General features: G+C 41.5%; 3 protein-coding genes and 1 long non-coding RNA gene across 6 annotated transcripts in view; 3 read left to right on the top strand and 1 right to left on the bottom strand.

The window, feature by feature from the left end:
* The window catches only part of FHIT (fragile histidine triad diadenosine triphosphatase), a 570,515-nt gene extending 533,854 nt beyond the window's left edge, over positions 1-36,661 (bottom strand). Inside the window, exon 1 of the mRNA XM_084269480.1 lies at positions 36,609-36,661. The gene's annotated coding sequence lies outside the window, so the exon portion shown is untranslated. The remainder of the gene's footprint in view (positions 1-36,608) is intronic.
* Positions 36,662-96,062: 59,401 nt separating this feature from the next.
* PTPRG (protein tyrosine phosphatase receptor type G) lies at positions 96,063-497,881 on the top strand (the record flags this gene model as incomplete). Of its 2 annotated transcripts, none has more annotated exons than XM_084269424.1 (29): positions 96,063-96,147; positions 185,724-185,828; positions 310,397-310,576; positions 315,673-315,821; positions 360,119-360,214; positions 384,843-384,909; positions 397,127-397,284; positions 402,041-402,233; positions 415,765-415,949; positions 418,409-418,517; positions 419,334-419,383; positions 421,782-422,574; positions 430,903-431,035; positions 458,541-458,632; positions 469,941-470,032; positions 480,386-480,482; positions 482,146-482,228; positions 482,448-482,582; positions 482,803-482,937; positions 483,306-483,478; positions 484,469-484,604; positions 484,944-485,090; positions 486,952-487,045; positions 488,641-488,717; positions 489,135-489,263; positions 491,541-491,687; positions 492,437-492,579; positions 495,671-495,806; positions 496,443-497,881. In XM_084269424.1, 29 exons carry the CDS (start codon positions 96,063-96,065, stop codon positions 496,587-496,589), a joined length of 4,266 nt encoding a protein of 1,421 aa, XP_084125550.1. In that variant the 3' UTR covers positions 496,590-497,881. The 2 variants fall into 2 exon arrangements, with proteins under 2 accessions (XP_084125550.1, XP_084125549.1); XM_084269423.1 differs by having other exon boundaries at positions 458,463-458,632.
* LOC311195962 lies at positions 437,655-445,876 on the top strand. Its single transcript, XR_014617548.1, has 3 exons — positions 437,655-437,665; positions 438,369-438,446; positions 445,816-445,876. It is a non-coding gene; the product is annotated as an uncharacterized lncRNA (long non-coding RNA).
* Positions 497,882-523,167: 25,286 nt separating the features above from the next.
* CEP15 (centrosomal protein 15) lies at positions 523,168-534,377 on the top strand. Of its 2 annotated transcripts, none has more exons than XM_084269754.1 (5): positions 523,168-523,182; positions 524,844-524,925; positions 525,655-525,778; positions 531,439-531,513; positions 534,101-534,377. In XM_084269754.1, exons 2-5 carry the CDS (start codon positions 524,873-524,875, stop codon positions 534,242-534,244), a joined length of 396 nt encoding a protein of 131 aa, XP_084125880.1. In that variant the 5' UTR covers positions 523,168-523,182; positions 524,844-524,872; the 3' UTR covers positions 534,245-534,377. The 2 variants fall into 2 exon arrangements, with proteins under 2 accessions (XP_084125880.1, XP_084125879.1); XM_084269753.1 differs by lacking the exon at positions 523,168-523,182 and adding an exon at positions 523,469-523,704.
* The last annotated feature ends 4,157 nt before the right edge of the window (positions 534,378-538,534 follow it).

The raw sequence follows: 538,534 nt of genomic DNA, 5'->3' as shown, positions 1-538,534 counted from the left end.
CAACTTATACAGTGGTTTGAAAGAGATACAAGTGTCAGAGTATAGATGCTCTCAATGAAGCATATATAAAGTCTGAAGTAATGAATAATCACAATATTTGTGAAAAAGCCTGATTTCCAAGAGTTAAGCAAATCTTTCCAACTAGGCACAAAGTGCAGCAAAGCCACCCTGTAGCTTATGATGAGTTGAAAGAAAGTACAACCACATTAAATGGAACTAAGAACACACAACTGGAAAACCACTCAAGTTGCTAGTAGGTTAGAGTTTTCAAGAAATACTAGGCAATGATATATTTTTGTTGGTGTTAGCTGACCTGGACAGTACAGTGATTTTCTTTTTATCTCCAACACCTCCTTCACGGTGCTCAGGATGCTTGGAATACTTCTCATGAGGTCTCCACCTCCTTAAAACAACTGCTGACCAAAGCATTTTGGAAACACTGCTTTCATGAAGATGAAGAGACACTGGGTCAGGAGGCACCCCATGACACACGTGTAGTTTGTACAGATAAGCACATGGCATTGAGCTGTGCCACTTTTTATCCTCCAGCTATAGAAACAGAACCCATTTGCCTGCCAAATCCAAAGCTGATGGGCCTAAACCAGTTGGTTTCTGCAGTATCTTACAAATGAGTTAAGACAATAATTAAAGACCATATTAGGAGCAACTAACTACTCATTTTGATAACAATTTAACCCAACTCTGTTATAAAGTTAGGCAGTCAATCGAAGCCCCTTGATCAGTATCATATTATTTCTTAAGTCATCCCCAAACTAATATCATCTTGGCTAAAATTGAGTAATGTATGTATTAAAAATTTTAGAGTAATAAACATAATAACTTTTTCATTTTCACTGTACTCTACAATTTGCTTGTATTCGAAACCAACATGTAAACATCTCTCAATATAAAAAGATTTAAAACTCCAAAACCTGTTAACACTAGTAAAGGAAGCATATGTTTAGCTATGAAAAATAAAAATTACTCTGCTAGAATTACCTTGCTGAAATAAGTCAAGTAAAAACATAACAAAAAAGTGGATTTTGACATTTCATATTTTGTTGAACACCATTACTGCAGAGGCAATCACTGTCTCTTACATATAAATTAACAGCCTACCATCTGTCAAGTGTTCAGATAATCACAGGGTTTAATGCACAATATGGTTATTAGAATGTGACCTGACAAAAAGAAAAAGAACACAACCTAATTTGGACTACGAAATCTATGATCTCACTTGCAAATGACAGTTTGACAAGCTATTATTCTGCATTTTGGCTTCTACAGTAAAAGCAATTTTACGCATACGTAATTCTATTAGTCATACAGCCAACTGCCTGTGGAAGATTACTTCAAACTATAAAATTTGCTTGGTCATTCACAATTCTGAACTTACACAAATATTTGCACCATGAATAGGAATTTAATGATCTGGATAGACACACCTAAGAATCAAACACAAGTTACTACACAAAATGATCTCTCTGTGATGCTGCCACGAACTATAACTACAGACTTCCCACATGTACTTTCAGAAATCATGCAGAGAGAAATTAAACCCATTAATTGCTTCTCTATCAACTGATATCAGTTGTTTCAGAAATGTAATGTATAGAACAGTTCTATAAGCAGTTGTTTCACATGCAACTGTGTCATCTGTTAATAAGCACCATTAATGATTACTTTTATTCAGTATGTTACTTATATAGTATCTTTATGGCTTATTTCACTTGTAATACCTTGTTTTTTCCAAGGCAAACATTATGGACTGCCGCCTCTATTCAAGACCACTATAAAAATCCTATTATTCTCTACTAGCAGAAAACTATACCTGGGAAGCCTCATGTGCTCATGGCTCCCACATTTTTCAGACTCAAGTGCACTGTAATGCTCCAATAAAACATATTTCCAAATTATATACTCTAATGATCACTTCAACCAAACAATACTTTCTAAGAAGGTGACAACAAAAACTGAAAGGAGAGAATTTAACAGTCTTATTACCTGCAGAACTCCAGCAGTGTAACAACTATGCAATAAGTACAAACCAACAACTGAGATAAAATTTATTTCTTTATTTTTCCCTCTATAGCTTTAACTTCCATGATTTCTTTAATCATGAAACATTACATGTTTTCCTGTCATGTTGGTTCAATACACCTGTGAGTCAATGCACTGAAGCCTGTGCAGTAAAGAATCCCAGGATCAGTTTGGAACTAACAAACACACCGAAATAAAATTTAAGAACAATGTGATAGATTTTTCCACCTTTAGTTACACTACACAACAATCTGCCTCAATAACGAAGCATCATGATCTTGCCTTCTTGCCAGAAGGCAAGAAAAATCAGATCATGGTTTATGCAAGGCCTGTCAGCATTTCAAAGTGTAGCACTACTTTGAGCTATACAAAACAGCTCTTACCAGACAGGTGTCTGCTATTCTGATTGCTGTTTCTACCAAAAGGGAAATAAAAACAACCAAGAACAAACCATACAGAAGGAACACTTATACTACATCGTTCACATTCAGTTTTATATGTAGTAAAAGATTTTCCCTATTAAATGGCAGAAAATATCAGTTGTACAAGACAAACATCACAAAGTACCATTTCCCAAAGCGCCAGAGCAACCTTAGCCTTGTTTTGAAAGGTGACACAACATAATTACCACAGGTCACCAAGCTCTCAAATGCCTAATAGTGGACTTAGTGGGATTTGTAAAACATGCTCAGCTACATAATCCAATCCATGATTGCTTTGTGAAACTCATTCCTATGTACCGATGAGCCTCCAAGATGGTCTTCACGGGGAAGGTACTAGGATAAACAAAGGTAAGAATAAACATGATATAACTCTACTAATTCTCTGGATGTCTCCACTGTAGCAAGAGTGAAGAAGTGCAAACAAAAGCATGTTCTGTTATTGTGCTCTACAAATGTTTACTGTGGAATGACTACTAAGTAACCATCAAGCAGTAAACTCAGTTTCTCTTACTGTTCATAGAATTAGTGAAGTGAAAACAGCATTTCACTGAAATTTCACTGGAAGTCAAGCTACTCCAAAAACTGGAATTGAGGCACTTCAGTCAGCTGATTACACGTGAACAATGTATTCTTAAATTCACCCATTTCGAACATTATTTATTCCTCCTTAACAATGACAACTCGAACCAACTTCACGCATTAGCTAGAAAACAGCACACATCAAATCCCAGCTTATTATTAGAGATTTACATGGAATTGTATTTGCCTAGTAATAGTTATTAAGGTTTGACTCTTCGGGGCAGACTTGCATTGAGACTAACATTGAAGTTAACCTTCTATGATGGCTGCTAATTACTAGCTGCTCAAGTGACTGAAAGCAGATCTACGTGACCAGAGCTGCTAAATCACACTTGATCAGCTTTAGTGCAGCACATGGCACCACGAACAAAATGCAGTTAGCCAGCCATAAATAATCACACAGATGATGATTTTAAGTTGGAATATTTGGTAAGAAGCTGTGAAAATAACCACAGTCCCAACAGGATGTTCTAGAGACACCACATCTCACTGCAAACAAAATGCTTCTGGAATACAGCCTCTGCTGCACTTTCAGAATTCACAGCTTGTGCTGGCAGCAATAAGGGTGGGGAGCACAGTAAAGACTTGTGGGTCAAAGCCTGCCTGGCTGGTGAAAGGAAAAGCTTCCCACAGATGGTGTAGCTCTCAGGTGAAGGAATAGAAGCAGCAGGGCTTGCCAAGGATTGTTTACAGCAACCAGGTAATTTTGGCTGGGTCTGGAACAGCCACTACACTGCAAAGAACCTCCCCCAGTACCAGCCCCATAACAGCCCCTTAAATAAAGCACCATCCTGGGACAGGCTGCACACTGCAGAGAGGGACAAGTGTGCAGAGGGACCAGCACAGTACCAGAAAGGCAGGGTAGGTGGGAACAGAATGAATAAAATACCTCCCAGCTTTTTCTGCTTGGGCCTGGCAAGACTGACTCTTCACGTACTCCAAAGCAGCCACCTATTCTTTTCCGTTTAAAGGCAGCAACTCTTTCTTAATTTTAAAGATTCAGAAAATCATTCTTTTTCTTCAGAGAAACATGTTTTCACAGGAAGTTGACCAACCTTTTGTTTTTTAAGGTCAATTTCCAAGTTCATTGCCCTATACTATTCAGTAGAACACTTACATTGTTATGATTCACCCATCTCACCTGTCTTCTATATTTTCTCATGGAAGCATGAAACTGAATATGTTCATTTCAGAATAGTTAAATAATCAGAACAACTTAACTTGTCTTACTGAAACATTTAAAATCATTTCTCATCAGGTCAGGGGAAGATGAGGATTAATAAACTATTATCCTAAATCAACCAAAATAAGAGAGTATCAGTTGAAAAAGCAGTCTATTACAACTACCAAAACAGGTGGCTATACAAACACCTTTGGTAAATTGTCTAAGAAAAATATGGTGAAAGGAACAGAAAAACACTTTAAAAAGAGTACTTTTGGTAATCAAAGGAGCTTCATACTTCTCTTCCTCCAAGAATATTCAGCAAATTACATTTGCTTCCCTCTAATAATTTCATCCCTAACAAGATCAGAGGAAATGATTTATTCCACCCCCAGTCTTCCTACATTTCTACGTCATCCTATGGGACATTGACTTTCTGAATTGCTTTTGGCCATCTGATATTATATTACTGCAGCCTTCTGTAGGAACGAGAAAAGAAAAAAAAGAAAAAAGAAAAAAAATCAAAATAATTACATTAATGTTGGGAATCACAGTTTATTGACTTTCCCTTGAGCTGTAATACCAAAAAGCTGGGTACAGAAGTTGCCAAGTTATTTAATGATACCACCAACTCCTCCCTGAACTCATCAAATACCTTCTGAAAACAGCGTCAAAGTTTTCACGTACAGTAATGCCTTATTAACTCCAGTTCATCTCGATGCAGAAGGTAACAACTTTATCAGCCTCTGCTACTTCTACTTGTTTGCACTAACCAAAACACTAAAAAACACTGTCACTGTAATGAAAAAACCCTTCAAAGATGCTCTGAATCATTAAATTCCCAAATAAACCAATGCCTTATTTTCACATCCAAAATACTTCCTACTTATTATACAAAACCTAGGAAAAGCTTTCATTAGAATATGGTTCTAATGAAATCAAAATCCTCATACCCACATAGTAGCTTGTTCTCAAGTTCATAATGTGGTAATAGGCAGCGGACAGAGTTTCTATAGCTCATCAGTCTTTTTTCAGCTGTCACTCTGACGCCGACCAAGTTACCTATACACCTATTGGTTGCAAAAGTTAGCTTCAAAACTGCTAATGCTTTCTCCCTGGACGTCCCACTTTGAATATCAGGTTTCTTCTCCCCAACACCTTTTCTGCAGAATCAACAGCGTCAAAAAGCAGATTTTCGCCTTCCCCTGCTTTTTTAAAATGGCAATGAGTATTTGTGGGAAGAGGGAGATAACTGATAAATAGTTGACCACAAGAAAAACATGGCCAGAGCTAACGTTTCCATAGGGGTCAGCAGTACAATTAAGATATCACCTCTTAACAGGTTTTCCCTTCTATCACCTACAATGCAGCTTAATTAAAACATACTGACAATGTGCAATAAATGTTCTCAAAACACCATGTTCAAGTTTTGAGTATACTATCAAACCAAGAAACAGCTATAGCTACTGACTTTCTCTTTCAATATAACTGTAGGCAGGCTATGGGGTGCTTACAGTAAACCTTCCTAAAAAACACTAGGGCTAAAAATTCATTTTTAAATTTAAAACAAGTAACCTCCCTGTCCCAAACAACATGCTATTAAACCCCTATAAAATGTAACGTACAAACTGTAGCATGACTATTCACAGTTTTGGATAAAGACAGAACTTCCCAAGAACCAAAAGAGTGAAATCCTTCAGCAAGACCTTCATTAATAGATCTGTTCCTTTAATTCACTTATATAGGACAAATCAAGTTTGAGTTTTGTTTTCTGCTGATTGAACAAAGGGATTTATGGCAGAATACTCTTGCCAACATATGGTACCTCCACATCTGTAACTTAATCTAACATGTTTTAGCAGCATAAGATAGACCCTTTGATGTTATAGTGAATAAGCCCTTTGATATTCATCCACAGTCAATTACTGCAGAGAAGATCATTCCGCAACAGAAACCTGCTTTGAAAGTCTGGCTTGAACATAAGATTATTCAACAAAACTGTTCAAACAAGGTATCATAACATGACAGATCAGAAGAAACAGCTTTCAATAAAGGCAGACAGGGAACACTTCTTACCTTTTGCAATTTGTTCTCTATCATTAGAAGGGACAACATCAGACAGAACCTACAACCTGGTCAACAGAACTGGTGTCAGTGCCTCCCATTACATAGAGAGTCTCTTCCATTTAAGCATTTCTCAGTCCTGTGACAGGAAGTCAAGGCACATCCAGATAGCAATGCTCATATTAAATAGGACTGAGCTTCTGTACACTTCCGAAGTGTGAACTGACTTTGCGAGATAGGGGAAAGTGAAAAAAAAGTTAGGAGAGGCAAAAATACATTACAATGCTCTCCAATCAATTTAAACTAGTGTATTCACTAAACCTTTATTCTTGCAGTTAGTCTTTAAAAACATAAAAAAAGACAAGTTCTTTTTCAGGACCTTTCAGTGCTGTCCAGGCTTGAAAGTCAAATCTATTCCTTGCAGAAGCCTAGTTTGCAGAACTATTTATACAGGAGCAGCACCAGTGATTTACTACAACGTTACCTAAACCAAAAGAAGTGTTTCCAGAGTAATTACTTACATCACATAAATTGCATCAATAGGTTCAGATAACCACTATTTTACTCAACATCTCATTTTTATAAACGCTAATAATCAGGCTTACCTACCTGCAGGTTAACAGGTTTACCTATATTTTAAATTGTACAGGTGAATTACAATAAGAATCCATGCTCCTTCAATCAGCTACTGCAGCTGCTTAGTTCAAGCCATGAGTACCAGCATTCAAGAGGCAAAAAAAAGACTACGACATTTGATAACAAGGACATAGCAGAAAGACATCCTTGCCAGGTAGCACTGATCCAGAGGCTGAGTTTCTCTAAGGCGAAGCTGCTCCTGAACACTCAGCCTCCCTGAAGCCACCCAGCTCAGTTTACTCAATTTAGTTCCTCAAGGCGAAGAGGGACAGCCACCAGACCCTCTTTCCAGAGAGCAGCTGGAACACATGATTTCTACCCTCCTTGCTCATCTCATTCCACTGAGAAGATTAGTAGAGATACCAAATAACTCTTTTCATTTGAAAATGAAGATGGAGGACAATAGCTTTAGACACAAAAAACATGGCATAAGTTTAAATATGACAATCAGAAGCTTCTTGAAAATCTAGTGAAGAGTCATTTATGAGAGTTGGGCTGCTATAGAATTACTGAGTAGTCACTGAACTATAATAAAATACCGCAACTTTGATTTAAAAATATTATAAATTTCTATTCTATCTGCAATGTGGTAACATACAATACTGTATTTGCAGTAACATGACTATGTAGATATTAAAATTTGTCACCATACAAAAAAGGCATTATAGACATCTAGGATAAGTAGGAATAATGCTTAAGCTGTGCAGCAGTAATGAAAATTACAACTTTTAGATATAAATTGGAACTCTCACCCAACAAAGCCAGTTTATGTTGACAGAATATAGTATGAAAGACAAAATTAGAACCTTTATTTAATTTCTATTAAGAGTTCAAAACTGCACTTTCCAAAGTGCTTGATAAAGAATGTCTCTTGAAAATTGATTTGCATTAACCTTTTGACAGCCTTCCTAATTAAATTAGTTTAAAAGGTGCCAAACATCTGCAGTGACATCTACTACCCCTGTTTCTATTCTTAACAAAATTCCTTTGTTTTCAAACATTAGCTTTATCTCTACCCCTGAAAAGTACATGAAACATGGAGGGGCTGGAATGTGTCAGGTTTCCCTGCTAAGTATTCAAAGTTCTTCATTAAGCCTTCCTGGTGAATTCAATTCTGTGCAATTGAGTTTGAGTACCTTTAAATAAGCGATTTCCTAATACCATCTTTCAGTCTTGCTCCCATCACACAGAAGGGTGATTGTTACCTTTTCAATGTTAAAAACTGTACAGCAGTTTCCATGGGATGAAGCCCTGATATTGTAGGCTTCATTAGTGGACCATTTTAAGGCATACAAAAAACTGCACCTACTACTACATGATTTTTTTCAGCTATTAAATAAAAACTAGTCCTTCACAAAATATACCATATGCTAGTGCAAATAGCATACTGTTTTACAAGGCCAAGCAACACATGCTTATGCAGACCAAGCTTTTCTGTTACTAATCTTCTAGTGTAAAAAAAGTTCAGCCAAAAGCTTTAATTGAATGATTAAAGTTTAATCTCTGACCAACTATGATTAAGTAGAAGCCCTTCATCTGCAATCTGAACATCTTTTTGCCATTTCTGCCCAGAAGCTACAGCTTCAAGAGACATGGTATAGAGAGAATTCTGTTGCACATTATACTTTTACCAAGAACATCAAGCATAACATCAAGCATAATGCATTTTTCATGTTTAGCCCAGTGAACAAGCTTTTTTTCCCAAGACTGAGAAGTTTCCCTTTAACAAAAGTAACCTAGGGCAAAAGGATTATGAGAAATACATCAGCGTTACCAATGGGCTTTAAAGCAATCTAATTAGGTAGCCACGCACTATGTTTTGTCAGAAAACTAGCAACCTAATAACCAGATTGTCATTGGAAAGAAAATGAAAAATGCATGTTAGCAGCGAAATACTAGATTTCCTTTGCCATCTGCATCCTATAAAGTCGTGTCGATATCTCATTGGGCTGACAGACTGTCAACTAAAATGCTTTTGATTTTGTTTTGTTAAGAATTTATGACATTTGGAAAACTACTGTAGCTTAAGTATTACCTGCTCTATTTCAGACTTGGAACTACAATGAGAGATACAATGAGATCTAAGAAGCACCTTCCCAAAGAGGAGGATTCAACATCCATTAGGTGCAGAATTTCAACTTGACCACTAAGGCATTTTGTGTTACATTTACGATGAAAACCCATCAGTAACACAACATATTAGTTATCCTCACTTAAAACTTGAGAAACATGTTGTTACTTAAATTATGATATAGATAAAGTTGATTACGGGTAGTAGTTTACACCACCACTAAACCACCTTAGACTGCACCATTACAGCTTACTGAAGTTAACTGTGCTTTTTCCCTTAAAAAAACACATCTGTATGTGATTTCAATAAATATTCCCATCTTGGCCAAGAAATACTGGTATAACAACAGAACACTAATCATGAGACAGCTGCATTTTTACTATCATCTGAATCTCCTGTATCAGAAAAAGTGTCTTATACTACCAGAGCCTCACAATAAATTCCCATTTGAGGCTGTATGGAGACATTGTATTTTAGTCCTATCATGGTATACACAATTTTAAGACTATATGATGCAGTCACCTGGAAAAGAGATTGCCAGTGCTATTATCACATTCTCCAGCCATACTTAAATTCTAACAAAATTTTAACTTGTCAACTAGGATGTTGAAAACCTTTAAAGATTGAAATCAATGTGGAATACAGCCTGAAAGGCATAATCCCAAATTACAAGGCGCAAAACACATTAATCATCAACAGTTTGAAGGACAATGCCTGCTAAACTCATCCAGCAAATACAATGGCAACGATGACTGATTGAGAAACCAGAAAAATCCTTCCAAGCACTGCTTCTTTAGCAACACTCAAAAATAAGAATTCTTCCATATAAGAGGAAAAAAATCCACTGGTTCCTGTTGAAACACTTGGTTCTTTAATTCTTACAATGCATTTAAAACCCCTATAGTATATACAAAACATAAAGGAAATATATGTGAAATATAGCATACAGCTATATTCCATTCTTGGTAAAAATCCTTCTCATCTTCAGTACAGGAATAACATGCATAACATGACTATTGCCCATGACAAAAGCATGGCCCATCTTGACCAACGCATAAATATTTTTCTATACTACCTAAACCCAAGGAACCAACTCAGAACTCACCAGTCCTCACCTCTGAACAAGTAATTAAAAATTACCATGTGACTGAAATATGAAATATTTATGACAGCATGATATAAGAAAACAGTTATAGAAAGTAATAATGGAAAGAATTACTCCATTCAGCTTTTCAACATACACATACAAGAAGGTGCAGTAGTAACACATGCAGTGAACTACTACTTCACTTTTACTTCCTTTATAAACAATTCATTTTATTGACATCCAAAAAAAACCACCACCCACTGCTAACGGACAAGTGTTCTTAAAATGATGATATGATTTAACTTACTGTATTGTGGAGCTCTGACACAGTGGCTGTTGCAAATAGAGTTTTAAGCCACAAACCTATGATAAAACACAGCATGAATTAATTCCCTCCAACCCCCATTTTTTTCCCTTCCCCAACTTTCAAGGGACCCTGTTTATTTTGTGAAAACCAACTTCTCCCTCAAGCACTCCATTTCAGGAGCATTTTCTTTCCGTCCAAGTTACTCAGCACCACACACTTGTTATCAATTCACAGCAAAGCTCCCATTGATGCCACTTCTAACACTGCCATAGACTAGTTACTCTATAAAGCCCTTATGCAGCATTAGTTTGTTTCATCTCCTAAATGCTGTGCTACTACTTGAACACTATCCTTCAACCCAGAGTTTCACAAAAACAGCTGTTTAATAGCTATCATATTAACAGGTACAAAAAATGAAAAATAATTTAAATGCAGCATACAATTCTAATTCACTACAGCAAAAAAAATTCCTTTACAGTCTCATTTCAGAGACAATATAACAGAAGGACAACAGAAAACATGGGTTTATATCCACTGAAATATGAAAGATAATTCTGGATTATAAGCATACCATCCAGTCCTCATTTTATTCCCCAAGTCTCAGTAGAATAAAATATTTTTCTCCCCTTCCCAAGAAACAGATTAGGTAGGCATGACATTTTTCCACTTCACTGTTGTATGCATTTATAAGCTTTCCTTTTGTAGCATTTATGAATTCCAACAGTGCTAGGGTTAAGCTGGAGCAAAGCAATTTGGCATGCTTGCATCTGCTTTTATCAGGGAAAGCAAAAGCAATCCATGAGGTCTGGACTGACCTTAATGCACAAGTATTTATTTGGAGATTCTAAAGGCTTACCAATTGTGTCTGGTAAGAGGAAACCTAAATTCGATCACATTCACATACAATGTCACCTTAATTCGAGCAATCGCCTTTCACTTCTTCTGGTGCATCAATAATATAATTGGTATTCTATTACTATAAATACTCTCTCTTTAAAAGCATATATTAACTATACATTCCCATTCTTCCATGCGGCTTTCCACAGGACACAGTCAGGCTTCCAAAGTCAGCTACTTCTAAATTCAGATAACTTACTACCCAAAAAAATATTAAATCTCTGCTGTTCAATGCAGTTACGTTCTCAAAGTACAGATATAACACAGTGATGGCTTCCACAAACAACTGTCCCAGAAAAAAACATTAAAACCAATCATCTTACAAGCAAACTACTACAGAAAATTGTCTTAGAACACTCAGATATATGAACGAGGTCATTTGGGTGAATGCAGCAAAGAGCTGTTTTCAAGTAAGCTATTCCTAAATTAATCTGCTGAAACACAAAACCATTCAGAGAACACACTTCTTCCTCTAGGAACTGGACACTACTATTTTATTTCAAGGTAGGATTGCTCCCATTCATTTGTGGAATGTGAGCAATTATTAGTGTTTCCAACTCTCAAGTCCTCAATAAATTAAAAGAAATGCATTAGAAAAAATTAGTGAGGAAACTTTTACTCCCTCTCACTGACAAAGATACTCAATCAATTTTCGATCCACTGCAATGCAAGTAGTAAGACAACATGAAGACAGTCTGCTGCTTTGCAGATGGACTGCTTTTTCTCAGCACTTCCATCTTTTCACCTAATAAGCATTACCATTATTGCCAAGCAGTGATATGCCAGCAATTTATTTTTTTTTTCCTAGTTTAGTCTTTCTCCATCCTTTTTCTGTTCTTCCCTGGTTAATTCCTTTAACTCTTGGAAAAAATAGAGACTATTTTAAAACCAGCAGTACATGGAATTCATTCTCAATCACAAAAGAAGTCCCACCTCTCATACATTCTAGGTACATCAACATCCTATATTCAACTACAATTCAGTGTCCTGTAGCCCTGAATAACAATGGCTCTTGTGCTCTTCCCTGTTGGAATAATGATAAGTAAGCATTCCAGATAGCCAGTATCTCAAATACCAGTCACCATTTTGGCATAGTACTGCAATCCCTCCCCTGATTCCCTTAGTCCTTTCTAGCCAGGATACAACTATTTATTTTAATTTTCCAAGCCAAAGGATGGACTTTCCCCCCTACTCCTACAGGCAGTGGGTCAATAGAGAAACAAACTCACTCATATGACTCATTTTCACTAACAGACTTGTCAGTTTCCCTGGAAGAATTTTTCCTTCTTTTTTTAAAGCATGGCCTAAGAAGAGCAAGTAGAGATCAATCCTTCATAGCTCTAAGAAATTAATAATCATCTTTCATTTCCACAGCAGAACAATGGTACCTGTTATGCACCATTACATTCCTATTTTGTTGGTATTTTGGTTGTCTATTCCAACTTAGCTGTGTTCTCTGTAGGTTTAAAAGGCTGGACTGTACAGCTATCTTTAGCAATTTCCATGCCATAGACATTTACACAAGAGAAAGTCTTCTTGACATTTCTAGGCCTGGCTGTCTCAGGATGCCCATTTCCTTACAGAATTCCCAATGATGAATGGTTGTAGGCAGAACGGAAGGAGTAGACTTCACAGCATTCTTCCTGCATCCTTTCCTTGGGTCAGATACACAGATTTTTCATAGTTCTGGTTGTCCAAAAGTATTTCTGACTTTGCAATGTCTCTCATCTTCTACTTGAGATTATGGATTCACACATACAAACACATACATCATATGAAGAAAATGACCAGTGGCCTCCAGAGGGAAAGAGAATTGTTGTAGCTCGTAACTCTACCACTACCAAGCTGAACACAGAATTGTGGAGAGGCGCTAAAAGTCCTTTCTTCTCAAAGCTGCCTTCAGAGCTCCTGTTTTCCCATACCTGGAGCCAGAGTAACCCCAATTCAAACAAAAGAATCAGAAATTCAAGCCACATGTGCTCACAAAAAGACAAACTGACCCAGTTCACCAAGCCCACTCAGGGCTCAAAAGCAAAGCCATCGGGCACTCACTGGGACACAGAGATATCAGAATCATTAGGTGATCAACACATACAATTCCATTACCACCGAAGTACAAGGTCATACAATTGAGATGCTTCATTGCCAGTTTCTGCTCACCCAGTCTGCCTGCTTAACACTCTACTAACGCACTAACAGCGCACCCACGCTGCCTTTTCAATCCAAAAAGCAGACGCATGATGAAGTGGTTCTGGTGAGGCTGCACCTTGAGAACTGTGTTCAGTTACAAGAAGTTCATCGATGTGCTGGAGTGGGTCCAGAGAAGGGCAATGAAAGTGGTAGAGTTTGGAGCACGATTCTTATGAGGAGCAGCTGAAGGAACTGGGGTTGTTTAGCCTGGAGGAGACTAAGGGGAGACCTTATCACTCTCTACAACTACCTGAAGGGAGGTGTAACTAGCAATAGTATGAAAGGAAATGGTCTCAAGTTGCATCAGGGGAGGTTTAGATTAGTATCAGGAAAAATTTCTTCACTGAAAGAATGGTCAGGCATTGGAACAGGCCACCCAGAGAGGTGACAGTCAGCATCCCTCAAGGTGTTAAGGCATAGACATGACACTCCAGGACATGGCTTAGTTGACATGGTGGAGGAGATTTTTCTTTTTGCCATTATCCCTCCAAGGATAAGCAAGCCTGACAATACAGGTAACAGCATCTGATAGCAGCTATGCAGATGTGCCACTTCAAGGATGCAGACACCGACAGGAATTTAACATTAACTCTGTACCCAAATAAAACACAGGAGAGAGAACTGTGTGGGTGGACGCATGTGTAAGAAATGGAAGCTCCAGCTATCTATTTGAAGACAAGCAGAATTATAATAAGGATATTGGGTTCACAGCTCACCTATCACATGCAACACTGCAGGTCCCATGCAAACCACAGTTGAAGATTGAACAGGTACTGAACAGCCACAAACCTACAAATAACTGCTGCCACATACAAGTTCTTCTTTCTCTTTAAAGTTTTCCTTTTAAAATACTTGTATTCACCACAAATATTTGTTCCAATCTTTTTTATATATCCGTCTGCCTATAAAAAGCTTAACTGTGCATATAAATATTAAAAGAATTTACCATGTCATAAAATGCAAACATGGTCAGAAAAGAAGTCGAACTCATATCACAGCATAGCGTATATTCATTTCTTCTATATTATACAAATCTGTTATTTAACAACTATTTAAACAGTTGATCACAGTGATTTACAATTTATGACACCACAAATTCATATAAATTTAAATTTCACTGCATAATGTGACTATCTTGAATTTCTAAATCTTCCTTTTATGTTGTAGGCTGCTTTAATTACCACAGTTCAACTTTTCTGAAACTCACAAAGGAAAATGTTAAAATGAAAAGAAGTAGTTGTTGAAAACAAGATTATGGGACATTTGAATCCAACCAAAAAAACCTTCTTGATGCAAATGGGTCTCTGTCAGAGTGCCTGATGTATTACCCAATCTCTTCTTCGCAAAAACTATTTCTACTTTAACTACTTATCAAAGAACAATTAAGTTACACATTTATAAGTACAGAATGCTGAATTATCTTCAAAGGAAAGACTAAAGTTACTGTGATACTTTATACAGACAATTATGCTCTGCTACCTAAATTTTAAGTGTTTATCCAGTTACTCAGTAAAAAAAGTCCATAGCTATGCACTTATACGTATCTTAATTTCCTGCTTTCTGTACAAACAATTGATGCATACCACCACATAAGCAACCATCATGTAAATTCAGAAGGGCCATAAAAACAAAATCTGCTTTTAATTACTATTTTTTCCCCTCACATTGCATTATTCAGCTGGGGACCTAAAACAGTCCCAGGGCATTTATTTTTAAATACACATAGCATTAATCTTCGTGAACATACAATACACCAGAATAACTTAACCACTGTGTACAAAGCAGAATTCAGCAGTCGTTGTCTAAGATTTGGCGACCCTCAGCACATCAACTTTCTTTACATTTTCCCTCTATCACTAAGCCTTATTGTATGGTAGAGAAGCCAGGTGGCTAAAGAAGTTGTCCTGTCAGCTTTATCTTTAATCTATGCACTCAGATCTGCAATATAGCAAAGGGTGTAAGGCAATGTTTGTCAACAGAATATATACTACACTTACCTTTACAACATCTTCTCCTTTCTGTACTTCCAGGCTACAAAGGGGTAATAAATACATTCATAAAAGAAATGACCAGCCTATCAGTAAAAAAAGAATGTTTAGCCTATACATTAATAATAATGTTTACTTTGTTCAGCTACTACTGTACATATCTGCACTTCTAAGATGTTGCTTTTCTCTACTGCTTTAATGGCACTGTAGTTCAGTTATTAACACTGAAGCCACCCAACAGACATGTACATAGAGAGGGCAGCCAAAGCTGAAGCAATTTGGGCAAGGACTGATTTCCTGTGTAGTTACCAGGGAACTGCCCAGGATCTATGTCCAGGTGCAACTCCACACAACCAAAAGATAATTTGTACAGAACAAACTTTGATCTGGAAGACAAACAACAAGTAGAACTGATCACCAAAGAAACTGGATGCTCATCCCACCATCAGCTTTTTCAAATGAGGACAAGCTTCCCACCAGATAAAGAAGTTATTTGCCTGCTACAGGCAAAAAGAGTAACATTAACCTCCCTGCCACAGGAGATGAAACCAAATGCTTCAACAATCTCTTCTGATCTGTACTACTATGAATCTATACATCACCCTTGTAACTCTGTGCACAACATTAATCTTATTTTAATCACTGTAAGAAACACAACTTTGTCCAAAACCGAATTCCTATGAGCATTCCCTTAGGCCTTTATGGAAGTAGAAAAGAATCAAGTGAGAGTTACCTCTAATCTTTACCCCAGTACTGCTCCACTGAGAAAACAAATTTCTACCTTCTTCCCTCTTGTAACTTCACAATTGCACCTAAATGCCAATTCTACAACTTATTTGACTTACACCAAGATCTGACTGCCTAAGAAGCAAGACACCCAATTCAACAAAAATGGGTCATGTCAAGGGACAAAGCTACACATGTAGTAGCTAGGAATTTAGGAAATAGGAACATCGATTTCACATGTGTACATCTTCACTATTGCTGTAAACTTTTAGAGAGTCTGCAAGTATGTATGTATAAATTGTATATCCATGGGTTTATCAGCATGCATTTGGGTTATCCTCTCATAAATCCTTCTTTTCCACGGAAAAAACTGATTCCAGTTTTACAAGTTTTGAGTTAAACAAATAAACCAACCACAAAACCAAAAACCCACGCACACAAAATACATTTTAGCCTTAATATGTTGTAGAACTCATTACAGAAGAAGCAGCCTTCCAATGACTTTAAAACATCTTCCTGTTCACTTACATCTTACTTATTTTGGATATTCATTTAACATCTGTGACATCACCACTGATCCAGTCTGGTCAGAAATCATAGGTTTTATTTCTGTTGAGTAGACCCTGGACTTTCTGAACAAAGGAATGTTAAAAAACCCAAAAAACCAAACGAACTAAAACCTAACAACTAATGATTTTATCAACAAACTGGAGTGTGGGAAGTTTATTACATTCTCAGTCTTCAATATCACCAGAAGTGATTCCTGTTTTTAAGCTCTCAACTATGACACTGAATACAAGTGCTGTCTATGGTAACTAAGTGAACAGGATTCAGCTAAACATCTTTACCTGACATTTCTAACCTGGAACATTATGCCCCATTTAATTTTTATGAGACTTATTTCAAACTTTTTCCACACAGGTCTTTAATACAAAGATTATGTTCTTCCTCATTTATTTTTCTTCATGGCTAAGCCATCCACAGAACTCATCAGCTCAATTGTCATCAGCTGTCATTGCGCTTTAAAACCATCATATTGATTAGTCTCTCCCAAAGGCATATTGTAATCATTTTGCCACTAATAGGGTTATAGGCACACACACACACTTAGACATTCCCCTCAGATATGATAAATGCACTGTTCATTTTCTCAGATCCTGTACAATTTACTACATGTCCGTCTATTGCCACAGAACGGCCCCTCCTATTCCACTCAAGTTACAAAGCCCAAAGATACTTATATCTTCCTAATTCATACATATGACATTCGTTCCATAGTCCTATTTTTGATTAGTTCACAGTGATTCAGCTCATCATTTCATCAACAAAAACATAAGCTGGTGTATTCCTTTTGAATAATTTTCTACAGCATCACATCAACTGAAATGTTAAGACACTTCTCCCCCAGTATAATATATGACATTCTTAAATACCAGAGGGTATTTCTGACATGTGCCACACGGATAATTTTTCTTTTGGACAGCCACAATAATTCTTTTTATTAAAAAAAGAAGCCAGCTTGTGATTATGACTAACTACAGCAAAGATTTGATCTTTCTACCTTTCAACAGCACAGACTCCACTGCTGCCTTGTTAGCATCTAGTTTCTACCACACTAAACCGACCACCAAAGCAGCCTGTTACTGCCACAAGAGAGAAAGCTTAAGTTTTAGCCAGACATTTTAAGACATGCACAATTTAGGCATGGTTAAGGTGCATGTGTCTCAGGAGCAATAGATACAACATATAATTAGCATCATCTTTTAAATAAAAAGGTCATAAGACAATTCCACAAGTGCTGTAACTAAATACAAATTACACCCTGTGTCTGTAAACATTACAGCCAGTAGCCACAGCATGTCATGAGGTTTTTTCAGGGACAGTTGATTAAAAGTAAATTAATTTTCTTTAAACAGCAAAAGACAAAACCCATGGCAATACAGCAAGACTGCTTTTCCATAATAAAGTTACACTTGCATTCACTTGTGCAGTAAATTTTAAAATATCAGATCAGCAATGACAAAAGAAATTGTATTTGAATTCTTAACTATTACACCTCAGTTCAATCAATACATTATGAATTTCAACCTGTTTTCTACTCTTTATCTTTGAGAGCTGTAAAGTGGTTCTAAAATATAAAAACTCATTACCAACACTTAAAGCTATACATAAATTTTACCTTCAGTGTTCAGGAAAAAAGGACAGTGAAATATGTCAGTCAAGATATCAAAAAGAAGACTACAAGTCTTCTAACTTGGGACCAAACATTTTTTAGAAATACATTGAGTAGCTACAATATATAAGAGCAAGGATGAATGAAACAATTATTTTTCAAATTTTCTTTGAGTACGAGTTGAACACTGTACTATTGTAAATCAAAATATTTGGTTAAACAGAATTTCAATCAAAGCTTAATAATCAAATTCAAACAAACACCTATTGATGTGCTCTGTTCCTTCTGTGGTTTCTAAGGGCTAATTCAAGAAGCCTAAATGGACCATTACTGCTGATAAATAGGATAAGACAATTTGACAGTTACACTACTTGGCTTTTAGAAAATTAAAATTTCATTTTAAAAATGAGACAAATTGTAAAGGTTTATAAAAAACTATCAATGTTTTATACAAGAAAAACCTCTAATCAACATTAACTGAGCATTACGTTTTGTGCTTTTTGCTAATACTCTCAAAACAACAAGTGAAAATAAGTCACTGCAAGAGTAAAGCACTCCAGGCAGCCACATATGAACTTCAAAGAGCAACCTACACAAACTCAGTGCCCTAACATTGCTCTCATCACAGAACTTCAAAGAACTCTGCATTTGATTATGGTTAAGATTCGGCCTAGTGCACAAAATTCCTATGTGCCCTACTTTGGAAAAACATAGTAAAACCTCCATAAAAGCCTGCACATTTGAAACACTAAGAAAGTACTCAGAAAACAGAGATAACTGTCACTGCCCTACTGAACTACAAAACTGTCCTCAGCATTGGGTTTTATATGTACAACTGAAGGCTTTTCATCTTGCTTTTCAGATATGGTAATTGCAAACCTTCCTTGGAAATTAACTTTCCATGTCATCCAAAGCCCTCCATCTAGTTCCTGGATATTATTTCTTGTTATTTTTTATACCTACAAACCTTTAAATTATTACATGTGCCATACATTTGCGTCTCTGGAAATATTTTTTCTTCTCTATTTTCCTAGTATTTCACTGATGGGGAGGAGGCGGGGTGAGCAGGCTACTGGCTATGCTGATAGGCAGCGAGCAGGGGGAAGTACTCCCTCCACATTTCATTCAGATAATAGAAATCTGCAAGCTGCTCGGTGTGACAGATGAGCTATGTGAGCTGAAGCAACTTGTTCCGCTTGTCAGCCTCCGAGAGCCTACAGCAGCAGGATACAATTGTGATGACACCACGATCGCAGAGCTGGGTCAAACATACGGTCACTTTAAAACAGAATGTCAACCATTCTTTCTACTTGAGGAATTTGATTCAGTGACACTAAAAGCTGTTAGATACCATTAGCTTTATAGCTAGGTTCAAAATGAAACTGTTACTTTGACAGTATTTGAGGAATCCTCTTGCGAGCCCTATGTTGCCATTAAAGTTTGTAGGAATCACAAACTGTCAAGTAACATCACTATTGCCCGTAGCGATTGAGTACTTTAGGACCAGAACAACTTCCCTGTGTTGCACCAAGGGATCTATCCCTTGAGCTGTATTTGTATTATGACCGTTGAGGATTAAATGGATTAAAATCCTCACAGAATTTTCAAGAAAAAAAATATTACACAGATATATGCATTTTTTTAATTGAAGACATAAAAGATACCTTAACTCATACCTAGACCTACTACTTCATTTAAATCATCTCATACAGAAATTAACTTTTTAATGGAATACAAGAACTGCTAATTGAATGATATTAGGTATTTTAAAAGAACTGAAACGTAATATTTAATTAACCCTAACCCTAACCCCTAACCCTAATGACCCTAACCCCTAATGACCCTAACCCCTAACCCCTAACCCACCAATTATTTCCCAAAATCTTGGGAAGATTCACTTACATTACACAGTGATGGTGACATACCCTAGGCAGTATTACTGCCACGCACAGCTTAAAGTTTAAATAAGGGCAGTATACAAATCATTATATGTGGTGGATCTAGCTAGTGTTTGGAAAAGCAGAAACTTCTGATTTCACTCTGACATTCAATCATTAGAATCGTTATTTATGACATACAAAACTGTCTACCAGAATTACATTATGTAATATACACCATAAGTAACGTGACAAAAAGGACTAGAAACACAGAAGGAAACAGCAAATGTGCATGACATCCAGAATTTCCTTCTCAATATTTCACCAATTTTTGTCTGACTCAAGCTCAAATCACGGAGTCTGGCAACACTCAAATTCCCAGTCTGTTAGATTTCACAGCTGAATTTCTAAGTTCACTACACCATAACAAAAACATTTTATGTATTTCAGACTTTCATGTATACGATTTTCTGCTTTATTTCCATTATGTAATTGCTTTCCTAGTCCATCATAAAAATTTTGAGGAAAAATATTTAAGTAAAACTTTTCATGGATCTGGTAAAATAAAAAGGTTTGTGGTTTTGTACGTTAAAAACTTATGTAATTCTTAAAAATAATTGTTGTTTACTTGCTTTGATTTCCAAATGTCTTTGATCTCATTCATTAATATTCATTAGTCTTCTGATGTTGGACTAATGAGAATCCTATGCATTTACAAGTTGCTATTTAAACAATGTTATCATAATCTTTTTCTGATTTCTGTTTTTCATCAACACTGACAATACTTAATTCTTCGTTTTCTCCAGCTTTTTCATCCAACTTCCTGAAGACATAGTGTACATACTCCAAAATGAAGTGCAACTCAACAAACGCATAACTAATTCAGTCAATTATAAACATATAACCCTAAATGGATACTAGCAGAAAACATGATATACATGGACAGGATGAATAATGTTCATACTCGGCATCTCATTTACTTCCACGTTTCACATACATAATTTACATTTGTGATGGAACATCACTGAAGCCAGAAAGAACAGCCACAACTTCTCAGCCTCAAGAATTTACATGCACAAAAGCAGCAGTCATGTTGACAGAAGACAATACTGGGCACTGGTATCTCACTTCACAGGTGTACACAGAACATGCACAACCAGTTACTTCAATTCCTTGTATTTAAGAAAATATTAGTAGTTTCCATATTTAGTTTCCACTTCTCGCAGTACAGAGCCACAATAAGGTGAAAGTAAAAGTGTCCCAGCATATGCTGCACCACATACAGGCAGTACACACACCAGTAAATCCCAGGTGCCCAGGAGAACTCATGTTAACTTCAAAGGACAGTTCTCTTAATTCTAGGGCTCCCAGCATGTCTCACAGGACACTCAGTACCTAACAGCACAGGAACCCACCAAACCCAAACAATTCAAGAGTTATTTTATGTATATTAAAGTTTATAAGATCTTCACTAGTACCAATGTTTGCTTAACTGTAAAACTATCCCTATTAATAGGAAACTGTTTCTACTTTACAGTACAATTCTGGGCAGGCAAAAAAAAAGTAATTCGTTTTAGAAGCTTTAAGTATTATCCAAAGTATCTATGTAAGCCAGATGCTGTGCATAATCACCCATTTCTAATACTGATTATGTGCAACATCAGGCCCTATATATCACTTTGAAAAGGTATGTATTATTAATCTTCCTCCCAAGAACAGTATTTTCCTAACTACCTTTTCTCCCTTTCTAGTCCTCTCTTTTAACCTGAACTAGCATAAGTCTACATGTAGATACTGACACTCAGTCTTTAATTCTAATACTCAAACTCACAGCTTGGAGATGTGCCATTATAGTCAATATCATAGAGATTTTATCCCAGCTAGTCAAGTCTTTCAAAAAGAAGTCACACATTAGAACTAACATGACATGAAAAGTGTTAAGTGTAACATTTATAACAAGCATTTTTTTCTTAATACCTGGGAAAGCAAAAACCCAGGATCAAACTTTAAGATAACTTGTCACAAGTAAATAAAATATTTGTATATTTAATATTATATACCACATTTTAACTCATACTTCAAATATCCTACATTTCGTGATTCGGTTTTTAGTTTCATTTTGTTAAATTCTACTGTCAAGGCTGAAGAGCTACTGCTTCAGATGCAGCACTGGGAAGGATACACCTCACAACAGGTACAAAACACTAGAGCTGTTTAATGAACTAGGATTCAAACAGGAAAATTAAGGAAGAGCTGACACAGAGATCTCTCATTGAAGACACTCAGGTAAAGAGAAAAGACAGTGTCTGCTAGTAACAATAATGAGTCAGTGGAGGGAAGCTTACAAATTATACTAATTAGTAAAAGGCAGGAAAGAAAAATACCAGCCTCAAAGCAGAGACTCTTGCCCACAAACAAACACACAACCAGGCTGGGCCTCACCACCCTTCGGTGTCGTTACAAGTACACGTACCCAGCAGGCAGTTGTATGTCATATCAAGTAGGAATTCAGGGCCTGGCTAAACACCCACTTTTCTAAAGCCATTTTTTAAACTAAAACCAGATCTGTGTGACCAACCTATTACTATTAACACCCAAGCCTGGTTACATCCACACAAACTGAAGCAACTGCGGATTAATTGTATACTGAATTAATCTTTAGCAAGGAAGATTAGTGCTGTGCTCAGAAAGGCATCTATTAGTTACTACTGAAAGAGCCTCAACTTCCTAGATAAGATTTACATTCTTTTTACCCATAGAAAGAGACTCAGGACAATTATCTAACCTTTCATAGAACTGCAAAATATGTCCCTTGTTTCCATTAAACTTGCACTAAAACACAGCTTTTTATTAACTTCTGGTATTATGTTCATTCAATAAGCTTCATTCAGATTTCATCTCTTAAAGTCAGAAAAGAAACCATGTCAGAATAGTTCTGACAGAAAAATCTGATTTAAACAGCTTGAGACTCTCCAAGTGAACGTAAACTCTGAAAAAGATACTCATTTTACAGTCCAAAACCATAATTATTATAGCAATTAAGACATTTTCAAAAGAACAGCATTAAAAAAGTCCACAAAAATATTTCTACCATTCTACAGACTGGCCTAAAACGTAAAAGAATTTACAAAACAACCTTTTTTGTGACAAAAATTAGGCACCTTACAGATACAGTTTCTTTTGTATTTCATTGAAGCCCACTTCCTTACAAACTGTCATTGGTTGTGCGACTGAAAACTGCAATTAGTTATGCTTCACTGACACACACACAAATCCTTTTGTGGTTATATTATTCAACCTGAACTTTAATTAGCAGGACTGTTAAAAATTCTAAAGGATTGCACCACCCCCCCTATTTTATTAAAGCATTTGAGGCAAGAGACAGTTAAATAGTCTGTATCCTTTAAATACATTATTCTAGCTAGGAAATGTTAGTGTGACACAATAATTAAACAAAAAACAAATAAGACCACTGTTTAATTTGTGCAAACAGTACTTAATTTTTAAGATCACATGAAATACAAAAAAAATAAAATGCATTACTTAAACTGCTTTATTTCCAAATGGACCTCACAGATACAAATGAGCTTCACCAGAGAAATAAAACTAGCAGAAAAAAAATCAAAATCCAAGGAAAAGAGTTTTCATTAGTTCAAATGAAACTAGCAAGGGCTACCAGCAGTAAAAACCTAACTTCTTTAAATTCCAAAATGAATCTCCTCTCCTGACCTTTATAGAGCTCAAGATGCATACGTACACAGAATAAACAAAATAATTTGAAAGCAAATTCACCGAGTGCGCCTGACCTTTGAAACAGCACAGATAATTTTAATCAGATTTGCACAATGTTAGTCTGTCTCAGTTTCCATGTAGCAACACAAAGATGACAAAACTACTTAAGGAAAAAAGAGACACAAGATTTTTCCAAAATAAAAGCATCTTCACAAATATTTTTTGAAGTAGCCTATAGCCCTAAGAGTCTCAAGGCTCAGGAAGGATTCCTCTGAAATTGTACTCCCTCAGTGTCCAGCTAAAAATGCACAATTCAACCCTAGAGAAAAAAGCCCTTTTTGCCAGTCAGGGAAGTTGCAGTCAATTCAGTTGAAGAGCTGACACCTAAGAGGTAAAAAAAGGTAAGTTATACAAATATTTTAAAAACTACTTTTTGTAGGACTGGCCAGTAGTTGCCTCCATGATCCACTGGCATACAGTAGGCTACTTAAAGAATCTTAGTTATGTTTATTACCTTAGTTTTTCAGAGGCGAGTTAATTTTTTTAGAACTCCCAAGATTTGCAGCAAACTGACAAGCAGTAATGACTAGTAAAAATGCCTACTTACAAATAAACTAATTCTCAGAACTGTACACCATTAGCCTTAGTTGAAACTAGCTGGCAATACCTTCCGTTGTATGAAGACAGATGTTAGAACAAGAGTTGTGAACTGCTTATCAGCCACCAAAGCTGACCATTGCTTGTACCACTTGGAAAAACAAAGACACCTTATACTTCATGCAAGCCTGCAACAGCTTACTGCAAGCATAGTGCTATCACTTATGCCTGATGAAATGAGAGAATAAACATGGAGAGCTGAAAGCCCTGTTAAGACTCAGAACGTGCAACCTCTGTCGGATCGGACCTTCCACACTGACAGTGACAACAGGGTTCTTCACAAGTTGGAAAACACAGCATGAGAGTAAAATACAACTAGCTAAACAATGACACTTCTACACTGCTGAAGTTTGGCTTACTTTTGGGAACAGAAGGCCACTGAATAGTACAGTGATTCTCACTGATTTAGTATTTACCCAAGACTTCACTCTACTTGAGGGGTACAATAGGACAACATAGTTTTATCAAATCATGTACTTCAATAGCACTGGTTCACATGACTTCTAGCCTGGTTGGTTTTGAAGCTTAACCTCTCCACATTTACAAGGACACGTTCACTTTAACAAACCACTTAGATATGGGAACAACCAGAACGAAAGTACAAAGTCAATACTCTTACCTAAGTGAATTTGTAAGTGTGCATAGCTCACAAATTAGTTTCATACACTGGCTGTTTCCTTGTGGAACTGCACTATGATTGTAATATGCATCAGCAGCAAGGTGACCCAAATGTATCACTAAAAACGTGGCCAACTTATCCACACTCAAATCATTAACAGCAAATATCATTCACATTTGACACTGCCTCTAAGACAATAAGCCACAGAAGGAAGTTTACAGATAATCTGAAAACAAGCATTGCTGAGAATTAACACACATTAAGGGGGGGGGGATCATGAACAGGACAGTTTTCCAGAACAGCAATCCCGTTTCAGTGTCACTGGTGCTTTATGTGAATGTGTTGTGGGCCATCAACCCTTTTTGCAAACAGCAAGAATCATATTCCTCTCCTGCCATGCTATTTTGGGGTTTTTTCTCTCTCCTTAGCTCACAGTGGATTTTATCCTAGATCTTTTCTGTTGCCACAGCTATGTGATATCCTCATCTATTCCTAATAAGGATTTTAACTTATTCAGCTTATCAGGAAAGCTTCAAGGGAGCTGATCACTGTGTACAGACACTTAGTCTGAGAAGGTAGAGCATCTGACCTTGCTAACAGTCATACCAAACCTAGCACCTGGAAATGAACATTAAAGAAACTGAAACTTGAGTAAGGCTCAACTTGCAGACACTAAAAGTAATTTAAAATGAGCTGAAAAGATTACAATTAAGTATTGAAGTAACTTATGGACTATGCTATTGCACTGCAATTTTTTAACACCAAATGTAAGTTACAACTCCGCTGTAAGGCAAAGTCCAGTTTTGTTCTGCTTGGTGTAGGAGAAGGAAGCCTACATGTACCACTAATTACTACAGTTTCCACTTCGGAAAGCTCAAATCTATGTAGATCAGAGTTTAGTAGGAAAAAGACATAGTTCAATCATTCTAATGATTTAAGGAAAAGAATATTTCTATAAAAAGATGTAAAGAGATGCAATGCTCCGCTGAACTCACTTTCAGGAAAAGCTAATTCAAGCAAACCCACACTTTTTTTCCCCTCAAGACTTTTTTTTTTGAAAAAAAATTAGAAAAAAATTAGTCTGAAGCAACCCCAGTCTTGATCTAATAATTTTTTTCTTTTTCTTTTTTTTTAAAACTACAGTTTCCAATATTTTTTCCAATATCCTTCAAAATCTAAATGGGCAATACAATGTTTCATTGTTTTCAACAGGGAACACTAACAACAACATCTGTTAAGTAGCCACACTTAACTGTGGCAAGGTAGAAGAGACTTCACTGTATGCATTTTCTCCGATTTAACTTGGTAGTAATTGTCCTAAACTGACAAAGTTTAAAGGTGAAGTTTCTCCTACAAACTCCAAATATTTTGAATCACATGTATTTCAAGCAACAAGTTTTAGGGCAGCGTTTATTATTTTTTAAAAAACTTCTAGTTCACTATATATACTCTGCTGGCTGCCAGAGGTATAGAGGGAAAACTATTCAGAAAAGATATCCAAGAAAAGCTGTTGAACAGTGTAGGCCAATAATTTATACATGCTCTATTTGACTCATCAAATTTACAATACAGAATTTGTATTACCTGCCCATAATATGCACTAATACAATAGATTTTTATGCCAATACATAATTTTAATGTATATTTTTATGCCTTCCATAGAGAGTAACCCAACTCAGCTACTGATCCATTACAACATGGCCACATCCCATTTTCATGCTAATATTGAGTAAAACCAGTTTTGATTCAGTGCCTGCATAGCTGGAAGTCTGTAAACTGGAAAGGAACGACAGCATTCAGGTTATCTCTAAAATTGCCTCTAAGTGTCCCACTGTCATTAAAATCTAAGATGCAGCAGCCACCTTTCAAGAAATAAATCCAATGATAGATGCATGATCATCTAGCCTACTTTGGATCACAATTAAACTGGTTTAAATGAACCTGCTGAACTTCCAGAAGCAGCACTAGCCGTAAGTGTGCAACTAAAAGGCTGTTTGGAAAGTGTTCCTTTTCGTCTCATTTGGGACAGTGTAAAATCAAGCAGCATTTTGTACTGCGGCAGAGTAAATTTGGTTCAGAGGATGAGGCACTCTCACTCACTCTGTGTTTCCAAACACAAGTTTCTGGGTGGCAAGGCAAACAATTCTTCCACCTAAAGCAACTCCTCTCTCTCTCTAAATCTCATGTAAGCAACTATCCATAGGCTGCACAATTAATTGGAACAATGAACTTCTTCGGTTTGTCAAGGTTGAAAACAACCCTTTTTTGTACAGTCAATTTGCTCTAACATCTCCCCTGGTCTGACCCCACACAATCCAATAAGAAGCTGTACCAGGATAACAAATGCATTTACACATGGGAAAGGAAACGAGCTGAGATGGAGTTGCTTGATTTGGAATTCCTTGAGCTGCTTATGCTATTAAACATAAAATGAATTTAAAAAAAAGGAATGAAAGTTCTGTTAGTAAGTCCTACTTTTCATAGTCATAGAATCTCATAAGGCTAACTGTCCTAAAAAAGCAGTACTGCTTCTACTGTTAGTTAGCAGGCAGTTTAGAAACTGTTTTTTGATTTTTTTTTACATCACTTCTCAATTAAATCATTACAGAAGTAGCTCTAGGCAGACCCCAGTATCTCTAGACTCAGGCACTACCACAGTGTTTCTTGCATCTACATAGCTGTAAGTCAGTCTTACAAGTACAGGTATAGCTCACTCCCATTATCAAGCTATCTTTCCAGCCCTTGACTTGGACCATTTCTGCAGTGGTTCCTGAATTGGTTCAACCTGTGCTAGCAGAGCATCAAAATTGACAAGGCTACAGCAGTCAAAACAGGATATTCTTATTATCTGAATGATTAAGATGTGATTTCAACCTCTGATACTTAGAGGAAAAGGACTTAACATCTATCATCTGATCACCATCACCACCAAAGTATCTAATCTTGCATCATATATTTTAATAAGAATCACAAAAAAGTGTTAGGTTGGAAAGGACCTTTAAAGATCATCTAGTGGAAATGCCACACACACCCCCTTCTAGTAAGCAGGAATCTTACATCTTCACTGTATCAGGTTGCTCAGAATCCCATCAAGCCTGACCTTGAATATCTCCAAGATTGGGGCCTCCACTAGCTCTCTGGGCAACTTGTTCCAGTGATCTACCACCCTCATATTGAGGAATTTTTTCTGAATATCCAAACTAAATGTCTCCTCTTCTAGTTTAAAACTCCTCTTCTTACTGCTATATGCCCTCGTGAACACTTCTTCCCCAGCTTTCTCACAGGCACCTTTCAGGTATTGAAATGCCATTATAAGGTCCTCCTGCAGCCTTCCTTCTCCAAGCTGAACAAGCCCAATTCTCTCAGCCTGCCTCCACAGGAGAGGTGCTCCAGACCTTTGATCATTTTGTGGCCCTAATAAGGTAGCATAGAACAACAACAGTTGTCCAATCAACAGCTCTACAATAGGTGGCTTCTTACAACACCAAAAAATATTAGAAGTATTAGCATCATACAGGCTCTAGACGCAGAGAACTAGTAAAGATAATAAAAAAATATTCCAAGAGTAACATAAGGTGATTTTATCTTTGCTAATGATACCTTCATTGTACCATTTTCAGTGTACAAAGAATGCTCACATGTAGGCTGAGTGTACCTCAAAACCTAACATTACACTAGACTAATATAGCAAAAAAAAACCCCAGCTGCCCAACACAGAATAAAACCTTTCTACTTTGATATTTTCAAATTTTAAAGCACTTGTGTGCCTAAAGATGTAGACAAGTCCTTTAAAAATACTTGTTTCCCCAGGAAAGTAATTTTCATTTGTCTGCCTCCATAAAAACACCTATACTAAAATGCACTACTTTACCTAACATTAGAGTACCTTGAATTGTACCTTGAGTTCAAAATAAAAGCCACTGTAAAATTCATGGCACTTTGGTGCATGAGCTTCTAACCACCAATAAATGTTTCCTGGTATAAATCCTGCACCAAGCATCCTCCAGGCAACTGCAGAGGCTAATCATGATAATTGTCACAAAGTTACAGGCTGGTAACTACTTCCCATCCCACTGGAACAGGCCAATTGCTACAGTCCAACTGTCAAGTATACCCTTCCTCTACTAATTCAGTACTTAGTAGGGCAACTTAATTATTGTAAGTATTTCAATAATACTTATAAATAATAGAACTTTTAATTGCAAATGGCTACTGTTACACAAGTGTGTAATTATAACCAAACCAAAAAGCTTAGTTGCCAATCTGCATGCAGCAGCATGCAAACAGGCACAACAGTTAGACAATCAACATTTCACAAAACAAAAAAATCATCACTGCAGTTTCATGATAATTTAAATGTAACTTCTAGGAAAGCTTGCATAGCAATAGACTGAAGTCCAGGATTGGGAAATTTCCTACTGAAATATCATATACCCTATTAGCTATCCACGTAAAATATACTTGTCTGTAGTTGGGTCATGCCTGTCCCCCCCTCCCCCCCCCCCCCATAAATTTTAAACAAGACTAGAGATTTTCCTCAGCAAAACATCTGCCTCATCAAAAATATGGCTGAAGAGACTTATAAGCCTTAGATTCAGGCAAGTTCCTTTCTATCCTTCCCTCATCTCCTTCTAAAAATCAAATGTTTTGAAGACAAATATGACCTGAAAACTCCTCCAAAATGAACAAAATCCTGCGATTCTGAAATAGTTTTCATCACAACCATATCATTCTTAAATATTTAATAACACAACATGCACTAAAGAGAAAGTGAAATCCTGAAATCATTAGATGTCCCAGCACAAGAAATAAAAAGATGACATACATTTCTCTGCAAGTTTAATTTCAAAGTCCTTTCACATAGGGATCTAAAAACTGTCAGCTTGGTTGCTCTGCTAGTATATATTAAGCAAGTAATGAAGCCACTGGTTTTAATTCATTAAGATGCCAAAACATAAAATTAATGATTTTTTTTTTTAAGTGGAGTATCAAGAGGGTGGTAACAATCAGGTACAGCATCAAAAAGAACAAAATATTAGCAACAGAAAACAAAATGCAACACCACTTCATTTTAATGACCATTTAAAAAATAGCAAAACATTAATATCATTTAAAAGCTATTTCCAAACCCAAGAAAGACTACAAGATCCTCTACTTCCTATCAGTTAAGAGAATCATTATATTATTTTATTAACAGAACATGGATTCCCAATCTTAATACAAGCCAAATGCAAATTTTAGCCTTGTATGTTACCTAGCACTTTCTAACATGCCTTCATTATCTCTTAGTTCTCAGTTAAGACTTGCACACAAATCCAGCAAAACAGTTTAGAAGGTACTTAATTTTCAGTATTTGCATAATACCATCGAATAGGACAAATAATATGCATACTTAGTGCCAAATGTCAGCACTATGCCAATTTAAAGCGTTATTCTTTCACATTTCAGAAACAATTTTGAAAACAAATTAAATGACATATGTAAACTAATCCAACAAGTCAGTGTGCAACGACTTCTCAACACCAGAATACCTTCTGAGGCCAATATCTACCAGACACATCAGAATTTCAGCGATTTAAGACCTTGCTAAATCTGTGCAAATGCTAAAAAAAAAAATTATGTTGAGAATTCATACTAATGTTTTTGATTATTCATGCATTAAAGCCATGGCAGTATTTTGATAAAGTAACAGACAGCACTGCAGTGCCAACACTGGAAATCTGTACTTCGAAGTACCTAGAAAAGCAAAGCTGATACATGTAGTTGCTGAGTTGGCTGCATTACGCCTCAAAACTGATGAGCTATACTGGGAATATTCAGTATTGCAGTGAAAATGGATGAGAGGAAAAGCACACATACTCATGAAAATCAAAAGCTTTATTTACACCTCACAACGAAAATATTTTCTTCTGTGTTGCCCACAAGGTTACAAATAATTTGACCAAAGCCTGTGTGTATTTAAGTTTACTTGTGGACTAACCACACCATTTCCAAAAAGCATAGGCCTCTAGCAGGCCTGGATCATTTTGAGAAGTTCCACTGTCATTTTAAATGTTTGAGAACGAAGGTGTGCTTTCAAAGATTGGCCATTACCCAAACCTTCCTACTATCCAAGGATACTCGTGTTTCTTACGGCACAAAGGAGCATAACTTTTTATTCCCAAAGGAAAGCGAGTATATACTACTCCTGCTTTTAAACACAGGAAAACCAGGTATTAGCTAGCAACAATGTAGCCTAAATTAATTTATTAATCATGACATTGCTATACATGATCTGCCCAAAGTCCACACTTCACCCATCTATTCATTGATGACCATGAAAACACACCTCATCTTTCCAAGTTCCTTCTAAAGGAGAAACACAAAGTAAAAATTGCCTTAATCTCTTCGATTTTTGGCAAATCCCAATACTTGACTCTGCTGTGGAGCTGCGTCTTTATAATTATTGAAACTTTTTGTATTTTTTTTTCTTTTAATGTAAAAGGATTGTGTTTTTCTGTGTCATTTTTTGAAGACCGAAGGGATCAGTGGCTCTTCTAAAGAAGACAAAACTACAAACCCATTACTGTTCAATTGCTTTCACTTACATGAAGGCCAACCAGAACTCTGAATCTTTACTACACAATCACCATTTCTGTGCTGCATGTATCTCGAAACAACTGTCCAAGGATTCCTGCCAGAAGAGTCACACCAAAGCCAACGATCACACACTTATTTATACAGCTACTCATACTCCCCAACTCATCTTCCCCCCACCCCTTTTTCTGAAAAAAAAAAAAAAAAAAAAAAAACAAAACCAGGAATCATTGCTCTAGTTACTTTTACCACAAATATTTTCAAATGTACATTCTGTACTCAGACTTCACTACAAATATTTACAAGAACACTTCAGGTGAAATATACATCAGAACAGTATCTTGCCTGTCTCCTGCTCCAAGGAAGCTGGAACATGGTAACTTAAACAGAAAAACTGACAGAAGCAATTGTGGAGTAGAAAGGTTCCGTATCAGCAACTGACTTGAACAAGGACAAAGTGTCAACAACGGAAAATTAAGTTCAAGAACAGTGTTAGCTGTTTTCTCTAGTCATTATTAAATCTTGCCTCTTCGTAACTTTAATTGGTCTGTGACACCACTCTATATGGAGAAACAAGATGGGAGGAAAAGGAAATTTTTAATTAGTACAGTAAAAAGAAGACTGGCCAACAAGGTATTTCCTCAGTAATGTCAGTAATATACTGTCCACAAATACAATAATCTGATCCCCCAAAAACGTGCCTCCAGAACCCAAGTTTTTCTGTATCTGAATAATTGTTATGCTAGTCACACTCCTCTTGGATACCACCCCAAGCTAAAGTACAACTAGAGTAAGAATCAAGGATGATTCCTTAACATTCCATTTGTTGATCAAAGCAAATTCTCTGGCTGACTAGAGATAATAATTCTATTAAATGTAGCTAACTAATCATCTGATTACTGTCCCAGTCCTTGAAATTCAGCACAGTTATATCCATTTCTGGACTGCTGGAAGACCACAGAAATTGCAAAGGATCAATGTAACTAAAATTGAACCTCCAAGGAAATATTTATGAAGTTTGCAATCTTTATCTCCTGTACTTTATCTGAAAATAGAGGAAACAAGTAAAATAAAATATATACCTTCGATAAATCCTATAGCTAAATAGCACAGTGTAAGTTAATGATTATGACTTTCAGGGATGAGATGGTAAATTCTGAAAATAACGAAGTCCAACATACCAAGAACCAGCCTTCCACTCTGTTACCAGAGCCACCTGCAGGAACCTACCTACACACCTGCTCCTCTCTATCCTGGGGGTCCAATACCTCTACATACACTGTGGTACAGGATTCCTCCTCACAATATAAGCACTTCTAGAGGAGCGTTCTTTTTAACATAACTCTCCAATCTCTTCCTCACAGGAATACAATTAACATGCCTACTGTCTTTAAAATTAAGGGGAGGGGGAGAATTAAAGACTTCCAGCTGAGGCACTTACTGGCTTTTGAGGGACCACACATACTCACCAACATCAACACACAAAGCAATAGGGTAATTATGAACAGGACTAGATCCATCTTACAGACACAACCCAAAAACCATGGGACAAGTTTAATTAATGCAAGTTTCATTTTTAATAATGAAGTTCCCTAAATGTAAAGCATTATGAAGCTGCTTCTCATGCAACCCAATTTTATCCTGATTCTGTGTGCACAGTATGATGTAAAAAGTTAACTAACTCGCTAAAAAGAACCACTTATGAACACTCAGAACTGAAAGGCTTTGAACTCTGACATTGAGTATTTACAATGCATTTTCAGAATTACCCTGTAGCTTTAGGGACAATTTTATTTCCCTCACATAGACTCAACCACCCAAAGAAACCCAGTAGATATTTTATCACCAAATAAACCAAACCCAGATTTGGTTAGGTTTTTTTTTTTTGAAATCTCACTAGATAAATTTTTTAACATTGCATTGAGAAAACATGAGTTACAAAGTACAAGGATGCACACAGAACACATTGTACCAAACATACCTGACAGTTTTACTTGATAAATTACTGGTGTAGTAGAGAAAGACAGGAAGAATGAACATAATTTATTAAGATCTCTTTTAAAGTGTCCATGTTCCCCTAGAGCTTACAGAAATAACAAAGCAACAAACAAGGAAGCCTGTAAGAATAATTTAAATGTAAGTGCTAAGAATGTATAGTAAGACAAACAAGACTTTTAAACTAATATTAAAAATAGATAAAATATGGATGATACTGGTCATCCTAAGTTCCACGCAAACCCAATTAATCTTAATGCACAGAGTAAAACATTGCCTAGACAGCACCAAATTCTTTGGAAATAATCAACTTGCATTTCGGAATAATTCTAGTATTAGAACTTGAGCTGTAGTAGCCAACAACAGCTTTCTTGCAGACTTAATAGATCAACATTTGGGCCTCTATAGTAAACATTACCAATTTGCCTGAAGCTGTTTATACACACACCAATGACATTCTAAACACAAACCAGCTGACAAGGTTGGGAAGTAGCAATATTTTGAACTTTTGCAGAAATAGACAAAACTGTAAGTACACAGAAATATACAAATAAACGTAACTGACATAATGAAGCTCCAGATACCAGAGAAAGAGTGACTTTGACATGTACAAAACAGAACAATTCTCTTCACTCCAAATACACAAAAGGGTTCGTGTGACAGACGACAAAAACAAATGAGAGGATTACACATTGTAACTATAGAAAGGCAAATCCTATAAAGTACGTACACAGGCATAATATACAAGACAAGTGGATAATCCTGTGCTCAATATTAAATTATATGAGTTGACCCAAACTATTGTTTCCATTATAATCTCTATACACTCCCATTTACCCCACCATGTAAAAACATCAACTTGGTCACCAGTAAAGTCAATGGAAACTGCAAACATACAACTCAAATGCTGCCAAAATAAAATATTTGACTACTACTATAGTCTTAGTTTAACACACTCCTCATCCTGCCTGGAGACTAAGACACAAACCATAACAATGGTAACAAAAATACAAGCAATTGAACACCAACACCTGAAAAACGGACTAAACTGAAAACACCTGTTGCTTATTAAGCAAGTCAATGAAAACAGGTATGCTCCTCTGTTTTCACATATACTGCCTTAATTCTTCCAAGTTTTCTCAAGACTATAATACCAATTAAGTAAACAGCATGTTTTGAAGAGATTTAATTAGAACTTGCATCACAAGCACTATACTTGGAAACGTAACAGCTCATTGAATGCAACTAGCAGCGCTTCTACCCAAATATCTTACAAGGGGGAAAAAAATAAACAAGCTTAAAGAAATACAACTGGAGGTTTCATGGTAAGTTGCAGAACTGACAAGTGAACTAAATTCAGCTTTTACCAGCACTCTATGCCTAACACTCACAGGAATGTAACTTTTAAAGATAGGAACAGCACTCTGCTGTCATTCAAAGATTCAAAACTACTCAGAATATCTGAAAAGGCATTTCAAGGGAAATGTGAAAGCAGGTTATGAAATCAGGGGGCCTACTACTTATGTGAGATAAGAGACATCTTGCCCCAAGGAAAATGGCAATTTAATGCCTTTGTTCTATTAGACATTTCAGTGATTCAATGTAAATTTAAGTAGCCAAGATCTTAGCACATACTCTGGAATGTCTTATTCGACTCACCAATATCCAACACTTGAAAATTAATTACTCAGAAAACTGCTTATAGATGGTATGTTGTGTGCAATTATTCTTTGAACTTAACTTTTTCTTTTCCCTTTTTTAAGAATATTACTATCTAGGGTTTTTTTAATTACATTATATCTCACAAAAATTGTTTAAGCCTAAACTGCTTTTTGTTTGAAAAACAACTTTCACCTGAACATCCCTGAGGTCGTGTTATTCTCAGTTCTAGCTCAGAACCAAGATGATATTATTCTCTTTTTTTTTTTAAGCAAATAAGTAATATCTAAATGTACAACTAAGTGGTTTAATAAGAATCTACAGAAATTAATCCCTTCCTTGGACACAGGCCATGCTTCGGAAAACACAACTACCTTTGCTATCCGTAAGAAGTTACCACTCAATACACCCAGGTCTGGCTAAAGCCCTTTACAAACTCCCAGAGCCGCAGATCGATCACTGAGACAAAGTGTGTAAAGCACCTAAAATTATTTTACGTCTTACTATTTTATACATGGATTTAAGCTGCAGCAAATGGCCAGAGTCTCAGGAACCCTACTTGGTTGCAGCAGTGACTGCTTTGGCTTGGACTGGGGCATAAACATTAAGTAATTCGCTTTAACCCACTGCCTGGTAGTCCATAAAGTGGATTCCCCCGCCTCTCCGGAGCAAGATCACTAACAGCCCCAATGCAAGCGCCCGGGTGGGAGATGCCCTCCCAGCCCCGAGGGTGCTGCTGCCCGCTCACCGCTAAAGGTAAACACCGAGCAAGGGGAGGCAACCGGGCAACCCCAGCAAAAACCCCACCTAAACCAATGGCAAACGCTCCCATAGCGATTTTGCAATACCCAGCCGGGAAAAAGAAAGAGCTGATGAGCCGCCTTCAGCCCCGCACACGGCAGCGGACTCGGCCGCCCGAGCGCACCGGGAGCTGAAGAAACAGAAAGCGGCGCCGGCCGCCTCAGCGCGCAGCAGCCCCAGGCCACGCGGTCCTACAGTACAGCAGCGGGGACGGCGCAGCGGCTCCCACTGCCCTCCGCAGCGGCCGCTGCCGTCTCCTCCCCATTGCAAAGCTCAGCAACACAAAGAGGGAGAGGGAGGGGAAAAGGGAACACAAAATGGAGACTTACACTCGGTCTCCAAACACGCATGCGTTGCACCAAAGCACAGCAGCACAAACCCGTGGCAGCCAAGGGGAGGCGGGACCGCCGCTTAAACAACCCTCGCCGGGGCGGGGCCGCTGAGCCTGTGCCCGTGGCCTTGAGGCTTGCGCGCTGCGGGGTGGACCCTGCTGGGGCAGCAGCTGGGCTTGTGGCGGGGTGGTTTTTCCCCTCCCCTCCACTCCTCGCCGTGAGGCGGGACGTGATCTACTTGACTAGATAGTCTCAGGCTGTAGCGCTCAGGAGACGAATTACAGCTGGTGAGTTGAGGAGCGCGCCCGGCTTCAGCTGTGCCCGGGCGTGTCGGCAGGGATAAGTCTCACAAATTGCGTGGAGTCCCCCTTGTCCCAGTGTTGCAAGAAGGGAAGTGGCACGCCCGCCATGGCGTGCCCTGGACTTAGGCTGTTGCCAGGTGCCTGTTTTGGGCTTGCAGTGGAGACAAGAGTTGTAGGGCTGCCATCAATTTTCCTTCCCTCTCACGTGGCTTTGAGGTTGCAGTTCTGTGTAGATGAAGTGAGATTTTACCCCTCCCTGCTGTGGTGCTGGCAGTGGCAATGCCCCTTGTTAATTTCCTGCCACAGCCATGGCTGCTGGTGCTCCTCAGCCCTGCGTTGGGGTTGTTCAAGGCCTTCCGGAGCCCTGTGACCACTGTGATTAGCTTCTGCTGTCAAGTATTTCTCCCTCTGCCCTTTTCCTAAAGAGAGAAAGCATGGTTAGTACCTTGCTTTAGTTCAGGTGGACTGAGGGGGGGGTTTATTGGGGTTTTCTTTTTAGTGAAGATAAGCTCTTATGGCAAAAAGACAGGTTTCTAGTGCACCTTTAGTTGGTAGGAGAGTTCCCTTTCAATCTGGTACCTGGCCTTTTTAAGCTACTTTTAGTAGAAGAATAAAGTTGCTGAATATCACTGGTATTCCAGTGCTTCAGTCAATCAGATATGCTGGGCTTAAGCCCAAACCCTGAATTTCATGTTCTAAGAGAAATGAGTATAAATACTGGAAGACAGGTTTGGTGTATTTGCTAGAGCCAGTACCTCTGAGAATTAAAGCAAAGCACTCTTACTGCTATGTTAATGCCCACTGCCACAAATAATGACCAGTACTGCAACTATCATAGTTTATCCTGTACACTCACGTTGAAGACATTGTTGTCACCAACCCATGAATGTGGTATCAAGTGTCATTATTTCTTAATACCAACAGAGAACTGAGATTGCCTTTTGATGCCACTACCGTGGATAATGCCTCAGTATCTGTATTTCCATACAGCAAAGTCCCCTGCCTAATCCCGAACATCACTTTGTGCTGAAGTGACAACACTAATTCCCCTGCTGTTACACATTTTTCCAGCCCTTTGTGACAGTGCACAGTGACATCTCCCTTGTGTCAGTTGTCTGCAAAGCTACCCCAGATATGTCCCTTTTACAGTGCATACACCTGTCTTCTAGGATTATGCAATAGATTATCCGGTACTGTCTGCTCTTCCACTTGATCCTGAGAAACATACTAAGCACTCATTTTGTTTACAAAAGCAAATACAGCCTGTGTAATTCCTGTGTCTAGTACAACTGAAGTATTTTACCATCACAGGGTCACATTTGTATCTTTCTTAATGATTATCATTTGCAGTTACACCCTGGGTGCCAGATAGACCTTTGCCCAAATTACCAGGCCATTGCAGATGCTAAGTTCTGTGTGTTAATTTTGACTCTGCAAAGAATGCTTTGTACTTTCCTGAAGTCTTGGTCTTTTTAATGGCATTACAGCTCTGCATTGATTTTATTACTTTGCACTATTTTGGTAGCTTTCCTCATGTCTTACTGATCTCGCTGAACTAAGTTAGTGTATAATAGTACAGCAGGCAAATAGTAGGGACTGTCTTTCCCCAGACCGACTCAATTAGTCATTAAGGGACATCAAGACAGAGAAGTCTGTCTCATTCACTTCAGCAGCTTAATTTGCATCACCTTGCTGCCTTTAAATTACTTGACTGTTCTGGTCATCCTGTAAGGATCTTAATTTTCCCTTTGAGATGTGCTTTATGGCCATTAACTGTTAAGGAGACAATATTACTAGTAAAAGGAAAGACTATCAGATTTAACTTCTATATAGACCATTTCACTGCCATTTGCAGATGGAACTCCTTTCAAATCAATGGGTACAGTGGGCTATGATGTGCGCATCGCACCCTCATGAAAATATGCCCATTTATCCTTTTATGTGTGTTGTCATGTGTTTTCTACTCAGTACTTTAAAATAATCCTCAAAAACATTCCCTACTCTGAGGTCTGCAAACAGAAAAAGATAAAAATTTAAGACTTGACTTCTTGTCCCAAGCACATGCTTGTGATACTGTGAAAACAAACACTATACTGAAGTATATGCTGAAAAGAATTGAGACTTCAGTAAAGCAGCACATCAGAGAAATCTACTTAAATATGTCACAAAGTTTTAAAACCAACAAAAAAAAAAAACCCTGAATGTTATTGAAATGTTGTTGAAAACAAACTGCAAATCCTAATCTCTTTGAATAGCTCCAGTCATAATTCTCCCTTTCTAACGTTGCAACCCCTGTCTGTAATCAGAGATTATGTGTTACATAAATACTTGCAACTGCGAAGAAATGTAAAAAGCACATGAAGAGGTGGGTTACTGCTACCTCAGATGCCTTTGCTTACCAAAAAACAGATTTAATATTCTGTTATTAGCAGAGAAAAACAAATGCAATACATAAGCAAAAGTGAAGGGTGTTTCTAGATAATCTACTTCTAACATTCAACTGAGCATGTAATCTCCTTTTGAAGAAAAGCTGGGTAGAGATCCCAGAAAACATTCCTTTTGCTCACTACTGCTTATTTGTTCGATGGGACAGTTCACTTTGTTCTTTTATATTGAGCTGCTTTATACTTAGGCAGAAACATTTCTTTTTTTCTCCCTCTAATCTTTAGTTGGAGTACGAGCCCTTAATATCTTGTCTTTGCAAATCTCAGTTTCAGTATGTCAAGCCCTGATAAAAGCTGTTTTACCTGCAAAGTGATAGGTGAGAGTCTATCCGGCTTTGTGATCCATGGGAGTTGTAGTTGGTTTGGGATGAATTCTGTGGTTTCCACTATGAAACTTTTGTTATCTTACATTAGAAATCCTAGAGCTGTGATGGAACAGAACGATGTATTTTCAAGCTAACTTTCTTCTGCCTTTTGCCTTAATATTTGTTGTGTATCCAAAAAATAGGAACACCGTGGTTCTGAAGAAGTAGCAGTGGTATTAGTAAATTAAGATCTTGGAGTTTTGTCATCCTTCATATTGTAAGGTTATTCGGTTTATGGTCTATTTATGTGGAATCCTGTGAGTTAAAATGGGTATCTCTTTCTTCTTCCCATGTGAAATAACACTGATCACAATCCCCAAACATCTGTGAGAAGATAATTTAGTGTATAGCCATTACAAAAGCCACAAAGCGTCATAGGATTTATGTAGGAAGCTTTCCTTGCTGTTTTTTGTTTGGGGTTTGGGTTTTTTTTTAGTATTCAATCTCATATCTGTCCTTTCTTGGATTTATTTAGATGGGATCCAGAGCATATGCTGTGCTGGATTACCACTACTTTAAGGAAGCTGGGTTTTAGGCATTAAGAGTTTCACTTCCATGGCTGCTACTTTACTACCCATGTAGGTTTACTCGCACTAAGTATTTTCATTAAGCCACAATCTATTATCCACTGGTCAACTCAACAACTACTTCTTTAAGACCAGCTGGCTGTTTCTTCTAACTCACCCTTAGTCATTTCTCTTTTCCTCAAAACCGGGAACAGTATTCATGTTTTTGGCAGAGTAACAATGATACTGCATCTAACCAAAACAGCCCCTTCTGTGAAGCCAGTCATTAATTCCTCTCTGGTAGCTTGTCATCACCAGATGTCTGCTGAGTTTAGACCCTGTGCATTTCCCGTGACTGCACCCACAAATGATTCTGTATTTTCAGTAAGAGCACTACATCCTTTTATGAACTCTCCTCTCCGCTACCTCAGCAGCTGCAGCTGCTAACCGCAGAACTGCAGCCTCTCTTTACGTTACATGTTGTACCTCTCTCTTGACTGAAAGAGTCAATAAACAGCATGAGTATAATGTTACTTTTACTTTAAGGATAGAGTTTCATCACTTAAGATTTCAGGAAGTGGGTTTTGCAGAGAAAGTAATGAGAACTATTCTACATCCAACACAGAAAAAGCATTTCCAGTTTTATATCAACAAGTAGAGTACAAAATGTTTTTGTTTCTCATAAGAAGCACTGGCAATCAACTCCAACCCTGCCAATAATAAAGCATATCTGAAGGAGGACTCACAGTTATATCTAAGCATGAGGAGAAGCGTAGGCATGTTTCCCTCCAGAAATCTGCGCTCACTGAACATGATCACCAGCAGATGCAATTAGCTATGTCCAATTTACATTTTGAGCACAAGGGACAAGCTTTCACAGCATGCTTAATACAGTGAGCACAACAAACTGGTTTTTGTGAAAACAATGCACAGTTTCTCAGTTCAATGGGAAACTTTACAAAATATATGTGCAAGGTATAATTACAGCATGCCACAAATAAAATTTCAAAAGGATAATTGAAACAGCCCTCTTATCCTGGAAAAGAAACTGGTTAATTGGTGTAGGGTCATAGTCATATGTCATAGCATACAATACAATAAGTAAAATACAAACACCAATTTTCAAATCAACGCAGCTTGATAACTTGAATTCACATTTTTGGAACAGAAAAAACCCCAAACCAAACCACGCAGTAAGCCCTAGATTACAATTCCTCAGCTAACTGGTAAAGATGAAGAAACAAATTTGGGGAACTGTTAGTATTTTTCTAACTCATTTAAGGGTTCTTGCTTTCACCTGTGTTTTTCTTGCTCTCTGTAGTCAGTGTGGCTAGTAGGAAACCAGCCAATTTAGTCAGAAAACTAGGCAGCACAGCAGGGAGTCTTGTTTGTCATCACATGCAATAGCAGCTGTCTCCATCAAGAATGAAGTTAATCAGTACAGACTAAATAAATTAGGTAATTCTTCAGATGGTTAACAATGTACTTTGGAGTAGGAAGGATCACTCTTTATCTCCTGGTATCGGTAAATTTGCGTTTCAAATATGCTAGTGTTGTGGCTTGAAGCTAACAAGCAGTGAAGTTCCTTGATGTACTTTTAACATAAATGTTTCCGGTAAGTGAACATACTCAGTTTACATGAGGGATACAAAGTGTTAGGGTTATTGTAAGGGCTATATCCACACTAGGGTTTCTTTACTCTTCTCTGACTTGTTCAGTTTTATGCTTAGTTTTTTCAGATTTTGCCTAAAGTTCTTAGCCAGGCCTATTTTGAGAGTTGCAAGGAAAAAGAAGTATAATACATTTGGAGTGTGGTTCTTCACACAGAAAACTGAAATGCACTATTTTGAGTTAATATGCTGAACATGTAGCCAGTAAATTTATGAAGACAGGGAACTTCATGCAAATTTGCACCTTCCTCATCTTCTGCACTAAGTGAAGGAGCCTGTATAACATTTGTTTTTTACAGCCTTGAGAACATTTTGAATCTTTCAAACCCCGGGTGTTGGCGCTTTATACAGTGTCTCTAGCCGGAAAACACATTGATCATGGGGTTAAAAGTGCCCCCATGGACATAAATGAAGAAACTGGTTGCATAAGTTTCATGTCTCTTCTGTTTATCTCCTCTATATGTTTATTATGGAACTTATATGTAAAGCAAGTAACCAAACAGGGCAAAACTGGCTATTCTGTACAATATGAGAGTTTTCATTTAGAATTCTGGCCTACGACCATAAAAGATTTATTTAGTTTCTTCACAGTTTATGTCATGGAGTCCTTCCTCAAAAAATCTAGGCTGGATTAATTTGATACTGTAAAAAATACATGATATGTGGCAAGAAGAGCTGATACATATCAGCCTTCAATTTTGAGACAAAAGCATGTCTCAGAAGGCTAACTGGTTCATAATTCCAAGAATGATATAAAAATGGAGGGGAAAAAAGGCCAGCACTGATGTACTAGCTTAATTGCACTTAAGCTCAATTGCTTATATTATTAAATGACCTTACTAACTGTATTACTAGCCTGTGTTGCAATCATAAGATACTGGGAAAGGACACAGTGAGTGAACTAAATCACAGGTATATAAGGTATACTTACCATGGGCAGGATGGTTTCTCAGAGTGTTCTTTGCCTGAGTGGACATAGAGCCTATTCCAGATGCCACAGGGACAGTTAGAGGATGATTCCCAGAGTATCAGTGTAAAAAGCAGAAAAGGAAACAGGTTGGTACATAAGGACTCTGGTATTTGCCTTACTCCTGTGATCATAGTTCATTACATCTTTTTGAAAACAGCACTCAAGTTTTTCTGTTTATTTTAGGTTTTATTTTAAATTTTCATTCAATGGTTCAAAAAAAAAAAAAGATGATATACAGTGCCAGTTGTACTAAAGGAGCAGCAGCAATCTTAAACAAGATCATTTTAATATAAAAAGAACTTCATCACAACAGAAGAAACAAAATCTGCTAGGCAGTTTTGTGAGAAACCACAGCAACGAAAACAGATATTGTAGTAATTAAATATAGAAGTTAGGGTTGGGCAGCACGTATGTTAGCTTCAAAAGTTTTTAAGCAATGGATGGGAATGTTAATGTGAACAACATTGATATGGTGATGCCATCAAGGGCATGACATCAGAGTTGGGTACTTGTTGCACAATCAAAGGGAAATTACTTCTTGTTTGGCACATGGCATGACATGACATGTCAAAAGAATTTAGAAAATGTTTTCAAAATTTACCAAGTACATTACTTATGAAGTATTGTGCTTTACTAGGAAGGAAGAAACGAAAGGCAGAAAAGTTGCAGTATACTGACAGCAGCTGAAGCAGCACAGGTAAGCATTGTTACAGTCTTTGGTCTTTTCTAAGCCAGCTCTAGTTTTCACACTCAAGCTCTCTACAAGGAATAGGACTCTTATGGGTTTACAGAATTTATATAAAATTTAAAATTTCTTACATGAAGCGGTTTCATCTTGATAAGCCTCAAATTGTCTTTTCCTCCTTAAGATTCCATAGTTGATTTAGATCTCTTGTAAGCATCTCACTGGAAGTAGCAAAGCCAATTATAAGTTTACTCAAATGTATATTAAATTGGCCAATGGGCTAATGCTGAAGAATGACATATAGCTATGGGTTTTCTTTCAGTAATGAGTTTTTATAAAATTTCATATATCAGTGACAATGTCATTTAAGGACCTTTTTTCTAAATCACATGAAACTGATGTAAGCTAGTTATTTTTTTTTTTAATCAAGTTCTGCTGGCAAAACTTAGAACATTTCCTTTGAATCCATAAATTACCTGAAGGAAATTTACCTTGAGAACAGTATGATAAAGTATCAACAAACACGTAACTCATCCTTTGACAATTTGTGGTGCTTGTGAAAAACATTGTGACAAACTGTGCCTACAGCTACTTAAATGCAGTTCAGATCTTCCTTGACCAGACTACATAAAACTGAGAAAGCTAAAGCATCTCCATGCCTTTGATAGCATAAATGTTTCCATATTTTCTTTTTTATCTTCCAATTTTAGTAAGAATTTTCTATTTTTTTTAGTGTCTTCTTTTTTTTTGGTTTATCTGGTGATTTCTTCTTGCAGGGGCAAGGGGGTGTTGGAAGTGATTGTAGGTTTTGTACACTGTCTGTGCACGTACCTCTGTGAGCACTTGTGCAGTCAACAGTGGAAAGATGCTAGAAAAAACAGTAATGAGTTTTAAACAGTATTAAAATACTGTCTCATAGTCGTTTTTATTACAGCACATCCTGACCTTTAAAGTCATAAGGAACTGATATTATTACTGTAATTTTGGCAAATGGGAATCATTGGACTACAGTTGCTCAAGCTTGTTCTGGACAGTTGCAAGGACAGTTGCATCTGTGGGGCTGCTGGTAGAGACGAGGGAATCCACAGAGTAACATGGTGCCTCCTTGGTCACGCAAGGTCAGACTGGGAGCAGTAGTGCTCCCCTTCCCATCAGTGGAGCTTGTCCCGTAGTCTGTGTCACAGTAGCACTGCTATAAGGGAAGAGTAAACCTCCACAATAGAAGTACCACAGTGCAGATTGATATTTCAGTACCATTTCCAACTTAGTATAAACTAAGTTCTACAAGAGGAAGCTTTATACCTGGTGTCAGAATTATGAGTGAAGAGTAAGAAACTTGGGTTTGGTGCAATTTCTTAACCAGTATAAAACAGATAATGACCCACTTTGTGAATTCTTTATTTGGCACCTATAAGCAAAGACTTGTTTTTCTCAACTCCAGTTCAGAATGTGTAAACATTATTACTTTAAGCATTAATTAACCAGCTAAGTGAACTACAGCCCAATAACCATTTGTTGACTGGTTGCTTTGATGTCAATATGCTTTAGATTTGTTTGCTGGGATTTCAGTTAGCTTAAATGATATTAATCGTATTTTAGTATTAATAATAGTCTAGGTAATGTATCTTCTTGTTTATACTTGAGAGTTTTAATAAAGCACGTAAGACTTCGTGTTACATTTCATTCAATAAGAAACCCATGGCTTTTTGCATAGGTGTCCTCTGATTAGCATAAGAACATGGACACTTTTGTCTGTTAGAGTATTTACATCTGGCATTAATCTGAGACTGTAGTCTGCAGGTAGGAAGGCAGTAGTAGAAGCAAGGTCCTGTGCCAAGATGGGCAAAAATTTGCAGCACTCAATGTCATAGTCTCAGCACAGTCTTGTCCATTATTCCCACCTACACCACTCCTTTAGGGAAAGGAGAGGATTTAGAACTGGGATATCAGCAACAGTTGCCTCTGTTGCTGTTTGGATAGAGGAAGAATCTAAAGGTATGGGGTTTTATTGATGATTTACAGTAACTAACCATAGGCTGCCACTCTGCTCTTGCCTGCATCAGTATTCTGTAGCTGTGTCTTCTGTGTGCTCTCTAGAAATTGTCCAGAAGTGAGTTGATCCAACTGAGTCTGACCTTATAAAAATACAAGCTGCATAAATTAATCAAAAGCTGTACTGCTTAATTCAAGGGGAAGACAAAGATATTTGAGGTTTAGATTCAGCCCTTTTTAAGCCTTCCAACTGGATCCGTTATGAAGTCGGTCAGAATATAATGATTCAGTAGAGAAATTCACAGGTCTTTAAATTGTCATTTTGCTTTCATACTTTTTGTGCAGAAAGATTAGAGCACAAAGCAAAACTGCAGAGCTATCACAAGAAGCTTCTAAGCAAAGCAAAATTAACATGAGAAGCAAGTAGAGAATTACAGAGAAAAATGGTGCTACTCAAGAAACAGATAGTGCTATTAAGATTGCTTAGCTGGCAAGTCAGCAAGCCTAGACTGATTGCCAACAGAATGGCAACAAAAAAGTTCAGATAAATTCTAGTCTCACAAACATTGGACCACATGGGAATATTGAAAAGCGATGTAGTATGCTTGCTTAAATAAGTGGTGAGGAAAATATTTCTCTGCCTTTATTTTTTTTTTTTTGTAGAGGAGATTGGCTAAAAAAATCTAGATGAGCATTCGACTCAGACAGTGAGTAGGCAAAAAGACTTGTCCTAGCCAATAGATTTTGATGGGGAAGTCTTCTCTAGCCCTCACTCATTCCTCTCTCAGTCTCTAGAATGCACAGATAGCTACCGTCTGCTTGAAAGGGAAGCAGCATACAGTTTGATCTGGCAATGCCATAATAATATACCCTGGGTAGCATGGGAATAGGAGATAGATAACAGGATATCTAGAAAGTCAGTAAAGGGCTAATCCATCTTGAAATGAAAGCGTTCAAATGAGTGCAGCCCTATCCGTGGGCACTGAGGAGAAATCATAGTCAACTTACTGTGCTGAAAAAGAAAGCCCCTGTGGTTTTTTTCCTAATACCTACTGTCTCACTTCTACCCTTTACTATGATCTATCACATTTGGGGACAAGAATGTAGCTCTGGCTGCTCTAAAATGTGTATGTGATGTTTAATAAATGGCTTTTGGTTTTGGGATCTTATGGAAAAGATGTCATGTGAACTTCAACATATTCAGCATAAAATACAAAGCCTATCCCTGTGCAGGTGTTTTCCCTCTTACAAAAACTATAGACATTCAGCTTGAATGCTATGAAGGTTTATACCTGAAGAATACTAAGATACATAAATAGCTATTTTAAAATTAGGCTCTTGTAAAATGAAGTTGGAATGATCACTGCTTATTTTTATGACAGGATTCTTTACTTAAATTTCTTACATAGTTACTATCTGTGTACTACCTCCCCACGTGTAAATACACAAAAGCAAGGTTAGAATGCTAGGATAGATGAAACTAGCTATTCTGGATTTTTCCTTTTACGATGTGAATACAAATATTACAGGTGTAATATATGACATAGAGCTGACACATTCACATGCTAATGATGTTTGGTAACTGCCATATCTGGTAGAAAGAAGCAGACTCTGAGCCCTCATTGTATTTATATGAGTATTACAGCAGGTCACAGTAATGCCTTTCCACAGTGGAGACAATAGTGGAGTCAGAGCTGCACAACAGCAGAGAAGTAGTGGTGATTCAGTTCATCTTTCATATGTATTTATCTGTCAATGGTGGCAGCCGTGTTTGCTGGTTTACTTAAATGTTGCTGGCATTTTGCACCAAACCTTTAGTAAATATTTAGGACTTCTTATTTTATATTTAGTTGGGCACCCATAATCTGTTTATTACTTTAATTATTCTTGGTAGAAATGGGCTTTTATGTACTTAAGAAAGAAGACGAGCAAATTGGAAAGTGTCCTGCTGGCACACCGACATTTGGGAAAGGATACAGACAGTACATCCTTAGACATTTATATTTATTTCCATGGTACAAACTGGCTAAGATATTTTTATTCTATGCAAACACTGGCAAGAGATCAATATAAACAAGATGATCCCGGATGAGCAGCTCCAGCTCATTGTTATGGCCATTTCTCATGCAACTGCCTGTTTTAGCTATTGAACAATTGCTGGTATTCCTGACTTGAAAGTATCAGTTACTTTTCTGTGAAGAATCTCACAAGCAAGGAGTAAGTGACAGTTGAAAATTGTATACTATGATGATATAAACTATATAAAAAATCATGGTTTTGAGGATAAATCTTTTATTCATAACCATAATTTTCATGCTATTGCATCTCTATTTATCAGCCTTCATAGCATGTCAGTTTTCACATTCATTCTTTTGGCACTACAGCTTCTAGCAGCTTAGCCAATAAGGCAGATACTCAAGATCTCTATCTAAACATGGATTTTCTAGAACATAAGGTAAAACCAGATGGAAACTGAATTACAGAAGTACAGTAATCATAATCCATATAATAACCTGTGAAAGTAGATTGAGTCTTTGAAATGTAGTCTGCATATAGCCCCTTTATGTAGTGTTTGAATGACTTATTTATCATTATTGACTGTGAATGAAATCGTTAAGAAGATAGCTTTTCTAATAAAAAAGCTACAGCTGGACCCATGATATTTGCAACAAATTTGGCCACAGTGCAGTTAATATAGTGTTTGTTTTTTCCATGTTGACCTTATTTTTAGGAAATAATTTCAGTATCTTTTCAATATCTTTTGAGATAGTAAGAAACAGCACAAAGAACTTGAAAGAGTAAGTCCTTTTTTGACATATCTATAGAGAGACTTCTAACTGTATAACATAAGAGTACAACTTGATGTGTTATGGTCAAGAAAGATCTGTGTGGTGGGTTGGGGGCTGTCTGGGCTGACAGGTGAACCCAGAGGGCAATGGTAAATAGCTCTTTTTCAAACTGGCAACCTGTCACAAGTGGGGTCCCCCAGGGATTGATATTGGGCCCAGTGCTCTTGAATATCTTCATCAATGGTCTGGATGATGGGATCAAGTGCACCGTGACAAAGTTTGCAGATGGCACAGAAGTAGACACTTTGTAAGGGAGAAGACCTGGATAGTCTAGAAGAGTGGGCTAAAAAGAACCTTATGAAGTTCAACAAGAAGTGTAAAGTCTTGCACCTGGAAAAACATAATCCAGGAATGCATCACAGACTAGGATCCACCTGGCTGGAGGGCTGCTCTGTGGAGAGGGACTTGGGGGTCCTGGTGGACAGCAAGCTTCTTACAAGTGAACAGTGTGGGGCAGCAGCAAAGCAAGCCAATAGGATGCTGGGTTGCATCAGCAAGGACATTACCAGCAGTGATAAAGAAGTCATTATCCCTCTCTACTGAGCCCTTGAAAGCCCACATAGGGAATACTGTGTTCAGTTTTAGTCCCTACTACACAAAAAAGTTGTAGACAGGTTGAGGAGGGTCCAGAGAAGAGCCGTCCAAGGACTGGGAAGCCTCCCATGTGAGGAAAGATTGAGAGCCTTGAGTTCAGCCATGAGACAAGAAGGCTTAGGGGAGACCTCATCACCACATTCCTGCACTTAAGGTGTGGCTACAAAGAACAGAACCCCTTTTTACAAGCAGTCACATGGAATAGATGAGGGGTAATGAGCGCAAGTTAATTCTGGGGAGATTCCAGTTGGACACAATAGGAAAATTTTTTGCTGTGTGAACAATCATCCATTAGAATAATCTCTCTGGGGAAGTGGCAGATTCCCCAATAGTGGACAGGCTTGAAATTCAGCTAGTCAGGGTGCTGGGCCACCTTGTCTAGACCATGCTTTTGTCTAGATGGAGCTTTTGCCAAGAAAGGTTGTGCCAGATGATCTTTGAGTTCCCTTCCAACCTGGTATTTTCTGATTCTGTGAATTTCCCTAAAAACTCAGGATGCAGTTGAAAGAACTAGTGCCAACCAGTAAATTGAAGTCAGTTGAGAAATAAAAGCTATATTCTGGGACCAGACTTAACTCACAAGTTTGCAGAAAAGTAATGTGACATAGTCCCACCTTAGCTTTCAGCCACACGTGCAAATATGTATGAGCATCAGTTGTCTGACCTTCTGCAGAATGCCTTAGAATTAGTAAACCTCTCTGGCTCCTACATGTAGATGACACTGCAACTATCCATACAATGCATGTTTTGGTTTTGTGGAGTAATCATTGTTTTTAAAAAAACTTACATATAAACACACCTATACTGTAATAGTAGTGATACTATAGCAGCAGTATTTTTAGGTTGGGGTTTCTTTGTTAGATATTACCCCCAAGTTCCAAATATATTAATTGTTCTGCTTAGCTCTTTGTAGAGCCTTGTGGATGGAACACTTTACAAAAGAGCATCTAAACAAATGATAATGTGGATATATAAAGTATTTTAAAAGAATACATTGTCTATAAGTATTTTTATATTGCTTTTTGAGCAGGTGCATGTGAGAGACTCACTCGTTACTCATTAACTCTAAAACAGAAACATCTTAATTTTTACAGTCATTTCTTCTCTCTGTGAAAACATTTCTTCCATGGAATATATTGTCCCAGTTCAAGAAACTCTCAGGCAAAGGAAAAAAAGTTACTGCATTGCTACTTCTACATCCGTGGGTCTAGTTCTAGGCTTAAAGTTAAAGCACAGAAGCAGAATTAAATCCTAATGCAGCTGAAGCTGATGGCGAAATTCCCGTAGGCTACAGTGATGCCAACATTTAATCACAGAGTGTTCATATTCAAACACCTGCATCTAACAATCTTCCTTACATTACTATTTCAAATTCCATTATTTTAAATTAGCAAAACTGAACAGATATTATTCCTATATAGCTGTATATATGAAAAATAAATAAGGTACATATTTTAATGTTTTCAAGAGGTGGTCACATTTTAATATACAAGTTCTAGATATAAAACTCTCTTAATCATAAATATGGCAACACAGTTCATTTACAAAATAAAAGGAGGAAAAGAACACATAATAGACAAGAGCTAGAAGCACAAGCAGCTACACCTGTAATACAGAACAATAGAAATAATGAGAGGAAAGGGTAAAATAGAATTCAAGTTAAGGTTGTAACCTGGGAGATGAAAATAAATACACTGTGGAAAAAAGAAAACAAAGATCATCCTAAATCAAAAGAAAGGTCAACTGATACTGGCCAGAGAGAAAGCGAATTGCTCATCATCTACATTTTTTCAGATTATTTAATATAAAATAAGAGGGAAGCATGGAGCTCAGAGAGATAAATATTAATGAGGCTTTCAGAATATCTAGCAGCTGAATTAATAAAAAGCAGGTAAAAGAGTATTTAGATAATTTCAATATTTATGATTCTGAAGGTCCAAATCACATTTAACCGAAGGATCTTAAGGAATTGACTGAGAAGGATCTGACAGATATCTTTGAGACTTCCTAGGTACCAAAGGATTGAGGAGAGATGAAACTTAGGAAGCAGAAAAAAGGTAAAAAACGAAGGGTCTCAAGCAAATTCCAACTGTTCTTTATCATACACAGTAAATATATAACAAATAGAATATCATTCCATGCACAGCAACATCAGAATACTCTTCTCAGGTTGTAAATTCTGTGTCTGTATCCAGCTCTCTTCTTTTTGTTAATGCAATTCAGCTTTAATCATTGCTGGATGAAAGTAAAAGCTTAAGATTTTTTTAAGAACTCAGCCCACTGTATTTGGAAATAAAGAGAACATTTACACAATAAACCAGAACATTTACTTACAAATGTGTAGAGACCAGAAAGTTGAAGAACAAAGGAAACAAGAGGGCTACAAATACAATTACTTAGAGTTACGCATTTGTTTTGAAGTACAGAAGTTCTTGAATGCACAAGTTCACTCCCAGCATAGATAAGCTGCATGGAAAGCAAAACTAGTTCTCATGGAAAGCAATATGAGGTATGACAAGTCTGAGTTAGTACCTGTCTGTTTGAATCGCATAATCACATGCCAAGGTCACACTTCTCACTCAGAGGTTGGTTAAGAAGATGACTGTTCAAAATATATTATTGCATAGGATAATACTCTGGCATGCAGAGCTGATTCCTACCTTGTGGTCTTGCCACCATTATCTTCTGTTCATCCTATTCACAAACTGTTCACATCCAGTATTAGAAACCAATAGGTGTTTGACACTCTTATTGGAAGTTTTTCCAGTATGTCACTCCTCCAATGACCAGAATCATCCTTCTAATTTCCAACTGTGCATTGTATGCATTACCCATGCGAGACTCCGTTATCTGCAATACTTGTAATTTAAATAGCTACCCTCTATGTCTAGTGTTTATCTCTCTCCAGTGTTTGCAGACATTAATCAGAACCTTTCTCAGCCATTGTTTTACTGGCAAAACAAGTCAAATTGTTTGCATTCTCTCTAATCACGTTAATAATCCTGTTCATTCAGCCTGTGACTCTCTACCATATTCAAGATCAGGTCTTACATCACTGTCTACATGCAATATTGTCTCCAGTGCCTTCCTGATAGATCCAAACATGATGTTTTCCTTTCTCACTACTATTTGCTGTTAGTCCCTAGAGTTATCTTGCAACTGATCAGGACTTCTAGAACACCTTTGGTAGACTTCTATCAGCTAAAAGTAAAAATTCTCCTTTCTGTCTTTGAACGCATGGCTTTGCAGTGTGCAATATTAAGTGCCATTCTACTTGTATTTCTGAGGTCATCAAATCATCTAAGTTGTCCCACATGATATTCTGGTCTTCTTTGGTATTGATGATATCTCCTAATTTTCTGTTTTCAGGAAATTTCATTACCCCGTTTTTCCTTTCTGTGTCAGGCTCATTAATGAAAATATTAAATCAGTCTTTGAAGAACTCTATTAGCATGCTCTTTTCATTGTGATGCTTTCCCTTTAAATTGCTGTGTCTTCAGATATTTCCTTGCCTACTTTAGATTTGTTGTACTATTCCCCAACTTCTCTTGCTTAACTAGTAATTTCCCAAATGGTGTTATATCAAAAACCTTTATGAAGTCCAGAGAAATTAGTCTTATTTCATTTCCTTTGTCAAATATCAGTCACTTCATCTGAGAAAAAATATCAGATGTTACTAAAGTTACATTTTGCTGGTGGATATATTTTAGTTTTTCTTCTGCATTTTCATGAAACTTACAGTACTATATTCTCAGTTTTAAAAACAACTACGTGCTGCATTCACCCACTATCTGCATGTTGTTAAAATTTTCATGAGGATTCTTAGTATGCAGAGGAAGTACTCGTGCTCATCGGCTACATTAACACAATGGCTCTTTTGGAGCCATTACAGTTGATCGTGCCAATGATCCATGGATTATATACTTTTACAAGGTCTGATGCACTTGCAAACAAAAGATTTTTTCCTTTGCATTTCTGTTTCTCAAGAGATATTCTTTCTCTCCCCCCAAATCATCCTTTAATATTAATGCAAAGCAACCAAACAAAGGAAACAAAGTCACAAAAGCTCTAGCAGTGATGATGTGATGAATGCATTTAATTCTGGAACAGAAGAGTAATTTCTGTCTCTCATGTAGGCTCTTTGTGGCTGCTTTCCTGTTCTGTGCTCCATACGATAGAAAGACCCTGACCCACTCTTGGGATCATGAGCACACACACAAATTTAGTCCCATTTTTAACCAAGCCCCCAAGACAGAAACTGTTTCCTGAGAAGAGCATAGTTGTATTTTTGTCTTTGATATTACATATTGCCACTTATCCTGGATACTCACCATTCCTGAGTAAAAGTATATTCTGATTCAGGTTCATTGTACCATCCATTTGTGCGTCCTGGTAGCCATGGCCTCTGGAACAGAGAAACCCTGGAGACTTTGATAACATATAACAATGCAAAATATTTATGGTGTTTGGGAATTTGTCTGAGGAATGGTAATTTTAAGTCCGTTCTCTAAAGGTAGGAGAAATTGAGAAGGAAATACAAGGGGAATGGTGCCTCAGCCAATTCCATGCTTGTTCTCTACTACTCCTTTCTACTGACATTTATGAGGATGTCCAGGAAAAGACCATGCTTGTGTTACCCAAAAGTACTCCCAGTACTGTGTGGAAAGATTCGATTCGTATTAGCTGCACTGCTGTGTTGATTCACTTGTGAAGCCAAAGTCTCCCACTTGTTCCCACTATATACATACTAGTTTCTTGCTTTACCCCATTCATGACAAAACCAGTTAATTTGCTGGACAGAGAAACTCTAAGATAAAATAAAGGGTAGACACGGTCTGAGCAGATGTAGTCTGAGGCAGGTTTTATTCCTTCCACACAATATAGAGCTCCAGTAGTAATTCAGCCAGGTTCACACTCTCCCTTTATCCCATATTTAGTGCAGATACAGTCAGTCTGCACCAGACGCCATTAAGTCTGCTCACTATGTGCACAAGCCAGTTACTTGGCTCAGGTACCTGCTGCACACATAATAAAAGACAGTATTAATGCAACCAAGGACATTAGCCAGCAATAGGGAGATAGTGAAATTTAATAAAAACAAAGCTCGTGTAGGAATTCCAGGAGGGTTTCATCGTACACAACCCCCCAAAAAACCAAACTAAATGCCAGCTCCATGAAAATCCAGGTACTGAATCTGCAATGATATGTCTGAAGATGATTAGTTAGAACGCCACAGAAGATTCCAATAAAAAGCCCTGCTGTAAGTTGCTTAAAAGAGAAAGTGTAATTTAACAAAAGAGCTTTAACATCCTTGCGACTCACAGTTCATAGACTCCTCACCAAAGAGTGAAGGCTTTGTTTGGAACATGCCTGTGCCAGAGACCTCCTGTGTGGCCACAGGAGTGTATCTTACTTTCCCTGTGCCTTTGTTACTTATCTATAAAATGGGTAATATATTCTTCCTTTCTCCATCCTTTATCTCATCTGTTTAGGTGTTAGTTTCTTTAAAGAAAAAATTGCCTCTCACAGCAAGGGAGAAAGAGTGCAAGCTCAGTAATAATAACACTGAGACCTAGACATTGTTTGACAAAGGAAGATGATTTCCTCTTTGTCTCCTTGCTCATCAACCAGGGGTATCAGGATGTGCAGTTCTTATGACTCAGTGGGTATATAATGGAAGGCTACATAGTTGGGTAGCCACAGGGGCATTCAGTGGCTTTTACCAAGGGATATAAACTGTATTTGAATTAGGAGCAACTGACATTCAGGGTCCCCAACAATATAGGTAATTTGGGCTTGTGTAAGGAAGTAGGAAGTACTTATTAAATAGAAAAGTTGTGCAGGGTACTGACCAGAAAAAGAATATATAAGGGCTATTGTCAATAAGTACTTGAAGTCATCATCCCAGTGAATTGTAAAAATCCCACACTTGCTGAAATGCATCAATAGAAAGAGGAAAACGCAGAGACAGAGAATACTAATGAAAGGATGGAGTGTATAAAATCCAGTTCCATCTGCAGTATTGCAGTCAGCTTTGATTACCTTATCATGTATGGGATGCTCTCAGTCCTGGAAGGGTACAGTGCAGCAAGTCAGGGTGATTCCAGCTTATGAGAATCTTCTATACAAAGCAATTATGAGGAGCTAGGCTTGTTTTCTCTGAGAGATTTCAAGGACACTCTAATAGAATAGAATTCAGGGTAACACAAAAGTATTACAGTTGCCTTTGTACTCATCTAGAGAGAAGCAGACACCTCTGAGGACCACACAGCTGAAGATCACAGTCTAAAAGATGGACAGAAGGCAGGAAAAAAACTTAGTCAGGACAACAACTTACTCATTTCTACAGGAGATCTGCCTCTCTTTTGGGGGTCTGGATTATTGTTTTGTCTCCCTTGTGCCATGTAGCTCCATTTGCCACTCTGCTGATGAAGAGCATTAAAGTCACTCAAAGGAATTCTCACAATACGAACAACACCCTTTTAGGATATAAGTTCTGGAGTTGTCTCTCATCTTTTTCATTGTGATTCCTATATAGGAGAAAGGCCAGGGGATAGAAATGCTACAGAGGCATATAAAAAACAGTGTTTTGAGGAACAAACGAGTTTTCTTCCTCTGCTAAGCAAACAGATTCTTCCTGTGCCTAAATAAACAGGTTCTAATAGAGCAGTCTTCTACTTTTAATATTAAAAGGTTACCCAGCAGATTTTTCTGTGCAATAATTTTCCATGCTAACCATTTTTTTCATTTAATATTCCAGGCCTTCTTGGTCAGATATTCATCCTCTCAAATATGTAATCATTGTAATTTCATGTGTTTGGTGATTGTCATTAAGTTGGTTAGAGTTGGAAAACATGTATTGCATCCTTATAGACTTTTAGAGACTGTGGAAATGAACATATGCTGTTAAGACTGATTTGTCTGGCAGCCCAAAAAAACTCTGATCATTGTGACAGGCTCAAATTCAGCTCTTACTTAGTTACTTCACTATTATTGCACTGGCAGACCAACAGAATTAGTAATTCAGACCTCTTGGAAGAAGGAATACATTTCAGTGTTCCTTTTTAAAGTGACTGCAAAGGACTATGAATACTTATGTTTTATGGAATGAAAAAAGATGAAATACTGGAGAACTAGATTTGCTGATTTATATCTTAGAATTCTAGTTGCACAAATTATTTCACTTGCACGGCTGTAAAAGGAAGTATTTTTGTACAGCGAGTTGTAACAGACCCTAGACCTTCCTTGTTCATTAAAATAATTGTATTTTTATTATTCTAATCATAATATAAAGTATTAAAAAGTTAAATAATTTAGAATTCCTATTCTATAGAACTGAAATGAAGGTGCCCCTCTTTCATCAACTGATACAATTGAAATAATTGAAGTTACTCATAGATGAGAGTATGAAAAGTATAGAACTGCACTGTTATTCACCTGAAAACAATTCAGTTAAGAGCAAGATTTTCTAAAGCACTTATAGTGGACTGAGATACCCAACTGTGACTTTAGACATACCATATTTAATCCTCAGATTCGCTCTTGAGTTGCCACCTGAAGTCTATAGATTTAAAACTTGTCCACCAGCAATTGGTCATGGTCATAAACAGCCAAGTAGTAATTGGTCTGAAAATGATCAGAAATGCCTTTTTCCTGTGCTGAGCAATTCAGAGTCTGTCTCTAATTTTCTGAAATGTTTGAATGCATGAATTGAAGAGATGACAGGTCCATATTGAGTTTTATCTTCTCCTGAAGAGGACTTGACCCTGCAAATTCCATCAGATTGCCCCATGTTATTGATTATATGTATCTCTTCGACTTTTAGCACACTGCATGGAAAAAAAGAATATTAATTCATATATATAGAGAGATAAAAACAGTGAGTGTAACTAGAATATGTCTCTCTGCTTGGGAAGTGAGGAGTCATCCTCCAATGACTTTTTATATTTTTGAATTAAGTGTATTATTTCAGATAGATCATGTCAAATTGAACAGCCAGAATTGAGACCAGCACTCAATATCAGCCAGACTGCTGGAAAACAGGGAAGTGAATATGTGTCTTAAAATTTGGAGTTTAGAAGATATTTGAGTCTATTTTTCATATGCTTCACACTCTGACCCTTAGTGACCTATTTAGAAGGTAGTGGCAACACCACCACTAAGTCTTCATCTATTTTGTGAAAAGGGATCTGAAGTAGAGACCCAGCCACTCACATCTGTAAAATTTAGGGGTGGGAGGAGTGGGCTATGAGGGGAAATGCCAGAAAAGAGTGGAGATTAGGAAAGAACTTTTTCTCTCCTTGGTGTTAACTATTAGTTATATTAAGCAGCATCTTATTGAACAATGGCTCTGGCATAGGGAGACTCGTTATTTACTCTAGTAGAGAAAAAGAAACTCCAGTGGTAAGCCAAAGGAAAGGTATTGCATGCTGTGCCTAGGTCACCTTTGTGGAAAAGTTATTAATTATTTAGTGATTCTGAGGGATTCTGCCAGCTTCAGTTGTTCTGATGAATTTTTAATAAATCACTATTAACATAAATGGGAAGTATAAATTGCTTGCATTATGCTATATCCAGTGGTAGCAATGAGAGACTTCTGCACTAAGGTCCAAGATATGCTGCTTACCTAACAGAAACTGACAGCTGAATGATCCAGTTCTCCTGGGAATGTTCTGAAAAAAACAAAATCTTTTCACCATAAAGGAGTTCTATTTCACAGTTGCCAAAAAACACCTGGAGCAGTTAAGTTATCTGAAGAACTGACAAGAATAAACAGTACTTTAGTGATCTGTTCCAAAGACTTACCTGGAGATGGAACTATGTGCTTAGAGAAAATTCAATTGAGCCAAAGTGACTTTGTTTCTTAAAACATCTGGCAAAAAAATAAACTATTTAGGAGTATGTGACTCTTCCTGAAGCACAGTACTTACTGAAGATACTGTTCGAAGTATAATCTGTTGTTCTTCAAAAAAGGTTTAAAGACCAAAATAGTCATTTAAGGATTCATTATCACTAGAGGAATTCCAGTGCTTTCTGTTTTCCCAAGAAGTTAGAAAGTGTTTAATAGGTGTTTGCATTAAGTAAGGTGGTTTTAACACTTTTTATATTTTCACTGTTGATGAGACAGTAAGACAACAACAGCACTGAGTTCTGTGTGCCTAGACATTCAACCCAGAGCAGACACAATGATTCTGAATTCAGAAAAGCCAACATTTACTTGAAGAAAAACTAGCAATGAAACTTTTTAATTAAATGGTACTTAAAACATCTGGGGAAACCAGAACTGCATTGCAATGTTTTGTACACAGCTATCCCATGTTCCCTCTGTCCTTGCAGGCAGTTGATTGCTTCAAAACAACTCAATAACTTCCCGAGTCACTCAGCAAATTCTGTTCTTCTCTTGTCCCCAGGTGCACCTCTTCATCTTTTAGTGAGATTTGCCTCACTGCACCCTTCCCTTCCCTGCATTGTCCTTGCATGAGCTCCTAGTCATCAGTGTTCATGCTGTGTATCTTTTGCCTGCACCATGCAGCCTGGAATTGTTTCTGTCTCAACATACACAACAGCTTCCCCGAGGAAGGAGTCTGCACAACCTCTCTGCAAGGCTCCACCCAGACAGGCTTCTTAAAAGAACATAAACACAGTTGTGAAGACATAAATAAAACAAATACCATCTGTCATGCCAGCATTGCCCCATATGCGTAACCACCTTTTCTCGGTCCTTTCAACTGATTTCCCACCATACCCAAATACACATTTGGCTTATTGAAGAATTTTAGCACCTTATGGATGCCATTCCCAAACATTTTAAATGCAATACATGCATGTACCCAAACAGTTCTGGATTTTTCTTGTGCAACTACAGCCATTTCTACTTCCAAATCAGCTGCAGATCAACTGTACAGTTGAACTCCATTAATCTGAATTATTTGTGATTGTTCCAGTCTTTCCTGACTGTCTTTTTCCGGACAACCCTTACCCCTCACATAAAAAGTGAATGGGTCACATTTATTTGGCACAATTTTTCTGAAATCAGCAGTGTTCCAGCGTACATGACTTTACTGAAGCCTTTTTGCTTTGCTGCTGCCAAACACATTTTTAAAACTACTGTTAGTCTATAACTTTCTCATTTTGTCTTTGTAAAAGTCCCATTAAAAAAATTAGGTACACTTTATTTACTGCAAAGATCAGTGACTCCTGTTGAGTGGTGACAGAGTCATAGAAGTGGCACGTTTGCACCAGTAGGTTGCAAAGCTGGAGGAGTGCACAAACAAGATGCTCAAGTGGTAAACTGGTGTGCCACCACTGTGCTGCAGCCCAGGTGGACAGACGTATAAGGGAGCTAAACCAGAAAATGAAGCTGCTCTGTGTTTCCTAGGTTTGAGAAGCATTGTAAAGCCATCAGACTTTGTCACAGTTGAATTTTTCTGTTGCAAGCTAGCTTTGGTTTTGATGCAAAAGAGACCGAGTCATTGAGCAAGGTAATCCTGTTCTGCATGCTACGAAGATGATCAGAGGGCTGGAGCACCTGCCCTACAAAGAGAGGCTGAGGGAGCCTATGATTCCATGATTAAATTAAGCATCAGGTTAGCAGTGGCAAATTTCCTTTCATATACCCAGATTTCCATGTGATATGGGCTGCCCAAGAGTCATACTGTCACTTTGACACTGAATGCTAGAAACCAAGTGTACAGTAAGTGTCCAGTTGCACCACGATGGAGGGAGAAAAATTCCAACCACAGATGTCAGAGAACATCTCAGAACTTAATCATGCTTACCTGAAGGTATGCATCTCAGCTGGTGAATTCACTTTAAAAGTGTTCATTATTCAGTTGAAGCTGCAGTAGTTCTGGATTGGTAAAAAAATAATAAGGGGTGTGTAAATAAAAGAAAACCTTGGGAATTCATCTACTGTTTGTTTAAAGATAGAACATTAATGAGACCAAAGAAATGCTGATAACCAGTCTCATTTTAAAGAACCTTTTAAACTATTTTCCTGCACAGTGTAGGAATCAGAGGAACTTCTATGAAGAATTAGGCCAAAAGAATTAACAGTGGCTGTGTATACTATTTTGAATTTCATTTGATATCATAGTCATGGCCTTATTTTGAAATGTAAGATCATGGTTTGAAAGACAGGTCAAAAGACAACTTGAAAAACTGTTGGCTGCATAGTAGAGGTTTACAAAAGACTGTATGAAATGCAGAAAATTGGTACTGCCACAAGCTGTTTGCTTGTGCTGCCTTGGGCGGATCACTTAATCTTATGGAGACCCCAAGGGCCTCTCTGTCTAGAATGATAATTCTGCTTTTTCCTAACTTTCGTCTGTCCTGCCTGTTTATATTGCAAGATTCTCTTGTGAGGAGTACAGTAGAGTGTCTTGCAGTGGTGTAATGCAAATCTGTGAATGAAGAGAAAAGCTGTACCATCTAACAGTATGGGTCCCATGACATTAGAATTTGTCATGCCTCGATAATGTTCTTCTTACCATAATCTTATTAACAGATAAACTGATTCTCTTGATAGAAGACTGTAAGTGAAAATGATAACATGGAATTTCACTGCATTTTGGCCCTATGGGACCTAATTGACAATATAACTCTTGAAGCTGATTGACAGCTGTAACTGCAAGATGAACAGTAACCTCATAATAAGTGTCCTGCCCTAGAAGGACACAGAGCCTCCCACATAACTTATCACAGGCAGAGGAAAACTAGAAACTCTGGGGAAAACCAGATGACCTGGATGATATGTAGCCAGAGGAGGCTTAATTTTTCCCTCTTTTACTGATGTCAGTTGACTGTAATTCCACAGTGTTGTTGTATCAGTGTTAAACTATCCAAGTGATGGAAAAATGAAGTTCAGACTCAGTTGCCACAGGCAGGCATATGATCAGCAAAAGTGCTCACCTCAACCCCAATTACATTTAGCAGACATGAGATACTTCCCTTTCTGCCATCATTCCAGTGGTTTTTCCCTATCATATAGTGATATGTTGTATTATAGGCACTTAATTTTCTCATTTATTATTGCAATATCAGTGCAATTACATTACCGTGTCAGATCATAACGTGAGAGAATGTTTATGCCTCTCTGCAAGCACAGCTGTACTGGTTACTTGGTACTCTGGAGGCGGGAGAGGGAATGACAGTAAATAATACGTAAGGAAAATAAAAACAGATTTAAAAGCATGTAACATTTTGGTAAGGAATTTTTTTGTTTATAACCATGGCTTTGGGGAAAATTACTTTTATGGCCAGCTTTTCAACAGGCCAGCACAAATGTGCCTATAGTGTTTGCAGGTGCAACCATTTGTATGCAAGGCATGGCTGTCTAAGGAAAAGCTCTCAGCAGGCTGAGGTATTTTCTGTTTTCTTCCTCCTTGCTTTTAAAACACAGGTCTTGTACGTAAGAAAGAGAAACCTCCAGCTGAGGTCCTTAAGCTGTGTGGTTGGAAGAGTGAGAAGGGCTCAGCATCTCAGGTGTTAAACTTCCCTCAGAAATCCAGGACTGAATTCTGAATGTCACAGTGGGTACAACTGGGTGCAGAGGCTTGAAAGATCTGACTTTAACACCTAGATGACTCCCATCGAACTTACTTTGGGGTTTTTCCCCCGTGAGTTTTTTCCCACTCCCCTCCCACTCTGTTGATATGTAGACATGCACACACACGTATGTGTGTATGTACATGTGTGTAAATTTATAGACACACCTGGAGAGAGGAACACAGACTCGATTTCAAAAATGCAAAACTTTCCTATTCAGTCATAATCTGCCTGCAACCAGTGTGTTTAATCATGCTAGAAAAGATACAAGTTGATAATTTTATTCAAATGAAGGAATTGAACAGAACTTAGAGGTTAGAAATCCTAAAGGCTGATTGCTGGGGTTGAGAGCATATATTTATAAGCAATTAATGGCATACTTGTTTTTTTTTTCTCCTACACATTTTTTGCCAATGATAAAGTACTCCCTGTATGGTATCCACCAGCTGTATTATCAAATAGAAAGAAGTAGATGAAAGAAAAAGCCAGAAAATCCTGGAATATACTTATTCTCTGCCCACACACACAGCTATTCTCTCCTCCTTTTCTGAGTGGGCTGTAATTTCTCCTTGCCCTTTGAAAGAAAGCAGAATTATGAAGAAAATTGTAAACATGTTTAAGAATTGGTCACAAAATACTAATATATTACAGACCTCTTGTGTCATAACCTGTATGTGCTGAATGCATACACATATGCAGTAGCACTAATTATTGGGGACACTGGTTGCAAGCAGAGGTATGCAGGAGCAAATACTATTTTCATTTAGTATTAGACATGTATGCCTTTAAGAAAGGAGTAAGGAGAACAAAAGAAAGCAAGATGAGGAGGACAAATACATTGTCTTATTGAGGTTTTAAACTGTTATATTCAAATTAAATCTGTAGTTATTCTTTTTTTGCCACACAGAAAACCATAAACCATCTCTCCAGCTGTTGCCTGGAAAAGATTTGGAAACAAAACAGTGTTTCTTGAAAAAACAGTGATTTGTCAAAAGCAAAAGTTTTCCCAGGAATAGACCACATTTTTTGACAGATGAAAATATACCTTAGGTTTAGAAATTTCTGGGAAGAGGTTGAGGGGAGGAAAAAGACTGGGAGTGACCCCAGAATGTCTTGAAGGTAGGGTGCTTGCACAAGTGTGAGAGTCCAAGACTTCAGTTGAAGGAAGTTAATTACTGCTGGATTATTGCACAGTAAGATAGCCTGCTCATCATAGGCTGCTCATGATAGGCTGGTGTAGAACCCTATCCTGGGACATGGGAATATTGACTTATTCAAAGATCTTCCTGCTTTGGGAGTGAGGGAATAACATACCTAAATATTTTGTTAATTCAAATTCAAGGACAACAGTGACATAATAATTAATAATACCAGAATTATTGTTTTTTCCAGTCAAAAGCATCTATCAGTACCAGAGTTCTCTAGTCTTCCAATATGTGGACTATAGGTCTGCTGTATCGCAGAGTCACCACATCAGCACTGAGAAAAGATTCATTAAATTACAACATCCTAAGTCATCTGATCCCAGAAGTATGCATGTAACTTCTTCTCGTAACAAATGCCTTCCTTAGACATCTGGATTTAGGAGTCATGTTTGTGTTTTAACATTGAGAGTTTCAATGTTACTTTCTGCTTTATCTATGCAAACATAAGGAAACTACCCAGATGGAGAACATTTGGTTGCGTGTGAGGCTTTCTGACCTGTTCAGCAGCACAGAGGTCACACAAGTTCCTTCTCAACATTCATGTTGGATTATGAAGTTCAAAGACTCTAGAAAGTCCAAACACAGAAATTTCATATCATCTCTTCTTGCCATAAGGTTAGTCCTAAAATTCCTGGAACCTGTTTCTCCAGGAATTCTTAACCCATAGCAAAATGCTGGTTACTTTATAGATGTGTGTTGCTGTGCTGTCATCTAGTGGCAAGGATGAATTAGACGTCATTCAGTGTCACGCAGTGACAATGGCTGACAAGGTGCCCCTTTCCTGGAGATAAACGCTTGATGTTCAACAACTTTCATCTTTGCTACGTGCAGCACCACCGCAAAGGTCACTTCCTCACTCTGAGCTCCGCAGGAAATCACTGCTGCGCTCAGCCTGGGGAATGGGCCAGGCAATGGAAACTCTTCTTGCAAACAGACTCTACAGGACCATTGTGCTTCCTTCCACACTTCTTCTCCATCTTCTGTCATCCATCTTGTATGTTAACTATTTGCAGACAAATAGTTGAAGCTGGGTTTTAAACAGTGATTGATATTCTCTTAACTACTGCCATTTGGAGCAGTGTCAACTAATGAAATGAGTAATTAAATCTATAATCATCTAAGATCAAGAAGATACTTTTCCCCAACAAAAAGTCCTTCATCCTGTATTTATTTTTAATTGACTCTTGGGGAAAAAAAGATAGAAGTGCCACAATGCAATTTTCCAGGAGGAGAGAGACGAAAACACCATCCCAAGTGACCCACTTTTGCTTTGGTATTTAGAAACTGACTGATGTCAGTGGACAGAACTACTGCCATTGAGCTCTAAGGGCTTTCACTCAGTTCTGTAATACCATACCCCAGGAAGCATTACAATTGGTTGTCCTTAGTTTGCATTGGTGATGTTGTTATTAACACATCCACCCATTTAGAATCCTGAGTTTATTTTCAAACTGAAGTGCAACTGTTGAATTAATGTCTCGAATTACTTTTTATAAACTGCTTATGAAAATGTGTAGAAATTAACAGAACCCTAACAACCAAAGTGCTCACAATCTCTGTAACACCTACTGAACACTGCTGGGCTTGGCTGGGTTAGATAAACCAGTTGTGGCACATCCTTTGCACCTTGACATACTGATCTTGTTACCATTTGGACAGGAAGCTGGCAGCTGCTTTTCAAAACTTACCATCTTCTTTACAGATGGGGTTTCTTGTATGAATGTAGTGACTGGAGGAGAATCTATCAAAGGTGGACCCTGAAAGAACCCCATCCATGAGCAATCCTCACTGCAAAGCCACTCTATCAAAGCAGCATTTTACGAACATGTATAAATGGTCTATTTTCATTCCTGCAAAATGGAGTCAACAAATAATGCTGAGATCCCTTTTGATGAGGAGTTTAGAACGAATTTGTGTTTATATTTCCCTGCCTTCCTACAGTGCAAACTGAACTGTAGGAATTGCTCTGTCTCTGAATTTAGCAAGATTCCTCAGTTCAGCCAAGCACGGTAAAAAGATACCTAAATCTCCAAGCAAACAGAAGAATGTGCTGACATGCTTTACTGACAGGGGACATTTAAGCAGATTCTGAAATACCTTCCCTCTCCAAGGACTTCAGTAGATTCTCAGAAGAGAAAAAGAATGATGCTCTACATTTATGACCTTTCTTGTTTTGTCCAACTCACAGACCTCTATCCCTATAGTAATAGAAAATATTAATGAGGGTAAGAAACATTCTGTTTTCCAAATTAATTATAATTAGTGAGAGTCAGTAAATCAATGACCTTTCACATTGGAATATGATAAGAGATTTCTTTATAAATAAATTCGAGAAGAGGTTTAGATTATTTTTGGCTCAGAATTTCATCTTCCTTAGGTGCATTATAGAAACAAAATTGCATCTTTTTAATTAAGAAATTGAAAGATGAGCTGTAACAAGGTCAATCAGATTGAAATAGCTGCATCCTCATTATAATGTAAATGCTTCTTCTATTAACTTGTAGTATCTTGATATAGTAAATGGTTATATATAAATAAAGTGTTAAATAAAAATAGAAAGGTTTAGGTCAAATACAAATGTGTAAAAGTATATGTGCTTGTATAAGAAGAGCGCTAGGCTTTTGTACAGAAATAGAAAAATACAAGCTCTTTGTCAGCAAGAGAATGATTTAACATATATACATCAAAAAAGAGGTGGAAAAGATATCCAAAGCATTCCAGTGTCGCCTTGAAACATTTGGTCAGGGCTTTATGGGCAATGGCACTTGAAACTGAGTTAAAAGCACTAAGGGAAGAAAGATGAGAGCTGCAATATTCACTGCCACAGAAACTACAATGCTATTGTCATCATTGAATGTTGCTTTTCATGAATGACCATTTGTACATATATTTTATTCTTTTCACTGTCATTCTTCCTGTATTCTCATTTCTTTAAGCAGAGCCCCTTTGTGTCTGTTCACAAATCCAGGCCCTGTTCACAATCCTTACTCCAGATGTTCACAATACCTACAGTTTTAACACTGAATGGAGGAATAACTCATGCACTATTATTTTTCATCACTTGTAAATTTCTAATTTAGAGCAACAGACAAAGGGAACAAGAAGCAAGGATGCCTTGAGTTTGACTTGATTGTTTTCTCCATTTGATTACATGGGAAAATAAAAGCATAATTATTCAATGTAATGTCATAATCTTTGAGATTCCTACTTACAAGTTTATTTCTCTTTGTCTAAGCATGGAAGGAGGCCCATAAAATTCTATCCTTGCTGATGATTTTTTTGTATTGATAGTCCTTGTTTTGACTTTTTTTCCAAAGATGCTTTTAAAATGTAGATCAGCAATACCATTATTTACTCTATGAGGCAGCTGCAACAGGAACACACAGGAGATTTTTCAAATCTCTTCAGCTCCAGAGCAGAAATTAAAACTTTTCTCTGTTTCATAAATAAGTTCAGCTTCAGCTTTAAATACATTAAGTCTTTGTCATACAATGACATCACAGTAGACTTTTTCATGTAGTTTTTGTATTTTGCTACTATTTAACTCATATAAAGGATCTCTTAGGGTAGACTTGCAATGAGGATTGGTTACTTTTTGTAATTGGAAGGAAAAAAGTCATTAATATATATATATGAAAAGATTGTCTGCTTTGCATAGATGAATTTGGCTAAATTCCAAGAAAATAGAATTTTAATGTATGTAGTTTCCTTTATTAGATGAGTGTGCAACTTCTACACCCACAGAGAATCTGTATAATTTCAACTTACTTTCCTTGGGTGTGCAAACAATACCAAAAAATAGCCAAAGTTAGCATATTCTATATAAAACACATTTGCATATGCTATGCACAGCTTCCTACGCTCTTCATCTTTAATTTAGCAATGGCTGGATGATGAAGTCATTGAGTCTTAGGAATGTGCTCAGGTCAGGGTCTAAAGCTTTATACTTCATCCAAATACCATTTTGGTTTGGCCCTTTTTACTGAGATGCAATCCATCATGGTACAGAAGATTTAAGTGAGCACCATCAATAAATCAAGCAGAAATTAATGTTCTACTACAAATTATGTTGCAGCCTGCTGCAACTGCTACATGACCAACTTCTTTTTTTTTCTAAGTTTGAGGCCAAATCATGAGATTGAGGAGTGAGCTAAGGTTTGTGGCTGTAGAAAGGAATCCAGAAAGAGCTTGGATGCATTAATATCGATGATGAGAACTGAATCTACAGGAATGCTTTGTTTCGTTGCCTTTGACAATAGCTACAGGAAAGGCTCTTCTGACTCAGCCTATGATTTGTGCATACTTAATGCAAGTCTGTCTTTGTAAGTAGCAAGGCTTTTTACTCCAGTGATCGATCTGTGCTGTTTTCATGGCCATAGTTAATTCTGTTGTATGCCACCGTGAAGGCTGGGTGGTAGGCGACAGAGATTCTATTGCTTGGGAAGGCTGATGAAAATATGGACCAATTTTTTTACTCAGAGTAATTAAGTGTAGCACTATGACTTTCTGAAAGTTACTCTGAGCTACCACAGCCAAGGAAACGTCTCCAACTCTGCATCCCATTCTTTTTAATTTGCAGTGGCCCCTGTGACTTTCAGGAGGCTCTTTTCAGTCACTGGAGAAAGGTGAAGACATCCAGTTTCTCTTATGAAAGCTCTTAAGGTTAGACAGTAACAACGTCTCTCTGTGTATCAGAGAGCCCAGTTAGACACAATGAGTCTAAACAAATGACCAATTTGTCCTGGAGAGTTCTGGAGAAAGGACACAGCTTCTGGGTGGAAATCTTTATAATACTAATTCCTCCTGGAGTTCTCATCAGGATACAGGATTTCTTCCATCTCTCCTGGAAAGTCAGGAGACTGAAAGTAGGAATTTCCTTTGCTCTGTGTTCACTGCCAAGTGCCCACAGCTCTCTACTGTCACATGGAAGTAGCAAATCATTAATGTGGGGAATCTTGTAGCATGCCAAGAGATAGACTCAAGACTGTAAACAGGACACTAAGTCGTTCCGCTTTTAAACTTTCCACACAAAATCCTAAGTCAGGAAACCACTTCAGTTTGGAACGTTGAGGTGTGTTCTGCAGATAAAGAGGGCATAGTATTAGAAACATAAATCATTGGAACATTTCCCTTTGGGAAATGCTGGGGGTTTTTCAGTCACATACTGAAACACAGGTCGGTGCATTAGGTACCCAAGTTGTACACACGGAAATTAGATAAGGAAAAGATAAACCCACAAACTGCTGAGAATTAGACCAGCTACAGCTTTATTGTTTGCCTATTAAAAGAAAGCAGTACATTTTAACATCAGTCAAAATTTGCATTTTTCTGCACTGTAACAGACAACCATTTAGTAGGTATTTGCTACCAAGTGTGACTTCCTAATGCAAGATTCCTGTATTAATTTAATGGGAATGTAATTGTGTTGTAAAATACATAATCTCAAGTAACCTACTATGACATTTACATTTGATTACCATATCAATGGCTGTTCCTTTGCATTACAGATACCTTTGGTGGTGTTCTTTGAAAAGTGCAGAGACATAATGAAGTATGCAGTATTTCAAGCAAAAAAATCTCCATTAGGAAAGAGCTGTGGTGGTAAATGGCTCTCCAGTGCTTCAGCACCTTAATTGTGATGTTTCACTATTTCTTTTCCTTTCTTAAATGAAGAACACAGATAATGCTTCGCAAATAATTGTACTTGTTTTCTGCTGCTAATGTCACAGACACCAGAGAGGAGTGCTGGAGCAGGTAGCAAGGTTGGTCTATACTAGCACTGTTCCGCCAGCTTGAAAGTGCATGTACTTTTTAATATTCTTATGGCTTATGCCATGAGATATATAGAAAGAAAAAACACAGCAGGCAATGTGCAGCTGCATGGGGAATGCTTTTCATTAACCTAGAACACTAGTAATAAAGCTAAATTAGACTTAAACATTTCCTGAAGCACCTTGTAATCATTATTTTGGGGAACAATTTCATTAAGTGACAGATGTTTCATATCAAATACTTCTAGCCAATCATCAGAGAAGATATCATTTCCCATGTTTCCTATAAACTATACATTTTATCCTTCACCTTAATATTGTCCAGAAATAGCTTCCAGACATCTTCAAATTAGTCAATTCATTTCAATCAAATAGGTTATTTTTCCTCAGTAGAACAATGCACTAAATATAGTGATATTTCCTGTACTTCTTTCCCAAATGAATATTTTTTTTTTGCCAGCAGAAATGCAGTGTGCAACACTGGGGTGGAACTCGTGGATATCCTCTAAATGTATTTGCATTACATAGACATTGCAACACTGCTCTAACTCTGCAGCTTTAATTTCATCGTCACAGTTAAGAATACTCTGAATCGCTGAACAACTGCATGTACGAAGTGAACTTTCTTTAATATTATATCTCTGTCCATGGTAATAAAAGAGGGAGAATGCCACCTTTAATTGGCAGATCTGCTAAAGGAGACCAGCCAAATACTGTTAGCAGCAGCCTCGGGTTACCTTCTAGAAGCGTCGTCTCTCCGGGATGTGGGGCCTGCTCTTTCCCTAGCTGAGGGTTTCGCTGTGGTTCAGGATTATGTGCTGAAGTAAGAGTAATTGCACTTTGTCATGTCAAGCTTCTAGAGACCCAAAATACAACAAAAAGGCTGGAATTGGCCTGATTCTGTTGAAGTGATGTAGGAGACCTAATAACTGCCGCGAAACTATTTTGTGGGGAATTTCTTCCTATCCAGGGAAGCTCATGTGAATTGAAATGAAACTGTAATACTCTGCATGACACAAACCCCTAAGATTTGTTCAAATTCTGACTTTTGTAGTATGTCACATTCCTCAGAGTAGTCTTCCTTTTATAAAACACAGATGCCACTGTCGAGTGGATGGGTCCCATCAGCAGAAAAGTGCCCAACTTGATCCTTCTGTGCGTTCCAAATATTTCCTGTAGGCACACAGCCAACATATGCTTGTTGCTTCTCTCACAAAAGCTTTGATGGTCCCAGGAGTTTAATTTATTTGAACTGATCTATGGGTCCACCACAGCATAACCACAAAGCATCTTATAAATATATTGTGTCTGCAGGACTTGTCTCAAACAGCTCGGCACCTTCATTAACTCAGCCGCCTTCTATTTCTCTCTTTTGTTTTGTTACCTCAGAGCATGTGTTATTCAAAATTATTATAGCTCCACATTTACCCAATGTTACTCCTGCATCTTACAGTCCTCAAGGAACCAGTCTCTTGGTTTATACTAGAAATTTATTCACAGCAACTTGTAGTTATGGATTGCTCTCTCAAGGAGAATTTTTCACATCTGAAATTTCAGTAAACTGATATCACATAGTGTCTGTATTATATGATTTTCACCTGAAGTTTTCATAAAGTGAATAGACTAGAAACTCAGAAATGCAAAATCTTTTTAGTGATTTTTCTAAATAGATGATCTTGGCATTTAAAAATCATCTCATGTAATGAAGATTTTTCTTTTTCAAAGCGAACTGGAATTAGTTCCCAGACCAAATGGTATTTTTGCTGTGCAGTTAGATACGTTTAACCTCTGGGGTTCTGCCTTATGTCTTTTTCTATACCCAAGTGGTCATTAAGACATAAGGTCAGTGGCATAGATTTTGTTGCAAATACATATTAATAGAGGTGAAAATCAGCTATGCAAAGACCAACTGTGGGCTGTCAGGAGAACCAGCACACTACATGGTTAATTATTACTTCAGTGCCGAAACACTGACCGGTTATAATTACCCAATTCTAAAATTGGAGCAATTAAAATTCTCTTTAGACTTCTTACTGCAGAAGCCTGGTGGCTGTGGGGTTGCAGCTCCACTGTTTGGAGGGGTGGTTGTGTGCAGTTCTTCTAGCTCTGAGTGGCAAGCACATTCCCCACCATGGCCAGTCTTGCTCGCTGGCATGCATGTTCCTGTCTCATTCAACTCACCCAGCATAAGATCCCTGTACTGGGATGTCCCTTTGGCTTATGCTGCCCCAGAGAGGCTGTATCTTGTATGCAAGGCCCCCTTTCCCCCTCTGTACTGCTTTATTAATGTTAACCCTTGCCATTAGTGCAGAGAGCGCATTACTGTGTATCTATAGCTACTTTCATCCAAGCACATAAAAGTTCTTATAAATATTAATGTATTAAACATAATAACACCCCTAGGAGGTAGATGAGAATTTCAGCATACACTTTACCCTTGCACAAACATATAAAGAACCAACTTCAGAGAGAGGTAAGAGGCTAAGACAGCGAACAGAGTGCTGTAGGAGTGAGCCTGGATCAGAGAGGCTATGTGGCTTGCTAACCCACAGACTAGAGATTGAAGCAAAATCCAGTGATTATTACTACTTTTTTTCCCCCCCCCATGATTATAATAGTACCCAGACATACTAATTAAAATCGAGGACCCGATACTTTTGAGTACTGCACTGGTGTATGGTGAAGCCCCTGCCCTAAAGAACTTATAAGTCTAGTAGGTGAGATATAAAAAGCTTAAAAGAGAAAATGGAGTAGAAAGGATTTCACACAGTGGAGTTGAGAAGACAATCCCTGTGTCTCAGTCCAGGGACCTTGCCTCTAGACATAATGCCTTTGTATTAGTCAGCTGATAGCTCCCTCCCCTTCAAATTAAACACTTCCATTACTCAGGCAGACAACTCTCCTGATATCTTGTAACATTAGGAAAAGGTTACTTTTAATGTTTTCTGAACTGGAACATGACAAGGAGCAACTCAGAAGAATAAAAGGCAAAGTTGAAAGCAATAGTTGAAAGGTGAAAATTACACCAAATCACTTAATTCCAAAAATTCAGGAGAGCTTCTTGATTTTTTTGCAAATTATTGTCTTTGAGACTAAAAGCTAAATGCAGGACAGCAGTGGAAAATGAGGAGGAACTGATGTCAACCTACAACAGCAGCTGGTGGATGAACATCGTGGGGAACATTACAGATAAAGGTATGCATGGTAGGCAGCAGGGCAGCAGCTCATGGTGGCCTCCATGCTCAGTGGCAAAAAACTGCCCAGGCAGGATGAAAAGGCCCCAGCTTGGACATCACTTCAGCACTTATTCCCTCTTGCACAGAGAAATGGGAGCAAATCCACTGCAGCCCCATGCATGAGGGAAGGCAGCTTGTGTGTACCTGTGCTGGGAATGATTAGGCACACTGCAGGGCAGTCAGAAACCTGTAGACTTCACAAGCATTAGCCTGAAGCAACAGTATTTCCCAGTCTGCACCCAACAACTCCCGTCTGTGATGTACAAGGAGGGGCAAATACCCTCTTCCTTTTGCACTGGGACACTCCCCAGCAGAGGAGGAGGAAGGGCTGCAGCCCAGGTACCACTTTCCACAACTCACCAACACAAAATGTTCACACATGAATCAAGATGAATCTGTAATTTATTTCTGCCTGGGAAATAGAAGAGGAAGACCCAACCATTGATGTGGTTTGGGGTTTGGATGCAGCCCCAGAGGGAACCTTCTGTTACCCTTTTACCTTTTGATTGTTGCCTTTTTTGATTATAAATATTACCATGGAGGAGAAGCCGAGGCTGACTGCACCTGCCACCTGAGTGCTGCTGAGTCATCCCCAGCTTCAGACTATGTGCAGATGTACAGTGGTAACAAGACAGCACTCTGGATCCTAGTGGGCTTGTTTCTTCGAGGATAAGAACAGTTAATAATAATTGAGAAGTCCTGTACTAAGGGAATTTATTGCCAATTAGCAAAAATGTGGCTGCTGCTGTTAAACACAATAAAAATTACTCTTTATGCTCTAAAGGAAAGACACATACACTAAAATAATCATGTTCATGTCAGCAGTCTTTAATGTATAAACATTTTTGTGTATGTATAGCTGTGTTTACTGAAAAAGAAGTAATTCTTATCAAGAGTTTGTACAATATTACACCAAGTAGATGATGCACTGATTTGTCACCAAAGCATGGCCTTTTACGATACTCAAAATCAAAGCAGGTGTTGAGCTGTACCTGTGGCACGGACCTCTGCCAGCCCTCACCCATCCAGCTTGCTCAGTCTTGCAAGTCTGAATGAATGCATTAGCTCTGTGATGAGAACTGAACCTACACTAAACTACAAATAATGAGATGTAGTGCCTTGGTCAAAATTAAAGACTTCAGACAGCTGATACCAAAGCAACAGGGCATGTGGTGATATCAGTTTGTGTTATTTCATTGCTTCTGCGCTGAAAGAACCAAGCTCCAGGAAGCCAAAATATATGGACTAACAGAAGTCTCTTGGGAGACCCTCTAGTGGCACTTTATTGGAAACAAGAGAAAGAGCTTTCCATTTTATCCATAGGATTTTAATCATCTTCTTTACATGTATCTTTATTTCTTAGGAAATAGAGGCCTTTTTTTCATATCATCTAAGGCCTGACCAACTTCTTAACACATTAGCATCTCTGCAGATTTAGTGTGATTTCCACTTGTGATTATCTGATTTTTTCTACTAGCCAGAAAAGCAGGATTTACTTGTGTGCTCACAGAAATATCCCAGGAAGAAGTACAAAAGTACCTGGCACTACAAACTGGAGATATTAACCACTGGGCATTACTCTGGAAACTAAAAGCTATTCTCTGGTTTTTGTGCTGTTAGGTCACAAATACTCTTGCAGAAGATGATTTCCTGACAGAGAAGCAATAGATTGAACAGTGGGAAGGCTACGGTTAGTTTTTAACTTAAATTAAAATACAAAAGAAATTAGAAAATCAGTACAGCATAAGAAGAGCTTGTTGGATTGGTCTTTTAAGGGTAATGTTAAAACAATCTGTGGGAGTGATGCTTTGAGTGCAGGCAATGTGAATTTCAACTTAGTTTGGGTAAATATAGAACTTTATGATAGCAATGTTTGAGGAACTACTTCATCTTGCTCTTCTTTTCTGTGAGTGTCAGGAAAGGAAATCTCAAAAGTAGAAACCTAATATTTTAATCTGATTACTGTCAGAGAGCAGCTGATTCAAATCATGACAAACCCTAAGCAATGGGAATGGAAGGGGGCGGGGGGGTGATACTGAGAAAAGTGTAGAGCAGACAATGCCTCAGTCTGATGGCATCAGACAAAAAAGCTTCTGGTTTCTCAGAAGTGCAAGCAAATTTGATTTTTGCTCATCTGAAGAAAATAGCTGGGACTGAGGAGAGATTTGTGGATAAGGTGTCACCTTCTGCTTTCGTGGGAGGAGTGGGGAGGATGGTGCTGCTCCCTTGCCCCACTTCCAGCCTGCCCTGTCCTCTCCTGTGGCATCAGGGGCTGTCAGCACAGCTCTGGGGTAAGGAAAATAGAGCCATGTCCCACAGCCAAGCCCTGACAAATTTGACACCAGTAAGTCTCTGCTGCTCTAGGTACCAAGCTCAATCTGCATGGTGCTGTGGACACCACTGGATACCAGAATAATTTAGAGGGAACTGGAAAGCTAGAACTCTGGACAAAAATAGATGGCCAACGATCAAAGACACAACAGCAAATTTGGGCCTTTGAAAGGGAAGCAATAGTCAGTCTCCAAACAGGAATTTAGCAAGTCCAACACATTTGGAAAACAGTGGAAGAAATGCAAGCACCAAAACGGACAACAGAACACAAATGCAGTGTGAGATAATTCTGCATCAGATCAAGGTGTAAGAACATACACAAATACAGAATAATGTACTCAGTAGAGGCATTTGGTGGAGAATGACAGAAAACATCAAGGGATGCTGAAGCCAGTTGAAAGAAAAAAGATTAAAATGATGAAGCAAGCTGTGTTCATACAGCTGCAGTTCCAGCACTGCCTTCCAACAGGCACACTTTGATCAATCATGTAAGAATCATATAAGAATGAAAAATTGTAATTAAAAAGGGGAAGGTTCAGGATTGCCAGTATGTCAAAGTGCAGAGGTAAAATGTAAGATGCTGACATCTCTCATAAGCAGAGGCAGTTCTCAGTGGTGTTGAGGGGAGTTACTTGCATGAATCCAAAGGCAGAATATACCCAGGAATCATCCTCTGAGGCTGTCTGCTAAGTGCCTTTCAAAAGCTTTAAACACACAAGCTAAGATGTATCCCTAGCTGCATGAAGCCACTTAGCAAGAACCAAGTAACAGACCTTGGGAATGCTTTGCAAGATCCAAATCTAGGCTACTGCTCCTACAATTTTTCCCCTTTTGGAGATGAATCCAACAGTGAAAATAATTTCCAAAATGCTTAAATAGGAAGAGTTGAATTCTCAGGTCCATATTCATAACAAGTAGCTCCTTGAGCAGCTGGGACCAACATCGCCTGCTTTTCTGTGGATTGCACTCAGACTGCCTCTGTATAGTTCCCAGTATCTGATAAGGCATGAGATGTGATTGAAGTTTTTCCCCTTAGCAGAAGCATTAGAATTGCCTCTTTCACTGCCGAATATGTGTATGAAAGCTGGAGGAATCAGAGGCCTCCATCCCTGTGCCCATCCCCACAATTGCATGATCCCAGGAAACTAGTCTGAAACAGTGCTTGGTCATGTTATCAGGCATCACAGGCCTCTCTGCTGCCAATGGCTTTCCAGTGGACTTCTTGCCCTGGTCCAATGTAAAGCCACCACATGTTCAGAACTGCTGCTATTCCAGGATACCAAGAAAAAGATGCTAATTCAGAGAAATCTGTTGTCTCGCTACAGAATCTGCAGGGCTGCTGCTTCTTTTTGCTTTTTGATATGTCCATCTCTCTCTATTTTATTTTTCTAAGTGTTTTCATTGATTTATTTTTCATTTTATGCACAAACTGAGCACAGCTAATCAGTAGATACAAAATGTGTCCTGCAGCATTGCCAGTAGCCTAACATAAGGGGATTCAATTGCTGAATTGTCCTAAGATTAGGCCTAAGCCACAGTATAAGCTTCATTGATCCAAGCACAGTGAGATATCCATTCAATAATATGTGTTTTAGCAAGGTTTTCCACTTGTAAAGACTTCCTGCAAATTAAGGTTCATCCAATATGTGCTATAAACACAGTGGATCAAATCCTGCATCCCTTTAAAAAAAACTTCTCACTCCTTAAGAAAGAAGTGGTGTTACTGTGTGTATTGTGTAAGCAAAGACACACACATGTAATGAAGTTAGCTATCAGGAAAGCTGGATCTGTTTAATAGACACTGTGCTTCCTGACAAGATGCCTCTAAAAAGCAAAAGGATGAAAGAACAGATGATGTGCTGTTGTTCATAAAAGCATAGGTTTGGTGAAGCTGTTACCAGCTGAACAGTTCTTAGATGTAAGCCCTTGCAGGGGAGAGGTTACAAAAAGGTGCCTGGCTCTGGTCATCGTGCAGTCCCATCCCTGTGGTACCCACAGGTCTCACAGTGCTGTCTGTCCCCTCACACTGCCCTGCAGAGAGCAATGCTACTGCCCTGCTGGGCAGAGGGGACCTCTGCTAGGCAGGAGCCACAGGACTGATTCAGCCCTCACAGCCTTCTCTGTGACCCTGGCCATCTCTCCTCTCAACCTGGATCCCACCTGTTGAGGAGAACATGAGATTTCAGTGGGAAATGGGGCGTGATACCACAAGAGGTAAATAATGTGGGATTCCAAATTGTGATGGGGGAAAAACAGGGCTCCTGGGTATGAAGCAGTGCTGCTAAATAATGTCACTGACACCTCTCTCTCACTGCTAAGAGCCCACCTAGTCTTCAGCATGGGGACAGGCAGAGACCCAAATGGCAGAGGTGATCTAAATGCATCCAAGGGTTTGTGTGGCTGCTTATGGTGTCTGTCCCCCAGTGCAAGGCATGCAATGACTTGGTTGTGATTAGACCTCAGGTTCAAGCCACAACACATGAAGCGAAGAAAGGGGCATGCTGATGTCAAAGGAAGAAGCTGAATGATAAATAGAGTTTAAAATGATATGCCCCTACCAGGAAGACAAAGATTTTATGGCATCTAAGGATGCTTTTTCTTTAAAAGGTTTTCTTTGCTTGGATTTTGCCCAAATCACAGTTCTTGTTTGCTTCTAAATACCTACATGTAGAAATTTTTTTCAGACCTTCATCCTAAAATCTTAAACACTCAGCATGCAGACTTTGGCATCAGAAAGGACTGACAGCATAATGATTTTACAAATATGTGAGGCTTAAAATTACCACCAGTATGGTCTTATTCACTGGATGCTGCTCCTGAGAACAAACTTGAGTACTGGTAAACATATTCCTGAATACAGTCTCAGCTGGTACAAATACCTTATCATCTTTCCACACAGATTAAGAAAGGCCTTTATTATATAAATGTCCCCATTTTTTCCAATTGGGAACCAATAGCTTATGTATACTTAATTGTTGGTGTTGCTTGAGGAGTGAGTCATCCTTATTTCCACTGAGAATTTCCCCGAACTACTTTAGTTCCATGTAGGGAACTGTATTATTTTGCTTAATTATATAAAGATTTCAGATCACTAAGATTTTACGTTATTAACACAAATGTCAAATGATTTTAGCAAGTTCCTAGAATACCTAAGTGGGAAAATCAAAACAAATGCCTTAGAGGAACTGCTTCTTAAGTTTTGAAAGGGTGGGCAAATGAAAAAAATTAGACAAGTATTTTGCTCACAGGAAAGCTAATAAACAGAAAGGCACAGCTATCTTCCTTTGAAGGTGAAACCTCCTATGGCTAATGTTTCACCTTCTTTTATTTAGCCTAAAACCCCGCCCTGCAAAAACATAAACAGATCTTTAAATTTATGAGCCTGAGAAGTCTACCCACATGAGCTTTTGCAGGATCAAGACCTGAGAGAATGATTTCTGTTCATAAAGCACTTTTAAAGTTTTATGTGCCAAATTTTGAGAACAATCTATTTTCACCCACCCACTCTGACCTTATTTGCTCAGCAGGCACTATTTCTAGAACTGCCAGAAACTTCAACGTGGCCATACATTTTGCTGTCGACTCTTGAGGAGATAAGGCTAGTGTTTTCAAATGCTTTATGCACTTAGTCAGCTGGTTGAATGGTTCCTCGTAGATGTGCCGGGTATGGGCTTTTTCAGTGAATGCAGATTCAGGGAGGCCCTGTGTAGATCTATTTATGCCATGATTACAGTCCTGAGACAAATTTCCTTTGAATGCAAAGCATGACTTGCACAGAGTGGGAAAAAATGGCCTTAGATAATCTTTAGTAGAGCAGAAACAGATGAAGAGCTCAGCTAAGAGAGAGTCTGGTTCCTCCTCCCTGTCCTCTCTCCAGGAGAACCAGGTGGCTTTTGTCACAGCAAAAATCAATCATACTGTTCCCTGCTCCCATCTAGTCAGTGTGTGTGAAATAAACCCTATTTCTAGGGTTTAAGTGGGATGCTAGGGGAAACCATAGTTTGCTTCAGCCTATGGATAATACACAAGGTAATAATCTGGTGCAAGATCTGGATTTAAGGAAAAGATCCTAAATATGTGTTTGCCCCAAACTACTTCTTTTTTGAGGAGTTCCAAGTGTGTGAGACAAGGAGCTGGCCTCTCACCTGCTTAAGCTCTACTAAAAGATCTAAAAGATATCAATTACAATTTACTGTTCAGTGTCTTTGAATTTCATACCAGATCTCACCTTGCACTTCATGATTAAGAAGAGTAAGAGGTAACTAACTTCATAAATGGTACTGGAGCTTGCAGGAATGTACCTTCGTCTGATTGTTTTCTTCTCTTCCTCTCCTGAAAGATCCACTTGCTGCACAAGCTGGTAGACAAGTGGACAGCTCTTTCAAATAAGACTGACAATATCTGGTTTGAAATTCAGAGTAGTAGCTAGTTATTAAAGACAATAGCTTGTTTGATCTTCTTAAGAAAAGAAAAACTTCCTAGAAAACAACTCTGATGAGCGGAACAGTTTCCCTAACCTTTTACACCCAGGACCCCTAAGTTGTCTTCTGTAGTAATTACACTTTCAACAGGTCTATTTACTCTTTCTAAAATTTTCAGAGATTTCAGCTGTTGCTTTGGTTGTTCCTTGATGAGCAGCCTGAAGAACCATTTCACTCCATCCAAAACCTCCCAAGCCTGTGGTAAAATGAAACACCACACTAGTAAGTAATAACATTCAGCTCTTGAAGTTTCTCTTATATGTCAGAGAGAAGAAGTTAGATATTTCTCAGGTGCCAAATAAAAACTTAAGTTCAGGTGTGAACTCTGTGGGGTTATTCCTACAAGTAGTCACTGTAGGACTTGGCACATTTCTGGGACGTGCTGGCAATTGCCACAACATGTCTGTGATACAATACTTAGGAAATATCCTTTCAAAGTCTTGATGTAGTCACTGAATGCAGCACAGAAAGGGGTATCTTCTGGGGATTCCCGGGATTCTTTAGTTGCAGAAGCAGAGTTTAGGCAATACAGGGCATGCTGCATGGGGCAGGGCACATAGCATGACTGCAGGATGTATCACAACAGGTTCCCATTTTAGAGATAAATCTCAGTTATAACTGTGAAATTTTACAGGGCTCGGGCAGATTCTCCATGGTGCCTCCCCATCCAAATTCAGACTGCTGGGTCAGAGGGAACCCAGCTAGCCCAGTTTCAGTTAGCTGAAATAATTGAAAGAGAACACAAAACCTTGCTAAGTGAATCAGGCTATTCATATGTTACAAGTAAAATTATCTCCCACTGGTTTATCCTAGAGAAAGTGGGAGACTTTGGGCTACAGTTAAAAGCTGAAAAAAGCAGCACAGGGCATTAAACAAGCTCAGTTTCAAATTCCTGGCTATCTAATTCACCAGCCCAAATTAATTTAAATATTTTAAAACCTGATTTTAAAGGAATATAAAATATTTATAGACTGTAATTACAAATGACAGTGCAAAGCACAGTTGGTTAGTTCAGACAAAAGTATCAACAGACTGAATTGGGGAGCAAACACCTCCTCTGGGGTTGTGTAGCTTGCTAAAATATTTATATTGAAAACCCAAGAGCCTTTCCTCTAAAACTCCTGGGAACAGACTTTTTCCCAGGTGTATCCCGCAGTAGGGATTGGGTATTACTTTAATGTGTAAGTAGCTCACCAGAAGGTGCTGTGCTAGAAAACTAAATATGGTTACAATCTCTCTGGAGGGCATGACAGCACGAGAGGTTCTAGGAGGACTTGGAGCTATCACCTGTTGCCAGTCTAATCACTGAGACAGCTTGTGGTTCTTGTGCATGGAGCCATTGTCACAGGGCTGCTGGTGGAGACAAAATGGGTAGTGGATGCTGGCCTGATGTCACAGTGTGCTTCTCTGAGCCTGAGCATGGGGAGGATTGGGAAGCATCCTTCCTAGTTTAAGGTCAGCACACTTCAGGGAAAGAAAAGGAAGTCTTACTGGATGGGATTTTTAAAATTTTGATGGATTAGAAGTAAACATCAACACCATGAGCTTTCAAAATGAAAAAGCATCATTCAGAAAAACTGAGATCAAACTCCAGACATCACCAGGTACCTCTGATAGCTCACCTGTGAAAGGGAGATCTGCTGCTCTTGCATGCTGAAGGGACAACAATTCAACAGTGTGAGCTGAAAGCTTGTACCATAAAGGTGGGATCAGTGGACAGACTCTCATCAGCAACAACAAATAGCTGTCCAAGTATTGCGTGTTAGGCATCATTATGGAGCGTGGGAAAGAGGAATGACGTTAGTGGAGATGCGAGTAATGCAAACAGGCACCAACACATAGGCTGTGTGAGCTGGGACAGGCTGCCTTTCAGGGCAAAATAGCAGTTATTTGCAAAAGGTCAGAGGACTATGGATTATAAACTAAGTGTTGAAAAGCTGGTACTCCATAAGTATTATAAGAACAGTTAATTTGCAAAAGGATTCAAAGACCAAAGAGAATTTCACATGCTCAGATGGATGTATTCCTGAAATTCTGCAACTTGACTGTGGCTTCCCTCAGTGTGCAAATGGAAAGCAGAGCCTTGATTTATTTATCAATAAATCCACAGCATAATTGAACGTACAGAAAAAAATAGGGCCTGAGGATAGTTGAAACAATATTAAACTACCCCCCAATGTTTGCTGAATCTGCCACTTTTATCCCTGCAAATTTCACTGTATTAGGACACAACTGCTTGGGGAACAGGTTCTCTGAGTGTGGGGGAGGAATCTGCATGAGGCACTCTCTTGCTTTCCTCTGTTGCTACCTTTGCCTACCCTCTGAGCTCCTTTCTGGGGATCCTTGGTCTCAAAACATAGACTGTGTGGTGCTGCAGAACACAGAAATGCTGGCCACGATGGTCAGCAAGATGCCTTTGATTACTCCTTTCAGCTTCCATCAAGTGCATCTCATAGGGTCCTTTCCTGGGCTCTGCAAAAGCAAAGACAAGGAAAAACAACAAAACTTTTCCAGCTTTTGCATGAGACAAAGATACAGGAAGGGCTCTTAGAGCGTGGGTAGCAGAATAGGTACTGCTTATTCCCACCTTCAGAATCTCTACTCCTTTGTCTAACCCTGTTGAAACCCAGCTGAATCTGGAATCATCAGAGTCAGCAAAAAGACACTGACTTGTTTTACTTACCTCTGATCTTTGAAATGCTAGGATCCACATTTTCAAGTTTCTTCTTGAGCTTTTTGCTGTTTGTTTGTATGTTTGTTTTTAATTAAAATTAAGGTGTATACGCAACACGAAACTATGCAACTGCAGCATTTCAGGAGGTGAGGAAGGTAGGGCTGGCAAGGAGCTTAAAGGATGTTTGGTGTAATTCCACCTCTGCTGAGGTATGTGGATCAAGTATACCCAAGAAGGTTGACAGATATTTTTTCTAATCCGTTCTTTAAAACCTCAGATAACAGAGATTCTACAGACACTCTAGCAGCCTCTTCCAGTGCTTACCTAGGTTTATAGTTAGAAAGATAACCAAAATCTCCTTTGTTGGAAATGAAAGCAATTTTTCCTGCCCTAACCTCAATGGGTAGTGCATTACTATCTTCTTTTAGTAGCTTCTTACGCACTGAAAGTCTGTTATCATACTCGTCTCAATTGTGAAAAATAAACGAACCCATTTTCTCCAAATTTTTCTCATAGCTTATGTTTTTATTGCTGTTCCTGTCCAGTTGGCCTGAATCCTTTATTTAAAAATACGGTACTTAAGCCAAATTCAGTGTAAACTGGTAAACCTCCAATAGTTCTGAGGACAGCAGAGCAACGTGTTTGGCGTGTTACAAGCGGTGCTCCTGTTAGTACGTTTTACAAGATTTGCTTTCTTACAAGAACATCGCACTTCTCCTTTACTGTGGATGTTATCACCTTCAGATCTTCCAGGCTTCTGCTGCCTTTTTGGTGTGTGGAGGTTTGGCTTCTCCTACCTATATGTAGTTCTTTTTATTTCTCTTGGGTGAATGCGACCTTGTTGAATTGGGATCATTTCTCTGGTTTACCAAGAGCACCGTTTCTGATGTGGTGCTGTAGCATTTCCAGTCCCTTCCAAAATGGTGTCACTCCCAAATGTTATAATCATTAATTTACTCTTTCCAGTTATGGCTTGTTTAGAGTTAGGCTGAGAAACCCATGGTTTCACCAGAGTTCCTTTTTCCGTTTTCTTGAAAGCGGGTGCTATATTTGCCCTCTTAACAGTTTTCTGGGACCTGACCTATCCTGCACAGGTTCTGAGAGATGATAACTAATAATTATGAAATTGCACTGGTTAATTCTTTAACTGCTGTAGGGGAACAGGTCTTTCTGCCTAGAAGACATGCAACTTAGCAAAATCTTTTTAAAATTCTTCCTCCATTCCAGTCCACGCTCCATCACGCTGTTAGAACAAATTGTGGGAAGGATCAAGTTACAATTAACCTTTTTTGAGGTAAGACCCTGAGATCGCATTTCAAGAGTGAGCAAAAGTGCTACTGCATCCTCTTGGCTCCCTTTCCTCTCCAAAGAAAATCCCACAAAGCTTGTGAGAGGAAGAATTAGCAAACAGTGGAGCGAGAGAATAGCAAAAAGCTGTTATGGCAACTTGAACTCTTCCTTATTTATCTCTCTGTGTTGTCTGCTACACTTCCTTCTTTGTTCTAATTAATTGGCAAACTACTGCTAAAGTCATTCATTTCTCAAAACTTATTTATTTTGCCTCACAACATTTATTTGCACAGCGCTACTGTTGTGTACAAAGATTACTCTTTAATGGAGTTCAGAACACCCTTTCACAGCATGCATTTCTGTTCAGTCCAAAGAATACAATACACCACGTACGTGAGTCTCTAACTTAAATTAATCTTATTTGGTTTTACCCTGCTTGATTACTCTTTATGTGCTTTCTTAAAGTCATGCAATTTTTACTCATTATTTTGACTATTTTAATTACTTGTTTTCACAATATATTTACAAGGATATTCTGCAGCTCTTTTCAAAACAGTTTGCATTAACCTAATTGAAATAGATTATTTATACAACCACAAATTTAAAAGAACACACCATTTTTTAAATCTCAGGTGTGTATTTAAGTAAAAGTGAGTCAAAACCAGTAAGTTCACACTGAAGTCTTTAAAATTTGGGGCACTGGAGAAAATGTTGGCACTGTTTCAGCAGGTCTGGATGTGAACATCCCCCACATGAAGGTCTGCTTTATAAGCTATCATGGCTGCAGCCTTGCAAAGAGGCTGTGTATTTTTGGAGATGAAATAAAGCTGTCTGTTGGCAGTCTTGATCTGAACCTCCACCCAGGTTTGATTTTCAGTGCTAGCTTACAGACAGTGCAGGAAAAAGACGTACGTGGGAAAGAAGGGGCTTTGACATGAGTAAGCATCACCTGCAACAAGGTTGAAATCTCTAACCTTGGCAGAGGTAGAGGACATCAATACAGAGTCACTCAGACCTGGTATAGTCAGTCTTGAGAACTCATGGAGACAGCCCCCAGACCGATCCGTCTCAGTCAGGGTGAAAAAACAATGGCGATGGCCCCGTGCTCTCTTAAGCAAACTGTAGAGCCTCCAGCAGTTCCTGGCATTCATTCAAGCAGTCGGGAGTCGGCTGCTGTGCTATCCATACTCAAAATAGCTGGAATAAGCTATGGCAGCCTGTCTGCTCACAGAGCAGGCCTTGCAACACCGGAGTCTCAGGGTAGGTCTGTACTGCAGCCCACACAGCCATGTACCATAAGCGCTGACTCAGCAAAGTGCAGCGGTGCAGGATCTGCTTGAGGAGCTGCCCCAGCCCTTCAGCAGGTGGTTTGACCTCCAGCTGTGCTGATAACAGTACCAACGCCAACCAGTCTGAAGGGAGTGTGGGTGCTGGGAATGCTCCACCGACTTGCTAGCCAAGGGGAACACACCTTCTGCACTTGGACTACGCTTGTTGTTTCCCTGAGGACAGTAGAACAGGCCAGAGCAGAGGAATGCCCATGAAGAGAAGTCACAAGGGGAAGGGAAGATGAAGCTGTGGTTTGTATTTTCTCTTGGTATTTAAGTGACCAGTTAAACCAAGGTCTGTAAGTGATAGATAGGAATAGCACCCACCTGATCTGGAAACAGGAGCCCCAGTGACTTTCACATAGAGTGCAGATAAGCAATATCTTGCTGGGTCATAGATGCACATATTAACACTGCTATTGCTGCCAATGTCTAAGAGGGCAGCTGCCCCCATCTGCACATCCAACAGATGCACAGATGCCACTGGTACCTCTGCTTGCTGGATAAAGCCAGCCAGTAATACCAGCAGACTCCAAGATAGCTTTATCTAGCTAGCATGGATGCTAGTGACATGCAAGAGGCATGAAGGTCTCAGGGGCTGCCCTCACAGATACTGGCAGTAACACCATCAAATGCTCAGTTAAGGGTGGAGATGGCTGCTGCCAAGCATTGTAAATGCAGAAAGAAAGCCAAGTTATTTATCTCATTTTATTTACAGTAATAGGGGACTGTTGAACAGCATGTAAGTGCACTACAATAAAATCAATAGATAATATTAAAAGCAGAAATAAAGATCAGCCAACCTGAGGAAACTACTAAATTGAATGAAAGAATCTAAGAGGAGCGTGATCTGAACAGCTCAGGAAAACCAACCCACTAAAAGAAAAGGGGGCAATTCCCAGGTTTGATTAGATAAATCCTGAGCTTTTCAGTGAAGCAAACTGCCCTTGAAGTGATGGCATCTCTGAAGCTTTAAAGGGAATTTTGCTCAGCAAGTACTTGAAAGAATTTCATAACCAAGGACCTGAAAATGCATAATCTCCACTTGGTCTGATCTCGGGTGAATGCAATTCCAGAAGCTGATTCACCTGCACTGTTACTGCAGGACTGGAAGCCAGAGAGAGCATATAACAAGTCAGCAAGTCACTCTGTTCCTTTGAAATAGACATGAGTTTTGCCACTGGCTTTAAAATAGTGGCAGAAATTCTCAGCCTATGTAGCAGGATGTTGGATTTCTGAGTACAGGCTAATGCTCTCCTTTCAGATCTAAGAAACAGATGGCTGGTACTCCTAAGTTAGCATGACGGAAAGGTTTCTTTGTGGTAAAGATACTCAGATTCTGAGACAAAGTTTAATGGGCAAAGCTCAAGTCTTACTAGAAAAGCTGTTATCTGGATCACTGACCCAGGTTAGTCCAGTTTGTGAACAATTTATATGATAATGTACCAAGAAATCTGTTTTTTAAAAGCCAAAAATGTGGTTCCTGTCGGGCTGATTTCTGATTTAACTGGACTGTAAATGAGCTATCAAAGATAGCTGCCCATTAGTGGAGGCTATGGCAAAAGCCACCGCTGTATGTTGCTGAATATCTGAATATCCTCTCCACAGTTGCCTGATCTCCTCAGGTTATTTGTAATGGCTGCCTTAAACCATCTGCCTCAGCTCTTACTGCAGTATATCAGACTTCTGTCATTGCAACAATGGGTTAGAGGCATCACCGGGCTTGTTTCTAACCAAAGAGCGTATAAAACTGTGAGGAAAATATAAAGATGGAAACTTGTAAGCAGGTTGAAATCTTGAACCTGAAACTTTTAAAAAATATATTTGATCCAAACCAATTCTTTTGTGTGAAAATCTGACCCTTTAAAAGTTTCTGAGCTTTTTTCAAAGTTAGAAATTTTGAATTATCATTGTTCAGTGGCAGCTGTTTTTTCACTGTCCTTTCCTTCATCTTTCCTTCATTCTTTTCTGCCACTGAATGTCTTAAAATGAATGATCTGAGGGTTCAATTCTTTACTTTTCAATTTTCCTGTTTCTCTATTATTAATTTTTCTTGTTCTGCCTCTTTTCAAAACTTTTATATCTCTGGTGAAGTTAAAGAACAGAAAGAAATTTTAAAAAGAAAGAATTCTGTCAGTCTCTTGGCTGCTAAGTGGAGGGTTCCAAAAACTCTTCAGCTGCACATTCCAGTCCCACTGATCCCAAATAATTGTCCAGGTAATTGAATTGGAAGTGGTTCACGTTCCTATTCATAGTTGCTAGGCCCAAAGAAAACAGCAAGTAGTAAAAAAGAACCATGGTCATTGCTCATAGTGAGAGTGGCCTGTGCAGTAGAGGAAGAGGGGTAGGGGGGGAAAGGTCCTATAGGGAACTGTTAAAGGTCAACTTCAAAGAGTCTTCTAATAAGGTTGTAAATTAATATTGTCATAAATGAAAGTTTTAAAATATGAACACACAGAGTGCATTTAAAGGAGAGATGCTTATTCCATGTCGTAGTTCAACTAAAAATTCTGTGCCACAGGAAGAAGTAATTATTCCAGCTTTGCATATTCTAAGCCTGGTCACTGTCATTCTTCCTTTGCCTCCACATGCCTCAATGCCACATTTCCTACAATCGTGGGGAGATTGCCTTGGCTCTCACTCAGCTGGCTCAGCTAATGCAATTCACAGGCCTTCAAATGTAAGCTTGTAAACTATTTAGTTCTTTTTCTCTATAACAGCTTGTCTATTAACAGCTCATTCAATGGAGGAGGGAGGAGAAGCTGGTGAGACCTCTTTTGGTATTGTTCAGCAGTGACCCTGGCTTTCTCAGATCGGTAGCCAATACTCCCTTAAACAGTGTTTGTCAGTACATGTTGTTTTGCTGGATAATGGTATATTGTGCTAGCAGTGCTCTGTATTAGTAGCAGGTAACAATGAGCTGGCTAAGGAAGTCTCTGTGTGGCATGGTAAGGTCATAAGAATGAGGTATGCAATTCCAACAGAAAGCTTGCTGGGATGGGCAGATGCAGTGCTAGAAAGCCCATGCCACCTTGAGAGATCTCTGGCAGCGCTTCCCTTTGTGCATTGTTCAGGAGCCTCATCACTGCTGTATCTTCTGGGTTGAGATGGACTTGGGGAATGAGGATGGTTCCCCCCTCAAGATTTGCTACATGACTTCCAGGGGGTGTGTGCACTGCTCATGGCCTGCACTTCAGGAAAGGTGTGTTTTGCCACCGTACCAGGCTCATTAAATGGCAGGACAGGTGTACCCAGAGACTGCCCACACCATGGACCATGCCCTGTATTCCTGTAACTGTGTGGTAGAAGGCTGTGCTGTGCATCACTGTGAAAAACTGTGATGCTGAAATGCCTGAATCCTGCTCTGGCATTGTTGTTCCATTTTTGCTGTGCTGTGAAAACATGTTGCCATGCCATGCAAGGAACCTGCTACACATCCCTCTGCTTTCTGAAATTGTTAAATAAAACCTGTAGTGTTTATTAACTGATGGCTGGGATTTCTCAAACTTTTCTTAGTGTTCTATATGGAAATATCAGGCAACATGATGGTTTAAACACTGTTTAACCAAGAGAATCGTGCTTGACACAGATTTCCCCACCAACAAAATCCTATTCACCTTCCTTACAAGCAACCCATTTGGAGAAACAGCATAGTTTAGGCTCTGGATTTTGCCCTGCCAAGTGTCGCAGATCCGATGTTATCTCTCAGTCAAACCAACAAAGCTGCAGTACAGAGAAACCAGTTTCCAGAGCGAGTGATTTATGAAGGATGAACTTTCCCGTGCGTGCAGAGAGACTCCCCCGTGTGGTACATCGGCTTTGGCCAGTGCCACTGCCAGCGGCTCCGCCGGCCGGGCTGCGAGCTGGGCAGGCTGGCGTGCCGGCAGTTCGTGTGATTAAATGCGGCCCAGGGAAGACGCCCGTGTTCAGGACCGGCCATGGGTTTGCAATTAATGTTGACCGCTAGAGAATAATGTTGTTCTGTTGTGTTTCTCCTGCAGAAAAAAAAAAAAAGGTGTAATATTTTACTGACTGTGATGCTCTGGGAGGAATGATGAGGTCTCATAGTTCTGTACCATGAATTAGTCTTACAACTTTACTCTCAGTTTCCTTTTTTTCCCCCCAACAATGTGTCTTAAGACGCTACCTTTAATAGATGCTAAAATCTATTTGGACATCATTACTTATTTTAAAACCTGGAGTTATAAGTTCATGTTGATTAAGAGAACAGTTCAAGGTTCTAAACGCATTTTAATTGTACTCCTGTTTAGAACATTTATAATAAACATTCCTCTTTTTGGCTCAGTCCTAAGAGCCTCATTTTCAGTCCGGGATGGAATGCTTTTACCCAATACCCCCATAAAAAATTGTTAATTAAAATTTTTTTCTACTATCTATTGTATATTTTAAATATATTTTCTTGGGCATGGGCCAGAGGAAGCAATTGTGTTCTTCCAATTTAAAGGCCTTGACTCTACCCTATATTATACTGGCTGAAATCTACCTGTCAGCTGGATGAAGAGACGTTAGATTTACACCAGTGGAGACAAAGGGAGAATTTGGCCCTAAGTGTTTATTGTTCTCTGGAACTTGGCATCCTCTGCTCCCATTCTCCTCCTGAAATCAACATAAAACAGATGCTGAAATTTTAAAATGTTTTAAACCCTCCTATACCGTAGCTGTGAGCACAGTGCATTGGAACCACCAGACCTTGATGGCACAAAGATATGCGTTATGAACATGAAATCTGGGTAGAAAAGATAAGGGCACAGTCTTGCAACACTTCCAAAATAGCAAAACACCGTGGAAAGTAACAACTGCATTTTTGTGGTATTTGGTCACATTCCTCCTTGCGCTGGCAAAACTCTGACTTGGGTCCAAGTAGGTGTAGTTCCAAGACAGCGAGTGCCCAGTTGTTTACGTCAGTGGAGTTGTGCCCAGCTACAGTGGAACTATATTTGATGACAATTGAAAAGATGAATGAAAATCGTTTTGGTTGCATTAGGGATGTAAGCTGGCAGGGGTTTGGATTACTGCTTATTCAACTTTTTGGACAGCATCTCAACACTTCCTAGAAACCCTTTTTAGACCAGGCATTGAGAAGAGATAGGATGAACTCCCGCAAGAAACTGCTTGTGGACAGGTAGCTCGTGACACAGATCTTTGGCTGGAGAATAAGGGAATGGAATGCAAAACTAGGGAAAACACAGGATGTTTTGTAGGCGTGCTGTACTGCCAGGTCTCAGTGGCCTAGATTGTTGTTGCTGTTGTTTAGCAATTTCCATCGGTGCTTATGGGAATGTATTGATCTGACCAGCACTCATGTCTGTGGGGTCACTGTGGGTATCTGATTTTATCCCTTTCTTTGGAAGGTTTATTAATATTGACGCTTCTTCATTAATTGGGGCACTGGCTATGGAATCCCTTTTTAATGGAATCATATTAGCTAATGTACTGCCTGTCCACACTCAAACCCAGAGACCTTCACGCAAGCCCATATTGAGTAACTGATAATGCTGTAACAAAACAAAACAAAATGAAACACAGATCTGGGAAACCAGTGAGGAATGGCAGAGACAGAACTATGTTGCAATCTGCAACCTGCATTTCTCTATTGCCCAAAATAAAGTAAGATTTACTTGTCCTTGTAACACACAAATGTTATTTCTTTCCTTGTTCTGTCAAGGCTTTCCCCCCACACACACCCACCAGGGGCTGCATTCATTTCTGGAATGTAATTATTCACATCTGCACAAGCTGTTGTAAGATATTACCAACTAAAAAAGGTAGCCAGAATATGAAAGTTCACATGCCATCTTATATCTGCACTCAGAAAGAGTGTATCTCTGAACAAACTTACGTTTGGCAAAGGTTCCATTTTATCTTTCTCTTCTTTCCTTAAACAGATTTGGAGACTGGTTCTACCATTTATAGAACAGATTTTTTTTTTTTTTCCTTAAAGTGCTCTCCTGGGATTGCCTAGTAAAGAATTTTTTTCAGTCTGCTTGATTGGTTTTCATTGTAGAACAATTTCAGAGGTCTGGCGTTGGACACCATTTGCGATGGGTTTATATTAGAAGGTCATGTCTTGTTACAGAGCCATTACTGCCTCTCCCCCTTGGGACCATCACACACCCGTGACTTTACCCGTCACAAGTAGGTTCTGACACATCTGTCTGACATCCACGCAGGAAGGCAGGAGCCTGTTGCACTAGTGCCTTTGAGAAAGAAAAAGCAGGGAAGAGGGGGAAAGGAACAACAGAATTTGCACCTTCAGAAAATGTATTAATTCTCACCGATTTACTTATAGGGGAAAAGCTGGAGACTGATGTTTTGGTTGTAATGCATAAAGCCTTTAAAAGAGTAGATATCCCACTGTGATACTGGCTGTCTGGAATACTCTGGAAGACAAGGGCTCTGGAAGTCGAGCTTATTAGAGACAAGAAGATTGTGGATATTAACTGTGTCTATAATATGTCTAGGTCCAGCACACTGCACCCATGCTGTTCCTTACAGCAGCTTATATTCAGCCTGAGTTCATGCTGCCTGCAAACCCTGCCTGTCCTTGAGTCAACTTTACTGTGTAAAAAAAACCTGACAGTTGCAGTTATCTCACTGGCAAGCAGCATGATAGTGTTAAAGACATCGAGGCTGGATAGAGCCTTCCTGGTAAAAGGATTTTCGCTTTTCTGCAACCGATGTTCCCAAGACATACACTGAATTCAAATATCATTGAAACCCAGAAACATTGTTTTTCACCAACAATGAAGGTTTCTAAGTCTGTTTTCTTATTAGTTTCTGCCTTAAATTCTGCAAAGGCAGTGTATTCCTGGCGAGCTGCTTAGCTGGTTAAGAGACAAACAGGACAGTAAGCCGGGTCTTCCATGCTCATCCCTCAGCTTCAGTCATTAACATGCTCACTCTGCTCACTGCTACACTGATACTAGATTTTTTTTTCTTCTTTTCTTTTAACAAGAGAGGATTTGTGAATTAAACACACGCTTACAGCCCTAGCAAGGTCATACCACAGGACTCTGAACTACAGTTGCCTTTGAAAGAGAGAAACTCATTGCTGATCAGTCTGACCCTCCACCGCTCCCGTTCCTAACACACACTTTTACAGAACACAGTCATTTTGAGGCCATTTCAGGAGACAAAAGAGCTCTATGACTTCAAGATCAAGATGAATCTTTCAAGTAGGTATTTCAGCATGTGACCAAGTGTCTGTTCTGAATGATTTAGCCTAAGGGTACCCTAAGGTGGAGGTTCCTTTTATAGACCACAAGAAAATAAATGTATTGGTCTTCCAAAAGAAGCTTCTGCAAAACCTTGTGGGACACTGCCCAGCCAGGACGTCTTGGAGCATCGCTCAAGTCAGCGCTCAGATACCCTCATTTGATTAGTGCTGGTAGTGCTACATATGTGCAGCCTGATAATACTTGGATCAATCTCTGACCTGCACTACATGTCTTTAGCTAGAGTTTGCATCTCCCATCAACATCCTTCATACATTTTGCTTTACCTGACTCTCCAGGTTAATCTGTTTTTATATCTTCATAAATCAAACAACACAGCTCATTGCTATGACAATATTGAAATAAAACCCTCTTCTTTTCCCCTCACAGCTACTTTGCTTCCCTCCACCCCTAGTTCTCAGCGGGTTCTCGGATGCTGATTCTTATTAAGACTTCCAAGCCTCACAGCATACCCTGAGAAGAACGCATCTGTCCTGAGGCTCGAAGAAAGTAACTCTGCAATAATATAATTTATGAAACTCCAAGTTCAGCATCATTTTCCTTTTTTTTTTTTTTTCCCCTGTCTATATGAAGCTGGAGAGGAACTAGGGCTGCTGAATTAACCTGGAAGTTTATACCTCGCATTACTTATAATCTGAACTGTAGCTGTTTCTCTGGTACTTCCTGATGATTTGTCTTTTCAGAGCTAGATCCTCATCTGGTATCTTCCCCACAGCTTAACTATTCCTGCGAGGCTGCCTGGATGTAAATCAGTGAAAACTCATCCCTTTCATTCTAAACACAAAGAAGTGTTAACTTTCTATATCCGATTTTTTTCTTTGATTTTTATTTCCCCAATCCTTTATATAGTCATTATAGATGTTAAGAAGCCTGTTTTGGAAATGATTAATGCTATTAATATTTTTCTAATTCAATAAACCCTCTCATCTTCGAACTTCTTGCAGTATTTTTCTGCTTTCTTCAGCTTTCCACTAATTCAAACATATGACAAATGCAAGTCTCCGTTTCAGTTTTCTATTATTCCTCATGTCTGATCAAATAAATTAACAGACTTTCATTTCTCTCCCAGGAGTGATGCCCATATGTTGACGAAGGCAGCATAAAAATATTACCTGTTCAAACAGGAGGGAAAAAAGATAAAAGTTATCTTTTATTCACTGTTCCATGCAAAGCAGAGATGCTGATCCCATTCCTTTCACCTTGACAGCGCCCACCATGTTTAACAGTAAATACTGCAGGATTTGCAGAACACCCATCAATCTGGTTTAACTGCGCTGTATTATAATGTCCCTCCACAATCTCTTCATACAGTAGCAGATATTTTCATTGCACAGCAGTACTTCAGCCGTTGGGAAGGAATCAGACATCCTATCTAATGTCCGCGCTCCCCAGTCACATGGCACCAGTCCGGCAGAGCAGCACGCTGCTAATGCAGTTTTCTCTGTTTGGATAGCTAAAGATACATCTCCAGGCCAATTTGTACCTGTGTATTGTTGATAGACAGTGTGCCGCAGGCAAAGAGATACTGCAGGAAATGGATTCTCATTTAACCGTGCTTAATTTTGTTCTCTGGATCTCCATCATGCAGCTTTCCATGGCTCTGCCCACCCAAACTGCTAACGTGAAATGAAGCCACTTCTGCCACTGCAGCTCCCGAACTGATGTGTGAGGATGCCGTGATTGACTTGCCACTCCAGGAAAAGTGGGTCACTGCACACGTTGTACCACAGCACGCGGAACCCAGCCGTCTGTGCCCACACTGGGGTGTTACACGGTTGGTTTAGAAGTTCAGAGCTGAGGGGACTGCTGTGAGTCTCCAGCCCGAACACTTCCAGGGTTTGATGGGAGCACTGCTGTTGTAAAATCTTCCTTAGCAGCTTATAGACGTCTGAAGTCATCTGTGCTCCTCAGGAGACAGTATTCTGCTTATGTATTTTATATCTTCCTTGCACTTTTGCTCTGAGGATCAAAAATGTAGAATTCCTGCACTTCTGAGATATGGGGGCAGTTTCAGATTTGTTATTTTCCAGGATAAGAAACCCTAAACTAAAATTAAAATGTATTTTAAATATAAAAGTGTGTAACTAACAGCTCTTGCAAAGGATTTTGAATCAGTGAGAAAAATCCTGATGGAAACTGCTCTTTGAAAAAAAATCCAATACTTTTATTCTTCTTTTGTGAGACTGCAGTAGTGTTTAATAACTTTCCTCATGTAACAAGACCTGTTGAAACATCCTTTAAGATTGCCTCTTACAATACCAGGGAGCCATCATTTGAGCCAAGTGTCGGTTCTGAAGGAGAACCTGCCTGCCTATCTGTTGCATTGGATCGGTAAAGTTAGGAATCAATTGCTGAAAGGGGAATATTTTGCAGGTTTTTCTGGAGCAATCCAATAAGTAACTGAACACAGATGCCACTGCAGAATCCGAAAGGTCAAGGCAGGTGGGGATTTGTTTATTGGTTTTCATAGGAACAAAAAAATTCAGGGAAATTTAGCTCTTAAAATTTTATCTTTGTTTTTTATGAGAGTTGAAACCAACCTCCAAACCCCACCTGTTTTGGGAAATGATTTAATGAACAATAAGTTAGATAAGTACTTTCTTCAGGGCCCACATATTTTTTTGTTTTATTTTAGATAAATCCCTACGCAAGCACCTTCTCTACTCTTTGCACACCCCACAGGGTGGTACCCTCAAGGGCAGAGAACATCTAATCAGGTCCTTAAATCCTTACACTGGTAAAATCCCTACTGGGGTAAACAGTTTTGCCTAGTAAGGGCTGCACTTTTAACCTCCAACTGTAATTTTTGGCAGGCACGACCTGGGATGTGGAGAGAAAGTCAAAGGAAAGCATATGAAAACGCAACGCCTCCTAATTAGGGGCTCTTTGGCTGCAGCATAATCCACTGATTTGGCATCCTGTGCTGTGGGGGATAAACCTGGATGGACACGAAGCCAGAGCCTCTTCCAGAAAAGTCAGAGCTCAGCAGTGGTGAGTACCCTGGCCCCCAGGGCTCTGCTCCAGTGTTCCCTACGTTGAGGCAGTGGGAGGGAAAATCACTGCCATTCCACTGAACAAATAGGACTTCTGAATTTTCCTACTCTGTTCCTCCTCCTGCCGCCCATCTCCTCTTCTCTGGAAGCACCGCAGATGGGGAAGGTTTGCAGGTAAGCAAAGAGGAGATGGTCACAGCAAATGACAGAACCAGAGCTGAGCACAGCACGCACTGATAAACCCCTGCCAAACCCTTTCCCTGATGAAACAGAATCCCCCTAATGGAAATAATTACCAAAGAAACAGACAAAAAATACTACTGAATGAAATTTAAGCTTCAGCAGACCACAGCACCACCAGGAAATGCCAACTGCAAGCAGCCATCCCTTCATCCTGAGAATTCACACCATTTTTTGTTTCTGTTTCCTGTGCAAAGTTATCAATCACTGGGAAACTGCTGCCGAGGGGGGGCTGTGGATCAGGATTGGGATGCAGCGTGCCTTGGGACACACTTCACCTGACTCTGCAAAAATGTCAGGCAGCTATCTCCCTTTGAGGGGCTTTTTGGAAATGCAGAGAATAGTGCATGATATTGGGGGGACACCAGCAGTTTTGTGGGGGACCTCTGGCAATACCCAGAATGTGATTGGGGGGGAGGGGGGGGAAGGGGGGGAAAAGGGGTGAGCGAGGGGGAAGCAGACACTACAATATGGGAGGGGAAAAAACCTGCACGGTTTTGCGGGGGGCCTCGAGCAATACCCAGAACGATGCACAGCACCGGGGGGAGAAAAAAGCCCGGTATGGTTTCGGTGAGAATTTCCGGCCATACGCAGCACAGCATTACGATTAAGCTGCCTGGTTTTGTGGGGGACATCTGGCAATACGCAGGGTGATACACAGCGCTGAAGGGGACGGAGGGGAACTGTATGATTTGGGGGGTGGGGGGCACCTCTGGCACCGCACAGAATGATGCACACAGCTTGCGGGGGGGGGAGGGGGGGTCGCGGAGGGGAGACGGGCACGGGGACACGGACACCCAACACCCAGCCCCGGCCCCTGCAGCGTGTGCGGAGGGCGGCATAACGCTACGAGGAACTTCAGACCGGCACCGCTCGGGCAGGAGCGAGACGCCCGGGCTGCGAGCGGCGGGATTCCTCCGCTCAGCCACACGCTTCTCCCCGCAACCCGGCGCTGCCGGCGGCGTCCCCCTTCATCCTCCCTCTCTCCTCCCCCCAGCACACGCTCCGCAGGCAAAGGGGCGGGCGGGCGGCGCCGCCGCCGCCGCTCCGCGGAGAGCGCGCGGAGATTGCGCGGGGCGCGGTGGGGCGCGAGGCAGCGGTGCCGGGTGCGTGCACACGAGCGGGGCCCCGCGGCGCGCGCCCTCGCGCTCCCGCCGCCGCGGCCACTTTAAGGGCGGCGGGGGCGCGCAGCCGGGGCGCCCGGCGCGCCGCCGCTTCGCCTCGCCTCGCCGCCGCGCCGCGCTCCCTCTCCCTCGCCCCGCTTTAAAGTCTCCGCCAGGATCCGGGCTCGCCCGCCACTTCCTGTACGGCAGGATGGAGCGCGCCGGGGCCCCGGCTGACCGCCGCCCGCCCGCCCGTGCGCGGAGGCGGCTCTGAGCGCCCCGTCCGCGGCATGCCGCGCGCCCCGCCGCCGCTGCCCGCCTGAGCCGCGCCGCCCCGCGCCCCGCCGCGCGGGGGGTCCCCGCGCCCCGCCGGCGCGTTGTCTGTGTCCTCCCGCTGCCCCGCGGTTGTGGGGTTTTCCCCGCGTTGAGAAGGCGAGCGGGAGCCCCCCGCTTTCCCCCGCAGGAAGAGGGGTGCGGGGAGAAACTTATTTTCAACAAGTTTTTTTTTTTTTCCTTCTTTTTTTTCCCCCTTTTTTCTTTTTTTTTTTTTTTAATTCTTTTTTCCCCCCTGTGCGTTAATTCTTTTAGCCCCTCTCCCCTTTCGATGTGCGGCTTTGGACATGCGGAGGCTACTGCAACCGTGTTGGTGGATCTTTTTCTTGAAAATCACCAGCTCCGTGCTCCATGATGTGGTGTGCTTCCCCGGTGAGTGAGCTCGGCGGTTGGCTTAGGGAAGGGGGGGCGCTCCCGGTGCCTTCGCCACACGTGTCCGCGACCTCCGTGGGGTGCCCGCGAGTGTGGAGGATGCTTCGGGGGACGCTTTGTACGGGTGGCCCCGACGTTGGGTTTCGCCCGGCTCCGCAGCACCCTCTCGGCTGCGGGCAGCGCTGCCCGCGAGTGGGGCCGTGCACGGTCTTGGATCCGCGCTCCCGGCGCGGTATCCCCTCTCTCCGGTGCATTGCAGCGCCCGACGGCGTGGGGCGGGCGGAGGGGTTCGTTGGGCGCTGCGCTTCTTTCGTGGGGCTGCTTGTGGGGCGGGGGGAGGGGGGGGCTCCCTTTGTGCTGCGGGACTGCCGTCCGCCGCCCCGAGAGGACCGTGACTCTGTTCTCCGACCCCTTGCTGCAGTCCCCCGTCCCCCGCCAAAAACTTAGTTGTGCGCGGCTGCCCGCTCTCCCCACCCCACTCGTGTCCGCGGTGGGTGTCTCGCCGTGCCGGCGCGCTGACCTTGGCAGAGCAGGGGGGCGCGGGGCTGCGCGCCCGCTCCGCGCCCGAGGCTGGCTCTGTGCGACCACCCCCACACCCACCCGCGGGAGAGGGGTAATCTGGGCGGGGGGCACCCGGCTCCCGCCGTGCTTTCCACCCACCACCCCCCCCTTCGCACCCCATGACTTGTGTCTGTGCATCCCTCCACGCCCCCCACCGAAATTCAGCGGCCGCGTATGACGGGGCCGCGTGGGCGCTTTCCGCGCCCCGCCGCGGAACCCGCGTCCCCCCTCCCGCCCCCCCGGGAGCGCCCCCGGCCCGGGGGAACTTGCGGCGCCCGCGCGGGGCTCCGGCTCCCGCCGCCTCCGCACCGCCCCGGTTTCCCACCAGGGGCGCTCTCGCGCCGCCGGCGCCCCCGCGGGGCCGCGCGCTGCCCTCCGCCCCTCCGCTGGCGCGCTGCGCGGACCCGCCTGCCCCGAGGAACGGCCGCGTTCGCTCCGGCCGTGCCTCCCCCCCGCCCCGCGGCAGCGGCTGGGGGATCTCCCGCCGCAGCACCCCGCACGCCCCCGGCGTGGTTTGTCTGCTTTGTCCTGGGCTTCCTTCCACCCCCGCCGGCAGTGATGGGGCGGGGGGCCGTGCAGGGGTGACCTAGGTGGGGCGGGTGCGATGTGAGGGGCCCTGGCGGGGCGAGACCCCCACCCAGCCCGTCCCCTAAAGGGTCCCTGCCCCGCGGCGCCCCCAGTCCCTTTTGTGGGCTCCTGATGCAGCCCGGGTCGTCGGCTGCGTCCAGGTGTGCAAGTGTGAGAAAAAAGAAGTAAATTCTGGAAGCTTTATAGGCAGAGCCACTTCTCTCTCCCTTTTTTTTTTCCTCCTTCCCTTTTTTTCCCCAAATACACTTCTTTTTTTCCCTAACCGCAAACACAGAGAGAAGCAGATAGACCTATCCCAGTCCTTCCAGCAGCTTCTCACATGGTAACATGATTTGAAGCAAAAAGAAAGTAAGTTGGAGAGAGGGTTAATACCTCTGCAGCTCTTGAAGAAACATTTATCTTCTTTGTATTGATTTCTTCTCAATTTCAGCCCTCAGAGTGAAGCCTTTCTCTCTGGTTCTGATATATATTGTACAGTAATTACATCTAGAAGGCAGGCTCCATGAACGCTTCAGGAAAACAAGCTATGATGTAGGTTTAATATGACAGCATTGTATGACTTGCTGATTTAGATCAGTGGTGTTTGAACCAGATAACATTTGCATGATGGTTTGAATATAAAGGCGAATGCAAGTAGAGAGTATTAGGTCCATGGACATAAGCTGTGTGTAAAGGTAAAGGCTCTAAGCTAGAAGCCGTAAAACAGCTGTGTAATACTTAGGGATGTTTCTGGGCTGAAGGTTTGCTTGCTTGGAAAGCAAACTAATTTCCAGAAGGGCTTTTGTGCCTTCAGTTTCTTGTGCATCGGTACCATGTTAGACCTCGGTGACTTGCCTACTCTTTCATGCCTTGTTCTGAAAAGCAGTATTACCTGGTGTGCGTGGGTGCAAGGGGGTGGTAAGCGAAACGGGGTGATAAACAGGGACGCTCCACACTCTGATCCGGTACATCAGAGATGCCCGAGGCAGGAAAGCTGCAGGGAGGATCTCAGCGGACTATAACAGGACATTGGTGCTGACAGCATCCAATGGCAAATCATCGGAATTTGTGTTGGTGGGGAATCCCGGCCAGATATTAACCATTTAGTACCTACTGCAAACGTTTCAGTACCTTTTCACTGCATGTTCTAGAGAGGATTAGAGAATTAAGGTATTGGTTATGCTATGTTAATTTACAAGCATCTTTCTTTCCTCTGTTTCATATCTAGCTCTCTTCAAATGAAAGAGAGGTTACTGTTTATTTTCTCCCCTGCAAATCACTTTACTTTGTGAAGAAACATAAAAGCTATTTTTTTTTCTTTGTTCAGCAACAATAAATGAACCATGTAGAAAAATAAGTCTTTGTGGTATGCCTTTGTTAGGAGGACTGTAGCAGGTTTTCACTGTTTAAGTAGATATTTTTATTGGTGTTCCTTTGGTTGCAGTAAGAGGAAGGAGTCACTCTTGCACAAAAAAATATGTGGATACAGTTTTGCTCTGTCTGAAGTGTTAAGTTTAGTGTGTTTCTCTGTGGGCTTGTCACTGGTGGTTGTGTTGCTTAATAAATCAAACTAAGACAAGGTAAGAGAGGTTGTTTCCATAGGGTCTGTTTGCTCATTAATCTAAATTCACAGTACCAAAAATCAGTAAGACATAAATATTAACATTACTGCAATGTCCTTACTAGGTATTTTCTCAGTACGAAAATTTTGTCCAAGAGAGTATAAATATTTTTTTTTTTTTAGTAAAGGAAAAAGTACACATCTGTGCAGTTCTTGGCTGTTGCTGTGACAATCTTGTCATCTGAGGAGTGACAATTGTTAACGTTTTCTTAGACTAGATGCATAAATGGAAGTAATTTTCTTAAATTTAGATTGGCTCCGGTAATGGATCAAATTGTTGCTGACCTGGTAACTGCCTGCAAATGGGTTTTGGATTTTGAGTCCTTGTAGCTCTGAATTGAGAGTTAATTTTGCATGTAACTGTCTTCTGCTTGGAGGAGAAAAAAATATACTAGGAGCTTTTCCATATTAATTAATCAAATGCTGCTTCAGATAATTTTAAAGGCATAGAGAAGACCAGCTTTGTTTGCTGAAGAGTTTAGAGAGGAAGGTGCGTTCTGCACGTAGAGAAATACGGAATGTACAGGAGAGGGCCCTCCAAGACTTTATTTAGTCCTGAGGTTTTTATGAAGATGACACTTCTTACATTTTAATTATCCCTTACTTTCAGTGCCTTTTGAAAATATGTTTTACGGTATGGGAAGTTGCTAATGGAGGCCTTGCAGATAAAGAATGTCAAGTGAGTCTTCCAAGGCTATAAGAGCTGAGCTTGCTGGTGTGCTTCTGGGGGCAAAACTCAAGGGAGAGCGTTGCTCTCTGTTCTCTGGTGTACAGGAGCCAATTCCTGGTTAACAGAGCAAGGACACAGCTTTCAAGGGTCCTCAAGTATAAGTAAGAGGCTCCCTTCCTTCCTCCATTAGGGAGAGGTGTTGTGGAAGGAAGGGATTTGAGTATATCCAAAAACGAAAGGAACACAGGTGGAAGGTGACTGGGAATGCCAGTCATGTTTGGGGTGTTTGCAATGTCTAACCAGCCTGTCTTCAGGCTTGCTCTGCTTGGAAGAGGGAGAAGGATTTTTACCTTTGTGCATGAATTAGGATCCCTTGTCCCCTGTCTCTTCTCCTTTTTTTGCCTAGGAAATGGGGATAAAAGGGCTTTTGATCCTCTTCAGAAAATGCCTGTTTTTGTTAGAGTAGTGAGGAACTTCTGTGAGTCCAGCACAGAGATGTCATGTCATTGATCTGTCCCTCCTTCCGCAGTGGGAACCTCTGCTGGACAGTCCTGCTTGGTACCATAAAAACCACCAGAAGACACTACTGACTTCAGTACAGTGGTGGTTTCACTCCAGGTTTCTGGGTCTCTGCAGGGACAAGGTTTGTGTGAAGTTATGTGTGTGCACTGCGTTAAAGCTGTGCTGTTAACAAGTTAGGCAAGTTTAATAGTTGGGGTTTGTTTCCAATTACAGACAAGACAGATAACAGTGAAGATTCTATCCATCTTATGATCAGTACTTGAGGACTAACAGACTTAGTTTTCTGAAATAAAATGTTATTAACGCTGACTTTAATTTCAATGTTCAAGTTTCATGGTTAAATTAAAGAAATGACTTCAAACTATTAATCTCAACTGTCCTTGGAAAAAATGCTAATCATTTGGTTGCTGCTTCTTAGCAGCCAAATGAACATGTGGCATGATGTGCTCTGAAGCCTAAGGGTATAGTAATAACGTTGTACTTTAGCTAATATATAACTTTAATCTGAGAAATTGTGAAAAAATGAGATGAATTTTTGTTTGCTTAAGTTACCATGCTTCCATTTTTGAAGATCAGAGTTGCTCTGTTGACAAAATTGCAATTACTTGTATTTACATGCCATGAAACTTTAACTCTAAACAACCTTTTTAAGTATTTTGGGAAATGGAAGCTCATCAGTAAAGAAGAATGTTCTTAAAAGTTACAGAGCCGTCAGTGGATGTCAATATGCACCAAGTGGTTTAATTCATGGGGTTATGGGGGCTGATTGCTGCATTAGGTGCCTAAATATCTTTACAATGTTTTCCCTTCCACATGAGGTAAACTCCTCTCAGTGTTGCTTAAGAGTGGAAATTGTGGACCTGCATCTTGTGCACCAGGTTGACAGGAATGTGACTTCACCAATTGCCAGGGCTACTTCCCTGAAGAATTGGCCTGTATCAGCTCTGTAGAGCTGTGTGGGGGCTCGAAGCAAAGCAGAGAAGGAAGACAGAAATTCATGTTCAGTTCATACTAAGCAGAGGAACCCCAGCTGTGGCCAACTGGAGATACCCAACTAGAGAGTAACTTCTGATGAAAGCACCTAGTATTCACATTTATATGTTAGTAAAGATTTAGAGAGCAAAGAATCAGGGAACCACACCCGTCCCCCCAAAAAAAAATCCCAGAAAAATGATCCCTGGGTTGCTCTAAATTTTTTCCATTGCCCGATATCCTGTGGTAGTGCTGATGGTCTTGTTACCCATGTTGCAGGCTACAGGTAGCATGCTACACTACTTGCCCCGGGCAAGTATAGTTGGCTGCTTTCTTAGTGCTGCTACCATGTGATAGAGCTCTTTGAAGTATCTTGCCCTGTTTTGGTTAGTGAGGACAGGGGTACTAGGTGTATCAGGGCTACATTGGTCATGTCTACAAATGCTTGCATTCCAGTGCCTGGTTGAGGAATAGCTGCCAGTGGAGTCCTGGTTTGTGCCTTGAGCTGTCACATATTTGTAGCCTAAGCAGAGCATTTCCCACCCAGAAAGGGAACAGAAGAATGAGGGTGCAAGCTGTAGACAGCAGTGGAGATGCTGCAATGCTCTGTGGGTATTGCTGTTCTTGTTTCGTTTTTTCTTTTCTCTGGCTGTTAGTGGTGTTAAGAGGATGCTGAAGGAAACGGTGACTGAACTCCCCAGCTCCCTGGAGGAGCAGGGAGGACACAGGGCAGTAAAGAAACGAAAGAGTTCGTGCGATCACTGTAAGATATGACTTTATTACACTGAATGGGCTCACCTTACAGCAGTTTGAATTAGTCTGCAAGTGAACTATGGTTAAAGTAAAATCAGTTACTCCATGGCCTTGTTTTTTTTAATGTGGTTTTATTATGCATCTCCCAAGTTTGCTTGGGAGTTGAAGTACTAGCGTTTTTAATTATCAAGTCATTTGAATAATGATGAGCCAATTTCTAGAACTTAAAACTTGACCACATCGTGCACCTGCCAGCAGTACTGACACATAAAATCTCAATTGACGTGGGTGTTGCAGATTTTCTAAGCATAAATTCTGCAGTGATGCCTGAATATGTTTATCCCGTGCCAGTGCCTGCTTTGAGGGACTTTGCATTCATAGCATGGAGGCCTTTAGAAAGAAAATCTAGGTGTTTTGAGACTTGGATGCTCAGCTTAGGAAAGCTGCTTTGAAAAATCCTTTTCTCTGCTTGCAGATACGTAATGAATGAGACCTTGAGCCCTGAAGAGCTGCATTGGTATTTAGGAGCAAAATGTGGAATGCTATTTGGTCTTGTGGCAGCTGTTTTGTTCTCTCTCCTTTTTTTTTTTTTTAAATAAAATGTGCCTGTCTCCCTGACAGAGTGCTGTTAAAGTTCTTCTGTTGGGAGTCGGTTTGTTGTGCTGACAGTAAAGGAAAGCTAACGGATCGCTCCTCGCGGGCAGAGCGGACACTTGTTCACTTTTCCCACACTTCAGTCTTTCAATCTTCTGTCCTTGCAGGAGGCTTGTGAGAGACATATAAAATGCTATCATACTTCCTTTAATCAAAGCAGTGCCTTTTCCTTACTCCCATAAAAGCATCTGCAGCGTTGGTTATGGTTCCAGCAGTCTGAAATTTTAGGCATGGAGTTTTTTTGGTCAGTTTATCAGACTGGTTGAGAAGCAGTGTTAGCTGTCCCGGAGTGGAAGAGAAACCTCCCTGTAGCAAGCAGTGAGCAAGGAATAAGCAGGATATGAAGGTAAAACCATTCCTGCCAATGTACTGGATAAGCCATTTTTCTACTGTGGAGGTAAAGAGAAACAGTTCTGTCCTGACCCTTGTTGATCCTAAACAGTCAGCAAGTATTGTTTGGGTTTCATTCTGTTTTTAAAAACAAGGATGTCATGAAGTAAAGTAACCTCTGCACCCCTGAGGACTGATGTCTGCCTTGGTGTCAGTGTGGTGTGCTTAGAAGTGGTACATCTCTGCCCCTCATCATTTTCTAGATTTTAAAATAACTCATTTTGTATCTTGGGAGGCGGTGAAGCTAGTGGTACACATTTCAAATAAGTCTTGGCTAAGAGGTTTGGTTTTGTTTGGTTTTGTAAGAGAAAGTTTAGTGATTTTCTGGATGAATGTATGTTTATACAAGCCTTGGTTTAGTTGGCCTCAGCATGTGACTGTTGTGTCTGTCTATCCCCCTTAAGCTAAAACTCCTGGAAACCCCACACTGAGACAATGAAGATACCTAGCAGCTTTCAAATAATTAAGAACAGATCTACATTGCTATCACAAGTGAGTTTAGGGATTAAATTTTCAATAGCCTTTCATTGGTATTTTGATTCCTAAGGTGCTTTCAGACTCGTGGAGATTATGGTATAGATTTACTGCAGTCAAAGTAGAACTGAGGCATCCTGCTCCATGACCATGGCTTACAGGTTGCATTTATTTAGTAGGTAGCAGAGAGGACTGGTGGAATGTTTCTTCTTGTTGGCTTCCATGCTTCTTGTAACTAATTTACTTGTTATTCTTCCAGTGCAGTAGCTTGTGTATTTTGTATTTAAATCCATGCTTAAAATACAACTAAAATTTGCCTGTTGACAGCAGTTGCATCATATTTTAATTGGTGAGAATTGCTAATGGAGTGTTCAGGTTCTAAAATTAGTTGTTTATTTTTCCTTTCTTCTTTGCCCAAGGGCTTTGCATCAGATTATATGGCTTCTGTATAGCTGTTTGTGTTCCAAAGCAACACCTTTGTGCAGTTTTAGCTATTTAAGTAAGTGTTAAAAGTATGGGCTCAGTAACAGCAGTTTCAGAAACTGTGACTTTTTAAACTGTTTCTTACTACATTGTTTATTCATTGTAAAGTGCTTCTCTCTTGTTTACTGTGAATTAATTCATTGTTATCTCTGTAAACCTGTGCAAGTTTATAATGTTTTATCTTGGCATAATGGCAGGTCCTCAGCTGCTGCAAATTGTTTTAGCAGGATTGATGCCACTGTTTCTGTGGCAGCTTTCATCAGGTGAGAATTTGTACCATAACCCTCATCATGGCATTATTCTGCACAACAGCTCTGCTTGTTGGTATTTCCATAGGCTGGCTTTGTGACAGAGGTACACAGTTTTGATACTGTCTTTATACTTCTTACAGGGCTTTTCTACTGCGTGGTGAAATGCAAACCCACCTCTCTGTGTGATTCTGCTTGTTGTGAAGCAAAGGTGTCCACTCCTCATGTTCAGTTGTTGGCTTTCTGAAGGGACACCTGTCGTGTCAGCCAGCCCTTGGAGTTGCTCTGCTTGGTTGTACCCAGGTTTTTGTTGACCAAATCTATGAGTGTTGCCGAGGAATTTGAGGGGTTTTTGTCAACAGCTATCATGTTTGTTTTAAAAATCAATCATTTGATTGATGCCCATTTTGAAGTGATACCAAATTTCTTGTCTTTGACTAGTTACCAAAATAAATAAATCATGAAAAAAGTGGCTGTTTGAATTACTCAGCTGTGAAGCTCAAGCTGCAAATCTACATTTTAACAACTGTCTTGTATGTTTCACTGTTTTCTACTGAAGAGCCCTCTGATACTTTGTTACCATGAAAGTACTTACTTGTTACGATGAAACCATGCCACAATGTCCTGATTAACTCCATGACCTGAACTCCACAAGCCTTTTACTGTCAGATGTTATCCGTTCCTCTAATAATTCTATAGTATTTTCTTTTGCCTTTTCTCCAGTTCTTTGTTTCCCTGGTTTATTTTTGGAAAGGTGCACTGAGAACTGAACACTGGTCTTACTCATATCATCTACATGCGCGATGCTTTTGCCCTTTCTGTTTGTCCAGGGATTTTCAGTGGCTTATTTTTCTGCCACAGCAAGAAAGCTCATGTTGATTGTTTGCCTAGTATGACTTCTAGATTGTTATTGGAGTCAGTGCTGAACAAAATACTCAGTGGATATGGCCTGGATCACTAGTTCTTAGGGGGTTTAACTTTACTAAAATAAGCTCCTTGAATGGATCTCTTGTTTTACATGACTTGAATATGGCTACAATGGCAATTTTAGGAACAGAAAGGACGGCAGCCCTCTCTTACTTAAGCCCTCTGCAATCTTAGACTCTTAGATGCATTTTGTTTCTTTTTTTGATCCAACTACTTTTAAGGGAGTGGTAGTCAGTGCATCCTGTAACAGTCCAGGTACCTGTTGTGAAGTTATCTGAAACGGGTGTCTTAGGGTTTGGCTTCTCTTAAGTGTTGCAAACCAAAAGCTTCACACAGATCCGGAACATGGCTGTGACCTACTGCTCACATTATCACCCTTGGTGACAGGACCAATGTGCCTAGCAGTGGAGCTACCTTGGAAACTTGGAGTGGGGATTACAATTTGGGTGTAAGCCCAGGGAGTCAATAGATTTCTTAGGAAGCTGGTAGCTGTTCTTCCATCCATTCCCTCACCCTGTTACCATTAATTCATGCTGCTGGTTTTGGTAGAAAGTGTTTCCTGTGGTGTCCTCATATGGCTCTGTTTCTGTTAAGGTGGCCTCCCTTGGGTGCTCTTTGGGTGTTTTTGGAAACTTGCACCATGCATCAAATGAGGAAAACTAGTCCCTTCTTCCTCAGCTAATATTAATCCTGTCTGGGAAGAGGCTGGTGTCTGAAGGTAGTTGAGAAAGTAGAGAGGTACTTATGGCTGCAGTAGAGAGGGACTCTGATATTCCAAATATAGGAACCTTCAAAGACCACTGAGAAGACCTTATCCATACCTGTCATCAGCTAATATTGGATCAAGTTCTGGCATGTGGAAAGGATCATAAACATAATCGATAGTGATACTTCTTGTGTGCTTCAGGAGGACAGAGTACAATATGAGGAAGGCAGGCAGGCCCCGCAGAGCAGAGAGGAGCAGCCTGCCAGGAAGGTTTTAACTAGCTTTTAAAGTGATGGACTGAATGGCCATCACCAGAAGTCCCTTCCAGCCTTGTTCTGTGCTGCACATACTCTTGTTGTGCACCCCAGGCTCCTGGTTGCCCCAGCTCCAGGTCTATGCTTGTCCTGGAGACTGGAGGAGTAAAGAGGATCTGCAGCTGCTGCAGCCTGTGAGAGACTTGTGGTCAAAGAGCCTTTGCTGTGCACAGAAGGGGACTGTGATGCCCCACGTTACTACTTGCTAGAGCGTGAAGCCTGCAAGTAATGGTAATACAAATGTATTTCAATTTGTAACCTGGCCTCCTCTATCAAGATTGGACTATTTCTATTCTGTTGCACATGTGCATCACTTGGGGAAACATGCTGATAGTACTTAACATTTAATTGCTTCTCTTGATTTTATTTGTAAATTAGAATCTAGAGGATCTGTAAGGAAAAAACCCACAACAGTAGAGCTTAATTGGACAACGTTTTAGAGAAACAAAAAAACATTTGAATCTCTCCAGGTTTTGGAGCTGAGACAAATGCAAACTTACTTATTGATCCACATATATGATATCATATTTTAACTACTGTCTAAACTGGAGGTCATCTCTATACTAGATTGCTTAAGAATCTGTCTATCTTATCGCATCTTGTACTCATTTATAGTTGTTGCCATTTCTGGCTTTGTTGGAGAGACAGCTAGTGTTTCAACCTAAATTAAAATCAATAAGAAGCAATTTCGTTTGTTTTTTAACTACTAGAGCAGCCTTTTTCTTTAGTAAACCTCTGTATATTCAACTGAGTCACTTCGTTCTTTCCATCAAGATAATTGCCAGATCTCATTAATTCCTAATTTTTGCATATGCAGGAATGGCTTTATTTTCCAGTGTACCTAACAAAGTGTCACATATGATTTAAAAAGAAACATTTATTTTAAATAATTGCTGAGAAATAAATGCAGTAAATGCATTTAAATGCAGATACTTGGCAGTTGAAGTAGTTAAAAAAACATCTGGAGGTGGAAGCATGTGCTTGGAGGCTGTGGTGAAGGCTGTTGACCCAGGAGTCCTGCACTGGCAGGGTTGCATGGGCTTCCCCTGGCACATTTGGGCAGTGTTCTGTAGGGATGGCTTCCAGTGGAAAAAGCAGAGTCTGGGTCTCTGTGCCTTCAGTCCTTGGCTTGGATGTTTCTGCCTCACACCAATTCATGTAAGAAGCTGTTGTCATGTTGTCAGCTGGCTTTTACCACACAGCCAGCAGACTGCCAGCAATAACAATTAACCTGGGTCAAATTCAGCATGGGATTCAGGCTGAAGCAGTGCTGGTACTTCCTAGTTAAGGCAATGATGAACCATAACATAATATTAAATATCTGAAGGTAGTGCTCTGATGAAGCAGCCAAAACAGGATGTGTTGCAGCTCTGGTGAGTTGATTATAGGGTGCAGGAATTCATTCTCTTGAGTTTGCAGTGCAGGCTGCCCAGATGGACAGAGATGGACATGGTGCTGTTTAATGCTTGTCCTTTATGCATATGAAGGTTCAGTATTCACTGGCCAACCTTCCTGTCACTGATGTAAGCATTCAGTTGGAAGAATGAGTTTGTGTCTTAGGAAACAACATTTCCAGAAAGGGTAGGCCAGCTGCTGTGGGGTGAACCTGTGTCTTGTATGGAAACTTTTGATAAGGTGTTTGCTCAACCTCTTCTGGATGAAATTTGGCATCTACCAATGTTGGGCCAGTGTCTACATGAGAATTTATATCCTTCTGCTCTCGTTTTAAATTGTGCAAGGTGAAACTTGAGTCCCTAGAAAAGTATATGCCAACATTTTTATTGGGGGTTTCCTTGTGTTGGTGTGATCTTGCCCAATGCTGCTTCTAATTTCAGAAATGTTTAAGAATTCCTGGAATTCTTAAATGGTCTAAATCTAATTTCCTGTTTAACTTTCCATTGAAGCTCCTGAGTATAAGGAACTATGTGTTACTTTAATCTCTTGGTTTCAGTCTTCTCTTGCCTTTTCTTTTGCTTCCACTTGCTTTGTTTCAAATATGTTTATGAATCAAGGAAGAGGGCAAAGCAAGGATAAAAAGAGGCAGATTTAGCTACCCTGGTAGTCAAAGCAAGAGTCTGTTGAAGTAAACTGCTAAAGCAGTGTTTTGTAGGAAGAAGATGTAGTTAATAACTATTTAACACTGATGAAGAACATAGTTCCTTCATTCTTGAAGTTGTGTGTGAATATCTTGCATCTGTTATCAAAACAGCAAACAACTGCTTTTTGACTAATCACTTAAAACCACACAGGAATTAATGTTTGTGTGTCAAGAAGGCAGCTGTGTTGAGAACTTGATCAGACTTGGTACACAGTGATCAAGGAAAGAAAGGTGAAAGTGACTTGTCCACATGCTAGTGACACCTATTGTGAGTGGATCCCAAGCCATAGTTCAATACACAGAGTAATACATCACAGCACAAACAGATTCCCTGTCAAAAAGGTAATTAATACCTCATGTCAAACACTGTCTGCGTGTACTGCTTCCTCTATTTCATGCTATTAAGCAGTGTGACCTTTTATCTTTCAACAATTAGCTTTCAAGGTGAAAACCAACTTAGGAAGAAAATTAACTTCTTTTTTTGTCATTGGATCTGAGGGGCCCTGTAGTTTCTCAGTAGTCTTGATTCCACCTTCACGCTTTACAGTTTGATTGTTACTTTGACCAGTGACTCTTCATTTCCGTGGTTTGAGATTGCTTTCTGCTGTTTGCTTCTGTGCCTGGGAGACATAGGCAGGCATCTTGGGTGCAGGCTGTCTGCAGAGCTAGGTGAGGCTTGTGAGATGCACGCTGCCAATGGGTAACCACTCTAGCTTGTCTCATTTGCACTCTATTAGTAACAAGTTCACTTGCTAAATAATTCTGTTCTGATCTTCAGTTTTTAATTTACCAGGCAGTTGTGCTTTCTCTTGAACTGAGACTCAGTGCCTGCTGTAATAAAGCAGTGGTCTCTTTCTTTGCAAGACCAAATGTTTCTAAGCAGCATACAGTGAGTAAGAGACAGAGCTCACAGCTTGATTTGCTGCTGCTTGTGAAACAGAGGCCATCCTGGAGTCTGCTACATCTGGTTGCACTCCTTGGAAATAGTGCTGAAGCACCTGGGCCTCAGTAGGAGTACCCTTTCTTGGGGGGCTGGAAATCAAATGCATCGTTTTGGTGAACACCATTTCTGTTGTCACTGGCTGCCTGGGCCGTATGATACTGAGCGAAATGCAGGATCAAAGTCAGTAGCACTGTCCTGTCTGCCCTGGAGAGCTGATGAATTGTTCAGTGCTTCCCTTGGTGCCGTTCAGTAACTTCTGCGGTGATCGATACAAGCAGCATTAACAAAAATTGGACCTTTCTGCCAGCTCTCATGCTTGCAAGTAAAGTGGAGAAGGCTCGATTTATTTTGCTGCTTAAGCCCTTGCTGTCCTCACACGTGTGCTATATGAGAGGTCTGCTTACCTGTTCACGTTTTATTATGTCTCTCTGCTGTCCTGCCTTCCAAGATGACACTTCAGTGGTGCCAAGCTGGTTGTGAAGGAGCTAGTGCTGTGGCTTTATATACATACATATATAAAACCCAAGCAAGGAAAGAAAGGAATATCCCCCTGCCCCACCCAAAATAAACCAAACCCAAAAAACCAACCCAAACCACCAAACCTCTAGAGATCTTTCAGCCAGACTGTAAGGATAACAGACTGTTAGCATCTCTCATATTTACAGCCTCTCTCAGGAAGAGCTTATACTCAGAAGTATCAATGGCTTTAAAAAGGTGCTTTGCCTTTCCTTTGCTCATTCTTCTTAACTGCCTTCCAGTGATGAACTGTTCTGACAGTCACTGGCCTTTGTGGTTATTCTGGTGGTCTTTGCCATGTGGGTGCCTGAGCTGTTCTTGCTGCAAAACCAAATTCCAGCAAGAGGTACAGTGCTGCCTTCCTGAGCACTGTATTTACCTTTACTGTAGCTGTTTGCCCCTCATCTGTGTGAGCAGCCCCCCATTTGGACTGGGGGCTCCTTTGTCTGCCCCATCCATCTGTGGTGTAGCTGGGCCCTTATGCTTAGGGAGTCTGTGCTGTCCAGCCTGATGCAGGCTTCAAGTGGGCACCAGCAGTGCCTGAAGCATAAGCTGAGGCTGTGTCACTCATCTCCTTGCTGCTGAGCGGTTGGAACAATCTTCTGGACATTGGGACCTGATTTCTCTGATGGTTTTTTTTGCCCTTACTGATAAGGAGGACATTCTGATGCTCTGGGATCAGTCTTCTGCCCTGTCTGGTCTGTTGAGCACTTCTGAGGCCCTTTGTACGTTCAGGTTGCTATGTGTTGCTATATACATATTTATGCATGAATACTGTTGCTTTTAAAACTTGGCATAATAATAATAATAATTAAGCTTAGAATTGTATATCTGAATGGGTTTCTTCGATTAGTAAAGCAGTTTGTAGGTGGATTAGAACAAATATTCATCAGATGTTGTAGTAGTAGAGTGGAACTGACTTCTCATTGGGGATTCATAGAATGTGTCTGAATCCAGGCTTATAGACAACATTGCAAAAAGAGATTTCTATCTTATTTTGAAAACTAGGCCTGTCCAAAGAACAGATGAGGCTACTGTATAGGGTAAGAAACTTCTTTGGTAGGTGATACTGAAGTCAGATGGACTAGTGATTCCTTTGGCTGAAGGATGTTTAACTAATGCTTTTTTTCTAAACTTTGAAGCCAGAGTTGTATGTATACATATAAAAACTGATAGCACCTGGCAGTTTTGAATCAGAGTAGACATGATGCAGAGAAAGGCTATATTACATAGTCACAGGTAATTAGTTATACACGACTATTGGGTTTGGTCTGGAACCCCCCCCTCCCTGATCAGTTCAGTGAAGATTTCCACTTTGATGCAACGTCCGATGGAATGTGACTAGTGAGTGATTTATTGCAATGTCGACAAGAAAAAGCTATCTACTCCAGGATGTGTTGATTGAAGACAAGGATGCTTCATTGCAGCTTCTTCCCTGAACAGCTGCAATGGCATTGATATTGTATTGTTTACATGTTACTTCATCAGGTTGGGCACTTTCCCTCATGGAGGGGAAGCGTGTGGAGATTGCTTGTTTTCAAACACTAATGCCTATAGACACAATTTTTTTCAATGAGGAAAACCAGTGAAGAAGCAAGCTATTTGTACCATCATGTTCACAGTCAGATTGCTCCTTTTTCCCTTCTATGCTCCATTTTACCAACTATATATTTTCTTTAGTGCTTCAAGAAAAAGACTGAAAAAGCAATAGGAACTCTGGCAACAGAGTCTGTGTAAAATACACATTGGTGTTCTCAAAATCAGTTTAATTTTAGCATGTATTTTAACATAAATTTTGGCTATATTTTTCTTTGCCACTTCTTTCCCAGTTCAGATGTTTCCTGATCCATGCCAGGAGTGTTTGTGAAACACAGAATTTTCATGTGAGATTCCTGCAAGTGACAACTACAAGGAAGTTGCATGGTGTGAGATACCAGACCATAGGTGATATGACCAAGGCATCAAATAATTGAGGGGATCTGATGATAATTTTGAGGGGGGGGGGGGGAACCCCCCAAATGTTTCTGGGGGACTCTGTATTGTGGAATCTTAAACTTGACAGTCTGTAATGTCCTGGTTTGAACCCGACTTTGAAGAAACATAGACCTTTAAGAGCGATGAGGTGTGCTGTCCCTGAAGACCTCAATGTCTCCTGATGTTCCAGTATCCCTGAGAAGGGCACCAATGGACTGGGCCCCAGCTATTTTTGAAATGATGAAGCTGGACAAACACGCTAAAAATACCTTCTCTAAGTCGGCTGGTGTGTAACCAGCACTTCTCAGATGACAGTCTGCATTTGCATCACTTCCAGGATGTTGAACCAGGTTGAATTGCTCTAGCTTTTGTTAAATCCAACAGCTACAGAAAAGCTGAATCTGATACCGCCGCCTTCCTTGCAGTGAAGGCTGGTGTGGATGCATTGCACCTGTGACTGGCAACCCAAGCCCCTTTTTCTGCTCACACCGAAGTCACTCCTGTCTGCAAAGCATTTACACTTAAGTAGACTGGAACAGTTTGGACCCTCTTCATCGCAATACACATGTACACACAGTCTGTCCTGGCTGCTTGTGTTCCTGCATCTTATGTGGTGCTTAAAACGTTGTTACAGTGCAGAGACATGAATGAAGGCATCTAGTTGTGTCATTTCATTTGGTTACATAGTTGTTTTGGTCAGAGAAACATCATGATGTTCCTTCTCCCAGGTATGTGAGTGCAGCTTGAGGGTTCTGGTTTGACTAACGTGTGAGCTTGGATAACTGAAGGTGTATGTTTGGATGAGAAACTCTGAGGAGGTGGCTGTGCTTTCTGCCTTCTAAACTGCAGCTCAGCAGGGTGCTGGTAAAGTTTATTGATGGTGCTTTCAAGACTTGCTACACAAGGATGAAGGGTTGTGGGCACAGGCATATGCAATCAAGGCTGATTGAGCAGGCTTGCTCAAGCCAGGATGGCTTCTCTCACCTTTGTGGCAGAGGAGAGGGTGAACACCTGTGCTGCAGCTTGTTGGACTCAGCTGAATTTAGGTATCAAATGGCAAGACTGCTTCCTGCTTTAATCCTTAGTGAGACAAAGAGTGAGAGAGTAGCCAGGGTACTGTTGAAGCTCCTTGCATCTTGGGAGAGAGGAGCACCTTTTGGGGGCAATGCAGACTATTAGGGGGTTGCTATGCCATCAGCTGGCAGGCAGCCTTCTTGGCTGGGGAGTTACACATGCGGGTACCAGCCTAGCTGCCTTCCCTTCTTGGGGATGAAGACAAGGAGAAGGGTATGTTGCGAAAGATTGTTCTGCTTTAATGGATCCAAGATGCTTGTGAGGACTCTCTGCTATCTGTGTGGGCACTGTTATTGGGCTGAGACATCCTTAGGGGTCCTAATGTCTGATGGTTCTGAGTAGAAATACATTGACAATGAGGTGGTGTATGTTATGCAGAAAAGTTGTTTTTTCCTGTAATGGTGTCAGTTTCTTCTGGTTGCACCTGTCTGTTAAACTACCTTCCACTTCAGAAAAGCAAGCCTTTCCTTAGCATATATCTGAGTTTCTCTGACCTAGAGGACATTAGAGCTACACCTTCACCCTCTGAGCTTCTGTAAGGCTGGCTTCTGCTTTGCTCTTGAGCTTCAGCATCATGATGTGAGTGTTGATGCTAAGCCCGTGGAATTTTTCAGAGGACAAATAGTGGTAGTCTTTGCATTTGTCTTTGATCAGATGGCTCTCTTCTGAAAAGTGCTAGGAGCTGGTAAACTGATGTCAGTGGCTGAGACAGTTAAAAAATGATACATCTACTAATTACTTCATAGTTTCTGGAAAAGCAGTTCTTTCTGGTTTGTAAAATAAATTGTGTCTGGGTGATAGCATTGGTATGCTGTTGATCATGCAACAACTGTCTTTGCAAGCCTGAGCTTTCATTTAAAAAGGCATCATTGTCAGTTAAATATTTGGGCATTTGTACTCCCCCCGGGTTGATCAACTATTTGAAATGAATTATCTCGCAGTGCTGTCACAATTAAAGACTGGCATGCTCAGGTGAAAGGGTTTGTCTGTTTCTTAGATGGGAGAGATATGCTCAGTGAAAATGAACATCCTCCCAAGGTTAAATTATCTATTTAAAGCTCCTCCAATTACAGTGTTGGATAGAAGGATTTTTTGTTTTAATGTGGATAAAAGTTAGCAGAGGACAAATGACATAATTGGAGGGGGAGAGAGAGACTTCATACGTGCTTGCTTCTAAAAGAACAAGAGGGATAAGGAGCAGAGGCTTGCAGGGAACTGCCTTCAGACACCTGAGTCCTTTCTGGTTGCCTTAATCTTACGCAGCCTTTGCACAGTGGGAAAGAAAGACAAAGAGTTAACTTTTTTGTAAAAGCTTTCTTTGACTTGTCCCAGGTGTGTTATGTGGGGCTTGATGCCATCTGGCCTTTCTGTAAGAAAAAGTTTTAAAAAAAAAGCAACCCTCAAATTGGGATGTATAAATAGTCTACTTGCTGCTCTCGTAGCATGGAAGAACATATTAGCTGGTGACTTGAATTGACATATTCCTTTATGCACAAGTTATAGCAGCTTAAATGAAAATTACACTCATAGCAAGAGAATGCACTCTGTTTAAATTAGATAAGGAGATTATGACAGAAAAAGATCATTGAATAAAGGGGTTTTTAAACTAGCCAGTAAAATAAATGTATGACTTCAAACTTGGTCTTGGCAGAATTTATAAAAAAACAAAACATAATGAGGTTTTTGGAATACAATGAAGACCTCTTCCTTTGAAGGTTACAGTGTAATTTGTGTAATTGTGTTTGTGTAATTTGACTTCAAGATGTGTCCTTGTAGTTTGGTAAACTGCAGATCTTGCTCAGATCTGTGGCGTTTTTGTTGTGCCTCATATTGGCACATGTAATTGCCTCATCAGTACACACTCAGTTTAAAGCCACTGCATTGCCCTCTGGCCCTTCTGAAATTCACCTTGTGGTCGGTGATGATAATCTCAGTATGGATCTTATCAGTGGAGCAGCTGGCCACCTTCACTGCCTTCCTTACTAAGTATACACAGCTAATTGCTGCTCTGAATAACCTCGTCTCGCTGTCATACAGCTGAAGAAAATTTACTGTGTGATGCCTTAATTTTTCCCAGCTGTGGGATGCCCTCTTTTGGCAGGGAAGCCAGACTGGGGCAGTCACGGGCATCCTCTTGTCAGGAGCCAGCTGATCCCCCTGGAGACAGTCCCCCAGCTTTGTACGTGCCCTTGGCTGTTTCAGCTGGCCCTTTAGCCAAAGGGTGTTTGCTGCTGGACTGGGATAGGAGAGCAGCTTTGGGCAAGGCAGTGGTCAGTGTTGGTAAGGATGTGTATGTAACTATGAATATAGTCTTCTAATGACACTCTTACTCAGCGGGTTTTAAACTCATATTGAGCTTTCTCAGGACAAAAGGGGAGCTGAAACATCCAGACTTGGAAAAAAGTTACTGTTTTAGGGCCATTCTATTTCTGAACTCCCTTAAAATCAACAGAAAAGGTGGGCAAATTCTTTATGTTCTGAGGCATTAATACTGGGTGATGTGTGTTCTTCTAGAGAATGTGAGATGAGACTTTTCTTGGTTGATGAAGCCGGGAGAAACTTTAAATCTGTGATGAAAGCTCAGAACACTGCACAGGGAGGTAACACCCATCTGGCTAAGAGATGCCTGCAGGAGGGTTGAAGGTAGAGAGGCTTACTGAGGAGTTGAGTTATGGGAGGTCTAGGTGTAGACAAAGATGATTTAAAGATGGGGCTTTATTGTGTTGCAGTGACTTCTCCATTGGCTTTACCCAGCAGGGCTTAAAGAAATGGCTGTTGTTAAAATACTGGAGATGTAAGGTGTCTTTAAATCTTAAAATTGCACTGAATTAAAAAAAAAAAGTTTATGAATGCTACCTCTTCACATATGTAATGATTCCTAAATGAATTCTGTGAGACTTGAAAAGAAATTGTAGCATTTACAACTTATTTCTGTGTCCTTGGATCGGAGTATTATGTGTAGAGTTCAGAGCAGATGATGTTGAGTGAAGTTATACAAGCTTAATAAAAATAAACCTACACATGACTTTGCATAAAGGGGGGGAAAAAATCAAAGGACTAGCAAATTTGCATAGATAACATTTGAATTGTTAATTCATATTGCACTTCATTGCAAGGATGTCATTTTTAATTAAGAATAAAATGTGGTAGATATTTTAAATGGGAAATGATTATAATTGCAGATGGAAATTGAGGTAATGAGAACTGGTTTAATTAATTGTTAAAACTTAAAATTTTTCTTTTCTGGTTTTTTGTTTATAAGCTTGTAGTCTGTGGACAGTGATAGTTGTTTTGTAGACGTGTGTATTTAAATGTACAGTGATTAAGGCACGACATGTTGGCAGCAGACACTGTTTTAATCTGAGTTGTATCAGTTACTTGAGAGGTTGTGTTTGTATGGATGGACTTTTGAGCATCTCTGGTAGACAGACTTTGCTGTTTGCAGGGTTGGTGTGAAACTGTTGTGTAAAAACTCCCTTCCCTAAATGTTCTTTTAAAACCCTATTTGGGTTTTGCAGATGGTGGAGATGCTGCACAGGAGAAAAATGACGGTTAGGGAATTTTTTGTATGAAAAGACAAGACTGTTGTCTCTGAAACTCCCCATTGATGAATATGACAATACTGTATTGACCTGAACTTAAGGCCAGAAGATTTTGTTCATCTGTTGTGTTCTGCCTGTGGTTAACTGACGCAGCCTTTCGGGAAGCTGCAGGCAGCTCTTTGTAGAGCTGAGCAGATCCATGCCCACAGAGGAGAGGAGAACCTCGGGTATGCAGCTCTTGATATCAAAACCCTGGTGTATGCCTGTGAGGGTTCCTGTAGCTCCATAGAGCAGCACATCCAGCAAAGTTCTGCTAGGGAAGAAGGTGGTGATACTGGAGAGAAAGACCATCAGGGTCTGTGCAGAAGTAGCACTGCTGTTTTGCTGTGCCCCAAGGGTGGTTTGGACACAGCCTGTTCTGAACTGTGTTTGTTGTTGCCACTGTTAGAGAAGATCCTCTGGCCCTGCATAAAGCACCAGAGTGAAGGTCCCATAGGAGCTGTGTATGGGGTCTGAGAGTGGGGAGCTGTGGGGTGGCACATAACTTCTCAGTATGTGCTTTATTTGTTGTTAAAACTTAGTCAAGGTCTCCTAAGACTTACAGCCTTGTGTTTAGGGAAATGCAGCATGAAAACCTACAAACCCACCATTGCCTATTCCTATACATTCGCAGACGTGACACCTGAGAGGAGAAAAATATTTGTGTAGAATTTTTAGAAATAGAGGCTAGTTCTGCCATTTGAAAGCTTGTTAGGCTTATTTACCAAGCTTAGAGCTTTGCGTCCAGAAAGATTTTGAAGTGAACAAAATTAGTGTTGCCACTTATGTTAAGAACCGTGCATGAAGCCTCTGTCATCTCGGGCTGCAGAGGGACTTGGAGAGAACTACAATTAGCGCTAATTGGAGTTGTGTCTGAATCTTCTGTCTGTTGGTGTGAGAAGGGACCCTTGAAGTGATTGACAGAACTACCTGCCTGCTCCAATTCCCTGAAGAGCTGCTCTGTTGCATTGCAGCACGTCGCAAATGAAACAAGTGTTTACCAGAAGCGACCCAAATTATCCTTGCGGCACGGATGCTGAAATTCAATGCAAGTTCCTCAGTGTGCTGGGGTACCTGTAGCTTAATAAAGATGCACTACAGTTACTTTATTGCTGAGAAGTTGAGAGTTTTGATTCCTGCAGATACCATTGCTCTGTGATGCTCTGCGGAATGGGTGGAAAAGGAAGTTTGGCATACCAAGGAGCTCTGTAACCTTTTCAGTATGTATGGTGGGGTGTTTTTTTCTTGTTTTGTTGTGGATTTTAGTCTTGCTATGTGGAAAACAGTGCTTCAGCTGAAACCTAGCTTGTGGTGCCCGTGTTGGTCATAAGAGAAACTTTTGCCGAAGTAGATAAAAACCATATATGCGGAAAGCAATACTTCTGCTTGGTTTTGTTGCCCCTGGGTATATAAAATAGAAACCTAAGAAGTAAACTAATATTCACTAAAATGATAAAAGTATTTACTTGAATGACAATGTAGTGATTTTTTTTCCTCTGAAGTACGCAACCAGAGATATGAAGCATGGTAATGTCACTAGGGTAATATACAGCTGATAGCAGTGCACTCATTTGCATTTCTTCCCCTTACCTTGTGCTGCTTTTTTTTCCCTGAAGCACATGTGTTGGGAATTGAAAATGCAGTTTGCCTATTATACACTGGCAGTAATCTTTCAATTTTTTTTAATGTAAAAAATGAGGCCACAAACATGAGGAGCCACTGATGTATGGGGCTATTGATGGGAATTGAATTTGCAAAGGGAAAATGGGATTTGGTTGTAGTCTGAAATGATAATGATGTAGCCCAAATGGATTTGTAATGGTCATTCATTCTTTTTTTTTTTTTTCTTCCCCCTGCAATTTTGTGGTTTGACAAAACATATTTATGCAGGTGACTATGAAAGTAGCATAGGTTCACTCTGAGTGGGAGTTAATAGCTAATGGCAAATAATAAGTATGCAAAGTCTGAGCTGGAGCCTGTTCCCACAGACTTCATTAGGTGAAGGAAGGGATGCTGTGATTTATTTTCTTAAGAGGGCAAAAAACAGATGGGGGTCGTGCTTCTTTGTGAGGCTTAAGAAATAAGAAAAAGAAAATGTACTTTGACATGAATTCTTAAAAATGCATGGATTTGTCATATCAACCTGCTTTATGCAGCACAACAAACGTACGAGACGCTTGGCTAGATAGAAAAAGACTTTGCCCTCAAGAGTTTTCAGCCTATGATCAAACTTCTGTGCATTATGTTGAGGTGCTGTTAGATCCTGTGTTCTGTAAGCTGGAGCTGTACCTGTGTACAGCCTCCCCCCCCAGCCTGTAGCCTGAATTTGTGATTTGGGCTGTCAGGGGACTGTAGAATTTTCTGTATATCCTGAGCACAGTTTTATGTGCCATGCAGTAACTTTTGTGGTGATGTGATTTCAGTGGAGCCCATGTCTTCCCTCCTATGAAAGCAAGGGGAGGATGTCGTGTTAGTGTTCATATGGTCAGAACAAACTGGTGGTACTGGGTAAATGATAGTTTAATGGTATGGATGGATTTTTGGTTTTGTGCTTTTTCTCTTGTTTCTCCCCCCTTCTTTTTTGGACCAGTGAATGTCACACTTGTAAGCTGCCTTCCCTTTTAACTGGAGTTCAGTCCTTGCTAAATGCCATATAATTTAATCATATGAATAGAAGTAATTATGGAGTATAGGAAAAGTGCTTCTGGTTTTATAAATATATTCCTTATTATAACTTTTTCTATTTAAAAATCAATATAGCCAGTGGTTCAGAGGCAAGACTAAAACACATGCCCATGTAAAGGAATCTGGTCTTGAGCTGTAGAAAACAGAAAGGGACTGCGTGGAGGAAGAGGCTCTGATTTACCTGTAGTTAATATTGCCCCTATTTTCCTCTTGCTGCTGATTAAAGCCTGAGCTTTCTGACAAAGAGCTTGGCTTAATGCTCTGAAGTCCAGCAGTGATGCAATCCTTGTGGGGCCTTCCTGGGGGGGAGCAGGCACCCAAAGGATTGCTGGTGTGCCGCAGGAAACCATCGCTGGACTATTTCCTGCAGTCTAACTTCAGCTATTTTGGCTACAGGCGGTGCTGCTTTTTATTGTTCAGGGTTTTTTAGTTGTTTTGTGGTGGTTTTTTAAAGCATTCCTGATGCAGAAAGGCTGTGAGCATCATAAGTCTGTTTATTTTAATTGGCTTTGCTATCCTGATAAGCTAAAGGCAGAAAGAGCCAGCCGGCTCAGAGGGCTGTGGGTGGGGTTTCGTTTGTTTAAATATTGGAATTTGGAAACTGTGGGTTTGTTCTATAATGGAGTGAGACTGAGGTGGGCTGGGTCAGTCAGACATCCCGTTTGTGTGAGACCTTTGGGGCAGAGACTGTTTCCTTGTCTGTACAGCACTCAACACACCGCAGACCTCTTCAGAGCTTTCGAGTGCTGCAGCGGTATAAATAGCATTGAGGGACGGTGCTTCTCTGCCTCCTTCCTCTGTGAAGGATGGTAGTTTCCTCTCCTGGTCCATTGTTTCGGTTCATTTTGCACAATGATAAAGAAAAAGCTGCAAATACTGAGATACGCCTGTCACTCTCTAATAGTCACCTTTGAATCCAGGAAACCTGTGCTGGGCTGGTCCTCAGAAGAGTGCTTAAAGGATAAGTGCTGGAAGAATCAAAGAATTTTGTTTTGACTCTGAAATTGCAAAACATTTCCCTTCTGAGTTTTCAGATGTTAAAGTAAGACTGGATTTGCCAGTGGTTCCTATTGTACCTCTAAAATCTCCTGCTCTGGTTCTAATCGAGCATATTTCCTGGGAGAGATTTAATCTTACCTTTTTGCATATTTAGGACTGGTGGCTCAGCAAGCCAATTTCTTCATTATTACATAGAAATTCCTGTCTGTGAAGCAATGGTCTAGAACTGTGCTGTGATGCAGTTTGGGCTTTTAAGAAACATAGTCTTGGGGGGAGATGGACCTCTAAAAAGATACGTTGCAGTGGTTGAGAAAGGCCAGATGGCAGCAACTGGAAAGCCTGGCTGACACAGTGCTGGTGGGCACCTCTTTGTTGTTGGCATGGCTGGAGGCATTGATGGAAGCCACGAGAACTTGCAGATGACACAAGCCTGATTCTTTGACTTCATGCTTAAAAAAAGCCAAGTAAAAGTGGATGGAACCATTATGTTGTTGGAGCAGGAGCTCTTAGCTAGTGCAGGAGGCACTCGTACGTACTTTGTGATATTAAGTTTCATGCAGTGTGTGTGCCCAGCTGTGTGTGTTTCATCGCACCAGTGGGTACCTCTGGTTTAGTGCTGTGTTCCTTCTACCTTAGCTCAACAGCCTGCATTCACCTCTTGGCTTCAATTCTTGGAACATACTTAAACAAGAACTTAACTCTTGAATGCTTTAAGTGTGTTACTAAATTGGAACCAAAATGGTGAAAGTGAGAAGTTTCTCACTAAACAAGTAGATTATTGTTCTTTTAGGTGTTTTGTGTTTTTTTTTTTTTTTTTTTTTTTTTTAAACTCAGTAATTCTTTATGAAGCCATGCAAGGTACGGTGCTGCTTGGTTTCTCCTTTCTGTTTTGGCAAAAATAAATGGTTTTTTACTCCCGTTTTCTGCATATGTGCCTCAAGTGTCCTTTCACAAACTGCAAAGAAAGGAAAACTCATGTGCCATTGCAACCACATTTGCTCAGATATTTTGTGGAGTCTGTGTTTTGTTCTGAGGAGGGTCATCTTCTGTCTCCTGCAATCCAGTAGAGTTTGGTGCTCCTCCAGCTCCATTATGAGTCGATTTGGTGATCGTGCATTAGTAAGATGGAATTGCCAAGTGTAACCCAGTAATGTTCTGGTTGATCAGTGGAAGTTTTTCTCATAGTGTATCTGTGCCTCTGCAGACATGTTTTCTGAATACCTTTGTTCAGTAGCTCTGGGTTCAATTGTTTTACTGGAAGCAGCAAATATTTTTCATCTTTTTCTGACTTAGCACCCACATAAAACATTATGCTCATAAAACATTTATGGTAGCAATCCATTAACAGGAAGACAAAGGTTTTTACTCTAACGAGAATCACCAGAACGTCTTGCAGAAATGAAGGCTGTTCTCCAGCTGGTTTGTATGCATTATTGTTGCCTCTTACTGAAAGTTTAAAAGGTCTGTGTGATGTAATGCAGTGATACCTGTGTGTGCAAAGCTGCTTGGAAGCAATCTGAGTCAACAGGAAAGCAATATCTTCTTAAAGCTTGTGACTTATATTAGTTTTGTGATCTCAGGTATGAAGGAGATAAAAAGGGCAAGGGGTTTACTACAGATTCTCTTGAAGGCATGTAGAGTTCTTGAAGGTAGTAATAAATGGCAGATTAAAATTGATCTGAGTGAGACTTCCAGTGTTAACCAGTGTTAGGGAAGTAAATGGCTTCAGCTTTTTGGCCGCTTCATTAAACGGATCATGTTGTGTCGTGTTGTCACAAAACTGCTTTACCTGAAAACTTCAGCTATGGAAAGAGCCTTTCCAGACTGTATCTCGTACAGAAGGCGTGCAATCCTGAATGATTGAATGACTGTTTGTGTGTGAATACACACACAGCTTTTTAATGGAAGAGATAACGTTCTTGAAGACAAGATTAAGGGTTCAGAGGAGCATTAAAGCAGAAATATTATTTCTTAAGTGAAAGGGAGATGATAATTTATTATTAAAATGTTAAAATAATACTGCTAGGAAAGGGTAGAAGAAAAACTGTCTGGTTCAGCTGGTATAGATGAGCAGCTTTTAAACCACAATATGCCACAAATCACTTCTTGGAAGTGACAGGATCGCTTGGTATGTTGTTACCAGTGATGATTCTGTTGGCTTGGGTGCCTTTCAGTGGAAGAAAGGGAGAAATGTGTCTATTTATGTTCTTTTACAGTGGAGGGCAACTGACTTAGCAACTGCTAGATGAACATGGTGATAGGCCTAAAATAAGCAGCTGTTTGAATACAGAGCCTGCACACAGAGCCTTGATCAAATTTACCATCAGCCAAAATAAGCACATTTCTGCTGAAGTCAGTAGAGTTGTGCCTATTTTCACTACTTAGAAACTGGCAGCTGGCTTGCCTTTGATGTTCAGGTATGAACTGCAATGAGTATGGAGGGTATGTGGGGACACTCTTGGTGTTTTCTGCTGCTGAAATACCACTGAATTGCACCGTGGGTTTTCATGAACCCATACATGCTAAAATGGGTACAGGGAAAAGGGAAGTTCTTAAGAAATAAACATGGAGGATTTTTATAAACGGGTTTTTCAGTTTGTTTCGGTTTTAATTTCTTAGGAAAGTGTGGATCGTAGGAGATGGTGTAACAGTCATGCTTGGCACTATGATTACCTCAAGATATGTTTCCAGCACTTCTGTCCTTCCTGGGAACACTCAAAGGATCTAGTCTTGTTGACCTGGAGCTTGTTCAAAGAACCCCAAATAAAAGTGTGTGGTTGTTAATAAAAAGTATGACATACTAAGTAGGTTATGTATCTTGCTAGGCTCTATGCTTTCCTTGGGAGTGGGGAGTCACAGTTTTTGAGTTCCCAAGCCTTTAAAATGTCTGAAGTCTGATAGAGGGGTGATTGGTTTTCTAGTGAAGGCTAGAACTGAGTGTATTATCTTCCATGGATGAATAAAGCTATTCTATTTTTGTTCTGCCACACTAGTGTTAAATTCATGAAATGCAAATCTGAAATGTACGTACTGTGCATATTTGCCTTAACCCTGGCAAGGAATAGAAGTTTATTACTAAGCACAGAACAATTTTTCAAGTTGTCGGTTTACATTCCTTTTGCTTACTAATGAACTATGGAAATTGCTTACTAATGAGCTATAGAAATGGAGATTCTGCCTTCTTCCAAGTATGAAAGTGTTCTCTGCACAGTAAGTAAAATGACTTAGTACAGGTTGTGGAGAATATGGCTGTTGAGCATATGTCTTTTAGCTTCTATGGGGCCAAAGCCTCACCAGCTCCCAACTTGGCTGCCTTTGGTTTTCTTCTGATAGTTCTGAAAAGAAAAGATTATTTGTCATGTATAAATCTGCAGCACTCTAAGGAGATTCTTGCATATAGAAATAGTAAGCCAAGAGACACTGAATCAGAGTTAACTTGAGCAATTTAGGTTTGCTTGGAAATGCTGTGTTTCTAAACAGGGATCCCTGTGTGTTCTACAGTGTTTGAGCACAGGTGAGGTACATGAATGTCCCGTTTCTTCCTCTGTGTGTGCTGGAGCATAAAAAACTAGGGAGACAGGATCTGTGAAATCTGTAGAAGGTGGTAGGGGTGGAATGCAGGTTTTCCAGCCTTTGCAAACCTGCTGGAGATGTAGAGGACCTTCCAAAAGCAATTAGGTAAGAGCACCTCCAGTTCTATATATGAATTTCAAGTCTCATGAGCTTAAACTTGCTGGCTTCATGTGCAAGTAAAATGTGAGCCCTTAAGTTAGAGATGTTGAGTGTGTGTGTGTACATAAACACGTGCATATAGCAGTGTGGAAGGGCTTTAGAAGGGTGGTTATTTCTGTACTTAAGAGCCATGAAGAATTTAGCTGTTAGGAAGGAAACAAATATAAACAGAAATAGTTGGAAACCATTTTAAATGCTTTGTTATACACCCTTCAAAACCATGTGTTCTTTTCAAAGAAACAATAACCTGTGTTTTCACAATAAATGTCACAGGGGGACTAGAAAGTATAATTAGTAAAAGAAAGGGAAAATAACAGGAAAAATCTAAACAGAGCAGGAGCAGTAAAAACAGCTGATAAAGGAAGGTAAGTTTCAATGGAGAGTTACTGGTCAGCTGATTCAAGTTTAGTGAGACAAAATATTTTGAATGAAGTTAGACAAACCAAATGCGCGGTGTTATGAATGAGGGTGGTAGAACTGCCAATATCCACTCATCTATATTGAACTCAATGAATGTCTCCATTACAGTAAGAGGGGACCAAGTGCTCTGTTCCCGTATTGCAAGAGTAATAATAGAATTTTTCTCCAGTGAGTGAAGATAATGTTAAACAATCATCATTAAGGATAATTACTTATAGATAACAGTCTACACGCCCAAAATATCTAAGACTTTTACTACAGTTCAGGATACTGATAAGCATAAGGGCATTAGAAAACAACCCACTATTTTCAGGTGGCTAAAATAATAGGGACAGTGTGGTGCCCTGTGATTCATTCCATGCAAAGCAAGGAAAAATGGGTGTGGGAAGCAATGAATAGTGTGAATAGAAGACACAGTATCATTCATGCTGACCATCAGGGTTGCATGGGAACCAGTCAGGCTTTCTGTAATGGAGCTTCAAGTTTGAAACACAGTGATGTGATATAGTGTGATTTCTGTGAGACATTTGGTTTTGTGCAGTGTGACAGCCTAATGTGATAGAGAAGGTGGGTAGGAGGGGAGCAATGGCTAAAACTGGGCAAATGGAGTCTTGCAACAAAGCCAAAAGGCTTAGTCTGCGTTGTAGGTGAGTTAGGGTGCTGGCCCAAGTGCAGTCTTGTAGTTTTCCTGTGATAGCAGGATCACATTCTTCCTCTAGAAATAGTAATTAACAGATGCTTTTACCCTTACAGGAGTAGAAGCAGCTAGTGCAACAGGAAGCTGTGTCCGATGCGAGTACCATGGGTTTGTTTGTTTTGCCAGTGTAATACTGTCAAAGCTTTATTGAATGAGCTGACTTCAAGCTGTTGATATAGTTCAGACCTTGGCAGCTCTCTAATCTCCTTGAAGCTTTAGTGTTTGATTGCATTCGTTTGCCCTGCAAATAGTCAACTGTGTAAGTTATCTCAAAGTGAGAATATATCTAAAGCCTGTATTTATAATGGACAAGGTTCACAGGAGTGCAGGGACCTTGTAAAGCACACATGAGCTCTTTTTTTGAATATGCAGTGAAATACTGAGTTCTGCCTCCTGAAACCTGTCAAACCACGTGGTGACAAGAATCCTTTGGATGCTTAGCTTTAATTATTTAATGCTAAGTGGAATCACTGCCTGCCTGTTGTTGGCAGGTCATAAAACTCAGCTTTATGTAGATATTACATACTGGTGCCCTACCTGCTGTGTATGTAAAACCCAACATTTTTGTCTTGTCATTGGGGGAAGGAGTGATGAGATGTTAAGTGTGGGGGGGTTGGTTCTGTTTTACTTCTTTAGGTGTTTTCATTAGACTTTTCTTGTGACTTTCATGTTCTGTCATCTGTATCTGACAAGCATTCCTTCCAAGTTCCAGTAGGGTAATGAGTTGAGGGAAACAACTGCATGTAGTCTGTTCCTCATTGATAAACTATTTGCTTTCAAATACATGATAGCCCAGGTACAGTGTGACTACTCCAGTTGGGGATGTGTAGATAGCTTGATTCTAAATGGTCCCTCTTAGGGCATTATATCTTCTTTTGGGTACCAATTTGACAAATCTGTCCTTAGTGCCCAATAGCAGTGAAGAGAATTTGACTAAAAATATTGCCTGTTTTTTGATGCTATAGAAAAAGAGTGTATGTTTTAGGAAATGCAGACTTTTCATCCTTATTTCATGTTTATGTAAGCTGCTTCATGGCTCATGGATTTTTTTTCTTCAACTGCATTGGAAGGGAAAGGAAGCAGTAGGAAGGACTCTTCTGCTTCATGGGAAAGTGTTCAAGCAAGGGTGCTTGTCCTCCCTTTCTTATCTGCAGTCTCTTTTGTGGGGATTGGGGGTTTTTAACTGTCACTTCTGTCCTTCTGGAGGTAATGCATGAACGCTGCATGCTTGAATGGTTTCTGTTCTTGAACCGGTGACAGGTAACAGGAATGTGAGAGGAAAATAATATGGCCATTGAGTCCTCTGCTTGTTCCTTCTGAGGACTTGTAAGAAACAAGAAAACAATTAAAACCAGCCAAGCAAGACTCCACTGATGTTGACTGTCCAAGAGTTTGGAAGTTGATTGCCCTATAGCTGATCAACATGAACTCCAGTAGTGATTGTGGCAAACGTAGTGCTTTTATATCTTGAAGGGGAGGAGTGGATGGTGTGTGCAGTTCTGTGTGGGTTTTGCTGCAGGCTTTGCTCCTCTGACTAGTGCTGGTTGTTCTCTCTTGGCTCAGTGTGGAGTCTTGCACACAAATTAGGCACAAAGTGCTCCCCATGTCAGTGCAGTGATCAGATTTTGGGAAGAATCATCAAAAGCTCTAGAAATGCATCCTTTTCCAGATGGGTCTGTTTTTGTCTGGTCCACTCCATAGCAGTTCACACTGCTGTGCTAGAACAGTGGAGGAATTCACTGCTAGAGATACGTGGGAGGATGCCTGCTTCCAGAAGTCTAAATGTAGCATCCTGTTAGATTTCTGTGGTTGTTTCTTATTCAGCTGTAGTAGGTTGCAAAAGCTGCTGATCAATAGTACAAGCAGGTGATTAGCAGTTTGAATTCTGAAGACTTGTTTTAATTTGGTTGATGCAGTATGCTGAAAATTGAATGATTGCAGTAAAGGGCTGGTGGTGGAATGAAGGAAGGACTGTAGAATTTGGGGTGCTTTTGTGAACTAAAGGTACCAGCAAGGGCTTGTGAGGTGTTAATTGGAACTTGCATGTAGTACGACCGAGATAAACAGCCACTTGGTTGCTCAGGATCACTGGATCTGCCAAGATCAATTGATGTGCCACTGAAGGAAATAGTCGGTGTTTGAAGAGAGCAGTTCACTGTGTTGGATTGTAGAGAGGAATCATTTTCCCATTAATCACATTTTCACCAAACATGGAGGATTTCAATTCGTCCTTCCTGGGTCCTGATACTGCCTTTAGAAATTGCTTCTTTTCAAGCAATATGTATGTCAAAATTCAACCAATAAGGTCGTGAAACTAATTGAAAAGAAGCAGAAACGTGAGGTCTGTCAAGAAGGACTTTCTACAACACAGCGTAACTCGAAACAGAATCTGAGTGCTGTGCCTAGAATATCTTGTTTTGTCTCATTAAGGTATAAAATTTGTAGACAGTTTATGGTGGGGTGATGTGTTCCTCAGTGTTCTCATTCTACTTGTCATTGATTGTGACACGAATCTCTTGAAAATATGTCACTTAATTCATCTTAAAACCATGGTATCATGCGAATGTAGCAAGCTAAAAAGTCCCTTTTGTCCGCGTGAGTGTTTCAAACTGCAGCCTTAAAATAGCTTTCAAATATAGCTTTCTGAATGGAATATATAAATAAATGCACTCTTCCTTTCCCAGGGAGGCAGGAAGGGTGTGTGTGAGTTTAACTGTTTCATGATTCTTTCTCAGATAAGTTGCTAACACGAAACAATACTCCCCCACTGCCCCGTATGGGGTTTGAAAGAGACGCTTCATTCTTGGTGGAACGTGTAGTTGCATCCTGATGTGATGAAAGACTTGCTTCAAAATTTGTGTTGTCTCCCCAAGCAAGTAGGAGTTGAAATAAACACTGAAAGTTTGAAATCGTAAGTGTACAAGTGCAGGAAGCCCTCAGGAGAGTTGTTACTTAGATTAACCTGGTTCAGAATTGCAGTCCCATCCTTACCTCTATGAGACATGCAGGTCCTTATGCTGCACTCTTCTCATTGCATTTTCAATACTTATATCTGTGGAAGCAAATTGGCCTCAGAAGGTGAATTTCTACTGCTTCAAAATAAACTAAGCAAACATGAAACCTTTATTTCAGTTTTGCAACCCCAATTTATCTGGTAGCTTTCTTTTTCCTTCCGTTCTCTCTTCTTTCTGAATGTTTAAGGTTTGTTATTACAGACAATTTAAATTCCTTTCCTTCCAAATAATCTCTCGCTTGCACATACAAGATAAGTCACATATGTGGTTTTGCTGGATTACTATATTGACAGAGCACCAGAATGAGCAGTGGTGTGTTGTGAGGAGAACTAGCTGATGTTTAACCTCCTTTTTAATTTATTCAGGTTCTGTAACTCTGCTTGGCTGTATTAAAAGCAGCCCAATTGCTTGCTTCAGATCATTCTGTGGCATGCAAACCAATTAGACTAACCTATCAAGATGAATGCTGGGTATAACTGGGAGAGCCTAGAGCCAGAATATTTGCAGGATTTTGTTTCGGCAGACATCCAGGAAGAACCTGCTCAGTAATCTGGAAATGTGTAATCCTTTTAACGCGTCAGCTTGGTTAGAACACATTAGTGTCAAATGTTAAGTGTAATATTTTAGTCTGCAAAGCGTATTGTTGAAACAAAATTAAACTGGAAATGTAAGGTGGTGGTGGGAAAACCTGTGGAATCTTTTGGAGATGAATGCAAATTACTGTAGGTTAGATCATCTACCTTGGCTTTCAGATGCTGGTAGCATTACATTTGCATGTGTCCTGGTTGAAATGTTTGACCTTGAACCTAATGATGGTGCCAGGAGACCTAATCTGGTTTGGACTAATTGAAGATGAGACTTTGTGTTGCCATCTAAATTATTGTACTGGATTTTCTTGTTAATCTATTAATCCCTATTTGCTGTGTATCCTGACATCTTTCTGGTGGAAATTCTACAAGTACATGGAGGTGCTTTGTTGCTAAAGGCTTCAGTTAAAGGAATGTCCCTTTCTAGTGGAATGCAAGGAAGCTTGTGTGGTTCTAAGTGTTAGGAAACTTTTGAACTGTACTTGACTGTTCTGTGTTTTGTTTGGAGGTGGGGGGGGGGGGCAGACCATTCTTCTTGTTCTGCAGACTTTTCCTTCCTTTGTAATTTTAAACCCATTTCCTCCCCTCTTCTCCATGAACAATCCAAGGTGCAGAGCTTTTTTTCCCCCCTCCCTCCCCCCTTTTTATTATAGTTTTTCCTAGTCACAGTGTGGGGGAAGTCTGTGGTAAGTGCCAGTGCAAGACTGGTGCAGCCACCTGGGGAATCATTATTCTGCACGTGTGCTGTACTCCTTTCTGCCTCTTCATTCCTCTACTTGATAGCACCCAACTTCTCTCCGGGCTGGATGATGTACAGGTTCCACAAGCATAGTTTAGGTTGAAGATAACTCTCCCCACCAAGGAATCTTCCGACCCTGTAGTGTCTCCCCTCTGAGTTAGCCAGTTACTGCACTGACAGGTATTAGATGGCCACAGAATCTTTAAAATCAGAAGGAATTAATACAAATCAAAGCTTGCTTTTTGATTTAAACAGCACTTTGGATTGAGCATCTTGATGCTTAATGCTACATCCCCCAGCTCTGACCAGAAACTGTAAATCCGCAGCTTGTTCCAAGTGCCTTATGCAGATACTAAAACATCCCAACCTTTTCTCTTAAATTTATCAGTGCCTTGACATTAAATATTTCAAGTGGGTTTTGTTGAACAGAGCGTTGCTTTTTTTGTGTGTGTTCTTAAAGGTTATTTCTTGTTGGAATGAAATTGAGGGTTGGGAGTTCTTAGCAGATGTTATGATTAAATCTGACTGGTTGTAGGCTCCTTCCTCCCCCAGCTCCCAAATGTAACATTTGGGATGATGAATAGCAGAATTTATAAGTGATGTTGGTAGCTCTAATTGTTCAGGTTTTTGTGCATGTGTGCGTGCATGTATAAAGTCTTCTCTGTGAGCAGAAGCTGTGCTGCAAAACTGATGGTTCTTACCCAGCTTGTAGCTGTGTTTAATATGTTAGTAAGTCCCCTTCGCGTGGGAACGTCCTGATAATTGTGAATGGATGGCTTGATACATGACTTCAGAAACCTCAGCTGAAGATAAATCACATGAAGGAGTGGATGTGTGTTACATCTTTTCTATATGTCTGGTGGACAAATTGTATGTGCTTACACATTTCAGATGTATTTTTATTCTTGTTAAGCGCAGGCAGTAGATGTTACTAAATCTTACCTCCAGAACAGTCCTCCGTATTTCTTTCTTTCTTCTTACAGTGAAATTGCCTGCTATCAGGCTGCCGTTGACCCAGTCATCTAATATGTGCCTTTTTTGCCTCCAGCTCTTCAGCCTTCGATTTGTAAAAGCATTGTTAAATCGAGCTCACGCTGCTCATTCAGCTTCTCTCACCGCCCGTTTGTCAGGCCCATGCTCGCTGCCCTTGTAGTAAGGACCTTTCTCAGCTTACCCCGAGGGAGGCTCTGTGTGTTCCACCGATGCCTTTTGGGGATGGCGTTGGGATTGTCTCACAGCGAAAGGCCAGGCAGAGCAGTCTCTCTCAATCAGTGCGCCAGAATTGAGAGTGTTGTTGTGGAGCACCTTGAGTACAAAGCCCTTGTTTTTCGTGGCAGCTTATTATTCAGTAGCTGAATGGCAGCTCTTCTGCCAGCAGCAGTGGGATGCGCCTTCAGTATCTGAGCTGACAGACACACTGCTTTGCTAAGGCTAGCAGGGTAAAATAAGGGTAGAATAAGCCTTGAACTGTGTTTAGAACTATGTCTGTTATGACCACTTAATGTCCTTTGCCTTTGGTGTTGTTACTGCCCAATAAAAACACTGTAGTAAATTCATTCTCTTGCTTTATTTTCCATAGCAAAGACCTACCTGGGAACTCAGCTACATCCCATCCAACTTAATTTATTTTTCCCCTGCTCAGAATATACCTGTGTCAGGCCAGCACTGGGACAAAGGCGATGCAAGTAGATTGTTGTGATAGTTCTGGTACAGAGTAGTCTGTGTTTAGTATCCTCTGGGTGTTAGACCACAATTTAGCTCCTGGGACTGTGACTACTGGAGATGTACCAAGAACAAGTTAACTTGGCTGTTCCTCAGCTTGCTGCTGACAATAATTCAGGTTTCTGCCAGACAATTAACAGTTAAGAAATGGGTATTTGAGGAGCTGACTTACTGTTTCTTTGCACCGTAATTCATAGATGTTTCGTGGAAGCCTGAGTTTGATCATCTTCCGTGTACATAAATATGTCCAAAGTCTGCAAAATATTGTAGAAAAATGTATGTTTTTCTTCTCTGATACGATATTTAACCTTAGGTTTTGGTAGCAGTGCTGTGCAACCAAAAAAAAATTGATGCTCTTGTGTCTGAGCCCTAGAAATAAGCATTATTAAGACTTGATGCACTCATGCGTGTGTATAAAAGTTTCCATTCAGATCGAGTGAAAACTGGGCTCTTCTACCAAGGAAGGCCCAGAACTTCTAAATCCAACTTACCAAGACTTATTTGCCTTGATTCTTTTATGGTGGTTTTTTTGTTTGATTGGTTTTGGGGTTTTTTAGTTGTGAAACTTTTAAGATTTGTTTTCTGTGATAAGAAGTGTAATTATCTCATGTAATAGGAAATCCTACCAACATCACCTGTGTGAGTGTAGTGTTCAGAGTGATCTGAAGCAACTACAGAGGACAGTGAGCGAAGTGTTTTCTCTTTCATGAGGTCCCTGACCACCTCCTGCCATACATATCAGGGAGGTGAGCAGGGTGACAGGTATAATTATTGTACCTCATTATGCTTTTTTATTGGTTATGTTTTATGTAGAAGCAGCCAAGCTGTTTGCAGCCACTGCAATGACTTCCTAGTGCCAGCAGAGATTTCTCAGGTGATCTCTGGAGCAGAAACCCTTAGCTATGTTACATATACAGTATTGTGCTCTCACAGTGAAAGGAATAATTTGGGGGCACAAGTCCATTATTTCTGGACAGGCATAATTTTAAGTTACTAGTTCACCTTGGAACTCCTGTTTGCTGTCTGGTGGCTTTACAAAGGAGCAGCCAAGGCTTATTGAAACTTAAAAATCAATTAAAAAAAAATCCCACATCTCTATATATCCACTGTGACCTCAACAGTTGAGAAGGTGCACAGATGCCAACTTGATTCCAATTTTATCTTGGATAAATATTGATACTGAAGTATGTTTTACCAAAATCTGTTGAAATTCCTGGAAATAATATCTACCTACAAGAGACTCTTAGTACCCTGACCCAGCTGAAGATAAAGTATATTGAAATATTATTAACATGGGAAGAAAATGAACTGGCTGAGTACAGTGGGTTCCAATGTCATCTCTTTGGAACACTGAGGGGGACTGTTAATGCTGCTGATATAGGTCTGGGTCTGATACTCAGACCTAAGGATGTTTTCAGTTGTCAGAATGACAGTAGACTAAACATTTCATTGTCTCTGTTTATACAGTAATGGTCTATATTTAGTAATCTTGATTCCTGGTTAACAAGCAATGCTATTTAAAAGGAAAAAGAAGTGGGGAAGGAGAGAAGAAATAGCTCGATGACAGATGTGATAGGCTGTAAGTGCCCTTATGCCTTACAGAACCTCCAGGATGAGGCATGTATACCTAGACAGGGTCAGACCTGGTAATAAATGGGTTGTTTCATGTAGAGATGAAAGGGCAAACAGAAGACCCAAAATACAAAGCAGGATTCCCAGCTAGGGTCCATCATACTGATAATTCTACTTGGCACTCAAGTCTTTGTCTAGCTTCTGATTTTAATGCTTCTAGGGAAGTAAAACATTGCTTTTAGTAATAAAGTGTTTATTTGACAGAAAATATAAAGCAGAGTTTGATATGTATCCAGAATTTTGTTTGTTTCTTGGTTAAAAAGCTGTAAAGGCAACAATCTCAACTGACAGACATGAGTCTCCCCTGTATTGGTGCGCACACAGTGTCAAAGCAAGCTGCTGTGTTAGTGAGATGAAACCATGTGATACTTGGTAAAAGTATGGCCAGAACCTTTCGCTGTGAAAGCCTCAGTGAGTGCTGCATAAAATGGTTCTGTTCTTCAGGAGGCAAAGGACATCTGCTTCTGGAAACATCTGGCTGGCTGGTTAGAAGAAGCCAGTGATCTAAGAGTTTGAAGGAGATGTCCTTCTGGGTAAATCTGTGCTTGTTATTTCTTTAATATTAATAGAATGAGACAATGCATGAAATCCTGGCTCCAGCAAACTGGATGGCAGAGCTCCCACTGATTTCAATATGCCTGGGCTTTTTCCTTCTGTGTCTTGGTTGCTATGACTTTTTTTTTTCATTCTCCTTCTATCAACGTTGCAATGAACTGTTGAAGGAAAGGAGAAGAGCAAGCAAACTCTGCGTAATTTAAACTGTCACTCGACAGTCGTGCTGCACGGCCGCTGAATGAATGTGACACTTCGGTGGTCATACGCCTTGACGGTGAACTTGGACCCCCAGAGACCTCTCCAAGAGTATGCTTAATCAGTGTTCCTCCAGAGAGTTCTGTCCTTCTCGCCTACCTCTTGCTTGTGCCACTGTAAATTAGAAGTTACTCTGCTGAAGTTGAAGTAACTAAATCAGCATTAAGTCTGAAGAGAATTAGACTTGTGCCTCTTGATTTTAAACAAATAAAAATAACGAAGCCTTAGGGTTTTTTTTTTTAGCACAGTTCTTGGAAGAATATCAGGTATGGTGATTTGCAATGGAGAATAGACATTTTCCTGTTAAAGTGAGTCATAGGCTTCACTTCACCTCCCTCAGGTTACAAAGTGTTGTTAAAACGGAAGGTTGAAGACCAGTGGCATTGACTGGCCTGGGGGGTTAGGGGTTTGTGTGGGGTCTGTATGGTTGCTCTGTATTCCTGGTGAAACTGTAAGAGAAAAATCTGGGTTTAATCAGGACAGGATCATCTTCAGGAAGAGACCTTATATGTTTAGTGGGCATCTTTATTCCACCAGTGGCCTTCCTAAAGATGCTGTGCTGAGTGGCTGTTGATCTGCATTCTCTGTGAGACCTCCCCTTCCTTACCTTCAGGGAACCTGAAAAGAGTTCCCAGTACATGGCAGTCAAGGGTATGTAGAAGCTGTATTAATGGTAAAATATGCTCAACCCTTGGTTTTTTTTTTTTGTGGGGGTGGCCACATGTGAAGTGCCTGGCTGCACTGGAGTTGTACTGCTGTGGAAACAAAGCTAGATAGTTCCAGGTCTTCGGTTTCATCTGTTGTGCCATTGAGTTAATATACTCTTGGCTACACCTGCTGGGCTTTCTGCTGCTGTGTGCTTTGGGAATTGCTTGTTGCTGCAAGTAAATGTAAGCTGGCTGGGGAACAAAAAGTGCAATCTTAAACTAATGCTGTTAAAAAATAATGCAAGGAGCAAAAATAATTTGACCTCTGATTTCCCTTAAAATGTAAATTCAGGAACCTGTACTGTGTGCTGCTTTGCTCTTTGTATAAGAAATTTGCAAATCTAAGCACCTGAAGTGTATTAAAACACATGTGCAGGCATTTTCACAGCTCTTTCTCATACAAAAGGTGATGGCAGCCTTAGGTTTCTTTTCCTGTGTGAGGAGCATGGTGGCAGTCACTCAATGGTAACATTTACTCTAATGATGCAGATAAATTTGTGCTTGCTCTTCGCTCTGGATATACATTTATATTTCTTCCCTGCTCTGCACAATTTTATCGCCTGATTTATCAACCTCAGTTACAGGGGTAGAGCTTGATCCCTTTTCCTGCATCACTTCTGTATGCAGCCAGATGGGTGCATTGGCTGCCATGTTTTTTAAAAACCAAAAACACTCAGCAGCCCATCTGCAATCTCGGTTGGCGTTGGCTGAAGCCAGCATCGAGCAGAGATTCCAGAGAAGTGCCAGCAGCAACACATTTCCCACTTGGGAAAAAAAAAAAAGCAGCACCATTTTCTTTCAGATCTTGAGTCGAAACTTAAGATGGAATCAAAAACTGTTAGTTCCAAAAATACAGAAGCATTGCAGTGTTAATACAGATGCTTTCTGAAATATTCAGGCGCTGTTCTGCAAACGTGCTGTGAATCCTGCAGCTGCTTAAAGAGGCTGTGGTAGTGCTGCTCCCGAAACCTGGGCTGTGGTGTGTGTAGCACTGGCTTTGTAGCTCGAACCTAACAAGCACACCTACCTCTAAGTGTGAACTTCATAGCACAGGCTTCTGCATGGAATATATTAGCCCAGCAGGGAATCTGATTACAGCTTTTGTTTTTGGTGAGTTTGTTGGGTTTTTTTATCTTCCCAGAGTAAAACCAATTATTTTCAAGTGGAGTGTGTTTGAAAAATCTGCCCTTCCCGTTTAGCTATGTAAGTAGCTGTTTGGTGTGGAGCTACAAATCTCTTTCTGCTCCCCACATTACTGATAGTGCATGCACAAATTTTTAATTTGATATGATAAGCTAAGTGTGCATGGGACCTAACAATGTAGGGGGAAAAACAGAGTTCCCCCAGTATCTTGCATTTAGTTATTATAGATTTATTTTGGGCTCTGCTGGGGAGGGGGGAAGCATACATAGATTTTTTTTTTAAAGAAATACTGTTTTGTTTTAGTTAGTTGATGCAAAAATACACGTGGTGAGAACAGGAAACACTCCAGAATATAGTTTTGAACTTTTTTCTGCAGGTTTTACTCTTATTTTTAATGTGAAATAAGATGGGAAGCTTTATTTTGAGGCTCAGTGGAGCAAAACTGACCCACCTGAAAAGGAATGCAAGGTAATTCTGTCCCATCCAAAGTGTAATTAGTGCTGTAATTACTGTCCTTACTGTAATTCTGCTTTTGGACCTTTACAGACGACCTCAGCATAATTTGAAGGGGGGAGATAGAGCAATTTGGACTAGCAAATAGCTGTACTAGTATGAATTAAGATTATTTAGTTCAAACTTAACAGTTTTTTCCTCTGAATTTAACACTGTTTCAGACACTGATACTTGAAAAAAAAAAGGCAAGAAGCTCAACCCAAAACCAAACAAAAAACTCAAACAAGAATGCTTTTGTTTCTTCCCTAAAACTTGATGCTGCATTCTAAGTTGTTCCAGCTCTATTCAATTTTTCAACAAGGAGTCTAAATCTATGAATATGTATTCTTTTGAGTACACTGCAGAGCATTATTATCATGTGCATGGGATTTTTAAGTTGTTTCCGTTTCCATCCATGATGAAGTATTCAGAGACTATGCTAACACAAAAACCATAATAAAGTTAGCTTTATTTACATGCAAGTTACAGGGTATGAAATCCAAGCTAATTCATACTGTTTTGCTGCATTAACTTCTCTCCATCTTCTTTAGGATGCAAGAAATTTAGACTGGAAATTTACTTCTGGCTTTCAGATGGTATACAATAGATGGAACTGGAGCCAAGAACTTACTTGTCTTCAGTTGTGCATAGGGTTTGAGCACCATACAGCTCTGATTGTTACCAATTTTTAAATTTTTTTTGAGCTATGTCTTCCAATGTGTCAGCTCTGAAGTTTCCAGGCTGTCCTTTTACTTGCTCCTCATTGAGAATGCATTTATCCAGGTGAAATACAATAGAAAATGCTGTGTAACCTGGTTCTGTAGATCAGACTGCTGTTTTTAGCAGAGGTGAACTGAGGAAGCCCTCTTCTGTTGTAGACTCATCCCCATATTGGGAATCTGTGGGTGTCCTTGGTGAGAGCAAAGAATGACCCCATGAGACATTTCTCATCTCCCTCCTTTCTCTTTCCCATCCTTGTGTAAAGAGAGTGCTACACTTGGACTGTGTAATGGAGGCATTGGTTAAGGGTGGAAGGGCTTTATATTTTTGTATGGAAAGGGGAATTTAATAGATAAGGATTTTAGATGCCACAGACAGCTGTTGGGTCGTCTTGTCTTCAGTCACTATGCTTGGGCCGACAAACCTGAGATGTGATACCAGAAAGTACCCTGTGATCTGAGAAATAGTCTGGGCTGCTGGGTCAGTTTGGAGCACAAGTGGTTGCTGCCTGGTTTTTGCAAACAGAGTAAAGCTCAGATGCTTTTGGGCTGAGCTTCTGAATCCTATCTGACTGACTACCAAATGGCACCACTGATGTTACATGGTAAAAAACATTATTGTAATTGTTTAAAACATTAGTACAAAATGCAAGAGTTGAATATCTATTTGAAGTTCAGGTTCTTAATTTCATTAAGTGTTCTCTGTAGTCTGTCCATTTAGAATAGTATTTGTGTCTTGTCCAGCAGTGGAGAAAGGACATTGGAAATCAGGGTGACATGACTATGCAACATGAGAGCTGGCTGGGGCTGTGGGAATGCAAATAGCACCACAATCCTCCAGTTTTCCAGGTTCTATTTCTTAATAACTGGAGTGGCTTTAAGCAGCCAGAAAATGCTAAAGCTTTAGCATAATGATGTGTGGGTGTGGTGTCAGGAACTGTTATTTCCCTCGAGAATATTTGTCATCCTTTGAGTAAGATCAGAAATAGATTTCAGCGCTCGCTACTATGAGTTTTTCTTGTTATTTATTTTCCTCTTTTGTTAGATGCTGTTCACCATATTGCTTCCTCCTCCTCCTGATACCTCTTACCCCTTCCGTGTGTTTAGTCTCCTGCTTGTCCTGTCTGCCTTGCGGGTTTTGACCTAGTCTTGGCCAGGAACCTGTGAATTCCTGGAAGGGAAACAGTGTGGTTTGCTGTTCCTCCCGCACCTCGCACAGCACAGCCCTCAGCTCACAAGTGTGCTCTGAAGCACTGCTCTAATGCAGTGGTAGAGATTCCTGCCTACTCTTCTGGTGAACTTCTCAGCTTCTGAAGATGATTCCAGCTTAAAATAAACAAGAAAACAAAGCAAAATGAAGTGCCTACCCAGAAACAGCTCTGTACGCTGACATTGGGTAACCCCCCCCCCGGTCACACAGATGCATTCTTGCTGAACAGTGATGGAGCCAGTTCAGCTGAGAAGCTTCCTGGAGAGTGATGCTGTAGTTGACTCTGGCTGCAGCATTGGAAGAGATTTGAAGGGTGGACTCTCAGCTGGGAGTCTGTTACAACCTCTGAAACCTCCTCACCTGACATTTCTTAGGTGCTGTTTCCAGGTGGTAAATTCAGCTTTCGACTTCTGTGGGCTGGAAGGGAAAAGGAGGGAAGTTGCTTCCCAACTTCGATAGAACTGCTCCGGAAAACTAGTCGTAAGGCATGCATATGCACACTGGTCGGCTTGTAGTCTGGGCACAACTCTAATTCATAAGCATGGATATGTGTATAGTAGCTTTTGGAATGCTGTAGGGTGTTTGAGGCAATGCTTTGGGGTCAGCAAATCCAGCAATGGACATATGGGATACCGAGGTCCTTTGGAAGTATCCTGTGGAGCCCTGGCGAGTTACTTGGATGGTGTGAATGAGAAGTTGTGTATTCTTCTGCCTGTGTTAGGGAAGGAGTTTCTGGGTTGTTTGCTGATGGAGACAGGAAGTGTCTTCAGCTGTATGTTAGAATGAGCCTGGCACAGCTCGGGTACTGCATAAGTAAAATTGGATCTTATCATCCATAGCTCGTTTTTATTAACTCTGGTACCAATATGAGCATTTCATAAATGAGAACAGCATCTCGTAACAAGCCAGCTTTCTTTGCTGCTGCTTGGTTGATGGGATCTGGGTGGCAATGGGCCACTAACTCAAGGCATAATGTTATTTATATTCCAGCTGTATTTTCCCCTATTCAGGAAGTACTGTCAATATATACATGTTTCTACAGGCCTTTTCTGTTTACATTGGTTCTTGTTTCTTGCCCATGGCAGGTTGGATTAAGGTCTTTTTTCAAGTATCTGTACATTCAGTGTCTTTTTCAACTTTATTTGCTTTTTAGTATGGAGAAATAATATTTTTTGTGCTTTATTTCTGGCAGGGTTATTAAAGTGGGAGCTTAAATTTTTTTCATTTATGGAGTTGATATATATATATATTCTATAAAAATCTATTTCATTGGGATTTTCCGTGTCCCTGAGGAATTTAAAATATGCAGCAGTTAATCATGTTGTATTTTTTTGTGCAGCTTTGCAACGTGTGTTTTGTGGGTTTTTTGTTTGTTTTTTGTTTGGTTTTTGTCTTCTTGTTTTGTGCTTTAGATCCCCCTACATTTTTGTGTTGGCCTTTTCAGAGCAGGAATGTGTGTGTGTTTGTAACTGGAAGTAGGAATATACTGGACCTGGAAGAGGCTATTCTTTGTATCTGGAATTGGAATGATTCCTTGTGTTCCTGTGATTGTGAGTCTGTAGAAAGCCTGGAGTGGTGGGTGACAACTGCCATCCTGTGCAGACAGGATAAAATGCCTTTCTTCAGAGTTGTTCTCTGTTGTCTTCTCAGTAATTAGTAGTTGGAAGAACACTTCTAAACCTTGTTTATGTAAATGTAAAACTTGCAACAATTGATAGACACACTTTTAGCGCAGAAGCTGGATCTGCAATACACAGCAGATGTAGCCATCTCCCAAGTAGCATAAGGATGCCTAATAAATAAGCTCAAATCCCTGAGAAAATTATACTCTGTTTGAGGGGATATGCGTTATCTCCTTTTATCAGCCTCTGAGCTGCTGCTGTTGTGCTTTCTACATGGGATTAGTAGTAGTGGGATTAGTAATAACATACCATAACTAGACAGAGGGAAGGGAGGCACCACGTTATAAACCTGTGCAGTGCCTCTGGGAGGAAGGGTATTTGGAGGGTTTTGAGGTCAGTTGTTTATGCTATGTTTGGTGTGGGGGATTTTATGAGGGCAGAGAGGACAGCTGTAGTCATATGTTCTGTTGCCGTTGACTGTACTGGGCATCTAATTTTGCTTGTTGAAAGTGTGGTAATAAAAATCATTACAGGGTTGTTCAGAACATTCAAGTGTTTGGTCCTTGACACTTTTCATTTTCTATGAGATGTTGCTATTTTCAGTTGCTACTTTCCCCAATGGTTTTGGGAGGGAAGAGGTTGTTCCTTAAGGCTTTGTTCTTGGCCCCTTTGCTCTTCACCTTGATCTTCAGGTAATTTTTCCAATTCACAGATGAATGAATGATAGCAGAGGCTATCATATCTCTGTGCAGATAATTTGCAGAAGTGTCTCTTTATCCTCTGCTAAGCTGCTGCTTTTTGATCTTGTGTATTGGCTTGTCTCAGTAAAATGCCTTACAAATGTCTTAGAGCAAACAGAGTGTTACAGAAGCCTCAATGTCTCCTCTGGCTCAGGACCGCAACAACCAAGTTACTCTGAGTTTCCTCCGTCTCTTCAGGGTATTTTCTTGTTCAGGCTTTTCTTTGTTAACCTGTTCTGATGAATATATATTAATTAAATCTGTCATCTCAGTCATACTCTTTCTGTTGATCCAGCCAAAACACCTTTTCTAACCTACTTGTCCATGAAATTCCTTTCTTAGAAATCCCCAGTAAACTTCTTTTCCAGTTATCGTATGTGATGGATACTTTTTGTCACTCTTGAAAGCTACACATAACTGTGACCCTCTCCATTTAGCTTCATTTGCTAGGCTTTCCAAGGTCTCTTGTCACTTCTGCTCTGCTTCTTGCTTGTCAGATGCTTCTTGATCCATCTTTGTGCTGCCTCCTCTGTGGCTCCCTATATGTTAATTCGTGATCTTCCTGCATTCATCTGCATGGGTCCCTATCCTGTCTGCTTTGCAAGTACCTCCTGAAGACCTATCTGTACCGTGCTGCTCAGTGAACCGAGCTGGCAGATGTACAAATTGCTGACTGCTCCCCGAATCAAGGTTCAGAGAAGTGTTTGGAAAATGCCTTGCGTCCATATTTGCTGGCAGCACCCACAAAGCAATAATACTTGAAGTGGAAATCAGTCTGACTCCTTGGTACAACTTCTCCACTTGTAACTCCTGGCATGGATGGCTGAATCATCTTCGTCTAAATAGACAGTACTGTGAACAGATGGTAAATAATTTACGAAAAGTGAAGCTATGAGCAGGCCTAAGATGGAACTTCATGTCATATCTCTCTTACTGTCATAGATGCAGACTTGCAGCTCTGAATCACAGCAGACTATACTCCATTTATAAGATGAATTTTAAATCATTTAAGAGTAAATGAGACAAAGCTGAATTTCTTGAATTAGGCTAATAACAGGCAATGATCCCCCAGAACAAAAGGCTGTGAGGGGACTGAAAAGCATTGCCAGAAATTCATCTTCTGCCTCTACCCAGAAGCCCTGCTCCAAAGTAGTGCTGAAGCGACTTATCATTTTTACTTCAGCTGCTCCACTGACATGTTCAAACCTAGCACTGGATGCTGTGTCAAAGTTTCTTGATGTCTGAAGAAGCAGCAGGAACTGTGAATTTCGGAAGGTACTGCAGGAGGAATGGATTCAGTAGTTTCAGAGTGAAGGGCTATCTTGGTAACTGTTGCTTTAGGAATGTTTACTACCAGTGACATCTCTATATATCACTTTGATAATGGTCCCCACTGTCCAAGATCTTGACATCTGCTAGCAGCTGAGAGAAATACAGGGGTTTGCAGTCCCTGGGTTAGTTACAAACCTGTCCCTGCTATAATGCAGGACTGAAAGTACTAGATTATGTTATTCCGCAATTGATAACACTTCATGTTGTAGATAGGTATTTAGGGTTTTTTTCCTAGTTCCCCCCCTTCACTACTTCACAGAACTGAGGTTCTCTCAACTGTTTCAGGGGAAATGCAGAGTGTTAGGACTCGTTTGATGTCGTCCTCTAGTATACAGAGCACTAATTATCTCTCAGTCTTCATGTGATTTGCTTTGAAAGGTGACTGAGAGCCAGTGGAAGACTGCATTGCCTCAGTGCTGTGTTTTTAAAACTGGTACTAGCTCTAGCTGGGAGAAGGTGATGTGGATCAGTGCAACAGCTCTTGGAGAAAAAGGGGAAAAAAAGAGGTGCAGTACATTGCCCCCTGTCTCTTTTTTGATCGGTCAGGTCTCTCCAGATGTTTAACATCTCCCCCAGCAGTTAGGTACTGGGTGGGAACAGCTGCCCAGTTCCTCCCTGCAGCAGGTGGCTGTCACAGGCTGTCTTGGCTGAGGACCACCTCACCTCTCCTCACGTGTGTGTTTTATTTTTTTTATGAGTGTGTCTGCTGAAGTCCACAGGCTGAATACAGACTTGTATGGCTTGAGGTAGTCACTGTTCTTCTGGAAAACCCATTCTTCCAAAAGAGACCATTATTGACCTTTGGAAGATTCTGCCACTGCTTTTCTCCTGAAGTGGACACCTTATTCCAACCAAGATCTCATTTTTGGCAATGCCTATACATCTGTTGACAAGACTTGAAAGCCACTGCTAATGAAAGCAATATAAAAAAATGTGAAGTAGAGAAAAGCTTGTGAAACCATCACTTTCAGACTAGCTGTGTGTGCGGATACCTACAGCTGCCCTAAGTAACTGCAGTTCTACAGACCTTTGGGTATATGTACAATAGGGACTGTGTAACCCCTTGAACAAGTGCTTTTTTTTATTCACAGAGTCATAAAGCTTTGGAGAAAAACCAGTCCAAATGATATCTAATGTACTGTAGTCAGCATGAGACTCTGAGATGTGGTGCAGAAGGAAGTTACATGGCAGTTGCCATGTGAAAAGTTTTAGGTTGAGTTGTGGATTGGACACTTAAAAAAGATTTTTTTGTAAATATTCTTTGAACTTGCACCCTTCAATCAAAACAAGTCAGCAGAAAGGGTGTTCTGCAGTAGAAAGTCACAACAGTACTCCTCGTTAGTCATGGAGACAGGCTTGGCTTTCAGTTGAAGTGATGCGTAGGAATTTTGTTTGGAATATCAAAGCAGTGATAATGTAGATGTTTCATCACAGCAATGGGTGATTTTATTTTTTTTCCTCTGTAGTCAGCCTCGTGGCTAATGGTAGAACTTACACAATGGTTCCTGCACAAAGAGAAGGGTTTAATTCTGCAAAATAAGAAGTTACATGATTCATTACAAGGACCCTTAATTTCCCTTATTAATTTTTTAGGAGTAATTTGTGAAATCTATTAAGCATGGTAGTCTTGCTGAAAACCTACTGTGATCTCAAAATCGCAAAAATACTCAGAATTATTTTTGAGATGAGTGCCATCCAGTGCTAAAAATACGTTGCACTATTGCAATCATTTCGTAGCTGGATTCACTCCATCACACAAGCTCTTTATCTGAAATTGCTATAAGCCATAACATAAAGCTTTTTACTTGCACACATCTAATTGAGAGAATATTTATTTGGTGCATATTAAATTCAAACTGGCCTACTTCTGAAGGAATATTTATTACTTCAAATCTCAGTACTTTGAAGGGAGAAGTTTTAGAACAACTTTTACTCATATGACAAAGTTAATTAGAAACTTCTATTTTAGTTCCTGTAATATTTGAAAAGGAGCAGTGTAGTGTTTGATAGATAGCTATAGTAAATCAAGATTTGTTGACAAAACTAAACTGTAAATGAAAATTTAACTTTTATTGGGCATATTTTGAAACACTGTACTGGATACACATGGAACTTCACAGACAAATCTGGTGTATTACAGCTTAGCGCTTGTAACGCAGCAATGTGGCTTTTACAGCTTGATCATGCATTATGGATAGGCTATAAAATGGGGACACGTTCTGTGCTGTCGGCTTGGGGAGGCAGCAGTGTGGGTGACAATCCCAACATTGTCTTAAACTCCTGGTTTTTACGCATATGGAATAATGTCAAGAAGCAAACTGGCAACAGCCAAAGCTATGTCTCCAATAGTTATTCAGTACAAGCCAACCTGCTCCTTCTCACTGCAGCCATAACACTGTCCTTAGGCTTTATTGGGTAGATGGTGTAGCACAATCCCAGCTTCTTCCATGGGGGATTTCCCAGTTTACTGCAATCCCAGTGAAGAGTCTCCTCCTACATAAACTCCTCTGAAGCAGCGTTACGTCTGTGTTTAGAGAGGAAGCCGTTTTCCAGTGAACTCTGCTCTCTTGCTGATGCTAAAGATCAAACTTAGGTGCTAGAAATCAGCAGTAATGAAGAGCAATTATTGGGCTGAGGCAGTGGTAGTTCCGTGTGGCAGATGTTTAAAAATAGGTGGGGAAAGTAAATCATTGCTTGTTACATAATATGGTAAAACCTTTGATGTTGCACATTGTGTGCTTCTGTGTATTTGTGTTGTAGTGAGCTATTGGTGCCTTAGTGTTATGCTTAGGACTTAGAGCTATTTGCTGTGTAATCACAGCTCTGTCACACCCAGCCAAGAGCTTTTAGGCTGAAGTGTGCTAAATGCCAAACAGCATACTTGGGATGTTACATCTTCACATCAGGATGGGTGAAGGTTTGGTGCAGTTTGAGACAAGCTGTGTTTAAGATAGAGGAAATACTAGAAGTTATCTAACATTATTCATCTTGCTTGTAACGTTGTAATTGGCTAAACACTAAAATATATCCTTTGCTTGGAGATAATAAAGAGAAAAACTCGCCGATCTGGCCAGAGCTCAGGCTTCTGTATAAGCACTTGCATGCCCAGATAAAGTAGAATCATTTAGAAGCATATATGTACAGCTATATATGTTGGTTTTTTTTTTTCCAAGAAGGCTCTGTACTTTGCATGTGTGTGACAAGTTACGGATGCACAGTATCAGATAACAACCTGAAATTGGCTGCATGTCTTTGAGTCTGACTGGGTGCAGCTCAGAAAACAACAATGCTCTCAACTCCTTCCTTTCAAAATTACATAAAAACCATCTTATATTATTTAAAAGTACAAAAGCAAAGAGAAATCTCAACCCACTTCTGAACTAATGCAGGCCAAGGAAAAGAAGTTGTTGAGGCACTATCTGCTTCGACCATCTAAAGTCTTGACCTTCTATCAAAGAGTTCTGGAGTATCTGGTAGAGATGCACCTTATGCTCTGAATTCCTTCTGAATTATTAATAAGTCATTAATGTATGTTGGAAGTATCTGAAACTGATTTTAAATATAAATGCAACAATTCAAAAAGTAATGGAAAATAAGATATGAAACAGAAGTGAAGGTTATACTGTAAAGCAAGGCCGTTAGGGGAAGGAGGGGTGCAGGAAAACTGAGCTCTTGGGAGCCTCTGTAGTAAGTGTTAGTTCCAGACTGTTTAGACTTTTGTTCCTTGAATTTCTTGTATATTTTCCTACCTCTGGCTTGGTCTTCTCAAATTCCGCACTGTAGTGGTGCACTTAAATGCTACCAAAGCACAGCTTCCCATCTGGTGGCATACCAGCAGTAATGATTTTCTAAAATGGTAAAAAAAGTATGGAAATAGCCTAACACAAAGTAACTTGGAGGCAAATGCCATACAGCATGCGATGAGTCTTTAACTGTGTAGTTGTAGCAGAAATGGATCTGCTGGTGAAATGGACAATCCAACCACAAATTCAAGGTGCTGTTTGGCTTTTGGTTATCTATCATCATGCCATGGTTGAATTCAACCTCAGATTATCATGGAAGAGGAGCAGTAATATGGCTCAGTCATCTCTGCAGGCGGAGAGAACAGCTGAGGGTAGCCAGAGAACTGCCAATAAGTGAAGCAAGAGTCACTCCCTGAATGTTACTAACAAGAAAATTGCATTTTTGATAGTGTTTCTTATATAACTTAACAGAACAGGTTCTCTGAGCAAACACTGGTGATTAGCTAGATGGGGTGCAAACACAGAAAGAGTAATTCTATTGCAAAAGCATGGAAATAACATCTGGTTGCCAGGCTTGAGCAAAAAACCCACTGATACTTCTGAGAGAGCTGGAAACTGAAGATGCTGAACGCATGGAGTTCGCTGACCTTGTACTTTAACTTCCTATTATCTTTAGCCTTATCAGTAGTTACAACCTACTGCCCTCCAGGTGCTTATTTTTCATGTAAGAAATGGTTTTCAGCTCTTGTTGCATCCTGCTTGTTAGGGTTTAGGGTGCTCTCACTGTGTTGGAATGTGACCAGCTCTTTGTACAACTGGGTCCTTAGAATTAACTGTGAGGTTAAAAGTGTCTTTTAAAGAAAAGAAAAAAGTGAAAACTCTTGATTCCATGTAAACATGTGTCATTGCTAGAAACAGTATGGGACTTAGAAATGTGGATGTGTTCCTGGAGCACTGTGAAACGTGATGTGGTTGAAGTCATTCGTGTGGGAACTGCTGAATATTCCGCCAACGGTGATGGCTGGGTTGTGTGTTGTTGTTTCTCGTTTAGCATAGTGCTACTTGCACAGAAGTTTCTTCTCTACCAAGTTACAGAAGGTATCTGAGGTGAAGGGAATGTCACACAGGATAACACATTATGGTTTTAAGTTGGTTTTACTTTCTGGGTTTTATTTTTTAACATACCAGCAGTTCGGCTCAGGACATGGTTCAGTCATCCCCTAGAGAACGTGGAGGTTAAACTCCCTTGTGCAGTGCTTTGCTTCCCATAGAGCTGCTCTTCCTAGCAATGACTTCAGGCAGGGACTGAGAGCCTGTGTGCAGGCAGGTGTGAATTCATGCCCTGCTTCAAACAGATGTGGCTGCACTCTGAGCTCCAGCCAGCGGCTGTGATCACGTGTCTAATGCAGTGAATAAATGATCTAAGTGAGTTAGTCCAATTTGACTGCAGACCCCGGCCCAGGCAAGGTTGCATCTGCATGCAGAAGGCTCTGAGCAACCTGTGGGGAAGAGGAAACTTCCCCACTCTTTTCTCATCTTCCATTTTGAGGAGTACTGTCTGTATGGACTGTTGCATGTCAAAACTCAGCTATGACACAACTCATCTCCCCAGGAGTGCACATCTGCTTGCAGAACGACAGAAGGATCTGGGAAGGCTGTGTACTGGCACCTCTTAGGATTCAGGGACAGTTTGCACTAATAACAGGCAAGTTGTGGGATCTTGACCTTTCTAGGAGTATACGGGACTCTGGAAATCTTGCTGTGTTAAGTGGGATTATTTGTGAGGTAAGGTTTTATGTCACACAAGGAAGGGACGTCACAATCTGTCTCTTGAAATTAGCAATCTGTTACAAAGATCAAACTAAAATTAAGGTCAGATTTCCATTCTCCCATGCATGTATTTGGCTGACATGCGAGTCAACAAGAGTTCTGTGTGCGACTCAAGATGCAATTTGGCCCTAAATTAATTTCATTAGTAAAACTGAAACTCAAACATGGTGTGAATGAGACATCTGTTACTCTGCTGATTCATGTCTAAAGAGAAATGTCATAAGGATTTTTTAGAATGTGATGCTGCATATGAGGCAGCTGCACTGACGTTGTGGATCAGTCTGTTTTAGATCAAGTCCTAAACAATAAACCCTTCTGCAGTCCTTTTAGTTGTGAATGCATGTCTCTGAAAGTTCAGAAAAACCAAACAGTAACAGTGGAAATGAGGCAGGAGTGCAAGGAGTGCAGCATGGGAGCTTCCCACTGGTGCTGAGCCATCAAGGTGGGTGCCTGTCCTGGTAACTGCACTCCCCTTAAATCATAAATCTTCTTGGTGCTTTCCTTCTCTTCCCACCCTCCGTGAAGACAGGGACATGAGTTAGGTGTGGCAGCACGCAGTAGTCATAAAAAAAAGGTATGTGGGAAATAGTAAATGACAGTCTGTTACCCTCTGGTGTCAGCTGGCTTTTATCTGCCTTCTCCATACAGTGTCATTGGATGTATTTTTCATTGGCACTTTTTTCCTTGTTGGAAATGTGTTTGCTCCTATTGAATACTCACATAATCACAAACCTTCACTAATAGTGACAAAATGTTATTTATTTATGTTTATTTGGTTTTTATTGGCTTTTATAGCATCTGTTTCCTTTGGCATGTGAGCTTCCTTGTTACTGAAAGTGGGATTTCAGGATCGTGAGCTGAACCTGCGGTGGGATTGCACTTAAAATACTACTTTTTTCTGTGTGTGTGTGAGCCTGGGTATGCAGGGATGGCAGGGTAGGTTAGCTTGCCTCTTCCAGTGAGGAATGAGCCCTAGGAACACAAGAATGTCAGAGCAATAACAATCCTGTTTTCATGCAGATTTCCCAGGAGTGAGAGAGGCATATTGTAGATGACACATTAACAGGCTTCTCTGTAAATAGAATGTTTTTTCAAAGTCTTCCTTGGGGCACCAATGACTGTTCAATGCAACGTTAATGGATGCGTTCTTCTGATAGAATAACAAGAATGTGGAGACTGAAAGAGATACTAAACTTGCCTCCTGCCAGATTTTGCATGTCTTTGTTTTTCCTCTAAATATGTACCTGGATTGAGGGCTTGCTATCTCATAGCAAGGGAAAACTGTCCTTGTGTCTGCAGTACCAGTCACCTCTTTTGGTAGAAAGTTGTCTTCTACTGTCTAAACTTGAGAGACTGTGAGTAACCAGAGCATCAAGTGCAGCTGCTCCTGATGATGTGACTATAGGAGGTGTATGCTCCAGCAGCTGGACTGCTGTGGGGGTGTGGAGTATCTTCTGAACACGGTGGGGAGATAATAAAGAGCCTGTACGTTAGTGCAGTTCCTAATACCCATGTGCACTGTCCATTGGATCAGTTGATGATCATCCAGAAGACTCACACTTGCCTCAAAGTTTGGGACAGTGAAGAGCTGCCCAGCGAACAAGTGAGGATAGAAATGAAAACTTCTGCCTTGCTTTGAAGAGTGAAGTGTATTTCCTCTTCTCCTTGGCCCCAAAGGTAGTTGCCCTCATCCCCCATGTTGTTTGGTAAGTCAAATAATTTAGCTCTGGTTTTCAAAATACTTTATGATTTGACTAGTCACTTGTCTTCACTCTACTTGTCCTTGCTCTCTTTATACCAGTTGTCAAAATCAGGAGCTTTGAATGATGTCCTTTTGCTTATTCAAGAGGGCACTGCAAATCGGCTTGGGCACGAAAACTCACCCTTTTGTTCATCTGTTACTCTTTCTGCATTGTCATTGCAGCACCCTGTTACACGTGAGGTCTCTGATCAGATTGCAGAAAGGCTGTATAGAATGCATTTTAGTGACAGCAGGCTTCTCTGGCTGTGATGATTTGGCACAATATTTACATCTGGGTTATTCATGTTTTCCAGGTCTCTCTATGCCAGAGAGACAAGGAATGTTTTGTGTTTTGACAGGTGTCTGTTGTTTGGTTTTTAATTTACTTACTGGGATGAAGTGCTCAACTTGTCTAGGTGAAAGTGGCGAAAACACATCCATAGAAAAAATAGATTGCTACAGCAGTGTTCCAGGGACAGGAAGCATTTCCAGCCTACCAAATGTGTTTTCTGCTCTTCCAGGTTAGGTCTTAGTTACTTCCCACTGAAGCTGAGTTCAACTCTTCATTCTAGCAGAATCCAGAGCTTTCATTCTTTCCTCTTGGCCTTTTTCTGCCCCTGGCAAATTCTATAACTACCAGGCAATTGAGCCTTTCTCTGATCCAATGAATATTTAAATATTTTATACAAATATTTGCTATATATTAATTGAGAACAGGTGAGCAAACAAGAGTAACTTCATGTGCTGATGCTTGCTACCAGTTCACTGGTAGTGGGGTAGCAGGATGGTGTTAGAGCTCCAGCACAAGCTTCTGCAACTACTAGTTAGGCAGAGTAAGCAGCTTTCATGTGGTTCTCTGCCCTTGAAATATTCTGTACCTTAGCAGTGGAAGGACACTCTTGAGTCAGACAGCGATCCAGATCTGCCAGGAAGGATGTTTAACCCTGCTGGTCTCCAGGTCAATGTTATAATTGCTTAACTAAATTTGATTTAAGTTCATGTACAATTTTTGTTCCTTAAAACTTCAATTTTGTCTTTTTAATTCTTGGATAGTTAAGGAAGAGTGATTTTTTTGGTGATGTACAGGACCGTTTTGGACCTCATCAGCTTATGCTATGAGTCTTCTGTACTTTGAAAGCCTGCCTTCCTTCTGCATCAGCCTGGAAGAGCAGGGAAGTACTAACATGAAAACTTGTAAGATTGAAATGCTCCAATATACTTGTGAGCACTTCGTTTTAAGAACATGAAAATTAGAATGCACCATATATGACAACTTAAATTATATTGCTTAATTCATGACTTGGCATCTCTGATACACTGGAAGAACTGGTACTGAGTCAAATGCCATTGTAGCCATTAATTTCTTTGCCATAACCCCTTTCTTTCTGAAGTATAAGCAATAAGAGGGAAATAAAAGAAACGAGATGGAAATAGGAGGGGCTAATCTTTTTCTATTGTTTTATATTCTTAGCTGATGCAAAAGGAATAATTAATTAACGTTACTGCTGTATGTACCAGGATGTAGGTGTGTTAGAATGTCAGTTTCTTGTCAAGCAACGACTTCTGCCTAGGACCAAACTCTTAACTTAGAGTGAACAAAAAGGCTTCTGAGGAAAAAGCAATGGATCAAAGTTCCTGTGGAGGATTTTTTTTTTTTACTTGGCTCTCTTACAGAGCCCTGAGATACCTGATTAAAGACTGCATGGCAGAGCATGCTGCAATAGGCCACAGGGCTTTTTGTCTTGGAAAATATCTTGGTTATACAAGAAAATGGCTTGTCTTTGCCAATCATAATTATTCTTCATTGGACAACAGGGTAGAGTCTTCTAATATTTTTCACTCTGGTCTTAAACTTTCAGGACTGAAACCTCTTATCTTACTCTGTATTAATTATTCCTGTTAATGGTGGTGAATATAGATGTTTCATAGCAGATAAGCATGTACCTCCCTGAGCAAGCAAGTCTGGCAATCACCTTGCTAGCAGTGCTGCAGGAAACAATAAAACATACCAGTAAGCATATTACTCTTTCTGCATACCCTTGAATTGAAATCAGTGGCTTGGACTCATCAATCACTGAAGGAAGGTGCTGATACAATGTGTATATCTTCCCTTAGATCAAAAAGACTTAAAGGAAACTTTTTCTTACAAAACCCATCTATTTATCTTGTCTGAAAGCAACAGTAACTCGGAATTGTTTTGCTGAGGTGGGGGTGGGAATTGACAGACACAGCAAAACCCCTTCCCAAACCAAATCTCTAATTCAGTACGTTTGGTTAAGTTAGAAGAGCTGGCAAGTGTTGAAACATGGTATTCTGAAGCTTAACTAAGCTTTTTCTACTGAAGTTCACTACTCTCTGGACCCAAGCTAAACCTCACCTTCAGCCAGAACCAGAATTAGAGTAAGACGCTTGTGCAGCTGCAGTGAGAAAGGAGTTGGGATTTCATCAATTGTTTTCTCCTTGGACCAGCCTCCAGAGAAGCAACCCAGAACACTGATCAGATCTTACCACTTAATCTCACTTGTTCAGAACCAGGACTTTACAATAAGGAGTCAACTGTGTGTTGATAAACCATGATAGTTCTTCAGAGGAAGTGGGAAACACTGGATTTCCTTTCTTAGCTCCTATTTGTTTTTATTTGATCCCTAGTGGAGATGCCAGACATCAATGAGCTTATTGAAGGGACTATTGTCAGGGAGTTCTTGACTAAAGGTGCAACAACTTAGATTCAGGTGGTAGAATGTACATATTTGAATAAAAAAATGAGAAATTATTCCTATTTTGTTTATGTTAATAGAAGTCTGAAATATTTTTAGGTCTGTGTTTGTAGGAAAACTTACTTGGCACAGAGTTACTAGTAAGTGATAAGAACAGCTTACTGAGACTGCTTTTGAATGCCTTTAGCACTCTGTTACACAGCAGATGAGAGTATTACAGAAACAGTTTTGTGATATATTTAATAGTCAACAGTATATGATGTAACATCACAAATTAATTGATAAAATGGCTCTGCAAATAAGACAGCTTAAGTTTGTCATCTCTGGTTAACGCCTCAAAGCTGTTGTCTCATATCTAGTTCAGTGTGGGATCTGGGCTATGAAAGGTCCAGTGATACAGAGCAAGAACAGGGTATTTCACACTGCAGTTCTCTTTTGCATTAACATGTCATAGTCTGATACATCAGAAACCACTTCCTAGAGCCAGCACTGAGTTCTGGTGCTCGGGTTTGTTTCATTGCTTTTTCAATTCATGCCTTACTACTTTGAGAGAGCTCCATGAGACAGCAGAAAGCATTTGTTCTTAGTGCATTGCTTTGATGTTTTGGAAGTTTGTATGCTTAAACTGGTGGGAACGAGTTGTCAAGGAGCTCAGGTGGTCTGAAAGATGAGGAGTCAGTTTGCTCAGTATCTTGCCTGGTGCACAAACTTGGCAGCTCAGAGCGAAGGCTTTGCATGTCCTGTGGCACAGCCGGCCCCGAGTCCAGGGCTGCTTCCAGTTCCTAATTCCACCCAGAGCCAAGAACTTGAATGGCTTTGCGCTGCTGGTTGCTAGCACTCTGTGCTGTTGGTTAGAATTAGCCCAGAAAACCATGACACCGAGGGGGCTTTTTGAAGGGAATTTAAACATAATTTTGAGTTTGACTAAGCCAAGCGCTCGCTGGAGCGATTACATAGCATACACACAGCAGACAGTCTTTGTACAGCTTATGGCTGATCCTCTTGCCAAACTGGGGGAAGAAAGCAGCGGCGCCTTTGTGCAGTGAGAGAGCATAGTTTATTACCCAGTAGGTGCAATTTAAAAAGATCTGAGGGAGAGATGACAGATGTGAGGAGAACTTATGTCCAAGTAGGGTCAGTTATATTTAGATGACCTGGTATATTTGTGTGTTGAAATGGCTTTTTGAGAAATAGCAGTCTTCAGAGGAAGACCGAAGCTTAGCCAAACAACATGCTGTTTGATTTTACATCAAACCTTTAAGACAGGATGATGTTAACTCCAGGGAGAAAGAATGGCTGAATAAACATGTAGCATCTTAAAGGTACTGAGGTTTTGAGTAATCAGTGTGTGGTTCTCAGTGACGTCTGCTGCAGTTCTATGAAAGGGCTCTGTGAACTTGGTCAGAGCGGAATTTCACCTGCACTGTAATTATGGAGCTGGGGTTTTTGTGGAGGCAGTCACTTCTGACAGAGCTGCAGCAAGCTCTGTTGAGCCTGGATTTTTTTAGTGACACATGACTTTGCCCTTTCTAATTCCTCAGCTGTTGAATCTTAACCTCCAGCCAATATTGCCAAACATTTTCAGCAAGTTCAAGTCCTTCCCTTCTCCCTGGCTTTGGTGGCTTAAAACTGAGCACTTGTGTAACTGCACAAAGTGCTCCTCTGTCCCTGCCTGCTCCCTTTGGCATCCTCACATCTTACCTTTCCTTCAGAGTGACAGCTCTTCGTGAGGGCACCTGAGTGTCTCTGGCCATGCAAAATTGAGCTGGGCAGATTCTGCTCGTAGGCATGACCTGCGAGCTTTGATTTATTTTGGGTAAGAATGTGCTTTATTTTCTAATGAAGTAACTACTAGTGAAAAGACCAACAAAACGAAAACAAATGGTCAAGTATTAGAAAAATACTACTACAGGAGGAAATGTGTGATCCTCCTGTATCTTTTCCTTTCCAATTTAATAATTCAATATAGAGAGTTTTGGGGTTTCTTCCCTAACAAAGGGTTCTTGGGAGTTGTACGATGAAGTGCGAATTCCTAATGGTTTCTGTTTTGTTTGCTCATCTTAATGTAGGGTCAGACAGTTGGGTTGCTTGTCTCTTTGGTTAGTTGTGTGTGGATTCTCTTTTTTTCTTGATTCTTTTTAATTCGTATGTGACCTCAGTGAAGTTGTGATGGTCTCTGAGTTATGGAACCTTTCCCTCCCCTCTCACCAGCTCTGATACATCCTTATGTGCTTCCGTAGGTCTCTGCCTTAATAAAAGCCATTACTGTTGGGTTTGTTTCTTCCCTTGTCTGTACGAGGGGTACTCCCACATCTGTCTCTGACAGTTTAAGAGACCTAATATGCAAGCTACCAGTAGGGATTCAACGCATTTCTGTTCTCCCTGCACCCCCCTACGTCCAACTAATTTTCTGCTGGTTCTGTGAGTTATATTTACTCCAGGTTCCTGCTGCTGCTTCTTTCTAAGCCCTGGAGGCAAGTTTGGGCCATCGCTGCCTGTTCTCCTGGAAGGTCCATGGTGTGATGTTTGTGACACACGGTGCTTTTCCTGTGTGTGAGTGGGGAAGGATTCGTGGCAGAGGAACAGTATGAGGGGCATGCATGAATCTGTTCCAGGATCTAATGGCCTGCTGCGGATTGAGTCTTTTGTATGAGTTCTGCCAATTGTTGTGATATTTAATCAGAAACCTGAAGTATTGTTTCCCTGACAGCCCCAGTTTTGGAGACAACGTGGGATTAGGAGAAGCCTGTGTGAGTTTTTGAACTTGTGTGCTAGTTGTTTGCCTTTTAGTAGAAATAGATCCTATGGTCCTTAGAGCTTTAGAGAAAAGCTTAAAAAATGTCACCAAGTAAGGTTCAAAACCTGAAGAGGAAATTAAAAAAACATATTGTTGCTGTATAAAAACACACAAGAAAAAAATCCTCTTGTGACGACTTTAAGCTGTTTGTGAAAGGTCTGGGCTGTAATGTACACTGGGAGGTTACAACTGAGCATACCCTGCAGATTTGTGTCCTCTTGTATTGCTTTAACCCCTCTTCTGAAAAAAGAGGTGATAGAAAACAAAAAAACTCCTTTGAGGTGAAGTGTTGTCAAGGGGGGTGTTGTGCACATCCTTAACAAAACAACATCCCTCTACAAACAGCTGCTGCTCCTCTTTTTTATTTGTAAGTAGCTTTAAAATCATGAGTGAGGTAGTGAGGAGGGCGGAATCTTTGCCTCCTTCTAGCTCAGAAATGAATATTTAGTCATGTAGAAAGGGTTTATGAAAGCAGATTCCCTTTTCAAAGATGATTGTCACAGTAGCTTAAATTGTCTGCCAAGCATCATAATAGAGTTTTACTACTGCGGGAAAACAAAAGCAAAAGATAAGCTTAACTCACTGAAACAAAAAGAGAACAAAGAAAAACATCAGAAGAGTGAAGAGTCTCATTGATGAGAAGGGAACACAGTGATTTCCATGTGAGGAACAGCCTGAAAGGGGCTCATAAAATAAGGTTAATACATTGGACAGATTCAGAGGTGTTTCCTTTCTGAAACAGGGCTCAGATACTGTGGTGACAAGCATGAGGGAATGAGTTTGTGGGTTCTGGAGCAATGCCATTCTCCTGTTTATCCCAGCATCTGGGGCCATGTGCCTATTCGAAAGTCTTGGGCAGGGAAGGAAAGAGATTCAACCAGGTGAGCAGTTCCTAGGGCTGAGCCATACTGTCTATAGGGACTTAGAAAGATATCTTAATCTTATCCAGAAATTCAGTTAGACGTTCAGGGTATCTGCAGTGAGTTTTTGCATGTCTAGTCTTGAACACCGGATGTGAATTTGTGTTACAGTATTCTGCTGAAAGTCTTGCCAGGACCTCGCTGCAGTGCATGAAACAGACTGTAATCTTTGCCTTCCCTATGAAAACGGGGAAGAAATTTGTTGTACAAAGCCTTAAAAACAGCTTGACCACACTACTTAGCCTCTTCAAATATTGGGGGTTTGGGGCGTGTTGTTGCTTTAATTTTGCAGCTACGTAAAGAGATGAGGAGCAGAGTGGGAAATGTGTGGCTCAGGTAATTCACACAAGTTCACTTACTGGCCTTTTATTTTCAGAAATGTATGGGATAACGTACTGAGGACGGGTTGGAAAAGGTCTGTCCTGGCACTAGTTCTGTTCAGTCATTTAGTTTTCATAATGATTCTGATGATGCAGAAGGGAGTGTACTTACTGCGCTTGCAGATGACGTGAAGCTGGGATGGGCTATAAATACACCACATAAATAATCTTACAAAAAAAAAATGTGGATGTGATTCATTGAAGACAAATGTAGGAACAATCACTTGGATTTGTGCAGAAGGCTTGCAAAAAAAGATCTGGAGCTGTGGTATGTCACAAGCTGAACGTGAGTCAGCAATGCCATTGCTGTGAGAACACTTCACAGAAATCAAAACTCATGAGAAACACAGCAGTTGTGCTGCCTGTGTGCAGGTCACCTGGGCATCATCCTTCTGCCTTGTGCTGTTTCTGAGACCTGTGCTAAGTTTTTGTGGCTGGTCTGAGGTGCTGAGCCTCAAGGGAAGAGGTGGGGTGACAGGGCTGGCTTGGCCTGAGGCTGCTGACCCTGAGGAAGGTTGCTGGGAGGTGCAGTAATAGGCTTCTCTTCCCCTTATTCCTTGTGCAAGAAGCTTATATTTAATCAGGTGTCAGGTACAAGCAAAAGCCAAATGCTAAGGCTGGGAAGATTTGGGCTTGACAGTTTGAGAGGCCATGGGATCTGTTTGACAGCCTTCAGCAACAGGCAGGTGAGGCCTGTTAGGTTTTATGGTAAGCTTGGTGTCCTTTGAGTGTTTCCTGTGAATTACAGCGGATGTCTCAGCCCTGCTGAATCATTGCCTTGCCCTGAAGGAAAGCTCCCTGGTAGCAGTGCTTGGTGTGTCATGTGCATCCTGGTCCAGCTCTCACTAATCCTGTTCCCTTGGGAGCTCAAGGACTGACGCTGTGAACGTTGGGTAAACTGAGATGAGGGCGTAGGTGTTACATTTCTCTGTGGCTGTAGTGTTGTCCAATCCCAATACTAACAGTTGTGTTGATAGACTTTATGAAATCCCTGTGTCTGTTTGCTCCCACTGTTTTGTGTATCCAAGGTCATCATGGTGAGCCTGTACCTGAGTGCTGGAGCGCTGAGAAGGATGCGCTTGTGTCTGGAGGGGGGGTTCTGTGTGGACCAGTTCGTGTGTTGGGAGCTGGTCATGACTGGGATTGGTGCTATGAAGGTGTAGGAGAGAACTCTTGTTGTCTCCAAGTAAGTATGCAAAAAGGAAACACAGGAGGAGTCTGTTACCTACTTGCTAAGGGCATGGTTTGCTGCCTGTTACTTTGGCAGTGTATGTTTGCTTCTACTGCTGCCTGCTTCAGTTGTGTTGGCACCTCTTTAGGTGATGTTTATGGACCCACATAGTGACCTGGGTCAATGAAGTGAGTTAAACTACATGTAACCTGTTATTTTGCTGAAGGCTTTTTTTGTCTGAAGTGTGGTTCCCCACTTGAACCTCCCCACAGCTGCAGCAGTCCAAGTGGGTTTTTTGATCAGGGAGAGGAATGAATGGAATGGGAGGGCTTGGAGGATGCCAGAACTCTTACTTGTGCCAAAAAAAGTATGTCTTGCTCCATCCTAGAGGCTCCCACACCCGCAGCAGAAGGCTCAAACACAACAGCTGAGGAAGCTGTAGACTTGAGGTGTGCCGCAGAGGCTGTGTGTAGCACGCAGGTACACTGTCAAGTAGCAAACATGTAATTTGTATTCTGTTGCCTATGTAAGCATTAAATTACACGCTGTTTTAGTCTTGAAGGAAGATATTTAAAGCCATCTAAACTTTAATGGAAACAAGATTTCAATCATTCTTGTAATGATAAGGATGAAAGTTTTCTAGTTTATCTAGAAAAAAACCCTGTTCTTTAATGAACCTCAGTAATTAGAAATGCACTAGTCTATAACTGAATTTCTAATGAATAATCTATAGATTTAGCAGCTTCTGTCTTCTTTCTCCTTGTCCTTTATAAAAAGTTCCCAGTCAGCTACATCTCTCCCACTGTGCACTCATGGAGCACACTACTGTCTTGCCATATGGTTGCTTTCCTCTAGCAATTAATAGGATGGTATGCAAAGGCCCCTGAATCTTTGGGGATTATATATTTGCTTGTGGTCTTGTCAGAACATGCAGCATTTCGATAGGCAATTTCTCACCTTTATGTCCACTGAATAACAAGTTGCCTGAAAGACAGCGTAGTAATGTAACTGTGCAGAACTTAAGCAGAGCAATTTGGTTTATACAATTGGAAAAGAAATTTAGGGTGGGTATATATTTTCAAATGTCTTGGGTCATTTTCTGGAACTGGTTTTTCTGACTGGATGCATGTTTCATGGATGCATGTAATCAGTTTCTTGGCAGATGTATTTGCAAGGACATTATTTACAGTCGTTTTCCCCCTGTGTTATTTGAAAATTAATATGACCCCCAAATAAGTACACTTGAAGGAATCAAATAACATCGGTGGAGATGTAGTAAGGGAAGGAGAAGAAAGATTATGGAAACAATAGTCAAAGGTCCCTACTTAAGAAAGGGAGAAAGCAGTTAAGTAGCAGTGTGTTGACGTTGCTAAGCAGAGCACCTTTACCCCATTTACACGAGCACTGAAGCATTTGAAGAGTACTTTAGATAATTTCCACACAGGTTTTTCTTCGGAAATGAAACCATAGGCACCTTTTTAGAAGACATTTTGTCTGAATTATCCCTTCTTCATTCTGCTGCAGCCTACTTCCATGACATTTGAATGGTTATGCATCATTTCCCCTTCCTCATACCTCTCGCTCTGCGGCATGGCAGAGGCAGTTCTGCACCAGGACCCGCAGCCTTCAGGGGTTTGAACTGCTCTGGGTTGGAGTGTCGCCTCTCCAGTGTCCATGTTGCTGCAGTACCTGTTTCACTGGGATCTTATTGGTTTTAGAGGGGATGTCCGGGGATAAGGACTGACTTAGGCTCTGAGAAATGTGTTGTGTGCCTATGGAGCATAGGGGGCTTTTGAGGAAAGAGGGGTTTTGGAGGTGAATAATGCCAGTTGAAGAATCTGGGCCAGTTCCTGGGGTTTGGGCAACTCTGGACAAGCCTCTTGCTTTATAGTTATTCATGCTATAAACTTGTAGTGGCTGGAGCATATTCTTTATTACTGTATTACTACAGGGTCTAGAAAACAAGGACCTTTTTCTGCATGTCCAAGATAATATTAAGGGTACTTTTTTGGGTAGAGTTTACCTCTGCTAAAAGAAATGGCGTGCAGGAGTGACGTATTGCATCCTCTGTGCAGGAATCATAGCAGCACTGGGGCTGCAGTGGGTTAACAAAGCTGCAGCTGAGGAGGTTGGGAGGTATTTCAGTGCACCAAGATTACTGTGACTTGAGGGCTTGTTACCTATCAGGGAATTCAGGAGGTTGTTCAAACCTTATTTTCTTTTGGTATATCAGCAAGGGGGGAAGGTAGAGAGAGGATGATGGCAACTAATCCTCTTGTGATGCTGGAGATGATGATTTTACTAAATCTGTTAAGTTTCTGTGGGTCTGGCTGGGAACTGGCTTAGGGTGAGGGATTACAGAGCTTGTGACAACGATCAGATGCACAGCTGCAGTGGACTGACTGCCACTGGGCCTTCTCCTCAGCTGCCACTGAGGACATGGCTGCTTTATGTCCAAACTTAGATTCTAGGATATGTCCTCCTAACCATCTTGGGGAAAAGTTCTCCCCCCACCTCCAGCTTTACTCTAAAAGGTCAGTATCTGTATTTTTCTCTCCCCTTCTGTCCATGCATGCACTCCCCCTGCCCCCCCACCCCACACCTTTTTTCACCCTGGAATGGCAGTATGAGTATGTCACACTCAGCTCTGTCCTGTGATCATCATACAGTTTAGAGCAGATACAAAGGATGCCAGGCTCATTTCTGTCCACAAACCTGTTGAATGTGCGTCAGAAAATTTGGCCAGGGGTTTTTAATACGGAAAATGCAGCTGTCACTGTTACTGCTGTTAAGATGCTTAAATGATCTGACAGCCTTAAAGAGTGGGTAACATCAGCAGTGTCTAAACAGCGCAGGAAGAATCCCTTAAATTTCATGGCCATGGACACATTTTATGTTTTTAGTCTCCTGGACAAGGAAATAAACTTACTTAGTGTAGATTAACCCAATCAAATTTGAAATTTGTGTCCCTATCCCATTATGGTGTCAGGTGGAATGAATGAACAGTAGCTGTACCTGGACTGGAAGTAACTGGAATGCTCCAGTGCTCCAAGAAAGATTGCTGTGTACATAAATGTATTTGGTACAGGAATGTCAAACAGCAAATGAGTGAATAGGAGCTGTACTAATAAAATTTGGGCTTTGCTGTTTGGCACGTGAGTAGGAGGGGAGGTGTTGGCCCCCTTTCTATAGTGCTTAATTACATTTCCCACATGACATTTCTCTTTTCTTGACATATCCCATCACTCGCATCAGTGATGATTGTCACCAGCCCTCCCGGCATCTCCTGTGCCTGTTGGAAAGATGAAGCCATGTGTTTAGGGGAAAAAAATCCCAGTGTTTTTTTCTGTTGTCCTAATTTTCTCTCCAGCTTAGTTGAGATGCTCTGTGAGGTTTTTATTCGCATAAACAAGCTTATTCTCCAGATAGGCTTTTCCCAGATGTCCCAGTCCTATTAGATACCTTGGTTTCCATGTGTTTGTTACCTGTGAGAAGAGCGTGTTTGACACGATATTTTCCTAACTAGAAAAACATTTATATTCCATACTTAACAGAATGCAGCTGTTCTGTGTATTGAGCTGGAGCAGGTGAGGCTTTTTTCAAGTAGGCGTTCTCAACGAGGTGAAGTGTCCAAACAGAAATACTCTGTGTACATAATGTATTAAAAAAATGACACCAGCTTCTTGTCTTGTGGAGGACAGGAAGGCTTTCATCATTTTAAAGGCTGCTCAAGGAAATGAAACAATACAATTGTACTGGTTTATTTATGTTGCTGCTGTTGTAGCAGTATCCCATTTAAATGGTTTTATTCCGGAATAAGAATCCACATGGAGGTAACAGCAGCCCTAGTAGCTCTTCCAGGAGCTGTTCCAACATAAATGCATGCAGTGCAGCTTCCTGGGAAGATGCTGACCTTTTGCTCTGGCACAGGGTAGCCCTTCTGCTTCGTCTTCCTCTGTGGAAAGTCTCATAGGAATGGGATCAGCGGCGTGACTTACAGGAGAGTTCGGTCTCCTTTTTGTGACTTCAACATGAACATTGAAAGCTGCCCAGATCAAGAGTCTCTGACTTGTTTCTATTAACAGAAAGTGTTCCCTATGATGTTGCCAAACTATGATGAAAAGTTGTTTCGCCTTTACTTAGGCACTGCTGTGCCAGCAGATGTACAGTTTCTGCCTCTCTAATTGCCTTTTAAACTCTTTCCCAATAACCAACTCCCACCTTGTTAAATATTCTGGGAGATTTGAAGCTTCACGGTGTTTTTGCCTCGCAGCTTAGGACTGAAACTTGGCCAAGCAATGGAAAATTAGATTTAAATGTGGGAAAAGGCTAATAGCAGGGATCCCTGTGCTCCTTCTGACAGTACATTCAATTTTTATGTGCAAGCCAGAAAAGGGGACAGGAAATGGTGCAGAGTTCAGGTTAAGGAGGAGCAGTGGAAGGAGTATCCAGGAGACCAGGAAGAGAGAACAACAGGGTGGTGGGTGCAATACTTGGAACTCAGAATAGGAGGAATTAGACTTGCAGCTGAACCTGGCTGGCTGCTGAATTGGTTGGCAGTAGTCTCCTGGGGACAGAAGACTTGGGCATTAAGGTGAGCTGCTCAGTGCAACATGGTGGTGAATGCTTGATGGCAATTATTGATTCAGGTCTCAAACTGGTGTATGTATTGGATTTCAGAGGTGATGTGTTGGGCTGTCAGGGAGGAGTAGACAGTTTCAGCCCTCTCCCTGACAAGTGGATTCAGTCCTAAAACCAGCAATTGCAAGGCATTAAGCTTGAATGGATCTAACTACCTGGGGCAGTTAAGGTGGTGCTTTTTTTGGAGGGCCTGTATGTCTGAGCAGGGGAAAACTCTTGTGAGGTTAAAGCAAAGCAGAACTTAAACCTGTTCAAGTCTTTGTACCCTGCCAAAGGCACTGCTGAAGAGTATTGTAAAGGAAGATGAGGACATGTCATCTGTGTGTATGTAAATATTTGTGTCTGAGGGATGGCACAGGAGAAATTGGAAAGGTTGATGCTCTTGGAAGCTGGTAACAGATACTATGTGATCCTATCTCTTGGACAGGTGAACTGATAGCAGGTGGGCTCCAAACATGTCACTGGAGAACATGCTCCTGAAGAAGTCTGTCGACCTTCTCTTGTACTGAAGCGTAAAGATACAGGAGAGGCTGCATATCCATTGCAATCTCTCTTTTCATTCTTAGTTAAACAGAAATGTTCTAAAAGTGCCTTCAGTCTGTCTGACCTTGGGCTCAGGTTCCCAGAGGATCTGTGCAGCAAGTCAAAATCATGTTGAACCTACATGGTGGCTGATAGTCTGTCAGGGTAGTGCACTTAGAACGTGCTCTAAAAATGAGCTGCAGTTAACCTGCAACTCTGCAAGTAGGTACTGGGATAGAAGGGTTGCCCCTGGCTGCAATACATCCATGGCCTCAGGGATTCACCATTTAATGAAAAACTCTGATGTTGCTGTCCTGCATTTCCTCAACTGGCATTGAATGCAAAATCCTCAGGAGTTGGGAAAAGGCGGCTGCTGAGTGTGGTGGATGTAGAGGGGCTGGAGGTGTGAAAGGAGCCCCCAGCTGCATGTGCAATCCAGGGCATTGCACATAAGAAGGCACCACAGTGAAGTAGCATTCAACTGTAATGCAGTAAACTTCAACTGAGGTAGAAAAATTGTTTGGGGAATTCCACTCTTACTGGTTTAAACCTGTAGACTTAGCAGAGTTGTGATTCAAAGTTGTGCAGTTTAGAAAGGCTGTGGTCCTGTGTTTCTTTAGAGCTCTGCTTACCAGAGCACTAGGGACAAAATTACATCCATGAAGTCAGTGGCAAAGCTCCCACTTACTTTGGTGGTGTCAGATTCCATCCACTGCAAATTGCTGAATGTTACAGAATTTAGTCAGATGTAATCAAAATATGAATGCAAATTGGTATCATCTCATAATGTAGCAAATACAGGGGGAGTACCTTGCTAGTGGTGGTGTGAAAGACACATCTGTGCATATTTTTTATGCACCTATGCTGTGATGAACAGATTTAGATACTATGTCGTTATGATCACAGGGGAGAGAGATTTGCACTGTCATTGACTGATTGCTTCTGCTTATTCCTTGTTCTTTCATGGCAAGAAATCTAGGGATTATGATGGACAAGGCAGAAAAATCATCTAGCTGTCTGTGCTGTGGTTTCAGATGCTTGTGACCTTCCCTCTGCTGCGTAGATGTCAGATGTGCTGCTGAATGGTGAGAGGCAGTGGAGTTTCTTGGGGAAACTGAGGGAGGGGAGAAGTGCTTACTGGTTATCAGGGAGTTACTGTGATGGTAAAACTACTGAGTGCTGATAAAGTACTGGCTGCTTCAGAGCATTGGGTAGTGTTTTGAGGTAATTTCTTAAAATATAGGAAATACTCCCTGGGAGCTTTTGAAAACTTAATCTGATTGCTGTTATGCTTTCCATAGGAAAATTTCTCAGGACAGTGAGAGTGCTGCTGTTCTTGAACCTTTAAGATAGTCAGAAGTTAAAGAACCAGCATTGCTATTTTGAAACTCAGCCTTGGAAAACATTGAGGGGGAAGACTCCCTCTTCCCGTTTATCTGAGTCAGCCTGGGAACCTTTGTTAGCCAACATGATTCACTTCAGGGAATGGAGCTTGAGAATCAGAACGGGGCTAGGGTGGTGAAGAGGGGGGGAGAGGTACCAATTTCTCTTCCAAGCAACAGTTTTAACTGGAAAGCTAGTTCTTCCCTCTCCTTCCTGGCTAATATGAAGGAACATAGCAGTGAATGAACAGCACAAATAAGCTGGTGGGCAGAGTATAAGACAAGCTGGACAGTGAGACAGTTTGGAAATGGTTGTGTGGAGTTGCATAACTGCCAAGTACTGTGAGAAATTGGGATCCACACGTTTGTTCATCGTGAACTGGGGGCTGGCAGGGCTTAGGAGGAGGAGCACAGGTGGGGTTGCAGGCAGTTCTGGATAAAATGAGCTAGGTGTTTGTGGGCTGTCATGTAGGAAGCTTTGATTAACAACTTTCCATGAGATTTCTGAGTCTGTTCAGCATTTCTGTCACTGACTATTGTGGGAATAAGGAGAATGTACCTGCTGTTAAGGCAGCCCTAAAAGCACCTGTAAGTATGTATTTCTGATAGCATGGTGAGTCTCCTCCTATAGGGTTTTGAATTAAAATCTCTCTGTGAATGTGTACTGTAGTCAAAGAAGAATACTCTGTAAGACTTTTTCAAAGGAGCTAATGCATCATGCTGACGGCTGTTACAGTGTGACATGAGATTCCTTTTATGCTGTATCACTGTGACTAGAGGTGTTCCCTTCCTTTGTGGTGGTGGTTGGAGGCTAACCAGGAGATGGGAGCTTATGTCTCATTTCTGGAATGTAAATCCTAAGTGCTGCTGAGGGGCTTCTAATAGTTAACTGCTTCAATGTCAACATATTAAGCTTCAGTGTGTCTTCTCGTTACTGTAAATTATCCTGATGGTAAATTTAAAAATGTTTCAGAGGAGTTACCTATGCCAGCAGGATGGAGAGCAGGGAGGAGGAGGAGATGAAGAAGGAAGGCAGTGGGTTTTTACCTGGGTGTCTTACAAAGCTTGTGTAATTGAGTATGTACTGAATGAGTGCAGTCTCTTAACAAGAGTTGGTGAGCAGAATGACAGTTGAAGCTATGCACATGTTGAAGCCAGGAACAAGGGCAGTAAACATACATTGTATTAGGTAGCCAGATAACAGAAAGTTTAAGACTTAATAAAAATGAGCAATGTTCTTTCTTCAGGAACATAAAAAAGAATGGTCTCAATTCCTGTAGTATTGTATCATGTCCTTCCTTTGTCCTTAATCAGCCACAGCAGAGATTTGGAGTTCAATACATATTGACTTAGAGCATATGCTGAAGTCTGAACTACTTGGGTTCCAAAACTTCAGTTGTCAGGAGCAGCATACAAATCTGGGTTAAGCTCTCTGTACTTTTAAAGTTACTTCTGCAGTGTAGTCACACTTTTAATTCTAACATATTAAACTTTGAGGTATTTAAAAATCCATGCATCCCTACCACTGAGCAGCTTGTTGGAAGAGCAAGTGTGTAACTTATTACAGAACTCTGATTGCCTTTAGAAGGGCATTGCCTGTGTCCATTAATCTCAGTAACATTATATACACATAATGTATTGATAAAATGTTAATGACCTAACTTAATGCCAATAAAAGCAGGAAATGAGGCTGTAGGAGTTCAAAGTGTAGCAGTCTTTAGCCTTCAGTCTTTCTGGTTGGTTTATTTGTTTGCTTACTGATTTATTCCTATTTTTCCCTATTCCCCCCCCACATTGCACCAGACCCTACGCAAAAGCACACGTTGTGCCCAGATTCTAAACTAGCAGTTCACACATCACAGGATGAGAAATGTCCTCAGACTGGCCAGCACACAAATGTCTTGATATTCTCATCTCCTCTGCCAATTTGAGCTGTTCTCTGGGCACCTTCTCTGCACGCTGCTCTCTGTGCCACTGCTTCAGCCAGCAGTCAGTGCCTGCCCTGCCCATTGGCAATCAGCGATCGCGTTGCCTCATAGCATGCACATCACTTACTCCTGTATTTAAAAGGCAGCTGGTAACTTAACAGGTTCTCCACTGGGAGTAAGAGCACACCTAGTTGAATGGTCTTATTTGGAGCCTCTCTGAATGTCAATTGGTGAAAATAACAGCAAACACTCTTAAATTGCTACTGAGTCAAACTTCGCTGCAGTGGCTGGTACCTACACAGCACCGTGGTACCTGATGGGTTTCTGTAGCTGGAACTCAGAGGGAATTGCAGCCTGGGAGGTATTAAGGCTTCCAGTATTTCAATTAAAACTTAAATCTGAATTCTGCAGCGCATCAGAGGAGAAACAGCACCAAAAATCAATAAAAACCACAGTTCATGCTAATGACATCTACCAATCCTGCCCCGTGGTGTGTTCTCATTCGGGGAAGAGGCAAGTGTATTGGTTACTGAAGTCTATGCAAGGTGTGAAATGAAGAATGTGTGCCAGAGGGCATCAGTATAAATCTTGCAACATATTTTAAATTTTTCTTCTCCTAATTAAGCCAAAGCTGACAGTGATCCTCATGGCGTTCTTGAGAAGAAGGAAAACTGAAGTGGATCTAGATGCTGTATTTTGAAGGTTAATTCTAATAAATCAGAAAGCAAAGATCTTGTAATGGGAAAGTATTTTCTGCACTCACCCAATTAAATGTTAGAAGCTGGATAATGGAATAATTGTAGTTAGTCAATTGCTACAAAGTCATAATAGCTTGAGTACAACTTAGACTCCAAGGCAGTAAAATGCCGGTGGTAAAGTAATAAAACCATTATTTCAATAATAATCTCAAGTTAATTAGAATAAGGCAGTGCAGTTTATTTTTAATACTAGACAAAAACAATTAGCATAGTACTTAGGAACAACAATATCCTTATTATCTGAAAGACAAAATAGGATTAATACAGCACTAAAGCATTGCAACCATATGTCAATGACAGTGCAAAGAAAAAATAACTTTGTCAATAGCTCAAGCCCCCAGCACAAGTGTTGGAGACTTCCCCGTCTGAAGAAAGGACAACTTGGTTGTAGCAGATGTATGGTTGAGTTTCTTAATATCAATGTGGTCTTTTCTCTCTGCCAAATGCTTATTTGTGTGGATTCATTCTCCATAAAATGTCTTGAGTCTGTTCTGATTATTCCTCCCTCTCTTTTTTTTTTTTTTTTTCCTTCTTGGTAAGATTGAGACATGAGAGATCCCTTTATGCCTCCTGAGTACAAAATACCTGGAAGTTAAGGCTAGAGGGATTATTTAAATGATGGTCTGACCTCCTGCCAAGCCCAGACTGGAGCACTCTGCCCTGTTACCCCTGTGTTGCCAGGCTGACATTTGAAGCAGATGCTGTAGATGCCTCAAGTTTCAGGACTGCCTTGCAGCACGTGGCAGTCAGTATTCTGACCCCATCACTGCTTAATGATAGGGCAGTAAACTGCAGTGTTTTGTTGCAGTTGCCCTGGTACAGATCTTGAAGGCTGAGAATACATTGAGCATTCACACCAAGCCTCATCCACGGCTGCAGCAAGCTATCCATAGGGACGTGTGAACACGGCCTTGTTACTTACAGAGAGGAGTCAAGAACAAAATGCTGATTTTAGTTCTAAAAAAATCTCTGTAGCTGCTTCCAGGATCATCCACTGAATGTTATGGCCTTCCCACTTCGATGTGTTTGTCCCCAGGGTACCCTTGGATAGCTGTTATGTTTTCAGGTGGAGCAAACAATCCCCTGCTCACCTTTACCTGCACCGCTGCTTGCGAGGAAAATGAGGCACTCCTCTTCCACGAGGGAAAACAGTGACTAGGAGTAGTATTTGTATTGGTTCAAGTCCTGTAAGCTTCCAGCTGCCTCCCTGCCTCTGGCTTGCATTCAGTCTCAGGCTGATCTCAGATGGAGAGGCTGGCCAGCGCTTCATTCAGTCTCAGGCTGATCTCAGATAGAGAGGCTGGTCAGCGCATCTCTTCTCCCTCCCTTTGAAATTTTAGGAAGGATCCAAATTTTGTGCTTAATTATGTCCAGGCCCTGTCCTTGGAGGATAGGATAGTTCTCAATGCACTTTTATGCACTTTTTTCTTTTCTGCTGAAATCTGTTATTTGGCTGTTTTGGAATAGCTCAGGGGAGAGGCTTTCTGCTCATGTTGCCTGACCCCGTGCTCAGCTAAGGTGAGGGTGAAGGTCCTGTGGGCACAAAGGGCTGGAAGGTGTGCTTGGCTTTCCTGATCAGACACCTGACAAATGCTAATTAAGGCTGTTGGTTACCAGATGCTGTAATGCAGCCACCTAATGGTAAAGGCTGGGTGGGTCTGGGCCAAGTCAGAAATGGTGACCCGAATGGGAAAAGCCTGGAAGAGAGTGGATAGGCAAGGGACAGAGGGATACTGAGAACATGCACACCTTGTTAGCTGGTGCTCATCAGTGTGTAAATCAGAGTGGTGGATGTCTGTGAAGTATCTACAAGTCTCTTGAAAATTAGTTCTTTGAAAATGTCAATCTTCTTGCATTCTGTGTGTGCTGCAGAGAAATAGTAATGCTTGCATTCTGGCAGATTGCTTATTAATACTGGTGAAAGAAAGGCAGTGGTTTTGGAGAGACTTGGCTGTTCAGAGAAGTATCAAGCATTCCTGCATAGCTACCGATATCTGGATTATACTATCTGCCACGTTGCAATAATATTTTGCAATTTAAGCCCCAAGACATAAATTCTGGATCTGCAGCATAGTCAATAAACTAAAAAATTGCTTGGTGTGGATAATTATGGCACTGATCTTGCATTACATTTTAACCTACATGAGACCCTGCTGACTTGACAAGGTTCGTTAGTTCCTTTTCTTGTAATGCACATTACACTGCTTTGGTCTAGTGTACTGGCCAAAAAAATGGGTCGTGGATCTGTCCCACTATGTCTGTTCCTCTTTTACAGTGTAGCTGTTTGATACCTTTTTTTACAGTATAGCTGGTGACCAGTCTGTATCCTGAAAAATCTAGGAAATGCACTGTAGGAGGGAAGGCTCTGAAAGCATAACTTCAGCTTATTAAATGGGATCTTTGCCTGGTGTTCCTTCTTACTATCATTTATGATTTTCTGTGAGTTTTGCATCCCTCTTGGATTCCATCACTGGAAATAGTGGCTGACATCTGGTCGGGGAGTGTGGGGTGGTAGAGAAGGTTAGGAAACTTCTCCATTCGCTGTCATGACAGTTTGTTATTTAATCTAGATAAAAAAAGAATCCTAATGAGATGTCCTGTGATTAATTTGTAGCATTTTGCCTCCTGTTAATTATAACCTACTGTCTGGGGAATTGGTAAGAGAAAGGCGGTGTCTCGCATACAGTCAAGTGTTTGAAAGAATCAAAATACATAAGCTATGTCTCACAAACCTTTCTCAACAAGAGAGGCATCTCCCAAAGGCCCTTTACACGATGGGAAAGCTCTTACTTTCAGCAGCATCCTGATGTCTGTGCGTTGCTTGGGATTTTCATGATGCTGTCAGCCGCTGCAGACATATGGCTCCGATTGATTTGTCCTGACAATAACAGTTACCAGCATTCATTTCTCCACACTCAGAATGCGGCACATCTGTTAGGAATTTGTTGACCATCAAGGACCAGTAAAGGCCTGTCTGAAGAAAATTCCCTTTTTGTCTCGCACTTCCCTCTCCACTTCCCCCTTTAGCCTGATGGTGGCCAGCTGTCCAAGACCATGGATTTTAAAGGCCATCTCCATGGTGTGGGGTACACCAAGGGTGCTGTATCAAGAGAAGAGTATACTCCTGAGCATGCTTGTTTTATTCTGGGAACTCTCAGGTGTTATGAAGGGCTTTCCAGAGCTGGTTTGGTCTCTACTCAGAGACTTATTCTGCCCTAGTCCCGTGTCAGTCTGTAGGTGATGATTTCAGTGTGTTATTTTTTTGCCTTTCAATAGCTATCAGTTTAATTCTTTTTTTAAAAAACCCAAGCTAGGAGATTCCTGCAAACTATAGTGGGACCTTACAGAAGAAAAAAGGTATCTTTTATAATATGGCCAATATACATAAAACATTTCTCCTGTTTTTAGGCAACTGTTGCATAAGCACAGGTAGTATAAGGCTATCCCTCTGCTGTTCAAAGCCCTTTTGTTTCATGTACATCTCCTGTCAGATGTACCTGTGGGTGCTTGCTGAACTCAGTGCAGTCTTTGAACTTCTGTCGTCACCTTGTGTTTAATTTCTGAAGGACAAATCAGTGCGACTCCCTGGATGGAATATTCCACTGGCCTTCAGGTCTGATCTTGCATTTTAATCCTGACAACCATCAGATGATACTAAGATACTAAGTAATGATTTCTCTACTCTGCCACCTCATTTTCCAGTGCAGACCACTTTTGCAAAACGCTGCTGTATGAAACGTTGCGCGGGACTGTGTTAAGAGCAGTTTTATCCAGCTGTATTAGGAAACTTCTCTGACTTGGTGGGAGCAAGGGAATGATACTTTCCACTTGGAGAAACACAATGCTTAATCATTTCAGCAGAGGTGTGGGCTGGGTCTTAGGGTGCTGCATGGGACTGCTTTTTGGGTTCTGCTTTGTTGACCTAGCAGTAGAATAAAACTCTGTGGCCGTATGCTGCTGGTTGCCAGTCTGTAAGGTCTTACTTCTCTCAGCCACCTGAGTCATAAAATGTGTAAATATCTAATGGATATAGAAAGCTGACCTCTGGCACTGCAGGGAGGGCATCCTTGCCTTTGGGGTGCAAGAGGAGTATGATGGACAGGCACTGTAGGTGTTTTGCTTCTCCTCTGACTGACTTGACTCATTTGAAGATGACTTCTGTTCCCCTGCTCTGCACTTCACTGGGAGTAAGGATGGCTATAATAATACGGAGCAATAGCCTTTACCTGTTAACCCTCTACTTCTGCAGGAGAAGCTTGGCATAGGACCTCTGCCCTTGGACCATGCAAAGATGCAAGTTTTGGCTCTCTGGTATCTATGAGGCTTCCGTGAAGTTTTGTTCTGTGTTTTGTTTGAGTTCGCATAAAAGGAGACGTTTCCTTTTCTGCTTTTCATAGCTGAAGCTGGAATTTATAACACTGCAAAGGAAATATTAATTTAGATGAAAAATCCTTTTCCTCCACTTTAAATTAAATTTAAAATGAAGGAAGACATCTCTATTCCTCCTGTGGTAATCTTTCTTTTGTTTTTAATACAATGTATTATAACATCATAAATAGAAATGTAATCTTATTAAAAGACATGTAGCAAGTGCTACTTTATTAGAAACTTTTTTAAAAGAATAATTTACTAAGTTGAAATATTAATACAGCTGGGTGAAAATTGCAGATTTTTACTCGGGTGTAGTCATTTTTTGAAGAGCAAATTAAAGTAGATATGTTTTGAAGAAGTCCAAGTTCTGATGGCACCCAGCTTTTACTGGTGTATTCTGGCACCACTATATATTTTTAAAATATTTTTTCCTTAAAAAGACCTTAATTTAAATTTGTTCAAATATTAATAAGAAAAAGATACCTGCCCCTCTCTTCCCTCATAATCTGCATTATTTGTAACTACAGAGCAGGAAGAAAATTATGTTAAAAAGTCTCCATGTGATACTCATGTGACTTACATAGTACATAAACTTATACCATGCCAGGGCTGTTACTTGTGAATGATGGAGTCTATGCGAAACACCTTCTCATGGACCAAATTTTAAGGGTGTGAATGCTTAGTGTGCTGAATGTCTTGGCTGTGTTTGGTCTCAGTGGTGATTAAGAACAAGAATTTCCTTCCTTTGGTCCTGACACAGTCCTTACTGTGACCGGAGAAGCACTTTTTTCCTTTCCTTACCCATACAGAAAATAACATAGTTATTGATTACATGTTGCTTAATGGGCTCCAATAAATTCACACTTACAATAAAATCTTCAAATGAAGCGTTTCCAGATTAATTGGGGCTTGATTCATTTGCAGTTAACGCAGCTCTGCTGCAGTGAAGTGGCTGAAAATTACAAAAGCAGCCTCCTGCTCTGTTTCTTTTTTTGTAACTATAATATTTAGACTTACATGAGTGGGTTACTGATAAGAAAATAATCAGTGCCATCAGAAATCCATGGAGGGTGGCAATAACTTTGGCAGTCCCTGGCCGTGAGTGGGATGCCAGTCTGTGTGATGTTTCTGCTTTGTCCAGTGTTTGGGCTCTCTCCTCCTTACCCTGTCTCCAATCTGCTATGGCAGTGCTTCTCTGCAGTCTTGGCTTCGTGTTGCTTGCCCTTCGCTCCAGCTACCTGGGGCTGGAAGAGGCTGTTTTGACTCTTTCATGAAACACTTCATTTTTTTGGCTGCTGTGAGCACTGCTTTTGTCCAGCTGGCCTGTCAGACCAGCCTGCTGAAGGTGTTCTCCAAGCCAGACCTTTCTCAGCATAGCCATGCTGTGTCTGAACACCTTGGATTCTTTCTGCCCAGCATCACTAAGAAGTAGTCTTCCTCCTCCATCCACCCAGCTATGTACTCCCCCAGGGTTTTGTACCCAGAGACTCAGAATCATCTTAGACCTGTTGCTGCTCCTCAGTTTGGAGGCTTCAACCTCGGTGTCCCCTTCCCTGTGTATTCTGTGTGTTGGGGGGTGAAACCAAGGTTTGCTTGCTTGGCATGTTTGTGGGTGGCTGTGGTTTGGACTTCCAAAATCCTGGCAAGTCCCAGTATCTATCTTAATAGGATAATGGCTGGAGCCAGCTCTGCTGGAAGTTAAGCTTCTTGCAGTTTCTTGGTATTTCAGCAGATCTGCTTAAACTAACTTCTTATCTCCTGTTTGTATCTTCCAGTTCCTGTCAGAGCAGCACAGTCAGGATGGAGAGGCTCTGTGGGCTGAGATGCTCTGTGTATGCTTTGTTAGCATGGAGAATATCAGTTGCTAAATGTGTTCTGCATCAGTCTTTATTTTCCTGTAGCTTTAAATCTAATCACATACAGTTCATGATATTTTACTGATCATTGTTAACTTTTTTATAGCTATTTGAAGTCCTGTGCTCAAATCGGATTTGGTTGTCAGTTGGCAAGGAGCTTGAGTACATAGATGCTTCTTTGTAATACTTCAGTTTGCTCATCAGAGAAAACTACAATGTCAAGAGTCCTCCCCCCACCCCTCAAAATTTTGATGCATGTTTTTTTGAAGAAGTCATGAAAGGATGTAAATCCAAAGCTGAAAAGCCTGACTGGAACTGATTGCTTTGAGCTGCTTGTTTACAAAATATGAATTGGGGGTTAAGAAAGACAGACAACATGAGGTTTTCTTATGAATAGTCTTACTTTTGATTTCTCTAGCAAAGACCGTGGTGTACATGGAGAATGTAAAACAGAACAACAGTAGAAGCATATTTAATGGTGAATGATTTTTTGAGGAAAACACATTTTGGTGAGTCTGTGCAGTATTGATAGATATTCTTTGTAGTTGTAAGATGCAGCTTTGCAGATCCCTGTCATGGATAGGACTAATGCTGTCACGGAACAAGCACTGACATGCTGTCAATGTTTAATGCATTGGTTATTTAAAAAGTCATTTCCTTATTATAATGTATTTTTAAATTGTTTAGAGTAAGAGAGACTATCTGTTGTGATATTAATATCTCCTTTTTGTGGACAAGCTAGAGCATAGGATATTGCCAGGAAGAAATCTTTTAAGCGTTGCATAAAAGGATGTGTATGTTTTCTGACACTGACACCGGCTGTATGGGAGACAGAACATTGTTACAGTTCACAGTGAAACCATAAAAGCAGCAGCGTAAGATATGGAAATAGAAGCTGTGGAACACACACACGCACTTTGGAATTAACTTGCCTCCAGGAGAGTTATTTTCTTGCGTAATTAAACTTTCTGTGGGTTTTGAGGACCATTCTGGGGCTTTCTGAGTCAAGTGGGGACTACGTACAAAGCTGTGTTGTAATTAAATAGCCAAGCCAATCTGCTTGGGAAGGGAGAAACCTGTAGCAGTCAACACCCTTGTTTTCTGCAGGTGGGCTGAAGGCTTCATGAGAACTCCTATGATACAATTACGTTTGTCAGGCTGCAGGCTGTACACTAGATGTGTCTTCATGGCACAGTGCTTTTGTTGTGTTTTTTAGTAATTGAAGTGTTTATCTGAACTGTAGGAGTAGTAAAGCTGGGAACTGGGGAAGGCAGAGTGGCTGCAGTGGTTGAGACTGGAATAGGGAGTGAGCTGCTGTGCCCACGCTATCCTGGGAAGAGATGCTCTGGGGAAAGGGAAAGCTTGGGCACTGAGTGTGCGCCCTCCAGCTTTCTTCTACCCCTGCCAGCGCTGGCTTCTGTCTTGTCAGGCATGTGGGATCTGTTAAAATCAGTCAGGAAGGCTGTATGCCTCTCCGTAGCTGATCACATATGAATCGGTCTCTGCTCTCAGCCAGAGCTGATCTGCCATGGCACTCAAGCAAAGCATGTGTTGTTCCCAGCACTTGTGTGCACTGAACATTTCCTCTCAAATCTGCCCCTTGCTTAAAAGATGGTGTGCATTTGAGCTCCCACCGTGCCTGCCACAAGGTGAAAGCATCCCTTTGTTCCTTACGGAGCTCTTCATCTCATCCTCTTTCACTCTTGTGCTGTGAGAGCACTTCTTGTCTGAAGATCAACACTTTTGAGTGCTCTAAAATCTACCTCTTTATGAGGCTTGTTATGAAAATTGATGTATGAAACAAGGAGGTAGAGAGTGGAGTGGAGCATTTGAGACTTGAGAGGGTATGAGCATGAGCACACCAAGGCAAGGCCAGCCCAGCACGGAGTAGGTCACAAGGTTGGCGTTAAAGATGCTTTGATTCATTCCCCATATCGTGTGTCATCCCCTGTCATCCCTCCCCCACCCCAGGTCTTAGATTTTTGGTTAAAAATGGGGTATTTTTTGAGTAATGGGCCTCAAACAGCATGTGGCACTGCAGTGACAGTCGAGCCAACGACTGTCTGAAACTGAGTTATTGCTTCCAGCATCTCTGTGCATGTGCCCCAGGATAGCAATTGCCTTTTTCTGCAGTGGTATTGCAGCATGAACTTTCATCTAATTCATTATCCACCCTAATGCTCAAGTCTTTCTGCATTACTGCTTTCTAAACAGCAGTCTTTCACTTCATTCCTGCACTGATTATTATTTCTCCCCAACTGCATTGCCTTACATCGATCTTCAGTGGAATGTCTCGCTTACATCAGCCCATTTCTCTAAGTTTGCCAGACAGATGAGTATTTCTGGGGCATTCTTGCTTGCTTTTCCTCCTCTTGGTTTAGCACCATTTGCATTTGCAGAGTCTGGAGTTAGCTTTGTCCCCCAGATGGTTAAATTAGTTGTGTAGGAGAGTGACCTGTGCCTCTTCAGCCTGTGCTGCATACCATTGCTCTATGACTATGAAGTGTGTGCCGTGGCTGGCATTTTCTATCTATTTACTTCATTTCAGCTCTGTTACTGCTTTTATGGTCTTGCTTCCAAGGACCTTAGTGCTTTTCCTCTTAGTAGGTTTTGTGCTGAGATCTTTACTGCATTCTCCAGAGCCAGATGACCAAGGAACAAGTATTAGTTTTGGACCTTAAACAGCATCAGACCTTCCTGCCAGGAAACTTAGAGAAAAATTCTTGCCTGGGTGAAAAACTAGTGGTGAACTGCAAAGCGAAGTTGGAAGTTTGATTCGTTTTCCAGATCAGCTCTGTAGTATTTATAGTGCCTTTTCCCTTTGAACAATGCAACTTACTTGGAAGGAAAAAAGAGACTTCTCAAAATGGTAGGTCACGTTTTTGGGGCATATATCCCTGGCTAACAACTTGTTCAGTCAGCACAAAACATCTCTATTTATCTCAGCTCCCACTTTAGATTTATATTTTGGGAAATAAATGTGGATGAAACCCTTTGGTACAAAATCTGTATGTAATGCAAGCTGTCAGCATTAAAAAAAAAAGACGAAACCCCCTGTTCTGCAGATCATAAGCCAAATTAAGTATATTATTCCACAAATAAAAACAAGCTTGGTTCTACTCAGCTCTTTAAGTTTAATCCTAAAATAATTTTTCGTAGATCTGGCTGGATTTGCTGTCACATGCTGGAGGCACTAAATCTGGCTACCTGTGTGGAGCGGGTCTGTTTCAGTGTGGTTATACAAATCTCCTGTTATTTCTGCTCGATCCAGGGGAACATGCTCGTTTATGCCCTTCCCTCTTTTCTCCAGGAGACTGTGCAGCCGTAGATGGTGAGACCTGACCGCAAACTGAGAGGAAGATGTCTCACAGTGGGACTAGAGCATTTCTCCTTTCTTTTTTTAAATAGTTCTTTATTGAGCTTTCCACCTTCTGCATTAATTTGAGAGCCTGAACCAAATAACCAGGAAGAGATTGATGTGGCCTCACTTTATTTCCCACAGTCAATAAATTGTTAAATGGGCCAAAGGACACGGGTTAAAAAAATCATTTTGTATAAAGAATGAGGGATTTTTATTAGCTGACAGAGCCCATGTCTCTGAAGACTTTATAATGGGGCAGGTTTGATCTCATGCCATGCACTGGGAGCAGGTCTTTTGGCTTCATAAAGTGCCTTGCCGTTCTCCATGTGAATGAAATCAGCAGTGCCCAATGTTTTCTGCTGAATGAATGCTGGGCTTGCTGTTCTCTTGGTGTTGGAGGGGGATGCCTTGGAATGAGGATGCCATGCCACGTCAGTGCAGAACCCTTCCCCGGGAGAGATCTGGCATCCTCTTAGGCACGAAGAGTCTCCTTCAGGGGACACTAAGTTTAGCAGACAAGGCCCTGATTTGTACATACATGATTGTCTTTACTGGTATAACACAAAGGTGGCTTTAATGGGGTGTTGACAGGAGCAAATGAAACCATTGGCTGCCTACGGGGAAGTGTGAGTGGGTCTGGCAAGGTTGCCACCTGGATGGAGAGAAGTCATGCACAGAGACAGCCTGCATCACAAGGTTATTTGAATGAGTCGAAATACAAGGTTTTTTTAACCAAGATGCAGCTTGTTTTGTCATTTGGGGGATCTGTGTTGAGAAAGCAGTACGGCTGTAGTAAGGCAAATGCTGGCAGTGGATACAAGAAATGATTTCCAGAGCAGAAAGGTGAAACTGGGGGTTTTACATGAGTTTGTGTGTTTTTTGTGAGGATTACTGGGTTTAGAGAAATGAAAGTGGTATGATTCTGCATTAAACAAGGAATTTGAAGGTACAAAGTACTCCACAAAGGTCTCTTTTATTTGCTCTCCAGAGGCTGCTCTTCTGACACTGTGCATGCTGCAGCACCTGATTACATGAGGAGGAGAGTGAGACAGGTGTTGCAGCCACAGTGTTTAAAACCCTTTAGGTTTAGGTACTAGGAATAGGGCCAGGAATGAAATAGAACCCCCTTTTGCCATTGTTAATTCAGTGTACAAACCTGTCTATATTACACATTTCCTGGATAAATCATGCCATGAAGGAAAAGACCAAGATGGCTCCTTCTCAGTGGGCCGGTGCTGATGACTTTGAGTCCTTTTGCGCAGCCACGCTGTGTTTCCTTCCTCTGGAGTCCAGCTTCTTCCCAGCTTGACTTCAAGCTTGCCCTTGGGGTAATACTGCAGTGATGGAGCTGGCTGTGCAATTAGTTGTTTTGCCCCAATACCTGTTTTTTTGGTTGCCTTGGTTTGCACTGACCTGGCTACCTTGGAGTTTGTCTGGGTTCTCCCTAATACCTGTTGTGATTCATGCAGCACTGACTGCAAGAGCAGCAGCTTTTCTGTGCAGGTCAGACTTGCTTACAAACCTCTGCTCTGAAGCTTTATTTCTGTGTTTGCATCATACATTGTTACAAATAGAATTCAGAAGAGACATGACCCTTGTGAAGAACAGTATGAGAGGCTGTGAGCAAGGATGAGGATTCCTCCTTTTAAGAAATGCAGATGATATAATGGTTGACAGAAGTCTGAGGGACTGTGAAGGATGCACAGACCCAGGGGTTTTCAAGATTACAGAATGTTTGGGTGCTCCCAATTATTTCTGACTACCCAAAGCAGAAGTATCTCAAAGGATTTTTATTACGTAATGTGCAGTAGCCTTCTTTAAGGTAACTCAGCCTAGATGCCTGTAATACCAGTCTGTTTGAAAACTTTGTCTTAAAGCTAAGTGGAGTGTATTTCCACATGCAGGAAAGTGTCAGGGAACAGTTCCGTGAGATAAAGGTTTTACTCTGGGTTGGGATCAAACACAGTGGGTTTTGATATGTTTTACATCTCTCAGTGATGCGGGATGAGTCTTTCTGAAGCTGGGGTTCTCAAACATCACTTCTGCTATCACATGTTGTTTGCAGTGCGACATGAGGAGTGGCCCCTCCATCCTGGAGGAGGAGCGTAGTTGTCTGGGCTATATTTCTCTTTTGTACAGCATATCTGATTTTCTCAGGGGAAAGAAGTGACAGGCCAGGCTGTTATGCCACGTTGTTCACACACACAGGTAGATTTGTGTTCAGGTACTGCAGCTTGAGAACCCTTAGTCCAAGAGTATTTCCCAAGTTATCTGGCAGAAGCTTTTTCTGCAGGCCACCATCCCCCTGGAAGGGATGATGTTGCAGTTGGTTTAATTTGTGTGCTTTTATCTTGAGATAACGAACAAGGCCAACAATTTCTATCTGCCTGACTGCTAGTAGAAGTGTTGCAGGTGATGCCAGTTGACATCAATGGTCCAGATTGACCAGCTATGTCATAACTTGCACAGCTGATGCCAGCAGAGTGTAAGCCATGAAAATGCAAAATCAAACCCTTTCTAATCATCCAACAGCATCTGTCTCTTCTGGCCTCCCAAGCTTCTTTTTCCTGAGTCCCCTTAATGGGGCATCATTAATGCAACTTGAAGTTGCATTACTGTCTGGCTAATGAGCTTTGCTCATCTTGATTATAAAGCCAAGGCAGGCTGAGAGAAGGATCTGTGGCAACTTGTGACTGGGGAGGCTGGTCTGCTTTTCCTTGGGATGGCATCCATTCTGGTGGAGAGTGGCTGATGGCACAGGGCACTGCTGTACCCATGTGTCTGTCTTGGCTTCGCTGTAAGGCTTGCTCTGAAGGAGACTTCCCTGTCACCCTGAAACTCCATGCCTTGCAATGTGAGGGAAAGACTGCACTGAAAATCGGTTTTGTGTTGCTTGTCTGCATCAGCTTTAATGCTTGGGGACTTGCATTGCACTTGTGTTGATACATTGGAGTAATACAAAATTGCATTACACTTAACTTGCTGGCTTTGAACTCAACAGGTTACCAAGTGTTAATGCACCTAGTGACTGGTGTATTCATGTTCGGGATAAGGGCTTTTAATTCCGCTAGTTAATTTAATCCCCACAGTTTGACAGCGTGTTCCCTGGACTATTTTTCATCTTCAAATTGCAGTCTGCTGGTTTAGTTCCTGTAAAGGCCTGCTGTGCTCTGCATTTATGTTCTTGTTCTTAAGATTTGGGCTGTTACCACATCATGTATCAGACACGTGAACAGCAGGGAATGAATGGCCAGAGAAGTCCCCGTGTCCCTGTCAGGAATAGACCTGGGGATTGTGCTTGTACAGGAACTAAGGGACTGCCTGGGTGAGTGTCATCTGGGAAAGGTTTATACATCTCTTGGCAGATGCAGCATCCGGGAGTCTGTTATTTCACTTAGTCAGGAGAAACTTGTGATTTGCAACTCCCATATTTCATTAATAGAAAGCTGTGAAAATGGCCTGTGTATTCATAGGAGAACAGATTTTGTCTTTTATCTGATAATCAGAAGAAATCTCTGCATCATAATCAAAGGAAGAAGTATCATTCAGAATATAGTTTGTTGATGCTGCCTGACCACCATATGCTGTTTTAACTTTCATCTTTCTTTGGCAAGATGTAAAATAATCTGCAAAATGTGGGAATCTATGGCTGAAGAGACTGTTAAAAAGTAATGCACTATCAGAATGGATTAGCTGTGCCTGAAATATTTCTAGATTTATTTGCTGTCGAAGGGTGGTAAAATATTTAAGGCAAATAGCCTAGTTTTGTTTAGGAAGCTGTCCGTGAAAGAGCCTGGAGAGACCGAGTTAACCATTATTTATTTTAATTGTACAAAAATATTTTAATTGCCTATTATTATAAATTTATTTCCCATAATTTTTTTCTCTCTTTATCTTTCTGGCTTATTTGACAACATTTAGTCAAAGACATGGTCCAGAAGCCTACATTCTTTTCAGCAGTGTGTGTTACAGTGTATAGCAGTGCAGAGTCTTCAGCTTACCTGCTTCTCTTTAGTACAGCCCAATTAAAAATACAGCAAATGCACCTAGCTGAAGATGTGGTTGGTTGGGGTTGGTGTTTTTTTTTTGTGAGTCTTGCTTGAAGCCTTAGGCTTGCAGATGGCCAAGTGTCTTGGCTCACTGATCTCTAAAACTCCATTTAAGAGATGATACAAAAGCCCTTCAGGTGATGTTTCTGTGTCCCCTTCCCCTTCAAGAAAGTAGCGGTTTTCTTGGTTTTGAAAAGTTCCCTTTCTACAGGCATTGCGTCAGTACAGAAGTAATTGCTGGCACTCCTTATGGTGTAGTGCTTTTGTGCTACACACGAACAGGATTTTATTTTTAACCCCCCTGCTTTCAGTGTTTTCATAATGTGATGCTGTTCTGGACTCTAGTAGTCAAGTCTTGTCTCCAAAGGCCAGCTTGTTTTCCAACGGTAGCACCAGGTTGAACTGCATCACCTGGGAAGTGTGCCTACATTAGGGACTAGTACTAAAACTGATTCAACTGCTAGTGTAGTCCTCTGTGGCAAATCACAGGATGATTATGAGCTGGGTAACGTGTACCTTTGACTTTATACCGTTTTAATTGGTACAGCTGAAAACACATTTGTGTGCAGCCCTTGTTTTCAAAGAAGGCTTAAAAGAGCCTGCGTTTGGCACGCAATCTAGTTAATCTACCATCATAACTAATGATTTCACCATTCAGACATAAAGCATCGACCTTAAAGGATCTTTTTTACATAGCTGATGGCTCGATACCTTTTAAACACTAATGTCAAGGGTATAATCTCTTTGAATAGAATCATAGCTTTATATTTAAGGTAGATTGGGGATAAAATTTTGTGTTTTCATGTGAACTGTGAATACCAGGAAGGTATTCAGGCAGGAATTACCTTATCGTACCTTTGAGGGCACTTATCAAATAATTTTTATTGGAAAGCTAATACATTGAGACAGAGTGAATGGGAAGCTGATCAGAATGCTAAGGCGTATCCCAGCCTTGCGTTGCTTTTGCTGTCTGCGGATATGCGGCATGGGTTGATTCATTTAGCACATCATCTGAAATCATGTAGCGTTCAGCGCCGATTAAAATTATATGCAATTGTGTGTAAGCGGTTTCTGCGTGTTAGCTTTGAAGGATCCTCTCTCTGTTGGCTGCAGAAGTAGTTCTGATAGGCACAGCACAACTCCACTGACTGCAGGTGTTCCGCTTCATGGACACCGCTCCTGCCCCGGCAGCCAGAGGAGTTGCTCGGGTTTTAATTTCACGCTTGTGTATCTGAGTGTAAGATTGGTCCCCTTCTCTCTTAATCGTGTATCTGCACATCTCAGACCGTATATTATGGTTTTCATTACTCCTCTGCCATCAGCTCTGGTGTGATGCATCAAATGAAACCTTGGCAAGGCAAGGGCTTGTCCTCTCTCTTCCTTTCTGCCTCCTGCTGTCTGTGCCTGTATTCCACCCCACCCCTCTGTTCTGGCTGCTCTGCTTTGAGCTTTCCTGCAGCATGTTCCTGCCCCTCCTATTGTCCCAATTTCCACTTCCCCAACTTTTCCAGGGTTCCCAGAAGAGAGGAGCCTCCCCATGTTTGCTCTGTGCCAGACCAACCCATGTAATTGCTGGCTTTTCTCCAGGATCCAATTCTGCAGGAGTGGAGCAGGAAACCACTTGGCTGCTCTCAGTTCTTGCTTGGTTAGCTGCCTCCCAGCTGAAGAAGACTTGTGGAAACCTGTTATGATTGGTGCTAATATAACCTAAACTTTCTTAAAATGTTTTCTTCCAAAGCTTGTTTGGATGGTAGAAACACTGGAAAATGTCAGTTGAGTTTGAGTCACTTCTTTGCATGCACAGCTTCTGACTCCATGGAACTGGAGCATTTCACAAAAATGAATAAATGCACTCTAATGCTGGAGTTCAGCATAATATTTTAGGTATATACGTTTTCAGTGAAAGAAGACTGAGCAACACAAGATGCCTGTTAAATTTTCACTCATGTTAACAAGTTGGTCAAAAGGTACATCTCCCAAAGCCTGCAAAACTAAGGATTCTGCCGGAAACATGAGGTTTTTTGATCTATGAAACACAAGTGCAGTGCTTTGGCTCTTCCAGACTTTTATCTGTGAAGCCACTGTGTGCTCTGCCTGGTACCTGCACTTTTTCAGTACAAGAGACTCCATTGACCCCAGTTGGCACCAGAACAGAACAAAAGCACCGTGAGACTGACTCAGTGGTTTCCAGTGACATTACCAGTGTATGATACTAGCAACAACAACTTTTTGTTCCCATAAAGGGTGTCTGGAGTGTTTGTGTGGTCCCATGCAGAAATGCATGGCCGTACTGTGAACAGGCTGGGGAATGGAGCCATCTTAGGGAATAAGGTGGTGCCATGATTTTTGGTAGAGACAGACACACCATTACCTTTCCAGTGCACAGCATGGCCAGAGAGCTTGACCTGTCATCCTTTTCCCAGAGTTTCTGCATCTATCCAGTAAACATATATCTTCTCTAAAAGGCTAATGCCAACAGAGTTATTGCAGGTTTGGAAGGGGACTGTTGCCGTTAATGTTTGGCTTCCTAACAGTGATGCAGGATTTTATTTAGAACAGGATGTTCTAGTGTGTTTCTTTTTCAGTCCTACAGAAGATATTTAGAGGTATAACCAGCAAGTTCCTTCCCACAGTTCTCTTGACAAACCATTTGAGCTCCTTACTTGGTTTGTAACATCCTTTCTGGTGGAAGTAAATTTGTGTATAGCATGGCTCTTCACCATTTCTAAGTATAGACAATTGTATGAATCTATTAAGTGGCTATGCAGAAAACTAGAACTGCATGTTTTCACAAGAAAGTCAGGTTTTAAACTGCACAAATAAGATGCTGACTGAAGCAAATGTTCAATTTCACATTAAAGTTAGGCATTCATAAAGGCTTGGATTTGCATAATTTAATTTTCTACACAGAGGATACTGAAAATCAATGGTATGATTCATACCCATACCATGGTTGCTATGTGGCTTTTGACTGTTAAAGCTAGAAGTACAAAGGGTTTTACATCTTCAGATGTTTTGCAGTCTGTAAAAAGAGTAAAAAGACTCAGAGCCTTTTTACCTTCAAGAAATACAGATTATTTGGACGTAGCTTCATTCTTCTGATGGGAAGGCACACAGAAGTGCTCCCTGAGTGGCTACCTGCAGGAGTACCTTATTCCTTGGAGGAGACAGGGTGAAATCTTCCTCCTGTCTGCAGGAGTCAATCTTGCTGGGCAGCAAGAATCTCACAACTATTTGCCTCCTCTCCAGAAGAAAGTCACTGTTGTCTTTCATTTTGCAGTAAGGAGGGACCTCAGGTGTACTTCTCAGCATGTGATTTTTAAGTGAATAATTGGGCTGCTTTTTTTTTTCTGATAGCCTTTCCAGCCTTCCACCTAGGATATTTCTGTGTGCTCTTCCTTGGGATTTTCATGGCTCTGATATTTGTTTAGGTTTTTTGGCCAAGAGGGTTTGGGTCTCCACATCCCTTACGTAATCTTTCCTGCGGAAACGAGTGCCTCTTGCCTCTCAGCCAGGTAGATGTATTAGGGTCAATCAGAAGAGGAAAGTAAGTTATGTGACAGTGTTGCCTACAAATCCTGTTAGCATGACGTGTTCCAGCATTTCTAGCTTGCAGCTTGGGTTGAACTAGCATTTAGAAAGTTGCCAAGAAATCTGTGAAACTCATTCAAATCAGAGTCTCATAATAAATTGCACAATTAGTACCTTTGCTTGCACAAGAGAAAATTTGGCAGGGGGCAAACCTGTAATTGCGTCACTTTCCCTGCCACTTCCAGATTCCAAAAATCTGCGGAAATCCATGATCCACATTGCAGATAGACAGCCCTCGGACACAGTGTGCTCTCCAGTACTGTGATACAAAGTGAGGGTCACCCAGAAGCTTCTCTAAAGGCCAAGGAAGCGAAATTCTTAATTACTGGCACTTTGTGTTCAATAAGGCCCTGGCAGGAGCTTCATTGCAGCTCAGCCGTAATTGGCCGGAGGATAGAAGGGAATCCAGTGCCTGGTGACTGTGTATGGGGAGCAGTGCTCTACATGGCTTCCTAAAGTTTTCATTTGGACTATTCAGCTAATCTCTTACTGATGAAATACACAGATTGGGGTCTGTTGGTGTAAAAGTCCATAGAGCCAATGGATGCCAACTTGTTCTTCGCTTTCAGCGCTGCAGATGGAAGGAGATTGTTTGTGTACGTTTATTGTAGCACAAAAGCTTTCAGCTTTGGTGTTCTGAGAAAGGCAGTTGAATTTATTACAGACCTTTTACTGGCTTTTGTGAATTCACACACCTCCAGTTTGGTTTAGTCAGATGCATAGAAACAATAAGCAAAATTTGCACACAAACACCCCAAACAACCCACGTCTTCAGGGAAGCTGTGCATTCCTTTGCAAGAGACAAAAGTCATTGTTTGAGCTATGCAAGAAAAATACATGGGCTACAATGTGGGTGTGTGTTCGTCTGAGTTTGTTGGTTTTGTTTTGGGGTGGTGTTTTTCCCTGTTTTGGCTGATTCCATTAATTCTATCTAGTTTGTGAGGTTTTACAGAGATTTCCACACTACGGGTCTCTCTGATGCCATAAGGTATTGGTGTTGCCCACTGTGTTGTCTGACATGCAGTACCATCCCCTGGCTAGAAGGCAGTGCTATGTGTCTGCCTTACTTGAGTGCATTGTATCTAGTGATGCTGCTTGAGCCTTGCTTGTGCTGAGGCTGTTGTCCACTGCGCTGTGGGTGCAGGACTGCAGGCTGTATATGGAGGAGATAGATTCAATCTGCTTTACGTGGGGTTTTCCAGTGTAGGTGTGTTGTTGTTTTGTATGGCTGGATCCTGTGGAGAAAAGGGGGTGCTGCAGAGATGGCTGCTGCAAGAAGTAACAAGAGGCTCTCTGTAGGCCTGACAGAGCAAACACCAGCTGACCCAAGGCTGGAATTGTTGCTGACAAAGGCTGAGCCCATCAGCAATGGTCACAGCACCTTTGGGAATCATGTTTAGAAGAAAAAAATACCTGCAAGCAGCTGCTGTTTGCTGTAAGAGAATGGAGTAAAAAGATGTAAGGAGCTGTGCAGACACCAAGGTCAGGGAAGAAGAGGGAGGTGCTTCAGCCCATGGGGAAGACCATGGTGATGCAGGCTATTCTCCTGCAGCCCATGGATAATGACAGGGAACAGAGATCCCATCTATAACCCGTGAAGGACCCCATGCCAGGGCAGGTGGAGACACCTAAATGATGCTGTGACACTGTAGGAAACCTGTGTTGGAGCAAGCTCCTGGCAGCGAAACCTGCAGCCTGTGGAGAGACCACCCCATGCTGGAGCAGGTTTGCTGGGCGACTATGTGGGGGACCAGGCTGGCGCAGTCTGGGCCTGAAGGTCAGCACCCCATAGAAGGAAGCCACACTGACACAATTAGTGAAGAGCTGAAGCCCTGACAGAAAGGACTCATGTTGGAGAAATTCACAGAGGACTGTCTCCCATGGGAGGGACCCCATGGTGCAGCAGCGGAAGGGTGTAAGGAATGTCCCGCACTCTGGCTAAAAAGTAAAACAACTTGTGAGGAACTGACCAAAAACCCTATTCCCTGCCCTTCCCCATGCCACAATGGTGGGGAAGAAGGGTGTGAAATCATGACTGAAGTGAAATCTGCTAAGAAGGGAGGGATGTAGGGAGGTGTATGAAGATCTGATCGCAGTTCTCATCCCCTGACTCTAGTTTCACTGTGTGTGAAGTGTAAAAAATTAGTGAGTTTTCTTTCCTTTTTTCTGTCTTGAGTCTGTTTTGTCCGTTCTGGGGGATGCTCTCTCCCTGTTGTTACTTCAACTCCGAAGCATCTCAGTATAAGTTTTCTTCTCTGTCCAGCTGGATGGGGAGTCATAGAGTGACTGGTGGGCATCTGGCTTCCAGCCAGGGTCAAACCACCCCAAGATGCAGTTAGGATAACCAGGAAAACACTGAACTAGCATATTCCACATGTTGCATCTGTGTTCTTTTAAGATTCTTGATAATCTTTGTGTTGAAATGACAATTAGAAGTTTGGTAGTCATTAGTGAAGTAAATTATCATTTGTGTCTAGAGAGATAAAGTTTGGTCATGTATTATGGCTCATACTTGTTTGCGCGTGTATATTGGGATTTACATATCAAAATCACTGGAGTTATGCAGGTGTGTGCAGAATAATGGCATTGGTGAGTCCTGGCTTCTGTGAATCATCTTTGGATGGTGGCATTTCCTGGTGAGAACAAGTCCACTAAACTACTTTTAAAACAATGCCAAGTTCTTAGTCTGTAAAGACTTAAGCTTTACAGTGTAAACTCCATCGAGTAAATACCACTCTGCTAATGATTCTTGCTTCTTCTCTTCCCAGCTCTGACTGAAGGTTATGTTGGCTCTCTGCATGAAAACAGACATGGTAGTTCCGTGCAGATACGGAGGCGAAAGGCTTCGGGGGATCCTTACTGGGCATACTCGGGTGAGTTGTCTTCTTCAGAGGACTGACACAAGAAATTTGTGTGCTTGTTTTTTGTCACTACTACAATCAGAAATATTTTAAATTAGCTTTACAGTGTATTTTCTTCTATTGGCCTCGTTGCAAACACCTGCCACTTACCCTTATTATTCTGCTCTTCCTTTTAGTTGTCTTCTAGCTTCTTAACATGTCCTTAAGAAGGCATACTCCTGCCAACTTCCTTTCCCTGTTCAATGAGTATGTTCCCAAGTTCACCATTTGCTTAATCTGTCAAACCACCTAAGACGACTGTAAACATCCATATATACATCCAGATTTAAGAAAAACAACCACCTAGAAACGTTACAATTATTTCTTTGCATGTATTTTTGTGGTGGTGTATAATGACGACAATGAGACCTGTCAGTGCAGCATCACATGAGGATGTGTGATGCAGAGAAGGTAGGATATTGGGAGGGTATATTGTTTGTCCCACTGCTTTTGTAAGTCTTACGGAAAACCTGATGTGTCTGCACAATTTTGAAATGCCACAAATCAAAATATACTTGAGAATGATGTCTTTGATGTATGGTTTGACAGTTGGTTTAGGTCTAGAAAATTCCAGGTCTGTTTTTGAAGTTGTTAAAAGAAAAAACAACTTGAAATCATGTTAATAGCTGTTTACTCTATTAAAAATGTCTAACACTGAAAAAGTTTCCTGTGAGGGTTTCATGCATCATAATGAACTTGTGCCTTCTTTTTGGAAGACTTGGGATTCATTTCAGACGTTTAGTGCTTGTCCAAGAGGTATGTTGCAGACTTAGCTTTAGCTGAAGGAAAATTATTACTCTCTACTCACAAGTCTGAATTTTGACACTGGGTTAACAGGCAAATGCTTGTTTTTAACTGTGAACTCCTCTGCTATACAGACCATAAATCCCATTAGAAATGATGGTTATAGGCAAACTTAGAAGTTTCTTCTATTAACACACAAAATACCAGATGTATATACAGGCTGCCTCATTTGCAGATGAGATCATTCAAGTAAAATAAATCTTAAAACTTTAGTGATGTAGGGCAAATGACCACTTTTTGTTAAGCTTTGAGGTTGTTATCAGATGGACAAATATTGTAACAAGATACAGTTCCATACTGCAGCTTAAGAGAGCTTTTATAGATTTTAAGCCCAAACTCATAAAGTAGAAATAAACAGGAAAGATTTGTGTTTCTGAATGAATGGCCTATTCCTATCTCCTGTCTTGTGTAAAATATTACAAGTGAAGTTTTACCTGGCAGGTTTATTTTGCTTCTGCTACCAAAAAATATATTTGGAGTATTCATTGCAGGTAGTTAAATGAAAATGTTTCAAAAAAGGTAGAACACTAGTGGAATTATTCTGTTGTCACATGTGTCGAAGCTCTTTGCTTGAGTTATTGGACTCTCTTTTACACTAGGACTGGTTTTAAAAAAACCCAAACAACGGGGCAAGATATAAAACAACCCAACAAACAAAAGCCCTAAACAAATTAAGTTAGAACCCCCCCCAAACCCACAACACAGCAGCTTATGCATTTGAGACTGTCTTCCTAATTCTGTTGTTATGATGCTGGTATTCTTCCTTTATGAGTAATATCACTTGTTCACCCCTCCAAAAAAGCTTTTACCACCCACGAATCATTTTAAGTTTATGTCAAAATAAAATATATAGTCCTGGTGTGTAATTACACCTTACCTTTTGGGGTTTTGCATCCTTTTGTCTATTGATAAATCTCTTGCTTCTATGAGGAATATTGCCAATCTGTTTTTGAGAAAAAGGATAGTGACTCTGTAGCTGTCAATCACATGCCATCCTCCCTGATTAGTGCTATCTAATTAGAACGTTTTTGTCACTGTTGCTGATAAAAGGAGTAAATTAAGAGATGGAAAAGGTGGAAATGATATATTTACCAGCTCTTATCGAGAAACCAGAAGAGGATATGAGGTTGTTTTCTCAGGATGCTTTGTCAGGCTCCTGTTTGAACTGTGACTTGAAATGCCTTTTTAGGACAATGTGGTTTAGGTCCAAGTACTCTCACTGCAGAACCTGGGTCTTGGCCAAATGTTTTGTGACACGAAATACAGGTGTGAGCAAACAGCCTTGGTGCTGTGTGTTCTGGCTGGCTGGGCTCAGCACATCTGAGCAAGTCCTTCCTTGAAGTAGATGGGGATCTGGTGCCCTCCAGAGCCACGATGGTCTCTGCCTGTGAGGAGGAGCAGCTCTGCCCCACAGAGCCCCACATCCAGTGCCTGGGGATCTGAGGCAGCGCCATGTGCAAAGTGTGGGTGCTGAGAGGCAAGGCAACAGTCTGGGTTGTGCCTGAAAGGGAAAATTTGAAGACAAGTAGAGAATTGGGAAAGGCATGGTTAGGTGAAGGAATTTTTCTAGGGTTGATGCTGTCCTGCAGGATTATCAGTATTATCAGCATCTTCCTGAGAAAGGGTGAAAATTAAGCTGAGCAATTAGGTAGGGAAAGGAGTCTGTGCTCTGTTACAAACTGGATGTTTCTACAAGCTGCTGCTTTGTCATGGCTTTTTACACGTAGAGGTTTCTCTTTGCTCCCCTTGCTTGATTCCTTCCAGCTCCATGCAGGATTTTCAGCCAGTTCAGCCTCTGAACTGAATCTGAGGTTTTTGTCTGTGTTGGCTCACTGAGGGGATCAGAGGTAATGCAAATACCTAGCTCCTGGGTTTAGGTAGAAGATGGGAATAAATGGTGGGTGGCAGAGCCCAGATGCCAGACAGATGTTTGTTTCTAGCTGAGCACAGTGAGGAGGAGGATAACGTTATCTGTTCCTTACTCCTTGCTTCTTCATTCCCCAGAATGTTTCCCAGGAACCCTGAGCAGGGCTTGGCTAAGCAGTTTAAGTACTTACAACGTTTGTCCTGCAGGTAGGGTTTTGGACATGACTAGGAAGTTTACATCAAATGAGCCTACAGAGAGTGGAAACTTTCCTCTGCAGTTAGCAATTAGCCTGTGTCAATGATTTCCAGGCTATTTTACAGACATTATCTGGTAGGCTGCTTCTCTTCCTTATCCTCAAATGGTTAGGCCAGCTCCCCTCCGGTTACTTGTACAACATCTGCTGGCCCAGCCCCAGCAATTATGGGCAGGGAAGAAAGTTGTGCTAGGCTGTGTGCTGGGGAATCAGAAGTTTCTTCAAAGGAGATTTGCCAGCTGGAGTAAATAAGACCAGGGCAGCTTCTGCCAGCCATCAGGCAGTCGTTTGCTGAACCCCAATACTGACCAGCATCCCCATGTTCCTGCTGAGCCTGCACTAAGGCTTTACACTGTTTTTGGTTGGGCTGTACTAAGCTGTACAAGCAGAGGCCTCTCTATGTTTATGGCAGTGTCTGCTTGCAGAGCTGTTCTATTTTGGGGCTTATGTTTTCTGCAGTAAATCCTGAGGTGTGGGTGGAAAGGTCTGGAAGCAGACAGCCAGTTGTGGTTTTCCTGCCTGGGGATGGAAAAAGGACCTGGCCATGCTGTGGAGAGCACTGAAGTCTTTATCTTCCGCAGGATGGATCTGCCCTATCCTGTGCTTTTAGAGTGTAGCCTGTAGGAGACCCTTCTGCTGTTCCATGCTTTTGTGGAGAGAGAATGGTCTTAACGGGTTAAACTCTGGAAATCAGGGAATTTTCCCGCTTTCACAAGCGGTCCATAGCATCACCGTGTATTGCTTTGGTAATATTGTGACTCTCAGGCATAAGTGTTTAGAGAGGATAAACTTTAATGATCGATTAGGAGTCAGGCAGCCCTCAGGGCTGTAATATTCATATAGGGCAGCTATTGATCTCAGCATCCCTGCAGCAGGACCCTGTGTGCTCTTGCTGCTGATCCTGTCTGTGCCCTGCACTGAGCTGCAAAGCTGGCACTGCAGAGCTCCCACTTCACGCTCTGACTGTGAAGGAAAGGATTTTTAAGCCTTATAAAATAAGCCTGTTGTCTACAGACACAATTCTGACTGTAACATTTATTCCAGTTGAGGAATAAAACTCACAAAAATAAAGACTGGATAATTAAATGAAGAAGGCCCATTTTAAATGGGTTCTGTCAAAAAGACAGAAGGAAACACAATCAGCCTTTCAGAAGAAACTTCGTTAAGTCTACGCTAGCAGCTCTTTAAACCAAATTCAGAAGTGAGCAAACACTGAAAACAGAAGACTAACTTGTCTTTAAACAGGAACTGCGAGGCTGAACAGAGCTGGAGATCTCCTAGATGTTCTTTTTAGCGTTTTTCAGGAAGCTCAGGCTACATTTCCAGGGGAATTTCTCTGCCTGAGTGTGCATTCATGTATGTTTTGGCCAAGTATTTATTCCATGTTCGTGTCTCAGAGTTTGCCAGGGCTTCCTAAACTGCAACCAGCCAGTTACTTGCACCCTAAGGGGAATGTGCAATAAGGGCGGAACAGGCAAACCAAGAAGTAGCTGTGGATCTGGAATGTGCTTTGGTGCAGCCTTGTCTTCTCACAAGAATCTCTTCTGTTAGGCTAACCACTGAATGGGCAACTTTGATTTTTAGCACATCTTTACAACTGCCAGAGAACTCAGTATGTTTCTGTTACCTGTTAGAGTGGTAGATGGTGGTTCAGGTGGTTTGTTGTCAGTGTGGAAGTATTTTTGTAAACAGGTAAGATGTTTTTTAAAAAAAATGAAAATTTGAAATCCTACAGAAACATGAAACTGAAATGTTTACCAGAACCAGGGCTTTCTGGCTGGCCTTCCCTTGTGTAATGTATGCTGCTTTACAGATCGTAATATTCCGTGTCAAGTGTTGGATCTGTCAGCGTTGAAAACTCTTTGGTGACCTAAGTAGACCCCATTTGGCCTCACAGTAGCCCAAAACATGGAGAGTGAGAGGGTCAGGACACTAAAAGCAGATGACAGTGTGAGATGCTGATGCAGATGCTTGTGTCTTAAGTCACAGTAGCTCTGAAGGGCTATACCTATTCATGCCAGTTTTTGTGAAGACCTGTCATGTAAAATTAATGTGAAAATCATTGCATGAGATTGTGGAAAACCAAAACTGTCCATGGGGAAGCACTGCTCCTTATTCTGTTACTCTTCTTAAAGTCTTCGGATTTCAGATGTGGTGTCTACTTATTCCCAGTATTAAGATGTGTGATCAGTGGTATGGAGTGGGAGGCTGCGCTGTCAGGATATTGTAGGCAATGGTGCCTTTGTCACTGTAGGTTCCCAGTTGAGCTGTGGAGCTGGCACTGGTAGAGCTGGTGTGCCCTGTTCTCTTGAAACTTTTACTGATCAGCCTGAGTCTTGCAAGCTGACTCATTCAAGGATTACTTTTAAGTAATCAAAACCATTTGGGCTTCTCAGAGGACAAAAAAGGAACCAAGGATGTATACACTTCTTTACTTGTTTATTTAACTATGGCTTTTAAAAAGAGAATCCTACGTAGAAAATGCATCCAGTTGTTTTTTCCCTTTAATCTTAAGGTGTATACAAGGCATCTTTCCTCTTTGTACCTTTGATCTCTCATTTTCTGTGTGAAATTATTAGCACTACTTTTGGTGTTTCTGTTCTTTTTGTGTCCTTAGTGATGTTTTTTCTTGTCTGAAATGTTGGATCCTTTCTCTCCAAGATTGTGTGCACTACCATGAACATTAGTAGAAGTTAATAGAAGAAAAATAAGCTTCACAAGAGTAGAGATGACCCTGTGAGTGGGGAAAAGTGTCCATTAAGAATAGGAACTGTGGCCATGCTGTCATGCTACTGGATGCTATCAGTGTGTGAATGCTTTGTCCTACAACACTTAAGCAGTTATTGCTGTCCTTTAAGATGCTATTATTTAAAACATAACTGGTGGTGAATATAAGAATTGAGTGTTCTTCTCAAAAGCAATTGCTGGCATTAAAACAGGAAAGATCAGTAAAGGTTATTTCCTGAAAGAATAGCAAATGGTGTTAACTGTGATGAAATGTAACATGGTGATGTCCTTTGTAAATGCCTGGATTTCTCTCCCTTTGCTTAGATTGTTCTCATTAAATAAGCTGCTAATGCGAAATGGGCAGGAAATAATCAGCACATAGTAAGGGAAGCAGCAAGACTTATTGAACTGAGGGGTAACTAATGGCCTCTTTGCAGTGGTCAGTATTTCACTCTCTCTGTCCCTCAGAATAATAAATCTTGATGTTGAGCAAAACTCTGGCAAACCATGTGCAGGGCTATTGTTCTGCTGGGACAGTACTCAACTCTCTTAAAAGCAGGGTGGTAAAAATGAGGAGGTTCTGGCTCTCTTTTAAGCTGACATTCTAAAGAGGAGCTAAGTTGAGAGATCTAGGAAAAATATTCCCATTAATATCTGATCTGATTGGTAAACTGAGCTGTGAATATTTTATCTGCGTTCATCAGAGATGGATGTTAGTCTTCAGTGAACCCTGCTGAAACCAGCTGTGATGGATTCGTTTCCAAGTGCAGTCTTGTTAGAGTAACAGTTGTTCCAAAATCAGTGCTACACTCTTTCATAAGAGGAACATAGGAAACCATACCTCCAGAGTTTGCTGTTACTGTCTAAGCAGGAACCCTGGTTTCTAATGTGTGCAGCTAAAACAAGTGGTATATTGCTGCGTGTGTTCTCCTGTCAGGAGATACCATCTGTGTATTCTGATTGTGTTCTGAGGGTACTGGGTTGTGAGTCTTCGTGTCCATTCTCTTGGCACTGTACAGATGTTCACTAGACGCATGCTTGTCTGCAGAAGCTGTAGTGAAATGTGTGTTACTGGAAGGATGTGAAGGAAAATGCTTTTTCTCTCTCTTTAGCTATTCTGTGTTGTGAAGTAATGAGCACAGAAGGTTATCTTTTCATTTTGTTCTGAGAATGAAGAAATAAGCTTTAAAGTTCTTACCCCTGCGAACAAGATATCTCTTCCTAAACATAAGCCAGTGTGAATAAGGAATTCACCATCACATGTTCATGTTGAGTATTTAACACTAGCAGCCCTCCAAGGAGAGCCAGCCTTGCCAGAAGCAGTCCAAGTAGTCTGTATCATTTTTACTAAGCCATATTGCTGGGGAACACAGCTCTGATCGAGAGTCTTGTCATTTGCTTTGTTTGTCTATTGGCAAGTTTCTAAATAATCTGCTGAGAAAACCTCAGATAGTAATTTAGTTTCTACTTAGACACAGACACGATTTCCTTATTGAATACCATTAATACTGTTTACTCTCTCTTCTTGCCACCTTTTCTTGTGTGCCATGCTTACAGCTTATTCCCAGCACTGCCGTAGTCAATCCTAGTATCTAGTCTATAATGAAATGGTTGGCTGAATGTTTAGATGTTGGACACAGTTACGGTGAAATTGCTTTTTTTCCCTCTATTTTGGGGGGGGGGGGGAGGGGGCATGGAGGAGGACATTGCCTCTTTTTTTTTGGCAAGGTTCTTTCTGGAAGCTGATTGTTTTTCATGACTTAAATACATTAAAGCAAATCTCTGGTTTTCAGATGCTCTGAACTGTTTTTGAGTAGATAGGCCATTGGCAGATGAAGAGCTTTGAGAAGCTTAAATATAAGAGGTGCAAAGAACCAGACGATCCCTTAACTTTCTTTCATGAAGTTTTTCCCTACCGCAGCACAAAAGTACAAAACAACGACAACAGCTGCTAGATGAAATCTTCAGAGCTTCAGATACAGTTGTTCCAGTACTACATCAAAGTATTTTTACTTTGCACTGCTGCAATCACAGCTCTGGCTATCTGTTCTGAAATGAGAAAGCACAAAGAGATGCTTTTGCTGGAGAGGGAGGACCCCTCTCCTCTTTAAATGTGCTGTGCTTTGTGTTGCATTTTCTTTCAATTTCACTGGGACATTTGTAGAAAACCTCTGGAATGACAACAACCAAAGCACTATTTCATGAAACTCAGTGTGCTGAAGTGCAGTAAAAAATTGTCAGTTTAGCTGACTTTTAGGCATTAAAATAGTAAGCAGTGTAAAAATATTTCAAGTTCTTTAGGCATAAAAACATGCAAAACGCCTCTTACTTTAAACACACAGAAGAAAGATGGAGTATTTGGGTAGCAGCTGTCGTACAAGCTCTGCAAATGGACTGGAGAATACCCAGAAGGTTGAAGTCTGCAGTTGCCTTAAGATTCTTGAATGATTGCAGTAGTACATTGGAGTTCCAAACTTGATTTTATATGTAAGTGAACTCATACAGGAGAACAACAATGGGAGGGAAAGTATGTGAACAGCATGGATACTTCAGTGAGAAACAAAGCAAGCAGAGCAGCTCTGAATAGCTCTGTAGTGTGGGGGGAGAAAAGAAGTAGCTTGGCACAAAGATTATTGCAATAGTCCAAGCATGAAATAATCAAGGAAGGAATTAGAGTTCTAGTTCCAGGGTATAAGTGGAGTCTTTGTATGACAGAGCTGAGCAAGGCCAATACTGCAGTTGATGGAAGAGATGTAGAATTATTCCTATTATTTTTGTTATGTCAGATGGGCTGCTTCATGTCATTTCAGTTGCTGTCCAGGACATGATCTTCTATATCTCTGCCTCAGGAATTTCTCAGTCTCTCCCTTTTCCCAGAAAGTATCTCCATCATCTTGAAGAACATGGTATTGAAGACTTGCAGTTTTTCATCACGGTGATCCTTGGAAAAGCAGCCCCTGCCAGGAAAAGGAATACAGCTGTTGGGCTGAGATCCCGTGTGAAGGGAGGAGTGAGCAGCAGCAGTGCTGCGCTGGGCTGCTGGCAGGGGTGGTTCCCTGTGCAGTGCTACAGGCTTGTTACAGAAAGGTAGAGATAGTCTTGTCTGTGTGTGCTCTGAGGTGTCCTTTGGTACTGCAGTGTGAGTGCTTTGTGTTGAGGGACTTCTCATGCTTGTAATGTCTCTGAGGTAGGTGTGTGTACGCGATGGAAACAGGCGGGTAGGGCAGTTTAACTTCTCTTATACACTCCATGCAGCGTGCAGCAGAGTTGGAAATTCAGCCCGAGTCTGGATGCTGTGCACTGTTTCTTAGGCCACACGTCCAACCTTATCAAGTGCTAATTGAAGAGATCTAGGTTGCCTTGGAGACAGCCTTTTCTTGGGGGAGACCATGTCACCAGCACAGGTGGTGTGGAGCTCCGGAGCCGAGAGGAGGCCTTACTGGGGGAAGCAGTGGAGCTTACTAATTCTTCAGCTCCAAACTCCCTGTGCTGGATGCTTTGTTGGAACTCCCAGTCTGTTTGGTGCTCTCTAGTTTTGTTTTTTTTTTTTTTCCAGTAGGGTTGGGACAGTTTTTGCTTGCATAAGAAGACATCCTTTTGCTCTTCAGTACGCTGAACAGTTGGCTCTAAATTACAGAGTTTTTATTGAAGTCTGCATGTGCTCAAAAAGTTGGATGGGCACACGTTTAACCATCAAATTAAATAAATATGAAATCCTGCAATGGAGTGCAGAGCTGTGCATATAAATTACATCTTTAAACAGCACTTGAATGATTTTCTGGAAATGTTTTTAACTCTCCTCTGAACTCTTAAGGGTCATCTCTGTAGCCTTCCTATCTGAGGGATGCTATTGGCACTGGAATGATTTATTGAAGAGGTATGTCGCTCTGTGGTATGAAAGCAATGTCAAGCCTTCCTGAGAACCTGAGTATCAAGCCTCTGTTTTTGTAGAGCTCGGAAAGCAAGTGGGTTTAATTCAGTTGAACCCTGAATGTTTTCTAGGTACGTGTTCCCACCCACTCCCATCTCTTAACACTGCCCAGTTGAGATGAGTGGGACTTCAGGATATTTTCAGGACACTGAGACGGCTGATTTAATCGATGAGGAATTAGGAGCCCTGTGTCCCTGTTGCAGAGATATGAAGATTGCAACTTGAGCTGTAGGGACTGCTGGGCATCCTTGACTCAGAGTGTTTATGGTTGCATCTTCAGTTGGGTAAGATGTGGTTGACAAATGTAACTGCATGCTTCCACCAGCAAGCAACTCTTCCACAAAAGGAGTCTTTGCTGAGCCTTCTATCTTTCTGCATTTCAAAGGAAATCCTGCCTGTTGTCTTCCAAACAGTCTAAGCTGTTCTACCCCTGGCTGAAGTAAGTCCTTCCTCCCTTACATTGCTTTTAAAATGCAGTTTTACTTCACACTTGCTTGCTCCACGCTGCTGTAGGATTGCAGCCCTGGAGGCCAGTGTGTGTGCAGATGCACTTCTATCCTGGCATAGCCCATCTAAGGCAGGGTCACGTTGTGGTTCCAGCTGTAAAGACCAGGAGGACACAGAGTGGCCTCGGTGCTGTGTCTCAGATGACCCAAGTGTGACTGAGCAGAGGTGTCTCAAGATGGCCTGTACCACTGCTTTTTTTTTTTTTTTTTTAACCTAGCTGTAATTAGAGCATTCAGGCTAACATGTAAGTTGTCCAGCTGCCAGAAAGCTCAGGAGGAGCCGTTTCACACCAGCTTCTTTATTTCTGACTCACTTCCGAGACTTTCTCAAGTGTCTTGATGTTTAAATTTCCTCAGAAACAAACAAAAGAGGAAACGTCCCTGCAGTTGAATGCCTACCTGAAGGTGATGAGTATTGGTACATGGACTGCAGTTTCTGTTGTTTTTCCCTATGTGGAACAGTGAAACAAATGCCTCGTGTCTCCTGCCTGACTTGTCTGTAACACACTCGCAGCTAGAGCTGTCACAAATGTCTCTTCAGTGTTGACCATATGGAATTGCACCATGTTGGATCAGGACCTCACAGGACTCATTGGCAGTATTTCACATCAACTGGTCTTTGGGCACTGGGATCAATCCTGTGTGCTGGGCTCCTGTACAGCCAGGCTGTGAAGTGGACGTGTTCAGAATGCTACGTTGCTTTGTGTTTGGGTGAACATGTGTCTCAAGTTCAGGAGTAAGATTTACCCTGAGGTGACAACAGCAGCAAGTCGTGGAGAGTTTCAGTCACTTCATGTTCAGTTTTACATGTTGTCTTTTGCTTCCAAGGTGTGGGGGGTGTGTGGCTGCTGGGCTCAGGCTGTTGCTGGAGCCTTTTTGCTTCTTGGGGTATGAAAAGCCATTTTACATGCCAGGTGCTAGTCATCTCCAAACTAAAGGAGACATGTACTTTTCAGATAGGTTTCAACTTGGAATCTTCTGTGGCACTTCAGATCATGTTTTTAATTTAGATTTCTGTTGCTGGAGACTTGAAATTGAGACACTGATTTGCATGAAACTATTATCACAGTGATCTCTGAGGAAGGGGATTTGCTATGTGACAGTAAGTTTGCGGAGAATTGGATGTGGCTTCTGTACAGAAGGGTTCAGTGTATGTGGTTCAGTTACTGTTCATATTGTGCAATGCCTCCCCAGATCTCTGCAGGACTTAATTGCTGTCAGTGTCAACACAGAAAAGTTACCTCTACCTTAAATTTGTACAAGCCATCTGAGAGATGGCTTGGTGTTAAATGCGTGAATGGCTGGAGCAGGGTGTGAGGGGAGGAATATGAGCTGGAGAAAGTACTAAGAGCCTTCCCTTTCTCTGCTGTTAAAAATAACAGAACTGAGTTACTCTGAGCAGCTTCATGTGCTGAAATGCTTCATATTCCTGTGAGAAGTGTCCAGTGGTTAAGAAGCTTTTAGCTTCTTGCACGGCCTCTGGTAGTGCTCCTTGCCACTGTTCCCCATGTTGATGTTTGGGCCTCAAGTGGTGGCTGTGCTGTACCTGTAATACCACTCGCTTGTCTCAGATTTGGTCAGCCAGCTGGTTTGTAAGTGGTGGTGGGGAGAAAGGGAATTTGTAGACCAGGTACAACAGGCAGCTCAAACACCTAGGCATGTTTCCTTAGGAAATGAGGCTAATCCTTTATGGGCTCCCATTGAACACCACAAATTCTCACGAGTAGCTTTTTGGGGTACATACCAGTTGCATCTTGCTCCTGTGTGGAAGTCCCTACAATTTCAGCAGGTGGGTTCCTAAGGCAGGAGAATGGCTGGGTAGTTCAAGTGATCAAAATACTAATGACCATTCTGTTCTGTTGTACTGAGTTCATTATAGCTGTTCAGAGGAAACAGTCTGAGTCCCTGCAACCTTTATGTTTGAGGCCATCCATCATCTCGATCATATGTGCAGATGAAGGAGGTTACACAGAAGCTCTTAGAAGAGCACATGGCAGACAACCATCTATTTTTCATTGCCCGAAGACCTTAAATTAGGGACAGCAGTTGTGATGTGGTAGCTGGACACATGATTCAACATTGCATCTTAAGATTTCTGTGTGACCTGTGGCACAGACTATGGTAAACATTTTCATCTTTTTTCCCCAAAGAACTATTGGAAACTGTAATAAAAAGTAACTACTGGGAAAGTAGTTTTGCTGAGTTATGCTATTTTTGAAAATGCGTAATACTCCATAGGCTTTTAAGTGATACTGGGCATATTTAACATTCTTTGATGTTAATTTCCTGGCATATGGACATCTCGACTTATTAAAATAAATAAGTACTTTCAAATTTAATGAAATGATGGAGGAAATGGCCTTTCTTCACATTCACGTCCGCTTCGCTGGATAATTTAATGGTTTAAATGTAAGTTCATATTAAAGTTTAAAATTCAAGTATTGGTTTTTGAAATTCTGTAATAAAAAGGTTTTGCTGTAGGAGAGATGTATGAATTAGTGCGCATGATAACACGATTAACGAAGTCTAGCTGGTGATTTCTTCTGTACAAAATGCTAGCTGTAAATCCTCTCTCTAGAATCTACAGGGACAGTGGTGGTAGGATGTTCTGGTGCCAGTGACCGTTCCTTTCCTGGGCTGTTACTCTGTAGCCTCTTAGACTTGCCTGCTGCCTGTGGAAGAGGTCTACGTCTTGTCCTTGTGTCAGTCGTCTCCCAGTGTTGCATTGTGTTGTCTCTTAGAACTTAAGACTGTAAGCTGCTTGGGGCAGAAGTGGTCGTTTGTTTATGTTGGCTAGCAACAGAATCTTTAAATCTTCTTCTATGCTAGACGTGTAGGTTTGTTTCCAAGGCATTTGCAATCCAGTGGGAAGGATTTCTGTATAGCCTTAGGGGTTACTGTGTTATATGTAAGTATAGGAAATGCACTTTGGTCCTCTCTTCTTTGCTGAGGGAGGGTAAGAGTTCCCTGGAGGGTAAGCAATGCTCAATTTAATTGGCTGGAATAAATATTTGAGTCCTAAATGTTTAATGGAAGTCATTGTATTTGAATCTAGGGATGTGCAGAAGATGGAAGTCTGCTCTGTGTCTTGCATGTCTTGAGAGACTGCTTATGTGCTGTGTTGAAGCCAAGGATGGCTTTATTTTATTTCAAGGCAGACTGGAAACTTATTTTCAGGGAGAAAAATGGCAAGGAACCCGAATGAAAAACCTACTCAGCTGAAGCAGAGGTGACAAAGTTCACTGTGATTATATTGATTTTAAATTACTGTGTAGAGCTGGGACTAGCCTATGTCTAGTCCTGCTCGTGATGAGAAGAAAGGAAGAAGACATGAATACTCCTCTCTCCTCTGCTTCCAAACAGTTTGTTTACCGGTGTGATAACCTAGAGCAGTCTCATCCTCCTGCCATTCCCGACACACGAAGGCAGGGATGTTCTGGTGTCCTCAGTGGAGCTGGAAGGGGCTGAGAAGCACTGAAATGTTTGGGTTGTTTTTTTTTTCCTTGGCAGCCTACCCCTGCGCACTGGCTGCCTGAACCGGGGAAGCGTGCGGTGCCCTGCTCAGTGTGTAACAGATGCCTCCAGTCTGTGTGTGCCCCCAGCTCTACGAGAGATGACATTAATAGGAAACAGAGCATGTCTGAGCTTGATGTGCTTTCGGTGAAAAGCACTATGCTCACTTCTACCACAAATTATAACTAAGCTAGAATTAATAGCAATTAACAGCACCAGTATTCATTCACGGGAAGTTTTACAGAAAAGTCATTACTGTTTAACTTTATGTAGTTTGCATTTGTTTCACTGTCAATGAGAAAATTATTCAGTCAATAAGAGTTAATGTTTTACTTTAGACCAGTCTTAGCTATTTTAGTATCTAGCATGCCTTTTGGGAACAAGAACTAAGAGCAAATAAAGCTAATTGCGACAGAAATTTGCTACGTTATTGTGATAAAGCTTAGTTTCTGCATGACTGAAAGAGCACAGAAAAATGTCTTGTACCTGCACTAAATCCAGAGAAGTTGTGATGGGAGATGTTGAGTCTCCTTGTTTGGTGTGATGGAGAGAATGCCTGGGGCGCTCGGGTCGGGAAGATGACTATTTCTGTTTCTCCCCCATGGTGTTTCAGCAGTCTGACATAGTGTGCATGCCTGGGCCTATGCCAAGCAGAGATGCAGCCTCCAAGTGAGACTTTATTACTACAGTCCTAGATGATTAATTTTATACCAAATTGTACAGGCCTGATTAGCCCTGAACACAGCAATAATGCTGGTTTTAAAGAGCTTTAGTGCATCCATGACTTCTGTTTCTAGTGTGCTGCTTCGTAAGGAAAATATTTGTTATCATCAGATCTTCAGGTAGAGTCTGGGCCATAAAAATCACACCAAGCTCCCAGTGCCTTCTGCATTTGTCATGTTTATCTTGAACTTCATTGAGGGAATGCTTAAGGTATCCTTACTTGTAGCACCTCTGTGAGGCCAGGGATTATTGCCTTCTCCCCACCCCATCACTGTAAGGGAGAAGAAGCCATTATCTGTCCTAAGCCATCCAAAAGACTGAGAAAGCTGAGACTAGAATTGAATTCAGGGTTTGTAGATATGCTTCATCCTCTTCCAAGACACAGGCTGCTCTTGTGTAGCATATAAGTGTGTGGTAGCTCATCTGATCCACCCAGGGCAGCAGGTTATCCATGTGTTTTGTAATTGGACAGGTACTAACTAGCTGGGGCAGAACTGTTGTTCTCGCTGTGCAGCATCTGTTGAATGTGCAGAGCAGGCAGGAGGGTGCTTGTTGCCTGGTAGTGTTGGATCTGGGGATGTGGGGAGAGTTGGGTGGTTCTGCAGGCAGGGCAGGACTGCTCTTGAATTCACAGATTTCAGGGGTTTTTATACAATGTTGCCATAGCTTTGTGGTGGTTTTTGTTTTTCATCTTAAGCTGTCAACTACTTTGCTGCTTCCTTGTAGAAGGGCAAGTTAGGATAATTGATCCATCTTTTGCAAGTCACTGGATTAATACCTTTATCTAAAAGCATATTTTTTGGCTCTGCTTGGCTCTTAGAAACCCTCTGTTCATTAAATCGCTCCCGAGGTTATGCATAGTTCAAGTCTTTAAAATATAAAAATAAAGAAACCAATCTTCCTATTGTGCCTGGAGAGGCCTCGTACCCTTATCAACATCCTCTGGCTTGTCTGGGGAGAGCAAATACACCCCCTCCTGCCAGAGGCTGTATATGGGCACAGTCTCATATTATTTCTGTGGGGTCACGACTCCTGTGACCCGTTGCAGTGGAGTGTTTGCATGAATAAATAATGTGATGATGTGCTGCTGGCGGAACTTGCCCATACTGGGAGAGCAGTGATGGTGTGATGGGAAGTGCCCATTGCACTTGTGAAAAGAGATGTTTTTGCCAAGTCCGGAAGAAGAAAAAAATGGGTGCGGGAACTCTTTTTTCCATACCAGATGTACAGTCCAAGTGTCACCTGCAGAGCTCCATCAGCAGGCCCCTGTCCTAATTAGAGGTTTCATATCCAGTGGAGAGAGAGGTCAGACTTCACATGGGCCTTGTGGGCTGTATTGATGTCTTTGGAGACAGGGGTGCTTAGCAGAATCAGCTGAGGTCACCTCCATTTCCAGTTCTGCTTTCTGCTGTTCAGCTTAGGTCAGGCTTCAGCTGGAGGTGACAGATTTGGGTCTCATTATCTGCTCTCATCACTCCTCAGTTTCCTTGCTTCTACACATCTTTCTTCTTTGAATATCCATAACAAGGTAGAGATCTTCAGCCAGCTACACTCTTTCTGTCTCTCCTGCAAACACTTTTTTGAATAATTGTGCCCTTTCTCCCCAAGAGTCACTTTCACAGAAAGGATATATTGCTGGCTTTTTAGACACTAGGTCCCATTATCTTGATGCAAAGACATTGTCTCCCTAAATGAAAGGCAAATTATTTTTAATCAATGAAACTATAAATGCTATTCCTGTATGGTTTTTAAACCAAAGTACTGGAAACAATCTGTGTCCTGCCAGCCAGTGCCTCTGAGAGGTGTTTCTTAAGTGAACTACGTTCCTGGCAGCTGACAGGGAAAGCTTACTTCTTAAACAAAATCAGTTCCAAAAAGTCAGGTTTTGGCTCCCTGGAAGCCTATATTTTTTGCAGCCACCTGTCCTGACTGCTTCCTGGTGTGATTTAAACCTGTGCAGTCTGCCAGTGTATGCTGACAGAGATTGTTTTACGGTAGGCTGGGCTGTGGGACCGTGACAAGACGTGCTGTAGGAGTATTTTTCTCCCTGTGCTACGTGGAGGTGGGCAAAAACCCAAACCCCTGAGTGGAAACTCTGCACGGTTCATATGAAACTGTTAGACTGTGGACATAAGTGTCACATGGATTGAACTGTCAGGAACTGGGTCCATCTTCACTTACAAAAAGGACAGATAAAGGAAGAAACATCTCCCACAGGCAACTTCTATAAGTGGAGTTTTATTACCGACAGACCTCCAGGACAATCAAACAGGAGTTTTGATTTATGAGATAACGGTTCCCTTCAAAATACTGAAGGGAAGATTCAGGAGAAGGTTACTGTTAGATTAATTAGTGTTGATAGAATTGATATGGGTATAACGTAACATTGCCACAGTCAATGTAAGTCACCAGACAGCCGGTGAAAGCATGCTTGTTCAGTCCTGTGCTCACCTTATCTTGTTTCTTGTTGTACAGGTGACTCACAAACAAACTTGTGTGAATGTGAAAGGAGGTCTTCTGTGTTTAATGCTATGATATGAAACTAAATATTAAAGTTTTGTATAGGAAATGCATTATAGATGGTTTGAAATGAAGTTCCTCCTTTGAATAGTCAGTTTGTCTCCCCAAGATTTTGTGATCCCTGCTTTTTTTTTGTTACTGAACATGGATGTTCAAGACAACTGATGGAAAAGAGTAATATGTATTCCCCAGCACTAAAATAAATTGAGAATTTTGTCTTCAGTGGCTGAAGAAGGCACTTCTAAGACCCTACAGTATAAATAAATTCTGCAGATTTAAAGCTGTTCTGCTTGTTTAATCCAAAATGATACCAATATCTCCTAAAGAAATTGATAATGCAGAGAAAGTGTTAGGACTTCATTTCCAGGGAGATGAATTTGGACGAATAAATGCTACTGGAAAGAATAATTTAGGAGAAATCTTAATAGAAATCTCCAATTAGTTGAATGGCTGGTTATCTGTGACAAGACATAATATTTACTATACACTGGAAGCTGCATGAGTACTTACAAAGAAAAAGGTAAAATTAGATTAAAGTTTGTGTATTGTGTGTTGTAAAATGTGGACAATCTTTGCAAAGCTTTATGGCTTAAATAAGTTCTTGAGAAAATATTGGGAGAAAGATATTAGTGGAACATAATGTGAAAATGACAACGTTTGGATACCTTGTTAAAATCTTGGTCCAATAGCCATTTTATTACACTTGTCTCTAATTTGATAAGAAGGGCTGGCAGAGTTGGGTTCTTACATTTTTGTTACTGAAGGCAGCTCTATGAAAATAAGGAGGTAGAAAGCCTGTCCCTTTCAGTGCATAACTAAAAGCACATTGAAACAAACTGAAAACCGTGTGGTAAATGGGATGAAGTGTGACCACCAAACTCCTTTCATCAGATATGTCAAGCTGAAGAAAAGAACTACCACAGAAAATAATTTTATGAAAACTACAATTTCTATTCTTAGCCCTCGATGGCTTGAGTCTTGCGTTGATCAGTCATAGGTGTGAGGATCAAAGTGGCATTAGCTCATTTGTAATTGCAGGGGGAATTTTATAATGTGAAATGTCTATATGTGGCTGAAAACGTAGAAGAACACGACAGCTCTCAAAGCTGAATGCTCCATGTGAAATGTGGTTCTTTATTCATCACTGCCAGGTTTCCAGGTGATGCACACACCACCTGTCAGGCCTCAAGCGGTGACATTCCCTCCTGGTCGCAGTGCGGTGCAAGGTTAATTGGGGGTTTCATCGCCTCTTCTGAGGCCACTCGATACCAGCGAGAAGCTCAGGCCTGGGTGTAGCACTCAGCCCTTCTGCTGCACCTTGGGGTTTTGTTTTTCTGTGGCAGGTGGAGACCTGTGGTGGTTTATGTTCTAGAGTCTTGATGACGATATGTTCACCTGATGAAAATAGAGGGCATCCAGGCTTTTGAAGTACCTGGGCATGGCCGGGAGCTGAGGCAACGGAGTGTGTAGTGGAAAAGAAATGCTTTGAGGCTGGAGCCGTGACAGAAGAGGCCACTGCAACCCAACTGGGGCAGCAGTCAAACCAGGGCTGCATCGTCTTTTGCTGTATTTGGCTTATTTCACTGCTTAATTGTGAATGTCCTTGCTTGCTGTAGCAGTTGGGAAGCGTCTTGGGAGATAGTCGTGGCTTTGCTGTACAGCCCCCAAGAGGGAGGGGAAAGGAGTGAGATTCTCAGATATTTCTCCCCTTGAAGGAGAGTCAGAGAAGACAATAAGAGGCTGCTGCTGTGGTGGCTGAGGATAGTTCATCACCTGATGCTCCCTCAAGCTGAACAGGAGATTCACATTCCCTGAGGATTCACAGTCCTTGTGTTCCACCTGCTACTCCTACCCTCAGAATTTCTCTCAAACCTGGTTTGTGATGAAAATGCAAGAGTCTGGCATGAATGAACATTGATATAGATCTGTCTAAGCTCCTTTTTCACTTCAAACTCAGTGATAGTTAAGACAGGATTATAAAGAAGCAAGAAAATTCAGCTCAGAAGTCTTGAAATCAAAGCGGTTCAGTGAAACTAAGGTATTCTCAAACCTTTGTGCCAATTAACACTGGGCTGTGACAGCAGAGTCTCTTTTACCTCATAAAAATTCTAACTTGTGCTTTTTCGGGTGGGTGGATTTAAGTAGGGGGAACCTATAAGACTTCCTTTTGATTAGCTTTCCCCAGGCGTTACGTCAGATCAAGCAATGCTTGACAGTTGGATTTTTATCACTTCAAAGAAGAAAATATTTAGCATGATACAGAGATTAGATGCCCATGCTGATGCTGTTAACCGTGCTGAGGACACCTTTTTTTCAGTTGAACACGTGTCTCAGGGGAGGTGTTTCTTCCAACAGAACAGAATCACTTAAATTCGGAAAAAAATTGATGGATTTTGATCCATATCCTATTTATATGGAATAAATTTGTGAGCTTAAATTTTGCAGTCAGTTAAATGATCATGAAATTTATTTCAGATAAATAATTCTGTAAAACTATTCATGTGAATTACACTGTATATATGCTCTTGAAAATGTCAGGGCACTGGCATCCAACTGTGCGTGAAATAAATAAGAATACTGTTGTAATCCTCTTCAAGCTTGTTCAAAAATTGATTCAACCCAAGTAACACTATTACTGATGCAGTAGGTGTTCTTACAGTGGACCTTTTCCATTTTAGAATTCAATTAAATACAGCATGGCATAATTAATTTTTTTATTGTATTCCTTCTAGGGGAGAAATAATTGGCTGCTCTTACAAAATGTAGTTAAAAAAAATCAAATTACAGTATTTTCCAACTATGTAGGATCCTCTGAGAGTAACGATGCTACAAGGTACAGAATTCACTCCATACACAGCTGTAATGTGGTCAGTCAGCTCCACAGTGAAAAGAAACAACCACTTAACAACACTTAAGAACAGCACAAAACAGATCCATGTCTGAAGAATATTAAACTTGACTAAAAGTTTTAGAGGGACGAAATGTCATTACAAAAAATGAAATTGTCAGGCTCCTGGGATTAATATCCCTGTACTTACAAAAATTGCTGTAACGTCAATGACCACAAGTAGTCACGACCTCGGTTCTATTTGGAGAGCTTTTAAAGGTCTCCTACTGACCTTAAAAACCCAATTTCCAACGGTTTAGATAAGGCCATTATTGCAAAGATAGGAACGCAGAAGGATCCATACAGGAGCAACGATTAGGTGCCTTAGTTCAAGGTTACATCTCCAGCTGTGGTCAGTGGTTAGTGCCTGGGAATTTTTTATTAAATAAAAGTAATGCTACCTGAGTACAGGCTTTGACTCGCCTCTGTGTGCTGCGGCGTTGTGGCGTGGTAAGGCTGCCAGCAGAGTCGGGGTTTGCAGAGAGAAGGAGCTGTTGCCATGGGAATTTTGAAAGCTGTCGTCGTTTCACCCTTTTCTTGCAGTTGTGGAGAAACGTGACTGGCTGGAGCAGATTCTGCCCAGGGTGTAACGCTGCTGGGCCACACCAAGATGCTTAGCAGATGTGGGGAGTGGGATGGCTGAGGAGGCAGACAAGAAGGGGGAGGCTTGCTTTTTCCCCTGCCCAAATCACTAGCAGAATTGGCAACTAGCTGGGCAGGTTTGGAAATTCGTGACTTCTAGGGTTACGAGGCTGTCTGATTCTTTTCCCAGGGCTTGTGCTTCTCCAGCAGTCTCCAGGAGGTTTTCAAAGGAGTTCTCATTCCTATAGAAAATGGTTGTGAAAATGAAAAACTCTTCTGTAAAGGTCAGGCTGAGCCGGGTGCTGAATTGACATTTCTGCCTCTCAGAAATTCCTCTGAGTTGTGGCTTTGTTTTGCATGATTGAGAAACCTGTGTATACAGGGCACTAAGTAATTGTGTTTCATTGGTTTGTTTGTCTTTTTTGGGGTTTTGAGGTTTTTTTGTTACAGCACCTGTTTGATACCTCTTTGGGCGATGCTGTTACAGCCAGCCACTCCTGTGGTTCAAACCCAGATTTTCCTGGCAAAATTCTCCTTCAGTCTGACACTTCACAAGCTTTTCCCAAGCCAGAGATGAATGAATAGTCTTGGAAAGTCTGCTAAGATTCTTTAGCCTGCTGTTTTCTGTGCTGTCTAAGAATTTAATCCAATAACCATTTCTAGTGGCTGTGTCAGGCTTTTGGATCAGACCCAAAGCATGCCAAAAGAAAAGGTTTAGATGTTTATGAGAAACATACTTCCTTGGTAGCAGAATATTTCTGTATTTCTTGTGTGTCTCTGCACTCAGAAGAGGTAGAAAGAGAAGACAACTTTTGTCTTCCCTGCCTGTCACCTCTTTCTCTATTGTATGTGTCACAATATGATTGACTTCATATTGCTGCTTACGCTGTTCTCCAATTTTTCACTTCCTTCCTTTCCCAGTTTGCTCCCTGGCACTGAAGGCCAGATAATGTAGTGATACATGGAAGTGATTCCCCAGTTGTTCTTTGTTGTTTTTTTTTTAAACCCTGAAAACTTCTTGCAGATCTTTTTGAACTTAGGTCATCAGACTCCAAATGGATGTCGTCACAAGGCTATTTGCTAGATGCCTGATACCTGGCTGTCGTCCCATTTTCTGTGACTTTGTGGCTGGATAGATATCTTGGGCTTGCTGTCAACACATTCTGAATACAGAAATACAAGTCTGAATCTGTGTTTCTTTGTTCTGCTTCCTCTTTCTTGATCTACACACTATTTGTGGCAATGAAATAAAGCAGGTCAAGAGCCTTGTCTTCCCTGAATCCATGCGAAATAGTAGAGCTCTGCTTGTGAAGGATTATGCCTGGATCTCCACCTGCAGACCACATGCACCTTGGTGAAGAAACCAGTGCCCCATCTGCTGATTTTGTTCATGTCCTCCTTGACCATTTATTTTCCCCCAGGTGAAGGATGACTTCTTCATTGAGGACTGTTTTTCCTCAGTTATCAGAGCACGAAGTAAAGCAGCTGGTTATACCAATTTCTTTCATACTGTAAGGATCATTTAGTATGTAGGAGACCAAAAACTTCACATGCACCACAAGAAGTCATGTGAGTCTAATGATGCCATTTAACAGACAGTGTTTTTCTTGGCATGAATTAAGACCCCTTAGAAATAGGATATAGAAACTGGAAGGAGCTGTGTTGTCTGAGGAAGATGCTGAAAAAGGGGAAGAGTGGATAGAGGAAGATAGTTTTGTAGTTTTAATAGTTGATAAATCTTTTCTGAGCAAGAAATTGAAGTTGCCATACTTTGAAGTTCAAGAATCACTGTTGTCTTCTGAGTTTAGTTGAAGTTCCTCTGCTTAGGTAGAAGAGTGTTAGCCTAGATTTCTGTAATTGTAGGGTGTTGGCATTTGACTCCTGAGGGAAGACATTGCAGAGGAGACAGTATCTCAATTAAAAGGGCTTTTCAGAAAGCAGTTAGGAAGAATTTATATTTTTAAGACAGATATGCAAAATATATGATAGATTGGTTAAAATGGCCACCCACCTAAACCTGACAACTAGAATTCTATCCTGCCTGGAGCCTGAATTCTTAAAGGGAAATCCCTCTCTCGAATTAGTGTTCTCTCTTTATATGTTAAGCTAGAATGACATTTCCATTGCCTTTGGTTTCTTTTTCACTGGGCTGTCTATAAATTCATAAGGTTTCCCACTGCTGTCGTTCCTCACAAGACAATCCTGAAAAATCTATCCTCTTCTGCTGTTATTCAGAACCAAGTCAGACCCATTGACTGATTTGTTTTTAATAGTAGCATCCCAGCATCCCCCTGCTTGTCTGTCTTGTATCAATTAGCTCTCTGTTAACCAGGGGGTGCTATTACTTTCAGTATGTCTTCAGAACTTGTAAAAAGATAATTGTTAACCCAGATGTCAATAGGACTTTAGTGAAGACTTGTTTAGAGCTCAAAGATTTCAGCAGTAATCGATTTGATAAAATAATGACTTCTGTCCCCATGTGGATATATTTCTGTCTTTTCAGGCAGTTTGTTGAATGGAGGGAAATGGCCATCAGATCTGTGGCCCTTAGGAGGAAGCTGCTGGAAGCACTTGTGGCTTGTTCCCTCTAACTTGCGTCTTTGCATCCTTTTGATTCTGGAAGTGAAATGGCAATAAAAATTTGTTATTCTGTCAGTACAGTTCTGATGTGTGCCAGAGCAGTTCATGCCCCACCTTCCTATCCAATCCCTTGCATTTTGCATATTTTTTTTTTTAAACTAAGCTCTCACTGTTTAAGCATTTGATGGAAGTTGGTGCTGGCTGTTTTAAGCATGTTTGAAGACCTGGCAAAAAATCTCTCTAATTGGCATGTAAATGTTCCTCTGCATAGTCTTTAAGGGATGTTTGCATACTGGTGGCAGCTTGCTGGTGTTTAACAGTTAGCTTCAGTGGCCTGTGCAGGTAGCAGGGATTGAGGAGCCAAGGGGATGCATAGCTGTATTTGTGTTGTATTGGCAGTTTCCACTCCCTTCAGCTGCTGTTCTTTTCCTCTCTACCTCTCATGCTGCTGACACAGAGTGGAATCTTTCCTTGCTGCTTGTTTGCAAGCAGTTGGTATTCTGAGGGGCTTTGCATTGGTTTGGCTTTTTCATTTTAAATGTATGCATTGTAGTTCAGAAAGACAAAATAGCTGCTTTTAGTTAAATGCCAGGTGAGCGTTTCAGCTGCCACAGGAAACAACCTCCCTGTGTTTTAATTTGTTCTGGGGGAAAGTGAGTGCAGTGAGATGTGTTACCAGGTTGGGAACTCGCTTGGAGATTTGAGGGCAGTGTTCAGCTCCCTGATCATCCCTGTTTGCCAGCAACATGTTGGGAAAAAATTCTGTTTAACCTTTTACCTGTGCCCTTAATCTAGTTTGTTCTTTTGACTTGCTCCTGAGAAAAGGACTTAACCCTGATACAGGGAATGGTAATGGTGCCCAGATTTCTGTCTTTGGCAGAACAGCTGAGTTTTCTGATCCACAATCAAGTCTGGGGAAGGAAGAACAGGAACCCATCTCACAAGCAGAACTTCTCTCTGTTTGAATACTCAGGGTCAAACCGTGACCACGCAGGCTGCAAAGTCCTTCCAGATTGTTAATAGCACAAACATATTTTTCTAGATTTTACTAATATATCATGGTTTGGTTTGACTTAAACATTGTCAGGAAAATGTACCAGCATAGTGTTGATATCTGTGATGTGATAGAGTTGAGTTTAATAGTTTGAAAATGAATGAATTTAAAATTGGATAGTTGAAGGTCAGAACCCTATAGTGATAACTCAGCTAATGTAATATTCATCCCTTGGTCTAAAGTAGTGCTGTATATCAATATGTTGTCCCTGGCTGCCATGATTATATAGAGTGGGAATGCATTTGTGCACTGACAAATATCTGAGGGAGAAAGAGACAGGGTATTACACAGACAATGTATAGGAAAATGCAGGAGTGAGACACCTGAAAGAATTGATAGGTCATGAACCATTATTCTCTTCTGACTAAAGCAAACTATATTGTTTAAGCATTAACTGCTGTCAATACTTGCCACAGTAGAATTGCCTGGACCATCCTTCAGCTGGCTCTGTGCACCAGATTAATGCCGTTTTGTTGGGTTTTTTTTCCTCTTTAAACAAGGGTACTATACTAGGAAAGGAGAAAATACCCAATTTGTTTCAAATGGGCTTAGTTCTCAAATCAGAAATGTGTCCTAAGCACAGAAAATTATTGGCTGTCTCTCCAATATGAATGGACCAAGTCAAACATGATGTATGAGATATGGATAGACCAAATACTGGCCTAATACAGGTCAGCATTCAATCAATTCCAGGTCAGAGAAGCAAAAGATCATGCATGGATGTTTTACAAGTGAGAGGTCTTGTTTGTGTTGGCATCTGTTTCTTGGACACTGGCTCATTGGCTGCTCTCTCTCCCTCTTTTCTCTGAGCTCTGGTGCCTGCTTAAGGGAATGTTCCATTTGCACTGCTCAAAATCATAATTATCCTTTGTCATTGTGAATGAAAAGATGTGATACTGTCCATTTCCTTATCCATCAGTTAAATGAAGATGATCTTCCCCCTTGGTTTGAAGGAAGGAGCATGCCTTGCCCTAAAGAGGCATAAATGAGACTGTAGGACAGGTCAGTTTGGATCCCGTGATTGACACATACAGGAGGGACTGCAGTTGTATTTGCATTTACTTGGGGCAAAACATACCAAAATTAGCACTTATCTATAAACTCCAGTGAACTGCTTGCTGAGTAGACTTAGCACCTGATTAAAGGATGAACACTTGACCAGCAGCTAGCTAGATGAGCCTGTTGTGTGTGTTTGTACTGTCCTGCTCCACAGAGAGCACTTGGTCATGCACTCTGTACCACAAGCAAGGACTTGCACTGTTGAGTTGGAATCTTGAGAGCACAGATGGGAGTGGTTAGCAGAGCTGGATGTGGTGGGATCAGGATTTGGTATCCCCTTCTTGGTGTGCTTCAAAATATTCAGGGCAAAAGGTGAACTTACTGAGGTTTCGTCTGGTGGTTTGGTTGGGTTTGGTGATGTTGTAATTGGATTGAGTTTTTTAAATCTTTAGGAATTTGGGAGTGAACTTGGGAGATCTTGAGGCTACTTTAAAATCCCACTTTTCTGTGAACTGTTGAGGTGCAAATATTATTGCAATCACATTAATATGGTCACTGTCAGGCTAAAAACATGAGACCTCTCTGCTATGGTGACAAAAAAGGGTAGTCTGTAAAAAGCACATCCACTGCCTGAATGGGAAATGATTTATTACTTTCAGGCTTTCAAAAGAGCACCTTTTACAGGAACATATGGCAGAGGATCTTCTGCAAAGGAGAAGAAGCAGTTATATGCAAAATGAGAGCTGAAAAAAAGAAAATCTTCAAACTTGTTAGACAAACCAATCTATGAATACAAGTGTTCTTTCTCTGTTCCTGCTCCCAGATTTCTCAAGAGTCAAGAAAATTAATCAAAAATAAGCTTCCTTAAGAGGGTATCTAGATAGATATTGATTTTTTTAATGCACTTTGCATTTTGCACAGTTTTGTAGTTTATAAACCCTTTTAACTCATGAAATAGGGGAAAACTCTTTGTGATATTTGACAAGTGGTTGCAATAATGATCAAATGCCTGTCGCTTGTAATTGTGCAGTGGGAAGGGTGGGGGGTCGTTATGTTTTCATGCCATTACTGAGACTGGGATGGCATTGTATTATTTGTATGAATATGTGGAAAACAATTTCAATGTCCTATATTTTGTGTACATTAAGAGGGGGATGGTGTTTTCTTTTCACAAATGATAGCTACCTTAAAGACAACATTTGAAGTTATTATAGTCCCTGAGGGTTTATCTTTTGGATTTATATAAACAGATCTCTCAAAAAGAAATTCTTAGCAAAGACAGAATTAAAATAAAACCAAGAACAACAATTTGTTAAAATGTTGTTTTCAGATTCTGGTGACGAGTAGAGAAGGAAGAAATGAGCAGCTTTGCTCCAGAGTCTCTGGTTTGCCAGCTTAGCCTGTCCATGACACACATGCTTTTGCTCCAAGCCACGGGAAAGCTGTGTACGTGATTGTGGAGGGCTTGATGTTTTGGTGGCCTTGGTGGAAACTCAGACATAAGGGGCTGTTGTCTTCCTGTGTGTTCGTTTGGTCTTAAATGGTTAACAGATGTCCATCCTGGGCTTGGGCCAGTTGAATAAACAGCAAAACATATGAGGCTTGCCATACCCATGCTGCAGAGGAATGATGGGTCTCAGTAGGTGGCAGATGTATGCCCTGTGACAACAGGAGATGATAATTCCAGCCCAACAGGGACAGTTCAAAGTAAGAAGTCCTTAGAATAAGGAAATGCCTTTTCCCACTTACTGTGAGAAAGGAGTTGAAGGCCCAACCTCCGGTGGGATCTGGCTCACATGGCCACATTGGATGGAGATCAGTAGTTTCCTGTCTTTGACTTCTCTGTTCTTGCTTTGTAAACCAAACAAATCAGTAATTGCAGCACAGGGAGAGAAGTGGTGTGCAGTCAGGAGCCAGGCCTTTAGTGTGACTGGACTGGTGATGCTCTTCCAGTGCCTCTCTGGTGGTCCAGTGAGGATCCTCACTTCTTGTCTTGGTAGCAGAGAATCATGTCCCACTCATTGCAATCTCTGCATCTCAGCTGCCATTCTCATCCCTGCAGCAGAGGCTGAGGGTACCATCTCTGTTGGTGGGCTCTCTGTACCGGGGGGGCAGCTGTGAACTCTTGGAGGCTGATGTTGTGTATGGGACCTTCAGAGCACCAGGATGGTTGATGCTTTTTGTCTCTGTCATCAACACAGGGGGAAATAAACAACCCGAAAAACAGTCTTGTGAATTTCTTGTTGGCAGTTTCAATAGGGAGACTGTAGCAGAGTGGTAGATAATGCCTCAAGTTCCTAATGGATTTTTTCAAGAGGGTTGTTTGGGGTTTTTTAATTTTTTTGTTTTAAGCGCGGGCTGAAAAGTCGCTGCTGTAAATGTGTTTGAGAGCCAGGAGAGATAACAGATAATTTTCTTTCACATAAAGCTTTAATGTTTTCTTTTTCCTTAAGTAAATAACACCTTGCTGAGCCCTATTTAAGTGTGCCAATTTCTCCCTGGTAAGAAGACTGCGAAGGTGTTAATTACAGTGAGCAAACTAGTTATTAATGGTATTTTTACATTCTTGTCATCTATTGGTGGCTAAAGCTGGATGGGGGAAGGCATGTTTAATTTGTAATATAGGTTCCTTTCTACCAGCAAAAAAAAAGATAGCAAGAACAGGGAGGACTTGAAATTTTTCTGCAAGGGTTAGAGGAGCTGGCTTTCCTCCATGGATGGCTGGTTGATAGAAGTTCTGAAGTTGCCTTTACTGCCTTTAATTATGTGATCCGTGAACTAAAGTGTCCCCAAGTAGGATATGACACAACAACCTGTGACTTGCTCATTAAAGGCTCGTATTAAGGCCTGTCTGGGAACTCTCTAATGCCAGATCACCGAGACCATGGACCGGAACAGTGCCTTAAGAGCTCTGTGATCCTTAATGGTAATGCCTCAATATCTGGCTCATGGGCAGCATATACAGCATCGCTGTCCTGTGGGACTGTTAAAGACTGTTCTCGTAGACCCCTTAAGATGAAGATGATTGATATAATGGGCTTTAAGTGGTTACTGTTCCTTGTGCCAGTAATCTTCATCAGGTGGCAGTAGAGCCGTGAGTTGATAGATGTTATTGTAGTATAACGATGCTATATACATAACTATAATCTCCTAATAGTGACGTATGGCCAGCCTAGGAAGTCTCTGGAAGACTTATTTATGTTTACTTTGTCTCGCTGCTTCCTAAACCCTTGGCATGCCGGTATCTTAAGTGTGCTATACAGTGCTGGTATTGGCACCTCAAGGAAGGTACAGTACTAACTGAAAGAACAGACCTGTGAGCAAGAGCTAACAGAAGCTGTCAGGGATGCACCTCTTACCATTCCTGATCCAGACTGCTTTCCTGCACTTCCTAAATAGCTCTTTCAGTTGCTGCTGCTGAAGAGATAACTGCGAGCTGGCTGGGCATTGCTCTGACCCACCAGGACATCTCTGTCCACACAGCCCATTAAAGGGTGTTGTGCTGGAACGTGGTCGAACTAAGATTTGACCAAAGGCAAATGAGAAGAAACAGCAGGGAGTAACTTATTTTTGAACATTGGGCTGCTTGGTTCATCTTTCATCCCAGTGTTTTCAAAGATGCAGTTGTATGGTCAGCAAATGTGTCTGGCGATGGCATTCCATGCTGACTGAGCATAGAGTGCAGTGTGATTTTACTGGTAGGCCCTTTTCTATGAAGAGATGTGACAGAACTTGGGTACAATCAGTTATTCAGCTCAGAACAAAGATGTATGGTACTGTCTTAAGAGAAAATGTTTTTGTATACACACATGTGCTTTAGGGATTTCTATTGTATTACAGAGAGATTAAATGTGAATATAGTATAGATAGTGGGGGCACTGAGGGGACTGTTTGACTGTTTGGGGTTTTTTTTTGTTGGGGTTGGCTGCTTGTACAAGATAACAGCATGGATTTGGGGCATTTATGTGTTAGGAGGAGCAAGATCAATCATTTAAATTCAGGTGTAAAGCTGCATTCCTCTCGTATCTGTGCTGTTGATGTATGCGGACTGGCCTGCCTATGTATGAGGAAAAATCTCCAAATTGCTTCTAATTCAGCAACTCCTCAGACCACAGGTAGGTGCTAATAGAGAATGAGTAGCTAAGCTAACAGCTGTTGTAGCAAAGTAGGTACTGAGAGTCTTGAACCTGGCTTGGACACATCCTGAGCACTGGTCAGGACTGGGCGAACCCCTGAAGGATTAATCCCCATGGCACAGCCACAGTGATGCTGCTTTGGCTAAAGCCCTAAAAAGATATGGATGTGTCTGTAAACTGTGAGGAGTTGATGCTCATACTGGCAGAAAGTTTGATAGATGGAAAGTAATTTGGGGATTTAAAATATGTATCAAAAGGGATTTTGAAGACTGAGGTCCTTAGTCTTGATTTCCTGCTTTGAATGAGAAACATAATGAAGATGTATGTTGTACTTCAGTATTAGATGAAATTGTGTTGGTTCAGGGTCAGTGTTAGACTGCCATTTACTTCTCTTCACCTTTATTTTCTTCTTTTTGTTTTTCTTTTCCTCCCCAGTCCTTCAGAGTTTTCTGATGTTTTCTCAGCATATTCTATTTTCTTCCCACTTTGAGCTTTTTCTGGTTGGGTCTGTCAGGGTTAGGCATGTGTACAGTTTATTCCTGTGCTGCTGTTATTGCGTGGTCATTGGCTTTGATCCTTATTTTCTTAAAGATAGTTATTGCTTCGATAGTTATTGTTTGGCTTTAGTTAGTTAGAGGTTGTTTAGCTCTAGCTCTTCCTCAGAGAGTGCGGGTCACACCTTTAGCTGGGTAAAATCAATGTAATCAATAGAGCACTGCTGATACATATCAGCACAGATGAGCCCTTGTGTAACATCAGCTCAGCAGAATCCTACTCGAATCTTTGCTTTATTTCCCAGTTCAGCTTTTGGAAGGCATTTATGGTCACAAAACACTTGTTTTCTTTCATCAAACCCTGTGGTTTTCTAAGGATAGAGCAAACAGAACTCAATTAAGAACGATGGCTTCCCATTAGGCATGTCAGAAATGTACCCTTTTTTTCCCCGTACAAATATATTGAAGAGTGGAATATTTTGGAGTGAGAATTGGGATGTTTTCCCTGATGACTGAATATATTAGTTCACAAGTCCCATATTCCAGGCGTTAGCCGTTTGCCATTTCACAATGCTCTTTCAAAGAACAATAGGAGCTGTTCATGTGGAGTATAATTAGGAAAATATCTGATGCCTTTCTGCCTTAGCCCTGGCAATAAATCCCACATACGTGTGTGGGAACAAGGACAGCCAGCAGTACTTGCCCAGCCAATTTCTCAGAACATCAACCAGCAAATGTTCCTTCTGCAATTGGTGTTCCACCGACCACGATTTAAAACCACTGGTTTAAATACCTGACCCAGCTACCACTACAGAGGCAGCAAGAAAGCTACCGGTGGAGCCCAGCAGTGGTGACTTTCGGTCTCCTTCTCTAACCTTTATATATGCTGCCTCTATGTGTCAAGAGATAGTAATACATCTTCTGAAAATAGATGGCTGCAGGACACGCTGGTAGATGGGTTGAGTGACAACATGAGCAAAGTCAACAGATATGTGGCAACTATTGTGCACCCTATCGTGGAGCATCTGCATGGGCAGTTAAGGATTTGGCAATTCCCAAGAAATTTGAGGGATGTATCATCTTTTTTGAATGCCCATTGTCTGCAAAGGAAGCTGTTAGGGTGGAAAGGGGGGATCTTTGAAAATATGACAGTAATTATGATTTATTCTTGATGAAAGCCTCTTCATTAATGGGTCGATACCCTGCATGGTTTCTGTGTGTAACACACCCAGTACCTGTCCCTGTTTCAAATAGGAAAAGCTTAAAACAAAGAAGGGAAGAGCACTGATTACCAGGAAATTGCAACACAAAATGAAGGAACGTCAGAACAGAGTTGTGTTGCAAACGGGCCTCTCTTGCTGTCTGGAGCTGCAGTGATTTATGGGTCAACACAGAATTGAGTCCGTCATCTGCAGATGTTGCTGAGGCAGACTAGGGTGGAGTTTAGCAGGTTTCTTCTGGTGGAGGTCATATGTAGGATGAGGTGAACTTGGCATGAAAGAAGAAAAAAAAACTAACAGGAAACCCCTTAAACATGTGAAAAATGGAGACAACAACATATTATTTTTATTTCCTCAATAAACCCTTGAGTTTTCCCCTTTGCAGTATCCCCCAAAGTCCTTGCAAGAAGTAGGGCCATTATTTTCCCAAAATATTTATGTCTCTGAGCAAGTCTTGATAAAATTTTCACGTGAAGGTGGAAAGCTGGGGAAGAAAGTTGCATCTCCTTTACACAACCTCTCTTTCAGTCTCAAACTGGCTTGTTCCTAAGTATCCACAACATTTTTTAGAAATCCTGCATTTTCTCTTGGTTTTTCATTAGTGGCAGTCAAGGCTGCATTGTTACCAGTGAAGGAGCATGGTTACACCACACATCCTCATGAGTTAGGGCTTAAAAGAGCAGTCCACTCATGTGTAGTTGTACAAAACTCAATGCAGTGTGTTCCTGAATATTTATAGAAGAGGTGTATGTGGAGGCTGATGGTGGCCCTTTCCCACATGGTCCCTGAAATCTAAATCCTTTGTGTATTTCGGCAGTTAATGTGTAAATAAGAATTAGGGGCTTAAATATCCTCATGCATGTAAACCTGGTGGTTTTTTCTCTTTTGGAACATTTTTCTTTTTCTTGGTTCAACTCTTAGCTTTGGTTTCAAATAATGACATTAAAACAAAGTTTCAGCTTCACAGAAATGTTGTCTTTCCATCAGAAAACCAGTATGCTAGGTTGTATACCAGAACTACCTTTGAAGATACTCTTGATTTAATTAATACCTTTAAGGAAATAGAAAGGAGACTGTTCCCTGTGAATTTTAGGGAAAATCCACCATTGCTTAGTCATATATACATAGGAATGTTTCAGAAGATGTAGAGCGATTAATGTTATATACTACTTGACAGTTAGCATATCTGTAGGAGACAGACTGCAAGGACTCATGTCACAATTTTTAGGGAGGGAAAAGGGCACAGAAAGTTTTCTTCTAAAAAAAGTCTTATGCTTAAAGAGGAATATTTGTTTACATCTTTTGAAGTACTCTTTAGAGCTCTTTTTAGTGGCTGGGTGTTCATTACAGACCTGCCAAGGTTCTTCCTGCAGCTACACATTCACTTGTTAACGACTTTGTCTTAATCAATATTTTTCTCAAATGGAGACGCTCAGATATTCCAAGAGTCACCTTAAAAGACCTCTGGCAGATAAATAATTAAATGACCTGCTGGCTGCCTTCCTGCATGCAAAGAACTTCTGGGAGAAACCTAATTGTTTGATTTCAAAAAATGAAAACCTGCCAACCTCCTGAAAAAAATGGCACTTTTAGCTGTTTGAAGGATCTCATAGCTTACAACAGGTCATTGTGGTGATGGGCTGCTGAGTCAAAGAAGAGACGTTTGTATTCTTTTAATATTGTAGCTTAGCAAAGAGAAGTGGATTGGAGGGGGGAAATGATGAAACTAGTACGTAAAATCCCGTCTTGTCAGGTTGCTAACTAGGAGCTTGATCCTGGCATTGCTCAAGTGTTTGTACAACTCTGCTAATGTCAGTTGTGTTGGCTGCATTATGCATGTGTGCCTGAAAGAGGAGACATGTGAAACCTGAATCTGCTTCCTTTGCTGCCCTGACATTCACTTCGGTGGTAATAGGGGACTCGGAGCATTGGAGCCAATTGTCACTCTCCTCTGTGTCCTTCTGACTAGTGAATCCTCTGCTCTGACTATATTTAACTTGCCAGAATTGCCTTGGACATGGCAATAGGATGTGTGTTAAGCTTCACAAGTGCCCATATTAATTTGATAATGAAACAAGTTAGCGTTTGTCATTGTTGTTTATTAGATTGATGTATTATCTATCTAGACACAAGTCTGCATCTTTTGGAGGCAGTGCTTGAGGATGACAGCTGCCATCACAGAGAAGGGATGGAAACTGGGGACTCAAAATCCTTCAGGAAAAAATACTTGCCAGAACTGGTCTGTTAGTAGTCTTTCCCTATTAGGTACATCCTACCATTTGTAAATCATTTCAGGCTTTGGTAGATGAGCTTAGTCACCCCAGAGAATAGACTGGGAGTTTAATTATGTTATGCATATTGGGTTGAATATTAGAGTGGACTGTCAGAACACTTGGAAAATATTGTGGCTGGTTCCTTTATGAAGGAAGGTGTGCAAGTCCAGATTGATTTTAGTCAACAGCTGGCACAACCTTTGACTGGAGAATTATGTGAGTTCATGTTCCTGCTGCTTTGAGGCTGTTTTGAATGCCTACGGGCTCTGCTGTCAGAGCCTGGACTTCAGGTACCCATGTAAGCTGGTGGGGTCTCTTCAATGCTGACTTACATGGGTGATGGTCAGGTCTTTTAGCACCATGCTGGTAACATCTCTCGCATCAAAGATGCTTGCAGTCTTGCTAGGATGAAAATAAGCCACAGTTAGGATTCATTGGTGTTTTGTTGCTGTGGGGTTCAGTGGGATCAGCATAAGTAGGCACGTGAATCTTCATGAACGGGAGTGGTTCGGTGGGTACCAGTAAGCATGTATTAGCAGTACTGAGGTTCTTCACCCACTTTGTGTGGATTGGTGTTTAATTTTGGTTGACCGTTTTTAACTACTTCATTCCCGTGTGTGTATCATGTATAAAATAGTACAGACACTATGGTAGAGTTGCAGAATGGTTTGCATCCTAAGGGACCTTAAAGATCATCTGGTTCCAGCCCCCCTGCTGTGGGCAGAAATACAGTTGCTGTTCAGTGACAACAGTGTTGCAGGTACAAGTTGTATTAAGTGCATCCCCTAGAACTTCCCTGAGCAGTACTTTGGTTCAAAATTCAGCAAAAGCAAAGCTCAAAAGATCCCTCAGAACATGCCTTAGGGAACTTCATACTTAAAGCTGATGTCAGGTTTGTTTCACACCCTTTGAATCTGACATTTGATCCTCATGAGCATATTTGTCACTTGGCAACTGCTTGTCATTGCTTGTAGGAGCAAATGTTCTCTGTCAGGACATGGCTGAAGTACCAGACTTGGTCCCTTTCTGCTCTGTGGTGGGCCTGCAGATGAGGTGGGTTTTTTTTCCCTTAAACCCTGCAATTCTGGCTTCAGAAGATGCTCAATTGGAGGCTGCAGTGGAGTCCGGTGCAGTAAATGCTTCGTCTTCTGCTGGACCAGTAGTAGCAGACACCCAGGTGTGAGCCCTCACTCTGCTTCCTTAGTGACCTTCACCGCTCATTTAGGATTGGTTTCTTATATTCTTCTGAGACGATTTAGATAGCACAGTATTCTCCTACCCTGTCTTTAGCTTGTTTTATTCCCTTAGGTACTTGTGGAAGTTGAGGGACTTTGCAGACCAGATAATCCCATAGTAATGGTGAAAGATGCCTAAAACTTTCCTCCTTCCTTCTGCTGTCTTGCTCATGTCTCCAGTGGGGCTGAAAGTATTCAGGTTCTGGCAGTTCTCTCATCTCTAATCTTTCAAAAGCCCAATCTATCAGGAGATTGGTATTAAAAAAATCACACCATTGAGTTGAAGGAAGAAAAAAATAATCCTCTGATGTCTCTTTGGAGGTTTTTCTTTAATTCTTCTTGGGTGGTATTTCTTTAACTGTTCTGTGAAACCTAAAAGGTTTGACTTCTGTTTTCCCCATGCCATTATCTGTCTGGAAGTTGATAAAATCTCATAGCCACAAGATCCCAGAAGATGCATTATGTATACCAGCTGCATTTCCAAAATTTGGTACAAAATGCCTTCTGTTAGTTTAATTTCACTGTCACAAGCTTGAAGATGAGTTACTGAAGACCTGACCTCCTCTGAGGTGGTCAGCTCATGGCCATGATTACTGTCTGTCACCTATTTGGGCACTTGATGGCCCTTGGATCACATTTCATTGGGAAGCTCCACTACACAATAGTTTCGGTGCACTCCTCCATGGATGCATCACCAGGAAGGAGAGGAGAAGGGTCGGTGAGTTGAGCCTGGGTGAGTTGAGAGTCTGCTCTACTTCTCCCTCCATGGCTGTGAGGGGTCTGGGTGGACCTGCTGTTGCTGCATGTGCTCCATGGGTCAAGATCATCTGTCTGTGTCCACTGATGGTCTTAGTAATAGTCACACAGGCGTAATCTGTAGAGTGGAAGGAGAATGTAGGTCTAGCAGGCTCCAGTTACGTGGTTCTCTGCTGGTTGTCCCCCTCATGGTACGTTCAGGGCATTTTGCCTCTTCCTAAGCAGATTGTCCTCTCTTTTTTTGGAAGCCTTCCAGGAAAAAATGCAAATAGAGCAGTGTGATGGAGCGCATGGTAACACTGATTAGTTTTATTCTGGAAATGCCATACACACAATCTCAGCTAATCATGATGTGTGTGTGTGTGTATATATATATATATATAAAATATACTGTTCGTCTGTAAGGAGAAGGGTTTCTTCTTTAGAAAATTAATTTTTAATTCCTTATCCTTACTGACAAAGGTGGTGTGCAGCCACAGATTTAATTAAAGGTATAGCAGGCTCTGTCAATCAAGGGAGGCAGAATTATACTTTGGATATTTTCCAAAATAGCAGTGGCTTAAAAACAAAAAGCCTTCCCCAAAGTCTGTTAACACACCTTGACCGTTATTACAGCTCATGTTTGCTGAGGTTTTGCTTACTTCTGCCTAAAAAAGTATCATTATACTGAAAAATCTGACCTACTGGTTCTCAGTCGTCACTGACTTGGAGCTTTTACATCTTTCTCTGCTGCTCAGTGTAGCTTTAAGCATTAGGCCACTCTTGGAGGGGGTGAAGCTGCTCATAAAGTAATATGTAGGGAATGGTATTATAATATTCCTCTTGTTTCAGTAGAGATTTTGCTTGTCAGGGTGAGAGATGCATAAAAATAATGGCAAGTCTGCAAGGCAGTGCCTATCTTGTTATTATGGTAATGGCGCTTTGTTTACCTGACCTTCCAATTAGTGGAGTGTGGGTTCTTGTTTGTATCCTGATTACCTGATCTCCGCGGGTTCGGCTGCGCCGCACGTACAGATGCGGTTTAAAAAAAGGCAAAGCAACCCCCTCAAAGTTGATTTTCTACACCACCACCACTACCCCCCCTCCCACCCCCAGTGTGGAAAAGCAAATAAGATTTCAGTGTGATATTAATGAATAGTAACAGAGAGTCAGAATAATTGGTACCTTCCTGGTTGTGATTAGGATTCAGAGGAGTTACTTAACAACCACTGTTTCTTAAATATGAATTCTGATTAATAACAGAGACCTTTTTCTCTCATCTGCTGCCTGTTACTAACACATTTTTCAGTTGCAGAGCTTTGAAATCATACATTTCTTTTTATGCACTGTCATGGCTTGAATTGTAATAATCTCAGTGGGACGTTTGGAGCGGTACGTGTCAGTGTGACCCTTGATTTTAACTTTTCATTACTTTATTTGCTTTTGCATTTATGATTGTGGATTACACTGGTTCTGTTTAGAATCTGCTGCCTCTTGTTTTAAGAGATACTGAGATAAAGGTTCATGGTTACCTCTGGCAATAAGCCTGCTTGACAGAGTGACTGTTATGTAAACACACGGATGCTATAAGTGATTTCCTTGTACCCAGTGAGTCATTATACATAAACTGTTAATGTCACACAAGTCATTTAGGAAATAACTTTATTGTGGCATTTTTGTATGTGTGTTTGTTTTAGTTTTATGGAACTCCTATAGTTCAGGAAAAGTGTTGGAGCTTTGACAGCAGTCCTGGACATGTGCAATGCTTTAACCCCAAGCTGGCGGCTCTGTTCACTGCTCTCCTTGCTGTTACAGTTTGGTGTATGTCCGTCTTCATTAGCTGACTATTTTAGGCATCTCCAGCCATTCCCAGGCTGCAGCTAATTAAGAGCATTCTAGTGGTAGGAGTGCAGGAGGTCAGATGCTGTTTTATGAAGTACAGTTATGTGTCCAGCAACCCTCCAGCTGCTGCTCAAATGTGTTGTGCTGTCCTGGAAATCGGCGTGAAGCGAGGGGAATGAAAGACTCTGTCAGTGCATTTCATCTGCTGTTTTATTCCTGGGACATCATGGTGTGTTGGACAGTGCCGACAGATTTGGCTCTTCATCAGATTTGTTGGTGGTCTGGAATGCCAGAACTGTTTCTGTGTCTTGGGTTTTTAGAATTAGGTTTTGAGGGTGATTGAGGAAAAAGTGCAGCGTGGAAAATGGATGTTTCTGGGGTTTGCATCACTGTAGTAAAACCTGCTGTAAAAAGAGCAAAGTGGCAGGTTTTTCATACCTTTTGAACTTGCTAACAGGTTTTAATGTAAATTCAAAAATTTCACCACTGATGTCAGCAACAGATATTTCAGAACTTAGTAGGTCAGTTACAAGCAAGAAGTACTTACTTAATAATAAAGCATTAATATTTATGAGGATTGCATATTTATTCAGGGATCTCAAATCGTATTACAGATTAAATGAGTGACTGCACACACCACAGGCTGAGGTACAGAGAAGTTAAATCAAATGCAAGTCATCCAGGCTCGGAGCCGGTGAGGTTCTTCAGGGAGTGCAGTAATTTCATCCACATCCTGAGCCTTTGCAAGCGCTTTGTGGAATCGGGTTTAGTGAGTCACTGCCAAGGCTGGGAATTGAGCGTTGCAGGCTTGTCTCCCGGGCCTCTCCTTTAACCATACACCGTACTCCTGCACCTTGCTTCAGCTTCTTTCAGTGCTAATGTGAACTTTGAGTTACCCCAAGCAGAAAGTCAATTTTCCATTGTCAGACCTCCCTATTCTACATCTCGAGTTGATCAAACGGCAGAATCCACTCCAGATGTAACCACGTTCCGTTAGGGAGTTTTTATTTCTAAAAAGGACTGGATATGAAAGGCTCGCTCACCCAAATCATGTAGAGATGACTCAGATGGCAAACTTTTTAAATCCTCAGGCTGCTGCTTTTTTTTTTTTTTTTTTAATCTGTGAACAAACTCCAAAAGGAGTATCAAGAGACTTGGACTAAAAGGAAAGTGTGTGAGCCATTCAGACTACCATTAAAAGCTGGTGGTATGCCAGCTCGTGGTCAGGCACTCTTCTTCACACTGTAATTTATTTTACTCTTAAAACAAACCACCCCTACTAATGGCAAACAAAAAAGCTTCTTTCTTCCAGATTTTGATTGTTGAATGAAAGGATTTGGGAATAAGCAAACCTAACCCACTTAAATTTCATGGCATGCACCTTCCTTGGAGAAAAGTGTTTTCAGCTTTGGATGACCCAGGATTTTTTGTGTCTATCTGTTTACTTCTCTGCTATACCCTTGTATAGCTGCAACTGTGTCATTAAGATCAGACTAAGAACCCAGAACCAAATTCCAGGTATTACCTGTGCCTCACCTGGGCATTCTGGCCCTGACTTTTGAAGTGGGTAAATTGACATCCTTAGCTGTGTGAGTAAACAAGTATTTGTGGTGGTGGTAAATCCTGCTCATCCAAGAGGGCTGCTCAGACACTGACAGTTGAAGAGAGTACTTGGAAGGATTTCATGGAATTGGAGGACCAGAAGACTCAGTCCTCTCAGCTTTGCTCATGTTGTGAACAAAAATCTGAGCTAACTGAATAAATTAATGGAATTAGGATTCATGTTTAACTGTTTATTTTAAAGCAGAGCATGGCAGATGATCAAGGTCTTGATCACAGATTTGTAGAACAAGTGTGGAACCTTGGAAGTTTAGGATTATTTAGAAATTTGGTATGAAATCAGTGTTAGGGAATCTACAAACATGCCTCTGGCTGTGTTGCCCGGTAATACCCTGAAAGGGGATGGAACTGAAGTTTCCCAGAAGAGTATTGTTTTGATCTAGAGAACCATCAGAAACTCTGTATGGATCTTTCAGCTCCCCTCTTTTAGCAAAGGTTTGAAAACAAAAGCAGTACTTGTTAGATAAATATTGGTGCATCGGTGTATCAACAGTTCCTTTGAGGTGTGGTGTAGGAAACAGCCCCGGCTAACTCAGCTCACCTGTGCTGACAGCTTGAGGAGTTTAACTCTGGCCTGGCCAGAGCCAGGACAGACGATTACAGGGAATTTTAAGTAAGGTACAGATTGAAGTCATTAAAAATTCTGAATAAGAAGCCCTTCACTTTGTATGCGTGGTGTTGGCATTGTTTTGATCCTTTGTACACATGTAATTTACTCCCACTCAGAAGCCATTTACACTGCTCTTTGCCCTTTGGGAACGGTGTAAGATGATCCTAATGTAAATGAGAGCCCTACCCTAAGGTGTCCCCACTTTGCCAGGCTGCTGTCTGCATTTTACTGCCTGAGGCTTATTGCAGCCTCTGTGGTTGCAAGGTGTGTTTCAGGCTGCAGCTCCGACCCCTAAAACTGTACTTCTAGAAGTTTTTGGAGAAAAGAAGAAACCCAAAAAATCCCCCAAACTCCAACCCCACTCTTGGAATGGCATCTCATGGCTTCAGCAAATCATTTTTTCAAGCAAATAAAAGGAGGATCCTTTGTAGCTTCCAGTTAATATATCCATTGACAAGAAATAGAAATCAGGTGTTTATGAGAAAAGAGATGAGTGAGTTCAGGTGAGCAATGCTGAAAGGTGTTCTATGCTTTACGAGTACTGTTAGAGGTGGTGGTCTGGAGATTCGTTGCTCTTAAATTACGTGGAAGAGTATTTTCCAAATGCTTCCTGGCTGGCCTGCCATGTGAAAAATACTTTAGCCCCTGTGCTTGGTGCTTTCCCCCTGATATTTTTACAGCTTTGTTTAAGGAAAGGGAGCACAGGGAGAAACATTTCTAGAACAACATTTTGTGCTTTTCCTGCAGTAATTCATTTGTCCTAAAAAATGCCACGTTTTGGCTTCACTGAACTGTGGATGCAGAGCAGGGTTTTTTAGCTGTGGGTCTGAAATGAAGTGAGTGACACCTTGCTATGATTGTCCGGTTCTGGTTGGGACAGTTGGATCTTGCTGCCTAGAAAACAGAGATTGCTGAGATTTAGTTTGTTGAAGGAATCAGAGTTTCAGTGGCAGAGTTTTCAATGTACCATCTATTTATTTATTTATTCCAGTGTCTATGGAGTGGAGAGTTGGTTTGGGGTAGGAGCTAATGAGGTTGTCACAATGACCCCTCCCATTGAATGTCAAATCAGTGGAGACACTCTCAGCTTTGCCTTTGCCTCTCTGATGTGACCCTCAACAAGGGATAGCTGCAAGGGCAACAGCTTCTGTTGCAGCTGGATCCAGCGTTTTTCCTTTGACTTTCAGTTTATCTGACTGGATGCCCTATGGTAAATGCCACGTGCTTCTTATAAGCAAATAAATATTGGGGCTCAGGTGCCGGGTAAAAGGTACTAACCCAGTCTGGAAACTAGGTGGGTTTTGACTCCCCTTTTGACTCTGCTGCAGGCATTGTATGTGGTGAGCTACAACTTGCACATTGAAAAGTATGTGGTTTGCTTTTTAAAAGAAACAAACCAAACACTAAGAACAAGCCAGACGTCTACACTTGTGTGCATATACACACATATGCAGAGATGCTATATGCATGCAGTGTATCTAACCTATTTTCTGCTTAAGGATAGGAAATGTTATATGTAGTTGTTGGAAAGTTTTGTAATTGAACATTGTTTTTCAAGTCTTTGTACCATTTCCACAGAGAACTAGAGAAATACATAACCTAACAGGAAAAATGCAGCTCTAGTTTTCTTTATGTTAGGATTTTTTTTTATAGAGTTTGTTTTGCCTTTAGCTGTAAAGCCTAAAATTTAAATGGCTGCAGGCTGCTTTGATTTCCATGGTTGAAATAAATGCTCTGTATCATTTTGCTATTCATGTCATTACTCCCAGTAATCACCACACTCATCCTAGCACACTGTGTAGTATGCTCAGCTGAATATCTCTGACTTCCAGGAGGCTCCGTTGCTGGCTGTTGTTTGTTTCTGAAGCTGCACAATGACATACCCTATTGGGCTAATTTGATAGTTTGCACTCCAGTTGCTGTGAGTTACGACCTGTGTTTTCTGTTTGCCATGTAAATGAAGAATTGAAACTTACTGGGAATCGTTTGCCGCTCTGGTCTCTTCATCTGAATTTACAGGTGGTGATTTAATGGTGTAAGTTTGGTGAAAGTTCAAAACTTTTGCACCCCTTTTCTCCTCCGTCCCCAGCTCTGTGTAAGTTAATTGCTCCTGCTGCATATTCAGCAGAGGCCTGGGATGGGAATGCAGGAGAGTTAATTTCCTGCTGAATGTCAGAGCGCAGAGCTGCTTGGACTCTTCTGCAATCAGATTCACGCACTCAAGCGTTCATGTCCTTGCATCCATGCCGTGACCAGTTAATTTCCCCTGCCTGTGTGTGGCTGGAGGGGCTCCTTGTGAGCGGGGTAAGTGGTCCTCAACGGGAAACAAGCGGAAATGCAGGGGTGGAAGCCAGCAGAGATTGCAAGATTACACTTAATGCTGCCTGAAGCTCAAGCGATACTGTGAGGTTGAACACGTGTGACTGGGTATGTTGGTGAGAGGACAGTATGATCCTGAACACTTCTAAAAACCCTTCCAAACCTTTAAGTGGCTTGAAAACAGTTAGTTCTCCATCTTCCCTATGCTCTCAGCTTGCCAAGAAGGCTCAAATTGTGGCAGAAGCCCTCAAGGCAGGGTGTTCAGGGAGCCAGTGGATTTGTAAAGTAAATCGATATAATTAAAGGCGGAGTTGCTTCCTTCATGCCCCAGCAAGAGAGAGCAGGCAGCAGGCGCTGCAGATGCTGGACAAAGGTAGATAAGTAGACAATGTATTTTAGTATATTAGCTTCAGGCTGCAGAGATTTACTTCACAAAAAGGTCCCAGATAATCCCTTTCTTTTACCAGGAACACTTGGGAAGCACACTGGTTTTCAGTGTGATGAGACTTCCTAGACTTTGGGTTTTGCAGTTGCTAATACTGGGAGAGTTAGGACGATGCGTCCTTTCTGAGTGTCAGGGAGACTCTCTACACCTGCCATGCTTACTGGGTATGAACTGGTCTTAAAACCTGTCATACTTTTAAGAAACTATGTTTTATTGAGAAGATTGAGCAGCAAGTAAAAGCTGTGCTGGCATAGCCTGCCCTTCTGGTCCCAGTGGCCAGGAAAGAGAACCTTGTGTGGAGGTTATTTGCTTGCTGGATGTGGTTTTTAAAGCAGCCATTGAGAACTGACATCTCGGGAGTTTCCTGACCAGAGGTTGGCTTGCTAATTACTGTTTCTGTTACGATCCCGAGATTCACATCATGACTGATGAGGGAAGTGAAAATAAAGGCAAATATGCTGCTTGTATCCTGAGGTTTTTTTGTAGCAGATGAGACAAATGACTTAATGCCCTGCTTACCATAAGCAAACAAATGGTTTTAAAGATATATGTGTGTGTAGATAGATGATATGCACACACACATATATATATTCATACTTAGGTTTATGAGTTTAGTCCATAGCAGTTTCAGGGTCTTTATCAAGGAAGACTATTTTAAATAATTATATTTAAAGGGTAATACAGAGGAAGTCATGCACAGCTAAGAAGCAGAAAGCCTCAGTGTGTTTTGTAGCTCTGTAATAGCTATTATTTATCACAAATGTGCCGTCTGTTTGTTCACACTGAGTAATGAATGACCTTTCTGTTTCCACAGCTAGACCTGTGCAGACTTCGGCTGATGGGGGTGTAGTGCAGGGGCTATTTATCATGCTTCACTTATACTGATCACTGGTTTAAGCTGCACCACCAGGGAAATATCTTGCACTTATGTTATGGTTCAAAAAAGGAGCTTTTATGGGGTTAACAGCTAAGAAAAGCAGCTATTTTCCATCCCTGGTTGCTATAATTCAAAATTGGCTTTACTGGAATTCGAATCAAATTGCTGCCAATATTGTCATAAGCAAATTTATCAGCCAAGGTCTTGTTTACTGTGTCTTAGCAATGTGGGGCCTGGTTTATTGTCTTTTTTTTTTGGGTGATTCCTTTGTAAAGCTTCAATGTCTTACATTGATAAATGGGATAGAATATATGAATGAGGATGAGGTAGGTCAGAAAAGGTAACACACAGATACTTTTTAGCACAGAAGAGGTATATGAAGCTACATTTTTAGCTCATACTCCTCAGAAATTAATAATGTAAAGAACAAAAAAGACTGTATTTGGGAGGGCAGGGGAGAGGTTAGGTTGGGCTGGGAGACTGAGGTAACTGAACTGTTGTTAGGAACAATCAAGGTCTCCAATTTTCTTCTTGCAGATTGCACCAATTAGTTATGTTTTACTGATACAATCCTTGCATGTCAGAAGTTGGTCTTCTCCCATATGACATGTTAAAAAGCAAAATGCATTATTAATGCTTGAGGTGGGACCTCTGGAACTGTGGTATAAAGTGTTAAATGACATTAATTTAGACAATAATACTATCATCACACTGTTTTACAAGCCAATAACCCAGCTCTTGTTCCCCGTAGTAGTTTTTCTAAAGGAGGGAAGTGGATTATTGCCTTATAAAATAGGCACAGTGGTGTTGCTGCTGTTCTGCTGCTGCTATTGCAACTGCTTCAGAAACACGAAACGAGAGGTAGCTGAACAAAAGTAGAAATGGGAGACTGCAGCAGAGCAGCATTCACCCTGTGCCATGTCAGTGAACTGAAAACTGCAGAAAGCCTTTCACATGTGTAAGGTGTGGATGGGAATGTCTTCTCCACTATAAGAGGGTCACCTAGGAGGGACTCGTGTCTTTCACCACAGACCGTTGGGTTAGAAAGACTGCTGAGAGAATTTGGGTCTTGAGGCCATCATTGCAGTTGCAGCAGCATTGCATGGTCCAGGCCAAATTGGGGCAGGGTTAGAGTAGATACTAAGGAGACTTTTTACTACCTGCCTGTTGGAAAAGGTGAACCACCCAGTGTGTTCCTGGAAAGCTTTTTGTTGTTCTGAATAACCTTTACATTAAATAGCATTGCCTGGGACTAGCAAAGTCCAGACGCTGCAGGGTGTTTCTGAAGGACACTATGGGGCTGAGACCAGCAAATCCAGCACTTGCAGTTGAGGTGATGCAGGGAGACTTGGGTTTGGAGGTGAAAAGGCAAGCTGGTAGCCTCTTATCCTCAGACATTGCCTTGGGAATTGGTGAGTTGGGTGGGTGCTGCTTGTAGGGATGAGGTGCACGGCGAATTCTTCACTCTTCAAGGTACAAACCACTTCTCTGTTGTCTGGCAGATGAGCAGTATGTGGCTTGGCAAAAAATACCTTGTAGCAGTGCTTTTTTTTGCATGTGAAATTAATGGTCTTTCTGCTCATTTGATCTTGAACTCCTTTTCAGTAAAAGCTTTTCAATAAAAACCTTTACAGTATTCAGTAAGATAAGTGGTAAGGCAGCAGCATTCGATTATCTAACCTTCCCTGTTATTTGGAACATGGTCATGTCCCCTGACATTAGTTAATTACTCTGAAAATTACCTCAGTTATCCAAAACCTCAACTCTCCCCACACACACTGTGTCACTGTGACATTCAGATACCCAAGGTTGTTCTATATTAGCATAAATATCTGACCAGCTCCCAGGAACAAAACAGATTTTGGCTCTTACTTCATCCATGCATATTTCTGCCAACCTCAACAAGTCTGCTGCTTCAGATTCATTGGTTTAAAGCAGTGGTTTATGTATTAAACTTAAATCCTCTCTGTGCTACGTATTGCAGAAAACCATAGTCTTCACCTCAATTTGTGTAATATCTACTACAGAGCCTTTTTTCCTTTAGTTGTCAAAAAAAGACCTCAAGCACACTGCTATTTTTCCTTGCCCATATTTAAAGTAAGATTGTAGTGCTGCTTCTACTGCCAAAATATCCAGCAGAACTGGTTCAAGAAAGAGAAATTTTTGTGTTTGCTATTCTAAGTGTATCTTTTAATGTTTTTCTTTTCATTTGAGTGTTCCTTGAATTCGTTTTTGCCTTGTTTTTTTAGTAAATGCATTCAATAATATGACTAGTCTCTATTTCCAACATTTCATATATTTGTGTGTTCAACACTGCAAAAATGTTAAGTGATGTTATGAATTCATGGCTGGGAAGCGTTTCTTTTGCTATGCTATTCCCTCTACTTCTAACGTGAGAGGAAGTAGGGAGTTAAAAAGGAACAGGGATATTTTCTGTTACAAGGCTTTGTCTTGGGGGTTGTACGTGTTGTAGCTTAAGAAAACATTACTTGGGGCATTTGAGGTACTTTGAAGCAAAATACTCTCTGTGTTTTTAGGCTTTGTAATAAATTACTTGGAAGTAACATGCAAGATTTGTGGGCGAACACAAAGCATTGGTGTATCTCGGGTTGTGAGGGGATGGAGATTTAATTTTGAGTGATGTGGATTAAATATGTGTATTCAGACTTCAGTACAATTGGAGTTAATAATACTTTATTTCTTTACCCATAACTGATTTTAGCTGGAAAAATACCTATTTGCTAGGGGGGGAGTCATGCTGCTGCTGGTTTGATTTATTGGGATGTTTTGGCTTTATTTATTCTGTTCCCCGCTCACACCCAAACCTCTTGGAGTTAAACTGCCTCTTATTGTGAAGGTCACACCCTATGTGTGCAATTATGCTTTGAATAAATGTATCTTGATTGTTAAATGCATCTTGATTGTTATTTTTCTCCTACTGGCATAAATAATGAGCTGGTAATCTATAAATCTATTGATTTAGTGGCAGTTAGTAAGTGTTTTTATGTGGATGAACTGGGTTGTCCTACAAGTGATGCTGAAGTATGTAACTCTGGAAGTGGTTTTGTTTCAAATGAATGGAGGAACCTGGGGCTGCCATGTCCCTGCTCGTTTTGCTGCTTTGTAATGTCACAGTAAAAGAGCTGAATTCTCTGGCAAGACATGCCTTCAAAGAGGGGCAGGCATCTAATTAGGTTCAGAAATGCACTTTCACATTCTTGATCATAGTTATTTTTAAAATTGTTTGAAATCAAGGGAGCTTGTAAATAAGGGAATGTGCTGTTACTTATATTGTAATTTGGGAAGCAGGGTGGTGTTACCATCCTTGTCAGAATACAGAGAATATCTGTACTACTGGATCTTGTCTCCACAAAAATTGTTCCCTGGCAGCATGCTGCTCAATGATGCATACCTGTCTCCTTTCTCTCAGCTGGGTTTCCAGAGTGTGGAAACCACCACTTTTGTTGCTACTGCACAGGCATCTGCCTGAAATGCAGAGTTGGAGCTGAAGGTTGGCCCTTCTCCTCTCTTGGGGATCATCTGTGTGCTGTCCTAGAGTTGGCAGAAGGCAGCAGGTTTGGCAGCAATAGTGCATACTTGTTTTAACAAGCCAAGTTATGGACCAGAGTACTGAGGTCTGGGCTCCTATCCCATCTTGTCATTTCTTCCTACATCGAGCTGAGGGACAGTACAGTAATGTCTTAAACTTAGCAGAAGGACAGGTTTGGTTTTTTGGGGGGGTTTGTGCATTGCAGTGATTGATGCTAAAGATGGTCTAGTCCCCCTGCCCACTGTAGAGCAGAGCTCCGTCCAGAGCTGAGCTCACAAGTTCAGGTATTCATTGCTGAACAGTAGGCGTGTGGTTATGAAACGTGTCATGTTTTCTGCTATTCCCTCTTGGTCTGTACAGTGAAAGGTGCGAATGTGGTAGGGATTGGAAGTTACTTCACAGAGCTATTGATGGGGAACGAAGTGAATTCCTGCTGTGGTTCTTTGTGGGGAAGTATCAGTTATAAGCGGCTTAGTCCTGGTCCTAAGCACCATAGAATGGGATCTGTTACCATAGCAGAGCCAGAAAGGATTCCCTTACCAGAAGCAATGAAAAACCTGTACCTCCCTTGAACCTGAGAGCAATGTGATGGAGCTGCTGCTTAAGAACAACAAAATATGATAGTTTCTGCCACCTAGTAAAAACACCATGGGGAAAGGTGCTCTCCTAAGATAAGTGATGTTTTAATTTTTGGTTTTCTGTTTGTTTTTTTGTTCACCAAAAGCAACTAGGATTTTTTGAAACTCTTTATCTTTCTGCATAGGTGGCTTCTATTGCTGTCTTAATTGGGGTAAGTATTTTAACTCTGATCAACAATGATGTTGTTAGCCAAAATGTGCATGACTGCATAGGTAAGGTCCAAAAAGATGTGTTGTTTTCCTACCACCTCCATGCTTTTCCTTACATTGACTTCAGGACACCCACACACAAGCTTCCAGATGAGAAGCCATTAGAGGGGCTAATGGGGCATTGAACTAACCTGAGGCAATGTATGTAGGGAACTGCTTCTCTCTTAACATCTTATTAGAACTCTCTCAAGTATAACAGGAGGCTAGAGGTAATTAAGCTAAAAATGCAAATAAACATGGTGTGATCATTTTTATGCCAAGTGACCAGCTAAAAATAAGTATCTGCTTGGCATACGTCGTTTCCATGGAGCAGGGTGTATACAAGCTTGCTGCTTGTGGTGGGGTCATGGTCTCCTGCTGTGGCCCAGATGAAAAGGTGAAGATTCACAATATTTAGCCTTTCAGCAAGTGTCTGGGGTCCTGTTACAGGAAAGAGAAAAAGATGGACGATTTGGTAGGTTGTTCAAGTCCTCTTCCCACACTGGGGAGCTAGCTCACCTGCAGCAGAAGGGGGACAGCAGTTACCAATGCTGGCTCTGTGGGGACAGCAAAAATGAATTGATGGCTCTACTCCAGCTCCTAATAGAGTGTCTTGCTCTAATTGTGCCTTTTTGTAAACTCTATAGAGAAGCAGTGTTTGGCAGAGCGTAGAGGCTTAACTATTCCTCTGCCACTGTAAGGTGCTGATTCTGAGGAGAGCATGAGTGTGTTGGAGGCAAGACTGCCATACAACAGCTTGTATTCTGAGCTTGGCATCAGTTGAGAGCAAAATCAATCCATCGCTTTTCACAGGCAATATAGCACTTTCTTTAAGGCTTTTCTCATGGCCTCTGGTCTTCCATACACCAACGGAAGCTTTGCCACTGCCATCTGTGGATCTGAAATTCATCTTTCATTTTAGTCATCAAACAGCTATTGATGGAACTGAATGATGCTCACCTTGAGGTCCTTTTGGCAGTGACTTCATATACTGCATATGTTCATGAGACCCATCTTTCACTGGGTCTCTAAGGATTACAGTGCAAAGCTAATGGTGTGCTAGGTTCTTCCTGCATCAGTTTTGAAGAGGAACAGTCTTGCTGGTAGCTCAGATGTTTCCAGAGCAATTGAAAAAGCTGTGCAGTTTTTCCTGGATGCTAGGTTTTTTTCAAGTATGCAGACTTGTGATTTGGGCAGGTTGTGCTCACTTCAATTTTTCTTCTCTCAGGTTTTTCATTCAGTAACTGGCTACCACAAGTTCACGGTAGAAATTTGCTTGATGCCTTGTGCCCTTTACTCCTGTTTGCTTTAAAACGACTTACGGGTACTAAACTTCTTGCAGGATCATGCACCGTCATTTATTTTGCACAACAGTCTGTTTTACATAATAAGATTTACAACATCAAAGACAGCAAGAATGTTCTTTTTAAGAATGGGAGTGTGAACCCTTTACAAGCTTAGAAAAAACATTTGTATCTTGTTTGTAATTTTCACATACTGGAATGGTGGCTACTTAGCACAGTCTAGGGATTTAAATGAAAGCTGACAACAGAAATATCCCAAATGTACCTCTTCCATAAATACCTTTAACTTCTTTTAGCTGACGGTCCTCTGGCTTTGCTTTGTCACAATAAAACCCAAAATATTAGAGCTGCTTTGTTTACAGGATTTCCAGAATAAGCCAAACCATTTCTGCGTGGTGGAAACCCAATAAAGATGTGTGAGAGCACTGTTAAAACCACACCAAGGAGAAGGTACTTGGCACTGTGTTTTTTCCCTTTCAGTGAAGCAGTTGCAGTCCTACTGACTCAGGCAAGACCAAGCCCTTACCTCTGCAGTGCTTGTGTAAGGGAGGCACTGTGGAGTGTAAGCTGTGTTTCATTAATCTCATGGGTCCTATGGAGAGGATGTGGACATCCCAGAGAAGTCGCCCAAAGGCTTATGAACCTTGTGGATTTGGAGAGTGAGGTGGGGACTGCTGTGCACTGTGCTAGTGAACAGAGGAGATGTATGGTCTGCCTGTTAGATGTTTTCATGCATTGCAGTGCAGGGGGGGTTAAAACAATACAAAAGGTAAGGTGCTTACAGGCGAAGCACGTCGTGATAAATCCTTGTCTCGTTCTCAGAACACAATGGCATCTGAAGGGTGGACGTCTAGGATGCAGAGGTGAATTTGTAACTTCTGCAGACCAGGAGATCAGGAGGGGGCCACTGCACAATATGGGGATTTTTATGGGTGGTGTAGAAAGTAGAATCTGTACCAGGAGTGAAGGGTTGAAGTTAGGTGCAGATGCCTGACTGGATTCTTTCTTTCTGAAAATTTACACTCCCCATCCACTTGAGTCCTTTTGAAGTCCTTTGTTGTTTGTGTCCTCTGTCATGCTTCTCATAGCCTTGTGAAAGAGTCTGGCTCTGCAACTTGAACAGAGTTTCTGGCACCTACAGTATCCCAGGATTGTGTGTTTTGGGGTTTCATAGCAAAAAGAGATTCATGGCAAGCAAGATCCTTACTATATTTTTTTCTTAATGTTTAGGCTATTTCTGTGTGGAAAAACTACTGACTCTTGCTGTGTTGCACATAGTTACAGGGTTAACTAATTTTGTTAAGATCTAGAACACACTTTTAAATATACTCTGGAGAAAAAATTTGCCATAGCAGGAAATGAAGAAGATGAACTAATTGGTTGTCTTTGTCACCAGTTTTACGATTCATTTTTATGATACTGTGTCTTTATGAAATCATATGAAATGTATGAAATTGTCCTTGTTTGCAAGGCTCTCTTGAAATGTTTTGGAATTCTTATTTGCAAGCCACGTTTCAGCTATAAATACATCAGCAGATTAGAATTTCATTCCTGCACTTTCATAACTGCTTCAAGCACAATCTTCATGCAAATGGAGTAATCCCTTTGCTTTGCAGTCTCTAGGTCAAAACTGGAAGAATGTTTGCAGGGACCTGACTGCCTTTTTTAGCTGGCTCCTATAGAAGAACAGACAGACAGTCACTGGAACAGCTCGTGACATATGTTTGGCAGCAAAAGTACTCCTCATTCCAAGTTCCAGATTATACTTCTCAGCTATGGCTGGCCCTCTTCCTGGGCACTCATTAGCTTTTCTTTTAGTCATTTTACACCCTACAGAGGTAGTCTCCTTCTGCTGAGATTTTCCTGTATTTTTTTTAATTGCAGAAGACCCGATCTCTCCTATGCAGTGATATGAATGTGTTGGGGTTTCCTTTGGAAAAGGGTGGCTGGCAGCAAGTGTATGCATTTTTTTTCTTAACGAAGAGGTGGGGAGTCTGAACTGGGGATCACAGTACATGAGAAGGCTGAAGTATGTCCTGACTATGCATGTTCCACACAGCCCTCACATATGCTTGGTTCTGTGAAAGGCAGAACCATTCCATCCCCACTCTCTGACACCTTCGTACATGGACTGATTCCTTTATGCTTGAGCAGCGGGAGTCTCCAGGACCATATGGGTCATGGGGTCATCTTCCATTCCTGGCTGCAGCGTCCTGTGTTTCTGAAGAGCAGCATCAGAATGATGAAAAGCACCTAGAGCATTTTAAACAAGAGAATGGATAGCAACAAGTGAAACCTCAGAATGCAGAGAGGTGACTGGCTGGGGTAATTTAAAATAAAAAATGGCTCTTGTCTAGCTGCTCCTTTATAGCACATAGTTACTGTCCAGAATATCTCAGGAAACCATTTTGTATTCTGCTAGTGTAAACCCAGATAGCAGTTTTATCTTTAAAGATTAGGAGTTATTTGGGAAAGTTTCATTTCATTGTTGTATTTAAAACGGAACGTTCCTGCTGCTTTGTCATCTAACTGTGCTATATATTAAACTAATTACTTTAGTGAAGCTGAGTTAAACAAATATTAGTCATACTGCATATTTAAGTCTACTTATGGCATCAAGATAAAAATCCAGTCATCCCATGTTAGAAGCACTTCCCTTCTCTTCCCTCGACTCCCCCCAAAAGGCTTTAAGTTGTTTGCTTGTTTGTATTCTTTGAAGAATATGAAGGTTTTGCACTTCAGACAAGCCCATTTCCTTTTGTAATGGGAAAAGCTCCAAGCATTTATTTTCAAACCCAACTAGAAAGATTATTTTTGCAGACCTCTGTTGAGCCGTTTTGGACAACACCCTATAACAGGAAACCATGGCTTCTCCTAAATTTCTTCAAGATGAATCTAGATAACGTTCCTGTTTTCAATCACTGGCCGCAATTAAAGATTTGAGACTCTGATAGTAATTTATAAGTTGCTTTACCCTTTTACCCTTTTTGTATGAATGAGTATAGTCCATTGTCTGTCGAAGTTTGTTACTGAACATGTGGTATTTGAACTTGCAGGATTTTTTGTTGCAAAGAACAGCTGAGCAGCTCCTGTAAAAACAACATTCCTGAGAGATGGGTCTGGAAGTAGATGCAGCATGTAGTCAGTGTTGACAGTAATGACTTCAAGCATAGGTTAGGTAGAAGGTAAGAAGGATCTTCAGTTAGAGGTGATAGCATGGGCCCTTAAGGAGAGAAATGATGGGGTTAAAAATTAACAGTTGTGTGGCACCAAAACGTTTAGAACATTCTCCTGACTCTCTTCTTTTTGTATATTCTGATGCATGTAGGTCATAAAAATGTTTTAGGAATGCCAACTAAACATAACCACAACTTAACAAGCTAAATATAACCACAGCTTCACAAAATATCAAAGCATTTCTGAGCAGGGAATCATGCACTGTGGCCTGAGAAAGGATATAACTGCCTATCTAGTTTCTGAAAAACTTGAGTTTGTATCTGAGGACTAATAAATAGTACATACACATAATGCACACACTGGTACACACAGATACCCATCCAGGTGGTGTTGCATGGGCAGAGTGCCTCATACTTCTTTTTGGTGTTCTGGGTGTTGAACACCATGCGTCACTAGACAGGGGCCACAGCTGAAACTTTGCTCAGTAGGATGTTCAGTAATTGTGACACCGTTTTTCTTAGCCCATCCAGGAGAATAACATGATTCAGCACTCAAACTGAATTCCTGGTAGCTGGAAAATTTGGACTAGCATTTTTAGTCTAAGTGGATGCCTTTGATGAAGAAGTACAAGGTCAAAGTTGAAGGACATGCAGTGAATGATTTGAACTGCTGTTAATGAAAATCTTTGGGACTGCAGAGTTAGGAAAAACTGTACTGTTTTATTAACAAGAGCGTTGGCTATATTCAACAGGCCCAAAGTGGCCAGAAACTTCTTACTAAAAACCAGTTCTAGCAGAAGTGGAATGCAATCTTTTGAACTTTCCTTCCAGTATGGTTTTGGTTCATTGTATTCCATGGAAGACTCATTAAGGAGAGTCCCTGCTTTCTGTTGGCTTAAAACCTAAAAGAAAACACACAATCACACTAAAATGTCTTATATGATGTTTAGATAAGCATGTTTTGAAAAAAATACACATTTTTTTGCTTGTTTCTGGAGTTCCAGAACCTCATGCTAACCTCTTTTTCCGTTTCTTCTTTTGTTTGTTTGAAGGATTAGTACAAAGCAGCAAATAGCTTTCTGGCAATAAATACTCTCTGGCATTGGAAAGTATTTGATGGTTAAGTTAAGAATGAAAAATATGGGGTTGGAATATGTGGTGGTTATGCTGCTGTGCTGGCTGAGCTCCTTCCCGGATGGCCAGACATGCCTTACTGCCATAGATTTACACTATGGCATTTCTGCAGGAGGAGGAAGAACAGACTATTTCTAAATGGGGAAGGGAAAGGCTTTGAAACAGAGAAGCTGTTTTTACTTAGGTTTTAGTTTCTTTCCGAAGTCATCATTCATTTCTTGCCTTCTAAAAGACACCACCACTGAATAAAGGAGCAGGACCGTACAGATTACCTGACGCTTGTACTTCCTTCTGCTGGAGTTTTTCCTCTTGTGCATTTGTAGAGCATCTAGCCCACAGAAGCCCAATGCTAACGGAGGAATAGAGGCCACAGTGTATTGATAATATTAATGCTGTGCTCCCATTTCTATGCTGTGTTTTCTGTACTGTGGAATTACCCTCTTAGCCAGATAAGTGACTTAAGTGCCTACTTTCCTCTTTCTATTCCCTGCAAAAGCGAGACTCGTTTCACTGCTCAGTAGCTCAGGAAGAGAACTTGAACATGAATTTCTTTCGCAATTGCCACAGTGGGACAGCACTCACATACTAGTGTAATTTGCATTGCTGTCTGAGGACACTTCCATGGTTTAAGCGCTTCAGGAGCCACCAAAGCAATTTATGCACTGGGCAGCCAGATGCATTCTTTCCTGCACCCTGCTGTGTAGCAGATCTCCCTGTGAAGCAGAAATCCTGTGTGTTGCCCCACCTTCCTCCCACGACCTCCTCCCCAGCTATGCTTACTGTTTATGAAATAAGCTTTCGAGCTGGAGATGTTTGCTGAATTGACCTTTGTTCCTGAAGGACTTTCCCACCGCACCTCTCCTTCAAGGCTGGCACGCTCCATGCTGCATCCACAGCATCTGGACTGCAGGGTTATGCAGGGCACAAAACGAGCAAGGAGAGATCCATACTGTTCCCTCTCCCTTGTGATTAATCAAGTTTGAGTTGGGAGCTATAAAATGGTGATGATCTTGTGCTCCTGTACAGGTAGCCTGACCCAGAACATCTTCCATGGAAGGAACTTATACTTAATTACAAGTGTCAACTTAGAAAAACACTTCTGTTTGTTACTAAACACACAGTTTAATTGCCATTGTAAACTCGTTATGTGTTCTGGTAGTAAAGCACAGCTTATTTTTAAACTGAAACCAACTCTCATGAATAATATCCTTCCTACAGCCTGTTCACAGTGCTGAGTAGCTGGAGAAGCCAGATACAATGAGGGAAAGGGATGATACGGTTCTTACAGATCGATGTTTTTGTTTGATAGGAGGAAAGTAATGATGACATTAGAAAATTTAACAAAAGAAAATAAATGTAAAGGTTTATGTGGGAAATAGTGTCTTATCACATGGGTACTTGGTATTTTAGAACAATAGATGCCAAACTAGTATTTAAAGCATGTATAACATGATTTATATTCAGGGCCCTAGTGACTGGTAATGTTTTAGGAAAAAAAAATGCGTATGGTTTTAATATGTTAAAATTTGTCTTGAGCAGCAGAATGGTTTTTAAATACTAGTGCCTTTTCCTCTCTGTACGCTTCTCTCATTTCTTGTTTCCCAAATTCCACAAGATCCAGCCATCTGGCTTTCTCATTATCTGGCCCATTGTACATTGTCAGTCTAGCTTTCTCTAAAGAAAGACAAAGAAATTCTGTATTTAATTTTCCATAGTTACTCCTTCCCTATCTGGTGTCAGATTTTAGTTTATGTTGTATGCCTTTATTCGTTCGTTGCTCCTGCCTGGTTGTACTGTGCACCAGCACCTGCTGAGAGGCTTTCCTGTGATTCCACTCTGTTGGAACAAGGCAATGACAGCAATTGTCTGTGCTGAAGGCTGCGTTGACCTCCTTTAGTGGAGGGGGAGTGCAAAGTGGTGGCTGCTAGCTAAACCCTTCCAAGTGGAGGATGTTGGGTGGTCAGGAGCAGGAGGGATGAGTGCTGGACTGAGCCCCTCCAGGTGCCCTGGGAGGAAGGACATAATGCACTGGGGTGATCTGGGTTGTTAGGGCATATAAAAAAAAATCAGTTTTATTCCACCTGGATGTCTTGAAAGTGCAGGTACAATTTAGAGGCCGCTTGGCAGGACTGCGCAGTGGGGTTGAACAAGAACATTACAGCATGTAGTCAGGGCAGAGCCTGTTCTGTCTCTGCGTATCTGGGCTCTGTTCTGCTGATCTGGAAAGGCTTCTGTGGCCTCGAGGAAGTACTGGAGTCAGGGATTGGGAGAAGTTAGCAAAATCCATTGACATTAATCCAAATTAACCTTTGAACGCCTCACATTTTCTGAATGCGGTTTTTTAAATGGTAGCAGACAGCAGTAAATGATCTTGTTTAATATCTCTGGGCTTCAGTGAATGTGAAACATTAGTATGAAATGTCCTTATTGTTATAATAAATATCTGGTTTAGCCTGATAAGAGGTGAGATGGTTCATAAAATGCTGGATGAGTAAGCCTAAAGAATCTGCTTAATTGAATCTTCTTTCTTACAGCGTCACAGCAGTCGAAAAATAGAGGTCTGGGGAATTGTGGTAAAATGCTGCTTTGGCATTTTCTCCTCGGGCTGGGCTGGTGATGATCCTGCTTTGGGTCCCAGGGAAGCCAATTGTAGGCAAGTCGCTCTTCACAGCAGACTAGGCATTCTCATTGAAACCTTGACTGTATGGAAACGTGTGCGTGTGGGTTGGGAGGCACATAGCTTAATTTCATAGGTCAAACAAGGAAGCGAGGTTGAATTTAACCATAGGGTTTGAAGTAGCAGGAAATGTGTTTCTTAATGTCACTGGTTTTCCTTTTCTTTTAGAAACACTATGTGTTATATTGCATAGGGAGCACTTAGAGCTCGCGTCTCAGTCCCTGTTGTTTACTGATGTGACCTTTTATATAGCACTCAAATGTGGTGGGGTTTTTTTCCCCCCGTGTAAAATGAAACTTAAATTAACTTTCCTGTGCCAGTCACATTGGCACGGCTTGGGCTTACACAAGCTGCACGAGTATTGAGTGAGTAACTGCTGGAGTTAGTTATGTGAGAAAAGGCTCTGAGAGGGATTAGTGCAGCCTACTTGAAAATATCTATATTGCATGTAGGAGACCTTTGTTTTAGGTGACAAAAAAGAAGATAGAAGCACAAAGAAGTTACTAGCTATCATATCACTTATGTAACCTAAGCACTTCAAAGCAAGCTAACGAGTATTTAAGGGGGTCATAAATCTTATGCTTAGGTAGTAAATACCTGTGTTAGACTTGCCAAATGCAAAGAAAAACTTATTTCTTCACACATAAGTCTGAGCTCTGACCTATAGATTTCTGAGACTTTTAAGAAGGTACTTCTCATTTTATGTCACGATCTTACTATTTCCTGTCATGCTGCAGCCTTCTCATTGACTGGGAAGAATCACATCAAGTTGTCAAACAGAGTAATTGGTTTAATATTTTGCAATTCTTCCACTTGAAAACTGATTCTTAGCCCATGATAAAATCACTTTTGTTTTAAGTGTTAGTGTCTTTGGCAGATGGAAGTATTAGATACTTTGATAGGATTTTCAGAATTGCCCATGGGTTTTGGACGTTTAATTCCCATTAATTTCTGAGAGGTTCTTTGCTTCCCTCAGGACACTTTGAAAATCTCAGCCTTTGTACACCTTCTGGCAATGGCTGTTTTAAAAATCTTTTCTGTTTCAACTTAGCAGCAAATCTGTTTCTCACCTGGTTTCTACAACTCCAAAAGGAACTTAGGTCTTTCCTTAGAGTTCTGGGCAAGGGAGACAGCCAAAGCAAGCACAAGTACGATCACAGCAACAACCTTGCTGAGATCCTGACATCTCTTTGGGAGGGAGCTCTGTTTGCTTCTGCAGTGCAGCAGGCAAAGAGGTTATCTCTTCCAAATGAGCTGCTTCCCACTGGGACTGCGGGGAGGGAGAGGGTTTGCAGACATGAAAGGAGCCTGGCGCTAGTGACCCAGCGATGGCGGCTGTGGCTGCTGCTGGCGTGCTGCCCCTTCGAGTCTCCCCATGCAGAGCCACGCAGAAATTCTTGGTGGTGTTGCTGAAATATGGTGGCTTGAGCTGGGGTAGATAGAGCTCATCTCATTTGACTTCTTGTATTTCATAACTTGGAGCTTGAGCCTACAATAGAAGGACGCTCAGCTGGAAAGCTGCAGCTCAGAAGAGATTAGAGAAGGGCTGGTATTAGCTGGAAAACCTTTCTTGCGGTTTTGTTCAGAAACATACAGCTTGAGGAGCTTAGTGAATTCTGGGTTAAAACTAGTCGGTGAATTCAGAGACAGACAATATGGCCTGTGAAATCCGGGCTGGTGACTGAGCACACAGAATGTGTAAAACAATGGGGCTGGAGGCAGGCTTGGAACAGGAGCTGAGCTGCGCAGCCTTAGGCTAGCCTGGGAGTTGAGATACACGTGATGAAAGGAGCCCAGTCCAGCAGGGAAATTCTGCCTGAAAACTTCACTTCTGCCCTGAAATCATCAGCCTTCATCTCTGTATCGCTGACATTTCTTGGCTCGACGGTATGACTTGTCAGTAGCAAAAGACAACGTGAGAAAAAAACACTTTGCAATTCATGTTGTTCCTTTGCGTTCGTTCAAAATGGCTGCTGGGCAAGGGAGAGAGAGTCTTTTTCCAAAGTTTAAGAAAGGGAAACACAGCGGAGCGGCCCTGGGTCATGCTGTGTAGTCTGGCTATGTCAGGCTTTAACAGTCATCCTCTGGGAATTACTCGGGAATGCCTGAAGCTCCTGAATGGTTTCCTTAACTGGCCTCTTCCTCATCTAAAGGAAGGGTGGGGAGACAAAAGTGACCTTTGAAGTGATCTTGTCAAACCAGGGGTTGCAAAAAAATGCATCGCTGTTGATCAGAGACACCATTGTGAAAATGAAGGGCATCCAGTATGCAGTCTTAATATTTGTGACTTGGGTTTGTGTGCTGTTCATAAAGTCCCGTCCTTTGTCTTCAAAAGCACTGGAGAGATGTGGAACATAAAAGGAACGATCATGGGGCCACCAAAGAGTCCCGTCTTTGTTGTTGTTTATACCAAAGTATTATGTTATGCTATTGGCAAAGTAATTTTCAGCTCCAAGTGAGACAAGATCAGTCACAGTGGTTTTCACAAGATTGATGCGAAGAGCTAGAGTGGTGCTAATTAATCAGAGATGGGGAGAGCGTGTGCCTGCATACTCAATTAGTGTAACATTTCCTAAATTGGAAAGGAGTGCTGCCATACAGTAATACTATAGCAAAGCCTGAAGGGTGCAGAGATACAATTCATAACGAACTACCTTAAGTCATCACTCAAACGCTTGCACCCCGAGACACTGTTGAATGGTGAGCCTGGAGTGATTTTCTCTTGTAGATACTGCAGTGCTGGGAACCGCCAAAAATGCTTGAAAGGCAGCGTTTCCTTTTATTTAGAGGATGTTATATAACTAGGCTCCTTAATTATTTTTTTTACTGAACAGAAAGAGGAATGGGTGTTTGTTACAGTAAATCATCTTTGCCATAAACAATACTTAGTTACAGCTGCTTTTCACTGTTCTTTGAAATCCAGTCTCTTTTAAGAAAAACTGCAAGTTGTGATAGCTGCTACAGCAACACTATAAATAATAATAAAATGGTAGTTCCAGCTTTGTTCCAGTGCTGTACGTGGAAGCTTTAAAATGAAAACTGATCTGCACCTGGGAAAAAGGCGTAGATGACAGGGGAGAATACTTTCTGTATTCGATATCTAAATTAATTTCACTCTTCTACTATGGTATTTGTGCTTGTTTGTTCTTCTGTTACAGCTAAGGTACTTTTTCTTGCCTATGGGTAGAATAACCTGAAAGCCATTGTGAATCAAAAGTAGCAGAAGAGTTTAAGTCTTTGAAAATCAAGTGAATTAGTGGTATAGCAGCTTTATTTTTATCCAGATTTGTAGTTTACATCAGGCACAGCTGTTGAGTAAACCTGCAGGATGAATTAGAAATGGATTAATGAAGCTCTAAGACAAATATATTACAATATTTTAAACAGCTCTCAAGGAAACGGTTTTATTTAACTTTTGTCATGTAATGGCTTTGTACTCTGAGCAAAATAAAGTGAAACAATAGACTCAAATTCTAAATTGACAGCCAACACATAATTTTTTCCACTGCCTTTTGAAATATGCAAACCTGTATAATTATTTTGTGACTGGTGAAATTGGTTCATATGGTTTATGAGGGAAAGAAGCCCCCACTAACAAATACGGTCCATGGCAGCTGGCCTGATGCCTGCTGTGCCACTCCAGTGGCTGTAAAGCTGGAGATAACGGTCCAATTTCATTTGTAGTTATGCTGCAATAAATCTGGAGTAAGTTCATTGGTCTGATTCCAGCCTTAGAAACCTAAGTTACTTTTCCTCTCCCAATCTCTGTCATTTCAGGGCACGTTCTATGCCATATAGTGTGGATGAAACGTGTCTGGTATCTTTGATATCTTAAGTCAGAAATAGGTCACTGATGTTTGATTCTCCAAGGGAAAAATACTCGGTTCAGCAGCCAGACAAGGGGAGAGGAGGGATGATAGCTTCTGATAGACTTACTCAACTACAGAAATCCTCAAGCTGATTATGGGCCTTATTCAAGTTTCTGCTGGAACAGTGCTCAAAAACATGGAACTGCTGACGCTCCTGGGTTTGCTGGAGGAACCTGGGAACTAGTTGCTATCTTAGTCTTTGGGGTATTGTCGTCATCCTTCGAACATGTGTGCTGTGCTGTGGTGAACACAACAGGACCTGCCTAGCGAATTCAGGGAAGTGCCAGCAGGTTCACTTGTCTTACTCAGACTGCTGTAGTTAAACTGCTGCAAATCTCCTATAATTCAGGATATCCTCCTTTTTGCAGTTTAGCTGAAGTGTTACTACCCAAGAATTTAATTTGGCAGGAGGAAGACTGTACCTGTCTGGAAGGAGAGGTGGGCTCCCACTGACAGACACTTGCTGAATCACTCTGTAGCTGTTTGCTTGAAGTATGACAGGCAAAGCTGGCTGGAGATGATCTATTCTTTGTTCTGCTTATTTGTGATGCTTGCTTGCTTTGCAGTCAAGACTATTCCTACACAAAGTTGACAACGGATCAGGAATGCTTAACAAAAGTCAAGGTGCTTGGGAATCTGGATAAAACACTGTGTGTAAGAGACAATGATCCTTACCTTGCGCTGAAGACATACAAGTTCACAGAATCATTAAATTGTTCAGGTTGGAAAAGACCTTTGAGGTCATCAAGTCCAACCATTAACCTAGCACTGCCAAGCTTACCATTTACACTCTCTACCTAACCACACATAGGTAAAACGGAGCTCAGCCCCTCTTGAGAGATTTGAAAAGCCTGTGCGTGTAGTTAATTCCAGTGCAGTGCTACAGATCCCATGGGTGACTTCCAAGCTTAGGGTGTTATCCTAAAATGCTGTAGAAATTAGAGACCATATATAGGAGTCTGTCTTGATGTGCTCTTTCTTGTGTTGTTCAGAATATCATACCCCTCTTTGGGCTTTGAGTGTGGCTGATCTGCCTTGGTTACCTGCTCTACATCCTGCAGAATCACCTGGAGCAGCATATATATATATATATATTTTTTTTTTTTTTCCCACTGCAGTGCCTTGGCTGTGCTTAAAGTCTGTGTGAGTAAAAGTAAATAAAATTCAAGTCAATAAAATGTAATAAATAGCATCCCTATTACAGGTACAAAATGATGCTGCTGTGCCTCAGTCACGCAGTTGTACAGCAGAAAATGCTTCTTAGACAAAAACGTGATCTTTTATAATCCAGAATGTGTTTTTCCTACTTCTGTGTGACTTCATGCTCTAGTCAGAAAAGACTCAATTTTTTTCTCTTGGGCCGTAATTTCTCTGTCTTTGTTCCTTCTTTGTTGAGTGCTGTAATCAATCCCAATTATCTCCACGTCTCTGCATCTGATTTCAAAGGATGGTATCATGCCATACCCAAAACTGCTGGGGTTACCAATTAAATAAAATATTGCAAAGTGGGTTAATGTATTAGCAACCTTTGTTCAGAATATTTTTGCAAGGATAATCTGAGTTATTAACTAGCTGAACAGGGACACAAGTTCTGTCATTAAATGCAGCTGACTGAAAATTGAGTTAAGTCTTCTAATTATGTGGACAAACAGCCCTGGAAGCTGTTTCTGTTCGAGCCATTGTTCTCTGATCAAAAGAGGCTTCTGATAGAGTCAGCTTTTTTGATGAGGTGGGTACTGTGAGTTGTATGAGATGTGTTACCTTGACATCATCTGTTATGTATTGATAAGATGTTTTCAAACTTCTCAGAATGAAATGGATCCTGCAGTAGGTTATCACAATAGTTGGGTTTATGCGTTGTATGGAAATGGCATATTTCTTGTCTCTTTGGCAGTGGTTTCATTCTGGTCTTTGATGCTTTTGGTGATGTGTGTGGCATGGGTGCATGTTTTAGCCCCCTCTCCAAAGGAGTGGGCAATAAGTTTCTACGAACACAACTCTTCAGGGAGGCAACACTGCAGGCCTTTTAATCTGTGAGAGGTGGAATGAAAGCTGGTACTCAGGATCTGAAGTCTCACAAATAAAAAAGATGCAGAGTCATAGACTGCTGGTTTGAGCATTTCTCATGTTCCCGAGTTCTGATGTCTCGTCTCCAGGAGCAGCCGTGCTGGTGTTGCGGTTGCACTTTTTGCTGGTGGATGCACTGAAGGGTGATGTTGTACCAACAGCTGAGTACCTGGTGCAGGAGAACTAGGGAACACTTTGCAACTTTATCTCAGCTGATTCACTGTAGGGCAGAGCTAGGTATATCTTCCCTGCCCTCTTCTTAGGGAACAGGTTCCTGTTTAGGACCATCTGTTTGTGGAGGCCTTGAGCTAATAAGACTCCTCATTAACCAGTAGCTCTGGGTGAGCTAATCTAGACCTGTGAGCTGGCTGCTTGGTGGGACTGCTTAGGTCCTGAACCAATGGTAGTGTCTGGGATTTGCTTTGTCTGTTTGCCAGCTGGTAAGAAGCTTGACTGAGGCGTACAAATTAAATCTAGAGAGTGCCCTAATGGAAGGACCAAGCAGATGGAGAGCAGCGTGGAGACTGGGAAACAGGGTAGTAAGACATAAGACTCAACTTGTACTGTAACCCTCAGGCGGCATCTGTTACTGGAAGTAAAACTTGGGGGTGTCATTGTTTTAACTTACCATATATATGAGCTGACAAAAAGCAATTCTCATGTCTGCAAGCGTTTTCATGGTAACTTGTGTGATGCTAATGGGACACAACCTTATTGCTGTAGCTCCAACTCGTAATGCGGACATGGAACGCGTGGCGGGATCGTGTGTGTTCACACCCGTATTCAACATCATGCATTTGCTGTTAATCACTGATGCCAGCCAGCTGGACAGCTTCATTTCTGACCTCTGTCTGTTTGCACATAACATGACTGTGCATATTGAGTCATACTCCAGGCACTTTATTGACAGTAACTTTTTATAACCTTATACCCATGGCTGTGTTGGAGTGGTTTATCATTGGCTATATAGCTATGAAATGAATTAAGTACTGTTATTTATAACAAAATGACTGTAAGTAAAACTGTGAAGTGATTATGGTGTTTTTAATAAGCGAAGAATTTGGAAACCACTGTGGTTTCCATTTTGCATGTGAATTAGTATAATTATGTGTTTTAGTGACTAAAATAAAAACAAATTACAAAGCATGTTTTTATTCTATTGATAAACTTGGCTAAAATTCTGATTTGTCAAACGCATTCTACAAGGTGGGAAAAGATGAGGTTAATAAGAAGATAGCAGCCTTTCGTCACCTCTGTGATTTGAAAACCTTGTAGATTTTAATTTTCGGATGGATTTCCTTTTATTTTCTTAGTGTTTTTAATTTTTTTAGTTTTTAAAATAGAAAAGTGAAGATTATATTGAGAAAGTACTGCGTAAATGTAACCATCCCAATATAGCTCTGTGAGTTGAAGTTCTAAATTGAAAGCTTTAAGTTACAGGTTATTCATGTTCATTCCTTGTAGTAAAAAGCACGTCACCTATATAACATCTTTAACTTTCAACTGTAGGAGCTGTAATTTGAAAATACTTTGCCTCTCTGTTTAAATTATTACTTGTGCTCATGCTTTTTAATGTGGAAAATACGATGTGAGTGTTTCAGGTGGATCAAGTGTATCAAGGGTGGTGTTTTAGTGCCCTATGGAAAGGTGTGGTTCAACAGAGGGACATTTGCTAGTAGGTATATGGTCCCTTCCTGCACTGGGACCTTGACCTCGAGTCTCTTCTCCGCTCTGTGTCCTGGTTCTCATGTTGGTAAAAGGATTCTCGCGCATCCCTCTGAAATCCTGAGTTTTTTGAGGGAAAAGTGGTGGGTATTCTGGGAGTGAAGTGTGTAAGGATAAGACATGTAGGAAGAGGTATAGTGCACACTGAAGCTTTGCTCTTACACAGCGGTTGAATCAGAAGTTCAGACGTGCAGCAGCCCCTTGGGTAGGAGTTCTGCACGGGCAGTGTGTGTCTGTGTGTGTGTCCTGACAATCTAATGTCTTTAAAAAAAGTAAAAAAGGCTTTTTATACAAGCTGTGCTTTACAAAATGTTTGTAATTATTAGATTTTTTTTTATTACATGAACTCTCTTCCACTTTTGATTAGTGTCTGGGTGTAAAGGCTTTGTTTTATGTGCCCTTTTATAATTTTATATAGGAACAGTAAAAACCTGAAGGGATTCTGTGCTGTTTGTGTATTAAATCAGTCCTGATGGTCTTAATCTCATCAGTAATTAAAAACAAAGTTAACTTGGTGCTTGATTGAGATGTAAGGATGTTGGTAATTCAATGTTTCCCTCTCCAGAACAGTAAAATTTTGAAAGTTTGGTTTGTGTCAGCATTTCACAGTCATTCTGGGAAGTTAAACCTTATATCCATGGGTTTTTTTAAAAGCTTTTTTCTTTGGATAAACTGATTTCTGACTTAAGCACACAGGTGGCAAGATCCACGTGCTTCTGGCTGTGTTCACTGTATGCCATCCAGGAAGCTGTGTAACCTTTGATTAAGCTTTCTCTCTGTTTTTGGGGTGCCATCCTGAAGTAGGTGGTTGCAAATGGTTGTGTAGTGAACTCTGCGGAACTGTGTTGTTGCACAAGCAACTGGAGGACAACATCTTCCTATTGATACAAATACTAGGGATGCTGGAAGTGTTGTATAGTCCCAGTCCCTGTGTAGGACAGGCATAAAAACCTATCCAGACTTTGAAAGCCAGAGAAGTGCTTGCTAATGTTTGTCCTTTGCATAAACACAGCTTTTTATCAACAGACTGACTTCACAATAGCTTGGTTAATACCCCTTGCTGCGAGGTTAAGCTGATTTCTGCCCCAGTCTCTCTGGGGTAGGTTAAAACTGGATGTTTTCCAGGAGCTTAGAGCCCACTGGTCAGCTGTTGCACAGTGAGCCTGTATGGCTGGCAAATTAATTTCTGTCCTATTGAAATTAAAAACAAATAAATAACAACTATGGGGTGATGGTATATTGTACTACAAGTTATAAATTCATGGTAAATTATACTGAAACAGGGAGGCACCATGTGTCTTTTGGTGATCTATACACACAATCTGCCAAGTTACTGATCTAATATTAATTTGTGGGAGACATCAGCCTTGCTCTGCAAGATAATTTAGGTTACTCCTTGTGTGATACCAATGCATTCACATGAAGCTGTGGGAACAAAAACAGTATTAAGGACAGACTTCAAAATGGGAATGCTTATAGAAAAGGAAAAGCCCCATGCATCCCTGAATAAACCTTTTTCCTTATGTGCTGATTTATTTCTTAATTCTCATTCTATTCCAGTATATTTTCTATAGTTTTCTAGCCTGTGTTCATCGCCTCGTATTTGAATACTTCCAGGTAGTCCATTAAGTAGCATGTTCATCAGACCATTATAACCTGTCTCTGTGGAGAGGATTAAATAGTGATATTGTATCTATTAATCTGGGAAACTGTGCCTCAATTACAGCAGACTGGAGAATGGATGAAGAGATAAGTTTTATTGGTGCAGAGCTTTGATAGAATATAGGTCTTTGACTTAATTTGGTATTTTTTCTAATGTACTTGTCTTCTTTTTAAAAAATAAAATTGAAAATCTACATGCTGATATAGGAGAATTACCTATCTCTTACTAGGTAATTATTGAATGACACATAATAGTCATATAGAGAAAAGGATGTTAGAACCTGTCTGACTACCCAAGGAGAAAAAAATAAAACAAAATTATTTTAAAACTACCAGCTAAGCAAGCAATCAGTCTCCAAGGAAGGAATGAGGAATGGAAAAAACTACAGAAACCTCTTTAGGTAAGAATACATCTGCTGTAGAGAAAAAAGCAAACTAGAAAACTCTATCTTCTGATGGTTAAAAAGGGAAAAGTGCCAACACCTGGGATCAGAGGGGACGCAAACAAACATGGACCAAAGTTATGGTAAAATATTAAAGAAATACTTTAAACTATTCTCATGCAGCATTCACACTTCACTGCAAGTGTGTGCACAGGGACACAGAGGGCTGTGTAGTTAGATTATATTAGCTTGCTGGAGCTAGATGGAAGAAATCAGAAGTTACGTAAAGGTTTTCAAATGCAGATAGTGAGTCCTGGCCCAAGAAACAACTGGTGCGGATGGCGACATATAAAGGATCTATAAATATTTAATTAACTGAATTTGTTCCTTTTTTGGAACCTTTTGACTACATAATTGAGAGGAAAGATTTCCTGAGTGCTGCTGTGCTACAATCTTTGCTTTTTTATAAATCCAACAAAGATTTTTTTGAAACTAGCCTGTTATACTTGCCTTCACTGAGTTCCACGCTTTTCTTTTATCTTTATTTTAAAAGCAGTCATTTAAAATGGGGAAAAAACCTACCAAAACTCATCTGTTCAGCTGAGACACCTTTGTGGGCAGAGTTTTCCAGGTGGTGTTGATAAGATCATGATTATAATAGTGGCTAGAGGGGCTGAAATGTGAGCCTGAGAAGGCTGCTTGCAGAGCAGAAGGGGCATGGCAGTGGCTCCGCACTCAACATGGACATGGCTCTTCCAGAATTAAAAAGGTACAATTTAAAATAGGAGATTGCCCCACGGTGTAGAAGGCCTAATGCTGCTTATGTAATTACTGATTCCTTTGTAATGGAGCCCCAGATCGGAATGTGAAATGGTAACACACTCAGGGTTGTGCTACCAGGGTTCTGCTGTTCCCAGCACCTTGTGTCATCAGAAGTATGGGACCAGGGGGTTGGCAGGAGGTGACCTGAGGGAAAGCAAGAGTATATGTGAAATGTTCTTTGGGTTACAATACCACTGTAGGGAAAGCGTGGTGGCAGCTTCCTGAATGCTTCTGAGTGAGAAGATATCTCATAAACGGAATGAGATTTAGTGGGTGCACTATATATATATATATATATATGTGCCTGCTCTGCAAGAGAAACAAAACTACCTTGAGAACAGATGCTTAGAAGATGCATTCATTCAGTGTATTGCTGTACTATTTCTTGACACTTGTAATTTGTTTGTCTTCTGGTTTTACTAAAACAATTAGCTCACCCTTACTATTCACTCTCAAAGTGTTGATGATGAGCAGTTAAATGTGAAATCACTGTATCAGTTTCTTAAATGCAGCTTGTTGATTGACCAGTGACAACATCCTAATAATTACCTGTAACTCTTTCTGATTTATCTTGTTTTACAGTAAGCTATGTTTAATAATAGCAACCTTGCTTTGCCTCCAACCCTCTAGAGACTTGCTTAAGTAATAATTAGTTGCAGATGCAGCTCATCTGTGCCCTGATTCACACCCCTTCAGCCCCAGTGAGGTCAGACCTTTCACATTTATGTTTTCCATCTTTAAACCAAACAATATGTTGACAGAGAACAGAATATGAAGAAGAATTACTGAAGGATTTGGGTATGAAAGCTGCTCGCAGGAACAAGGGTTTTACCTCACAATTTCTGGAGAGGTTTCCTCAGGGGATCCCTGCAGGCTCAAGGTAAACAGGGACTGCCTCCTCCTAGGTGACCATTTTTTACTGAAAACTTGAAAAACTGCAGATAGGCAGATTGGTGGCTTAATTCCTCAGGTGGATGCTTCTCTCCACCTGTCTGTCCTCCCAAGAAACTTTGCATCTGCTGTTGGCAGGGCTCCTGCATGTGATGGGACAGGAAAAGCAGGGTTAGTGGTGTTGAACCCATTGCAGTTAGACAAGTTTGGTGAAAACAGAAGCCAGGGTAGAGCAGCACAGCTCTGTTAATTCCTCTCCCTGCAAGGAATGGTGCTGCTGGAACTGGCATTAGATGTCAGCAAATTCCCTGTAGAAATGGCTGTTGTGAATGCCTTGACTCAGGGATGGGGGAACCTTAAATCAGATTACACACACTAGTAGGACACTGGTGAAGCCAAAAGCAAAACTTAAATTCCATTGGAAATCCAACTTTTATTTGTTTTACTAGCCAGCTTGTGTGTGCAGAGGTCTGTGCCTATGGGATGCTGAAGACCTTAAACTGAAGTACTGTTTGATCATTGCTGTTAACTTGCCTTCAGCCACTCCTGAGTCTTTGGGGATTTAAAGGGTTTTATGTTGCATAATCGAACCTCTTCTGAGTAGGTATTAGCGAAGGGGACATGGGAAATCATTCTCTTGACAGGCTTTAGTCATGACATTTCAAGAGTGCTTTTGCCTGTGTGTGCCAAGTAAGGAAAGCTCCATGTATTTGCATGCAGTGTCTTTGGATAGCAATGAGGAAGACAGCTGACCACTTGGTTTTCTGGGAAAGAAAGGGGCATTATCAGGGAAGATACTGGAAAAGTTAATTAGAATACTAAATGAGCAAATATTTTACTGTCATTACTTCAGCTTTTCTAGGAAAAGAGATAACATTAATTGCCTATCAGAGTAACGGTGGAGGATTATGACAAATGAGTATGTGGGATACAGGATGAACATTCAGATACAGGAGAAATAGGGCAAAACAAATAATATTAATAATAATAATTTGTGATTGTATATGTGTTAGAAGCACTTGAAAAATGTTTTTAAAATTTAATTAATCTTGTATGCGTGTGCCTGCACATGCAATTTTTTTATTGGATTAGCAGGGACATCTTTCAGAATTATGAAATACAAGCTGTATTCCTCAATGCTGAGAGCTCTTATAATTGCCAGAAGTACAGTAAATGTCCCTATCATTCTCTGGGTTTAATCTCAGCATAATTAGCTCCTTGCACAATAGAGTGTTTAATTTGAATGGCTGCCAAGGCTCATTAAGTTAGAGAAGTAGTTCCTGAGATCTCTGTTGTTAAAATTGGGACTCTTCTATGAGAGAATTTTCACTAGAGGTGTCAGGGGCTTCTTTTTGATATTCCAGTATGAATTTTAGGCAGGAAACCAAATATTTAAAGAGATACTGATGCGTCTTTCTACCAGATGCTGGAAGTTGGACCTCACACCTTGCATTTGAAATGTATCTGCAATCTAGCATGTCTTTCAGAGCAAACTGGACAAAACCAATGTGCTATTAGTACTGCCCAGAGCAGTGAAACAAACTGCTTTCCTAAGGAGGGGTGCATATCCATTTTTGCTGATGATAGTTGCAATATAATTACTGTTCTTAAATTGGAGAATAGGAACCCTTACAGTAAATATTATTGTGAATTGTTTTGTAGTAATGAAATCCTTTCATCAAATATTTTCACTCATATTCAACATCAGTTTAATATGAATTCTTGACTCTTGATTATCTCTGTTCTGCTTCCCTGAGTTGTTTTCCCACTGCAGAAAACTTATTTCCAATGCATGTTGCTGGCACTGGGACTACAGTGCTGACTGAAGGTAATTGTGTTCCTGGTGTTACCTGGCAATTACCTGTGACTCATTCATATTGTCACCTAAATTAAAGCAATGCTAGACTGAATCATCTTGATGGATTTCATATTTCTGTTTTTTCCAATTAAAATACTAACATTGCTACTTCTTGTCACTTGTCGACTGTTTGAAACTGAATGTCAAAGGCTGTACCAAAAGTGTTTGAACAACATCAAAAGCCAACCAGCATGTCTGCAGAGTTTGAGGCTGATTTTGTGCAGAATTTCATGCTGCTTTACACCACTGGGACCTTGTCTGTGTTGCCTGTTGCTTTAGGTGTAAGATAGCAATGTAAATAAAGGTGATACGAAGGGAAAAAGCCTCTCAAAAAACAACTGACATGTCTACGGACCCTATTCTTTTTCTATGGGTTTGGATAGTTTGTTCTTTTCTGAAGCCTGATCTGTTTTGATTTATAGACCAGGCAGTGTTTGTTCCTTTATCATGGGCTTTGTGATAAACTCAAGACGGTAGAAATGACATGGCAAAAAAAAAAAACAGGGAAGAATCCCACCCCTCAAGAAAAGACACTCACTGTCTTCATTGCTGACAGTGCTGAAGTCTAAAATTTCAGAAGGCTGTACCAGATGTCTTTACATATACATCTTGTACTTCTTTGTACTGACTTGTGTTTCCTATCTCAGGAGATTTCACAGCACTAGCCCAAGACTAATGGACATGGTTTATATTTAAATTGCCTGAAACATACAGGAGGGGTAGTGTTTAAGTGTGACATGGTTTATGCATATGTGAAGTGCATAAAAATGTTCCTGTGAGTCATATTTCTTAAAATCTGGCATGTTATCTGCATGAGATTCTCAAATGCTTTTCCACGGTACTTAGCACGCCTGTGTGGAAAAATCACGGTTTGTCTCTTTGAAACAGTCTAGAAGTGTACAGACATCCACTTAAAACTGGATTCTGCTCCTGATGCTGTGATTTGGAGGAGGAAAAGCTGCATCATCTCTTCTTCTTCCTCCCTGTGATCCTCCTACTATATATTTTAATATTTCTTGCTGGTGCTGTAAGGCAAGAATGGTCTCTTGCTCTGTTGCATGGAATAGGATGGACTCTGGGCTCAGCTGGGCTTCTAACTTCTACCAGAATATCAACGTAATTAGTACTAGCTTCAGACTGCAGAAGGATATAGGGGATGAATTACTTGTTTATTTAAGAAAAGCCTAAAGAGCTTTGATGTCAAAATTTGCATGAATTATACATTGCCTCAGTGTGTGTCTCTACATGTTCTGCACATTCCAGTGCAGGTGGTGGAGCTGTAGATACCGGCATTTTTAGTATGCCGTCCCATTGCACCACGCTTGCATGTCTCAGCTTCATCTTTGGAAAAATCCCTAAGCAGCCGTAGAGGTCAAACTAGAGGTCTGTTTAGCTCAGTAATTTGTGTGTTTGTGTATTTGGTAACTTGACGTGATGGTTACTGATTGGGGAGGAGCATGAGGTGGGTGGCGATGGGTCTGTGGCCTGCCCAGCCCAGCAGTGGTGGTCTGTGGCTGGGGGACTTCTTCAGCCAAAGCTTGTATCTACATAATTGTCTCTAATAACCCTGGATTGGATTTCTTCCCAAGCATTTGTCTGATTGACTTTTTGCAGCATTTTGTATTTCTGGCCTCTGCGGTGTCCTGTGGCGACGCGTGCGTGAGGCAGAGGGAAGAAGCACTTGTTTGCTGTAAACCTGCTGCCTTGAAATTGCACCTTGAAAAGCTCTGGAGCTCTTGTGTCAGCACAAAGCGTGAGCAGTAGCTCTGTGATCATCATCTTCATGCAATTTCTGATTTTTTAAAGACTGCTAGTATATGCCTTTCCACTTCGAATCATTTCTTGTTCCTTGCCCAGATTATTATTCCCCCCCCTTTTTGAAACAAATGATGCCATACCATGGCTAACCATCTCTTATCCCTCCTGCCTTTCCTGGTAACTCTTTTCCATCCTTTTTGAAAAGAGTGAGCCAGAACCACTCCTGGTGTTCTGGACGTGGGTTTGTAAGATGATTGCGACGGTGTTTCTTCTTTCTTTGATTCTTTCATAGCAATTCCTTGGGCTCTGTTTGCCTTCAGGCTGCTGTGGAGGATGGAGCTGACACATAAAGAACTGCCGGCCTAAGTGATTACTCTGAAGTCTTCCCTGAATATTAACAGCTAATTTCAAGTCCATCATTGTATATATAATTAGGGTTGATTCTGCATTGATTGTCATTGAATTTCATCTGCTATTTATTGCGCAGTGTGTGAGATCCTTGTATAACTCCTTGCAGTGATTTTTGGTGCAAGGCAAGTGGCAAGATCTGCTGGGCTTATTTATTTTTAATTTATACACAGATAACTTTTGAACTCCTTTTCCCAGTTAAATTAAGATTTGAGCTTCTGTCTTGAGTGGGAATCCCTTCAGTGTCAACTTCCTTCCAGGGGAAAAAAAAAACTGGCCACTTATTACTGCAGTTTGTTTCCTGTTTTAGAAGTGACTTTATTTTGATACATTAGTGCTGCCCCACCTAGGATATACTTATTTTAGGTAGAAGCAGCAAAATAAGTTGTGGGAACACCCTCATACTTTCCCTACCAGATTTGTATGAGTTTAATGCGAATGGATTAGAATTTAATTTGAGTTGATATGATAGTACGTGAGAAATCTCTACAGAGATGAGTGTGTGTGGACCTGACAGTAACATTTAATTCCAAAATGTGGAGAAAAAAAAAAATCAATAAAATTTATTTTTAAATAAATTGGGGCCTTAAGGCAGCAGTTTAATATATAAAGTTACAGCTCCAAATTTATATTCTCTAGATTTGTCTGAGTCACTGATTTCAGCTAAATATTTCAGCATTTAATAAAACCCTACCATATATTATTTTCTAAGGATCTCAGGAGCTGTCGTTTAAGGAACTCTCTTTCTTCATCAAATAATGAAGAGTGATGAGCTACAGCAGCCAATTTTGAAGTCAGGGTAATGTTGGTCATTCTATACTGTTACTTTCAAAACAAAACCAAATTAAAATAACCAATGACATGTGGTTACTTAAAATCTTCAGCACTACCTGCTTACAGGCTCCAATTTGGCCAGTGAAGCAAACTGAATCAAAGAAGGTTGAGGAGGGAATTGAAAAGTCCTCAGAGAAATCACAGATAAAAAACCTGCAAAGTTAGAAATCTCTGAGTTGAGGAGCCATGAAGAAGAAAGATGCAGCTTTCATCCTAAGTGGGTATTTAAACGCGGGTAGCTCACAGTTTACAGATGTGAAAAACTAAGCTTCCCTTCTTCAGTACAGCTCAGTGCACATGGTCCACTTAGCAGTCCTTAGAGAAATGAAGTCCAAGGCTGGGGACAAAAAAGCATATGAATGCAAAAGTCATTTTCCCACGGGACTTTCTACCTCCAGTGGACATCCTGGTATGGAAGGTCCATTTGAAGGGGGAAGGAAATACTTTTGTAGTAGCTTGCATTTAGACAAATTTATAATGACCATCCAAAAGTTGTTGGAAAACATGAGAATATAAATGTAGTTCCTGGAGGAAATTGCTGAAGGTAGGTTTGCAGGCCTCTTGCTCAACATGTCAGGCGTGGGAACAGCTGTGGAAACAGCTTCTTGCAGGGAAAATGTAGGTCTGGCTGCCCACAGGCAAGTAAAAAAATTGCAAGATCATGTGATAAATTGTACTTGTGTCATTATATTGTATAGCAATAGGGCTTATTTTGGGTTATAGTATTTTATGTTGGAAATTTTTCATGTTTAGATAGGAGAAGTTGCCTGCAGCACTGCAGAGGTATGAAAACCCCAAGGTGTAGGTAGAGCCATTCTTAGAAGCACAATTTTTTTTTAAAATGCATTGTGCTGTCTTTTTAGGTTTTTGTAGAGAGAAGACAGAGTTTCATGTGACCAAGGGGTTCTAGCAGGAAAATAGATGTGGTACGAGGTTTGTGACTACTGATAGTCTACAAGGAGAATCTTGTCTTTGCCTTTTGCTAGAAGTGATCTTCAAACCAGCGCTGTGGCTGTTCTTGCATTAGCCCAGTGAGACAACTGCACGATATAATATTGATTAGACATAAAAGAGAGAGCGTGGCCCATAGTCCTGCAGTTCTGGGTAGACGAATCCTGCCGTTCCTAGTGCTAATGGCTAAATTATGACCTCAGCCCTGTCAGCCTGAATCTGGCCCTGCTGGAATCAATAATGCAGTTGGAGCTGAGCTATATTTTGCCTTTCATCTCCATTAGGTCTGGGGGTTGACAGTGCAGAGTAGGAATTGGCGGTTTGCCTCAGACTACAGAGATGGCCAAAAGTATGAAAATATGATCTTGTTGTTCACTCAAACAAACACCTGCCACAGGCTACTGAATCTTATCACACTTGTTTTGCTTGTGAAATATTGTTTGAACTGCAGTGATTACTCAGCCACTCTTTTATTTCCATTCATATTTTATCTACATCCTTCCCAAAGGAGGAGGGGAGTTATTTTATGCTTAATTAAGTGCAAACAAGTGATTGCCTGTTTCTTTTTTTCTTTTCTTTCTTTTCTTTTTATTTTTCTTTAAGTTCCTGGGATTTTATTTATTTATTTACGTGCTTGCTTTTGGTCTGTGCTAGAAAACTGATCTATGGAGGGACTGGCCTCTTAAGTAAGTGAAAGCTTGATCAAAGCACCAATCAATACGTGCACACAGTTCCTGGGTGCTAAGTAAATTAATGAAGTGCTATGCATATCCTGCCAATAAAGGGTGAAATATGGTTCCTATTTTCCTAATATTACTCTTGGAGCTTTGCAGCTGGAACTAAACTGCCACTTTTCTTGTAAATTGAGTTGTAAAGTGCTTGTGCCAAAATGACAAGGAGTTGCTTGAGAAGTTGAATGAATGCAAGCCTTCCTTTGGCCAAATTTCTGGGAGCCCAAGTTTAAGTGTATTGTGAGGGTGAAGAATGTATCTGTTGTCGTGTTTGCTGGGTAATGTGGGCTGTGCTGGCCACGAGCCACCGATCTCAACGTAGGGCTGAGATTTATACAGGAATTGGAGTCTGCAGAGAGGTTGACAGAGAAGGTACAGCAGAAATTGGAGACCTCTTCCCTGCTCTTTTCTGACACTTTTTAATCATTTTGTTTCCAGCAAAGAGATTGCAATTCCTAAGGTTGCAGACTTAGAGAAGCATGGAAAGCAGCCACAGACTGCTGGGATATAGATGTGTCCTGTAAGAACTTATACGGTATTAGATGCAAAGGCCTTTTATCTTCTTAACAATTATCCCAGAGAGCATTAAAATTGAAGGGGAAAAAAAAATATTACAACTCCTTTAACTTGGTATGTTCTGCCTAGTTATTCCCAAATTCATCATTCTTGCTGTTCTGTATTTGCAAGTCCAGTAGATACGACCCTCTCTTGCCCCTGTGTAGATTCAGTGGATAAGCACGTTCATCTCTATCACTAGAAGTTCTTCACTTCCGTAAAGATTTTGATCATTGTTTTTTGCAACCTCTTAGTTCTGTGCAGTCAAGTGACTGTACAGGAGTGTTAGCTTTCATTTTTAATCCAAAAGTAGTAGTTTCTGGCCTTCTGCTTGGAAGTATAACTGCAGTGCAGTTTTAAATTATGTCTTCTGATACTCTCACTGTAATATTCCTTCTTATTTTAGCTTTGATGAAGTTCTGCAGGCTTTAGACTGTGGCTGTAGCTGTTGGTGGAAATGTAACAGTAATGCTCCAATGTGTAAAAATACTCACTTCTGCCTTCAGAGTTTTGAAAAAAGTGAAAGCTAACAAAAATGGCTTTTTTTTTTGGTGTTATTAATAGAAGTGGACGTGTATCTATCCCAACATATTCCATACTTGTAATGCTGCAGCTTTTCCTGCGGTGCAGCTCATGGCAGATCCTTTGGGTGGTTGTGGGGTCGGTGTTCCTGGCAGCGTAGCAATCCTTTCAGGAGCTTTTGTGGAAGACAATTCCTTTGAGCATTCTCTGGCTGGTGCATGGTACTGATGGAATGTGGTTGGGTTTTTTTGTGACATCACTGTGGGATTAGGTGCTTGGAGTAGGTTTTAGGAGTTGCCATGTACTGTGCTTTCTGTCAGGTAGCAAGGAGCTATCAATAGAATTGCTATGCGTAACAGTATCATCACCGCTCTTAAAAACCTCACATTGTTAAGGTCATTGCTGGTAATTTCAATTTTTATTTCCATTCTTTGTATGCATCTGTGGGCTTAAGACTGCTAAAGGTTAAATCTGTCCAGTGTAAGGTCTTGGACATACCAGAGTTTGAGATACCCAACTACAGTAACTGTAGCAAACTGCATTTTGGTTGGGTGTAAGAGCAGAGTATGATGGAAATAACTTTTTTCTATGGTAACATGAGTTTAGGTACTTTCTGCTGGGTTGGGAGAAAACCTAGATGATTTATGTAGATGTTTTTGTTAGGTACCTTAGGTGTGGCTGGACTCACTTTGCTATACATCAGAACTGTGTTGGGCAGTGTGGCACTCTCACTGCTGGGGCTATAGAAGAGCATAGATGTGGTCTCCGAGCAGTTCCCCACTCAACAGAACAGACTGACTGCTGCCTAATTACCACAGCACTAACATGACTCTGAATGGCTGGTGCTTCAACATGAAAAATGCATTATTTGTCTGGAGTAATTGTTGTAATTTTTTTTTCTTGAACATTTTTGTCCCTTATATCTGAACATTAGTATGTCTCTACAGTCCAAACGGGTAGTTTTCTGTTTTTCTATATGTTTCAAAGATGATTGCAGATGGTGACTTGATGGATAAATAAGTTGTATTATGTCCTCTTCTGAGACTAGCATCTGTGTTCTGGGTAATGCAAGGCCCAAGTCACAAGTCTTTGGTAAAAGACACATTGTTTGGGACAGGGCTGAACAGGGTGGTGGAAGAGACACTTTGTGGAATGGTTCTGGGGGCTTGTGAAACAAATGGCATAGTAAATCATCTTCTGCATAACTGCCATCAGATGACAGTTTTTTGAAATACATATTTGTGCTTTTAAAGTTGTTTTGTTGTGTTGGGTTTTAAGGCATTGCATTTTCCTGACCTCTTTGTGAAACATTGCACAGGCAGGTGTTGGAAAGAGAAGAACATTGTTTTGTGTAGTTATCTGTCTGTTACCTCTATTGTTATGAATGCAGAACTCCACTCAATGAAAAAGGAGTAACATGGGTTGTGATTATAAAATATGCCACTTCTAATTTGTGTACCTAGTTGTTTGGTTTCCTGCTTGTTGAATGTTTCTAAAAGGTGCCTTTATTGTTATGGAAAACTATGAAAGGTTACCCTGTGCTGTTTATTTAAGTTACTGGGATGTGCCGCTACTTGTGCTGAATTTAAAATGAAATAATTCAGGATTTTATTCCAAAGCTGCAAACCAACAATTTCATACTAAAATTTCTCTATTTTGTTTATATGGAAACATGACCATTGAAACACTGTAGGAGTAAGTTTTATAGTTCTCAGTATGTTAAATGTGCTTATGGGTTAATGTTTGTTAATAACTGAACAGAAGGTTTAAGAGGGTAATTAAAAGTCAAATTTTATGTGTTCAAAAACTATGTTACCAGTTTCCTAACAAAGGAACGTAACAGATGTTTTTGCATTCAGACTTTTATCTTGATAGGTGACACATCATTATCAACAACTGTTGATTAAGAGCATTTAATACCCTAGGGGCATGATGTTTTAGAGGTGAATAAGCCTCCGTTGAAACAGGCTTGCATCTGTGTGTGTTTAAAATTTAAAAGCTGTTATCTGACTTATTAAGACACATCCCCCCAGCCCCCTTTTATTCTTCTTTTCTTTTTTTTTGTTTTTTCCCCAGAAAAAACTCATGTATTCATTTGCATGAAATAGCAGCACTGAAAAATGTTACATAAAGTTAGCTGATCTTGGCAAGTTTAGTAAAATTAAGCATCCAATTAAACATCCCACACCATCTCCAAGTCTTTTATGTTTGCAAGTTATTGTGAACTTGGACAATAATCAAGAGCTTGTTGTGTAATTTGCTCCTTTTTGTAATGTTAAATTTAAAGTGTTTTCTATGGCTTTCAGATGCATGGGTGTGAGTCATTGCATATTTTCTCAATTTTGATTCAGTGCAAATAAATAACGATCGGTAGCTAATTTTGTAAATTGAACCACAGGGCACGACCTGCATTTTCGCAATGGAAGCCCCAAGCCTAGAAAATGTAGGCTACATTTCAAGAGCAGACTTCACCTTGGTAGAGCATTGCCGTGTAGTCTTGTTGACAGAATAACCACGCACAGCAAATCTGTTACAATTTAAGTTCCGGACTCAGTGGATCTGACATTAGAAAGTGCCACAATGTGCGTTGGGTATCCAGGAAGGTAGAGGGGAGAGCCAACTCGTGCTCTCTGAGAAATACAGTAGCTCAGGGAACTCATTAGGTTGGTTTTCATCATCTTCGGTTACTGAAGGGGGAAAGAAAAGTGTTATTTTGAAAGATTCTTTTTAAAAGATGCTTTAGAAAATTACTGCTTTTTATGAAGCACTGGCTTGCTATTATGCTGAACTCCTCATGTCTCAGTTATGCGTTTTTGCTTATATAAGGCATTTAAGAAAGCCATATATGACTTGGTTGCTGCCTATAAATTCAAATAAATCCTCCAATGAACTATTTAGGGGCAAATAGGCACAGACTTTGGGGGAAAGCGGGACTTCATTACATTCCTGAATGCTTTTAGATATGTTCAAACAGTGTTAAAAGTTTTGTTTAACCTGACAAATGCTGGAATACCTTGAGTCAAAGCAGCAATTAGGGCAAATAGACTGTGCAGATAGAGATGTGAATCCTTGCAGATTCAGACAAAATCCAGTTTTATGACCCCCTAATCTGGTACACAACTTTCTGACCTCATGCAGATGGAAAATGATTCTGGGAGATGAGTTCTGACACTAGTTCCCACACCCACTGGTAGTGGGACGTGGGAAACTTCAAATATAGCTTACAAAAAGCCAGGCAAGCACAGAGCTGTGCCTGGAGATGGGCACCTGCGGGCGAGATGCCGTGAAGTCCTCTCTTACCCTAGATATGCTGCTTCTCTCTGGCTGTAAAAGGACTTTGTAGGCAGGGACCATTCTGAACAGCGCTTTTTTAAACTGCAATGGATGCAAGGTATTTAGCTGGGTGGCTTTGAGATAAGTAATAGAAGATAACAGCAATGAGAAAGGGAAATGGAAGGAATTTGCCAAACTATCACTGGATTTTCTCTCCTATTGATGCTGGAGTACAGGATGCATTACATGTGTCTACCTAAGAAATCAGAGGAGGGAAAAAAATCTTAGTAATAACAGTATTGAGTTAATTTTGGGTATGATATGAGAAGCTGTCAGGAAATACTTTCACTAAAGGGCAAGGGTAGGTGAGCAGTGTGGTCAGGTGATTCTCCTAACACATAAAATTGCTAACCCCTTACAACTTTTGGGGTTGCCTTGCACAACCTATGGATGCATTTTACTGGTGAAACCCGTCAATTCAAACTGGAGACTTTCAGGTTAAATGTTAAAATCCACATTTGAGTAAAGAGCACAAAGCATACATGCAGATGTACAACACTGTTCTGCAGAGATGATGCATCCAGCTGAGTCTGTAGCGTGTGGGTACCTGTGCTTCTCATGTGTGAGGGTAATTCAGTACCCAAAGCGAAGTGAGCACCCTCAGCTCTGTTGCCTTAAGGCCATGGAGCAGCTATGACTACAGCAAGGAACGGGTGCTCTGGATATCTGTTTCTCATTAATGTTAAGCCAGAGTTCTATAAAAGCAAATGTGAAATTGATATTTTTATTCTTCTAATGTCTAGAGATATGAACCTCATCTTCACATCCTGCTACAATAACTTTAATTTCCCAATTTATGAGAGTGAATCCTGCCCAGGCTTATCATACCAGCAGGCTTTGTTGCTCGCTCTCTGCCCATGGCTCTTCTGAAATGCAGTGAAGGTTTGCTGAGGGGGCGTGTGGGCATCATCATGGTTGGAGACCGACTGTCTCTAGACCCTGCCACGGCTCCCCCCTTGAAGAGCTGTTGCCCAGCTGTGTCTGCTTATTTGTTCCTTAGTTGCCAAATGTTATTCCATTGGGGCTGACTGGGTGATTGGCATGTCAGATTCACCCAGGAAAAAATAGATCTTTCATCTTGACCTAAGGGGCCGTCGGAGACCATAATCAAAGGAAATTGCTTCTGCCTTAGTGGAGAGGAAAGTGAAAGCTTTTGGGTCTAGCATCATCTCACAGCAAGGATTCTTTAGAAATCCTGCTTCAGCATCCCTTAATTGTGCCTTCAGACTTTTCCTCCTGAGGTGCTTACCTGGAAGAGTTAAATTAATCACTAAGTCCTGGTGCCATAGTTGTCTTCCTGTTGTTTTTCTTGTGCTGTGAGATGATTAGCTGACTGGACAAGCTTGGCATCCTGAAATCCGAAACTGTCTCTTGGCATTTTTTTATTGCTTTGAAATGTTGGTTAACATTTAGTATGTAGTATTAAATATTACTGTACCCTGGGTGTTCTAAAAATTGATAGACCCATTAGGAGAAATGCAGGGCAGGTGAGCTTTCAAATGATGGTTTCTCAGAAACATTAAGTATGTTTTATGTGTGCTGGAGACTATTTTTCACCTGCTAAAAGTTGCTGAGAATCATTTGGTTGACACACCTGGTTAACTGCAAGTCTTTGTTAGTAGTGTAAGTGCATCTCCGTGTAACTATGTTAAAAATTGTTTCAGATTTTAAATAATGAGTTTTGCCCCTTTGGGTCAGTTAAATCCCTACTCCAAATGTTGGTACAAGAAATACACATCCTCTTTTTTCTCTGTGCTTGAGAGATTATAGAGAGCAACTGTTGGAAATACAATTCTGAAATTTTCCTTTTATATATGTTTGTTCATTTTGTTCCCGTCTGTCACACTAACACTCTATGCAACACATAGTAAATCAGTTGGCTCCATTAATATTTTTAGGAAGAAATAATGTTTGAATAGTAATCTTTCATAGTTAAATATGAATGTTAAGAACTTGGCTTTGAATTATTTACCCACTACTTAAAGCATTATACTACCTGTACTAAGCTCTTTGGTTTGCTGTTGTATTTTTTAAAGTTGATTTTCATCTCAAAGTTTAAATTTTTGCTTACTTTCTTTTTTTGAAGAAGTGAGCTGAAGTGAAGCGAAGTGAATATCTTCTTTCTTAGTAGTGAAATATTTTTGGAACCTTCTATTTCCAACATAGTGCATTGAAACACATTAAAATTTACTAATAGTTACAGAACTGCTAAATTCTGTATATGGCCTTGAGTAATTGAGGAATCAAAGGGATGTGCTATTGTCATATTCTTTTAGGAAAAGCACTTAAGATTTGAATATGTTTCCACATGTCTCTATGACAGATCAAAGTCAGACTATCATACCTAAAATCAGAAATGAAACAGATAATATTCCAGTCTTGCCTGAATCAGAGCAGTTGTTCACATCTACTAGCTCCTACACTGCCTAACTTGTGACACTGAGTTGATTTCCCAGATTCTGAACATGTGTCAGAAAAGCCCAGATGAGGAAGGGTGGACTTCAGCAACACAGCCTGTGTGACTCCCATTGCACAGCTCGTTCAGTCACTCCATCCCTCCCGTTGCTTTTCAATGCGAGTCCGCGCATCCAAGGTCTGTGTAAGGCAGCGTTGGCTATTCTTTTATTCATTAATTAAATTTGGAGCTTTTCAGTTCCTGTGAGCGCAGCAGTCTGTAGCAAGGGGCATGGCAGTAGGGTGAAACAGATGCCCTTCTCTCCCTTTCCTGCCTTACATTTTGAGACATCTTCTCAAGACCAAAAGGTTGCACCTCCTTTTCGACCAGTTTTCCCAAGCCCTGCAGGAAATGTGAGCCAAAGGATGAAGCTCTTTAAGCCAAATGTTGTACTAATATTCCCCGTATTTATGTAGCATGGGAAGTCCAGTTCTACTTCTTGTGCCTTGAAGATGCAAGCTAGTAAATACTAAAGATTTATAAATTACAGGTTTCTTGGATGTGATTTTTGAGTTAATAAAGCATCAGTATTAGTTTCTGTTCTCCATATGTGCCTATATTTATGCAGACAATCAGAACTACATGGGGTATCAACCATGCTATTTATCCTACAGAGACATGGCCCTTTTCTGCCTTGTCTTTTTTACTAGCACAGTTCAGCAGTGAGCCCTAAGCATCGATCAGATAGAGCAAATAGGAATCAATTATGTTTTATGAGGTTAAATGGACCATAATGAAAAGTCTGTTGATATAGCACATATTTATTATAATTAATCTACCTAAAAATGAATGATACTGATATAAAAATAATGTTAGCAGTATCAGTGTGACCTGAATACTAAACTCCTTTTGAGGTCATACCATTGTATCTGCTCATCGCAGGCAGGGATGGAATTACTTGTGTGGTGTATTCACAAGGTCTCATTTAAGGGTTTTGTATTTGTGTGCTCATTCATTACTGAACTCGGCAGGAACTGCCCCAAATTTTTATAGCAAGGGTTCTCTGAATTCTACAGCATCTCTATCCACAAAGATAATACACGAAGAAAGCTCATCAGGAAATGTGCCAGATAATTTCATTGCTCTGGTAAGTAAGAGATGCTCATTCTGTAATGGTTTCAATTTTGTCATCCAGCAGCTCCCAATAACTTTACAGTTCCACGCTTCTCGGGTAGCAGCAGTTGCTTAATTTTAAAATGATGTTGAGCTATTCTCCCTTTCACTCTTCTCGGTCAGATTTATAGGTGATAGGAACCTCTGGAAATAAGATATGTGTTTGCCAAATTCCAGGTTCTTCCTGACCTGTAAGTCACACTAATGGCCAACAGGAGCTGTGCACTTAGCAGAAGAGCAAACTAATTCGATTTCATATGCTGTAAAAAATGCAAACCAAGCATAGCTATAAGGATAATAATGCAAAGTGTAACAGTAATATTGTATTACACTAACCCTTTGACCCAGTGGCATTTAAATCTCAAATATTTATGTATTAATGTTCTTCGAGAGGTTTCTTTCCCTATTGGAAAGCAACATGTTCAGGGGAGGCATTTCGGGATGTTTTGCACTTCAGTGAGGTGAAACTGCAGAATTTCATACTGCTTCTACCTACCTACCAGCTAGTGATTATATTTGAGTGTTGATGCTGTTGCACTACTGAGAAAGTAAATGTTTAATTTTGACACAATATTTGTCTATAAAGCAAACTGATACTTAGAGTTTTTTCTTGCTTTTTTTTTAATTAAAATTGAATTACAGATTCACGTTCCAGAGTTTATCATCTTTTAGCTTTAGTTTTTCCTCATTAAACTGTAACCACAAATTTCACATAAGGACAAAACAATTGCCCTTTAATTTCAGATTACAGATTTTTGTCATTATGATTGACTTGAGTGTACTAAACCCCAGTGAGATTTGAAGACACTTTGATGTTTGTATTTCCTCTTTGAATGGTGCTTTATGCAATGAAGACACATTTCATTCTTTTGTTCACATCCTTAGCATTAAATCAAAACAAGAAGCTTTGAAGACAAGTAAACATTTGTAATAATCTTTTTTTCCTCCTCAACAAATCACTGTAGGTCTGTAAAGTTCTTAATCATTACAAAAGTTGGCAGAGTATGCACTCAGAATGACTTCTGCAATGCAGAGCATAATGGAGATTCTTAAACAAAATGTATAAAGATGTGGGAGTCCCATATTGATCTGATGTTTCTTAGAATTATGTTTAGCTAAACTCTCAGTCGCTTTATCATTTATTCAATAAATACTGTTTATTAGCATTGGTTTTTCAGTTACATTACCTCTGTATGCTGTTAGAGTTTCTCTTGGTTAGGTTGTGGGTTTTTTTAGTATCTGTATAATCTTGATAAAAGGTAGCACTAGCTCACTGGATCCCACTGGTATGTAACAACAGGGCTTCTTGGACACTCAGGGCATGAATGACGAGGAAATGCCCAGGTAAAGTCACCTACTTTGTGGTTTTATTATCATATTTACAGCCTTTACAGTAGCTGGGAGGTGTGTTTAGGAAGCAGTGAAGGAGGACTTGTTTGCTTTGCACTAAGGCTCTGAAAAGATTGTAAGCGCTGGCAGCTGTTTCCTAAGGCAACACCCTCACCTATGTTTTCTTGGTATTCTGTGGGTCCCTGCTCAAGATTTGCTTTGGGTGGGCTCCCATCTGACCTGTTGCTGCCTGTGTGCTCTCCCCCTCATGCCCTGTTCCCTAAAGCAAGTTTTCAGTTCTCCTTAGTTAATGTGGGCACACGTTGACGAGTAATTGCCCGCTTGAAGCGCTGCTCCTGCTTCCCGAGATGCTTTTGCTCATCCCTGATGAACAGGCTTTCTTTTGGAGGCTCAATAAATAAAGAAATGGAACCCCCATGTAGCACACAAGTAAGAGGACTGCATCAACAAGCAGAGTGCAGCTTCTAAACAACAGTTTTGTTTTATTTCCTGCTGGATGTATTGTTGCAATACAACATGTGGCCTGCAAAAAACTGACTCTAATAGCCTGATATTAAGCAGACTCTTAAGAGGCAGCTTATTCATATAGTGTAATAGGTTAATCTTGTTAGTGTGAATTTTATCTAGCTTCGTAATTAATGAATTTGATGATTTTCTCTTGGATGTTCCTTCTCTTCCTGTTCTGTGCGTGGGCTGCAGTAACCTTCCCTGTGCTTAGGTTAGCTAGGGCTTAAAGATGCTGAACTGTTGCAACCACTTTTCTGCACAGTTTGGAGCTGTAAAAGTCTGTACGGGGGAGTTCAGGACTTGAGTCCTGAAATGGGCTGTGCCCTGACACCTTTAAATGACACAGAAGATGAGTAATAAATTTTTTGTGGTATAGATGTGTCCTTATGACTGAATCCTTGATGCTGTGTTGCGCCTGCCCTAGGAGCCTGTGTGCAGAGAGCAGCTGTGGTCCTCTGGAGAAAGGGGCTTTACCTGACATGGGGCAGGGAGGCTTGGTGCCTTCCTTCCCTTCTCCTCTGGCTGCTGTCAAATCTTTGACAATTTATTGGTTTTTAGCAATGAAATTTTATTGAAAGCATTAGCTTTCTCTGTGTTAGTGCAGTGGAAAATAACTACAAAGAAGATCAGACCGGGCAGGCAGGCCGTGATTCTCAATTGCAGTGCATGGCTTTTCATCTTCATTTTAAAATACTAGATCAATCCATTATAATGTATATTTTAATGTTATCAAGAGTGCTGGTTGCAATTAAAGAGCCACTGAAGGTCAGTAGTAAACGGCTTGGAAGGGTGGGAGCTGACACCAGAGAATGTCAGGATTAGAGCTTCCTGCAGTAAAACTGTGGACATTTGAAATGAGTGTAAATAAAAACTTATTCTTGGCGGACCTCTTTCATGCGAGGATGTTCGATTCCTCCCTGGAGAGCTCATTATCTCTTGAGTGTGCTCATCTTTACATGGGCTGCTTTTTGACATTGGGGATGTATCAGCCAGCGTGTGAAGGGTTGTACGTACGGTGTGCTGTACGAAATTTTGGCAGAGTCTTTTCCGACTCCTGCTAATCTGATAGGAACCTGTGGCTGTGACAGTCTTCAGAAGGTGGTGAAGAGTGAGCTCCCAGCTGGGAGCTATAATAACTGTTGTTGGGAGCATCCCAGCAGAGAGAAGATAGATGGATTTGGTTTGCTTGTATCTTTATTTCTGTGGGGAGGGGCAAGCAGTGAAAGCCCTTTTAAATCTCATCATTTCCTCCTTCAATTTTCCTCCAGCATTTCAAAGGAGAAATGTGTATAAGATGGCTGGTTGCCCTCAGGGGTGTTGTGGTAATGTCTCTCTTGGGCTACTGCAGTTTCAGAGGAGCTTTGTTTGGGAAGATAATTGGTATTTTCAATTGTAGCTATTTCTACAGCAGCACGGACCTATAATACCTGTTCAGATCCTGTGCTGTCCCACACAGCGCTCTCCTTGGGGAAGAGGCTTTTGTGTGACAAACAGCAATAATACTGATCTGCAGATCATTTAGTCCCACCACCCCCAAATGAAAAAAGAAATATCAGTAGTAGGGATGTGTCATCTGCATTTCTTTTAAAGGACAAAACAATAATCTTTAACAAACACAGCAGAAAAGGGGAAGCTGCCTCTGCTGGGTTTTTTGTTGCCCTCAGTGTTTCCAAAAAGCAAGAGAATTTCTTGATGATTGGCTTGAGAACCTGGAGAATTGTGCTGAAATCCTGATTAACGTGGAAGTTTTTCAAGCCCCTCTAGTGCTTTCAATGTGAAAAGAATTGGCATTTGCAAGAGAAAGAATCATTGTTTAAATAGCAATGTGAAATATCTTATTTATGTTACCATTTTCACTGCCTTCATGATGAAGGTGAATGCTTGCAGCTTGTGGTCTTCGTTCCACAGTGCACTCTGAGCCTTGTATGCAAAACGAACAGCTGAGGCATTCTTACCTTTCCAGATTTTGGTAATGGAAGAAGTGGTCTGGATTCTGTAATTCTGTGATTGTTTTTAGGTAAAAGGAAATTAATTTTCCAGCAAAAAAGCCAAACCTACTGGGAACCCATTAGAAAGTGCCTGGGATGACACTGTCACTATTTTGGTTTAGCATTATATACCCTAACATCTGCATCTCAGGGAACAATAGAGCAAATCTTATGCAATGACATTGAACCACAGCCAATTCTGTTTGCATTTACTGCCCCTAGCTGAATAGCAAAAAATAATTGCAGCCAATTCCTGAATTAATGTTCCTGTGCCACTGTGGATTAGAAAATATGTGGGAAAATAAAATACAGTAAACTGCTCATCTACTGGAGTTAATTCTAATAAATCCAGAAGCCAAGAAGCAAAGTCAAGTTAGGGCAGAAATTTTTAATAAATATTTCTGTTCAGTAAATCAGGTGCTGCATTCATATTAGATGTTGGTGATTAACTACGTACCATCATGCTGACAAGTAGGCATGATATTGGACAGAAGGTATTAAAATCCGTCGTTTTTATATCAGTGGGGACAGATAACTTGTATCCAAGAGTTCTCATGGACCTGAGGAGCTGATTTCCACTCAGGATGAGTGCTGCTAAATTGTTGTGGAGATGCAGCCCCAGCTGAGAGGCAAGATGTAAGGCTGCTCTCTCTTATTCGGCAGCTCTTGTCTCTCCAGCTCAGTGGGATTGGAGGTCCAGTGCTTCAGGTTTGGAGATTGGTGACCAGAAATTGGTTTAAAACTCCATACCTTTTAAGTGTGACAGTGTAAGTGTTGTTGTAGAGTCTGGATTTTAATTGCAACTAACCTCCAATCCTACAAAACTCTCAAGTCTCAGGAATTCTGCATGGCCTCCTGCAGTGGTTGTGCAGAGTGACACTGGTGTATTAGGAGTTGGGAATATGATTGATGGATTACTCATTTTTTTCTTTTATTTTCTTTTTGTGAATCACTGGTATGATCTGAAATTTCCAATCAGAAGAGGAGAACCCTGTCCTTTACTTTCTCTTCAGTGCTAACACAACAACAGAATTTTAATACATTTTACGGTGAAACTATATGTCGAAAACCACTTTACACATAATTACTAAAAATAATTGTCTTTTGAACTGTGTGCTATGTGCAGGACTAAGCAGTGACACCGGAGTCCTTCATTTGCATTTGTAATTTATGCTGCGGTAATCGCACCTGAATAAAATCTAAAGCTTTAACTGTCTCTCTCTTCCTGTCCCTTAAATCATTGTGAATAAATGTGACATTCTTACCCTGACGACGAAGGCACAGACTCAGTCGGTTAAATATTTTAAAGCTTGTGGTCAGATCAATATTTCAGAGCCCTGTGTAGTGTACATACCGTGTCATAGGTACTCAGTCTCTTCGAAAGGCAGCAATTAGTGATAGGGACTTTAAAGGTGTGTTCAGAAAAATCATCTTCTAAATCAGGTGTGCTGGCTGACAGTGGTTGTGTTTTAGGTCAAAGCATTAGTTAATGCGTAGTGGGCACGCTGAGGCTGTTGAAACGATACGAATCTGGTTGGTGGAGACATGCCAAGTAAGACTTGCATCTTCTTATTATGCTTCAGGAACTGTAGCTTTCAACAAGCCTCCTGCCCTGCAGTGGCTCAGATCATTGCATTGCTATGTCATGCTGAATAATTTGCAGCATTTAGCACTTAAATTGGCTCATTGCAGACAATCCAATTAGAATAAAGTCTATTATCATTTTGGAACCTAGGGATGAAATAGAGTGTTTAAGCGATGAGCGTGCCGTACAGCCGCCTGTGCTTCCTGTAGCTTTCCCCTAGTCTTCCGAGTTGCATGTGCCGTGCTGAAATGGTGCCTGATGCTGATGGAGAGAGGCTCCCCCTCAGTCCTTGGTCACAAGCTGCATTTTCATCTGCAGATCTGTGTATGGGAAGCCCCCAGCCTCGAGAGAGACCTGAGGTGCTTCATGGTTTTGTCTGCTCATACATACAACTTCTGAAACGTTCTTCTGTTTGTCAAGGCGGATGAATGAAAGTAGCTGGTGCTGTGATGTGAGCACTATGGCTGGTGAAATTTGAGCTAAGTTGGGCTGTTTCCTATCCAAGACTGGGGAAGCCACATGTTCTGCTGCTAATTTCACTGTTGACCTTGAAAGTAACCAGGGGACAGGTTTGGAAGAGGTGGAGTAAGGCGTGCAGGGGAACTCACAAACCACCTGAATGATGTAGGCATTTAAATACCATGGACTTGCTGGAAACAGCGCCTGAGCTGCAGAGTTGCATTGGGAATCCTAACTAGATGTGTGTCTGTACTGTTGAGTGGCTGTGCTGTGGTCCATGGCTTTTCTCTGCTTTGAGACATGGTTTTTGGTTGTATTTATTGGTGACAAATTTGGTACAAGTGGATTTTATCCTTCCTTCTCCAGCTTGTACCCTGCTGTGTGCATTCCTCTTGTGCCAGGTTTTGAGCGATGCAATGAAGTGATTTGGGAACTGTCCCAGGTTAAAAATAACTCTTTTCTTAATCAAACTTCAACAGATGATGTAGCTAATGCATTCAGATGATGTTCTTGTATTCAGTAGAGAAGTGTAATAAGGTAGATGAAAAATATATATGAGCAAGCAGCTTTGTTAGTGTTGTATATAAGCTAAAACACTGATGAGAGAATAATATGTGAATATTACACTGTAATATTAATATTGAATCCTAATGCTTAGATAAGTCTCTTGGCACTCAGGGTGCTTTAGCAAGAGAAGATAAGGGCCAAATCCATTAGCTCTGGTGAGATTTGGATTTGCTTACCTTTGGATTTCATGAAGTCAGGCGCTTGCATCCTGAGCAGCCGTTGTGCTGGGTTAAATGCTGCTTTGTGGAGCAGGGACATGAGGAGCTCGTCACAGACAGAGAAGGGACTTCAGCAGAGAGAGCATTTTTCAAGTGGGGAGATCAGATGTGTGTTCTGTATATCGTTCATCTTGTTGAAAGGTTTTTCCTTTGCATCTGACACTGTATCTATACATACCTGCATATAATAATATTTTCTCAGCCCTGAAAAATGTAGGCAGGGATAGATTTTTATGGTGGTTTGTATTTAAGTATTTGCATTATTCCTTGGTGACACTAAAGAACTTCTCCACAGAAGAACAGCAAGCATGTTAATTTTTCTACCCAAGAAGGTAGCTCGTGTGCGGTGTTCGGCATGCAATAGCTGCATTGATAATTGATAATAAAATCCTCCTTCTAGTTAAAAATAAATCCAAGTGTCCATATTTACTGTATGACATTTATACATCTATGGAGACAGCTGTTTAATACAGACAAGCTATTTTTTTGCAGAAGTGAGACTGGTTGTCTTGCTCAGTCTTGTGGTACATGTGGTACCTGAGATGAAATGCTTTAGCTTTTAAGCCTTAAACACCTAAGTGTAGCTGAAACGTGCCTCCTGTCCTCTACTGGTCCATCAGTTGCAAAGGAGTGTTCTGTTACATGCAAAAGCTTTTTTGTTCAGCTGGAAGATTTTAAAATATAATTACCTTAGAGTCACTGTTCTGTGGTGCACCTGAGCCAGCTGAAGCATGTGCCACCCCTGAAGGCACAGTTCTGTCCTCTGCCACTCCCCGGGCTCTGCCCACTGTGCTCTTCTGATCCCCTGGCAGCCTCATCAGGAAGAATCCACCTTTGGAAAAAAAGAAAGGGATAGTTTCAGGCCCCTGTGGGATCAGCTCAGCAGCCAGAGCAGTGGAGAGGATGGTGCGTACATAGGAGAAGGAGGGTCCAGTCGTGATGTTTGAGGTCCTTTCCAGCCCAAAGTGATCTATGATTCTATGACTTCAGCAGCAGTCCTGGGTGATGATGGGTCAGCCATATGGTTGGGCGTCGCCCTTGGGTGCTGCTGCCTGTGCTGTCTCAGTATTTTGCTGTCACTGGCGTTTCACTGTGCTGGGAACCCCGCGGAGTTGAAAGAAATTGGAATTTTTGCAGTGTAAATATTTGCTTTGTGTTTGGGTCAGAATAATGCCTCGAGTGGAGCGGGTAGGAGCAGGAGTAGCATTTCTGTGGCATGGCCTTGTCCGCACTCCTGGCTGCAGCACAGCCCTGGGAAGGGGGGCAGTAAGATTGCCAGTCGGATCGAGTGCCAGTTTGGCAATGAACTTGGCGCCTTTCTTCCCGCTCAGTGTGCTGGCCAAGCGGGGTGCACTCGGTGCAGGGCTGGTTGCGTTGCGCGTACTCTGGGAGATACCAGAGTCTTCTGCTGAGGTCGTGTTCTGTGGCTGCTTTTCAGACACCTATTGGTGAGAACCGAGGAGAGCATTGTGTGTCTGCTGGGGATGCGTTGCTGCAAAAAGCAAGGAAGAAGTGAAGTTTATGTTGATTAAAAAGCCTCTTTGTTTATTCAACGGTGATTAGCTTCAGAGCAGCGGTTGGGTTTTGTTTTTAATTTGTACATTCAGAATCTCTCATAGAATAGCCAATTAAAGAAAACATAACGAACACTTACTTTTAACTGTCCTAAAAATAGAGGTTTAGATTGGAAGTGTTATCTCAACTTTAACTACACAGTGGCATAAGCTATAATAATGTGGTAATAGCTGGAGTTGATGCAGCAGGTAATGAATCTTCAGTTGGATATGAACTTTATTATCCAATGTATGGTTTCAGCTTGAGTCTGTCTCTTGTTGTCACAAGAGTAGCATTTGCATAATTAAATAAATGATCCTAAAACTGTCTGCTCCTGTGTGGCTGTGAAATACAGCGCTTCTTTCTGTCAGTGCTCAAGCTCATACTCATGGATTATTGGAAAACGCATCACAGAAAATTAACATCAAACCTTTGGTCTTTATGAAATACACAGTAAGCAGAGGACTTACCGAACCAATAGCTCCGGCTTTGTTTCTCATCTCACTTAATTGATCTTATCAGCAATTCCTCATTGAAGAGATGAATTGAAAAGGGCATTTTGAGGTCCTGTTTGCACTGGCTCAAATGAAAAACCCTGTGCAGTGGTAAGGAAGGCTGAAGGCATTAGGTATTCTTGAAAGGTGGGGGAGATAAGCTTGTGTTCCCAGTTTTTATTTACTTTCAGTATTTCATGAAGCAGATTATGCTAAGACTCATTGCAGTGTATTAACATCAAAAGGCATTTCAAGGGTGTACCTTCCACTCTCTTCCGGGCAGGGAGGGTGGGGGGATGTTTTGTTTTAACTGGTTTTGTCCTGTGTTTGTTGTTGCCAAGGGCTACATTTTCTAGTGTTAATTGAAAAAATTCACTGCAAGCCATGTGCTGGTATGTTCCCATCACCATGCCCCTGGCAGACTCGGCCTGCCTGTGCTCCAGAAGTGTTGGGTCTTTAGCCCGGGATATACACCTGAAATCATTTTGGTTCTGGAAGCTGCTAGTTCAGTTCTTCATTTTGGCCAAAAATGTGTCAAAGCAAAACAGCACATCAGCGTTATTTTTATTTTTCCAGTTTCTTTTTGTTCTAATTGTGATGTTGTGTGCAGTTGCAACAAGGTGTAATCCCAGAGCCTTCATCTGCAGCCCATGCTCCTCGCTTGGGAGGTCCTTGGTGCTGTCTCCTACAGCTGTGCTTAGTATCTTTAATTGCTAATGATGCTGGCAAAGCACAGGGTGTGATGATTAAGAGCAGGAGCATTACTGAGAAGCGAGAGGGCATGTGACCCAGAGCCTCTTTAAATGTTCCAATGTACTGGAGGACTTTACCAATTTGGGATGTTTCTAAGGCTGGAAGGAGAGCATGGTTACATTTTGAACCTTGCTTTGAGGTACAAAGTGAATAAACAAATTAATGCTGGATTTCACAAATGAGTTTTCCTAAGGGCTAGAAACAGTCACTCAGGGCACTGATCACGGGAAAATAAGTAGCCAGTCAGGAATGTCAGGGGCTTTGATATTCTCCTTCTGTCCTCATCCAGCACCCACCAAAGCCCATGGGAGAAGTTCAGCAGGATGTGTGGCAGGGGCTTGTGTCACTTGGGAATTGTTACACAGGCACTGGCACTTCTCAGGGAGAAAAGGGAAGGAAAAAAAAAACCAAGGAGAGAGAGAAACACTGCTAAAATGCCATATATGTTTCAAGCTTTGTGTTTCTGTAAAGGTGTCAACTGTACCATGATATTTTCAAGACATAATAGAATGTCATAGTTCTACCAAAAATCTGTGATTGATTGCCACTGTAATGAAAGCCAGTATACATTGATGTACACATTTTCAACTATTTTTGCCTTTATGCTTTTCTCGCTTAACCTGACATTTCTGATTACTGTATCTAGGTGCCTAAATATGTCAAATGTTTATAGTGCATGAAGAGCTTTTTTTTTTTTAATAGCACTAATCCTGTTTGAATCTCCAATTTCTTCAAGGGCTTTTTTTTCCATTGTTGGACACAATGTTCTGTTAAAAAAGGAGAAATACTGCTATGTGGCTTGTGAAAGGAGGACAACTGATTTATAACAGTAGTTCAATACTCTCTTTTTTTTTTAATCCATTGACTGAATTCAGCTTGTTCATCCTAAATTTATTTCCCAAGACATAGAGCAAACATTTAGTTGAAAAGTGAGTAGCTTATTCCATTTCCATATGTTTTTAATTGTCCAGTTCCTCTGAGAAAAGATCATTAACTGAACCAAATTACAGTTTGGATGTGAATTTTTCAGCATGGATCTCTGCCCAAAAGGTGATAAATTAGATGCTAAACTGTCTTTGATAGTGACCTGAGAGATTAACACAAACCTATTTTGAAAACAGAAGGAAAGATTTGTTAGCCAGTCAGTGACTGTCAGGTTTGGGCATCATAAATTCCTTCAGTACTTGCCTTATTTGAAGCGAATGACGATAAATAGGAAAATTTCAAGCAAAGTTAACCCTTTGGCATCCCCATAAGTCTTGGAATTAAACTTGAGCAGCAGTAATGTTGAAATTGTAAGGAAACACAAAGCCTTCTGTGGACTGCTGTTCATGGCTCAGTGTTGGTACCTTTGATCAGTGCAGGACCACGTCGGGGGCTGGTGGGAATCTGTGAAGACTACAATGGTCGAAGTCCTGTGGACTCCAAGTTGCAACTAAAGCAATAACAAGATACAACTGAACAATTAAATCACGAGTCTCCTGGGACTTTGGTTCTTGTGTTTTGATTTTATGCAACAACACCAGTAATAGAGGTTTTTTTTTTTTCTCCACCATTTTTAACATTCCTCAATTTAAATGAGAAGCATTCAGGGTGTTTTGTGCAGCTGTGTTTGATACATTAAATGCACAGACATGCTGGCTGTGTTGACCTGAAAAAGGAGAAGATATGCGTTCCTGTAATTTTATCTGCTTTGTGGTCATTAGGAAAATGTCATCCTTTTTATGCTTACATCTGCTATTTGATGATGACCTTTGGTGAATGCTCCTAGTATCTCACAGCCTGTTAATGCATGCTGCTCGGTAATGCAGTGCCTTACTGCCAGCGTGGTCCTCCTCTTTGTTGGTGGAGAGTATGGAAGTGGTCATTGTGGGGCTGTAATTCCTGCTTCTCCTAGCCATGCTCTGAGAGATGCTTGCCTAAAAGGTATCTGTAGCTGGGTCTTGCTTTCAGGATCAAACTGAAAAGAAACTCATTTTTGAAGGACATTTGTTCGCTTCTATTAAACATTTTTCCCTTTAGAGAAAATGTCTCCTCCTTCAAGGGATTTAAAGAGAGCCTGGGCACAGCATTGAAGTGGATAATCTTTGCAGCTGCCTTTTTCAGCAAACCTCTGGGGAGAGGGGGCTGAAGCAAGTGTCTGGGAAGCCAGAAGACAGGATATTTCTTCAGACAAGTTGAGAAATAATCAGGGGCTATGGGAGGCTTCTCAGGATGCGAATGAAAAGGAACAGATGGATTCTGGAGATTACCCAGCGGGATTTAGTGACCACGTCAACACATTGGGTGGGGGGAGGATGTTTGGTTTTAAGAAGTGCTCCAATTGCTTTTTATTTTAAGGCAGCCCTAAAACTGGTGACAAGGCTGGTGCTGTGTGATACTGGGTGCTGCTGATAGTTTACAAGATTTTTGACTCGATCAGTCTCAAATAAATGTGGAAGTGGTAAAGAGATGGGAGCTGCTGGTGAGGAAGTAGTGCCTCTTTTAAGAAAAACATTGGGCTTGAAATTATCATGGGGCAGCTGGGAACTCACATTTCTTGAGTTGTAGAATAATTATCTTTTGTTTCCATTGGGAGATCGTTGGGATTCAAGGCGTGCAGCTTTCTTCTCAGTCCCCTTTTTCTGAGCTTATGTTGCTAAAATCCTGGTCTTTGGATTTTGGTGACTTGGTCAGGTGTGAGACCAGCAGGTCTGGAGCTGTGACCCTCTCAACAGACAGGTTAATTCGAGTGCAGTGCCACTTTATCTGCTGAAATGAAGGGTAGAGTTCACATCTGAGATCGATACCTGATCAGGGCAAAATCTTAATACTCTTATGTGTGGGGAGCTTTGTGTAAGGATGTGGGTTTGTTCTTTTTTCTTAAAAGAAATAGTTAAATTTGCTTCTGCAACAGAAGGATGACAAAAAGCAACAACTAGCCAGATTATTTCCAATCTCCCAAGAAGAGTTTTAAATACTGGATTTTTCTTTTTAGGTAAGTTTAAGCTATAATATAGAGCCATACCTTTCAAACATTGAATGGCACTATTTTGGAACAAAGACATAAAGGACATGGGGGAGGAGACACATTTATCCCCTGCTCTCTTCCTGATGACCCTGTTCAATATAGTTATGGGATTCCTACATTTTTTCCTACCTATTTTTAGACAGGGTTGTTCTTTTGTTTCTTGTTGCTTGGCAAAGCCACTTGAATGAAGAAAATCTCTGCAGAAAAATGATTATAATTACGTAGAAGCAAGTGCCTAGGGGTTGATGCTAAGAAATGACTTGAAATGCTTGCAAAATAGTTTGAATTGATTGGCTGGATTGGTGGTGAGTTACTCTAAGAGCATAATGAAGAGCGAATGTAAATAAAATAGGAAACACTATTCTTGAAAGACAGGTAGCACTGATGTCCATTCTGCTCAAAATGGACTGTAAAAGGCTTGTAGCTCTGTATAAATCATGCTCCCTTCAGCTTTGTGAAAGCTTTCAGTGGAGCTTTTGAATCTTAAACAGGCAGAGCAGTCATATCAGATGGAGACTTTTTTTCCCCGTTCTCCTCCATAGGGCACATAACAGTAACCAGATGTAGTAGCAGGGGCTGAGCAGACAGCTGTAATCCCCACTGCCTGTGTCACCGCTGTTAATCTGTTTTATTATGTAGCTCATTCTTGTACTTTTCCCAGTTCTAACGACCCATCTTCTGCGTTGCTGAATGTCATTTTTAATCTGCCAGAGCCTCCTTTTGGGTTTTCTGCATGTATTTACACTTTCGGCTTTGAGAATGTCACGTAATAGATACAACTCATAAACACCATGAATTACAGCTCCTCTCGGGACTACAGCTGGATTTACTGCTGAACCTGTTTATCAGATTGACTTTTGTAGTGGTATCGGCCAGAATTTTCTGCAACTGTACCGCAGGAACAATGGAATGTTTAGATTTGAGACTAAAATCCCACCTTGACAATGGACACTCTTGCCTTCCAAATCTCCCATTTGTAGCTGGGTTTTTAAAACAGTTTCAAGGGATAGCATTTTCTGTCTAAGGATTGAATTGGGACAAATCCATTCGGTCAGGTGGCTGGCAACTAGGTACAGAATTGACCTTTGTGGCACAAGTGGCTTTGAATGAGTGAGTGTTCCTCTTCCAAGCTTCCTTGTGTATTTATTAGCAGCTCCTAAACCCATTGTAATTACAGATTAAACAGGGTTTTTTTATCTTTACAAACTGCTGGTGCTACTAAGCAGCTTTCAGGCAATGTAATGAAAGAAAAAGGAACCCTTGATCTTAATTTTGAGGAAAACCAGATTCTTTCAGCAAGTACTTAATGATAACCCGGAGGACACTACTCGCTGTCCCATATTGGTTTCCTGTTTAAATCAAGATTAACTTTGATGTGATGTCTAGTATAGTGTTCTGTGTCCTTCTCCAGACAGATAGGTTTATAGGAGCTGCGTGTCCATGTCCTTCCAGTTACTGTTAGGTTCTCATGGTTTAGATTTGACTTGATTTTTATGGTGGATTTGGTAACAGCCATGAGTTTCACTGGAAGCGTCACCAGGATTCTTATGGTGGAAATACAGAGGAACAGACATGAACGCTGGTGCACAGAGTGTGGAAACTTTGATTTGGGCTGCAAAGTTTGGGACAAACTAAAACTTCTGACTTCAATTTTGCGCTGTGATTTTTTTTATGCTTTTATAATTAATACATAATTTTGACCTCAAGTATTAAAATCACTTTGTTTTGAAATGTTAAAGTCAGCTGATTCTACTTGTGGGGAAAGGGAGAAGCTTTATTTTCTTCCGGCCTGCCCTTGCCTGCTTCCACTCAAGATACGTGCCAAATGAATCTCTAATTGGAACCACTTAGCCCCCAGAAAGTGATGGCTGGGCAGCTGTTTGCAGCTGTAAGAGCCTGTCCTGGAAGTGGTGGGGAGACCAGCCCCCTTTCCCTTTTGTCTCCAGGACAAGTCATGGCTTTGATACTGATCTGTGGTGGTCTTTGTAGTTTGGGTCCTGGCGGGCAACTCTGCTTCTGGGGCTGTCAGGATGGAGGAGATCAGCAGGAGTCCCCTTGGCTGTGTGTCAGGAGGAGGGTCCGTTCACTCAAGCAGTTACTTCCCCCCATGGCTTGTTGGTTGGTATCTGCTGGCATTTGGGAGACTCTGGCAGGCTCATCTATCACTTGTGCTTTTGCTCGCTGGACTGATTGCAGAGATTGTGATAAACTTAATCTAGGGTGGGAAGTCTATTTTGCCTGACATTAGTCAATAAGCCATATATATTCTTGTAAACAGGCCTAGAGACCACATGGGATGATGCATTAACAAATCCCTAAATAGATGGCTTGTCTTAAACTTCCTGAGCATTTTTTTATACATGGGGAATATAGCTGCAGACCTCTTTCAATACAGTCAGCTTTTGCTCTCTTCCCCCCTGTAAAGCCCACATCATTTGATGCATTTCTAACATCTGCTCTGGGATGGTACAGTCAGTAGCCCAAAAATACATTGACCCAAATCATGCCTCTGTCCTGCACTACAACTACACCTTTTGATTCCCAAAATCAGCTAGACTGACTTGCTGTGAGCCCTCCACCGGTGGATGTTGGCTTCACCAGACACATCTCTAGCAGCATCCCCAAAGCCAGGGTGACATCAGCTGGGGTGCAGGAAAAGACTGCCCTCAGGTCACACCTGCTGGCACTGCTCCTCATGGGCTCCAGAGGGCTGGAGGGAGGCTGTGGAGGGTTCCCACATCTCATTTTCTTGGAGAAACTTTGGTGTTGAATTCTTTCATCTGTGGAAATGAGGAGGAGTGATGGCATTTTGTAGGGAGACAGGAGAGGCTGACTGCAGCCTATGGGGGCACAACATGCTGGGGAAGGGACAAGTTACTGTAATTGCCTTAATATATAAGCTGTCTGCCATGTTGCATGACTTTGCTTCAGAAGCCTCTCCTTTTGCTAGCTGCTTTGTAAATGCATAAAACAGGAATGTTTGCAAACCAAGTGCTTGCAGTTTGTGCAGATCCATATCACACATTAAGCGTTCGCCAGGACCACTGACACATGGCTCTCCAAGCAGCCAGCTGGCCACTGCCATATATAAAAGTTCTGGCAAAATCCTAGAAACAGATTTTGCTCGGGAGAGAAAGATACGCTGGCTTGAATGTGTCTGATGAACAAGGTTGAGCCACAGAAACAAAACCCAGCATTCCTGTCCCCATCCTTCCCTCTTCTCCTGCATCTTCAATACTTTTTAGAAGGTGATACAGTTGGGTTTGTTTTGTTTTTTAACTCCTCCAAACCTACAGATACATAGATGTTCAAGCCTGGGGTGTATCTGCTTTCTAGCACTAAGACTGTGAGTTTTTTGGAAGGTCTGAGCCTTAATACTACATGATACTCTGTGTGCAACCCCTTTTGGTCTTGTAAGACCTTGAAAGTAAGTCAGAGATGACCTCCAGTGTGAAAAAAAAACCCTAGTTCTCATAGGGACTGCTGGTGTGAAATTTCTGTGGATGTTTTATGTGAGCCTTTGAACCTCTGCAATATGAAGTGCTATCCCGATATACTGGACTGTGTGATTTTCTTGTGCTATGAACCTGCCTCTGGTGGAGGCAGCCGTTGTTTATACCAGCATGTACTGGTAATGTTGGCATGAGCAGTTATTACTTGGAAAAGCCAAAAATAGATACTGCTTGTGTGTGGATGGGGTTTTCCTTCCCTCTTCCTCCCAAACATGTGCAAACACAAGCTGTACTGTTGTCAGGTAACACTTTTTGCTTTGGACCATAGAGAATTCATCTCAGAAGCTTCTCAGGGAGAATTCCTCATGGCATTTATGTTGAGAGGAAGGGCCTTATCTCCCATCTTCAAAGCTAAACCTGACAGTATTTTGCCACTTATGTGAGAGTGAAAAATGTTAAGCAGTAATATGAGAGAGATGATATTTGCTGGAGAATAAACAGGAAAAGAAGACTGAAAAGCTCAGGTAATAGTGCAGCTCCCGAAGGCATGACAAACACTGAACATCACCTTGTCTGGGTCAAATGTGTTTGGGGGCAAAGCAGGGAGGTAGAAGTGGGGACACTGTGTGTTGTGTTTTACCCCATGTAAATGGAAGAGCAAAGAAGAATCCCTTTAGGGTCACTCTTCCTGCCAAGGGTCAGCGTTATCCCCCATTCTGGGTAGTGCCTCTTCCCACCCAAACAGACCTCATCCCACCAGACTGGGATTCCATTCTGGAATCATCCAGCATCTTCTGCATGCTAATGTCACCTTCCCAGGTGCTCCCTCCCAACATAAAAAGTTCTCTTTCTGCCAGAGGCTTCTGGCTCCCTTCCAGATGTCTACCTGGCGTGCAGGCTGCCACTGCTCATCCTGTGCCTCAGACTTTTTTGTTCTTTTTCAAAGGAGGACAGCAGCATCACGGCTGTACGAAGAGCAGTGCTGCTCTTGCAGCTTCTCCCTGTATGGTGAATCTTAAATAGGAGCCTTCAGCCAGGCTGGAGACCTTGGCTGACCGCTGGTGGGAAGCTTAGCTGTGCTCTGCTGAGCTGGCTGTGATGGCAAACAGCCACGTGAAGTACCTGGGCTTAAAATGTCAAGGAAATTTATTCAGTTTCAATTAATCTGCAAAAATACCTCAGGAGCTTATGTGAGAATCAGAATCTGATGTTGTAAAAGGATTTCACATGATGAGACTTCTGATGAAATAGAATGTCAGAGATCTTCCCTGGTACTAGGGACTGCAGATGCTCCTCTGAGTTTGGGAGGACAGGAAGCACGTACAGGGTTTCTGTCATTGCAGCAGCAAATGTCCAGGGACTGGGAGGAGGGAGAAATGGGGACACGTTTCTTACAGTACTCTGATATCAAATGAGCCCTGCTGGGTCTTGTAACTGCCCTCTGGGTGTATTCCTGAGAATTCAGAGCCCTGATGTGGGTATAATAGGGTTTAGGATTGTTTTAGGACAGGAAGCTTTACTAGGTGTGGGATCAGTTTTGCCTGTTTCCTGAATAGTGTGTTAATATATTCCTCTAGTTAATATTTAAATAGCCCAATGATTACTTCTAAGGAAATTAGATTAAACTATTGGTGATGTTGCTGAGGAACCAAGAGACTTAGGGTGTGCCAGAATAACATTTTAGGGTTTGGTTTTTTTAATTGGAAACCCTGATTTATGTTTCACCAGCATAGAGGGAACTTTGCAGCTGGTGGCAATTTTGCAGCTGTTAATTGCTGTAAATCTGGTTTATCTGATTGTTACTTCATGTCCTCTTTTGGTATTGAGTTGTCATGGTGTAAACCTGTAGGTATTTGGTGTTGGAACTCCTGGGATGAGGGGAAAAGGCTCTGGTGGGAGAAGGCTGCAGTCCAGTGGATGGGAAGGAGGAACACAGCCCAAAAGGACAGTGTCAGCTGTGTCCTCGGTGCAGCAAATGTGTGGTCCACTACTTTGCTTTCCCTCCATAATCCCTGACTTTAATGGATGTTTTCCCAATGATTTTTTTTCTTTTTTTAAACACTAAGGCTGTTTAAAATGAATCCGTTGTAATCCATGTAGCAAAGCTGTGCAAGTTCCTCATAATGCCTGTTGGGTTGTTTTTTGAATGATGATCCCTAATCTTTTATCTGGCTGTGTCTTTAGACTAAATTTTTACAGCTGGGATTATCTCCTCCCTGGGTAGCTGTGTCAGTAATTCATTTCTTGAGACCGTGCCCAAACAGGAAAATAAGGGAGAGGAGGTTGGAGGTGGGAAATGTATTGGATCGATCCTGAAAGAAGACTACCATCTATTCATGCTGAACATAAAACAAACCACAAGTTTTCAGCTGAACGAAATACTCCTTTAAAGGGCATTCTTAATCCTTTTCTATGATGTAGCTCACTACACAGAATCACAACAAGTAAGTTGTTTTTTTCAAACCAAAAAATGAAACATATACTTCAAGGCTGGTCAAACCAAACATGTTAGCTTCTAAAATATTTGGAGGGGGTTGTGTTTGGTTGGGGGTGTTTTTAGCTGAAGATACCCAGCAGACTAGACTAGTTGGAATCACATTTGTTAAGAGTCCAGTTCAAACTGGCCTTTCTAAGCAAATAAACTGTATATAAGCAAACCCAAGAGACTAATGTGTGCATCTGTGGCAAATCCTTGTACCCTTATCTACTGCTGCAAATAAAGAAACATTTAGAAAGGAAGAAAGAAATTCCAAGTGAACCGTGGTCTGTGTGGGATAGAGGGATTTGGTGATCCTGTGTTTCTAATTGCAGATCAGGTGGAGGTGGTTTTGGGAGCAGGGTGGAAGTATTTCCGTTAAAGGGAGCCATCTGTTCCCCTGTTAGAAGGAGAGATGCAAGAAGTGCCTGGACTGAGGCATCAGTCACCACCTGCCAGTGGCTCAGCGGAGGCAGTGGATGGTGCTGAAGCAGCCTTGCAGAATTTGCTGGCATTTCTTCCACCTCTGAGTCTGCCTGTTCACAGTGAGGTCAGGGAATAGCAGCAATGTGTTTAGGAAAGGCTCGTGCATGGGAGGAAATTATTCTATTAATTGCCATCCAGGTTCTGAAAAAAAAAACCCACTTGCATCACCTTGATCCAGGAAACCAAGTGGTATTCAATAATTTTAGACTATGCCCTGGAGAGATATCTCCAAGAACAGAAGCCAGGAATAATTAAATTTATGGATGCCTTTTTTTTCTTTCTTTTTGGTTATGCTACAAGCACAGTAAAAGTTTATAGGCTTCATAAACCTGACTGGCACATACCTTTCTTCAAACCTGAAGGATCGCTATATATTACAGTGCTGGGCAGTGATCAATAGTACAATAATACCAGTTATGAAAGGCTTGAGACCCAAAAGATGTGATAATGAGAGAGCACATTTTGCATCTTAAATGTGAATTATGCTCCTGCAGTGCAAGTGCTGTTTTTTTTCTATTCAGTTGATCTTGCATCACGTCAGACACTAGCATTAAAAGACTGGGGCTAAGACCTGCAGTGAATGACTGCTGAAAAACTGGTTTTGAGGATGCTTCAAGTGTTGTGGAATTGCGTAATGACTGATTGGGTTGGGGTCAGGCCATGATCAGTCCCCAGTTTAAGGACCTGGCAAAGCTTTCAGCAGGTGACTTTCCAAGAAATCCCTTCACTGTAGGTATGCTCCCCATACCACTGAACGGAGCTGTCCAGGTAGCTAGGTACAAGCCCTCAGTGTGTACAGACAGCAAAACCCTCTCCGACAGGACTTCTGAATGATAGGTGTGTGGAATCACATTGGTTGAACTTTCAGGAAATGCCTTCTAAGATGTCAAGTTATGAGCCAGGAATAATCGTACTGCTCGGAGTGGCACACTAACTAACAGGATAGCCAACCTGTCAATAGTGTCTTGTGCTGAACTAGTTATTTGCTAGTTTACTAGAAGATTCTTACCAGAACAATATTATTTCAAAATTAAATTGCTATGAAAATGTTTTAGTAATTGTCAAGATAAAAATTTGCTTTGTGGCAAGCAAACTACTTTGTAAAACAATTAAAAAATATATATATATAGATATTTGGAAAACCTTAGCTAGCAGGTTGTTCCAGCCTCATCTTACTCTACACCAGGAGGGACAGTTTCACAGACATCTTGTGAGTGTTGTTTTGTTATGATTTGTTTGTTTTAATTGAAATGCTGTGTTCTGCCTCTCTTTTTTTTCCTTGCTGAAAAATATTAAAGGGAATGGTAAGAATAACACACAAGCTGCTCATTTCACAAAACCGTGGCTGAAAAAGGTTCTCAAAACTGACCTTTATTTCTATTGATGAATAATACAAATTTTCCTTTGGTATTTGAATACAAAATCTGAAGGATGCTTAGGCTTGCTTTCAGTGTACTGCTGTCTTCTGCGCAGCAAGCTGCTATCAGCACAGGAATCTTCTCTTTAGATCTTCTGGTCTTGTATATGCTGCACAGTCCTTGGAGGCAAAATGAGGTGGTAGCGGGAAGTTATGTGGTGCCCCTACCATCTGCTATCACTTTCACTTTTTCACTTAATTTATTTTGGTTTATCTTTTTTTTTTTCCCTTTACTATTTGGGGTTTAAAACTTCAATCAAGGGAAAAAAAAAAAGTTCTTTGGGATTGGACTTGATGATCTCTTGAGATCCCTTCCAACCCCTACGATTCTGTGATTTTATGATTCTTAATTAGCTCCAAATAAACTGAGATTCCTCCCTTCTGCTAACTCTGAAGTGTGTATGGGACAGATTTCCATCCGTCATCTCTTCCCGGTTTTATCCCTCGTGGATTTCTCTGTTGAACTGCATGTTGTCTTCACTTTGTTGGTGATCTATTTCTTGTAAAGCTGTTTACTTAGGTTAACAGTCCAACCCATCCTGATGTTCATGGGAGAGGTTTTGCAGATTTTTGTGGCAGCTAAAAGGGTGGTTGTAGAGTGATGGGCTTTCTCTGTAGCTCTGCTTTTCATCTATTTCTAGAAGCATTGTTAATATGGGCAGTGCACAAGGAATTTATATGTACATGCTAACAAGCTGGGTGGATTGCTAAGGTTTAAACAAGTTTCTAAATACGTGCTAGGAAAGACAGTGAAAACACCGAATTTGTTTGGGTCCTTCATAAAAAGCTGTTAAGAAGACACTGAAACACAGAGTCTCTGAAACTGAGAGTTAAATGGGTTTGTTACCGTCTTAGCCCCATTTGGCTTATGTGATATACAGATGGGTATAGATGTAAAATAGGCCTATATAATGCATGCATACATGCACAATACTCACGCACATAAACATTTACAATGTGCATTAAACTTCTGATTGATTTAGGCTTCAGAGCAGCCCAGGCTATGGATTTTTCAATGCTTCTCACAGTAGTATTTCTCCTTTTGTTTGGAAGCAAATAGCCACTGTAAAAGCAGACTCCACTGGAATAATTAAAAGCAATTAGGTCAGTATGTTTATAAGTAGTCTAACAAAGTGTCTACTGAAAAATAATCAGTGAAATCATGGTCGTCTTGCAGGGGGACCTGTGAAGAGAATGAATACACAGGGGAGCACCAGCCAGAGAGATGCGCAGCCCTCTAGCACTTATCAGATCAGCTGACAAAGGGAGCTCTGAAAAGAAAATCAATTTAGGTGAAAAAAATGCATTTACCAGAGTTTGATTAAATGATGCAAATATATCAAAGGGGAAACAAAGGCTTTCACACAGCTGTTGAGGAATTATGATCCTCGTAAGGACAGTTGTGTGTGCTGGTGTCTGTCACGGGTGTTTGTGGGGTACTGGGTGCGCACATGTTTGGGGATGTAGACCCTCAAGGATCCATGGGGCTTTTATCAGGTGTCCATGAATGGTATCTAAGAAAAGAAAACTGATTATCAATGGGCTTAAGTCCACAGTTGCTGGGATTTGCACCCCTCTGGGAGATGTTTTGCAGTGTACAAATCAAAAAGGTTGAAAACTGTGGGCGTTGCAGCATTTGCAGTGCTAGGGAAACCAGTAGCTGCAGGATTAGGCACGTAGCCCATCTAGGAGCTCCTGGGTATATTTACATGCTTTCTTCAGTACCTCATTAGTCTTCTAAAGTGGGCTTGGTTTGGGGGGTTGTGTTGATTTATTATTTTTTTTAAACCTGCTTCTCCTGAGTTTTGTGACCCCAAGAGTTTCTTATTTGTAACAAGGAAATGATGCTCTCTCTTTTCTTTTCTTTTTTTAATTATTTTTTTATGAGAAGTAAATGTTAAATAAATTGAATTTTAATGTTTATTATGGTCCCAAAGGAAGATAAAACCATTAGCTAATGACCATAATCATGAACAGATTTTATTTAAATTTGGAATAATATTTGATCTGCTATGCTATTAATGGTGGTTCTGTTATAAAAAAAATCTCTATACATATAAAGGAATAAATATGATTTATGCAAGCAATATGAAGTTGAAAGCAGTATAAAGAATCTGTTTGGACTGGAAATTATTTATATGCAAGTTTGAATGCTGAACATAGCTAGGAAAGCTTCCTACTTTGTAAAAACAGAATAGTGAATTACCCTGCAGTTACCTTTTCCTTTGGAGTATTCTTCCCTTAAGTTTACCCAAGCACTAGTTAGGGGATTAATGATTATCACAGAATCGTCTTTCAATTACAATTGATAGTTCTGCATATCAGAGCTTTGATACTAATTTTTTTAATTGGAGAGATTTCAAAATGTATTTTAAAAGTATTTTCATATTTTAAGGTGTGTATAATATTTTGTGCATTTCCATATGTCTGGATATTTCCAGCGTTTTTCTTGAACCCTTTTTTTAAACCTTGTGCATATTTTTATTAATTAAAAAAAAAAAGAAAGAAATAAAACCCAAGTACCTGTGTGTTGTCACTTGCCAAAGGCTCTCAGGGACATTCTGTTCATATGAGTTCCAGGCTCCCATAAAACCCATTTCTGTATTTCTATCTAGGGAAAAGCCCTGGGCTGTGTCTGTGAGCTTATTTGGGTTGCAGCTGCTGAAGGAGGACAGAGTGCTGCTGTAGATCTGGGCTTGGTGCTCTGGCATTTTGAAGACCCTGCCCTGGTCCCCGGGGTTCAGAGCACCGGGATGGTGCTAATCTCAGCTCACGCCAAACGAGGATTTGCAGAAGGTGCTCTGTGCTGCTAAAAATCTTATCTACATCTTTGGTGTGGTGCTTGGGGCTTTATGTGGTCTTCATCACTGCTGTAGTCTTCCCCTGTGCTGTTCAGGGAGCAAGAACAAGGAACCTAGGCTGTAGGGGCCTTTCAGGGTCCTGGTTAACATCTGGAGTTGCACATGGAAGGAAATTGCAAGCCCGTAGAGGCTCTGGAGAACAGATGGAGCATGTTTCCCATAGTTAAAGGGGTATCATTATCTTGAAATACAATCAAATTAAATAAAAACTGGCCTAAAATTCTTTTATTGTTTCTAACCTTGGCTGTCCTGCCAGTACTTGTTTTATAACCATGATTTATGAGGGAATGAGGTGATACATATATCACGAAATTGGTTGTACTTTATCTTGGTGCTGCTGATCCCAACCAGATAGTGATGATAAATCCAAAGAAATTTTCCTTTTATCTTTTTTAGCATTAGTGAAGTTGGATGCTGTTTGGGACAGAAGTGGGATAGGACCTTGCTTTTTAAGCTTTATGTCTGTGAAATGCCTGTGAAGGAAGCTTGCAGCTTCTGAGGAGGAGTTCTGCTCGCCTGAAAGTGGTTCAGTCTGTAGCGCTGACCCAGACCTTAGCAGATCTGCAGGGCAAGACAGACCTATGTATTCCTTGTCAAGTGCAGACCGTTTCCTACTCCAAAGCACGAGGTTCTTCATGGCTTGAAGGCGTCATGCACCATGTGAAATCTGGCATCAAAGCCCTGTTAGCACAGGATCAATGGGCTCTTAATCCTGGACATTGGTGGAGCTGCTTGTGGGAGCATTGCAGGTGGCACCTTTCCTTGCTTAACACTTACACACAGATTTAATTTGTACATCAGTTAGAAGCTGCCTTTTAAGTGACTCTTTAAATGCCCCTGTACAGAATTACTGAGTGCTTTGTAGGGCATGACAGTGTGGCAGGCACTGGCGTATCCCCTGTATCACCAAAGTGACCTAGAACATCATCTCTCCTCCCAGCATCGGTGAACTGCAGCAGGGATCCCTGCATGATCCTCTGAGCTCTGTCAGGTGGGCAGCCACACGAGCTCAGAGCGCTTCTGTAAATGTTTGTGTGTGTAACCTGGCAAAGGCGGCCCAGGACGTTCAGCTGTGAGGACTGGGGTGTTAAAACCGAATTAAAATATTGTCATACAGATTAGAATGGAAAAACACACAGCCTGATCTCTAATGTCTTCTCTTTACTGTGCACATTGAATAATAATTATTTTATGAAGATAGTGTGTGGTAAATATAAACAAACCAGGCAAACAGCGCGACCACTGAGAATAAAACCCTATAAATGTATCAAAGTCCTGTTTCCAAACAAGCTACAATTACACTCCTTGCTATAATCCATACTTCGTTTTTCCTTTCCAGAGAGTTTTACACTTGTCAGTGCTCAGTTCTGAAGGGATGACACCAGACATATTCTGGCTAAATTTTGGGTTAATATTGAAGTAGTATTCTTGTTTCATACATAAAAACAAATAATCTCCAAATATAAATCTTTTTTTGGTGTAGTAATTACCGCTTCCTCGCCAACTATAAGAGCAATTAAGCCCTAACTAATGAGCAGTTTTCTACATTATAGTTATTCTGCTCTATCTTAATAACACTTATCTCATTAAATAGCTTGCTTCCTTTGGAAAAGAAATGTCTAAATTCATTACACGTTTTACAGCTACTGGTCAGAAAAGCTTAATCCTTTTATCTTTGAAGGCGATTTTATTTTCTTTCTTTTCTCAGGTGCATCTGGTTCTGTTTGCATTTTTTACCCACTTTAATTTGGCTTCTCCAGCCAGGCTAGAAGATAAACTTCCTTTACCTGCAGGCCTGGGGCATGGGCTTTCATCTGGGACATGGGACTTGATGCCAGGCAAGGGAGAGGCGTTTCACTCTGGGAGCAGATGCCTGTAAAGTGTGAATTTCAGTCTTTGCCTTTTTATCTAACAAATTTAGAGAGCTGGCTTTTCAGAAAGTTGTGCTTTTGGCAGCCTTTTTTTTTTCCTCCTCTTTTTTCTTTTTGGCATGCTGCCTTCTAATAATTTAAACCACCACATTTTGAAACATCTGAAGCAGTAGCTAACTAACTGGTAAGGGGCCCCGCATTGCGCGGTTCAGTAGGGAGCCACTCGGAATGGAAATGGCCCAAAGGGGTAAGGCAGCACTGCCAGGTCTGGTAGTTTTATTGTTAGTCTTGCAGTATTTGGTGTTTTTCTTAAAGCCACAGCTGCTGCAGTCTTCTAATGAGAGGAAAATTCATCAGCTTCCATGTAAAAATGTAGCAGTGGTTATGGGAGAGGAACTCGAAAGTCTGTCTCAAGTATTTCCTTCTGACTGAGAACAAAAAAGTCGTGTGAAAAGACCCTCAGAACACTCTGGTCATATTTCTGTAATCAAATCTTATTATTTGGATACTGAAATGCTTGGTGGGACTGGGGATACTGTAACTGGAGAGGCAAGTTCTCCAATGGGGCCCCTTCCTCTTCCTGACGTGGCAGGGGCTGCAGCCCCCGCAGCAGCAGCATAGCTCCCTGTCACTTGAGGGCTATGGGGGAAATGTCTCTGCAGAGGTACTTTTAACCCAGGATTTTTAAATTTACCTTTTTTTTATTTAATTCAAGGAGCAAACACATCTAAATGGGTGGGAGAAGGAAATCCTCATGCTCTATTGAACCATATTGCCGCAATTGTGGCCAGTGCTAAATCAAGGTGCAGATGTAGAAGAAATTGCACTAAATGGTATGGTGATTTAGTTTTTTTCTCTTTAAAATGCTTGATATTTTAGAACTGAATTTGTAGAATCATTATTAAATAAACACTGACTGTGGCATATTTGCTTTAGGACCTTGTTTAGCAAAGCACTTAAGTAAATGCGTAATGTGAAGCCCATGAATAATATTATATCTGTGCAGTGAATAGAGCACATCAGTGAGAGCTCAGTGTCCAAGATATGAGGAGCCCTTGAACTGGAACTATTCACACAATTAAAGTTAAACATTTGCTGAAAAGACATTGGATTATTCAGCTATTTGAAGTAAAGCATGTGCTTAAGTACTTTGCTGAATCAGAGCCTATAAAAAGAAATGTTCACAAAAACATGTGAATGCTGAAAATGGAAACTAATAGCTAGCTAACTGATACTGTCACAAACACCAGCGAGCTGAAGCTGGGTACCAGACCATCATCGGGTGAGTTAGCGCCGTACGTCTCACAGCAGAGCTCGCGACTGTGAGCTTTGCTCTTGGCTGTTTGTGCTGGCTGCCCTGGGTGAGTAAAACTGGAGTCTCGTCTAGGGCAATAAATCCACTGCTTAGTTTGCAAGTCATCATACCAGCAGCATTATGCTACATGATGTGCATGCTCTAAAACGTAAGGCTTCTCTGAACCACTTCATCAAGGCATAAACTGGAGCTGTGAGGTAAACTCTAGAGTGTGAGTAAAGAAGATCAATAAGATCTGTCTCAGTAACTACTAAATTAATAAACTTCTCTTACTGATTTGCTAGCTTCTCTGTATTAGTGGAGTTGTAAGTGGTTACATCCAGAATTTACTTCAGAATGAGCCCTGCTTTCTCGCTGACATGAAAACCTGACAAGACCAGTGAGACCAGAAGGTACGTTATCTGTGCAAAAGTCAGCTAGTAGCACTCAATCAGAGTTAAAAACAGATGAACACAAAAACTGGTGCAGCCACCCTTTCAAAATCTTATTCTTTATATGAGCTTCTGTCCCTCAGAAAACAATCTTCTCCACCGAAAGGTGTATTTCTGAGGGCAGGTACTTGTGCAAGGATGCATCGCAACCAAAGAAGAAACAGGAGTGCTGTATGTTCTTCTAAAATGTTTATTAATAGGCCTGGGAAAGATCCACATAATTATGATTTTAAAAAAACCACCCGTGTCTTTGTGCTAGACAGTATGAAGTGTATAGGTGTCATCTAGAATAATGGCATCCTGACATAAATAGCATTCTATTTTCGCCCTTTTGCTTATAAAGATGATGGGAGTGGTGCTGAGCTGAGCACTGATGGGCAGCTGGCAGTTGGGCACCTGTGTGGACTCTGCGTGTTAGCCCAGGTTTTGGTAGCGATGGGTTTGGTTCTTCCTGTTATTTCCCCTGGCATTAGATTCTGTTTGGTATTTGTCAATAAACTCGGGTACGCTGGAGTCCTGCCAGGACCAGTTGCTCAAAAGTAGTGAGACTGGCCAAAAACAAATTGGGTAAGATTGAAAAAAGATAGTAATTTTAAGGTTCTTGTTTGCCTTCTGGCTCCTGGACCTTTCTTCTGTGTTTTCAAATTTTCCTTTGAAGCCACACAGTCCGGAAACTTTCTAGTTTAAAAAGCAGGACATAATTCATTCTCATGAGACCAAGGCTGCTGCAGTCTCTCAAGTCCACGAACTACAGCTTTAATAAAGGCATTAAATTACCGAAGGCATGCTCTATAATCAGGAATGTTGTGTTTAATTACTTATTCTGGTCCATGTGCCTGAACACTTCTGCGATTCCCTTGTAATACTCAGAATACTCTAACCTATAGTTTTTGTACTGGCAAGAAGTTTTGGTTGTGGATTGAAATCTGTTTTGTATTTTACTCTGAACAAAGCAGGAACAGAAAGTTGCTCTGCTCCTCAAAAAGCTCTTGGCTTCAGTGTAAGATCATAGATAACCCAGCAATACAGACAAGTGCAAGGGGACAGCATTGCTTAGTGCAGTATAAAATTCTCACCCCCACAGTGAACTTAATTGGCATTCAGATTTTTGTTTGTGAAACTGTTAAGGGTTGACCTAAAAGAAAAGAAAAACTTCTGTGAATATTTGTAAGCGGTATTTATTCTGGATCTATTTATCTGTTCCCCCTCTGTTGCCTTTTGGATGCTTCAAGTCCTTTGGCAAGTTCCATCAGAGCTGAAAGAAGGAGTCTAGGCTTTTGGAAGGTGTCCATGATTACAAGGGACATCATTCCTTTGCTCATCTTGGATCCAAGCAACATCCTCTAACTAAGGTAGTGGAGGGCTGACTTCTTCACGAAATGATAGTTCTGGGTAGTACATGACCTTCCTCCAGGAAGAAACCTGTCCAGCCCCCACCACATTCATTAATCAAGACGCCAAGGGTGTGTGGTATGTCTCTGGAGAAGTATGTGTTTCCATGAAGCACAAACATCTCCTGAAGGCCTTTTTAATATATAAATAGAAGGCAAAGAAAAGCTGGGCTGGAACCCTGATTAGCTAGCATTAGAAATAAGCTGCAGATTGAAACTTGCAGAGCAATTCAACACTGAAACTATCTTTGAAAAACCAATCAACTCCCCAAAGAAACCCCCCCCAAAAAATGACTTCTCAAGTCTTGGTGTCTTCAATGCTGAACACCTTTCTGAACGAGGTGAAAACTGTTTTTAAGGCTCTGTAGAGTCAACCGTATGAAGTGTAATGACTCATCATGCTCATCATGTCAGTATGTGTTATCCAACTGTTTCTTCTGGCGTGAAAATCTGTTACTTTTTACTGGTACTGTGAGCATGGAAAACCAAACAAAACCTGAGATTCTGTCCTGTGAAACACGACAGGTTTCAAATGCTTTTGGAGGTATGACAAGCTTGTCCTTATGTAGTGAACTTTGTACAGACCTCAGGAACTATCAAGGATGCCAGTGGCTATTAAATGAAGTTGTTAATTTTTTAGGGAAATTAGAAATAACAAAATCTGCTTTATCTTCCATCCATTAATATTCTCGTCAAGTAAATGAATATTGTTTAAGGAACAGGTAGCTTGTAAATGAATAAGGATTTCAGGCCTGGGGTACTGTAGAGAATCTGTAGAAAATCTGAAGCCAAAGCGAAGCCTGCTCTGCTGGAGGTGGAGTGTGTGGTTCTGCATAACAGGTGAGCTGAAAATGATGGTGATGACAGCAGCTATATTTAAATGAGCTGAGTTGAGAGCAGTGCAAGAATAGAGGGAAATGATATACACAAATCACAGTGAATTCTGTCCTCCGCACATCTATTTCTTTTGTCACCAGCAAAGATTGTAGCGATGGAACATGAGGAACTAAATTCTGTGACCAAATGAGTGGAAACAACAGGCTGAGTCTGGCTAAGGTACATGCCTTGTGGCACTGGGAGGGGAAAGGAACAAATGTTTTCTGGACAGAACTGAGCAAAAGAAAAGTTTCATGTTCCAGGACTTGAGAAGGATTTTTCCTTATGTAGAAGGAAGCTTAATGATCACAACTTCCACCATTTTAGGTCAACACGGGCTCAGAACTTCTGAGCAAGAATTTGTCACAAAAGGTCAAAGTTTGGATTAGTAATACTGTGAACAAGTCTTTATCATAGTCAAGTTCCTGCTGTTTTTCAAGTATTTTCATGTATGTTTTGGATTTTCAGCTGTTCTTGGTTTAAAAGGAGGACCAGGACAGTGTAGAACAAGTGATGTTGTTTCGTATGACACTAGCCAGACTGCACCAGCATGACATGAAGATCCCATATTCTCTGGTCTCTGGTACTGAGCAAATTATTAAGGTAATTAAAGTCATAGTTTAGAATGTGTTCAGTTCACAGTAGCACTCCTCAAAGGCTCTGGTGTCTTTGTATTCCCAAGGGAAAGTCCTGGTGTTATCAAAGTCAGTGCCGGTCCTGTCACTCCAGGCAAAGCCCGCCCTTCATGTTTCATCTTCCCAGCCTGCGCTGTGGTCAGCCCGGTATCCCCACACTGCTGCTGCACTGAGTAATTCACCATCTGTTTCTACCATAACCTTTCATCCTCCAGGTAGATGAGGACAGGATTAACTTTACTCCAGTTCTATCTCTTGGCATTACTGAGATGACTCGTGTATTTCGAGTTACGTTCTTGGGTGGAGATTTTTAGGTGGGGTGGGTAATAAGTTGTATGGTTTTGTTTAGGGAGTTTGCACTGTCGTTGAGCTCTAGGCTTAAAAATGCTCTGTGCTTAAAATAGCAAGTTACCTTTATTTATTTGACACAAAAGTTGAAATGCATTGCTGTTGCATACTTCCAGACATCGGGAATCTTAGTAGTGCTGAATTGAAGTGAATGTCCTCTTTGCTTTGGGTTTATTCCCCTTTTTTTCTTCTATACCATAAGGATCTTGTGTCTGTCCTCATTACATCAGACTTTCACAAGGGCCACTCAGGTTGATCTCCATGCTCATCCTTTCAGTGAACATCTCTACTACTTCTGAGTTTTTCCCCCTAAAGAAACTTCCTATATATTGAGCCAAAATGATAAAAATGACAGTGTTTTGCTTTTTTCTTACCACTCAGGAAGCTCCTGTCAGTGTGGGCAGTGTGCTGCACATTAGCATCGTATCAGAAAGGGCTACACTTCTCCTGAGTAGCGCTTTGTTATGAAGTTCATTTGACTGAAAATATTTTGCATGCTTAACTACCTGCTGGTGATTTTTTCTATGCCAAGTAATGTGTCAGGAGCTAGCGGAGCATAGTAAGTTAATTACTTGTGTGCATACTGTGAAGGAAAAGCAAACAGCAAGGCACCGGTGATACGAAGAATGAGACTTCATTTCAGTCGCCAGAGATTGTGTTGTTAATGAATCCGCTCAATCAGCAGGGAATTGGTAATGTAGATAAGACCAGGTATGGCTGTGTACTGATATGAAGATTAGTCCCTCAACCAAAACATTATTTTTAGTGAGGGTTTGCTAATATTAAATAGTTTTTCAAAAGCACTGGTGAGATAGAATAACAGCCTGAATAATTATGGCTGTCTCAAAAAGACACAATGATGATGATATTCTAATGTGCTCTGCAGACACCATATAAATCCAGTATCTTACAGATTTCACAGTGAAGTGATACACTCTAGATCCCATTTTATGGTATATGTCACCGTGGGCTGCCCAAATGCTGCTGCGACTGAACAGCACAGGAAAGCGTGTTCCAGGGTGGCTGCTGCCTTCCTCACTTCTGATCGAGAGGGATGAGGAGCACTGGGCAAATGCACCTGCTGTGCTCCTGAGCATCCTCGGTGGTGGTACATGGGCAGCTGTGTGAGCTGCAGGCTGAGAGGTGAAGGGACAGGTGCTACTCTTACCTTGCCCTGGGTAAAATTCATCTCGGTGACAAGCTGTGGCTCAAAGCTGCGTGCTGGGGTGAGCGTCCCTAAAGCGACAGTCCCTAAACAAAATGTTCATGCAGTGCTGGAAAAAAGACCATTTATCCCAGTTATTTTTCCCTTTTTTCCTCTTTTTTTTTTCCTTCTTTTTTTTCCCTTTAACTCAGCGTTTCAATGTGCACCACTAGTACTGTGGGAGTGAATCTCCTGCAACGCTCGCCCTGACTCCATCCATCACAGCAGTCACTGTGCTGCCAGCTCTCCGCAGCAGCTGGTTTTCCCCACAGCAGCTGCTCAGCTGTTTGCGTGCAGGTTACCTGCCGCAGGGCAGTGCCGGCAGGAGGGAAGAGCCTTTCCCTGTGCTGTGGCTGGGCCAGGCTGCAGGGCCAGGGGACATCAGGGCAGGAGAAGCAGCACTGTTAGTTCTCTCCGCTAGCACTAACATGCTTCTATGTAAGACTCATCCAGGCAGGAGAGGGGTGATGAAATAAGATCTACCTTAGGAACATCAGGATCTTTTCATGACTTCGGTTTCTTGGGGTCTGTTGGGTTTTAGGTTTGGTTTTTTATGTTCTTTTTTTAAACTCTTGACTTTCCTAATTGGAAAATTAAAGCTGGTTTTGAACAGTTTGAGCCATTTAGCGTAATGTAGTGGAAACAGCAGATATGGAACAAGAATGAGAAAAACAGTTGCAAGTCTTCTCTGCTTCCGCTGCAGAAGCAGTGCTGTCTGCTAGAGTACTTCAGGCTGGACACTATGGCCGCTTATCGTCTTCCCATTTATTCCTACTCCTGATGCTCTTAAATTAATGGTAGAAACATAGACTGAATGTTAATGGAAGTTGAGGCCAGGGTTCATGATGTGTTGTTAAGTAAAAGCTGGCAATCTCCCAGAAACTCTCCTGGGAGCTATTTTACTGGGGCGTATTAGCGAAAGGGACAGCTGGATTGAGAAGGCTGTTGTAACAGGGATGCCATTAAGAACTTAGTTGGGCAAAAGCTGATTTTCACCTAAAAAGGAAATACCATACCAAAATCAGTGTTTGTCAGGGTTTAATGAGTTATTTTGGGGACTGCAGTGCTGTCTCTGATACAATTAAACGCTAAGGTCTTAGTATGATGGCCATCTCCTGGTCAGCCTAAGATCAACAAGGAAAGCTGAAGGTGACGTGTGTTTCAGCAACAGATAACTTTATGTTCCTGGCTTTGTTTTGTAAGCCACAGTCTGCTTAGAACACTCCTGTTCTTCTGTAAATTTTAAACCTGAACCAAAGCAACAAGTGGAAATCATTTTTGTAGCAGGTTTCTTTTGAAATTGTGAGTGCTTTCACTTCAGTGCTATCCTCTGGATAGGCTTTATTGATATCAGCCCTCCCTCCTTTTATTCCCTTTCTATATTGCTCTGTGCTCTCTGTGGGTGTTTTATTAACCTGCATCCTGCAAAAATTCAATAAAAATATACAATTTTTTCCCTTTCTTTCCTCCTCCTTTTCTTTTTTTCTTCATGCTGGCTTTCAGAGACGGAGCTCTGGGGAAGGCTCCTTTGGTTAGTTACGAGGAACAGATGGGAATCAAGAAAAGGTACTTTCTGTTCCCGTACCCACCTAAATTGGAGGTAATTAAGTTACAGTGAGGCATCATTTACGTTAGCAGTTTCTTTGGTAAGATCAAGGTTATTAAGGGTACATGTGAGAAGTAGTAGGATTCAAGTCTGTGGTGCTTTGAGAAATAATTGGAACTGTATTGTTCCTAAATGTGTTTGCAGGCAGCCGGGCACCGAGGTCCCGAGTGGGGCAGTTGAGTCGCGCTTTTTATCTCTGTGGTTCTCCCTGAGATCTCCTTGCAGATGCTCTGATGAGACAGGTGAACCTTCTCCCTTAGTAAAGGAAGGGAGTGAAATGGAGCGTGTTGCTCTTGGTGGTAGGAAGGAGACAGAGAAGCAAGATGGGAATTTGAGATTTCCTGACTTAAATGTCACGGCTTATTACTGTCACTGTCGTTCAGTGTTCATTTCTGAGCCTCTGGGCAGGTTCAGCTGCACAGGAGCTTTGATGCTTCAACAGGGTCTCAGTCAAGCCCTCAAACAAGCCAAGATCTCTGATTTAAAGACAAAACACCCCCATAAATGGATCCCTTAGCTCACCATGCCTGTTGTGGCAGATTTTCCTCTTGCCTGACAACTCCTGCAGCCTGAAGTCTCTCTACCAAAGTTCCAGTCAGCAACTGCTCACAGGCTGCTGCCCAGTTTGTTTGGTGTGGGTCCTATGGGACCATAACTTGCAGACCGGGGATAAGGTCAGAGGCACAGGGTGGGAAGCTGTCTGCTTGGTCTCTTCATTTCTGCCTGCTCTGGAGGTTGGCCAGGGATGCTCTAATTAGCACCAAGCCAAATTCAGATCCTCTTCCTTCCTCTTCTTTCAACAAAGTCTTATTGAAGCTTCCCAGGCCCCCATCTGCATCTAACAACCTTGGGTGGGAAGGTTTCCTGCACAGCTTCTTCTTCATTTCCTCGGTTTTATTTTCTCAGAGCTTTTTTCACATTGTGCCTTTCTCCTTGGAGGAGCCCAGATGGGACCATGGTTTACATCAGCATTATATATGCTTGTGCTCCTTCTTCATCTGTTCAATTCCACAAAACACCAGACTCATTTCTTCTTTTATCTTTGCTCTTTGGGAGACTTGGCATTTCGTTTCTCTTCTGTCCCATGGAAAGCTTGGTTGCCTTTCTGGTGGGTTATCCAGCTCAGGGAGGTGGCTTTGGTGAAGAGAGCCTGAAGTGAGGTGGTTGGAGAATAGGGGAGGTTAGCTCAGGTGGGCTGCATGTTTTCAGGTCACAGGTGCTTCATGCTGGGTTACTTGCAGCTCTTAGCACTTGGTTGCAAGCTCGTTGAGGCAGGAGCTGTCTGCTGCTGTGTACGAGGAAGAATGGAGCCCTTCTCCCTTCTGCTGTCTTTGAGCACTACAGCAGTGCCTATATTTCTGCTGTCAGGGTCCATCATTTTACAGCAGTTACCCTGTAAAGGCAAACAAGGATCATGAGAGAGGGAGAGACCCTTCCATGGAGAAAATGGTCCTGGACATGCCCTGTCCAAGGCCCCCGTGCTCTATCCGAGGCATCCATCACTGAAATGTATGTATGTCTTCCTCCCAGCAACGCTGCTGTCATTGAGCTGCTGCATTGCTTCATAATACATCTTCATTCAGCAATTTCCATCAGGATTTATACTTTTTAAAATTATATTTAGGAAAAAATCTATTTTTATGTCTGTCCTTAGCCTTCATGGAGCTTTACTCAACTAGTAAGGAAGAGAAGAAAGTTAATTTACAATGTCTTCATATAAATTAATCTCCTGTTTTCTCCTTATAAATGTAAGTTATCACCTCGTTTATTATACGCAGCTCAGGGGTGAGCAGTTTTAAAAAGGCCTCAGACAGTTATGAAATGGATGGTGTGAGATGTCAGATACATTTATTAAAAATGCAGAAAATTGTAAGAAACAGAGGATGTGGATGTGTATTGTCTCCATCACTTGCCATCAGTAGGCACCTTTCATACCGTAATTTATCCTCCCACTCAGTTGGTTCTGCATAATTTCATTGATATTGTTGTGCTCTGTGCTCAATATAAATATTTTTAAAAATATTTATTACAAAACTCAATAGCTCACTAGTCATGTCTATCCAGAGTTTATCGTGTGAGACACCCCTTCAAAAGCCCCCAAACTCTTTTGCCAGCACAGCTAAACTTAGTACCATTTTCACTTTGGTGTGGTGGTAAATTATTCAGCTCACAAATGCTAAAACTTGAAATGTTTATCGAAAAAGCTTGTTTTAGTAATTACACTTACTCCACTTTATTGTGAGCTTCCTGCAACATTTGTCTTAAGGTCCTGGTGTGTCCTGGTGTTGGATATTTATCATACATTTGCACCGCTGACAGGTTGATAGGTACAGTGGGAGCTTCATACAAGATTCATGGCAGCTTCATAGGTTGTTTTTTTTTAAAGAACAAAATTAGGATGCAGAAGGTGTGTGTATGTCTGGGGAGGGGATATATATTAAAAAAAATCCTGTGAGGTTGTAATACAGGTGTTCTCATATATACTAAGGAATACAAAGGTTTTGGAAACACATGCAAGAAAAAATTTGCCAAAGGTAATTGAAGGTTTGAAGGTTAATTAAAGAATCCAGCAACAATTGTAGCATCTGTGGGTACGAAGATTTAAGGAGAACATGCACCTCGCTCTGCGTTCGGGTTTAAAAGCTGAAGACATTATAGGGTAGTTTATATTTAGGAGCGTGGTTTAAAGCCTTTCTTTGCATCTGCCACATTTTGGCAGTGAGACAGTATCACTGACAGTATCGGTTTTGAAGATCAGCTTTGCCTTTACAGCCCCATGGCTTGGGCATTTCTGGAGGTGTGGTGGCATTGGTGCAGAAGGGAGTTGGCGCTCGTGATGTTGCCGCTAGCGGTTACACAAAGGTTATCTAAATCCAAACCCTTTTTGTTCCATCTTCCTGTATTTGTGTTTGTTCCAACAACTGCCGGTTAAGATATCCCTTATCAGAGATTGTTCTTGGGGAGAATTTCTTTCAGCTGCTTTCAGTTCTCCAGAAACCTGTCTTTGGCTGCGTATGATTCTCCTGTGCCTTGTAACACTCTTTTCTGGACTGAGCTTGCAGACTGGATGATGCTTGGACCTGTTTGGTTCTCAGTAAGCTCTTCAGGATCTTGCTATTGGTATTCAATCTCATTTTTCAAGCAGTAATTGGAATTTTCTGCAACTATGTGTGTCTCATGTTAAACAGAGTGATGACAGAGAATAATAAAATGAAAAGCCCTTTTCCCTCAGGGTAGGAAATCCTGAAATCTTTGTTCCAAACAGCACTGTGAACTCTTTAACTATGGGTTCTCCTTCTTCATCTCTTTGAGTTTGATCTGCCATCGTTTTAGAGCAAGACAGTATAATTTGAGCAACTTTTCGCCCTAATATAATGTTTCAACAACTTCATTGCTTTCTCTGCAATGGGAAGGCCTCTGAAAGACGCCACTGATTTTTATCAAGGTTTTCAGGGATTTTTATACCTTTACCCATGCAGCCTCATAGTAAATCACTCAGCAAGAGATACATCATTCAAATAATTCTTTTCTGCCTTATATCTAAATGCAGTCTTTAGTCTTCATCCTGCGGGGTTCTCTTTATTTTTACTTTGTAGGAGGGAACTGGTGGTGAGAGAAGAGAGTGAAGGGAGGCTGTTTTTCTGGCTGATCTGGAGCTGCAGTACATGTCTTGTCATAACTCACATGGCATCAGCACCTTCCTCTGCTGCCTCTTCATTGCTTTACAGCTGAACAAGGGCAAAACTTCCTTGTTTTCTTCTCAGTGTGAATAAAGGAACAGGTTTTGTTTACTAGTGGTGACATTTCTTTTCAGTGTTTCCTGAGATTTGGCTCGTGATGAGAAGTTCCGGTATGACAGGGACTCGGAGGCAGATTCACATCTTTGGCATTGCTCAGCTAAATGGTTGAGCAGGTCATAGCTGCAGACCATGCCAAGTACAGCATCCCTATTTACCCAGAGCCTGTAAAACTCGCAGAGGTTCTTACCTGTGTGGTCCTACATGTCCAGTGCTGGGCGGGCAAAGGTTGGGAGGTTTTTGTTGAAGAGGAAATGTAGTTTCATTCCATCCATAATAACTGGTTGGATTTTGCCACAAGAGAAGTTTGGAATTTTTCCTTTCATATCTGTTTGTGCTGGATGTCACAATACTGTCACACATCTGAAACAGCAAGATGCTTTCAGAAATCCTGTGTCAAAGGCTGGTCCCATCAACTTTCAAGTGAAATCTGCCTTTTCTGATATTGTTTCTTGTGCTTCAAGCAGGAAGGCAGCCTGTGGCATGTGCTAGAGGCAACCACCTTGGTTGGCATCACCAGCAAACTTGACTAAATACCACTGCCATTCAAGAGGATACCAAGGCACTGCCTAGCAGGTCTTTTGTCCTATTTTGGATGAGCTGGTCCTGCATCCTTCCAACCCAGCAAGAAAAAAGCCTTTGCTACTTTGCCTGAAGTGTGGGCATGCTGCTTCTGGTACAGACCGTGTCCTCATATGAGGACAGGTTCTGTTGGCCTTGAACTGAATGCGTGAGTGAGTAGTAAAAACTCTGCACGTGGGGCAGTGAGGCCAAAGTTAGGCTGGAAGGGGACAGGGGATATAAGCAGTGCCCTTTTCCTTACAGCTCTGTCAATATCTGCTTTGTACACAAAGATGGATGGGTCATCACCCATGTTAAGGTGATGGGATAGGATGTCCCCATAAAGTAACTAAGCTAATTTGCTTTAATTTCAGAATTGATGGGATTTGGTAGCTTTGCAATCATTGCTATCTTTTTCATTCAAAAATGAAAAGTTCAGAGGCATCAAATACCGACAAAGGTTTGTCTGAGAATTTAAAAAAATAAAAGCCAAACCCAAACTAATAATAACAACAAAAAACCTGCAAAAGTAAAACCTTTGAACCATCTCTTTCCATGCTAGGCCTGGGATTTAAAGTGAGAACTTTGTGAAAGTGTTAAAAGCAAGTGAAATTTTTTAAAAAAAAAAAAAAGTGTTGATATTTCTACCTCTTTTCCAAGTTGTAAATGAATGATCAAAATCACATTACTCAAAAATTACTTGTGTCTGGATGCTGTGTAGAGGCGTATGTGTTACACGCTGGTCAGTATCAGAGTAGCTGATCCATTAATTGAAAAATAAATTAAAATCAAGGAAATGCCAGGGGTTTTAATAAGAGATGTTTTAAACAAAAGATTGTGGAAAATAAATAAATAAATTTGATTTTTTTAGGTGGAAATTTTTATACAAGCTTTAATTAGATTTTGGCAGAATACATTATTTTAAGGGTTTTTCATTAATGAAGACTGCTCATTGTTTTGGTTGGACAGTAAAAAGAAGAAAAAAGTAATCTTGGATTCTATTTAAAGAGCAGCCTGTGTATTAAAAATCTATTAAAGATCCTGCAGTCACTGACAGAAAGGTTTTGCATGACAAAAGAATGCAGACTCCATCTAGGAAGCATCAAGTCATTTCAGGCTAGGATGGGTGATAACATCTCTGGAGTTAGATGTTGTTGGAAATGTTACGTGTAAGAACTGTGGTGTTGCTCAGGTTCCTGCCCCCACCTTTGCTTCCACCCCTTTTGACCCTGGTTTTGGCAGAGATAAGGTCAAGTCCCCAGAGACCAGGCTGCAACCCAAGATGAGCTTGTGGGGTTGCCAGCCCCAGGAGATGGATGGGCTCTGCAGCTCCCTGAGCAGGAGAGTGGCCTCCTCTGTGTGATGCTCAGGGGATCACTGTGGCCAAATTCCCTTTCCTCACAGCTTTCCTTAGCCCTAGCCCATCACTCAGGTGCTCTCCAGTCACCACCTTGCCTTGTTGCTGTGCCTTTGGTTGACCCAAGGATGAACATAGCCCTTCTTCCCCAGTGTAGGCACTTGGGTCTAGGACCCAATGGCACAATTACCTGGAGGCAGGATGCTGATTTTAGTGTCTGAGGATACCAGTCCATCCTGCTTCTGTGCTGCTTGTGTGTCAAATACTCCTGGTCCAGTATGGAGCTGTCTCAAATTTACCTTTGCTTGCAGGTTATCCCTCCATCTCAATGGAAATGCGTATTATTTATTATCCCAGGTGAGGGCCCTTAACTTGTTTGGACTTTAAACTGAATTATTTGTCAGTCCTTAAAGTCCAATTCAAATTCATTCCAAATTTTATTTGATTAAAGCCAGGATGCTTACTGTTGGGAAAAATGAAATACAAATAGCCATAAGTTACCCTGTTTCAGATGGGTAAATGTCAGACACAAAATGAAGAGGGTTTTTTTTTACTAGGTTTAAGTGAAACAGAGTCTTTATTTAGTGTCATGTTTGTATTTAAAAGCATTTATTTAAAGTTCTAAAAAACAAAGAATTCAATAAAGCAAGACAGGTGCAACTGCAAATGATTAATGACATAATTCTCAGTACTTTATAAAGTGTCTAACGCTGAAGAGATTTATACAGTGCAGAATGGCAATTGTGCTTTGATGGAAGGAATAGGTAATCAATACCTGCAAGCTTAGAAAAAGTGTTCTATTTCCTCCTCTAATGATATAGGGTTTTTTGCAAGGCAAGGATGTCTGGAGCATGAGACACTTGGAAGAAGAATTAATTTGAAATCTGTAGTGGAAGATCAGTTTCAATTAAAACTGCACTTGAATGTCCATGGAAAAAAGCAGGCAGTTAGGCTTAAACCTTCTGATGGCTACCAGTGAATAAATGAATCCCCTTGCACCATTCTTGATTACATTTTATACGTAGTTGAGCTTATTTTTTGCTGGGTATGGGATATAATTTACTTACTTGGGTCTTAAACTCAGAAACTCAAAGTTGCTTCTCACCCCCCACCCCCAGCTCGGCTTTGCCTTGTCACACTAATTGTTAAAGCCGGGATGGCCTCAATCCCTGCACCGCTGGGACTGGAGATGTTGGGGTCACGGCCTCTATCTCTGTCTCGAATTGCTGCCATAATGGTGTGGGTCATCTTGCATGTAATAATTTGCATATCAAAAACTTCTGAAAGAAATTAATGGAAAACCTAGCCGTTTATACAATCCTGTGCTGATTTTAACTAGCAGGTCTTGAACCTCTAAATCAGAGTTTAGCCTCGTGACTGTAATTTGGGATGTCAAGACTTGGAGTCACTGCACCAGCACTGAGTTGGGGTTTTGAATTGCTGAGAGGGTTTCATTGCATTAGATTTTTCTTTAATAATTCAGCACCGATACAGAAGCGTTTTATGCATAAAACCTGATGCTATCACATGAAGGGAGCAGATACTGCTAGGCTTTTTCTGTAAATTACACATTTAGAACCAAGTGATGCTGTTGTATTTACAGAAATAGATGTATTGCTATTTAATTAATCCAAATAAGTTTAATTTTAAAAGCCCTAGACTTGATGGGTTTTATTATGGTGATACAAAATTTACAAGCCTTTAAAGGTCTATGAAAAACTACGTTTCAGCAAGAGTCAGTCCAGGTACCTAAGTCACTTGAGGCTTTAATTCAGCATGGTGGCTGCTTGGTTGGTTCATTTACTCTTATGGCTTATTTTATTCATTTTGACAGGACAGTTCTCACTGCAGATTGGTTGAGAGCTGGCTGTACGGGGTTGGGCTTTTTATCATCTCTCTGACAAGATGCGTGGAAGGAACCCTACAGTCCCTGTTAAAATAAATCTGCCTACTCAAAAAAGAAGAAAGAAAAAAAAAATATCTCCATTGACTGAAGGGTCACCAAAACACTTAAAAAAGAAAAATGTGAGTGCACAGCTCCTTTTGAATGCACAGCTGAAAACATTGTGATAAACCTCTGTGAGCAGAGTGCTTTTGAAAAGCTCACCCCATGTTTATAAAAAAGCCAAAAAACAAGAGCTGGCAGGTTTGATGATTATGTGTGGTACTAAACATATGAAAGCAAATTCCCAAATTTCATGGAGTCAATGCAAGGTTATATGGAAAGCAAATCTGAATTGCCAATTAATTCACTGCAAACCAATTACAAAGAGCGTCCTGAATCAGGAAAAATCACTGTGTTTGAGTGGAGCGTGTTTGGTTTTCCCCATGTAAGGTTTTTTAGTAATTCTCTTCTTGCTTGTGGGGGGAAAAACTAACTGAAATGGCTTTTGCTGACAATACTGGTTGAGTCATGAGGTAAACAAAACTGATTTTTAACCTGGGCAGATGATGTAAATTATTTTTCAAGAATGATGTGATTTTTGCCTAATTGTAGTCAAAAGTAAAACACTTTCTTCTTGTTGTTTTGGTTACCATACAGCCTCTGTGTGTGATGAGTATAGCACAAAACCTTGCTATTGATTAAGTAAGTGTCCTGTGCCAGCCCACAGGAAGACTGTGTTTTGCAAGTAGACAGATGAAAGCCCAGGGGCTGAAGAAACTGGCCTTCACAACTGCTGGTTTTGGATGGCACTAGTTGAATTTACATACACTTCTCGGATGCAAGGGTAATAAATGCATATTGCTGCATCATTTGCTGCTGTCTGCCCTTCGAGCAGACATGCTGACCGTGTAGTTCGGAGGTATGATACAGGTATGACATCAGAGGTCTGGGGTGAACAGAGTTCAGCCCTGGGTTGTAACTTGGTTTTGGTAGATGAGCTTGGGCAAATTGCTTCCCTTCTCAGGCCATCAATTTCCCTGTCTTTACATGAGAATAATGGTGCTGATCCCTGCTGTAAAGCACTTCAAGATCTGTGAGCGAAAAGTGCTTTACAAGAACTCTGTGCTGTTATTTCAGGAGCTTAAACCACTGTTTGCACTCATAGGCAGATAATCTCTTAGTCTCTGTTAATACAATTTAAGAATTGGAGAGGGAGGTCATAAAAAACCGTGAACTTCACTGGAGATCCTCCTGCGTGTGCTGTTGAGGGTCCCTGGTGTTACATTGCAGCCAGAGCCAGTACGTGGTGGGGATGGCAAGGTCTTTGCCTGAAACCTTTTATGTTTTAGATATTGTTTGTATTGACTGTTTGTTCTGGAGAACCTCACAGAATGGGCAGGGTGAGTCAGGGCTGTGGCAGATGGCCTCTGGCAGGTACAGTGGTGGTTTGAGACACTACTTCTTGCACCCCCACTGTCACACCGTATGTAAGACACTGCTGCTCTCCCTCTCTCAGCAGCAGGACCAGTACAATCTTGTCATGAGATATAGGTGAAGCGATCTGGGGTTGAGGACTCAGTAATACAGCACCAAGCAAGCTGGAGTTGGTGAAAGCCCTGGAGCAGGACCATGAGGCACTCCACCTCTTGCCTTGTGAGTTGGGCGACAGCTGTGATAACAGTGATATCTCAAACTACTGAAAAATACTTCAAAGTGTTATGCTGAGCCTGTGAGAGCCCTGACGTGCTGGGGACAGAGGCTGATGGTGTCATTTCTCTTTGCAGCTGTAGCATGCTCTTCTCTTACTGACCTTGTGTGGGGGCTACTGATGGGCTCACAAATTACAGAAGCCTGTATTGCTCTCCAGAACTTAAACTCCAGACTGTAATTTTTTTTTTTCAATATCAAAAAAGAGAGTGGAGGGGAGGAGAGGTGACAGTGTTTGACTCTGGTTTTTGGATAGCTGCCATAGATGGCTCTGACGTGCCTAGGTACAGGCACACATGCAAGACACAGCCCGTCAGTCCTCGGAGCTTCTCATTTACTGCTAATATTTGACTTGACATGTTTTGAGAGAGTAGTTTACATCAGATGAGAACAGAGTGTGTAAGAGCAGCAGCAAAAGAATGTTACGGTGTTTTTCTGATGGGTCACTGTCCTCTTGACTTCCCCCATCCAGAGTCTGATGGGTTTTTTCCCTTTGTTGTTTTCTTTCAATTTACCAGTATATAGTTCTTTCTTTCCATCTTTTCTGGCTTCAAAACCTCCAAAAGAAATGAGATAATGAATAAAAATCGTATTATCTAAGGGGAGTGTTGTACAAACAGCAGTTAACGGGGAGCTGGTGCATTATTTATCTGACACGAAAAGGTAAAGGGTATATTAATATATGAACACTCCAGCTTTAGGAAAGTTCGTGTAACACTATGCTAATTCCTAACATACGCACAGACTTGGAACTTGGGCATTGCAGATAGTTTTATGGAATAGAAATTAACAAAAAAAAAAAGCCCATTGTTCGTTACTGCTAGAGGCAAAGTTGGAGCACTGCACAAAGCTGATGGATTTCAATCTCCTCCAGAGGTTACAAGACTTAACCTCTCTCAAATGCTGGAAGTGTAACTGCTGTGAAGTTACCTGGGGAGCTTAAGTGCTTCATCCTCTTACTTAAGAGTTATCCAGTGCTACTAAGCCGCTAGAATGTTAATTGGCATTGGTGTTTGTTAACAGGTACCTACGGTCCCGAGCACTGGGTTACTTCCAGCGAGAAGTGCGGAGGGTCCCACCAGTCTCCCATAGACATCGTAGACCATCAGGCACGTGTCGGAGACGAGTATCAAGAACTGCAGCTTGATGGTTTTGACAATGAATCTTCGAACAAGACTTGGATGAAAAACACAGGAAAAACTGGTATGTTCTTTTCTATTTGTCTCCACAGTCTGTCTGCAGTCAATTAAAAATTCAAGCCATGTTCCACCCTCCTCCTCCTTTTTCATTGTTCTGCTGTTTGGGGTTTGCTGCTTTTTTTTTTTATCTTTTTTTTTTTAAATATAATTTTCCAGCAGCAACCACCTATCTCTGCCTCTGCACTCTGTGCAAAGCTAGTTCTGCAGATTGATTTTGAGGGGTTTTTTTTTAAAGGGATTTTTTTTTTCTAGGTTCTCAGTATAAAATAATTCTCTTGGTAGTCAGTTGTTCCTCAGAATAAAAAGCTGTATAAGTGTTTCAAGGTGTAACCTTGAATTATCAGCTTTGGGAGGCTGTAACATCTAATCCAAAAGAATGCTGAGATGCAAGGCTCAGACTTTTGTAGGAAAGGGGAAGTCTCAGAAATTGGAAGGTTTTAGAGAAGAAAGAGCAATAACTGCTCAGAGTAGTGGGGGCTTATTAATGTGTTTCTGATATGATTATAGCACTGTGTTCTTCACTGAACCGAATCCTCTTCTGCTTTGTCTGTTCTGGCTTTTAGAGAAAAGAACAGTCAGAGTACTGCTTATTTTTACCAAAACAGTTCACCAGAAGGTCAAGGTTGATTTATATGCAAAGCTGCATGCATTTGATTACTCTTTAATTCTAAAAATGTAAAAAGCAGAAATTATAAGGCCACCCTCTTCATTTGACAAGGTCAAATATTTTTAGAGAATTGGATTAAACCACTAATTAATTCAATTTTATTTATTGGAAGTATATTTTTATCTTTATTAACATTCGACATACATCTCCCTAGTGCTTTATGTAATGTGTCCCCAGTCAGAGGTCTGCCAGCAAACCCCAGGGCATGTACCTGCTCTAGGAGTTTGCAACACAACTGTGCACGCAGGGACCTCAGATACACCCACTGCATCCAGGGGACATCGGATCCGAGCTCCAACCTGGAGTCAAGCAAGCACTTCTGATCCGGTTCCAGCAGCTCAGGATCTTAGCAGGAATTCAGAGTTATTGCCCCTCAGAGGAGATGGGGTGACAGGCTGGGATCCTGTTTCTTTTCAAAACAAGGCAAATCCAGTTAAAGCAAAGCACCACCAAGCATGGTCCAGGTTTTTGATACATTACTGAGGGTTTTTTCCAGCTTCACTAAGAAATGCTCCTGTTTGCTTTGAAATCCTGACTTAGTTGCCCTTTAGTGACATGAAGTTCAGGTAAGGCTGAATACTACAGAAATTTGGTGCTTAATTAACCTGTTCATATTATGCACCCTGCCCTTTTGGTCACAGAGGGGTGTTTGCAGTAACCAGCACTAAATGTAATTAGAAACACCACAAAAAAGTGATGATGATGCTGTTCTAAGATGCTAATGCTATACAGCACGTGTAATGGGAACATCCTGCTGCACATATAATAGGAAACCATGTTGAACCAAAACGTGCCAGCAAATTTTCCAGTCTCCAGGCAGCTGGCAAAGCAAGTTGTACCTTCAGTCTCCTCTGCTGGGTGATTTTAGCACCGCTGCTATCTTTGATTTCCTCACCCATTGGGGTATGGATTTTTGCTGACAAGTTATTGCTTCACAGAGCAACAGTAACTGTCACTTTTCTTGGTAACTTACGGCCTTTTACTGGTAACATGAAGACTCTTTTTGCCTTGCTGTCATCCCTGATTTCTTCTGCTGATCTCTTAACCCCTCCTTTATCTTAGCAAGTCCCGTTCCTTTTCTTGGTTTTCTGACCTTTTTGAGGCAACTTGCCTGGGATTAATATTTAAGGTGGTGGTTGGTAGTAAACCAAGTAGGGTGCTTTGACTCCTGGGCATAACGTGGAGGCAGGTTGTGTCATAAGTTGTGATACATTTTTGGCAGCGGACTTTTGGAGCAGATGGCCACAGGAGACCTCCCTATTGCAGACTGACAGAGACAGTAAACTAAGTATCTGTTTAAGCAATGGTGATGGATGTAGAGGGCATTTCTCAGCAATTAATGACTGGTTAAAAGAGGCAGGGGTCTGAGGGAAAGCCAGAGGCCCTCAACCTCGTTGCTCATTAGCTGGCAGGAAACATGTTGCTTGGGTTTTTGTTACTGCACCCAGTAATTTATTTTTTTTTTAGGATACAACACTTTGTTACTTTTTTGCTCTGAAACGTTAAAAGGTAAAGAGGTTATAGATTTGTTGTGCTCTTCCCTGTTTCCCCCCCGCCCCCATCAGGTAAAGGGCAGACAATGTACAGAAAACAGCTTTTCATTCAGAAAATGGAAATGGATTCATTAAGCCCCTGTCTCTGCTAGAAATGCTTTTGTGCATGATTACACTGGCAAAGGCACTAATGTGGGTTCGATTTCATCACCGTAGTAGCTGGTTCCCAAGTGGTAAAGATCACTTAGAGAGTATAAGCACACTTCATAGTTGTGTTTGCATTAGTTTGCATGTGCCACCTTTGTAGTCATTAGCTGGTGTCAGCAGGGCTGGAGGCTGATGAGGCTTCTTCGAGCCCCACCTGCCCTGTGGGAAGAGCACCCGTGGGAGCATTACCCTTGCCAGCACTGCACAGACATTGTCACTTCCCCCTTTTTAGGTCACTGAGAACCTCTAAAAACTCTCCCCACTTAGAAAGCCTACTGCAATTTCTTCCAGGGGTGTGTATTTGTTAAGTACTTTTCCTACGTGATGTGCATCACGCTGGCTGGTTGTAACTGTCAGAGCTGCTGTGCTAAGGCAGGGAGCTTCTTTGTAGCCAGGTTTATTTTCATAGAATCATAGAATGCTTTGGGTCAGAAGGGACCTCAAAGATCATCTAGTTCCAACCGCCCTGCCATGGGGGTTTGCTTTCCAGAAGGTGACAGGCACGTAGCTTGAGCCCCAGTTCTGCAAATGGAATTGCACAATTGAGGTCTTGGTGGCTGTGGACCACGTCCTTTGGTCCTCGGTTATATAGAATTTTAAATTGGTGGGCTTTGGGGATGGCTTCTTTGCTGTGCTCTCTACAGAATCCATTGGATTGAAGCGAGGAGATGTTTGGTTACTCCAGTCCTGAACACAAGAAATCACACAGAAGGGAGGAAGCCCCCAAATCACTGGCAGTAAGGGGATGCTGCTGAGATAGGAAGGTGACGGGAACATGTGTTGTACAGCTCAGCAGTGTGAGAAATACTGTAAATTGAACAATTAGATGAACATTTCAGATTGTACATCCTCCTAATTATCCTTTTAATTATTCATCTAAAACAAGTAAAATGACCCCTGACAGAGCCATAAATGATTTAGGAACTATCAAATATTTATTAGATGCAACTGAATCCCCACAGAGGTTTTTAACAGATGCACACAAATCTGCTTTCCTGTATTCCTCATCTGCTACAATTTTATCTATGGAATTTATAACCAATTGAATGAGATTTTCAGTATTTAAAGTACTGCTGACCTCACTGAGAAGTTTTTGAGGGAGGAAGAGAGCAGTGATGCTTTTAGTCTCTCACATGCATTTGGCATAAGGAGGCAGTGGCCACCAGCAGTACCTGGGCTGACGCAGGCAGCATCCTATAGCCAGCCCTGCACCACCCAGCTGCCTACACAAACGCTTGGATCCAAAGGCAGTGCTGAAAGAACCAGAAGTCAGGGAAGAAAACAGCCCCACGATGTTGCTGGTACAATTTAAAAGGATCCAAACGGTCTTGTGCACTTCCAACATTTAGATGGTTTTAACATAAACAATTTCAAGTTGGGATGTTTCTAAATTGCACAGACGCATCTGAGGTGAGGCAGCGCTACCAATGGTCTGTACTCATGGGGAGCAGCCCCAGTGTGGCAGAGAGCTCAGCCTGCAGCAAAGCCTGCTGCTGGTTCACCAGCAGTCACTTCTGTTGCACAACTAGCCCTTTTTGTTTCTTCAGCAGTGGATAAAAACCTTCCCTCTTACGTAATAAAATGGGATTTATATTAATGTTCCCATCGTGATGACATAGTTGGCACGAGAACACAGAGAAAACCATGTGGGTTATGCTATTCCCACTTAATAAAATAATAAATAAATAAATAAGGGATTTTTTAAAAAAAAAAAAAAAAAAAAAACAACAAACCCAACCCAGAAGGTTTAATCACAGGCTTCTGGGCACAGCTTTTACAAGAAAGAAAATGTAATTTTAGTTCTGATTTTAAGTAAGTTTAAGGGATGAGAAGAAAGCATTTTGTAAGAAGTAATTTTCAGCAGTTGTGCATGTTAACAAGGGGAGGTGCTAGAAAGGCAGGAGGTCCGGTAGTGAGAGCAGGAGTGGAAAAGCTGGATTCAGTTCTTAGCTGGACCATTAACCTCCTTTATACCATGTACACGCTTCCACCACATGATTTTGTCCTCTATTTGGACTTTTATTGTTACATAAAATACAAAGGCTTTTGGAAATGAAAAGAAAATACAAAGATAATCCTTTCGACCTTTCTTGAATCACATAATAATAATGTCAGAGTTATTGTCATAAAGCCCAAGTTCTTATGGAGGACTTCTCATGAGTGGGTCCCAAAAAAGTTATTGTCCCCTCTCCCTGTTTTAACCAAAGGCAGAGCAAGGAGCTTAAGGAAAGCACGTGTGTGTCCAGTAATAGAGGTGGGACAGGGCACGGGGTACATTCCATCTTCCTGATCATCCTGTCTGCTCTGTCCCTTCCACCAGCAAACAAGAGGAAATCCAACAAGCATAGGATCCATTTTTTTCCTAACTTGTTATCTAACAGACCTTCAGTGGTTTGCAAGGCCAAGGGACGTGGTCAAACATTAGTCCCTGGAACCACATTAAACAGTCTTTGATGGAGTTTGCCATTTAAATTTTAATCAAACTCTAATGAAGAGGGCAAGAAGTCCTTGAGAAATTTGGTCTTGTGGTTTTCTGTAGTCTATGTAACTTCATAATTACTTCCATAATTAGCCAGAATTACTTGTAGACATTTTTCTTAAACCAAGTAAAGAAGAAAATGATGACCTGTCATTTTACTTGCATTAGAAGTATTCTAACATAATGAGAAAAAACTGTGAATGCTTCAGTAAAACTGTGCTAAGAACCTCTTTCTCCTTGTTCCATGTGTACAGTTGCTATCCTACTGAAGGACGATTACTTTGTCAGTGGTGCTGGGTTGCCGGGCAGATTCAAGGCAGAGAAAGTGGAGTTTCACTGGGGTCAAAGCAACGGATCAGCTGGCTCTGAGCACAGCATCAATGGCAAGAGGTTCCCCGTTGAGGTGAGTGGAAAGGCACACGCTTATGTTCTCGAAAAAAATAAAATCAGAATATATTGCTGTAGTTTGAGACGACTGTGAAATAGGGCAATGTTTCCTTCAGTGAACATATCACTTTCAAGGCCCTTCCGGCCCTCGCAGCACTCTATCTATCATCTCTTGTGTGCTTTTGCAATGTCAGCTCTGAGCTCCGCTTTGCTAGCGTCGCCAGCTCTCACATCCCGTGGGTTCAGTTGCAACAGCCACTTTTCTGGTTTCTCCCATAAGCTTTTCATGTGTGGGAGGATCTCCTTGCGAATATCCGCGGAGTGACCTCGTTGTCCTCCAAATCTTTTCTTTCCCATGACGCTTCCAAACAAATAGCAGCCTTTTGGGAGCCGTTGTGCCGAGACCACTGTCTGTCCCTGGTATTGCTTCCTTGCACGCTTACATCCTTCTCCCTGCCTGCATTCAGCCTTGTACTAACAGGGTGTCCACACAGATCTGTGCAAACAGCTGGGCCTTTGCTCTGCCTGCATAGGAGCCAGCTGGAGCTGAGCCAGCCCCACTCCGCCAGCCGCCCAGCTATGTGGCAGAGTGCTGTGCTGCAGCGGGAGTGAGGTATCAGCTTGGGTACAGCACCCTGCAAAGGCGGCCGTGTTCAGAGCGTGGGGCTGGGCAGCCATCTGCAGCTGACCACAAAGGACATGCCTTTCAATGGCAGGGAGAGTCCTGGTGCCACAGGCTGCCACCAAGCCTGGTGTGGTTGGGTCTTGGCATGTGACAGACAGTCCTGGGTCACTCCGTTGGCAGTGCAGTGTTTTCTGTGTCACTAGAGTTTGTTGATACTTTTCACTTTATATTCAAGGTTTTGCATGGTGAGATAAGAGAGATGTTATCTGGGATTACCTTTCAGTAAGCAGATAAGCACTTTCAGAGTGTGGCACGTGGATGTGAGCAGGTTGTGGGGAGCTGTGCTTGCCCAGAAAGCTCACGTGTGGGCAGAAACAGTTGTCTTGTGAGCTGAGTCTTGCAAGAACTTGATTCAGCCCCCAGCTCACCATAATTCCGCACATGTGGCTTCAGTCAAGTTGTTTTTCAGGAGGTGGGAAGGGGTTTCCAAAGCACAAAGCTATGTTGTTATAGACTCTGACCAGATCCTCAGATTTTCACCTTCTGGCTTCAACTGCCCCATCACATGAGAATTAGAGGCTGGTTTTATCACCCAGTTCTGTACCTATATGTTCTGGGAGGCAGAGATTTTTTTTCTTAATTTTATTTTTGTACATTTAACAGCTTTTCCAACAGCTTCTGCCTAGATGTAGCTGTGATTTCTTAAAGAGCCACCCCGAACACATGCGGCAAAGGCCCAAGTGGTGTCAGCTGCCCTCCATTGGCAACACTGGTATTTGTAACCCTGGTTTTGGGTGGCAGAAGGAGCACTTGAGAAGTCTGCAGTCAGTCAACTCCTCTTCTGAAATTTCGAGGAGTAGAATTCATGAAGGAGCCTAGGCCTTCTTGTCTGTGTCAGAAATAGTCTTTCCACTTCACAAACCCTTTCTTACAATGCCAAGGCTATTTGATGCTGGCTTGATGAATGCAAGCTATTTTACTTTGGGGAAAAAAGCTAATTCCTTAGAAATAATTTTCCTTTAGTTTAAATACTCTTCATTTTCTCTCCAATTGGTTGGAATACTAATTTTTACTACTTGAAAATTTAGAAAAGGAAAAAAAAGGAGATGCCTTTCTGAATCTAGGTCACGTATTTATGAACGTTGTGCAAAATAAATTGCTATACCAGATAGGTTTAGTGTTGATAATGAAAGTGTATTTTTTACAAGTGGTTTGTATTTGTTGCAATGAGATGAACTTCTGCACTCTGACCTTCCTTTGTATCATGGCATTAGCAGAATTCCCACAGCCGTTCCTTTGGTATTTTTTTAAGGAAGAGAGGTTTCAAAACCAAGCCTTTCCACATTGTGAGGTACCTCCTGCCCAAGAATTGCAGCTTTCAATCATGTAGTGAAAAGGATTTTCATGGGTGGATTTTGAAGGGACTGGTAGGTCTGAGGTGGTGAAACTGAGTCTATGCCAGAATAATCTACACAGCTGGGATTAGACCTCTCAGACAGTAGCTGCATGTGTAGCATAGTAGAGCTTTTAATTTGTAATGCTAATTGTAGTTCAGCTTGCAACTGTCTGATACAGCCCTAATTGCCTGATGCTGGGAGGTCAGTGCCAGAAATACTGTACTTCGTTTGCAAAGTGGCATTTCTAGGAAGGCTGCAGAAGGAAAAACAAATCCCTGTCTGACAGAAAGCAGGGCCTAAATCACTCTGGTTATCCGAAGCCTCTGGATATAGGTAAAGCTTTTAAGGAATAAACAGGTATTGGCATTCCAGGTCTGCAGCAGTCACAGTGGCGATGCAGCCGAGAGGAAACATTTTCTGAATCTAATTGTGCAACCAGATGTGGAGTATGCAAAACCCATTAGTTCCAAAGCACGTCCCAAGGGAATGCAGATAGATCAGCTTCATCCATAGACTGTGCTCTGTGCCCATGAAGTTTAGATGTTTTTTCCTCTGGGAAACAAAGTGCTCGCTGGTAGTCTTTTTTCTTGAAGAGGATGCAGAAACTAATTAGAAATGTCAGATATAATACAGAGCATTATTGTTTGACCATGTTGTTTGGTTTTTATTATTACAACTAATGTGTCAGATGGTAAGGCTGTCTACGTTAATTGGTTTCCTTCATTGAAGCCCATCTGGATCATATTTTTTTGTGATTTATATGTTAAATTAGTTGGTAAGATATATGAGAACATCCTTTTGTTTCCTGCTTTAAAGGCATGTTGGATCAAAGGCGTATTATCTTGCAGTACTTTTATGCATATGTAGCATATTGTGATTCCTTTTCAATCCATGGCATATGTAATGGTATTCTCTCATTATGTGGTCTTGATTGCTTATTTATTGATTAGATTTTCCTTGGTGATACTTGAGCCTTATGAAGCCGTTATGAGCTTGGCTGTCTCTGAAGTAGCGTTTATGAATGGAGAGATCCACGTGGCCAAATTGTTATCCCCAGCCAGGTTCCAGTTCGTGATACCAATCCTGCTCACCATTGGCTTGAAATTTCTCTTTCCCTCCTCCTTGCCATTTTAGCACAACCAGCTTGGGTGAAGCCAGGAACTAGTGCTGTGGTGCAGAAGATTAAAGCGGTGCCATTAGCGTATCGCTGTGTGAGCGGAGCACGAATCCTAATGAGGATGCAGGCTCTGTGCCAGTTTAGAAAGACTCTCCTCTTTTCTTAAAGAAAAGTTTTTAACACCACATTCTCTAAATTTTAATGAATTGCTGACTCCTTTGTATTTCGTTACTGTTCTTCTCCACTATAATTACTCAGGTTTTTCTTTTTCTTTCTGAAGTCGGAGCGTTATAAATGAACATGCAAACACTAGAAACCATTTAAATAGCGAAGTGACAAAATGAAAATGAAGAAGATGAGCTTCCCTCAGGCCAGGAGGGAACCCGGGTTCCCCTCATTAAAGCCAAGAAGAGTAACTGCAGTGCTTTAATCTCCAGTGTCACTGCACCAGTTACCAGCCCTGCCTACATAGAGCTTGCGGCAGGCAGGGCACGCTGTGCGGGCTCCCTGCTAGGAGGGAAACCCAGCACTTAATATATCATAGGCAAGCAAACGGCTGACGTGGCAGTGCTGCGCTGGTGGAGTTTGGTACCACCATCCCTGCAGAACTGATTTTGTACTTTTTTTTTTTTTCCTGAGCTGCTTCATACTCATTTTTATGCAAAATGCTGATTATTTCTGTGAAGAGCAGAAATCAGAAGAGTGATTTTAATCATGACTGTGTTAATTTGATGTGAGCTTTGGCTGTTTATGAGCTTTCTCTTTAATGGTGCTAATTGTCAGTTATAATGTGAACACCATTATACAGTAATATACAGTAATTTATTTAGTAAATGAGAATCTTATTCCAAGGACCATACTGCAATATGCCATAGAGACCTCATGCCTTTAATCTTACATGAACAAACTTGCACTGTCTAGGCCAAATTGGTAATAGGAACATCAACTTGGCTTCTGAAATGGCAGTGTGATTTCGTACCCACAAGTGCCAACATGCATGTGTTTGGAGATCTACAGTTCTTCTCCTTTAAAAGAAATATTTTTTTTTAAAAAAAAAACCCAAACAGCAAAAGCCCACAAACCTTCCCAGCAGAAAATCAAGAGCTAACACCCTTTCATGTCGATTAACAAGCTTTTACGTTATGTTGATAGACTCATTTTAGTAAATTAATATTGCAAACCAATCATTTGCATTAAAAGTTCTTATTCTTCTGTAAGTGTGTTTCTTAGAAGACTTTCCAGGTTCTAATGGTGTCTTTGTTCTTGCTACTTCTTTGATTTTCTTCTTTTCCCCTTTGAATATACATGCTAACTTCAGCGTGGTCTAGATCTACAGCTAGGTGCCCTAATTTGAATGCTCAGATCTCCTTGCCAAAGTTTATCACTGTGTGCTAACTATCCTACCTCTCATTATATTACTTAAATTCTGATGTTATATATTATCACAGGCAGAAGACAATCAGTGGCGTTAATGTAGAAGAAATGCTCAGTATTCACGGCATGAAAACCTTTACTATAGGGAATAAAGTGAGACTAGTTAATGGGGATTTTTGTTTTATCCTCAATTTTAAGGCTTTCTATCACTCCTAGGGTCATCTACAGTGTATGTCCAGCCTTTTGTCTGACGGTGGATAGCAGAGAGTATTTACTTTTTAATGTCAGAATTGGGTCATTTTCTGTTATTTAGTATTGCTCTCTGTGTGTTTGAAAGTCTGTTTAGATGTGTGCATGCTTATTTGGTGTATTAAAAGATTAATGTATCTGATGGTGTTTTCTTTGATATACAGGAGAGAACTAACACCCTATGTTGCTGTATTGCAGCTGGGTTTATTATTTCTGGCATCTAACATATCTACTAATTGTAATTTTGCAAAGATCTCTGGTGAAGACTAATTGTGAAACAGGGAGCCAGCACTGGGTTTATTTCCTTATATTTCGTTTACTAGTTGCTCTTCAAATTTCCTTGCCTCCATCTGGCAGGATGTAGCAAAGTAGAAGTCAGTAAATGATGGAGGGACCTAAAGAGGGCCGGTGGGAATATATCACAATGAGAGACTTTGACTGTCTGAAGTAATTTTACTGTAACGTTCTCTCCAAGGGCCAAATCCACACTTATGTGGGGGGTTACTTGGAGCTCCCAGTGACTTTCATGGGAGATGTGCTGATGAAACTCTTGAGTGGAGATTTGGCTCTGTACTCATGCTGTCTGTGCTGTGGAGTGCCCAGGGAATTTAGCATGCACTGCTTATTCCATCTACATCTCTTACAGCACCCCTGACTTAATCATTCAGACAAGGAGATAGCTTGGGGATTTTCACATTTAATTATTTTTAAAATTTTTTTCCAAAGTGACAATTAGCATTGTTTTTTCAGCCTGCTTTCTTACCATCTTTTGTCTCCCCTTTCCTCAGTCTTCAGGGGTCCAGATAGCCATAAAGTACTGTAAAAAATACAAGATGCTCAAAGCCAGAAAAAGCTGCTCTGTCTTCTCTTCAGTAGAGAAAGATTTTACTCCAGGAGTCTCCAGACTTCATTCCTCTTCGCTCTTCACAGCTTTTAAAACTTGTTCAGGTTTCTTATTGTCAGGAAATCAGCGCATCATAATTTAAAAACATAAAATGGATGGACACATTGAGCGCATGGCTGAGTTTCAATCACGTTGCACTGCAAAGATGGTGAGCAGTGCAAGTTAAACATCATCTTACAACTGTCTGGTTTACTGTTTTATTTTCCTTAGTGTAGCTGATACACTGTCTCCTCACAGTTGTCTTTAGTGCCTTCCATATACTGACAAGAGAATCAGTTGAGACTTTAATTAATGACTTTATTGCAATCAAGGTTCCATTTTAGTGCAGAATGCTTCATCTTGTAGTAGTGAAATATTTAGTCTCCATCTGGCTGATCTTTTCTGTGAATGCCCCATGATAATTAAGAAGAAACATGAGAGGATGATCTGAAATTAAAATACATTTATTGGAGGGGTTAGCCTGTCTTGGGACTGTTCGTGTAGAGACCCAGACAAAATTTAGGGATGTAACAGCAGTTTGGTTTTATGGGAGCATCTTCCTCCTGTCTGCCAGCCCCCAGTAATTTCTAGAGTGAGTTGTAAATGCTACACTGCATCCAGAGTTTTATTTTGAAATAACTATCTAGTAACATGAACCAGATATAACTCTCTTCGTCTTGGATAGGAATGTCCTGCTTTCCCCAAAGGATTTCCACTGCCTTGTTGAAAAGGTCTGAGGCAGTAGCACTATGTTGCAATTACAGTATGTTAATCATGAGCTGAAAGTTGTACGTTCCTCTTAACATAAATCCCTGATTTTCTACATGATTAATTGGAATCTGGCAAGACTGACAAGGAGAAGGAGGATCAGATGGGGTGAAAATAAGAGATAAGAGGCTGACAGCCAGCTCTTGTTGTAAAGGAGAGTTATTTTGAATAGGAGAAAAAATCAATACAAGGGTTGGAGAATTTGACAGAGTTATAAGAGCTACTTTAATGAAAGGTAGCAGATTCAATAGGATTGTTACTTGAAATGTGGGATTCTCTGAGTTAGAGAAATGGGACTGTCTCTCCCCAGCCGTAAAGGTGAGCTTTACGTGCCGAGTTTACCAGGTACTTCAGCCACTGGGTTTGCTGGCTGTGGACACCTAGTGTGGCAGGGAAAGGGGAAAAAAAACCCTTACATTGTGGACCTTGCTAAGTCCTGTTCTTCTGGAATAGTTACTTGATCCTGGGAGAAGGCAGTGGATAGGAGGTAATAGCTATTTCTGCTGCTTCATCATGTCAGATAGCAACTGTGTTGGAGTATCGGGCAGCCTCTGCATGGTGAAGCATTTCATTATGAGAAGGTGACACCGTTTGGCCCTAGTTGTAAGGAACAAGCTAGGACTTTGATAGACTCAAAGGGACACATAGCAGGACCTCTTCTTGGTATGTCCATGTCAGCCTGCTTCCCTCAGTGTGATGGCGAGAGCCGTGCGCAGGTAGGGGAGCTGGATGGGGAGGCTTTCTAACCCAAGTCAGAGGTGAGGAGTCAGCTGAACCTCAGTGTCCCTCTGTGCAAATGCATCTTGGACAGTGGCACCTCTTCACTGAGTATGGCGAGATTTGGGGGCTTCAGTAACGCTGCAGAAAGAAACTCACTCCTGTAACTAATAGAGGGCAGTTTTATTGCTCTTGCCAGAAATGGCCACCTCAGTCTTAAACAGAGGAACCAAGTTCTCCCAAGTCACCTTTAAGTTTATGAACTTGGAGGTCAGAAGACAATTGTTTCAGAGCCAAATGCACAGTCACAAAGTGAGTGATGCTTAAAGAGAGGTGAGCTAGGGCAGTCAGGTGTCCTGGGCTATGGGCTCTGAGCACGTGTATGTACATGTACAGCTACCAAGTACGCAGGTTGGGTGTGTTTGCACGCCATGCTGCGCCAGGTCTGCTGTACACAAGGGTCCTGGGACACTGTTTGAAAGTGTATGAAGTTTGATAGGTGCTCACCACTGCCTCTCTCCTTCAGGGAAGTCTGACAGTCCTGGGACTTTGGGGCATCTTTCTCTGTAGATGTATGACCCTTCCAACAGGCCCACTGGAAATAACAAACAGATAACATTTGGCAGCAAGAAAAGAAAAACTTTAAAAGAAAAGAATAAAAAGAAACATTGCACAAATGTGTTAAGTAGTGATAATGTTTCCTTGGCACACAAAAAAATGAAAACAAAACCTTAATCTGGTTAATGAGCTTGTTGGTGGCTTTTCTGCCAGTGTTTCCCATGGAAGTCATTTCACTGGGTCTCAAACAGTGGGAATAAATTTCACCAATGTTAATCATGATTTAAGGCAGCAAGCAGGAAATTATTTAAACTGTCTGTTACACTGGTGCTTTACTGATTGCATTTTTGTATTTTTTTTTCTTGAAGAATTCTAAACAGTTGCTCTAATTTCATGCCAAGAGAATAAATTGCATCAGACATTTTTTGCAGTTAGAAAACTGGGTAAATTTACTCAGCTTTTACTTTTTTCTTTCCCCCCTGTTTTATCACATGTTAAAGAAGTCTTTTCTAAGGGATGATGTGCAAAAGCTTGTGTAAAACAGAAGGGAAGAGGCCTGTTTCTGGTTGTTCACGTGTCCAAAAAGGGATCTTCATTACAATTGATTTTATAACACTGGTCACCAAAAGGCTTTTTAATTCTGGGGGGAGGCAGGCTGTGAAATGCATTCGCTGCGGACTCTGCTGATCAGTAGTATCATATTTTTGTTCTTGCCTCCCACCTGAATCCCTCTGCTATCTCTTATATTGAGTTTAAAAGCTCTTTGGGACAAGGAGTCTCTCTTCACCGGGTTTGTGCAGCGCCTGTCCCGGTGGAATTCCTGCTCTGGGATACAGCAGCGCTGCTGCTGCTGCTATAACCGCAGGCTTTGCAGGGATGAATTGCTTTGTTTTTTCTGTGATAAAGCTTCACATGATGTAAGAGATCAGGCAGCAATATGAGTGTAGTCCCTGTTATTTCCCCAGTTCACAGGCATTGTATTTCCAGGCAGGATGGGAAGGTTAACTAAAGTTGAAAAAGGATCTAAAACACAGCAAGAGTTTACAGTCTGGTAGAAATGAAATAACAATCAAGTGGCTGAAAATGAGAAAAAAAGGTATGTGTTTGCTCATGCTTTGAGACACATAACACTCATCTTTCTGTAACTAAAAACCAATCTGGGGAAAACAGTTGTATCACCAAATATGCGTCTCCTCTTGCTCCCTATTTTTCTATCCAACTTAATAAGCAAAATTCTGTATTCCCTAATTAAGTTGGGCTTTTCAGCACATGCCTCAGAAGGCCAATAACATACTTTACTATTCACCATGCTATCTAGGCTGGCTTTCCTTTATCTTCTGGCTTTAAAGACATGAGGTGGGCTCATGTTTCCAGGAAATCTACAGCATCTTCTGTTTCCTGCCTGCAGCTGCCTCCGGAGCACTGGCTGCCTCTGCAGGATGGCATAGGATATGCTATATGTTATAGTATCCCTCAAAGAGGGCTTGGGCATCATTGTCCATTCAGGATGGGGTTTTTGTTTGGATTTTTTTCTACAAAACTTAGTTCCTGATGTACACATCTGTAAGAAATAACAAATTTTGGCTTCCCAGCAGAATTAGAAATAGTGTTGCCAGGTGGAGAAGGAGTTTTTCCCCCTGCAGTGGGCTAACAGTTTGTTAGTAGCTTAGTCAAGCACAGAAGATGGCACCTGGTCTGCCAAAAGACTGCTCATGTCTCCAGAGGGGACTGTTAATGGTCCAGGAAAATAAGATTGAAAGTGTCTCCTGAATAAGTTAAGGATGAATCATTCTTCTCTGGGATTGGGAGAAAATTCAGTTTTTTAGCAGATTCAGGCACCAAATAAAGGATGGAGAGGCAACCTTGCTCACCCTGGCTGGGGAATGTAACTTGGATTAATGCGCATTTTTATTTCTCAGGGTTTGGTTGTGGAAGAGAGAGATGTCTTTGGGATTTGGACTTGCCAGGGATGGATGAAATCTCTTGAATTTTGTCACTTTTGTCTTTCTAGAGCTTTTAAGTACCCTTCTGTGTTTTGAAGTCCATGCCTTCAACTCTGCTTGTGTTTGCTCTTTACCTTAACTGGATTGCTATAAGGGGGATTTCAGTTGATTTCAAGTGACTTTTTTATTCCTTCAGGGCAGTGCCTAATACTTAGATAAATTCAGTTCTCAGTACCTGCATGCAGTGCTGAAGGGTTCTCAGAGTAGCAGATTTAACTTTTTTAAATGCAAAACTACCCATGGATGAGTAGCCAAAATTACAAAATTAATCCAAAAAGAGGAAACCTCTTTTCTTTAGTTTCTTATCACCCTTGGTTGAGAAGGAAATTCTGTTCTCCTTTCTCGGTGGTCTGTGTCTTCTTAGGTCAGGCTACTGCTCTTGGGGAGAAGGTGTCTCGTTGAGAGTTGAGTGACACATTTAATCTTGTGGTGGCATGTACCAGGCAGGACCATAATATCCCTTAAGAAAAAGAAATGTCATTACATGCAGTCCAAAATAGGAGATTGGAGATAATGGGAAGGTTTTTAAAAAGATTAATTTGAAATCCTTTGCTTGAGAGGTCTCATTCTGTTCAGGAGGCAGGAATGTGAGCACTCACTTAATAGTGAGCTGCATTCAAAGGATGGAGATTCAAGAGAGTAAAAGTAAAACTCATTATTTCCTAGATGTAAATGGAGTCACCCATCCTCAAATCCAAAGTCGTGTCTTTCTTCTCAACCTCATCAAATATTCCCCTTGCTCCCCGTTTAACCAGGAAATATTTTAGGGGCCTTTGCCTCGAGGAAATACCCAAAGTAGATACCTTCAATCATATCAGTCAGTGATGTTAAACCACATGCTGTTTACTAAGTAATGCTGAAAGCTACATGCTGTTGTTGCTGGCATACCATTTATGAAAGGCCTGTTAGCCCTCCCACTGAACCATATGGTGATTTATCAGACAGTTTAGTAGTAGCAGACCAAGACCCAAATTGGTCAAAACTAAAAATGGATATTCCTTATGTTGCCTCTGATAAAATGTTCCCCTTCCTATTCCCTTTGTGTTATAGGAGGTGTGTGTCCTGAGCCTCGTGTCCCTGTACCAGGCATAGCCTGCACAGAGTTGCTGTATCTTCAGGGTACAGGATTATGATCTTGTAAATTGGTCTTTCAAGAAATTTAGAACAGTTTGGAAAGCTGGAAAGGGTCCTTTTACAAGGGTATGATGTCTAGTGATAAGACATAGGGTAATGGCCTCAGGCTGAAGAAGGGGAGATTAAGATTAGATATTAGGAAGAAGTTCTTACATATGAGGGTGATGAGGTGCTGGCACAGGGTGCCCATAGAAGCTGGGGCTGCCTCTGAATCCCTGGCAGTGTCCAAGGCCAGGCTGGATGGGGTTTTGGGCACCCTGGGCATCCCTGGAAGGGACTGGGTGGGCTTTGGGGTCCCTCCTAACCCAAACCAGTTTGGGATTCCATGAACAGCAGTTTCTGGATGCTTCCAGCTCAAACTGTTGCATTGATCCATTTAAAATAAAAGGAATATGAAATATATATGAAACATTAATGCTCAAGTGTGTGACTCAGCTCCGAGGAGCATGAAGACCATTTAAGGGGAAATTAGTGTTTTCTGTAGAAGAAAAGCAAGCTCTCATTTCAAAGAAAGCCTCCTTGCTAATTGTTTTGGCCTGTTTAACACTCAGGGTAGTGAAGCATCCACATGTGATCTCTGACGTAATATTGCATTAGCAGCAGAGTTAGTTCAGATGTTTTCCCATCGTGATCAAGTGAGACAGAACTGGAAAACATAACTGGGTTTGGTAACGCTGCAAGGAATAATTTGGCAGCATTTTGAAGCTGGAACTGGAAAGGGCAGTAGGAGAGAAATAATTAGCAAGAATAGTTTTAGAGCCTTGACAACCTGGCTTGTCTTTCTATCAGTGAATGGATTCACCTGACACCCAGAGATAGCCATCTGATAATAGCACTCATAAGATCAATACATTGATACTTTATCCTTGAAACGGTATTTAAAGTCTGTTCTTAGGTACATTTCTTCACTTCTGTAAAGTTATAGCAATCTGGGATTTGAGATAATGCATTCATTACAGTCTTATCGGTCCTTCTTCATTTACTGTATTTTAATGCATCTACCATGATTGCCAAAGAAAGATGCTCAGTGCACTTAATCTGCTTATGCTTGAGAAGGAAAGGATGCGCAAAAGATTAAAATGGGGCCTCAGACAGAACAGGTTTGAGGGTCTGCACTGCTTACAATGGCATGGTGTTTCATGCAAGAGGTATTTTAAGACACGAAGCTTTCACAGTGCTGGCTCTGTAGACCTCATGGTGAGGAGAAGAGGGCAGCTGGCCACAGCTGAGATTATGCTTTTGTAGAGTGAGATTCAGCCCAGGCTCTCCCACAGCTAATAATGCCACGATTTCACTGGGTTAAACCTAATGTCGCTGCTTTCCTTTTCCTTGATGGTCCCTATCTCTTTATGTTGTGCAAAGTTATTTGTGGCATTGTGGTGTGCACCTCAGGACACAGAAACAGTGTGCACATGCCTGAAATAATAATGCTTGTGCAGATAAGTACCGTGTATGTAAGTACAGAGATAGATTTGGGTCTCTGTTTCATCTGTAGAGACTCACCAGAGTTTTGAACAACTCTAAATGGGACTGGAAATTTGATTTTTAATGAGCACTGCTGAGAAGGACAGGAGATGTAGAGCAGGGCAGTACTGTTTCCCTGATTGCACGCTGTGTATGTTCTGTCTCTGGCAAGGGAGAAGCTCATGTTGAAAAACACCTATTTATCTAAAAAGCATCAAAGCTAAAAAAACCCTTTTCCTGATAGACTGGAAAGATCAGTGACTGAGTGCCTAGGAGGAATTATTCCTACTTCTGTCTCTTGGTATTGATGGGCACTTTACTGTGGCACCCTGAGGGGCTGGTGGCATTCCCACCATGCCACCACTGGCACCACCCTTGCCATGCCACCACTGGCCTCGTTGGTGGTGGAAAGTTCAACGATTTCAAAAACTGGTGGGTTTTGTTCATTTTTAAGCAGATTAAGGCATGAAAGATGGATGAGGAGATCAGTACTGGCAGGAAGCTGTGATCTGAATAGGAACTTCAGTTTGACACGTTATGTCCGTAAGAGAGGAGTCAGCACCTGGTTCTTGTTGACAGCTGTGGCCAGGGCCTTGAGGGATGATGGGCACTTCGGTGAATCACTAAATTGATTTGATAATCGGTAAGTGAATTTGCTAAGAGCAGGTACCACGCAACTTCTGTGGGGCTTGGTTAACCCAGTGACAGCTTATTTTCAATGCACTAGGAGGTTTTAGTTTATTTTTCAGATCTCTTTTTTTCCCCAGTGAGAGCTCTAGGCAGGGTTACTGCCAAATAAAAGAAGCCATTTCTCCTCTTCAATTGTAAAACTAACCTGAAGACGACCAAACCTCCCTTGTGCAAGGAAGCTGCTGTCCAGAGTTAAATTCTCTCCATTTTCTTCAGATAAGCCCAGATCTTCATTGCCACATTGGTAATGTTTACGTCCCCACGATGGGGCTATTGTATTTCATCATCCTGGTATTCTCGAGGAGGAGAACATCAATATTGCATCAGCCTTTGACTCGACAGGAGCCCTGATGCCTGCCTTGCTTGGGGTTCCAGGGGTTTCCTCCAGGTTTTCCTCTCCCAGTGCTGGAGTCCCAGCCCCAGCTGAGCCCCAGCCAGCAGGCAGGAGAGGTGGGCGGGCGCTGTGGCAGGGGGCAACAAGCAGCTCTGGCTGTAGGGGATCTCCCTCGGGCACATTTCGGTGTAACCTTCAGGCTGTTCGCTCCGGGTTTGTAATTATCCCCCCAACGGCTCTGCTATTTACCCTGGAAACTTGACACAGGACAAGTCCATCAGATTAAAAAGCACTGCCTCCAGCGTCAGGCATACTATTAGAGCTTGTGCTGGTTTATGTTAGAGCTATTCAGAGCAGGGATTTTGCTTCAGGCATTTCTGAAAGGCGATACATATTAAACCTTTACAAATTGTATTTATTTTCTGGTTCCCCAGCAATGCCTGTATTGTTTGCTTGGGTTCAGATTAGAAACATTTGTGCTCTAGGTAACTCTCGCTTGCCCAGCTGTTACATGTAAGAGTTGGTTGGGTTTTTTTCTTGTATACGTTCATAATTGTCCTTTGTTCTTAAGACATAAATTGAAATTGTGTCCTTCAAACCACGATGCTCAAACGATTTCCTTTTCAACAAAGAGTACGTAATAAAGGTTAAAAATGATTTTTGCAATCCATGCATTTAAGTATACATTACTATCTGTTTTAAGGATGGATAATCAATGTAAAAAAATGATACTTCCGTGTATTCCTAATAGGTCACTGTGTAAATATCTATAATGGAATCGATCCCTTTGGTTATGGCAACCATTAGTATAGAAAGGGATTTCACAATTAATGTATCAGACATTTGCTTTCATACTTACACGCAAAATTATTATTTATTGATTATTTTCAATCCAGGTTAATGATGTTGAAGAGGTTTCTGTATCTCAATTTAAAGTACTTAAAGTGCAGTTCAAACAGAAATATCATATCCCTTTCAAGAAGTTGTGACTAATCTGATAAGTCATTTTGCTATACGTTCTCTTATTTATATATGCATACATATGCATTATATATAAATTAAGGATGTTTGTGAACCTAGGAGGTCTTGGTGGCACATTCAGTGTCAGCCTGTGGTGGTAAGTTCTGCTGTTCCATGGTTTTGTATGTCTGTACAGGCAAAGGCTATTGCTAGACGTAACGTGGAGGGGTTCACCCTTCCCAAAGCACGTGTGACTTCGTTGGGGTTAATGGGAGTCATGCGTTTGCTACAGCGGGGAGGAGGTTTTACATGCTGAGTATAAAATCTTTTTAATTGCAAATGTTTCCCTTAACTAATGGATTCAGTTATTCCCATGAGAAATATCCACATAAACATGGGAGTTATCATCGCAGGTACCCAGCTGAGGAGCAGGAGCAGGGCTGTGGCTTCTGAAAACAGGCTGATGCCCTCCATGTCTACCAAACACCTTTTCTTGCAAAGTTCCTCTGCATAGTGGGGAGGTCAACAGGCAGGAAAGGAGGGCACTGCTGTGTATGCCAAATTCTGAACTGCATAGCCCAAACAGAAACCCCCTGGGAGGTCTTCGGGGTCTCCCGACAGACATAAGTAAGACTATTGAGTATGGTTGTTTCCTGCTGCAAGGTGAAGTTACGATGTTCACTTACCCCGAGGCTGTGGTAGGGATCTGTCACCACACAGAGAAAATGGCGTTGAGCAAATGGGGGTAACAGGCTGGTCTGGCTCAGTGGTTGTACCCCTAGGTATGTGTATATAATGGTAGCCAGGATTAGGCCGTGGCTGAATGAGTACTTAGCCATGGAAGTGTAATTGTGAGGAAAGAAAACCATTGTGTTTCATCCAGGTTCAGCAAAAGAAGGTTTCCAGGCTGTCAGCTGAGCTGGTTTTCTTTAGTGATCAGCTTTTAGGTCAGGAAAAATGATTATATTTTTGCTGTTACCTACTGTTTGATCTTTAGCAAACTAATTGCTGCCTAGAGCTGTTGAACACCATGAGCGTGAAAAGCACATATAAAACCAAGCTATACTAAAAGTCTTGCTTGATTATCACAGAACATTTTGCATTTGTAGAGCTTTCCAACTGAATATCGTAGAGCTCTTTGGCAATATTGATGAACAATAGGAAGAGCAGAAAAAGTGTTTGACTTCAGATCCCATGTCCCATTTGCAAGTCGACCTAGCACATGTCTCTGAGTCCTTTCTGGTTAATACATGGTAGTTTCCTCAGTTCCTGAAAGTCAAGCCCACAAGCATCAACACAACTGTTAATCCAGAAAGAGCTTGACCTCAACTTCTGGCAGCATGTGCCCCTTCGGTACACATTTCTGTTCACAGTTGAGCTCTCTTATGCAAAGAAGTGTCTAAATTGAGAAAAATCTCTCTCAGACAGCCCATCCCACCCCCATCCAAAGGGACCAAAGGATGGGTGAGATGAGACAAGGACAGAGTCTGTTCTTTATTAAAAGTGGAGGACGTGTTTTCCCTCTGACATGTGACTCCAAAGAAACCGAGATCCAGAAAGTAACTCCATTTCAATTCAGAAGGGCGGTACGCTGACATGTTTACCTCAGCTTGATTGTATATAGAAGCAGGAGGTGGGGCGCTCTGTGACAGCTTGCTGAAGTGGTGACCTTGGCAGTGGAGGAGTGGGTACGGTGCAAATTCCCCAGTCCTTTTGGAGGCAGAGCTGCCATTTGAAGGCTGCTGGTGTGTGCTGCTGTGGCTGCTGCGTATAAGCACTCAGCCTATGAGGCTGACATCTGCCTTTGAATAAAGCTCTCTATACTGGAAGCTGACATCAACCCTCTATGCTGCTTTAAATTCATACTTTCCTTGGAAAAAAATAATTTAGTATTTCAGTGGAGGTTTGAATTTTTATTTTTTATTTTATTTGTGAGCCTCCTAAACATGTTCCTGCTGAAGTGTGGGCCTTTTTTCAGTCAGTTTAAGCCTCCTGACAGTGGACTGACTTTTCTTAATTATCTTCTCCAGACCCCTTTAAATTAGTCCCCCAGGGGTCTGTGAACCTCATATTGAAAATGACAGCTTTAATATTTCCTTGCTAAATACTTACAGAGAGTTGTCCAGGGATGCTGACTCACATAAGATTGCCAGTTCCCACTGAAAAACAAAAGAATCTGATTTTCTGATTTGAAGTAGTAATACATTTGAGGGCATGGGGCACAGTATGGAGGAAGAGGAGAATGACCATCAAAAATGTGACCATGGCTTTGTACATCCTGAAAACAGGAGTGCGTGGGAGGGGAAAAATCATTTGAAACCATTGAACTCATGCATAAATGTATAGCTTTCAAATAGCTAATTTTTTTTTATGTCATAAAAGAAAACTGGCTATGGCTGGTTTCTTTTTTTTATAGCCCTGTCATAAACTCTGAAAAATGAGGTTTATAATTTATGGTCTGAAACCACCTTAACTATTGCAATACAAACAGCATCACTGTACTGCAGTTTATTTCTAAAATGCCTCTGGTGAAAATATTGCAGTGCCATAATTAACTAATACCAAGATCCTGTTTGTGGTGCTTTGTGCTGCTTTCTCCAGAAATACGCAGTTAGTATCAATCCTCAAGGCTCGGAAGGTGGTGGTGCTTCAGGATAGTTTCACATCACCATGTCGGTTAAGACAATTGCTAATATTGTTTCTGTGGCTCACGGAATCCATCCCATCACTGGTTGGATTTATAAGGGGAGTGTGTGTGTATATGTTTTATGTATATATGTGTGTGTGTATGTAAAACAAAGTACAGAGGAGAACAGCGTGCATGCTGTCTCCTAATTACTTTGTTTTCTGATATCTCAGCAACATTGATCTTTCAAAATGATCTCTTGCTGGTGGCATCAGTTTTATGTTGGAAAATATTCCTGCAATTCTGGCAATGATAAACTAATTACAGACTATACATTTTTAATGATTTAATCTCTTGTCATATTCCTAGAGAGAAGTGATCCTGATTCCAAACAAATCTCCCATGCATGACCAAACACTCATCATGAAATGTATGGTTTTCATTAAACCCTGTTGTTAATACAGGCTTAGGATTGTTTTGTTAAAATGGGGAGAGGTTGGGGAGTAAAAGCATGCTGAAAGATGACTGTAATAATGCTGCAGTAAGCGTTTTGAATCACACAGAGCTCCCAGCAACATTCCACTGACATGTGCCTCCCATTACGGAGGGCTTTTGACAAGCCATATGTAACGCCGGAGCCACGTGTGTCAAAGGGGCTCTCGATGGGTGGCAGTTAGAAAGATGCATTCACGTTCCTTACTCTGTACTGGAAATCCAGGTTTGTGTCGCTCACCCCCGTCTGTGTTAGTCTTTAGGATTAAGGATAATGATTAGCAAGTGGTGGGTCAAAAAGACAGCTTCAAGTGGTGCCTCTTTTTTTGTTTGTTTTAAAACATGCTGAGATTTCTGCTCTGTGAAGAGATGTTGTGTGAGGGCAGTTGATACCCTTGGTACCCCTTGTCTCATTGCTGTCTGCCTTTTAGTCTCCCGGACAAGACTGAAGCAATGTGCTTTGGCCCCTGATGTGGGGGGCTGAGGGTAGATGCTGCAACAGGGAAACACAGAACCATCATACTGCATTTACTGGAAGGGCTGGATCAGTAATCCTTGTCGGTAGCAGCTCTTATAATTGCATGTCAGATCCAGAAATGGAAGAGGGTTTGGTTCTTTTGAGAGTGCAGATGTAAGAGGTGTTGGAAAGATGACAGGGAAAAACAATTGTTAGAAATTTCTTTTACTTAGGGGAGAAATTTCAAGTCATTTGAGCAAGCTGTAAACATTCCTGCCGTTTTGCCTGCTTTCAGGTGCCTTTGCCCCTTTCCCAGAGAGCTGTTTTGTTGGGTTTAATGCCTCCAGTCTTCAGGAAGTCTGAAGATAAGAACAGCATTTAGAGGAGACGTTTAAAGGAAATCTTAGTGTATCTGGACTGTCTGCGTGCATGCTGATACACTTGAAAGAATTTGAGTCAGATTCATGCGCGTTCACGTAGCTAATAAAAATGAGGGCCTATAATTGCTTAACCTAAAGAAGTGAGGATGTGGAGGGTGAATTAAGGTTCCTGTGAACTTCTTGTGGTTTTCCTGGCACAGTGAGGATGAAACTATTATTATGAACTAGAACTCCAATTTTATTAATGTTCTGAAGTATGGAAGGAAGCAACAAATCTGATTTAAGTGAAGACATTTGTCTTGGCAGTGTGATTTACTCCAGGGTTGTAAATTTGACATGATGGAAACTAAAATGTACTGAAACTTAAATTTCTCCCATATCTCACTCAAAGTCAAATGATTTAAATAGCAGGATATGAGAAATGACAAGTATCCTTGGATGCAAATATATTTTTGGTGCTGAAGATTTTAATTTCATGTCTGAGGAAATTTATCAATTTGAGGACTAAACTTTTTAGGAAAATAAGGGTCAAAGTTTCAGGGTGCGATGTGGGGATGCAGCTGTAATGAGTGTATCACCATATGCTGCAGGGAAGGCTTCCTTCCCAGGGTCCAGCAATGATAAAACAGGTATTATCAAAGGTGAAATCTGCTTTGCTGACAGAGATCCCCCTAATGCTTCAGTCCTGCAGTGCTCACCACGCTCCACTCTGGCACTGAGCCTCCTCCATCTCCTGTGCTGTAAGAATCTGCTCTGGACAAAATATTAAGGTTAATGTTAATGGTACAAAAGCGTTAACAAACCAAAAGGGATTTGGGCTGGGGAGTGAGTTATCATTGCAGGCAGAAGGCCCCCAACATGAGCATCCAGCCTGCTATCAATTTGGAGGAGAATTCTGGGATTTTCATCCCTATAGAACCAGCTCAGGTAGGTGGACCCAAGGTCCCCAACTTTGGGCTCTTCACCCTGGTTTTCCTCTTCGTTCAGTGTTGACTTGCGCCAGCCCAAGTGTCACCGAGACCTTGGGATCATCTACCCTCTGTAGGGGCCCTCTCCCTTACACTGAGGATTATGGGAATTTCTGGGAACTTCCCTCCTCACTTTGACACCTTGAAGTTGCCTCAAGTTAATTTTTAGGCTTTAATTTCTTCATTATCAGCAGGGAGGAATTTTCTTTTTGGTGCTGAATGTGAATGTAACCCGATGGCTATGAGGTTGACCTGGCATAGCTCTAATTCTCCTATTCATTTCCTGAGTAGTGTCTTTTAAAAATCCCCACATTCTGGAAGTAAAAATTAAAGCCTGAGTTTAATTTTTTTTATTATTTTTAAGATAAACCAGTAACTTTTATGGCCTTGCTCTGTGATTCCGTGAAATGGGATTAATTTCTTAGCAGCACTGGACCTGCTCTGTCAGTTCAATAAAAGTAATGTGGACAATTTCAGTCTATTACTTTTAAATTAACTCAGCCCATATGACTCTTCCTAATACACTGCCACCTTGTGAAAAACAGGGTTGCATTTTATTGATTCATGTGATAGATGAGAATATTAAGTGTTCCCTGGCAAACAGCACCCCAAACAACACGAGGCTCTTAGGCATGCCAGGACTGGAGAACTAATTATGCTGAGACAGAAGAGGTTATTTTACTCATGTGTTGTAAAATGGAAAAAATATTAAAGTAACTTTATAGCTTAAAACAACCAACCTCAACATACCACCTCTCCTCCATCCCCCCACCAGCCTGGCTGCTACATTTTTTCTTGCTATGTTTTAAGTCAGTTTCTGAAAACACAGAATTTAAGAAGGTCATTAGGGAGTGAATAAAAAAGAAACCAAAGCAGGGAAAGCCTCAAGCCAGTGAAAATGCAAGGAAATGAAAAGAGGCCCTTGTAACAGAGCACACCTGGTATTTCGGCGCATGTAGTAGCCCTGTTCTCACAAAGGGAGAGGGATGAACAGGTATTGCCCCTTCAGAGACCAAAACTTTTCAGAAAGGTTGCTTGTTAAAATTTCAGTGAAAAATGAAGACTGAAGAATCTGGTGTGATGATCCTTTGAGGACATTTTAGAATAATTGTAACAATAATGCATTAAAATGTCACTAGGGGAAATGATTAATTGGGAATGCCTTCATTTTTCCCCTCCATTTGCTTGCATTCCTGTCCTTAGTTCCTCATCTAGAAAATAAAAATAGTAACATCCAGTTCTGGCAGTATATATGAAGTCTTTTATTACTGCTGAGTGACACATGTGAAACCTTGCTGCTGACATTCATGGACTTACATGCCTACTACTTCAATTGCTTTCTTAATGTTTTGGCTCTCAGTGTAAAAGCTAAAACACTGGAAACCAATGAAAAATCCTGACTGTGGCAGTGACATTTATCATTGTGTAACATGCAGTGTGGTAGGTTGTATGCTGGCTGTTGGTTTCCTCTCTCCAAGGGAGAGAAGTTAATTTTCAGTTACTTTTCTCTCAACTAGTGTCCTCCTTTAATAAGGACTGACCCAAGCTGGCACACTGCACAGAACACCGATCAGCCACAGAGGTGACTTGTGTTCTTGAAGCTCTGAAACGGAAGCAAAACAGGAGGAAATGATGGATTTAATAGGGGCAAGAGAAATTGGGAGTGGGAAGTTTATTTTCATTGACTCCCCGTGCTTGATGGGTAAATCCTCCAAATGATGAGCTCTACAATAGGCTGCTGGGCCAGCATCTGAAACCTAACCTTGTGTGGCTGCATCTTCCCTTTGTGTGTTTTCCTCTATAAAAAGTTCATGGCATTCAGGATTGAAAACTCATCCTGGTATTTAGAAAAATATGTGGCTCTGTATTTCATCAGAAGAACTAGAGGAGAGGAAAAAAAGGAAGCAACATTACAAATAAGTAAAATAAGTAATCTGCTTGTTGCTTTAGGCATGTTTCTGCTCATTTTAGTTTGTTGTCATTCAGTTTGATTCACTGAACTGATTCAATTTTAATGGTTCACTTATGCATGCAACTACCTGGAAAAAAAGATAAAAAAATGCCCCTAAAGCAAATCTTACTGAGATTTTGGTAAAAAAGGATCATAAATAAGCAGAAGTAAGAGCAAAAGCTAAAACAATATGGCACACATCAAGTAAAAGGAAAGTACAATATGTGAACTGTAGAGCAGAAAACAAACATGAGCTACAAAATAGAAGTTAAAAAATAGTACCTAAGGTAAAAAATCAAATTCAGTATGTTTTACAATTACACAGGAGATTGCGTTTCTTCAACCTTTAGATTCTTTATTCAGTTAATTTAAAGACAACAAGGCTGGAAGGGTATCTCTTCCAAGGCACCAGCAGTTTCTTAGAGCCCTTGCTGAACGCTGGAAAATTTAGTAAGGGGAAAAATTGCATATACTAAGAATATAACATGATGAATATGTTGTGTCACATACATACCATCTGTGAGTTATTCTGATAGACAGAACAGCCTGTCTGCCAAATCCTAAAGCATGGCTTTGATTAGTTGTGCATGTTGTAAAATAATCATCTTGGGGACTTTGGGTGAATTAAAGTATGACCTTGAACTTGTACTTTAAAGGTCACGCCATCAAGGTCTGGACGGGTGGTAGCTCCTACTTCTGTAATTAGGTCTTTCTGTAATGAGTGCTGTAGAACAGAAGTTTGCACAAATGAGGCTGCTGGTAGTTACTGAGGAGTGGAGAACACCATCAGACCTGATCTCGTAGAGAACAGGGATGGTGGTTTGTTTTTTCCCTGTGGACTTGGTGTGGTGGTTGTTAAACCAGATGTGCTGTATCCAGTGCTTGATACTGGGGTAGAGTAATGAGGAGGGGAGTTTTGAACTCTCTGGGATTGCTGCCACTGAAGGAGAGGTGTCCCAGGCACAATAATTTGCTAATTGTCTGCACAGCTCTGTAAATTATCTGCTTTTGTGGTGGTCACAAAGTTCATTCCCTACTTCATGGCCCTGTTGCAGGCACTTACAGTGTGGTAATCAGCATCTCCCTGATTTGGTCCTTACTATTCTCTTTTTTAGTACTGTTGGAAGTTAATTTCATATGTTATCATTTACTTAAAGTTGTTAAATGTTAGCCTGAGATTTTTTTTTAAAAAAACACCTCGTTTTTGTGCAATAACATGATTCAGCTGCAATGGCTGCTGCAGTAAATGTCTTATAAAAGAGGTCCCTTCCTGAGCTATAGTGCCCATAAATATTAGCTTTATTTTTATAAGTAGTTGCTTTTTCAGCAGCAGAGTAGCCGTAACCATAAAAATGCTTAATAAGAAATGCATTCTCAGGCTCTGTTTATATGGTTAAACATTTAAAAACAACCATTTTGCATTTCTTGAATAGCCCTTAACATTAAATGTAAGTTCTAAGCAATTGTTTTTTTGTGGTCTGGGGATTTTCTGCAAAGTGCCTCTTGAGCATAAAAGGCTTTCTTTTCTTTTTTTTTTTTGCCCCCTTTCAAACTGCTGAGCACCTCTGAGTGTTGATGATGTAGATTTTGTAAATGAAGAAACTTAAAAGAGGCTCCACTCACATCCTCTCTCCACAAGCTGTTCTAACGCAGGTGTCGCCAAGCGGAATCGAAGCAGTACCAAAACATGAACTTGCTGTTTCTAATTGGTACCTCGTGTGCGTCACCCTGAGTCATTATTATGGTTTGAAACTCACGTTTTCCTCTCTTTTCCCCCTTCCCCATCTTACATGAAAATAGTAGAGAAAACAAATTAATTCAGGCTGCCTTTTGCTAATTACATGGAGTGACATGTGAAAGGTTCCGGTGCTTTAGGTGTCATTTTCCAAGGGCTTCAGTGGGAGCAAGCAACCAAAAATCCTGACATGTCAAATCCCTCTTGCCTGCCTTAGTCCTTCCATGGGTGGAGAATCTCAGCACCTTTCTGATTCTGTTTGATAGGTATAAAATACTGCGAGCATCGCTCACAACTCTGGAAGCAGAGCAGAGTCCTGTTAAATGATTTGTGACTCATCTTAGCAGCACCTCTCTGTATTCAAGGTTTAAGAGCTACTCAAGCCTGGAGAAGCCTTTTAAGCGTAGCAGGCTTCAGAGTGCGCAGGGACAGACTTAGCAAACTGCTGTTTGAGTCCAGTCTCAGGATATCGTGGGCTTTGCTGTATGAAAAGGAAACAGATCCGACTGAATCCTTGATAAAAATGATACCCTACCCTGTTCTGTAAGTGCGATCGTTTGCAAACTGCTGCAGAGAGAGAAGAAAATCTATTTTTAAAAGTTTCATTCTTTGTGTTGGAATCGTTTGTTTTGGAGTCTGCATTAAAAGAGAAAAAAAATGGCCATCAGCTAGGAACTTATCACTTGATAACCAGAAGGCATAGTGAAACTGCAGAACTCATTTCCATTGTCTGTTTGATTTGATCCTATAAAAATCGTGACAACGAACACAAGCAAGCATAATATATTCTTTCATTATGCTCCCATATTTATTTTGTATAATAGGGAGAAAAAATAAGTATGTTTCTAGCAGTTTCCCTTTTTAAGAATATTATTGTTGATTTAAATATATATATGTTTTGGGGAGTTATGTATAGATAACGTATTTTCACTTCAGAAGGGTTTCTTTCACACATTCATGTTTTAAATCAACACAGTTTTCATCAGAGGTTCACCTTTCCTGAATAATACCTTTAAAGAAAAGCTTCACTTTTAGTAGCTGGCACCAATGCTAAGATTCCTTCAGGCACACGGGAAAGCCAGTAGCTGTCCTGAGTGAGAGGTGTGATTGGAACAACATAATTTATTAAGTACTCTTAGGCACCCAGAAGAAAACCATGTAGAAGCTGCAGTTGCTTATGTTCTCTGTGCTGCGTTTTCTAGCATCAAATCAAGTAGTGCAAATGAGTTCTGTGGTTTCACTGCTTCCTTGTTCCCTTCCCCTGTTTTTTTGCACAGGGTGCAGTAATTGCCGCAAATTCTGCAGGGAACGTGCAATCAGATGCCTTTTCTGGTATGACAGGAGGACCCACTTTGAGTGCCTTTGGTCTGGGCAGCAAGTCCTTCGGGGAAACGTTCCTGAAGCTGTGCCTGGACTAACTCTTTAGGAGACTAACTCTAAAAATGAATAAGCAGTAAGTGCAGATTAGAGCGTTAGGCCCATATACCATAGTCCAGTATGGAAAACGCTACAGACCTATTCTCAAATGTCTTTTAGGTGCTGCCTTGGCCACAGCACAGTGCAAATGAAAAGAGAGGGAAAGATTTTATATATTCCACTTGGGACAGCATGGGAAATGTAAGTTACCACAGATAGATCAAGGTGTTAAAGTTAGATCCAGTTACAACAAAGACCAGTTCTGTGGAAGACCATGTGTTAGGAGAAAATGTTCTAGTCCAGAATTTAAAAAAAATATATATAAATTCTGAAGCTATGTCTTAAAATACACACTCGACTCCAGACTAGCTCTCCACTCCAGATGCAGTAGATTGGAAGAAGGCTGCGGTTTTTTAGCTGCTGCTAAAATAATGTCTATTGCATTTCAGATTGGAGACACTTTGCAATTCAGGAAGAAGTTCCCCAGATGGAAGGATGTGAATTATTTATGCAATGTTTATCTTGGGGTTTACTTCCCATCACAACCAATTAAGGCTATTTCATTTCATTAAAACTAACGTTTCCGCATTGGGGAAATCATTTATCTAAGGAAAACGTTACAGTATCCACTACTTTAAAAGCTTGGAAGCTTCCATCAATCACATAGTCTTACGTCCTCCTAAAAACTTACAGGATGGGAAAGTAAAGACATTTTCCTGTGTTAGGGCTTGCCAAAATGAATTATAATTAATTGGAGTTTAACAGATAGAGATATTTGTACTTTTCTTTATGCTTCGTGGGAAAGGATGTGGTTTGGAAGTGCTACCCTGACACCTCAGTCTTACCATCCCCAGACAAGCCTCCACTGATTTTATCTGTATACATAGGGTAGAAAAGGTGCCTTTGCTCCAGCTGAATGATCTTAAGACCTTTTACATGAGCAAAGACTTAGATGAAGCCTTATAGAATCAGAATGTATTGTGAAATAAAATTGCCTGCTTGATACGTAACTCTGTGTTTAGAGCAGCCGTGTTTGCGTGGCAGTGAGGAATGGACTGTAATTCTTGTCTTGTTCCTCTCCTGCTGCCAGTGTCTGAGTGTGACTTGTGCAAAGTGCACCATTAGGTGTCTGTGGTATCCAGGGCATTAAACTGAAAGGTCGTCTTATTATTCATTTTAGAACTGTTTTCCAGTTGAGATACTGCCAGGTCTCACTGAGGTTGCAGCAGATGAGATTAGATGGTCTTGTGTATAGACCTGCTCTAAATGAATGGGATCAGTCTTGGGGAAGGGAGAAAGAACCCATTACTGTCACTTAACAAGTTCATTTCAGATCTTGCCCCCAATAATTATAGCTCCTAGAAAAGCCAAATTTTGGAATCAGAGGAGTTAAGGTCCGGTCAAACAAATCAGTGCCTGTTACTGCTCCTTTAAGAGCCTGGACTGGCAAGGATGCCAATATGTGGAATATGCTAGGAAAATACAGACAAAAATAACCAAAATAACAGGTACACAGCTTTATCTTGGTCTGTGATGGGTTTCAAATTATAGAATATGCTGTAGCTAACCTTCCTGGTGGCTCTTTGCAAGGTCTGGACCAGCAATATTACAGTAAGAATGTTAAAATATTGATTTGTTCTCCTGGCGGGAGGGATTCCTGCATTATCTCCATCCTTGCTGGGGAGAGGCATTAACAGAGGCCTTCGGAAGTTGTTCAAGACCAGTTTGCAAACAGCTAGAATTTCTCAGAGTATTATAAGTAAACTGTGGTGGTCTGACAATCAGTTATTGTAATTTCACGCATTAAAGGCGAAATAAACATTGTTTTTCACAGCATCCTGCTGAAAAAAATCCTTTGTTTCCCTAAGCTTGTGGGTGTGTGTGTGCTTGTGTTTATGTGGAAGATCTGAATCTTTTAAAACCATATGCATATAGCTACTATTTCTTGGTGAGATACGACAAAATTCTGCATGTGATAAAGAGGATCTAACAGTGGGTGAGATTTCTTTATATCAGGGCTTTAGTAAAACGCCTGACGTTATTACTGTTGAGGAAAGTTCATGCTTATTTATGCCTTGCTGCTGTTAACATGGAAAAGAGCAAGATGATAGTGATTACAGACTGAGATTTGTATGTGGCTGTAATCAGGTTGTGATGTGGAAGGAGGGAGGAGGAAATCTCACCTAAGTTATGTCGGCTCCAGTAGTTTATGGTATTCATTAGGTCTTCTTTAAACCATCTGCCTCAAGAAATGATTGGGTGTCTAGTTCAGCTGGAGAAAACCCAAGTAATTCTTGCCTCTTTTTTTTTTTTAAGGTTCTTTTCTCTGAGCTGGAAATGTGGGGAAGTCCTGTGGTTTGCTGGCTTCTGTGGTTGTAGGGCCTTTTGAACCAGGCTCCATGTCTGTCAGGCTGGACCCTGTACGAACACCAAGGAGGCTGCCCCAGATCTGAGCAGCTTACAAATGGGTGGCTTCAGGCCAAGCCTCCTCACTCTCACCAACCGCTGATTTTACTCTCAGCATCCAACTTTTAAGATCTAATCCCTGTCTAACATAGCACTGTTTTAACTTGTTTTGTCTGTGTGTGGGTGAAAAGAGTATTTAAGTGGTGCAATTAAGACAATCTACCTAAACCTATCGATTCTGCTGTGTTACTCTGCTTGTACCTTACTGCATTCCTCTGGCACTTGTCAGGTTGCACTGCTCAAATGCTTTCCATACTGAAAAGGTCATTTAATAGAGGTGGGGTTCAGCATATGTGTTCATGGACACAGTTGAATTTGTCTATAAGGTTAAATTTGATGTCACGTAGTACAGCTAACGTGATTGTTTTTGGTGTGGAGGCTGTTGGTGTTCGGAGGTTTTGAACATCAACAGTTTGGAGCATGGCTTTCAGAGGAATAACCTGTAGCTACAGAAATCTCAGGTCCAAGACCTCATGGGGTGAGTCCAGACATCAAAATAATGAAGTCACTCTCTTAAAAGCGTCTTCCATGGCCCTGAAAATTATTTTGTTCATTTATTAAATTTCAGGCAATTTCAGGATGGGAGGAAGGCACAGGAAGTTGCTGCTTCTGTTCTCTTGATGACTTACTGACCTACAGACACTGATGTTAGGTTTAGTGTAGCTGTTCAGAGGTAAACCCTTCACAGGTCAAGGTGAAGGCCATGTTTATGTTCAGGATACATGTGATTACTTGATGGGGTGAGAGTATCCTGGGTGTCCATATCCCTTCAATTGCTGTAGTGGCCACAGAAGAAGTATTTGTGGTGGCACCTCACACACTGAGTGTTTTTCCTATGTTTTTCAGACCTTCCTTCTTTGGCACAACAGGGCTCTGCAGACCAGCCTCACGGCTTTATTTAGTATTCAGCTGGGCTTCAATTGTCAGGGAGATACTAATGGGAATTTATCGCACGCTGAACCCGAAGTGACATATATATATGTTTAAATGCCGCGTTTTATTGCACACCTAAAAATACTTCACTGTCCTTACTTTTTGAGCTTTTTTATGTAAAGTCCTCAATCATTGCTTAAAATCTGGCACTTCCTTATTAATCTTTCTCTTTTTTTTTTAATGTAATTTTTTCTAACGAGGAAGAAAGTACAGTGGAAATTTTTGATCACCAAGTTATCAAATCGTTCATCTTATTTTCATTCGTCATTCAAAGCAGAATTAAATACAGGAGCATTTCATGATGCGCCATCAAATGATGATGAAACTACTTGATACTAGGGGTCAGATAGCTGCTACAAATTGGCTTTATTGCAGTAATTTTAACTTCTGCTTTCTCCATACGAGGAGATGGTCTCTTCTGTGTATTATTGATGGCTGCTTTTGGAATGAAACTGGGGCATTGAGTGAACTAGCAGGAAGGTAAACACAGTCTGACATGGATAGCTTTGGAGACATCGCCATCTTTAAAGGGTTCTGAATGCCCCTGAGAGTTAAGATGGTGTCAGGATGAGAAGACAAGTATTTTTTATGCCTCTTGCTTCCATCTTTTTGCTCTTGTCTGGTAAAAGGCAACCTTCTCTATGGAGCAACATGCTGAATTGCTCTATTCACAGACCTCTGGTGACCAGAGAATGCAAATTTCTTTCCCAAGGCTCTTTTATTAGCGGTAAGTAATATGCAAGCAGGCAGAGTTTTAGGAGAAACATCTTCAGGGAACATGAATGAAGGCCAGCATTTTTATATGAAGAAGAGGTCTGCATTTTCCTGATACTCTAGAGCTTTGTGTGTTGCACAGAAGCCAGGTTCCTCTGAAAAGTCTCTCCCCGGTCATGCCCCAATTCACTGGTGTGAGTTTGGATTGAATACTCTTTCTGTTTCCTGTGTTTTTTCTGCTCAGCAGTTCTTGCCTGGAATAACAGAGGGATGTTCTGCAGGGACAGACCAATTACTCCTCACTAGTTTATCCATAAGGATTATGGCATTTTCAGGATTTTCTACTCAGCCATCCCACCTGGTTATTCTTCCTCTGATAGGTTTTGCTAAGACAGCTTTCCCTGTGAGTCTGAGTACTAATTTTGCTTGGAAGGAACCTTTGCTGATGTCTGGGAGAACAAATTTGCATACCCTGTGTTATTAGAGCAGGTAGGAGGGGCTGCCCCCTAATTTTCTAAGCAGTTGTCTTTGAAGTCCAGCTAAGAGGTGAAGGGAAAAAAAGGCCTATTCCTCATCCACACAAGGACTAAAATGGAGTGTGAGGTATTTATTACCATCTTTGTTACATTTCTGAGAGATTTAATAGTCCCCAGAATTGTTCATTTCTTAAGAGCTATGTGCTATTAAACTGAGGCATTATTTAGCAATTGGTGCTGTCTCAAGAGGATAATTACTCAGAAGTATCTATTTGAAAATTCATCTACTGCTAGTTGTATAAATGTCTACAGTGCCTGAAGTATTTAAATACCGAGACGCTTTATGATTAAAGTTACCATATTACAATATTTAACAGAATGGTGGATTTCCATTAATACTGTGTGTGCTTAGATCCAAGTGCTGGTGTTTTGTCAGTGACTCACGGGGATCTGCACCTACTGATGTCAATCCCGTCGAGTCAAAAGCAGTAGGTATGTTGTGTGTCCTGGTACCTCCTCTGGTGCAGAAATTAATGCAGTACAGCTCAAAAGTAAAAGATAAAAACCCAGAGGGAACGTGACAGCTGCTGTAATGGCTGCTGCCTATGCTGGACGTGCTTTGTGATGGAGGACAGGGAGAGTCCTCACTATTTGATCCATACCAGTGAAACTAATAGGGTCTCACTTTACTTTGACACTTAATTGCAAAGGAAATTGCATGGGTGCAAAGTCTTTGAGAAACAGGGTGAGCATTTGGGTCTTGATGAAATTGGTTGTTGCATTCTAAAATTATTACAAGGAACTGACATGTCATATGCAAACACAGACACAAAGCAGGATCATATAAATCTCATTTTCTTGCTTCACTAGGTCAAAAATAAGATTCCAAGTATGCACATATAGCAATGAACGTTAAATTAATTACTGCCACTCTACAGAGTATTCCTGGAGTCCTTACAGGAGCTCTCTGACCATGTGAACTCAGTGATCAGCAGTAACAAAAAGGGGAAAATGGGAAGATAAGAATTTATTAGGAAATTAGCACGATCAACAGGAAAAATCTTTACTCCATGATACGTATGGCTTGAACAGTTCTGATTGCCCAACTGCAAAAATGCTTCGTACGTCCCAAAAACGTAGAGAACCTTCAGTGATATGAACCATCTTCCATGAGACAAGAATCTCCATAGTTGTTGTGACGTCTGAGCTTGAAAAAGGGGACTCAGGGCACATGATTACAAATGTCCATGAACGTTCCAAGGAGTTAAATAGAGGTTACCTGTTACGTTTCATGATGTAACTAAGGGTCTGAGCCCAGAGAGACAGAAGGTGCACGTTCAACAGAAAGGAACACGGTGCAGCGCATCGAAGTGTGTGACATGTGGAACCCCTCGTGAGGTGATCTGCTAGCAGTTAGCAGCAAATACAGGTTGGAAAGAGGCTTTAACAGTTTTTGAACAAAACAGTCACTGGGCCTTGTGCAGCTTCAGCTCAGAAAGGCTGCTGAGGCTTGCTGGAAGTGGTGGGTGTGTAGTTAAGGGGTAGTTGCTGTTTGTCCCTATAAACAGTGCCATGTGTTTTCTTTCTATTAGTGCTTGGTGCTAGAGTCAGGATACAGAGCTAGATGCACCCATGGCGTGAACCACATGTTTTTGAGGGCTCTGCTGGTGGGGATCTGACGACATACATAACAGTACTACTCTAGACAAGATCAGTGTGTGGAACTACAGAAAAGCAGATTCAAATAATCTAAAAAAGCATTGAGATGCCTTCTGAGACTTTTGTGCATCCATGGGAAGGGAGTGGGCCTGGAAACTAGTGGATCAGAACTGGTGATTTGTAAGTCGTTGCTGAATATAACTGATGGATACATTCACATCATCTGTAGCCCTGGGCTGGCAGTCTGGGTAAAGGAACATCTGGAGAGTGAAGGGGCCAGGCAGTGTATTGATGAAGGGAAAGAGATAAAATGCAATGCCAAGAAATTGCAAGACTACAAAATTGCATCATCTCCGTGGATCTCTGGACCTTGTAATATCACTACACCAATGTGGCTGGGTGCTCTGGGAAAGCAGTCACCATCCTGAATGTGTTTGGACCTGCTCAGAGCAGCAGTGTGGAAAGCTACCAGAGCTGTCACTGATTTCACCTAGATTTTCAACAGCCCTTGGGCACAACAGATATGGGTGCTGTATCTTCTTTGTTTGTCCTTCTCTTCCCCCATCTTACTGCTTTTCCTTCCTATCTCTTTCTTCCTTCTGTTTAATAGGAGCCTGGCAGAGTGAGCCCAGACAGCTCTGCTGTGATCCCTTGCCCAGTGAGGCAGGGAAAAGCTGTGTTGTCTGCCACCTGATAGGAGTTCCCAGCTGTTGGGGTGGCTGATAACAGTCACTTTCATTGCCTGGTTTTCCACAGGAATGAAGTTCTGAGTATCACTTGCAGAAGCTGGTTATCTGTCTGTGCACTTCTTTTTGTTGATTTTTTTTTCTGCAGAAATTAGGACTGGACTCACCTGTTTTTCTGAAGAATGTTTGTCACCACATTTAATATCCAAAGATTGTCCTTGTAAGAAAACCCCATTTTCTAACAAGGTGGGAATAAGACATGTGGTGAAGCTCCAAGACTGAATTGTTTATATTTGAAATTCTTTATTTTTCTGTACTGTTCTTAACTTTCATGGTATATCTTTTGTAACTGGTTATAAAGATGTTTAAATCATTAGTGTTGCCATGGAGCTGAGCAGCCTGGGTCTGTGCTCTCAACTCAAACCAAGTTCGACTGCTCAGTGTTACAGACAGGGTCATGTTAACACCTTAGCCTATGACTCTTTGTGCTCCATTTTATTAACATGAATGAGCCAAGATGTTGGATGCTTTTTCCCCTGGAGTCCTAGTCTGTGCTGCTGGAGGGCAGGATGAGGCTCTGGGTCACTGGTGAGTACTGGTATGAACAGGGTAGTTCAACTCCCTGAGGACCAAGCAGATTACAGTTGGATCTCAGCCGCATTCAGCACCTTTTCTCTGCAGCTGTGAGGACGAGAAGCGTGCTTTATTAAGTGAATATTGGGATTATTGAGTAAACACAAGACTTCCTTGTCTAGGGCTCTAATTACAAACCTGCAATATTTCTGTCATAAATTGACCTGGAAGACTTCTCTTAGTGAAGTGTTAGCATTAGATGCTGACAGCCTTTGGAGTGTGTGTGCTTGACAGGCGATGCTGTGGAAGGAAATCAGGCACGCTGGATTAAAGAGTGCAGCTAGCAAGGCGGGGGGGAGAGGAAAGCTAAGAGAAAACTGAAATAGAACATGGATAATCTATCAGAAAACGCAGACTCTCACCCTCTGCAGGAAGCACTACTGCTCCTGAGGTATCCACACAGAGATGTGGTGCCTGAAACTAGTTTAAGCAAGAAAACTCTGTGCTATGAGTATGACTTTCAAAGCATGCTGGGGCATGGCAGTTTTGTGCATCTGGTGAGGACCCCGTTGTTGTTCTTCCAAAACTCCCCCACTAACAAACAGTAACATATCAGTGATATTTGGTACTTGAGTGAGGAAATGCTTATTTTTTTTAAACTGGACGTTCTGCAGTATCCTTTGGCTGTGTGCCCTTAGGTGGTTGGTTATGATCAAGGGGTTTATGGTTATGCACCGTGTCTTGGTACTATGTAGTGAGTTAACTTTGAAATTCCGTTCTAGTTTTAATCTCCTTTCAATATTTGAGTGCAGCATATGCTCACCTTTTTCTAAACCTTTATTACAATAATAGGAAAGGTTAAAATTTAAATCAAGGCTTTAACTTTAATTCCGTTCCTTGAGCCACGGTGTATTTTAAATAGGTGGTGGTATATTTGAACAATCTGTTTGGCAATACTTTGCTGACCAAGGCTGAGGTTTATGAAAGCAGTTTTATCTCAGATTTGTGATTCATAATACATCTTGTTATAAAAAGGTTAAATAAAAGAAATATAACTTTTATAGTATATAGGCTGTAAACAAACTCTTAAATGAATCAGCGATTTGTAGGTTAATATTTGAATTTTTAACTTCAGTGCCACACTTTTAATATATTTCAGGCTTCTTGATCCAAAGCTTACTTTATATTCTGAAGGCGTGCAATTGTTTGCTGTAATCTCAAGAGAAGATAAGCATGACATCTGGTTCACACCTGTGGTTTTAGGGATAAGAGCGTAGCTGCTTTATGTATTATTCAGGGCACTCTGTAGAAACTGCGAGGAATTTGACTCTTTGAGGCCCTTTGTCCCTAGGTTTTTATACTTGTTTAAAGTAAACATGAAATATAGGAATCTTCTCTCAGTAGGCATTGAATAGACTACGTATTCCAAGCTAAGCCTGCTGCCGGAAGGGAAATTAGTTATGCAGGTTAATTATCAGATTTATGATAAAGACTTTACTTGTGCAACTCCCATATTTCAAAAGTTCCATTGAGGCATTTCATGCTGTGACAGAACAACACCAGGAGAGATGAACGTACTGTTAGCACATACAACAGCGTGGTTTTACATCACAGATGATATCCTCCCTGCCTCATGCAACCCCAGCCCTGGCCCTAGGCAGCGTGGGGTGTGCTCTCCCTGTTACCTGATGGGGAGAGGCTGCAGCATTTTGCAGCATTTCCACCTTCCATTCATAGTTGCACACATAACCCAAGTGTCTGGGGCTGGTGGAGGCAGTCATGGCATCAGCAAGAATTTATTTCGTTGGGCACTTGAGTCGAAGTCACCAGCAGCCTGGGGAAAAGCCAACAGCTGTCATACTGGAAACCAGAACTTAGGTGGTGGATGTTACCCAGCTGAATTGTTCAAATGTGAGATGTGGAGGCAGATGAGGCACCTTCAGAAATACTCAGGTGTGAGCCATGGTGGTAATGTGACTTTCTGGCTTGAGACTCATTTTTATTGCCAAAATGCAGACTAGAGGGAAAGGCTGAAGCTGGCAGAGAGCCTGGCATCCCTTGCACAAGGGAGCATCCTTCACACTGTGCATCCCTTGCACAAAGAGTGTGTGTTGCAAACTCTACGGAACTGAAGCCTGTAAAATTTGGACTCATATGCCAGGCTGGTAGCATTGCTGTGTTCATCAGGAGCCCAAAGAAGTTCAGCGTGCTTTTCTTTCAACATCAGTGAGCCCTTGAAAAATTAGAAGCATTAAAGCTGAGAGGTTGTTTTATTCACATTATATTAGGTGATGCTACCAGTGAGCAGCAGTGTCAGATGCACCAGGGGATTCTCGACACGGCATCTGCAGGCAGGTACCAGCACATGAGCATGGGAGAGGGGGTGAGCATTAGATTTGTGTTTCTTTTTCACAGACATGGAAGAATAACTTTGACATTTAGCAAAGGACCATTCTAGACTGTGTTTGCAAATGGGTTTGCAGATGTGACGGTGGACAAGGCTTTAACTTTAAAAGGCCATGCAGTTTCTAGCACTTCAACCTTTCTGTCAGTTTTGCTGCTTACTTAAGTATTTTGCTTCTTGCTGTGCTGAAGTCCAGTTCTTCTTGACTTGGTAGTGTTAATACCAAGTCATGTCCTCAAACAGATGGTGCCGTTAGGGTGATATGTTCTCTGTATGTCCATCCCTACACAAAGTCACTAAGACAGGAAGATGCACTTCAGATGCATGCAGACTTCACTTTCTACTCCACTGAAACAGAGGATAAGGATAAAGCAAGTTTTGCAGCTTGCCAGAAGATGAGAGAGAGAACATGGAGATACTACACGCAAGGTTTTCCAAGAGACTGGGGAATTCGGGTAGGCAACCCATAGTGGTGGTTGTGGGGTTTCATTTTGGGGTATTATGAAGAGCTCATGACTTTTAGAAGGGATACAGTGTACCCACTCCTTGCATATTAAGCCCATTTGAGAAACCTAAAGTAAAACACCCACATTAAGCAGCAGCTTTTTTTTTTTTTTTTTTTGAAAAATCCCTCTTGAGGATTTTAGGAAGGCTGCAGCAGAATTAGGGCTGTCCCACCTTCCTCCAGTAATCTGTAAGGACTGAGACACCTCTGATGCTGTGAACCTTGCTTGCTTTATCTTTGGTATTACAACGCTGTGTTAGACAGAGGTGTATTCTGCAAAAGATGGGAAAGCCCATGTTATTTTTACCCTCTGTTATGAAGCCCTCCAAGTAAGCTGCTCTTATGGGCTGGTTCTGCCGTAATTGCCCATATACTTCACAGTTCATAAATAAAAATAACTCTGCAAGTGTACAGCCCGGAGGATTTCACATCCCCTCAGAGATAGGAATGGCCTTTCGCCTGGCAAAATGCTTCTGAAAACGTGCCCCATCTGCTGCAGAGCTTTGAATCCAGAGATGCAACAAAGCTATAAATATCTCAAAATTTGTTCTGAGGCATTAAACCTCATGGAAGAGCTTGCCTTCTCCTTAAAAAAAAAAAAAGCAACCAAACCACAAAAAAAGCCCAAATAAACCACACAGGACATTCTGAATTCCACAGTACAAAAGGAATAATTTGCACTGAGATGGGAGCTCTCAGAGGAGTGAAGACTTGTGTTGGTGCATCTTTTAAAGCGAATGGTATATGAAATTGTATTAACCACACGTGCTAGGAAAAGTGGGATTTTGTAGGGCTTATTTTAAAGTGCAGCTCCTTTCTTTCCCTGAAGAGTGCTGGATTGTTTTTGGTAGGAAATCTCAGCAGTTCTCTCCGTTCTGGCAGCACTTCTTGATGTTTAAGAAAGTAAATGGATGCCTGAAAGATGAACTGAAGTATGGACAGTTTGGGTATTGGAGTTTTGAACTCTTCAACAGTTTAGTTCTTGTAGGAAAACTATGGGAGGCAGATGAAGATGATATCAGAATCAGTCACTTTTGGGTTGAGTTCAGATCTATTCTGCACAAACACTCAGTCCATCCAGTTTGTTTTCAGTTGCTGTGGTATTTGGTGCTTAGCCACTTCCTAAATTGCCTGTTTCAGTTGTTCACCCCTGCCAGCAGCTAAGTATTGCTTCTAATTTTTCCATGTGGACGGTTTTAGAAAGCAGAGTTAGCCTCTTGCTGAAATGGGAGTCTCAGTGTTGCATGTTCCTGCATGTACGTGCTTGCTGTCTTGTTTGGAATATGCCACGATTAGACAAAGCCACTGGGTGAGACTCAGAACTACCCAGTAAATAAATCAAAACGTCTCTGGACAGAGTCACTGTGCAGTAGTGGAACCAAAGACCAGTGAAAGACCCCAGCTGACCTCCAGGAGCCTGGAAGATGCCTTCAGCGTTATGTGGAGGCCATGTCTTGCAATGTCTGCACTGAACTGCCCCCCAACATCAGCTCTATGTCAGTTTTGAGCTGTGTAGAAGTTGGTACCAGTATTAAGAGCCGATGTACTGTCTCCCTGAGGTACTTCCTTATTGCAGTATCAAGCAGATGAACAGAAAGCCAAAGGTTTTTTTCCTCAACACCACTCCAAAGGTAGTTTATTTCACGTGGTTTTCAGTTGCTTGCTATTCTTCTGATTTTTTCCAAATCCTCCTTATTTTTTTTCATAAAACACCAGTTAAAGGAGGCATTGGCAGTAACCACTGTTTATGTGTGAGGAAACAAGGCCCAGAAATGGGCAGTGATTTACACAAGAAAGCAGAAACTCTCTGGTAGTCTGGGAAGATGAACCTTTGCAATCCACGGACTAGTAGGTTGCTGCTTCTTCTCAAGTAACCAAAAGTCTTGGCTTGTAAGGAATACTTCTACTCTAAAATCAGAATACTGAGCTATTTGCCTCTCATTTGGTTTTATGGGCTTCTTAATCTTTTCAGGAGGGAAGGAGCTTTGTATTTTCAAGGTTTTCCTCACAGGCATGAAGGCAGTGGCCATGGTGATTTCTAAATTGCAGAGAAGGTCCTCCTGGAATCACTTCATTCCAGATCCTGGGACTTTCAGTGAAATACCTTATGTCAGGAACCTTCTGATGACTGAGCAATACTGTGTGGTGTAATCTTTTATCCTTTTTATTATTTTTACCTCCTCCTCTCGTTGGATCTCTTCCACCCCTTGGACATGTGGCTCACATCCATTTTATGAGCTAACTGAGCACCCTATTGTACACTTACCGCCCACGTTTCCAGAAAAAGAGCCTCCTAAATTTGTGCATCTAACAAGATGCTGTGATGTATCTGGATACACAGGTATAATTACCACAGGATGAAGATATTTAAACATTTTTTAGAAGATGAGAAAAGGGAAAAATACTTAAAAAAATAACGCCTTGCTCATTATGCCTCAATTCGTGTTTGCATCTTAGTAATAAAGTGCTGGTAATAATTCCCTGTGCTTGGAAGGAGGTCAGGAACAAGACAACACTTGTAACAAGGAAGAGGATCAGAAATGAGAGGTGCTGCATGGGGAGGTAATAGCCACAGCTCTGTAATTCAGGGGTCCTGTGTGTTGTGAGAGAGAAGACTTACTGCTGATTTTTTGTTGGTTTTGAATGATTTATAACATTTTACTTGTGGCGGAGTGTTGCAATCTATGTTGTCATGGAAATTCTATTGAATTTATAGTTCCATTTATCCAAAACGATTTTCCAGACTTCATTTCATGGTGAATCATATGGCTGTTACTCGGAGTACAAAGCAATTGCAAAAAAGTTTCGTGTTGTGGAAAGCATAAACACTGAAACTGTTATTTTCATATTAAGGAAATACAAATGAAGGCAACATACAGCTTTTTAGCATCAAATATGCCTTCAACGTGTAATGACTCAGTGTGTACACATGAGATGGATTCTCTTGTTTGGGACAGGAGCAGGCCTATGGGGTATTTATTTCTGGCAGTAGAAATCAGGGAAGCTTTTGGTACTTCTCTCCTTATATTTAGGACGTAACATTCAAAATATGGCTGGGATCCAGCAATGCCCTGAAGCCCAGGGCAATCATACCAGTATTGCGTTGCCTTGTTGTTCCTACTGGATCAGTTACAGATTTAAACACTGCTCAGAATTAGGGGCAGAACGTGCAAACTACCAACTTTCAGGTTGAAAACTACTATGAACTCACTTAGACTTGACTTATGACATAGATACAGCTACTGTCTTGTTTGTAGACAACAAAGCAAAAATTAATGCTTACTATTAAAAAAGATGAAAGGGAAATTTGCCATACTTCTAAGGCATGTGAACGTCTAAATTGAGTTAAATTCTGTTATTTCACTTGTATGATCTTTGCTCTTCCTGTTGTTTCAACTCCTTCCATTTTTTTCAGCCGAGCATTGTATTCATTATCAAGTTGCAATTACTTTAGGGCAAAGACCCTGTCTGACTCTTTGTTTTGCAATTTACCCAGCACACTTTTAGGCACTGTAAAATACTAAGTTATGACATTGAAAATACATCTCTGTACCTGCCTAACGATAGTTAAAATTCACTGATGAATAATAGACTAGGCAGGAAAAACATGCCATTATCTGCTCCTGTTCAACTTTATTTAAAAAAATAAAAAATGCAGTATACTCTGTGTTATTACATCAGACTCTAGGAGGAGAACTGGAAAACATCACGATTCGCTGTTTTCTAAGCAGATTTAGAATACGTTATAAATAATAAGTTTCATGGGGTTTTTTTTAAGAGAATGTAATGAGAAGTCAAACATCAGACTTTATTGTCCCACTGTACATCTCACACTTCAGTAAACACACAGACTGCAGGACAGTTAGTCTGAAATTTCAGTGCTGCAGTGAAGATTACATTATGTCTGTAGAAAATTTTTATTCCAGCCAAATGGATCACATCACTCAGTTTGCTAGAAATCTATGCACATATTTAAAGCAGAAGTAACTTACATACGGGCTTTCAATTAAGAAAAATCATGTATGATTCATAACCTTAGCACAGAATTTGTTTTTTTTTGCGTGAGAGGTTTTACATCCAGCTGTAAAAAGTGGCTGAGAATAATTTATTCTTACAATATAAGCAGCAAAGGTACTAATTAAGAATTAGTATATTCAGTGATTAACTCACCGTTTAAAGCAAACAGTTCAAAATTTTTGTTTCACCACTCTGCAGAGATTTGTGATCTACCTGTGATGCCTCTGTGTGTTTTACCTCTCTGAAAATATTCAGTGTCTCAAGCAGTACATAATAAGCCTCATATCTGTTGCCTCTGCGTCTTGCTGCCTGATTCATCCCAAAATTGGCTGCCCTATAAAACCTTTTTTTTATTTTTTCCTTTTTTTCTTTTTTATTTTCTTGTAGCTTTAAATTGCATGGTGGCCCTTGGATTGCTGGAAGGAAATGAGCGGAAAGCTAATTCTGATGATCTTTTCCCTTCCACCAGAATTCCTGATACTGTTGAATATTCTGTACTCCACATCTGTGACAGCACAATGAGCCTTTGTTCATTTTTTTTAATCTGAAGAGAAATCTGCTGTAGGAGGTTGCACAGGGTGATAGCAGTCCAATTTAAGTCTCAATTATTTATTTTTAAAATACTTGGCATCTGTCTATGGAAAATGTACTCGCTTGGTTTCCAGTCTCTTAGAATTGCTTTGAACTCGCTTACATCTTCTGGGATCTATCAAATGCTCATTGTGGCTTTTCTCTCTTAAGTGCTGAATGAGTTTAGCCATGATAGTCTGTATTGGATGTAAATTTTATGTCTTTGTAGTGGGGTAATAAGAGCAAAAAGATGTCATGCACGGGAATGGTGATTTCTGTCTGGACGTCTGTCTTGCCAAGCAGAGGAGGAGCATCTGAGCAGAGAGCTGGAGCCTTTTATTTGTGGCAGGGGGAAGTAATTCGTTTGAATCAGGCTCAGTTTTTGCAAGCCAGTGACATTTCATAAAGAGGGTTTAGTCATTCAGAGGCAATTGGACTTAATAAAATCAGCGCTGATCTCTGGTGGGCAGTATTTCTCAGTAATACACACGCACATTTTGGACAGCCTGCCCTTACGAGATCGGCATGGTGGCAGCTCAGCTTTGAGCCAAAATCTCTTAAGCACAGAGCAGGGAGTGGAGTTTTGCAGCTCCAGAGAACGCCGGGTTTCTGGAGAGGTTGGAAGAAGGTGGTTGAAGAAAGGTGTTTCTGCAGAGAGTGGGTCGACACCAAGGATGAGGGGACTGCCAGCCCCACGGCATGGCAGAGGGGTGGTGTAACTGGTGGGAGCGTGGAGGCAGAGATGCTCCAGGCTGGGGGATTACTCAGGTGTTGATGTACACAGTGTATTCCTGTAAGTGCTGTCACCTGGAAAAAGGCCTTTAGTGCCTGGAAACTGTAATGGTGTGGCACTGGATCTTCATGGCTGGGAAACATTGGCATGGTTTTATAGGGTGACTGGTAATTATCTCCTGGGTGGTGGCAGTGAGGGTTTTCTCACTAATCCTCTGTTTTAAGGCACTTGTAACATTCTGAAGATTTTCCCCTTCACTGAGATTTTTTCAGGCTTAATCTGTGCTGTACAGCAAATCTCTCTCAAGTTTGAGTGAAAACAATTCTACTCTTTTAAAGTGTGAAGAGTGTCAAAGCGTAAAGTTTTTCCATTAAAAGCAAACTCTTTCCCTCTCCCTGCCTTGGTAAAAGCTCTGTAGCTGCTGTAGCTGTCGGTTGGCATTTCAGGATGGGGAGAGTCTTCCAGCAAGGAAGTGCCTTTGTGTCGCTAGGGACAGTTTGTTTCAGCTTTCCCTTATCAAAATACTGAACGTTTCAAGTTGCTTGGACACCACATGTTTTTTTATGATAGATCTTTACAAGGTACATGCAACCGTACTGCTGTGTTGTACATCTGAGATTAAGGATGTCTGTGTAAGCCTTTCCCATCCTTCCGAGTTGTAATGGGGCTAGATGTGAAAGACTTATAAATCTCATATATTGTGCCATAGAGAAGAGAACTCTTACGCCCTGTGGGACCTGTGCCACTGGGAAGGCTATTTGGAGCACTATCAGCAGGGATGTGTGGAACAGAGCAGCCTGACTGCAGGCAGTTAGTGTCACACTATAGAAACTGAAAAGGGTATTTCAGGCTTTCCCAATGAGAAGGGATTCAGAGCCTTTAATAAAATATATATATATATTTTAATAAAAAATATTTTTTTTTTTTTTAATTTTGGAAAATAGAAGCTATTGTGAAATGGCATGCAACAATGCACAAGAAAATGATGGTTTATGGTGCTGAAGTCAGGCACTGCCACATTTCAGGTTGGGCATGCAAGCTCAGATGATGCTCCATTCTGCATTTCACAGAGAACATACCATAATAAGATCGAAATTTTCTTTAGCTTAAACGCCCCTTTGTTGCATTCTGTACTCCTGCTTTGTATGTACCAGGCAGAAACAGTAGAAGTCATTTATATGCAAAATGCACCTTGTATTCTATATACTAATTATATAATAAGGAGCAATAATGAAAATTTTCTGGCATGTTTAGGCCACTTAAGTATGCAGCGAAATTAGTTTTATGGGTAACTGTCTTATTCCTGATTTGTACATAAAGAGCATTATGCCACCCATAGAAAATATTTAATTAACTATCTACTGATAAATGCGTTCAAGATTATGTATATTATGTATAAAAGAACAAAAATAAACTAGATACATTTACATTTTATTGTAAATTGGGAGGAAAACAGATGATGCTGTACTGTGGAAGAGAACAATACGTGATCACATAATTAGAAAATTGTCATAATAGTAATGCTCAGCGGTGTCCAGGTGTGGTTTTATGAGCAGCCTGAACCGTGCAGCTTTGAGGATGTAACTTTACCATCTTCTTAACATTGTTTTTGCAGTGTATGCGTGTGTAAATTATATAATAGCAATTCCTGGGAGATTTTCCTCCTCAAATGTTCCTTCTAGCTGTATGAACACATAAGGAAGCTACTGTATGACAGATGACGATAATTTTTCATACAAGACAGTTCCCCTTGACTTGATGGATGCAGAGAGAGGAACCACGCTCTCTGGAAAAACACCAGGGAGCAGTGGGAAAACGTTTCAATGTGTATGATAATCAAGGCAGAGTGTGGTTCTTGATTAGTTTGTGAAATTGCACTGCTGAGACGAGGGATCTGAATTAAGCACTTTTTTACCAAAGCCCTTTGCACTGCTATCCAAAAGTGTATTGTAAAAATTAATTTCCTTAAAATGCTGTGAGCAGAATTGATCCAAAATGATTTTGGCATATGCTGAATTCACTCAGTGATACTTTTCTTCATAAATTCCTGCGAGGACTATATAGTAGAGTGTTTTACGTAAGGTATACCTAATCTTAGATTTTATTTTAAAGGGGAGTAAAATGTAATTTGTGAGTGTTTTGTGAGCTTTTGTCTGTGCTGGCTAAATTGAAATTTAAAGCAATTCTACCTGAAACAAACTTTCTAATTTCTCCATCGATGGGTGGCTGTACCTCAGCCAATGTGTTTGAAGCACAAGTTGTCAGAACCTGGAGGCACCACCAACTTTGTGAGATATTGCCAGCATCTCTCTGTGTGCTGTGAATACACTGGGAATAGGAAGGCCAAAACGGGAAGAAAATTGCTTTCAAATTTTATGAAGCTCAAGTGAGTGCCAGACAATTTTTTTCATTTTTTGTGAGCCATTTGGAGTATGGTCTTATTTTATCCTCCTGCTGAAAAAAAAAAGTACCACTGCATCTGAAGAGACTGATCTTTATCTTGGCCTTTTCCCTGTATGGTGATGTTTTTATTAGATATATAGGTACTTTGCCAGTATTATACATTACAGACGATATATACAGTCAGGAGTCTAGGAATCAGTAAATATGAGTAGGGACATACCTGAGCAAGATAAAAAAGGTATCATCTCATCTGGCAACACACAAATTTTCAGAACATGGGAAAAATACTTGCATTTGTGAATACAGGAGGATTTGACATGCAGCACAATCTTGGAAAAACCCAAACAGCCCCAAATATGTTATTGCTGCAGAAAGCCTTGCAGGAGGAGCGGTGGTCAGACTGGCAGTGTGTCAGGAAGTGTGGGCAGTCTCGGTTAGACCTTACATCTCCATTTATCTCTATATTGTGTGGCTATTTTCTATTACCTTGTCACACTGGGAACAGCCTGGGTGGGTCTCAGGTCGTAGTGATGGGCAGCAGAGAAGCGGGAGTGAACGCGCAGGTTCAGGCTGGAGGCCATCGGCAGAGAAGCCTGATGGGTTCATTCCTGTTTCATAGCCAGGGTGGGATTTTTTTCCTGGAGTCAAAATTCATGAGTATGTGTTGGCCAGCTGTCCTGCAGTAGTGTTGCCCCCAGCACTGGTTTGGACTGAACTCCATCCAGAATGATCCCGAAATGGTCCCAAGAGCAACTGCTGCAAAGTCCAGTTCTTGTGCTTGGCTGCTACCATCAGGCACGTGTTTTTCATTTGCATTGTGCAGAGCACTCCTACAACTGTTACTGAGACTCAGTTTAGTCTGTGAGAGTGTGCACACCTGCGTGGTGTAATGTTGAGAAGGGAGTGTTGTATGTTTTGGATGTGGACCACATCCTCTGGCCCAGAAGATGGCTGATAGAGAGGGACTTCCTCAGGAATGGGCAGGTTTCACAGCTGCTGGAGAAGCAGCTATGTGGTAGGATGCCTGGCAGAAGTGAGAGCTCAGTTAATGCAGTAAATGGAACAAGAACCATACAGGAAATGAAGAGCAGAGGTGCCCATGGTCCTCCATGAGCTGTCCTTATTCATGGCATATGCAGAGTGAAGTTGGACTGTTCAGGAGCAGTGAGTGTGGAGGAAGCTATTCCTTGGTGGACCTATTATCCTTGTAACTTGGACATTGACTGGTTTGGGTAGCCATTGTTCTCACCTGCTTTCACTTTGGGTTTGCCTAATTATTAATATTATACATCCTAAAATGACATAAAAATATCTGGGTTTGTCTCACATTTATTGCGAGCACTTACACTTTGGAAATAAGAGTCATGAAGTCAGGAAGAAGTCTGACCCTAACTGATAGTCCCGAATATCAGAGGCTCATAAAAATGCATTACTACAGAGATAGACTTTTATCTTCAAATTGCTTTAGGAGTAAAGGAATAACTCAAAACGTTGAAATCCTGTTCAAAAATTCTCTCTGTTTTTTAAGATAAATATGTTTAGTGCATTTAACGGAGCAGGAGATGAGCCTGCAATGAGCAAAGAAATGAAGAGATCCTGGCAGAAGCACAAAGTTTACCATCTGAACAGACTGACCATAGTGTTTATCCTTGGGTTTGGTATTAACATGCTTTGCATTGACTCAGTTCCCTGGTTACTGTCCCAGTAGGGCAGTCATGCTATTAATCAAGAGGCTAGTTAAACAATATTGTTCAGCAGAATTTCTTTATCTCGGGTTCATAACGCTGGGTTTCTGTACGGACGTGCATGCGTTACCTCATTTGAAAGCTGTATGAATCAACACTAATGTGATTTTGTTTTTTTTTAATTTTTACAGATGCAGATTTACTTCTACAATCCCGATGACTTTGACAGTTTTGGAACAGCAGTTCTAGATAACAGGGTAATAGGAGCCATGGCTGTGTTTTTCCAAGTAAGTTTAAACAGGGGCTATATCCATAAACCAAAGCATTCACCAAGTACTATTTAATTCATTGAATTGTTTCAAGCTTAATGGATGCATCTGTTTTCTTGTTCCCACCTGTCTAAGTGAAAAATATTTCATATTGTCTATGTGTGATTTAAAATGTAAATAAGTATATTTAAAAACGTAATGAAAAATTTTGCATGAATTGTTCTGATTTTATAGCTACTTTGCAGATGCAGATTGGAGAACACATTTATCATGGAACTTCTTCACTGCTGAAGCACACTGCAGTGGTCCCTGGAATACTAACAAACCAACACGAGCTGGTTCTGTTTAGAGAAAACTTAAAATTCAAACATAGCTTGAGAGAAAATTAATCAATAAGTTTCATCAATCTTATCTGCAGCAGCTTCTTCTAAATTGTCATAGTAACAAGTTCTTGAACAGACCAGGTTTCCGAGCGAGTGAGTTTATGCATCCCCTGTTTTAAAATGCGTCCTCAGGAGCGTGGCTGCTCGCTTGGCTCATTTGTTGGTTCGACACGCTCGAGAACTGCGGCGTGGGGTAGAGCCCGCTGCTTGCGGTGTCTGGCAAGTCGAGCCACGTGGCAGGGCTGTTCAGCTCTGTGGGCTCCTTGTCGTGTTGCATGAGAAATGGAGGTTTTCCTTTCTGACCCCAGAGTGAATTGAACGGTGGGAGTTGGAGCTACTCCATACCACCAGCCTGTCACCGGCAGAGAAGTGGCTAATGAAGATTTGAAATATCTCAAGGTCTTGCTTCTTGCAAAAGAGAGGGAAGAGCAAGGGAAAATTTTGGTCCTCTGTGAGGTTTCACGCTAGTTTTTACTGTGGTTGAAAATGATCTTACTGTTGTTCTCTTTGTGAAGCCAGATAAAAAAGAATATGCAAGTACCCATATGTAAATACCTCCCTTCTTCTTGTGATGTTAGAGTGACAAGCCTGACTTTCCTGCTCAAATTAAGTAAGGTTGTCTTTTTCCATGTCACTGATTTTGATCAAATGCTTTGATAAGGAGAAAAGGACAGATCCTTGTATTGCATAAATTGCTGTAACTCTGCTGACACCAGGCTAGTGGAAGTAGGCATGTTAAATTCATCACTGCTGAATTCTAAGCACTTCTGTGGCGTTTCATGTTAGGGTAAAGTTGGTGGAGCTGTGATAATTTACAGTGGCATAGCAGGATGATTCCCCAGACTGCTTAATCTTGATGTGCCGTGGGAAGCATTGGGCAAATCGAATTTGGCCTTGCAAGACAGAAGTTTAGAGACTGAACAACCAAAGGCACTGTTACTTGGTTTGTACCACAGCGAGGAGCTGCACTTTATATCTGTGTGCTCTGTCAGGAGCACATGTCATGCCATGGTGTGCAACCTGTGTTGTGGCATCATCAGCCTGGAGTTTAATTGCTAAATTACCCTGATGTGCTTCATGGGAGCTATGTGAAGCACTGCCCCAAGTTGCACCATTTCCTAGTCTGTATGTGACATTTATTCCATAAACCCTGTTTTTAGAGGATCTTAAAATTGTAGTGGGACCGTGTTTTCTATTCCCCACCTGCAAAGCCAGGTGCTGTGCTTACTGCAAGTCCCACTTTGCACGATTCCGAGGGAGCCATTAAACTCACTAAAAATAACCTAAAATAGTCTGTAATGCTGTTAAAAAAGCCACCTTTGATTGGAAGAGACCTCAGGCTCTTTAAGACCACAATCGAGTGCTGCAGTCCCCTCGGGGAAGCAGAAATCTATACTTTTCATCATTTCTAGCCCTGCAGGCCGCAGGACATTAGGCTGTAAAGTCTGGATGATGGTGCAGCTGGGCTCCTCTGCTCCAGGAGCCATGAAATCTGAAGCCATTACTGATAAACAGTCTCTAATCTTTTCTAGAGAGTGAGGGTAAGGCAACTCTTTGGCAAAGTGACCTAGGGACAACCTGTTTTGTGTCTGCAAGGAAATGGTTTTCTTTTTTGGGTGAGTTTTTTCCTTGCCTTTGGGTTGACATGATGAATCGGTGGTGTGTCATTAAACCTCTGAGCCTATCAGGTCTTCCCTCGGGGTAGCTCCGCTCCAGGGTGGAAAGCTGCCGAGGAAGATTTGTAGAGCCCAGAGTCCCTGTTGTGGAAGGGCATGTGCTGAATTCCAGCCCAGGCAATTAAGCTACAAGGACTTCAGGGTGGCAACTACTGTTTTGGCCAATGTGAGGGTTTTCCAGAGTTTGTCCCATAGCGTTTTTGTACAGAGGGTTATTAATGAATGGTGATAATCCTGTACAGATCCATGCTGTGTTTGGCCAAGGTGTGTTTGAGTTCCCTCAGCTGTGTTTGTGTACTGGAACTGGTGAACTGAGACTTGGAAAAACCTTTACAGACATTTTTGTGAGGAATACTTGGTGTTTGACAGCCTAACTCCTCAGGGTGCCACACGGATAAGCTTACCATGGCTAGTATTTAATACAACTAATTTAAAAGCTGTCTTTTAAAACTGACTCTTAGTACCTTTTGAATGAAATGTGCCTGAGATGTCCATGGCCACATTTAGATTGGCAGCTTTGACTATTCAAGTACTACTTTTATAATTTGCAGTTTTCCAGAACTGTAGTCCCATCTCTCACTCATTTATCTAGAGCCTAGCTTTAAAAAAACTAGCAATAGGGGTCATGCTGGCTTTTTACAAATACATTAGGAAACTGAGTTGTACATGCTTTCCTATGTAAATATTTTAACAGAGAAATTATTGGATAGGTTTGCCATTAAGTCAAGACTTGGATTTTTGCTAATGCGTTAATGCTGTGCTGGAATGAATGTGTACTGTACTGACTGAGTTTATAGTCTGGCAGGTGTTTTTTGTTTGACTGATATTCACTAACATGCCTTTGAAAATCAGGTTCTCCAGTGAGTGAACATTATACTGAACTATATAATTATTGGTGAAACATTAAATAATTAAGAACCCTCTTTCCTCCTTTTTAAATAATTTAACTTGGACCATATAAGAATTTTCCTTATTGAATTCACTGTTTCAGGGGCAATTTCTAGGTGAAGCACGTTGGTTCTGAACTTGGATAATTGAAGCACTTGGAACTTTGTTGTAATTGCTAATTAAATCTCTGCTTTTGTTGTGAATTCTGGTAAACTCTGTTTCTGTTTGCATGCTGCAGGTCAGTTGACATGACCAAAAAAAAAATGCTAGTTAAAATCAGGAAACAATTCTTGCGTATATGAACTGCTGTAATTGCTTATCTCTGTATTGTGCTGTGGAGAGACACTGGAGGGTCTTATGTAAAATAGCACTGTGGGGATGCTGGGGCAGGTATTTTCAATTTGCTAATGAGATGAGCGGGCCTGAAATCTCTTAACTGGGCTCCCTAAGCTGTTCTTCCGCATTGGAGTAGAAGTTGTAAAGTGAACGGTAGTGTTGTGGAAAAGGGTCCCATAATAAGTGCTCAGTCCCTTTTTGCAACCATCGCATCACTTAAAGCATCATGCTGGGGACTGTTGTACATACAGGGGAGTGCAGCTCTGCTGAACTTGGCTCTGCCTAAAGTTCCTGCAGACTTTAGTTCTGTAGCTGTATGTCTGGGGCAGAATGAGGTGCCTCACTGCAAAAAAACAAATGGCAACCAAACAAAACCTTGTATCACACCACAGTGTTTCCTTCAAGATGTTCTCTCGTCCTCACTAAGGCCAGGGGGAGAGTAATAGAGGAGCAGAATACTTTGGGAACCTGATTGATTTAGTTCATATTATCTTAAAAGCTGTACAGCTGGAACAGGCGGAAAAGGGAAGGTGGGACCTCCAGCATGCTGGTGTCGGGTATAATGGTTCTGTCAGCCCATCCAGGATGAGGGAATTAATAGGAAACCCAGCTTTTTTTCTTTGACTGAGGGTATCTGTGGGCAAAAGTGTGTTTCAAGTGGGAGAGGGCATCAGAGTATTAGACAGCAATACAAGTCAAAAAGGTTTTGGTTTTTATGTTGTTAGAGAGCTCACTTGTTATTTCAGCAAAAGCCCTAACCTTCTGGAGACAAATGAGATCTTGCCAGTGATTTCTGTGTGCCTCCTGAACAACTTTTCCAGGCAAAAACAATGCAGCTGTTGCTGTTAGTGCTGAGGCTACCTGGTGTTTCTCGAAGTGGAACTAGTGCTGGTGGAAGGTCTTTAACTTCATATAGCCCTTGGTCTGCCCTATATGCTGCTGGATTTGTGGGAATGGTGATGCTGTGGTGGAAGAACCCCTCTGAGGGTGGGTCACTGTTTTGTGGACCTTCTTAGAGTTGCCTGTGGCTGCATGGTGAGACCCTGTGACCTGCAGCAGGTCCCAGCCCAGCCGGGCACTTCAGTCTCAATATAAATGAATCCAACTTGAGTTGTTGGTGCACGTGCTTAATTTCAGCCCTTCATAAGGTTCAACTTGTACTTAATGATATTCTGGCTCTGGGCCTTGGTTAATTGTCAGGCTGAGCCAGGTTTGAAGTAAGCCAGGACTGGAAGGGAAGGCCCAGATCTCTCACTGATTCCTGAGTCATCCTTTCGTATATATATACATATAATACATATTTACAAGTCACATTTAAAATGAGTAGTTACTTGGATTAAATGCATTCAGACATATTGCATGGCTCTGTTTTATCTATCTAACAATATAATTCATTGCACACTTCACTACTTGCTTTATTAAAGCCAAACTTAAATGTGTTCAAAACAAACATACTGCTTTTTGCATTTGAAATATTCATCTTTTGGGCCTGCGGTAGATTCATTACAGCAGAGAATACTTCATTCCTTGATTACTGCTGTGAAAAGACACAATACTGATTCCCTAAGCGCTCATCAAATATTCGATAGCTCAGAAATTCAGGAGGAGGTGATGGAATTCTTGTTCCTACAGGGAGGGCATATAAATCTATTTTATTATTTGCAAAGAAAACCGTCAGTGATTAGTTACTGTATCGCAGGTACTGAAACAAATCATCTCTAAAGAACTTAAAGTAAAAATTAATTTTAAAATAACTTTTAGCAATGCTTTCATCATTAAAATTATCTTCATAATGATGAGTGATGTTGATACCTCCATCACTCAAGAGCTTTAGCAGTGCGGGGCTAGGTTTTTAAAGGTAATTAGGTACTTGGCAGCAAATACGCAACTAATGGTATTTTCAGAAATACGTGAGAGAAAAATCAAAGGTTCTAAAGCTCTTTTTCTGGGATGCCATTCTTGATTCTCTTTTCCAGCACTAACTTTTTTTGTAAGGTGGTGGAAATGTGTAGCACTCTTAAATTCTAGAGCTAACTGTGGCATTTGCGTGTAAATGTTTTTAAACTGACTGCTAACTCGTGTATGCAGAGATTTGTTCTTCAGCAAAGCAAATAGTAATTGTGGCTTCACTCTTTGTAAGAGTTTTTGGTAGTAGTTCTTGGTGTGCTTCGTGAAGGCAATCAATAGCGTGCTCTTCACAGGGACCTCAATGAGCTAAGCACAGAACAAATCAGTGGAATGCCATCAAAGCCATTGACTATTTGGCTCAAATATGCTTTTTAACTGTGTATTTCTTAAGTAACAGAATTCAGCTTTTAACTTCCCTAGCAGCATCCTCCCCACCCTCTTCTTCTTCCCTTTCATTAACAGTTTCATGTGTTCTCCTGCAATTCCCTAATCCCACCTCTCTGTTACTACAAGGCTTTTTGAAAGTCTGAGCAAAACTAGCTTGATTGTGAAAATGAGAACAGAGTGGGAGGTGAGCACGTTTCCTAAAATGTTACATCCACCTACATGAGGAATAATCAGTCCTTCAGTGTTTAGGCAGTGTCTTAAAGGTGATTTGTAGTAGTGCAAATAACATGGAGCATCATTAACATGCAGGGCATCATCCAGAGTCATTGAGAGGCTTTCCATTTATTTTAATAGACTTCAGATACATGTAAAGACCTTAAAATTAAATTACAGTATTAATTCTTTTAATGGTTACATTAGAACCCATGGTGTTTTATTAATAGTAGTTTATGCATAATAAAACTATTATTATTGATTAGCAGTATTATTTAGTAATTAGTACAGGTATATTTTATTATCTTCATAACATGAAAATGTGTGCAGCCTAAAGCTACTTATTCAATGCCTTTGGAAGACATAATTTATATTTGTCAAAGTGCACACACATTTACTGGTAACTCTCCATGCAACAGAAGACAAAACAATTTCAAATGTTTTCTTACTCACTGAAGTTCAGTTCCCTAGCATTTTGAAACTGTTACAGCTATTTATTAGTTTTAATGAAAACAGTGTCTCTGGCCTTTAAATATTTGAGTAATGGAGAGCTACAATGTAGCTACTCTGACACAATAAAGGAGGAGCAAATCTGTGTAGGTAGATATGGCAAATACAGTACTGAGAGTACCTTTTTCTGAGGCACAACTCGTACAATGTGTGTAATGATGTAGTACGAAGCATCTCCAGGCAGAAAAAGATTCTCCTGATTTTCCACTAAAGAAATGGAGATAAAATTATCAAAAGACAAAAGCTATCTTTGAGTCATGGAGAATTCAAATATAAAATGATAAGAACTTTTTCAAGTCTGTTAAATTTGGGTTGAGTTGTGGATGTGAACGGCACTGAACAGCCTCCAGCGGTGCTCTCTTTAGCCAAAAGGTACAATTTTTGGTGCCTAGCAGGAAATATTTGTGCCAATGAAAAAACTTGCACTGAAACCCTTTTGACTGCAAGGTGAATTGGGGTAGAAAATTCTAAAATTCGTGGGAAGTTACTGTTTCTAAACAATATATTCTACCTTTCCCTTACCAGAAACAAAAGGAGGGTTGGTTTTTTTTTATCTTAAGCCTAAAATTCAGATTTCTATTTCAACTTCTGTTGAAAGTTTCTTTGGGAAATATGAATATTTTTGAATATTTTATGTTAAAGAAGAAAGAAAGGAGAGAACAGATGGAGAATAGCTCTGTGAGTAAAAATACATATATATCTAGTTTCAATTTTGGTATTATTGAGTTTCAAGTTCTTAACGATGAGGCTTTAACTTTATTCCAGTCCATACTGTTGTCCAGATTTGTCATGTTTCAGATGATGTTTAATAGTAAAATTGTGGTTTACAACAGAGATTTATTTTTTAAATCAAGGTTTTTGTACTATAAGGTTCTTCAGGCTTTATTTTGGTACCTAAATGGGGAGGCTGACTCTTGAGAGTACTAAGCCAACAACTCCCAATGAAGTCTTGAGTCTAATAGAGAAGGTGCGAAGGTTTTTGGCTGTGGAGGGAGATGCTGTTGTGAGGTGGGCAGAGCTGTATCCCTTTCTTGAAGATCATTGCTGGAAGCAGGGCAGAGGAGCAAGCAGCAGACTAGTGGGGCCCTGGGACTTCACTGAGCAAAAGCCTTGGGAGCTTTGAGGTGCACAGGGGTTGGGACTGGGAACCTGGTGCTGCTTGGCTCAAGAACTTTGTCAGTGAGCTGAATTGCAGCTGAAGAAATGATGGCCCTTTTACCTGTGGCTTCTTTTTTTTCCCCTTGTCTGTTTTTGGGGGGGTTTCCTAGCACTGAGTAATCCTCCAGCCCTTGACAACAGCGCTGACACACACCTTTGCTGCTGAGGTTACCGTGCAGAGCCTGGGCTCCTGGTAATCCCTCGTTTCCAATCCCAGGATCAGAGTTCCTCTTGGCTAGCAGCATACTGTGGGTTTGGGCTTCCTCCTTCACGTGGCTGTACGTTTGTCATGGCTGATGCAGGGGAAGGAGCCCACGTGGCTGAATCTGGGGCTGCTACGAGCAGAGGTGTTCACGCAGCAGCCCGAACATCCTGAGCAAGTGTGCTCAGAGGAGGGATGGAGGCACAAATGCGTGAGTGAAAGGGGGGCTGGATTTGGAGGCAGACAGACTGACAGGACGGCTGAAACAGATCGTTCTTGGAAGCAAACACATCGTTCCGCTTCTGCTTGCCTGTGTTCTGCCAAGAGGCATTTGCAGTCTCTAGATCATGATGGCTGCAACCTGCTGTGTTGAAACTTTTCTATCCACAGGCTGACTGTGCAGTGTAAAAAGATAATCTACCTTATGTGCACTTATCTTCTTCAGTGCCCAAGCAATCATCTTCCTTCCCCTTCTTTTCTTCAGCTCTATGAACTCATTCATGGTATTTTCCAATAAGGCAGAAGAGCAGGAAGCTAGATTTTGTCAGATGACCTCCAAAATGCAATACTTTCAATTAAAGCCTTTTTGTTAGGTTGAGTTTTAAAGGATCTGGGCTGTACAGAGAGCAGTGCCACACAGTCCTTTATACAGCACAGAGCAAAATACCAGAATGCACAGAGAGCCTCTGACTTTTGTTTTTAATCTCAGATATATCTAGATAAATGCAACTTGCCAAGTGTCTGAAAAAACTAATTGAAGGTGAAAAGTAGATACTTTATATAATTTTCCCCCAAAATGTGCTGTAAATGCTTTCTTTACTGCAGAGCCTGAGATCATAACTCAGAACTTGTGCTGTCACTTCTTTGGTTTGGATGCAGCAGCAAGGAGGGTGGCAAACAATGGTGGTGGGTTATTGGGTGACTTTTGCTTGTTCTGATAAATCACAGTCCCTTGCTCGGATTTATGCAATGGAAACATCACACATATTAATGCTAGGAAGGAACTGTAAACTTTTTTACTGTTAAGAGGACTTGGACTCCAAAGTTGTGCAATGCTGCAAATGTGAAAAATGCTCTCTGTATTTTATGGGTTCTCTCCTCAATATCTTGTAGCTGTCGTAACCATTAATGAGAGCTGGTTCTCTGCACTGCGTGGGAAATAGATCTCTGTGCTCTTCTAGTTTAATGTTCATTTGAATGTCAGGATCACAATCTTTCAGTTTACAGCATTGTAAATGTTTTTGACTTGAAGCTTTTTTGCTTTCCAATGCTTCTTAATTGATTAATGTATTACAATTAATTCCAAGTGGGATGGCATTATTAACTTGGTTCATTAAATTATATATCAATTTGCTAGCCTTAATTTTCATAATTGTCCCCTTATATTTTAGTGTTTTTTATTTGAATAACTTGCCCTAAGAACTTGATCAGCATGCATTTGTATATTCTTTTGCCTCCCTTTCCTTCCTCTCAGCCTTGATGCTCAAAAGTGGAGTCAGTCTAGGAATATTTATAGTGTCTAATGTCAGTGTCTTAAACACAGTAATTTACTTCTCTGTGATTTAAAAATATCCTGTGTCAAAAAAAAAAAAAATCACTTTTGTAGCCATGCTGTAAAAATCTTTAAATTGATAGAAAAATATCTCGTGGAGTTTTCATTACCAGACTCCTGAAAATGACACTTAGATGTCTAATATGTAAAAATTACAGTCGTCAGTCTATAATCTCACCCCCTCTGTGGTTCAGGAAGATTGATACTCAGGAAGTCTGCTGATTATAACCATTAGACTAAAAAACAAATTAGTTCTCTAACTACAGTAATGCTTTTTGCATTTTACTCTGGTGTGCTTTGTTGATGCATCACTTCATCACCGTGTCAAACATGGCAGAGCAGACCTAGAGCTGGGTGCTGTGAGACCTAGCTGGAAGCAGAGGGGGACCCCCAGCCTGCAGGCAGGCTCCTGTTGCCTGCTGTAGGGAAGGGATAACAGCCCCTTGCAGAGTCTGTCTTTGTGTCTTTGAACACTAAGAAGCCATTGAATGTGGCTTGTTTTCTTTGCTGCAAGTACCTTTTCTCCACTCTGTGATAGCAACGATTACTTCACCCCCATCCTTCTTACATGTTCCAAATCCGGTCCGTTTCGACTTGACCTTTTTTGTTTAAGAAAAAGAGAAGAGACGAGAGAGAGAAACTGGAAATAAAGCATCTATTTTTTGCTATCCAAGTCTTCGGAGAGTTTTGCTGGAAGTGGTCTTAGATACAGAATCAAAGGAGAAGTAAAGCTGTACATTCATCTCCTTTCCCTTCTCCTCTCTTCCAAACACAGCAGCTGCCTCTGATGAATCCCTGTTTCTCCATCTTGTTAAAACATCCAGCCTGAATTCCAGGAAGATTTTCTTTTTAATGCCCGTCTGCCTACCCCTTTTTAAAATTTAATTCAATTCCTTTTTCTACAAAAGCCATTCTCTGTAGCCATGCAAGACTCCTACCCCATTAGTCTCTCAGAGGACTAATCAAGTATATTACATGTGGTTTACATTCATAGGACGTAGATGGAGAAATCTAATTTCAATCAGGAAACTCCAGCCCTTCAGTCCACATGTTGCCCAGTTTCAGGCTATTGCACAGGATTTGTGTACCCCTTAGAAAAATTACACTTGTTTTCGTCCTCTTCCATGAAACTGTAAAGTCTTCATATGTCTCTGGTTACCAGTTAGTGTTATGGCACATTTTAAGTGAAGGTGAGCACAGGATCTGTTCATAAATGATTGCCTAGCTTCACTTTGTACCATAAAAGAGAAATTGGTTGTAAAGTCTGAATATATAAAATAGACGGGTAAAATTGGGGCTTCCGTTGCCTTTAGATCTTCTGGCTCAGATGAAAAAGTTATTCTTATTAAATTTAAGCTGTTCTGCCTGAAGAATTATTACTGTAGTTCTCAGATATAACAGTGCCAAGTTTCTCCTGGTATTGGCAATAATAAACAATGCAAACTTCAGAGAGAATTTCCTGGGTAGCATACCAAATGTTCTAGAAAACCTTCTCGGACAGCAGCTAATACATTTTTAATACAAATAAAACATAATTCTTTAGTTTGGTTTCAGTTTGATCCCTAAGGTAGAAAAAGTATACGGACTATGCATAATTTATAGGTTGGTTTGAAGTGTTTACCCAGATACTCCATTCACAAAGTCTCTTGTTGTTAATAGGCTGCCGTGAGATGTAAGAATCACTTAGGGCTCGCGTTGGACAAATACAAGGAACGTGTCGTTTTTGTGCAGTCAGTGAGGTCATCGTCATCCTCATTCTGCCTTCATCTGAGCTACCCATGCCATCCATCCATATCCAAATCTCAGAACAGGTGCCCTGAAATGCCGTTATGTCTTACCCAGACCATATGTGATGTGGAAGCGAGCATGGGAGGGTAGAGGAGCAGGGTGGGAGCAGGGGCTGCTGCCCATCCCTTCCAGGGACAGTGTGTGTTGGTGTCAGGCTGGTGTGTCCCTGTGAGCACCACCCCGGTTAATGCCAACGATACACGTGGTTTCCCATGTCATTCCTATACATCACACGTGGCGCAGAGCGAGGATGCAGGAAAATATCCCTCAGTAATTCAATTATAATCTATCCTAGATTACTGTAAATCCAGTGTTACAGGTTACTGCCGGAGGGTCAAGTTGTTGCTGGTTTTTGTCATCTGTCGTTTATGTGCTGCAGGACAGCTGTGGGAGAGATGATTATCGAGGGTTTTCTGAGCCGGTGGTTTTCTTTCCAGGGGTCAAAGAAAGGCAATGAAAGTAAATCAGAGTCTAGTCTGGTCCCTTTCTTTATGTCTTTGTACAGAGGTAGACATTTGTATGTATGGCTGATGGCTTCACTGATAATGCTGATGGCATATCGCCCCCCAAAATAATTCTGCGGCCGAGATGGCGGCTTGCCCAGAGCAATCCTTGTATCTGATGTTTTACCTCCCGTGAATCTAAATCAGGAATCTGTGAGCTCATAGGGTGGGGATGGGGGTATGTAAGCTTGGAACCCTTTTGCAGTATAATTTCAGTAGCTTTTGGACCTACCTTCTACATCTGAGATTCACTGAAAAGCACACCAGTCTGCCTGAGGTGGTGAGTGTGGAAAGAGATAAATGGTCCCAGTTTGATTAATATTAAGCCCCCCTTTGTTTTAATTTCAGGTGTGCTTATATCAGAGTTCCCAGAACAAAACCAGCATAGAAGCTGGGATGTGCTTTTACAGGCATTAAGCTCTAGTAGAGATAGATGAGAGTCAAGAATGCCAATCACCATCTTAATCTATGCTGAAAATTGAAATGTGTGTTAAATAAAGATTGCTTGAATCTGTTCACAGCACCTCTGAGCCGTGATTTTTGTGGCTTGCAAGATGGAGTAGGATTTTTCCTATGAGCTTACAGTGTTTGCAACTGTTTCACAGCTCTGGGAGCACTGAAAAGCCAAAGAAAAGCTGCCTGGCTGATACCATCAGAAAAGTATTTAGCTGCTGATTGTAACCGTACCATTTCTGCGTATCAAAAATGCATTGTAATGTAGCCATTATCAAGAGTAAAGAGACTTTCTGAAAGAAGGTATTGGTTTTGCAACATCTGTACTGTATCAAATGAAGCCTAACTGGAGACTTGGCAAGCTGCTCCTTATGAGTAAAGTAAAATGATGTACCACATTAGAAAGTAGCTTGGTTATTAGAAAGCTCAGTCTTGCTCCTGATAAAATGGATTTTTTTTTTTTTAGCGTGAAATTCATCTTTACTTGCTGCAAGAATATTGCTAAACCAGATTAACTTTGGATCTCAGTGTATTTTATAGTCTGTCTCAAGTTATTTTAAGGCTGTAAATATATTAGCTGATCTGTAAGCTTCACTTAAGTTACCACTTTCTGGGTTTTTGAAGAAATAGGATCATGTTATGCAGGAATCAGGATGATTGAATTAAATCACCCCTTCTGATATTTATTTTCCCTCAGAATCATGCTACCAGATCAATATTTAAAATCCGCTATATCAGTAAGCATTGATTAGAAAGCCAAGTTCCCTAACCCTAACAGTAATTTTTTGTGTGTATTTTATCTGAGGTCTGTGTGGCCTTATACACATACCTCTGTGTTAGAAGCAGTCAACATACCATATTTTTCTCACTCTTTCTTCCCCCGACTTACCTTGCAACCTATCAAACCTTCTTTATCATGTCCAGATCCTGTAAAAACATTTAGCACATTTTGAAATGCTCTTGTGTGAAACATGGCTGGACTACATCAATCACTTTTCAAAGGCTTATTTCCTGCAGTTTGTATTCTAAACTGCTAAAACCACGTGGTTTTATATCCTGCTGCATTTCATGGAAGACATGAGCAGACAGATAGTTCCCCATCATGAGTGAACCGGTCTTGTTAAGTACTCTCCCCAGGTGCATACCAGTCAAATTAAACTTTAGGTTAACATTTTGGAATGCTTTCCTCTTGCCAACTCATTACCAGCGATATGGCAAAGCAAACTGTTGCCCTCTGCTTTTCCAAATATCTACAGAAGATTTATTATCTGCAGGTGCAGGTGTGTCCTACCAGCGTGCTGAGGTTACAGGCCAGTCTGCTGAGAACATGAGATGCTGCAGCATCAGGCTTTCGAGGACTAGCTCTTGCTGCCATTAGCGCTGGAAACCCTCTGGTCCTCCCAGCACCAGCAGTGTGGTGCTACCCATATGCATGTTAGAGCTGGGCTGGGATTCAGGCTGGGCTGGGATTCAAAATGTGCTGGGTCTGAGGCATTTTGGGGAGAACTGTTTGTGCGACCTGGCAGTGAAGGTGTCCCTCCGAGGGTTGTCCTTACAGAGCATTGGCTTTTTGCCTCACTCCATACCAGCTCAAGCATTTGGCAGGGGAAAGCCTAACAAGAGTTGTGGTGTCAGTCGTAGGCTGCCATATGAGCGTGGTGGCATCAAAGGAGCATGCAGTCTGCCAGGTTTTGAGAAGAGAGATTCAGAAACTTTTCTGGAGGTGGATAACAGAACTGGAGTCATGGCAAGCATGCACTAGGAGCTCGGGTGGTCCAGCTGACTGGCCACAGGCTTGGTGGTAAGATCTTGATGAGTGTGCGTGATCTGGGGACACCCACAAGTTAAAGAGCTGTGGTGTGAACAGAAGAGGTTAAACAGAAGGAAGTAAATACCTCAGATTGTTAGGCAGGTTCTCTGGCAAGTAGATTCGGAGGGGGTATGAGAGGAGAGGAGATGGAAGACTCTTCCGGAGAGCATTCCTGTGTGCACCCACCTGCAGGAAGCATCTTCACTGCTCTGGGTCAGGCTAGACTTGTTCAAAGAGCACCTTTTGTTCCAGCCATGTTTTAAGTTTTGTTTTAAATTGGATTCAGTTGCATTTTATTTCTTCTCTCCTATCATACCCTAAGATTTCGAGACTGGCAATTTTGCAGTTATATCCTGTGTAGGAGGAGGAGGGCTTCCTGACCAGAGACAGAGCTTGAAAACTCCCTCCATAGATGGGTCACACTCCACAGGAGCACCGGAAAGCTGTAAGAAGCCCGTGGAGCAGAGCCATGAAGGCTAGAGCATCCTGAGGAGTTCTGTGGCTTTAAGACTATCACCTACTCAGAGTGATTGAATAGCATTCACTTTGCCACTGCTGAAATGTAGAACATCTTGAAACAAGCTTACATGTCATGTTAGGTTTTGTATTTCTTTGTATTTCAAGAGGAAGAGACTGCTGCCACAAACTGAATGTTTCCCAGGCATTTAATGCACTTGTATTCTAAGTGCCTTTTTTCTGCACAATAATTTCCCCATTTCCTTTAAACACTAGCCATGGTACTCCTTGAAATGTTTTTGTAGGAACTGCTTGAGTTGTTGGGTCATTCTAACCAAGTGAAAAATAAACAGCTTGACATATGATCCTCACCATTGTGTGTAGTGTTACACCAGGTGAAATGGGGGGGTGGTTGAGCTGTACTTTCGTTGCTGCAGGGGCTCGAGTAGCTTAGAAGCAGCTGAGAAGAAAATTGCAGGCCACATCCAGCCACTCTTAACTCAGCAGCTTGTAGGAGATTGAGATGACGACTGCTTCATCTTACCTGCCTCACAGAGCTCTACTGCTGTGATTGCCCTGCTGCTGGTACCCACCATGGTCAAGGGTCTGGCTCTTGGTGCACCTGCACTCCATGCCCACTAGCTAGGGAGTCCTTAGCAATCTGCTGGTGTCCAAGATTCCTCTGGACAAACTCACTCACCACCCCAGGTAGCTGAGGGTACTTCTTTTCCCTGTCTCCATGAAGGATGTCCAGTAGAAGGGCACAGGGACTTCTTTGGTGATGCAGGAGTCAGGGGGTGGAGAGGAGGAGGTGGCAGAGTTGCCCAAGGGGGTATGTGGAACAGTTTGGGAGGAGAGGATGCTGTAATGTTGGAGGAGACAGAAACAGCTCACTGGGTGGGAAGAGAGAGTGAGGAGGATGTGGCAGGTGGGCGAAGGAAGAGGGAGGAAACTCAGAAATGAGAGCGGAGGCAGAAGTGAGGAAACTCAGAGGATTAGCTGGTGCTTTCTGCCTTAGGTACCGCGAGCACTGAACTGTGCAAGTTCATAGCATTTTGCAAAACTGCACACATCTGCAGGAACTTAAATGACACTGAAAATTTACAAAAGATAAGTAAAAATGAAAGAACTTGCTTGAAAGAGAATTACAAATACAAAACCATATCACAGTTGACAGACTTGTCCTCTTGTGCCAGAAGGCTGTTAATGAACACCACTGGTCTAACATTGAGTTCTCATTCTGCAAAGATGCCTGGACGCCCGAGAGCCCTTCCAGCCCACGGCTGCTACGTTAGATGTGGGGAAGCTGCTGTAGCAAAAGCTCCTGGAGTGGTTTCACTGGGTCAGTTCATACCAACCTCCTTAAAAACAAGGTAGAAAGGACGGTGAGCAAACTACTTTGGGCTTGGATGTTTCAGAGCGGGAGATAAAAAAATCTTGCCCTTCAACAAATTGTTTTCACTGGATTTCTAATTTAATTGTGAAGTGAGGTGTGGTTGTCATTGGGGAAGTGGCTGTGTAACTTAATTGACATTTCTGCATCCTTTGTGTTTGTGACTCATAGATGCCGGCTTGAGTCATCTCGCGCTGGCGGGCTGGAGGGAGCCGCTGCTGTTGTGGGGAAGTGAGCCGAGGGCAAAGCTGGGAGACAGAAAAATGAGGACTTTTCATGTAGAATGAATGAAAGCTGTTGGGAAGCTGAGACAACTCCTTTTCTTCATTTTAAAGGGGTGATTGTTGTGACCTTTCTCACCAAAATCCTTTGTGTTGGTTGGAAGAGAGGAAAAAGGTTGGATAGCTCTGCTGCATCCTCAGCAAGCTGAGCTGGAGCAATTAAATTAAAAACCCCTGAAAAATTCGGGGGTTCCAGAAACCCATCTGAGCTGTTCCCTTCCACCTGTCACATTTTGCCCAGCGCATTTTATTTCCTTGTTTAGCCACAGATTTCATTGTTCTAATTAAAAAAAATAAGCAAACAGCTGAAGATACATGTTTCTGTTGCACACGTCTGTACAGAATTCATCAGGAGCAGAAGAAAATGAAAGCCAACTTCCATTCTTGGTTTCACAGTTTTGAGTTTAGCCTCTCCAGAAGTGTGAAGCTGTAGTTCAAAGTCGGTGCTGGAGGATGATCTGGCTGTAGTGCTCGTTATATATTTTTCATTACACCATTTCATTTTCCTCCCTACTTAGGTCAAAATAGTTATTTTTACCTAAAAACTCCCAGAAATTGGGCAGATTGTGGAAACTCTAAAAGAGACCCAACTCTTTTTTTTTTTTCTCTTTTTTTTTCTTTTTTTTAAACTCAGACTGTGAGAACAGTTTATAACTGATGGCAGTTTTTATAAAATAGCCTCCATCCTGATAAAATGTTACCCCCTGGTGTGTCATTTTTCCAGCTGAACTGCTGGTAGGATTGAGAGATCTTGCACACTGCTGCTTAAATAAGTAGACTACATGCTCTATGAAGAAATCATATTATTTTCTCAAAGGAGAACAAGTAGGCTCAGTGCACCAAAATTGCTTTAAATAAACTTGCAGCTACTCTAGCCTTTTTTGCGCAGCTGCAGATGGTACAGTCTATCAATCAAGCTTTCCCAGCTCGGAGAATCTGCCACTGAAGCTGTCTCTCCTCTGCGTTGCAATTACATTTTTGTCTTTTACAGAGCTCTGTATCTGAGATATTCTATTGCCACTAATCAGATTGAGCTTTTGGGCTGCGGGTATCCTTTGTTTTTCCTCAGTTATACACATATTAAGATCCAACACCAATATTTCAGCCGACCTTTAGTGTAAAAGGGACTATTTATGCTTCTTGTATTTTCAAGGATCCCTGCTGGACATAATGAGAGTGGAAGTTGCTGGTCTATAATTTAGTTTTATCCCACGCTTGTCCCATGAAGTCTGTAACTATCTCTGGTCTGGAGGTAGCAGGTACAAAATAAAGGAAGGGGTGAGTTAAGGCTGAGAGGAGAGGTGGTTGTGAGCAGCTGCATTGTGCTCTACCAAAGGTGAGGGGCAGCCAGATCACCCCACCCCAAAATCAGTTCAATAGCTTTTAAAACCATTTTGGACTTCTTTTAAAAATAAAAAAAAAAAATAAAAGGGAAAAAATGCAACTTCCTCTTTGGCACTGCTAGTTAATATCTCACTGTAGATACCCTCCAAAGCTGTGATGAAATATGAAGTTAATACATCACTAGCAAGCTTTCAGTCAGAATGATGTATTATTCAAAGTGGAATTAGCTAGAAGGATCAATGCACACCCATTAGTCTATTTAAAATAATCATTGGAAGATTCATTAACTTTTTTTTTCTCCTCTCTTTTCAAACAACATAGGGAGTGAAACATCTAGGAACATCCCCTCCACCAGCGTGTGCTCCTCTGACTTCAGTGTATTTCCATTCGTAGGAAGATTATTAACACCTGAAGGCCAAAACCCAGATTTAACTCAACAGAATTTGCCTTCAAATCACTGAACCTGAAACCAGGTGCCGTAGGCAAAGGTGAACGCAGCTCTAATGCACACTTTTTAAAAATCAAAGGTCATGGCAGTATCTGTGTGAAATAGTGTGTGTGCCAGCGTAAGGTTCGGTGTCACATCTTGCCTGGGTACCTGTTATTCTCTCTGATTTTACACATGAGCAGTAACTTGAAGTATTGAGGGGACTGTTTCCATTTCTTGTTTTCCCTTACAAATGTATTCTGTGGGATGCTTACTTTGGGCAATCCATTCATTACACGGCAAATGCTTCCTATCTCCAGCTCACCTCTGTCAGGCTGCAGGCTCTTGGCCAGATTTGTCCTTTTGCATCAGCTCGCACAGGAGATGTGCAATTATAGCATGTATGGGGGAGATGGAAGAAAATATCATCTGTGGAGGAGCAGGAATACATCATTCTTGGATCATTTAGTGCTTGTGAAGGTGAAAGACTTAGAGCACCAAATCTAGCTTATCATTGTGTTGGGAGGCCTGTAGGCATTTTCTTGCCTTCACAGATAGCTCACTGGGCTGTAAGGTCGACCAGTGCCCCTTCTCACCCTTCAGTTCTCCTAAGAAGGTCCAAATAAATATTTCCTACTGTGCTTCAGAGCAAAGCACGTGTGACCTTTTAATATTTGTTCATCCACATTCCAGATCTGCTTGAAATGTTTAAGAAATTAGATATTTACTCACAACCAGCTTTTAGAACGTGGACTTCAAAGGGGAGGGAAGAGGGAGGTGAGACAATAGGCTTTGTGCAGAGCAAACGGACGCCTACCACACAGCCAGGATGTATATCCTTTCTCAGTGCTGCAGACCAAGGCAGGGCTAAAGCATCATTGTTCAGAAGGGTTAGGAATAAGGACCTATGCAAGCTGTAAGCTAGCTCTAAAATAATTTGGCCCCAAAGACGTCAATTTGAAGTTTCACAAGCAATATGCCAAGTACTTTCCCTTTGCTGAGAAAAGTATGTTTCTTTTGACTGTGATTATCTTAGATTCTTTGAAATGCTGTTGCTGTGATGTTAAAATACATATTGTGTGGCATAATGTTCGCGTTAATGGGATTCTTCTCATTTCTGTTCTAAAACAGTGAAAATCAGGTTCTTTCCTGTAGAGATTGAGGACTGGCACCTGTCCAACGCCACTGAGCTGATAAGAGAATGAATTGTTTAACCGTGTTGATTGTCCTGAAACCCTGCAGGACAATTTAATCTCTGCAACCTAGTTAATTTATAATAGTTTTCTTTTTCTCCTTCGTTGTTTGTACAGAGTGTTTGGAGACTGGAGTATTTGGCTGGTGAGCTGTAGATCTTAAACCACAAGCTGAATGGGAGCTGAAGGCGCGTGGTTGGGGGAATATTACCCCTGACTTTCACTGTTGTAATTGAAAGTAGAATTTGACACATTGGCATCTCTCTGTGTCAGCCATTGTCACTGGCTTCAGCTGCCACGGTTAAGTATGTAGTCATTCATCCTTGGCAGACACCGTCCTTTACAGCACAAGAGGATGGTCTCTGGATGTTAATGCCACAGCACTCTGGGAGCAGCTGGCTATATCGAATTCAAGGCATGCAGATTGTCTTGGCCATTTTACTTAGCAGATGGGTAAGGCTTGATAGATGGAAGATTTAGTTTCCAAGTCAAGGGCCAAATGTTGCAGTGGGAGAGAAAAGTAAATTATATCACTATTCGGAGGGGAAAGGCTCAGGTACTGTATCACAAAATTGTTGCCATTCATTTTCCTCTGACTTGCACAAAATGCATGTCATTTTGCCTTTCAATATAGCCGACTGTGGCATTCTCCCTCGTTTTGAGATGCTTTGCAATACTGTCTGTGAGCCCATTTAATGAGCTTGAAAGCAGTTGCTGCAAATTTATGACAGTTTAATAAGTCTAAATGCCAGATATTTTTTTTAGTGTGGAAACGAGAGAGAAATTTGTATTTCCTATCACTCTGAATAGGTGTGTTTTCTTCTGTTCTTTTTTCCCCCCACCCTTTTCTTCAATACAAAAGATGTATTTAACCATGTATTTAAAAGGAAAGTGTATTCCTTGCTCCAGAGCTATTCGAGCTATAAATACCTACTTTTCACAAGGTAACTGGTACCATCCTGGTACTAAGCTTGTGGTGCTTCCCCCAACCATTTTTGTCTTGGGTGGTGGGAGGATAAACCTGTCTTTCAGAGAGGCTGCCCAGAGCAGTGGGAAATGGGGGGGCTCTGGCCCTTTGGGCAGGGGTCAGCAAAGTAAGGTCTGGCATTGCCGTGACGCCTCTCTAACTGCCTTGATGTGTATTTGGGGGGTCCTCTGTTTTTCTGCTTTTATTTGTTCCTAAAATAAGCATTGTAAGCTCAGAAATTTTGCCTGAGAGTTTTTTCTTTCCTGCTTTGTAGAACTGTTTCCATCAGTCATGGTTTATGGTTTACTTGTATGACTTTAGCATATGGTCTAAATTATATAGCATGTGGTATAAATTTTAACACTTTATAACTCTGTTGATTTTTTGTAAAATCAGAGACTTCAGGAGGATCTGGTTTTGTCCTACACAATAATCAGACAAGCAGAAAGCTTCAGCTACTTGAGAGTACAATGAATGGTAGAGAATGAGAACAGGTTGGGGTGTTTTTAAACTCACTAGAACATGCTTAGTTTAGTACTGATGAAACACAGGGACTTTCTCTAGAGTAGTACCTTGCCCAGTAAATTCTGTTTTTACGTGCTGTGGCTTGGTGCCTCTACCAGCATATGATCAGCATGGCTGCGGTTGTGTCTGTCCTCTTGTCCCTCTCCTACTCTGCCTCTTTGCTGGAAGTTTTCTCTTTGGAGTATTAAAGACATTACTGTGAGAAGATGTTTAACTCCCTGGACTGCCTCCTACCCTGTGGACTGAGGGTAAGGCCGTAGGAACACCACTTGCAAGCAAGGGGACAACAAGTTATGCCATTAAAAGGCATTAATGCTGTTGTCAATAGAGTTCATGACTGATCAGCCTTGTTGTTCGCTGAGAAATGAATCATTTCTCAGTCCCTTCACTAGATGCGGGACTTGTAAGTAAATGCAACCTGTCCAGGGTAATGATTTCCACCATGACTTCACTTGAAGAACATCTCTGATGTACAACTGCAGAACGGGGTCGCTTGTGCATTACCTTTTCCTACAAACACTTGTTTTATTCACTGCAGCAACATCAAGCCATTCATCCCACTCGGAATGGCATGTGCACTAGGTATGCAAGTCACCCAAAGGGTCTGATAAACAAAGAGATTTTGCCTCCTCACGTCATGTTCATCCCATATTTACCCTATGGTGAGAGCTCTGTTAGCACAGGAAACTGCTTAATGATATCTTTCTGTTTATTTTCCCCTTGTGCTTAGCATGATAGTTACCTATTTATTTCTGCTGAAGAGGATTACAGGCATTTTTCAATTATAAATGATGCACGCAAGCATTATTTATCCTGTTTACTGCAGACCTATGGAGTGTTAGTCAGTCTTGAGCAAAAGCATCTTGTTCAGGAAACAACATTTGTAGTAGTGGTACTGTGGGTATTTTAGGGCAATTTCAGGATGGTTTTCCATCTGTCCCATTAATTCTTGCTGTGCTGAGCACTCATGACCAGCAGCATAGCGGGTTTGTGTTTGTGCCTGAAATTCCTGTGCTTGAGAAATTTTCATTTGGGATGTTTCTTCTGTGTTAGCCTCTTGGAGGAGGAGGGGAAACCTCATTGCTCTTCTCTCACAGGAAAAGAAAAGCCTTGCCAGTGTGCGTTGGGTGAAGCCTAAGCGCTGAGACCCGGTTACAGATGTGTGGTCTTTCTCTTAGTTCTGCAGCCAAGGCATCATGAGAATTGTGGCTCTGTAAAGTCAGGCTGAAGAATCCATTGCTGTTTTCCTTCAGGATAAATTCATAAGATAATAAAAAATATACTGTTGTATCTGTAATACAGATTATATAACAGAAAGATTAAAACAGTTTGTAGAAGGATATAAGCTTAAGCTTTGTGACATGGAATCCTAAAGGAGGTCAGAAGGACACTTCTAGAGATTTTTGTCCTTTTTCCCTTCTTTTTTTGCCCTTCTTTTCTTTTAACTATCAGCTGTTGTCAGACAAGACTCTTGTATGGGTGAATCTCTGATCTCAACCAGCATGGTACCTCCAGGCCAGTTAAACCAGAGATGTACTGCAGTGGGGATAGAACTTGACATTTTGGGTTTCAGAAACCTCGCTTTTTCTATGAACACAGGCGGGAAAAGGATACAGAAAAGTAAGAAGGGGGAAAAAAAAGATATGGAATTCAAGGGGTTTTTTAAGAAGTCAAAGAAAAAAAAAGATGTAAGAAAAGTTTTGCTCTGAAGCCTGAACCATTTCACAAAATGAGGAAACTTTTGAGTACTTTTCTAATAGTCTTTCCAAGATCCGGAAACAGTTGTAGTGAGGTACAGGAGAGCAGTGTGTGAGTATAAGAAAAAAAGGGGGAAAGCATCTGGAAGAAAATTGAGGCTATACTCCATGCAGGTCTGAACTGACACCACAACGAGTGGTACTTGTTTACATGGGATTTTTAAAGAAACATGAGCTCCCACTCCCTATAGCCTTGGAGGAAACACGATTACAGATGCATGGAGCATTTGGTTTCCAGCCCCCAAAGAAATAACGTTGATTTCATGCTATTGAAGAGCACAGCACATGTGCAGAATGTGCTATCAAAAAGATTGCGTAGCTGGATCTATCTAGGCATACCACCTCAGCACGTTAAAAGGGTGCTGCCAAGGCGGAGGTTAAGAATTGATCGACTTTGACAGAAAATCCCAAAAGGAAGAGTTTTAACCTTTAGGATTCTTTCCATCTATTTGCTTTCTTCAGACTGATTGCAGCTGTCACCAGAAATCAAAACAAAGCAAACAAAACTCTTCGCAATTTGTAGTTAAGCAGCAATAAATAAAACGTGGTTCAAGTCCAGTGCAAGTTTTTCTTTCTGTCTTTTACTAAATTGCTGGTAAGTTTTTTAATGATTTTGGGGGTTTTAGTGGTAGCCATGGCTTGGAGAAACCTGAATAAATGGAAAAGCTGCAGGAACAGCTCTGCATTTTTAGTTTTTACTGTTGGTTTTCCCAGAAGCCAGAGAGAACCTACAAAGTGGGTCATTGGGTTCAGTGTACTGTGATTATTATTTATACAGAATCCAAAGTGTACAAATCACCCCTTTGGGCATATAAAAGTTCACGCTTCAAAGAGCTTACAGCCTTCAGGGCTAATAATGTTATTGCCAGTAACATCTAAGCCATATATATTTCAAAGCTGCTGTTGCTACTTTCATAATTTTATGGCATATCTTGCCCTACCTGGTCGTTGCAAGTTGTGGAGTACTGTGGTGAGAAAAGGATCTTCGATTTCCATTTAAAACACCAGCCCAAAACAAACCATTTTGTCTCTAGACAAGCGCATGAAAACATCCCCTGAACGCAGCAGAGTAGTTCAAAGGCCAAACAGAAAGAAAAAAGAAAGGTGGATTGTTGTGGGGTTTTCAGTGCAGATGGCTAAGAAGATAATGAGGTTTCTGAGATCCTTCATTAGTCATATGGAGGAAGGAGAGGAGAAATTGCTTGTGCTTGTGAAATTTGGCCAGTGGATTCCCATTCTCTCCTCAGGCCACTAAAATCTGTGATTGTCTTTTTGGTTTTGTCTTTAGGGATTTTTTTTACAATAGCACTTTTTTTGATGTGCTGCAGTCCATGATGTCTTCTTCCTAGGAGTGTGCTTCTGTACTTCACATGAATGTGTTCCTGCTGGGTACAAGGTCCTTTCTTGGGGACAGCTTCTTTTGTCTCCACTCTTTTCCTCATATGTTACTACATGGCCATAAAGTAGTTAAACTGTTTTTCCTCATGACATTGAGATGGTGGGCAGGCAGCAAAGTGCAGAGAAACTCTTGCATTCAATGTGTGTGCCCATTATGAGCAGTCCATCCAAAAATGTTCAATACTGTTCAGGCTTCCAGTGCTGACTGGTGGCAACAATAGCCCCAAATGTACTATATCAATGAGGTACATGCCAGTATTTGTTTCCCAAAAGTAAATTGGCAAGAGTCTTAAATTATGGAACACATTCCCAGAAATTGTGAGTTATTCCTTCAATACCCCTGAAGAAGCAAAAGGTTAAAATAAAAATTGCATTATTGGTTGTAGATTCTTTGGCTGTGTTAAAGTAAGTGGCTGAAGTGATGGGTTTAATCTGGAAGTTGTGGAGCTCAACAGGGTTAATCCTTCCTCCATCCTTCCCCTCCTCACGCTGGTGCTGGGTCTCACCATTGCAGAGGACATGGGCGATTGCTGGGTGACGGAAGAGGTGCTGCAGATACCAGTTTTTGGTCTGGCAGAACAGGCAATTGCATTATCGAGAATCAGAGATATCTTCTAGATCCTCTCACAAAGCTTGCTTTTTCCCCTCTCTCCCTTGTCCAAGTGACACTAAATTAAGTAATGTAAAAATATGAAGAGCAAAGCGATGCCAAGGCCCAGCTCCATTAGGGCTGAAAGGGGTCCAGCTTCACTGATTTCAGTGGCAACACCCGATTTATTCCCGTATCAGTAAGGGATGAACTGGTCTGAGATAACTTCTGTTTATCACGGCAGTTTTCCTTTGTGGAAGCAGAAGTAGTAGAGGGAGAAAAATCAGCTCTCCGTTTTTAGGCTTTGCTGGGCTGATAATATGGCTAATGTTTTAATGAATTCAGAGGATGCTTTCTTTTGATTTAACCTTCCTTACTTAATTTTATTATGTCATGTATCTCTGGCATTTTGGTGGAGAGCCATTATAAATGTGGGAACTAAGCAGCCTGTTAGATAACATCTCTTTTTTTCTCTTTAGAAGATTAAACTGAGACTGTTCTGCCTGATGCCAGAATAGATGTAACCAATCCTGTATCCTTTGCATGTAGGTCAGTCAGAGGGACAATCCTGCGCTGGATCCCATTATCCATGGGCTGAAGGGCGTCGTACATCACGGTAAGTAGCTGCTTAAACTTTCTTCTTGCTGGGAAGGGGAGAAGGGCAGGAATACTGTCCTTAAGGGATCAGGTCACCCCTGGAAGGACACAGTGTGCCTGCACATTCCTCATGCGGTGATGTTTAAGGGCATCACTGCCATTATTTGATTGGTAAAGATCGGAGTCATTTGTTACCTGAAAATGGGTTGGGGTTAACAGTAAACAATTTGTTTCTTTTCAGTCAGTGCTCTGGAATGTGTAAGGTATCAATCAAACCCCACTCCAATATATCATTCATATTAGTACTTCGAAGGCAGTGTTGATGCTTCAGTCCTGCTATTTATCTTCGGTTTGCTCTAAAAATACTCCTCTCTGAAGTTTCTATTTGTTTATAAATTATTTGTCTTTCAAATTTAGGGAGCTGATAATGAAACAGAAAATTAACTATCTGTGAAAATTAATTAAACTTTGCAGCAGATGAACATCTTTCTAATGCTGACATAAATACGATCATTCGGCTGTTCTGATGCATATAAACCTATTATCCTTGAACTTATAGCAGGTACTGAAATAAATATTAATATATTTTATACTTTTATAACCAGTTTTTACTTAGGAATTTTCCTGAAACCTTATCATGGGTAATGCATCATTAGCAGTGACATCAAGATGCTCCAGTTCCCAAAGTACTCTTGTCAGGTTTTAATATAATGATTTGTAAAGTTTTAATAATCTCATTGTAATTCAAATGGCATCTGCTGGAATGGTACTAGGTACGATAATAAATCTCCGTCCCATCTATAGTGCTGTGATAAAACATCTTTGCACCTTTTCCCAGGATTGTCTTTAGACATTAGCTAGTGCTGTAGAGCTTAACAAACATTTTTTTTCTCTTGACTGCAAACCCAAAACTAGTTGACAGTGTTAGATTAAAACAAATAGGATTTTGGATTAATTGCTCTACTTTCAGAGTCATTTAACATTGCAACTGGGAATACTAGTAAATCCAATGAAAGTGAAAAATAGGGGTTAAATGATAACATACCATAAAGTCCTTCATTTAGAGAATTTTCCATAGGTTTTGCTGTTTATAAATAGCAGTGTTCTGCTGTGAAATAAAAACAACACACTGAGCTGAAAAACTGTGTTGTTTCCCACAAAAATAGATGTTATTATTTAGCTCCCACTGGGTAACAGAACAGGCTAGCAAAAATAAAGCGAGGACGAGTTGGGCTGCAAGGATTTCTCAACGGCTCTGCAAATTGACGCTGAAGTCAAAGCTGCCATTTAACTGGACCGGGATCTCTTTTTAGCTTTGTTTTCTACCTGCCTTCTATTTCAAGACTCTACCCCCCCCACAGTGGTTTTGCCATCTCATCATTTTTATTTCTGCTCCCTCTCTTGTTTCTCGCCACCACGGCCGAAATGGTCACTCGTGGATAATTCTAAGGGTGTCTCCTAAGAGTATTATTCCATTCCCAAAAATAATTGTTTGGGTAGGATGTGGCACAGTCCCGAGGCTGTGATTCCCTGACCACATAATGATTAGTCCATCTTGGTGCTGCCTTACCCGCAGCAAAATCTGGGTGGATAAAAGGCATTTATTTTTGTTTTGCTCACAATGCACAGAAGGCAGCTAGTGTTTCAAGTAAAGGAAATCGCTTGATATATTTCAATAGCTTGTTTCCTTTTCAAAACATTAAGCAAGAAAAAGAGGAAAATCTTGCTTTCCTTCCTGTTTCAAAGGCCCTGATTAAAGGGCTTTTCTGAGGCGCTTTCGGTGGCTAGAGTAAGGGAATTTCCTCCTACAAAGTAGTTGTTCAAAGAAATTGTTCTCTTTAAGTTAAATATTGATGGAACGCTTCAGTGAAGAATTCTCATATCATATCTCTCTTTTAATGTTATTATATAGCATAATAGTAAAGATGTGAGCTTTTATTCCAGGCACCCTCATTTCTTTTCTTGATGTAATTTACTTCATCTTCCGCGAGCATATTTTTTTTAATTTATTTGAAAAGGTTCTTCCTGCCTTCCTTTTGGCTGCATTCAGCTGGAACCCTAAGGCAACAAGGACTTTTTGGCTGAAATACAGTGGGAAACTCTTGCGGTTTTTGGATAGGACGGTTAGGTCAAGCAGGGATTCAACAAAAGGAGCTGGAGAAAGGCAATATGGAAACCTCAGATTTCTTTTAATTTTATAACATTTCTGTGCCCACATTATTTTTAGGTGATCATCACAATACAGAGACACGTGCCTATAATGTAGAAATCAAGAATACGTATCTATGTTGAGATAACCATCTTGCTTTTAAATTAGGCCATGGTCATAGACCCTCTGCTGGAGCAGGAGAGATGCCCCACACCTCAGGTTTGCTCATCCCATGTACCTCACTGCAACATGTTTATTTAAATAAGATTCCCTTGGTTTTCCATATCCCTCTCCCTTCCGACTGGCTGAACACCCTCACTGAGCTGGACAGGATGGTCACTCCTTCCCAGCAGTCATTCAGTTTTCAGAGGGGAAATTACACACCTACACAAACACTCATCCTCATTTCTCCATTTGCCTTGGGCTGGCACATTAAGTCCCGATCCTGCCTGGGAACTTCACACTGCACTATGCAGTGCAGAGCACCCATGCCAGCCTGTCCCTGTGATGGTGACAGATCCAGTGACCCTTGGTTAGATGTAGTGCTGGTGCTCATGAGTAGTGAGCTGGTTTTTCATTTTTCTTGCATAGCTTTTTATTTTTCTGTATTTCTGTGAAGTTCCTGTATTCTCACAGTGCCCTTCCAGGGGTAAGTGAACAATTCCAGCATCAGAAGGACTTTGTGCGGAAATAAAAGCAGTTTTTGCTTGAGATTTCATCAGGGATTTGAATTACTTACTAATTCGATGGAACATAAATAATTGTTCCTTTCACAGTGTCACCAGCTTAGTAACAATGATAGAGAAACACATGCATAAAAATCAATACAGGCTTAGTTGCTACTCAGAGTTCACTTTGTTTCCTCATCTCCAGGCATAATTTTGTAGAATCTTAATGCCACATTAAGTTTAATTTTACATGAGCAACCATATAAAGTTTCTTAGCTGGAAGGAGAACCAGTGATGTACCAAACAGCCTAACAATGTTTGGATCAATGATGATGCTCTGGGGTTTGCCCCGCATCTTCCTGCCGAACAGTACGTTCTCATCACGTCAGTGCTCCCCAACTCCTGCACCCGCCCTCGCAGAGCGTTGTAAAGGCACGCGGCCGCCAAGGAGGCTGTTTTCAGAGCTGTCAGCTGCCTGTTGCTGATTTTGAAATTGCTTTTTGGTTCTGTGCTCTGCCAAGGATTTGTCACACCTCCCGCCAGCGAGGTGCCTGCTATTCTCACTCCTGCTTTCCCTGCCACGAGTGTGCGTCTGCCGCGGAGCCCGCCAGGGACTGACAGCTGGGAGCGTGCAGCCCCCTCTCTGCAGAAGGGATGGAGTCACGGGCAGGCGGGAGAGGAATTTTCTGATGCCGACTTGCTGGTGTCTTTCAGCTCTTGCCGCTGGGGGTCTTTTTTAGCTCATCTTCAAATGCTCATCTCATCACAAAAGCTGATGGGAAAGGTCTCCAGCAATGCTGGTGCGACGATGCACATCCTTAGTTGAAGGTGGATCATTAGCTGAGGCAGTAAAGTCGCTAGTGCCAGGCTGTACTTGCTTCACGCACGGTCCAGTCATGGTGCTGCAATTCAGACTTTTCTGCCAATGTGCTCAGCTGGGTGCCCTGCTCTGAGCCCCTGTCCACTCCTCATCTTCCTTGTGATGCTGAGGAGCACGGGGCAGGATGGACCTGCTGTTGTGCAAGGTCTGAGGCAGCTCCTGAGGCCTCAGAGAGAATGATTGTGCCCTTGTGGGAATAGGAGAACACAAAATACCAGGTTGTGTCTTATACAGTTTATGTGCATTAAAATGGCTACTAAAGCTTTTGTCTACCACATACTCCAGCAAGATCTCAGAGGAGCACCTGATTGGATGGAGCTGTTGCACAGTAGCATTGCTTTTTTCCACCTCTGCTCTCTCTACTTGCCCTCTTTAGTTTTGTATGTAAGCCTCTTAGAGATGCCTCTTCCATGTTCTTACCAACAGTCTGAAAGACATTAAAAGAGCATCCTTCACAGAGGGCAGTCGTGAGGGCAGCGCCTGGCACTGTAGCCTGTGCAGCATTTACCCTCTCCCAGTCTGGGTAGGGATGCTCTGGCAGGCAGATGGGTGGAGAAGCAGTCCAGCCCATGCTACCCCAGGCCCCTGGAATGATGGAAACCATGTTTTGTCACTCTGTCCTGTTCTCCATGTCTGTCACCATGAATCTACACGGATCAGCAGAAAATTATTAGCAGAGCACAAATATATTACCACAGCAGAAAAGCCTCTATTAATGTCACAGAAATGGGGCTCTTATTCCCTTCCTTGTCAAAAGCGAGCACTGAAAATCAAAGTGCAGCCAGATCAAAAGCTGAGGTACAAAGCGAATCGATGGCATCTGTTGCTTGTTTGTGAACGTGGGGTGGGGTGAGGGGAAGAGAGGAATCTTTGTTTATTTAAAAGGGAGTTTGGGGGAAAAAATCTTGCTTTTTTCTTCTGCCTTTGTATTATTAAAATGCCGTAACTTAAGCTCAGCAGGGAGCTGAGTGTGATGTTGGGCCTCCCTCAAAATGGGCAAGAGGCATTCAGGCAAGCTGGTGGTGACCACCAAAGTTTCCAGAGCTTTTGGGGAGATGATACCAAAATACAGTAGAAACAGAATTGCTTTAATAATGAGAAAGGATAGAGAATAAATATGTTTCACATCTCTCCAGTTGTCCTAGACAAAAAGGCAGCGAATAACCTGTTAAAATAAATCAGCACTAAAAAGGAAGCAATCCAGACAGTGTTAGTTACCCTGTGGATCTATCACACCAGAAGGCATAATAACAAGAAAACACCATTAGCAGCATGACAGGTTTTTTCTTTTGTTTTTAACTTTAACCATAACACCACCTGACAAGCTGTTTGCTTTCTGCACCAAATATCCAGGGGTTGTGGAGAAGAAAGGCGGGGGAGAGGGGTGAGGGTGAGATGTGATACCGTGGGACCTTGTCTTTTAAAGTAAAACTTTGAAGAAAGCAGCAGCCCAATTTGGAACAAGGATGGCCATCAAAGGGAGAGCAGCGCGATGTGTTAAACTGAGAAGGAAATGTGGAGGAGCATTCCTTTTTCCTCGGGGATGATCTGGATATATTCTTTTGTTTTCTGCTCTGTTCTTGTGTTCACAGCCAGAGTAGCCCTGTGAAAGGGGCCAGGACACGATAGCTGTGGAGCAAAGGGGAGTAGGAGGGAAGTGGGAAATGAAGATGAGAGCAGAGGTGATAAGTTCACACCTTTATATAGGGCAGCTCTGCTCATAGCTGCAGGGGTCTGTATCGTTTAAAAGAATAAATGATGGAAGTGTTGGAAATCTGTGGTCCTTCACCCCTCTGCTCTGCGGAAAGCGGTGCTGGTCACAGCTGAGCCAAGACCAGCAAGCTGACATAGAATTAATACACTGCACAGAGAAAGCTAATTTGTACCAACAAAAGGAAGATTGTGGTTATAAGAACTCAACAGTCAGGAATTAAGGTTGATGGTGAACGTGAACAAAGTGTCTGCAGTGGGGGGAAGCTGGTGGGTTTGAGGACATTTGCAGAGCAGAGGGGTGGCAAAGCCTGAGAACACACGTGAACATCCCCTGCTCCTTTCTCACTTCACCCTACCTCTGCCAGGGTCCCACTTGCTCCAGGGATCCTCTTCCCCTCTCAACAACTTGTCACAGTTTCTTTTTCCTCCTGCTGCTGGTGCCCATTTTGTATGTCTTATTCTCTGCATCTCTCCAGCTTTGTCTCTGCACGTCCCTCTGCTTTCAGGTAGGTTCTGTGAAACCCAAGGAGCCTCAACCCCGTCTTGAACTGCTGCCAAGCCCTTCATCAGCAGTGTTGAAGCATTAAAGATTCAAAATTATTTTTTACTTCTTTAAAGTGTCCATTTCTCTCCTCCCCAGCCACACCTTTTACTCCTAAGCTGTTTTAGGAGAGGGAGTGAGAAAAATGAAGCCTGAGACTGACACCTGGCACTGAGATGTTCAACTTCAATTTTTGTTGCAGGGGAGACTTGCCTTTTCTTCTTCCCTCCTGTTTTTTTGTACCACTCACTGATTGTCTCAGATTAAATTAGACTGCAGGACTGTGTTATTATCTCATTCCCTTCCTCCCCACCATGCTGTGCTTTCTGCATCCTTACGGTTCCTTGTTCAGCAGAGACTCTGTTTTTTCAAAAAAAAAAAAAAAAGAATAAAAGTGAGAAAAATAATTGCAGAATAAATGACAAGAATTACCCTGAGTACAGGGGGCTGTCAGAAACTGCTCTTCGTGCTGGATTTACACAGCAAGTACTCATCTGCTGACGTTTTCAGTTGAGGTAACATAATATTTGTAATCTCATCTCTAAAATCGCCACCGTGAGGCTGGTCCCTGGCTCTGGTGTGCAGCCTGCTTTATCTGGGGAGTTCTAGCTCAGTGGGTGTGCAGCATGGTGTCCTTTTGATTATTTTTGTGTGTTTGCTTTTTAAATGTTTGAATGCAGAGGCTTTAGAATGACTTGGCTCATTGTGAAAATGAAATTGGCAGTAACATTGTTTAACAAATTTGGGAGACTTTCAAAGCTCTTCATATTGGTATTGCAGATTTCAGTTATTCCAAGTGTAGCTGGGTAACGTTTCCACCTATCAGGCATTGCACATACGTTAATTTTGGAAATAAGCTCATTTTAAGATACTGTTTTCAATGCAGCCAAGTTCCTGTTTTCTTACAGAAAAGCATGATGAAAGTCCCAAAGCATTCCACGAGATATAAATGGACTTGGCATATAGTTATTTTCTTGTGATCTCCGATCCAAGTTCCTGTTGGATTTAAAAAGGATTTTGATCGCAGATAGTTGTGTGCTGTTTACCTGTGTATCTCAAGAAGCCTCTTACTCTACAGCAATTTGGTTAAAATTCAGGTCTATCTTTATCCAGCGTTTTACAGAATGTATTTTTAGCAAGTCAGTCCTTGAACTTAAAACATTCAGCTGATTGCTCTTGCAGTGTAATATTTGTTGGCATCAGCTTGCGAGAACTGCAGTGTGTGGACATCCACCACTGGGATCTGGTTTAAGATCCCATTTTTTCCTCTGCTTGGAAAACTATTGTGCACAATTCAGTATTAGCTCACATCTAGGGGCGATGCTTTGACAAAGGGTGTAAATGAAGCATGCCTGCAGATTGCTCTGCCTTTGGGTTGGGTAATGCAAAGAATGGCCCTTGGTCCCGTGCAAAATAGCAGGGAGATTTACCAGCCTAAACCAAGAACGTAGTGAGTGTTGGTTTTCACGTTGCTGTTATGGGAGTTAGGCATGAATATTGCATCAGAAGGTCAAATATATTACCAGCTAGCTCTGTTAATTCTTTTTTGTGAATGCAAGACTTAAAATACAATATTGTCCTTCCATGCTGTGCAACACTCAGTAGTTTAAATGTCACATTCGTTGTCTTAATTGTCAACAATGAATCTGTGGTACTTGCTAATTTTTTTTCCTTTGGAAATACTAGAGTGAACACTTCTTTTATGGGCCTTGGTGCCGTAAACAAAGAACCATTGTTTGTTAACTGTCAGTAGAATTGGCTGTACGGCATGAGCGGGGCATCTCAGTGCATGTTTTGGGTGCTGCCCTTCCCTGCACTGCCTGGGAGTGGTGACTGCAGCAGCATGTGTATTGTTGCTTTCCCAGAGGAACTCCAGGTGGTTTATTTGTCTGCATAGGTGTCTGTCTGCGTTCAGGTGCTGAGATGGGAGCCAGGCAAGGAGCAGGAAAGAGATTGATTCCACATGGGCACTAGTTTATGCATAAGAACGAGTAGATGGCTCATAGATCAGTTCTACAGCATTGATTACAGTGGGGGACAGGTATTTGCAGGTGAACACATGTTTTCACCAACATGTTTTTTGGGGTTTTATCTGCCAGTTGGTTCTTAGTAACTGTCAGCAAATGCTGTCTTATAGTTCCCAGCCTTGTCTACTTCTCCCTCCTAGGAACTCCTCACCCTGCTCAGTCTGTTCCACAATTCGTGCCTGTCTCAAGCACTGAAAGTGGGAAATAGGAGCTGGTCATAAAAGATGGTAGAGAAAGGTTTCATATTATTTCCAACCTTGTTCTTTCCCATTTAGTAGGAATTATATATATACACATGTGATTATGTATATAGATATTTCAGCCTTATTCAAGAAGTGTTGTTGCTTAGCTTGCAGATTATTCTCCAGATGGTTTTACCAACAACCACCACCAGCTTAGGGTTGAAATTTTTAAAATGACATGCCTTCAAAATTGTATTTTAAACAATGTGTCAAGCTTTTAGGAACATAACTTCATTGTATTTATTGTTCCTATATGCTCTCAAAGGATATGGGAGGTAGACTCCTTCATTTCCTTTTCTTTTTAAACTTCACATGAGGATCACAGAATCATAGAATGGGTTAGGTTGGAAGGGACCTTTAAAGGTCATCTAGTCCAACCCCCTGCAGTGAGCAGGAGCATCTTCACTAGGTCAGGTAGCTTGGAGCCTCATCAAGCCTGACCTTGAATATCTCCAGGGTTGGGGCCTCCACTGCCTTTCTGGGCAACCTGTGCCAGTGATCCACCACCCACATACTGAAGAATTTTTTCCTGACGTCCAACCTAAATTTCCCCTTTTCTAATTTACAACTATTACCCCTCATCCTATTGCTGCATGCCCTCGTGAACAGTTCTTCCCCAGCTTTCTTATAGGCACCTTTCAGGGATTGGAAGGCCACTATAAGGTCCCCCCAGAGCCTTCTCTTCTCCAAGCTGAACAAGCCCAACTCTCTCAGCCCGTCTTCACAGGAGAGGTGCTCCAGCCCTTTGATCATTTTTGTGGCTCTCCTCTGGGTGCACTTCAACAGGTCCATCTCCTTCTTGTGTTGAGGACACTGTATTCCAGGTGAGGTCTCACCAGAGTAGAGGGGCAGAATCACCTCTCTCAATCCGTTGGCCACATTTCTTTTGATGCAGCCCAGGATCAACCAGGTGGTTGGTCTTTTGGGCTGCAGATGCACGTGGTCATGTCCAGCTTCTCATCCACGAGTACTCCCAAGTCCTTTTCCTCAGAGCTGCTTTAAAGCATATCATCTCCTAACCTGTATGGATAATGGGGGTTGTCCCAACCCAGGTGCAGGACTTTGCACGTGGCTTTGTTGAACCTCATGAGCTTTGCCTGGGATCTGTTTATGACTCTGGTCTCTAAAATTGTGCACCATGCATCTAGATGGAAGTGATACAAATGAACTGTTTTCAGAAGTGTTTAGGTTATTAAAGCATAATCAATTGATTATCATCTGTTTTAGTAGTCATTTTAATCCAATTATATGTATTTTTTTAATTTTAATCTTTGGAATTCATTAATGAAAACTTACAGCATTGCTTGTGGCCATGAAAAATTAGATTGAGTACACCCTGCCCTACTTAAACTGTGTATTAGCAAAGCTACTTTTTCCTCAAGAAATACTCTCTTTCACAGCTGACTGTGACTTTCGAAATGCTTAGGAAAAAACCCTCCCTAATTGATAACCAAAATTTAATCATAGTCGGATACTTCCAGTTTGCATTCAAATAAGGTATTTCTCTGTCTAAATAAGCTTCCCTTGGTTGATTATTCATATTGTAGTTCAAAATGTTTAAAAATGAAAGACAGAGTTGGATGAAATGTAGACTACTTAATACAGTGTGTATTTAATATAAAAGTCATGCATTATTCATTTTTGCAATTTGAATAACTTTGAATTTAGCATCCCTGTTCTTCATCTTTTCCTTTGATGAACAATTAATTATTAAAATATAATATTGTCAGCATATGGCACAAAAATCCTTGAAAGTGTAAAATGAGCTTCGTTCTCCTGCCATCCTTTGATAACGGGATACTCCGTATTCCCGGTGTCTCACCAAGTGTTTATCCAGCATCTTAACCGATTCCATCACTGTAAATAAAAGGTGATAAAAGTGAAAAATAGTGAAATTGAGAATTTGAACTGTGATTTTTTTTTTTCTTAACTGTGAGAGGAAAGCTTTTTTCAAAATACACCTCTGCCTTCCATCTATGTCATCCATAGCCATGGTGGTTGAGGCAGAGGGTGTTTGCCTGTTCAGATACTCGTTCAGATTCAGAGCGGGCCACTGTGTGCTCAGCTTCCATACAGCGACAGACAGCTTCCGAAATAGAAAACCCGTGTCATTTCGCTGTGGAGATGTGTGTGTGCTGCATTTGGAAATCAAATCCTATGACTAAGTTTGCACTTTTTCTAACCAATTTTTTCCTGCATAAAAATAAGCCAATCAAATTAAATACGACCTTTTGCTGTGATTATGACTTCTTGATTAGAATCTCTTTGAACTTTGGCCAATCATATATATATATATTTTACTCTTTATTATCTAAGCACACTTTTTTTTTTTCCCAGAGGTATGCTATGAAGAGGAAAAAATGTTTTTTATTATTTGTTTGTTTCCTCTTTTGGGATGCAGAAGTGATTGATATCTGCTGGGATTCAAAGGAAAGACATTGTTAATGCAGAGATTGCAGTGCTCTGTTACAATGTGTGCTTTGACTCTAATAGAATTACTCATGTTTTGGAACGCCGAAAGCTATGAAAACATTTGCATACCTGTTGATCCTGTGCAGGAAAATAGAAGATGTCTGAAGCTCATCATGTCTTTGCAATTTGCAAAGACAAAGCAGCAGTGGAGGGATAAAAAAGTCCATCAGGCTGCTGCTCAGAGGTATAGGCAACTCTGGGTTTGATCAAAACTTCTAGAAAACTGTGGGATGCTGTGGAAGTGAATTCTGTAGACTTCATCTTTTTTTTTTTTCCTTCTGACTTTGGAGGATGTGTGTCAGTCACCAGCCTACCTGTCTCTCTGCTCTGCTCTGGGGGGAAGGAGGGAGCAGGCTTGCCTAGCAGCTCTGATGAGACAGAGAGGAGAGGTCCCGCTGCCCAAATGTGGACTTTTGTTTGAGGCACAAAAATATTGACAATGAGGAATAGAGATGTATGGGAGAGCCTCGCAGGTCAGCATGCCCTGAGGCAGTGAACACCTTTGCACAGACTAAGAGGGAGCTTCAGCCTGTGAGTCAACATAAATTGCAGAGGATAAATGCTCGGGGATGGCAGGGAAATTGTCTCGCCTACAGCTGTTCCCTCCTTGCATTTATTTATTTTTCTTCATGGAGTTAAATACTACCAGCTGGTCACTGTTCCTTGGAGCTAAATGCTGTCAGTGCTTAGGTTTGCATCTCAGGCTGTTCCAGGAGCTTCTCAGAGGAAAGGGAGGAAAGAATTTGTCCCCACACTGTTGGACCCTGGGAAGGAATTTCTTGGATTAGGGAGAAGAGGCAGTGGTTCTACCTCTGAAACATGGTTCTGGTCCTGTGCTGACTGCACCCAGCAGCACCCTGCACCTAGCAGCACCCCGGCAATGCCTGCGTAGCTGGGTCCTGGCAGTCCTGAATGAACACTGGCTGGATGCTGCATTGAGCACTGCATGGAGCTGGAGCTCAGCTTCAGAGGTGGCCTGCTGCCCTACTCTTCAGCTTGTCCCCCCAGCAGCACCCAGAGAGGTTCGGCTGGGCTCTACCTTCTGCATCTCAGCTCCCGTGGAGGGGTTGACCCCGCTCCTACATCCCTTTCCCCACAGGTGGGGATGGGTGAGATATGCTCCCAATGCTCTTTGGTCAGGCAGCAAGTGGGACCGGTGGGGCTAGCTTTGTTGCCGCTGGGTTTTGGCCAACTCTCTCTGCCGTTGAGCTGAAGAGTCATTTACTGAGTGCTGAAAGTGCTGGTATTTCTATACTAGCATAAACCAGTGGCATAGCAAGGGCATTTCACACCTGCACGCCTTCTGAATAGGAGCGTGCGTGTTCAGTGTAGGTTTGACTAGCGTTTTGGCTGCTCTTTTAATAATCGACACATCAACTCTTACAGAGCCCTCCTGATAGGGTGTTTTCGTCGTTCATTATATATATATATGATAAAATATGTTGTTGCCATTACACCTTGTTAGGCTGCCTATCAATGTGATGTCTGTTTTAAAGACACGTTAAAAAAAAAAGTGTAATTCTGCTTGTCAATCTTCCCTGCAGAGAAGGAGACCTTTCTGGATCCCTTTGTGCTGCGGGAACTTCTGCCGACGTCGCTGGGGAGTTACTACCGCTACGCAGGTTCTCTGACTACTCCTCCGTGTAGTGAGATCGTGGAGTGGATCGTTTTTCGGAAGCCCGTCCCCATTTCTTACCATCAGGTGTGTTTATTGTGTTAGTGAAGTCCATCTCTTGGTTTGCCCTCTTAAAGACAGTGTTTTCAAAACCTGACATTTTAATTTCAAGCACAGAAATGCCTCTGTTGACACAAAAGGAAGTGTCGGTGATTTTTAGGTTTTTCTTAAGTAATATTGTTTCTGAACATGAGCCATCAGTCTTAAGTAGACAGTACAACATGAAACCTAGTTTCCTTTCAGTGATTTATTTGGTATTGTTTTTGCAAAGATTAAATTAAGCTGTGGTGTAAATATTTACATGGAGTTCCTTTTTATTCTTTTTAATTGAAACTTTCTTTTCAAAGTAAAGTGAGTGATTTCAGTTCTGCTCAGATTTAGTAATTTGAACTAATTACATTAGAAAAGACGTCTTCCCATTAATTCTCCATGCTTAACTGTTTTTATAACACAGTAAAGCTGCCATTATGTGCTTAGAGAGCTGGTGCACAAATCTTTAAAATTAGCACATAGCAGCTTTTAATGCAAATAGAAGCAATGTCTGGGGTTTGTCTGGAGCAGAATGCTCCCGATAAAGTGATGGCTGGATGGAGTCAGATGTTTACCCATTAAGCATAGTTTGACATGGTAAGACTGTTGTCTTTAGAAAGCCATCCTGCTGGAGTTAGTCTTTCCTTTTATTCAGCTGGCTCAAGCCACCGAAAGCAAACTCTTTCAAGACAGCAATTCTGTAAAGCGTAAGTGAATAGGTCACTGGGTGATCGTGACTGACAGAAGCTGGTTCTCAACGTTTCAGGAGGGCGGTAGGCAATCACCATGCCTTGGGCTTTTTTTCATATTTTCTAGATCCCATTGCTTCTCCATAGACTCTTTCATTTTATTTTTTTTTTAAATGCTGTGCTCATACCCATGGCAGCGCTTCAGCTGGGGCCCTGCCCAGGCTGAGGGTCACGGCAGGATCCGTGCGACCGCCCACCCGTGCCGGTGTTATTTTGCTATTTTCACAAAACTGTGACGTTACCGCCGGTGTTGGGCTCCTGGTCAAGCAGGAGCCCTTTTGCTCCAGGCCTTCCCCAGAGCGCTCTCTAGCCGTGCTGAGCACATCATGCGTTCGTGCAGCCCACGGCTCTGGCTGGAGCGTGGGACTCTCTGCACATGGTCCCGCTTGAATCGGACCCTTTGTTTTATTTCAGGCTATTTCTCTGATTGTCGAGATCATTTTGAATTCTGTCCTTGCCTGCAGGATACTTGCAATCCCTTGTAGCTTTTCACTACATCAATAAGTTTACTGTTTATTATTTGGTGGCTGTAAGGCCTGGCCCACGCTCAGTTTTATACCCTCTATACGCATCAGGTGGGTCATGACTTCTGTTTTCTTCTTTTTCTTCTTTAACACATGCAAATAAGGCGGTAAATACCAATTATGGCCATCACTAGAATGGTATAAAGGTACTTTATCCTGGCATAGCCTCTTTCCTGTGCTGTACAGTAGTAGCTGTGCCAAGCCAAGCCTTTAAAATTTGGCGTTGTGCTGCTTTATGCATGCATGTGTGGTCGAAGGGCTGGGAATCCTGCGTGTAGACAGGCTTTCATTGATACTACAACACATGTGGTATAAATAATAGTATTCTTCCCCTTGACGGCTCTAGATGGGTGTGTTTTAAGAGCCTGCCACCCTGCCATTGCAATGATTATTATTTGTTCCTCTCACAGAAACAGTGCAACATAATCCATTGCCATAGTTTAACCTTCTTTATCACAAACCCCATGAAGCAGCGTGTAATCCCAGAGGAGGAAAGTGATATTGTTTAAGCTTTGTTGCTGTTCCAATTAAATCCATGCTTCTGTGCAAAATACCTTGGTGTAAAAAGGACAGTACAGAAGTGGTCCATTTGTGGAGGCTTCTCTCTTTTATTCTCAGTGCTCCATCATTGTCATCTTCCCTGATAATTAGACAACAAAACAGGGCAAGCCGTGTCACCCTGCAGATCCATTGTAAAGCAGAGTGCATTCAGTGACCCAAAGCATGGCATTATCTCTCGTAATACATACCTCAGAGAATCTCATTGTGCTTATAACAGTTTCAGTATTTTTAATTGCCATTTATATATCCAACCCTTAGTAAACTGTACGCATCAGGCTTTAATGGTTTGTAATTACAGGAATTGGAGTTTCAGATCAGGTTTCCCTGTATCTACAATAGTCTTACAACAGCTTTTCGTTTCTTCTTCTGAACAGAAGCTCTTGTACTCCTTGAAGAGCATGAATGTAGCTCCTTGACTGCAGCTCTTATAATTATTTTTTTCTGGCAGCTATAGATAAATTAATTTCTCATTTGTGGTAGATAATATTTTTATAGAAAAAATGAAGTTGAAATTACTTATATATACTTCAACACATAAAAAGGGGAAGGTTAAAAATCATATTTGAATTGGCAGTTGTTAAAATGCAATTATAACTCCCCAAGGTAGCATGGCAGAAGAAAATATTTTAAAAGTTCTCTCTGAAAGTTTAAAAATTCAATTAGTGTCATGGATGTGTAAGCCTAGAGACTTGGCTTCAGAGAAGCTGTTGCTACGCAAGTTCTTGAGCTTTTATAAAGTAACCTTAAGCCCTGTTAGCTGGCTTCATCAAAACTGCTTCCTGTGAGTGAAGTGCAGAAAATATGTAAATATTCACAAGAGTTTTGGTCTGTGCTTTCACAGAAGGGCAGAGCAGGATCATCTGCTGGGTTTGGGTGTTTTTTTTTTCTTAAGACAAAAGTGTAAGATAGTACTCCTTTTACCCCTTTTTTAACCCATCTGTCAAGTGCTTCTGAGGGGCTCCTACTAATAATTAGGAAATTGCTTTCAAGATTTTTTCATGATGTTTCTCTGAAGAATCAGAGAGAGATTTGATGTTGAGAGCCAGGGAAAAGGGCATTCATCTAGCATGCAGGAAAAGTACAATCCAAATCCCACCAACAGCCCCCGCAAGGCAGGAAGCAGTACCTGAGCTGCCTGCCTGAGGTGGGAACTGGTCCCTGGCTTTCAGCCCTCCCTGCTGGTCGCCTGCCTCAGTTTCCCTGCTTGTACAGCAAGAATAGTTATGATTAGTGGGAAGATACCACTAAAAGCGTGTAAGCCTGCGTTGTGCTGCTGTCTCAGAGGTGATTGTAGGAGCCAGTTCCCTTGCTGTTGTGTTGCAGTGCAGAGTTGCCAAATGCAGGATTACAGCTGCGAGATCTGTCCTTTCCCCCCCATCCATCCCAGGGATAATGTTCCTACACATGTCTCCATTAGCTTGCTCAATGCACCACCCACTCCAGGGGGGGTTACTTTTGAAAGGAAGTGTGTAAAAAGATTTGGTCACTCCTGCCCTGGGGGCTACTAGAAGTTTTACAGATTTCAGGCTAATCACTAGGGTTGTCAAACCCAACAGGCTGGGTAAGCTGGAGAGCAGCAGCAAAGGGGGGTTCAGATTACTGGTTTGAAGGGAAATTAAATAGTAGTGAGCACCTCTTGATTTGGTGGAGGATACTTAGCTGCTCTGTTACACCTTCCTTTGATTATTTTTATCAGTACTATCAACTGAGGCTACGATGATAATTTTTCCCAGTTGCAAGTCACAGGACTCTCAACGCTTCATAGCTTTTAAAACAGATGCACTTAACAGAAAGGGTGTAGCCTTCAAAGTTGACCTGTCATTAAGCTCTAAATGTAATTCAAGTCCCTTTTTGAAGTCTTGGACCAGACTCGGTACCCCCAGAATCCATACTATCAATATATGTAATTGAAGTTGATGTAAACAATATCAGGACTGAATCCTTCTCAGCTCTGTCTTGCTCAGCCTTTCTAGCAGCAACATAACGAATTCAGTTCTTGACCTGAATGATAACAAGCTATTAATAAATGCTATACTGACCTTGATAGCTGTGAGAAAAACATTACCTGAAAATATTTTCACCTTCGTTTGCTAGAAATTTCTTTCTAAGAAATACTAAGGTACGAAGTAACAGAAAAGTTTTCCAATTACAATTCTTTCTTTACAGGTTAATACATTTTATTAAAAATAGCTGAGATCTGAATCCAATGGAAGAAACTTATTCCCAGAGGACTATGTGCTAACTGCACCTAAACACATTTATTCTGCATTATCTTTTTTCTCACCCTGTAGTTAGGTATCGAAGGGAGCAGTGGGCAGTAGGGAGGTCAGGACAGTTGGAGTGAGTGGTCCTGAGGTTGCTCTGTTCTGCTGCTGACCTGCTCTCGTGGGTTTGGCCATCCATCCCGTGAAGGTGTGACAACTACAGTGACCTTCCCATGAAAGGGCTTCAAGAACTGCCTGTAGCTTAGCTGGGCAACTCAACTTCATAAAGCATTTGGAGATAAGGTAGCGATGCCCTGTCCTGGAGAAGGCTCTTGGAGGGGGGAATGACTTGAAAACCCTTTTTGACACAGTCCTGCAAAACAGAACGGTGCCAGTGGTGAGGAGGGTTTGACGTGACTGTGTCACATGCAAAACCCTTCCAGACAAGGGGTCTTAAGGGCAAATGTTTCCTTGCCCATGACAGGCGTCAACAGGTCGCTAGAATGCCTTCTCCCTTGTTGGGCAGGATAAGCGCTGTGCCAAGATAAGAGGGTTGGCAGTGATTTCAGTGGGCAGCCTGACTTCCCATGTGGTTTATCAGTCTTGGCATCAACACTTTACTTCCTGCTATTTTACTTTCTTATCAGCCACCCAGATTTCACCACTTTTTTTTTTTTTTTTCCTAATTAACGTTGTTTCTCTCCCCTGCCATCAGCTGGAGGCCTTCTACTCCATATTCACCACTGAACAGCAAGATCACGTCAAGTCTGTGGAGTACCTGAGGAATAACTTCAGACCACAGCAAAGGCTGAACAACAGGAAGGTGTCCAAGTCTGCCGTGAAGGATGCTTGGAGCCAAGATATGACAGACATCTTGGAAAATCCTCTCGGCACAGAGGCTTCCAAAGGTAAATTACTCATAGGATAATTATTTTGTCTACTCTGTCATCAAATGGCACTGAGGACAGCTGTGAGCTACCAAAGATAGGATGTGGATTATGCAGGTGTTCCTTGTTGGTATGTGTCAGTAACTTAACTCGTCCTGTGAGTGCCCACAGTTACCTGTGAAACTTGCTGTCACAAGGCCCTGTGATGGTAAAGCCCCAGAATATGAGTCTCAAATTAGCAATGTCCCTGTTCCTGCTGACTGGCTGTGGGGCCTTAGAGATACCTGACAAAAGGAAAACATGACGGGACAAGGTCAGAGATAAAATTTCGGCCCCATTACCACTGACTCATTGGGTGTTTGAATGGGAAGAGAGTATCCAGATGTGGTTATGGGTCTCATTTTTACAGTAACCAGACTTTGAAGAACCGTGAACCTTTTAATTCAACATTTTGTATCAATCTGTTGGTAGTGGTGATGGGATGGGGGGGAGCTCTTCCTTATGGGCAGGTGATTTTCTCATGCCTTGCTGAAGTGTTTTCATGTGCCTTTTTGTAGAGCAGCTGGCGCTTGCTTCTGTCAGACCCTGGATAATGAGCTGGATGGAGGAGGGTGGGAGGGAGATTGCAGTCATTGTGTTGGCACAGACAGCTCTGGCTAGAGGAGCACATCAAAAATTCTGAGAGAAATGTGTACTGGATAAAATAAAATAAGACTAGGAATAAATATCATTTACTACCTTTATTTACCTTTATTTTATTAAATGGTGGGTTTTTTATAGGTAGGAGGAATGACATGTACTTACCAGTCTCCAGTCTTGAGCAGTGCTTGGTGCTTAACCAGTTTTGGGTAGAGGTAAAGGAGGGGGGGGCAGTTTGCCAGGAGGAAACAGCTCAGTAGATTTACAAGCTTCCCTTTTGTACCTGGCATTTTCACCTGGCCAGGCACAGAGAGCGTAGTTTTTAGAGGACATGAATCATGAAAACAGCTGCATTCAGCAACCTCACCCTCCCAAGAGAGTGCTGGAAGAGCGCATTTCTCAGGGCTCATTATTCTGTGAGCGTGCTTATTTATATATATATAATATACACATACACAAACCTCATGTACATTAAAGGCAGCCTTGGGACAAGGAATTTACATTGGAAGTGAGAAGGAGGTCTTGGGAATGAAGAAACCCTGCTACGCTCCGATGCTCTGGCCTGCAGTTTTCAATCAGTGTTTTAACAGCAACATGTGTCAATATTTATTTCTTCAGTTACATCCTGTGCACATATTACTTACCCAGAACAGTGATGAAAGTTAATAGGTTACGTTCCGTTAAAAGTGACAAAACTGAGTAGTTTTTATTTTGAGTGCAGCCAAGGTGCCTCTGGTACGTGTGGTATAATATTCAAGAAGATTTTACTGCCTTGGCCATGTGCCTGCATATTCCTTGCCTTACTGGATGGTTTTAAAGATTATAAAAATGCTTTAGGTGATTTTTCACCCTCACAGTAAATAGCTGAAACCCACGGTTTTGACAGAGCATTACAAATGCTGAGGTCTGTAGTTAATGGGCTGATCTTGAAGTTTGAAGTGTTGATACCAAAGGAGGGTTTGAATAACTGGAAAGTTTAGCATTCACTTTGATTTTTAGGAGATCTAAGGCCCCAAGCACACGGGGCTTAGTTAACATGATGTGAGCCAGTCTATGGAGTAAGGGAGTGCACAGCCTTTAGTCCATGTTTAGGTAACTGGGTGCTGAACACCTTGTGTGTGTGTGGACTGGTTTCCTGAGCAGGTTCTCTCCGGATCCTCTTCTGTCATATCTGTGTACCATAATGCTCTGTACTCATGTCTGCCTGGGAATCTGAGCCTAACACATGCTCAAGAGAGACCCTCAGGCATGGGACATGCATTTCCTGTGGTCTGACAGCATTCATCGTGCCATCTGATGTCAGGGATGATGGTAGAGTTGGTGATTTCTTTTATCCCTTGAGCTTCTGCTGTAGGACGCTAATGGCTGGACAGCCAGTCTTTTTGTACTGGCTCTGTCAACTTGTCACTTTTTGGGTTGTGTGCACACCAGGGGACACTGAAAATAGGTGCATTTTTTTTTATGAACTTAAAAATAAATAGGCTGCTGCAGTGATGCTAACACAAAATGGATTGTAGCGTATCCTCCAAAGGTTACAGGGATGAGTTATAGCTGTTCCAGAGATATAACAATGTGGATGTTTCTGGCCCCTTCTTTGACAAAGGTGAACAGTGATGATGTGCCTGGTCCACTGCACATTCTGAACTACTGACATATAAATAAAATGAGTTGAAGTCATAATACTTGAGTGAAAGCAAAACCTATTGTTTATTCAGCTAGTAAATACAGTACCTCTTTATATAGTGTCATTCATGCAAAAATACTGAGGAGCTGAGTGCATGGAGTGCTTCTCAGCCAGGCAGTCTGGCATACAAATATAAGAGTGTAGGGTTAGCATAACAAGTTTATTTTATGCAGATTCTTCTGCACACCTCGTGGTTGCATCTCAAAGCTTTCCCCCTTGCATTAAGCGATGTGACCAATGGCTGTCACACGCTGGCTCTTGTCTACCCTCTGTGCTTAGATTTGTGTGTTGTTAAAAAGGCAAGGTCACAAAAATGCGCCTCTTACTTGCTGCAAGGTGATATGGTTTGAGATGGTCCTCAGCTCTGGAGGGGAAGTTTGGGTTGGTTTGTCGGTGTGAATTTTTGCGATTTGTTTCCTCTGTCACACTCTATTAAGTCTGTGGGCAGTATAGCTAATCTAGAAAACAGTGTAGCGTTCGTTATGTAAGCCTTTCTTATTTTGGAGGAAAATGTGCCCAGAACAATTTGCATAATGTTCAGAATAATTTTCAGAATCCCCTGATGAATAGGGGGTTTCGGATCAGCACGAAGCGATGCAGCTCTGCTGTTGTCCATTGACAAACATGCTATCCTGAACAGTTTGGCACCAACCAGGAACATCTTTTCTCCTGGCTATCAAAGCTATCTCGGGCCACAGCACCGTGACCAGCAGCGTAACCTGCAGATACACTGGAGGAAAACTATTTCTCACTTTATGCCAGTCCTCTGAGTATTTCCATAGCAAAGCCCTGTAAGTGGTGGCATTTGGTAAATAAAATGTCTTCTGGGAAAGGCTATTTTAGGTCAACCAAAACTGTCAGTGCGTTTGGAGCCAGTTTGTGAGCCAGTATGAATGTTAGCAGCTTTTGTTTTGCAGTTCACTCTCCTCTCCCTCCTCTTTTTTTAATTTTAAAGAGGCAGTGAAGGGAGAAGACAGTCTTTTCAGTCATCGGAATACAAGGTGTTGAAAATAATGTAACTAATTTCAAAGAGTGTAGAAGGCTAACTTTTGGAGAGTCCAAATACCAGTTTTAGCAAGAAGAGGGGTTTTTTGTTCCATTATCTCATTCCTCCCATTGGCAAAAGCTGATTTAAAACAGTTCTCTTGAGGACTGCTTGTATGCCTGGAATTAAAGCATATGCATCAGATCTTTGCTGAATCAGAGCCCATGAGTTGAGCTTAATTCTTAAGTTGACCCTGGAGCTGTTTCAAGAAGCTGTACAGATCGTCTTTACATATCTTATTTCTGAAATATACTAAGCAGGATAAATACTGTTCAACTATGTAATTTATAGCAACTGGTGGATTGATCATAAACAACAACAGAATGATATTTTTTAAGAAGATAAAACTTTCAGAGCTTCAAGGCATACGGTGGATCACATTAAATTATGCAGATCATCAGGCCTGTAAAATTTAACAAGAGGCCTCACCTTATATAAAGTTTTGAAAAGTAAGAGGTTCTCTGTATAGACGAGTTAAACCAGGAGTGTATTTGTAAAATATTTATCAGATACAGTAAGTATCAGTGACAGTGTTTGATTCTTCTGCACATAGTTGTGTCTGTTAAAATTGTGTCCTTTTCTCACTGGCCTGTCCTCTGTGGCTCAGGACTGTGTTCCTCTGTCACATCACATATTGTGCTCTGGCCTTCTCATGGGCTGCTTTCAAGCTGCCGTGCTAGAGGGATTGCTAATTATTTATCAGTTTAATACTGTACATTGCTCTTCAGGGACAAATATACAGAATTCTTACATAAAAGTCGGTCCAGTTCAAGGACATGAGCCTGCATGTTCCTTACTACTTTTACATCTCGTCCCATCAAGCAGAGATGTATTTACAAAACATTACCTACTTCAGTACAGGTGTAGGCATGGAAACTCAGGAGGAAAACGTGTTTCATTTCCTTGTTTCAGGATGTACCCCGTGTGCAGCAATATTTGACCATTTTATTTTGCTGCTGATTAGGACCATCAAATGTTGTTTTTTCTCTTTATGTTTTTTAATGCTGGAAAAAACCCAAAAAAACCTTTAACCTTTCTGTCTCATTAAATGTGCTGCAAGCCTTACAACACTTAAACAAGCATCCCATGTGAGGGGCTCTTGACATCAGAGTTTTCTTTCACAGATGCCTGATTACTTCCCCAAAGGTGTCTGATTACTCTTTGCTGGAGTCTCAAATGATGCTGTTTCCCATCAGTGGGAATTCGCCTTAGAGTACCATCTTTAATTATGATCCTAGACTAAGTTAAATAATGAGCAGTCATAAATTCACTCTAGTAAAACTCACTTAGCTTTGGACTCTAAATTAACAGCTGGGACGTTTCTCTGGTAGTGTACAGGCAATCATTTTCCTTGCTGTTCTTTGCTATGTGGCAGTGGTGCACAGTTCAGAAGTCCTTGTAACTTAGTGCTGCTCAAATGTGGATAGAAGGTATTTTGAGTTTCCCTCCTGTGTGCTTTGCACTGGAGGCATGGCTTCAGCTATCGATCTGCAGTCAAAGATACACCACGGCTCAAACCAGATATTCACCGTTTCACAGCTCCTGATGTCAGGAATAAAACTCAGGCCTCCTGGGAAGGCCTTGCCTTTTCTGCACGGTGTGGCATCCTTGAACCGGAGTCCACCTCAACTGCAGCAGCATCCAAAGTTCTGTGCAATGACATTAGCATTTTGAGGCAGATAGTTTCAAGCATTGGAAGCAGTGTTTCTGAATGAGAACAAGTTATTTGTCTCATTTATGGCCCCTGTTATTGCTCCTAGTAATTTGTTTCTGCTTTCTAAATGCCCGTGTTTTATGAGAACTCTCTCAAAACAACTTTGCAGTCCCTCCATGCCCTCGGGTTCTCTCTCTGGGAGCACAAAAAGAGTGAGAGGCAGAAAAGTTCTGCTCTTGCAGAATGTCGTTTATATATTTTAGTCAAACCTAAATGACCACAAAATAACTTTTTAACAATAAATGTAATCTATCCAAAGCAATAACATAGTAAATGTAAATCTTAAATGATACATTATTGAAATCCTAGATAGGATTTGTAAAGCAAAATGATAACTATTTGTTTTCTTTAAATATCTTATGGAAAACAAAAATGAGCAAGAAGCTCTTTTAGTTGATTTATGGTATCTTTGCTGTTCCAGTTGATTGTTCTTGTGCTTTGGAAAAATCTTGGAAGATTTCTTCATAGTTCAACAACTCCCTCCGAGTTTCCTTGGATAACTGGACATGTCCTACTTTCCTTTTATATTTCATTTTGTCATGAAGATCATCCTTTCCCAATTCCGTTCCCCTTTAACCAGGTCAGTGCCCTACCACAGTGTGCTGGTGCAGATGAATCTCTGCATCGTTATTAGGACTTTTGTTGGTGCAGCAGGCTGGCTCCGTGCGAAAGGTTGCACTTGAGGGTGGTAACACCATGCTGCTAATTGCTTGCCCTGCATCTTCTTTGCACTGCAGACCTGCCTGCCTGCCACGGTGCCTCGGTGCTCCAAGTAAATTTACTCACCTATTGGTGCAAGAGTCTTTTCTCACCTGCACCTCAAGTAGCTGCTGTGATCACATTTTAGGCAGCAATCAGCATTCTCCTTCTGCATGCTTCATCCCTTCCACCTCATCCATGTCTTACTCTCCAGTGCTGGGTCCTCACGTACACATTTATCTTGGAGCACATCATGGAAAAGCAGGAATCACAGAACATTAGGAGTTGGAAGGGACCTCGGAAGATCGAGTAGTCCAACCCCCCTGCCAGAGCAGGATCAGCTAGACTGAATCTCACAGGAGTCTGGGAACAGCACAGGGATGGGCAGGCTGTTGCCTTCTGGAGTCTCAGATCAGCCAGGTGGAAGGCAGTGTTTCAGGAAAAAAAAGACCCATATTGAGGGGTAATTAGGTACAAAAAGATGTGGTACATATACCTGATGTAAGTCTTATGGTTCCCCTTGCAGTGGCTCTGTTCTGCATGGTTCTGCTTTCACGCTTAGTAACTTCTGTATGGTTGTAACATGAGCAATGTATGTGCCTATGCTTGAATGCAGGGGCAGCTTACCAGTGGATTTATTCATAAACAGTAACTGCTTGCACTTGTTTAGAGTTTTTAAAGGGCCCAAACCAAGAGAGCAAGAGGAATTCAGTATGAAAGTTTAAGCGTGGTTTGGGTTGCCCCTAAGGCTGGAAGAGCTGAGTACTTGCAAGGGAACCTGATGATTTATTCCATTTACACCTGCAAGGAATTCCTTTCTGCACTGCCTACCTGCCAGTCCAGATGTTTGGCCCGCAGAAGTACTGATTTTAATTTCAGTCTCATCAGTACTTTGGACCATGAGTGCCTGCAGCTCATCCCTTCTGTTGGAAGAACCCCCCCGAAGCTGTGAAAGGGAAGCTGCTTTGTCAGTCTGATTGTGAGCATCCCTCAGGCATGTACTGGGATGCTCTACCAGCCCCGTTGGCTTGTTCTTCCTATGCTCCCCGGTCCAAACAACCTTCACCAGGACATGGGAAAGGGCTAACGTGGCAAACACGTGTCCTTCTGCCAGGAAATCCTCCTTCCCCCCCGCCCCCCCCCGACCCTGTTGATCAGCACGTGCCACTCAACGTGATCACACGTGTTGCATCAGCTGCACTGTATAAATAAGGACACAGGTGTACATTTTAAACAGTGCGGTCACCCTCTGCATGTACACCTGCCTGTGTGCAATATAAACACAGAGCTTGCAGGGCAGACCCTTGGCCAGCATCAGTTTAGCCCAGCGTGGCATCTGACGGTGCAAGGCGGATCTGCACCCGCCGAGATTCAGGCCACAGCTGCAGGAACAGCATTTGTGAAATACATGGAATAGTTGGGCTCAAGCACAAAGTACTAAAACACACAGTCCGTGCCTTCCAGTAAAACAGGGTCTGTTGCTGTGATGCCATGGAAACTCAATTGCTACAAAGCAAGCCATACAGGAGGGAATCCAAACGCGGGTTGTGCGTTCCCCTCAGGAAATGGCCAGAGGAGCAAAACCCAGCTTGCCCAGAGCCCCTCTCAGAAGTGCCCCATGCCCGTTTGTTCACGAGGTTATTTCACAGGCTCATAAAACAAGTGTGGGGCCTGCCGGTGTCCCACATGCCTTAAGGAACTCCCTTGTCTGTCTGAAGCATGGTGAAGGGTAGGAGGAACAGGGAAGATAAATAGTCCATCTCCCACCTACATTCTGCCTGTGGATTGAAGGAGATCAACACAAATATTTGTGTGTACGGCATGCTCCGGAGCCTGCAAATGCCTGTTGGCAAAGTGCAGGCAAAGGTAAAGGAAAAATGTGTGCTTCTCTTTAAAGCAATTACCTTTATATATTAATAATGTTGTTTATAAGCACACTGAGAAGTTAAGAATATACGGTAAAGCAAAGCAAAAAAAAACTGCAAACGTTTAGTAAAAGGAGAAGGGGGAAATGTAAGTATGCCTCTTAGCACTTTTCTATGTAGTAAAGCCTGTGTTGTCTCTGTGTATGATCCTCGTAGTCTATTTGTTATCCTTTGGGAGCACAGCCCTTGCTGAACTCCGAGATTGAATGCGACAGCCCAAAGAACGCTGCTGTTTGTTATGGATTGGAGGCTCTTTCCAAGCATCTCCACTGAGTCATACCAAAGCAAGGTTGCTGAGTCTGGCACCGTATCACCTCTCTTACCAGGACTCTGTTGGCATGGCACTGAAAGCAAGTCTGAGTTTTCTCATTGCAGTATAAGCAGTATTAATGAATTTCAGGGCTTACTTGAAGTTTTGAGGGTATAATAATGAGAAGGAATATATATGATTGTGTGTATATATATGTATGGTTCAAGGTATTTTTTTTCCCTTCTCTATTGGTGGCATCTGTCTCCTCTGCAGCTGGGATGCTGGGAGCTGCAGGACTGAGTGCACTCAGTGCAGTATTTTGCTGACAGCACAGGCATTGAGGTCAGTTTTCAGGAGTCTCTGAAATCAGTTGAGTGTCGTTACAGCAACAACAGCCAGCGGTCCGTCTGTCCTGCAGGACTGGCCCTTCTAATGCCCTCCCAGTGAAAGCAGAGGGGAAAGCAACACCTTCTCTTCCCCAAGAGCTAGCCACTACCTTGTTTGCCCTTATGGGGGAGAAAGGCATGAAACCCCCATATTGGCATCTCAGTTTCTCTTGTGCTCTGTCGGAAGCAGTGCCCTATCTTCCATCCTCAGTGCTCCTCCCTTGCAAGGAAGAAACACTGTTCCTTGCCACTTGTCCCATCCAGATCAGTGAGAAAAAGCAGCAAAGTCCCCCTCACCTTGCAGCCAGGAGCTGTCTCCCAGGTCAAGAGCAGACTCTTGTCCCTGTCTTTGAGCTACCTCTGAGCAGTCCTGAGACAGTGAAGTACCACGGGTGCATCCTGATGCTGATGCTTCCTCCCAACCCGTACGAAATGCCTTAGAAGACCCCTGCCCATCTCACCAGGAGGGATTCAGGACTTCACTGGCGTGTTGCTTTTCTGTGCTGAGAATTGTCAGGGGTTTATCACACAACGTGTATCCCATGGTACCATGGGAAGGATTGGCAGTTTTGCATTGCTGAGACATGCAGCAGGAGGGAGAGAGTGGGATTTTCCAAAAGAGGGCATAGCACAGCTAGAAATAACTGCCTTTAAAGTAGTGACATTTTTATGCATGGAAGAGCTAACTTGGAACATTTTTAGAGGATTTTATAAATCCCTCTGAGCCCAGTGCCACTGGATTCATCATATGAGGCACCTGTTTTACAGGGAGAAGGTATACAAGATATAACTGAATATACAGTTCTTGTGTGCTCTCAAACTTTCCCTAAATAGCTCTTTTTATAACCACAGGTAGCATATGCAAAAAGCGTGATAAAAACCAGAAAGTTTGGCTGGTTTTGTATTTCTGTCTTTGGAAGAGAAATGTAGGCTGCTTAAAAAAAAAAAAAAAAGGCATTTTCTCTTCTGTGCCCTTTCTGCATTCATGAGTATATCGTAATATCAGTGGTTACATTTTGCAAAACAATAAGCCCCCTTCTTGTCTTTCAGCTTGCAGAAATGGAGCTGCCAGGAGCTTCTGGATTAAGCTTTATCAGGCTTCAGTTAGGAAAACCTCATGGAGGTTACGTAGCCAAATACAACATACAAATCAAATTACGGGAGAGATGAATGCAGAGTTGTTAAATTAATTTTGTTTGTTCCAGCCCATTGGAATGTTTTTAACATGAAGAAAATAATTCTCTGCTGTATGGCTGGCCTGGCCAGTGCTGAGGACTGTATTAGCATGCTGTGTTTGTCTGCAAGTGGCAAACAGGTTTTCTCCAGGCTTGAGTGAGCCCTGGAAGATGAGGCTAGCCAAGATGCTGGCTTGCCCCCTGCCTTCTCCAGCGGGCTGATCTGCAGAGAAAGGACTGTGTCAGGCTCCCAGACAGCTCTAGGCATGGCCAACAGCTGGAAATGCTGTCCAAGGCTGCCCAGTGTCAGGCCAGAGAATTTCCAGGTGCACCCGCACAACCCTCCCTCTTCAGCAGGACTTCTCCCTACAGCAGGAGGCAGCGTGTTTGCCAGGTTGCCAGCTCAGGTTCTTCATTCCAAGAGGTCTGAGGTGTGCCACACTGGGGCATTGCTGCCTGCCACGAGGTATGGCCATGGTACTGCAATGGTGCTTGCATGTCGAGTGCCTCTGAGATGTAGCGCTGTGGCCCTGGCCAGGCTTTTCTGCCTCGTGGAGTCCTGGCTCAGACCATCTGCTAGCCAGGACACGGTGGCTTTGGTGTCTGCTAGACCAGGGTCAGTTCAGGTATCTGCTCAGTTTTGCACTACGCCACCAAAAGGTGTCCTGAAAGCCCCCTCAATATTTTTATTATCTCGTAGGCTCTGAATTTAAAAGAGAGCATTAGTAATATTTTTTCTAAAAATAGCTGAGATGCTATTTCAGTGTGAAATGATGCTGCCTGTTGGTTTCAGTTCTCCTTTTTTTCCCCCCTCAAGCAGTCATTAATTTACAGGCTTTTTTTTGCTTGTTTTGCCTGGTTTAAAAAAAAAAAACCAAACCCTACTCGTGTTTCTCTCTAGTGTGTCCAGATTCAATTCAGAGGAAGACACAAATTTCCTCCCTGTCCCAACCTCTTTCTATGTTCCTATTTGTCCTTCAGCTGCACATTTCTGCACAATCAGTAAAGGTTCTTCAGCATCAAAAAAAAAAAGACGGCAAGGAGCCTGTGATTCTTTTAATCTTCTTTCAAAAATCCAAGGCACACAGAGTATTGAAAGGAAAATTAGATCTCTGGAAAATGCCAGTTGTTTTATAGATGGTCAAATCATTACACTTTTTTTTCTTGCCTTTCAGACATTTGCTATGTTATTATGTATCACTTTAATTAAATCATCAAATTGAATTATTGGATCAAATGTTTTTTTTATTCCATTGTGTCCTGAGCAGGTTTGCTTAAATTAATAAAACCATATGTTTCATTTTATAAAAAAAATTTCTTTTTGCCCATTTAAGCTGTTAAAAAAAAAAAAAAGTAAGTGGCTGAACAGAAAAGGTTGGTTATTACTTAATTACATCAGGTACTGCTATGTGCCTTGGAGTAATTGGAGCAAAGTCATACTGAGTCATGAAAATTTCTAGAGTATTTACTGTGAAATAGCAGAATTGTAAATTTGGTCTCCCTTTCAGCCAGCTGTGGATGAGGTTTGTCCTCATCAAAACTTGCCCCAGTGAAGTCATTGGAGTCACTTAGCTGCTTAAAAGTGCTCATGTCCTTCTGGGATCCAGGTGCTAGCACATGGAGGGGAGCTGTCCTCACTTTGAGCCTTCGAGTCTCCTAGTTACCCTTGGGAAATACCCACTTCTGATTGGCGTGAGCTGCTCTGCACAGTGTCAGAGCTGCCTGCAAAGCGGCATGGCCTAGAGGATGTGACAGTCCCCTCTCCCTAGGGTGGCTTGGGGTCCTTGACTGAAAAACAGCTGACTAGCCATGGTTCAGAGGGGTCTCGCAGTTTGGGTCAATCTCTCTGTCTGTTGTGAAGGTTACCTAGTTGAATTATTTCTAAAACGATTTGATGCATGATTACTTTAAATATATAAATCTCTGCGTGTCTTCCCGGAGGAGGAGGGCTGGATAGGACTTCCAGGTTTGGGTAGTCCTTCACCCTGGGCTCCTGTCTCTGATAGGATTTGATTAGGTGGAGCAGTAAAGGCTGGCCTGGCATTTTGAAGCATAATTCTGTGATGACAAAGGGCTTCCAAGGGGGCAGTTATGATTTATCGGTGCAGTTATCAATAAACAGTGATGTCAGTGAGAATTGATCTGACTATCTCAGCGGAAAGAGGTGAGCGTGGCGGGGCATATCAAGGACTGTGAAGCCTTGTAAATACAGACAACAGCCACTGCTTTCAGCAGTGCTCCCTTGGCCAGGTCCTGGCTCCTTGGTGCCATGCTCTGCAGGCTCACCACACATACCTGGAAGGAAGGGGTCTGCAAGGCAGCAGACCAAGGTGTTGCTTCTGACTTTGTGGTATTGCCAGCAGAATGCCATTTTGGTCCCTTCTACTCAGTCTAAATAGAAACTCTTACTCCTTTTGTCAATAAACAAGTGATTTGGAGGTACCTCAGGGTTTCTTTGCTTTGCTGGATCATCCTGGGCTGAGCAGAAGGATCTGCTGCAAAACAGCAAGGTTGTCACCGCTCACGGCAGGAACAAACACCAAAGATCTTTCCTGCCCAACCATGTACCTGCAATGTATGTTCTCTTGTACAAAATGTGAGTTATAACTGCACAGGTGCATTTGACAGGTACTTTTCTATTGTACTGGTAATACTGGTGTTAGCAGCATTTAATCATTTTTATTTAGGAACTGTAGCTATTTCAGTAAGGTAACAGCAGAGCTCCATGACGAACATGAGGAATAGACATTTCCCCCCTTCAGTGCTGCCAGGACTCTTTAGAAGTGAAATAACGGCCAAATGTACACACAGTCACATACCTGCAGAGCACAAACAAGCTGAATGTGTTGGCTTTAAATGGAAAAGTCCTATTGGGGAAAATAATTCTGCAAAAGTGTCAGCTTTGATGGGCTGGGTGACACTTTGACTTTCCCTGGCAGAAGAGACCAGCTCCTTTGCCATGGCACATGGGTTTAGGCAAGTGATTTTTCTTGGTTCAGAGTTTATATTGGGAAAGAGAATGTGAGAATCTGTCCTGAATTGTGTATTTTAAACGCGATTTTCTGAGCTTGGAAAAAAACCTAAAGTCTTTAGAGCTGGGAATTTCGTGTTGTACTTTTTCGATAGCATAGGAGTGCCATCTAGTGTTCTTCGGGAGCATCCTGACCTTTGCATCTCGGTGGCTTCAGAAGTGGATGTCGTGAGTGCGCTGTGTACGGGGTACCCCGCTCCTCCCGAAGCCTTCGGGATGGATTTGGTCTTCCCTGAAGAAGTCTGGGGGCTGGTGTCTGCAGTACACAGAAGCTCTATTACCTGCCCTCTGGTTAAGCTGTTCCTAGGCTGGCTTCCCCACTGACCTATGCCTGAGCGAGGCCGAACTTGTGCCTGCCTGCTACAGGCAGGGTTAGGAAGGCACGGCTTTTGGAGGCTGGCTGGAGGGTTCCTCTGCCTGTTACGGGAAGGAGATGGCCAAGGGCTGCTCCTCCCTGTGCAGGTGATACAGGACTGACAAACAGTTGAGAATCTGTGAAGGAAAATATTTAGGACCATAAAGTAACTGCTTCTCATGTGCCAAGTTGTACTGGGTTAAAAAAAAAAGCACTTACTGACCCAACAGTGTCACGTTTTCAGAGGTTCCAGCTACTTCCAGGGCCTGCAGAGCATACTGGGGTACTTATCCCAGCACACTGCAGGACACTGTGGGCTGGGGAAGCTGGGGCTCACCTTAGGTGGACTTCTTGAGTCTTAGGTAACAAAGTTAAAGTGTGCGTGCAAATGCCAGGGCTGAAACTAAGTGGAGAACTAAGCAACCTGCCTGCAGAGAATGGATTCTCTTGTTCCCTTTACTCTGGAGAGCAGAAAGCAGCTGCAGGTGGCATCAAATCCCATTGGTCTCAGTGGATTGCTGTCTATGCTATTACTGCAGGCAAGGGCATTAAAGAGAAAACCTGGCTCTTAGAGTGAGGCACAGTTCTTCCTGTTTGTTTTCTCCCAATTGTTTAGGAAAGCTTCATATTTTTTCCTTCTGTTTTTCAGCTTGCAGCACTCCCCCAGTCAACATGAAAGTGCAGCCTGTGAACAGGACAGCACTGCTCGTAACCTGGAACCAACCAGAAACCATCTACCACCCTCCGATCATGAACTACATGATCTCCTATAGCTGGACTAAAAATGAAGATGAAAAGGAGAAAACTTTCACCAAGGACAGTGACAAGGACCTGGTAAAACCACAACATCAACCCCAGACATATGTATCAAGCTATCCTTATATTGTTGTTTTCTCAGAAGAGGGAAGAAGGGGAGGAAAGCAGTTGTTACCTTACAGACAGGCTAGCATTTGTCTCACAATGAATTGCTATGAAAACGTTCAGCTTTAGTTGAATATTGCCTGACAGACTACCCAAAACCCTGGAGTGTGAATTTATAGTTTATGTGAGTGCGTAAAGGACTGTGTCTGCAGACACTTTTCCATGTACTGTTGCCGAGAAGCAGCTGGCTCAGAAAATAGTTAGGCTCTGAATACCTTTTGGCTTGTGCTCAGCTCACAGATTTTCACATTATAAGCCCAATCCCCCCCAACTCTGTTCCTGGGCTCAGGCTTGTCGTGATGCATAGCCCCTTGCAGACTTTGGAGCAGTTTCTGATCAGTAAGTGCTGCCAGCAATAGGAGTTGTGTGGTCAGGGCTAGAAGATTACTGTGGAGTGGCCTTGTGCAAGAACTGCCTACGTCTGGCAGTGGGAGAAAAAGAGGGAAGAGCAAGACAGTTCCAGCGCAGATGGAAACACCGATCTATCTCCTCCATTTAGGGTTTGATCTGCTTGTCATTCTTGTCTAAGTGGAAGCAAGTATTGTACTGGTCTTTAACATTCTCTGCATATAAAATCAAAGTGACATATTCAGGTTTGAAAGGCCTCCGTTTATTGTTAATCAAAGAAAGCCTCTAGAATAATGAAATCAGTAATTGTATATGCACATGAAAAATGCAGCAGCAGAGAGTGTTATTCCTAATGACTGTTATCATTTTTTTTTCAAATACACAGTCCTCTGGGCCCATTCAATCAGTTATACAATAATACTTCTCTTATTCCCTTAGAAGAAGATTCTTTTACTTCATTTCCATTTATATTTTCAATTTCCCCACTAGACATTGTTATCTGGGTCACATTAGGGAACGATGTGCCTCACGAAATCAGAAAGGAATCTATTGAAAGGCACCCAAGGTTATGATGTATTGTAACCTCTCTCTTGTCATAACTTCACATTCTTAAGGGAGCCTTTTTTTTAATCAGGTATAAGGAGGAGAGCCTTAATCAGCAAAAATGAGGTGGGCACAGCATCCTGTTTTATGTAAAAGAAATAATTAAAAGTGCAGGGGATGTGATGGAGTGATAGCTTGGAAATAAATTGCAGTGAGACCCTGGTGCTGTGCAGCAGAGCTTAGAGGTTAAGAAAGCAATGACAGCTTAGTCTATTTTGGGGAAAAAAAGAAGGAGGAAACTTTTTCAGAGGAAAGTGCAATTTGCTTTCAGTGGTCTGGCAGAGACAGCTAGACTGTCCTGTCTTGAGACAGAGTTAGCCATTGTTTTGGTAGAGTTCACTGGTATTTTGAGTGACCCACACAGCTACTGCTGCTGTCTGCTGCAAGTTGTGAGCTCATGTGATCATGGGCTAAGGTATCATGGTTTAACCTGGCAGGCAGCTAAAACAACCACACAGCCATTTCCTCACTCACCCTCACCAGCGGGGTGGGGGAGAGTATCAAAAAGGTAAAACGTGTGGGTTGGGATAAAGACAGTTTCCTAGGACAGGAAAGGAAAACAGCAGTAACAGTAATGATACACAAACCAGGTGATGCACAGCACAACTGCTCACTCAGTTCCTGAGCCATGCCACCTCCTAGCCAACCCCCACTTATATATGGAGCATGGTACAGTATGCCATGGTATGGAAATATCCCTTTGGGCAGTTTGGGTCAGCTCTCCCAGCCATGTGCGTCTCCCCAGCCTCCTCCTTGGCAGGGCAGGATGAGAAGCTGAGAAGTCCTTGCCTGCTTGGCAACGAGTAAAATATCAGTGTGTTACCAACGGTATTCTCATCCAAATCCCAAACACAGCCTATGCCAGCTGCTAGGAAGAAAATTAACCCTGTCCCTACTGAAGCTGGGACATAAGGCAACACAAAAGAGTAGCTGGGAGGCAGCAAGGAAGTGTCTCAGGTGTAAAAGCACAGAGGGACATCCCAGTCCAGGGTGCTGAGCTGTCAGATTGTATGGGCTGCCAGCATCAAATTGCATAGAGAGTTTGTTGCAAAATAACATTTGAAGGTGCAGTGATTTTTCTGGCCTTATCCCATGTTGGGGACTTGGGTCTCCACCCATATAAATGTCATTTTAATGCCTATAAGGTTTTTCTGAGGAGAGCAGAGATGTTAGAGCATCTGCTGTCAGAAGAGTAGGTGTGGGACATGTTTATTTCTTTCTCATGGGCACAGTTTGGGTGTATCACTTTCATCCCAGGGAAGTCCTTTGGCCTTGGCCTCTTCCAGGGGACCAGCAAATATTTCTGTTTAGAAATGAGTTAGTAATGTCCTGTGTTAGCACAATGCTTTATATATTTCAAACTGATCGTGGACAGTACTGTGGGGGTAAAAAACTGAATAATATCTATTTTTTTTAAACAGAAGGCCATCATTAGCCATGTCTCACCTGACATCCTTTATCTGTTCAGAGTTCAAGCAGTTTGCCGAAATGAAATGCGTAGTGACTTTAGCCAGACTATGCTCTTTCAAGGTAAAAAACCCCACATACCTATTTTCTCATTATGACTCTCTGTGTGTTTAACATTTTCTTTGCAGCGTGCAGTATGGTGTGGAATGATTTCAGACGATGTTTGAGTGCTTGTGGGCAATGATCATCTCAGATTGTGACCAGTAGCTTTGTCAGAGCCCTGTTCCTAATGAGGGGGATTTGCTTACACCTCTCTGCTGGCAGAGTTCATCAGGTTTTAGGAGACTTGACAGCTTTTCTTGGTACTAGTTTTCTAAACCAAATTCAACAGACCCTATTTCTGTATCAGAGGCACAACGTAGCAGAATGTGTGTCTGATCAGTGTCTATTTTATGTGGAGAGGAAGGAGATCAGTCCTACCTTGACAACCACATGTGGATACATTTAGATTTTACCATGCACACAGCCTCAGTGATTTCCAAAACAGACATATTTAAATGAAAGCTAAAGAGCTGGATGTCAAGCTGCATTTGCTATTGGTTTCTTGGCGAAATCTGGTAATGCTGAGATTTGAGAGAAGAACTTGATGCTTTTTTTTTTTTGACCTTTTTTTAAGTGCTGAAGTTTTGCTCCTTCCTATAAATTTTATTAATTAGGGCAAAACTTGGCTCTGCTGAATGCTCCCTTCCCTCAACTCTAGTTTACAGATACATAAACCCCAGAAATGGGTAAAGGCAAACCAAAACAAGCAGCCAGTTAAAAACTTAAATCCTTGAGGTGAAGCAAAGAGTTAAGCCCCTCAGGTCTGATGCTGTGTGTGGAACAAGTCTCCTGACAGGCCTTCGCTCTGCTGACACGCCGCTGTTCTTTGTTTCTCAGCTAACACCACTCGAATTTTCGAGGGGACCAGAATTGTGAAGACAGGAGTGGTAAGTCGTGGCCGCCGGGCGCTGCGGGGCGCGAGTGGGCAGCCGTAATTTGGGGTGCCGTTCCCACCAGGTGGCAGCACGATGTTGTACATCTGCGGCAGGATCCCCGCTTTCCTGGGGGGGGGGGGGGTGTGGGTGGTTCAAACCCACCCCGGGAGGTTTTGATATTGGAGGGGGTTTGGTTTTCTGGCTTCCTTTGACCAGTGGAGAATGGAGTGCTGAAAAATCTTCCCAAACATGTGCTGAACTCATTTCAAAGGAGGGGATTTGTGATCTTAATGATGACTCTGGGAATGAGTGGAATGTATTGACTGTATGGCCAGCAGTATGTGCAACAGGAACAAGGCTTTCACATACAGCATCGTTGCTTTTCTAGTGTTTTAAGGATACCTGCTATTGTGTGAATAAAGCCTTAACAGCCTCCATGGGTTAATTTTAGTTCAGGTGAGACTGTAACGAGTCACCGAAGCTGACTTTTGTATTCCAGCATCAGAAATGTTGATACATTGGCACTGAAGCTGGAATGCACAGCCTCAGTTTTGAAAGCACCTTATTAGGTTCTTTAACATAAACTATCCATAACCTAAATTTCCTGGCATTTGGTATGCTGAATTGTTCAGTCAAATTTATGAACTGAATTCTTACTATTGAATTTACTCTAAGTACATTGCTTCTGGTTTTATTCTGTTCCAGTTTGATATACTCCCTAGTAAGCAAGTAACATATATAATGCTTGAATTTGAATGATTAATGCTTGTTCAATGATGTATAGAGGTATTCTAGACATATAAAATCTGCTGTCAAATTTTAATGCTCAGTCCAGCTTTGAGACTGTACATGCCAGCAAAAAGTAAATCTCGCAGTGCCTTAGGGATTCACGCTGATAAGTATCCAAAAGTTTAGATGCTTATTTAAAGTTTGGGCTTGAAATCTCTAAAGCACAGGTTTTCTTCTGAGATCTCAGGTTCTCTGTGATTGCAGCTGGTCAAAAATAACGTGAGAAAGCAGCCTTTCTTGGTTTGCTGCAGCATTTCAACTACCCGGCCTGAGTAAAACTGGGAATTGCAGAGAGATGCTGAAATAGTGTTAAGATATAAATTTCAGTTCCAAAAATAAACATTTTACAGCTTTGTTCAACAATCAGTAGCACCTATTTAACCCTTGTTTGCCCTCAACTGACGCATACCTTTCCAACTAATGCTCCTTTTGCCAATGAATTCAGTAGGGTGAAATATTTTTTACTGTCAGATTGGGACCGTGGTCAGGTTGTCTGGGCAGAACTACTGACCCTGTCCCTTCCACAGAATTACTCCTCATGCACAGCCACCTCATCTCAGTGTCATTTTCCACACGTAATTCAGGAAGGGAAATAACATGTTTAGTTGTTCAAGTGTATACCAAGGCTTTTTATTTCCGGTAGAGCATGGTACAGTGTGCACAGAGACCCACAAGTGAGCATGCATGCACCGGCTTGACATTAGAATAACAGGGGCAGGGTGCAGAGGATGCAAAGTCCATGGTTATTCCCTGCTCCTTCTCAGCTGCCTGAGGGAAGTGTGGGCAATGCCAGCCCTGGCTCTGGATCACTGGCGGTGGACAGGTGGATGGGGAAAGCTGGGTCCATGCATGGGTGCCAAGCCTGGTGGTCCTGGTAGAGGTTGTGGTGACTTCACGAAGGTCTCCTGATGGTCTTCAAATCATTCAGGAGTACCCAGCCAGCCATGTGGGTCTTTTCTAACAAGAGCGATGCTTCACTGCAACACCAGTCCTTGAGAATAATGCTGATAGGTAAATTAAGGCAATAAAAATAGTACCATTCAAGGTCCTCAGAATGTATGTGGGAAGAGCCAGAGTTTCCTGTCAGAGCAGACCCACCAGCCACAGATGCTTACGTTGGCAATGCAGCCCTTATTTTGGGGCAGCCCTTATGTAACGCTGTATTTTTAAACTTCTGTATTCTGAGGATTAAAGCACTGTGAGTAATGCAGCTAAACTCATTAAACTCCTTTACATCCTTCTCACCCCTGAGAGGAAACATTACTCACAAGTCACCGGTGATGTGGGTGGGGAAGGTCCTCCTGTAAAATAAAGATAACGATAAAGAGGGTTTTGATGATAACGATTGCTTGAAAGTGGTGAATGCAGGGAGGTTTCTTCCCATTGTGGTTTGCTGTGTAGCTCTGTCCCATCCCGTTCCTGGCTTGGCCCTGTGTCCAGCTGGTGTAAGTCTCATTTTAAGAGAATACCAACCAGGATAGCACGTATTCTCTTAAAATGACAATGTATCTGGAAAGGGGGGGAAAGGCAAAAGAAAAATGACCCTAGATAGCATATTGGGGCCCCTGCTGATGCTCTCTGCTGTGTTTTCTTCCCCTCTGTTCTTGGTGACCTCCTCAAGCCCACAGCATCTCCTGCCTCCTCAGCTGACATGGCTCCCATCAGCTCCGGCTCCTCCACCTGGACCTCTTCGGGACTCCCCTTCTCCTTTGTGTCCATGGCCACAGGAATGGGGCCTTCCTCCAGTGGCAGCCAGGCCACCGTGGCCTCAGTGGTGACCAGCACCTTGCTGGCAGGTCTGGGCTTCAGTGGTGGTGGCATCTCCTCCTTCCCTAGCAGCGTGTGGCCAACCCGGCTCCCTGCGGCGACCACCCCCAGCAAGCAGGCAGGACGGCCTGTGGTGGCCGCTACGGAGGCCGCCGCCTCCCCGGGGCCAGAGCGGGACTCGGCGCTGACAAAGGATGGTGAGGGAGCTGAAGAAGGGGAGAAGGATGAAAAGAGCGAAAGCGAGGATGGGGAGCGGGAGCATGAGGAAGAGGAGGAAAAAGATGCTGAGAAGAAGGAGAAAAACAGGGCAACGGTGGCCACAGAGGCACGCAATAGCACGGAGCCCAGCGTGGCCACAGCTTCCCCCAACCGGACTGCTGAGGAGGAAGGAAATAAAACCATATCAGGTGAAGAGCCAAACCAAAATGTTGCCCCCACGGCTGGAGGTCCCGAGGACGAGAGCCTTGCCGAAGCAGATACTCAGCCCCAGCCACTCCCTTCCACCCAAGTGCCGCCAGTGTTCACCAATGAACTTTACCCGGGCAAGATCCCAAGAAGACCAGAGACAACAAGAAAACCTCCTCCGAAGGAGGACAGGTTTCCAGAGGAATACCCCTCAGATAACAAATTCATCACCATTAACCCAGGTGAGTGACCTCCAGGGAAATTGTTTTTACTGTGTGTGTTGAAAAATGACACAATCCGAATTCCCTATGGATTTCCAGTAGGTACAACCTTGTTGTGGTGCCCAGGTTCATCTGATGGGCAGGTCATCACAGGACCCAACCCATAAAATGTTACTGGGGAGAGTAGAGCGGGAAGGGTCATCCTTTTATTTTAATGGGACAGATTCATGGTCCTTGTAGCTTGCTAGAGTAGAAAAACTGGGAAAATGTTAACCCCCAACATGCTGCATTAAGAATTTTGTTTAAAAAGTAAGAGAGAGGGGAATACAGTGAACTGTAGCTGTGAAATTAATTTGGAAGAGCAGTTGCTGTGCCAAGCTGGTGTTTCATGAGAAGGTTGCTGTATACGCTGTAAGCGAATTTAGTTTGTCTGCAGGATGCTCCTTGATTGGGCTTTGAGATATTCTCCCAAACACAGGATGATTGTTGGATCATAAAACCTACATGTGCTGATCTTCCAAGGCAAGGCACCTTTTGCACTAGGGTTTCCTTCTTTCTTACCTGAAAAAAGAAATCCTAGCCGGGCAGAGTTTCAGGTATTATCTCTGTCCTGATGAGAGTTACCAATGCTCCTGTACACGCCAGCTCTGGATGTGTGTACCAACTCCACAGTATGTACACAGCAAATACGACCTTCTGGAAGCATGCCCAGGTGATCTGCATGTGCACTGAGCCCTGTGCTGTTAGGATTTGCTGCACAGGCCTCTGCAAACAGGTATCTTGTGGTGCTCCCGACTCACTGTGCAGGAAGTCCAGCACGTGTGCACGTGTTTCTGCTCAGGGAGCTCCAGGCACTGGTGAGGAAAACAGATCTTACAACTGCAAGGAGCAAACGGTGTACATGTGTATGGAATTATTTGCAGAGCAAAGACTGAGATTTAGATACAACAACGAGTTTATTTGAGTGATTATGTGTATTACCACAGTATTTATAAAATAGTGCCTGTTTCTTTGTTTGTTTGGGGCTTTTGCTGTTATTGTTTATTTTGCTAATCTATAGACTGTTTTGTAATTTTATTTTCCCATCAAAGCTGCTCTAGAAAGAGTATTGTGAAAAAAAAAAACGCGTGCATATCTTTTTCCCCTACATTTATAAACACAAAAATGCAGACATTGTGCACTCAGTTACAGCTCAGAACCAATTTAAAACCCAAAGATAAATCCAATCTTTAATAACGTTTGTTACAGAAGTGCTGACCTGACTCTAATGCTGTGAATCATCGCTGTTCTGTAAGAGAACAGATTAACAATGCAGAAGCCAAGAAACCTGCACCAGGTTGTCCTGGTTTTTCAAAAATACACTGCTGTTTTTATTACTCCTCAACTGGAAATCTCCTTCAAAGTCCAGTGCTCCCACTGAATATAGTCTGAGTTGCCTGTCAGGTAGTTTTCAACCTTTGCCCATATCACCTTCTTACCAGGAAGGAGGGAACTTGTCCTATCCATGCTTTGCAATGCTGGGAGTCAGCATTCAGCACCATTTAGGTTCAAACCCCAGCAATTCAATTTGCCCGGATAAACCTGCCTCTGAAATAGTTGTCTTTGGTTCTTCCTGCCTTCTGCTTCACTGTCTTTCATATGCCAGTTTCTTGGATGGTCCGAGTACAGTGCCCCTTAAAGAAGACCTAGAAAGTGCCTCATGGCTTAGTCTCAGCCTAATGAATTGGAGAAAAGATGGGGTTTGTATCTCAGCTCATAGCAAAGGGCTGTTACTAGATCGGGGTTTATTCCATGGTGAAGTTCATATAAAAAAGGTTAAAATCAATGTGATGGGGAAATACTGTTAATATTGCTAAGACTAGTTACTATGAATTGTATCCCCTTAGTCTGTAGTGATTTCTGTCTCTTTTTAGCATGCAGAGAACTGTCACTGAAAGTAGTTCAGTACAGCTTTGCCTCCTACTAGACAGCCTCTTTTAAGAGCTCTACTCACTTGCTGACTTGGAGGCTTGAAGTGACCCTGCCTGGAGACTGCACGCAAAGATCAGTCTTGAAAGAACTCTGCAAATTAGGTTTTCCATGCTTATAGATGGAGGGAGGATAACTAAGTTCACTGTGTTTTACAAAACCGGCAGCTGAAATCACTGGCACGTGTTAGTTGGGAGAAAGATAAGTGAAGAAGTTGCCTGTTTCAGCCAAATTAACCTTAGATATATCTTTGTTAACACTCTGGTGACATACCTGGGATGAGAAGAAGGAATTGTACCATATTTTCGGCTTCCCAGACAAGCCTTTCCCAGGCCTCTCAGTATGCTGAAGAGGAAACTCAGCAGCAAAAGGGTCAGGAATGACTCTTCAGAGATGAAGAAGCACTCCTTGAGCTCTAGGTGGAAGAAGTTAGGTTGATCACAAACGTCGTCCAGACATTGGGAAGGGCTTGTGTTTTTTTTCAACTCTGAGAACATATGGACTTGTACTTTGGGACAGAGGCTTTCAGTCTGAATTCCTTGAAGGACCATCTGCTCACACCTGGTGTAAAGGCCTCTTCAGGCAAGTTCTTCTTTTCTTTGCATCTTTTGTCCTGAGGCTTCTGCAGTGGATAGCTGACATCTACCTTACTTGTAATTTTACTTCAGTAGGTGTGTCTGAGTAAGGTCTGGCTGGCCTGCTGGGAGTGCTACCCTGGTGAGAAGAGTCTTGAGACTGCAGGAGGAGCTTTCCTCCAGCCTGGATCTAAGTTACCAAAGACATGTGCCAGCAAGGATGGTGAATTGGCCCATCAATCAAGCACCAGCAAGAAGCTCAAGACTAGATGCTTCTATGTAATTCTTTTCCACAGTAGTATGGAAACCGGCAATTCATACAGGCAGACCTGGCCTAGCTCACACAAGGACTTGAGTTCAGTGAGACTCCAGACATAAGCAAGACTTCTTCCTATGAGAAAGGAAGATTTTCCATAGCCAAGTAAACCAGAAATCAAGACAACAACCACTGAAGGCAAGAGAACATTGCCAGAGGTGTCTGAAAGTATTCCTGAGCTTCAGGACAGTTAAAAGAGGGCGATGGACACTTCCAAAGTCAGCAGAAAGAGCCCCTGCAGCTTACTTTGTCTCACAGAAGGCAGAAACTTTTTTGGATGCATCTTTTCTCTGGGAAAGCAGGTTTTTTTAAAAGCTGTCAAGGTTTCAAAAGTGTTTTTGTGAGTAGAAAGTTTAATCATTTTAAAGAGTAGAAAATTGTTTCATAACAATGTACACTTGTAAAATTAATTATATAGCATCAAATTAGCAGTTGTAAGGAGATAACTGAATGGGGAAGTACTCACGAGTGTGGATGATTAGAGAACAGGGAACACATGAGAAATTACAGGGAAAGTGCGAGGCCAATTAGTACAGCAAGGCTCATTTTCTTTTAGTGCTTATTTCACACGCACATACACACACACCTCTCCCGAGGCCATGTCATTATTTTCCAAATGCCATTGGCCTCTTCTTGTCTGGTGGTATCGGCCAACGCTAATGATTTTCTTCTGTCACTGAACGCTTGCTTGCATTCTCCTCTTTCATTTTCCTGATCATCCTTTTCTCTGTTTTGGTGCCCACATTAGGCTAATTGTACCTTTGATCTGCAACTGTTACACACGCAGCTGCTCAGCATTGTCTGCGACTCTGAAACCTGAAAATTGGAAAAACGGCAATTAGAATGATGCTCTACACACACACACACGCACACACACACACACACACACAAAGGGGGGTAGGAAAACAGCGTGATTCGGTTTAATCAGGCTGGAGCAGATATTATCCCACAGAATTTTGGTTTGCTGTGGCAGACAGTTAAACAGATCCTGGTATCTGACATGTGATAACAAATAGGCTGTTGTGAGTGAGGTAATAGATGTTCGGTTGGGGCTTTTGCCGGAGTCATGAGTTGGGATGGAGAACAGAGATGTGGGTATGGCCCTTCATCCAAACTTCAGCCAGGCTTTCCCATCCCTCAGTATTCACTGACTTCTGGCAACCTTCTCCCAGGAGAGAGCTTGTAGAGAAATCATGATGTGCAGGGTTAAATTTCAGGCTTGGTGTGCGCCTTTGGCAGGGACTGAATTCTGGTTTTTAGAACAGTCTTTGCCACTTCTGAGGCTACAAAAGCCTTTTGGGGAATAACCTCATTAGGATAATTAAACATCTGTGTAATACTTTCTTTCTCCATAAATGGCAAAGTTTATTAAGCTGTATTTTCATGTGGCACTTGAGCCATTTTACATGGTAGCCTACAGGAGAAAACAGCAGACTGGCTTGAAAACAAAAGAGAGATTGAGGGAGCTGGGCTTGTTCAGCCTGGAGAAGAGAAGGCTGCGGGGGGACCTCATTGCAGCCTCCCAGTACCTGAAGGGAACATACAAACAGGAGGGGAATCAACTTTTTAAAAGGGTAGACACTGGCAGGACGAGGGGGAATGGATTAAAACTAAAGGAAGGAAGGTTTGGATTAGATATTAGGGGGAAGTTTTTTGTACAGAGTGGTGAGGTGCTGGAACAGGCTGCCCAGAGAGGTGGTGGATGCCCTGTCCCTGGAGGTGTTCAAGGCCAGGTTGGATGGGGCCCTGGGCATCCTTGTGTAGATCCAGGCTGGAGGTTGGTGGCCACGCCTGTGGCCAGGGGGGTTGGAGCTCTATGATCCTTGGGGTTCCTTCCAACCCATGGCATTCTATGATTCTATGATGTTTCCAAACAGTAGGAATTTCAGATATGACACATCGGGATTAAATATGATTGGGATCTGTTACAGACCAGTGAAATGCCATGCTTAATTGTGCAGAGCGTCAAAGTGTGACTATTGCAGGAATTCCTTTAAAGAAAGGCAGGGAAAACCGCTCCACAATGACATCAGCCTGTATGGACAGTAATGCTTTTGCCTTTTATAATGCAGTCGATACTGTTTTCCAAAATTAATGGACACCTTTGTCTAAGGCCACGATTTCATTTGCTCGAAGGGAAGATGAGCAGGTGACTTCCTTTCAAGTGGCGGAAGGCTCGGAGGCAGTTCAGCAGCGGGGGGTTCTTTTGGCCTGCAGAACACGCGTATTGTCGTAGTTAACGGGATCTGCACCGGGACAACAAACAGAACTTTGTCCCGGCGGTTTGTGCAACGGGCGATAAAGGTAGATAGGTTGTATATTACAGCCATGGCTGCTTATTATAGCAAGTGGTGTTCCTTAAGAGAAATAAACACGTTTCTATTCTCAGGAACCGATTACCAAGAATATACAGAAAAACAGTACATTTCACAAGTTGTAGAATGCCTCTTTCTTGCCTTGACCTTTGTGCAAGAGTTGCACTGCCAAAGCCTCCCTCGCTGCCAAATGCCCTCTAATCCTCTGTGCCAGGGCCTCATCCATCCAGGGACTGGATGGAACTGCTGAATGGGAGGTACGCAGGAGTTAGGGATTTTTCCAGATGCAGGAGGGGATTTAGCAGTGCCGGGGGCTTGTATCTTGTGGGACCTCCTGAAAGGGATATGCTGTAATAATTTTTATTCCTTCCTACTGGGATGAATTCCAAGCCAGTAAAAGGCAAACTGAATTAATTCAACGAAGGCATATGCCACTGGAAACTGTTTACATTTCTTAGCAAAAATGGTGTTTCCTGGTCCGTTTTTAAAGCTTTTTTTTTTTCCCCCAAAGTACAGCGTATGGTGGGCACCGTTACAAGAATATGCTGTTGACACTACCAAGGCTCAACATTTTTGCTTTGGAAAAGAGTGAAATGCTGACTATTTTTTATTTTATAATATTTTGTTATGTAGGAGAGCAGGAAGCTGTAAAGGCCCAGATTTGTCTTTTTGTGTGTGTATTTTCTTCCTCTTTTTCCCAGTTACCTACTGTTCTGCCTTTTCTGCCATAACATTCAAGACAGGCGCTAGCACTTGATCTGTGCTGCTGGCCCCATCTTTCCTTCTTGTACAGTTTTTATTAGCCTTGCTTTGTTTAAGCTCTCTCAACACTTTACTTAAGCAGTGGAAAACACCTAAAACTTTTTCTTCAAAGCCAACACAGGAATGGCCTTGTTTTTCCTGGAGCATATCACTACTTGGGCATTCCCAAGTGGGATCTCAGAACCAGCCATCAGTGTGCAGGAATGACATTTGCTATCCTGGCACTCAGCATACTGAACACTTTCTTATGCTCACATCTGTGATGTAGGGAGTTGGCAGGGTCAGAGATGTGTGTTCTCCACAGTAGGCTGAGTAAGAGGAGCATGGTGAGCACTGTAGAGTTTGATAGTTTGTGCTGGGACTCCAGCCCATGCTGTGCTTACAATGGAATTTAATTTTCTCCCCATGCAAACAGAAACATATGTTTTTGTGTTGAAATATGTGGAGGTGAAACTAAACAGAGTACTGTGTTTGGACAGAAATGAAGCAACACCCTAATGGCTGGAAGGTGATGGGACTGTTCCACTCTCCTACTAAGTTTTATTACATCCCATGTATTTTTGCTCGGTCCCTTTTACCCTTCTGATTAGTAACACTTACCTCACAGGCTTAATTTTTTCATGCTGTTAAATGATTTGAAATGCACTGATAAAAACCAGTGCCTCAGGGCTTATGATTTTTGCAAGTTTGGCAAATACAGTGAATAAGCCTTTGCTTTAATTTTGGGTTTGTTCTTTTCCGTATTCTTTGCTAGTCAAGGAAATCAAAGACCTGCCTTAAAAACGGTATGTTGTGTATTATTAGTATGCTGTGAAGATGAAAGCTCACCACAGGCTCGAGGTACAATGTTGTGTGCCTACTCTGCAGAGGGGCACTGTTGGTAACCCCAGATCGCCTTTCTTGCTGAAGTTGGAGACAACTGGCTACTCATCTCTCCTTTGATCAGTTCTATACTCAGTGCACGTTCACTTCCCCCAAACATCCCTCTGATTAGCACCTCATTTAGGCTGCTTGCTAAAGGGCATTGCCTCCATCAGCCTAGTTCTTAAAACTAGAAAGATTTCTTGCTGGGCTTGCAGCAGCCTGCAGCCTTGCTCTGTTTTCAGCAGTCAGGCAAAAGCATTTACAATTAACCTTTACTTCCATGTTAGTTGAATTTTACTCCTGCCTATGGAGGAGTATAATCTAAATGCTATTAAAATAGAGTATGACTTCATATTATGTGACATCTGGTGACTTCCAATTATCTGTGTTTTGCCTGCCTACGGTGAAAAGGCAATTATGTTCTTCTGGTAGGATTTGCAGTAGTTTCAGAAGATATGATAATACTGAGCGAGGGCAAGGATGCACATTGGTAAGGAAAGACTCACGTAGGCTAAGAAGTAGAAGTCAAGTGCATACATTTCAATCCTCATTCAGATCTGAAGCTGTTTGCACTAATCCTTTCCCATTGCCTCCAGTTGACAGGTATTGATCAACTACCACCTGTTTGTTAGGAAACACGAATAAGATACAGAATCTATTTCTGTATTTTTCTTTTATCATTCTGCCTAAAACAATTTATTCGTCAAGTCTACATGAATGTGCACAAATTAGATGCCTTGTGAAATACAGTGGTGCAGTGTCTATATGCTCATTGGCTCCAGTACTTGCAGAACCTCTAGATACTCCTCTTACATAGGATACAGTTATTTTAACGAGATGTCACACGAGAAGTGAAGCGGAGTTACTCGGACAGATCCAGGGATATTGACCAACTTTAATTCTGTTCAAAAGCTGTGGCATAATGATTTCTTCTGTCAGTTACAACACACCCTATCCATTCATTCATCCATCCATCTTGACAATCCATATGCTAAAAAGTGCCTTCGTATGCAGTAACTCACCAGATTGTGACAATTCCGCAAATGATGTGACATGACACCCAACATGTTGAGGTTGTTTTTTTGTATTTTATTTTAAGATAGTTACCAAGAAATTTATTTCTGAAGCAGTGTATTCCACTGAGCTTTGCAAACAGGGCTGTCCTGCGGCGTTGAGAAACAGTTGCATTTATCTGCAAACACTGATGACCAAGCAAAGCGTTTACTTCGTTACTGTGGTGAAATGACTCAGTGGGGGTACTCCACATCTGATAATAGGTGCTTGCGTGATAGAGTCCTAAAATCGTCTATGCGACTGTAATTACAGGCAGTAGTAAAATCCAAGCCATATGTGGCAATAAACACCATACTTTTGTGCTCTCATGTCTCAGACTAAAGACAAATGGAGTCCCACCCTGCAGTTAGAAGATCTTTGCTCTGTTTACTCATACCATGTAAAACGGACAAGATACTTGTTTGCTTACACATTTTTCCATGCAGTAAATCTCTTTCCATTTAGTGATGATTTTTGTTATGTGTTTAACACACAGCTGACAAGAACAGCTCCAGCATGGCCACGAGACCTTCTCCTGGTAAAATGGAATGGATCATCCCGCTTATTGTGGTCTCAGCACTAACCTTCATGTGCCTCATTCTGCTCATTGCTGTGCTTGTCTACTGGAGGTGAGCTTGTTTCTTTTTGATTGGAAGCTGATGATGATTTAAAACATCTTTCAGGTGGCGGTTTCTAATGTGGTTCTCTGGTTTTTATTTTATTAGATGTTACAGTGATAGATGCAACAGATAACTCTCCAGATGCCCAAACAGCTTTGTTGTTTAACTGAACATTAAATATTGGTTTGAATATTCATTTTTTTTGTATGCCATGAAAAGGAGTTTGGTAGGGTTCTAGCAATGGTGGAGCCAGCTGCAATGCCAACAAGTATTTTCACAGTAAGTCCCTCTAATATAGCTATGAAAAGTTATCTTTGTCTTGGCCTTCAGGAAAAGGGCTTGTGGGAGAAAAGCCCAATGAGGCTGGACTTGGTTCGATAGGTCTCTTTGCCATGGACGTCCTGTGTGAATTTAGGCAGTTCTTTTCTTCCTTTGTCCCTCAGGAGAGGGGAATGAGCTTGTTTGGTGTTACACAGTAGTGCTCTGAGTAGGAGATCTTTAGCATTGCTGAAGTGTTCAGAATGTTCAGAAGTGCAAGCTTCAAGGTCAGAAAGTAAAGATTGCCTCTTACAAAGACATACTGTCCTGTACACCAGTTGGCATTGGTTCAGAGTTGGAGGCTGGGATTAGCATCAACAAATCCATCTCCATTTGATTTAGAGTCAATTAAAACCTCCAGCACCTTCTTGCGCCAGAACCAGAACCCAAAGACACCTCATTTGTCTGGTAGTGAAAATTAACAAGGAATTAGCATCATAGAAGGTATTTAGGAATTATTTCAAAATCTGATTAGGTGGGATACAGAAAAGTAGCTTTGATGAGAGATAGCAGTCCGTTAATGATTAGATTTGCAGAATCAATTAAAAAAACTACCAAGTTGTTTTTCAGTACACCCATTTCACTGACAATTAATTGGCCAAATTGTTGAGCCTGGGAACATTTGAAAGAATATTAATAAATAGATTACAATAGTCTTGTGGAAATAATTTCTATTAGCATCTGCAAGTAATTAACATCATTGCAGTAAGACAAAGAATAAAATGGCAGTGATATGGGCACAAAAGCTGAAATCAGAAAGGTTCTGAGGATCTCATTTGTCGTGGTTTAACCCAGCAGGCAGCTAAAGCAACCACACAGCTGTTTGCTCATCCCCACCAGTGGGAGGGGGAAGAGAATCAGGGTGGGGGGTGGAAGGTAAAACTCATAGGTTGACATAAAGACAGTTTGATTGGACAGGAAAGGAAGACAATAGTAATGACAAAAGAATAGGCAAACCAAGTGATGGATAGTGGGGTCAGTGATGCACTCAGAGTCAATGCTCAGCTGCTTCTCAAGCCAACCACTTCCTGGATGACCTCCAGTTATATATGGAGCATGACATCATACAGTATGGAAAATCCCTTTGGGCATTTGGGGTCAGCTCTCCCAGCCATGCTCCCCCACCCCCCAGCTCCTTGGGCACCTCCAGCCTCCTCCTTGGCAGAGCAGGATGAGAAGCTGAGAAGTCCTTGCCTGCTTGGCAACGAGTAAAATATCAGTGTGTTACCAACGGTATTCTCATCCAAATCCCAAACACAGTGCTATGCCAGCTGCTAGGAAGAAAATTAACCCTGTCCCTGCCGAAATATGATGCCATCACGCTGACCCATCCTTTGATATATATTTTCTTCATTTGAAGGACTAAACTTGGGCACAGCCACCAGAGGCAAGCCCTTGAAGGGTATGGCCTGAAGCACTGTAATGAGGGGTTAGTAATATTTATCTTGCATTGCTACAAAATGCCTTTCTAAGAAGAAAAGGGTTTTGAAATAAAATGCTAACAGCTGCTATTAAGAAGATTGTTGGTAGCTCTCACTGTTCGGAAAACATTTCTATTTCCTGCAATTTTACTAATGGATCGAGAGGAATAATTGCAAAATTAGTGTTTAATTCACTCAAAGAGTAACAGTGCTGCCCCTGAGAAGATATTAAAGTTGGGAAGTACTGGTTTACTGACCAATAGTTAGAGACTAATTTTTGATAAATATCGGCGTCCATTGTAGATCATAATGTTAGTCAAGTCTGAAATTAAGAGATATTAATTAAATTACCTACTTATCCTCAGAATTCCTAGCTGTCCACTTCATAAAATTTTTATTTGCTTTGCAATAATAAATACGCACATAAATCAAGGAAGATACATGAAGAAAAGACTATAACTGAAACCAAATTACTTTTCCAGTAAAGCTTGTTATTTTCCATATGGACAGTAAGTGTTTCTTATCTGCTCTCCATAATATGCCTGAGTAGTTAACATTCATCAGTGGCTTTGGTAAAATTACAAGCGTTGTCATTAATACCCTTGCCAGCAGTGGCTCGATTTTTTGTGTATAGCTGATATTAAAAACAACCAAAAAAAAGTGGAGATTAAAAATTAGTGTAGGCATGGAAAGTATGTCATGTAGCAGTCAAGAGATTTTGAAAAACATGAAGCAAAAAATTGAGGAACAATAGAGAAACTTGAGAGCACACATGTAGTACCTTCAAAACAGTCTCTTGCATCTACCTTCATAGTTCTGAAGATTTTTTTTTTTGACAAATACAGAGAGTGTATTAAAAAAGTCAATGTGTGTTTTAGAATAAATCAACAAGCAACAAGAACACGAATCGTCCACAGTAACATTTCACGGTGTGCAGACCATGTCACTGAAGTGGCAACACAGCATTTCCTGTGCCCTTTTCAGCGTGATTACCTTTCCTTAGGAAAAATAAAATGTTTATCTCCAGGAGTGGTTTATAGTAAGGAAAAAATAGATCCTCAAACACCACAGAGTCTAATTTACAAGTTTGAAGGGAACGGTGATCTGGATTTTCAGGAAGAAATACTTAGCTTAAAATGTAATGGGCAACATATGGAATAATTTGCTAAATAACACTATCAAAGCAAATGGCATGAAAACGAGTTTGAGACAGATTTTTCAGTATGGGAAACATGGTATTGAAGTGCACAGCAGAGAAACACTTGTTATGAAAGGATAACCCTCAAGGGGACAGGCGTGCTGGACCAAGGGGTCTTTTCTTGCACAACAGTTCTTTGTTTTGGTGTGAGAAAAGGCATTACGAAACAAAAGGCAGAGAACTAGAAAATGCAGAAGAGACGTGGTTGCCCCTTGGCAATGTATTTTGAGGGGAAAACAAATGATATTTTCACTTTTGCATTTTTGAGCATTTGTGGGATTAGATGATTTGAGACCAGAGGTGACATAAGTAGAACAATGAAGCAGAGCAAAGCCTTCTGCTTCTTCGCGATGCACGGATGACCTATTATCCAGGGACCAAAATAAGGAGTTAGGGAGGTTGCTTGTGAAGGTTTGGCAAAGCATTTGTCTCTGTTTGGACCCTTTGTAACTCAATCCATGACACAGCAATGAAGTAAGTTTCATGATGGTGTCTTGTAAGGAAGCTCCAGGTTTTTTGTTCCCTTTGTTTGAAGAGGAGAGTGGTAGGAAGCAGTCACTGATGAAGCTTTTCCTTTCTTTATCTGTTGAGCTTCCATGCTGTGTTCATTAGAGACTTCTTGTAATTGAATGTATTTGGAAATGATCTGTGCTGTTTCTGAACGAGACTCCCTTATTTGCAGAGGTAATTTGCTGCTCTCTGTTCCTTTTCCATGTGGATCCTGGACACATGGCGAAAGAATATGATTGATGTTGAAGAGAAAGGTTCACTTCCGTCTTTTTAGTGGGATGACCATCTCAGTAATGAAAAGGGATGGGAACTCGCCAGCAAGCAGCAGCTCTGAATTACCTTCTCCTAAAGTTTCCTGAATTCAGTACTTTTAATGGCACTGCTGTGCAAAGAGGGTGATGTGATTTTAAGTTGGTAGAGTGGAAAATAAACTAGGTCAGAATAATGAAGCTGCAAAAATTGCACTGCCTTTACCACAGAGCAATGAAGAGAGCCCCATCATGGGATGACCAGGAGCCATGACGTTTGCTGGGGCTGGTTGACAGTTGGGCTTCCTGGGCAGGAGGGACAATCACGGCTATAATTGAAGTTTGCTTCTGTGCAGTTTTGATTCCTCCTGAGGAAAAGCTGGCCTGGCGGATCCTTGAGCTGCTGGGGGCATGTTGGGGGGGGGGTCTATTGCTCCCAGGACTTCTAGTGCTTGAAACTGATTTCTTTTAGAATAGTCAAGAATTTGGTATTGCCTTTTTCTGCTTTCATTCCTTTTTTTACTGGTTCCTGCAACTCTGTGCTGTAGGAACTACCACTGAGAACTTGTGAGTACTATTCACTGGGATTTTAGGATCTTTTGCTGGAGCACTGCTAGCTCATCTGGAGCTCATGAAAATGTGTGCATTGTAAGGTGCACTTTCCCAAGTATGTTGTTCTTGAATTTCTGGGCATTTTATTCGCAACCGTGATTTTATGCCCAGACTAAGTATCACGAGATCCTTCTGCAGTTCTTCAAGGTCAATTTAAAATTTGACTTGGATTGTCTGCAGTCTTTGCCACTGCTATTCTCACAGCCTTTTCTACGAGCTCTGAGACTGTGTTTGGTAGTGACCTCCAAACTATTTAGGGATTGAGTGTGACTTGAGGTTTTTTTCAGCAAGGCAAGTTCCTGCAGTCTGCTGAGCCGTAATACAGCTTGAAAGATGCCTTTTCTAGTGCTTCCACTATATTCTGTTACACATCGGACAAGTCCTGAGCATTGACACTGTAAGGAAAATCCAGGGTCAGTGCTGCTTTCTTTTTCACAGAGATGCAGGAGAGTGACTAAAGTTGGAAAATCAACTCAAATACTTTGATATACACAGTAAGTTCTGTCATTTTAGGAAAAAAGAAACCTTATTTTAGGAGTGACTGGTGACCTTCCACTGTTTGTTTTCCATTCTGGTTTTTAATCTAAATGCTGCAATGCTATAGACTGGTTTCAAAGGGAAAAATAAGCAGAGAATATTAAGAAGCAATTAAGATTTTAGAGTTTAGCCAACAGCAACTTTTAAATGGGAACTAAATTATAGTCATTTCTCATTTTCAGCTAAGAGGAAAAGAAATTAATTCACAACTATAGCTGGAGAGTTTTCTTTTTCTTTCTTTTCAGCAGATATCATAATTCACCTCTGAATTATTGCAGCCATCAACATTGTGATCCCAAAGACAAAGCGGGAATATTGTATTGCATTTCTTATTAAATCAAGCTGTTTATACAGTGCTAATATGTTTACGTTCAGGAGGGATTTTTGGAACAACACAGCTGCTGCCTTTCAAAGAGCAAGCAAGCTTGCATTGCTTCTTTATAGTCATGTGTGTATATGAAACAGCTTGGGAAATAGATGCCTTTTAATTTCCTTAGGCAAAACCCTATAGAATCTAAGAGACAATAAGAGTTTTCTTAAGGTTTTTTGTTAAGCAACCTGTTGAATTGAAGAGAGTCCTTGGGGTGGGTCCTGTGACAGAGCCTCACACACTTCTCTGGCAGTGCCTTGCAGTGCAGAAGAAATGGCACTGAGCATCAGATGCAAGTTCTTTCTCTGACTTGGTCCTTGATCCTCTGTGTGACCCAGGGCCAAGTCACTGACAGTTTGACAGTGTTGTTGAACTCGGTGGCAAAGACCTCACTGGGAACGAGCCTAGGTGTTCAGTAGTGCAGCATCTGAGTTCTGTCACTGGTAAAATAGCACTGAATAAGGTCAGTCAGATGTATTTGTAAATCAGTTGTAATACAGAAATGAAAGCTGCAATGTAAGACCAAGGGCTGCCATAGTTACCTTGTCTAATAACCATGCCTTGGAAAACTGCCTTTTGGTATTAAATTCTGGGGAAATTGCACTGCTTCGTAGCTAAGACAGTGTTAAAACTTCATTGGGAAGGAAAAAAAACCCAAACAGCTTCTGCCTGTAGCAGGTTGTAAAAAGTGCTGAAATTGTTATTTGAACCTATCTCTAGGTTTTATTTTATGAGTACACAATGTGTTGTTCATCTACTGTACTGATTGAAAAAGGAACATTGCAAATTTACAGAGCGTTGTAAAATTGCTTGCTTCCAATGCTAAAAGCTGCTTTCAGCTTACTCCAAAATATTCGTGATTCTGCTCATTTTCTCACTCGTGGAGGATGTTAGGTGGTAACGCTTCCTGAGAGCCTGTGTGTTGATTTTAAGAATGCCTCAGGTGCAGATGCACGAGTATTTATTCCAGCAGGGGCTGTTTAAGCAGCCTCCCCTGTTCCTGCCCTTGTTCTGTCCTCGTGATATCAATGCAAATGTTTGTACAACCATGTGAGGAGCTGGATTGAGAAATAATCTACGTTTGTTGTTTTTTTTAAAAAAGAGAGGGGCTCTTGTGCCCTGATTTAAGTCAGATTAGGTCTCAGTCTGGTTCGTGCAGTAACCAGACATAGAGTTGTACCAGCATAACTGAGGAACCATGGCAAAGCAGGAATGAGCAGGAGAGATGGGGATGCTCATGCTGGCACTGTGTCCAGTGATGCCTGAGGACCACATCCAGGTACTTGTGCTCAGCTTGGGGATGCCAGTGCCCCAGAGCACAACCCATGTCATCACAGGCAGTGAGGAGAACTAGCCAGCAAGGGCAAGAGATTTCCTGAGCCGGGAGACGGGCAACGCCACAGGGAGACGAGGGGAAACGTGGAGGTGAGTGGTGTGCCTGAACCTGTGTGCAGTTTCCATCTCCTTTTAGCGACCAGGCATGCCCTGCTCACACCAAACAGAGCATGCCTTCGTTTTCCACTGGAAATGGCCACATCTAGTCTCACATGATGAGAAACAGCCTCAGAGGGATGGGGCAGATCACTGCCTGGCAAGTGGGATGCAACCCTGCCTGATTTAGAGCCCTCTGATTTCCGTGCTTCAACCCAGGCAACGCAGGAAAAGCACTTCAGGTTTATTTGCAGAAGATCCAGATTGAGTTTGATTTGCAGTGTTGGAGGTAAAGGTGCTGAAATATTGGGCCCTTTTCTGTCTTGTGTCTCAAAGAGCTGCTTGCTTTCGCTAAAGAGCAGGCCTGCGATCAGCTCCCTCTCATCCCACATGGGGAACCAAGCTCATCATGTGTGCCAATGGTGGGCAGCTTGCTTTTGAGCCTGAAGCCCAGGGCAGCTGTGGGTTGCTTGTTCTAGCTATTGGTATCACTCTGAGCACTCCTCATTCTACCACTGTGAGGAAAATCAACACAAAAACTTCTCTGGCAGCACCTCTGCTCTTTCATCCAGCAGCACCTCGCCTGGGGCAAGGGGGGGAAAAGCCCACGAACAGATCGCTTAGTGCCAAATCCGTAGCATGTCGCTGCTCTTCCTCCCATGGTCGGCTCATGGGCTTTCATTCTCTCCTCTTGCAGGGAGCCGAAAAGGATCCGACCCGGCCGTTGGCAAGGGTGGCGGGGCGCCAGGGCTCTCTCTGTGCGTGAAGGGCTGAGGTAGGCAAGTGCAGCTCTGCACAGGGGAGGCCGGGACGACGCACCCGCGCAGCCATTCCTTCGCAACTTCTTCTTCAATAACCATTTCCCAAATGGCTACTTCAGGGCCTTTCAGAAATCACAGTTGTCATCAGTTGTTATAGTAACGGACCCCCTGCTGCTGAATTGGCCCTGAGATGCCCATTTGGGCTTTTGAACAGACTAACTCATGCTCATTAGACAAAAAAGAGAGAGAGACAGATTTGCAGATGGAAAGTTGCTTTTTAAGCATGCTGGATGATCTGTTAAGAGCTAGACTGTGGAAAGGGGCATGTTCTCTCATTATATGCCTGTTACTTTTACTCTTTTTTAATTAACACTACTTTTACTTTTTCTTGCGAACCAGAATTCTGCAAGGTTTCCCTTTCCTCACTGGTGAGGCCAGGAGTGAGCTGCTGCCTCACCGACCCACAAATTTTGTCTTGAGAAAGGAAAAAAGTTGGAGGGGGATCTGCCAGGCTTAAATGCAGACCAGAAGTGATTTCCAGAACTGTCAGGATATCTAAAAAACTCGGAAAACAATGCTTTTATTTCTAATTGTATAGCATCAGGAGCAACATCAAAAATCAGTAAGCACACATTGACCCAGGAATGTTCCATTTTGAAGTTACAGCACGGTCTAGATTTTGCTTCAGGTTTGAACCTAAACAGTCCCGTTGATGTTCAGAGTGACTCCTGAATAACCAGCATCGTCTAATTGAGACATTGCCCGTGTAAATTGGAGTCCTCGTGACTGAAGAACCTGTGTCGCCTTATACAGGTTCTCAAGAATATGCAGTTTCAGTAACAAGTTGCTTCTTGCCACCTATTTGAAGCCAGCTTCTTCCCATGTCACACATATCCAGCCTTCATCTGAATTTTGTGAAGTAGTGTTCTCCTCTCAGCTGCCCTGTGAATGAAAAGCAAATCCAGATTTATAGCAGCCTGGTTTGTCTCCAGGTGTAAATGAGAGAGGACTATGGTTGTTCTTGTTCGCTACTCCTTTTCTCTGAGAAACTTGGTTAGACCAGATGGGCAGGCAGGTTGTTTGTGGAGAGGAGAAGCAAGTACCATGAAAGGTGCCTGCCAGGAATACGTGATCTTCCTCACTCCTTGTGCTGGGAATGAGGGGTCTTTGGCTTAAATTGCAGTAACAGAAATTTAGGTTTGACACAAGATAATAAAGCAGTGGTCCACAGAATTTCATTTCTAGGTTCCTTACCAAGATTAAGGAGCCATTCGTCAGCAGCACCGCAGGAATCATTGATCCCATACAGGACCTCTGAGGTCTGGTCTCCACAGCTGTGCAGTGTGAGCTTTAAAGCACACGTGCAAGCATGAGAAAAGAGGAGGAATGCTGTAACGTGATACATTGTCCTGTAAATCACAGGCTAGAAGCCTGGAAAAGTGTTTGGAAGACACAGATTAAAAGCATCACCTTTAAAGTGAATAAGATGAAGCCGATAAAAGAGCACATCTAAGAACTGGGGGTAGAAGAGAGGGAGGGCTCTAGCTTTGGAGAGAGAGTAAAAGGAAGATACAAATGGGCAGGAAAGAAACTGCAAAGGCAGCTTGCAGAGGACAATTGTGTCAGGAGACCCACAGGTTGGTGGAAAAAAAATCTGTTTGGAGTTCTGTTCCATCTGTTCTCCTACAGCGGGGAGTCTAAAAGTAGGGAAGAGTTAAGAATACAACAGTGATTTGAAGTTTAAAAACAAAACACAGGAGAAGGGGTTGGTATAGCTCTGGTTTGTTGCCCCTGTTGTGTGTTATCTAAGGCCCCATCCGTACCACACATGCCACAGCCACCCCATTAGCAGCAGTAAGTGCCAACGTGAGGCCACCCCTCGTGCCAAGGGCAAAGACCCAGTGAGCAATGCACCCAGAGCAACTGAATTTAGACATCCCTGGAGAGGCTGTTACATGAGAGTATGTTCTCACAAAGGAGACAGGCAATGGCCATTGCTTGAAGAACTAAGATTTCACAGCCATGTATCCACCAGTCCCAGCACCTGCAGTCCTGGTGCCTGCTGGATTGTGATTATTTTTAACAGTACCTTTGAATGAGAACTCTCACTCTGAAATGTGCATGTTCCTTAGCTCCTGGGATCTTGGTACCATGTGGGTCAGTTGTGTGAACATCTTTCCTGCAGGCACTTTTATGGATGTGGCCATTGAACTCAGCGGGAGCCCATATCTGCATCACCTTTATTTTAAAAGATAATGTCAAGCATGCAGTCGTAAGTCAAACAACAGGAGAATACATGCTTTGGTTGTAGAAGACTAGAATTCTAATACCACATTGGTGACCTTGAAAACTCCCAAACAAAAAGTATAGTTTGTTGTTGGTTTGGGGTTTTTTTTTTATTTTTAACTTGCTATACAGTGTCCCCTGTGAGAGTTGAGACATTTAGGCTATGCTTTGCCCACAGGCCTGCACAGGCCATCCTGTACACTAAAGGACATGAAGTTTATGCAAAAATCTTGGCAGCAAGTTGAAAAACTGCTGCTGACACACTCCTCACTGTTTTGTTTAGAGGTATAACAACAATTCCCCAGCATTTCCTTAAATACATCCTTCTGCAGAGAGAGCAAAGGGAGCAGGCAAGGACAGCTGAGGTCAGGCAAGGAGGAATCTGTGGCAAGGCTGCAATTGATCTTTCTGCTTTGTTTCTCTGGAACTAATTACATAGATTAATTGCAGACACTTTTTATTTCTGGAAATGCCTTCCCTGGTGTTGCTGTAATGTTGAGGTCTTCCAAAATAGTGCAGGATTTTATCTGCAGTAACTGGATTAAAGGTAGTAGCTAACAAGGTGTAATTTTGAATGCACATTTTTGAAATAATCAAATCTTCTCATTAGGCTTCATTAAGAACAAGTTTGTAGGTGCTGAGGAATAGTATGCCATGAGAAGTATGTGTTTTCTGATAAACACAGTAGTAGAGGATGCCAGGTACCAGTGACTTCTCCTACTCATCTGTTTGGGCTTTTGTAAACTGTTCTACAGGAAACTTCTATATAATTAAAAAAATTTATAACTCTGGCTTTCAAAGCTATGATCAGTATTTTAAAAGAGAAACAATTTTCACAAATGCTTTTGGTGAAATTAAATCACTTCAAAATAAAATGCCATTTCTTAAGGTGCATGCATCCTTTGTTCCCCTCCTTAGCTCAAAGCAGCAATTTATTAACCTGTTGTTTGATCTGATGCTAGTTTATGTTTTCTATTGATCTGTTGGTAGTTTATATCTTTTCTATAATATTCTTCCTATGTAAGAGTATGTGTTAAAGTGTATACAGGTATCTCTGGAGTAGATTTCCTCCCATAAATTGGTAGGTCCAGAGCTAGAGGAATGTCTTGGACTAACTGTGAATGAAATATCCTATAATACAAGTAGATGTACCCGGAGGGAACAGTATACCTCTGCTGTGAAACTGTGAATTAACCACAGCAACCAGATAAATTATATTTTTTTCCTCTCTCCTTGTAACCATAAAATACAGCTATTGAAGGGCCCTGTGCTGTCCTGAGTCCCACAGCAGCATTTGGACTATCATTAGCACTAGCTATTTCACAGCAGGATGTGGTCTGAGTGTAAAATTATAGGGTAAGAATATTAAATCAATTCAGCAATCTTAACTGGTTGGATAAATAGTAGGAATCAGCAGCCTAGTAAAACAATAACAAGCAGGGGTGGGCTTAATTTTACTTTTCTTAAAACCTGTGGAATTTGGGGAAAAAACAGTGCCTTGGAATGCACAGCACATGTTGTGCTGCTATTGCAAATGTTTTAAGTATGTGAATTCATTCCGTTTATTGTAGAACACTGAGGTGGTTCTTTTAAAAGAAAACATTTCTTTTATTCCTACAAACAGCATGTATTTCACTCTACTGACGTACAGGTTAAAACCCATTTGAGCTCCTAACTTCTCAGCTGAAGCAGGCGTAGGTGGCATGCCTGGTTCTCAATCCGTGGGTTGTTTCATGTTTTGGAAATCCTGTCTTTTCCAAAACAGAACAAAAAGCGTTTTGAAATTCCCTACAAAGTGACATTTATAATGTAATAGAAATAAGCCAAATTTGAATTTTTAAAATAGTGTTAATGTTTGAGAAAAAGAAATCAAAACATTTCCAAATAATGACAAATGTTCCATTCCCTGAAGGCTCAAATTTGTTCTTTATTTTCATTCTGATCAAATTATCAGTTAAATGTATTTCTGCACAGTCTTTCTCTCTCTAAAACCAGTTTTTTAATCACTATCAGGAGGTTTCTAGTGAGCGCTGGGAAAATGCCTCACGTTTTGTACCAGCTTATCTCATTCACTCCCATGTCTAATATATTTTAAACCATTATGGATTGAGGCATGTTTTGTCATACCACAGGTTGGACTTGGAGATCTGATCCCAAATACCTGTGGATGGGGGCTTCTTGAGTCGTGTATGATGGGACATCTTGCCTCTTGCACAGGCTTGGTGCTGGTCACACAGGGATCCTCAGCTGGAGCAAATCCCTCCCTAGCAGGGATGGGGATGGAAATGGAGTTTACCCCCCTGCTCATGGATCTTTGGCATAAGTGCAGGTGTTGAATTGGCATGAGAGAACAGCCAGGCAGAAGGACTGCCTCTCCTAAACCTGTCAGGGGAAATTGCATCTCACAGTTTATTGGTGGCTGAGTTGTTCATCAGTGAAGAGGATTTCTATGCAGTTGGAGAAGTCATCAGAGTAAACTGGCCTGCAAACTTTCCTGCTGCTTTCCAGGTTTTGCTAAGGTAGTTCCACTAATGCTGAGAGGAGGGCTGTGGAGGGATGTGCCCCACAAAGGCAGAGGATGCTGAGCCAGGACCAGGGAGAGCCTCTTCTCACCCGGTGCCAGGCTGCGCTTCCCCAGCACTAGTGGTACAGATGAAGATGTTGCACAGTGCTTAGCAGTACTGAGGGCATGGAGGACTTCCAACCACTTGGTAACTCAAAATGATGATCATTTACTCTTCAGAGTCTTAGAAGTTACCTAAATTTCAGTGTTTGTTGGTAATGGCAGCTGGTATCACAGACATGAAGTGAAGGCTGTGAAGTCCTCATACCTGTCTATTTTTTGGCTCTTTTATTTTTATTTTTTTTAATAAAAGCCTTAGGACTTAAATGTACTGCTATGGTTAGTCTCTTCTCGTTCATGAAGCTCTTTTTTGAAGTATTCAGGGTGCTATTTCAATCAGGGAATAAATGGGTTTGCTTTGCAGTTTGCTTTTCAGCGCCTGCAAATGCTGGGCTGTGAGCTAAGGCTGAATCTAGGCTTCTTTATCCACATAACCAACATTGACACAACAGCAAAAAAAAGGTTTTCCTGGCCCTGATATCATTCTAGGCTTCATATCCATTTGAATGAACTATTTTTAACTGCTTTCCTCACCATCATAGGTACAAGCAAGCCTTTTAACCTGAAAGGGCTTTTCCTGCAGTCGGTGTATTCTTCAGCAAGCTGGCTGTAGGCTCTGCATGGGAGAAGTTCTACTCCTGTTCCCCGCTCACGCCTTGTATCACTACAACTGTACCCTTGTCCTGTGCCCTCGTTCTCTCTAATTTTGGGGAGCAGGAGGAAGAAGAGAGATTAACAGCCTGTCAAACATTGAGGACATCTAGATAGTTTACACATGCCAGCGTTACTCTGAGAATGCTTTGTGATACTGAGGAGTGTGGACACCTTATCTTTATCAACAATAATTCCTTATTAGAGAAAAATCTAATCATAATTAAGTAACATTATTTGCATGCACAAATCACCGTAGTTTGTCTTGGGTGATATTTAATTCAGAATCTGTCTAGGCAAAGCAATTGTATCTCTGTGGAGATCAGCCCTAAAGAATTTTTTAAAATGGGAAATATGTTTTAAATACTTTGAGCAAAGAAAATACTCCCTGAGTATTTTTCTGAGACTGTGGAAATAAAGTTTCTGCTTTCTAAAGGAAAATACAATAATTAGGAAATTTGCAAATGGAAATTAGCCTGTGTTGGTCTTCGTCTTTATTTGTGTCATTAAATGGAGTCTTTAATTAGCATATATATTATTCATGTTTCAGTATAATCCATTTTATAAGACGAGTTCAAATATAAAAATCAAAATGGGCTTGATACATCCTATTGTTCACATGCAAAGCAGCTAACATAGATGTAAAGATATGAGGTGAATTGAAACATTCATATTTCATAAGGATGCAGTCTACATTTTCTGAAATTATGGCTTGAACTCTTATTTTTAACTTTTTCTAATTTGCATACATATTAGTCCCTGTTTAAATGATGTGTTAATTCTATTCATTAGACTTCAGTGAATGCTTCTAACTCTCCTGATAATCAAGCGTAGGTCCCTGGAAAGCAAATTACGGACTTTCATGTTGCAAAACCCATTGTAAACGTGACATTTAACACTGCAAAGCCAACTCTTGTGGAGCTCTTGGCTGCAGTCAGGAGGGCAGAACCCTTTTTCTTATGTTTATGGTAATGATTGTCATCTGTGAATAAGGACCTGGCACCAGGCCCCCAATGTCTCTTCAGAAATGATTGGGCACTTCACAACTGCATCGCCCTCTTGATGGTTAAAAATGCCAATTCAGCTGCTCTTTGGGGGAGAAGGAGTAACTTGACTCAGGTTCTCACACAAACAGCCTCAAGAAAACAGGTGATCACAGATCTCTGTTCTACATTACATGGTGGTAGGGATGAGAATTCGGGGCCCTAACCGGGCTCTGCAGCTCTCTGGAGTGTATTTGGCTGCCTAAGCCAGGAGCATGTAGGCTTGGCTTTGCTGCTGTCCAAAATGCTTCAAAAATCTCCAAAACAGTGGTTCTGGAGGCGAGAGCAGTGCAACAGGAGTCCTTTCTCTGGGTGTCTAAGCCAGATCCTGCCGCGCGTGTGGGAACAATCTGTGGGGAAGAAAAGGGACAGCGAAATAGTCTTAGAGTTAGGTGACTGCCACTGCATATTGATTTGCCAGGCTGTGACAATTCATCTTTTTAATTCTAGGTATAAAAGCATTGTTATCCCAGTGGTAAACCCGAGGTGATAATTTCGCAGGGTTTTATGTTGATGGGGTGAGCCCTGAGTGGTGCCACACGGGGAGTTGCCATGTGTGCTCTGATTAATAAAAAAATTGATGGGAAGGAGAAAGATTCTTATGCCATCACTGCAAGGAAATGCTTGACGTCTTTAAAGGCCCATAAGTTTAGTTTCCATCTGCTTTTTGCAGAGTCTGGGCCTTTTCAAACGCAATGCTGATGTGCTGCAGGGAATTAATTTAGCTCTTTGTGGCAGCAGAAGGTTAGAGTTCAACATTGCTGTTTTTGTTATCCACAGAGCTACATGGAACAAGCTCCCTGTTGTATAGTTTAAAGGAATAGGTGGAGAAAGAAAGAGCCCTGTTGTCCCTGCAGCTTGGTTTTATTTGAGATGTACGGAATAAGAGAGCGGAAGAGAAGAAATCATAGTATTTGATATACATTCTCAGCAGCTGCTTCATCTCTCCATGTCTGTATGTGTAATCTCACTCTCAGGAGCATTCCACATGAGAAGCAGCTGGGCACTTCCGAAGATACAAGAAATGCTCCCGTTTTGCCAGCATTTGCAAGGCCTGTGGGGAAATGAAAAGGGTGTGTTAGCGCGACTCCGAGGTTTTGGTGGGTTGCAGTGCTGTCTGTAGGGTTGGAGCTTGGGTTTCCTCTCTTTCCTTAGCAATGCTTCCTTGTAGTGGAAGCTTGCAAGAGAATCCTTGAGATTTCTACCAGCTTTTTTGAACCACTTAAACCATCTGCAGCCCTTTCCTCCTCCACACCTTGGATGGTGAGTGTGCGGTCCCACTGACTTCTGCACTGTCACTCTGGGACAGGCTGTGCTAATTCCCTATGTGCTGAGCGCGGAAAGGGATGCTGAAAAGAAGGGTCTTTAAAGCAACCTTAGCACAGAGCTAAGGGTTATCCACAGTGCTCCTTTTTTATTTTTTATTTGTTTAAGCTTGGACAGTATACAATTCAGCTCACTGGGGAATAACACAGCAGATGAGCATTCCCCTTCCATGCACACTTCCAGCACCTCCCCTTCCATGATCTTTTTTTTCTTGGTGTGCCAGACAGCAACTTCCCACCCCAGAGAGAGCAGTGTTGGCAATCCCACTCTTCATTTTTTTTCTGCTGGCTGGATTAAGTTTAACATTATCATCCCTTTCCACCAGCCTTATTGTATTGACTTAGCTGTCAATAGTTAAACTTCCAGGGGTTGGATGTTTTCTGTTACAGCTCATGTTCTGTTTTGACCTTCTTTGCTTCACATATTTTCCCCTTTTAAAGTTACCAGCTGTATCTGAGATCTTAACATCAGTGGGCCGCTTTGTGGAAATAAATATTAATGAGATGGCTGCTGATAGCATCGTATGGGTAGAAACAAATGCTTTTATAATAAATGGAATTTAATATTAATTGAGTGGTTTGGAGTTAAAGCAGGATATAAAGTGACAAGCTCGTGGCGCGGCAAACTGCCCTTTGCAGGAATCCAATTAGAAGAGTGAGCAGCAAATTCTCCACAAACTTACTGTAATCACAGGGGGGCAATGCAAGAGTGGAGCTTAATTTGGAGCCTGGGACCTGTCCGTTTGAATGTCTCATAATTTCCATGAATCAACACTTAGTTACCGTGTGGTGCCAAGTTTGCGTTCTTCAGCTCTTCCTGGCGATGCTGCATCCTATTGCTCTAGTCAGACCGGAGGGAGACAGTATGTTTTGCAATAAGAAGGCACATCAGTTAAATGCCCTGTGTTCTGCTATGTGTCTGTCAGAGGAAAGCCAGTCATTTGTTAGCCTGCTGAAACTATTTTGCATGGAAAATCTTGCACTGGGGTCACAGGGTTCTGCCTGATCACTTGAAGCTGTAACCTTTGCTGTTTCCCCAGTGAGAACGACTGAGAGCTGTTCCCTGTGCAAATTGCAGTGTTTGTTCATGACTTGGAAAAGCAGATGATTTGCTGAGCTGTGCTGTAGGTAGATAGTTAAATGCTGCCTGGAGTTACCGTGTGTGATTGTCATGGATATATCTCAGGCCCTAAAGAGTGATGTAAAGTGTTTATTGGGTTTGAATTGTTCAAAAATAGTTTCTCTAAATATTATGTATCATTTTCATCTGGCAGATGGAGTTGCAGAAGCTGCTATAGCGAGAGTTTGTTTGTGGCATTTCATACAACCTGAGTATTGTGTGAAATTGGCTCAGCGAGCCTCTGAAAAGGGGGGGGTGCAGGCTGTAAAGCGAGGGTGTAGGAGTGATAAAGACCTAAGCACAGCATCTGGGAAGCTGGGGCAGTGCTTCCAGGCTGATGGAAGAGCATGTGGGGTGAAAACCAAAAAAACCAACAAGGAGCAAGTGAATTCATCCGTTCTGTCAAAATGGCTACGATCAGCCAGGAGGCAAATGAATAAACGGATCAACAAGTATTTCACACTTGTGTGTTCTCGACAGGAAATCACAGATCTGAAACCAAATGTCTGGGACAAAGCTACCAGAAATAGCGGCAAAATACTCTGCTGTTTAGTCTGCATTTTAAACATTTTTAGCTCACAAAATTGAATTAAAGTACTGGAATAAAACAAGAACTTGCTACTACAGTTCCCAGTTATGAGCAGAGATGAAAATAGTTGGAGTGGGTCTGGCAGCAGGACCCGGGTCCCCGCTGCAGTGTCCCCTTGCCTGCACACCCGAATACATCCTGTTGGCCCTGGTGATTGCTGCCATCCTGTCTGCTCCCCAAGCTTGCTGTCTGATCGCTGCGCTAACGGCAGCAAAAGCAGCACCAAAGATCACATCAGAGCATGGAAATGAAATGCATAAATACAGTGGTAAGAAAATAACTCTGAATTGCTAGAGGTGTCAGGACTGAAGAATCCTCCTCAGAGCAGGCACCTCCTGCGTTCCTGGAGGACAGTGTGTCTGCCTGTGTGGCCGTGTCACTTCGGGAGCTTCAAGGAAAAGAAATACTGAGCCAATTAAACTTGTGTTTAATTTACATGTCTGCTGCTGAGCAAGTGCCTGATAGATCCAGGCGCATTTCTTCATGCATTAAGAAGCATTAATATGTTTTTGCTAAGATGCTAACTGCAATTCTTATGGGCTTTCTTCCCCTTTTCCCCAGTCTCACCTTTATCAACACTGAAAGGTTATAAAGAGCTTAATGAAAGGTAAATTAAAGCTTTGGAAATAGTGCAAAGAAAAAAAGTCTATAAATAGAAAATATATTAAACTGTATCTGGTGTTAAGGGATCTAATAATTAACATAGGTTGACTGAATTTCTTCTGTTTCACTTATCTGCAATGAACTTTTATCTTGAATCAAAATGTTCTCCTCCTGTGATTAGTTTTGTTATTAGATGTTTCTACACACTGATTAAGACAACGGGAAAGCAACAGTTTACGTGCCCCAGTGTATACTTACTGAAAAAGAGTTTGTCATGAGGATGAAAGCAGTTTCTAATTTTCAGAATAATTTTGATTGATTTCTTAAAGGCAAAGTCTCTTCTACACCCGTTACTTTATGATTTTTCAATTCTGACTCTTCTCTATAATTGGAGGCCTACTAATAGACTTCATGGTAACTTTCCTGATACGCCTCATGCTTTGAGTCCTTTTTGTGTAATAAACGTGTCTTCCCTTGAGACTAAAATTCAGGGAGCTTTGAAGGAGTTTTAAGCCTGAAACTTCAAAGATGTCCTTTTCTTAATAAGTATTTTGAGAAGGGAACTCTTCCTCACTTCATTTCAGGCATTTTCAGGATCAACCTTCTTCTCCCTTCTGCCTCGTGGCATAGTCAATTCTATCTCTTTCTTGCTTATAATATATCTAGAATTATTCTTACAGTTTATGCAGTCTGTGGGGATGGCGATTTGAAACATATGTTATTTTTGTTCTCTGTGCTGCTTTGTTATGCCAAAGCATGGTTAATACTGCTTACTGCTTTTTGGTATTAATTAGAATTTTCTTACAGTATTAATTACCTTGGGTTTTGTTTGGTATTACTGCTATTGTTGATGCTGTTCATTGTTTAGAAACATTCCCACAGAAAATACTGGCCCATTTAATGGAAGTGGTCCTGGAAGGATCCTACTGATGTGGGGCCTTTTTATTCTGATGTATTAATTGGTGTGGGTCTGGGCTGTTTGGCAAAGGAGCCCACTGGATACGTTCAGGCCACACTCAATTGTCCGATCTAACCAGAGCACATCTTCAGCAGGCGCGGGTTGCTTCTCTGCGGTGTAGCTGTGTTAACCTAGGGCTCTGCATGAGGTGCTCAGCCCAGCAGATGAGGAGTACTGGAGCGGGCAGAGCTCACACCGACGCGCCTGCAAGTCTCCTGGCATCCGAGATAGGTCACTGGGGTCTGACTGGGGTATTCTGACAGAGCTAGTTAGAGCTGCTCTCAGCACACCGCAGCAGAATGCACAGCGCGGTATTTCTCAGCGGTTCGGTTCAGCGGACGGTCGTTCGCTGTCTCTGATATTTGTGTTTCCATGTCACATTTGTTAACCTTTGAATGCAAGAAACTCATTAAAGCAATTCCTCAGGCGCACATACTCCAGGCTTCCCCAGAGCTCTCTAGTCACTACCAGATTAGTATCAGCGACAGCGAGAAGCGAATCTCCGAATGGGTTGATTGATAGCGAGATTAATGATCCTCAAGACTTCTGTCCAGGTTTATTATTTGGCGGCTTACAAATCTTTGCTTTCAGGGAGATGGGTGGGTAGGAGGACCAGCTGGCTGCCACCCGGTCTGTCTGTATTAGCGTGATGAGGTGACGTACGTAGCCCTGTCAGAGCACTAGCATTAAGTAGTGTGTTTTCAGTGTTCTCATTATCTGCCAGGTACTAAATAATTTGCTTCCCTGCTCTTGACGCCAGCTGCTCTTTTCTTTTCCTTTGTGCTCTGCTGCCCAAGGTATCTTTTTGTGCCGTTTCTAATTGTGTTCTAAACAGAGTTAACAGAGAGACCATAAAAAAATGTTAAGTAGCTATTTCTTTACCAAATAGCCAGTGAAAAGCGCCCACCCTCCAACACAGTGATGAAAAGAGGAAGGAAATAATCACATTTTTTAATATTTTTATCCTGGCCCCAAATAAGCTAAAGATGAAATATGTCCAACAGTGTTGGGAAATCTTCCTAGTTCTCCCATGCAGCTTTAGTCCAGGTGCACATGGACATGTCTGTTGAGAAAAAGGGAGCTTCCACTTATTTGATGACATTTAACAAACTGGCATTTTGGCTTAAAGGTGGGCAGGACCATCAAAACAGAGGAAAACAAAAACCCATGGCTAAATATTTGGCACATTTTTGTGTTATGTGGCTTGGGATACCTAAAATAATTGTCAAATGTAATGTCCTGGCATCCCATTCAGAGGAAGGAAATAAATTTTTTGCAAAGGAAAGAGCAGGGCTCTTCCATTTGAAAGTAAAGAGGTGGGAGTAAGTATGCATGTTCAGGTGAGTCCTCTCTTAGGTGGGATCACCGCTGTATTGTTTTTCTTACAAGATAATTTAGATCCAGATGAATTATGCTTTAAAGAGGTGTTTAAAAATACCTGTGTTTTAACCTCCCAGTGTGTGTCACCCTGTTTTTTATACCTTCCTTTCCCGAGATTCATCCCAAAGGGGATTCATGTCCTGAAATGGTAATATCAAGTATGCCCAATTTTGAGTTCTTGGAGGTGTTACTAAAAGCTTCTCTCTAGTAAGAGGCAGTCTTCATTGATTGCTGCAGTTCTTGTGATTACAGAACAACTCTTCACTTGCTTAAATTTAGCTCCCTCCTGTGTGAAAGTTTTAGGCGCCTTTTTAATATTACATGATGTTTAGGGCATTGGAAGTACACATTTTATAGGAACTGCCTGAGGTATTAGTTGATTGGAAAAGGCATGTCTTTGTTTTCCTCTGTGATTTTCTAGTCTTTGTTATGAATGTTGCATTAAATAGTTGGCTTGGGGAGAGGAAAATGAGTACGTCGGGCTTCCCTTTGGTTTTTAAAACCATGCCTAATTTTAAACCATTTTAAGATACCACCCATAGGTTTCTCTACCCCATTTTTGCCTGAAGACATTAAAGTTTTGAGTGGTAATGCATATAACCAGGGAGCTTGTTCCTTTGCAGTAGAAAATACTGATGAGTAAACCCATTCAGTCATCTGTAAAATTGCTGAGTGTATCCAACACATCTGTTATGGGTATTGATTAAAGCAGGAGGGGAAGGTCTGATGCTGCTAGCCCTGTCAGAGGTCACCCAGAGAGTAATTAGCTACCAAGCGTTACAGGGCCAAGTGTCATCACAAATAAGGTTTCGCCATCACCTTCTCGGTTCTCCAGGGACACCAGGAAGATGGGACAAGGAAGCGTGGAAAATGTTTGTGCTGAGTTAAACTAAGATTTATCCAGTTAGGATTTGTGGTTAAAGAGCTTTCTAAGTGCATTTTGCATTGGCCACCTGGGCGCTTTCTGGTCGTGCAGCTGATGAAGCAGGGGAAGGACTTGAAAGCAGCTCATCTTGGGGTGTTCTGTCATTTCTCAACTGTTTAATTGTTTGAATACCCTTCTAAAAAGTATTATTTCTTGTATAATGTCTGAGTTCAATATGGTATGTGATCTAAATGGGCGACTAGTCTCTGGTGTGGGATAGGATCTCAGAGGATCAGGAGAAGAGTATTTTTAATTTTGTGGAGGGCTGTGTAGTCAGCTGGCAAATTTAGGCCATAAATATTAAATTAGCTGTCTTTCTGTGTCAGAAATCCCTAGTCTTGTTTGCAGATTAGTTTTTCAGATGGACAATTTTACTAGTGGTGTGTTCTTCATCACAAATACAGTCTTAAAGTCTTAGCCTTTTTTTTTTTTTTTCACCACCTACCTTTTCCCAGCCTTTTTCCCATCTTTATTTCTTCCTGATACTGCAGAATGTGTGGTTGGACTGGTGATTAGCATTTAGATCCTTTTGGCTTTTGTGGGACTGTGTGGGTGTGCAACAACTCACTAATGTGAAAGAACGTTTCCCTTTGCCCAGAGGAAGTCCCCTGAAAGGGACAGTCTACTTCTCACCAGTCTGTCTAGGAAAGGATGCCAAGGGTTTGGCAGGCTGTGAGCTTCTGAAACTCATCCAGGTACCATCTAGACCTCTTCAGTTACCATATCTGTGCGATGCTTAACACTGCTCAAGAAGACTGAAGTCAGAAACTAGGGAGAAGGCGAATCATCTTCAGCTGGGATATGCAGAACAATCAGCATTATTGTAGGGAAATGTTCCTTCTTTTTCAGCTTTCCTTTATTCTCTTGATTTTTAAGCATTCCTGGTCTGCATATCCTCTGGTAGCTCCAGTTTGGTCAGCCTTCACTGCCTTACCACTCCAGCATAGCACAGGTTCTTTTATAACTCAGCTTTTGAATTTTGATCATTAAGCATTAAGACCTGGGAAGAAAAATAATTGTAGGAAATTGGGGCAATAGAAGCCATTATCTGGCCAAAAAAGAGTAAATGCAGATGCCCCTCTGATACAATGAACGTAATATCACTGCTCCATGCTGGTCACTTATTCATATTCATAAGATCAGCTTTTTTCATGTGGCTTTCTCTTCTCTTTTTCTTCTTAACGCTTGAGTCAGTTTTATTGCTCATAAAAATCAGTGACTGATGACCCCAGCTAGAGCAGTGCAGACTGCAGACAGCTGTTGTCCAGGCTCCCATCCACTGCTCTGCTGGTGACATGGTCGTGATTTGCAGCGCTTCTGTTGTTCCGTAGTCTGCGGCTCTTTTCTGAGGAGTCATTGCCAATTCTGACAGTGACAAATGCTTGCCAAGGAATAGTGAAGCTAGTTTAAAGTGCAGAGCCATGTGTTACTAGTACACTTGACTGCATACATACTCTGGTTTTGGTGCCAGCAGAAACCAATCTTAATTGTGTCTCCTGGAAAACATGCAAAACAGTTCAATGAGAATCTGAAGCATCTTTTCTTCTATTGAAAGTGAGAGTGAATGTGCAGAGGTAGTGAAAGGGATTGTTTTCTGTCTTTGGATCCTTCTTTAGAAGTTATTTGCAGGCACAGACACCCCCTGCCCTGTGGTGGAGGAACATGGTGAATGAATGCCTAGGTCCAGGTTGCATTTGATACAGACTAAGCCGTGTCCTGTGCAGCCAGGTTTAGAGGTCCATTACAGATCCTGGTTTGACTCTGTTCAGCCTTGTCCGTTCTGCCCACCAGCTAAAGGCTGTGTGTGAAAGTAGGGTGGCTGCAGGGACTATTGGCCTCTTCGCTAATAAATGTACATTCTGCAGAGCTCCTCTTGGTGGGAGGCTGTTTCTGGAGGAAGGGTACCCAGAGGACAAGGTTTGCCCGGCTCCAACAGCAGTGAATAGGCCTCAAGGACCCTTTCAAGCCATCTGCCCCCAAATTGGTCATGCTTTAGGAGGTAATGACCCAAGAACAGAGTAGCTGCAAGAAACCAGGAGCCTAGAGCTCCTAGATGCTATTACAGAAATAAAGTAGTATAAATCTGGCTAGCCTTGGAGAGGGAATACACACTGCTTCAGCCAACAGAAACGCCTGGAAGGAGCAGATCCCTAGTGAACAAGGGAGCGATGAATGTGCCAGTCATTTCGGCATATGAGGCAGGATAGGGCATTTGGCTGTCCCCAGAAAGTGAAGCATTCCTCTTTGATTTTTCCCTCTGCTCAGCCACTGTCCTGGTTTGAAGCCATCCACTTGCAGTGGCAATCACATCCCCCTCTGCAGTAACCCCTTGCTCCTTCTCTCCCTGCCTCAGCTGCTCCAGAGCAGCGCAGATCCCTCGCCTGTCAGCACGGATCAGGGGATGCTGCCCGCGCTAGACTGAGTAGGGAGGAGTAAAGCTGCCCTCAGAGCTATTCCCAGCGCTCCCATCGACTGCCGTGCGTGCTGTGTGTTTGTATTGGAGGCAGTATTAGCTAAACACTATGACACTATCTTCTACGTGAAAATAAAATGCATCCATGCTCTCAGGCCATTATGTGATCTGGTTCTCCCTCTTGCTTTTAGATGAGTATAAAGGAGAAGCTGCTTGAGGTTTATTAACTAATAACCAAGGAGACCTGTTTTGAGTGTCAAAATCTCATGAGGCATCTCTTCTTCTACAGAAGCTAATCTGGTATTTTGCTCAGCGGAGATGGAACAAGCATTTAACCCAGCTAATCAGGACCATCTCTTGGCATATTTTTATGCTTGCGGCTTGATAATAAGGTGCTGCTGCTCCCTGGGCTTTGCATCCCGTCAGTTTGCTTTAATAACCCGCTGCAGAAAGATCCTGAGCAGGGGGATGCTCTCCCTCCCATCAGCTTTGCATTCCAGACCCTGCCTCTGGTCCTTCTCCGGGGAGATGCTAATCTTGCCTTGTTTTACTTTCTGTGTTTTGGTCCATATGTGACAACTGTGTGTCTGATCACCACAATCTCGCACGGTTATTGTACCCCAGGGAAAGGGAACCAAAAAAACATATGGGCCTAGAGAAAACGATGTGCTTCGTTGCACACAGGCGTTATTTCAGAGACAACAGACTCTGCTATTTTGCAGAGTAGATGTGGACTCTGAAATCTTCAGGAAGTGAAATCAAGGCTGTGATTTGCTTTTCCTCAACCAGTGCTGCAGAAATGCAAGAATTATTCTAAAATTAGTGTTTCAGTTGTTAAGATTCTAATAATCATTTGTGCCATTGACAAGTCCCGATTGCTCATTCACTAAGGACTGCAACGCTCAGGAAAAAATCTGGGGGGGTTTCTGCTGATGGTGTTGGTTTCCTGAGCAAGTGGGCACACAGGTGCAAACACCTGCACTTGTGTACACACTGGGGTTAAAAGTTACAGGCTGAAGTGCTCATGTGAATGCAGTTGTAGACATGCACCTTGTCTAGCCCTGCATCCACTCCCACCTCTCTCCACGGCTGCTTCTCCGGTGACTCGAAACAAGCAATTTTCTGCTCTCATCCTTTTCCTTTATCCAGCCCTCCCCATGTACACACACAGATTTACTGCAGCCTCTTGTAGCCTTAGCAACTGCTGCTGCTTAAGGTTTGTATACTGAGGGAAAGGTAATGGGTAGAGGAAATGCTGGGGGATAGAAAGAGCATTGTAAACTGAGGGAGAAGGCAGACACTAAATTGTCTGAAATGCCTTTCAGTAGCCTTGATCCCAGCTATATCAGTATTTATTGCTTAAGCTAGACATGAGTTTGCAAAAGGCTCTTCTTGGGCCCCGGTGTTTCCTCACCCAGTCAGTCCCAGCCTGAAAGTGGACAATATCCAAACTAGACACCTGGAGGCATCTGCCTGGCATCCCGAGATGTGTGTTCCCTCCTGGGGCTGCAGAGAGAGAGGTGCAAGAGTAGGAAATGGGCCCAGTAGCAGAGCTTGCTGGAAAATTCATCCAGTGAGTCTGTGAAACGTATCATAAAAGTTCTTTTAAAGCTCAGTCTGCTCTCAATTTTGAGCCTGCATAGTGCCATCAGTGCTGCCTTCTGAGCTCTGAGACATGGAGGGAGTCGCCAGGACAGGGATGTGATGGCCTGAGCCCAGCGAGCTCAGCTGTAGAGGCTAAACGTGGAATATTTATAGCAGTTATGAGCAGTGAAGAAAAGAGCTTGAGAGGCATGTCTTCACCTAATGTGCTAGTATCCAGCACTGCGAAGTAATGAGCATGCTGTATTTATATATATATATATATATGCATAAGACAAGAGGGTGTTTTGACATGTTTGAGACTTGAGAAAACCTTCAGTCAAATTCCATGGTGACCGCCTTTTTAAAGCAGCTACAGAAGGTCTTCCAGGAATAAAATCTAGAATTGTTAATGACATTAATGATTGCAGAAAACTCAACTATGTAAAATACTCATTTAATAGCTTGTTATTCCAACATGGTGCTCGGCAGAGATATGCTGGACTGGGTATTCAACTATCATGGCCATCATGGGCCTCACAATATCACACAATGTGATTATCCAACACAATTACATGTTTTGAGGCTATTAAGAAAAAGCTGTCTTCTGGCTGCATAAAAAAACCCATAATGCCAGCCTATCAGAGCCTCTCAGAGTATGAAGTAACAAATTGCAAAAAATAATTGCTTTTCTTAAGTATCAGCAGCTTTAAAAAATCCTGTAAATCCCTACGTAAAGGTCTGTCTTTTTATCAAACACCTTCTTAAGGCCTTCATTACCGGGAGAAGCCGTTGAAGGATTTTTCTAGTATTGACTCAAGGGAAAGAATCCCAAATACATCAAAATCGGGAGCATTTTTGCCTGTTTCATATTCATAGTTTCTTCTTTATGTGTGACTGATTTATTCTGCTGCGTGCCCCCAGGGTGTGCATTGTCCAAAATAAAGGCTGCCAAAAAAAAAATGAGAACAGGGAGCAAGTAGGGTGGGGGGAGTTCAAGCGATGTTTTTAAATGCTGTGAGAGTACTGCACATCTTGCATCCTCGTGTGTGAATTCACCTTATGGTGTTTCTTAACAAAAGCATACTCGCTAAATAAATAACTTGAGTACAATGCAAGACATCGTGCCTGAAAATAGAAAGCTGCTCCAAGACAATTACTCCATGCTGTGAGCTCCACTCTCTCCTGCTTCTGCATTGTCTTAAGTTGTACTTGTGCTGCCATAGCATGTGCGTGCATTGTGAAGCGCTGTGGAGGTACAACAGCGTAGAAAGCAGCACCCCTGATTATTTAGGTTCTGGGGTTTTTTTTTTGCCTAAGAGAGCGGTTTGATTTTCAGTGACATTTCTGCTCTCTGGATGTGTGGATGTTGTAAACAAAGGGAGCACAAATTACTTTGACGAAGTCAGCAAAGCCGGCTCGGCAGAGTGGGCTCGCTATGGAGAGCAGCACAGTGCCCAAATTACAGAGGAGCAGACTGCAAGGAGGAAAGTTAAAAGCCACTCCGTGCAAATGCGTTTCGGCGAGGGAACCAGCAACTTGACAAAAGGCACAGCTCCCGGGGCCGTCCCCAAACTTTGCCTAGGTGTTGGAGCAGTTCCTAAGGGCTGCGATGAGGGGGATCTTTCTGCAGTGGGAACCTATTGTTAAGCACCCCCGACGGATGAGAGCAGACCCTTCTCCTGCCACAATAGCTGCTCACACCAAGCAAGACTCATTAAATATTCAGTTCCAGCCTCAAGCAGCTCATTAAGTCAGCAATGAGCAGTGACGCTGGTGTTGGAAAACCCTGCCTCAGTTAATATCACCATGCAGAGTCTCCTCGGATCTCTTGATGTTATTCTGCTCAGTACCTTTTCTGTGATGACCAGCTTGTGCTCTCTGCTTTGCATTAAATACAGGTAAAAAAAAAAAAGTCAGGTGGATTTAAGTTCTCCTATTCTCTATAGGCCTTTTCAGAGACGAGTCCTGGGGCCCAAGCTAAGTGTCTATTGCATTTTTCTGTGGCAGCGTGTGTAAGGCAAGTTTGCAGGAGGAGGATGGGGTGAGGGATGGATGGCTTTAGCGTTAAAAAGCAAACAAACAAAAACCTGTAATGTTTGAAGGGTAACTTTTGTAACAGATCATGACGTGCAGCAGTTCCAGATGCTGTATTACTGTCTGTTGGCTCTTACACAGCAGAAACACTTTTACAGTAAGTGTGTTTTCCCTGGAACTGCTGGTGTCCTCGGTGGATTTTGGTTTGAACTGTTTGCTGACTTTGTTTCTTGTGTGCAGAGGGTTTTTCCTGAATGATGTATTTGAAACCTGTTTTGCAACTACTAACTTTTGTGAGTGTAATTTCATATTCAGTGGTACTTAGCAATAATATTCAGAGGCATTTATGATGGGTGGATGTCAGATGTCAAATGAATTAGACACACCAGAACCAGGATTTTAACTGTAGAAAAAGCACGTGTGTTTTCACACAATGATGTTTTAAAGCTGTAATGTCAAAGTATGGAGCGGAAATGGAACAGAAATGGAGAAGCAGAACACGTGCAAAAGTTTTCAGTTATTTTTTCAGAGGGCAGTCTTTCACACCGATTTTCTTTTCTTTTTCCTTTAACAGAAAGTGTTTTCAGACTGCCCATTTCTATGTTGAGGACAGCAGTTCCCCCCGTGTGGTCCCCAATGAAAGTATTCCCATTATACCTATTCCAGGTAAGAAGGGATTAATCTCCTGTGTTTGTGCTGCTTGGAGTCTGTTTTAATTACATAAAGAAGAGAAGGTTATGCTTGTGATAAATCATGTATTTTTGGTAGAAATGTGTTGTATCAGTGCTGCTTCATTTAATTTCAGGATCTTTGCAGTGGGGTCTGAGTGCCAGTGCTGTGTTTTTCCATAGGCACCTCTCCCACATGGTTTTAATAGAAATTTCAGAATAACCTTTGTAAAATGTCAAACACATGAGTAACACTTCTTAAAAACACTGAGGCATTGCATCCAGGGTGAAACCAGCTGCTCCGTCGCGGCGGGTTGCAGACAAGGGATATGCAGCTCCACTGCTGTCTGGAGACAGAGGGGCTCACTCCCTGCTTTCAGCATGTGCAGAGCTGGTGGGTCTCAGGCAGGAAAGCAAGACACAGGGATAAGCAAGAAATCTCAAGTAAAGTCCAAAGCCATCTGTTAATTTGGTATTAATCAAGTTACCAGAGGTCAAATTCTCCTTTGGGCTATATGGAGAGTGAAGCTGAAAGCAGATTTTCTCTCTTCTGTCTTCATGAGGTATTTCCCCTGGGAATTATTAAGTGCAGGATCCAGCTCCCTTTAAGCAGTGATGACAGTGAGCAGCTTGATGGTACAGGGGCCTTCGCAGCTGCTGCCTTGTTTGGTGTTGGTCAGTTCCACAGACAGAATTAAGATACCCAGAATGTTGAACTGACCTAAGCCTGTCAAACGTTTGTACTTGTTGCTTCAAAGTGTTTAAAGTTTCCTTGTCATATTCTGTAATTTGTGTCATGAAGATAGGGTTACGTTTGCAGCTAATTAGGTTCATTTAAAAAAAAAAAATTGAAAGCCATCTCTGAGAGACTGAAGAACATGCTGCTTAGAAGAGTGAAAGAATACAGTTACATTTTCCTTGATTTTACTCAGCAGATGTGTGACTTCTTTCTAGAAAAAGTCTTTCAAAGTACCCATGGGAACTAATATGAAAGGTTAGCTGTTGCCTTCCTACAGAAACGTTAGGCACCTTGCCTTGGAGACTGATCCTGTGCCACTGAAAATAAAAGAAAACGTGCTATCATCTCCTCTCCTTTCTGTGGCAGACTAAGAAGCGTGTCCTGGCCACCTCACTACCTTAACAAGGAACCTTCCTCCTTCTCCTTCAGGGTAACAGGAGGCAGGAGATTTTATTCTTAGATGACCTGTGATGAGTTTTCACAGAAGAACCTGGATGACTGGAGAGCTCCCTTCTCTAAAACCAGGAGGAGCACTTCCCTCTTGGGGCCACTTTCTGGCGTGGTCTCACCATGCCCGCACTCTTGTGTTACCTCCTTCTTAGAGCTTGTTAGTAAAGAGAAATTTCAGCAGTGCTGGCTCTTTTCAAAGATGGGAGATACTGCCTGGAAAGATCTTGAAGCTCTCCTAAATGCTCTCCTTGTTTGGAGATGTAGAAGAGGCCTGTTTTCCCCCATATACCTGTTGCTAAATGCCAGTCTTCTCTGACGTCAGCTGCTGCTCCCACATAGGCAGCCCACTGAAATGCCTTAAAAGTATTAAATGACAAAATTCTCCTTTGAACTGATTGCAACTGATGACATGATAAGCCTCTGAACTCTTCCTCTGGAAGCTGCCAGAGGGTGTGAGAAAATCTTACTTACCGCGTTGATCCTAGAAGCAAAAGAAAGATAAGTGGCGTTTTTGCAAAAGAAAGATAAGTGGCGTTTTTGCAAAAGCAAGTTTTTCAGAGCAACCCCGTTAGGTTGTGAAACCCAGTCCTTACAAAAGCAAGTTGAATAGGTCCCTGTGGAACCATGCATCTACCTCCTACAACTCCACGGGCCAACTTCTACTCTCGGTTACGTGCAAGCAGCCAAACTGATGGCAATTTAGAGCAGTGTGTCTAAAGACGTTTGGTATGTTTGCCAAGGCCCATCTACAGCATGCCGTGAGCTGCCGGTCGGAGGGAGCTGAGTGGGTTTGGGTTGGCTGGTCCTGGCCCAGGTGTGGGGTGGCTCTGCCAGGTGTCTGGCAGACAGGCGTAGCGATGCCCTGACGCAGCTCGAGAGGTTTCAGAAGCAGAGCTGGTGTGTCTGCATGCCACTGCTCTGCTCCGTGACGTGTTGGCATGCTCAAAGGTAGCTTCTGTGTTTACTTCTTGTGCCAAATTCTGCTTCTGTTTAGACAAACCCTCGGTTTTCTCAGGTCTGTGAACTCTCCAATCGATCTGCCAGCTGCTTGCAATAGACACGCAGTGCAACTCTTCAGGTCCAAAATCTAAAAAAACCCATCTTCTTGTAAAGGAATGATTTTACCCATTTTCTCTTCCACTTCCCATGGTGTACGTGCTTAATTATTGTGCATGAAGCCACATCACCCATAGGTATGTGCTTATCTGTGCAAATTTGCTCTGAGACCCAAATCATTATCATTATTCATAATTATCTGCACTGCTTGATCTAGAGAAACACAGGACAAAGGAGATATCATTAACTGAGTCACCCACTGGATATTACAGCTGAGTTATAAATCTAAACTCACATAAGCCCTGCGCCTGACAGTAATGCATCTGTAATCAATGGCAGATTTCTGAAACTCCCCTGCCATTCAGCCCAACAAAATTATTTCTCCATATCTTTGCCCTTTGCCTCCATACTCAGTTAATTTTGGGGACTTCCATATCATCTTTGCCTGGATCTCTTCACTGTAACATTTGGTCATGGTGAGATCTCTTTCTGTTCCTGTTTGGAGGGGGTTTTTCATCGCTGAGTCAATAACCCGTTAAAACATTCCTGAACTTGATCTGTTTCGGTAGAGCTGGGTAAGTCAGAGTAACAGCAGTGTTGTAGCTGCAGACATGCAAGTTTGCAGCCCTGCAAAACAAAATGCATCTCTCATCACTTTTCCTTTCTTCTCATTGCAAGACCTGCTCCACACCAGCAGTGCTGAAGACACCTCTGTGCACCTTAGATGATATGTTTCAGAGCCTTCCCGCTCTTGAGTGGTGTATTGTTTTGGAGCTTACTGTGGCTTTACTGGTTCCTTGTCCAGCCCTTGGGCACAGTGAACACTGTAGCACCTATGTCATCAGGACTTGATGTGACATCAGTACAGAGGCACTTCAGGCAAGACTCAAAACTGAGTAGTCTTGACCGCAGTCCAGGGAACCATGGCTCATAAAGGACGCAGTGGCTGGCCACTGCAACTGATTCATTCAGCCTTTTATTCCAGATGTCTTTCACCATTTTCAGTATAAGTGGAGTGTCCCAGATGTGATGCCAGTTTTTTCAGCTGTCTAGGCTGCAAGCTCAGGAGGACTTCCCGGTGCTTGGATCAAGATGCACACAGCTTTAAGTGTAAAGGGCAGTAAATTGAATTTTTAACTAGTACTGGAGTTTATGAATACTGTATTTAAAATAACCAGTGGCAGAATCGGATGGAGAAACACTCTCCTGCTTCTTCAGGAATGACTCAGTGTGGGTACATGAGCCCAGGAAATAGGGGAGTAGCCAAATAATGTTGCAGCAAGAAAGGTGTCTTGAGCACCTCGTGCAGTCGTGCAAGGGCGTGAAGTCCAGTGCGGCCGTCACCCGCCTTCATTTCACTCTGTCTCCTCATGGTTACAAGGCCTCCCATCAACAGTCCATCTTATTAACTCTTAGCTTCTGTTAAACCTCCTTATTCCTTCATAACCATGGTTGCCTTTGACCTTTCCTGACAAACGTCAGTGGTTAGACTTGTGTTTCTTTACATGCTCAGCTCCCGCACTTCTGATCTCTTCTGGTGGCATCCACCCTGTGTCAAGCTGTTTCTATTAAGAGGCCATACCAAGAGGTATCTCATTTGACAAGGAAACTGCAGGTTCCTAGGAGAGGTGTGGTATCATGCTGTTTTCTGCTAAGATGTAGCTGTCTTGGGTTGCATCGCTAAAGAGCACCAGGACACATCTGTGGCCACGACAGTACCAGCGTACTGAGCACAGTGATCCTCTCTCTCTGCTAGAGACTGGCGAGGTATGAGGAAAAGTGCTAACTGCAGCTGAGGACTTATTTCTCAAGGGCATAAAGCTCTTCACTGAGCACAGAGGTAGTGCTCTTCAGCTGTTTAAGACTTTATTTCTGCTTTCTGCTCCCTGCGGATTTATGTTCCAGCACCATATTGTGAATTGTACCTATCTTCAGCTTCAATTAAATTCATGAATGCAATATTGCAAACACAGCCATCCTCTGCAGCCACGAAAATATCAAGGTATTTTAGGGTACATCCACCTTCCTTTTTCTGTGCTGCAAACTGCAGCTCCTGCAGCACACAGAAAAAATTATGGTATGGTATCTAATCATGGTACTTGTATGGAGGCTTCAGAAGTAGGTTAAATCACCCAAAAACATGTTTGCATGGTGGCCATGTGAAATGCAGATAGATCCTTCTCTGAGAGCCATTGAACTCAGCCCTGGAGTTGAACCTCCACGTGCTGAAATGTAAGGTATGCATGTAATTTTGTGACATGGCTGGGACCTGAGGAGGGAAATGTATGAGATTAAAATTGTATTCTTTAGCAGGCAACACCAAATAAGATCATGTTTAATGTCTGAGCTAAGGGAAAATTCACATTCTTTCATTCTCTTAGACTGAAATTGCCTTTTTGCTTAAAGGGAAGAAGTGTATTGCTATTACATTTATAATTAATGATAACCTAATCTAAGATTTGTACAAGCAGATTTAAACCGAGCTCTTATTTTGACACATATAAAATTTTATCATTAACATCTTTATATTCCTGACTGACACATGGCTAATAGCATTGTAGTAGATTAAATCTTCAAGCGAGAGAGATGAATGTAGCCTCAATATTGCCCAGGTGATTTTTCATATTCTGGTTTTTCATGTGTCGCCCCCTCTATCAGAAACCTGCCCTTGGGTTCATTTGACTTGGTTATAACAAATAGATAGCAATTATTATGGCTGGAAGGACTTAGGTGTTATTTTTTGCAGCATGCCCACCTCTGCAGGGCTTCCAGAGGCATTCATGCCTCTCAAATGTTTCCATGCCTTTTCATTTTCAAAGGCATTTTTATTAAACACAGTTCTGGGTAAACACATGATTACAAAAATGTAAGCATTAATGAGAAATGGTGTCCCCAATAATCAGCTCTTAGTAATTTATTATTGATTTAATTTATAATCTGTCTTTATTACTGAGGTCAGCGACTTCAGGAGGATGCCAGCCTTGAAGGGCTTTGGCAGGTAGTTTGAACTCCTAGAATGGAACCTACTGTATATCCTTTTTAGCATTTATGCAGATGTGATCTCCACAAAAAGCAGAAACCTGCTCAATACTAAAGGCCTTTTAATGACTTTGGTGTATCATAAATTAATTGATATGTTATACAAATAAAACTGTCCTTACATTTCTGGCCATTTTTTATACAGAAGGCAATACAATCAGTCAGAAAAATGAATTATTCCAGGTGGTTTCGGTTGCATTCTTACTCTAAATATTTAAGCAAGGAAAGCCAATATACTGTGGAATTAAAGGCTCTGACTATATTAACATGTATAATTCAAATGCATTAAATCCAAAATGATTTGAAGGAAGCTGGGCACCACCCATTTTCACATGCAGGATTACTCATGGAGTCCGGTGTTCATGTGAGCTAGGGTGAGATTTGGCCATGAAGTTGCCTGCTTAAACACTTCAGATTCAGTCAGGGACAAAATCTGAGCTGTGTGGGAAGTTTCTGATCCCAGTGTGTGCACTTCACAGGATGTGCTCAGTCTGTAGGCTTAGAGATTTTTGCCAAAGCTGCTCTGTAGAGGTGAAGACCCACCCTCAGCAGAGCTGATAGTTCTCCAGTTACCTCTGCTGGGGCAAAGTTTTACCCAAGGGCATGTTGCTGTGATCAGCACATTCTTTATCATCAGCCACTTTATGATCAAGCACTTTATGATCAACCACTTTTCTAGACACAGATGCAATACAGACATATTTGGGCTGTGTGTTGTGTGCACCTTCATACTGTGTGGGACAGATGAATAGATTCCATTTCAAACTGGACCATGAGTGCCCTATTGCTGTTTGTGGAAATGAATCTCTGCACTCCACAGGGTTACTTGGGTGCAGCACTGCATGGGAAGGCAAGCTTTTGCTACAGCTCTGCAGCCTTCACTCCAATATGTACTGTAGCTTATGGGGTGGCTGAAAGACTCTGAAGTAATATGCATCCAGAATACTGGTCCTGGGTATTCCAGCTGCTTACAGAATTTTTCCATCCCTCTTTGTAAAAAAAATAAAAACCCGTGATCCCCACTGGATGTGGTTAACAATAAAATAAGTATCTTTAAAATGCTGGGATTGCAGTCAGTGTTGTCTCCAGCAGTGGAGAATAAATAAGAGGGTGAAAGTTGAATAGACATCCCAGGGTTGAGTAATGCTGGGAAGAGAAAGGTGTTTGTTCTCTATGGATATGGGAAAACATCTATCAGATATGTATTTTTTTCAGTGAGTTAAGAGGACAAATCCAGTCCTACCATGATCCTACCAGTAGATACTGCTTTCCAATTGGAAAAGCTTTTTTGCAGAAGGTGAGAATGGTGAGGATACACTACTGAGAGTGGATTCTTCAGGATTAATGTCACTAACAATGTGACTGGTTTCACGATTGACACGAGCCAGGTTAGTTTTGTGCTGCCTTCAGAAAGGGCAGTTTCCCTGTCACTTCACTGCTCTTCGTGCTAATAGTAGGATCAACCCACCTACCCCACTGACAACTAATCCTTCTTCCCCATCCCCACAAATCAATTAATCCTTTCTTACAGTCATCAGCCAGATCAGCAGGCTGATTCAGTTCACTGCTCGGCAGGGAGATGGGAGTGGGAGAATCCCCTTGTCCTTTGGCTGAAGCCAGCTGTGAAGAGCACGCTGAGAATTGATGGAGGTGCTTCTGCAGTGCACGGGATGGTGTGGGGCTGCTGAGCGGTGCAGTAAGCGGCTGCTGTCGGAGCAGATGGGCCAAGCCACGTGACAGCGATGGCACATGAATCCAGGTGGCTTTGCAAATGAGAGACTGAAGTGCAGTGACTAACAAACAATTGGAATAAGCTTTCACGTTAAGAGTAAGGCATAAATACCAAGAGTATATTGGATTTAGTAGACTGGGTAAGGTAATAGCTGAGAAACAGAAGCATTTGCAAACGGAATGAAAGACACGGGAGAGTTTTCTTACCGAGACTTCTTCATCTGTGTCAAACATCTGCTCTTCAAAACTACCAAAACTCCAAGCTAGACAAAGGTAATACAAGGAAGCACTTTGGATCTGACCTCCTGGATTAATTCCTGACCCAAACCCATCTATTCCAATCCAATGCCACTGAGCTATCCAGTGAGCTCTCAGGCTGTAAATGAATCAAAATGAATCTTGAGATCTTATTATGTGGAAATGCCATCTCTGATACGATATCCCATTTTTCTTTTGAAATTGGCCCCTATTACTTTAACATTACAAAGGCACCTTATTTAGTGGGAGATGGGGAAGATCCTTCCTGGTAGGATTACTAATTATCCAAACTTTAAATGTAAACCTGTTCCAGCCTTATGGCTTCCATCCACTCTGGGTTTCTTTTGAAGGTGGCTGACTTCTAAAGGAATGTATTCCATATTCTCTGTTGCCATTGCCATTTCTTTGAAACAAACTCAACTTTCTTCTTGGCATCCTCCGTTTGGGGCAGGAAATCAGCTCTGTGGTGGTCGCCTTCAGTTTTGTGTCTTTAAGTCTTTTCTCAGTCACTGGACTTGGACCAGCAAGTGAAGATGGGAACTTCACCAAAGTGTTAAATATCTAGCATAGTAAACATACTGCCCACCTCTCAGCTTCAGTACTGACTGATTATAAAGAATATTACTATAATTTATATTATTTATAATAATAAATATGTATAAAATTATTTTTAAGTTCTTTATTTCGAAGGGAGACCTTTGCCCCTGTCCATCTAAGATTACTTCTTTCTCCACATCACACAAAGGGTTAGTACATTAATATGGTGGCAGATTTAGCTCATCTTTTGTAGTGATGTAAATCCAGAGTCACTTTATTGACAGTGATAAAACAGATGGCTAAACCCAAGCTAGACAGAACTGTAATTATATCTGTGGTATTAGAGATGCAGGTATGTTATTACAGCATTTCCCTCTTCTCTTTGAATAACATGCAGGTTTTGCAAAACATAAGCATCTTACTGACGATATCAAATGTCACTCTGGCTTCTGGATGGGGAAAAGTATATGGTGCAAAAGGGAATATGCACAGAACGACTATGAGAGCTGCTAATTAGCCATTATAGGATTCCATTAATCTCTTCAATCGACTAAAAGAATTATAGTCATTGAAGTCTATTTGTCTCAAGATGGAAAGAAGGCTTAACCAAAGCCTTTGGACTGACGGTAGTGCAAGGAAAGGCGTATTCTGTGCATCTAGCTGCATCTGTTGGTTTTCTTAGAGAAGGTCACAGCCATCTTCAGATAACGTCAGAGCAGATACCACTGCAGAGTGCTGAGTATATTAGTACATATTTTACCAGAGGTCTGGCAAGCTAGTATGTACCCCATGGCTAAGCATGCATGCACCCCAGCTAGAGTAATTCGTGCTCCTGGGTGGGAGCTCAGACTTGGAGGTCAGGAATGGAAAAAAACAGACCCAAGTTACTTTAACACTTAGGGTAATACTTTTCTGTTCCATAGGTTAGAGACTGTATCTCAGGTACAGCTCCGTTCTTGTGGCTATCAGCAGGGGCAAGATGGGGGTTCAGCTGGGAAGCACATTTTAATCATCCTAATATGGAACAACTGCATTTGCTCCAATATGGTTTTCCTGAGTTTATGGGCAGCTTCAGCAGGACAAGGTCCCTCTCACCCAGTGAGCTCATATGTCAACAGTATTTCCTATTTAACTTGTTTAATCTTTAATTGTTGCCCATGTTATCGGTTGATAAGAAACTGCATTGGGTTAAAGCTTCTGAAGGGACTGGGAAGTGCAAATGCAGAAGGAGGAGAAGCAATAAAGGACACTGAACAACAGAGGAGTGAGTTAACACTGGCTATAAAGGTGGAGACATACTGCCACCATGCAGTGATGATGATAAAAAGAAAACTAACCATATTTTGCCATGGATCTCTGGTGCAGACCCATCCTTGAAATTGGTGGGAATTCAATGGACCGGAGAGCACGTTATCTCTAATGTATTTTTTGGCTCACAGATCACAATTAAAATTAAATTCTGCCTTCTGCAAAATTAAATTGGACACACTGGTCTGCTGCAGTGAATCCTTGATCTCAGTTGGTCTCAGTTGAGCTAGACTACTCAAGGAAAAAAACAAATGATAACTATGAAACTTTTCTTGTGAGAGCGTGTGAAATTGCTATCATAGTACAAGTTATTTCCAAGGAAATCTAAGTTGTATGGGTTAATTTTCAGCAAGAAAGATTGTTTTACAGGCTCTTGCTATTCACTGTTGTTCCTATAGAACATCCTATTCAAATGTCTTGGCTGCGGAAATATTAGTACAGATACTGTTATGGGGTGATGATGTTCTCAATGGTACATGGAATAAATGTTATCACTTAAATATTTTAAAGCACCAGCATTTGAGCATGCTGCAGATTTTTGCTTAGATGAGCGTACACTTGTCACATGTTTTGAATTCAGTATTATTCAGTAAATGAGCATGTGGTTAATTAAAGTAGCATTACTACACTGGGAGGTGTTCGGATTGCAAACGTATCTTTAACAATTGGGTCTTGTAAATAAAATAGGAGAGAGCTGATTGAAATCTGAAAATGTCAATAGATGCAAGAAGCCACCTTAGAGCATTACCTGATAAAATAAGAGTAGAGAAGTAATGGCATGGTCAATATTAACTGCCATCAGCTGGAAAGAAATCAGATTGTCAGTGATCTATAAAATTCTTGCCAAAGTAGAACCTCATTTACACATACAGATCTTCATACCCTTTGCTAAGAAAAGCATATGTGACAGCTTAGAGGTTTTAGCTGCCAAAGATCTTTCACTCTGAATACAGTAAATGTCACATCTATTTATTTATCGTTAAATTTTGCTAAGTATCTGTAGAAATATTTGGATTTTTTCTATCATAATGTAGATGTTTAGAAGGAAAAGAATCCAGATTATAATGCAGCTGTAGCACCAAACCATATGGCTGCTAAATGGGAGCAAAAAATACACCACTGAATTACTGGGAGTAAACATAAACTGGATGCAATCTTCAGAAGAATATTAAATGGAATATATAAATACCAGAGCATTGCCATAAAATCATGCAATCAGACAATAGTAGCCATCAGGCAATAGATTATTTCACACGCTGAAAGTAATCACAGTTGTATAGCAATTTACATTTTCTAAATGCCAGACTGAAAATATTAACTAATGAATCTTGGCGAGCAGAGTGTTTCTACCAACTGCAGTGGTGGCTGTAACAACATGCAGGCCTTTTTTAAGAGAGACAAGGAAAAAGAAGTAAGGCACCCATCCTATACCCTGGCTTTACCAGAGTCTGTCAGGAGTCCCAGGTGCTCAAAACAGACCTTTTTGTCTATAATTCAATTCAAGCCTTTGACTTCTTTCTTTTAGGAAAACATCTGTGGGTGATTTATTGGTATATTGGGTGGAATTTGCACTGTGCTGAGCCAAGAGCAAATGGTTTGGTGGAATACATACTCACTGTTATGTATGGTGCCTGGCATGAGAGGGAGCTCAAATCAGTGTGGGTGTTGTGTTGCCTCTTCATATGCTCGGAGATGGTTTCCTAAGTCCATTTGGATTCTACATCATCATGTGAAAAGGAAAAAGTTGGTTACTTTTAAGAGAAAAGCCTGTGTGTCTGCTCAGACTGGTGAAAACTTACTGGGGCCAATTGTCAACTGTACTTAGATATTTTGGGTTTCTTCTGTTCTTTTTATACAGTGTGGAATGGGAGGAGGCCTCTTCATGCCATCCACAGCCATCTTCAAACTGCAAACAAGAACTAAACGATCCTTGAACTTCAATTGGACTTTGTAAATTATCATCGGGGGGAATAGACTCTCAGTCTCATAACTGCAGTGCTTAGAATGAGAAATATAATATGAAGAGTTTACTTCAAAATTGGCCAGATTCATCAAGATTTCTTATTATCGCATATTGAACTAGCTCTGCCCTTGGGAACTCAGACCTAAGTGATATTGAGTGAAGGCTTTCCTGAAGTTTGATGTATGAGACAAATAGCAACTCTGAAATCTCTCTTTCTTTCTACAGATGATATGGAAGCAATTCCAGTCAAGCAGTTCGTTAAACACATCAGTGAGCTGTACTCTAATAACCAGCATGGGTTCTCAGAAGACTTTGAGGTACAATTTAATGATCCACCCATAAAATGTTGTTTTCCTAAAGTTAATTGTGTATTAAGGGATTAAGAACTGTGTATGGAAGGATTCAGTTAGGGACCCTGCGACATCCGTGTGGTGCTGCCACGCCAGGTAAATGCAGCACTCAGATCTATCAGAAGAATCACAGAATCATAGAATGGTCTGGGTTGGAAGGGACCCCAAGGATCATAGAGCTCCAATCCCCCTGCCACAGGCAGGGCCACCAACTTCCAGGTCTGGATCTACTCAAGGTTGCCCAGGGCCCCATCCAACCTGGCCTTGAACACCTCCAGGGACAGGACATCCACTACTTCTCTGGGCAGCCTGTTCCAGCACCTCACCACTCTTTCTGTAAAAAACTTCCCCCTAATATCTAATCTAAACCTTCCCTCCTTTAGCTTTAGTCCATTCCCCCTTGTCCTACCATTATCTGCTCTTTTAAAAAGTTGAAGTGGGGAAATGGTGCCACAGGGTACAAGCAGTGTGGGACTGGGCAGGTACAAATGCTTTCTAGCCACCACGGCTTTGGTCCTATTACTGGGTGAATTCTCCTAAGATTTTATTAAATAGGCAAAGCTGCCTGCAGTTAGTTCCCCAGGAACAGCGTGAAGATACAAGCAGTTAGTTGCTTCTAACTCCAGGATTTTCTGTTAAACTGCAGCTTATTTGACTCTTGCTGGCCACAGAATTTGCACCTCTTAGTCACACTGAGAATTGATGTACCCCCTGAGTTATCCAAAAGGAGTAAAATGGTGCTCACTATGAGTAAGAGTAGTAGAATTTTCTCTTTTATGAAAACGCAAATTATGAGTCAGTTCCTGGAGTCCTTGTTCATGCTCTATTCAGCCAGGAAAGATTGTTTTTGACATTGTTGGTTGTTTTGTTTGAGTAAAACCAAGGGAAAAGGATTTAGTTGACAGTCTTTATTATTTTAAAGTTACCTGTTTAGGACAGATTCTGACTACAAGTCTATTATAAGTTGGAGGCAGTTGCATGAAGTGGAGGTAGTTTTACGCCTCTGGGTTACCAAACCCATATTGTGGAAGCGTGGTAAACATCACACAGCATGAGCATGTGGAGTCAGGCCCTAATAAGCTCAAGACAGTATTCCCTGGCAAGTTTTTAGGCATTTATTTGTTTCAGTCTAATCACAGTCGCTGCTGAACTTTTGGAAGGACTGAGAAGCCCCAGGAAATGGTGTGGAGCTGGTGTCCCCAGCACAAACAGAGGTGTGTTTGTGCGATGCATGTGAATCAGAGAGGTGGCTCTGCTTACAAACATGGCAATGAAACAAAATAGGTGGCCTAATATCTACAGCTTCTTCGCTTACTGCAGTAAAGACCAGACTGTATGCAGGAATTGTTTTTAATGGGATCATTTAAAACATTTATTGTTACTGTTTGGTTACTGTCTATAAAGAGTGGCTGCTTTTGTCTGATGCCCAAACCCCATTGTGTGAGTTAGAAACATTTTGTATTCATGAGGAAGGCAAATGTGTAAGGTGTTAAAGTGATTTAGTTCAATTGACTGCTGGCTGGATGGCTGAGCAGGAATATTGAGGCATTTAACAATGTTGATGGTATTCAGGACAAACATTTATTCTCCAGAGAGTAGAATTTGATCAGGATGATCAAATGCGACTCACTCTTCTCAATTATTTATGAATTGCGACCCCAGTGCTATTCATCACAGCTGGGTTTTACACCATTTAATTATTCAAAATAATCAGCAACACATCTGTAAACTTGGTCTGGCTTTAAGCAGGCTTTGCTTCAGCTGTCGCAAAATCACTGCTATTAACAAATGTTGGACACCTTCCGCCCGTGTTTCAGCAAAGAAAAACACTGCTCTAATAGCCCTATTTTTTCCCTTCTCTCTGCTGCAAGTGCCACACCATTGCAGCCACTTGGAGAGAGAGCTTTGGCCAGTGAGTTCTGTGCTGGGGAGCGCAGGGTCCACTCTGAAGAGAAAATAAGCTCCACCAGCTGCACTGTACACACCCCATTCTGTTCTCTGGGCTGGCTTCAAATTTGGAGTGTCTCCTTTGAAGTCAATATAGTTACTCAAGATGTATTTCTCCATAGCTGAGGTCTCAGCTTCCTACAGAGTAAATGAAATCTCCTCCTAAAGTAAAGAGAAGGAATAGGAACAAGGTGATCACTGTCTGGAACAAACCATCCAGCTCCTGTTCATTGCTTTTGTTCTGTGCTGCTGATGTCTTGTGGGCCTGATTCTCTTCCCTACAGTTCACAGTGATGGGACAGAAGAGCAGACCTGGGATTTTTCATGGGGCCTGTACATAAAATGTTTCTCAAGTGCCTAAAGTGACTCAGAGATCGGAATCCCCGTTTTTAAAGTGGCTGAGGGCAAAGAGCAGCCTGAGGTGGTGTTTATACAGTAGTCATTGGAGGCTGCCAGCAGTGAAACTTCTCGCATCTGCTTAGATCCAGCTGTGGGGTGTGTGCTGGATTTTACCTCTTACAGCTAATGTTTTATGGAGAAATAGCAGGATTTTCTCTGAAACAGAAAATACAGTGTCACAGGGCTGCTACTCTTGGGTGGAAAGTACTGCAGCTGTGTTGGGCTTTTGTCCCTAGGGAACTTCTGAAAAGAGGTATTAGGTTCTGCAGTCATACAGGCTTTTTACAAAATACCTGTCTTTTACATCTAAATGGAAGAGGGAAGAGGATGGCAAGGAGATGCTGAAAAATGTAATCAATACCACAGAATAAATAAATCTTCCCAAAGACAGCCAGCACCTGGGATTTTTTTAAAATAAGAGAAGGATCAAAATTCTCATCAGAAGGTTCTGTGGCAGGAGGTTTTATGGTGGAACCTGCAGAAGGAAAGTCTAAGGTAGGCACACACGTACTCTGCCCAATGGAGAAGGTAAACATTCTCCATTTGCTTGTCACTAGTTTTTGGCCTAATTCTCTTCCAGTGACTCCAGCAGTGTGTTGTGGGCTGTACTGAGTTGTTCTTTACAGGAGGAAGATTCCTTTGAAAGTAAATTCTGTGAATACTCCCTCCTTCCCTTAAAATGAGCTGTAATTACAGCTAAATATTTTGTGAATGTGCTTAGGAAGCGTTTTATGTGCAGAGGAAGAAAGGACTTTGAACTCACAAATCTTTCCTCAGAAAGTACATCCAAAATGAATCTTTATTCCCTTTGGGTAATCATAGTGCAAGTAGCCAGCTTTATTGTCTGGTGATGGCTGGGCTTTCTTGTATATACAGAATTGTTAAGATTTCCTTTGAGTCCTGTGAATTTTCAATTTTTGATATAAACTAGAAATATAAGGCCCAATTTAATGCTGAACAACAAATAGCTTTTTAAAATAAAATCCACGATCCAGCATTACCAGGGCTGATCTCTGCTGTAACTCTCTCTGTTGCACCTTGGAGTCTGCTCAACCAGCTTGGGTTTTTTTGGCTTCCTCTCAGACAGCTCCAGCACCCTCTTGCTGTGGGATATGGGGTGAGGTACCACATTTTACAGGGCAACACCAGGTCGGGGTTTGGTAGCAAAACCAAAGAGACACTTAAGAGGCTTCCTGAGCCAGAGATTGTATCTCCTCCTTGTCTAGCCAGAGATGTTCTTGGCATTGTTATGTTTAATAGTCTTGGATAGATCTTTCTTCAACAAATTTTTAATTACCTCTCGAACCCTTTTAGACTTGAGGTGTCCAAAGCATCCCCTGGCAATGAATTCTACAATTTGTTCCACAAGAATGGGCTTCCTTTTGCTTTTAACTCATGCCTAATAACTTCTCTTTTGCATTACAAAGTACATCCCTTTTCACTTAAATACCTCACACGATTCTGTCCTCCCCCGTGTTTCCCCTTAATCGTCTATTTTCAAATCTGAGGACATCTAAACTATTTCATCTGTTTGTTTGAGGAAGCTGTTCTAGACTCACAATGACTTGTTCCCTCAGTACCCTTTTTTATTTCCTTCACCATATCTTTTTGGAGATGGGAAGGCCAAAACTCTGCACTGTAGTTACTGAGTGGGTATACTGCAGACTTCTGCAGGAGCGCAGTGAGGTTTTCTGTTTGGTTTTCTATTACTTTCCTCCTTCCTAACATACCATTTGTTTTTTAACTACTGAGCACTCAGCTGACACCTCCAGAAAACCATCAGCTGTGACCCCAAGGTCTTGTTGCTGAATGGCAGTGGCAAATTGGGAACCTGTCAGTATGTCTGTATAGTTAGGGTTGTTTTTCCCGAGTACATCACTTTGCATTTATCAACATAGAATTTCATTTGCCATTTTATCACTCAGCCGCTCAATACTGCGAGATTGTTCTGCTTCCCTTCACAAACAGCTTTTGTTCTAATTATCCTGAATAATTTTGTATCATAAACCTACTTTTTCTCCTCCGTAGTCCATTTGTGAATAGATTAGGTCCCCGTAACGTTCCACTGTTGAAATCTGAACAGTGACAACTCCTGGGCGGGGAATCCCACCTTTCACCTGTTAGTATACAAGGCAAGTTTTCCTTTTGCTCCAAGACACATTAGCTTTTTAAGTATCCTGAGAGGCCTTTTCACAAACATTTGGAAACCCAAATATGCTATTCTCTTCCAGACTGTTCTTACCTACAGACTTCTTCAGGGACCTCTCTGCAGTGTGTTAGAGGCGTTCACTAGCTCTGCAATTTATTACAGCATCTAGCAGTTTGCCCCATAGAGAAGCCAGATTTAGTGAGCTGTGGTGTCTGAAACCCCTTCTGGATCTCGTTTTAAAAACTGATGTCACATTTGTCATCTTCTGTTCCCCTGATAGCCAGCCTGACTGTATAGGGCATGTGCCCTCCAAATTCTTGTATCAAAAAGAGTGTGAAGTGCCACCTCCCACAGAAAAGCTTTTCTCTCCCTCCCTCCCCCTGGCCAGTTACTGGAATAACACAGTAAGTTTTTTGAGTAGTCTTGTCCTTTTGCTCTCAGAAAGGAACGATAAGCCAAGAAATCACCCTCCATCCCCAAAGCTAACTGTGAATTTTAGTAGTATAATGCTGGATTTGGATCTCTGAGATCAGACAATTCTGTTCCCCTCCTCCCTAATTCTGAAGAGGGTTGGTCAGTGCCACTGCGGGAGCGATTAGAGTGGGTGAATGCAATCTCCGCAGACCTCTCCTGCCCGTGGCCGTGTGAGTGTAATGATTCATTGCCAATTTGGAGTCTGAACAGGCTCACTGAACTTGGAGGCAGGCTGTCTAGCTCCCTCATCACATAAATTGAAAATATCTTTATACTCCAGTGGCACCTTCTTCTAAATGTCCTGAAATGTAAGAAAATCACATAAATCTATATCTTCAGCGATGTGGCAGGGATCTGCTAACGTTATTCTCATGGTTGCTGCTGCTCAGGGCAGGGGTCACTGGCTCTTTTTAACTGGTGACCTCTGAATGTTATTCTCTAGCGAAGGGCTGCTTTGAAGACAGATAATGCTGCACTTTGCACATTTCTTGAGACACTAAAAACACTATGTAGTTAAATTGGCATCCCTTACAGATTAGACACAGCTTACACCAGACACATGCTTATAACTGCATCTACACCAAGGAATTTGGCAGTAGAAAGATGCCATTTCAAAAACATGCTTCTAGCAGACATCACTGCATTGGGAAGTGTTTTATAACCCTGGCCCAAAACTGCTGTAATTAGAGTTACTCTCAGCCTGTGCATTGCTGTACTGAAACCGAAGGGAAGCAGCTCTGTGGAAGCTGGAGGAGGAAGGATCGCAGCAGCAGGGGGTCTTCCTGGACCTCTCGATTCTTCCCTCATTGCTTGACCTACCCCAAGAAAGTAGCACTGTGAATTAAGAGATACAGTTGAAGAGAAGCAATAAAAGAAGCTGAGATATCTGGGCTGTCTGTTACTAACCATAGTACCACAGCTGTACCCAAAGCCTCTTCGCTCGAAGGAGCTGTAGCCCTGAACAGGCAATGAGAGGTTTCTGTCAGGCTCCTACACCTCCCCACCCAGTAAAGGGCAGGACACTGCAAGCAAACAGTCCTTCACCATCCTCTCCTCTCTTGTTCATCTGCATGAATTTTTAGCTATCTATTCATGATTCCTCTGCTGTTATTCCTCTGTTGAATCCTTTGGGTTTGTTTATTTTCCCCTTCCTTCTAGGCTGTCCCCAGCTCACCTCTCTCTTGTGTGCTGTTGGAGGGTTTATACTAGTGCTAAATTATCGCAAAAATCTACACTATTCCTGTGGGATATCTTCAAATACTATCTGCTGTCTCTGTTGGTATGCTGTCTTCATGTTTGCTGTGATAAAACAAACAGCAAGAACACTACCACAAAATTGTCTAATTTGAGATGAAAATAATAGGTCAAAAATTATTTTAGGGGTGGGTGAACTAGCTGCTTTCATGCTGAAAAATATCACAATAATACCAAACCACAGCTATGGATCTTCTCTAATTTAGTCCTTCAGATTAGGATCTTTTCTTTGTTCATGATTCCTCCTCATTGCTATTCATAGGCTTTCACAGTTCAGCCCCTGCTAGGACATCAGACTGAAGTAATGGGAAACAACAGCAGCACTGCAGAAGGCCAAATCAAGAGACCGAGTTCCTGCTCAGCCACTGTAGCAAAAATTCTTGCTCAGAACCTTATATTGCCAGCAAGACGCTGGAGTGGTTTGATTTTGCACTTAAATGGAAATTCTTTGAAGTTTTGAAGAAACTAATCTGTAACTTGGTTGAGAAAGGCAATGAAAATGGGTCGTTAAACCTGGGTGTATCAAATTCCAATTAGCATTAGCATGGACAATATAATTAAAAGGTAAATTAGCCATAATAGCATAGACTAGAACACTTTTTACAGTAACTAACGGTCAATTGAAACCATGTACTTTGGTTTCTTGGGTTGTCAATGATAAGTGGAAAGGACAGAATAAGAGCCTGTATCCATTCATCTTTGGGCAGTAATGTGTTCTGCAGAGTTAAACACGAAGAGCAGCAGTGTGCTAACCAGCCGCCGTTAAAATCGGTGGAAGAGACTGAGCAGGATTAAGGATTAAGCCAAAGAAAAGACTCTGGAGCTGAGAAGTTTGTGGATAAATTACGGATGTGGGGGTAAGATAACTCCCCACCCTACTCCAAGGGGCCAGTAGCAGTTTTGTGTTTGTCGGAGAAGAGTTTGTTTAGGTTGCAATGAGCAGCCTGGGGTCAGACCTGACCTGGTGGCCTGCCTGCACATTTAAGGTATAATAACAATATAATCATGGTGATGTTTTAAATGCAAATGAAAGGCTTGGTAGCCAGTAAGATTTAGAAATCCCAGGGTGTTAATTGCACAAGCAGTAGTAAAAAGGCTGAGAAAGTAAATATGTAATAGACGTAAATGTGCTAAAAAGGCATCATTAGGTTGGTGACTTCTTGGAACTTTTCTCCAGGGTGGTATTTATTGACACTGGGCTGTCCTCTTCTGCCAAAAGGGAAATAACACTCTGAACAGAGGCATAGATAACAGGCTGCAACTAGTCTTTGTTTCTTGCAGTATGTTGTGCGTTGATGAAAGACAACTGCTTTGACTTTAATAACAAAGGAATGTTAACTTGTGCCTTACTGTCTGGCAGCGTGAGCCTGTGGGTAGGTAATTTGCTGTTAGAATATAGAGAGATGAACCTGGGAGGCTAAGACAACGTGGATAACCATCCCTCTGCTCTCAACCTGATCTGTCTGTGCAGCACAGGCAGTGTCAGTGGCCAACATGGAGCTGGAAAATGTCCTCCAGTCCCCTTCTTGTTGGGCAGCCTCCATATCCCAGAGCATTGGCTGTGTCCTGGACTAGGGGAGGGAGGAAGGGAAAGGGAGGATGTGTGGTGGGTGTGAAGCCAGAATGGCTTTTTATTGTTCTATGTAGATTTTTGTAAAGACAAAAAAGGTTGAGGTGGAGTGGCAACAAGGACCTTTTCTTGAACAGTCTCCTTTTGCTGTGCTTTGCAGTGTGCAGACATAGGAATCCACCATTACAGCAGCTCTCCAGATCTTTTAAAATCATTTAGCATGTTATGTGTTAAGAAAAGCCATTTTCAGATGATCAGCTCTCACAGCGTCAGACCTTCTTTTCCTCTGCTGTGTTTTTCACCGTCTTAGATTAATCTTCCTCTTCTATTAACTTTATATTGGCCAGCTGGGAACATGTACAGTTGAGAAAACAGTCAGCATCAACATAAAAAGGTTAATTAAAATGATTAACCTCACCAACAATTCCCTTATGGAAAAATCCTATAGAATTTAATAGAAAGTGATACATTTACTATGTAGTATTTAAACTGTCAGAGAAAATTCCTTAGCAGGGAGGTAATTCCCTATTAAATTCTATAACTTTTTAGAGTATTCTCCACAGAACCTTATTGGATTCATCTGTATTAAATTCTACAGCATTTGGCATAAATGTTTCAATGCTAATATCCTCTGAAAAGAATTTTGCAGGGATGCAGGGATGTAGAGTTTGATATGAGGCTTTTCAGAAGCCAGGGGTTATTTTTCAGCCCCTACGGTGGTACAGCAGTGATGTTACATGATTTCCTAAATGCAAAAATAGGGAAAAAGAAATTACATTAAGCCAACCTAACATGTAAGTAATGCTGCTTTTAAGTTATGACTTGGGCTGAGCTGATCCTGCCCATTGTGTAATCACAAGTCCCTTGCTTACCGGAGCTGACAGGCAGAATTAGGGGGAGCACACGCTTTAATGTGTTTTTTTATTTCCATGATAGAAATGGAACTATGAAAATTCTATTAGGGCCAGCTGAGAGTTTTGCTTGATTCCTCTTTGTCTTTGCTCAGCTCATCTCCTTGAGCATAGTCTGTTTCCCCCTACGGAGAAGAGGGGGAGAAAGAGAAGCAGTTGTTATTTGGGAGTGTCATGTCGATATAAAAGCTATAAAATGTTCGAGGTTTTAGTGTACTTTGCACTTTTAAAATGTAAATGCTGGGGAAGATATCAAAATTGCTATGCAAGTCCTTTGTGAAATGTCTGCATAATGCTGAACTCTGTTACATCTGCTGTTTGTATAGCATTTCTCTTGATAATTTTTCTCTGTCACTTAGCTCGTGATCTTTGTAGCAGCTGTGAGCTCCTAATGACTTTCCCTCTTAGGCAGGTTCTATACTGTTATTTTTAAAGCCTGAAGTACAAAGTAATTTGGCACTTCCCCATATATCCTTGGGGGAAATTTGTTCTGTTTGGTGCAATTTCTGGGTCTCACAAGGTATTTGAATAAATATAGTTTCTTCCACAACTTTGTAAACTCCAAACATAAATAATTTTTCTCAAAAATGTGTTCCTAAACTAAGAATATTTATGTTAGTGATAAAAAGGGGTTTAGCTTTTTCAGGGAGATTGTAGTTACATAGACAGAAAAAATATATCTTGGAGGTGGTATCACACATGAGTTTTAGTGATTCAGTTTGCAAGACAGTCTCTCAGGTGTGTAACTGTCTAGGACAGTCCAACCAAGGGGAATAGCTGTTTTGCCAAACCCTTCATTGCTCCATTTCAGTAGCCCTGTATTCTTTGGTTGCACAATGTAAGAGGTAGATTAAGAACTGTAGTATGTGGGAATTAGGTAACAAACCTACAGCCTCAACTAGGCAGAAATCTGCATCTCCAACCTCATGATCACCTTGGCAAACCTGGCCTCTTTCTGCTTTGGAAATGTATATACAAGCAGATGCAACCTTTTATCTTCCTCACTATACCGTAGGCTGTTAATCAGCGTCCAAGCAGTGGTATTTAAAGCACTCGCTGTTATCTTCAGAGATCTATTTTATTTATATTTTATAAAAGGCATCTCTCTGCAGGGAACTAACAAAAGGTCAGTGCCAAGCTTAAATGTCAGAAACCCTGTTTTGAGAGGTTATAAGCAGATAAGTTGTCCAGCGGTCAGAAGTCTACTGGTGCAGTGGGTTTTGTACTTCATTTCTTCCATTGCACTGGCCACTCTTGCCTTTGAGGGACTCTGTCTTCCCTTCCCAAGGGGAACAGAGGGGGCATCGCAGGAAATGCAGGTCAGAGGATAGATGGATGGACTGCTGGTCTGATGGGACAGTCAGTCCTCAGGGTGCCCAAAGTGCATCTGTCATCACATCTGTGGAGAGGAGCATGACCGCACACCAGGGAGCAGCCAACACGGCTTGGGTTAAGCAGACCATGTCATATAGGACAATTCAGAAGGGCTTCATGTTCAATCCAGCAATTGAGACATCGATATTTTAAACGTGCTTTCTGTGAGCTGTTGCAAAAGCACATAAAGCTTAAATTTTTTGTACTGACACATTTTCCATCTGAATAATTTTTATGCCTAGGAAGTGCAGCGCTGCACGGCCGACATGAACATCACTGCAGAGCATTCCAACCACCCCGACAACAAGCACAAGAACAGATACATCAACATCCTTGCCTGTAAGTGAGCACAATGAATCAACCAGAAAAGGCATTCTCCTCTCACAGCATGTCTGTGCCTGACTGGAACAGGGGCTTCGAGGGACGGTATTGCACGGGAATTGATAAAGGCCTGAAAGTGTGGCTGGGAGGTCATTTCCCTACTGAAGGCAGTAGACACTGTGTCTTCTCTGGGGCCAGGATTTCACTCCACCTCTTGCTTTAAAATATTTTGCAGTTTGATATTCAAAGTGCTGGTTTAGAAATACCAGTCTGGTATGAAATTTTGCAGAGGGCTAGCTGGGATGAATTGATGATCAGAACTCTTCTGCCTGCTAATGTCTGAAAAGTGGCCTAAGGGAAGTGCATGGTGGCACAAAGAGTTTTATTGATGATCTCTGGGATTCCCTCATAATCCCAAAGGTGCTAAATCTTACCAAGACTTCAAACTGCTTCAGCGGTGTGTACAACTTGGACAAACAGTGATCTTTGTAGGACAGCACAGGCTTTGCCTGTGTCCCTCTGAGAACTGCAAATCTGGACTCTGCTCTAGGATGCAAATTGTTGCAGGCCTGAGATGGAAGTGCAGTAACTTACTCTATATCATTCTCTGATGTGGATCAGGTGGCAGATGCGGCAGTCACTGTGGTTTAGGAACAAAGATGGAGAGTCGCTGATGCAAAGCTTACAGTGTTCATAAACACTGCAATAAATCTTGAATGATTTGGATGGCACAGGAAGAAAATGCATGTCTCTGACAGATTTGCAGCAGTAATCAAGGCTGAGGACCAACTCCAAACCTGTGAAAGACTGGCTGCGTGCCCCTTGGGCAAGGGGATTTATTGTGGTTGTCCCAGCTCTGATTTTAGACACAGAAGTCTGGTCCCTCTGGACACAGGGAGACAAGTACCATTGGAAGAGAACTGGAGCAGACGCTCCAGTCCTCCAGATTGCCCCTGGAGGAACCTGTCTGTCTCCACTGGTGTTCATGGAAGGCAACTGAACCCAGATTCTTCATGCTTAGAGTTAGCCCACATGCCTCCTCTCTGCATGTGTTGGAAGCACCTCCCAGCCCAATGCTGCTGCTTCAGAGCAGGATGACTGCTTTTTTTGTTCTGATTTAAGGCAGAAGTCAACCATTTGAGTAGAAAAAAAAAAAAAGAGGAGCTAAAGAGCATGACTTAAAGTCTATCTTCTACGTGTAGTGAGGGTGGTGAAGGAGTGAGGACATTCACTCAGCTCCCAGAGCCAGTAGAGCTGCCTGAGCTCAGCACCAAGTAGCGAATAATGAGCTCAGGCAGCTTTACTGCCTGCGAGAGCGGAGCTGGTGTCTGTGCGTGGTGTCACACAGCCCTGCAGGGTGCCCTGGCTCTTTGAGTCACGCTGCACTTGTGATGTGGATGATATGATTCTAGAGATCCTGCTCCCAAGGCTCCCCCATCCTTTAAGGAGAAGCTGTCCCAGCACGAACCACGTATGTCAGGGGATGTGAAGAGTGAGGACCTGCTACTGTGAGCAGATGACTTAAGAACAGATTCTCCCATCTCCCTCCTGACTCCAATCCAAGGCTATTTTCTTTCGTGTACTAATAAGCACTGCTGCAATACCTAGGAGATGGGATGTGTACCTGCAGTTCTGCGCTGTGTTTCCATAATGCTTCTCTGCTCTGTTTTTTATCCTGCAGATGATCACAGCAGGGTGAAGCTAAGGCCCTTACCAGGAAAAGATTCTAAGCACAGTGACTACATTAATGCTAATTATGTTGATGTAAGTTGTTTAAATCATGGGGTTTTTTTCCTCTAACTCAGAATCCTTCCACAAGGAAGAGGTATTGCCACTTGTGGCCATACTTTCCAACCTCACGTGCTAATTTTGCTACAAATTCCTCGCCATTCTGAATGAGAAAGGCACCTTTCTTTGTTACCTTTAAAATATTAATATGTCTGCCATGATACTGCTTTCATCTCATTATGGTTTTCTTTGAAGGGTTACAACAAAGCAAAAGCCTACATTGCTACCCAGGGACCTTTAAAGTCTACCTTTGAAGATTTCTGGCGGATGATTTGGGAACAAAATACTGGAATCATTGTCATGATCACAAACCTTGTTGAAAAAGGAAGAGTAAGAGATTTTCTGTTTTGTTAGCAGTTCCTTCCTACCACCTCCCCAGATTTGGTTTTAGATGGTTTGGGATGATATATGTTGATGTACAATAAATAACTAACATAGCAAAGGGATGGAGAGCTAGCCACGGGTTTGCTTTTATTAAAACACCCTAAACACAAATGTAAAGCAGCAGCTCAAACCCTCAGCCAACTCACTGGGCTGTGTCTTTGTGCAGAGGAAATGTGATCAGTACTGGCCATCCGAGAACAGCGAGGAGTATGGCAACATCATCGTCACGCTGAAGAGCACAAACGTTCACGCCTGCTACACTGTGCGCCGCTTCACAGTCAGGAACACGAAGATGAAAAAGGTGAGTTCTCCTCCAGATGCCTTCAGGCTTGTGGAGGACACAAGGCACACGGGGCAAAGCTCAGCGTTCGGATAGGCAGCTCGGAGTGGCAGGTGGATGGGACATAAATAAGCAAAGCCAGGATTACAAGGAACCTGGGGAAAGGTTTAGCCTGTATTTCTTTTTCTCAAGTTCACTGCTGCTTTGGTGTTGCAGTTGTTGCTGTTATTACCTGTTCCCAGGTGTCTTTTTCCCTGAACTCTGTCTCCACCTAGCAGGAGGCAGAGCTGCAGAAGACTTCTGTTACCAAGCCCAGCACTGTTTCAGCTGTGCCAGCCTGTAGGACTGAGTATCTTTCCATGCTTCCCTTCTCTAATCTTTGCACACAGGGTCAGAAGGGGAACCCCAAAGGTCGGCAGAACGAGAGAACAGTTATTCAATACCACTACACTCAGTGGCCCGACATGGGTGTGCCGGAGTACGCTCTGCCTGTGCTAACCTTCGTTAGGAGATCCTCCGCAGCCAGAACCCCGGACATGGGACCAGTGGTGGTGCACTGCAGGTACGATGGGTGCCATTAACTGCTTCTGCTGGCCTGCTGCACAGCCAATGCTTTTTACATGCCAGCCAAGACACGCTGTAAGTTACTAACACTGAAGGAGTGCGCCAGCCCTATGGAGTGCAGGTAGACATCAGCTTACTTTGCCTGCATCTTAAGACAGATCCAATGCAAAAGCTTCACAGTTTCATTAGCAAAACCCTTTGTCACAATACCAAGTATCATGCTGATGTGGCTGTGCAGTTCCTTGCTTGTAGCCTGCCCATTCAGTGAGTGGGCAGGGCAGGATCACCCTGGCTGGCCACCAACCGTGTGTATGCATGGACACCTGGGCATTCATTGCCACTGAACCACACTCAGTGCACGAGTGCTTGCAGACAGCAGAGGATTTCCCTTAAACAAGTTAAGGGATGTGGCCTTCACTGCTGTGTTTGAGGGGCCACGCAGCACTGTAGTGAAGAGAGCATGATGGGTGTTCGAGCAGCTTCCTAAGCAGTAACTGAGAAGCTCTGAACAGTTTCCCTCTCCTCCCACTGTGTTGGGCCCAGAAACACCCTTCTCTCCTTTAAGGATTCCTGCCTCCACGGGATTTGTCCCCTTACACCTTGCTGGTACCAGAGCAGGATTACAGCTCCACTGTGAAGTGTGTGCCTTCCCTCAAGATGAAGCCAATCAGGGCAGCCCCACAGCCTGGAACAACCTTGGTGGTTCGGGATAGCAGGAGTTTGGCATAAGGTGGATCTTTGTTTAGCTTCTTCTAGCCAAGACCAGGAACAGCAGCAGTGGAGACAGGACAGCCAAGTGTCAGATCACGAAATATACCTGGTAGAGTTCCCAGGAAACCAAAATACTTTGTTTTAAAACTTTCATGGTTGGGGCCAGCAGGGAAATGAAAGTCTGCAAACAGGAATATTTGCTTAGTTCTGTTCTGCTGTTGTGAATATTTACTTTCATCCAGCTGTGTTACATGTGTTACTCTTATGTCATCTGCAGTGCTGGTGTTGGCAGAACTGGTACCTACATTGTGATTGACAGTATGCTGCAACAGATAAAAGACAAAAGCACAGTTAATGTCCTGGGTTTCCTGAAACATATCAGGACACAGCGCAACTACCTCGTCCAGACAGAGGTAAAGACTGTGGTGGGGTTGAATTTTGAGCCATGCTCTTTTTTTTTATGTTGTAATCAAAAAGAAAATGGGTGTTTTGGTTACATCCCTGTAAAAATTGCATATATCACCAGGCATCTTATTGTACTGGAATCTCTCTCTCCAGACCAGAAACTTCAGATTTTGCTTTTGACTTAGAGTTGTCTGTGCCACACTTGTAAATGTTTACTCTGGATTCAGCAGCATTTGCATGGGTGGCTTGTTTTGCACACCCTTTCCTTTAGTGTGCTCTACCCCTCAGTTAAAGCCAGCTGTTTAGTTCACTCCAAGTGTCTACGTGACACACTGTTGGTTTTCTAGGAGCAGTACATTTTTATTCATGATGCCTTGTTGGAAGCCATCCTTGGGAAGGAGACTGAAGTATCTGCAAACCAGCTGCATAGTTATGTTAACAGCATCCTCATACCTGGCATAGGAGGGAAGACGCGACTAGAAAAACAGTTCAAGGTAAGGCTTATCACTGCTATCCAGAGGGATTTCATTTCCCTACTCTCTCTTGTATGTTTTGTCATCACTGTCAGTTGTCATAGATAAGGAACCAAACCATAACGCTTGATTAGCACAGCATCTTGAGAAGTTCAGTCCTCTGAACAGTCTCAGCTACGCTGCTGGAAATCAGCACTGATGCTCGTGAAGTCATAGGTGAGAAGAGGGACTGGGACGCTGGTTTGGAGTGTGCTGCTGGTCTCCCTGCTCCTGGATGCAGGAGCAGGCCCTGGATGTTTCTGCATCTGTGGTTAGCTTGGCTTGGTAGTCTTACTCCAAACCGAGTCTCTCACCAATTTATATGATGAAAGGGAGAATATGAAGATCTTAGTACAACCTACAACTTCAGCACTGTAGATAAAGAAGTAAAACTGGTTTAAGACAAGTTTTGGCCTTTCTCCTTGCTAATAACTGTGGTTGTTGCTTTTCCATGCTGTGCCATATCTGCTTTCATTCCAGCCAAAGTAAATTTTTTGCCCAGATCTTCTATTTGAAACCCAAGATTTTCCAATTGCATGTTACTGGAATGCATTTAAAAATATTTTGTGAGACTGTGTATCATGAGAAGATGATACGTGACATCTGTTTTCAGCACCAAGTTAATAACTACCTATGGAACTGAAACTGTTAAATTACACCAGGTGCCATCCTATTCAAAAACCGAACAGGCTCTTCTCTGAATTCACTTGTCAAAATCTCGATACTTCTCCATCAGTCAAGACATTCCAGATGCTTAATTACTAAATTAGAGAAGCAAGCACAAGCCTGTATGCACACACACACACACACACACACACACACACGAAATGCAGCAGGAGAAAAAGATTTCTTATTTTTAAAAAAAGCATTCCACTCTTACAAACAATACTAAATTATATGTTTAGGGATGTTTTCTGATGACTCATGGCAACATTTCAAAAACTGAAGTGCTCTTTCCAGAAATTACTTTCTCTGCCAACGTTGCACAGGTATTTAGAAACCCCATAACTTCTAATGGGGCTTTTGCCAGTACATAGATGAGTTGAGTGCTATCTTGTTTAGAGTGCATTTGAAACTGGGATGTGACCAGCAGCAATTATTAAATCTTTCTCTTGTTTCTGCTGCTACCACAGAGCCAACAGAAAATAAGCTCTGCTCATACCCTGGCTCAGTAGGCTACATTCAACCCTCTTACAGTAAAATTGTGATGAGTAAGGAGTTGCTAGTGCAGGGGATGAAAAAGCCACCTTAACCCTCCTCACTGTGGTAGTTTCCTCATGCCCTGGAAGAATGTTTAAATACAGATCTGCATCCCTGGCTTTTATTTGTGCCTCACAGGCAGTGTGGAGTGAAATTGGCAGACCAGAGAATGTAACCCATGGCCTCAGATCTCAGATGCTCGCATGGTGGGTTCCCCCAAGGCCTGGCAGCAAAAGGCGTTTTGCAGGAATGATCTGGCTTTTATTTTAGAAGAAAACATAAAAGTTTTGTTGTTGTTCTATCTTGCTAGTTTTATTTCCTTGAGACCTGCTTCTGACTGAACATATCTGCAAGTCTTTGAAATATATTCTCAAAGATAACTAAATGTAGTGTTCTGTGAAAACACATTTTGATGGAACTTCATTTTCAGGATGTTTCAAAGCTGAGAGCTGCAGAGATCTTTTTATCCATTAAATATGTTGTATGAAAAGGATGATTTCCATTGGCATCTTGAGTACTTTAAACAAGTTTAACAATGCAATTTATTCTTCTACTGATGCATCTTCGCAGGAGTTGGCAAAGAAACCTTCTCTCTTCATTTAGAGTGCTATGAGGACTGACTTACTACTTTATTCTCTTTCAGCTGGTTACACAGTGTAATGCAAAATACGTGGAATGCTTCAGCGCTCAGAAAGACTGCAACAAAGAGAAGAACAGGAACTCATCAGTCGTGCCGTGTAAGATCACATCTTCGGTTTGATTACTGCCTGGCATAACTTTTTGTACTGAATTCTCCCAGTGTTATGCATGAAAAGGCATAGCCACCAGGAAGGAGAAATGTAATCTTTTGTTCAGACCGAGCTGTCTTGTCTTTCAGAATTACCCTGACTGAACAAAAGAAAATAGTTACAGTGTCAGCCAGATGTACTGTCCAAGTGAAACGTTAATTTGAAGTGCTTAAGAATTTGAATAATTAGGTAGGGGATAAATCTGTGGAATAGTGAGGGAATTGCTGTGATACTGCTCCCAGCTCAGGTGAGGTCTGCCAGTGTGATTGGCACAAGTTGTTCCTAATTCAGCTGCTACATTCAATTTCTGCACGTGAGCCGTAGAATCATAGAATGGTCAGGATTGGAAAGGACCCCAAGGATCATAAAATTCCAACCCCCTGCCACAGGCAGGGCCACCAACCTCCAGGCCTGGATCTACACAAGGTTGCCCAGGGCCCCATCCAACCTGTTCGTGAACACCTCCAGGGATGGGGCATCCATCACCTCTCTGGGCAGCCTGTTCCAGAACCTCACCACTCTCTCTCTAAAAAACTTCCCCCTAATATTTAATCTAAACCTTCCCTCCTTTAGCTTTAATCCATTCCCCCTTGTCCTGCCATTGTCTACCCTTTTAAAAAGTTGATTCCTCTAACCCTTCCCCAGACTTGAGGGTGTTTGATGCCCGAGGCCACGGTTTCAGGGTCACTGATACACAGTCTGTGCGTGGGTGCCAGGCGGTGCGAATTCACACCAGACCAAGTGTGTGCACAGCGTCATTGCCAGCACAGCACCCAGAGCACAAGGCGTACGGGACAGGCAATAGCCAAGCCAGCACAAAGGAATAATGGCACAGATACAGTCCATCATGAAGCCTGTTAATAAAAAGGAAAGTCATCGGGATATATCTTAAAAACAAGTGTGAAGAGGGCAGGAATAGCCTACATGACTTGGCACTTCGTGTCACGCAGCCACGGTGATTTCGGCTTGGAGCCTCAGTTGGTCTGAGGATGTTGCTGATGAACCCAGCCCTCAGACACGGAGGAGCATAGATCTCCTGCAGAACACACACACACACAGACTCACACTCACTCTGCTGGGTGGTTACCCAGCAGGGGGGAAGGGTTTGTCTCTGGAGGTACCCTCACCCTCCGACCGGAAGGAGTGAGTGATGGTAGTGCTGTGGAGTGGTAGGGAAAACAAAATAAATCAGCTGGGTTTGTGTGCTGCTGGAGACAAATGGAACACTACAGTCAAGAATTACCTGAAATCCCCTGTTATCACTGCATATACTGTTATTTGGTAATTCAGCCTGCTGTGAAAATCTTTACTATAGTAAAATTTGATTCCTGAAATTACTTTGTCCTTGTGGGAATATTGTGCAACATTCTCTTTTATATCCTGTGTTAGCAGGCAATGCTTTAACGCAGTTAAAGTGCTGGCCTGCTCCTGCGGGAGATGGGAGCTGCACAGTGTTTGGTTTGTTAACGTCTGAGAAATTCTTACTTTCTGCAGCATGCCATGACCAGGCTGTGATATTTTTTTTTTCTTTGTAAATCTTATAGCTGAGCGTGCTAGAGTGGGCTTGGCACCGCTGCCTGGAATGAAAGGAACAGATTACATTAATGCCTCTTATATCATGGTAAGGAAGCCAACACCTAATTACAAAGTAAAATCAATTCTAAGGTGCTAAATACCAGATGCCTGTAATTGTCTTAATTCCGTATGTAATGGCTGTGTATTAACAGATGAGATTTTAACACCTTCCCTATAATGTCAAGCTATTAACTGTGTTTTATTAAAGATTGTTGCCTAAAAAAATTAAATACAAGATGGGTTTAGATGGAATGTGTGTTTCCATGAGATACAGTCAAATAAATTCTGGGATTTAGAGTAAATGAAAACAACGGGGGCTCTTCAGAGTTATAAAATTATAGTCTGTGTGAAAATATTGTGAAATAAAATGAAATAGGGTCATTATGTGTCCCCAAAGATGAAATTAATGCTTTAAAAACATCGAAGGCAGTAAATAACCGAGTGGTCTGTTTTGTTGCAAAAGGGCTACTACAGAAGTAACGAGTTCATCATAACCCAACATCCGCTGCCACACACCACTAAAGATTTCTGGCGAATGATCTGGGATCACAACGCACAGATCATCGTCATGCTGCCGGACAACCAGAGCCTGGTGAGTCCAACGCGTCCCTCCCCGCGCGGTGCCGCAGTCACTTAGCCAGGCAGGTCACATAGTCACCCGCACCCGGCTGTTTTCTGGTGGTGGAAAGCAAGACAAATTTTGAGCCACCTTCTCAAACCTTACCATGAGCTTGTTTCAAAAAGACACATTCTGAGATGTGGGGTGTGTTTTTTGCTCTCCCCTTCTGCCCTCACCCTGGGGAAAGATGTCCTGAACTGGATGGTCCCCAGTGCTTGCAGGCAGCATGCCCGTGGCAACAACCTTTGCAAAGCTCCTGAGGGCTGCCTGGCTGGCAGGATGCAGGACACCGAGGTTCCTGGGTGGCCAGGGCCACTGGTGAAGTCTTTGAGAGGAGCAGAAATATGAAGCAGGGACAGCAGGATAGCTGCGTGTTTGCCCAGGGGTTTAAGGCACAGGCCATGCAAGACTATGGCAGGGCAAGGTTACAAGTGCTATTTCGGATGCAAGTGAAAAAGCAAACATGTATGTTAATTTAAGTGGAAATAATGAGACAGACAGAGGGAGAAGGAGGAGGAGGCACAGGTGAAGTGCTAATCACTGCTTCCAGATTTACTAGCACATCTCGAGAGGGCGCGTTGGAAAGGATTAAGAACTAAACGGTTCGTTTTTTCATGCACACATCACTGAGGCGAATAGCTGATTGTAGCTGAGAGGGGGAGAGAAACCACCTTCGTTACAGCAGGAAAATAGCAGTCGTGAGGGGCTACTGGAGAGGCGGCGGTCAATACGCTTCCCGCGAGCGGCGCGATGAAAGGGATGGCAGGCACCGCGAGGCAGAGCGCCTTCAGAGAGAGCCGATCGAATCAGAAAGCACTAATGAAATGAAAGTGTGTCAGGTGGAAATGAAGAGGCTGATCTTGTCTTTATAAGTACATGAAATAGCTCTGCAGAACAAGAGTGATTAAAGGGTAAAGGAGGAATGCTGGGCTTGGCCACAGCCTTTACAAGGACTCCCGGTCTCTGCTTTCTGCCTGTCCCTGGGGTGGAGGTTGGACAGCAGCACCCCTGAGAGAGTGTTTGGGGCGGGTTGTTGGCTGGCAGGGAGGGGTGACACGGGACTGAGACTGTGCCGAGGTGCTGCACGTGTAATACCAAAGGAGGAGATGATAATTTAGCATTCTACTGCACAAGGAGCTGTCACTTGGCAGGACGGGTCCCCTCCCCAGCCTTCAGTAGCATTACACTGCTCGTTGGCGTCTGCACACTGAGGGCAGAATTCTCAAACATTCAGAGGAATTAAAACCCTAAGTCCCATTCTCACAATAAATATTTAAGGCCCAAATCTCAATGGTGTCTCGCACATCACATGCACAAAGGCTCTAGGCCCACAGAAATAGATCTATGGCTAGAGACATGCTTGTGGCCACAGCAGCACGAGTGGGTTCATAGCTCTTGTTTTCTCACAAGTAGAGCTCAGGTTGTTCACAGATGCAGGTGTGCAGTGCCACAGGTGGCTTCTGTGCTCACGCTCCAGGGATGGTAGGCCCCTGAAGCCAGGAGGAGAAACAAGCTTTGCATGTATGTGGCTACAGAGCCTGATTTTTCTCTGTGGTGAATCAGGAATGCAGAGCTATTTTTTAAAAAATAGCTTTGAGGGTAAGTCGCCTATACCCTGTCAGTGAGGCCATTCAGCACTGAGCTGCTTCCACCATTCGTAGTCTCAGTGAGATTTTCTAGCAGCCTTTCAGTAGAGGAGTTTTTTTGGAGAAAGCACATGAAGTTCAGCCAGTGTTTTTTTCCAGGGGAGAGCGTTTGGCTTTATTCCTTCTCCCTTACTCCTCCCCTTGCTCCTAAAAATTCAAGCCCTACATAAGTATCCATCAGTCTTCTACCCAGACCTGATCCATGGACCTTAAGTTTTGGAATAGACCACAATAAACAGAACTTAAAAATATAAGGCATTAATGTTTAAAGGTCAACGAGATTTTTTCTAAACAAACATCTGACTTCCATGCAAAACTGCGTAGGCAGAAGGTATTAAAGCCTAGGATACAATACAAAGGGTAAGTATGAGTGAGCTAAGGTAACCATTTCCCTATGAAACCAATTAAAAAGCAGACATCACCTGTTTAGACCCACAGAGGAAGGATCTGGCAGGCTTACTACCTACTGTAATAGTCAATCTGTTTTAGACAGAATTGTTTTTTAAAGGTCAACTCCTGATCATCTCTATCAAACCAATTTTTTGATCCACTGGATTTTTCAGTCACACACAGGTTGCAGTAGTGTGTTGTTTCATTCCTCCAGGCAGAGGATGAGTTTGTGTACTGGCCAAGTCGCGAGGAGTCCATGAACTGTGAGGCTTTTACTGTGACCCTTATCAGCAAAGACAGACTGTGCCTCTCTAACGAAGAGCAGATTATCATCCATGACTTTATCCTCGAAGCTACCCAGGTAAAATAAACCTCCAAATGTGGGTCTTGGCTTTTCCCCAAAATGTTATTGATGTCATTTAAATATGGAAGAAGAGAGTTTGGAAATAGTTTTGGAAAGGATTTACTTGTAAACACATGTGCATGCCTGTTGCTCACAGGGGAAAGGTATTCTCTTTGGCTCCTTCTCCCTCTCACATCTACTTCCAGGTAGATTCCACTACCTACTGAGACCGTATTATTAATTGTATGTCTTCTTTGAAAGTGAAGACTTTGAAATCACACACGTAGATTAAATTATTTGTTGTAAAGTAGACTGAGGTTTATTGTCCTTTTTCTGCTTATAAAATTCAGTATTTAGAGTTTAATTGTTGGGGGGTCTTAATTAAGGAGTTTTACTTAAGCACGTTTCTTTTCTCTGGTTTGCTACCTGGATTGCAGCTGGATTTTGCCACAAGACATTGAATTTGAATTCCTTGGTTGCTCTTCTCTTGTTTAACTTTAGAGCTATAAGGGCTCTGAGAGAAGGTTTGTATGGATGTAAGCCCTGAATTCAAATACAAAGTCTTTTATCAATTAAACATTTTGTTAAAGTTGCATTATTTTAGGGTGTTCACTGTTACAGAGATGTTAGAGCTGTGTGTCTGCCATCTACTTTCTATATAAACTGTTTGGAAGAAGGTACCTCCAGGTTATGGAGAGGCTCTTCCCTCGTTAGTGGATAAATGTGAAGCTCAAGCAGCTAATGCCCAGGCTGGTTTTTCGTTGCAGGATGACTACGTGCTGGAAGTCCGCCACTTTCAGTGTCCTAAATGGCCAAACCCAGATGCACCCATAAGCAGTACCTTTGAACTTATCAATGTAATCAAGGAAGAGGCCTTAACGAGGGATGGCCCCACCATAGTTCATGATGAGTAAGTCATCTCTTTTCTCCCATTTAATGTGCAGGTTGTGCAAGGAGCTACTCAGCTACAGGATAGCTGTCAGGACTGATGTCCATTCTTGCGTGCAGCTGATGGGGCTTAGCGGGTCCAGAGAACAAGATCAGAATATTTAAACTTCCAGGGATGAGTTTTCAGTTGGTAACTGAGGCCAAATATATTTTGCTTAGTGTAGTTTCTTTGCATTAGTCACAATTTTAGGTGGACTCAGAAAGTGTTTGTTTTGTTAAAATTTTGGGTTCTTCTGCAGCTGAAACTATCCCAAACAAATCCTACAACCTGTTTTGGAGCCCAGCAGAGCCCTAGTTTAGGTAAGGCTCCACACAGCCCAACACAGGCTAATGGAAACCAGTTTCAAAACAGCCCTGGGTTCCTGTCTAACAGCTCGAGTTTAATGTGTTGTGTAAGACAGGAGAAGCTCAGCTCAACTCTGTCTCAGGTTGAGCAGCAGGAATATCTTGTGACAAAGGGCCTGGGTTTTCTGAGAGCGGATTTATTTTTCCTCCTTCTGCTTCCCCCAAAACTCCCAGGGGCCCATATGGTGCCAAGTGGGGTTGAGAGCCCACTAATGCAAGGCCAGCATGCCCCAACACTTGTCTCTTTTGTAGTGCAGTGGTGAGCATTGTCTTGCCAGCGCCGCTCGAATGCCCAGCTATAAAGGCTGCTAAATACTGTAGTGCTTGTTATTTTGCACATATTATGGAGCTGCAAAATGCCATTATAGTGAAGCTGGAGCCTGGGTCTTACAGGGTGTCCTTGGAGGGACTGTACCCATGTGGGCTGAGTGCTTCCCAGAATGATTCTGCCATTAAAATCCCAAGCAAGCCCAATTTCTGTCACTGCTCCAGTTGCCCTCAGGGCAAACACCGGCCCAGTGTAAATAACTGCTGCACCTCAGCCCCCCCATGCTTGAGTCATTTAGACCCTTTATCATTGCTACCGAACAGAGTTAGTGGCAAAGTCTGGGAAATCTTCATCTTCTGTGCAGAGACGTTGTTGCCATGCCCTGGTGACTTCAGAGCCGCCTTTGTGCTGATGTCACACGCTGGTAGCTGCCGTTGCTGAAGGAGTTTTCCCTTCACATCTGTGTGTTGCTGCTGCAACAGGTTTTTCCCCAACTGACTCCCACAAATGGTGCCTTGGGCTGCAGCAAGTAGTTTTTCTCCCACCGTCCCCTGCCTTGCTAATGAACAGTGTAAGCTCTGTTGCCTTTTGCCAGCACTGATTAATTCCAGGCTAGTTTTAATATTCATGCTTTGGGTAGTCTGAAGTGAGGTTTTGCTACTCTTGCAGTATTTAAGATTATGTTTTACAAAATTAGAACCATTATTGATTTGGGCATTTCATGCTAGACCCAAAAAAAAAAAAAAAATCAAACTCCCATTCCTAACAGTGCTGAGTCATTCTTTCTGTAAATTGCTTTTTTGCTTTATTTGTCATTTTCAATGATTTTATTTTTATGCCTAATACATAATGTGGATTCTGCTTTTCATTGGAGCCTGAGCAAATGTAGCTGAAAATGAAAATTTCCCTTTGCTACATGCAACAACTCTATCACATAATCCACTAATAATTACAACTGCAGATTAATTCCAAATATATGAATTTGCAGCTACTAAATGCATGTGGTATTTAGGAAGTACATGGTGGGATGAACTTGGTAACAGCATTTCAAAGTAGTTCAGAAATTCCAACTTGAGGCAGTTGACAAGATTTTTAAATATAACTGCCCATATGTAGGCAACTAGATAAAGATTTGCTGCAGAATTTTCTGAGAGAAAAGCTTTTGGATTGTCAGGAGCTGGAGGTTACTGCCCAAGGGAAAATTAGGTCATTAGACCCTCAGTGGCATTTAGTTGTGTCCCATCAGGCACATGCATTGCCCACATTGTCCACTTTCTCTGTAGATGATCTGTCACAGCCATCTATGTAGTTCTGCAGAAGCTCTGCTGCTTCTATACGCTTTCTGTCAAACATAGCAGATCTATTGTGATCTGATTTCTGTTTCCCATTTCTAGGCAAATTGAGTTTGCAAAAATCATACGAAATTAAGTCAGCATATGTCTTGATTTCCACAGGAAAGTTGTAAAAATTCCTAGTGGTAATCTTCTGATGCCAGATGGCATTGCAGCACTTGCCGATTATTTAAGTTTTCCTGTACAGCCCTCCAGACACCATACAGAGCAAGTCAGCACCAATGTCCCCTTTCATGGGCAGGGACATGGAGACATAGACTCTCAAAGTCACAGAGCAAAGCCAGGATAGAATTTCAGTCTTCTGAGTACTGGGAGAGCAGAAGACAGCAAAGGGTCCTCAGAAGCAGTTACAAATCCCTTTTACTTAGGATTCTTATCTCATGCCCCACAACCACACACGTGATTCGAGGATGCCCATGGGTGTAGCAGCCGTAAGGTTTCCACCTGACTGGTATCTCAAGGGCACATTGATTCGTGCTGCTAGTGAATAACCATTGCTTGGGTTCTTACTGAACGCCAGCACAGCTCAACTCTTCAGAATCCATAATGTCTCTTGGGTGCCCAACTCAGGGATGTTGCGTTTCACCTCTGAATCAGACCTAAGGAAGACTTTGAGATGTGCCCCATTTACTTGCGAGCACCTCATATCCCTGTTAGTTTTATGTAATTGTCAGATGTGGAGGAAGAGGCAAAGTCTCATTTCTTTCTAATCGTTTATGTTTTGCTTGAGCTCCCACTAATGAATTTAAAATACGCTCGGTTTTAATGCAGATGCTTTCAGTGCACGTGGCATGTGAGAACTGATTGGAGTGTTAGAGTCTCCAGGCTGGGAATCTTTAAATGACTCACGTTCTTCTGCTGATACAGTCCTTCATGCTGAATACTGCAGATATCCTGAGCTGACTGGTGTACCATCAGAGTCCTCCTATAAATTAAAGTGGCTAAAAATGAGCCCAGTATAAAGCGAGCGTTTAATAGATACAAAGATGTACTACAGGAATCAAATAAGATTTGATAGTCAACGTTTTCACAGCTCTGTGTCGCTGCCCGGGTTTGTTTCTGAGTAACACTTTGTTGTGGTTTCTCAGGTACGGCGCTGTGTCAGCGGGAACGCTCTGTGCCCTTACCACCCTGTCCCAGCAGCTGGAGAACGAAAACGCTGTCGATGTTTTCCAGGTGGCAAAGATGATAAATCTTATGCGGCCTGGAGTATTTACAGACATCGTAAGTCTTCAAATGGAATGTGAATGGGTAGCATGCAAGGTTTTCATCTGAGACCAAAAGCATGAAGTAAAACACACATTCTCTACCTTATCGAGCCCTACTGCATCTGCTGCCGAGCAGAATTAGAGCTCAAACCCACTGACTTCTCACGCAGTCAGGGCCCACTCTGCTAGGGCAGTCCTAGCAGAGACAGAGCTTTCAGCTCGTCACTGTCCCTCTGCCAGCCCTGTAAGCTGAGCTCTGCTGTTCTGGCCCGGTCCGTTGTGATCTGCAGGGCGGATAGAGCTGTGGGGAGGTAAAGCTTCAACCTCAGCCGAGGGGCTCTGCACTCAGCGTGCAGCAAGAGCAGCCCCCTTGGCTTGGTGTGCATATGAGGTACGAGGGGACGACCCAACCTTGGGCTGAGCCATGGGCTCAGCTATCATCCTGCCCTCCTGGAGCCTTAAAAAATATATCAGGAATAATATAATCTACCCAGAATGGGAATTTGGGGTTGACAAGATTAAGCTAGACTAACAGATGTAATTGTGCTCTGTCTCTTTCTTTGCTGTATGAATATCCGTGGCCTTCCTCAGAAATGCCAGATTTAAGTGCCACTCATGAAAAGATTGAAATAACTTGTCCTTTTTTTTCCAGGAACAGTACCAGTTTCTTTATAAGGCAATGCTAAGCTTGGTCAGCACTAAGGAAAACGGAAATGGTCCCATGACACTGGACAAAAATGGTGCTGTGATGGCCAGTGATGAATCTGATCCAGCAGAAAGCATGGAGTCTCTTGTCTAATTGGAAACCTGAAAAGGCACTTAATTTGTAGAACTTCTGAAGACTGAGTGAACTTTTTTGAGGCCTTTTTTGCCAGACTCTAGGTTATACAATAACCCAATTACTTTTTTACACTGATAAAAGTTTTGATATTTATTTTTTGCCATTTTATGTCTTAATGGTATCCTACTGAGCATTTGCACCTCTGTTTATTTCACACAGTGAAACGCAATTTTATCTAGTTTGCACTATATGATCAGTGTTACTGCCTATAATATTCTAATACAAGACAAGCCCTGATGTGACATTCCATGACAAGAAACATACGCTTTCTCTGTTTTGTTTAAACGCAGTGAGGTTTTGCTAACTACAGTGACCCTCAGATCTTAAATCTTGAATGCTAGGCCAGGCAGAGTCTTTCTACGACAGATACTGTACCCCTTCATGCCATATTTATTATTTCAGTGATCACCTCACAGTTTTGGTAACGGTATTCTGCATTCCAGTGGAGTGGATGAGCAGTGTTCATCCTTTCTTGACAAAACGTGGCAGGTGATTATTAGTGAGGGTGTCATAGCCTTGTGGAGCTGAAACGATGCTGTCTGTATTGTTTCAAAGCGCCGGTTTGTACACTTGCAGGCCTGAGACTTGCTTCACATGGAATATATAAACTACGTGCAACCTGAGTTTAACTGAGATGCGATTCATTTGTGGGACGCAGCGACAGGTTTTTGAATTTGCAGTTTCAAAGTTTCCCCACGTATTCAGAAAAAAAAAATGTTGATTTTTAGTTTTTAACCAGCCCTGTGATGGGAAAGTGTTTGGGTTTTATTCTCATCAGAGCCGACACAGTGAGAAATCTCCTACAACCCAAAAGCAGGCCTGTTTTCAGATATATTGAAGGTAGCAATATTTTACATTACTAAGCTATTCAATATTTTAAACACATTAATTTCCTTACTATTTCTTGAATATGACCTCACACCTAATGGTATGTTACATGATGACAGGCGTTTCTTAATTTCATAACTGTTAGATGCCATTTTTACAGGTGTGTAATTTTCATACTTTAGTGCTAAAACATAAAGTACTGATCCATATTTACTGGTGAAGCAAACTAATAAAAAAACTACCTATAAAGTTACATTCTCCCTCTTTTTTTTGCCAAACTAATTCTTTAGCGCAAACTCAGCCGATTGTGTTTCCCCTCCCACACCCACGAAATGGTTTCCCCCAGATTATATAAATAATTGAATTCTTGTTTGGAGCATTTAAGTGTATAACCTCACTGGCTCCCTCTTCCTTTGTATTTGGTTGCGATTCAACAAGGTCCATCCCTTATTGACCAAAGTAAGCGCGTACTTCATTCTCCTGGAGATGAAAGCTAACGGTGTCCTTCGTAGCTCGGCCAAGTAGGGAGAGGTTACTGAATCTGCCTTGAAAAGGAAATACGCCCTTTGGACCATCCTGATGTTTGGTGTACAGTTTAAGGGCGTTATCCCTCATATCCAGCATTAGTTTCTTTGCTTTTAAAGTTCAACTGCACAAAACTCATTGGAATTTTTCAGGACTTGTCAAAATGTTACTGCTTTTTAAATTTTTTTTAACTATTATTATTTTCATTTAAATGTAAACCTATTAATTTCTGCCAGTCCAGTCTTGCTGAAACAGACATTTGGCAAGGCAAACCCCGCTTCTTTTGTTGGAGGGGAGGGCAGGGAGGAAGCTTAGCGAAGAGGAAGGTTCTGCGCATTTTCACACGCGAGGAGGCTGAAAGCTGCTCAAAGTGACCCCGAGAGGAGGTGTTTTGGTTCAGAGCCCCGCGAGGTAACAGGCTGGTACAGCCTCACTGAGCAGAGGAGCTGTGCGGACTGGTATGTACTAACATCTGGCCTTTCTGGTAAGGGGAAGATTGCCTATTACATTTGATTAATTCACCTCCAAAGTTTTTAAGACTTCATCAGCAACCTTTTACGTAGCTACCTTTTGCTTCGCAGTCTCTTGAATCCCTCTGTACAAGTGATCCAGATCCCTGCTAGTGCTGAACTGTGGAGTACGTCCACGGTTTCAGTAGGGAAATCCCAGGTCCAGTAACAGCCAGTCCAAATCAAAAATGTGCAAAATGTTCCAAGAATGCTTTGCAGTTCACATCCCCTTTGCACTGGGACAATCCAGCCCCAAGGAGGGCATCACTTAATGCCTGGTCGGAGTTATGACTGGCTGTCCAGTTGCTACAGCCCAGAAATGAGAATTGTTAAAGTAAATTTTCCAGCCTGCAAGAACTGGGAGGTTTTGCAGAGCAGTCTGCTGGCCAGTGTGCATCAGCACTGGAGGCTGCAGAGCCCCCCCTGGCCCCAGGCATTCCCTATAGTGGCACAAAGGGACCCTGATGAATTGATCAGCTCAATCCAAAGTATTTAAGTTCCTGGGGAGGTGTAGGGAGAAGTTAAGAATTCAAACCCTGACAAGGGCTAAGTGACACAAAGATTACTGCAGGCATCGAGAGGGTTGGATTTGTTCAGTACTTTCCACTGATTACTTTTCGTTTCCCTGGCATGATGGAAGATAACCGTGGTTCGTGACACACTGCCTGAACACCCATGGTGTAATCCCTTACCTCCTCACAATTTCTAAGCATCAGGGAAAGGAGTCTGTGGGGGTTGAAGTTCAGTAGATGCTGTGGAAATCCATGTGCTTGCATTGGCATCTCCCCACACCTGAAGTACTTGCTTGGGGTTTTAATCCATGGGGAAGTAATTTGCACTGATGTTCTGTGCAAGTTCTCCATGGAACTGTGCTGACAGTCAGAGAGCTGGGAGATGGTAGCGATGCATTAGGCTTGAAGTGGCTGAAGTTGGAATTGCTTGTGAAGGTCAGGATTAAAGAGCGCGGAAGAGCCAAATCTGTCCTGCTGTAAGCAGCTGCAGTTCTGCTCTCTTACGTGGATTTGCACCCTTTCCCTGGGTCAGAGCAGGACTGACAGGAGGAGAGAGGTGTGCTCAGAGATGTGCGCTCCTAAAGCCCTGCTGAGATGCTTTCCTAAGCCTCAGGCCAAAGTCCCACTCTGTGCATCCCATCCTTGCTTTTGCCACATCACCTTCCCGCTGTATCTTCTTCTTGGCATTCAGTTGGGATGGCTTTCGAGCATCAGCAGTTCCCAGACGATATTAAGAGAACCTGAGTACATCCCATCGATAAAAAATGCAGCCCTCAGCACCAGCCCTGAGAAATAAGGAAATAAAGGACCGAAGAACATGTGGCTACATTTAGAAAGTATTCTTTTCTCCATGTCTGGGGTGTGTACTGCACCCGCAGACCATGTCACAGGCATATGAGACTTTAGTGTGTTGTGCCCATAAGAGCAGCCAAGCTTTCCAGGAGGGAACGAGCGAGTCCTTGGAAAGCTGCTGGGTCATCTTAACATCTAAAATAGGTGAGAGTCTCACGCCCCACCCTACAAACCCTCCTGTACGTGGCTTTGGCATCAGTAGGCAGGTCCGTGAGAGCCAGTAGCACTGCTCAGCGTGCAGGCTAAGCACCCATTCCTCTGCAGGACCAACCTCTAAAAACATCCATGTTACACAGAATTGTCCTTAGTATTTCACAGTGTCTGGTTCCAAATGGTAATTTAGGAACAGGAAAAAGAAAACAAATCCGAAACCCTTAAACTACTTCTTGTGCGTGAGTGTTTCTGTGCTGTGGGTCTGTTCTAGGTTTAGTGGAATCATTTACAGGATCCACCCAATTTCAGTTGTTTTCCCCGTTTCTGACTGCTTGAACCCAGAGCGATACATTGGAGCATTAGGAGAAGAATCTTTGTGACACAGCACAACTGCCTCCTCCTTAAAAGTTTTTTAAGCTGATGTATTTTATTTAGATGATAAAAAATACAGATATCAATTCTACCAAAGATGCACGCTACTAATTCTCAGCAAAACAAAACCAACTTAATTTTAAAGAAATTAAGTTAATTAAAGAAATTAGAAAGTAGTTGTCTTAAAGATTTAGCAGTCTTTCTGAAGTTCACGTCTTTTGACATCAGATCTTGTGTTCCTAAGTTTATGTTTGAATGGTGCCAGTGAATTTTTATGAAGGGAAAATGCCTATTTGTTAATCCACTGCATTGGTTTTCTTCTTTTTCTTCTTTTTTAACAGACATAATTTGATTCTTATCGTTACCCCTTTGCTCCTCTTCTCTTTGTTGCCATTCTAACAATGTGAACTGCATTGGCTTTACTTATCAAAGGGGAAGGGATGCAAAAAACAAAGAAAGAGAAGGAACTGTAATGAAGAGATTTGGCCTCTACTTTGTCTTAGCTGTTAAACTGTTTTTAGTGTTTTTGTTAACTCTTTGCAAAGGGAAGCATTTTCTACAGAGGATAATTAATTTCAAGAAAAATGTCTTGAGTTTTAAGAATAAACGTGTCTCCAAAAGAGGAGATAGTCAATTTTATACAATGTCACAACTCTCCAACATTTGGGGTAGTGACTCTTTGTTTTGTTAGGACATTTGAAACTAGCAAGCAGCCATTGTTTCTAAAGACCGAAGCATCCACGTGTCCTCCTGTTTTCTTTTCCTTCATTTTTAAAATAGCAAAGTCATTAAAACTGTAAATATTTTGTTGCTTGGATAAGCATCTTCTGGGAACTTTGTATCTATGGTATATAATCATAGAATTTTATATTTTCATATAAAGCTAATTTTTTTCTAGTTTCACCTCCTTCCTAGTTCTGTGGTGGCTATGTGAATCCATTCCTTCTGTGTGTCGAGGTAGTGAGACACCATCATCACACTACAAAAAAAAAAGGATTTCCACACATGTCATTTCTTTGGGGCAGTGATTGTGAAAGTTGGATTCTTTTTAATTTTTAATTTTTTTTAGATTCCATTGTCAGTGTGTGCAATAGGAATTAGACTTAGCCAGTCACTGGATACGTTTGTCTCATTGATCCATTCAGGAAAAAAAAAAAAAAGAAAAAAAAAAACAGTAAAAAAAAAAGTGGTGTTTGGTTGGGGAGAGGGTGGGAGGGAGTATTTTGAGGGAGATCTCTTTTTTTTTGGTTGTTTTTTTTTGTTTGGGGGTTTTTTGTAACTTGAAGAATCTTCTTTTTGTTATGTTAAAACTATATCAAATCATTCTATTATAGTGTTATTTAATATGTAAATTGTATTGCTATACATAAAATAAAGTATGGTTTTTGATGTATTTACAGACTTCTGCCTTATTTGCATCACATACGCATACGGAACAGATGCATGAGTCAGTGTTTCATTGTCCCAGGCGTGCAGGAGGAGTGATGAGATCCAAGGCCTGCTTTAATTAGATCTCAGACTTCCAAGCAGGACTCAGCTGGGACCTGTCTGTCAGCCGCTTGGCAGTGGAGATCGACATTCCTCTCTGCATTGTCTCCAGCTATCAGAGAGCTGCTGGTGACCCCCATCCCTCTCCCCACTGCTCCTCCCCAGGCTCTGCTCACCCACCTACGTCCCTTTTGGACAGGGGGTTGGTTCTTGCAAAGGGGACCTCGGAGCCTGAGCTGTGTGGCCGGCTCCTTCAGGTGTGTCGTCCCTCAGATCGGGTTCTGGTTTTATCGGTGGATGTCTGCCTGGAGGGACGGGGCAGGGGGGGCTTCCACCAAGCCGCTGCCACCCAATTTATTGCTCTTGCTACTCAACTAACCCTGGAGCTGCGGTAGGAAACACGGAAGTACTCATCCCCACCACAAATATTGCCCCCCCCGCTCCCTGCTGCATCCGAGCCAAGAGCTGTCACTGAAACAGGTGCATGTTGCTCCATCGGTGCTTGGTGTTCTGCAACAAAACCTCAGCAGCACCACGTCCCACCTCCTGTGCCGATGCTGTGCTGAGCCCCTGCCTTACCTTTCATTGTTGTGGTGGGGAAACAGGGTGGGTTTGTGGGTACCCTGTGTTCAGCTCTGTGGTGAGCTGCGGGGGCACGGAGCAGGGGGAAACAAGCAGCAAGCAGCTCTGGAGCCATACCCACCATGGGCAAAGGACATCAGCAGCTGGAATTGCTTGTGGATGTAAAATTGCTGTAACATGAACACACCATCGATCTGCCTCCTCGTGTGCTGCTGCTTCCATACCTCTAAGGTCAGTATTTGGCTTGCTTGGGAGAAAGCGGGAGCCTGGGATATTAATTGGGGACCATGATTAGTGTGACATGGTACTGCCAGCGGCACAGCCTGCTGACCCCCACAAAGCCCCTGGCCATGGCATCCCTCCTCCAGCCCTCACGTTGTGTCCTGGTAACAGCCCAGCACTGGGACCCTGGCAGCCCCCACCTGCCTTGCTGCTCTGGGTGCAATCATGGGAGGACAGGAAGCTGCTTCCCTGCCTGCCAGGCAGGTGCTGGGGGATGCTGTAGCAGCAAGAAGAGCCCCGTGCCCTCTGCATGGCCAGGGGCAGGCAACTGGGGCTGGCACCTAGGGAAGGGTCCTCTGCCTGGCTTGGCTGCCCTACCTCCCTGGAGAGGATGGCAGTCCCTGTGTGAACAGAGAGGTGGGTACACAGCGCTTCAGAACAACGGTATGGGAGAAATGTTACTTAAATACCCCTCATCTGGGGAGAGCCTGAAAGATGGACCTGCTGGTGAGCTGAACACAAGTCAACCCACCTGCTGCAAGAGAAGGACAAAGGCAGACCTGGCAGGTCTGACCTGGGACCAGGTAAGGAAACCTATCCTGCTCACAGCAGGCTTAAATCTTCATCTCAAAGGGAGGGAGAACCACAGAGGGAATAAAACAGAACCCCACTGAAGACAGGCAAAAGGAGAGCAACAGGAATGGTCATTGATTTGGAAATTCGTTGAGCAATGACAGGGTGAACTAGTATGCTGCCTAGTGAAACGTTGGGGAGGACATCCTGGGAGAGGAGAGGCTGTAGGGTTTGTCTCCTGGTTTTTAAAATACCACTCCTGAAGGAAGTGTGTCATCATCTTCCCACATCCTTGGTAGATAGAGCAAGATATTGAACTTGAACAGCCACAAGGAAGGTAGGGTCTGGGCAGTGGGACTATCTATCCATCTTTTCAATAGGATATTAGGAAAAATGTCTTCACTGAAAGGGTTGTCGGTCATTGGGACAGGCTGCCCAGGGAAGTGGTTGGAGTCACCATCCCTGGAGGGATTTAAAAGCCATGGTGCTTAGGGACAGGATTTAATGGTGGGCTTGGCAGTGCCAGGTTTACGGTTGGCCTTGATGATCTTTAAGGTCTTCTCCAACCTGAACAATTCCGTGATTCTGTTCTGTGATCTCCTGGGACAGTGATGCAAGGCAAAGAGATGTGTCTGTGGCAGAAATCAGGACAGCCCGAGGCAGCCCCAGAAGTGCTAAGACCACCCTCATGTTCATTGCATGGGAGCAGCTCTGAGGCAGAACCCCACCCTGCTGCTAACCAGACCGTCACGTGCACACACATCACACCGGGCAGAGCTCGCTGTGGGTGCAGGGTGCCCATTCCGTAACTCTCCCTGGCCTTGAGCCAAGCTCAGAAGCAGCCCCCTGCCCTATACATCTTCTGGCAGCAACATGCTGGAGTCCTGGGGCCTCCTGAGCCGTCCTGGTGAGCAGCAAAGGTGGGAGTGGGGAACCCAAGCAAAAACGAAGCCTCGGAGAAAGCGCTCGGGTTCTTGTGCTGGTGCTGGGGCAGAGGCCTGGCTGGCACCTGTATCCAGTGGAAACATGTACCAAGTAGTTCATTAGTACTTTGGCAACAAAGATATGATTTAGCAGCACTTCCCACTGCTAACAATACTCCTGAATTAATTGGTGGTGTCAGGAGATCCCAACTTCTCCTGTAATAAATAGCTAATGACTTTAGCCTTTAAGGCTTCCAGAGGCTGCGAGCAGTCATGCTAAGCAGGCACAAATAATAGCAGCGTTTTTATTAAATGGATTCAAATGCCAGAAGGTGTACTTCCAAGACCCTCTGCAACATAAAAATAATTTTGATCAATGGTTTGGTCCCAGTCCTATTACTTATCCACTTCAAGCTCCATGCAGTGCTTCATGCACAGACGTGTCACCCCCACCTCCTGGCAGCTGCCTTATTGATCACTTGTGGTTTCAGTTTCCCCTTTGCTGCCAATCAATGGTTTTGATGTCTTTCTGACTTCATAATGCCTTAAGAAGCAGCATTTCACAAAGCAATCTTTCCTTACACTGTGTTCAATTAATCTGACAGTCACTGGGCTCGCCTTTCTTTTCTAAAGTTGTTATCTTCCTTATGTCTTGAAATGCTTGTTTAGGAGTTGATGCCTGCTTTGCTGGGGTTTTGTGTTATGGTTTTGAATTGTGAAAAGATTCTGCCTTTCATTCTATGTCTCTTATGGGAGCAGTTTCCAGTATTTCCAATCTCACTGTCCCTGCGTCCATGAGTCACGTTTTCCATATGGCTTATAATTTCTGTCACTCCCAAACTCAAACCATGTTGGTCTTATGTCCCGTATCACAGGATCTTCTTGCACAAGAGCTAATCATAAATACTTTGTTCCTTTATTCTATGGAGCTGCTGAGAGGGAGTTTCTGAGTCAACATCTGAAGAAAGCCAGAAGGTATATGTGTTTTGTCTTGGAAGGATTGTGCAATTGGCTGGAAGCCCAAGGCTTGATAGAAGGGAATGTGGCACAACCCTCCACCAGCTGTTTTGCTGGGGTTTTTTATGATTTAAAATGATGCCCTGTCTGAAAGATGGGGGCCTGCAGGCTGCTATGTAATGTAGATGTTTTTCCACACCATTCAGACTTTTTGAGTCCCAGCTTTCCCTGAGTCCACCAGGGGATGATGCCTGCAGCCAGGAGTGAGCAGATCACTGAAGTCTTCTCATACAAGCAGATCTGGCCTAGGATGGGCTTGAGACAGCTGATGGCTACTTCTGGTACTGCTCTGTGAGAGGTGTTTCTGCTCTGGCCATAGGTATGTACCATATGTGTACAGAAGGTAACACGCAGTCTTGCTAGCGAGCCTTCACGAGCTAGACCTGAGGGAATGACACACTAAGGCAACAGAGAGAACCTCCAAAATAAAACCCAGATAGTGTAAGACATCTTTGAAAGCTATTTGCACATCCTGATAGAGAAACAGTGTCTTCCCGGCCATGCATCTCACAGACCCCCAGTCCCTTCCTGTAGCACCGCTGCCCAACCGCCTGCGCGTCTGTATGCTGCTGTGGGGCATGTGGCAGCACGGGGACTGTGTGGGTGGAAACAGCAGTAACATCTGAGCAGCCCATTTTCAACTGACTTACACTAACTTCACCCTGGGCAATCAGTAGGCTGTGAGGGACAGGCAAAGACTTGATAGTTTGCTAAAGACCAGTGTGTCCCGCGATCACTAAGGGTGTTGAGTGTGTTCTTATCCTTTGGTTGAGGTGTTTCCTTCACGTAGACCTTTAGCCAGGCAATGGCTGACAATGACAATCACCATGAATTTATAGACTGAGCCTTAAGGGAGGGAGAACTCTATTTTGAATAATACCCCCTGAGCCCCTGGCACAGCAAGCTCTGCAGCTCAGCACCAGCAATCCTAGGTGCTGCGTGCCCCTTCTTTCTGCGAGAGGGGAAGACTGTAATCCTCTTTGGTTCCTTGTTGGAAAGGAAAAGCAAGAGGAGGGCTGATGAGCCTGATTGCAGGATAAAATGAGATCTTGTGTTCTCTCAGCCGATGCATGGGAGGAAAATTATGGTCTCTTAAAGAAAGCCTGGCTGTTTTCTCTCTACAAAGAGGTTCCTATGTGGTGCACAATAGTGGTGTCTGGCACGTACTAGATAAATGAGTAATTCTCCGTAACAAGGTGCTTATCAGGTTTCATCAGCAGATGATCAAGAAGAATAGAAAACCATAGAAAAACAATAAATTGAGGCCTTCATTACATGCAGCCTGATGGGACCATCAGCACCACAGAGCTTCACCCTCCAGGAATTCTTCCTAACAGGCTCAAAGCATTATCTTTAACCGTATTGGTTCAGTGTCAGAACTGTTGGACAAACTCTGAATCTGATCATCAGATGAACATTCTGATTCTAAGTTGTAGTTTTAAATATCATTTAATGTCATCTAAATTAAATTTAATTTAATTTATGACACTGTGAATTGACATTTGTAGATGTTGCAGCAACTAAAGCCCAATGCAGTTTTTCCCCCTTGCACTTTCCCCACAGTGGGATCGGGGAGAGAGTAAGACAAAACTTATAGGTTGAGATAAAGACCCTTTCACAGGTAAAGCAAAAGCCACGCAGACAAGCAAAGCAAGACAGGGAATTCCTTCCCCACTTCCCATATCAGGCAGGTGTGCAGCCATCCCCAGCAGAGCAGGGCTCCACCACATGTAGCGGTGACTTGGGAGGGCAAAAGCTGTCACTCCAAACATCCCCGTCTTCCTTCTTCTTCCCCCAGCTTTATATGCTGAGCATGACATCATATGGTATGGGCTATCCCTTTGGTCACTGGGGTCAGCTGTCCCAGCTGTGTCACGTCCCAGCTCCTTGTGCACCCCAGCCGACTTGCTGGGCAAAACAGCCCTTGGCTCTGTGTAAGCGCTGCTCAGCAGGCACAGAAACACCAGGGCAAACCCAAACCACAGCTCCATACCCACTAGGATGAAGGACATTAACCCTACCCCAGCCAAAACAGCACCACAGAGAACAGCTATTTGCAGCGTGTTTGAGTGCCATGGGTGCAACTGTGACCAAAACAAGCTGTTGGCTACTGTAACTGTACTGTAGCCAGATGTATAAAAAATATGTGACACAAAATAAAGGGGTTTAGCTTTATTTACCTAGGTACAGAAAGGTCATCACACTTTGCAACTAACAAAGAATGTCCTTAGTTTTGCTTAAAATTAGCTTTCAAGCTGAAAAACACCATTAGTGGGAGAAAAAAATCATGAAAACTCTTAAAAGTTCAGTAACTTAGGTTATGAAAGGCGCTGCTTTCTGAGTTTTAGTGCTTCAAATAATCTTCCTTATTATTTAAATCCAATTTTCTAGATAGCCTCTTACTTTGAGCCTGTTAGACATATGTTATGCTTTTGCCTGAAAGTCTCGTGGTGACCTGTAAATTGATTGCAGGCTGTGAAATTGGCCATAAGTAAATCTTTGCTCTCTTTTTTTTTTTTTCTTCCTATTTTCTTTTTCTGAAATAAAAAGCATCCAGGTGGCTTGCCTACTATGAGGTTATAGATCCTGTGTGCGCTTCAGAAATGCTCTTGACCTCTTAGGAAAGATGAGCTCCTGAAATCTGTAGCAGTAGGCTGTTACAATGCCAAGATAACTGCGTGCATTGATAATGCCACTAAGCAACAAAACACTTAAATTCTTATCCATCTCTGTTCTTTGTCCTCACGAGTACATTTGCAATAGGCAGGGTTTTCTTCATCTGATAGATTTACATATCACAGTAGTCTCTTGTGTTAAGAATGAGGCGTACCACAAACATACCTAATTGGCTTCATGCAGGGTATCAGCTTAAAGAGTTCTACAACATTTGTTTATCCCTTTATTTGTGTTTACAATCTGCATGTGTTAAAAAATTGCCCTGCATCCTTCTTGCATCGTAGCAACTCCACAGCAGCAGAATGCTGTAGCCAGCTCTTCATGCCATTATACCTTGATCATATTCACCCAGCGAAGTGAGAATGTTTTATGAGTGCATAGGAAGAACTGATTCAACCAAACCTGGTCAGATGAGCAGAGTCCTGTCGTGATACAATTTTCTCTATCTGCCAAAATTTTTTTCCTAACTCCCCAGCTTGAGTCGTGGCCACCCATCCAGCCAGGGCTCAGCACCTTCCTGTCCCCAGCAAAGATCAATGTCTGGTCTCAGATTCATCAGCTCTAATAGCTTCTGAAGCACATTGTTGTGCTGGTATCTGCAAGAACTGGGAAGATTAAGTATGTAACTGCCAAAAAAATGTATTCAGCTGGAGTTTGTCACATAAAAGTTATGACAAAAGGGAAAAAAATAAGCTCCAAAATGACAAGCAGAAAGAACATGGTGATTTAACATAAATGGCATAAAATTGTTCAAACTACACCAAAGTTCGTAAATAAGGGATATTAGTAGTTTTTCCCCCACTGCCCCCCCTTTTTATTAACTTATTTCTTTCAGATCACACCTGTTTCTGTGCTCCTGCTGCACCTGGGTGGTTGAACATGGTCCACAATATGATAAAGCTAATTTTGCAAATGACCACAAAGTCACACAGCACAAAGTGCTGACCCAGTCCAGTGCCCTCAGTGCCCTCCTCATGGTTTCCAGTCCACTCAAAGAATTGTTCTGGGGAAGCTGCATCCCCATAGACTTTATGCCAGACAAGGAAAGTCTGTTCTTTCACAACTGGCAAAACCCCCACCACTTCAAGTGCTTTGACCAGGCATTTGTCATTAACAAGCTCTTAATCACAGCCCTATTAATCACAGCATCACAGAATGCTTTGGGTTGGAAATGACTTTAGAGATCATCTTGTTCTAACTCCCTGCTATGGGCAAGGACACCTCCACTTGAACAGGTTGGTCAAAGCCCTTTGCAAGGCTGGTGTCTTCTTTTACCCTTGCCCAAATGATCTCCCTGAACCATCTCTCACCCTCTTTTCTTCTTCAAGCTACAGAGAGGTCCCTTTCCAGAACAGAAAGCAAAGCCCCATTCTGTTATCTCCTCCTTACAAGGTCCAAAAAGCATGTCCCAAAAAGGGAATATTAACATTGGCAACTGGATTCCTTGCTTTGGAGCTTTTATTCCACATTCTGCCTGCACTTACAGAGATTTCAATCTTTATTGATTTTCCTGGGCCACCTCTCAGCATCCTTCCTAGGCAGCATGATGCATTAACTTTCCATATAATGAATATTCCTGTTTGATTCTGTACTCTGAAATACACCCATCTCTGAATGAGATTTCAACACTCTGCATTGCTGATTTCCAGCTGCATGCCATAGCCCTTGTTTTTCATAGGCTGAGAACACCAAAAGAGCCCTCTAGACCCAGAGGTCTTGCTTTTAACACAATCACTGTTATATTGGGGGAGGGGAGAGCCTTTGTATTTTTTTAGGCTAGTTCCAACAATAAAGTTATTAAAGCTATTTTTCCACCTTGCAAGAAAGCTACCTGATGATGATATTGTTCCTGCCTTTTAAACTAATTTTATTTCAATATGGTACATTTGCAGTCATCATAATCCTATTGTTGCATGTTATTCCCAGTATAATGACTGAAAATGCTATTGCTTGGGGGAAGGGGTTTGTTCTGGTTTCTGCAGGTTAGGGTTTTTTTCTGTTTAATTTTATCTACTGCTCTAATACCAGAAGATAAGCCAATTTATTCACTAAAATCCTTCATATCCATTCCTTTCTTGACTTCAGTTTCTGGTGAAGGATACAAGGTAGTTTTGCAAAGCAATAGGAAGAAAGACCTACAGTTATTCTTCTAAAGGTAGGCTGCATCCACACTGCCGTGTGTCTCCAGAGCAGGTCACATCCTTGCAGTTCAGCTTCTCACAGGAAATGAGAAAGGAAAAATATATATAAATATATATATATACATACACATATATCTTCAATTATGTAGTCAGCTCCTCCATGCTGGGTTTGGAAGATTGTGGCACCAAATCCACAGCATCTGCAGGGTGGCACCTCCACAGCACTGGGGACACCTGTAGTCTTCCTGAGCTGAATGGCAGCAGACCTCCAGATAAAAGAATTGCAGATATTTTAATTTACTCTTAACTGGATTTTAAATATTAATTTTCAACTTGTTGAAAACAGGTGATGACTGGTTTCATACCATGTCACTGCAACTCTCATAGCTTGCATCCTGCTTTCCCAAGAACATCCTGAGTCCTTGAGGGAATTCAGAAGTAACGAGGGTGGGATTTCAGCCTTCTTGCAAGTACGATTCTTGTGTTAAGTGCACAAACTCCAAAGTCTCTCTCAGATATCCAAGTAAACCTGAGATCCAAGGTGGGTATGAGGTACCTGGTTGTCACAGGAGGCCATTGTCCCGTTTAGATGCCCACCTACAGTTAGGGGATACAATTTGGTTGATATGAAATAGTCTTGGGAGGGTGACTTCCAGAGGATGTCATTTCACATCACTCACTTGCACAGCTGTTCTATGTACTGCTGTGACAAACCATTTATTCATGAAACCATTACCACTTCTGCCCAGCTCAAACCCTGGGCTTCCTAACAATGCAACAGCAGAAGACAAATGCATTTTTCCCTCTCCTCACACCTGAGTTCTAGCTGACACTTTTCTTTCTTACAGTAGGATCTTGTCAAGCATAAGCAAGTACTGAAAGAAAAAGCAGTGCTAAAAGTGATCTCATATTATATGCCCATTACTGCTGTGTTTTGCATTAAACTTCCTTTTATAATAGTTAGCAGGAATTAATAGGTATTTTCACAAATAGGTCACCATTGTTACAATGATTACAGAGTTCAGCAGTTTGATTATTACTGCAATAGACCATTATCTGCTGATGAGCTTGTAACCCGGGTTATTCTCATCTGTTAGGTGCTCTTATTATCTATTAATAATTTATAAACTAACCTCATTATAAGGTTGTAGTCTGGACTGCCACAGATTGCAGCACAAACAGGCAGTACTCAAGCACTAAGAATTTTCTCTGTGTAGCTAATCCCATCTTTGTTATGTGTTCCTTGTTTAGATGTTATCACACAGTGCTGATATTCTGGAATGTGGTCATCTTTCTAGACCACATTCTTTGTGGGATGTGGTCATCAGTGATCTGTGTACTGCGCTTCCCCAGATGGCAACTCATGCCTGTAGCAGAAGCTTGGCTCTTGCTGTTGTGTTGGTATAGATAGGTTTGGGAACAAGACCAAGAGTTTCCTAACAGTTTTCAAAGTCCGCAGGGCTCTATGCAGGTTTGAGGGTCCAGATGCAGTGGTGGAGCCACAGCAGTGGACATCTCTGCTCTTATCCCCATGAGCTGATACCTTCAATCCTCCTTTCACAGGAGTTCTCCCTAGTACCTGAAGGTACAGCTTCACCAGTACACTAAACCCTGTTTCCTGTCCATGTCAACCACTAAAGTGGTCGCAACATGACATACTAAACCTGACAAGCAAATGCTATTGCTGAAAAGTGGCCGGAGAAATTGCCAAACAAGGACTGGGAGAGGTTCTCTGCCTGTTTATGTGTACAGGGGATGGAAAGCTCAGGGGGAAAAAAAGTGGTTTATGCTCAAGTCTCTTGTTTTTCACAACAGTCACATTTCAGTGTTATCCAAATAGCAAGTCAACATTTTTTTTACAAACCCCTCTGTACTTTAATGGTTTTGCCAGTTCTCCTTTGCAAGGTGGAATGCAAACGCTGACAACCATGAGCGCTGAGCTGCAGTATATGACTTTGTGAAAATTAATAGCAAAGCTGGAGAGAGTAGGTTGTTCACAAAAAGAGTAGCACAGCCGTCTATGTGCACACAGACTTGTGAAAATCCATGTTTCTGAATTCATGGCAGCACACCTCTCCTTGGAGCCCCTTCAGCAGGAGATGCTTCAGGACATCCAGGACGAGCAGCTGGTCTGGGCAGACTCTCAAGGCAAAAATCTGGCTTTACTGAAGCCACTGGCAAAGTTCATTTTGACTTTAGTGGAGCCAAGATTTTACTGTCACCTTATCACTAAATCTCTTGGCTTTCAGCATTACTGCATATTTTCCTGAGCAATTTTAGGCGTATCTATTTCAGTCTTCTGACAAAGATATTTATGATGAATAGTAATTATTCTGTTGTAGTAGTACCCTGGGACCTTAGCTGTGGGCCCATGTGCTTGATCAGTAGCAGTGTGTGGATGCATAATAAAGAGACAGGTTTGCTCTTTATTTATGTACGGTGCTCTTTACCTCATCCCCAGACATTTGTGCAAATGAGCTTAAACTGAGGAGTAAACACGAAGATGTGGAGACAAGCTCTGGTTCTGGATGTGCCTTGTCTACAGACTGTCAGAGCCTGCTAAGAATTACTGTCTGTTGCTCTGCACCACTTTTCCTGGATGTCCTCTATTGTCCCTTCTTAAAAACCTGATAAAGTATGAATATCCCTCTACTTGCAGCAATACAGATCTTTCTGCCTGTGTTATGTTGGGAAGATCTGTCTGGAACATCAATGGTGTCATGGTAAACAGATCTGAATCCTGCATCCTGACTGCAAACGGATGGTTCTTTCTAAATCACATCTATGAAGTGTGCTTTATTTTTCCATAACTACAAATGGGGCTTTGCAGAACATTTTGACAGTTTAAAAAGAATTATGGCATTTCTAACTTAGTGTTTCCACTGAGATTAATCCGGTTTTCAGGCATGTCTTTTGGCCTAGAAAGTAGCAAGTAATCTAACTGCCTTTTAGTATTTCTACTCAAAGTAAACAAAAACTTTTCCCAGACAACATTTATTGTAAATCTGTCTTGTGGCTATGAGATCTGTCCCTCTTCCTCCTCACCCCCAGATCATGCTAAGTAATTTTCTAAAACTAATCCAGTTGCTTTTCTATATGCAAGTGAATGAAATCTAAACACAGATTCCACCAGGAAGCTGATGAAAAGGAAGACATATGTTATAACTTCCCAGCCTTCCAAGGGCTCTATTTCCTCACAGTCTTGTGAGTCATATGCAATGAGACCAAAGGAAAAAAAGAAACTCAATAAACTACAGGGAAAGAGATTGTCCTTTTTATTTTTTTTTTCTTAGAACTTGCATGGGCTTTGCAAACACACAAGTTTTTCTTTTCTTTCTTTAGAAGATAATTCCTTATGGAGCGTTGCTTATCAGGAGGAGACAGGAGCATTTTGGTTTTGCAGTAAAAGCACCTCATCTTGGAAGAAGAGGCAGGAGGGTCAAAACAAGGTGGAGAGCACATCCTTAGATGGGTATTTCTTTTCTGCTCTATTCTAAACTCTAGTAATTAATGCTGTCTTAGCTGGGAGGAGCAAATTCTGCAGTAGCAGCTGGTTCAAGTGCATGGTGAGAGCTGCTCCTGACACTGCCACACAGTCTGGGGTCACACACTCAGTTCTGCAGTTCCCCATGGAGGAACAGGGATTGCCTGGCCAGGAGCTGCTCAAGCCATAGTCCCAAGTACATCTTGTTGTAGGTTGTGCTGGTGGCTGATAGCATTTAAGGCTTCCCTTGGTCTGGGTATTTCGCAGGGCACAAAAAAAAGATGAAGATCAAGAGCCATTATTATGTTGCATTTAAGACACGCAGAGACATTAGTGTGAGATGGAATGATGAGGTGGATCACCAGCTGCAGCTTCTGGTCAGGACGGGCAGTGGTTATTGGTATTGGCGTGGGTATCAGGCTGAGTGTGTGCTCTTCACTCCTTCCACTCCACTGGCAAAGACTGAAGGCACACAGAAAAGAGCAGTTAGCTGAAGAGCCAGAGGTATTGGAGTAAAGCTGAAGTCCTTTAAAATTTCTCTTTAATGATTCACTTTGGTTCTCTCTCATAGTGCATCTTAAAAAGACTGAATGGTTCCTGATTTGTATAATTACAACTCCTCTACCCCAAATTAACTGACTTAATATTTTTAAAAACAGTTCCCTTCCAGACTGAATTCCTATACTTTCTTTTCTTCATCTGGTCTCTAATTTTAAATGACTGTTACTCCTAATTCTGTGCTATGTCTACAGCAGGAGATGTGCCCCAGAAATGACTCCTTGATAGAGCTTGATAAATAATACTCAGGTGATATTGAAAATTATCTTTTACTGCCAGGGGTTGCTTTTTTGGGAGGTAACTTCAGCACCTTGGGGTGATGTACCTTTCTACCTTCAGCTTGCCATGTGAGATTTAGGCCGTGAACCCCAACAATGCTTTCATTAACTCTCCCACAGGTTGCACCCACAATCTCCCACAGATGAACAGAGACTAATATCCACTTCTTTGTTTGGCTGTGCATCTTCTAGTGCAGAGACAACAGTCTTCTCAGAGACTGCAATAGTCTAAGCCAATTCAAAGTATATAAAAGTTATGAACTACATTTTTTAAATAGAACTGGGAGAAGCATAATTTTAATCAGCCCTGTTTGATTATTCCAGTTGGCACAATGTGTAAAAAGGTATCACAAATTATTTTGAGAGATTAGCCAATTACACAGACCCATTTCCAGACAGGAAATTTAGGGCATCTCACTAACAGCTTGATTTATACAGCAGTCCATATTTTAGCAACAGATCGCTTGATTGCTTATATAAACTGGTTTTATTTCACTTGCTTTAAATACAGAAAGATTGTAAGTAGATAAGCAGCACGATGAATAACAGAACCAAGGAGCCTGGATTCCTATGGATTTGAGTCTGTAGGAAAGAAATCTCACACAGACACTGACATCTAGCAAGTGGTAAGCTCTCCTTATAGCCTTTCTTTTTCTCTGAATAGCCATCTATTTTCACAAAACTTTTAGAACTGCAATGTTTTGGGGACTAGTAACCTTGGTATTGAATTTGGCTGCAATTGGGCAATTTGAAAAAAGAGACATGTAAGAAGTGTGCAGGCGTGCACAGCTGTGTGTAAACACACACACACAGAGCCTGACCACACAAGCCTCATTTCATTAGAAAAATGTGCTCTTTAAAAAAATCTGATATAAACCGGCTGTAACTCTATAGCTTTTGCCACAGTAATGTCCATTTTCAGAAACTGAAGAGCTATCAACTGATATCCTTCTGTGATATGGTTTAATGAAGAAAATAAATGATACTCCCTAAGGAAAGTAATTTTCTCATTCCTTCGAATGTATTTCTTTTCTCATATTTCTTACTGAACTTACTGCTTCATCTCCCCAAAGAAAATCTCCTTTACCACATTATTGCTAAGCTGAAACATGACAGAAAACCAAGTGTTGACCCTTTTCAAAGCAATGGCAGCACTGACATTTTTACCCAGTTATTTTAAAGCCTGGACTCTATAGTGCTGTCCATAACTCTGGTCACAAATAGAGCCCTGCTCAGTGAAGTCGAAGGCAGTCAATAGGGTAAGAAAAATCTGGGATGTTGTTAAAACATGCAGTTATTTCAATATTTTAAACTGACAGCATTTGAAAACCAACTTGAAAGCTAAAATTTAAATTCACCTGCCTTTCTGTGCCTTAGGCTACGATTTCCCAGGTTCAGATAAACAGCCAACTACAAATAACGTAATGTAGGACTCTGTCATATAAAGCTCATGGTAAGATCACAGCAAATAGAGGTTTACATTAGGAAGCCTACGCAGACAGAAAGATCTTCACAACAGGGAGATATTTTGTTAAGATCATTCTCCTTCCAATGCCTGAATGGTGTAGCACTACCCTACACACCTACGTAGGCAGCAGCATGGTGTAACTGCAAGCAGGCTGGCTTGGCAGGCAAAGCCAAGTTCTGCATTACGTGGTTTATCGCTGATTTTCCCTCTGCAATACTATTCATAGCCAGAAGCACAGAGCAGCAGGTGACGTGGAGCTTTAATTTCCCATTTTTCTCTCAAAGACGACTAGCAGCTGATTGCAATATTGACACTGGTGATGCGACTCTGGAATTTCACCAGCACTGCTCAGCAGAACGTGGCTGCTCCGCACGGCTTGCTGTCTGAAAGGCTCTGCAAGCCAGGCTTCCCTCTGAAGGTCATGCACAGAGATGTATTGCAGGCTCCCAGTCACAAACTGATGAAGGTCTGTGTTAAATTGAATCCATTTTCTTGCTCTTCCTGCCTTTGCTTCTTCTGGGACACTGTCCTAGAAGTTCACTTGTCTGATGCTTAAGCGCTTTCCTCAAACTTCTCTGTTCAAGAGAAGGTTTATTCATTACATCCAGTTGTCCTTCTGGTAGCTCTTTTTGCTTAAAAAGCTTTCTTCCTCTGATGTGAACACCACTCACGCATTAGTAGAAAACAATCAGATACTCTTCCTGCTTTTGTTTTGATAAATAAGCCAAACACTTTAATCTCTTCTCACAAAACAAGCTTGCTCCACTATCTTGATTATCCTAAAAGCTTTTTTTATACTTCTTCATTTTTCTTGAACTCAGGTGACCAGAAACACACCGTAATCATCATGCAGAATGACCCATAACGGGCTTGCAAGGAGCTCAGCTGAAGAGTTCTCTCAAAAGGAAAGAGGGAAGAGGTAGCCTACCTTTTGCTCCATTTGCTGACTAGAAGTAAACCTGAAAAGGGGGGGTTAAACTGAAGGATAGAGTATGTGCTTAAATTGAGACCAGTGTAGCTTATTTGTGTCCCCTGGAGGTATTCATTAATTAAGCTGTTATACTACTTAGGTAATAACCCTTGCTTCTCTCTGCTTCCCATTCATCCATACAAAATAAATATAATGCATTGCTATTTATTCTTTACACAGTGTTACAAAGCAAAGTTGATTCATTTTATGACACAGGGCTTGAGATATTTGGATTCTGTTTGCTTTTCCTGGATTTATGTGAGCATGCTGCTTGCTTCTCTGCTTTTAGTGTGGTTATTAATGTTCTAAAGGTTTGGTTACATTCTGTTTACATTCATTCATTCAAAGTTTAAAACATGTCCTGAAGAGAACCGTTTATCAAAACAGTATTTTCTGTTTCTAAAAAACGTAACGTCTCTCCTAAAAAAATATCAACAACAAAAGCAAAACAAACAACCAGATTTCATAGAAGCAAAATGGAGGAAAGAGATTAGGAAAAAAAAAAAAAAAAAAAGGTACTGCATTTCTCTCAAAGCCTGCTATAAAGGCTGCTTTTGAGGGTCTTCATTTCTGGTCACCCAACAAAACGGCATTAGACTTATTTAATTTTTTTAGCAGTGCTAAGGGCACAGCTCAACATTATTTAAAATTGCAGTTCTGAGCAGGAGGCTACTCTGAAAATCAGGCCCTATATGAGTCAAGGCCATCATTTCCTCTGAATGAACACTTAAGAAAACATTGGCTTTGAGTGAGTTGGTTCAGACTATGAAGCCACCCTGCCAGAGATGGAACAGAGCTCGGGTTTTCTGACTGACTGATCAAATGACTCGACTGTGCTATCACCAAGAAAGAGAGTTTAAAGAATGACTCTGAAAGGTTATTTTCACTGAATTGCTGAGTACATAAAATGTGTTGAAAGAAAGGGTAAAACTTCTTGAAAGGGTTTAGAAATGGTTATATTTATAATCTGTTGTGGTAGGATTTTCAAGTCCGGTGTTCAGTGAAGCTAGACTGACAAATTTATTATAGTTATAAGGCTGAGAAACCTATTAGAAGAAATATAATAGAAGGTACATTTTTGTGAAGCTTTAATAGGAACTGAAACAATTCAACAAAAGACTATATTTGGTAAGGAGGGAAAAGTCGTTTATTAAATCTTTCTAAAAAGATTGACTGACCTTTCTTTAAAAAGAGTGGGTTTTTGTAAAAAAAAATGGATAGCTCAACCTTCATAACAACAACCTAGTAAAAGGTTTTATTAAAAATTGGCTTCTTCTGCAAGTTCAGTTATTTTTATTGTCAATAAATGTTGGTGTTATGCAATAAGAGAAGCATTGTTGCCTCTCTAATTTCTCTAAGGAATTGAAGAAGCTCATAATAAAAGCATTCAAAATCTAAAATGAAATAAAAAAATAGAACACTCCTGCTCAGGTTGGTATGGCAAAAACCTGAGACAGAAACTATGGGCTGAGAATTCAGCTCATAAGGAAACTGTGCCAGAACTGTGAAGGTGGTGTTATTTCTTGTACCTCTGCTTACAGTAAAAGTCAAGCTATTAATATCAGGCATCTTGACAGTCACATAAATGCACATATTAAAATTCAAAGTACTTTTTGCTTCTATAGATGTATCATCATTATAGAATAGGACAATTTTAATGTAAGACCAGATGGCAATAGCATTACTTACAGTAGATAAAAGTTATAGGCTGATTGTATATCCAGTGCAAATGGACTGAAGTGAAAATGGTGTCTATCAACATCATCCCCAAGTAAAAGGAGACACAAAGTTGTACTGTCCAGTCTGTGCAAAGCGGTGTAGTGAAGTAGTTGGAAGGCTGTTTATCTAACCAACAGTGCCTGCCTGTGACTGGGCTCACATCAGCATTAGCAGGCACTGACTTGCTCAGTAAACTGGCGATGATTTCAAGCAGGAACTTCAAATCGGGCTAAAGGTGACAGGCTTTCTGTGGGCATGGAAGGAAAAATCAGTCTTGAGGAAGTCCAATGAACCTCATGGTGTGACAGACATAAGCTGGGTTGGTTTTGAAGGAGATGATCAGACCCTGATCAGGTACATAATTATAGGCACCAATCTGAGGAAGCCACTTCCTCAAAGCTCCCCATACAGAAAGATATTTCTGAGATATCTTCTGAGATATCTTCTGAGCCACTCCAAAGGCCCCGCATCACTGCCAAGGACAGCCTAGCTCTCAGCACCAATTAGGAAAATCAGCCTTCTCATGTGTAAATTATCTGCCATGACTCACTTAAGAGCCAAAGGGTGCATTTCTGTCCCTTGTGCTCACATGCATTCTCATGTTGCTCTCAGGGGTGGCTTCTCAGTGCGCAAGGGAAGGAAGATGAAGTCTACATGAGTAAGTGAAGTGCTGCTTGTCAGATCAAAGCTAAGCATCCTCACTCGACATACTTCAAACAGGAACCAAGAATGGTGGCTCTCCAAGTGTTTGTTTTTACTGGGTTTCCTGCGTTCAGTTTAGGGAAAACAGACAACAGGAGTTGTTTGAAATAAAGCTGTAATTTACTATCCTAACGTGCTGAGAAGCAATTAGATTCAAGCTAATTAGTGTAAATAGTTTTTATAATTACTTGTAAAACATTCTACTACCTGTACATCTGTTAAAGTCAGTTGAGGCCTGTAGAATTTAGAATTTTTATTTTTTTTAGGCTTAATGTTATTAGTCAAGAGCCAAACTGTTTTCTTGAAATCTTGAAAAAGAAAGAGCCACGCCACAGACACTACCAAAGGAAAGCACCCTGACAATACCGAGTGGGAGTATCAGTAAACTGTCTCAAGAACTGCCTGGCTTATATTTCGCAGCTGTATCTACTACTACCTGGAATTTAAAAGGATCTTTTTTCTCAAAAGCAACAAACAAGCAAACAAATATTTTGCAGCTGAATACTGCTTTTCTTAGCTTTGTCTATTTATCGGGTCTTTATCTCTACTTGAAGCATAAATAAAATACCCTTTCCTTCATGTCCTTCTACCTCAACCATTACTTTTTTCTTTGACAATGGACATTTTGGCCTGGCCAGATACACAGTTTCACACTACACTTTCAAGGACACACAAACCAGTTGGAGTTCCACCACGCTCAGAGCTGTCGGTTCTTCCCCTACCCACAGTACAGTTGACAGCAACTCCCTGAATATTGGAATGTCAGGGGAAAGAGAAACCAGAAGCCAATCTTTGCACTTTCTATATCTGATGCTTTATTAGCTCGCTCCTGCACTGGGGGGACATTGCCTTGCATGCCTTTGCCTTTTAGGCTTCTTGTAACTTAAAGCAGCCTCACACAGGGTTTGTGCAGTTGATTGAAATGCTGCTGATCATTTCTGCAGCTGATAGGGAAAACTGCCAGAAGCCAAGGTGATGGCCACAAGCTGCTCTGATAGGATTTCATGGCTCTTAGACTGTCCTGTAGGCCTGGTATATTTTACCAATGGTATCACTTAAGAAATGTTGCTGAACAGATTGACTTTGGACCTCCAAGTGGATATTAAGCCACTACAGCAACAGAGGTAAAAAAAAGAACTGAGGGAAAGCAAAACGATCAGGAAAAAACCCTAAAATACACACATTTTTAAGAAAAAGTGTTGAAGGGGTCATGTATTAAAAATGCCTTCCTTATTGTTTTCCCTTTGAAATATTCCTGTTTTAAAATCCCAATAGATAAAAAACATTCCAGTTTTTAAAAACTAACATATGGCAAAAATTGGTACCAGTAAATAAAAGCACATAAAGCTAAATCACGCCATTCTAAATGTTAGTTAAAATGACAAAATAAAATACTAGCTATATAAACTACGCACAGGTGTGTAGCATATTACAAGCAAAAAACATATCTTGCAATTATAAGTCTACAGTATTTATTTCACTTGTCTGTAATTACATTTTATACATGTTTGTTTAGTAATATCAATCCAAGACATCATTTTGAGGATATAATTAACTGCATGTTAGAACAGAATGTGTTTGATTGTTTTTGTGTGTTGCAAGGCTTCAGTCTTTGTTAGCTGTGTTTCAGTGCCACCTAGTGTCACAATTCACCAATTTCGCTCAGAAAACCCCTCCTGAATTTTCAGAGTAAAACCAAATTGCAGGGTTAAAACCCCCCTCCAGGGTCACAGTGCCCACATTTCAATGCCAACAGTAAATCCTTAATCCGTATTTAGGCAGATGACACAATCTCATGTGAAACACTTCTACCGCAGGCTGCGACCAAGCAACACAGAGACTACTCTGGTGTTAAAGTGTACACTTGGTACTAGCACAACTTGGCAGTAAATACAGATTCTCAGGGTCTCACTTACAGCTTTGCAGATTTGCAGATTTTTATGCCAGTGATCCAACAGTAAATTCATGTAAAGATACAAGTATCTAATGAAGACACACTATCTGAGGGGGGGGAAAGCTTTTTATAAAACCTTTTTTTTTACCTTTTTTTTTTCTGTTAAGATGCACAGTGTAACAGGAAACTGAGGGAGGATGATGACACACAAGCTACAATTATGTGCCAAGGCATTAAGATATGCCAAAAAAATGCCCTTCCCCATGTAAGTGACTCCTGCCTATAAAGCCCTGATTCTGCAATGACCCCCACTGACTTCCCTCGTAGCTACAAGGAACCACCTATTCCAAACAGCCTGCTACTGAGGATTTCTGGCTGTTACTAGCAGCTAGCAGCCTTTTTTCTTTCTTTCTTTCTTTTTAGTAAGTTTAAAGCTTATCTTCTTGATAAATTTGGAACTGGTCTAGGTTAGGTTGCTCTTCTAACGAAAAAAGAACATTAATACTGAAAAACTAAATGTAGAGCTTATAGCTCATTAGCTATGAACTTACAGAGTGTTTCATCCCACTGTCACATAAAGTAGTCATTAAGAAATTATGGCTTCCATCCTGCCTGTTTCTGCAACACTGAACAGTTGATAGTATCGCTAGCTTAACTAAACACTTCTTTGCATTCTCTCCACAAATGGCATATATTCTGGTTTAAATAAACCAAACTTCAATTTGTCTTTATTCTTTCTGAAATTCATTAAATGCTACGAGAAAGAAAGATTACTACTATTACAGAGAACTGATGTAACTCAAAGTAGAATATGCAAAACACTTAGGCTTTCCCTTAAACTTTATAAGACCATAATCATTAACTTGTCACACTGTTAGAAATGAGGACAGGCCCCTTATTCTCTGTATCATTTATTGGAAAGTCTTATCTTTATATTATAACGGTTACAAAACCCAATCACCCCACCGCTACCTGCCCAAAGCACTATTTATCCTGATCACTACAATGAGCTGGAGTAAAACAAGTAGTACATTAAGGAACTTATGCTGGGTTATATGTCAGAAAGTGAATCAATGCACATTTCTTGCAAAAATGTAAAATCAGAGAATGGGAAAAAAAGGAAAAGATGAGCAGCTGAAGAATCACACCAAGCTTCACATCAGCAGTAAGAAAGGCTTATGATGAGGCATCTTAAAACACCAAGGTCAGGCGATGTTTAGAAAGGAAGCAGGGAAAGAACAAGCTCTTTCTTTCAAAGCTGCTTTTAGAAAACACCTGCAGCTGCGAACGTGCGTGAATCTATCAGGCAACAATGAAGAAAATTAAGAAAAATTAACTTCCAGCTGTGTTTGGCTTAGAATTGTTCGGTGTATGTTTTTCTGCAAAGGACAAAACATTTACTAAAGCAGATGAATTGCGCTTTTTATTCAGAAAGTCCTTCTGGATGGGAGCCTGTCTGAGGGACCGACCAGTCGCACGAGCTCCTCAGCTCTGGGGCCTGTGAGAAACTCTGCTCTCAGAAACACAGCGGGCAAGATCGCACCTCAGGACTTGAAAATGCTCGCGGGGAGGGAGCCTGGCTGGCATTCACTGCCCGCTTCCAGGCCAGAACGCTGAGCCTTCTACCCGGCAGTGCCCACCGGCATCCAACGCAAGGCCACCCCGTCAGGGAACAGGATGGCCTCGGGAGCGGCGGCGATCGGCTGCAAGGGAGAACGGGACACCCTAACCCTCAGCAGCACCGCAATGGCACCCGGCGCGGGTTGGCTCTCCCGCGGTCAGTTTGGGCTGCAGAGCCCGCAGGAGTCTGCCCACACTGCCAGCCCTACCCGTGCGGGCAGCGCGGGACAAGCTGAGGGCGCCACCGCCTCACTCCGCCCGCTTCCCTCAGGGGTAACGGTCACTGCGCGAGACCGCCCCGCTGCCGGCCCTCGCGGCCCGCCCGCCAGTGATGATTGGGCTCCGCCTCCTCGCGTTCTTCCAGTCACAATGGCGGAGGCGGATCCCGACCTCATCTGATTCCGCCTACTGTGGTACCACGGGGCCAATCAGCGCCTACGGCTGGGTTCCGCCTTTCCGGCCGTCTCCATCGCAGCGGGGTTAAGGTGAGGGAGTGACGGGGTTTGTGGTGGGTGGTTGTTTTCCTTTTCGAAGCCGGTGGGGCTCAAGGTAAACTAGGTCCGCCTTTTTTTATTTTTTAAATTTCTATTTCCTACCTCATCCCCCTGAAACCCTACAGAATGGGACGGAATCGTCGATCCTCCCTCCCCCCTTTGCCAATGGTAGGGGCTGAGGGCGGTAGCTGCGTGGCCCTCCGCGCGCGCCGCCGGCCGCCGCGTGCGCGCTTCCGCGGCCGCTGCCCTCCCGCCCTGCTCGAGGGTGCCGGCCTGAGGGGACAGCGCGCGGCCCCGCCGCCACCCGAGGGCTGCTGGCGAGACGGGGTGAGCGTGGGGCTGCGGGGGAACGCTGCCCGCAGCGGCCCAGCCCGGCTTGCCTCACGCCCTGGCAGCCGCCCAGGGAAGCCGCGTGTGAAGCGATTGTCCCGCGGCGCTGCGGGCGGAGGATGCTCACGCCGGGCGCCCGGTCATTGCTGCCGCTTGTAAGCCGGGCTCCCCTAAAGAGAAGAGGTGCGTGGGCACAGGTTGCCTGTGCTTTGGCCTCTCCCGCGGCTGGTAAAGGCGTTGCCTCATGAGTAGGGATCTCGCCTGGCCTCGCAAGCGGCGTGGGGTTCCCTGGGGAGGGGCACAGCGGTTCCCCGCCTGAGGAGGGGGGGGGAGCACAGAGAAGATATGCGCCTTACTAAAGGAAGGGGAAGCGTTAGTAACAGGCCAGTTGCACAGAGGCGTTTTCTGGAGCGTGGTGAAGCCTGCCGCCCTAGGCAATGTCCTCCGCTGAAGTAAATAACCTGCTTCAGAGTTACATTTCTAGACACAGAGGTGGCCTTTCCGCACGTTGTCCTAGTTCAGCGGGGTCCTTTAGCTCTCCCAGCTTTCAACATCGCCAGTGTGTGAAAGATTCTTTCATTTGCTCTAATTTTAATGTGACAACACCATAGCCAGCTCTGAGGCAAAAAAAAAGTACTAGGCTGCAAAGCACTCTCAGCCCTCTGAAAACTGCTGCGGGACACTGATTTGCATGCAGTGGGCAGTTGATTTCCTTCATTCCTCAACAGAAACCAGGTGTAAACAATTTGAGCTGTGCACTCCATCATGCACTGTGTTACAGTACTGAACTGATGAGCTCAGGAAAGTTTCACATAAGTTTTCAAGCATTCAAAAATTAAACTAGCCTAGTGGCTTATGTCATTTAGTTCAGTCATCCCTGTACTTAAACACAGATTGAGGTGAATGGGGCGCTGTATCTGTGAGAGGTAGTTATAAATTGTATTTGCAAGTGTAACTTTTGTGTTCAGAGTAACATGACAAGAACTAGAAATCACCGGTGTAAGCAGTAATGCACAAATTATGCAAGCACATAAGTTTGTGTATGTGGTTGTAAGCACCTGAAACTTGAGAAAACTTAATGCTAAATCTGAAACTTGAAAGTCAAACATTAGTTCTCTCATTAGATTGCAGTAAGATTTACTCATTACCATCCGTAGAGTGCATGTATTCAAAGTGTTGTGTAATGATGTGAATATTAAACTTTATAAGCAAGGTTTGTAGAAATAGCTGGTATATGGATTCATAGCATGTAACCTTTTAACGTGAAATTGCTTAATATGAAGAAGTACATGTTTTAATTTCACTTGCTTTTCTTTTATTAGCGTGACAAAACTGGGGCAGACAACTGAAAATGTCATCCTATTTGGCTCAGGAAGTTCACCTTGCTAGAAGACATGAAGAGATGTAAGTATTGTTGCAGTGTTGTTGCCTGTCTCACAGCAGCTTGCATGGGGGTCTTGGGAGACCTCCCTCTCTGCACATGGCCATCCTGTGAACTGAGGAGCTGAGCTCCGCAGAGTGCAGTGGTAGTTCAACTTGGGGTTGGTGTTCCAGGAGGTGGCACTCTTCCTTCATGAACTATTGGAATTAGTGTCCTTGATTGCCGTTAAGGGTATTTAGGTTGATGGGGTTTTTGACTTCCCATGGTGGTATTGGTTTAAGATCGCCATTGTTAACCTCCTGTCACTGTTAAATTCCTATTTGGGAAGGTAATTGGATTCTTTCACTCCACTCCTCAACTACAGAGTTGCTTCTTTGTTGCCCTGTAAACTCAGATTGTGAAGTAAAGACTAATGATTCAGGAAAATCTGCTTTTCTTATGACAACTAATACTTGCCAATGAGCAAGAGTAGCACTGATCAAGTCACCCCAACCCACCCTGTCTTTCCTGCTCTGGGAGATTCAGTGCTTCTGAGCACCTTAGCATATGAGGACTGCTGGTTGTAACATTATAGCTTCATGTAAGCACAGCAGGTGGTGTCTGCCTGTACCTTTTCCCTCCCCCAGCACACCCACCCTGCAGCCGGCTTAATTAGCCCCCTAGTTTTGAGAAAACTGGGTAAGGTAAAAAGGTTATTTTCTAGCTCCTGAGCAAAATGTTCTACCCACTTAACAAAATGTTTTCTTTTGTAGACTGTCTCAGAGATCAGAGCTGCTACAGCAGATGGAGACTTATCTAGGAGACAAAAAGACTAAAAAGACATGGCAAACTCAAGCAGCTGATGCAGCTCATAAAAGGAATGCAGCACTTTTAAATGTAAGTTTCTGCAACTACCAGGAACCGCATTGAAATGTCATGGGTATGGAGCTTGGAGAATAAAAAAAAATGTGGTTGCTCTATAGTTATAATTTGAATTCTCTTATATACAGTCCCCTCTTCTGGAACTTGACCAAAAAGTACTAAAAGACAAGTCCTTATTATCTGATGATATCACTACGTATCTCCCATGCCCTTCTTATATGAGCCTCATGGTGGCAGCTGCTACTACCTTCTTTTTTTTTTTTCTTTTTTTTTTCCAAGTACATGTAGAGATGCAGCACATGCTATTGCATCTTTGCCTAAGGAAACTTAAGAGTCTGACAAGCACCTCTACACTTTGATGTGGGGGTATGTTTGGAAATTGGGGCTAAGCAACCTATAATACTTTTAGTCGAGGGTGGGAAATGTTCTCCCACAATCATAGAATGGTTGTGTGAAGTTGTGGAAGAAGTTCTTGGGTTGCTTTTTGTTTGGGGTTTTTTTTTTAAGAGGCATAGAGTGACTTAAAAAATCTTACTTGCAAATCTCTGGAAGCAGTGTTTTGTGTTTCTGGCTCTTCCTAGTGGTAATACTGTTAATAGGGTTAATAGCTCTTCTACATACCTGTTGTCATATTTAGGTAAGATTTGTGTTTCCTAGGTAAATTTGTTTTAGCAATTAAAAATATCTAGGTTTGGTTTTAGGGACTGGAATGCTAAAACTTCTTTGAAACCCCTAGTTTAGGCATCTGACTTTGAAGGGGTCGTACTTGACCACTGGCATGAGCATACATTTGAAAAATGTTTATTATTCAGGAAACAGCAGAAAACTCTTACCTCTCATGTATTTTCTTTAAATTCTTACTTATTAAGGGTCTGTATTACATGGATGGTGTTTATTGGAACAGTAAGTTTTACTGCAGAAAAATATTAATTTGTGTCACCGAAATTTTGGGGTTTTTTTTTTGTTTCTAAATGCATAACCTGGTTATGACTTAAAATGTTCACATGTCAGGTGGATATTACTCTATTGCAGCTCCTCTTTGCATTTAAATGGAAGTTTTCTGTAGGGAGTGGCAGACAAGGCAGAACAGTTAATCTTAACTGTTCTGTGACAAGGAAGGTGTTTCCACTTGGACTCTGGTAAATGGCACATTGAGGGCTGGGGCACTCAAACCCCTCTGAGTGCGTATGGACAAGTGTGGGAGGCTGGGGAGAGGTGGGTGGTTGGTTTATTTTTCTCCGTAGTTCATACTCCATTAATTTAGTGTTTTCAACCAATTTTAGTCCCGTTTTCCATGTGCTTTTATTATATGTTTTCATTTCATAAATATATTTTAATAATTTATGTTTTACAAATACATTCTTGGTTAATATATGCAGATGAACATCATAAATGCAGGGTATATTTCTGCATGCTGAAAGCTTGTTGTATCAGAAACGTTAACAATAGCTCAGACATATACAGAGTGTAAATATTTTTGCAGTTAAACAGATATTTGCCATCTTCTGTCACATCCTCAAAATTGTTCCTTTCAAGTGTCAAAAATGTTGGTGTTTGTACGGAAAAAAAGCAAAAACATATGTATCAAAACAAATTCTGTTGCAGGATAAAGTAGCATAAATCAGTTTAAATCTATTAATTTTATACTAGATTTAACAGGCATGCACTCCTGCAGATGCTTTCTGATAACAGAAGAAAACAGGAAAAAAAAATCTATGCAGAATAATATATGAGAAGCTTGAAAACAAGACTGATTAATGTGCCAGCTTCAGAATATTGTTCCTGATACCAGGCACTGTACATTTCACAGTTACCATGTGGAGAGTTGTTGATTTGGCCTACTCAAAAATACATGGACATGATGAAGTGTTATTTTTTTATTTGCATTTCTGGTTTTCTGCATGTAAGCAAAATCAGTTGTTTTCAGTATGTGATCCTAGCAAAAAAACATTTTTCTTTCTCTGTGCTAGTTGATATTTATGCACAGGAAAGCATTTCAACATTAATTTATTTTCTAATCAGTAGGAAGCAAGGAACTAAAGACTATTTTTTAATTGAAATTTTAACACTATAAGCACTTGTTCAGCATTTTAACATAATTATCAAAGTGTTTTCCTTGATGTCTTTAGTGGGAGATTGCAGATTAGGGAAATCTGTATCATTTGGTACTTCCACACTGTTGTTGTAAAAAAAGCAGAAATCAGACTTGTATTTATAATTAATTTATGACACTTGTCAGTAATATTTCTTGTGTTTAGAAATATGTATTACTGTGCAACAGCTTCTAACATGAAATAGAAAATAAAGAATATGTTGTATAGTAGTTAGTACTGGGAAAGTAATTTAGACCAAATTTGCTTTTTTTCACGGCCATATAATTCTAGAATTATTTAAATGGATTCTGCCAGACTGATATCAATATAAGTGACAGCTGAATGTGGTCCCCTAAAAGTGATGCATGTGTCATGCGTTCCATTTTACCTCTGGGGTAGGGTCTTGAATTGTTTTTGTTTGAGCCCTTGTGGTTTTAGGGGAAGCACTGTAAGATGCTCTCTTTTTTTCCTGTACTGTGACATATTAGATTTGCTGCTTTTTTCCAAAGCAATTTCCACCACTGATATATTTATTTTTATATTGGTGATGGGGATTTCTTTTTCATACAAGGCTTAACCAGTTGTATAGACACACAAGAAGTGCCATCTAATCTTTCAGTAGTTCCAGTTATTTTCTAAAGCATACTACACCTTCCAGCAAAAATTTCTTTCACTGTCTGTCATTAAATCGGTATTCTGAATGACAATAGACTGCACAACATACAAACTAGAGTGAGCAACAAAAAGACACATCCAATATCTAGGCTATGCCAAAGTGACCTTCTCTACTAAACACAACTGCTGTCTCCTTTCTTGCCTGAAAGACGCTCATTTCCTATCATCATAAACATGCCAATGACTTAGCTGAGTATACAGTGAGGTAATGATCTTGATTGATATTCTTCCTTCCTGTGAAAATTCCTACAGGAATTAGTAAGGAGGAACTAGGAGGAAAATCCTGTGGAAGAATAGAAGTGAGCAGTACTGATTGATCCTTCTTTTCACTATGGTGATAACTTCTCCAGACTTGGTCTGAGCCATGGAAGCTTTGTTCATTTGGTGCCATTTGTGGTGTATCTGTTCTGAGTACATGCAGCAGAGAAATTCCTTGCCTAGGTTAGTTAAGCCTGTGTTGTCCTCTGTTACTTTGACTTACAACTTTAAATAGCTTCAATGTTTGCTTGTATTTCACCCTTGCCTTTATCCCTTGTTACTCTTCTCACCTGAAAACAGGCAGCCACTTGCTGCTTCCAAGGATTTAGATAAATCTGAGGCTTAAGTGTGCTCATTCTCAGACATCCTTTGGCTTTACTGCTAAAGGGAATGCGCTTTACTGTAGAAACAGACGAAGAGTTTTGCTTGCATGTGGTTTGTAATTATGTACAAGAGAATACAGCCATGCTGTAATCACACAGAGTCACAGAATGTCAGGGGTTGGAAGGTACCTTGGAAGATCATCTAGTCCAACTCCCCTGCCAGAGCAGGATCACCTGGAGGTCACAGTGGAACATGTCCAGGCAGGTTTTGAATGTCTCCAGAGAAGGAGACTCTGTAACCTCTCTGAGCAGTCTGTTCCACTTGTGTCTTCCACATATATCAGGAAAAGTTACAGCCTTTCACAATAAAAGAAACCTTGGAATACAGAATAGGAACCAAATCCCTACATGGAATGGATAAGGACACGCACAGCAAACCAGTGGAAGTCTTCAAAGATGAGTGATTCGCCCTAATCTTGTAGTCAGTGTATCACACTGTGGCCTTACGTCCTTTCTAAAGCTTTGCAGAAGCTTGCTGAGTTTTTACCAGGGTTGAGTCACAATGTCCTTCATCTCGAGCAGTGAAAGATTTAGAGCTCAAATACTTTAAAAATATGTAAGACCTCTAGTAGAACAAACTTTTCCCACCTTTTTATAAGATATATCATTCAGTTTCCTTCACTCTGGACAGTTTATTGTGGTTCTTTTTTGGGAAGAAGATTCTACATCACCAATTTTCCCACCTGAGGCCTCTAGAATTAAGCAACACAGTAATTAATCCCTTATCCTCCCCACCAAGTCTAGATGAAAACTTTTAAACCTGTGAGTACTTCTGTGACTAGTCCAGCAATAAAGCCAAAAATCAAATGTAGTATCAATGTTCTGGGCACAGAGTTTCAAGATCAGAATTTACTTCCCAAAAATTGTAAGACGACTGGGAAATACAGGTTTATGGTTAACAGGAATAAGACAAAGATACATGAAAGAATTCATTTCAAAGGTAGAAAGAATAATACTCAAGGTCAGTTTTTATCCAACTAGACTTAGAGGCCTAGTAAAAGGAAATAAAGTAAGATGACCACTGTAAACTGTATGAACTGAGTGCATCTGCATCGCTAAGTTGAACTTCAGCTAACAATAAGGCTGGGTTTTGCCCTCTGTTAATCGTTCTCCACTGAATTTGAGTCACATTTTTCAAACTAAACTTGAGTCGAGCACTGTTTACTTACTGATGAATGCAGGTTGGCTATTATTCAATACGAGTAATCATGTTTGGTCTCTCTTGTGGATATGCTTCTCCAGCATCTCACTCTTTTCAACGGCAGCGGTGGTGAATATTTGGGAAGTCCCTTTGGGGAATTTCCTCTCTCATTTAGTTTTTCTGTTGTACTCTTCACACCCGCTCTCTGCTCCCAACTCTGCCATCTGCTATACTTTCTTTCCCCCTCCACTCTGTTCAGCTTTGGCTTCTTCACACCCCACTCCCACGTCCCTTTCTGTCTCTCTTCATCTGCCCACCACTCAATCTCTTCAATGTTTGGGTATGGAACTAAGCCCACAAGAATGGGTCAGAACTTTAAAGGGGGAGGGTGGTTAGGTTTGGTTTGGGGGTTGGTTTTTTGTTTGGTTTTGGGGTCTATGTGTTTTAATTTGTTTGCTGCTGTTGGTTTTTCAGTTGTTTCTTTTTATAGAAATTTATTTATGCCTTTGTGAATCCAGCACACATCCGCTGGACAAGCAGAAACCCAAATACTGATTATTTTTTTCTGTAAGAAAGCTATGTGAGGTGCATTGTCATCCAAGTTTGTCTGGTGAACAGCTTGCTGCAGCTCTACATTTTTGTGCACATGTTATGCATGCATATTAGCAAGTCATCTTTGTCTTGAGGAGTAAAGATCTTGCACATAATTTGCCTAGTTACTTTACAGTTACAGTAGCTAGAATACATACTTCAGCCTTCATGCAGCACAGAGAAAACCATCCTGTTCCCCCTGCTTTTTGTAAGTTTTAGAGAGCAGAATTTAACTGTAATATACCCTAGCATGCAGAAAGAATAGTGGTATTTTACAGCAACAGCATTATGTGGCCATGCAATTTAATTCTTCTATCGAAAAGGTACACCGAGCATATTTAGAAACTGCAGGAAGTTAGTCTTACAAGTTGGATCTCAGAATGACTGAACAGAAAAATCTGAACTTCAGTGTTACTATTTGAATGCTGGTTAGCTGTAATTAGTTAATTTAATTACATGCCTTTATCTAAGTGTGCATTTTCCTTTTAATTTTCCGAGTGTTTGTTTTTAAAATGTACTTTGCCTGTGTTTTAGGACATAGAAGCAGCAGAAAAAAAGCTGCAAGAAAGAGTGCATTTACTTCCACATCCTGATACTGTTAAGTTAGAAGTAAGTCCTAGAATTCTGTCTTTCATTTGCTGTTTACCAAATATTTTGCTTTTTTTTTCCCCCTGAAGCATGTTCTTAAAGTGAAAATAATTGATTTTAAAATCCAGTGACTGGTATAGCCAAAGGCCTGTGTACTGTGTAGCAAGCTGAACCTAAATTCTGGGGCAAGGTCCCTAGATTCTGGAGCATTCTGGTGGAAATATTTAGCAGCTTTCAGATTTATACGAACTTCTGTTTAAAAAATTAAGTCAAATACAAAAATGAATGTTGTGAATACCAGAAGATCACTGTGTTTATGTCAGAGCTATTTAGTTTGCTTTCTGTGGTCACCTGATTTTCAGTTTGCCACGGATTGTCATCTTTACATTTCAGGGTCAACAGTTTATCAGCATGAACAGAGAAATTTTTACTTCTCAGAGTTATTTTGTGGTTGTGGGGGAGCTTATGAAAAGTACTGCTAAGGTACACTCCGATTTTACTTCCAACCTGTAGTCCTAAAATGCTATTTAAAGATAAAAATTTTGAACAGCAACTTACTCTGAGAACTAATTTTATTGATATCACGTAACAAATTCAGTTTCTTAGTCTCAAGTGTGTTTTATCAGTGTTATGTAGTGATGAATGAACGATGAGGACAGAAGCAGTCCTGGGAACAGCTTTTCCTGGTGCCAACTGAAGCACCTAAATGATGAGGCTGAGGCAGATGACCACTTGTGTTTCTTGCACCAGTGGTTTGCAGGTTCTTCACTGTATGGTGGCTTAGTTTGCATGGGCATAGTAGCACAGAGCATCCCACCTGGATTGCATGCTAGGGCACTGCCAAAGCAGGGGAAAGGTATAGATTTTAGCACTGTCAGCCTGTGAAGAGAGGCTGTACTGTACATTAGTTTCACACCTGCTGGGCAAGTGTTGTAATGCTTAGGCTATTACTTAAATGAGAAGCATCACTTCTTCTGGTTACTGTTCAAAGTTTTTGTCTGACATTACGTTTTGTAAATAGCCTGCTCCTGTCACTGTGACAGGGTGCACACTCAGTATGCCCATTCAGTGATCTTGGTAATTTTTTTCACAGATTTTAGGCAAAAGGGTACACTTTTTCCTATATACATGTACATCTTGGTATTTGCTAAGAAAAATCTCAGGCTACTAATATTGAACCTATTTTGATGCATTCAGAAGTAGTTTTAGACTCATGGAGGACTTCCAAGGCACCTCTAGACTTGGATTAATTTTGGACTGCTTCACCCTCTGGCCTGTGTTAGGCGTTAAGCTGCTTGCAGCACGTAGAGTGAAGTCCGCTCGAATTGGAGAACGCAGAGCAATTGCTTATGGCTGCAGAGATGTCTACACTGTGCAGCAGCAGCAGTTGGATTTTAGAGAGAGCAGAGCTACTATTTGAAGGAGAAGATCCTATTTCAGCCTTTTTTATACTTCGAGAGAAGAGTGCTATAAATAGTGGGAAAAAGAAAACTTTCTTTCATGGTGCAAAATTCTTGTGCGTGCTTTGTTCCAAAACACTTCTGAGCATATTTCACTCAGCCATATATGTGTCTGTATTAATATACTTTGAAAGTTATGGCTATAATGGATCCCCAGCTTGCTAAGTCGGAGTAGTTTTGTGTGACAGCACATATGCTTGTCAAAAAAGATTCTTGAGTAAATCTGTTGAAGAAAATATTTTTGTAAATCTGCAAGAGCCATAGTTATATCTGAGTTGTAAGGATCAAAATGATTAGCCAGGAATTTAATACTCTGCAAGGAGATGTTCAGTTGTGTGGTACGCTTCTTCTACATTATATACTTAAACAAGTAAAGGAAAAAACGGCTCAATGCGTATGTGCTATAAATATTGTCTACTACAAAATTACTTTTCTGAATGGACTTTTATATTTAAAAATACATGGGTGGAGGGATTAAAGTCTTGGCTCAATATCACAGTATTGTGTGGACAAAAATTATACATGGCACTTAAAATTTTAGGATTTTGAATGGTATGTCCATGTAAAAGAGAAGTTAAATTTATTACTCAGAGGCACAGGGTAATGCAGAGAAGCGATTAGGTAATCCACAGTGGTTTCTCTAGACCATGGGATAGTCCTGGATAGAAGTACTGGAGCCAATTACTTTGGATTTATCATGTCTAAAATTTTACTCAAACATTACTGCAAACTTTTCTAGGATAACCAATTTGCATAGCACTTTTCATAACATTAAACAATTTTGCTTCCACTTCAAAATTAAATTCTGCTAACATATGTACTTAAATATAAAAGCTTCTTTTGGAATAGCTGATTATCATGGAAAATAGTTTATTAAAGGTACAATGAGGATCTAAACTAATCGTTGCTTACCACAAGAGGGCATGTTCAGTCACTTCACAATCATGCTGCAGAAGGAAATCTTTCCAGGCTAGTACTTTGTATTGTACAAGAGATTTGAAATTTCATGTGTAAATGTGTTTTCTTTTCTGAATTGTTTCACTCATAAGGCAATATTTAATAATGCATTGCATATCTGTATTGTTTTTAAGTGGGCTAACACAGAGTTGGAGATTAAGTTTGTGTTTTTTTTCTTATATCTTTCTCAGACTCTCTATTGGGAATCAATAAAAGAATCTCTTCCTAAGTGGGAACCGTTTCTTTTAGGAAGAGCAGAAGTTCCTATTGGTTTTAAGAAAACGAAAACTACAAAAAAGAATATAAGCTACCCAGAAGAAGATTCACAAAAATAAACACTCTAGTTGAATTTTGTGTTGTTATTTATGACTTAGATAAAATAATCCAGACCAGGCAACAGAACATTATGCCATTAAATTGTAATATAAATAATTTAAATTAAAATTAACTATTTTGGATAATTTGCTTCCATTATTGCATTGTGTATGATTCTTTATTTTTATTCTGTAGTAGAGAAATAATCCTTGAAGGGCCTTTTAGGATAAAAAGTGAGAAACACTGGTGTATAGACACCCATCAAGGCAATTGCTTTTTCAGTATCAGAAGAGTTTTGGGTTATTTTTAATCCTCTGCTTCTACATATAAGTGCGATAAGTGAAGACAAATTTGTGCATTATCTTTCTTCACTGCAGTCGCCTGTGTGATATGTCTCTGTGTGGATGAGGGAGAAGAGGCAGTTGCTGTTAACAGGAAAGGCAGGCTGTTTGCATCAGACAGAGGAGTCTTCGTTTAGCATCAGGAATCTGTGTAAAAACATTCCTGAGAGTAGGGCTGGAAAGAACACCTTGAATTTCTGCATCTTGCTTTCCCTGATTTTTGTCATTGCCACTTTCATTGCTTCTGCACCTCACTCCAGTAACCACTGGTGCTTTTCCCAACCTTGTGCTGCCTACTTTGCATTTCCTGTCTAAGGGCAAGAAAGCCTAAACAAATCTCCAGGGGTTTCTGCTACTTCTAGGCTGCTCTTAATGCTGTTTTCTTTACATTGATGTGATCTAAAAGTGAGAACTTTTGCTTAGGCGTGGAAAGTTCAAGGAAGGAAACTGAAAGGTAGCTGGCAGTGACTGTCCAAGAACCAAGCATGTATTGAAATTTAGGAGATAATATTTTCATTTTCAGCCATTGAACAGCTCCTTTGCTTCCATCTACAGAGGGGCAGCATCAGTGAGCCTTTACTGTACAGTGGGCTAACTCGGGATGAAAATTTCACTCTTCTAGTGCAGTGCTTTTTAAAGTATCAGTTAAGTGGAAGACCCACTCAGGTGTGTGACTTGGCCTGCAGCAATTTCATCTTTCCTAAGCCAAGAAGCCTAGAAAAAAAATTATTTTTTTAATTATTAAGAACCTCGACTTGAGTCAGTTCTGATACTCACCAGCATACTTCCACGTCTAACCTGGAAGTAGGAGGGGAAAAAATTTATCTTAGAGGATATGAAAATATTAACTATTACAAATTTTGCTTGGCTATGATGAATTTACCTATGCATTGCCATGCTGTATAGAGATAGATATTTTATTAATAGTAGGTATGTTTTAATGAGTTCTGTTGACACTGACATTTCTTATAAATGTCCTGATTGCTTTGGATCTGTGCACTATAAGCTTGCGTTCATTTAAAACTCATGTTAATTAAACATAGTTCAGATATTCACTGATTAAGGAGTTTATGGTCCCATCAGAACTAGAGAAGTAACTTCTAGCTAGCTAATGAGAGGAAGTCTTGGTAGTCTTTAAAGATCAACATCTGTAGGCACTGTTCTCCGTGAAACTAGGCACAATTTTGTCTGAATTTAAATTAGCTGAGGAATCACTGACACAATAAAATCAAAACTTCATCTGCAATATAAAATGGTATATTTTCAACAGGAATATTAAGAGTTCATTTAAAACTTTTTCTATTGAAGTGTCCATTAAACTGATAAGTTTTTACAGAAACTGCCATCTTAGAAATATCCTGTTGAGTGGGTGTTGGTGTTTGTAACAATAACGTTGTTTTCATAATATGTGATGGCAGATTAGCACGCTTCTCTGCAGTGTTGTTAACAGTTGTAATTAAGGAATAAACAGTAAAGGGTGTCAGTCCGATGACAATTTCATCTATAGTGTCACAATACAAAATGTCACAAAATATTAGAACTGTTATATAACTACAAAAATATCAAATTAGGCTTTCATGTTACAAGCAGAGAGCTTAAAAAAAAACCTGGCATAGAGACCATTGCAATTTTATACCTACTCAGTGTTCTGTCACAAAGACAACTTGGTAATATTTTCTTCTGTAAGATCACAATGTGGTTCTCAATCTGATTTAGCGGGAATGTGGATGGATCTTAGAATTATGGAGCTCACGTTTAAAAAGCAAATAATTGGAATCAGTTGAGCAGACAAGGAGGGAAAAGCTATTACACGACGCTCAAAATGAAGGGATGGGTAAGCAGGTATCTGCTAACAATGACTAGGATTTAGCCTGTTCTCCAAAGGGAAATCATTTAAACGAAAATCTGGGCCCCTAAATAGTTTGTACATGTGAATAATCTGGGTCTTTATCTTTTTGGATTCCACTTAAACACTGAGACACAATGCTGATGCTCACTACCTCCTCCCTCCTATTGATTTCCCACGGAAGGTAGGCTAAGTGTGTGGACTGTGAGGGCATGGCAGCTGGATGGGTGAGGATTTGGGAGCATGCTGTGAAAGGCACCTGCAAGCAGTGTTACTGTACTTTGGTGCTACAGTTAGCTGCTCAAATACTGTGTTTCTGATTATTTTGTTGTTATTGGGCAAAGAGACTGAGATTAAAATTAAATTATCTTATTTTTGAAGAAGGATATTTTTCACTTTTTTTTTTTTTTTTTACTGCAGCATAACTTTAGAAGCAACAGGACACCTAGTGTGTGGAAAATTATCTAGGAACATGTCCAGAAAAGGGGAAAAAAAAAATCAAGATTAACATTTAAAGCAGGAATGCGTATAGGTGACTGCTCTCAGAGACAAGAGCCTTCATGTTGGCCTGTGGTCTGATATAAATAAATGTAATTGTGTATGACTGTGAAACAGCACAGCAGTAGGGGCAGGGAGGCACACAGCAGGGCTATTAAGGTACAGGAGCGAGTGTTTCCTGATTTGGCACAGACCTAGGGGCAAGAAGTGGCAGGGAACATAATTACATGGTGTCTCCTGTTAGATTTCTTGAGTGCGTAGTTTTTACTGTGACTGAGCTAGCTTGCCACTTGCCTTTCTGTAGGTACAAATTAGAGAAGCAAATGTTGGACAAACTTGGGGTTTGGGGTTTTTTTTTAATCTCCAAAAGTGATTAATACCAATAAGGTTTAACATTGGCTTTAAATGAGAACTTGAGTTGCTATTCTTTGCCAAGTCAAAGCTGTTACTTCAAACATTGATTCTACATAGTTACCCCCATCTCATCCCAAGCTTATACATATCTATAGATATATATCATACATATCTCATGTAATTTCCTATCCATCTTGGGTATTTTTTTCAGAACTTAACCTGCTACTCTGCATCCTAGACTTGCTGCTTGCCCTTTTGTGCTAAAATAGACGGAGACATAAGCTGAGATGGTCTTAAGAGCCTGTTGCTTCTTGTGCTTTTCTGGTGGGTGAGGAAAAGCAATTGAGAGAACAGTAAAGAAAGCCAAAGCTTTTACCTGTTTGTAAGTTAATCTTTGGGTATTTTGCAAGAAGAAATAATTCTCCTTTTTCAGATTTGCGCACAGATGAGTAACCACAGTACTAACCCAGGAGCACAGCCTGTTCACCCATCTTGTCACCTCTACCATCACATTCCCAAGCTTTTTACTTTCTCAGTTATTCTGGCTGTGGGGGCAGTAGCAGAAGGCATGTTAGTTTTCCCTAGGATAAGAAATCTCTTACTCTGCAGAATCTTCCTCAAGCCTATTAAGTTAATTTGAGAATACATACAAAATAATAAGAGGGTTTAGACATGTGATATTTGACACTTACTATGGTGTCCTCTTGGTTGTATTTATTCAGGGTCATGTTTTCATAGAAGTTTGGAGCGAGATTTTAAGCTGAGTTTGTAGTTCTTCATTTCTGTCTTTTTCATTCCCATGGAGCAGGTCAGGGATGTAGATGCTCAGTTTGAGCTTGTTGGTACTGAAAAACAGGAAAACCAAATTTGAAATGGAATGTACTTTTAGAGGTTACATCTGAAAGAAAACATTATTTATTCCATAATGGTAATTTTCATAATATTTTAATAGTTGTGTTCAGATACAACTTGACCTTAAATATCACCCCAAATGCAAGCTGTTTTAACATATTTGTAATGCTAAACTCTTCATTACTGTAATACTCTGCTTGCTCAAGGATTATAATCCATGGATAGAATGTGTTACAGCTGAAATAAAGATTTGATCCTGCAGTCACTGCCTCTTGGTTTTCAGAGTTACATTGCACGTACGAGTTGGATGTAAATTGGTGCCTGTAGCTGAGTGTGGGAACAGTGAGAGCTTGCCAGTGATAAATACTTTGCATAGGTAGAGTGTTTTCATCTCTTTTCCTCTGACACTGATCTGAAAT

The sequence above is a fragment of the Gallinula chloropus genome, assembly GCF_964237585.1.
Source record: "Gallinula chloropus genome assembly, chromosome: 12".
NCBI classification, from domain to species: Eukaryota; Metazoa; Chordata; class Aves; order Gruiformes; family Rallidae; genus Gallinula; species Gallinula chloropus.
This window is presented reverse-complemented; position numbering and strand designations above follow the sequence as displayed.

Excerpts from the sequence above, each read along its gene's own strand:
- CEP15 (XM_084269754.1), top strand. The coding sequence starts at position 524,873 with ATGTCATCCTATTTGGCTCAGGAAGTTCACCTTGCTAGAAGACATGAA. Across the intron at positions 524,926-525,654 it reads GCTAGAAGACATGAAGAGAT|ACTGTCTCAGAGATCAGAGC; the intron begins GTAAGTATTGTT and ends TTTCTTTTGTAG. Across the intron at positions 531,514-534,100 it reads CTGATACTGTTAAGTTAGAA|ACTCTCTATTGGGAATCAAT; the intron begins GTAAGTCCTAGA and ends TATCTTTCTCAG.